Source organism: Osmia lignaria, chromosome 13 (genome assembly GCF_051020975.1).
Source record: "Osmia lignaria lignaria isolate PbOS001 chromosome 13, iyOsmLign1, whole genome shotgun sequence".
Taxonomy (NCBI): Eukaryota; Metazoa; Arthropoda; class Insecta; order Hymenoptera; family Megachilidae; genus Osmia; species Osmia lignaria.
The window spans coordinates 2,393,389-2,919,938 of record NC_135044.1 but is presented as its reverse complement, the minus strand read 5'-3'; the positions used below and the strand labels follow the sequence as shown (position 1 = coordinate 2,919,938).

At 39.3% G+C, this 526,550-nt stretch overlaps 6 protein-coding genes and 1 long non-coding RNA gene across 22 annotated transcripts; 1 reads left to right on the top strand and 6 right to left on the bottom strand.

Annotated features, from left to right (window-relative positions):
- Positions 1-23,962: 23,962 nt before the first annotated feature.
- Positions 23,963-33,055, bottom strand: LOC117601898 (protein-L-histidine N-pros-methyltransferase). The gene is made up of 4 exons (XM_034319237.2): positions 32,688-33,055; positions 28,572-28,783; positions 25,741-25,953; positions 23,963-25,624 (listed from the first exon to the last, which is right to left on the bottom strand). The coding sequence occupies exons 1-4, from the start codon at positions 32,922-32,924 to the stop codon at positions 25,168-25,170; spliced, it is 1,119 nt and encodes a 372-aa protein (XP_034175128.1). The 5' UTR covers positions 32,925-33,055; the 3' UTR covers positions 23,963-25,167.
- Positions 26,826-28,565, bottom strand: LOC117601899 (uncharacterized). Its single transcript, XR_004580830.2, has 3 exons — positions 27,368-28,565; positions 26,919-27,045; positions 26,826-26,836 (listed from the first exon to the last, which is right to left on the bottom strand). It is a non-coding gene; the product is annotated as an uncharacterized LOC117601899 (long non-coding RNA).
- A 16,486-nt stretch (positions 33,056-49,541) lies between the features above and the next one.
- Positions 49,542-283,832, bottom strand: zfh2 (Zn finger homeodomain 2). Of its 8 annotated transcripts, none has more exons than XM_034320178.2 (10): positions 283,491-283,832; positions 272,305-272,372; positions 225,649-225,699; positions 209,310-209,396; positions 193,882-193,917; positions 118,705-122,063; positions 114,411-117,283; positions 111,320-114,034; positions 110,755-111,214; positions 49,542-55,820 (listed from the first exon to the last, which is right to left on the bottom strand). In XM_034320178.2, exons 6-10 carry the CDS (start codon positions 121,859-121,861, stop codon positions 55,102-55,104), a joined length of 9,924 nt encoding a protein of 3,307 aa, XP_034176069.2. In that variant the 5' UTR covers positions 121,862-122,063; positions 193,882-193,917; positions 209,310-209,396; positions 225,649-225,699; positions 272,305-272,372; positions 283,491-283,832; the 3' UTR covers positions 49,542-55,101. The 8 variants fall into 8 exon arrangements, with proteins under 8 accessions (XP_034176069.2, XP_034176070.2, XP_034176068.2 ...); XM_034320179.2 differs by having other exon boundaries at positions 283,558-283,832; XM_034320184.2 differs by lacking the exons at positions 272,305-272,372; positions 283,491-283,832 and adding exons at positions 70,771-70,841; positions 248,045-249,766 and having other exon boundaries at positions 55,684-55,820.
- Positions 266,323-383,813, top strand: LOC117602322 (uncharacterized). Of its 5 annotated transcripts, none has more exons than XR_004580928.2 (5): positions 266,323-266,455; positions 276,929-277,042; positions 359,319-359,480; positions 383,377-383,524; positions 383,616-383,813. XR_004580928.2 is itself a non-coding variant. In XM_034320186.2 (5 exons), the coding sequence occupies exons 3-5, from the start codon at positions 326,751-326,753 to the stop codon at positions 383,670-383,672; spliced, it is 282 nt and encodes a 93-aa protein (XP_034176077.1). In that variant the 5' UTR covers positions 266,323-266,455; positions 276,929-277,042; positions 326,698-326,750; the 3' UTR covers positions 383,673-383,813. The 5 variants fall into 5 exon arrangements, 2 of the variants coding, with proteins under 2 accessions (XP_034176077.1, XP_034176076.1); XR_004580929.2 differs by having other exon boundaries at positions 276,929-277,071; XM_034320186.2 differs by lacking the exon at positions 359,319-359,480 and adding an exon at positions 326,698-326,827.
- Positions 383,814-387,358: 3,545 nt separating this feature from the next.
- On the bottom strand, positions 387,359-404,337 carry LOC117602368 (CYFIP-related Rac1 interactor B). 3 transcript variants are annotated; one of them, XM_034320277.2, is made up of 8 exons: positions 401,998-402,598; positions 393,307-393,559; positions 392,063-392,199; positions 391,642-391,866; positions 390,616-390,950; positions 389,693-389,772; positions 389,481-389,607; positions 387,359-389,208 (listed from the first exon to the last, which is right to left on the bottom strand). In XM_034320277.2, the coding sequence occupies exons 3-8, from the start codon at positions 392,145-392,147 to the stop codon at positions 389,071-389,073; spliced, it is 990 nt and encodes a 329-aa protein (XP_034176168.2). In that variant the 5' UTR covers positions 392,148-392,199; positions 393,307-393,559; positions 401,998-402,598; the 3' UTR covers positions 387,359-389,070. The 3 variants fall into 3 exon arrangements, with proteins under 3 accessions (XP_034176168.2, XP_034176169.2, XP_034176167.2); XM_034320278.2 differs by lacking the exons at positions 393,307-393,559; positions 401,998-402,598 and adding an exon at positions 404,198-404,337; XM_034320276.2 differs by lacking the exon at positions 393,307-393,559 and having other exon boundaries at positions 401,998-402,597.
- Positions 404,246-466,957, bottom strand: LOC117602367 (tRNA dimethylallyltransferase). 2 transcript variants are annotated; one of them, XM_076691759.1, is made up of 11 exons: positions 466,782-466,957; positions 460,512-460,529; positions 445,941-446,081; positions 445,138-445,445; positions 427,392-427,527; positions 412,933-413,048; positions 406,261-406,357; positions 405,796-405,909; positions 405,429-405,614; positions 405,148-405,286; positions 404,246-404,386 (listed from the first exon to the last, which is right to left on the bottom strand). In XM_076691759.1, exons 1-10 carry the CDS (start codon positions 466,920-466,922, stop codon positions 405,149-405,151), a joined length of 1,395 nt encoding a protein of 464 aa, XP_076547874.1. In that variant the 5' UTR covers positions 466,923-466,957; the 3' UTR covers positions 404,246-404,386; position 405,148. The 2 variants fall into 2 exon arrangements, with proteins under 2 accessions (XP_076547874.1, XP_034176165.2); XM_034320274.2 differs by lacking the exons at positions 404,246-404,386; positions 460,512-460,529 and having other exon boundaries at positions 404,444-405,286; positions 466,782-466,951.
- A 12,403-nt stretch (positions 466,958-479,360) lies between these two features.
- Positions 479,361-500,530, bottom strand: Myc (bHLH transcription factor Myc). 2 transcript variants are annotated; one of them, XM_034320273.2, is made up of 3 exons: positions 499,977-500,530; positions 494,738-495,526; positions 479,361-481,100 (listed from the first exon to the last, which is right to left on the bottom strand). In XM_034320273.2, exons 2-3 carry the CDS (start codon positions 495,519-495,521, stop codon positions 480,499-480,501), a joined length of 1,386 nt encoding a protein of 461 aa, XP_034176164.1. In that variant the 5' UTR covers positions 495,522-495,526; positions 499,977-500,530; the 3' UTR covers positions 479,361-480,498. The 2 variants fall into 2 exon arrangements, with proteins under 2 accessions (XP_034176164.1, XP_034176163.1); XM_034320272.2 differs by lacking the exon at positions 499,977-500,530 and adding an exon at positions 496,815-497,019.
- Positions 500,531-526,550: the final 26,020 nt, after the last annotated feature.

The window sequence follows — 526,550 nt, the reverse complement described above, 5'->3', positions numbered from 1 at the left end:
CGGGTAAATATTTTTAATATAATTATATTGATAATTATTAATTATAGCAAATCTAAAGATATTGTTATATTTAGATGACAATATTTCAATAATTATTTTCGATAGCTTCTGGTAGAAGTATATCCAGATCTGCTACGGGGTCACCCCTCTTTCCGCTGAATCCCACCCGGCGCTCGCACCCTTTCCAGACCCGCGCATCCGAAACCCCACCTGACGCTTCCGACAATCCGTTTGCATCGTCTTCCTCGCTCATTTTTCTATCGGTATTATCCACCTCTTTTCTGTTTCCTGCCGCCCCTCGACCCCTTTTTAACCGACCTTATCGTGAACCACCGATGCGCTCGAGCGATGTTACAAGCCCCCATACTGCGGTTTCTTATTTCTATATGTCAATTCATCACGCTTTGTAGATTATTGCGGTGTACAGTGCCGAGTACAGTAGGATGCTTTTAAAAAAGAACCGATGTAGAGGAAGGAGATCCCATTATTCTTTCTAATACTCGTATTATTTGTAGGTTCGGTTATATGAGACGAGTATTTGGTTCGGTATTTCAAAGGAAATAAGTGAAACAATTAATGCGTATTATATATAGCAATGGCTTACCACTAGTGGAGGCCTCTTTTTTTTAGCCGGTCATTTTCTCTCGGCAAGGCTAGCGTGTTCGACAATGTACACTCAGCTACAATGTAGGCTTCTGTTGATTAAGAGTAAGTTTAAGGGGAGGAGCCACTCACCATTTGCCTTTAATCTTGAGAGAACTCTGGAAGAACCTTAGGCGAGCCAGGGAGAACCTAAAGAGAACCTAACCCAGAACTTCATGTGGTCATATGTAAAGAAGATGGACAAATAAGGAAAATGGTGAGGCGCTCCTACACTTTCCTTTAACAAGTGAAGTCTAAGTCTAAAAATGCTACAGTACACATTTACATTGTGTTCTTTGTTTGAAGACACTTTTAATATCTTACAATTTGAGAAGGATTTTAGTGTAAACAGTTAAAAAATTAATTTTGTTGGGTTTAATAATTGCTTTTAATTTAGTTCTAAAGCGTCTACACTAGGATACTTTCTAAATAACAACAAGGATTTAGATTAAACCGATACTATTCGATATGGACAGTGCTCTCTCTAATTCTTCGTTCTTCGCACTTCTCGCGCATCGCTCGATCTTTATACCCTATGGTGCGATTATTAAGCGGGTTGCTGATGGTTCAATGAATTCTTATAGGTCCGCACAGTAAATTCCAATTTATGGGAAGTTACTTTTTATTAGTGTAGCACAGTCGTATTGGTTCGCGTAAAATTGCTTACCAGGACCACGAACTCGTTACTTTGTCGGTTACCGGTGGTCAGTTGCACTCGGTTCAACGCGTTCTATCACCTGTTCTATATTTGCGGTTATAATTTCGATCTGTCTTGTTTGTATCCGACTGGTATTCGCGTTACTAGAAATTTTTTTTATCTATCTAATTAAAAACACTCGTACGAGGTACTTGAGATTGTGGATACTTGAGATTGTGAAGATTTTCGATACGATTTGTTCGAAATGAAAATTCTCCCTCATGAAATTTTGAACACCTTTAGCGTCAACTATTAAACTATTCTAGACTACACGTCGACCATTTGGAACGCGTAATAAAATAGAAACGAGCGCCATAGTCGTACGATTCATGTGTACCCATTAACAGTTCACTGATACTTTTTGAAATTTGTAAGCCAGTATTTTCACGATGTTCTGGCTCGATTCTTTTTTATCTCTTTTTGCGGGATTTCACAATATCGGAATAGTTCTGACGAAGCGAGGGTATGAGGTTAAAAATTCAGACAAAAATCCTGATGAAAAGAGGTGGGTTGATGAGGGTTTCGCTTAAATTTCAAGATCCTCACGGTGACATGCTTTCAAAAGCGTCTCGCTTCGAATGAAAAGCGGGATACTTAAAAATAAAGAATTTGGAGGACACGATTGTCGATGCAAGAACGGTATTGACAAATTTGTCATTCCCGTTCAATGCCTGGCCTGTTTCCTACGCATATCCTGACGCTGACAGCACTTCACCGCTTCTCGCGGATTCGTTCGCGTTTTCTTGCTTATTTTTCTTTTTATCAGAGGAGATCTCGCTTCTTTTATGCCAACCAATGGATTCTTTATACTTCATAACGTACTTAATTGATGTCACGATACACGTCGATGCCTCAGTTTCATCGTTCGATAATTCTTTTCGTTTCACACCCGTTACAAACGATATTCTAATCGATGAATATACTCTTTCGGTATATTTTATAAAAGTCAAGGTATTTCATACCAAATGGATTGGTCTATTAAGTAATTATTCAATATTTTAAATATGATTCTAAAATAATTTAAGTTAGCTTTTCGTACAAATATCTCAATGTACGTTTGTTGGGTGAGCATAAATGAAAAAGAAAAGATGGTAATACATACCGTAGCCTGAAGATCTCGAGAAAGTCCGAGCTTTTGTTGGACGTCAGTGGCAAAGGTATAAAGCAAATTTACCAAAGATGCCCGTCTAACCGAGAGAAACAGCATCGAAGCTTGACATTTAAGCTTTGACGGTGCCGGCACCTTGAGATATAGTAGGTATAGCCGCCTCTAAAGGCTATTTATTTCCAATCTTCTGCGTTCACTCGCTTTTATACCTCCGGGAATGATATTCGCCCGAGCGAATTGATCTACGTTAACACGCTGAATACCGTGCAGGACATCGGTGACCCGTACCGCGAATTCAATATAATCCAATAATTGTAGAAGAGAAATTTTAGAAAATCCTAAATTGTATTCATTTTATAAGATAGCAAGTGACGAGTTGAAATTGGAAAATGGAATTGTTCAATGGTAAATTCATTTTGACTGTAGCAATAACATGTTAAAGTATCAAGTATGTCTGATTGTTCACTTTCGCGCCACGTTTGTTGATCTTCGTTAGAATTCTTATCATTAAGTCGACAAAGAACACAATGGTATCAACCATTGGTGATACAGTTTCTCATACCCAAGCACGAAAATCGATAAATAAGGACACAGCTCCCATTTGCATTATATTAACCCTCGCGTCACGTCAATTCCATTTTCCAGACTGCCAAGTCAATTTCATGCTGAACGTATTTGCCCATGTTCATTCTAATAACCAGTCGTGTTTCGTTGGCTGGTGGATTACAATTTATCCGTACTGGATGTATATTTCGCTGTGGGATATTTTAAGACCAACTTGTAGATCTTAATTAACGCTCTAATTAAATAAATCCGGAAAATTCTAGCGGAAATATTTTCCTTCGTACATTTCCTATTTAAATATTTCATACATCGACTTCTATCGCGATAATCAGTATTCTGGTTTCGATATAGCTACCGAATTGAAACATTCGATTACAAAATCAATCAAATCACTTTCAATAATTCCTTGAATTAATCAACGCAGGATTGGATTAAGATTTCTGGAGTCCAGGGCTATCAAACCTTGGTTCAACAAAAATTGGAATTTATTCTAAATAAAAATGAATAACATTTAGTCGTAAAGAAAAGGGATAGCAACAGTAGAATTACGTTCAATATTTTTTGACATAATATATGAAGCCTCGGGCTATAGCCTCCCCTTAAACCTTCCCATTTAATGTTATAATTCTCGTACAATTTATTTGAAGCTCTAAGCAGTTTCTGAAACTTTTATATAACTATCAGAATTAATGCTATCGTTGAAAATGTTGCTGGTCGATACTCTGTATTATTAATAAATTTTCCTTTTAGAGCCCGCGTCTGCAGTCACTTCCTGTATCGAACGATTAAATTTTTAAGCACTCGGTTTCCTGTCGCAGCATACGTGACACCTATTATCAAAATAAACAGTACCAAGCACCCGACGAAAACGCGAATGATCAGCACTGTACTGATTCATTGGTAACGTAATCAATTGTCACGAAAACCTCCCGTGTGTGCAGTGTTTCCGGACACGCGGCATTGATATTTCAACGATGTTCGAAACAATGAAGTGTATTTTAGCCAAGTTATGTTCACAATGGCCGCGGACAAAATCAGTTCATTGTTCCGGGGGTTCGTTAGCAAACACGTACTGTCGATATTTCTGAAACAAATCAGCCGAGGCCTTGCGTCGCACATCCGGTAATGAACTTCCGTTTCTATACTTTGCTCGAGAATTTCACTCTCGAACCTGGTTGTTACAAACATTCACAATGCTCCAGCTATTCGTTGCTTTCCGATGGTTCTGTCATTCTTCTTTGCTCGACAAGGATCGAGGATAGGTATGATGATGGAAGAAACCTTTAGATCTATAAATGTCTTTCGCTTGAAAATTCTGTAGTAGTTACATGATGCAGTGTCATTCTCATTATATCTCCATTATCGATATCTCTGATCATCGGTATTAGTTGTTCTTAATGCATTTCACTTGAAATTTGATAAAATTTGACATGGGTGTCATGTTCCACTACATGCCCATATGTATACATATAAGCCACATACTGGTCCTGACTGTGCACCTTATATCCAGGCACCGCTGTATACATATTTGATCAAGTGGTCCTCAAACGTACTAAAACTGCAGTATAATCGATTTTCAAGTGTTGAGGGATCATGTTGTTAATCGTTTCAGCAAACTGATACGTTTAACCACAAAACCATCGTAAACGTTCCTATTAAGTGCACAGTTTGGCGAGGAGCGTTCAAATTTACCCAGTGTTGTGTTTTTTCGAATGTAGTACACTGGTACAGGAAAACATTCAAACAGTTAAAATAAATATACCTTTCATTTAAAATAATGATTACCTTTTATCGTACGGGATTCAATCCAAATTAGAAAGGAATGAAATAGTAATTGCAATTATCAATTATTATCGTCATTTTTGTATTTTAAATTAAATTTGGAAATATAAAATACAAATAAAAATTGTTTTCTTTTCAACAATTTATACTTTAACTTTTTAATATACTTATGTATTTATAAATTAAATAAACGAAATGATTGTTTAATTGTTGATTGCCTATAAACCGAAATAGTGTTTCACGTTGCTTCACAAAACCTGATTATAAAATATGATTAGAAAATAGTCATATTTGATTAATACCGAGAATAAAGTCGAGGATGGCGACCGAACGACCGCAATCTAAGCGAAATTACTGTTGGCCAGTAGAAAATATTCGACATTGCAAAACAGAGCACGAACCAATATCGCGGCAACAATAATAAAACAGCGGTGTCGTAACGCCGGTAATATATCGTGCTATTGGAAACTACTAAAAATACAAATCAAAATCGATCAATGTAGAATCAATATAAACTCCACTGGGCATACTTTGAACAATCCTCGTGCTTCCAATTTTTCAGCGTAACATTTAAAGACAACTATTCTACCTTTATTTTTCTATTATATTATTTAAAATAATGACAGACGTTTTTCAATGAATTCATCCAATAAATTTAGTCTAATTAGTAGTCCCTTTGTGGTACTATTACGATTAACTGTTATAAGCTTCGTGGAATTAAATCGGTAGATGCATGCACACTTTTTGTCCTCAGGCTGCGTTCGTATTTAATGTTAATTTAAATTTGAAGCACTGCAAATTCCTCAGCGAATTCAGCCGCTCGTGTTCCTTTACGCCTAGCGCGTACGACTCGTGTACATTCGAGCGGGCAATAATTTCTTTTGATGTAAGAAAGCTTTTAATTATGGAACGCGAGCAGGTCGACCAAGAATATGGTCAAAACGCGATTCAACGATAGCTCGATGAACTTTTCCTTTGCCTGCGTGCAGATAACTATGTATGCAAACGTCTGTACTGACACCACGCTAGCAAGAATTACTTTGGCAAGAACATAGAAGTATTCCATAAAACATTAACAATCATTTTATTTTCTATAAGTTTAACCCTTGAATATCAGAACTATTGATGCTGACATATCGGCTGTGTACATTTTTTCAAATAGATGAACCAGATCCTAAATCTATCAATGAGTGCCATGGTCTTGAAAAGCTGCTAGCATCAGCTGTTTAAACTGTTCACAAGAAAAGACGTAAATACTGATAATAAAGCATAAAACATTATTAATATTAAATAATGTAACTTATGTTATGCAAGATAGGATAGTAGTTCCTTCCAAGGGCACTGTTCAAAGTGCAGTCTTATGAACACCATGTTTTCTGTAAATGGAAGAGAAAAGAGACGCTTTTTTTTTCAATTGTCTACTGTATACCCCCTTTAGAAACGTCAGTTTCCGCCTGCGTTATGCTAATTATAATGTTTAGGTAATAATGTGGTCTGTCTTTCTGCTGGCACCTGGACTGTAAACACCTGTTAATTGTAATGCTGCAGAAACAGCATCGTTAGGTGGCACAATATGGTGCATTCTCCCGTTGGCAGTAATTTATGTGAAATGTCTGCACGTTCCTTTGAAAAGAAGTCCTTGTTACGTAATAATCGAGACGCTTTATTCAATTTAATGTTTGCAAACTGTGTTTTAATTAAATGTTTAGCATGTTGGCCACCGAAGTGAAAATAATTCAAATTATTCAGAATACAATCGTTTAATTTTTGAATTTTTAGATTTCACTTGTTATTTTCTGTATTAGTGAAATAATAATAAGTTGGTAAGAATTTTCTTAATCATTGCTCACTCTTATGGCGGTCAGTGTATTGGTGTGTGGAAATTAAAGGGTGCTCGTTTAAATAAAAACATTGAAATGTCAGTTATGCTCATTTTTTTTTATGATGACGGTGCCATTTTTGGGTCACGAAAATAGTCATGCTGAATGTAATAAAGTTTATTAAAGCTGCTCGGCTGTTGGTGTAATATATTATAGTAACGATGATGAGGTGGTATGCTAACAGTGTTGCTTGAATGATATGGAAATTATGAAGTTTTAAACGAGAAATAGTACACACGAGAGACTCTTATTTTCGTAAGATGAAGTAATATAAGAGAGAAATTTTAACAGCATTATTTAGGAAACTTTTTAATTACAGCTGAGATGTTGTATATAAATAATAAAAATAAATGGAATAGTATATAAAGATAGTTATACAGATACACAATATAATTTAAAGCGAACCGTTCAATAAATTATTGGATCCTGACATTTTCTCTTCTCGGAAGTAAATACATCCAGTTCCTTTGAAACAAATCTATATTTTCTCGACGATGCTATAGAAACAATGCCAGGACAAATTGAACCTTTAACAACATTTGCTTTCAAGTATTTTTCTTCGGCTTGTTGTTTCAGTGAAAAGAGAGTTCAGATCATTCTGCTATTGCTAGTTTTCTTATTCAAAAAACTTGTCCAATTAAATATATATAGGTAATAATTGAATAGTTTTAACAAAATCATTTTTCTTTACACGTTATTAATATCTTTCACATTCACATTCGCTTTAATTTCGATTAATTTGTTAAATGAAAGCTGCTTAAACGATCGGAGGATTTGGAATAATACTAAAACCCATTTAAAATATTACAAAAACGTGAATTGTACGTTAATGGATGTATCATGAAAGTCTCTACGAGCTGAAGTATTCACTGCAGAATAATAGGGAACAATGATGTTTCATATTTGAATGGGCATAAATCCAATATTTCTTTATTGTCATATAATAACAATAGAAAGGGAAGTAAAAATTATTGTTATCACCGACTGACCTTTTACGTATTTTCAGGTTAATGTTGATGATTTTGACGGTGGAAAACGTTTTCGACGAAATAGCGGAGAATTTGCAATATTCAGTATTTTTTGTTTTTCATTCAAAATTTCAGAATTTTTTTAATGCTACGATAAACGCATTGTGAAAATTTGTAAAACGGAGCACTTTTAGTTTGATTATATAGAATTTTATGTACAACCCAAATTGTGTATTAAAAATCTGATTCCAGATTCTCCTGACCCATATATGGGACGTGTGAATAGGGAGTATCGGTGACCCGTATATGGGTCGGGGGACTGTGCGCGTGTTAATAAGCCTTATGAATGAAATTGAATTAAATTGAAGAACACCGGCATGTTGCTGTAAAGTATTCGTTGATACAATTTTACCATCGTCATTCGACCTAGTTGGTACAGTTTCGAGCAAAAATAGGGTCAGATGAAATCGCGAAAGCTTCATACAAAGTTGTTGCCGTGATCGCTGGTAACTATACGTACAGTGGCCAGCAAAAGTGTTCGTACACGAAAATAAAAGTCTTGATTTTCCAAATAGGGCAATGAAAATACTATAAATTTGATGCAATCAATACTGAGACGATTTCAAGCTATAATTCAAGCGGAAGGTTAGTACCACGAAATATTAATAACTTAATAGTTTAAAAACTCTATTCCACCAACACCTAAACGTACTCCTACACCCCATATTGGAGCACAGATATACGTACACAAGGAGATTAATCTCGATCCTAAATTTTCTATCTTTTCTTTAGATATTATACTTTCGATATAAGAAAATTTTTCACTCAAAAATTGGGGTAGCATACTTTTTCTCAAAGTACCCTTGTGCTCTTGCTACTTTGGGTTACGAATGACCCGGCGATCGTCGTTTGCAAGTTAAAACATTCAGTATCCGAGGTCGGTCAACGGGTAGCAAGAACATTCGTCAGTGGGTTAATTATCTTAACTGTATTCCACAGAAACGCTATTAGAATAGAAATAAAGTGCAGTCGAATAAATTGCATTTTCGTGTACGAACACTTTTGTATCCCACTGTATGTACGTTGCTGGATAATCGGTCGGAGGCCTCTGTCAGCATAGCAATCTGGGCTTTTCTAAAGGCCAGGAACATGATAACCTGACACGCAACAGGAAGGATACGTCGCGAGGATCGGGATAAGATAGCTGCACGTAACGTCCCTCGGTAGTAGAGGTAGAAAAATAAGAAGCTAAGGGGAAATTAAGGAAAGCAATCTCGGAATGATTGAACATTCGAGGATCGATTGGTCGATCGTGAATTCTACTTAACGTTATTGCTTTTGTAAAATCACCCATTAAGATTTCGTATGGAACAGGTGCAATCAACGATTGCTACAATAAATTAACTCGTTGATAATGTACCCTCTTACCTATGGGTTCGGCGTCACGCGATCCTTTTGTCTAATTAAAATTATCAGAGGGAACAAGTCTGTTTGTAGTAATCTATACCGTCCACATCCTGTGCTCTTTATCAAATTAACAGACGTTTCTGGTACGGTTTGTAAAATGTACCTATGTTTGTCATCATTTACTTCTTCCTTTTCCTCTTGAATCGTAACTTTCATACGAAAATTATGACACGTATTCTGCACTTTTTATTTAATTATTAATTATCAGTATTATGAAATTATAAATTATTTATTTTTGCATTGGCTGTAATAACAGAATTGGTAATATAATATCATTGAGAAATTTATATCATAAACATTCGGTAGGTATACAAAGGTACAAAAGAAAATGCGAATACCATTGGAAAGTCATGGATGAAAATGAGGAACATGTAACATCGGTCGAGGTACATATTGATAATGCCGATAAAGGAGAATCAAACTTGGTGATTCGGGATGAAATCGTGACAGGAAAATTCTACGTTCGAGGACACGTTACTGCTCGAATATTTTCCGCAATCCCGTCGAAAGTTGTCGTTTCCAAGGAACTTCGTTGTTACAGGCCGCGTTAAATCGTTCGGGCAATCCTATTTACGCTTCATTCAACCGTTCTGTCTATGAAATGCTCGAACCGTGCACAGAGTCCCGCGATGTTTAAAGTTCCGGCGCAAAACTTTTCAAGCTACTTCGCCGCGCACCTTTGTTTGAACTGGGTTGATTTAATTTCCGGATACCGCGTCACGCGAGGTCGGTTACAATGGCGTAAAGAGAAACTTACGATGCTCGACGTTAACTTTTCTAACGGCGATTTAACCCGAGAAAGACAGGTTTATTTTTCCTTAATCCTACAGCAGTTACGTGATATCACTGGTTATACAGACAATATTTAACTTGGGATTACACACACGATCAAGGATAGTATTTATGAAGAATATCGTATCCTCTTTTATTTTCTCATAACGTCTATCATTCTTTTTGCCAAAGTTTCCTGCAACTTTACATTAATGGCAGGGAAAACGTGTGAGCTTTAGTAACGTTTCATCTCTGTCTGTCTTCTCAACCGAATCGCCATTCAATAAATCATTTTCCATGATAAATCAAATGATATGAGAACGAATAATTACGGATGAATGTTTGTTCAAGTGTACCAGCCGAATTTTTGTCCATCGCGGCCACGTTACCGTGAAATACACCGTATAAATGCATCGAGCCGAGAGAATCTTTTTAAAGTAAACTAATCAATCAATTCGATGTTTAAAGTTCAGTGAACAACCCAGTTAAAGGTAAAAAGACCACGCTGTTTTTACTGAACTCTGTTTTTCCGATTCGACGGTGCAATTGAAAAACAGAGAAAAATGATTCCTATATTTTAAAACGGTGTTTCATGCTGGACCGTTCACAATACGTCGTATTGGTTCATGTTTCAACGACAATAAAATAGTTTTTTTAACAAAAAATACAACCGACTTCGAGGTGCGTTAAAAAGTGTAAAATAATTCATATTTTATTTATATCAATGTTCAACAGCTATCAATAAAATTTATTTAATCGTTAAATAGTATACATTTCAACCCTTTCGGGGGCTTTTCAGGACTTATTGTTATTTATATTAAATGGAACTTTTGTTTTTAATTTTTTAAATGCATTGAGTATATTATGCATAAACATTAATATTAATATTCCTTTTAATAACTTTACTCACTATATAAATTATAACTAATTATCAAAACATTCGAAAAGGCAAATGTGCTAAAGAATTATTTACAATTCATGTATGTCTGTTTGGTTGAACTTATATTAATTAATCATTGAATTAATTGGTCATGTGGTTTGCCAAAAATAAACCTGAAGTATTTTAAGACTTCATTTCTGAAATAAGACCGAGTAATTAAATAAGATTTATGAAGTTACGTCTTGTAATATGGATGCGCAAGTGTTTATTTTAAAGTGAGTTTAATCTTAGTCAGACTTCATTCGTAGTTTATGTAACCATGGTATCCTCTTAAATCCTGCACTAATTAAGTCGACCAGACTGTACTATCGATTCTCCGATATAGTCTACGTATTATCCCTAAGGTTATTGCAATCCGTCCTTTCGGTGAACAAGAAATTGAAAAATGAACTTGCCGCCGATATTTCAACTTTTAGCAGAGCTAAAGCTGTCAGAATTTCGTTTATTAATCTTCACCCGGTGAAACCGACGTCTGTCCGAATGCAACTCTTAAACTATTCACATTAGATTTATAAATCATGAGAAACCCTTCATTAGAAATGCAATTAGTGCCAGAGCATCTAGACAGGTGAGCTACTGCATTCTAAAATAAAAAATATAATTATTATCTATCTTGTCTATACATTTATCTTCCTTTTCTTATTAATTGTCATCTCTATTCTTTGTTGTCACAGGCAATTATTAGTTATCTTTCTAAATATTTCAAACATTTTAAATTGAACATTAAATAAATTTTAATGAACTGATGTTATGATTATGACATCGAAAACATTAAATTACCCTGTTATCGAATGACTTCGAATTTGAACCACGACAGACTCTCATAAAAAAAGTCTCTTATAATTTTCGGTATCGAGTTCGCTTTTTAGAATTCATAGATAATCCATCAAGATAAATTATTGCAAAATTTTGCAAAAGTTCTTAACACAGTGGCAGTCAGGTTCTAACAGTACAGGAAAAAAGAGGGAAAGCCAGGGATATCTTGAAAAGTTTCTTAAAACTACGTGAAAGTATAATGTATCTGTTACCACAAATATCCATTGCTCTCCGAGGTGCCTTTACACCGTCGAAGAAGTTCGGTAACGCTGTTATTCAAATTTCGGCACCTTTCCATTCCGATGGGAGGCATTTTGTCGTTTTTGCCAAACGCAAGCGTCAAAACTCAAATAACATCGTTAGTAAGTTACGATTCGTATTTCATTTTTATTTGTATTTTCTTTCAGAAGTGAAGTTTATCATAATCTCAAAGAGACCATCAAAGTAAAACAGTTGGGTCTTTGCGTTTCTGCATAATTACTTGCTAATAAAACTTCACATTTTATTATTTTATTTTAATAGGGACAAGTATGATTTAATAGATCAGAAATTAATATACAGATTGGAATTTTAAGCAGCTTGCGTTTAATAGGATCGGCATAAAAATGTAATTTGCTTTCTTGTCGCTTTCCTCGTCACCTTTGTTGTCAGCAGGTAGAAAGCCTTCACAAAAGAATTTTATTTAAGGGTAATTAAATTTCCCGCCGAGTGAAGCCGCACGCGGAAACTAAACGAGTTAATTAGGAGAGGGCGTTTGAAATGATGCGAGACTTTGTACGCAACGTGTGCACCCCATAAAACTTGCAAAACCGAAGAAAATGGTGTCTTTGTAAAACTAAAAATTATTCGTTTTCCTTAATAAATAGGGATACCTCTCTTGACAAAGTAAAACGAAACTTTCATACAGAATTTCTTATGTTTCTATCATTATTAGAGAAATATGACATAAAATTATTTTTCTTTTACAGTTCGAAACAAGCGAAATGAAATTTTTCGATGTCTGACTATACCTTCTGGTTTAATTTAAATAAAAGCATTCTCAAATCCCTCTCAGAATTACCTCGTAAACTTTTTTCTCCTGAAATTGTTCAATGAACTGTTTAAATTTTCACAGAGGAAAGAATTAATGTTGAACTTTGTTAGCGGTGCTTCTCGTCTACATCAAACAAACACAACTTTTAAATTAACTGATAATTAACTGGATAGTATTCCGACAGGCAGTAATTCAAGCTTCTTTGTAATATTCAAACGGCACGAACATTAAATATCATTTGAACATGTTCATCTAGAAAAGCCGTGGTACTTTTATACAAAAGTCATTGATCGGTCAAAGCGTATCTTGAATGAATTCAGCATTGAAAGCCAATGACTGAAAACCAATTCGTCGATATCCCACGCTATCACTGTTTTGTTTTTTTTTTTTTTTTCGAATTGCCGTGCTTGAAATTGGTGTTTTAAATCGTGAAATCCTGTGAAACTTATCAGATTCGTTTCTGCAAGCTCTCCGGTTTAATTCGTGAATATTTCCAACCATGTATAGGTACGTTTTATCTGCTTCGATTGTTCTTTATCTCTAGTTTTTTTTTTTCAAATAATAATGTATTTACAGCACTCTCTATTTTCTCAGTGATCTTACCTTTTATAATTGAAAATCCTATTTGGTAATAAAATTGAAATTTTGTTATAATTTCAATTTGTTCTTCGCCGTTCAGCAATCTGAATTATGCGAATAATTACACCTACACATATTCATAAGATTCGTAATAAAGAAGTAAAAAGGCAGCGAAAGAAAGGAACAAAGGAAACAAGGGCGTCTATTTTAAAACAAAAATACTAGCGACGAAGCTCCTGTTAAAACGATCGTTACAGAAGTTGGCGACAAAGGAGGCGATGCTCGTTGGATAAGGTACCGAAAGGTGCGAAGGCAGGAGGTTGAAAAAAAAAAAAAAAATTATGGGACGCGTAAAGGGCAATGCTAAACAGCCTTGTCGTGTACGGGCCGTGATTGAGCCGTACGTGTCTTGGCCTCCCTTTTACACGTTCGAAAGAGAAAGGACAGGGAAGAAACGAAGTAAGGGTACAGACAAAGGATAGAAGGCGAAAAAAGAGGGTGCAAAATAAAAATCCTTGCCACCGTAGGTTTTCGTGCCTGGCGCGCGAGCATTTCCCGCGGAAAAGGTGCTTATTTAGGCCAGCCATGCGCTCGAGAATAAATATCAAAGGCAAGTGCGTTTCTTCGTTCTACTCGTCGTCTCCTCTACCTCATCAACGCCCTTTTTCACCTCTTCCTTTGCTGGCAACCCCTTCGCCTCTTCGTTTCTGCCTCTCTACGTCTTCTTTTCTCTCTCCCTTTTTATCCTTCAATTTCTTTCTTTTTTCATTTTCACCTCTATTTTTTTTCCCCTCCCCGTTCGATAGCGGCAGGTAGCTGGCGCGGCCAGTGAAGTCGCGACAGGTACGCTCATGTCGAACTCTCTGAAAAATTTTCACGGAACTCGTGACTTCAGCCGTTGGCCGTTCGGGTAAATGTTTTCCAAGGTACTTCGAATCCGCGAAATGTCTGCTGAGCGGAAAATGCACTTTTAATTGCACGTCAAAGTCAAAGAGGCGACCCCTAGGCTTGGCTGTATCGTGACACGCAATGCTAGTGCGCTCGTTCACGGCTTTTTTCTCCCGTACACTTTTTCTCGCACCCTCGTTCTCGCTTTTTCTTTTCGTACTCGCCTACTTCTTCGTCCCTTCCCTTTTCGTCCACTTGCTTTCTTCTTTCCTTTCGTCTGCCTTATGTCTCGCTCTTCCTCTAGCTTCATCTTTCTTTTTCTTTTTTTTTCTCTTTTTTTTTTTTCAACAGAACTCACACGTGCTTTTGAAGTTACTCAAAGCGAAACGCGTGTGCTCGCACCCGTGCCTACAAGCTGTTCGTTTTGCAAGCTGCGGACCATATCACCGTTTCTCGTTTCATCGTTTCAGAATTCTAGCGTGCAATTTGAGCCTCCGTAATTTTCGAGACAGACCACAGATTGAACCTCGCCGGAGTAAGAAAAAGTAGTCGTTTGGTTTTTCTACCGTAATCATCTGGCTAGGTGTAGAAATTATAGTGGGAACGGATTCAGTAACTCATAGAAATTAACCCTTGGACGGCGGACCATGGAGAGCGCCTCAATTTTAACCTTTTGAACTCCATCGAGACATATGAGTTCAAAGGTTTAATTTAAATTTCTATTCCATATTATTTTCATTTTCTAAATTTAACATTATTCTTTCAATATATAAAATTCTTTCACTTAAAAATTATACATTTAACTGTAGGTTAATATCCTTATATGCGTGTTGTAAATTTCGATCTTGATGGACCCAGACTCCGCTGTTCAAGGGTAGAAAGAATAACAAATTAAAGAAAATTTTCAGTAGCACGAAAGAAAAAATGAATAAATTCTACAGATCACTGTTTTCCGATCATAATGCATTGAATCTTGCAGCATTTTTTCATTAAAATCTATATGGCTGTTATATTCAGAATGGAGGCTGAAGTTTCATGAAAACGTTAATCCTAAAATTTCTACCATCATAAATCGTCAATAAAATATTGATAGTAGTTGTGATTTACTGTCTATGTTTTTACTGTACAAGCAGATCCGTTATACCCAGACTTACACAACCACGGAATTGTGAATAATATTCTCTTGTTGTGTTGGTTTTGCATTCAGTAAACACAGTATCCTGCGAAACCAGTTATATTTGTCTATGTGTCACTCAGCTTTTTTCTGCCATACAAGCTTTTCCTCTTACCCCCTTTTTTCTATAGCAGGACAAGCTTGAAATGTATTTGTTTCTGTAATTTGTTGAAAATTTCTTAAAATGTCTATTAAAAATATTCGTTGCAAGGAAATAAATAAGAACGTCATTACTGAATTGGGTGTTAAATGTTTATTAAAATTCGTACATGACACAAATACAAGTAGCGTGCTCGTGCCCAAAAGACAAATGTAATAAACGAGTAACAGATGTGTCTCTCCTCCGGCTCTCAGATAATTTCCATCGCAAACGTTGTACTTATTAAGCAGCCCGTCTAATGAAATTCTTCCTACTTGTCATTCCTGTATTAACATTTTTCCAACTAAAACCAGGTATCGTAGCTCGATTTTATTAAAATGCTGGTAATGCTGTCGGTTTTAATATAACGAATAAAAGAAGCCAGAGGACCTAAGGTATGGAATAAAAAGGAACAGTAAAAAGGGGAGGAAGGAGAACGAAGAGTAAGGGAAAAATGGAAATAACTCAAGGTCTCGAAAATACATTTATTCAATACCGTCACGTATTATTCTCGATTTGAATGGATCTCCAAATGCTTGCAGGATTTTCATTTCGATGTGTCACCCAGTTTCTGGTTGACGTGAAATTGTTTATTTAATTTGAAATGAAAACTTCGGCTGTATTTCCTTTTGTAAGTACATATTTGGCCTGTCAATGATATTTTTCATAATAGCCGCTAGCAAAATCTTCAATTTCATCGTCGAGTATATATCGCTGGCATTTCTTCTGACAAAACAACTATTGCATATAATAACGTCACGTTGCATAACACACGCATGTTCCAAGAAAATGGTACTTTCGGTAAGAAATATTCAAGAGTACGGGTTAAGTCAGGATTAGGTAGAGCTCAGCCGAGTTCAAGCAGCATTTTCATGAAAATTCCCGTCTGCTTTGTAGGGAACAGGAGCCGAAAGCACGTTCGCAGTAAATTGCAGTACGCATTTTCGCGGGAAAAAGCCGCTTTTCTTCGATCATTTTCGAAATCCATAACGGAACCATGTGTTTGAAAGCACGTGCATTAAAAGAACTTGCTTCGGTAAGTACATGGAACACGAGCTAAGTGCTGTTCCGTTCTGTGGTTGGTAAATTGATCATATTTACTTTTCTGCATTTTTAAACCAGCTATTTCTAAAGATTTGAAGATATTTGACATCATTTCCAGGATATAGTAAACGAAATTCTACTTATGCGTGGAAAGTTAATGAAACTTTTGATTGACTGCATTTAATCCTCGGACGGCGGACCACGGAGAGAGCCCCGATTTTAATTTCATTTTGTGTTTTATATTATTTTCATTTTCTAAATTTATACACTAATCTTCTGAAAATGATTCTTTTAATATATAAAGCTATTTCGTTTAAGAATTGTCATTTAAATATAGGTTAATATTCTTGTATATGTTTTGTAAGTTTGAGTCTCGATCAACGCAGTTTCCGCCGCTCAAGGGTTGAAGACCCGTCGCGTAAAATGTACGCGGAATATTTGGAATCAAGGCAGAATCTCTTAAAACGATTGCTGTGTTCGATCAAAGTTACAGGTTAAACAAAGAACGCCGAGGGATTCGGTGGAATAAAGAACCGTATAATTTCTTGACTACCGCGCTAGAATTTATTACTAACGGCACGAACGAAACGCGTGAAAGCAGAAATATTCGGTTTCAATCTCAGAATCATATTTACATGTGACCTCGATAGCAAGTCGAATATTAATGTCAGAATTTATACGTAAAAAAATGCAGCGGGAAGATTCTGACGGGACTTAATGAAGAGAACAAAACTTATCCGTCCGAGCGTTTATTACTGCGACTTTCTAAACGAACATCATTTGTCGAGAAACTGGGGTAACAGGTTGCAGTAAACGTATAATACTCAGGTGGGATCCGTTTGACTTGACTGACAAAGACTTCCTCGACAATGTTTACATCCACGCTATTTCACCGGCATGTTTTCATCGACGTTAACATGGAGGTACAGTCGCGCACACTGCGAAAATCGTACGGTATGCATCTATGCAAATTGCGATTTAGTATACTAACAGGATAAGGATTCAAGTAAAATTGAGTTGGCAATTTTTAATTTAATAAATTTTCATGAGCTGTATAGAAAATCAAAAGGTAGAATTTTTTCTACTTTAAAAAGAGTAATTAGAACTATAACACGGTGGAAATTTCACACTGAAGAAGGTATACAGTATAGAAAAAATAAGGAATAAAAAAGTCGTTCTTTTCTATCTTATTTACCAATGCCGAGTCTTTCAGATGCTGCGTACGAATAACAAGACTACAGACAATATTAAATCGGCAGTAGAAAAGAAGTCAACCTATGAACGCACAAAGATCAATACCAATAGTTTCCGAAGCACAGTCAAATATTAAAAATTTTTTATCAAAGAGCATGTCACTTTATGAGTTTCATTGCGATCCGAGGTAAAAGTGCGCGACTAAAGAATTGTGCTGCAAGTTGACTATAAAAGGACCATTTATTATAGTGCCATACAATGAAATACTTGGGGATGACTAAATACACTTTAAAATGAATCTAATCTTTGTGAATGGTATATAATTTCTTAAACATTAGAATTTATGGCTATTACAAGGCTTCGTTTTTTTAGAGAAAAATTAAATTAATACAAATGAATAAAAGCAATACAAAAATTATTGTTTGTAAGTAATAGTACCATTTTAGAAGGGCTTTTACTAAACAATACTCTCCATGAACTAAATACGAGAGAAACGTTGGAGAATAGCAGATCTTTATGTGCCTGTTTTCAACATTTACGTTTTTAATTGGATTAATTAACTTAACTTCACTTCCTCAACCATTCTCCATTCTCCATACCTCTTTTATCCGTCATCTTTCTATTTCGCTTTTCCTCCCTTTCAAAGCGTTCTTTGCGCGGACTTATTCTTCTTTTCGCTTTCCACCGTTTCAAAAAGGTTACAATGGCTTTTCGTTGCGAACGTATACACTCATAATTCTCCTGGGGTAAGGTCACAATTAGCAGAAACAGCATTGCAATTTACAAAAAATTAATGAATTAAAAAACGATGCCATATTGTACGAAATTACGTATCTTAGCCAAACTCCTTTTTACATTGCATTGTTTTATAGTACTTCAAGGAAATGAAAATTCAGTGGCAAAATAGAAATGTTATTCTACCTTTCATGTTTTTGTCATCTCGGTTGTTCTAATTCTTATTACTTCCACTATATTTATTGTATTAGAAAACAACACTCTTCAAATTTTAGTTATAAATTCTTCGTTTATTTATCAATTTGTATAATTTATTCGGTTCTCCTTTCTCCTACATTCAGCTAGAAGCAAAAATACATTTGCATTAGAAATCAATTTCTAAAAATAAGGGTCTTTCCCTTCCAAAATTTCATAACAGATGTATTACTGCAGAAAAGTCTTGTTTTTGGTATCATGAATCATCGCAGATGACGTTCATCGTTTTCCTGTTTTCCGGCCATGAATCAAAAATTTATTAACGAATCGTAGAGGTGTGAAGTATGTTTATTCGCATTCAATTCCACTGCAGTAAACTTCGTCTTTGTTTTCCACTGTTTACGTAGAACATTCTACGTAGAACTTCTGGTTGAAGCAGTAAACAGTTTGCTTTTGATTACTGAAACGGATCGCATCCGGATGCATGGTTTCCGATATTATACTACTCCCTGTGACTGATGGCGTTTCAACTTAGTGATTTGTAAAGTTTCGTGATAAGGATTCTGGGACAACTTCGGCAATCAATATTTTGATGGTCTCGCTGTAGTTTGATGTGGACTCCAGGATGTGACACCCTAGTTGTAAGTATAGTTGCAAATCTCATCAAATAATTATTCAAATGAGTTTTCTTTAAATTATTTTATTATTCAACTATAAAATAATTCTTTATTTTATTTTTTACTTGAATAAATTGATTTTAAAATATAGTTGTTTCTTTTTTTTTTTAAGTTAAAATTAAAACTTTGATGACTTTATTCGATACCATTCTCTTTTGTTAAATTTTTTATAATTTTTCAAAGCGGAAGATTCTGTATAACCAGCCAATGGTCATACTACTTAGGCTCTAAAAAAGAAATTTTCTGTTTTGTTAATTCCTACATTCATGAACAGATCACACTAGCAGTTCTTGTCGATCCAGAGTTTCTTTATCATTTTCTGGTCACATCCTGCTGTATCAACTGAGAGTGGTATTATGTCACAATGCTGTTGGTGGTAGGAATTATAATACAATTGAAAGTATTTCTTTAGTGACTTCTTGTCAACAAGGTAAAACAGACCAGAAATTTAGTTTCTCGTTCATTCTGTAGGGCGCAATTCGTTCGTTTGATTAATAAACAATTGTAAAATTAAAAATAATAATTAAATAATTTTTAATAGAATAATTAAACACAATTTTGCAATATACCCACGCGGAAATATAAAGAAATAAACAATTTAATTAGATATAACAATAATTTGATTAATAAATAATTGTAAAATATAAACTAATAATTAAACAAATATTAACAAATATCAGATAGAAATAGTTAAATCTGCGGAACCGGTGAAACGGAACGTCATGCTTGACTGGGCGCGTCGCGCGCCGGTACAACGGCGACCTGGAGGAAGGTCAAATCTAGTCAGTCTTATCGCGACCGCCGAAGGATACGGATGGAACTGCCAAACATATACCGGTACGGGTTGACACTATGGATATTCGTGCATGGATTTATTACTGTGTTATCACAAGTGTTTCTATGTGTGCCTATGGTGTTTCCTATAGTGTTTCCCATGTGTTTTGGAATATTTATACGGATATATTAGTGCGTCTTATGGTGTGCTCACCCATGTGTTCTGACATTTTTATACAAGTGCATTAGTGTGCTGTGTGGTGTGGTACCCCATGTACCTGCATGTGCTTTATTGTGTTTTATGGTGTGGTTTCCTTTGTGCTTTAGCATATATTTACGGATTTATTAGTGGGTTTTATGGAGTGGTACCCTATGTGTTTTGGCATATTTATACGGATTTATTAGTGGGTTTTATGGAGTAGTACCCTATGTGTTTTGGCATATTTATACGGATTTATTAGTAGGTTTTATGGATTGATACCCTATGTGTTTTACTATAATTTTGCAAATATTTTATAGTGTTCTATGGTTTTGATCTTCGAGTGTTTTGGGATGTATTTGCATGTGTTTTACCGTGTTTTATGGTGTAGTTATTCCCATATAGTTTTGCATGCATATTTTTGAATTATCCTATATATTAGCATATTAACTACAACAAATTGGGAGAAAACATATATCGTTCAAGAATCGTGATTTTTATGCTTTCAGATGAGTGTTTTGGCCAGTGGGGATACCGTTTCTTTGACGAGCCAACAGACAAGCTATGATGCGTGGCGAGTGCAGTGGTGCAAGTCAACGATCAGTGAGTCGCATGCTTTAAAGTTCCTCCGGTTCCCATCATGTCGTAGGACGAATGGTCCGTAGCGACACGGGAATTGGTTGTAATTTTTATTTTTTGAGCGAGCATAGTGACCCACGAATATCACTGTATCATTTTATACAATGATAATCGTGCAAATTGCTTTTTTGTGTATTTTATGCCTTAGCTCAGGATAGGGTTTTCTTGTACATATTTACATATATAGATTTTGAGTTTAAAAATGTAGAGAAGTCGGATGACCCTCCGACTTCACAATACACTTTCTTTTTTATATGTACAAGAATTTATTTCGCGATGAGCGGATTTCAATATCAAAGTAATAAGCATGACTACTATTAATTATTATAACTACTTACTTTGATAACGAAATCGCTCTTGAAATTGAAACTTTTTTCCGATTTTACTCGTGAAATTGGCATCAGTTTAGTATATGGGCTGGCCCCCAGGGGGGTTGGTATTTGCTCTTCAAGCATTGTATAAAGTTCCCCTTTCGTACTTGAACCCTTTCTACAAGAGAAAACCATTTTCTTTTTCGGACGGCATACCTGGTACAGGCACGGCCAGAAACACAGAAATTCGGACCCAAAGTTGCACGGAGTGTTGTACAACTTTATCGCATAGTCTGAACGCGGCCTTAGCGGCAGTGTCGGTCGCCGTGGGGTTTTAGTCAGTAAGAATCTGACACTCCCCCGCCGCCCTCCCCCAGGGGACGGTGGGGGGTCTTATGCAAGATTTCCCCACGTTAAAAACAAAAAAAAAAAATATTAAAGGTAAGTAAAGGTAAGTTTACAAAATTAATTCCATTTCTTTGAAAACTTGGTACATTTTTTTACCGCCAGAGGGCGCTGATTCGACGTCGAGAATTTAGTTCGCATTTTTCCCGCTAGAGGGCCAAAACTTGTGCAAGCTTTAGTTCCTTTTTCTGTCACCAGCGGGCGCTGATTCGACGTCGTAAATTTAGTTCGCATTTTTCCCGCTAGAGGGCCAAAATTTGTGCAAGCTTTAGTTCATTTTTTTGCCACCAGAGGGCGCTGGTTCGACGTCGAGAATTTAGTTCACATTTTTCCCGCAAGAGGGCCAAAATTTTTGCATGCTTTAGTTCCTTTTTCTGTCACCAGAGGGCGCTGATTCGACGTCGTAAATTTAGTTCGCATTTTTCCCGCTAGAGGGCCAAAACTTGTGCAAGCTTTAGTTCCTTTTTCTGTCACCAGGGGGCGCTGATTCGACGTCGAAAATTTAGTTCACATTTTTCCCGCAAGAGGGCCAAAATTTTTGCATGCTTTAGTTCCTTTTTTTGCCACCAGAGGGCGCTGATTCGACGTCGAAAATTTAGTTCGCATTTTTCCCGCTAGAGGGCCAAAACTTGTGCAAGCTTTAGTTCCTTTTTCTGTCACCAGAGGGCGCTGATTCGACGTCGTAAATTTAGTTCGCATTTTTCCCGCTAGAGGGCCAAAACTTGTGCAAGCTTTAGTTCCTTTTTCTGTCACCAGGGGGCGCTGATTCGACGTCGAAAATTTAGTTCACATTTTTCCCGCTAGAGGGCCAAAATTTTTGAAAAATTTAGTCTATGCAAGATTTCCCCACATTAAAAAAAAAATCTTTTGGCGAAAAAAGGGACTAAAGTACAAATAAATATAGCGTAAGGGATGCAATGATGTAAGGGATGCAGGGATTTAAAGGCTGCGGGGATGTACGGGATGAGGAGATATAAAGAAAGCAGGGATATGGGGAATGCAGAGATGTCAGGAATGCTGTGATATGAAGAAAGCAGGGATGTAACGAATGCTAAGATATAAGGGATGCAGGGATGTCAGAGTAATAGAAAGGATACGGGGATATAAAGGGATGTAAAGGGTGCAGTGATGTAAGGAATGGTGGGATGTAAATAATGCAGCTTTATAAGGGTGCAGCGATGTAAAGGGTGCAGTGATGTAAGGAATGCTGGGATGTAAATAATGCAGCCTTATAAGGGTGCAGAGATGTAAAGGAATCAAGGATGTAAAGGATGTACATACACTGGAATAATAAAATCAATTCGTTCCTCCTCCTAATGAGTTTATTATAAGCTAAGAAGATAAATACAGAAAAATAAATGAACGCAGGAAATAAAATCTTATATACATTCTTTGTTACACTCTATATCCGTCGTTAGAAAGGTCTCGCTGAGACTAACTCAAAACCGTTTCGTTTGTGCGCCTAAGTGTTCGGAGTGAAAAGTTACAAAGGTTTCAATTTCTGTGTAGAAAGTCTATGGGTAGCACATTTTAGCTTTGGGATCCTTGACACCCCAATATGATATTTCGTGGGTGCGCAGAGAGAGTCGCCGGGGTCCCTGATACCCCAAGATGATATTTTGCCGGCACGCAGAGCCGCCGGGGTCCTTGACACCCCAAGATGATATTTTGTAGGTGCGCAGAAAGAGTCGCGGGGGTCCCCGATACCCCAAGATGATATTTTGCCGGTGCGCAGAGTCACCGGGGTCCTTGACACCCCAAGATGATATTTTGTAGGTACGCAGAGAGAGCCGCCGGGGTCCCCGACACCCCAAGATGATATCAGGTCGATATACAGAGAGCACTATCGATACATCGGGGTCCCTAACACCCCGGATGCCATAATGTCAATATACAAAGAGCATCCCCCGTGCTACGGGGTCCCTGACACCCCAAGCCATCGGCCATTACGCCATCTATATAAAAGCGGCGTAAACTATTCGTTAAGTTACCGGCTGCCGAAGGGTCGATTATTGACTGTCGCAAGTTCAGTCGATAAGTCGGTAATTTGTTGAATAGTTTCCGCCGCTTTTGTATAGATGGCGCAGTGGTCGAACTTTAAAAATACTTAATTCTAGGCGCTCTTCTCAAAATACAAGTTTGTCAAATAATTATTCTAATAATTTTTCGGTCTTACAATTATTTTTAATTTTTCTATATACGAAATAAAGTAAATCTAAAATCTTTACTAAATGTAAATAGTAAGATCACGTGTATTAACTGATTAAGGATTAAAATGATAAGAATTTTGGAATGAAAGCAAAAGTTATATTTCATTTTTTTTTTTAAGTTTGCATGAAGATAAAGAATTGGATTTAATATACAGTATTATATGTATAATTGTATATGTACACAAATAGTAAATAATAAAAATAAAGAGTTAAAATGCTTTCTTATTTACCTTAATTTTAAATCTTGCTTCATAGTTTTGATCCAGTTTTAATCTTTGTTAGAAAATATATCAATTAATATATGAGCTGTCTTTTCAGCTGATACATTTAACGAATATTGTTAATCGAACAGTTATAATTACACAATGGTGAAATTAAAACATTGAAGTTCTTGTTGAACTTATACAATCGCAATTACTAGGTAAAATGAATTAATTATTATTACGGCATTTAAATGTGGCATATAGAAACATCAGTGAAACTTGAATCCTGTATCTCATTAATTGATATATATTAAACTAAAATAATTTTTAACGATTGTCTGTTATAAAGTGAACTGTGCTTGCACGAAATACATTGACACTTTACAAAATATTTGTGCGGTCCTGGCAGGGTATTTTAGATCTTTTTCTTCCCTTCGAGGATTACATTTCGTGTTCTCCCACGTTTGAGCAATTTTAGAATTTCTTTAAAATCTCGGCTTCTAATAAGGGTAAATATACTCAAGTGGGTTCAATTGTATTAAAAGGAAACGTTGGGTTTCAGACATCAGAGTATATGACATAACACTACGAGATATAGGCAGAGTTTCAGAATTTTCAAATTCCAAATTTTGGCCGCTTCTAATCTTGGATATTCTCCTTAGGCTTTTTCAAAACTCACCTTGGAATTTTTCTGAGTTCCATTTACTCTTATTAGCCTTAGACAAATAGGAAACCCGTGTTGCATTCGAGTGTGTGTGGTTCTCGTATGCGTAGTAAAAAGAAGGGGGATTATGGCTACAATAGACCAAATATTAACTTATCATTAATCATTGGAATCTGTTTTGAGTATACCTTTTCAGAAACTGGTCCAAATTATCACCTCATACCGAAATCTATACTTTCATCAACAAATAGAATCGGTAAACAATTAACAAATCTGCGCAGTAATCTTTTTGTTAAAAAGTAGATTCGTACAATGCGAATATTCAACTGTGAAGTCATGTATGAATTTCTGCATTTTCTGACTTCTAGAATAAGATTGTCGTAAAATATACATCGCTGTTGTTCATTTGTGAATTACATACATACATACATACATATCATTACATGCATACGTAGAAACGTGAGTAACCCTAAATATTTCTAACGTACGAGGATGCAGAATTGTTTTCCACTGAAAATTCACAGGATTCTTTACTAGTCGATTGTGCTTCTAAAACGAAAATCACATCATCGAGAAAGTAATACGACTGGCCAAGATCACCTTCGCAAAGATAAGGCAATTTACTCCATGCAAGACATCTTAAATTTAACGGGGCGAAAACTCTGTCGACAAGACTGGCGATTTGACCTTCTAGTCCGTTCCCTTTTATCGGCAGATATTCGGATGGTTTGTGATCACCCCTTTCGCCGACCTCTACGTAAGGGCTGAACGGAAGAACCAGCGCCACGATCAAACGACCACCAGGGGCTAAGGATGACTTCAGACGTCTTAGAAGAGTATTAGGTCGGTCGCATCGGTCTAATAAATTCAAGCAAAGGATAACGTTGAACGGTCCATTTTCGTACCACTTTTCTACGTCTAGTACTCTGAAAAATAATAAATACATATTACTTTTTTTAGTGTTAAGTGAAATTATTGAGCGTACAATGACTTTATAATTCTTTAAAAAATGTTAACGAATAGAAAAGGAAACAAAACTTACGTAAATTTCCTTTTTGCTAAAGTCCATCTCATCGGTGCTGATATGTCGGTTGCATAAACTTTTTCAAAGAGATGAGCCACATGAGCAGTGGTAGCACCATCACCCGCTCCTAAGTCCACCAATGAGTGCCATGGTCCTGAAAAGCCGCTGGCATCCATCAGCTTTTTAAACTGTTCACAAGAAAAGACGTGCATAGAACCACGGCCGAGTAACCTGCAAAAGTTATTTCATTCATGCTTCATTTTTATTTTCTAATATTAATAAAATTTGACTGGAAAATTAAAGATAATAAAATATATTATAGTTGGTATTTTTTCAAAATTTAATTGCTTAATGTTACGTTTCTTGTTAAAGAATTAACAGTCACAATTATAAAGAGTAAATATGTACAGAGTATTCGGTTAGGGTGGGCATTCTATGAAGGAGTGGTAGCTAGGATGATTCTGAATAACTTATATGTTTCCAATTAAAATTTTCCTAAATACAGTCTTTACTTGTTCCCCTTAAGTATTTTTATTATTCCAATATTATTTAAAATATAAGTACCATACACAGGGTGTTAAAAAGTGTGTGGTAAAAACCAACCCTAAAAAGGGCGTGGTTTAGACAGTATTTGAAAATAGCAACGTTGATGGAAATTCTTCAAATCTCCTCCATCAAAATAAAATTTCCATTTCGTTTTTTCTACCTACGTATATGTTTCTTCTTTTAGCCTGTTTACCGTGCTATGCCTCGAACTTGTTTCCATTGTCAGTCCACACAAGCGTGGAGTTTGTAGGCAACACGTGGATCTGCTCGTTGCTGGTGAAAATAACCAAGAGGAGAAGAAAGAGTACGGATGAAAAATAAACCAAGTGTAGGGAGAAAAAGTAAAAGGAACGGGTAGATACACACACGATATACACGCATGAACCTCACAAATCAGGCCCGCGAATCGTGGAGGCTTAGTTGGCGGCGCGAGCGACAATTAATTCACCGCTTTTGCTCTCTTCTTGGATCCCATTGTGTGTACGTATTCGCCCCATACCCTCCAGCCGGGGACCCAATGTTTCTCCCTTTAGAACTGTTCAGGACTATCGGTGCTTCCAATGTCGCCCTGTTTATCAAGCGATTCCGATCACTCTTTGCCTTTTTTGCCATCCTCGACTACGTCGGGGGCCCCTTTCTTTGAGACTCACGTTTTTAATTTGAAACCTGGCGCAACGCAGTCTAGAGAACTCCCTACCCAGACGTTTGTTCACCTTCGATGTGATCTAATTTCCTGTGTCTTCAAAAGAGCTCAGTGTGCTCGTTTGTGTACTCCCCCTGCAAATTATTATCGGTTTCTTCATTTTGTTGCTAACGATTTAAGAATATCCAATTTTCCATCCATAGATTGTAATAACATTTCAAAGAACCTTTCCCCTCGTGCGGAAAGGAACCCTTTTTTGGCTCTAACTGCGATAGGAGGGAAATTATCTTTGGAAAAAAAGAACCTAACACTTCGTTGTACATATGTAAATTTTCCTGACAACACTGATTCATTCACATTATCAGTTTCTATCGGTGGGGACCTCTTGTGGGAACTCGTAAAACACCTTGAAGGGTGAGCACATAGTGTTAAAGAAACGCTTGGAAGACCATTTACCTAATAATAGCAATAATATGTAAATGCATGCGTATCAAGCCGCCATCTAAAAAATTCAACCCGCTTCGAGCCTATTGTTTGCAAATCCTCGTTTCAGCCGTGTGTTCTCTGCTGGATTGCTACGAAGCTCTCGATGCATCCATTTTCTTCTTTCTTTTCTCTTCGGTTCTTTCTTTAATTTGCTTTTCTTCTTCGATCCTGGACGCGCAAATAATTGAATATATTTATAACAATTTAGAAACATCTTTAACAACGTTAAATGGATTCCATCTCATCTTCGTTTCTCTGATCAATTTCAATACGTTCAATTGACACATGTTATTAAATATCATTTTAAACTTCACTTTTCTACAACAGTGATCACTAATGTATTAAATACTCAATGTAACTTACGTGGGAGGTTCTAAAAAAAAAACTTGTGCATCATTTTAATTCATAATATGGTGGAGGAGACTGTTCCGCCTAGTAGCTGAGATAGCCGTGTTTGATTTTAATGAACGGTTTCCCGGTCAAACCCATCTACACGCCGAGATGTGGAGGTGTTTCGCCTGGTAGCTGGCAGGATGACGTAGTCGAGAAGAGGTTAATCACCCGCGTTGGATTTTAATAAACGGTTCGGGGGGCAAACAAAGCTGGTCATCAATAACCATCCCCCTCGCCTCTCCCTCTTCACTCTTACACTCGCATTTCGTTTCCTTCTCTTTCTACCAGTTGAGGGAGGCACACCTTAGGAACCGACCAGGCAACGGCATGACCATACCAAAGCCTTTGCCAACAAGTTGTCGAGCTTCATCGGATAGCCAGATAGGCGGAGATCGTGTCTGTATGGTTATTAATTAACCGGCGAGCAGGGAAAGCCTCCTTTCATCACCTCACAAACAATCTCCTTCGACCTTACCTTATACCGCGGGGATAGAAGCAGGCGAGTAACGAAGATATAAGGTAGGGGGGGTTGAAAAAGTATCCTTCCGAAAACAAACGTTTCTTGTCGCAAGAAAATGGTGATTAAGATTTTTATTATCATACCAAAACCGAAGGTAAGGGAGACGTTCAACTTTGAAGCAGATGTTGAGAGAACCTCAAATGTCTTTCTTCTTATTTTTCTCAATATGTATGAACTTAATGTATCGAGATTGAGATACTTGATTGGAAAGGTAATCACGACCACAAGAACGTTTAGTAATACATGCTGTGTGGTATTCACCCATTTATGGAGGTGCGGCTGATGAACCAGGACAAAGCCGATCGCGCCAAAGAATGCCACGCTTGCAGTGGTAAAGAGTCCGATCTCTCAATGGATTTCGTTAAAAAGACCTCGGCGGTTTGGTCAGGCTGATCGTGTTGAGGTCCTGCTCCTAGGGGAATCCATAAATGAAGTAAATCCTCTCGTATTTTTGTTGTATCGATTTTGTACCACTGTAACAACAAGCAGAATCTCAATGAACATTGTCACGTACAATATATTTCATTTGAATAGGTGAGATTTAGACAAATGATTAGGAATGTTGGAGAGTGAAATTGTAATCCGTTATTGTGGAAAATTTCGATTATATTTATAAGCCAACCCGTATCTAAGATTGAAAATCTTGATAGCACTTAGACTTTCTGTCACTTTTGTACAAGCCCAGGTAAGAGTTATCGAAAAAATTCTTGCGCCGTTGTGTTTAATGGGTCAAAATCATAACGAATCTCGCTCTAGTTCACTGTAGCTTGTTACATCTTCTAATTTTGACAAACAATTTAGGCCACTGGTTTACCTATTGGGTTCCATAAACTCGGTATTGATTAGAATTCTTCCAAGAGCGATCGGTATCGAAAACTGATATCGAATATCCAACAGAAGCTTCTATGCCTTTCGATATCTCCCATTGAGTACTCAACTATCGAATTGTTCGGGCATTATCGGTATGCAACGTATCGGTCCCATCGCTACTCGCCAATGTTACAGCGAAGAAAAAGTTGCTTGGCGCATTTCAATCACAATGTACAATAAAAATCTTTCAGAATGTTAATATAGTAGCGGATCGAATCGTATGAGCTTGGTACCTATATCGGCAAACATTTTCAATTTCGCAGGCAATCAGTGACTGCTGGTTTCACAAATTTCGCGGTGAGTTAATGCGCCAGAATAATCGTCTTTCCTCTTGCGATTCATTAACATCCCGCAAGGTGTCCGGCAAAAAATGTTTCTCGCTTCATTATCGAAGGCGCGTATCGCGACATTAACGATATTCCGCCGAAGCAGAAGCGGTTTCGGCGTGGAACCGCAAAACAGTCGGAGAAGCAATTACGTTGACCGGTTCAACAGCGGTCCACCGACCGGTACACGACAGATATCTGATTTCACCGTCAGCTTCTGAGAATGAGAACCAATTACGCAGCGCAGGGCATTAAGGAATCGATCTAATTTGCGCGCGGTGGTGGCTCTTAATGGCGAGAGCCGACCGATGAAATTATACGAAAATGTAATCAACGCGCTTTTTGTCTCCATTTCGCTTCCAAGGGCACCGGTGTAATTAGGAATGCTTTTGCGCCTCGCGACGGGGGACACTTGTTGCGCCTCTCTCCCCCTTACCTCCCTCGACCCCTTTCTCCGTTCCCTTTCAGCCCTTTATTCCGTTGCCCTCACTTCTTTCAGACTTGCAAGTTAACAGAGCTTTAAAAAAAAGACGAAGAACGAGGAAGAAAAAGAAGGGACCAGAGATGGGAAGGATCCCGACCACAGAAGAAGAGTAATTAACGCCGCAATGCTCAGGTGCGGGGTATTAAGAAGTCGTTTATAGATTGCACAGCAGCCGCGCGGTACGCGGCCATCAATTTGATTCTCTAATTAAAACAGTACTTTCTTCCGCCCAGCAAATTAACCACCGGGGACTCTCTGTTACATTCTACTGGACCATACGTCATGGTCGAATGTACTGGTTCCCCCTGATCAATTTTTAAATCGCTTCGAAAATGATACAATGTTTCAAAAGATTGCCCGCCGACCGAGGATTAATACTTATATTTTAATCCTTAAATTAGGACTACAGAAGTGGGAAAAATATTGCGAACTATAGAAGTGGGAATAGGTTGCAAATCCGGGTACATGTGTGCAGGATGAGTTATCGAAAGATAATCGATGCGAATTTCAATTCATACCCTGTTACGTAATCGACAGATGCGTAAGCCAATTTTAATTCGATTAGTAACTGAAGATGAAAAGCAGATCTTACATGATAAAATTTCACGTAAACGCAGATGGTTAATAAATGGTTGAAGTGAAGAATATTAATCTTGCCTTATCCCTTACCTTAAATTCTGTCTTTTATACACAAAGACATTCCTTTTCGCCAAATTTATGCCATGACGAGCACAAGCACTTCACCAGTAGACTACAGTATATTTTCTATTTTATTTTTAGTTAATCCATCCATTAGGGGTGGACGGGCGGTTAAGAGTAGCCTGTACAAGCGGACGTACGAATTTACGCGCGCATAACACTGATATACTATTTTCAACTTTTTCACGGACGCAAAGGCGTGATCGACCATGCATAAAATGGCTGGAAGAGCATGTCCCCTTCTGTTAGATACGTCTCTTGGGACTTACGTGGTGCCCACGAGCAATATTTCGAGAACGAGCCGATAACGATCTGTGTTCGTCCTGCAGCTTCGTTATCCGATCCGTATAATCGCGTAAAATAACTTACAAATTACGATGTGTGCGGCTCGGACGTTTCATCGTCCTCTTTCGTACCTTTTTTTCAACGAGCTTTCCAGCATTTTCCACGCTTTTATAACAGCTTTCTATTCGTTCATCGATCGCTTGCGTTCGCGCTAAGGACTATCGTCTTCTTCGTACGATAGCGTTTTTCTTTTTCCCATTGACAGACCAAGAGTTGTTAATATTTTTTACAAATAGACACCGCATATCACGCTGCCTTTGTTGTAACCACCGTGGGTACAGGATACGCATACTTAGGCGTAGAAAATATTCTCTCTACATTCGCTGATATACGTTCTTGCAAAAGATAACATTTTTCGCCTGGTAATCTCGTTTATACTAAGTCCGCTTCGAGCATCACTCGTTACTTCCCCGGGGAATCTCTTTTTTATCCGTGTAATAAGACGACGCTTAACAAATACAAGTTGTACAAAGTTATACGCTGATTTTGAAATATTTATTCTGCGTACACTTGCGTACACAGCGTCGCTGTAAATCTTCAACCAAAGGGGCCCTCAATGTTTGATATCTCCTGGGCACTCGTAATCTTAAGTCGGTTCTAATGAATAGATTGCTTTCTAAATGCAAAGCTGAGTCAAAAATTAAGGTTTCCTCAATTTTTTAGAAACGTTATATGTTAGGGGAATCTGTTTAGTGATCAAGGTGCGATCAAGGAAGAAATATGCAGTATCTTATTTCTATATTAGCAAGATTACTTCACGATACAATCATTCTGATGCATCCTATGAGTGTGCACTATGAAATGCGAACCAACCATAGCACCGTTTCGATATTAATAGAATACTACTTGTTCGAAGTTGCGGAACGGCATCCTCCGTGGGAACAATATTCAAATTCATGAAACTTATATTTACCGAAATCGAACGCAACAACATGGAGTAATTATAAATAGAGGAGGCTTTTAATTTATGTATATAAAGTTGAAACATGAGAAATACTTGAAGCAGATTTGAAGATGTTCAGAAATATCGAAGATGTAATTACGGTGTAATTACCGAGGATAGTCTTGAGTGGCATCGTTCAAGAAAAGAGGGACTAGTTAGTGGTTGGCCTTGTACAGTAATTGTACTAATTATTATTGCTCGTTCCTCCTTCCCTCTTCTACGACTATTTTCTCCCCCAGACCTAACCCAATTACCCCTCTGGCTTCGTGTGGCATTTGTAATTTCCTAGGATCGGGCTAGGTTTTGGTTTCTTAAAAATTAATTTCTTCCATTATATATTTAAAAATTAAAATCGACATCGAATGGAACACGTGACAACGAAACGCGCTCACAAATTTTATTATCTTATCTTCAGTTTTTCTGTTCAATCAATTATCGGGCTAATAATCACGAGTTTTTGTTAAATATTAGAAAGTTCATGGATTTTTATATTTGAAATTTTATTCCTACAATATTTCGTAAATTCCTTTTTATAAGTTGAAATGTAATTTTAACGTTACACGAAAGCGACGTAAAGTATATACGTTCCTGAGATTACTCGAGTAACCTCGAACGATGACACAGAAAACGGAATAACGTGGGGCTTGTGTAGGTATACCAGAGGAGAAAAGTAACCTATATCGGATACGATGTAACTTAACTGCTCTTACCTGCGTTCTGTCATACGCTTCGAGCTGTTCGTCTGCTTTTTGCTTTTCGTAAAGCACTCTGGCAAGTCCCCCGTGTGGTTTGTAACTTCTTACGATTCTAGTGGTGGGTGAATCCTGGTTAATAACAGAACAGGTAGCCAAATTCCTGACGTTGCAGGTGCATCTTGGAACGGACGCATCTGTACCCGCCATGCCCACGAGGAGCACGTTAATGACTGTCAATCTCTGTGCACGCATGCCATGATAATACTTGGCACCGTAATCTTGTAACTGGCACTTTGAAATATGGACAAGGAAAGTACGAAAAGATGACGCAGTTCGCGTAAACACGTCTAGCACGTGGCCATGTTGGCGATGGTAGTGACGTCTAGAGTTTCATTTACGTAAGTCCGTTTCACGTGGAATAGCTACGGTCGATGATGTAGAACATACCGTAGGAAAACCATAGGTTCCTCTATTTAATCAACCCTTAGCTACTAAGGGTGACTATAATTCTTGGTCGTGACACAGTCATTTGACACTAGGGGTAAATGCAGTTGTCCTAAATGAAACTTTTGTACTTTAGACCATGCATAAGATCAGGAAATTTTGCATAAGACCTCAACCACCACTGGGGGATGGCAGCGGGGGATTTTCAGATTCCCACTGACTAAAACCCTACGATGATCGGCACTGTCGCTAAAAAAGGGCTCCGTGATCTTATATGTATTACTCCGGAGTCCTCCACCCCTGGCACACAGGTGCCCATCTTGGAGACGACCCAAACTGGGACCTCTCTTTGGTACCTACCCTGTGGCCGATACCGGGTGTCGCACCCTACGCCGGTCTCTCCTTAGGACATGTGCAAGAATGTTCGAAGTCCTTACTCCTGGTCCCAGCGGCCCTAATTACCTCACCGGTTTTGGCGATGAAACCATCATACCTAGTGTTAAGGAGAGGGCTGGACCACACTCACCTTGTTGCTCTTCTTCGCTCTGTCCGTATTGGGGGTGGCGGTCCTGGCATGTAACACCTTCAGTCTGAGGCGACTACACATCCAACGAGACTGGACATATCTTTATTGCTGAAATATGGTAACTCTGAGATCGAGACATTGACTGAGTGATGGGGTTGATATCAAAGCAATCTGCTGTTACCGTCAACGTGCGTTAGACTGTTGCAGCGCGAAGTGTTTCACATTTTTATACTAGGATAGAACAGATGGCGCTCGTTTTCAAGGCACAAATTCACGACCCCTTGAAAACTATGGCATGTCCAGTTTTTTTGAATCCGTATACTCACTCACTCATTAGATTTCCCTTGGTTTTACAAGGGTGGCGTTTTCTAGGAACTTTACATGTGTCCCTTTTTGCCCACCGAAAAGTTATCAGCCACGCGCCTTTTTCAAGTTACATTATTCCTTTCCTCGCATTACATTTCTCATTTCGTCAGATACATTTTCTTTCTTACGTTTTTGCATTACTTTTAGTCATACTGTCTTACTCGTTCCTTTACATCCCCCTTTTAGTCGCCTCTTACGACAGGCAGGGGTTACCGTGGCCGTATTCTAGTCCCCCCGAGCCACAGAGGGTTGGATCCGTATACACTGTTACAAGAGAAACGTTTTCAGAAAAAACTGCAAGAAGGCAGAGTCACTGGCGCGAAATTCAAGTTTGGAAGGGATAAGCCATAAGGTGTTCTTTTCGAAATAACGAATTATCATATAAAACTACCATTAAAACTCGGAAATAGAGACATATTTTCAAGACATTACTAATAACACCTCTTCGTTCGTGCATCTCTTCTGATCAACTATCTCCATTTTATCTTACATAGCTTTTACCACTTCCATCGCTCACCTTGACATACCGCATCCGTTAAAGATGTGATACCCGGGAGGTCAAGGTGAGCTAAACTCCTCCGCGAGAACTGATAATTTATTAATTTATGATAAGCCTGCCTCTCTTCTACGATCTACATCCTTCTCTCCTCACCCCATTAATCATTTTCGTCGCTGACATTAATTGCATGCCACCCCTCGTTACTGAAAGCAAGGAGATTTTTTTAATTGGCGAATTTTTCACCATCGCTGACACTGAGAGACCCCTCTCCTTGAATTTTCGTAACAACGTTCCATGGAAAAAGAATGATGTGCTTTATGCGGAAGATAATATATGAAATTCTTATTATCAAATGATTGCAAAAATTAAAAATCTGAACAATTCTTTCTACAAGAGAAACTTACAGAACAGACGCGAAGGATTTATTTTCACCGTGATCGATATTATCCTGATTTGACCGAAAACCGGTGTTTAAGATAATAAGGAAATTTTTTCAAAGGAAGGTAATTAAGGTTTCCTGGAATGGGAAACATTAATTAGCCAGACGAAGGTGCAAACCATTGTTAACGAAACTCGTATGTACGCACATATACACGTCGATGAATTATCGTACCTGTAATTATATAGCTGAAACCCATGGTTTGTGTATGTACAATCATGCTATCGAGCGATATTCTAAAAGCGGTAAAACGGGTTAAATTCCTTACAAGCTTCGAGAAATAATTTAACCTGGGATAATTGCTGAAACGATAATTTGATGCTAACTTACATCGGAGAACGTACGTTTATCTAAATAAAGATGCTTTCTTATTTTGCGCATACAACTTATTACTTAGACTTATGCCTTTCGGTAATCTGTAAAAGGATTACTACCTCATATAATTGATTAGTTCACTATTAAAATGCAGGCGAATCATTAGTTTGAATATTTTAGGTAGGCAATACCTAAAATCAAGTTCGAGGGTAGGTCCGACTGTCTAATTAGGCAGGGAAATATCGAAAGGAGATTCGCACACTGGTCCCTACTTTCTTTCTTTCTTCTTCTTATCCCTTGTACGAATAATTACTAAATACATTAATGTCGATACCGCGGAATAACCACGAATAAGTTATCGAAAAGGTGAAGTCGCTGTTAATAGTGGTAGTAAGGACTCACGCGTGAAATGATGCGTTCTCTGTGTGTGGTAAGATGCGTAACACAGGAAGCCTACGCATCTTACATGCCCCAAGGCTTCCAAAGTCGAAAGTCCGCTGCTTCTGTCATACAAGCGTGCATGTGGTTGGATACGGCACGCGCGCACCTTGGGTGCGTGTATGCGTGAAAAAAAACTGAATTCTTGGATGCGGTTTATTTCAGGCGCCCGTTTCTTCTGTAAAATTAAATATTGCAGTAAATTTATTATTTTTATTTTTCACGAAGTTCCTGACAGAATCGTTCGTATAATAAATTTTTAATAACTGTTTTTGAAAGAGTTTTGATCCGCAGCATAAAGCAACGAGGCGCTAACCAATGGCCAGCAGATGCACTCTTCGGGGACGAAGAGATCAGGGTCGTTAACACTGGCGGGTACATCGACGTCAGACGAGAGTCGGCACCTTCTTTTTTCGATTCTACATACATACCAACGGATATACACATTGATTTCATTTTTGCGTTTGTGCCGGGTAATAATGCTAATTTGGTAAGTAGAAATGGGCATCAGCGGGCGGTCGAGCAGAGGCTGGAACACACGGTAGCACGAGCAGCAGTAATGCCTTGTTTTTGTTTTCTCTTCTCTCCTCGGTTTACTTTCTTCTCTTTCATTCTCCACCTTCTCGATCCGCCACCACCAACTTCCACCACCCCTTTTTGCCCCCGTCCTCCTTCATCGCCGTCACCTCGGCATTCTTCGTCAGACAAGCCGCCAACTACGGCGACAGGCGACATAATGACGGCCAGACCTCAAACCTCAAACTCTCCTAACTGAATCATGAATCCTGTGATCGTCCGCACCCGGTTGGCTGACTTGCAGCGGCGCATCTTCTCGATTTACCTCACGGTAGACCCTCTCATGAAGGAACTTCGGCTTGTTTTCATTTTTTTTCCCTTTCGGCAACTTTCGGAACCAATGTTTCTGTCGTATTGAATTGCAAACGCCCGCTGAACGGAGTTTCGCCACGACCGAACTTCTTAACACGCATTCAAATTTTCCACTGAGAAATTTAGATTCAGACGTACAGAGATTTAGATTTCTTTATTTATTTATCGAATTTACGATAAAAAAAAAACCAATAAGCCATGAATTGAAACTGTAAGGACAAAAGAGCGAAACAGGATGAGGAGGAATGAATAGAGAAAAGGAAGACGAAGCAGAATCAACGAAGATCCCACGTGTCGATGAGAGGGGACAAATATAATGATGGCTGGCAACGAAGGGAGTATACTATCGATGGATATCGAGTAGGCTAGTTTAATAGTGGGCTTCCTTTGGTTAAGGGTAAGTGTAGGGGGGACTACCTCCCACCGCTCATTTAACTTACTCCTGTTCAGTACCAAACACGGTAGGCTTCCCTAAGGAAAATGGCGATGCAGGGGAAGTAGGCCCCACCACTCGTCTTAACACGTTCGCTGCTGGCTGATGACCGTGAACATTTACTCTGGAAATGAAATAAAAAGTAAATTAATAATAGGATTTATAATATAAGAAGATCGCCATCGATTCCACGGCAATCCTATTAATGACCATCGAGTTCAATTTGAAGATGTGACACTCAATTTGGATAACCCTATATAAGGAGAGGAATCTAAGTGAATCAGTGGAGCGGTGGGAGTCTCCTTCCTCTACTCTTCTCCTGAACCAGGGGAAGCCTACTCAACACACGTGTGTACGTGAGATAATAAGGCGTGCTCGGGCATGCCGATGGAAACCGCACGCGGCATTATTCAAATTGAATCCGGTAAGAATTATTATTGGCGGGTAAGTCGGGCCGGGCTCGCTCATTCCGCAGGCGCATTTGCGAATACAAGGAGGAAAGGAGGAGTTATAGAAGTGAGGCAAACGTAGAGAAGAAGGTAGAAGAATCGGAGGTGCAGGAAGGAAGACAGAAAGAAATGGTGATAGTGGTGCTGGAGGTAGTTCAGAGAGTAGGAAGGGAACTACCTCGCCATCACGACCTCCGTTGCAGTATCGCCCGATGACCCTGATGTCATTACCCCTCACTTTGGACGTCATTACGCTAATGTCCCATCTCTTTTTCTTCTTCTTCTTCTTCATCTTCAGCCTTGGTACTTTTCGTTTCTTCATTGGTCACCACACCTCCCTCTGAGGATACTTGACACGATTCGAGTTCCCATCCTTAAGTAGTCGATGCCTCTGCTGTTTCCAATGTTTCTTCAACCACCCTGCTTGCTACTTAACTTTTCTTATCAGATAATAATCATTATCATCTTATTCTATTATACGACATGTACATTATGTTCTGATGTTGGATGGAATTGTTTGATACTGTTTGATCTGCTAATAAAATAATTTTAATCAAATACCTTAAGCTTTTAATTATTACAACATCCTGTTTCTCAAATCATCCTTTTGCATCCTTCTCTCCTCCGGTTCGACATCGCACAGACATCCTGGCGAGGTGTTCGGACCGCAGACCACACCGAGTCACGCACGGTAATACCCTTCGAGAGGGTGAATATGGTTACCGTCAAGTTAAAGCTTCACGAGTTTCGTCCTGGCCGCTATACTTCGTGTTTTTACGGTTCATAATTCAGCTGAGTATATTTCAAACGCCTGCCAATGTGAGACCGTAACGTCGATCCGTGCCGTTCTTCGTTCCTTGCCCCGTCACTGTTTCGACTCTGGCAACCCGGCATTACGAGGCCGTCGTTTCGCTCTCGAAGAGATTTAACGTTGTCGTACGCGACGCGAAAACTCGTCACCCATGATTGCCTGGTTATTTATGCACTTCGTCGCGAGTAGACGTTTGGAAATTAGCTACGAGCCCTTAACAAAATGTGCGGTCGAAACGGCTGCAACTATTTATAACCGATGAAAATATGTCGCAGCTCGAACAATAAGCGAGTGCTGCAATGAAATTTACTTGAACGACCGATAAATCTTGACAGGATGGCTCGTTGTTTAAAAGAAAAAAAAGTTACTTAGTCGAGTATAACAGGAAGACTGAACGCGACCAGGAAGGGGAGGATTGAAATGGATCTTACAGAAGTTCAGAAGCCTTCGATAGTTTAAATTGTTACGTTTTGCTGCACTTTTTTCATCTTTGATTTTTCTTGTTCTACCTAAGTACTTGTATCTCTTCTTCTTTTTAACTGCTCCATATCTTACTACTTGATTGGTGGTAAAACCTCTTAGTCTTCGCTACCCCGACGTTGTATTAATTAGGGCTCTTATAATGCCTTAAATAAAGCACCCCGTAGTTACGAGCTAGCTGAAGCATGTTGCGCTGTATTACCTTGCTGGTTTACCTCTTCGCTATGTCCATCTTTTTCCTTCTTCCTTCCTTTCGTGTATTCGAGATATCTAAACGACCAATTATCAACCATAATATTATCGAAGCCTGCTAGGCTAATCGTATCCGGTTTCCTATCTTGCGAAGAAAATGTTATAAAAGAATTTTCTGCGAAAGATATAGCTATGCAGCGCTAGATTTGACTAATTTTACCTTGTAGAATTGCTCTTGAAACGTGTAACAGTCAACAGATGAATAATATATTAGGTATATCATAAATTCGTATCCTTTTATCGGTAATTTTTATTAAATATTTCAATATTACCTTTAATATTAATCCACTAATATAATCGCAAGACGATCATAACGAAATTATGAAAATAAATCGAACATACTATCTTTTTAAAGGACCATAATTTGATATTCCTGAATCTTCGCCAAGAAAATTCACGGTTTCGTCCAGCCAATTTGCTTATATGTTTATTAAATTTTTCTTCGCGAAAGGCGGCAGTTTGTCTGCGAAACGTGCGTTTTGTTTTAATTTCGATGAAATCATAGTCGCCTAGAAGGAACATAGATCCTTTCCTGTTCGATGGAAATACAGGGTATTTTGGAATTATAGATGAACGCTTAATTGGTTGGTAGAATTCGTGGTAAAGAAGCAAAATGGGATTTAAATAAACGTTGATCTCTGAATCTAATCGTTTCCGAGAAGTTCACGTTTTTAGTTTCCACAATCATCTACGTCCAATAATTAATATCTCTTATTACCTCTCGGTATCCTGTCTCTTGATATACTTGTAAAATGAATTTTCTAGGACAAACACCGTAACATAATTGATCCGATACTTTTGATTCGAGGGCGTTAACGGCACGCGCTTGGGTGGGATTCGAGCCAGGGCTTATTGAGCCTGATTTCTTTCGTTCGATCCTTATCCGACACGAAGCCGCATATAATTACAATTAAAAGAGATCGTCATCGATAAGCGAGAGGTTCCCTTCGCATATTCTTTTCTCTTTAACCGTACATCCTCCTTTTCTATTCCTCTTCTTACGGCCCAGTCGATGCACAGTCGTTAAGGGCAAGGCAGAGGAAGGGCGGATTATGGAGAGGGTGGTATGGGTAGGAAGGAAGAATGGTGGCATAATATCCGCTTGAACTTAAGTTATATTCCTCCTCGTGTAGCCGAGATATCGGTGCGGAGGTGGAGTTCGGTTCGAGGGTATGCTAATTCCGGCCTCGGGCCACCACGCAGCCCTTAATAGCCAGCTGAGCAGCTCTTATACCGGCAACTAGCGCTCGTATATACAGTGAAAGAGAAAGATAGAGGGGGTGGTTGGGAGGGGGAGGGGAATGTAGTATCTAATAGTTATAAGGTCTTTCGAAGTCGATAGTACGGTCGGCGAGAATCACCGGTTTTTCGAAATGTTAATGTCCCGGTAAAGGCTCTCCTATGGACTCATGTCAACGGTTAACGTTCGTATGCGTAATTGGTATAATGCGTTGATTCTCTCTTATTACTAGTTTTCCAGGTATTCGGCACTTTTTATGCTATTCAAGTGGGGGAGTTTAAATGATCATTTTAGAATAGCTGAAGGGTTGTACAGTCTGCGACATAAGAGCCTGGCTGTAATGTCTGAGATCGTTAATAAACGACAAAGAAAAGATAATTAATTCAGAAAGTTTACATACAATTAAAAGGTGACACTAACTGTATTATTGCATGATTACAATCCTATCCAGGATTGGAGGCCCTGTATCTTTATGGTAGAAGAATGTTATGAGAATCGTAAGAAAAGCACTTTAAGAGAAGTGGGATACAGTATGGGAAAATAAGAAAGAAGGAAAATTGTACTAAAGAGGGGCCTTAACGTATTGAATCAAAGTACCGAAGAGATTCGACACTCCCTTTTATGTTTTTAAACAATTCGATCACGGTGGAGCTTGAATTTTATTCAAACCCTAAAAGCCTTGGAAGTATCGAAGGTCTCAAAGGTTTTGTAAATCCTAAAGTCTTGACAATTTCGAAAGTAAGACCGTCCACGAGTTCGATTTCGCGGTATTCAGGAAGACAGCTTCCTCTGCTCTACTTTGAAGATTTTTAGACTTTTAAGACTTTCTAGATTTCCAGGGCTTTCAGGGTTCAAATAAAGTTCAGTGATTCAAAGCTTTGTCCTAGTATTTATCGCCAGGGATACCGCAGTATATTAAGACGAAGTTCTTATCAACTCGGACACATTACATGCCCGATACATCGAGCGTAATCGATCGTTATTTATCGACTAATTTCGATTGATTTCGAAAAAAGAACATCTGCCATTTCCAAATGAGTTCTTTTGCACCGCGAGCAAACGACGAGGCCCACGGCAAAGAATTCTTAAAGTGAACGGTCCGACGCCAGCCAACGATTCCTACCTCATAGGCAGATAATCGCCTTTGATTTCTCTCTTCGATTCCAGCTATCCTCCCTCTCCCCCTGTTCCGCGCCCTTCATCTCCTCCTGCTTGAGTCCGCGCGATCCGAGATCACTCCCTTCTTATATAATTACCTTATTTCCGAATAATTGGCCAATTTATACTCGAGTCCCAGCTGAAAACAATCCAGCTATCTCGCTCTCTTACCATCTCTCTCACTCTTACCTTCGTCTTCCTCGATCTTTCTCCGCGAACCGTACACGGTATACCCCATAGGGCCCCATAGAGCAGTTATTTTATGTATATGGGAGTGTGATTAGATCAGGCCCCGTGTCGGTGTGTGAGTATGATAATTCTGCCCGTAGGGTTTCGTGGGGCAGTCTCCACCCACGCCACGCACACACCACGTACCGCGTCTATCTTTTCTCTCTCACCCGAACGCGCAAACTTCTGCTTCCTCTTTCTTTTCTTTACCCGTTGCCGTTCCTTGATCGCCGTCCCTCCTTTTTTGTCCTTCGATTCTGCGATTCTACGTTCTACCGTACGGTAACATTGTAATCATCCTCGTACCAGGGCATTTTTTGCCCGATAACCGTGGCAGTTGTTCGGATTCATTTGAATTCGCGCCTCTCTGATCTAGTATTAAAGATCACGAAGCCGGTGCATCCTTTCTTTCGGAACGAAAGAAAGTCTAGGATTGTTCGATGAGAATTATTTTCAGATAATATTACCTTTGTAAATACCGTTCAGTTTATAACCACGATTTTATGTTATACGTCTTGCAACATCTCAGACTTTCAGTCTCAGTGATTCTAATTACAAATCTGCCGAATCATTCTTGTCAGACTCGAATTCTTGAGTAAATGCTTGTCTTGTTTCAACTAGTGACGTGCAGAATGTTACAATTATAATTAATACATCAATATTGGTTGCTGCGAATGTTATTATTATTATTCTCTATAACTGTTCGATTATTTCTGTAGAGACGGTCCTGGTTGGAAAGAGGGGTGAAAAAGTCGGACCGACCAGCGAGTGTAGCAATTAACTCGATGCTTACGAGGATAATTAGCGAAAGACCGAAGAAGACAGCTGGTCGGCGGAGGATTCTTCCCTCTTATCCTTCCTTGTATCGTAACCGACATTTAATTACATAATTATCGTTATGATGATTATGACTTCGTTTGACCCTCCACACTGCCGCTCGATATAAACTTCGAGTAGTTCTGGATTTTGACTACGCAGACAAATTTATAAAAACTTGTTGCTAGTTCGACTCGAATAATTATTCTTCTACTTCTGAAGGGGGCTAGGACTCTGACGCTTGTCCTATTCACGATTACACATATGTGGTATCGGAAAATAGGAATGAGAGAAGAGACGAGATATTTTTAATGCTTTCATAAACATTCACCGAGCAGCCATTACAGTCATGCAGGAGTTGCTTGCACGGGGTTGTAGGAAGACGACAAAGAAGGTAGTAGATGGGTGGCAGTAGCTCCGCGAGATGACGGAGGAGAGTTGAACGTGGGGTGGTTTCTTGGATCGATGTGTGTACCTTAGCCTTCCACGGAGAGTCACCCACCTTCTCCTTCCCTTTCTGCTCTCGCCGCTCCTGGGGATAGTTATACAAATTTCCAAGAGTGTCTGCCTCCTCTCTCCTCGTTTTCCTACCTTCCCTCCATTCCCTTCGTTCCCTCCGTCGAATCCTCCGTTTCTTGGCTCTCCATCGGCCTCCACCCTACACAGGGCACCTCTCACGCCGGCTTCAGGGTCTCCATAGCAACCTGGGGGCGGGTCTTTGCATATTATACTCTGTGTGTGACAAGCCGACTCGTTATGTATGCTCGTATAGGTGTGGGATTGCATCGTCGTTGTATCGGTGACCGTATACGTATTCCTACGTGTCTCGGTGTTTAAACGAACGGAAAACCACATGTCTTTTCCCTTTCGCGTGGCGGTGTATGCGTTCGTGTTCAGGGTACGAACGTATAAGTACTCGTTTGTCTGTGATCGGGACGTACTGTAAAGGAATCGAACGGAGGTGTGAGCACAGGCAGATGAGGAATTGTCACCCCCATCGGGGGCGTACGAAGGGTGAGAAGTGGAAAAGGTATTGAAAGAAGAACGTGAAACGAAGGATAGAAGAATAAAGATGGAGAGGACAACGTGACAGAGGAGGAGAGTGCACGGCTATGTCGATTCTTTGTATTTTACAGGGTTGCTGCAATCTTCTGTACCCCACACACTGCAGCTTTTACCTCGCCGCTGGTGAACTCACACCACCTCGTTTCGACTCCTCTCACCCCCTTCAGCCGGGAAGTTCTACGAATCCTGGTATCTTATATATGGATAAACGAAAGCGGTGGAGATCCGTCGCATTGTGATTTCTGCTAGGGCTCCCTCTCACTGAGAACCGCGACCAACTTCCCCATGGATGGTTTTGATTTTTTGAAAGGAATCGGAAGTGATGGTTACGCGGAAGTGGTTGGTAGATAACACGACTACCCTTGGAAGCTACGCTCCAAGACGTGATTTCAATTTGGGAGGTCGTAGAGCATGGTATCTTCCATAGCATCCCTGATCATATGTACATGTTGTAATGCACTTTAACAACATTTTAACCCTTTCGTTATTTCTGCTGAAAAATGTTTCCAAATCGACGAAATTCATGTATAAACATTCATAAAATTTTATTAGTACTATGGTATCTTTTACCACAAATTCAGTGATTGAAAGTAACTGGTATAGTAGATTTAGTATAACACGTAATGTAGGGCATGCAAGAACTGCAATTATAAATGTTCGAAGGAACGAAATAATTCAGGGATTGGAGAAAATGATAGGTTTTCGCCAAGATGACATGTTCCGTCAGTTATGGGGTGCGAGCCCCTAATTATAAAATAAAAAAATCAATATCTTACCCCAGCTCGATCAGGGGCACAAAAAATAGGGTAGCTCCCCGTCATCTCGTCATTTACACTACGGAATCTCATTCCACACTCTATCCCTGCATCTTACAATGCTTACTCCCTGGTTATTTTTGCTAAGCAGCTGATTCTTTGTCCTTTTATCGTGTGCTTTAATTTTAGAATTAAAATGAAATTGAAATGCTTTCTCCATGGTCCGCCAATCGAATATACTTTTTCTGAAAAAGTAATATCTTTTAAAGAATTAATACTTATGGACAGCGGTATATATTTCGTAGACACGTGGCTCTATATCGTTGTGTCGAATTTTTTACGATTTTATCAAGTGGTGGAAGTCGGTGGTGGCAGTGCCACGGCACATCGATTTCATGGATTCACCGATGTCCTTTTTGTCTCGCGCGACGACATATTCAAATAAGTAAAAGCCTCCCCTTGCTCCTCACAGAGTCACCCAAGCCTGGGACGTTGCGCTACCACCCCTATTTTCTGTAAGGTTCTTCTCTTATTTCGTCTTCCTCGCTTGCTCCTATCTTTTTTCTTTTCCACCCCCAACTCTCTCTACCGCCACCATGTCCTCAACCACTTCCCTTTCTCTCCAACGTAAGGTCGACTCGAGGGGATGGGTCGCGACGAGATTAAAAGAAGAATCAATAGCGCCTCTCACCTCATACCATCGTTGTGCCCCTCACTTCCATGAAGGTGGGTGTCTCCTCTTGCCCTCGAACACCACCCCCCCTTCCTCCCCCCCCCCCCAACCTCAAAGGCCTTTGCCATATATTGAAATGCTCTAACAGAGGACTGCTTTGGAACTACCCCATCCCAGAGCACCTACCATCTATGTGGGTGGCCATGGGGTGACCACCTCTTTACCCTGTGCCGACCTCCATGTACTTGCTACCCTTTCGAATTCTCTTAGACAAACACTATGAACAGCGTTTCTTCTTTTTCGCTTCATCCCTTTCTCTTTACATCTCCCTTGGTTTCCTTGCTTCTGCTTAACATAACTTTTACAAGTACTGTTCTTGCTCTCTTTATGTTCATCTTTTGTCTCTGCTCTTTAGAACATGTGCAAAGATCTCTAAGAGAAAAAGTAGAAGTGAGTGTTAACGGAGAACGAGATCAGAAGAATCACTGATTTCTCTTCTTGTGTTAAGGTAGAGGTAATCTTGATATTTTCATTCAAATCAATAATGATAATGATGTATTAAATATTATATCAAAATCGGTTCGTGACGATGGTAAGTTGAGTTAGGTCTGGGTTATGTTACCTTCCTAACCCTGTATGGATTGTATCACTGACGTATTAATAGTGATGAACGATGATCGATGTCTTATTGCTTAGAAGAGAGCATAAATATATCTCCAGAAAGATAAGAACCACAATGTAATGAAATAAAAGTAAATTACATTGTTTAATAATGCACTCTAGTAAATTAAGTTATTGTATAACTCAAACCATTTTCTCCAAATAGCTTTATTAATGATCATATTTTCTTCAATTACTGTTAATAGAAGATACTTGTCTTTACTTGTGGAACATCTAGCCTTTATTATCTTTATTTTAAATCTTATATCACATAAATTGTGCACATTTCGAGAGTTGACAAGATGGATATTTTAGCAGTATCTATCCTTTGGGTTGCTGGTACACGTATACACATACGTACGCGTATTCAGGTTGAAGATACACCTCGGTCAACATCGTCGAAAAATGTATTAAAGACAAACATATGCATTCTAACGAGGTTGGGTTCCATTTCCCTCCGACATCTCCTCTTTTCCTTCGTTTTTCGCCCGTCGACATATATCCACCTATTCGTACAAGCTAGAAGATACTTTTGCCAACCCTCCTGTGTCACGAGTTATTTTATACATATACACTCGTATTATCTAACATAGAGGCGTTTTGTTTTCCGATCGATAAAGTGAATAGCTTTCAAAGGGCTCTGAACTTTGAATATTGCCTTCATATTCATATAAATATAATCATAATTATTGCGAAGGAAAGGAACACGTCTAGGAAGTTGAGGAGTTTCTTCGCATCATTAATCTTTCATATTGATTTCTTTAGATTTTCGCGAATCCAATTAATTTCAAATTTTCAAAGCAAATGAATATTAAAGAACAATAAGGATAGTTGAATCAGACAGTTCAATTTTAAAACATTTTCGTAATACGTTAAGATTTGCACACATCTGATACAAAACTTTAATGCACCGCACAAGACACTCGTCACAGATTTGTGTCTCGGGTCAAATGGATCCAACGAAAAATTGACTCTGCATCTACAGACTCAAGTTAAGGCATGGTAAGTAAGAAGACCTCATCTCCTTCCAAACCCTTGCTTACAAGTACGACATCCCTGAAGCAGCTCCACGGAGGGTGCCGCACCCAGCACCAAGGGTGTTAAAAGCTTACTTAAATAAAATATAATTTTCTCGACTGTTTATTACTGTACCTAATTATACTTTTTTCTCCCGTGAAAAAGTGAGATATTTAAGATGCTCAAGTTAAATGGGGCACCCTGTATAAGAACGTACATCTTCAGGTGTTACAATATATAAGACTATTATACCTACATACACGTTTGCCAGGAGGTCGTATCTTCTCGTTAGCTGTACGGTGATTGCAACCGCACTGTGGAAGTCACGTTTTTAATTTCTACCAAGCTGACCTTAATTCATTTTCACACCCCTTCGTGTTCGCCAGCTGTCTAATGAGTAAATATTAAGCTGGTTCTTTCGTGCTGTCCATGCAATTAATACGAATTCCGCAGTGATCATTTCTGATGAGATAAGGTTTATTTTTGCTTATTTTGTAAGTTGGAAAATTTTAAAATTTAAGGATCTTAAAAATCCAATGAAAATACTTTATTATTATTCGCAAATAAGGCCAGCGTTTTAAAATCAGCAAACCTGCGGAAAGTAATTTTGCAAATGGCTTTACACGATACTAAGTTAGCATACGAAATGAAATCACACGCTCAAAGTATTTTCAAGATCCTTTTCAATGAACTGATCGGAAAATGGAAAAGGATATGGAACTGAAGCAGCTAAAAGACGTTCCTTTTATTCCTGCTAGCTCTTCAAACGTTACGAAGAGCGAGGGTGAGGCGCGTATATCGCAAATGTCGCCATTATTTTGATACGAGGAGGGCTCGATCCCTATCTAAACCTAATTTGCGTTCCATCTCACAGAGGCAAATACTCTTTTCCAAAGGTGACGGCGGCGATCTTCATCTCCTCCTTTTCTACGTGACCTATTCCATTCTCTTGAAACTTTGTAAAGTCATCGTAAATGCATAGAGATTTCTCTTTGTTATCCTACGTATATTTAAACTGAACTTATTTTTTGAATCAAGAATTGAATGACTTCGTGAGATATAAAATAAATTGGTATTGTTACAGGATATCTATAATAAAAGGTTAATGTATTATTAAAAAGAAATTAGTGCGTTTCCTTTGAAAACTTCTATTTCTTCAATTGAAGAAATGTTTTTAAGTTATAGAATTCAACTTCACACTTACCGTATCTGATCTTGATGCAGCATATATAAAAATATATAAATAAGTGTAAAACAGTTGAAATTATAACAAAATCAAATGATAAAAATGAAGCATTTTAAATAAAAAAGTAGAAAATATATTTAATTTCTTCAATAACTCTATTTTAAACCCATGTTTCTCTTTTTCCATTGTGTATTTTTCTAACGATTATTTGTCATTAAACAGCCTTATTGCAGATCAATTTAATAGACCGATTTAATCACAAGTTTATCAATTCTTACGTGTAGAAAATAAATGTAGAATCTCGAAATAAAATAAGTTTTAAAAAGAATAAGTGATAGGTTATTTTTCTTACCGAAGGAAAGTTTTATTTGTTCTCAAACATTTTCCATACCGTGTTTAGTAAAAATTCCTTATCAAAGTCTCTGTTGTCTTAAAAGTAGAAGAAACTGGATTAAAGTAACTCGCAGGTAGGACGAATGTTCACCGACGTAAAAAGGCATCGAACGCGTACGTTTTGGTACTTCTTCGAGAAGTATGATTTCACCAATCAAAGGGGAGAATGGTAAATTGAAATGTCATTTAAATCGGCGGACGAAACCTTGGAAAAATAAAACGGCGGGTAAACAGATTCAAATTGAAGAAAAATCTCCCGTTCTATAACTTCTATTTCCTTTTTCTTTGGCAGAAATCCTCTAGAGCAACGTGAACACATAGTAACATTTAAAGAGGCATTATCCTTGGATGACGCATTTAGGAACCTGATTTTCTTTTTGTTTCTCCGTTTAGTCTCGTGTTCTCCTTCATTTCTTATTTTTCCTAGATTCATTATTTTCCTTTCATTTTTTTTTTCTCCCCTTTTCGCCTTATCACGTCGTCCCACTGTTTAAGCTTTGCTCTTTTCCAATCGTTATATGATATCTTTTTTGACGAACAACGAAAGATAAACGCATGCTTCGGCGGTTTACAACATCGACAGCTTAGTAAAACACCAGAAGCTTGAGCCTCGTTTCGATTAATGGATTCGTGAAAAGAAAAAATACTCGAATGTTTTGACGTATCTTTAGACAAAGAGAAATCCTGATACTTGTACGAGCTGCTGCATCGATGCATGAAATGCAAAGTAGATTCAGCTCGTAAAAATATACCGATCGAGACGATTCACATGGGAATTTTGTTCGTGAGCGCGCAAGCTTCTCAAAATGTATTTACGCGAGAGCAAAAGATCGATGTGTATGGGAAAATATGTTGCATTTCTTTCTTTTTTTTTTTTTTCTTTATCTCTTTGAGGAAGGAATCGGAGGAAAGGGAATTGTTTTTTTTTTCTTCTCAATTTCATAGACTAAATCTATATAATCGTATCGTATGTATGTATGTATATATGCATATATGTATACATATATATAGGTGTATGTATATACATATACATATATTCAATAATATATATATAATATCATTATATCCTTCTTCATCATTTATATTTAATAGTATAATTAGTTACTCGCTTAGATATGAAACCTAATAGGAACATGATTGCACCGCACCCGTTAGCCGTACGATATTGGTGCCCAATCGCAGCTCCCTCGCCATTCTTACATTCCTATTTCCATTTTCTTTTTCTCTTTCTCTCTCTCTCTCTCTCATTACTCTTTATAGGAATTATCGCACGTAAATATGTGCATCACTGTTGTGTTTGCGTATATTTATATACGTATACAGGTACAGCCATCTTGCATGGCACATGTGTGTATGTATATGTATGTACGTATGCTTTGTAAGTAACGTTACAATTACCGTGTTGTGTCGATAGGTTCTTCACGTTTCCACGTTCTTTTTCTCTCGCTTTTCTCTCGACCATTGTGTGCTTTCATTTTTTATTTTTTTTTCTCTCTTTCTATTATAAAATCTAGATGCGAGCGTGAACACGAAAACCTATTCACGCGGGCATACTAATACATATGGCACCATAAATATATATTTGTACACAAGGGCGAGCGTATGGTGGACAAGATGGTAAAGAAGAAACGTATGCAGTGTATCCGGTTGGATTTATCTTTCCATTTCCCTGTTCAATTTTGTAAATTTCTCTAGAAACAGAGAAGAAAATTACGTGAAATTGAAGAATATGAATATGACTTGATAAAGATATCGATATCAGAATTGTAGCAGTGATTAAAATGAAACTCCTCGAATTTCGTAAATAATTAGAAAAATTGATGTCACACGCCTTTCTTATCCATCTCTCTGGGTGAATACAATATACGCCGTTCGGCACGTGGTCGCGCGCCCTTTCTCATATTCTCTTCGGTGTTCTAATTTTTTCTTTTTACGGTCGTTTCTTTATCAGAGCCGTCTGTATCGTTTCTCGTCGAAGTCTCCCCGGGCCTCGGGATTTTACAAAAAAGGGCGAAGCGCGAGACACGAGGAGAAGCAAACGTAAATGTATCGATTACCTACGACACGACGATCCTCGAATTGCTCTTGCATGCGGTTCAATATGGCGGCACCAACATCGTCGGAGTTCTTGAGCCGGCATTTTGGGTACCACGTGTCACGGCGGCTTTTTAAATCCTACCGATGGATCACGGGATCCCATTAGTGAGTACATATAAGATATACACATGGCAATCTCTCACAAGAATTATTCACTATCGTTATCAATTAGTATCCATTATTAATTAATAATTAATGACAAGTATCTGGAACGAATTTACAATTCAAAATGGCAATAATGTGAATCATACCGGCAATAATAATAATAATAATAATAAAGGATGACAATAATAATGATGAGGATGATGGTAAAATTAGCAGTGATGGGAATGCTAATGATGTACGATGATGATTATAATGATAACGAAGGTGATAATAATAATGATGATGATGACTATGGTGATGATTACAATAATAGCAATGATAATATAAATAAAAAAAACAATGAGGATAATAATAAATAGTCGCGTTCACTACATTTCGTACAAACTTAACGAGATTAGAAAATTGAAAAACTTCCTGGCCGCCCGTCGTTCTTTCTCTCTTTCAGTGTTAATTAAGTTGATTTTCTTTCATTATCTAACGAAAAGAGATAAATCATTCTATCTTGTTCGCAATGAATTGTTGCGATTATTAGGAGAACCTATGGTTCTCCGTACGTTTATATTTTCAACGTCATTTTCTTTCCACTTTTAACACCCTGCAAAAATCAGCTCCGTCTCTGTTCTTATGCATAAAAGGTTCTTTTAGTTCGTTAACGAGATACTAGACGTTGGAAAGTAAAAGACATTGGTGATCGCAATTTACCATTAAAATGATAACACAATTGACGTTTGAATGCCGAGAGAAACGTGACGTCCAGGCGGCGGTCGGACGCTCAAGTCTCGTAACGCAATAATAGTTTCACATATTCATTGCATTTATCTTTTTAGTCACTCCTTAAATTATTCGCGCACGCTTATCACTCATTCATTATTGATTTTAGGAACAGCTAGTAGCGAGGTTTGGTTACTCTATCACGCAATCTCCCGTACTCGAAATTCAAAATGCCAAAACCGACCCAGTTTTGCGTACACGCGCACGTACGTTACCTCGTTTTCTTTCTCAGAAACCGCTTCATGCGATATATATAGTTCGTCTCCAGAAATCATACGATATTACGATGTACCATGTGCATGTGTAATGTGTATAGGTATACATGCATGTATCGTGTATATCATTCTGTAGCAACGTTATTGCAAATCGTTCAGGAGTATTTAAACATTTCACGTTATATACGCGCTCGGGGTTCGTATATACCTAAAACACGATGTTGACTTTTCATTTTGTGCGCGATATACATAATCTCTCCTTAAAATGTACACGCAATGGAAAAAACGCGGTACACTTAAAAAATGTGAAGTTTCGTGCTAAACTTAATGACGTTTACGTCCTTGATTCAGTCCCGACGAATAAATATAATTAACAGTTGTTAAAGGATCAGGAGGATACGCTACTATCTAAAAATTCAGTTAATCTACGTAATTTAATTAACTTTGTGATCGTCGGATAGCAACAACTTGTCCTATTTTGCGAGGTATCGTTTACACGTTTAATTCGATGTCGATTCAGAAACAGATTTACTTGACGAGCGATTAATTGTTAACTCTGATCTATGTGTTCATTCAAAAAATGTTGATACACGTTATGTGTTCGTGCGTATACGTATCAACATGTGCCGAATGTAATTCGTGTACTCCGTTCAGCAGCTAAAAACTATAACATTCTAATAAATACGTGAACATGTATATGTAAACATAATATCGTAAAGTATAATAAATAACAATGACGATGATAGCGATATAATGATGCTGATGATAATATATTAATAGTAATAGTAATAATAATAATAATAATGATAATGATAGTAATAAGAACAACAATAATAATAATAATCAAATATAATATTAGTACTCGCCATTATTAACGTTATATTTTAAAAAGCATCTTTTACAGACAGGAACCTCATGTTACTTAGTTATCTTACAAATAGTTACTACTTTGTTTCTCATTCGACGTAAATGACTAATTTATGTTTGCGACCGTTTCTTTTACCTACCCCTAGTTTCTTACCCCTCCCGCCCCCCGAAAATTTCTTTCAAACTAATTTCTACAGCTGAGTACCCTCGATTTATTTCATGTTTCCAGCCCTCGTACTTTTGTTTTTTTATCATACCTTTTGGCTGTTTTGTTAACTGACGATGAGTAAATGATGTGTAGTTGTGTAGGTATGTGGGTGTGTGTTGGTATTCGTGCAAGATGTTTTTTGAACGTAAGCGTACGTACGCGTGTATGTATTTATCTACTTAAATATATATAATTTTTTTTTTGTTCATTTTATTCGTCAATTTATGTATGTGTATATATATATGCTGTATATATACACACACGAATGCATGAGTATATCTGTAGTACGTCATCTACCGATGCACATCATTTTTTTCTTCCCTTCCCTCAAATCTACATCTAGATGTAATTAACCGATAACTTACGAGCTAATAGTGAAGTTTTGTCGTCCTCGAGCAGACCTTTACAAAATTCCCGTATCTATTGATCGAGATTGTGACTTTCCACCATCGTTTTTCATTCTTTCTTTTTTTTCACCGCGATACTTAGTTCAGTTCGTCTTCTCATTACGAGCATCGTTTCTTTTTTCTTTTTTTTTCGCGCGTACATGAAATACCGCACTTCGTTTGTTCTTTATCTTTTTCGAAAGAACCATTCGCATCACGTTTAATTCTATCACTTTCGAAAACAAGAACAAAAGGTTCTCGCCTGTTCGATTTTTTTTTCTTCTTTTGTTTTTTTTTAATCATTTCGCTCGATCGTGTAATTACATCTGATTGATTGATTAATTGTCGATCGTTAGTTAACGATAATATAGTTACAGCTATCGATAGCTATGTCTAAAATTATTTTATTACTATCATTATTATTACTATGCGTGTTATTATCATTAATGTTATTATTAATAATATTTTTTTTTTCTTATCTCGCGTTATTAAATATAATTTTATTAAGTATAGGAACCATGTTGCTGGGTCTTGCCTGTCATTGAATGCGAACGTGTGCCGCGATTGGACAGCTTCTGCCCCTTCGCGCTTTCTTATCTTTCTTCGCGTTTGTTCTTTTTCTCTCTCGTCGCTGTTACTCTCGAAAAAATTGCTGTTCGGTGTCATATCGTTCTACGATCGTAACGTTTGTTCTCGCGGTCAAAACAGAACGGAATATGTTAAAATTCACACGCCGATAACGATATATCGTATCTAAACCCCTCCCAGCCGCGGGGTTTATGCCCTGTATGTGTTTAAAAGTATGTATGCATATATATATGTGTTTGTATATATATGTACATATATGCGCATATGTATATGTGTGTAGGTATCGAGTGATTCGGGTGTAAATTGTGTATACGCGTATCGCGTGAACTCTCTCTTTCGTTCTGTCACCCATTTTTCAATAAAGTCGTAGGTCGGTCTCCTAAAACGTAATAGGCTTCTATCGTTCTTTCGCGCGTTTCTTTCATTTCACTTGTTCATTTATGCAAATTAAAAGAGGAACGTAGTGACGTGACTTCGATTCTGTGATTTTCTTCTTCTAGCAAAGGCGCTCTGTGGTCATCGTCGGTAACGACGCGTTTTCTTCGCGTTCTCCTAATACACACTCCCCAGTATCACCCATACACACTCACGCAACAAGAGAAAAAAAGAGATAGGAAGATAGAGAGCGAACATTTTTTTGTTCTTTTTTTTTTTAGATGAACAAATACGTACGTATCCGTAACAAATGCTTCCGCTTAGTTTTCGTGAACTGTTGCGCGGTGTGCCCAACTTCGTCGCGCTTTAATGTCTGTTCGCATTTTTTAGTAATCCATTAGTTTCATTTTGTTTTCTTCTTCACCTTCTTCTTCATTAAATCTTTATTATTACTTTACATAGGAACGTTTAAATTAGCCCACCTCAACGCGTCTTCAACGTCGTCGACACTAATCTTCACCCCGTCAACCCCCAACACCCCCACCCTAAAACTCTTCCGTCCGTCGCGTTTCGCTATCACGCGTTTTTGAGCTTCTTTTCTCCACTAACGGTTAAGAATGGCATAAGCTCACGGATAGGTACGGTTAACGATATATCGGTAATTCGCCGAAGAAATCCACTTGGTACCAAGCAACGCCTTTGCGAACGGTATCGATCATATTCGCTCGTTCGTTAATCTAACGCGTTTTATCATCCCGAACCTCTTCGTTCTTTCTAATGAAGGAACTTTAGTGAGCGTGCTTCGTGCTGGCACGCGTGTATATTCGTCGTAACAAAAATATTAGTTAAATTGGTGAATACACGACGGTAGTCGTGGGCAACTAAAATAGAATGAGATAAGAGAGAGATCCATATGCGCGTTTAGTCGTGATTGGTCCATCGTCCACACTCAAGGTACCTGGAATCTATGCTGGACTCCTTGGTGCCCGAAGCAGAAGAAAAAGTCCCCCACGATTAACCCCAGCCTGGATCAGGACCTCCTCCCCTTTATCTAGTCTGTTAGGAACGTTGTTTGCTTTCGTTATCGAGTACCTCTCTCGAAGAATATCTATCCGACACTTTTCTCCAATCCTTTTTTTTACCCCTTTTCCCTTACTCTTCTTTCCTGGTCCGAAGAAGTCGCATTAGGAGGTGATCAGATACCTGTACGATCCTATCGCGTATCCCTAAAGTTTCTAACATCCTTCAAGTTCTTCAAGCGCAGTCCCCGTCCGATTCAATCTGCTTTAACGTGCACCAGCCAGGGCGGCAACTTCTTGGACTAATTTCTGTCTCTTAACATCGGGACCGTTGTTGTTGTCCTGGCTCGTTCTTTCGTTACCCTGAGACTGGCCGGTCGTGCTCTCAGCGGCGGCACGAGCTGCCAGTAAGGTAATTTGATTAACGACATCCTCCATTTCGTCTGTAAGCGGATGCACTTCCTCGCCGCACTGCCCGCCGGATTCACCGGGGATGTTGCAAAACTGTTGCTGTTGCTGCTGACGTTCTTGGTTAGCATCGAGGCGTGTACGATGCTGAGCCGTTTCAGAGTGACGCCGCCATTCGCTGACGGTCGTGTACGTTCGCGCGGGGTTGTTTCCATCGCACAAGGAACAAGCGTAACGAGATTGAACAAGACGTAGCGCGCCGCGACGTTGTTGATTGCCTAGATAGCAGGATCTTTGGTGCGCGAGAAGCGTTGATTCCTGGGGATAAGCTCGACCACATCGCCGGCATACAAGACACAATTCGATTTCCACCTCGCGACAGTGTTGCGGCGGACCGTTTTCATCGGAACCGCACGGAGGCGTTGGCAGCCGCACCGTCTCCAATCCAGGATGATTCGGATCTTGCTGCAAGAATGCCTGCATCAACGAGCGCGGCACTTGGACCTGGCTGCCTCCTTCCACGTGCAACGACATAAGACCACTCCCGTGCATGCTGCCGCTTAAACCTGAAGCCGCTACTGAAACCAAACGATAGATCGATGTTGTTAACAAATGATTTATTATACAATTACAGATTCTTCCTTGAATAAAGTTATTTTTAAAAAACCCTATCGGTTTTTATTACTCTACCAAGCTGGAAAGGAAAATTTTTATTACAAGTGTTTTTATATTTACATCCTTCCTGACTCGAATTTCAAATATTTCAGCGTATGTATCTCGAGAAAATGAAAGATGATAGATTTTAGTTAAGAAAGACAAGAGTAGGCTTCTTTTCTGCGACCAAGGTCAGCACTGGTGCCCGACGCAACCCCGAATCAAATAATATAATAAAGAAGATCGTTAAGTAACACGCAGTAGATCGCAGCTGTCCGATCCGTGCGACACCCTTGAAACAATCCCGACTAAGAGAGCAGAGAGGGTTTTATTACTCTTAATGAGCACTGGTTATTTCTTTGAATGGCTTTGATTTACCCTCCCCCTTCGGTACCCCTCAACCTTTTACTCATCCGCAGATGTACACGCGTGTACGATCAACATCAGGATACACGTATTGGCACATACGTGTTTAATTTACATCGACGAAACCCGCGTATTCACGTGTGTCCACGCGGAGGCACTTTACACGCGCATCGCTCTTGCCTCGTCTCCTTAGAGGGCAGGGAAGCTCATTTGCGTACGGATTGAGATAGTAGTGCTTCGGCACCACCACCTAAATGTGTGTTTTTGTTTACATGTGTGACTACGTACGAGATTCTGATTGCCGGCCGCTCCCAAGTCTCAGTGGTTCTCAAACTCGTTATACCATATCGTCATCAACGTGCCAGATCCATGAATATGCAAATTTTTCATTTTTCAGTTAAGCTGTGCGTTAGATATCTTTCCTTTGTTTCTAACTCTATGTCAAAATGAGAAACACACACGTCGCATAGATTTGTTTCATAAATATGCATTATTGTGCCCTTTAAAAATGCTAGAATCACGAATCTTGTCACCCTAAAGCGCACCAGCAATTAACTGCTGCCGAAATTGATAAAAAAATTGGAAGGTTTATATAAAATATGCAAAATGTAAATCTGTCCATCATCTATTTTTAAATCTAAAGAGCATCGAATTTATGTAAGAGCGTTGAATAATTATAAGATCTGTTATTCGTTAAAAAATGTCAGAAGTTTTATGTTATGGCAGGACTGCAGGATTCGGTCGTTCGGAAATCGAAATGCGTTGCTATAAATTAAAAGCTGAGAATCACTGAACCTAAGATAGCCGCGACGCATGCTGGAAATTTGTTCGGCAGGAATTTACGAGCGAGTTTCCGTATCAAACGCAGTACCGTCGATTCAAATGAAATAAAATATCGAATAAAATAATCGGGAATGTCGTTAGTTAGCGCCTCCAGGAATTTTAATGGACATCCTGGAACGATGTAATAACAGCCTGCAAATTTGTCACATTCAATCTTGTCCGTTCAACTACATAAACAGTTCAGAATTGTGGATCGGAGAAAAATTTACCGTGAAATTTTTGTTTTCTTTATATCAGGTAGATATATAACCAATTTCTAATGCTTAAGAAAATTCATGAAACTGTTTACCTAATCTTTCAATTTGGTAACAGATAAAATACTCGTTGCTTAATCGAGAAACGCGAGAAGTAATTAAGCGAATTTCTTCGATTCTCTTCAATTTGCGAAAAATGTTTAGTTGAAGTTCCAATGGATTGAGCGATCGGGATCAATGGATTCGCGGGTCCATAACTACGCTGCGCCAGGTAAGTATGCGACAATGGTGCATTCCACGTATTCTTGCTAGCGCGTTCTCGCACGGTGTGTGACCAGTACACCGACACACGAAAACACGTTGTGAACGTGGGCGTGCATTCCTGTCTTCGCATTCTCCTTTTCACTCCCTTTCCTTTTTTTCTCTCATTTTGTCCTGCAGCCACGGTAAGTGTTCTTCTTTCCTTCTTATTCACCTTCCTACGGCGAAAACCGTCCTTTCCTTTTTTATTTCACATCGAGGCCCCGCTCTCATGGATACCACGGTCCAGAACGGCTGTTTCACACCTCCGCTTGCGCGAGAATTAGGAAATAAATTAGCGGCCCGGCTAATTTCGTTATCTCCCCGGACGCGAGACCCTCCCGCTTGAGATGTCAAAGGACCGATGTCCCAGCCTTCGAAACCGCTGCCCAGACACGATTTCAGCCGAGTCCCAATGCCAGGATCAATGACTGTTCCTTCTTTTTACGGCTGTCTCTCTTCTTCCATGCTTCCCTCCCTGCGATGTATCTCGGCATCGACAAATGGGACTTCGTTAGAAAACGGTTCGATTCTTGTTCGGTTGGTAGCAGATAGACGGATAGAAATTGTAATATCTAGTCTGATTATTTTCAACAGTACCTTGTACACGACAATTTTTACGCAAACGTGGTTTTTTAATACCTGTAATTATGATTAGTTTAGTAAGTTGTAGTATAATCGGTTTTCAGAGTCACACATGTCCTTTAGAAATTATTATTGAATTGTAAATTGAATCGGAAGTCGAATTTAATCGTGCCATTTCTAGTATAGAATTTGCTCTTGAAGAATGAACTAATTGTCAATTATTGAAATTTGTTTTACAAGGCAACGTGAAATTAATTAATACCGAAAAATTCATTAATTTAATTTGTAACTTTCTGGCAGCATAAAATAAGTCCTACAATTGAACAACTATTAGTAAAAAAAAAAAGAATTACTAGTAATTTAGAGAAAAAGGTTAATAATTAAAGTTCACATTTATCGTATGAAGGTATACATACGTGTGTGTGAAGGGGAAGGGCTATCATTAAAACCGGGAATAGTTTTTATACCGGTAAACACGTGACATTCATATCGGAGGGATTAAATTTGGGTTGGACCATTCTGGAATCACCTGCCCACCCATTTAACGTCGATACGGGGGACGACATTCGTTGTAGAGGTTCTCTGCGCCTTCTTTAGGAAACGTTGGATGTCGAGGATCACGAGGAAGTCGTAATTTCTACGGAAACGAGACAGCCGAGTGAATTGACGACGGCTTATCTTCTTGTACGGCCACAAAATCGTTTCGTACGCGTATCGGACAAGATAACGGCAGTGACGTATCGATAAATTCTGTTAATTAATTATTGACGTATCTTGGAACTGTTTTTTTCTTTCCTTTTTTTGTATTCGCCACACGTGAAGGTAAGCGGATCCTTTTTCTGTTTACTTTCAAATTTCATTTGTCTCGAAATAACTGAATTGTTTGTAGCACGTCAATTTTATTTTTATACATTCTTATAAATTATAATTGCAAGCTATTTAGAGGGTGATTTATTTTAATCTTGAGGGCTGATTTTCTAATCAGGATACGGTAATCGAATAATGAATTAATGTTGCATGGTTAAGAGTAAGTAAATAATAATGGAAGAATGATTCAAACGCGATATGGTAAATGAAATTGAATCTCGGATATCGGTGTATGCAAATTTCGTAGGGAAGAGGGATCCTACGAAGCAGGTGTTTTTTTAACACCTGTGCGAATGTCAGATCAAGTGACGGAGTGAAATTAAGCAAACACTTTTTACGAGCAGCGAACGAGACCCAAGTGTTCAACACTTTATCACTGAATTACGATCCTCGAGTATTACCGCCATAAAAAAAAAAAAGAACAGAATCGAACTGGTAGGAGTACACCCTCGCCAGTGAGAAATTTAAAGGCATCACACCACCTGTACTTCGTTACTCATTATTGAATTTCCGGCTAACTACTGATTGATATCTATACATTTCGTCGGTGGCCAAGTGATTTAATTTGTCGTGAAGCGGAAGTAATGGGGTTATACTGAATCAACTGAGAAAATTACACTTATTAAATCAATAAAGTGTTTTTCATGCGTCGACTGTGGGTTAGATTGTTCAGGCACTTTCAAATTGTTTATTCAAGAATTCTAGAGGTCTAATCTTATTCTAGTAAGTGAAATTTGCATCCAAACATCGGTTCAATTGAAATATCTGCTTCTTAGCCTGATTCCCTGCGAAAGTTAGACCCAGTATCGAGAGTGGAAAGCAGAAGGCGCAGTCTACTGTCAGATACCTGATTCCTCGACCTATGACGAAGAGGTAAAGAGAGGTCTTCGACCGGTAGCCTAAGCCGAGAAGCAGTCCCTAAAGAGGCACCAGGGTCATTAGCGAACGGAACATTTATCCTTGTCCCTCGTTTCTTCTCTTTCACTTGGTTGGGTGTCCGTACTTGATTCGCCATTGGTATCAACGGGTGCCAGGCAGGAAGACCCGTATTATCGAGTCAATTGTCTCTCACCCTCCTTCCCCGGCCAGTTCAGCTGACTATAAAATCATTATCACTCGTCCACCACCACCGTCATCAACCACCAACCTTCCCCCTCCCACCCTACCGGCCACTTCTTGTTCGATGTTGAACGCTCGATTATCCCATTAATACGGCCAGTCCGTGCGTCCATCCATCCCGTCGGATCTTTAATTATTTAAATGCAGAGCAACGCTGGAGATCGGACGTGAAGGGTACACGAAGCCTTCAAAGTCAAAGGCGAATTTCATCCACTCGGTTTCACCTTGTTATCTCACCTTTCAGCTCCTTTTGCATTTGTCATACACGGCGAGCTGACCTGTACTGTCACGATAGTAATAATGGTCTGCGTTTTAAAGATCATTCGTCCTCCGTTTGAAAAAATTATTCCCTGAACCAAGTATTTTATTTATTTCAAATTTTCGATCATCAGTTCTGTATTGCTTCTTTAAAATCATAAAATTATTCATACGAAACTAAGTTTCCTAATTTGACAATATTAAAATGTAATGGTTCATAGTGAGATTTGAGAAAATGTATTGTGCTAGAGTCATAGTTGTATTGATAAAACTGGACCATTTAGAATATGTACAATTCTAATGATCATAAATGGAATAGGATCAACAACATATCTAGTAACAATATTTGTCTCTATAACTACGCAGACGTCGGCAGCACTGACCCTGACACGATAGAAGCAATACCTCTCGAAGATTTGCCTTAATGATTCTTAACTGGTCTACACGGGAATCAAAGCGTTCTCATAGTCATCCGTTCAAGAAACGACGAACCGTGTTTAATACATTATTGTCGAGCACTTTGTACACCCAATCATTAATGATTGCAGAAGTTTATGATTAGTTCTTGAAAGACATAATACGTAGATCCAATATTCAGTATATTGGCAGAGAAAATTATTTTGAGAATTATTCTATAATAATTGAGTCTGTTAATAAAATCAAAACTAATCAAATCGAGTTATATTATTTCTGTTTCCGAGCAAGAAGTAATAAATAATAAAATGAACTAATTAAAACAGCACGGTTATTGTAATTATACGCCTCGGTTGTATTCGTAATGAGCATCAAATTACAAGGGTTATTAAACACTAATTTAATGAATGAAGTGTCTTACGAGGGAAGTCGTATATCGTGTGGTATGTTGTAATAGAGATTAAAGATAGAAAGGAACATCCTGAGGAACTTATAATTCAGCTGCTTTCTGCGCTTTCAATTGGCAGCGTTACAATTGTTTTGCACAATTTTGGCAACGTTCAACGTCGATTAGAATGGGAAATTACAAAGACGTCACTATTTTTATATATGTATATTTAAGGAATCGTTAAAATGACCTAAGAAAAATGTCCCCATTTATATTTATTGTAAACCTGAGCAACGCGTTTAAGGAAGAGTTTTAAGTATCATTGCTATTCCTTGCACACTGCTCAATTATATTCAATCTGAAAAGAATAAGTAATGGCAAGAAATAAGGTAAGAAAGGTAAGAGGTTTCCTCGAAGAAGAGTCACGGTAAGGGAGCACTCCTCGGCGACATCCAACTTACTATTCCATCAAGGCCTTTCCTTTAACAAACGTCACGTCAGCAGATTCGATCTCGTTAGGATATCGCAGAGTCGTTAAAAATAATTGACAGCTGGATAATTAAGGGGTGGAAAGCTACCCCCTTCAAAAACGGAACAAGCAATACCTTCCTCACTGGAGAAGAACGATTTCCATGATCTGTTTCTTAAGGCCTAACCTTCTGAACTTCTTATATTTATTTTCTCTGTTTTACTTCTTTCCATTATGCCTCGGCATGTAGCAGTGTCTTCGTCAATCTGCTTACGTTCCTCCTCGAGTAACTCTTTATCTGCGGTCCGGCTTTTATTAGCACATCGTTAGGAAGCCCAGAAAAGGGGTGCATGATTCCTTCAGACGAGAGGGTGAATACAGATCCCTAAGGGCTGACTAACAGGCATCCATGGCTTGTTACATAGATCGAACGAAATTGAATTTTTTGGTAAAAAAAAATTTGGGTTATTCATCATTCACGTGTACATGATGTACATGTGATGAAACTAAACCTTACAAGAACATCGACGCTGATGTAATCTAACCACTTAACGGCAAGGTAATTGTATGACTTCGGTCATCTACATACAGTTTTTTCTTTTTTCTTAATCGCTTTGTAATTTAATTAACAAGCAACAAATTATATATAAATAACTTGTGTTTCTATCTTTATAAAAATTATGATAAAATATAAAACGAAGAAATTATTACAATTCCTTATGTTTCTTTGTTGGTGGAAAATTCGTATAAGAGAAACGAGTGGAAGGTATCGTAAATATTATAGCAGCTGGGTTCGAATAAAAGAAAATACTTGAATAATAATCATCGAAGCCCCCTCGATCCTTGTTACGTGTTTGTATAATAAGAAGATTCGGTAGAAAGAAGAAAACACTCGCAGAAACGAGAAATTTCTAATTAGGAGGATTCGAATCAACCCCCTTCTCCCTTCCTCAAACAATGCTAAAAATACTACTTTCAAGGAAACACTTGAAGTCCACCAATAAGATGGATTTTAATATCGAACACTACCATTTATTATCACCCCCTCATTACAGTTACAAAAGAAGAACAGGTAATCAAGGGATATCGGAGAAACTTCGATCCTACTAAAGTTTCTTTCTGTAATTTACAGTTAAATTGGAATAAGAAAACAATCTTCAATTAAGGATACTTCAAGATTCCTGTTGGTTTATCATTTGTGATCGACGAGATGCGTTTCAATTTATGCGCTAATAAAGAAATCTTCATGAAACTTGTTAAACAGGTAACCGATACCAGAACTCTCATCAACGATATACGTGTGAAATACGATATGTCTGTTTTTATGATTGCCGCCGTTAGTTTCACCCAGATGTAATTAATGCTGGAACAGTGAGATAACATTTTTCTGATGGTGTCGCGCGTGACACCGGTTAATTAATGAAAGAAAAATAAATTAAAAATGATTAATAGGGATGTTCTTTTGATTTAGGATTTTAAACAGGACCTGTTATTCCCTATCTTAATTGGCAAGACCCAATTTTTATTTGATTTCGTATGTTATATTATTTTAGAATAGAAGATTATTCTTTCAATATATAAAACTATTTATCGGTCGATTGATTCTTCTGATACGACATTGACACGTGGTTACAGTAATTAAGTCGGAACTGGGGAGTGTGTAAAAGTAGGGCGTTAGTGTTTTCCACTGGATAATAAGAAACCCTATCAACTAGTGCCCGTATAATTTAAATTCGTATACGTGTTCACTGCAACTGAATTCGAGTTTAAGAGTTCTTCAATAATTTCTACACGTGTTTCAATTTTGTTGACGTAGATGAAATGGATAATTGATTCTATTATAAAGTGCTGTGAAATTTACAATGCCTCGTTTAATTTTTTTTATTTAAACGTTCCATTTACTATTTTATGAAAATGAATATAGCATTAATGCTACTCAGAGTTTTCTTTAATATTTTATTTTTTAATTGTATAAAATTTAAGGTGGTGGTTACCAGTAACTATCAGACCTCATTTTATGAAAACTTATCATAAATGAAAGATTGTATTTCGAAGAACGTTTCTAGGTGCAAGTACATAACACATACGAATAATCGAAAATGGAAATCAATACGTGTATTCTTTTCAAATTCCTGAGTATGACATACCACAGAACAATAATGCGTAGAAGACGTATGGTAAGAAACTAGGACGTCAGATTTGTCTTGAAAGATTAAGAAGCCCTATCGTGATCAAGGCTCGGACATGTAACTATTAGATAGCTTGAAGCCGTAATGAGAAATGAAGATTTCTAGGGTAAAGTGTAGAGAGTGGAGCGTTACACGAGTGGTCGATTCCACCATGCTAATTTCACCCTAGAAAGATTAAGGGATAGCGTGGAAATCATTCTTCAAAAAATATTGAAAACATGTTACTTCTATTATTTGGAGAATTACAGCGGAAGATTATTTATTTTCTTGGTTTAATGAAGGTATTATTTAAATAAAAAAAGCATTAGGAATGAATGGTTACGCACGAGACTCTCACTTAATTGGAAACACTGAATGAGAATCATAAAAACAAGGACGGTATAATGATATCGGCAAAGAAGAAACGGTACAAAGATTAAAACGAGAAGCCCACAGAATATGTAAACGTTGTTAGTAAGTTCAAAGGCGCTACTCGGAATAAATCAAGCAAGAGGGTTCACGGTACGTGGTTTCCTTCTTTCCAGCTGCCTCCCTGACAGTCATTAGGATAATCAACGAATTAGCGTTTCCACGCTAAGGAGTGGATAAGGTATAAGGAATTAGGAGGACAAAGTGCGTCTCAACACGCGATATACCGAAACCGTATAAGATGCACGCTCGTTCAAAAGAGATTCGTCTGTGCATCGATTTTCGTACCTCTTTAATTCGGTACCTTTCAGTTTAAAAATGTTTCATTTCAAATATATACATTAGTTTTATTTCATTAATAAAAATATATTTTAAACCATTCGCGTTGGTTGCTAATGTACAGGGTGTTCCAGGCGACTGTTCCAAGCTATTGTTTAAAATATAAAAATGTAGAAGATAGATCTTTTTAAACAAATAGCTTAGAAAAAGAATCAAGTTTTGAATTTTGAACAAATTGAAAGAAACAAGGAAGTTAAAGATAAAAGTTAGCAAAGGTGAAGTATACTTCATGTATTTTCTTAAATAAGTGATTTTGGAAACTGACAATTTTTACACGAAATTCATTATGCTTACATACATCAAGATTACTTTTACTGGATTCTTCACCTTCGCCGTGGAACCCTCGAAGAAAGAAAGAAAGTCGAGCTATGTTCCGAGATCTTCCTCGAAGATAAACCAACCCACGTGGTCAAAGAGCTGAACTATCTCATCGTGTTTTTCACGCCCCAAGACAGAATCGTTCGTTTCGCGCCCATAAGGGGTACATAAATGTTAGCGTGTGAAATTGAGCAGGACGAGAGACAACTGCGTTAACCCGCACTAATTAAATGCTTTTTAACTTCAACCGGAAACGGTTTATTGTATCTACATCACGGACATAAATACAACTGTAGTATTTATATACATGAACAGATTTGTATGATAAACGAATAAATCTTTCTTTTTGATTAATTTATTAATAACGTCTTTTAATTTTCAATTGAAGATAATTAACAAGTTGACTGCCATGGGAGTTACTAATTAATAAGAAAATTAATTGTTCAACGTTATATATAAGATAGTTCCTTATTAAGCGTACCACGTCCTTGTTATACTATTTAAATTTCAAATACAGTTACTCGTATTAAGATTCGGACATCGTACCATTTCTAAATTCGTTGCTTCGCATAAGAAATGATTATTTAAATATCGTACTATTTATGTTATGAAAACGTTAACCATTAATTACATATGATATTTAAATAATTCCTTTTTATACGAAGCGGCAAATTCAAAGATTTCATGGTACTCGAATATTAATATAGACATTGAATAAAAAAGTGTATCTCATTAAAATGTTATTTGTAAATCAATATAATTCCTCGGATTCCTGTCCCGGATATCAATTGGCTTTAAGTACTCCTCCGCTTTAAGCCTTTAAGCATCTGACCATAAAGTCAGTGTAATTATCATGGTGAATCCAGTTCACCCTCATCAACAGGCATGCAAATAACTCGGGGTTAGTTAGCTAAGGGGTTGCCGTGGCTCGGTGTCCGTGAACAGAGTTTATTCATTAAGGGTTGATGGCTTAATTGCCAGCTCGCAGCATCACTGCCACCCCCATCAGTCACCACAGCCATCATCCTACCCCATCCTTTTGCTCTTCTTCTGTGGCTGTACAGCCTCGTCAGAGAGCAACAGGTTGCAACAGGAGACGTTTGTACAGAGTGCTCTCGGCTAAGTTGGGATCGAACTCATTTACACCCCAAATGAAACGGTTAAACCGAAGTTAATTAATTGCCCTGGACTGTTCGTCGTCTCAATGTCGGGATCTGTTTAACTTTCTAACATGGGATATTTTTACTGAATCAAAGTAACTTCTTTGGTACTCATTCTAAAGACATAAGTGAAAACAAATAATTTTTTGGAAATGTTCTAGATAGGAGAAATAACATATTTTTATTATTCTTTAAGCGGTACTTTTAGTTATGTAAACTTTTCCTCATTTTACACGGAGGTAACGATCGCACGAATTTTTGTCATTTGTATGCGAAACAACGGTACAGTGAACGTGTGTCGACGTGAATTACCGCGGATGTCAAGCCTTGCGACCCATTCGTACGTATGAACGATTTAATTTAAGGTCGTTGGTTTAATTCCTGGTAGAAAGTGTGCTTTCGAACAATAAATGGAATGCACATGAGCAAAGAAAATAGAAAGAATGTTTTTCGAATCGAAGTTCCATCACTTTCCTCTCGTTTGTTCACCGTACACGTATTGTTACAATGTTTTCTGATTGAAAAATCACTTTACACTTAAACAATGAAACCATACTGTCCTTCGTTATTACAAGATCTCTCTTGTACAAGAAGTTATCAATTACCAATATTTAAAAATTTACAAATTGAAAGCTAAATCAGTACTATTAATAGTTGCATAACGAATTTCGTTAATTGTAAAAATTTACTTGTCGAATTGTTACAAGTATTGGGCGATTAATAATTTTCTTCAGGAGTTAAAAAAAATAAATTGCCCGAACAATATGTGGAAATAGCTAATCGTATAAAGAACAGATGTGCCGTGGATGAAAATGGTCTTACTTAGGGTAGAATCCAGAAATTCCCATCTATGTGATCGTCTATCTAAGCTTCTGTCCAAGGAAACGCGAACACAACCGAAGGGTGGGTATGATTTAGTAATGAAGATATTAACGGACCGAAAGCATACCACAGAATACAGAGATTCAACTATCTAACAGCTAACATAACTCAAGTTTATGACTCCTTGGCGGCCATTTCTTTCTGCAGCCCTCGTCGAACTTCTTGTTCCTTTTTGCACACCCGTTACATTCTTGCAATTAATGCTTAAATCGCTGGGGAAATATTCAGTGAGCATGTCTGCAGCTTCTGTTCGGCAAAGTACCTTTCATCTTTGGTACTTCGTATTAATTATATTAATTAATTGGCGATCGATTTCATAGCTCCATGATTTTATGGTACATTAAATTAAGAATTGATATCATTATACTTAAACGTTCATTTTTTAATATTTCTATTGCTATCAAAGATGTAGAAATATTGTTAACTGTAAACACGATCAAGATTTCTAATGATTTTAAAAAATTTGTTAATTTCTAAAATTTCTTTTAACATGTAAGTGTACCTAATAACTTGAAGTGTTATATCTTAATATTTGTATCTTAATAAATGTGCATAAATCTTAATTTTGGGTATTTTATTTCCCCTTGTGTTAAGGGCAAGGTTCCAGTTAATAGGAAAGAAGCCAAGGGAGGAAGACCATAGCTTGGAATAAGTTTCAATGGTATACGTTAACCAAGTTATGCTCTTGCGGCATTATAGTGTATCTTGGTTATTTTTTATCATTATTTTTATCTCTACGTCATAACACATAGAAAGAATTATTTTTTCATTATATAACTCCACCTTATACAGATTATAGAAACAAATCATTTAACTACTGTCTACCTCAAAAACAATTAGAAATACGTTCTTTTGTGAAAAAGCTTTAAATGAATGGAATAAATTATAATAGACGGTATAAATGAGTATAAAAAAGATTTGTGTAAGACCAAGAAGATAGCCTTTACAAATTCAAATAAATGGTAGATGAATTACAAATCCAATAATGACCAGGTGAAGTTAATTTGTAAGTAAATTTTGCGAAATAAATTTCGTAATTATTTAAATAACGAATGAATAAAACACATGTTATGGCAAGTTTATCGTGTCTACATTAAAAATGCATCATTCTCATTAATCATCCGCTTGAAGTGGAATTATACATCGGTGAATTATTTCTCTCTATTTCCTGTAGATATCTTTTATTATCGGAAAAATATAACGTACAGGATGCGTATTGACCATAGTGATTTTTGTTAATGTATTCTGATTATATGTAGTTTGGCCGTATATTTTTACGTCACAAGGGGAAATTGTTGTAGGCCCTTCTGATAGCAAGTGTCAAAAAAAATAGCCTCATGTCACGAACGATTATTACTGAATTTTTCAAAAGGAATGACGCGTGGCAGGGTCAGGGATAACCCCTGACCTTGTACAAGGCAAGAACCCGGTCATTTACCCTCACGATTGTGAGTCGGTGCAAAATAGGTAGCTATAAACGTACCATAAAATAATATAAAATAATCATGCTATTATACTAATAATATGAAAAAAAAAATGCAAAGCTAATATATGAAAATAAATTATTCGTATCCTTAATAATTCATATTTTAATGTGTTTCACATTAAACATTGTTTATTTTAATAATTATAACCACAGAATTATTTGCAAAAAAGGATGATAAGTTAATTTTACCAAACTACCATTATTCCTATTTAAAGCATTTTGATTAGGACTACGACTTGGCGTGTCTAGCCGTGACATTTCATTGCACGCCGTTATCGTTTCCAGCAGACATGGTGGTGGTAGTCACGAGATAACTCCAGGAATGATTACAAAAAGACCGAAAAACGAAGAGGAAAGAAAGATGGAAGCGTTTCGATTGAAACATCGTTCTCACCCTTTATTTCGTTTTTTTCTCGAACGTGACACGCTGTTTAATCGATACGACAGTACGATCGGTGTCCAACCAGGAACTGGTGTGCTTGATTTTTCAGAACAAATCATTTTCCACATCTATACGGGTCTTTATTTCAACCTCTGCCACCTTTGTTTCGTTCCTTTTGATTTCTTTATCCATAGGGCACACCTCGTTTCTCTTCGATCTAACATCGACGACTATCGTTCTCTTCAAGTTCAAAGCGGGGACGTCTTATTATTGGACTTTCCACTTTCTTGACACAGTCCAATTTCACCCTCCCTCGTCAGCTACCCTCATTTTCAGTCTATCTATCGGAAACTTATTTTCGCAATAGCAGCTCAATCGAATTTCATAACTAGACAATAATTGATTTTTTAGTCATTTGTGGAATTTGTACTAACCCCTTGGACTAGTTATTAGAAAATGATAGAATCCATTAAATTTTCCAGTGATATTTGTAAGTGACGTCAAAACTATTGTTCTTATAGTACATACTTCTAATTATAATTGTATATATTAAAATATGTACTATTTAAGTGTTAAGGTAGAAACTACAAGAGAAATCGATTTTGTTCGTAAGTGGAGTTATGAATCATTGAATAGTCGAACAGTAGAGCATTATTACTGCATGCGTATCAAGAGTTTCGCTTATAGATATCGATCAGGTAGTTCATCTTCTTGGTACAATAGAGTAATCGTTCACATCATTTGTTCACTTGTATCGTTTTTATATAAATATTAAGACATTTCCTCGAAAGTTATTGCAACTTTTATTACAGTAATCATAGAAAATTGATTCATTTCTAAGAAAAGTTGTCGTAAAGGGTAGGGAAAAACTAATGATTAATAAGAAATTTCGATTTAATTGCAATTTATCACGTAGTAGTTAATTATTGCAACAATACTACCACCGCTGATGATTCAGATATTCTTTGTAAGCAGTTTCTTTGTATCGAGGTATTCTTGTCGATCGCGACCAAAGGTTTCAAAAAAAGGCTGAACACAGTGAATGCTGGCATCACTTTAATAAGTATTCATACTATTCCCGGAGTTCAATGCCTGTATTATTTGGTACAATGCGGAAGATTACGAATCTACATGACAACGGATAGAGTTTGACCGTTTTTGGATCATGTTAAGGGTCGAGGTAACGCCTGACAGACCTGACGTGAAGTTTATTCTTATGCGTTCGATCATTTCTTTATTTTCATCGTAATATTATTGTTCCAAGGAAATTATATTTCTTTCAATAGAAAAGCTTTCTTTGCATTCATTTTGTAATAATATTCTTTTGGAATCTAGGAATTAATTTACTTCAAATCAATTTGTTTCTTTTTTTTTTAGGACCCCTCTGTAGCTCCCTTTAGACATCCCCTTAATCCGGCATTGGGTTCAAGCAACAGTAACAGAAAACAAGGTACAAATCAATTAAGGTATATAAATAGAATTAATAAGAAGAAATTAATTTGAAGAGTACAGTAATGTTACACATATTTTTCTATTATTATTGGAGAAAATTTCATGGTTACGTATTGAAATTATACCCTTAAATTATTTGCACCTGTTGGATATTGATAAAATTAAAGTTACTTGCATCTGACACCAGCAAGCATTTATATTAATACAGAAACGATAACATCTACATACGACTGAAACATGTACGAATACGTGACATATAATTTGCATATCATTATCTACGCTATCACGCTGCTATTACACATACTGACACTATCAGTGGTTCTCATTATGCGACCCATAATGTGTCAACACCGCACTAATATCCGTTTATATAATAAACGAGGAATGATGCGTTTTAACACGGGTCTATTAAGTTCCACGTAGAAATTTGAATAATATTTATCGTTGTTACTGACCTGTTGATGGCCAGAACGCGACTGAGGTTGGGAGAGAACCTGGCCTGCATGGTCTACTTGCACCGCTGAAACTATCACAAGCATTTGGTGTTTTATACGGTCGTGATGGAAATTTGGTATTTTTTTTTTTTTCACACACGAAATAATTTTGAAAAGTACAAAGTGGGATTTTGCCTTCGTAAAATTCTATGAATTATATTTCAGAATTTTCGTAACTGTCGATGGATACTAAGAAAGTACAGAGCAGGCCAGACTCTCCCTCTCTCGTTGCTTACACATATATAATTTTCTCAGGACAATTTTGTCCTTAACTATGCAAAAGTTTGTTCAATTTTTTCGTGATTCAAATTACTGTTCCACAGAAATCATTAAAATTATTTATTAATTTATTAATAATAACAGTCAATAACCGTTATATCTTTTTGAATAAACCTTATCAGAGAGCGATTGCATTTATCCAGTTACAAGTTGCACAAATCGAAAACAATCTCGAAGGACAATTTTATCAACGTCATTTCCGTAAATCATTCGGGGGTATCCTTTCATTTTTATTCTTCGGTGGTAGAGAAGAGAAAAAGATCGGTAAGAAAGGATGGTCGAAAGAACGAGGAGGAGAAACGGAGCAACGGAGGAGCAAGAGGTAAGAAAAAAGCGAGCCAGGGGTCTAGGGAGATCACGAAACAGCAGGGTGATCTCGCGATGGAATTTAGTTAAACAGTCGTTGGAGACGACAACGGGGACGAAAACGTCGCGTCGGTCGGTTGGTCGGTCTGGTTGCTCTCTGTCTGGGTGCTTAATAAAAATCCAAGTCTTTTCGTTGCTACCCCCAACCCCTCTGACACGTTCTGCGGTAGAGAGAAGAGAAGCGAGGCTAACAGCCACGACATACCCTCGTTCGCGGTTGTGTTCCGCTTACACGGATTTCACGAGGAAGCGTGTGTTTCCTATCCGGGCACGCGTGTGTCTTCCTCGTGATGTTTCGTATCGGTGTTTGTGGCCGGTATCGAGCGTGTGTGCACGGTATGTAATACGTTATGTGTGTTCGAACCGAGAGCGAGTGGCGCGCGCGGGCGCGCCCTTTGGCTACGAGTACGGTAGCGATACGTTTCTCCGACAAATAAATAAAACGAAACCGTAAGCGAGGGAATAAAATGTGATTTACAACGGTGGAAAGACAATGGCCGAGGCTCCGCACAATAATGTATGCGGATGGCGCGGACTGGTACCCGGGGATACTGACTTCTGATTGGTCGTGCCCCAACGCCAGCGCTACAACGGAAAGCGATAAATAACTGCGAACAGATAAAACCTTTCTTTCTGCCTGGGCTTAGCTTGGCCACTCTCTTGCATTGGACTTAGCACTCGACTTCTCCTTTTCCTTTCTCTCTTTTTCTCCCTGTTACCTCTATCTTCCTTCCTTTCCTCTCCTTTTCCAACTTTTCTCACTCTGCTTCTTCTTCTTCTTCTTCTTCTTTCCTTATTCTTTTGTTTTTCGTAGTATATCTCTCTCTCTCGTTGTCTCTTGCCGCCGCTTCGCCAGAGCAATTTCGAATCGCAGAGGCCGATTCGCACAAACCACGACAGCCACCACCACACCACGACGAACCGCCCTCATCCTTCTTTACTTTCTCGCTACTAGCCTCGTAATATCGTGTTCCTGCTGCTCGTTTGACGGCACCCTTGCTGTACAAGAATCACGGAAGGGTACATTTTTCTAAACTGCAAACGGGTTTATCCTTGAAACAGATATCACATCGAGGCAACAGTCGATGATTTTAATGCAAAATTGGTCAATCTTTGTCGGTAGTTTTATCCTATACCGAAAGCTATAATATATAAACCTACGGAAATGAATATAAATTCACGTCAGAGATTTCTCAAATCTTCGAGTGTCGTTACTTCAAAGGTCTACTCTCGAATCAATGAGGAATTTACATTTCAATTCTGGAAATGACTTCTTCTTCTCTCCCGATTCGCGTAAATACGCCAGACTGATAGCCAATTTTATAGAATCACGTTTGGCAACGTGTCACGCAGCGCGACCGTATGCCAACATTTTCCTTCCGCCGATACGTACGATAGCGGGATTTAATTAAAAATCACGATCCGCGGAGGCTAGCCGGCGATTCGATGAAAAACGTCGAAACGGCCTTTACAGAGGGTGAATAGGGAATGGAAGAGGCGTGGTCGATTTCAAATATTTTGCACAAACGAATCGAGAAGAGGAAACCGGTGGTGACGGGACGCGGGTATAGAGATGCAATTATTTAAAACAGTAATCACGGAAATGAAAGAGTGGATTGAATAGATCCACCCTTCCTCCTGCCGGACGTAGAATATCCGACCGGCTTTCCCACGTGGAAAAAGTCTCTAAAGGCTTTTCTTCCGGCCCGACAAGCAGCAATGCAAACCAAAAATCAAACGTAACTGTAAAGTTAGTCCTCTTTTTTTTCCCTCCTCTTTTCACAGTGAAACATGTTCGTGCATCTCCATCTTTGATACTTGTTTCATTTGCGCGTTAGCCAATTCGCTGATACATACATTGCTTTGAAAAAGGAAAACAAAAGAATGATCGTGTATCATTATAGAATTAATCAATAGAATGCAACAAAATACGTTCAGCAGGGTTCATTTTAGACCAGTACTATCCCTGTTTTTTATCAAATTACGTATGGAACAAAAGAAAACATTTAACAAAATCTGTTTTCCAGTTTGATGCTAAAGTATATTAAGTTTATTGCTGAAACATGATCGATGAACGATTATAATGTTTACGCAGGAGATGGTTGTATTTACTCGCACACTAACCCAGTTTGGGAATGACCTACCATCGCCTCCTTCCTCTCCCTAAATTTGCCCGTGGATGACTTCTACGACCTTTATCGGACCCTCCTGAAAACTGTTAACCACCCTTTGTGTTTGCCATATCGACGAGGATACCACTTTCCCCGTGTGTTCGCTATTGACTCTGATGATTGATCATTTTGATTTTATAATAGAATCTGATAGGATCGACGAGCAGTAAGTGGGAACGGCTGATAAAGAGATTGCATTATTGAGACAGATTTAGGGAAAATTAATATAAAATACATTGTGTGATTTCACTTACGGAAAAAGTCGTCGAAATTAGTTAAGTATTATTTTATAAAAATTATTTTTCTTATCTACCTCTAAAAATGTTCAATAAATTTTCATAAATGCCCGGTATTGATTTCTTTCTGTTCAATTCTCCCCTTAAATCTTATAATACTAAAAAGCTTATATAAACAGCCATAGTCTTTCCATGGTTAACAAACCGCGTAAAAAAAGTGGGTGAATAAAGTTTACAAAGAAGCTGTCATCCTTTTTAGGGAGAACGACAGGGGATATTGCGACTTTAATATTCTTCGACAGACGTTTCACCCCTCTTGCCAGCGAGGAGTCTTTTCGTTTCTAACCGCGTGTCCCCATCCATCGTTCGCGAATCTCTTCGAATTTTAATAACTTCGTGAATGCCCAGAATCCAATAATGTCCTTGGATATATATATTTTCTACAGATTGTTAAAAAATTTTATACCCTGACTATCGCGTATGAATCCACCTTTAAATTTTGAAATTTCTGTTCTTTACGCGCCTTTTTACCTTCCAAAATGAGATTAATTTTGAAACAAATTTTTCTTCCCAATCCCACGTCGTTTTATACATGTAAATTTACTTGCGAAAGTCATATATATGTTTTTTTACACCCTCCAGCCAACGTATGCAAGACTTTTTCCCGTGCGACCTATTAGACCCGCCTCTGAATTCCTAACCTTCTCGTCTGTACTTTCAACCCTCTTGGTGGCGTTGCAGAAAATCTCATATTCCAGAATGACGAGGCGACTTCGACCCCCAGATATCTTTTCTTTCCTGCCTTACGAGATATATTCTTCTTTTTAGCACTGAAATGTCCGGTAGCCGGGATATCCCACTTCGTAATTCGATTATAAGTAAATTTCAACCTTCCTTTATGAGAAACAAACTCTATAAACGTGGAAATTTCATTTTGATTTAATAAAAGTACTGGTTCGTATATTTCGCAAGCAATATAGTCCAGTTTCAATTTAGATATGGTAGTTTAGAAAAAGGAAATGGGAACTTGTTTTATTATTAAAATTAAAATTCTATTTTTTAAATATAGTTTTAAAGTTTATACCTTTAATATCATAGAAATGGTAGCAAGTCATTACAAACTATGATTTCATGAGGAAATAAATTTGCATTTCACTGAAAATATTTCAAGCATTCTTTTCTTTAGAACGTACCGAAAGAAATCACTAAACCGTGAAAAGTAAATTGCAAGTAAATTACCGTTTTTCCTTCTCATTTCAACAGTCAACGTCCAATAGATCGATGAAACTGTCGATATCCAATAAAACTATTTTTTCTCTGGTGACATTTCTGCCGCATATTTGTCATGGTCAATGGCTCCGATATCGATTTCGTAGTTAAACGTGGAATAAGTAAACTCATTACCAGTAGAAATTTAGTACAAGTTAATTTATTGTAAAACTTCTCTTCTTAGCAATCGAGAGAACCATTAGTTTGGCATTCACAAAATCACAAGTATCACGAGCAAAGCTGTAAAAATTCAAAGTAAAGACGTTTCTTTACATTCGAATTACTTGAAATCTAGTTTCAATGCAGAAGAGATTTTACAAGAAACAAACGTGTCTACTTCTGTTAGATTCTCAGAGTGGTTAAAAGAAGTCGAGAATGTTGAAACACCGCGACGGCGAAGTCGCGACCGATAAAGTCGGTCGTCGATGTCCCGAATGGAGAATGGAGAATAGAGAATCGAGGATCGAAGAAAAGAACGAAGACTGTCGGGTCAGAGTGGTTGATGGAGGTTAGTTCGTAGCTGGAAGGGAGTTGGGCGTTGAGCTTCGAGCAATAAGATAAGGATAATCGAAGCAATCGAACGGCGCTCCTGACTGGAGACGAGGGCGTTGGATCGCGAAATGAATTCCACCCTTCCCCCGAGGGGCGGAAGAAAGAAGCACCCTCGCGCTATCGCACACGCATGCACAGACACATCGTCGTTTGTGAAACGACGCTTCAGGGCTGCCTGAAGAATGATAATGTCGCGCTGAAACGAAGATTTGTGAATACATTAAAGAAAACGCGCGAGAGGGGGTGGCACGGAAGAAGAAGGGTGACAGGAAGAACGCCGGGGGATAGTGGAACCGATTTCCTCGGGGAAACGTTTCGAAATTCTTTCCTGCTCGAGTATTTATCTTCTAAGAATCATGGTATCTACCACAGCTGGAGGACAATGAACTTTGATGTGCGTGTTTCTTTCTTAAACTGGGGGGTGAATTTGAAATTCATGATTTCAATGAAATTTTTCTATTTTTCTATTCTGACGGTATTTAAAAGGTAAACTGTATAATAATTAGAACTTTAAAATAAAATAAAATAATTCGAAAGCTGTTTCAAAAAGATCCGAAGAAGTAAAATTACTTGGCCGGTGAATAAATTCCAATAATATATCGGGAATCCGATTTACATTCGCTTAAGAGGCTTGTTAGCGCCTCCCCGAGTCTTCTCTATCCCATTTCTTAACTTCACAAGGACACCTAATTCTCAACTCAACAAAGCAATCGGGCCCGATCTAAATTGTCCTCCGTTACTCTCACTTGCCGGCCACTCGTGCTCGGAACGTTCAAAGGGCACCGTGTTTCGCGACAGTGATAAAAAGAGCCGTCGGTATTATGAAGGTGGAGACATCGTTTCGGGCCTGGATCCCTCTTGTTACCCCTCTCACTCTCGTTTACCCATACCTGGCTTACGCTTGCTCGCTTGCTCGCTCACTCTCCTGGCGAGAGACTAATGGCGGTTTATATTACGCGGATTCATATTACTACCAATTAAACTCCTATACCACCTCAAGCTTGTGGTGTTCATACGTTATGCTGAAGGATAGGGGACGTTGGAACCTGGTGCACGATTCTTCTATACATTCGTGTTTAACATTATCCAACGGGTGTTCTCTTTCTTCGCGTTTCGTATACCCATAACTTTAGCATAGAGATTGAAGATTATTTCATTCTTTATTCTATTCCTTCACAGACTTCTTTTAGTTAAGAACAAACGTAGAGAAAGAAATCAGCATCATTTGCTAAGAGGAGTTTAAAACAGGGCCTATTGCCCTTCTTTCATTTCTTCACTATTTAAATACCTAAGTAACAAAAATTTGTAGCCTAGAACTGATCCTCGGTATAAGGATTATTATGCGTAGTGAAGCATACGTTCTTTAGAGCTACCCGGTGTGCAAAGATGCAAGGATACCACCGCGCGAGAGGAGACATTAATATCAAGCGACCCCACCCGAGAGGCACAAAGATCGCCGATAAGATTTTTATACTACGACCGTGCGGTGGTGAACTCGCGCATTGTCAAATCGCGAAAGGTTCTGCATCTTAAATTCTCCATAGAGCCTTTGCATCTATATGTCCATCGGCAAATGTCCTCGAAGAACCACCCCGTTCGAAATCATTCAAAATGATCCATCAGTGACGGTAGACTCGAAGAATGAGAATTTCTATCCAACAGCTAATTAAATCCTAAAAGAAATTTTAGGTAATCGAGTTTCGGAATAGAGTATCGACGTCTATATTCCTTTGAAATATAGTTATATACTCAGGAAGAACGTAATCGATGTCGGATGCTTGCCCCTTGTTAGAAGATATAACTGAAAAAGGACCTATCGATTGAGACGCGAGGATTCAGCATAGGTTAGGCTGAAGCTTCTTCGGGATTGAAAGTTCACTGGCATTGGGATTATCGTGAGGGCAACGATACGTGCAAATCACGTCGCGAGTCACGGCCCCTTTCGTGACCGGCGCTCGTGAATGCCGATGGGCGTATTCGTGTATACGTCCGAAAGCGAGGATCGATCTGAAAAGATCGAGCGGACTGTCAGTACGGAGGCAGCGGTAGTCAACTCTCTTATTGATTAACAGCACGTTACGCCTCGTCTTGAACGCTTGAACATCGATCAGGGTTAAATCAAATGATGATCGTGCAAGATGTAGTGTAATTCAAATTAACAATAACATCCGAAGTGCAAAGTAATTGCTGAACCTTTGGAAAAGAACATTCTATATGGACATCAATATGGCTTCAGTTTTCGTTTACAGATTAGTTTCAATTCTCTGCAATAATGTACACGATGAATTTGCAGCATGCTGGAATTCATACTTATAATTTGAATTTGTACGATCATCGAAGTAACTAGATAGAGGTCAGGGTGCGCCTTGGCACCGTATATTAAGAAATCTTATTTTAATACCTTGAAATTGATGGAAACTTCAAATTTTCTTCCAATATATGAAACCCTTTCATTCTCGAGTCTCGATCGACCCAGACTCCGGCTGTTGAACGGTTAATTTCACTTTTTGATCATTAACATATAAAAGAGAGCAAATTTGTATGGAGCACTGTTTCGTGAAGAAATTTAGTTATGCAGGTGCGGATAATTAAGGATTCGTGATACTCGAGGAGAAAGCTATCGTAGAATAATTACTGGACACAAGCACTTTTATTATGTCGAAAGGATGAAAAGATTTGAAGCACTTGCAACGAGTATGTTATTATCGTTAAATAACGAGATTCTGTGTTATCGTTCACACCTCTTTCAATCATGTTCCAGGCAATCAAAGAATGACGAGAAGGTCGGATAATCAGACGAGGAAGTGTAACGTGATTCAGGTGAACCTTTACGGAATCCTGTTTGAATGCAACATCGCATGAGTTCATGCGCCCACGGTTTAAGCAGACTATAACAGAGATGGGTGCAGAAGGTGCTATAATATTGTAGTCATCTTTGAGAGCATAAATTTTACAGTTCAAAACGTACAGTATGATATTTATGCTTTCTAAGATATTTATATTTCCTCCTTATTTGTTTCACTGTGTATTGTTTGATTTGCATTGTATTTTAGAAATATTTTAATTCGAATACCTTGATTGGTAGCATAACGCGAGTAATTTTTAATTCGTGCGTTAAGTTTCCTTGCTAACTCGACCGCAACGCGTTTAGCTTTCAGGGAACTCTACGGAGATAAATAAGGAGAAGTCAGGATGGAAAAAAGGAGAAAGAGTACGAAGGAAAGAGAAAGTAAATACAAGCAGAAAAGGGTGAATGAGTGGAAGGGTGAGAAAAAAAACAGTAAGCGTGAAACGGGCAAGTGACCCTTTTGTAGTTGTTGGGTGATAATTTTTAATCAGTGCGTCGTAGGTTCACCGTGAACCAACTTGTTACTTTCTGTTCCTTTCGCATTCCCTGGGCGAGGGAAAGTATTGACCTAAATCAAGGGCTTTCAGACGAAAGGACAAAAGTTTCAGTTTAATTGGAAGATGCCAGACGCTCGATACTTGGCCTGCATGACGCTGACTTTTCGTACCAAATTGCAAATTACGTTTCTAATTTTGACGTCGACAAATTGCATCGTTAGTTTAAATCGTTAATAAAATTTTTCTTCGTCATTTATTAAAAAACGTTTCGATATCGTGGGTGAATAGTCAGGCTTATACGTGTTTGTGTATAAAGGGAATACACTAGTAGTGTCAGTGCCACATTCCAAGGTCCATTCAGACGGCCATGCCCAACGTTGTCAGACATGGCCACAAACAGACAGGCGGACGCCTGCATAAACCGTTTCTCAATCAAGTCAATGCTTTTTAACTTAACTGCTCGGTAATTTAATGCGCCATTATAATTCTACGTTTTGATTTCTGATTATATAACCGATCGAAGGACAATTTGTTATTATAGAAATAAAGATAATGTTAACCCTTGGATGGTGGACTCAATTTTAATTTAATTTCGAATTTTCTAAATTCTACGCTATATTTTGTAAATTTGAAAGTTAAGGAAATATAAATAATTCACTAATTATCTGAAAATACCGAGCAACAGAGCGAAGAGTGTGTGATGTTTTAATGCATCGAAACGAAAGGGTTACCTCGTTCTGCGAACGGATCGGCATTGTTTTGTGGAATTAGGATCATTCGAATAGCCTGATGAGAGACAAAGGATGAAGAAAGAAGATAAAGAAGGAAAGATCGGATGAATACGAAGAGGAGGTTGCACCCTCCTTTTATCCGCATACCTTTAATATCTCCACACGGAGTCCTTAGTAGCTACCGGACAGCCACGGCGATGACGTGACACTACTGGAGTTAAGTGGCGAAACGCGCGGACAAAAAGCCCCATGAAAAACCGAGCCGAAACCGAAGCGAAGCGGCTAAAACAAAGGAGGTGTGGAAGTGTGACGAAACGCTGAAGAGGGAACAGAGGAAGAACCCATTGGAACCCATCCACCTTCTTTTACCCTCTTTGCCTCTCCCGTTCAACGCGGAACGCGCACCTTCCAAAATTTCTTCTTTTTCTCTTTCATCTTAGTTTTTGTACACCCTCCCTCTTTTTTACTTCATTTTTTCACGGTATTTTTAATTTCTTTGTTTCATCCAATTTCACAGTTTTGCAAAGTTCCTTGATTCACCAAAACGCGATCAGTTGGGTCTGTAATTAGACCGATCCAACACAGAATAAAGAATAATTAAAATTTATAATTGCATACTACTGTTTCGATGTTTCATTACTTTTTCAAATTTGTTTCAACTGAAATCCGTCTATGTTATTTGAAATTTTAAACCGTGAATTTTTGGATGAAGACAATACGGAATGAAACATTCGCTGTGTATAAGTTTTATCTAACTCGCAGCGAAACTCAATCAAATCCACGAAACATTACTACGCTACCTACGTAGATCAGGATCAAAATTATTTTTCGCCTTGATTGTGATCTCTTGGGAGCGCAACCCTGAGCGAGTGGTATATACGTGTTGGCTGCGTTTCGGATCCAACCCTATGAAATATCAATGGCTTATTACTAATGTAATTTTTCGTTCAATGCCCGATGATTACCAGACGGGGAGACATACGCCGTGTACTTCACCGTGGATATACGATCGCGAAAGCTTCTTTTTGTATTTATACAAGTGCTGCAAAACCAGTTACATCAATATTTTACGTGTAACATAAAGTTTAAATTTTCCTTCCAAAAGTATTAACTCAAAATCATAGGTACATGTATTTATAAAATAATAATGGTGCCGATAAAATAGAGCTGTTTGCAGTTAAATTAAATTTAAAAAAATTATTCTCTCTCAATTATTATTCAGAATTACTACTGCCACTTAGTGAAGCTATATTATTTATAAAAGAAAGTGTACATTTCATCCGAGGATCAGGGGAACTGTAATACATATATATATTGTAAGTTTGAATTATAGGGTATAGCATAATTCACGACAATCGATCGGAGAATAAACTATTATTCTCGATCGAGTACGCAGCAAGGGTGAAGTGATAGGGGTTAGGAAAACTAAGCGAAATAAATCCAGGAGAACGGGATGAGCGAGGGCTTGCATGCTACGCAGTCATTTTTAAAACTCCACCGGGAAAATAAGAAAAACTCATCAAGTAGGGATGATTGCTGTTCCCTCCACACTGACAGAGAACCACCGGCAACCTTCACCCACGGGAGTCACCAAGATCTATACACTACTCCCTGTCTGTAATCTAGGCCCTTCTCTTCTCTGGGTCCTCAGGAATTCGCCTACGGGTTATTGTCCAAGTATGTTCGCTATGTTGACCTTCAATAATGAAAGACCTTCACAAGTGTATCTTCAGGGACGTGTACGATGCTGAAAATTAGTCCTGGACCAGGGAAATATTGAAGCAAATAAGTTGTAATGAAACTTGAAGATAAAATTCTGATGAAATCCATAATTAATGAAACAATTGATTGTTTATTATTTCTGTAATATCATTCTGTTTTATATTCAGATGATTTCTTTTTGTAACATCTTTATATATTACCAATTGTGACTCTTTTTTTTAAATTATATTTCAAAGAAATATATATCCATCAAGAAGTCCATTCGAAGTTCTTTTAATGTGATTCGTCGGTGCACGGTTCAAACTAATTTCAAATTCGTTGTCCCCATCAGATCCACGCCACAGGGCTCGTTTTATTGTGGAAGGAAAATCTCATTTTCCGCGCCTTAGGGACTCCCACAAGAATCGCTGCTTTCTACGTCCCTGTACGCGAGCAGAACCAATATTTGCCTAAGGAAATTCAGAGAAGTTTACGCAAGAGTACCGAAATTGACTGCCTTCGAAGCCAGGTTTTTCTTCAGTCAATTTTCTTTCTGCGACCTTTCTTCTTCTAGTTCTTCTCTTTCTTCGGACTTTTATGATGAATTAACATTCTTATTTATTGCTATGAATATTACGTGTCTTTAAAATCTTCGTAAAATTGGTAATGAAATGCAGTAGTTAAACAGAGGGATAGTTAGCAGACTATAATTTTCATCTGTATTAAGATGAAAACAAGAATGTGTTGACACGGTAGTAACGACGAGAACGAGATAAAGCTAAATGTTACTTAATTTAAAAGTCATTTCGAGATAATCGTGTTTTTATCTTATCTTCATCGCATAAAGTTAAACAACTCAATTAAAGGAAACTTATAATGTTCAGGCAAGAAATACACAAATGTTGGGTTACATCTTTTCAGACGAATCATTAATTAAAACAGTAGTTATGAATAAAGTTGCAGGAATTGATTTTTAACAATTAAACCAGCAAAAACTATGACAGATCACATCAAAAGTACGTTTTATACGACAATAAAATTTTTACGATCCATAAAATTTCAATTTAGAAAATGATATATGAATGTATTACAAAGATGACAGAATTGTATGCTGGTATTATTTAAAAAAACCTCTGTGAACCGAAATTGCTAAAGGGAATGATTGATTGCTCTTTTTAAATCCAGGTGACAAATTGTTGCATTCGCGATAAAGATACATTCAGATCATGTAAAAACAGACTTCGAGAAATTTGGAAATGGAGATTCTAGTTTGAATAATGGAGAGCGAAATAGGAGGTCAGCTAAGATTAATGATGATGAGATATTCGCATTAATTAAAAAGAATCCACAGTGTGCACGCCACTACACGTTGCAAACATATATTAAATATTTCCTACAAACCGGTTTCCTTGGATCTGAAAAACTTGGAATGCCGAAGAAGTACAACGTTTGGGTTCCCCACGAATTGGGCGAAAGAAATCTGTCAGACCGAATTTCAGCGCACGAAACGGTCCAAAATTAATCTCCCGTTGAATCGACGAGTAATTAGTAACCAGAACGTTACTAATTTTTATCGTACGTTTTCAATTTGATTTTAAATTAAGGAATCAACCATGCAACAATTCACCCTGTATGCAGACGAATTGGCGCGAGCTTATAAACATATTTCCCTGCATTCTCTGTGTTTTCCTTCGAGACAGAAATAAACTAGGAGGAATATATCAAACCATATCAAACCGTATCAGGAGGTTTTATTTATACCACACCAACTCTGAAGAGAAATCAGTCAGCAGCTGTTCCGCAAGTAACAAGAAGTATCTACAATATCCATCATCCATCATCATCACTTATCATCGTCGAAGTGGAATTACAAATCTCTTCTGCAAACTCATACGTTCTCGCCTTTGTTAATCTAATGGAACGAGTCAAGCATCTTCTTACGATCGAATTAATTCGACGTTCCGTCACTTGGATCCCCTGGCCCGTGGATACGGCTAAGAAAAGAAAAAATATACGAAAAGGTAAGGGTGGGCAGGATGTGAATTCCTGTACAGTTTGGTGCAACGTAGACTTCTTTTGGTTAAGGGTGGACGTGAGGGAAGAAATCACCCACCGCTTGCCTGTGGGTGCTTGGAGCACCTAGGTAGAACCTAGGGAGATCCTAGGGAGAGTCAAGGAAATCCTAACTTAAAATCTTTGCATATAAAGAATATGAAAAAATAAAAAAAGACGGTGAGACGCTTCTTTTGCATCGAGATTCTGTTAAAATCGAAATCGAATTGTCGGGGGTTCCTCCGGCTGCGGATCGTACGATTAAAACGAAGAGAAGAAAAGTCGAGAAGAGTGAAAAAAAGAAGGGAAAGCAAAGTAAAAAGAGAAAAGAAAAGAAAGAAGAACAATCGAATACCTAACTGGTAAAAATTCGCATCGCAAATCCGTCCCACGTCAGCGGCGGACCGAAATCACGAATTCTCGAACTGTTGCGTGATCCGGCGTTGATTTATGACAAATAAGAGAATTCGGGCTGGCTACGCACGTTTTGAGCGGTATAACCAGGCGCGTACCAATAATGAATACGTATAAGGAAGGGAAGGAACACCCTGAACGGAAGGGGGGGAAACTCAGAGAGGACGAGCATCGACTTATTTGAAATGTAAAGACGCGCTTCCCTTTGCTCTTCGTCTTTGCTTCACTGGCCACGAATATTCCATTATAGACGTTGTGTGCGTGTAGGGTACCGCGCGTGGCATACATTTATAATTGTATATCATATTATATTTATACACCGAGTGTCAGAAATATAACTAACATCTTTTAATTTTAATATTTTGATCTTCGGATAAAAGACTACTGTAAGCTTGATAAATTTTCCCCAAAAATATGGCAGCTTAAAAGTAATGGTTTTAAAAATTTTCCTAATATTTAGAATATTAGTTTCAGTGGAACTTTACATATTTACAAAAATGGACCATGACGTTATCGATTCATGTTCATAAATTCTAAGACTCATCATTCACTTATCACTTCGCTAAATAAATTTCACGAGCTACGTAAAATACGACACTTTAAATTGTCGCAAAAACTTAAATCACAGGTTTGGCAGCACTATGAAATGTTTATATAAAAAATTAGCTGTTTCATTGGAGTTAAGAAATTATATATATTTATCGTTTTGCTAATTAGATTACTTTCCGAAGACGATAAAAATGAGGACCCACTTATTTATAACTTGTAAATATAGCAGTATAAACGTTTGATAAAAAGAAAATATAATTACTGGAATATCTGATTGTATACTCCAATCAAATATTATAGGAATTTTATATTCTATTTTCGAAAAGAAATAAAACGCAAGGAAGCGTATAGAGAAACTTAACGTTCTTACAAATCACGTTTTGTATTAGTACAAAATATTATTTACACGTGAAATTTCAAATGTCCATTACTAACTCACAGACTTAACGCTTCTGATCGGTTTATTCCTGAAGATTTTGCATCGGCCGGATCAAATAAGTATCGGAGATGGAAAAAGGGAGGAAAAATGTGGATCATTCGAATAACGATTGCTTCATACCATTGCGTCCAAGCTGCATAAGTATATATGCACGTTATCTCGTACACTTGGTAATTGCATCTTCAGGCTATTCGATGTACATGTACGTGTATGTATACCTGAATTGATACATCCTCCGTAGCTACGCGTACGGATTATCCGCAAAACGTCTCCCATTATGATTATGTTACTCTACGATCCAGATGTTCGTGGCACGTTCGATCGAGCTCAGCTTTAGTACGTGATCCGTAAGAGAGTACCACTCTTCCTTTCGATACTCTTATTTTCTTTATACTGTAATACCACAGCGTTACTGATCGATTACCAGAACTTAATATTCTACCACGTGAAATTTTGTTAAATGCGTTATTATTGTTTTGTTATTTTTTGCAAGCTTTTCGAACCACCGAAGGAACAAATTGCATAATGATCGCGAGAGATTGGGGTAATAGATCATTCAACAGTGTATTCGTTCGTGTATCCCTGCACAAAATTTTCCTTATCTTTCATTCCTCTATATATGACTATAATAGATGAAAAAATAGAGGATTTGTAAACATTAATTTAAAAAAAAAAAAAAACTGTTGCAATTGATGAAAAGACTGAAATGGAATGCATTGTTGAAAGACTAAAAAGTAACGTATAAATTGGATGAGCTCTGACAATCGTATAGTTAATCTCGATTTTTCATTCGACATGGATCTTGCTTCCTTGATTTCTCAAAAGCTCTTGATTGATTGGTAGCTCGAAGCGTTGGGCGGTGGGAAAAATGACAAAGGATGGATTTTATGTGAAAGCCAGACGAAAGAGAAGATACACATGCGCAGGACTACGTGATCAGCATTAACCCTCATCAGTCTTCGCTCTTTTTTTTTTTTTTGCTAAAAAGTGCTTTAAATTTTCTCGGCTATTTCGAGGGTGGTTCTCTTTGATCGGAGAAAATGTCATTAAGGTTTCTACTCTAGCAACCACGACCGCGATAACCGAATTTCAAGTCTCGAATCGATTTCAAATTTCTTTTACCGAACTCGTAGCAGGCCTGCTTTATATCATCCACTTACGTTTTAGTTATTTGCTCTACGATGTGAACATTTGAAAAGAAAAATGTCGGATCGTTTTCAAATCAAAAGGGTTAATAGTAGATTCTTGATTACTATTCTAAAATCGAATTTAAAATCACATGGGGGTATAAATTATTGTACACGATCGTTCATCCGTTTCCATAGCACAAGGGCGGACACATTAACACGTAGTACCGTGAACCACGCCAAAAGTGCCGAGGGGAGGGTATTGCTCGAAATATTGATTGCCGATCGTGTCGTGCACCCCTGACGTGAATTATCATCGTCGATACTAAAAAAAGCCCTGAGTCATCGGTCGTTCGATAGTCACCCTTCATCAGGCAACACGGAACATTTGTTCGTTGGTTTCGTATTCCGTAAACGATCGGCTTCTCTTCTTTGCATTCTTCCCTTTCCAAGGGAAAACTTCAATATCATTTATCACAATTCATTGACATAGCAAGATAAAGCAACGGTTTAACTCGCGCCACCATTTTATCACGCGTGGACATTAACGATCGTGGTAAACTCAGGTCAACGTGATTCGCATCAACAATTTTAAATTAACAAGACACACTGGGCGATATGATTTTTAGAATTAATTTGGAGAACAATTTGAATAATACGGTTCACGCGATTAGAACGCACGCGTCTCGTCACATCGGATTATCCATTTAAACTAAACCTTGCGCGGACCATTAAGAAAGGCTCGGGCATTGTAAATAATTGAAAAGTTATCTGGACGTAGGAACGTAAGAAAAAGGTCGAAGGTGCTGTGATCATACCTTAGTATATACGTGGTTTTTCCTTTCATTGCTGTAGCTTACGGCACCCCAGAGGCGTGGGAGGCCCGACGGCGAGAATACCGAACACACATTACTTGATTGTCTCACTATAGTCCATCCAACGAGACGAAACAGTAAATGTGTAGAAATTCACGTGCTCGAAGCAGGCCGACTCGCACTATACCGACCTCGACCGAATCGTTTGAAGAACTGGAAACAACTGAGCTCCGGCCCTGCGTCGAGCGCGTGAATTTGTAAACATACGTGTACCGGACTCGTAATCCGTCTCATTGGACGCATTATAAAAACAAACTAGAGATCTCTTAGTCCTAATTTGACATTTCTTATTCCCCCTTGGGCTCGATATCTAATACGCGATCAGAAAAATACAAATCAATGATCGTGGATCATTAGAGAATAATTTTTGAAGCAAATTGGCCAAGTGTGCATCTAATTCGCTAAGCTATATAAAAATTGGACATTTTTAAAGGAAAATTAATTAATTTGCATAATTTCATTTAGAAAATCACAGAATTAAGTAAACGTTACGTATGTATTCTTAATGATAAGCTTATAATAATTTGTAAATAAACTGATTAACGTCTAGTTGTTACTTTAATTTACATAATTCTCGTATATTTTTAGAAATTATGCTAGCATATTACTGAGAGAGACAGAGGACATTATTGAACTTTAATTGAAAGGCTAATGGTATTTAAATTTTCTTTAATAGCGTTCTAAAATTTAAAAAAATGGGTTTGGATATTTTGAACACCATAGTATGTATTATAATTTAAAGGAAGAAGAAGAAAAAGAATTGAGAAGTTTCTTGCCTTTTTTCGTCTTCTTTCTCAGAGATGTTATCCGAAATAATTCACGAGGTATCACGTATTCGTGAAGCTTCTTTACATATGCACCGAATTATACAACTGGGAACAACACAGAATTCGGGATAAAATTGTTCTACGTCACGTGTAGAGACCCAAGGAAAGAATCAAAGGTGCAAACGATTCTGAATACAAATATACCCGGCATTCTGTTGTTTTCAGTTGATTGTCAATCATATAAACAATTTCACATAAATTGTTTGTTAAATATACAAAGTTGAGACGAAGAAACAGAAGAAAAGATATTTAATTTACTTGACGTCGAGGTACGGTCAAATGAAATAAATCTTATCAGAGTTGAATAATCAGTAACGAAGTCAATAATTATTTTAATTAAACACTGGATAATTCTAAAAAGAAATGCCCTAAATGTTTACAAAAATGATCTTAGAAAATGTTTCCTTAAAACGTCAAAAACCTCGGGCATCGACACCGAGACATTCTTAACGGTCTTCTGAGTAATACTGAAACAAGCCCTAAGGAATTCCTATGTCGAATTTCGTTAAAAGTCTATCCACAACCCCTTGCTTCCTAAAAAAGACTTAATTATCTCACGTTCATCGTAAAATCACCACGCTTGCAGATAAAGATTTTGATCGAATCGTCATTCAAATCACGTTCACGGTGTACCCTATACTTAAGCATATCCTTGAATGAGAATCGGGGAATGGATTTTGCTACTTGCGAGAAGTGTATCTATTTTTGTTCTAGAAATTACTACTCGATAGTTTCATTTTTTCTTTTATGAGAGAAACGTAAGCGGCACAATTAAACGTAAACCGAAAAATAGAAAAATTTCTTAAGTATTAAAATATTATATGCTAATGGTAATCAGAGTTCATTCAAAATTCGTGTGAAATAATGATGATTTTTCTGGTCTTCTAATTAGCTTCTTAAATTCGTTAATATTCAAATAGATTTCTGGTCCCGGACCCACGGGATATTTATCCAGTAATTAGGGGGGTAAGAGTTCCGGACACCGTCGACTTTCTTCGTACATGGTTTCACGGTTCCAGTAATTTTGTCGTTTCAGTTTTCGAAATTTGCAAGCAGTAATTAATAAAGCAGCCGTCAGTCGACGAAATTACCTGGACTCGTGAAATGCCAGTGCAAACACTTTAACTCTCGTTCACGGTTCGTACTAATTGAGACGCTCCCTTGAAGAACAGTCGTCGGTCTTGCTAACAGTTGGTGTCAACAATCAGCGGAACTTAATTATGCACGCCTCTAATTACCATGCTCTCAGAAACTAGCTAGAAGACGAAGATGAAAACGTAAAAGGAGCGAGTGTCTGATACCGTGTTGTCGGTAGACGCATTCGACCCAGCTCTGACTCCTGTTTAACGTTCCTTGCGTCACCGATCGCTTAATTTGTTTAACTAATCAGAGAAGAGCGTTAATCGTTTAATTACACAACCTGCTAGTGATCGGAGGTCACCATGGGCTAATCACATTTGTTCGTTTGTCTGGCTGGAAACACTTCGTGACCGAATCGTGCTAATTGTCACGACGCAAGCAGCTGATCCTAATTGATCCTCTGAGAGGGAAAAAGATAGAGATAAATAGCTGCACGCGTTGTTAGGTCGTTTCAGTCACTGACGTTATAACGAAAGCTAAATTTGTACCACTGTCAAGTTATTGACATTATTATTACATACATTTATACTTGATTATATTTTAGTAATTAAATTTTACGATAATTAAATTTTGATTAATATTAAAATGAGGCATTATAAGAAATGGTGGGATCTTCTTTTCTCCCCATTACCAAAATTGTCCTACATTGGAAAAATCTATATCTCTATATAAATGAATTAATTTGATTCTACCATACTTCCACCCAATATACCAAAAATCACACTGACAAAGGTGACTGGAGCATCGTTTCCGTCCGGTCTACCTTGTCCTTGTCCTCAGCAATTCTGGTGTCTATTTCTGTCGAGCCGGTCGTTTACTATCGGTAATCTGCATAAGCGTTTAACCGAAACGAGGCTGAATCATACTTGCGCGAGAAGAATAGGAAGGTGGTCGAGGTGTTTGTGCGTAGGGGAACGTTCCTCGAGCGGGACGCAGCGAAGAAACGGACGAAGAAGCGGAACATGAAGAAAAAGGGTGCAAAGAAGGAGGAAGGTGGACCAAGGAAGGCGCGAAGCCGCTCGCCGATGGAGGCGAAAGTTTACGACGCGTCGCTTGGCAGAGTTACCGACGCTACCACGGAGGCTCTCCGCTCTTTTCACTCCACCTCCACCTCCTCCTCCTCCTCTTGCTCGCTGAATCTCTTTTTCTTCTTATTCCTCACGTACACCTATGTAACAACGACCCGTTCCAGTGTATCCCGGTAACACTATACACTGTTCGGTATAACAATGTGCCGGTCCGCTAGTAGCAGATCATTGGCCAGCCTCATCACTCATTCTGCTGTGTATGTGTGTGTGTGTGTGTGCGTGACACGGTGTGTGGCGTTCTATGCACCATTCTCCAGAGGTAACGAAATTTTGTTTGTTTTCCAGCCTGGCTGATGCAACGGTAATGGATTGTCGTGTATTTGAAATTTTTAACCCTTTCCTTACAGCACGTCAGAAAATTATTTTTTTTATTCATGTGACTTTAAAATAGAATATTTTAAATTACAGGGGGATTTTTTTAGAAAATTAAACAATCTCGTTGCATATTAAATGGCTGGTTTGTACTATCAGTCTGAAGCTTGAAATTTCAATTGAATTTTACACACTACCTACATTGTATTTTCTTTACTCACGAATGCCTGTCACTTTGGTACGTCTATATACCCTGTACCATTCCATTTCCGGAAAATTAGTCTTGCAAAAGGCAAAAACTGAATGCAACGTCTATGGTATACGATGATCAACCCAGGTAAAGATTCTTACCTGACAACCGAGATACGTATATAGTAACGAAATGGCAAGTGGTTGACTATGGATCATCGATCCACCTTGTCGATGAGAGTTCTCCTTGGCATTCACCGAGTCTATCGTGTATCTTATTCCCAGAGTATTTGCGGCTTCTTGAAAAGTCCGCTGATGCACAACGTTTCGTACGTAAATGGCTTAACACGATGTAAATAGATAATAGAAAAATAATTGAAACATAGTTTCTGTTGCATTTGAAGACAGAAGAAGCAGGTTCTTCTTGAAAAAGAATTTTAAATTTAAATATTGAAATTCACGATATCTACTGTGTTAAAACTATCGATAACTGATATAAGCAATTCGCAATGCTGAAGAAACAAACATAGCAGGTAAGTCATGTGTGAAAGCCGGATATAAACTAACAACTTACACATACTCTTTTCAGGAAAGAAAAAACCGAGTGAGGATCAGATAGAAGGAAAGATAGACGTACAGACGCTATTAAGCCTTGGCTGGCTCAACTCTAGCGGTTGCAAACACGTCGAAGCAATCTTCCTCGAGAGTACGTGTGAAAAGTGAGAGAGGGTGGGGGGTGAAGGAGCAAGAGGGCCAAAGCAAAGGGCTGTAAATTATAACTCCACCGCGAGCAGTCGAACCTTGAGTCTAACCTCAGCCAGACTTGTAAAAGTATCTCTCTCGTTCGTAGTCAACAACCGAGTAAGTACAGATCACGATCCCCCCCTCGAAAATTGTAACTTTTCATCGTCACTTTTACGTTGTATCAGTCAATTTACAATATAATTCTAATTTTTCGTTGGCCTGCGTTATAAACAGATATTATTCCGAATAGTTTCATTTAAATTGTAAGTTGTGCTGATTTAAGACCATGGAACTTGTGTTCCATAAATTATCATTAGAAATTAATTACACTTTCAAGATCTCTAATACTGGAACTTAATCTAATCGAAATAGTTTGAACTGGTTTGTCGGGGAGAGAAAAAAAGAAGGCATCGAAGGAACGTCGAAAGGTGTACGACCCTGGCACAGGCCGGTTCAGTTTTTATCAATGAAACGTAAATCAAAATTATATTCATCCCGGTCAGATCTGCACAGATTCCTCCGGCTCTGTCCCTACGGCTTGTTCCGTCGGTGTCCGTCCGGTTTAAGCAATAATTTCGAATTAAACGTTCGAAGTAATGTAATAAAGTCGTTCAGGGGGATAAATTTAGTACGCTCCGCGTGGCGGTGGCGGTGGCAGCGATCGCGGTGTGCGGACCAGGTCAACGGAGCTTGGAACGGATACAGTTGTGCCGCGGCCATGTAGGTAGGTGTTGGACACCCAGCAGGGCATATACCAGGAGTGGGCGGCCCGTTGCACGCGTTGCAGAAGGACCCTGACAGTGCGCAACAGAAAAGAACAAACGGTCCAGGTGGAGAAGGACAGGGAAGCCGAGGGGGGGACAGAAGGGAAAAAGACAGAAGAGAGGAGCAGAGAAGGAGGTATCTGTATTTCTAGATACCAAAGTTCCACGTCGTGGCTCGAGTGTAACAGCGAGGGAAAGAAAGAGTCCGGTTGAAGCGGCGCGGCGGCCCCCCAAACCCTCCCGACACCCACACACAACGACGCTGAGCAACCGGCCATAACAATAAATAACTCTATCCTTCCATGTGTTACCACAGGATTCCTTCTCGCGGTAGAACCGCGCCCTCTCCTTCCTTCGAGGAAGTCGCGCACCACCGTATTGCCACCTCTTTCATTGCACGCGAGAACGTTCCCCTTGGTCTAACTCAGTCTCCTCCTCTTATTCCACCTCCGTCTCCTCTCTTCATCTCCGCGCCGTCCCGTCCCGACTTGTTTCACTTTAATCGAGTTACCTTTTACGCGAACCGCGGCTTATGACCGGATGCATTCCCCGATTCAGACGTTGCGTGGTTCCTACCCCGACACGACGCGATAAAACCACGCGCGGACCGATCGTGTCGTGAGCCCGCGACAATGCCTGTCGCGAAGATTCGGTAACACGCTCGACGTGTCACGCGATAAATTCTAAAGGGGGCCATGGCACGGACTCCGCCGTGGATATCTCGCGTATTTATGCACGGCATCTTAACGTTGAAAGACGAAACTCGAGCAAACCGAGATCGAACGTTTCGTTCGTTTAAACTGAGACAACGTTGAAAGGATTCTTCCGACGAAAAAGAAAAGAATTAAAATTTCGCCTGGAACTCAACGAGCCAATACGTCAACGGATGGTTAACTAAATTCACTTTATGATTGTGATTCACGATTCAACCGATTCACGTAACGATCAAGTGCTTTACTAAAAGCGACTCGTTTCAAAACACAATTCAATCACCGACTGCATGTTGCATTGGTATTATCGGAAAGCATCCCACCATAACGCTTGCGCGCGCGCGTAACGTTTATTATAAATACGATTATCTCGAAGCTGGATCGTAGCAATATAGCAATTTACGTGGCTCACAAGAGAAAAGACAAGCGGAGTCGGCTTGTCTGATGGCTTTAACTAGATCGAACGCCAGCTTGGCGAGAACTAGGTAGTTGAAAGTTTTTGCACGGCTAGTTTCAGCTGTTCCCCCTTTCTCTCGTTCTTCTCTCTTCTAACCATGCCGATGCCGCCGATGCCTGCCGGCGAGTCTGACGACCAGGCTAAACCACTGTCGAAGAGAGCAGAACAGAAGGAAAGGGTTACAGAGATCGAGAGAGAGAAAGAACGAACGCGGAGGGGAGAGAGGGTGGGAAGGAGCGAGAAAGAGAAGAATCAAATGGCAATAAACCGAGAGGAGATAGGCGATCCAAGGATTCGCCATGGATCCCAGACAGCTTGGAGTCTAGTGGTATGCTGGCCGCAACTTGGCTCCAATTTCTTTGCAGCCAAGATAAGTCTGCCTCTAATCAAAATTCCTATTACGAGTGCGTCCGTAAAAATGGAATCTACTAGATGACGAAGGTGAATGCGTTGGGAGAAGGCGCGAAATGTATCGATACGTTCGAAAAAGGAAATCGTGGTTGGCAATAATTTGTACTAGCTCCACCAGCCACGATAGATCCCTTTCAAAAAAAGAATTTTAATCAATTTCCACCGTGATCACTGTTATTGCTTGCCTGAGAATAGTTTGTAGCAAATCTAAGGGCAAATTGTTTGAAATAAAAAATAAAATGAAATATTGTATCGTGGAATCGATTTTGTTTATTTTAACCCTTCTTCGAATTACGGGAGCTTCAGCGATTCAAGTCTTTCAGCTAAACATATTTGAATAATGCATGTTAAAAAATGAATGATTTAACTATTTCGAAAGTACATACCTAGAGCATGCCAGGGTGCACACAATACTACGAGACGTTCACGACCGTGGTACCCGTACCTTTATTTCTTTTTTCACCGTCGTACGTCTTGGTTCTTTTTCAAGAAGGGCGAACGAGGTGTCGGAGGGCCAACGTTTATACACGAACCGATACACACCGAGCCTTCACGGCACTTGTTGTATTTATTTTAACGGCATGCACGCCTACGTCTATATGCATTTAAAATATAGCACAGTTGGGTCCTAGTTTATGAAGGGTCAGGTCATGGAGCGCGGTCAGCGCTGCGAGGAAGGAAGCGAAGAGAGAAAGAGAGGAACGAGGAGGAAAGGTGAGAAAGGGAGGAGGGCGACGAGGTGCTCGAACGAGAGAATATCGGTCCTGGAGACCATAGAACCGTCGAACCTCCGTTGTCCCTGAGGCCCCGTTTAACAAGACTCGGTTAATGCAACTCATACATCATTTCGGTATGCACTAAACGTTTAAAATATAAATAAATATAAACACCGTGTAAATCAATGCAATTGGTTGGAGATTCACACCCCCTTATAACGATTTCATAGCGATCACATGCCATTCGAAGAGTTTATGTTCATCGCAAAGAGAGGAGGGAAAATACTAACAAGAGGAGCACATCATCTTTGAGACATTAATTTGGTGTAAATTTTTGGTAATTATAGGGCACCTTAAAACTTATAACACGCATCTTTTCAAAATAAGAAAAAGATTGAAAACGCACTGTGTCCGGGGGTGAAGAGTTTCGAAAGTCATGCGTTCAAGATAAAATAATAATATGTATACTAGTTCATACGAATCTTATTATAGGAGACGCTTAAATTCGCGAACCATTAAATTCATCCTGTCTTGTCAAGCGTCATTATGTCATCGTTTTGCAAAACCGGTTCCGCGACGACGCGGGCGACGATTTTTGCGGTCGCACTTTAACAAAGTACTAAGTCCCGAATGGATTTCGCGTCCCCTCTGGGCAGGGCTTCGTCAAAATTCAAGAAGCACAACAGAGAGAAGAAAGAAGCGCTCCCGTAATCGTTTACATCCGCCGGTATTATCAATTTTACTCGCATAATATTCTGTCTCTTTCCGTCCCGCCTCGATCGGCTACTTTTCGCTTTCCGATCTCATCCCGACCAGCCACTTTTCGCTTTCTGCACCAGCCCGGCGCACAGATGGCATCCTATTAAACATCACCGAAGATTCATAAGTCATTTTTCATCTCGTTGAAATTGCTATCCAACCTTCTATCGCTTTTCGCCTTCCGAAGACAATTCAAGGCTCATTAATTCCTACGTGATCGTCGCTGGTAATCAACTCGCCTGATTGAAAATACTGTCACTTTCGCCGAACTGTATCGACGCGTAACGAGTAAACTGATTTATACTTTTATTTCTCTTCGCAATTTCGTTTATGCAAATCAGAATCTAAATACAATCCGTCCTTTAATGCCGCTGTTATTCAAATCAACAATCTTTTGCCGTATTTCTGATTAATTTTCTTTTTCCAATTTGTGTTCTTTTTCGATAAGTGGAAGCGAAAAGGTGTTTGACCTATGAAAAGTGAAACGATTCGTTCGAAATCGATGACCTTAGTCTTGACCTGGATAATTTCGAACTTGGTAAATGAGTACACAGTGGTAAGAATATAAGGAGACCAGTGGGACTGGGCCTTCCTGGGAGGATTCCAGGGAGCTGGACTCGTAATGCGATATAAATGGAGGCAGAACCGACCGAATGAAAAGCCAACGGACAACCTCGGGTAGGAGATACATCAAGATTGGGCTGACGGTTGACTCCGTACACGATAGAGAGAAAGGGTTGGGAGAGGAGGACTGGCAAGCGGTAAAAACTGGATCCCTCTCGCCACTCGGTTCGGTCGTTTCGAACCTCCACCCTGGACGAGCATAATAAGGACAAACCTTTAATCTTAGACTCAATTATAATTTCCTCTCTGGATGTCGCGGTTCCCCTGATCAGTGCGTAGAATCCTGGATCGAAAAATGGACCACCAGTTCGCCAGTTTTTGTAATCGGCCATAGCCTCGTGACCTGGACCCGCGTTCCTTATCTTTCCTCGAATACGTTTCATAAGTTTGGATAATAAATGGCTTCGACCTTCTTATAATTTAAAATTCTAGCAAATTTTAATGACTTCAATTGACTTCTCAAATGCAATCAAAACGAATGTAATTACTTATTTTTTTCTTGCAAACGAAAAATTCGACATTAATTTCATTGCAAAAGGATGGCATCGGCGAAAAAGATTTTTAATATTATTCGTTGCCATCGGGTCTAATTTTATATCCATTGTATGGCGGGCAGGTAATCTGGAGAATCGAGGACTCTTTGTCCTTCCCGGCGAAGAAAACGCTTTGTCATCTGCGCTTCCGTCGTCGGGGGTGTGCGAACAGCCCTTTGAAAAGGCCAGGCCTCGATACATTATGTTCATTCCATGCGGGCGAACAAACCTCGAAAAAGCAATGCCACCCAACCAGGTGTGCCTGTACGATCCAAGTCGTTACAGCATTTAGAAAATGTTCGATTCTTTAGAATCTTGCTAACAATAGTGTCGTTGGTCCTTTCCAGTTTAACAACGTCCCCGCAACGTTTCAAAATGGAGCAACGTATTTTATAGCCGAACCTTTTACGTAAAAAAAAAGGTGTTAGGGTTTATACCTAACTATTTCGTACAAAAATTTGGAGTATCGCTGTTTGAAATTTCCAGGTCTAAGCCGTATCCTTTAGAAAAATATCTCTAATGAAGCTTTATACAATGTATTTCTTTTCCATTCTATCGAACCAGGTAACAAATATAAATTTAAAAGATTACGATCTCTGAGCATCGAGAAGATAACGACTGATCAAGTGAACCTTACTGGTAATAGTTGAATGTGGGATTCACGATTCTATCGGGTGATAGCGTTTCCTCTTATCCCGTAAGACAATTCTCTAACCCGGTCCGAGCATAAATATGCAAAAGCAATAACGTCGGCGTCCTATCAATACATTACCAAGGATCCACGTTGCGCGCTTAGAAACGTATGCTGGACGATCGAAGCGAGTGCAGGTGGAAGATGGACAAACAGAGGAAAAGAGTAAGATGGAAGAGGAGAGGAAGATCCTATCAACACCTTCGAGGCTCTCCCGCGGCCGCCATTTTCTCTTCATGTATGTGCATGAGGACCCACCGTGTATCGATAATGCATCGAGCACTGGTTGTCGGCGAACACTATGCGGACTAATCGATTTCCTTTGAATGTCGATGACTCTGGGATTGCGTTTCTGACCGGTATTTCGCACTGAATCGGTTTCATCTTACTGTCGATGCCTGACCCGGAGGAACGCGAGAATGCTCGAAAAAGCTGGGTGTCTCTCGCGAAGATGGTCATTTGGCATTTTATGTTCTCACTGCACGCTTGTTTCGAGGGATACCTGTTTATTATTGCCGCAGTTTCGGCCCTGCTTCTGGGAATTGCAACACTGTGCGGACTTTCGCTGTTTAGTTACACGTCCGTGCCGTTTGCCCATCGTCGGCATTCGGATCATCGGAATAATAAATTTCATGTGTGACCGCTCGGGTTTATTTGAAGTTCGCATGAACAAGGGTGAAGAAACGTTTGATACCCCCAAATCCCGGCTGCGTAAAATTGAATTAAAATTGAAGATATCACCGGGCTATCTTGAAATCTGCCACCGTAATTGGAAACGTTCGCAATCGGATAATAAGCGATTGGATCGCATAAACTAAATCAGAGCCTAATGGCGGACGGTACGCGTAATGAGGTTGACGCGTGAAAATTACGAGGTGAACGGTCTTATTTCGAGGATATTTACGAAGACAAGGGAGATTCCCTGTTCCACGAAACGGAGTCCTTGAACCCGCGAGAGGAGCGAGCGAAGGAACGATATAAGTGGACAGAAATATATAGTGCATCGTACTTACGTAGTTCGTAGCGCATCAAGAGAGAATTTGTCCCCACCAGGAGAGGACAAGGAAGCGAGTGGTGGAGGACGAAGGTTGAGGAGGAGGACGGAGGTGGAGAAGGAGAAGGAGTCACATCGCGAGCACTCTCTGCGTACCGAGAGTCGATTCGAAGCTCTGTCTCGCGTACGCGAGAACCAATCCCAGTATTTGCGCTTCCTTCCTACCGTAGATGGCGACCACCTCTTTCCAGGGGCGTAGCCTCCGCGATCCCCCTCTTTCCGTCACCGGCATGGATTTTTCACGCGCTTCAAATTCCGCCCCGAGCATCAACGAACCGATTCTCTTCATCGGGATTCGAACGAGAAGCATTACAGCTATTGCTTTCGCGTTTCGGTTCGTTCACCTTAATCGACAAGATCACTCCTATGATCGGATTTTCAGAATATTTTGATTCCATTTTCCTTTTTTGCGGTGCTTCTAATTTGCTGTTAGAAGCAACCCTTATTCCGATGGTGGAAAATTATTCGGTGGCTACTCGATGGAATCTAGAAACGCTTTAATTTAACTATCTCAACTGCTCTTCGATTGATTTTCTAATTTTTATCAAGCATTCTAAAATGTTAGTTAGGGCGCTTAAACTGAAAAGGGTTGAACGAGCGCAATGGTAATCTTATTCATTGCAATATTTTCAATACTTATTAGGAAATGAACGAATAATGAAAGAGGAACTACTAATTTTGTCGCATCTTGTAAGAGCGCTTCTTGATTCTTGTAAAATGAAATACCTACATCGGCTGGTGGTACCTAATCGTTCGTTTAAAACGGTAAGAATAGGAATCGTAGCGAGGAAGACACGGCAGACAGGGGAGGCAACGAAGATAGGGAGCAGATAGACGGATGGACAAAGCTGTAGGAGAGGCCGAGTATTCAACCGCTGACGCGAGTAGATTTACGGACGGCTCACCACGCGGACTCAACAGATTCTTGGGCTTCCACCGATATTATTAACAATCGCGTCCTCCTTTTGATCCTGCCAGAAGGATCGAACCTCCTTTTAGTCCTCAGGCTCGAACGTGGATGCGGCAGGTGGTTTTTTTCGTAGCCGCGTATAATGCGCTCGATAGAAGTTGCTTGCTCGAAATCCTTCGAACCCTTTTTCCCTTGTTAGGGCCAGTCAGGTTCGAACGAGTACTTCAATCCGTATCAAGGGGGCATGAATTTATTTCTTCTGACGGCATTCCGTTTGCTTCGGATCACGCGACGACGAACGGTTTCTAATGATATGCAGCTGGACACGTATATACATGTCATCATTTAAAAGACGTTTTCACGTCACAGTAAATCCGTGACCTTTATTGTCATGGCACAAAATATCATGTCGTTTTCACGAGAAACATTTTGTTGTCACCATATCGTGACAGTTCTAATCAAATTGGTTTCATATTTATACATTTTGCAAACAATGTAAATTATTTAAATATAATCACAGAATGACGTTTCATATCGTGACAATTAAATTGTTCCGACTTTTCTTGTTTAAAATTTCGACTGAAACTCGTTCGATTGTGGCAGGAACTTATAAAATATCTTGATCATTTTAGTAAACGATTTACATACCTATGATTTGTATAAAACGAGTACCTCGTGTAACGGAATCGTTCCTTCCTGTTTGCTTGTCATTTATCATTCGGGACTGGTAGTGGAAGAAACGCATAATTACAGATAATTTCTTCGGTACTTGCTATGCAGTGGAATAATTGACGCCAGACGTTGTGTGCCATTGTTCCCTGTCCGCTATCCCTTTGATTATGGCAATTCAGAACATCTAGATAGTGAAGAATATTTAATTGAGTGAAAAACTGCACCTCCTTTTGATAACACGGAAGATCGATGAGACGTATGTATAATATAAATTTAACTCGATTAAAATTCACTTTTCATACTGATCAATGTTTTTCAGTTTGATTAGTTCCAAACTCGTACAAAATAGTAGATAATTTGAAAATCTCATCTCCGTATTTCTCATCGTTTATTTTAAAAATCGTTAAGGTATGATCGAGGATATCGGTAGCCAGGATATAGACAACTCTTTCTTACTTAGTTTAATTCTAAATCATTTAACTGAGGAGCGAATTCAGGTAAGCAAGTGATGCATCAATATCGCACGGGGTAGGTATTCGCGTTCCATTTTCGAATTCACACGGTAGCTCTCGCGATTCTCGCGTGCCCCACGGAATCTTATTGGATATTCAGACCGCGATGCCTTAACTGCCGGGATCCGATGCATAGGAGCCATAAAGCATGGAATACGGAGGCCGTGGTGAGCCAAGATCCCGCGAGTTACCGTGTCCCTTACGATAGGCATTACCGAGATTACAGGCGCGGACTGAGCTTGCCTCTGTCTGAAAGCAACGGGCAAAAGAAGGAAAGGAGCAGATCCTAGCGAAAGAAGAGAAACTGGCCAGCGTGTAATGAACCTTTCCTACCACGATCCCTTATCTACGTAGTCGATAAGATGGCCCTTTACGTCGCTAAACAGCCCGACAACACGGGACCGACCTCCTTGCTTTTCCTCTATTAAAACCCGACCCGAGATAATAGCTCGTACGATAATACGCCGCAAACCCGTGAACTCTCTCCAACTACGTTGGCTAATTCACCATCACGAACAGCACTGATTTCTGTCTGATTTTCTCACATTAGATCGGCACAATCGAACGGTTAACGAGACTTATTCGATTCTTAGGCAACGATGTTGGAATTAGTCCTTATACCGCGGGAGACGTATGTATATGAATGTATAAAGAGAATGTGATTACTGTTGTATTGTGAAATCAAATGTTTGCATAGAGTTCAGAGTAAAAAAAAAATATTAGCAGTAATTTTCTATCTACATATTTAGAGAAAAATTGTAGTAAGTCAAGATTTCTTCAACGAATTTAAATAAAATTATTATAAAAAGTAATTGAGTTCAATTTCTTGTACGGTAATAAATTTCGTATTCCATATTTCCTAAAACTTGATCGCGGTTCGTTGAAAAACAAAGGGTAAATATATTCCATCATTTCTTGTAAAGTAGAAGGGAAGCTGGGTATCTCGAAAAACGGATAATTTCGGGAAAGCAATCGAGCTCCGAGTAAGGGTCGTAATAGAAGCCAAATTGTTCCAACTGATACGTACTTTCCGTACAAATTTGATCGAAAGATATCTCACGTTGGAAAAGAAATAACTCAGCATAAAAGGAGAGATGGCGGACGGGGAAGATGCTCTTGAAATAACTAGAAAGGATTGCTGGAAGAGTTTCCTCGTTTCTTCCTAACAAGCTCTGCACAAGCTTCCACCCGTTAGTCATACATTTATATAAGGGATGTATCTTCTTATTCCAGGGGCGGAATACAGGAGATACATATCTTCTAGTTATTAATGTATGTCTGCAACCTTTGCGTTCAACTCTCTTCACCCGGCTTTCTGAGTTTACTTCGAAACCGAAGAATCTTGGAATGCCAAGAAAATATAGAATTGCAGAAAAAAAAATTTCTCTACGAACGTTAATCATATAAATTTCTAAAGATATTAAGTTCGCAGAAGTTGCATTTATTAACTTAAATTCTTTGCAGTTCTTTTTTCGTTATAAAACATTTTTACTATGTTTTAAAAAAAAAATTATTTTATTGCTCATTAGATGGAACTCTTATAGAAATTTTTCTTAATTGCGTTATGTAAAGTGTGATCGAATTTACTGGACTGATTTTCTACCCATGGACCTACTTCCAATACCAACTAGGTATCGACGTTCGTAAGAGGAATTCTGTATTGATCACATTCGAGAAGCCTCCCACTCAGCACAAGATATGAATTCTTAATGCGTAACGTGCTCCCTTTGATTTTCCGAATTGTCAATAGTTTTCGTACTTGCATCTCGAAGAAAGATTGACCTGTTATCGTGTTCACTGGCTTAGAAACATCTCTGCTCGCAATGTCTTAGCAGCTCGTGGATTCGTTCCTTAGCAGCGAGGTGAACTCGTTGTATCTTCTGCGAGATCATTTTGCAATTTTCGTCGCTCGGTCACGCGGTACGGGTCTGTCTGTAACTAACCGTATTTGCGGCATACATGGCCGTAGGCAGCGACCAACAACTATGTGCCAACGTCACGTAGAGGCTGCGGAGAGTTGGGATGATGCCTCCTTCAATCGAGTCGTAACTTGAAAATCGCGTTTCCACGACGCCCGTCCGACCGAGAATAGGAAGATCAGCCTAAGGAGCGCATTAAAGTAGATTGCACCGGCCAACCGAACTTGGAACGCGGATTGATGATAAGCAGTTTGATGGCAGTCACGTCTCCCGCTCCCGAAGAATTGCGACATGGAATGCCGGGGAAATGATTTGAATCGGAGAATCTCTTCCGGTATGCGTCTACGCGACACGAGCATCGTTTCTCGGTTCGACTGCAGGCCAGATAAACTCGCGCCCCAGTCTCTTCTCCTTCTGCTCGGAATTCCTTGTTAACCGGTGAGTATGGTGACTACAGCGCGAGGCGTAATGGTGCAGATGAACGGCTGTTCGAAAGGTTCAGAGTACTGTTTTAGCACGTGCGATGCAAATTTTAAATGTTCTTAAATGAATGAATTGAAATTTATCGAGGCGTTCAATTTGAATCATGAATATTCTGTAACCTTCGAATGGCGGACCATGGAGATAGCCGCAATTTTCATTTAATTTTGTATTTCCTTGTCTACAAAAATGATGACTCGAGGACTTAATACTGAAGATGAAGAATGCAGATCATCTTAGGCCAACGTACTTATTGCGAACGACACAATTCCATTAAACGAGAATGCTGAAGCACATAAATATTTCTATGGATACGAAAAAGCACCCCGTTGGAATCATCAAAGGGGTCTTGCGATCAGATTCCAATGTGGTACCGTGCCATCTATCATTCCCTTCTCCTATTACTTTTTCCTGACTGCATAAACGCTGCTGTCAATTGATCCGCGAATGAGATCCGCGATGAAAGTTAATCCTGCCACGATACAGAGCTCTGGGTCGATCGTCTCTTTGGTTCGATCCAGCTCGTTAGGATCAACCTTTTTTACCAATCCAGAGGACCTCGCGTTACATGACCGTCTCTCCCTCTCTCTCTCTTTCACCTCTTTTTCCTTGTCGTTTGATCCTGAATGGTGGCGCGGAATGCCGTAAAGCAAATAGGCTTCTCTCGCTGGCGAATAGCTAATTACATTTCTTAGCATTCCTGTTTCTGGTTAGGCAGTCAACAACAGTCAGCGAGGCAAGGAAGAAGGCGAACAGCTCGGCCAGTTAGCCAAAGGAATTACAAGCTAATCTTGAACTCGTAGGAGGACACGAGCAGTCGCGGTCACTCAACGACCAGGAACCCTCCTGGCGTACCTTCTTCGTCGCTCCCTTCTTTGGTACCCGTTCCCTCTTCTTCTACCTCGAACACCGCTTCTTGTACTCGCGTTTCTCGTTTTCCCTCTTATTCGGCATAATAGCGTTGTTTAATGTTTAATCACAGTCGCCGTGAGCTTGGTGTATAATTAGAGTATAATTCAGGCAACAACATCAAGCACCGCGTCAGTCAGTGATGCTGGTCCTGCGGTCCCCTCGGCACTTCACCAAGATAGTAAACTTGCCAGTCGTCTTTTCAGCTACGTGTGTCTCTTTAGTCCTCTATAACATCATGTAACTTTCAAGTACACCAGGTTCTATTAATTCTGTAGGTACTGATGCTACTTTGTCAGCCCTTGGACAGAGGATCGTCGAGAGAGCAATAATTCGCATTTCATTTTATATTCCACTTTCGAAATTTTCAATTACTTCTTTAATTTTAGTGGAAACATTTTATACATTTCTCAGGCGCAGAAGCCATTAGTCTGCCTGGACATTGTTAATAGTATGATTTAGGTACGCATGTATTTATAAGCTTTTATTAAATGGCCGCTCGATAGACGATTTATACCTCCTACAGCCGATGTCGCGTCTTGAGTACAAATAATAGAGTTCGATACAAGTAATCTCTGATTGCATATTGGCAGGTAGATTCAAACGTAAGATAGATATATTTACATGAGAGTAGTTCATATCATTTTTCCATTATCGAACATAATCATAATGTAACGATGTGACAAGATCTGTTTCTAAGTATACCGAATAATATAATAATAATAGCTTATTAGTATTCACTCTGATCCTATTTTTGTTTATTAAACATTAAATTATTTTGCTACCTATAATAATGCTTTTGTAGTCCTGTCTAATTCTTCAGAAAAATTTAAACCAATCTGATCAAATCTAATTTCTGAACTTTTAAATAATAATTTTATTTCTGTTTCTAATTCTAATTCTATTTTTGTGTCCTAACAACGCTGCTTGCAAGTGGCAATATAATTTACCGGTCCGCTATTTACCCCCAGAATCATTTTGCAGTACAATGTAAAGGAAAAATGTTTAATAATAATTAGCGTTCGATTCTTTTGTATCGTTGACTGCTCGGTGCACATCAAGTACCGAGGGCGACTTATTTTGCTCCTCTTTGATTGCCTCAAGGTCCATCGGTACTTGTGTCGTGCCGAGTCATGCGTAGAACTCCCGACATCATTGCCATAACTCGTCTCGCCGTGTTGCCTTCGCGAAGTTTATGGTGCCATCGTTCTCGTCCCGTAACAATTCGGTCGCCTTGGCATCATCTACGCACAATTGCGGCGAAATTTTTGCCGAGTCGATGGCGCTCGGTCGCGATTCACCACGTGATGAATTATTGTCATGATTTTTATTAATTTCGCGGAAAGGATTGCACGGCCCGTCACGGCGAATTATTATTTCCAAGGGAACGGAGATGAAAATAAGTTATACAGAGCAAAAACGCGTCAAGAATTCATAAACATGTTCTTTCTTATTTTGTACACTTACGATACACTAATGTATCATAAAGTGAGATAAATGAAAGCGTTATTTGAAATAAAAATAATGTAATTCTTGATGGAACGGTGTAAGATTTAGAGGTAAATGTCTACAATTAGAGCCCCAACGAGAAATCAATTGAAAAGAGGTAAATTCTATGTATTTTTGCCCCTCGAATCCAAAACTATTGATAAAATTTGGGGGTCGCTTGTATTTGTCAAGATACATTACTTATCAAGATACATTACTTTTCAAGATACAAGTTAGGTTAGGTTATGATTTGGATAATGAAAGTATGAAATACAAAATTGAGGCACTCACCGTGGTTTGCTGTCCAAGGGTTGAAAAATATTCACAATTCTAATTCACTATAGCCTATCCAACAAGAGACAAGACAGTAAATACATACAAATTCACGTGCTCGAAGCAGACTCGACTCACAGTACCCAAACACCGACCGAAGCGTTTGAGGAACTGGAAACAACTGCGCCACATCCCTGCGTCGAGCGCGCGAATTTTTAAATACATACTGACTCGTCTCATTCCACGCGGATTACAGAGCTATATGTATTATGATATTATTTTTTTTTCTAATTCAGGCGATCATTTTTATAATGTTGATTTCAGGAGGTATATATGTATAGTATATACGATACGGTGGCGATGTTGGAAATAGCACGGTACATTATAGGCAAGCGTTAGAGTGACCGGTAGCCGACCGGTGAGTTTTTTCTCGGATTCCAGTAGCGCCTACGACAAACACTAGTGGAGGGAAGAGTTCGGCCTCTAGAGTTTACTACTTTTACTAGGTTATTCAGGAACATTCAGTCTCCTGACTGGTTCCGCGCCAACTCCTCTCAGCACCTTGGAACATCAACGAGAAACCCGGCGGAGCCAAGGGCCAAAGGTGAACGCGCCGAAATCACTTTACTACACGCAAAACCTAGCCGATATTTTTACTTGGCATCCTTACCATGTTCCTTCATAATTTTTCCAATAAATTTTATTTTATTAGTTAACATTCCATCGCTAATGCATCCAAGAATAGTTCCAACTAAATCCTCTTATAAATGGCAAAAGTTGTACGATACTGATCCCAAAATTTTCTAAACATGGTTCCAATAAAATTACAAAGAGTGGATGATGAAATTAGTTAATTAAGAAACCAGCTAAGCCAATCGTTTCGCTGCGTTGAAAAAGAAAAAAGCAAATAGAATGAACGTCGGTTGGCAGTCAGTAATAGGGTGAACTCTACCCCCATGTAACAGGATTTTTTTCGCCTCTCCTTTTCGCCGATCTCGCTCTCATCCCTGTCCCCAGCCATGAGTCACATAATAGTTTCTCGACGCCAAGCCCTAATGATTTATGCCTCTGGTCTGGTTTTATGTATTTCTGTGCAATGCGCGAGGCTTCAGCATTTTTTTAGCTTCTCACCCAGCTGTAGAAGAAGGGGACAGGAAAAGAGAAACGTTCGAAAGGGGAGGTCCATAAAGCGTTTCAGGGTTCTGATACCGCTTTTTCGCTACCATGGCTAACTATCCAGCCTATATAGATCGATATAATTAATAGCTCCTCCGTGGATCAGGTAACATATGGCCTGGAACGCGGCAGAAGAATGAAAAAGGACACGGAACGCGGTCAACTAGGGGGGGAAAGAGAGAAAAGAAAGAAGGCTTGAAAGTGGCAGAGAAGAACCGATTCTTCGAGGTAAGCACACTTTCGTTCCCGGCACCAGTTGATCGCGCGGTATTCGTGCTGAATCCAAAGGGATTATAACCGAATAAACGAAGAACACGAGCTTTCTCGACAGCGGTACGAGAGAAAAAATGAGAAGACCAGAGACTCGTGGCATGCTAATTCCTACCTGGTGGCGTCCTCAAGGTTCTTTCCTTCACGATCCTAGCGACTGAACTTGTATGATTGTTCACAATCTATGACCGTTCAAAACGTTATCCTAACTTTCAATGCAAACCGTGTGTCTAATGAAAATATATCAGTTAGGTAAACTGAATATTAGTTAACATCGTATATTTGTAAAAAAATAAATTCCTGTATTTTAAAGAAATTGTAGACTCGAAGAATTCTTTCTCCATTTGATTTCAATTTTGTAACTCGTAAAATAATAAATGGTATACACACGATTACCAATTCAGTTTATTTATATATACCTCATAAATACGAGCTATTTTCGTTCTATCTAATTGTGATGCGAACGGAACAGAATGGAACATCACTCGACTACCTGAAATCTCAATACGCAGGCAATTTTCGCGGGAGTCGGCGTTCTCTGACAAAGAGAGAATGCTTCCAACCCTTTGCAGAGTTATCATTTGCATTCCCTCGTCGAGCCAAGCCACGTGCCTACCGTTCGGAGTCGTTTGCACACCCTCGGCGCGCACGCACGCGAGTAAGCGGCATGATTCGCGCGACACGACGTGTGTTTTGCATAATTTCACGAATCGCGCGTATAATCGTTCCCTACCGCTAGAGAACGAGGCGGCATTTCGTGTCGCGCTTGCGGGATACTGCCGCCTCTTCGCATTAGCATAAGCTTTTCGAAATAACGTATTACGAGCATTGTAGAAAACGACACGTGGCCCGCCACGAGCCGGAAGGAACGAAACCCGAAAGCAAGCTTCTCCGGGCGTTATGAATTTCAACGAGTCCTTCCTTCATTTTTTCCTTTTTCTTTATTCGTCCCTTACGGTACCTCTTCGGCTTTCAAAACGCCGCTGTATTTGTAAAATACAAATTAAAATTGAAGATTCTTTGATAGACACGTGGCTCTGGGTTATTGCGATGCTTCCTTCAAATTGTTACCGCTAGTAATGGTAGACGGGTATTATATTAGCGGTTGCAAGGGGTCACGGTATTGTTATTCTAAAATGATCTTATCTAAACGTGTATTCACGCGTTGGTGTGGTCGTTAGAGAATATAAGAAACGTCTAATTTTTCAAGCAAACAGGAATAAAACATTTATGGTAACACAGGATGGTTTTAATAATGTATCTTTTCTTATGTAAAAAAATCACTATCTTTCTAGATAATAAAAGACACAGTTAAATTATATTCAACTATTTTTATTATTTAACGTCTACTATTGAATTGGATCGAATTTCACTATAGTTTAGGAACAGTAAATGCATCACGTACTTTACTTACAATTAGTTTTTCCTTAATTTCATAAAAACTTTTGCACGTACATTTCACAACCATCTATAGGAACTATCTGAAGATTTTTTACTACTGTATTATACTGTAGACTGATTTAGCACCTCTTTAGTCGCAGGATTATTTTCATTGATAATTGTAACAATTTTCAAGACTGTAAAAAGATTCTCTTCAAGGAACAATTACCCGAAATGAAAATTTGATCAGAAAGAATGAGAAGAGATAGACGAATGTAACGATAGAGGAAAACAATTTCCTTGAAGTGACCTCGTTTAACATTTTAAGGTCATTGATGTTTTTTTCAATCGGAATCATTATATCTGTTTTCTTATCGCTTTGCAGAGTAATAACAGACAGATTCAATTACTTAACGGATCGTTTCGATTATCTAATCTCGAACCTAAAGGTCTTCTGTTATACGCGAGAATAGTGAAAATGTAACGTCCGCCAAACTGGTGCCTTGTCTCAGACGTTTCACTAAAGTTAGCGTTATCCAGCCATTATGAATTTTTCATTCGACTGTCATTTAATTTCTTACTTCTCACATGGTAACCTCTATAAACGTCACTTACAATTACGATTATAATAACAAAAATCTGTTCTACTTACACAAGAAACCTATATACAACACATAAACAAATAAAAGGGAAACGATCACTTTGATACATTCGATACTTGCAATAACGACTTACCCCAGACAAACAAGCAAGGAGAAGGGAACCATCTAACAAAAATATAGTTATAAATAAAAAGGAAACTGGGTGCCGGATAAAAACGACAAATAAGAATCAAACCAAAGATTAATCTTACCATAGTATAGCTTTATTTTAGACTAGAACGGAAAAACAATATAATATTAATAATAATAATATAAAATAATAATAATAATTAATAATAATAATTAATAATAATAATAATTAATACTTAATAATAAACTATATACACAAGAATAGTAGGGATCGACATACACAACATTACTGTCCCAACGTGTACCTATATGTAACGTTCACCTGTGTACCTCTCTGTATATGTGTTATAAATGTACGATGCATGCTTCCATGTCATATGTGTATCCTCTGCGTACGATGTGTGCAAGCGTGGAATCACGCGTATTGTGTCCGACGTGTCGATAAAGAAAAAAAAAGCAAGAAGCAGAGGCACACCCTCGTTGGCCACGAATGTTAACTAACGCGAAATAAAATACATCGAAAAAGAGAGGAAAAGAAATAAAAGAACGTATATGTCTCGAGCTGTTCGAAGGCCGAGGTATTCGTTAAGAAGTCGATTCGTTGACACGGCCAACCGAGAGTGTGACTATCACAAAAGGGTTTTGGAGGGGAGGACGTAGTCGGAGGGCGGGAAGATGGGGGAATTCATAAATAACTAACGTACAAAACAATAATAATTAATAATAGCCCCGATTAAGAGCGATATCGTCGTGACGGTAAATAGGATTGTTGCGACGACGTCAAGGTAAAAAAAAAAAGAAAGATTGAAGTATGGAAAGAGAGGGAAGCGAGTGAAATGACATTACAGCGAGAGAGAAATTCAGGGTGTATACATATGTGTATCCGTTCATCGCTAAAAAGGGTTTACCTCTACGGGGTGATTGTCTCGGTTCCTCGGAGGTCAGAATTCAGGATCGTTCGAGATAAACAGGCCTTACACGAGCCTTGGATAACAATGAAACATTTAAAGAATTATTTACAGTGAACGCTTTAAGCGTAACGAGCTGAAGGTTTTATACGTGAAACGACAAGGTGATTGGAATGGCTTCGTGGATGTAAAATAAACGACGACAGTGACGGCGACGACAATAATCATGCAGAATCGAAATGAAAGGAGAAACGAGTGTTCGGCTGGGGAAAGAAGGGGTGAAAAGGGGAGGGTACGACATTTCGCTACGCTACGCAGGAATTAAGGCAACATATTCTCCGTTCTTTCTGGCTATACTATAATGAATCAAACGCTTCGAATAATAACCAAAAAATGGATAGTGCTAGGGATCCATTATAAAATATAATAATAAAAGTTTCTAATAATTTGCAATATAGTCTTTAACTGTACAGCAACTTATAATCGGGACGCTTTATTCATTTCTATCTGTCCGACGGCGATGATCGATTGTTTAAAAAAAATTAATGCTTGAGACAACGCATCTCTCTACTTTTATCCTTGTTTTCTCTCTCTCTCTCTCTCTCTCTCTCATTCTTTCGTTCACTCATGCACTCTTTCTTTTTAATTCTTTCGTTCATTCGTATTCTCTCTTACGCTAAAATAGTCATCTGATAGGAACTTTCAGTATTGCCTAGCTCTGGATATATTATATTCGCACTATACATAAACGATTCCTCGAAATTTTCGTATAAATTCCATAATCGACAGGCCCCCTAGAGTATCACACGGGCCAGATTAAACAATACGGGGTACGTATACACGCGGTAAAGGGACACGTGCACAACATACAACGACAGTGACTCGCGCATGTTCGAAATTCAATATCACTATAATAATGAAAGTGCGAAATAGTTGGTGAAATAGTTTGTCGAAGGGTAGGGTTTAAAAAATATCGACACATCAGACGTGTGTCTGGAAGTTAATTTATCGTTAAAAGTATGAATCTAATCGCGTTTATTCAATTCGATAATGGTTTCTTTATTTTTTCTTTTCTTTTATCGAATCGATCATTGGAAGGACGCGAATGTGGTGCGAAATGAAATAAGAATTTCGAACGAAATGCGGTAGAGCGGTCGTTTTTAGGAGTCTAAGAGGTCAGCCAGACACTCACCGGGCGTAGTGGTAGCGGTGCTAGCCGCTGCAGCACCCGGGTGTTGTTGTTGCTGTGGCTGGAACATCGCCGTAGGATGGAGGAACAAGGATCCGTACATCATGTTTTCGTCCGATTGCTGCTGCTGTTGCTGCTGCTGGGCAGCTTGCTGATTAGTGGCTCCGACCACCGGCGAATTGGCGATCCCTGCTGGGCCAGTGTTGCCACCAGGAACGATCGGTGCGCCGGGTGTTGGTGGCACGAGGCTGCCTTCCTCGACGGCGACACGCACCGACTCGATGTGCCGTCGCGAGAAAACGTGTTCCTGAAGCGGCGACTTAGCCGAGTATCGGACTGAGCAGAGTCTACATTCGTCGGGCCCAGTCGGTCCACGATGCGGTTGGACGGCTGAGCCCTCGGCTGGCAAACCTGCCGCCAGTCTAGCTTTTTTCTCCTTTGCACGGGCATTCTGGAACCAGACCTACAATTCGTTTCGGTTAGTTTGCGTGTTCGTCAACGACGACGTGCTTGCGGATAGAACAGCGCAATCTGGGGTCAGTGTCGCGTTAAATTTGGGGATGCTCACCTGAACCACACGCTTTGGCAGACCAATTTCGCGGCCGAGCATCTCGCACTCGGCCATCGTCGGTGTCTTGTAATCCGAGAACAGTGACTTCATCACCTTCACTTGAGTAGCTGACATCTGAGTGCGATATCTCTTGCCGCTTTGTTGGCCGGTCCCGCTACCGGTACCGGTCGCCGGCGGACCCGCGGTACTTCCGGTACCAGCCGAAGCAGATCCCTGCCTCGAGCTCTGCGTACTCGATGCCGGACTCGCCGGTCCACTCTCGTCGTCTAGAAATTCCGTCGTTTCGCTCATACTGTCGTCGTCGCAAATACTTCGTTCGGAGAGATCGGTCAAAGGTCCGCAGTCGCTACCACCGCGGAAATGCGCGCCATGCTGTTGTTCTTCCAATAGATTGCTCAATCCGAGACTCAATTTCATCGGGCGGCTAAGATCGACCGGTTTGCTCAAATCCAAAGGAGTCTCGCCGCTGTTACCGCCAGTCTGATGATTCGATGCCTCCTGTTTCCCATTACTCGCGTGGGCTTGCAGTTCGCTGATGTACCGTTTCATCGATTCTTCATAATACTTCTTTAACGATGCTTCCATGTCGGTGTTGAAGGGTGGAAACAACGGCGGCATCATGTTCGGCGTGCTTGGATTCGAGGGCGCTGACTCCATCGACAGTTCCTCGTCTGGGATATTATCTATATTCACCTCGCCCCGGGCAACCTGATCGGCGTGCTTGCTACTGAGATGCGATTCCAAAGCGGATTTTACTTTAAACAACGCCGGGCAAAACGGGCAACGTTTATTGATCACTTGGCTGTGCGCTCGAAACTGACCCTTCCGTTCGCGCGCACGGGTATTTTGAAACCACACTTGAACTACCCGCTTCTTCAGACCGACCTCGCGCGCGATAGTCTCCAGCATTTTTCTCGATGGATTCGACTCGACCTGGTACTTTTGATACAAATAATCCAACTGTTCCGGAAGTATGGTCGTTCTCAAACGTTTGTCTTTCGGCTGTTCGCTGTGCTCGGAATTCGATCGAGATTCACCCCCTGTACCCTCCTCGAAATCTTCGTACTTCCTCTTCCTATCTTGCATCATAGCGAGAAGGGGATGAGGAGTATCGGTCGCCACGCTAGAGGTAGCGTTCAGTGCTTGCTGTTGGAGGATTCCGAAAGGTGAGTCTGGTGGATAAGCCGGTGGGAATAAGGACGGGTTCATGATATGTACCAGCTGATGTTCTCGCCATTGTTCAAATCGACCGAACATCAGATTGCATTTGTCGCACTGAAAGCTACCTTCCTTCGACTCTGTCTGCGACTGCGACTGTTGTTGCTGTTGCTGCGTCTGTTGTTGAGATTGCTGAAGAGACTGAGCCACCGTCTGTTGCTGATGATGAGGCGACGTGGTGGTGCTCAACGGTTGCTGCAGTTGTTCCGCGAGTGCAGGCGCACTGGTAGGATTACTGGGCACAGGATTCGCGGTGGTGGTCGTAGAGCTGCTGTTGCTATCTTCGGAACTCAAAACCGCGGCCACTTGAGCCGCGGCAGCCTGCGCTTGGGCGCTTCTCTTCGCGTCCTCCTCCTTGAAACAGTGCGTCTTCTGATGACGGATTAGCTCGTAGTATCTCTGAAATACTAACAAACACTTTTTGCATTGATAGTTTAAGCCTGGCGTTCGTTGAAAGCGACCCGAACCATCGTCGCCCTCGCGGTTGCCTGTTGCCACTGGTTCGGCGGCCGGCTGATTCTCGTATACCTTGCGAGCCTTCTGCCTGGCGTTTTGGAACCAAACCACGATCACCCGCGGACTCAATCCGAGAAGCTTGCTTAAGTATTCTAAATCGTCGTCCTTCGGGTAGGCGTTGTTTTCGAAGAACTCTTGAAGAACTTTGATCTGATAGTCGGTGAATCTTGTTCGGTTCGCCCGTTTGCCCGAGCTGCTGCCGGAGGAACTGTTGCCATTGGTACTACCCCCGAAAGAGTAGTCGGTCGGCCCACGTCCGGGGCTCAGGGATCTCTGAGGTGTCAATGCCATCGCCGCGATGGCGCCCGGTACAACGCCACCTGGTCCGGGATTCGGACTGGCGAAATTTTGTGGCGCTAATTTCGGCGGTAGCATCGGTGTGCTCGGCGCGCTGGTCGTCGATGGAGCGTGCGATGAAACGTCATGATGAATCCCGGAAAAAACCGAGCTCATGCTGAGGGCCGGTGAATGTGGCCTAGACTGCTGTCCACCCGAACTTCCTGGCGAGTGATGCTGCTGCTCTTCCTGATGTTGCGTTTGCTGCTGAATGTGACACGGCGGTGGTTCCTGAACCTCTTGCTTTATCTCGCTAGCCTGTGATGTATTAATTGCCGTCGACGGCGGAGGTGTTGCTTGTTTGTTAGGACTTTTGTCGTCGGAGGAACTGCTTCCAGACACGCTAGAATTTAACGGAGTAACTTTCGCCTCCCCGGTCTTTTCGTATTCTTCGAGATTCAACGTGGTGCTAGGAGGATTGTTGAAGTTGTAAGGGCTATCTTTGTTGCGTTGACGTTCTTTGAACAACGTGTTTCGAAACCAGTGTTTAATCACTTTCGGCGGCAATCCGCTTTGCGCTGCCATGTCTAGAATCTGTTCTTCACCGGGGGAATTGTTAATATCGAAATGTGCTCGCAATATTTTGAGCTGTTCATCCGTGATGCGAGTTCGAGCTCGTTTTTGTGAAGCAGCTACGTTAGCCTGGAAGAAAAAATGTACCTATGCTTCCTTCCTTGTTCATATAACCTATGTAATCGAATAATTATTTTATCCTTATATACATATTTGATATTAGTATTTACTCTTAATCTTTATATTAAAAAATAAAACTATTGGAGTGTCTGTTGATAAATGAAAAAAAAAAAAAAAAAAACATAGTACGATGAACAGAAATGATCTGATACAAAATAAAACCTATGAAGAATTGACGCGTGAAATCACAAATCTTTTAAATTTTCACAAAATATTTAATGTATTCAAAAAAAAAAAACAAAAAAAAATGGATTCGCCTTATTTCCTCCAAGCGGAAAATGTGTGACACATAGATTGCGTATTAAAGAATTGTAAAATTACTCACGGCAGCTGCTTGTTGTTGCTGCAAGGCGAGATGTTGCTTAGCGAGAAGATCAGCCTGAGCATTGATAGGCGGATACGCGGTGGCCGTTCCATCGTACGGAGGTGGTGGTAACATCATTGGTACTAGCGGTGGCTGAAGGTTCATGGCAGCTAAAGCAGGTACGTTTAATCCAAGAGGTAGACCCATCATACCCATCATCAGTCCAGGATACTGTTGCAGTTGCTGCTGCAGTTGAGATGCAGCCATTGCATTCAAAGCAGCCTGCATTTCAGTCATTTGTTGAGCCAGAGTTAACTGAGCGTGTTGCTGCTGCTGCTGTTGCTGTTGCTGCTGCTGCTGTTGAGGCTGTTGTGCCTGTTGCTGCTGTTGCTGTTGCTGCTGCTGTTGTTGCGGTTGTTGAATATGAAGCGATGCATTCGTTGCCAGTACGGTAGGAGTCGTTGAATCCGTGCTCGACAATGGTGTATTACTTAACGCCGGAGTTGTTGCTGGAGTGGTTGATGTGGCTTCCGGAGTCTTGCTGATGCGATCTTTGTTCTCAGCAGGTTCATCCTTCTCTTTCTCGCGTTGTTCCTTGTCCGAAACAACGTCCTGTACCTGGCCGGAGGCGGGTGTCGAGCTCCTTGGCCCGGAAGATGTAGACGAAGATGTCGCAACTGTCACCACAACGCTTTTCTTTTCGTATTCGCATTTGAATTGTTGAGCATACTTTTCCAAAAACTCTCGCGGTACCAGATCACGATGTACCTCCTCGCAGTGGGCCTTGAGGACCCACACGCTACTGAACTCCTTGTTACAATGCTGACAAGTGCTTCTAGTTAATTCCGGTATCACATCGTCGTCGGTATGCTCTTCGGCTTCTTCTTCCCTTTCGCGCGCAGCTTGAGCGGCAAGAGCTTGCTTCTGTTGTTCCTGCTTCTGCTGTTGCTGCTGAGCCTGAAGCGCAGCCGCGGCCTCCTCCTCCTTCCGTTGACGTCTCTGATGATTCTCGTTGAACTGCATCACCAGGTCGAATCCGAAACTCTCCAACAGATGCTTGTACATCTGCGACGTTTTGTGCCGCGGCTGCGATAGTATATCCTGTGTCGTCTGCGAAGAGTGCTGAGTAGTTTGTTGCATGTGTTGCTGCGGGCCTGGAGTGGTAGACATAGGCGGTGGCGTTTTAGCGGGCGCCGATGAGGCGAGCTGTTGCGAGGCTGCCAATTGTTGAAACAACGCCAACGGGTTGCTGAAGATACAGTAGAGTTGCTGATGCGTGGCCAGTTGTTCTTGGTTCACGAACAGAGCGCTGCATCGCGGACAGGATAGCATGGAGCTTGCGTTACCAGTGCTGGTGTTAACTGGTGAACTGTTCGGACTGGTTGGAGGTGGTTGTTCGATTAGCGGACGAGCAAGATCCAATTGCCCGCTAGCCGCGAGATCTGGCAGTTTGCTGGCCCTCGTCTGATGGAGCACGCTTCTCATGTGAATATCCAATGTGCTACCTTGCGAATACGCGACCTTACAAATGTTACATTTGTAAGGCTTCTTGTCCTGGTCCTGCTGAGAGTCCGGCGATTCCGTCGGACTGGCAGGAGGTACAACCGAGATCAGAGTGTTGTTGTTACCCTGCTCTTGCATGGCTCTCTTCAACTTGTGCAAATGGCTAACGCTATTATAATGAACGAGCAGTATATTTTTCTGAGTGAAACTCTCCTTACAAACGTCACATTTGTAAGGTCTATTCGGATCCAAATACTTCTCCATCGGATAAGACATCTTCTCCCCTTTGCGATGCAACAGGGTCTTATTGTGCCCGGTCAAATAACTCTGCCGCGTGAAGGCTACCTTGCAACGATGACATTTGAACTTTCTGCCCGGATCGTGGTAAGAATCCTCGGCAACCGTTTGGCTGTTCAGATAATCCTCCAAGAGACGTTGTTCCTTGTGCAGAGGCGATGAATCGCTCGCGTCACTCTCTTCCTCGTCCGCCTTGCTGGTATCGTCCTCTGGATTCTGTTCCCCGCTCAAGTTGCCTTGTCTACGCAGAGCTTCCTCGGTGAGCGCTAAAAGTAACGGATGAGCGTGAAGCAGGCTCTGCTTGTATTGCGCCAATTCGTCCTCGTGGAGATCCGCGTGAGCCGATTCAAGGTGTCTCTGAAGCGCTTGAACCGAACGAAAGGATCGGCCGCAAAGCGCGCATTTCGTCGCATCCCTGATTGCGTGATACTGCGAGTGTTGCTGCAGTTTCTCCAAGGTCTTGAACGCAAGGCTGCACTGTCCGCACCGATACTTGTAAACGTGTTTCTCGCTGACCGCCAACGTAGGCGTAGTGGCCGGATGGATCTCCCTGTGATGTTGTTGCAACTCCTCCAAAGAACGACACACGCGTCCGCAAATGGTGCATCTGGTAATCTCCTCTATCTCCTCGTTCATACTGCGCTCGCTCATATCTTCTTCCTGTACCGGCTTTGTGGTGGTGGTCGGTGACGTTGGCGTAGTCGCTGCCGGGGTTAAAGTGTTTCGCGGATTGTTGTTTAACCAGTGGCTCTGATCTACCAGAAGCAACAACCGCTGCAAACCGTCGGTGTTCACCGAATGAATTTGCATCACGTGTTTCTCCAAAGCGGAACGCTCTTTGAAGCTATCCTGACACAACGGGCACAACAATTCCGGAGCTGGTTCTTCCTTAACAGCCTCTACTTTGTCCTCCGAGTCTTGAACATGAGCCACTTGCAAATGCTGTCTCAATTCTTCGCGTGATGTCGGCTGATAAGTGCAATACGGACATATGACTTCCTCCTGTTCGGTCTCGGCTTCTTGTTCCGGTTCTTGATCGTTGTCCGGTTCCTGCTTCACCTCGCTACCGCAATCGCTACCCTCCTCGCGGCGTTCTGAAAACACAGAACAAAGATTCGCTCATGATGAACAAACAATGCCTACTTTAATAAACTTGCGATGTAAAGGGGATCGAATTGTCAGTATTAGAACCGAAGATTAAATAAGAATCTGAAAAGTATGATTTATCTTTTTATTTGCAACCTGTATTTCATGCGAACCAGTGTTACCTGTAAACATATTTTAACTGTTTAACGAACAACATAAATTCTGTGTGTTATTTTTTTATCGCAATCTCTGGATTACACGATCGTGTAATTCGTTTTTCTATCAAGACCCCGATAAATCGTCGATCAATATCAGAAATCTTAAAAGCCGAAAAACAGCCATTAATCTTGCCGCTGCATGCGAACAGAAATATAAACCGATAATGTTGTGAGAGAAAGTAAATCATATGTGACAGTATAGGGAGAGAGGAAGCCCTTTTATCCGCATATCAAAATTGATCATTTCTATTATTAATACAATATAAACAGTAAACGTTAACAAATGATTTTTAAGACAAGTTAATTCGGTCACGAAAGGATTAACCCTAGGACGACGGACCACGGAGAGAGCCTCAATTTTAATCTAATTCAGCAAGGGTTAAAGGAAACGATGTTCCAAACTGTAAAGGAAATGCCCGTGACTCACTTCGCCTTTCCTTCGTAAATCGTAGAAGAAAGTAAGCCCCATTTATCGAACAGCTGATGGAAGTTAATATTACAACACACCGTATCAGGTGAAAGAGTTTTGTTAACGACGAAAAAAGTATCGAGGAAGACGCAACGTGGTGTGCAGATATCGCAGATGCTTCCTCGTCTGTATTAACAATACTCGAAATTATAGATGGGCGAAGTAAAATTATCGACAGGTCGTTACAACGAGGGAAAAACGCGTGACTGACGGAGAAAGCAAGGCAAGGAATAAAAGAAGCCCGCCTATTCGCGTGGTCTGGTATTGTCTGGAACCGTATTTACATCGAACAGCGTCAGTTGCGAGGATAAAACGCGAGGAAGGACGCTTGCAGTTCGTACGTGCCCTCTCTTCATATATTTATGTAAGTACAGGGCACCGATAAAATAACGCTCGGTATTGTGCGTGCCGCAGCACACGCCACAGCCATATGCTATGCAAAATTGCTGTTGTTGTATGTTAATTACGCGATCATCGATGAAAATACTGAATTCATTAAAAGCGCGATCAATTCTTTATTTCATAAGATTCGACAGGTGCGAGAAAGAATCTTTCGTTTAAATCTACGCTGCATTTAAAACTTTCCTATCATTGTGCGTTCGGCGCATCTCTACTGATCTAAAAATTTGTCTTCTTTGATATTCGTTAATTATTTCCTACCGATCATAGAATTAAGAAGTTACTTCCGTGATGTATTTTAATAAAAGTAAATATATTTAATTTAAAATAAGGCATTACTCACCACTATTGACGTTAGTAGCGTTCGGAGTAGTCGGTGTAGAAGGACTTGGTTGTTGCGTGGGTGGTACATCAGGATCGCTCATAACTTGAAAAACGTCACCGATGTCGGTATGAGGGGTTTCGTTTCCTTGAATGCCGCTTCGCCGATGTAACTGATGCAACTGTTCCATTTGAAGATGTCTCAACGATCGGACATGCTGCAGAAGCGGCAATCGGTGTCTCGCGCTGAATCCGCACAGCGCGCAATGATACAATTTCGCCTGGGACGGTACATTGGCGCTCGCCTCTAACAGGTGACGAAGAAGTAGAGCCGCGGCTTCGTGTCTGGGCGATGCAGCGTGCAAGGCCAATTTATGGCCGCTATTCGTGTAATAATCGCATGCGTGACAGCGTAATTGCGGGGCGCTAGTGGGTGAGGCTAAGTACTTGAGTTTCCACTCGTTTCTAGGCCCACCCTCTTTCACGTGATTCACGTGCTGCAGACGTTGGAGGTGCTTATCGGTTTTGCAGTGAAGTTGAAAGTTCGCTTTTAAGTTAGTTTTATAGGAACAAAGTTTACAAACGAAATGGCCAGCCACCAGGGCGAGGATCTCCCCCTCACGCGTTCTGGTCCTGTCGACGCCCAGGTGATGGCTCAAAGCTTCCAACGAATCGGTCGCGAAATTATTACAAACGCAGCAGTGATAGAGATGAGACGGATCGGGATCCGCTGGTTCCGGTGGTGGATCCATGCTGTCCGGCGAGAGACCAACGTCTCCGCCAAGGTTGCCCATCGCGCTCATACTCGCCATACCGCCCATAATCTCTGGTGGAAGTTGAGGCGGTAACTGACCCCCGGTCATCATTTGGATCAGTAAAGCCTGATTGTAAGCCATATCTGCCAATGCCGCTTCCGCGTGTTGCGGCTTGTCCAAACCGCCCAGATGAAGCAGCTGCTCGAGTTGCTGCTGATGCTGTTGTTGCGCTTGATGATGGTGTTGAGCCTGCTGATGATGAGACTGTAGCGCGGACAACGTCTGCATATGTTTCACGTTCTGCTGCAGAACCAGCATATTGTGCGTATGTTTCTCGCTGGTCATGTGTATCCTTAAATTTCGAGCGACGTTCGTCTCGTAGTTGCACACGTCGCAACGAAACGTCGGTTTCGGTTTACCTTGATTCCCGACCTGTCCAGTGATATGAGGGCTATGATTTTGTTGATGATGCGGACTTCTCGTCGGCATCGGCGCGTCTTGCGACGACGATGGATTGTTCGCGCTCGTACTGCCGCCGCTACCCTGCTGAAGCTCCTGCATGTTGTTTAAATGCTTGTCACTTTGCATGTGAATACTGAGATTGCCTTTCGTCGTGGTGGAATAGTTGCATACCTCGCACCTGTACGGTTTGTATCCGCACGTGTACGTTTCGCCGCGCGCTAATCTAGGATGCGGTTGACCAGCGATACAATAAATGCAAGAGGTTTCGCTCTCCGGATGTTTCTCCTTCATGTGTATCTCCAGAGTTTCTTGGTACTTGTAGTGCCAATTACATTTAGGACATTTCAGCGTTTTGCAGGAGTTCCGACTATGAATACCAGCTAGCGGACCACCCGGACCGGCTAATCTACTGCTAGCCAGTATAAGCTCGCACTTCGGACACTCGACCCCGCTCGGCCTACCTTGCATGTGCTCCGGACAAACGCCGATGGTCGTGCCTGTCAGAAAATTCGGTGGTTGTTGAGTTAGAGCGGCGTACGAAGACGGCGAACCCTTCGTCGACGAAGACTGCGGCGGCGGCGGTGAAGTGTAATGAATGCCAACGGCTTCCGGTGCTTTCGCCCACGATGCAGCGCTCACCTGAGCGCCGGTCCACTGATGTTGCTGCGTCTGCTGATGATTATACGCGAGAGGATGATTCGAATGAGACGTGGGTGTCGTAGGAGTGCTCGACGACGGCCTCTGCTGTTGTTGTTGCTGCTGTTGTTGAGGACTGCTCGGTACACCCGGGGTGCTGGCAGGTGTACTGGTCGTCGTTGGCGTTTCGTGATCATTCGAATCGGTCCGTTGCTGTTGCTGTTGGCTTTGCATTTGAGCGGGCGATGGTTGCGGACACGTGGAGCTGGTCACGGGTTCGAGGAAACTGACCAAAGGTTGCTTTCCTCTACCCACGGCTTGAATGATAGCCGATGCAGTTGAATGAGAGAGTACCTGCCTTTCGTCCTCCATTAAGGTTAGCTGATGCTCACCCTGTGCGTGCGCCACGAAACTCTTCGCGTAACCAAAACTCAGTTTACATATGAAGCACATTAGGATAGGTTTGACGGGTACGGATGCAGCGGGAGGTGGAGGGGTCGCCGGAGGTGGGGGCGGTTGTTTACTACCCTCCGCGCTTCTGTAACTGATCACTCGATAACTGTGCATCACGGGAAGATCGGGATTGTGCTGTTGCACCGTCGAACGTTGTTGCTGCTGCTGCTGTTGTTGCTGATAAGCCTGATGCGCGTACAGTCTTGACACGTAATACGCGCTAGCGATTTGAGGAAATACCAGAGAATGAGGAACCGACACACCGCGCCCATCTACGATACAACCGTCCGGCAACGAATCATCCTCGCTAAGTTCGCTCTCTCCCTCGATAATATACGCCGAGCCGTCGGGATTATAGACAATCTTTCCGTCAAATTTTTCAACATCACCCCCTGTTGGACTGGGACTAGGGCTTGGACCTTGTTGTTCCTGCTGTTGCCCTTGCGACTGCATTGTCATAGTAGTTGTCGTTGTTGTTGTGGTAGTATCCGCGATTGGCGTAGGCGTTGGTATAGCATCGCGGGTGCAGGGTTCAGTGCCTGAGGGTGGACTAGCCGTCCGGGGGTGATGAGGCTGATGTAGTGCAGCCCCTGCTGCCGGGGGGGACCCGCCCCCTCGACCCCCCTCCTCCTCCGGGCTCATCTCCTGCTTCTGTTGCGTGTACGCGGAATTTTGAAAAAGCCCGCCGTGTTGCTGCTGTCGCTGCTGCTGCTGCTGTTGTTGTTGTTGCTGTTGCTGATGATGGGCCGCCACCAGCTGCTGGTAGAGCTGATGTTGCCCGATCGCGCTCGACGTATGTTGCTGAAGATGCGAGGGAGGAATGGCGTGGTGCTGAAGGTGGTACTGGGGGGGATGAGGCTCACTGGAGGGCATCACCCCAAACGTGAGGCGGGCGCCAGCCTCACATCACCTAAGGCGCCTGCGCCTACACTTTCTCGACTTCCTCTTCTTCTTCTCCTCCTTCTCCTGCCAAACGTGCTCCCCGCCCTCTTCGTTTGCTCCTCGTTCGTCGAAATCTCCTCTCCACCACCAACAGATGCTTTACTAGCTACCCCGACACAACCCCAGGTCGTACCTGTAACAGAAAATGCAATTGCATAATTAGCAACAGTGTGGAGCTTTAATAATCGGTAAACGTTCTTTCTTGGAAATAAAGTTGAAGGCTCTAATCTGCCAGGCAAGAGGAGTAACGATTCCGCAAGAAACATTATAAGATAGTCTGGCAGGATAATCCACGGCAAACAGATCTCGCTTTGAGGACAGACAAATACATGGAAAACGTAGCAAGCTGCGTGTACAGAGGATCGAGCCGACGATGGCAGCGAATGGGTACACAAAACCAAAGACTTGGCACGGTAACACAAGGTACCCTGTATTCGGATTACCTGAGCCCTTCGTGGACCCAGCTGTGTTTGCGATCCGTCGACCAAGCTTATCTATCGATTGATTATTGACGTCTCTCTTTGCTTCATGCATGCCCAAGAAAAAAGATATAACGGAAAAATGTTGAACGTTCGAATATGAATGCTAGTCTTGTGCATACTCAGATTAAAGTATTCCACTTCTAACGTTTCCTTTTGAATCCTTCCTCCTTTTTTTCTTTTTACCAATAAAACGACAAATTGTCTGCTCTAGCAAACATAGAAATATTTCCCTTCTCAATGGACGGCGTTGTTCTATGCGGTCGAAGGTCGAGGACACGCGATGACTGCATCACCGTGAGATATCACCTACGGATGGATCGCTAAGTCAACAGCATACGAGATTATAACTCGGATGCCTGCCGGCTAAGAACATGCGTCTAATAATCTAGCCCCAATTACGCGAAATCGCGGCCTCGAATCATTTGGTTCGCGGTTCGAAAGATCGCGGCCGCAAGAATTCTCGGAATCTAACGGGTTAATAATGAGAGGAGTGGGTGTATGCGGATTTACGCGCGTGTGGGTGCACGCGTGTATAAGGGGTGTAGCGCAGCGTGACGGACTCGAGAGTCTTTCGTGTTATGGAAGCTATTTAGGAAAATTCTTTTTCCCTCTTCAACCTATGATCCCGGATCGTCTTTCTCGTTCGTTGCAAGCTCGCCGCTGGACATCATGATACATAGATGCATAACATCGTACTGCCTCTTTCTCTCGCCCTCTCTATATACCCGCGTCCACCTTTCTCTTCCACTCTGAGCAGAGTTGTAATTCCGTGATGCAAACTCCATAATCCAACGACTCTACCCTAGGCGCCTTTTACAATATCGCTTTGGTGATACGCGAGTCTCGATGATCGTTTATCGATTCTGGGAAAAAGGTAAACTATGGGGGTCGATAACGCTTGTCGAGTTTCCCTTATTTCCCTTCCTCTTTCACTTGATAATTATTCTAGTTTTATAAGTGGCAAGTAAATCTAACCGAATTCCTAAATTTGGCTTACAAAAATAATTGTCTGTTTATAAACTTTAATCATTGAAGTATGATAATCATAAAGTTCGCATGTAGCACGTGTAGGTGTCTATTAATAAAAATAAAAAAAACGGGAAATAACTGATGGTTAAATTAGAGTCAAGCTGTTGTATAACCAAAAACATCTGCCGATCTAACATCACCTGTCCCGAGTTATCTATTTCTAGCTAATTTATCATCCGTTTGAAGGAAGCTAGGAATCGAAGAACAGCCCAGTGGCAAGAAATCCTCAATCAGGCTGGATCTCAATGGAAATTTCTACTCTTTCACCTTGCATTCGTCTTTCATTACACGATAAAATCTTAACTATTCCTCCATTATGCAATTTTTGTTAGGGTGTGTTTCTCTTTGATTCTTCCGATTCACGTTAATAACCTGTTACGTCGTTACTTGATTACAAAACAGGTCAATTGATCATCTGCTTGAAAGAATAATTTCAAATGACCAGTGTAAAATTTAGAAAATGAAAATAACGTGAAATAGAAAATTGATTGAAAATCGTGCCCCTCGCCATGGTCCGTCGTCCAAGGGTTAACCGAACGCGAATTTCCAACAGCTAACAGAAGGGTTATAATCAGAAGCATCGTTTCCACGAAAGGAACGCATCGTTTCCGTGTCTCGTGGCGAGCTGCCGCGCGGAAAGACAATTGCCCTATGCCAAAACGTGAAACGAGCAAATAATACGAATCGGACGGAACATAATCGTTCCTCGAGAGAAAGTCGAGGATGAACGCAGGTGGTTGATGAGTTTGCGCTCGATGTTGGTGAGAGAGAGAAGAAGAACAGGAATCGAGACAGAAAGTGACAATTCAACGTCGAACGGGAAACAGTGGACAAGGGTTTCGATGATGCGGGGTAAACATTCGGCGAACAACCGCGAAATCGTCGCAATGGCCTTTTGTTTGTCGCGCCGTTTCACCGGAAACCGAACCGAGGTGTACGGCTCCTCACGCGAAAGTCCCTTTTGTGTTTTCACCGATGGCAGAAAGAATCGAGGCGGCCCTGCGGGGCCCACATGACGATCGGTCGCGCATTTCGTTCAGACACGAAATACGAAAGATGCGCGCAATTATGGCCTCCCAATTATCTCGTACGCGTCTCGTTATTTATTGAATATCGTGTCTGTTCTTATTTCTCAGGCGAGCTTGCGTGCCGATCCGAGACGAAGACGAATGATGCAAACCGAATCAGCCGGTTCCTTTACGTTTCTGCGCAAAGAGCGGAGGAAATAATTGCTGTCCGAACGCGTTAATGCGCCCTAGAAGGTACCTTTCCAGACCAGCACCGTTTAAATTCAATAGAATCGGCATTGTGAATAGGAAGTTCTCTTAAAAATTCCAACCATTTCCCTCTACGTATACAGTATTGTGATTTACATTTGACTGATTAACAAATTTGAATTTAGAATAAAACAGCTTTAGCAAGTAATAACTTAATTTTCATTCCTCGTTCATTCCAGGTTCATTAAATTTCACCTCCTTCTTTGAAAGTATTTTTGTAGCTAATTTGTTCTCGGTAAGATTCATTATTATTTACGCAAATTTAAGAGTCGCCATTAAGGAACTGCTGTGAAGTATCCTACTTCAAAATCTGTTTAATGATATTGATCATTAAATATAACACTTTGTATTTCTGCTCCTTTCATTATTGCTATTATTACTACCATCATTACCAAAGCCTCAATTATAAAATATAACTTAAATATGGAATAAGGTAAAAAATATTCGTTCACTCTTTAGCAATGAACGTCTAACGTTCAATTACCGCTGTACAGTTTATAACTATGTGTTTCCAAGTTGTCCAAGGATTGATCGTGATTCTCGAGAATAGAACGCGCGTCCACGTGATTAGCCAATCAGCGAAGAGGTTCGCAAGCATTCAATTAATCAATGATTTTCCAATTGTACGAGCCGAGTACACCCGCTTGCCATTTGCGATGCTCATTCGCAGTCGAACGAGAGCACAACCCGAGGAGAACGCTAAACGTAGCGATGGAGAAGGGAACCGGTGATAAGGTGGGGACGAAGGCGATAGGGAAGGGGACGATGAAGAAGGGAACGGAAGGAAGGTGGGTGAACGAAGAGAAGAACGATGGGAGAACAGCGAAGAGAGGCTCTTGATCGAAGACAACGGTAATAAACGAAGGGCAGAGCACACGAAGGAGGCGCGCGTAATTTACGTGCAACATGGATTCGGGCGGCGTTTAATCCACCAGACAAGCTCGCGATTATGAGGTTAGGTTGGGTTAGGTGATGAGCTCAACCACGACTTCTTTGTGATATCAATTAACCCTAGAACTCCCGAGCCTCGAGCTGTCACGCGAATGCTCAAGGGAGACGGTTCCTCGAACCCATACTCGTTTTTATACCTTCAAGCTAAAAATTTATATTTTTTGAACAATTAAACGCGTTTATTTCATTTTATTAAATAGTAACAAAAATTTTAAATATTTCATTTATTACTATATAAACTACTCTTCTGTTAACCCTCAGACCCAGGCTTCGTTATTCAAGGGTTAAAGTGAAGACAACGATATTAAAAAAATTTTGCAGAATTTTCTACACAAGGAAAACATCTCTAATTTAAAAATTGTCGAATAGTAGTTTCGAGGAATCCCTCCATTTGGGAGTTCTAGGGTTAATATGATTCGTCTGGTCCAAGGAGTGGATGCAGTTCAATCTCAACTCCCTCTTCTCTGCTTCTGCATCCATCCTTCTCTCTCTCTCTCTCTCGTTCATTCTATTCTTCTTCTCATTCGCTGCTCTCTTACCCCCGTGGGGTAACCCGCAGTTTAACCCATTCCCTTATAATTTCCTTCCAATGTACCGTGAGAAATTCGCTTGTAACACGCACGCGCACGCACGTAAAGGCCGCGCGTATTGGCCGGCTTTGGCTGGTCCGGCGCGGCGGTCACCGATTATTAGATTTCATCGGATTTTCGTCGTCCAATTCACGTGGGGGCCCACGGGCATCCGGTCCGAACGCGGATCCACCAATTAACCCCGTTAGTGTTTTCGCCCTGCAATTAAGCCGATCCCGTGAGAGAAGTGCATTCCCGCGACCAACCGATATGCACGCTTTCTTTCCCGCCTTCGAGATCCCCGATCGTAGGCGGAACTCGAGATGCTGAACAACCGAAACAACTGCACGATCTTCAAAACGAACTGTCGATATGCCTTTGTAAATTCTATTCTACCTTATCAATTATTGGCAACTTATTTTATCCGTTAATATCACCTCGTTCAAGTTGCATTTTGTAAAAATAAATAACAGCATTAAAATGAAAAGAAAAATTGTTGAAATTGTCATTTTCTTACAAATACTTAAAAAAATCATTAAATTTAATTTTCTCGGAAACGAAGTAGCACGTGAATAAATTTTACTTTCAAGTGAAATTACTCCATTCCGTGTTGTACCATCAGTACTGGAACATTATATACCGATAGCATCGCAGCTTCGTAAATCGTTGTTTATTCCTCTGTTACAACTTCGAACAATATCAGGCACTTATTAAATTCAATTTATTTCTCACAATAAAATCTCAGGTGAAAACCTGTTAGCACTGTAATGTTCAAACCCGGACATCATCTTATAAGGAAACCATTTCAAGTGTCCCCCTCAGATGTTAATGAGCTTTTGCATGTTGGTAGATCATGTTACTACGGGTCTCCCTACACGTGGTTTTCGGTGTAGACGGTCAATTGTTCGAAAGATATTTAAAATAATTTTGGAATGTCCCAAGTATTTACACAGGTATCTAATTACACGACTACAAAAAGAAAATGTAAAAAGTTCATTGGAATCCGAGCAGGACACTTTCGATAGTTTTCCAGTTAGAATTCCTGGATTCTGAAAGTTACTGGCATCGTATTCGAACGAGCGTCGATAGGGGACGAATGCAGAACAGGCGGTCTGGTTTCGTCGTCGAACGTTGCTAGAAGGTGGTTTTTGCTCTGCCGTCGAGGCCGCGTCGGCAACAACAGCCGCAGGGGTGGCTAATGACAAAATCAATGCGACATAATTAGACATGGCGGCTACCTACCTAGCTTACGATCCCCATCTACGTGTATACATTCTCGTCGGTACACGGTGTGCGTTTACGTGCACGTATATCCGTGTGTACACCACCGTCAAGCTGGCAGGAATTATTGCAAAAACATCCCTTAATGTGATTGATACGGCTTCGTCGTCGACTCGCGCTCCACCCGTACCATTGCAAGCATCGAACGATCGTTACAGATGGGAATTTCGGAAACGGAAGAATTCGTACGGTCCACAGGGTTCGATGTAATTCATCGCGATGGATTTTTTATCGGCTCGCCGCGCGCCGTGCCATCGCAGACCAGCACGAGCGGATGACCCTAATTGGGTTTGGAGCCGGTTCGAGGTGGCGCGCTAATGATCTCTGTTAGCGAACGCCTCGCACCGAGAGAAACGACTCTCGTTTGATTTATGATCGACGCCAGATTTCGGCGAATCGGTAATAAGGACCGGCCTCCTCCGTTTCTATGTACTTTGCGAGGACCTTCCCACCCTGAAGGATGCACTTACTGAATAATTTTATTTACCCCTTCCTAGAATTCTTATAATATAACCCTTAACACGCGGGAAAAAGAAACGTCGACTTTAGATAAGGATCCGCTTTGAAAATTCTTTGAAGCAATATATTCTATAGAAGTATAGTCAAATCGAAAAGATTAATCTTAGAAATTAATCACGATATGAGCTTTTTATCTTAAGAACAATTAGAAGCAAATAAAGAACAAGTGCATCAGCATTGGAAGGACTGGTCGAAGCGGATTACAATATAAAAGTTGCACCTGAACCGGTTCGTAATATGATCAGAGAAGCGGATTACAATGGTGGTGTGATCAGCAGAAAACCTCTTATTAGTATAACTAATAAGCGGAAGCACCTCTAACTCACCAAACCACGTGTCACCAATGCGATTGTCACTGACCTGTGTCCCAAAAGTAATGCAATCGAATGATTAATAAAAGAAATAAGAAACGTAATTTTGTACATCATTATTAATCAAGAAATTCAAAGTTCCTCTACGTTATACACGTCAATTTCAACCGTGGCAGTCGATGCATTAAAAATGATTTTACGTTGCGACAACGTCAGACAGTTTTAATTTCCTGCAAATGTCGGATATTATAGAATGCCATAAATACGATCCACTTGGATAGATTATTTTTTCCTTACAAGTTGCGACACGGTGCCGATGGCATCGTCCGCTTCGATTCCAAGCGAATCCGTAGGTGGAAGCGCTACGTACGCGAGCTCCGCGCTCGTGTATGTAGAGCTAATTATACCCTCGAACAAAGGGTTACTCCGATGACGCATATGTAAGGTCGGAAAACATTGATGAGTAGCTCTATATACCAGCGGCAAAGAGTCAACGTTACGTGCAAGTAAAGCGCAAAAGAAGAGTGAAGAAGAAGACGAAAAAAAAAGAAACTTCCGCTGAACGATTCACATCGTTGTTCAGTCGTCATCGTTTAATTATTGCGTTCCTCTCGTCTGGTTTCGAGGGCGAATATTAAAAATCCAGTGTTTCCAAGGACTCGATTGAAACTGATCATAGGAAGCGGCTTTATAGAACACTGGAAATACTCGTCGTGGCTACTCATGCGTGTCCGTAAATTGATTTAAATGCTCCACGCCCATATCTGTCTGAACCCGTGGGATCGCTTCGCAAGTCAACGGCAGATCCATCAACGATGGTGTGGTAACGCGAGCACCATGTATCCTGGCAATTACAAAAATAATCTTGCCGCAAATAATATCGAACCGGTCGGTGCAACGACTAGCAAAACTTGATGAACGTCGTTTCATCGAACACTTTCGTTTTTCTTTCGCATTTACCATTACACTGGATGATTAAATTATTACGATGAGATGTAACTAATCGCATCCTTTATGTTTTTGGTGGTGTCATGATTTCAGTAATAATAAAATTTACTTCTTCTTGCTGTTCCTTTGTACTTTAATCAAGAATATACTTCGATTTTCTTACATGATTTTCATTTTCTAAATGTCACACCGTTCTTTCCAAATTATTCTTCCAATATACGAAATGATGTACGCGTTTGAATATTTACAGTCTTAGATATTCGAGACGATAAAAGTGATGCAAAGTGGCGTGCAAAACCTGTTGGCAGCAGTGTGCGGGAACGCTTTACACGCTTCCGGAAAAGGGCCGTTCGGTAGCGAGGCGCGTTGTCTCATTAGCAAGCAGCATCGATGAACTTACAATGCCTCCCTTCTCGCCCACCCCCATTGCCGTTTTCCAGCCCCGCGATACGTATCTCACCCTGCCGGTAACCCTTTACGGTGAAAGCACGCGTTCATGGCAATCTGCGTGCCTTTGCGATTGTTTCGCAGGTGCACAACGCCGGATTCCATTACGGGAGAATTGCAGAAAGACAGAGTCGGCGTTTAAGTTTGTATAAAGATAGGAAGGATTATGCAAAATAAATATAATAATTCAATTAACGACAATGGTAATCTGTTTGACATTATAATAAACAATAGAAGTATAAAATATTCCAATTTAAGTACACCATTAAAAAGTCAATATACGATTAGTAAGAAGTGTCGTAAAATGTATTATTATAATAAACAAAATTCAAATTCAAACTATTAATTGCGTTTATAGCAACAAAAAATAATTAATCAATGTGTAGCAAGACAATGTTGCATAATCTCAGCATTCAGTTATACAGCATACTTATTTCGATTAAAAATGTGTAGTTTAGTTGTGTAAAGGCTAAAGTTTCGCAATTATCGATAGTGGTTCTTCTTATAGTTAGGCCGTGTTCATGACTATTTTATTAGAGGAACTAAGTAGATAGAAACGATGAATAATGAAGAGATTAAATAATTGAAGGACATACTCTAACGATAAACTTAGACACGAGGAAGTGATCGATGAAGCTTTCTGGTGCAAATAACAAAAGTTGTCTAATGAATAACATCAATACAAATTGTACATTTGTTACTTACATACATTTAGACAACGTAACGCTTCAACCTGCGAGTTTTTAAAGAGCAATAGACAAAACATTGAGAAGTCACAAAATAATCTTGTTCAGTCAATTATAATGAGCTATACCCTTGGCAAATGCCGAATGCAACTTGATGTCTAAAGGGGAAAAAACGAGCGCAGAGTAGTTAATAATAAGAAAATAAGTCCATCTATGGAGCCGGCAAGAGCATCATCAAATTCCTTAGCAGAACGAGAATGTTAGTGGATAAGTTTAAGTAGAAAAACAGAAGAACTCTGTACGTGCAGAGATGCTACGTTCGTTCTGAACAGATACGTAGGTAGAAACGCGTTCATTATTTCAAGATCGGTGTGAAGATCTCAGCAATAATTTTGAGTAAACGTAAAGAAATTACTTTCACGAAAAATCAGTTTGCAGTTATAGAATTCTGCTCTTTGATAATAGATTTTTTTTTAAATCTATAAAATATACGGCTGTCAAACTTGGAAAGTTTCCTAAATTTTAACGATCTTCGAAATTGAGTTTAATAATTAATGATGGTCGAATCTGTTGAAATAGCGACGATCTAAAAAAAAATTTGAGAAGCGTTAAACTTGTCTAACGATTAGATTTTATGTAACCAATATGGCTTCAGCAAATAAACGAACCGAAGACCTTTCATGCACCCAACGCGAGAATGACTATTAAGCGATGCACTTCGTCTCTCCTACACCGCCCCTATCAGCGAATGCGGCCACGTTGCCTATCGGAGTTATAACTAATTGTTGAACGTCCTTCGAACAATTGCCACGTGCACGCTCGAAATCTTTTCCATGGAATCTCGATTTCAATTATCCTCCATTACGAAGCGACCCTTCATTTTCTTTGAACCACCTTTTCAGTTTTGATGCAATCGGAAAATTGAAGCGGTGCAATCAAACGCAATTAAAACTTTTAATGGATAGAAAGATGTTTACTTGTATCAAGATTTATACACGGGAGCACGGTAAGGTGCAATTTAAATTATCCCTTGGAATACTTTATTGCAAGATAGATACGTTGAAGCAACAATGATTAAGAATAAGTATTCACTACTTTATATTATTAGTAAATTACAATGGTATCATTATTTTTTAATTATTCAAGTATATCTAATTTGTGGTGCTGATTACCACTGACCTCCACAGCAAAAGTGAAGGTAAGGATTACAATTTTTAATCTTTATACTTTTTATCCCTCGGATGGCAGACCATGGGGAGCGCTCGAATTTTAATTTAATACCATGTTCGTGTAATACGTGTAATGTTATATCCCGCCAATATCAACCGAAAACGTTAGTATAAACGACAATATATTGCAATCGTTACGCTTTCCGCATCTAAACATTATGTGGTTGGGACTAAATTAGAGAAGCGTTCCCCACGAGGATTATCCCCTGACATGCAACCACTGGACAAACTGTGAAACATGTAGTACCTACCGTTCTGTCTGGCGACGGAACGCTTCAAAGTATCGATGGTAAATTATACAACGTCCGCGAACGTGTCATGAATGAACAGCATCTGTTTGACTGACGTATAGATTCTGGTTCGATGAGACCATATTCTTCTTCGATAATAGTATACTAAGAATTCGCTGGGAATTCGCTGAAGTAACCACAACAATGCGATCAAAAGGTTCCAAGAAAAAAAACATAGACTAGCATTGTACTTCATGCAATTATTTTAGTGCAATTGATTTTCTACCCACTTGAAAAGTTTTTAGAAAATTAACATCGATTATTTTCACAATCCACTTTCTTTCCCTTCTTAGAATCTTCATTAATTTTTTTTTTTCAAGTTTCTTGTAATTGCTGAGTTATATTGAATTCCTGGTGCTAATTACCAGTGGTATCCACGATATTCAAAGTGTTAAAAGATATTTAATGTTAAGCGAGTTGATTCCGTAACTGGACACCCGTTAGCGAATCTGTAGTGGAGCGATGTACTCGGTGCATATAGGTAGATACGTGTTGGATAGGGCGGATATTCAATTATTCATATACTATTACCTCGCGCGCATATACCTAGTGTACTAGCTATGTAGGGATTCACATTCACACTGGATAACTCATTCTATAAAGGACGGTTGCAATTTTCCTTGGGACAATGTGTCATTATTAGGGAGACGTACGGGGGACCGAAAGGGTAAAGGGAGGGAAGACTAATAAAAGATAAACGTGTTGCAACAACAAAACAATTCGATTCTTGATAATGAGCATTGATAACGCACTTCTAAGACTCGACAATCAGTTTGTGTAATGAATCATACTTTCACTGACCGATTGCACGATCCGTATTGCAATCGATTTTTGTTTCTCTTTTTATGCAAATCGAATAATTAATTCTGGCTCTTAAATTCTAATTACTATTTAATTCAAGAGTTCTGATGAGAAAAACTTGTGAAACTGAAATTATTAAAATCATCCACAATTTGATAAAAATTTGTTAGAAAGAAATGAACTGTATGAAATCATTTGTCTCGAAGGAAGAGAAAATTTTGAAAAAGCACAGGAGCTAAAAATTCTCGGTATGGAATTTCGAACAGCATGAAAATCCTTCTGACCGGTGTACCCGACGCCCACGTGACACGTCCCAAGCTGCTCTCTCAAAGGGATGAATGGACGAAGATAATCCTGTTTCGAAGGTAGGACGTGAGGAATGTTCTGGTTTCCTGTATCCTGTGGGGTTGCGTTCACCACGAGTAGGAGAGAGCGCCCTTATCGAGACGTGGGATCGCGGTGTTAGGGTCGCCTACGCCCGAACGAAACTTCCTCGTTCAACAGTAAGATAGGTATCGCGGCCGTGATCCGATTAATTAATTCGTAGGATTAATTGCCGAGCCTCTATCCGGATGGATCTTCGGCGTTTCTCCGAGCATTATGTAGACATCGAGATCCCGAAGGTCGTGTGGGAGGTTCGTCCCTCGTGGAAGGAGGTTCGTCCATCGGGGACACGGTCATCTGGAGCACGACACGAAGAAACCGAAGTCGATATGGAGCGGCTTGCAAACCACCCACGCCAACTTGCAAATTCATATCGTCAAGGTGTCGCACCATGGTCGCGTAGGTGGAAAAGCTACGACCTCTTCGCGCGACTGAGGGACTGTTCAAAATCAACCAATCCCACTGCTTCTTAAACCATCAACCTGGCCTCCAACTGAGCCTATTAAATCACGAATAATCAGCAAATCCGGATAATGAATATATCGCTAATTATCAAACTGGTATAAGTCTAAAATAAAATAAATTGAAGAACCCTTAAAATCTCATGCAGGTACATTAAAAGACACCAGGTAAATCATGAAGACGAAATTATCTCCATGAAGTGTACTTTTTCTCTTAACCAGAAGTGAAAGAATGTTTCGTTCATTTGCACATTAATGTTCCATAATTTGCTACTTTCGATCATATCCAGGCTCGTTAAGATCCTGATCGTACCACGATGAACGTTCCTTTTACCCCTTCCTCGGGAACCGGAATTCATAACCATCCAGTGAGCATCGATAGAGAAAAATCCTCTCGAAGCGTTTCCTTTCCCAGATTCGAGCCTTGCTCGGTCGGCCAAGGCTACCTTTCGAGTTTACCTTTTTTGCCTCGAGAAATACTCTCTGAATGGGCCTGGCGTCCCTCGGTGTCGAAAAGTTTTCCCGGGAACGCAGGTGTTCCAAGCCGGACAACCTTTACGATAGTAAGATCGCGAACGTCCCTGAAGGCGCAGGTCACTCTGCCAGGTGTTGTCGATCGCTCGTAAAATAGCCCGTGGCTGAACGGTCGCGATCATTGTTGTTCCGTCCACTAAGTACCCTAAAAGCACCAACCGTGCTTCGTCTTTCGACCGCGTTCCAGTCTATTGTTGAGGGTATTCCGCATCGAAGACGGGGACACAACGAGAAGACAGAACCTCCGCTCGCATCTCCGTCAATGGCGAAAGATGAATCCCGTTCTCTTCGTTTCGCCGAGGAATCGATCGTGTCTGATTCTTCCTTATTGTTCGAAACGATGGACGAACTTCGGGATTGCCTCGCCAATTGTCCTCCGGCGATCCATTCTAAACACGCCGGAGGATCCAGAGATTTTTCCAGCCATTCTTTAGAAATATTTTTATTTCAATGTGTGAACGGGTTTTTTAAAATTCAGTTTTTTATTTTTGAAAACTATGAGATATTTCTTAAAACCTTCAACTACAAGGTAAACAAAATGATCAGTGTGTATTTTATATTCAACACCGGTTGTTTGAATGTTGGTGACAAAAAATGAAGAAAATGCAAGCTGTTCGAAGTGGTACAATAAATCAATGCGGATCCCATCTTTTGTCATTTCCCAACGCAACTGGTGGTCGAAGCTGAGGATAATTATTTGCGGGAAGTGAAAGCCCGTTGTGTCGCGGGAGTTGGCATCGTTTCGTTAAGCTTGCTACGATCTTTCAGATTTTCCTCTTGTCGAGGCAGGTAAAGCTGCGACACACCTGCGCAGGTTTTGTCGTACAACAAAGAAGGTCGTGTTTCTTTCGTAGGTTGCGCGTTGAATTCAAATACTGTCTCCAGATCTTGGAGGAAACCTGGACAACTGGGAAATCTCATAAATAGCTGTTCAAGTTGACCCTCCATCTTGCAGATGTTCCCTTTTATTCTCATTCAAACGTGTATAATGTTACGAGACAAGCTTACACGAGATAAATCAACATATTTTAATGCAATTGTTAATAATAATGTCTGAATGATATCTTCATATCTATATTTATTTGTTTATCTTTCACCAGCACGGAGTAATTATATTCTACCGTCATTCAATCATTTTTTCCAGATATTTCCACTCGAAAGGAGTGGCAATTGAGTCTTATCGGTTATATCAAGGGAACATCGTAGTAACTAGAACTTGAGATAAGAAAATATTTTCCCACCGGTCAAATCAAATACACTGGACACGGATTTTCAATGAAAGAGAAAAATTCCAACGTAAAATATATGATAAAATAAAATTCTTTCATTAGCAAGAACAAATGTTTGCCAGTTTGAGTCATATTAAATATAAATAAAAATAAAAGATTTTCTCTTTACATTTCGCAAACACTTTCACAGACTTCTCTTGGCACCGAGTAATTTGAGTGGAGGTTTACTGAAACATTAAAATACCGATTTTTATACGACATCTAAAACGCTCCGCTTCCTTGTACCGTGCAAAGTCAGGTAATTTATTAGACCACCGCCCGGTAACACTGCAAACGTTATTAAGAAAACAATAGGTAGAAACTATTGTTCCAACAAGAGAAAGCTTGAAAACCTTCTTTGGTTTACTGCTTTCTTTTATGCCGCGGACGAAGAAAATTCAAAAAGGTTTCAACCTGTAAGGTGTAATAAAAACTAATTAATTTCAACCTGGCTGGTGGTAATAAACCCATATTGGCTCTTTCCGTTTAATATCTTCAGACAAAGGTAGTAATTTCTACTTGGAATAAAATATTCAAAGCAGTAAGCTGTAAGTACCTAGATCACATCAATTAGCAATAAATAAAGTGCCAGTGACAGTGTTTCAAATGAGAAAATTGAAGAAAAGAAAATCTGAAGGAAAAAATACACTTAATAGTGAAGAATGAAGGAGCAATGATAAAACACTATAATAGACGTAACAAAAGTCGGATAATAATTCATGTAAACTCCAAACTGTACAATAAACTAAGAAGATTAATCTCGCTTCGTTGACACGATTGATTGATTTCACGCACAAGGTAGCCGAGAACTGGTTTTATGTTTTTAGCGTATAAACGTGTACAGTCGCGTGCAACCTCTGCTTCCTTCGATTAAGGGAAAGTGTAAAGGAAAGGCCTAATCACCATCCTTATCGTTAAATTTTCCTAGGTCCTCCCTAAAATGAAAAACAAATAATGGCTGCATCTTCCCTCTACTCTTACCCTTAGTAAAAGATGCACACGTCACGTTGCACTGGAATGTATAGCACACTGTACAACCGAATGTCGTTTGCAATTGAAATGCATTATCTACTCTCGCTCTGAATTCCAACGAAAAATTAGGCCGACGATATTTCGTGTTACGATTCTCGATGTTAATGATACATTTTAAATACCTCCCACCCCAAAACTAGTATCAATATCGACATTTCAACGCTGTCGCGGATCTCGGACATGTCGAGTGGGTCGTATCGGCGATCAAACGTTCCGCATGAAATCACAAATGGCCTCGCAGGTAAAAAAGTATAATTTACGTGGCTATGTACGCGTAAATGAGCCACGATCTCGATTAAACGCGGAACTTCTAATAAAACGACGCCTGAAAAGAATGACAGCCGCGAAGTGAAACAATGTTAATAAAATGTGGCGTTTAGATATTTATCAAAAACTGAGAGAAAAAAATCTGGACTGCATAGTACAAAGCAGCAGTAAAGGTGCAACGGTCACTCAACTACCGATAACGAGTTGTTTAATGTAATAATGAGTCAACCGGTTTTCCGGCGGCTAGCACCGCTTTTCCAGCGTACACTACATTTCAAAAGTATGCAACCCTTAAAAATTAAAATTAATTTGCTAAATAAAATTGTTTATTTGTCTATCTTTTAAACTTTTTCAAAGCTCTCCCAAGACTAAAGACAAATGGTGGGTGGCTCCTCCCTCTATACTTGCTCCTAGCTATGAGAAACCATAGCTTCTTATTATAATTTTTTAGCAAAATATCGAGGGGTTGGTATCTTTCTGAAACATACTATACGATCATGCACGGATCGACGACCTCGATCCAACGAAGCTTAAGAATCGATCGCGATGAAAATCGGTCAGTGATTCATGCAAACGGCGATACTGGCAGAAGCTTGATCGTTCCACCATCATTCACCGATCTTATGTACGAGGGCCACGATTGGCGGATTCAGGAGCGCGGGCGCCACGCAAAAAGCAGCTGGAAACCGGTCGTATATGTACGACACAAACCTTTGTAGAAGTGTACACGTTCGATCGGTGACACGTAGCAAACTCCTAATGTTTTAAATCACCGATAGACACCTCAAGGCTGTCGATCGAACCCGCTAGGCGTCACTTCCATTGGATTCACCGGCCAGGTAAAAGAAGCCAAGAAGAGGTCGGCGCGGCGTGTCGGTTCATCGTTTCGCCACTCGTTTTCGATCGATACACAAAGGAAATCTTCGACGCGAACGACAATTATAATGTGTTCGATTCGTTAACCCGTGATCTAGGAGGGTAGTTATTTACAATTGATCCTTAAATATTTTTGCAAGCCCAGAAATATTCATCCTGCATTGAAACGATTGATTTTAGGACCTATGTTGGGAAGACATATTACTATAAGGCACTGAACTCGGACTCTTTTTTTATTAACAAATCCGTGCATTAAACTGGAAATAATATATCGTAATAATATGGCGCTGTGGGAATTAGGTGGAAAGCGTTTCCGTCGAATCGATTAAGACTCATATTCGAGCAAACGCGTAATCATAAATTCCTTCTTTCATTAACTTTCTCGCACATGACGCCAGTATCACTTTATATATTTCTTCTAGCCGTATACTCTGTTTCTTTATTTTTTATTTTGTTTATTTTTACGTCTAATTTAACGCCGTTCGGACGTAATTTCACTCCGAGTAAACGTAACTTGCTTGAAATGCACAGACTAGCTAACGGATTATCTACACGAGGAATATTATCGATTCTAAAACTCGAACATGCTATTTAACTGTCCAACAAAAACTTGGTGCCAAGCATTCAACGAGTTTTATTTATTTGTTATATTCAATTTATTTTTCTAACTTCAATTAAAGAGTACATTAACATCTGTTCAGGATAAATTTATAAATTAAACGAAGTTGCACCGTTTTCACGCGTTGATTGCCACGTCACCCATAAGTGGCTCAATTAATCATATTATTAGTAATTTTTTTATCATTACCTAATTATGGCTAACAGAAGTAATAAAATATTGTAAGAATAATAAACAAGATTTATTAAAAACAAAAATACTACCCATTTTAGAATGGCAGTGAATGTGTTGGGGAAGTTGTTTGTACTCATCAAATGTTCTCGCGATGCAAGATCAAGGAAACACCCGTTATTGTACACCCGCTTTGGCTCGAGTCTTCTCACCGTCAGCTTAAGAATCCGCTCAACGTCCTCCCGAACAGTTCGTTCACGGTTTCGACCTTTATACATTTGTACAGCACGTCGAACCAATCTGGTCGCGACATCACGCGCCAAATATGCGAGGTGTGCCGGGTGAACAAGGGAGGCGGGTGGAGGGAAGAAAGCGGCGCCCACACCGAATTCTCGCTACATCATTAAGTCACAGCACAGGAGGTCGCCGTCTTCGAGCAACTTGTCACAAAAAATTCGAATATTTCCTTTCTGTCACGAGGATGTTCAAAAGAGAAAGAAAAAATACGGATAAGAATCGTTTAATTCAAGCAAAATGAAACTTTTTTACTTAATTTTAATTTTCTACACGACAGGTATAAATACGACTGAGCAGCGGTATTTTATTCTCCCCTCGACTTCTTATGCGAAAATAGATCGTCTTTTATTATTCAGATAATTAATAAGATTCGATTAGACAGGATGATTACAATGTGATTCTCGACTGAAGAGAAAAATGAGAGAACATCGATTACTTGAGTGGTTGTTGGTATGAGCGCAATGCAAAACGTGCTAGACCAGTTGTGACATGGAACGGGACCCAATGGCTATCTGCTAGCCGGACACATCTTATCGGTGATCTAATCTCTCACCCTGTTACGAACCAACAAGCTAGGGCCACGACCCGCGATGTTCGTTTCGAGTATTTTTATCCTTGCACCAATAATAAAGCCGTAAATGTTATAGATTTAGATAAGGAAGAGGTAAAACAACGTTTGGATGTTTCCTCTTCGGCTGTTTTATTTTTAGTTTAGCAACGGTAAGACGAACAGAAGAAATACGAGGCACTGGATAAGCTGGTTTCGAGATGAAAATGAATTCATGACAACAGGTTCTTCCTATTCTATTAATTTCTTGCAACCAAAGAGATTCCATGTAAAAATTCTCTTTAATTCTGCCCTTATTACGTATAATTGCATTTTTCACTCATTAGAGAATCGCTTAAGTCATCTTCGAACTAAAAAAAATTCATTAGAAATCTTGAACTGCAATGACTTATTTCATATTGTTTAGACACAGATCGCACGGTTTATTCGAGATTTTGAAAGGTACCCGTAATTATATTTCAATGGTTGGAGTCGAATAATCTTGTCGGTGCCCCGTCATCGTGATCCAAAAGGCAGGCCCACAAAACTCGTAAGGACACCCATAGAAGCGCAAGCGATCTCCCTGCATACGAGTCCTACTACGAAGAAGAGCAGCGACAGTCCGCCTAATGAATGCACGAGCACATCCGATACCGTCATAGTAAATTAATCCGACGGACTAACGAATCAACTTATTTGAATATCCCTTTACCCTCCCCGAGTGAACGTCAGTCTCTCCAGGCGCGAGTTAACTTCTCTTCGCTCAGACAGACTTCAGTGGTAAATGTACTTCGAGAAATTTACACGATTTAAATGTTTCTTAAACATTTGATGCAAGAATAAATGAGAAAACATCCTGACATTTTAATTATTTGAAGTTATAATATGCAAAATAATAGTTCTCCATGGTTATTAGATTAGATTTATGGCGCTTCAACGCGTCAATGAAAAATTCTTATTCTCCTATTCGATGATGAGAGGAATGTAGAACAGTATCCTAACGGTCGCGTGATGAACCGCAATAGAACTAGCCACTGTAGGATTACATTTGACGAGATAATTGCAGGGAAAATAGCGAATTAGGTTTTATTGTTTCATGAAATAATTGCAAAGAGTTTGCAAGACTTTGTTCAGCTGTTTGAGAAGACGACTAAAATTTGAAATATTCAAATGTCTATAATACTCGGATTACATTGTTTGTTTTTTTTCAGAACAATTGTAAATTTAGATACTAAATTTTGTAATTAAAAATGATTGCCTAGATTCGATTAAATAGATGTAAAGTCAATTCTATGAGTAACTGCATGCTGTGTGCAGTTAAATTAAACGAATATTTTGTTTGCATACTTGTACCCGTACTTACGGATGTAATTAATTCTAATCAACTTCCATTTATTCGCTCGTTACTCGATTCCAGTAAGAAATTGCAGTTTTAACAATCGACATATTTTCAAAGAATCTTTTGCTCTGCCCCTCGACATTCGTTTCCAACGTTCTTTCCCCGTGGTGTCCACCATCCCCGATACATCTTTTTCTTTCTCTCTGATGATTTTAATCTTTTCTAATCCTCCTTAGCGTATATCCGCGAGCACACCCTCCGTGTACATCCATGCGTTGCGGTCCCGATGCCCACGCACAATGGGCCCTGATTGCGGATTAAGGATTAGGAGACAAAAGCAGCGAAACCCGGAGCTTCGACCATCTTCGACAAACAAATGGGAACGACTTCGATTAGGTTTCGACTGGGGCCCCAGCTTCGTTTGCTCGCTACTAGTGAATAGAATTATAGTAAAGTTACTTCCTCTGCAATATTTTCGATAACAATTGATTCCTGTTCCTTTTTATACCTAACAATAAATAACAAATAGAAACTCATTGGCGAATTAATTAAATTTACAAAATGCAACGACGAAGCAGATGCAATAATAATCGAATGATAAATGTTTGAACGAACGTCTTTTAGAAATACCTTTGCGTTTTAGTTATTGGCACTCAAAGTTGGTCATAACAGAGTCGAATTTAAATGCTGCTGGCGTATTACAACGTACGTCGTACGGCTTTAAATTCAGTTAGTGACTTATACGGAACCTGCATTCTTCAAACATTTTTAAGGTATTTCCCGTGTACCACGGTACGATTAAATCAGGGTATTCAAAATCCAGTCATACGTTTCAGTTATTTTCGTAGTTTCGAGGATGCATCGTGAATTATATTAAATTATTACCGAGGTAACATTACCAATTATTTCAAATTGGATGTTAAAGAAAGATTCAAAAATGTTTAATGTTAAAATATACAAAGTAAAAATTTCATCAAGAGGTCAAGAATCATGTACTGACACTACTGATTCCTGATCGACCCCGAATTTCCAAATTTCCAAATTTAGATCCCTTCAAAACAGTTCAAATTATATTTGAAACATTTCTCACCTCATTAAAGACAAAGGTGATATTTAGGTAGCCTCTCACAGCTGGAATCCCTTGTACACAAGTGTCGTGTCTCTTGACCCCCCCAATAAAATTCAATAGCACCTACGAAATTTCAAGAAGAAAACTTCGAAATAATTATCTTCTTCTATGGGAAGATGCTCTCGGCTGTTCTAAACGACTCTCGTTTGGCTTCTGTATGTTCAAGATTACAAGACATTTATTAGACGAACTCTCGAGGCATTCAAACGGAGTAACTCTAATTTAGCCGACGTACACGTGGATGGAAGACAGAAGACACCGGGGACGAGCACACGTGGCTCGTAACTTGGTTCATTCGTTCTGGCATGGCGGCACTGGCGATGAGATACCGAACGGAGTTTCATGCCCGAGCGGAGTCGCGAGGCCCGGGGCCCGGGGCCCGTGACCAAGAAGAGGGAGGGGAAGAACAGAGGACAGGGAGCCGGGAGACAGACGGAGGAAAGAGAAAGGTAGGATGATAAGTGGACTGAGGGAGAGGGACAACGAACGAAGATGGTGAAAAAGTGAAAGAAAGGGAGAGAGAGAGAGAGGGGGGTACCGAATGGGCGACAACTATTGTCGCCAGCGTGAAATATTGTTTTCTATGCCAGGCACGACGCGTATGCACGAATAACGACACGTCGATTAATGTCCGCATTGCCAACCACACGGACGTCTATTAATAGAGGCGCCGACACACGAGATTTCTAGCTGGTGGCATCGAGGTAGTTCCAGGTTGGACGCCCGGTGAAAACTTCGACCTCGAGCGACGATATCTGTCCAGCTAGCCAGATCAACCGCGATCGATCGAGATTCCCGATTAGAAGTACGATTAATGAGAGCTAGATTCTGCTCAAGATTGCTATCTTAATCCGTTTTGTTTCTAAACAGTGAAATACACCTAGTGTCCCAGCGTGGTACCCGTTCGCGTGACTCGTGTTTATCTTCCTTTTACTTTGCCTCTCGAAACAACGATATAATTGCCATCGGAATGTGAACAACGGGAATTACTGTTACTGTTATTCATCGTTTCACAAACGAAATGTCTTTAACTTGGGAATAGGCTGAGCTATACTAATTTTCACACCGCGCTTAATCACTGACACCCCAAATTTTAGCCAAGGTTCGTCAGGATTTTTCATTAATCTCGTGAATTTATTCGTTTTGAATGTTCTATGAAAATATCGAATTTTTCATTATTAAATATTATGAAGTTTAATGCAGAAAGTTTCCCCTACACGGTCGTTTTCCCTCGGGAAGCCTACCGTGTTCGATGCTGCACATAATACTTCCGGATTCGTAAATTTACACCGCGTGAATTTGGTTGTAAATTCGCGGATGTCTCGGGACGCAAGAAGGAATCGTTCAACTTCGTAAATCGCAACTTCAAGGATCTACAGCAATTGCGTGCACGGGGCGACTTTCGGCGAGCAGAAGAAAACGAGAGAAGCGGCGCGCACCTGAAACGCCCCGCAAATTACAGTTTATGTGTCGCGGAGTGTCAGGAATGCGAATCTGTTATGCCGCGTAACTGTCACACGTTCGCGAATGCCATTCCTTCGATCGCGAGCTTTGATTTCGTTAATTTTGTTAAGAAAACATTTCTTAAAGAGTTTTGTGTTTTATTCTACCAGACACCAGTGTCATTGTCCGAACGGATCTGTTCATAAACGTTTTGTGTCCGAACGAATAACACGAAGTAACGTTTACAGGATCTCGTTGATTGCCGAACGTTCAATCGGCATATCGTTAGATCCGATTTAATTGACAGTGACAGAACCGACAGTAATATTGTGACGGCGTTCGTCAGCTTTTACGCTTCGACCAGCTCTCGCTCCAATTAAGATCGAACCGAGAGAACCCTGTCCCTTTAATTTTCCATATGCGCGGCGAACGCAACCCATAAAAATTAGAGGAGCATTCAAAAGATGCAATTAAAATGATTGAGAGGCCGCGCCGCGAGATCTCTTTTTCTCTCTTTTTTTTCTTCTTGCTTCTATTTCGCCCGGAATTACTGTAATTCTGAGGGACAAAATGTAATTACGTTAATGACGAAACTAAGGGGGAAATCTTGTTTTGCAATTATGTGTATCACATTTACGTACCGAAAATGCCCTACTCCGTTGTTCTCTCGTTATAAGAGACGAATTTTTGTTGCTTGTTGACGTGCAAGGAAAAAAATCAGGATAATGCTAAATTATCGCATTCTTACGAATTACCGAACACCGATGTGCATAATTACGAATATTCTCAATTCATAACGACGTATAATGATAGTAATCCTTTATATTAAAAATGTAGAAAACTTAACGAACGCGTGAATAATAAAAAATATGACGAGCGTTCATATCTTTGATGAAATGCGAACGCAAATGATAGTAGCTAATGTAGAGTAATGATTATGAGAGTTGAAGAATTTCAGACACCATGTAAAATATTTATTACACGTTCAGTTCAAAGAAAAAATGATATATTAGGCATTTCGAACGAAGGAAGTAGTTTTAACACCTTCAATTTGCATGGAACGTCAAGAATAATTAGATATTTTTCTATGACCTGCTCAATTCAAGGTTTATTAGCCTCATTAAATTCCTTTTCTCTACTCGACAATTTCTATAGGATTTTGGTTCGAATATTAGTTTATAATAGGGATCTAGTAATGCAACAAAAGGGACAGGTAAACCGGTCGAACCCGGAAAACGTTCTTTCGTGCCTCAAGCCGCATTCACGAATGCAAATCACGGCGTAAAGACGACTTTCCACGAAGATTAAACTACGGAACTTGTTTCTTTTTTCATTTAACATTTTCGTAATCGGTGATGTTTTCAGCCGGATGCAATAAGTTTAAATCCACTGCTTGTTGCACAATTCTGTCATTGAAATATAAAAAATGAATATTTGGATGGAAACACAAAATGTAACTGAATATAAAAGAAACGAGACAAATAAACGATGAATTGCATTTAGGAAAACTTTCAGAGGCTATGATCAATCAAAACTTTGTACACCTCCTGGCAAAGTACATAGACTATTCTCAAAAAGAAAATCACATGTTTCCGGCGTAACCCGTTAAACTCTTGTCGCCATTGAGGAAATCCGATACTTATCGATCGCGTGATGCAAAGTGCACTGGTTCGAGGCGCGACCAGAATTGGCCGTCACCGAGACAAAAGCTTGGCAATTAATCCGAACGAGACGCGGTCGTTTCGTAACGAAAAAAGGTCTTCCCGCCTGGCCGGGAAGCCCGCCGAAACGCGATTACGCCGTAATCGGCGGGTAAAGCCGAAGCGTAGAATTATCAGGATTTAAGGAGGCAACAAAGTGCGTTTTTACGAGGGTCCGTCCAAGGATGGCCTTTATAGTCTACCACGCTCGTATTCGCCTAACTTTCCCTCCCCCTGGTCGCCCTCTTCGTCCCTGTACTGACCGATATCCTCGGCAAACACGTACACCGTCCGAGGTGTGTAAGCGAGACCGCGTATAGGTATAAAGTAAAAATGCCCGGAATATAATCTCCGGTGAGATATAATTAAGCCACTAATGACCACCGTTCGCCGAGCAGGTTCCCGCACGACCCGTTCGCGGTAATTATCAAATAAAATAAACACCTTCGGAAAGGGACACACAATGAATCAAATCAGAGATCCCATGGTTGCACGGTCCGCCAACTGACTTTGCTAATCTTTCCACGCGATCGGGAAAGTTTACTGCTGGTATATAAGTCTTCCAGGTCCCGTGGCTGTCGTTGCCGTGATACTATGCGTTTTCGTATTAATGGTGGGGATTGCGTGAGATTCCCGACGCGATAAATGTAATTGCACGTGCACAGAATGCAACGGGCCTAATGAAGAAGTTCCCTTTTGTAAATGCCTCGCGCGAACCTTCATTGTCGCAAGTTATTTACAAACTATGTTGATATCTCTTTGTCGTCACCTTTTTTCTTTTTTTTTTTTAATATCCCGCAGTAGCTACCAACGTCTTTAATTGCCTGAAAACTCGAGAGATATGATTATTTATTTATCCGCACGGAACCGCTCTTCGATGACAAATAGAAATGAAAAAATGAATTTTTATTATCCGATGAAAGAATTGTTATTAATCGACGAGAGGAGAGAGGGAAACAGTCGCGAGTAATGGTGGCGTATTAACGATAATGCCGGACGGAAACCGCAAGGTATTTGCTAGTATTCTCCGCTGCTGATGCACGATGAACATTCGAGAGCGAGATAAGGGCATAATCGTGCATAATCGTGCATATTGTAGATCCAGAGAACGTTAAGCAGTGTTTAATTCCTACATTTATACATCTGCCTCGTATTAATCAAACGAGTACACGCGGGATGTATTCGGGGCACACCGCTTACACTGGCTTTTTGATATCGAGGAATAAAGCAAGCTCGTTAAGACTTGTTACGAGTAATTAATTCCTGGCCAGATCTCGGACAAATATTACGGGCCCGGACTATAACAACAGCGGATTACGCGGATTTACAATTAAAGTACGATTTATCAGGAGAACATATTTTCTTTACGACACTAAAGCAGGATGGCAGTAAAACTTGACGCATTAAAATCGAGGTTAAATGACTAACACGCCAACGAAAGCTTCTACTGTTCTAGATTAATTAGTTTGAGGAATTCAATTGAATCGGCAAGTTGAAAAACAGTGCGAGAACAAACATTCAGTCATTTCGTTTTAATTATTGAAAACTTACGAAAGATGATTTACCGCAATTAAGAACCATTCTTCGACTCATCAATTCAATTATAGTATGGAATGTTTTTGTTATATCTTACTTCAGAAGAATAGAAGTTCCAACAGTGAAATAATTTACTGTAGGTATTACTGGAACATTGAACATGATAAATTCGAATGAATAAAAATGACGTTAAAATTAGGTCGTTAGTTTCGCTGCTTTCCTCTCCTCATTAACTAACACTCGACACGCGGTGAACGTCGCCAAAAACAAACCAACAGAAACCTACTAACTGTGTACATCTTTGGTTTAACGGTCATTCTACTGGCATTTATGATCGAGAGCTGTAATTTTTTGTGCAGAACATCTAACAGCCATCTGAAAGATGCATAATAACATACTCGGTGCGTTTATACCCAACGCATAATGTTGTTTAACACATTGAATGCCATGTCACCCATATTTGGGTGACACTTGAACCGTCAAAGGAAGCCATTATCTATATTATTAAACTATGGATAATGGAAATAACAAAATATTCGAAAAATAGTAAATAAGATTGAAAAAAAAGAAATAAAAATATTGTCCAATTAAATTTTTCTATTGAAAAGTCAAAATACCCCTAAGCTTGAATGTTAATTTAAGTTGTTCTTCGAAGGTTAACAAGAATTATAAAATGGTACGTCAATCGAAATTCATTCGCAAACATTATCGATGCAAGAAAAAAATCATACGAGTCGTGTAGAGCAGGATTTTATCCAAACGATCATCGATCAAGGGACGTTTCGATTCGATCGTTTCGAAAAAGGAAAAAGATGCCAGGGAGGTGGAAATTCAAGTAGAATCCCTGAAGGGCCGTCAAGTAACAAGCATGAAAGGATTCGAGTTGTATCGGCGGCAGTCCCGGCTTCGCGTTAGTAACGGACCAACCGAGGCACGTACACATAAGCTGCGATAATAGATTATGATAATAAACGGTATTGTGCCAACATAAAGGCACCTAATACTGGGTCTCAGTCATATTCATGGTTGTCCCTCGTTGTTCGTTAACACGGATACTCGCGAAGGTATCGTAAAGAACGTGCTGTTTATACCAGGTAAATTTCAAGCACTACCAATCGATTTCAAACAATAGTCAAACGAACGTTTTTCCAGAGCATCGGTGATTTTTAATTTTCGCTTTCTTGCTCGAAATTTATACCATTCCGATAGACTGCTCACAAAATGCAAGCGATTTAATTTTCCCTCCTCCGAAATCAGAATACTGATTAATTGTTTCAAAATTTTGTACCGCTTGATTTTCACTTTCTAAACTCTAAATTACTCTAATATGTTGAGGTATTCGTTTAAAAATTTGAATACCTAATTTTTAATCGAAGTTAACAGAATTATTGCAATGTCTTGATAAGTATTTGTTGAAAACATTATAAATACAGATTTCCTATATTTTAATCTTTCTAAACGATACTTCCTGTTACTTTTTCTTCGTAACACTTTTTTTTACATTTTTTAATAACTATCTCATAAGTACCGTGTATGTCTATTCATACGATCAAAGTACATCATAGAATTATTCAGATAATAAGATATAAATTACAGGTAGTAATTATTCTCGCAGTTACTGCTTGCTTTACGACGTAAGAGTTTCTGGTTAATCTACGGTGCAATTAAAATGATTAAAGCAGTGATTTAGTGCCGAAATAATTGCTCTCTTCTATTCTTTTTTTTTCCTTTCAAGATAATTTCGTTCACATTCGGAACGACGAAATAGGAACACGCGGCGATTCCCGAAAGGTTTCAATATAACTTGCACGATAGCCTGTGGCCCGCATACCTGTTTCACTGGTCCCGGACTATTTTCGGTCCTTCATAATTGTCCTGGATTCACTGAAAGCCTGTTCGATTTTATAGCGAAGTTTTATGACACCAGACATTAGGAATCAGTTCGTTTAAACCATATTTATAACCACACCTCAGTTCTGAAAAGTAGTTACACGACCGAGGACGATGATTCGAAGAGAAACCAAGCTCAAACGCACCTACAGAAGTATGCGTAATTTACAGTTAAATGTATAATTTTTAAACAAACGAGTTTCATATATTATGTTTCATAATTTAGAGAACGAAAATAATGTAAAACATTTAAAACATTAAATTAAAAATTGGGTCTCTTTCCATGGCCCGCCATCCGAGGGTTAATAAACCCGGCAGCAGAATCCAACAAGATAGAAACAAGAAGAAAGAACGTAACACGATAAATGCTCACATTGGTCATCACCAAATAATTCTGTTTGTACGTCATTGAATGACTGTTGATATCGACCGTGACGAGGTCCCTTTAAACGTAGTCAACGTAAAAAACAAATCTGTCCAAGGGAAGGTGGTCTACCGCGACGAATATTAACCGGCGAGGATACTGTACATCGAACGACCTTCTCCGCTAATAAGCACAATTCGTAATGAAGGGTTGACTCGACTGCTGATTAAGAATTCCTGTTTCGTGCTTGCTTCCTACTTCACGGAGCCGTTCGGTGGCTTTCGAAGCACCCTAATCTGGTATTCATAAAGAACAGAAGCCAAAGAAGCAGGGAGCAAGGGGGACGAGGGAGGGTGGGAGATGGTCCTCCCTCCCCCGTCACAGAGTACATTTGCATGAGACTGTCAGAAATAAGATCGATTGAACAACTGTAGCGTGAGTTACTTTCGCATGGCAGCGGGCGCATCGTAAACGTTGCGTCTGATTATTTTCTATGCACGACGACGTCGAAGAAGCTTCGCTTTCCCGTTTTTTTTTCTCCCTCCTCCTTCGCCTCTTTCAACCCTCTTCCAACCCTCCTAGCGCTCATTCTTGCTTTCTTCTTTCGTTTCTGGTGAAAATCCGCCTCTATCGCCGGGACATTTGCATAACGCGACGAATTATACGCTTAATAGAAGCCAGGCAATCGTCTTCCCAAGCGAGATCGTCCCGCTTTTAATAAGCGCGTTTGCTTTATTCTCGATTACCAATTCTTATTTCACGACAGGTCTTGGTTTTCCTCGATGGCACCCCTACTCTTGTATTCATAAAACTCGACAACGAACCATCCTACTTTTTCTCTCTTCTTCCCACTGATTTGCATGAAACTCGCTGAATCGACGTTGGACGAAGAGGAAACGAAACGGTAAGCACACGAGCCGATTCGTGCCTTCGGCTCCTGGTTACAATGGAAATAGATCTCCGTTACCAGAGACCTGCGACAGCCACGCTCGCGTCTTTGTGCGTGTAAATTTGGCATCCGCTCGGCTGGCTTGATGCTACTTATTATCATAAGGCATTAACGCAACACGTGCCAAGCGTGTGTCCGATTTGTCGACACATCTCGACGCGTTTTTGCATTCTGTATGGAAAGGGAAACTTGAAAGGGTTCGCGGGATAATGATTATTCGTGCTTTCGCGAAGGGAAATTTCTTGGCGTCTAAGAAAATATTACATATTCTGTATCAAGAATTTGAAAAATGTAGAAAAATCTTGGTGTTACGTTTATCTCAATGACATTCATAGATTAAATACAATGGAAATGAACAGGTGAAAAACTTTATTTTTACAGCAGAAGGTGAATTAAAGAGTAAAATAAGGTAAAATGAGTTAAGCGATTACGGGGTGTTCGATTTAACGAGTTGTCATCGAATCGTGCAAAACATTGGTGAAAACAGAAATTTACGATGCTTAAAAACGACACATTGCGTGGAAATACGAAACAGCATTATTTCAACTAGTAACGACCAACGATAAAAAGGTCTTAACGACTTTAACATATGGCCACCCAACGTGAGTTCTGCCACGTTTCGCTGCTAAAAATTAATCAACGGCGTTAAAAAATTTACGACCGACTCGTGTCCTCAAATCGTGAGCCCCTCCCGTTCAAGCAGAACCAGAAATTTTTGAATTTCGAATAGTGTCACCCTCGTAACTAGCTTCATAAATCTTTAAAAGTTTTTAAAAAGAATTGCAAGTTAATCATTATATTAAAATTATGAATGCAATTAATTAGTCTATTTATTATTTTAGATATTTGTTATTTGAACTCCCACTCCAGAACCGTAGATTTCGAATAGTGTGTATCATTCGTTGAAAGGAATGTGTTCAATAGTAATCGAGATTTACAGACAAAGGACTTCTCTTCCCCCAATAAGAAACAACGAAATTCATGCCGGCTATAATTTTTAGCGAGGTAACAGCATTCCCCGCCAACGCTTGGGAAACTTTTATCCGTTTACCTACAGTGGTCCGTGGGGTCTTTTGTTTCCTTTTTGCTTGTTTTCCCCATCGATGATCACGGTCGTCACGTCAATTAACGCCGTCCGCGGTAAATGCGAGCCGAAGAATGGACGCCCTCGTTTTTAATTGAATCGGCGCAAATCGAGAACCGGCCCGAGACCCGGCACTCGGGGTGTCCATTAAACGGTCGATCGTTTCAGATAGAGAAAGTAGTCAGGGCCGTTTTAATGGACCCTGATCACCCGAGATAACTGGATTACATTTCGAGTCGTCGGAAATACATAGCTCAACTAATTTCGGATTTCGTCCGAGACGCGAAGGATCCCCGCGGTGGAACTCGTGTATTTTATGCGTAACCGTGCATCATTACGCGCCATCCTGACGATGATTAACGACCATACCACCGCCACGTTGCTTTCTCTTAATTGTAACACCATTCGCCACTACGCGGATTCTATATAATTAAAATCCAACCACCAAACATATTTCTGATCACTGCCACTACAATTTAAAATGTGAAAATATAATTGTAATAGAAATACCGTATACAGATGCTGAAATTATACTGATGTAATGAAGTTACTCTAAATTACACTATTTTTACAGGACACATGACATTTCATTGTTATTTTAAAATAGATACATGCTTGGGATTACTTATAATATTATTTCAATTATTAACTACACTTCCTTTTTTAATTTGTGAAGTATATGTAATAATATAATATTAATCACTGCTCTAAAATATAGGCTGTATATTTAGGATCATTATCGTGCTGATATTTCTTTTGGTATTCTTAATTTTTAGAAGTTGAACATCTCAATAAGATAAACTATAAATAAGTTTATTTTTTCAATATCTGTAATAACAGTCATGTGTTCTTATAAAAATAATTCAATTTACATGATTTCTCAAGATTAAAAATTGCAAATAGCAAATAAAATCATTACGAAAGAACATTTGTCTTTCATCGTGTATAGTAGCGTAATATCAACTTGTATCAGTGTCAATGACAGTTATTGACATATTCGGTGTAACAGCACAAGATAAAATAATATATTGATACTAACAAATAAAAACGTCCAGTCTGATACCTGATAGAATAACAGTATCAATCAACGAATTTCTACATAATCGTCAATATATTGAATAAATTGTATAAAAGTAATTTCTACCAAACCACTTCCTATATCATACCGATAAATATCTATCAAAGTAACAGCAAATCACGACGAACATTTAAATTAATTATGAAATCGTCCATCGTTTTTCTGGAGACGCATATTTCTTTCACGTTACCCAGCAAATCGTAAAATTTAACATAATCGGAATTAATAATTTGACGCGTTTCGAACGTTCGTCACGACAAAATTATTCACGTGTACACTCTCGCCGTGGTATAAATACACGAAAACATACACCTGAGGAAGGTTTCACATCGAAAAATAAATGAAAGCCGTGTAAAGGATAGTGGATTGCCGACGGGTTTTCGGTTTCGAACGAGACGAACATCTATTTCCGGCTACGTTGGTGACCCTCCACGGTGATTTCAATGCGCGGCGTCCGTCGGATTCGGACCGTGTTACAAACGTGACACCGTAGACCTTCTGGAAAATCTCTAATTGATACGATAACAAGGAAATTTATGTATTCCAAAACATGATTTCCTTATTAACGCGTTAACCACCGTAGTGATAATGAACATCCACGGTAAGTGTAATTATTAAACTTCGGAGAGGTTTACATCTGCCATCGGGACATTGTACGGATTGCTATTAACGATAAAGCAAATAATTTTCGAGATCAGGTTATCTATTCAATTAACGAGCGAATATTCTATTCGAAACTGCATTTGCAGTGAAACACGAATCGCAGCGAAACGAGATAATAAATTATTACTATTTTAATTGTGCCGCGTCGAGCGTTCTTCCGTGACTCTAAATTATGGGCCGAGTGACGATAATATATTATACCGAGCGATATTCCTTCTACCAATCGCTAATGATTTATCGCGAGAAATGCCAGCAACTGTTAAATACATCTCGCTGATTTTTCCAGCGATCTTTTCTTTACGAGACACTGCGCTGAGAATTATGGAGACTGCTCACAAAATGCAGTAACAGTGCAGTAATTAAAATATTAATGCAGATCGAACAGTTACACCTTTTAATTATATTTTAACCCTTAGCTACCATGGTAAGGCCACATTTGATCCTGTCAAAATTAATTTACTAATGTGCCTACTTTAGTTTCTTAAAAAATTAAAGAACATTGTAATTGACGTTAATAGTATATTAATAAAAAATAAATATATATCTAAGTGGTTTTATATTATTGCAAAATTCTCAATAGGAAGATTTTTCTCTGCCCAATTTTCTGCTCGTCAAATCGATTAGAAAGCAAATGATTCATCAAGACCTTCATCGTAGAGCCGATCTATTAGCAAAACCGTCGTTTGCGAATTTACATTCACCGACCAATTTCAAGCATTAACTAGTCGGTGAGCGACGTTTCCTCTAATTAATCGGCTTACGAAATAATCAGCGCAAACGGCTAGATCGAAAATCTGGTGCGTGTGGTTCACGGATCTAATTAGTTCGCGAGGTGGGCGTGCAAGCGACCAGCAATCAAGAAAGCAAAGAGAACGTTTCCACCGCGTTTTCACTACTTCCAAATAAGTAGTACCCGAAAAGGTTCTCCCTTTACCTTTTTCCTTGTTTGGATAAACAAATTACCGGGATATTAGCCAGCGGACATGATTGCTGGCAGAAAAATGCCAATGATGCAGTGTCGTGGTTACACGTTTCGAGTATGTACATGCATCGAAAGCTGAGAATACTTCAGATTCCATGCGTTTTTGTTTAATTTCCACGGAAGACAGTGGTTCAATATTTGACAGGGTACTTTTCTTTCACCACAGGTAAACACTTTTCGCTAATTGACCCTGCTTTTACATTGAAAAATTATTTTATTTACGTTCAGATAACTTTTTATAAAAATGTATAAATTCAGTTTCCAGCAGAGACGATCGACAGAGCTAATGCTATTTAGAATTTTCTTTAATTTCTTACAATTGTTGAATTATATTAAATTCGTGGAGTTGATCCATCACAACATTCACGACATTCAACGCAACAACTTGCATTATCTGCAACACTATTCCGTATGGGTATCTGGTGTCGCGATAAATTTCGAGGGATTCCTTCATAACGTTCCGCGTTTCCAAGAGGGCCATGGCAATTGGACTTTCTAACGCGGTGGAACCAGGGTCAGGCGTATATCAATCGTGGTTAATTAGTCGCCTGGTGGAAGGCTGGCTGGCTTCATGGGCGACGAATAAAGGCCGGGTAGCGCTCACGCACGAGTAAAACATCGGCAACGCGATACCGTTGACCCCGATGGTAAATTGTCTTTCGAGAAACCTCGACAGATGCAAACCGTACAGCTTTAATTAATTGCACACGCATCACACGCTCGACACGGTCCGTTCGGCAAAGCATTGTTCAAACCGGCTCCGACTAATCACGATTAATTAGCCCCTCGCGTACGATTTAGAGGAATAAATTGGCGAACAGCGCAGGAGATGCCTTGGTCCTCCGTGTTGCTGATTTTTCAAACGGAGGTCAAGCCTACGCTACAAGACCGTGCTTCGTTCGAGGAAAAGGAGAGGGTGTTGTATGGGGGAAAAAAGATCTGCTACAATGGTTTGGTATAGAAAGCGGCACCGAATTATTTGCTGTTTATGGAAACAAGACCGTGCGCTGTTCTACCAGACCGGCTTCGTAACAACGCTTTCCCGGAACGGATACTTCGTTGTCGAGGAGCCCTGAGCTCTGCTTCGATGACCTTTAAATCTATTCCACCGAATACAGCTGCCGTTTCTATGGGATTTCGTGAAGAAAAAAGGCTGCTACCAGGCGAGTGGTTTTCTTTCTCGACAGGTGAGAACCGGGTTTAACAAGGAGCGAGAGAAATTTCAGTATTTACACAATTTCGGAAATTTCACCATCTTGTTCTCCACTGATTATACAATCTCCTAATATTATCTAATAATCTTTTAATTTGCTAAGTGCTTTCTAATTACCACTGGATCACTGAGACAGTCTTTCGCGTAGAAATTTTAGAGCTTGACCTTTGAAAGGCTAAGAGAGGAATTCGACTAAAAATTTCTAAAAATTAATACCGAAGAAGTAATCTTGGTATTCTGGGATTAATCTCAATCGAAGCGTCCATGTATACATTCTGAAGATCTGCATCACAATGAGCAGGCTCTGATATTGAGGAATGAATAAAAATAAAATATCTAAAGTACTACCTACACGTTTCGTGTTTACTCCTAGGATGCTTCGAGCTTGTACAGTACAGAACTTAATTTCACTAGACGTTCAAAATCTATCATGGATGTGATACAAATTAATGACGTTCATAGCCTGAAATAAAAGAACCACTCCAATCAATCTGCCTACAACGCGATACCTGTTATTTCCCCTCGGATACGAATCAATGAGTCAATGAGTCAACGAATTCTGATACGAAGCACTTAAAGTTGTAGTTATATATTCGAGAGGCCGATATTGGTCGTGAGTCGAAAGCCAGTGCGAGGAGTTGACGCTGGCTGCGTTCTGACGCGCGCGGACTTTGCGTTATCAGACGGTCCGCGTGCCGAGGATTTCGTTAGATATAAATTGTCATAACATCCAAGATAATTATAACACTGTTTTCTTCATTATAACAGAGACAGGTATTCGATACTTGAGCTGTTAAAAACAAACCTCGAGACGATTTTACAAGTGAACGTCTGATCGCGTAGTGCACGAAAGGTTTGTGCATCGGTAGTGCGTAGCAATTTTGACTGAGAAAGGGTTAGTTGCAACGTTCACGCACGACGTCGTCTTCGCGTGAACCGGTGTTGGTAAACAAAAGGTTGGATATCTAAATCGCGACGGGTATATCACGGCTCGCCGGCTCGAGAGGGTCCCTAATACCGGTTCCCTTATCTGCACACGAATCGAAATCTGGCGTGTCGCACGCGTTTCCACTGCGTTCCCGGGCTCCAATGCCCGTTGCACGCACCTTCGAAACACGAACCTCAACGGCAACGGTTCGCCAACTCCGGGGAACCGGTTGAAATTTCGATGCGAGGAAGTTACGCTTGACACGGACCACGTAAATTCGTGGAATCCTGCCGAAACGAACGAATTCCGTCAAATAAAATTCGAAATCGAACGGGGAAATTCGAATGGAGCGAAACGTAAATCGTTCGGAGCTTCAGGGATTATAGTTCACTCTCCAATCGTAAACCAGATTGTGCGGGAAAAGGTGATTTAAACACTAGAGACGACGGTAATTTCACCGTGGAAATCTCGAGAACTAGATTCATCGTCGTTTTCTTTGAATATTAAACACTTTTCGGAGTTTCACTGCTGATCCTGCGAGAACTTCGATGCGCGGTTAACCCTCGGACGGCGGACAGAAAGAGTCCAATTTCAATTTAATTCTATATTTCGTGTTATTTTTATTTTCTAAATTTCACATTGTTCTTCTAAAAATTATTCTTCTAATATATGAAACGCTTTAATGTCCTTGTAATGTTTTGTAACTTTAGGTCTCGATTTACCCCGACTCCGCTGTTCAAGGGTTAAATAGCGACAGAACAAAAACGCGAAACGAGGGAATTCAATCTTGTTGAAACATAATGCTTTATAGATTCATGGTGAACAAGGGATGAATTTTTCTACGTCCTATGTGAACCGAATTTGTTATATTAAATAAGACTATCGTTCTAGGAATCTCACTGAATACAATTCTGAGAACTTAAACAATCCCCTCTGCACCAAACTTGATTGATAACTATTTCGATTCACGGATAGCTTGTATCAAACAATTGTTCAATTGCAAAATTTTTCATTGAAAACTGATCACTACGAAATCATCGTATCATCGTTAAAACAATATTTATGCGGTTATATAAATTATTTGTGTAAAGATTTTAATCACTTTACGTCACAACACAAAACGTAGATACATTTGGTCTTCACTCACACCGTTTCAAACCACGACTGACGATTCTCGCTTCGAATCGTCCCGCGTACAATTGAAAACAAAATAAACCTCACTGATTATCGCAACACTATCTGACGCGAATTTTTATCCTGTAAACAAGAAATCACGTACCTGGGTTCATATCCCGCGAGCTGCCAGTTTCCCTTCAAGCAGCAGTTGCACTGTTACCCTCGATACACTGTATCTCTCCAAACACGATAGAACTATTTTTTATTTTCCGCCGAATAACTAGAAATCGATCAGAGGTCCGAACACTTTCTTATATTTTTATCTTTCTTGCACGCGGTCCTTTGCAACACGAACAAGTAGGAAACGTATGAGAGATGCGCGCAAGTTGACGGCGAATAGGAACGCAGAGAATAGGAATGATTCGTTTCAAAGCACCACACACAGTTTCTTTTTCTTTTTTTTTTATAATTATTTTAGCAACGTCTACGAACCGATCACGGAGAACAATCACCTTCGCGAATCGAGAGGGTTTTGACACTACGCTAACTATCCATTCAGAGATTCTTGGCACGTCCCGACACTTCGACACTCGTTGTCCAACACGCCGGAAAACAGAGGATCTAGAATCTGTCGGCGATCACGATCGATCATTCGACGCTCGCGACGAGTTTCCGGTTCACCGATCACGCTCCGTTCGACGCTCCAAACGATCCCCCGACTAGTTTCGTTGGCTCCGTGCGGGCAGGACCAAGCGGTGGGCCGATTGTTCCCTTATTTCCTTTCGGCACTAGTCCGCAGCACCTCGTCACAACCCAGGGCTAATGGATATGGAACGAACCCGAAAACAAGCCGTGCACTGTGAGGTAACACACCGTTTTCAGCACTCGCACACGGAACGCGGACTTGCTGATAATCCTTAGCGAGTGTGGCGGGTCCGGCAGGCAGAAAAAAAAAAAACCAACTCCGCGTCCACGTCCAACCCCTCGGTAAACGCGAACGATGCGAGGCTTGTGACGAGGGGGTGGCGAGAGTGCGTTGTTCGTGGCGTGAAAACGGCGGCGAGGGCTCGCCGGGTTCCGCGGCTCTCTCTCTCTCTACACACGGAATAATATTTTAATGAAGGAAAGGCCGGACAGCGAAGTGCCCACGTCGGGTCGCGCTGCCGAACTGCTCGCTTCCCCGCCCCTCCGCGGCCGACCGCTTCCACCCCTCCACAATACCGAGACGGTCGAGTGTGCCCGTGTCCTAACAACCCCCACTATTCGCCTCACCACCACACCGAACCGCGTTCCCAAGCCCCTCTCCGTGGCAAACGCTACGGCAGCTGCGCTTACGACGAGGTGGGGACGATAGGGCGTAACCTAAAGCTGCTACGGGGCGGGTTCTCGCAGCCCTGGATGCTGCGTTGCTTGGTGGGGGTGCCAGTGAACCGTTCTCCCACCGCGCCGTCGCGACAACCCCCCACCAAACGGCACGATTCTGACCGGCCAAAGACAGCGCTGTCGCGACAGCGCAGGAGCCGACGATGACTCCGCTGAGACACCAAAGGTGCCCACCCGGGTGGGGGTAAAGGCGCGAGTCGTCGGTGCTCCTGCTTCCCAACTTCCCGGATATCTTTCCGGTAAACTTTCCTCTCCGAGGGATAGGCTCTCTCCGTTTCCTCTCCTACTCCCTCTTTGCTCGCTCATCCGGACGTATCGTCTGCCCGATTCGATCGAAGATCCAGGATTTCCGACGGCAAGAGACGCCGGAGGACGTCTTCGCGGCGTTACTTTCGTTTTCCTTCTTTTTCAGTTTTTTTTCCTCCTTTTATTTTTCTCACGAGTCTGTGACAGTTTATCAGTGTACCTGTGCATGATTTTCTCCATTTCAGGAGAACCTGTTCAATTGTGATCCGCGTTGTTGGCTAGTACGAGTAAATTCATTTAGACAAGTGCGTTCGCGGTTGTTCGCCGTTTCGAGGGCCACGATTCTTGCTGATTTTAATACCTTTGAGAAGTTCCATTTGCGCAAAGCCACTTTTTAAAATGAAAGACAACAGCTTAACAGCCATTTCACATTGCGAAAAGGTCATTTATTTATATGAACATTTGTCGAAGCACACAGGAGTTTCATTGGTAGATGATTACTACTTGTGAGATTTCAAACTTTCGGAACGTTTGCTCGTTAATTTGCGCCTTAATTTGTTTTCCACGAGGAATACCGTGAAACAAGCGAACGCTGTCGACACCTCTTAGAACCTTCCAGCCTTTCTTTGGTTTCTAATTAGCTCGATTATTTTCGTTCTTGTTAAGAACAGGTCGAAGATAAATGGATGTAACTTCTTCGAAGTGTTCACGAATATCTCGTTTCCAGATATTCCGCTGTCTTATTACAAACAAATTTAATTATCACCATTTTGAAAACTGTAATCTGATTAACGTTGACAGGTGTAATTGTTAAACTTAATAATTATTTTAATTCGAGCGTACTTTTATTCAATTATGGAAATTGGAGGTGACAAGCATTAAGATAGCCATACCGGAGGATAGTGATCCAAAAATGATGATTCAAAAGCGAGCGTTTGTAATCTGGGAGGGTTGAACCGGCTGTTTGAAGAGTAACAGCAAAGAAGGGGGGGATATCCGTGAATGGATGGACCAAAAGAGAGAAGGCACTGTTCGTTCAAAAAGGGACCCTTCACTGTGTCTTCGGCCAGTTTTACTACACTTTCAGGATTCCAGACCCGTGGACAGCCTTCGGCCAGGTGTCTCGTCTTTCGCAAAGGGAAACTCGTAAAGTGACTTTAAACCGATTCCTTCTTTCGTTCCAGAGAATCGCTTTTCCTTCGGTAACGAAGGTGCATATCTCTTTCTGAATACGTTCAGCTATAACTGCCAAAGGTTTCTTATTCTTTTCGAATCGTCCCGTACAAAGAATAACCGGGCAATATAAAGACATACGAAAAAAGGGAGGAAAAAATTAAGAAATGTTTGAATTTGCTTTGTTACGTTAAGCTCCTCAATAGTTGCAAGCATGTTTCTAAGCCTAAGACGTCAAAGGCAGACTTTTGTTAATGAAATTAGCAATTTTTTTCTTTCTATTTTTAAAAACCCAAGAGTTCATCAGCTTCTGCGTTCTTGTTCAATAAAACAAATGATAAGATAAAGCGTCTACCATCCGCTTTTATAATCTCCCCCTTGTTCCGTTTACTATTCGTCGCAGATTCTCTGGTATCCTTACACGGAGCACAAGAAATGAAAGAAAGCTGAATACTTATGCACGGTATAAGGAGTAATTAAGCAGGGATAAAAATCTTTGTCAGTTTTTTTTTTTGGTGAAAAGGTAGCAAATCCTTCGAATGGAATTCGTCGAATTTCGGTCGAGTTAGCTGGAAGGGAAGGTTGAGAGGAGAAAATCGAGGATGCTAACAGACGTGAATACGGCGTTGGAGCGTGCGTTGAGAGGTGGTGTTCGTCGGTCCACACGGTTTTATGGGGTCGTCAAAACGTTCCGCGATTCTCCGGTATGCGCCCAAGCTCCACGCATTCCTCGTCGTCGCTGAGGCGCTGAGGAGCTGAGGAACTAGCTGACCGTGGCTCGAACTATGAGAAATATTACAAAGAGTTAAACAGCGACACGGTAGCCGACGATCCGCCGCTAACGGTGGGAAAAGGCTGCGCGAAAAAGAAAAAAAGAAAACACCATGACGCTGGGAACCCGAAACAATTCCATCGGTCACTACCGGGCCTGGCCGCCGTAAAATCGAACTACTATCGTTTTACTCGGCAACTGATCTGAACAATTCGAGAATCTCGTCGGCTATGCACGCTACGAATCGTTCGCCGTGTTCTCGAACAGACGGTAAATCCTATGGAAATTTCTGCCGGTAATAAAAGCTGGCTTCTTCTTCGCTTAAGAACGGAACAACCGTGTTTGATTTCGATTGGAGGATCGTGGAAAACGCGCGAAACGGCGAACCCGTTCGTCGGAACGATAGATTTGTGGCGTTCTTACCCCGCGAACTTGACACCCTCTCAATTATGTGCTCTAAACTACTAGATCGTTACAAAAGCTTGTGTTATCGTAAAATGTTCTTTATGATATACCTTTTATAGAAAGAATAACGAGATGCATAAATAAAGCAGCTTAATTGATCAGGACTATTCTAAAGAGTATGAAAAGTTCTCAAGTTTTTGTGTGCTTATAGTTAACGAGAAAGATTTTAATTACAGATTTGTATCCAGAAAATTTTATTCGCTTAAGGAATTAAGAATCTTTCGATAACTTGTGCCGAAGCGTTGAAATTACGGTTGAAACAATCATAATTAAAATGCCTGCGGAAGAATCTTGGCAAGAATTCGCGTTTAAGCCTACCATCGTTCGTTTCCCACGTAATCTGTCAATTTCTACTTTTCGGTGACAACGAAATTTCGTGCACGAAACAGCAAAGTTGGAATAGTTTCATCGGGACAAAACCTGACCTGACCCTCGTTCGGCTTCCTGAACGCAAGCCCGTTAGAAAATTACGTGGTCTCACGCGCGTACACACGATTCGCCCTGGCCGTGGAGGGTCGTCCTGCTCGTGCGTGTGCATCAGCCTAGTACGTGGTCAGAGGGGTAAGAAACAACCCTCTCGAAGGACGTTCTTTCGACTCGTTCCCCAAAAACCACTCGCAAGACATACGCAACGCGCCTAGCCGCCAGGTGAACGGCTTCTCGAGCTATCAGGGAGAATCCTGGCTAAAGGGGTGAAGAAAACGAAGGACGTCCAGGGTGGGGAATAGAAAGAGAAGAAAATTCTGTGGCGGGACAAAGAACACGCGTTGGCCACTCGGTCGCGCAACTTTTGAACCGGAAGGAAACCAGACTGACCAGACTGCCGGGCGCCGTTCGTTTCACCCTTCTTGTTTGACGCACACCAAGTGCCGGCCTTCTTACCGATTCCTACGTGTTGCCCGGCTTAACCGACGCAGCGGCCATTGTTGGAAATCATAAATCTCGTCAAACTGGTCGTGATTTTGGTGATTCGCGACCGTTCTCGTTACGAGACACGATAAATAAGGAGTGTGTGCGAACAACTCTCACGACTGTTTCAACTTCAACAAACTCTTAGCATCGACACTGAAGCTGATACTCGAGTTGTTTGAAAGTTGCTCGCGTAGTTCGAGATGCGTTGCGTTTCATTTAAAGATGCTTTGAAAATATTCAGAAGTTATTAAATCATGAGTATAATACTATAATTTTCGTTTAACAAACTTTGTTCAAATTTCCAATAGTTTTCCCCTGAAAATCCATTTTGAATGAAAGAAAATCAGCTATTGAATGCCGAGTTCGGTGTTTCTTGGAATCTGTGCCAAACAGTTATGAAGATGATCCTGATCTTTTTCGACAACAGGCATCAGGAGCGAAAGAGAAACGAAAGGAAAAAAGAGAGGGAAATTGGACAGAGTTGCTGGTTGTGCGTCAGGTAGCTGGACCTGGTGGTAGAATTGTTCGGCACCAGCAGGTGCTAGCCATCGGTATTCAAAATAAAATATTGTTCTTGCGTCCTCGCGGCTGAACGCCGCAAATGTCGAAGGATCTCACCCAGCCTTTGTCTACACAGGAGAAGCGAGTATTTTTACGTCCTACGGACACCCATCTCTCTAAGCCTTTCATGCTTCCTTACGGAAACCTTCCTTTTCCTTCTACCTGATACTATGGCTGTCGTTGCTGGTACTCTCTGAGAGACCGCCACGGGACAGGTAACCACCAGTTGTTTTAGAGCTTCTCGTTTCCAGGTCAAGTTAAATATTTTGTAACAGTGTTTGTTTTACAGTCGTATTTTTTTCTGGGAATAACACTGCCCAATAATTTAAACAAAATGCGATACAGTGCATTAATTTCACAATGTAACGATATTGTTTGCGTAAAGATCTCGTAGTGTTATGAAAAGACTGCTAATAAATAGTAGCAAGCAATATAATAATTTGTGGACTCGATAAAATTTTACTTTAAATAATATCACTGATTTTTACTTAAGAAAGATATTCTGTAAAATATTTTTACCGGATAATGAGTATTGCTAATTAAGTAATTATCATACTGCTTAAGTACTGTTTACTTACATGCTTTGCACTATTAAAACGTGAATTATCTCTAACCAATACGCTTGTTTTCTTAAGTTATATAAGTTCACATTCAGTACCCGAAAAGGCAAAAATGGTGAGCTTGTTTAATCAATTCTTGCAGGCAAAATCGCAGAATTATCGAAGATACGATAATAGACTCTGTGAGCTCTAAAAATACGAAATTTTCAGAAAATAAGATAAAGAAATCAGTCGCTAAAGAGAATACCTTATTCAATACGAATCTTTTCTACTAAGCATTTACTAAAATAACCTTCCTTTCTCGTAACGATGGAAAATTAAATTTGTCAAAGTATTATATAATTTAAAAAAACGCTTCGAAGAGCGGCGAAAGAACACAAGGTATAGCGTGAGGGACCTGTGAGAAAGGCGCTAGAACGTCGACGAACAGTCGAGGATAATTAAAGGAGAAGGAAGAAGGGCCGACTATGCGACAGACAAGATGCGCGAATGTTATTTAAAGTCTAGACACAATGTAGGACCTCTGAATTAGTGGGCTTCTACGGTAATTAACGAAATTAGCCGCAATTAGAGTGGTCGGGGAAGCGATGCGGCGTATCCCTTTTTCTTTTCTCTCGCAATCAGCGTCGGTCGAAGAAAGACGTTCAAGACGATCCAGGAGGGACGGTTGAGGTCCTCGAGTGGCGCGTTTACGCCAAGCCTTAATGACTAACCACATCGGTCGAAAAAAGTATCTACATAAACAAAACTATGGGAACCGCTTCGGCTACGATTACCATGTTGAACAGAGGAGGAGAGACCGAACGTTGTTTTAACAGCAGCGATTTCAGCACGGTTAGAAGAGGACTGCTGTCTGATTGGATTGTCTAGTTAGCGGGTTTGATGAGATCATTCTTACGGCGCAATCAGCCTCGTAAACGTCATCGCGCGGCCACGGTAATATATTTTGGTGGCACGGGAATACGCGTGATTGTGTGAAACGCGTACTGATAAAATACGATACGTATAATTCTGCTTATACCGTCTCAGGGATACGTGTCGCGGGTATGTTGCTGTGTTAATTGACGTTTTTCCATCGGGGCAAGCGATATATTTTCCAGACGGCACGCCATAGATACCGAACTCCACGTAGTCGTAATTCGATTTTGAAATGTTTATATCTATTGAAAAATATTTCCCACGCTCAGTCTTCGATATTATTTATTAAACTTAAACTTGGTCGTATACTTTAGCAGGTGTAAATAGAAATTTACATGCGTTCTACTGAAAAGAAGAAAAAACATGGTACGGATGATGCTGTTTCAATAACAATATAATTACACGTGTTATCAGTGATAATTACGAAATGAAATAGATTCCAAAGTGAAAGATCCAGGGACAGGTTTCAGCAACCTGCTGACAAACAGGAAGCGCATCGTCAACCGACACCAGTCGCCGTTGGTCAGTTTCATAACTGTACAATACTAGGAAAACAGAAAGAAACGTGGACAATACGTAAAGTACAGAGCGTAGCTGAACCGAGGGTGAGGGTCCTCGTTGTCCGACGACCCCCAATGGGACATCCGACGAACGCGCAGCACCTGCTTCTTCCTAGATGACTATGAACATCCGAAAATTTTCGGTGAAACTGGCAGGACAATGCACCACCCGCCACCGGCTGACCATTGTCCGTCCGATGGTCTACGGATGGTGACCCCGTGTCACACGCAGGGCGAACACTTTATACAGCATTATTATTCGCAGGGGTGTAATCCTAATTCTCTTGTAGCTGGCAGGCAGCTAGAGGTAGGTACCTGCTCCGGCCTACCTCTTCGTGTCTCCTTCCAGTTATTTATTACCTTTGTTTACAGTGTTGCACCCGCAATTAACGTAGATCAGTCCCGCACCGGCTAGGACCGACCCTTGGCCGGATGAACGGCCTTCCGATGAAACACGTGCTAACAACGCTTCGTCGCTCCTGGCTAATTGAACAGCTCAACGGCCACCAAGGTCTCTTCGTGCTCGATTTAATGTGCTACGAACGAGCTGACGATATCTCAGTCCTTTCGATCGACTTCTCGGTATTACAGTTAGAAAAATAAACCACTGGGAAGTTTATCATTCGAATGTGGGAAATGTAATATTGTACGACTGAATTCGAAGATATGTCACCGTGATCGATGATACGGACGGATAATTGAAACGTTTTCTAACTTAAGTGTATTAGGAACTTTAATTGGTTAGATTCTTTGTCTTTGTAACGAGCGGTTTTAACGTTTTTTTTTACTATGATACACGCTTCACGAATGAGGAACATGGTTCAAGAATTCGAGATTGTTAAACATTTAAATTGCATTCGTTATTCTTCTATAATATTAAAAGATTAAAGTTTTATTTTTTCTAATTTTCTAAATATCAAAACTATCAATGATCATTTATGTTTAATTGTAAAGAAGAAAAATGTAATTTTCAATGGTTTCAAATAAATCTCCTACGAATGAAATATATTTGTTATTTTTAACCTTCGTTTTCAGAAAAACACCCTATTGTCACGAACGACATTTCAGTGTATAATAAATCACGAATCGTTAAAAATCGTTAAATTTGAATTATACAAGGTAATCGTATAAAAGATCGGTCGCCTTGCATCCCATCTTAAAAGACGAAGCGTTAACTTTCTGACGCATCTTGCTGGTTGTGTTTCAAGGCGATTTCCCGAAACTCGACTTGTTCCCTTATCTCTTCGGCCCTAATGACACGCTTCGAGAACGTGAATCGCCGTGTGGTAAAATGATTTCCAGTTTCACGGTCGGTATGCAAATTCGAGGAGTGTCCGTGTGAGCTGTTCGAGGGTAATTCACGGATAAGAATAACACCTCGAGCGTGGATATTGAAAGCGAGCGGACTGCGAACAATTCGCTATTTGCATTTCTGCGATCCGCGCGACACGGCCACCAGATACGATGCGTACGATAGAAGAAAAATGCAATAAATGATGAAAAAAACATCAAATAGGAGATGCTTACTTGTCCCTGAAAAAAGGGGTTGGAAATTCAACCCGGGGGTAACGACTATTTCTACGTGAATAGACAACTGTTTGCGTGGCGAATCATTTTTTTCTTTTTTATTCTCGACCAGAAACGTGTTCTTATTATGTATCGATTTATTTCTCTTCGTTTGTGAATATTTTACAACTAAATGGCTGCTATGATCAAGTTCACCGTTTACCTGAAGTAACAGGGAGAAAACGGACAGGTTATATTATTTCTCGCAAATTGCAAGGGTTTTTTATACCCGCTCTCACCGATGAGTAGTAGTAGAAACGTAATGAGTAGACGGTGAATCCTTATGTGAATATTAATAGAATCAGGAAAACAGTTTGAATTTTATTCTTTCAGTAACTTCTTTACTACTTTATTGTTTTTTATTTGTGTCCTTGTTTTAATTTTGTTTATTCTTTTCATGCACCCTGGTCTCAAAGGTGTGCCCATAGTTTACGGGAAAGCATATTTCAAGGAAAGCTTATTATCGCCTGTAATATCTTTCTTGGTGTCCACACTTCCGTAACTCTTCGCGACTCCTCCGCTTCTGGTTCCGGTTCAAATCGGAGAGATCGCGGTCTGAGACTGTTCCTACGCACTGAAAGGCGCCATCATCGATCTCAGGAGTGTCGATTTGGAGCAAGATCGTGTGTCTATTCGCTGCTCGTATCAATACTCGTGAATTCGTGTCCGCGAACACGAAGCTGATTGAATTGTGAAACGCACATAAAAGCAGTAGATAAACGCAAGGGGGAATTGATCGTCCATCGCTGCTCCATTCACGAACTGACCAGTTATGGCTACACTTATGAGCTTAGCTGCACATACGTATACCAGTGTATGTAACTTTGCACATATGCGTTCCTACTGCTCGCCTGTGCGGATAGTGCATTTCTGTGTTTGCGGGTGGCTGCGCGCAACCCCACAGATGCAGTACCAGCAAACCTTGCTACAATCGCTGTACACACACGGTGAACCCATTTCGGGGTTGAGAGTATAACCTTGACCTTCTTTAACCCGAGAAAAACGAAAGCTAACCATTCGTTCCTAACACTTTTTAAAAAAATAATATTATTGCTAAAATAAGGTGATTTTTTAAGAAGCAATTTTCAGAAGGTAAACGAAAGTGAAGATTCTTAAGAACATAAGAAAAGAAAATTCAGTTTTTATCTTCCAACCTCTCCCTTAATTGTTAATAGCCGACCTAATGCGATCGAAGGCCGTAACTAATGAAATATAGGGATACCGTGCCTATTTTATTTAAACCTTTCAAGATTGTCTTAGCTTCCAGATCATAGTAAATTCCTACGAACCGATTACGATGCTCAGGTAGAGGAGCAGACGCGGTCTTTCGATTGTGTGGTCCCGAACCGGTCTGTGGGTGTTTGTGCGTCAACTAACCGATGCAGTAAAATAGAATTACTCAAGTACGGGAAGGCAGCGGATACGGGGGTCGAGAGAGAAAGAGAGGATGTCATTCGGCTTTATGTCAACGTTAACGATATCGGATTTGGTTCTAATTTAAAATTTCACGATGGAGCTTAAAAATAGATCGGCAGACACAGAGAAAAGGCACAAGAAATTCGTTTAAACCAAACCAGCGAGAACATAGATGAATAATTTAAAAAATGTCAATGAAACTTCCCGATATTACGTTCATTTTATATTTGATTCGAAGAGTTAAAGAATTAGGGCTTTCGTTTATTGAATCTACTATGTCAGCGCACACGGTTAATAACGAAGAAATTCCATTACGATAAAACACGAGGCAAAAGGAACGAGAGATGCAGGTGAAGAGTCGATTCTCTGGGCCGAAAGGTTTGTGATGAACGTAGCGAGGCACCGATAATCGTTCACGTGCCATGAAGGCGCGAAGAATGTTACAGAGATACAAGCTCGATACCGTGTAGTACAGGCCGATCGGCTTGATAAGGTAGTTACTAAATGCAAATATAGTCAACCGTATATGTTTGTTTTTTTACATGGATGTGTACATAACTTTCAGCACGTTGCACCTTCGTTAGATGATTTAGAAGCGCGTTAGGTGCAAGTTGATTATAACGTTATAAGAAACTTGAATCTTTGCGAATTTTAATGTATGCATGACAAATATCTCCCGTACATTGTAATGGAAGGCCTCTATATTTATATTTTAATTAAGAGAATCCTATGTTGCACTTGAGTGTACAGTGACGAGCATGCTGGCCTTGCAAACTTTCTGCCGATAGTATAATGTAATAACCATACCCAGGAACAGCTGGATTCCATTTCCGACCTATTCGCAAATTCCACGGTTCCATCGCTATTACAACGTGTTCGCGTTGTCGAATGGTATATCCTTGCCAGGGGCATTAAATATTACGGCCGAATGAACTTTATATTAAACGAGAGTTCAAGCCCGGCCAGATTAGCCACCGCACAATGCATAAATACGGTGGACGATCGACTGTGTCCCGGTCCCGATGTAACGCCAGGACTTACGAGCACCGTGTGTCCCGAAACACGTCCCTTATCGTCCCGGTATCTGGTGCAATGCCGATGTTACATGTTCGTATCGAGTGTCATTAAGTGTGATTATATGACCCGGGCCCGTTCACATGTACGCCGAAAACGAAGAGGCAGAGATGAGAACCGAGAGAAAGAACAGAGGGCTGGGATACAGGAGGACGCTAGAGAAAGAGGTTTTCGTGCGGTGCTGTCATCGGTTGGGACCAGAGAAGCCGCTTTTACGTCGATACGTAATTTATTGCCATATCCGATATTAAAGTATCGTGGATAAGACGAAGGGATTGGCAGAAGGTCTACCTGCGAGTTCGTTTCTTTCTTCTTGCCCGCGAGAATGCCACGGTTGGGCCGTGTGTAAAAATTTCTTCCTCCTCTTTTTTCCCTTCCCTCCCTTTTCTTCATTCTTTTTCCTGTTGATTAGTCCTTTCAGTTCAACCCTTAACTACCGTGACTCAGAAATACAACACACAGAACGCATACGTGTCACGTTTGTTTTTAACCCTCGGACGGCGGACCATGGAGAGAGCCCCGGGTTTTAATTTAATTATCTACACATTCAAGTTTTATTTATCAAGGATTAATTTCGATAAAATTAATTAGATCGGTAATTAAATGCTCTGACTGGTCGGTAAGAACAAAATTAGAGCAAAGCTGTTAAAAGAAAAAAAAAAACCAATGAGTGTTTCTTAATAGAGGGTGAATGGAAAGGAAGAGATAAGGTAGGAACAGAATAAAAAATTGTAGCACTCTGTCATTTTCTGGCGCCATGAATGAACCAAGGAAGTAGGTTTCACTGTGGAACCGTACGTTCATCTTTCCCTACCCTGTGGTAAAACTAACAAACCGGTGGCCCAGCCGTCCCTGTAATTTTTTAATTACGAAGCCACATCCTTCAGTCACTCAGGTCCGGTGACTTGCAGCCGGTGTCTAGAATCCATTCCCTAATTTTTAATAACACCTAGCGCCACAGATCCGGTAATAAGTTTGTAGGCGGTTCCCGGACCGATCGCAGAGGCGAAAAAGAACAAAGGATCAAACTAAAAGAGAAACATAGAGAGCGGGAAAAAGAGAGAAGATGAACCGGAAAACATATTGGTAGCATTAAGTGAAAACCAATTTTTATAACGCATAGCGAATGATAAATTATCGCATCTCAAATTGCATTACACCTTAGACAGATTGTTTAATATACATTAAAATTTGCACACGAAATTTTACAATCAAATGAGACGGTAAACATTGAAACAGGATAACTGAAATCAATCTGAGGGAACGTTTGCAAGAACAGTAAAAAGAAAAAATGGAGAATTCAAAAGCAAATCGAATGGAAAGAAATCAGAGCAGGATGTCCGATGTTTTCAAATCAATGTCAACGCGAAAGGTAGAACAGCCGGCCAAGCAATACACGAATTTTATTATGCGCACGATCCGCACGCGTTCTAACCAAGGCTTATGAATAAATATCGCGATTTCCGTCGGCGGAGAAATCGAAACTCGAACCTAGATGGCGCAGCAACAGAACGAATCGATAAAAATTCGTCTCGTACAGCCAGCCGCCATAAATATTCCAATAAAGGTCGACCGTGCGTCGTCGAGCCGCCTTGAGAACGTTTCATCTCTGTTTCCATGTTCGATGCCCGTCCAGAGGCTACGTGCTTATATCGCGCGAAAAGCTAGAAAAATTTCCTAAGATATTTTTTTTCCAATGACCACAAACGTATTCCTCGTCAACCATTTGTCGTATCGATATTTCGCAACGATTTCTCGTATGATCGTTTCTCGAGATACGTAGGCACGTCCTCATTACTTTTTCTTCCTTTGAGTTTCTCTTTTTCCGACGGTATATCAATTTCGATGATCATTTTGTAATTAAAAATTGTTGGATTAAAGAGAATAGGAGTTAATTAAAAAAAAAAAATGCCTTAAATATATTTTTGTTCCGGAATGAGATTATCGTTTTGAAAAACAATTTACGATCACGATCGAATCGGTGAACCGTCTCGTTCAATTTAAATATTTAACGGAAGGGAATAATAACGGTCCATTATTCGTGACGGCGATGCTGTGCTCGCGCGAGTGCACGCGTTGCCCTATCGACGAGTATTATTAATGTTACTATTTACCATCGCCACTGGCGCAATTGTCATCACGCCAGACGGTACGTGGCACTAATTACCGTCACGGCAGCCTATTGTTCCACTTAAAGCTGATTGTTATCGTTACGCAAATTGCAGCCAATACAGTGGTGCGTCAGTAATGATTTCGCACCAATATCAATCCCGGCTCGAGCGACTCTCTTAACCATGATACACGCGGGAACGTGTAACCATGGACGATAATTTTTCTTATTGTTAACGACATTCCGTTCGTTAATAAGCGGAGCGGAATAGTTTTCCATTAGCGGCAGACAGCGAATGAATGACCGACTACGTAACCGGACAAAATAATCACCGGCCAATGTCTTGATAGATTGACGCGATCGATCGAGGTCGATGCGCTGCGCTACACTAGATGAAAAGTGGAATTGCAAATTTACTTTTACGAAATTTCAATCGTCCGAGATTATTGAAATTTCTGCATAAATCTAACTTAAAGGGTTTCGTACGAAACACGTACAGAATAAAAATTTGAAGATTTTCTTTAATTGGTTTCTCAAGCAACGATGGCAAGGATCAATTGCAACCAAAACCTACGAAACGGTGTATGAAGTGAAATGAATCGTTGAAATTTCTAAACGAAAGACCTTTTATACATCGAGAATGAAAATTAATTTAAAATGAAATTCAAACAATGATCGACAGATGCTCCGGAACAACGCGACTCTTACGATAAAATTCCGTCGCCGATTCACCCGATTGTAATTATTCGGCTACGTGTATAAATCACCAAAGGATCAATTAATGCGCGGAGGTAAGAGGGAGGGAGATAGAGAGGAGAAAAAGGGGGGGCCTGCAAAGGTAGAAAGCATGCGCCGTTTTATAATACAGTCCGCGATCTTAAATCAACGTCCTTTCCTTGGTCGGAGATAAATCTTGCGTGGTCGGCTCGGTCTAAGAAATATAAATACGATTGCGCATAGAAACGGGGCGTTTTGTCGCTCGAAACGCGCTCTCGGTGAAATAATCCTCGCGATTTCACTTTACTTACTCGACTTTTTTTATTTTCTTTCAGCCACGAAATTAAGGGAAACTAAAGAAACATTTTACCTTCCATTTTCGAAATTTTATATTAAATTACACGCGTAACTTTAGATTAATATCCTTCTATACGTTTTGTAAGTTTCGGTCACGATTAACCCAGGCTTCGCTTTTCAAGATTTAATCAATACTAATATCAATATGCACCATGATAGATTGTTCGGTGTTGTAAAATATAATACTAATACGAATACGAATGTTACATGAAACTATCACAAGCGTCTCGATCTATACGTCTACGTGAAAAACGATTCTCTGAAGAACATGCGTCTTCTGTGAACGCTGTAACACGAATAGACGCTTTCTTGCTCGGACAGCGTCTCTTATTAGTCGTTAAGGCGTCGCGACGCTCTGGTTGCAGAAAAATCCGCGAGATGGGGACGCCCGTAAAGCAGACAACCATGAAACGCGGGGCAAAACAAAGCCTGAAAAGAAAGGCGTCGCGACGCGTTGAGGGACGTTAATTTATGCACTAAATCTCTTTTCCTTTACTTAGAATTTGTAATTTAAGTAATACTTGAATTTTATGTAAATAGAAATTAAATGTTGTAAGTGTCGTTTTTTAAATAATAAACACAATAAATTATAATCCTAAGGTTGAAAAAGGTATAAATTACCAGAATAAACTGTCGTTTAAGCAATCGATTGCAACCATAAATATATACCCTGTAATTTTTAGAAATGATCCAAATAGTTCCAAACTGAAGCTAATTCTCTTAGCTTAATAGCAGCCTGGCCGTTTCTTTTCCGAAAATAGATACCTTTCACCCGATCGCAGGAAAATTGCATACGCGAGTCTAATAAAGTTTGGAAAGAAAGGGGTTTATTGAGGCATCGGAAGATGAGCCCCGTGTCTGCCGTGGCAGCGCGCATCGCGCAACAGAAATATCGACTCAGGTTTTAACATACACCTCTCGTATGGCTGCCGAGTGCATCTGGGCTGTCGTCATGGGAATATAAAAGGGAGCTGCAACGATAGATAGATAAGTAAAAAAAGGACAGAGGCATCGAGGGAAACGGGAGGATAACAAGGGAACGGCGTGAGGGGGAGGGTGGGTTACAAAGGGAAGAAAGATCGAAGGAGATGCTTGTCACCTCCTATACCTTGCACCTCCGCGCAGATTCTACACGCTTTTCCATTCTACATACGCCTCCTCTTCTGCATCCCTCCGCTTCCCTTCGCTCCACCCCCATCCACCTTTTTCACCCTGCGCGTCTTCAACGTCGTCTTTTCACCCGCCGCTAACCGTCCACCCCCGCATGCACGGGATAGACAGAGGTAGAGGAAGCGAGAAGATCGTGCCTGCCGGAGAAAAAGGTGGCCGAAGAGAAGTTAGGGTGGGGATGCGCCTGCTTCGAGCATAGCTAACTAGCTGAATCTGAATCAATACTTACTTCCGCCCCCGACCGTTCTCTATCTTTTTCTCCCCCGTTAGTCCGTTTCGTATTCCACCCCGTACCACCCTCGAGGTCCTCCTTTTTAGCGAAAGGACTTTCGGGGTACCTTTCTACACACACACACACGCACACACACACATACACCTCTCACCACGTCCCCTTCGCTCAGCCCTCATCTCCATTACTCTCCACGTTACTGTCTTTCTGTCTCTTCTTATTCAACCGTTTCTCTCCCGTGTCACGCCCCCTTTCGTCTTTTCTTATCGGCATCCTTCTCCTTTTGCCAACGACATTTTTCCATAGTTGCGACGTTTGATCAGCCGAATTCACGCTTCCGCGATCCTCACCCATCTTAGATTTCGTTTGCAACGCTTTCACCAGGAGGTATCCTCTACCTTCTCGAGCGGAAGATCTAAGATTACTAAATTTTCTTCAATTCTTACGATACTTGAACAATTCGGCTCATTTAGAGGATTTAGTAATTGACACTTGTCACAGAAGATTTAAATATACAGAGAATGCTTCAGTTATAACAGAGATATCTTAGCGTTTGATAACGAACAGTTCAAATAACTATAGTTGTCAAAGGAAGAGAACGAGTCCATCGTTGTACCAAATGTAGTTTCAAATGGTTTGAATATTTTGTGCATCAGATTGTATTTTTTTTTCATAGATACCTCTTGCGTTACAGACTGTAGTCTACCTACTTTAACATTCAAGTCTTCTTCTGTGGTATCACGATCTACTGGCTGCCACGATTCGAGGGCCGATTCGAGGGGTTGTTTCCCCCCTGACGACCTATAGGGAACTTCCTTCAAGGTTTTACGACACCGTTCCACCACAACGCTCTTAAAACACGGAGCTTATCTCTTAAGTAAAAAGTACAGGAAATCCTGGCTTCGTGCAGATTTCTCTTTTCACGACGGAACCAAATTTAATTTCAGTCTGCAAGTATCCGCGCGAATCGGTTATACGCAATTACTACATCTTCGATTTGAGAATCAATGAAGATCATACGAGAGAAATTTCATTGAAGTTTGAATAGTCGTTGAAGAATAGTTGAAAGAAGAAAGAATATGTTATTAATATGCAACATATTCCGTACATTTTCCGTAAGCGTGTTAAAATTGGAACGAACAAGAACCAGGATCTTCGTGCAAATCAATTCTCTAAATAGAATTTCGACAGCTGTTCGGGGCAACATTATTTCCCTGCTAAACACCCGACTCTCGCGTTCGCTCGCGCTAGTCAGAGGCAGTCTTGAAAGAGAAGCCGTGAAATATGGAGAAGAGAAACGTCAAAATTTCGTAGGTGAGATTAGAGAGGAGACCGAAACGTCGTCGCGTCAATCCCTTACATTCCCTGGCTCTCATCTGCGTCGCTAACCGAATCTTCATTTTCCACCTAGCAAACGACGAATTCGTAGATATTCTAATTCCTCGGCTGGCCACGGGCTAATTGTGTTGCGTGGGTGTGAAGATGGTTTATAGTTCGGTGGAAAAGCTGGCCGCGGGCCAGGCAAATGGGCTCACGTGACGTCACGCGACGGAAATATCCAAGCGGGCTAATTAGGCGAGGCACTTCTCTTCTTACGCTTGAATGCAAGCGGAACCCATGCGTTGCGGTGTTTCTGCAACAACGAGGATCAGATGCGTGTCATCTTCGCCCCGCGTACACCCGCATACGGTCGTTTGGTCAGAAAAAATCGAGGAAGAGTTGTCGAGAGTTGTCAACATTGCTTATTCGATTGCAACATTAAGTTACACCTCTAAGGGAGGTCGTAGATTAACACGTCTGCTGCTGCTAACTCGGTATCGTCAGCGCTTGTTTAGAATACAGTAGTCGTTCGATAATTCCCCGGTATATAACGATCCAAACTCAGCGAGTTAGCAGTAGTGGATCGAATCGTCTGTTAGAAGAACAATTGTTCTTGCGCTTAACAGGTAATCATTCCGTGAAATCGACTGACATCTCGTTGTGTTCGCTGGAAAAGAAGAATGGTACTCGTGTGGGGCCCACTTCCTGGTCGACTCTGATCGTCTCGTAGTAAAGCCACGTAGATGTTTAATTAACCAACGCCCAGTCGTAATTCCGCCAGCAGACAAAGTCAATCCGGTCGCCTTCTTCCTGACACGATTAGAGGAGAAAAGTAACAAGGGGCGAGAGAAAGAGCAGCGAAAGGTGCGAAGGAGAGGGGAAAAGCCCACGCGTTTCATTTGCATCGGGGCAACGACGACGATGCACGCACTGTTTCCCTTCGCAGTCATGGAGCTGTGTAATTAGTGGCGCATAGCAATTAACCGAGGAGTGGCTCGTGCGTGCGTGCGCGGTAAAGAGGAAACGCGCGGGATATCACCGGAGAGAAGCGGCGCGAAGACACCCGTTTCCTCGAACAATGTCGAGCGACGTGTAAGCGGTGTAAATGGCGAGGGGTGGGCAAGCGGGCGTGACTGCGTTAAGTCAAGTTAAGTCGAGGTTAACTCCTTTAATTACTCAGATTTAATCAGAGCCACGGGGTGTATGCGTACACACGAGGCTACAAGTACAACTAACCGTACCCAGCTGAAGATGAACAAGGAACGGGTAAGTTGTGCGCGAGAAAGGAGAGAGGGAAGGGTGCGCGAGCAACCGGAGAGGGTCAGGATATAGAACTGACTGTCCGCGAGTCATGATTTCTCCGGTACGCACATACACTCCCCTACATAAATTATGGTCCATTTACTCAGTCCAGCTTTTCGTTTAAATTAACGATATTATTTCCAGATATTTCAAATTTTCTCATATATTCTCGCAATTTACGCTTCCCTTAATTAACCCTTTAATAGCAGAGCCTAAGTCAATCGTGATCCACACTTACAAAGATAAATATATAGTTAAACGAAATAGTTTCCTATATATTGGAAGAATAATTTCTAAAGGAAAAATGTAAAATTTTTAACCCTCTCCATGGTTAAGCTCTCCCTAAGATATCCTCCGGTTCTCCCCAAACTAAAAACAAGTAGTGGGAGTGTCTTCGTCAAATTATTGCTAATACGACGTGTAAAATAAATAACTAAATTCTCGGTATAATCCAGCTTGTAAAATGATGATATGTCCTCTGACTTATGAACGAGATTGTATACGTACACGTCGTATGGTGTACAGGACAGGCATTGCGGTTTCACTGTCATTGGTGTTCGTAGTTGGTCGAGATTGTGTACGAGGCGTCCGTGCGATGTAAGTAGAAAGGGTTTGCTCGCTTGCTCGCTCGCTCGCTTGCTTACTTAACGAAGATTAATTGCGTTTAAACCAACCGCGCACAGCCTCGCCACGGCTGCGCTGCTTCGAGTCCCGTCGTTGCCGCATATTCTCACGTGACCCCACGAAATCTTGACCGTGATCGAGGATCGAGCAGGGCCGGCATGCGCGATTTGAATTATTTCGCGCGACCGTTCCTTGCCCCCCTAACGTTGAATCGGTGGTCGAAGGGTGGCTACGCTAGCAATGATTCGGATCGTTGTTTCTCGCGAGTTTAGTCTTAACCACCACGTGATTTATATAGCTAAATGAGATGCGTCGAATTGCCGAGCCGGGACGCGCGTGCGTTACTTCAAGAAAAATGATTGGAAACCTCGTTGATGAAGATTAATGACGATTAATTCGGACGACTGTGATCTATCGGAGATAATCGTTAAGTGACTACAAGAAATCCGATCCGATCATGGGAGACTGAACCACGGGCTTGAATTTTTTTCATACTAAACGATCCTAACGAACCCTTCGTGAAATTTTATTTAACAGAAATACATATGGTTTTGTCTAAAAATAGTCAACTATTTAAATTTCTTCGAATTCGTCAAAGTTTTTCTGTTACCACCATTTCCTTCCCATCAGTCTTTTCCGTTATGTTTCACGGCAGAACATTGAACCATACTCAGTTATCGACCTATTACCTCGTGGCTACGTCATGAAACCTCTAAGTGATTCCAGACGTAATTACGTAACGTTTGGAGCGTATCTTTTCGCCGGCAACGAAATTACGATTAATTTATACCGGCAACCTCAATGAACGCCGGAGTTCATGGACTAATGAAAAATACAGGAAAACGGGAAGGAAGGAAGAAAGTAAAATAAGGTAGTTTTGTAGAGGTGCTAGGTAACATCATCGCGATAACAATCGGCCCCGAAGCGCGGGCTGGAGGGTAAACGTTGAAGGTGTAGGCGGAGGAGAGGGCAGTAGTCAAGCCGGAGGCCGCTTTTGTTGTGTATAAAATATTATTTCGCCGAGGTCGGGCATTCATTCGGTAGGAGCTTTCCTTGAAAGGCGAACTCAAAGATTAAGGACTGGCTGGACGGTAGGATAATTATCAAGAAAGGAAGAATTCTGAAAGCGCGGCTCACCGAGACAAAGATCGAGGGTGGGGTATCTTGACAACTTCTTTCTCCTCATCTTCGTGTTTTCCTCTCTTAATGCTTCCTTGTTTATTTTTTTTACGTTTCATTAAAACGCTTTATCCAAATCTTTTTCCATTTTCTTCCCCCTAATCAACTATGTGATTTACTAATTCTTAAATTATACTATTCTTTAATCGCTATAAAAATGTATTCGTCTTAAAAATAGATTAAATTCATGATATTAAAGTCGTCTTCGATGGATCCTTACCGGTTTCTCGTTTTGCCAGCCGCTGGCGGAATATTAAAATAAATGGCGAAAGGTATTCCGTTATTAAACTTTGTTATTGGAACGGGCTGTTTCGTGCTCTCTCGCGAATATCGTGGTAACAGCTGCCACCTCGAACGGCCTGGGCAAATAAGGGCGAGGGGGATAATTATACGACGGCTAATTGCCCGACATCTCGACTCGCCGCGAGACATAACGAAATAATCTCGAGTCTCTCCTTCCCTCTCTCCCTCTCACCCTGCCAATCCCCCTTTTTATTCCTTCTTTTCTTCTCAGCTGGCTGTATTCTTAACCAAGAGAAGCCACCCCCGCGAGGGATTCTTTTCTCTCGGTGAAATTAATTAGGCGGACTTCCTGTCACGAGAGAGCGAAGGTTAAAGGCGCGTGCTTGATGAGCTTGCTTCGTCACTGTTGCTTCTTTATTGCGGCCGAGGGAAAAGTTCTGAATATATTTAAGATACCGCTGATTAATGTTAGCGATGATTGCAGGTCCGAGCAATTTTTAACGAGCCAATTAGACACGCGTCAAGATTGATAAAACGTTGCTCCTTTTGTGATAACGAACGGTATTATGCTGTTAAATAGATTTCTATGGATAAAATTAATTAGAATTATTTTTCGGATGTAATGCGACCTTTTTTAAAAGGCAATTTAATTTCTCCTCAAATTGACTGTTGCAATTAATTGAACCAATTGATGTTAAATATTTCGACAAGCAGAAGGGTCTAATTTACAATGTCTTCGATCTCGTGACACGCGAGCTGGCTCTCCTTTATTCGTATTCCAGGATTTCTATTCGAACGGCACGCTCGTCTCCATCCGTGGAACGTTTCACGTGCAGAAATGCAGAGAACCGTCAGTGGATTTCATGAGAAGAGGATCCTGGGACCGCGTATTCGGCGTTGGTATTATAATCACAGGGTTTGCGATTACGCGGACGAGGAGGTACGAGGGGCGAGGAGAAAGAACGGCGGCCCATCGAGAGGATCATTTTCGCAGCGATAATTAGGAGTCGCGCAGGTCGCATCGGTTGCACGATGAAAAATAACGAGGGAATAATTGCTGCGAAGAATTTTGGGTAATACGCGCTTCAACGTAAATTGGGATAACGAACAGGATGGAAAAAAGGAGATAGCAAAAAGGAAAGGAAAGTGAAGGATGAAAGAGAGAAGGGAAATATACAGAAGAAGAGAAAGGTTTGCCGAAGGGATGTTGGTGAACCGTGGTAAAGAGGTCGGTCTTAAGAGTGTTGGTGGATCGTGTCACGGTGGTTCCAAGGTGATGAAGAAGATCGTGGTGGAGGAGGAAAAAGTTAATTAAGTAATAAAAAGTCACCGGCCGTGGGCTTTTCCCGGGATTGTTCCCGAGACCGGGCTGAAATTAAAATAAACATCCTTAAATGAGTCGCCGCGACAGTATCCACCCCGCTTAACTAGAGCCGCTAATTAATTCCAAGCCTGTGAAACCGAGAGGAACAAAAAAGCAGGGTTCGGGGGCGGCTCTGGATTCTGTTCTGGTGTCGGAAGAGAAGCGGAATGGGGCTCCTCGGTGAGAGGGTGAAGGAATGGTGTATTAAACACCGCGAAACCAGCCACCATCTGACTCTTTAATTAGCCACCCCTAAAGTACCGCCACCGGGAGTGTCGAGGGTCGGTGTCGAGCAACAGGTGAGATGCAAAGCAAGGGTTATTCTTGGCTTTAAAGCTTCAAGCGACCGTGGAGGGTAAGTGGGCAGCCCTGTGTCATGAATGCAGCAAACCCTGCGCTTGCTTTCGCTGATATTCCAAAAGGATCACAGCGATAAGCTAAAAGATTGAATACCATATTTCATCTTCTAAATATTTATTTGTGCTTTTTTTTCTTCATAGAAATGCAATTTTCAACTAAAAAAGAACAATGATTCAAATTTATTATAATTCCATGAAATATCACTGAATATTTTATAAACAAATTTGAACAGTTAATAGTGTAATAGAAATGTTCCTGACAAATGACAAACTAATATTATACATAAAGAGAGTTACTGTGTACAATTGTATAAGCGTGATCAGAAACACTTGACGATTCAAATACAATAAACTACTTGTCGCGTGAGAAGGGTTAAAGCATCATCGAGAAAGTGTCGACGCTAATTAAAACCTGTTGAACGCGGTTCGTGAAGCTGTAAAAGGAGCGTGTTAGGGTTGGATATTGTAAGGGGCAAGGGTTATGAGGCGATGAATATTCCAAGATTGAATCTACTTTGCGAAAGGGTTCAGGGTTAATGAAAAGTACATTATGACTGACGAACGCGGCCAGAAACGATGGTGGAGAAGGTAGTGGGGTGACAGCCGACGAAAGACTGATATCGGTGGGGGTTAAATGCGATAATTTGCGTGGGAGGGTGAACGTGGTTGGAGACGATAAACCCTCTGCCATTTAATTACGCTTAAAACATGCATTAAATATTGTCGGAGGGTGGAAGAGCTGGAAGGGTTGAACCCTTGGGCTCGTTAAATGAGCAGAGATTTTCCCTCCTCGACATTCATCCCTTCCTCGATTTAGCAGACTGTTACAGATTTGTAAATCCGCGAAACAGCAATTTTTCTCACCAGCCACATTGTCTCACCTTAATCAGCGTTAAATTCCTACATTCTTCAATGATCACATAATTTTATACCATTTCCTTGATAAATAAAATTTTACTAATATTTAAAAGTATTCATAATCCACATTATAAAATTTTTAATTTATGGGTTGAAAAAGTAATGCATGCAATAGATTGAACAAAGTGATATAAAATCGTTGAAGAAACGTAATTAGTATTAACGAGGGTGGAAAGCGTCGAGCAGGTAAATTAGCAACCCTTTGGTAAAGTTTCAATCGGCTCGTCGAGGTGTAATGAAGTTTAATAATATTCTTCGATGATGTTTGAAATTCAAAGAACGAAGGCACTTTACGGTACCCTAACGAAGCCACCTGCTTGGCAGCGTCCACCCTGTTAATTTTAATCGCGAGAGACGCTTTCACGTGAATTAGAAGGGTGGCAGGAAGGGGTGCTAGTGGACGGTTCTACGACTGCAGCAGCCCGCTCGTAAAAGACCTTCGTATCGAAAGTGTCGTCGCGTCGGTGGATTCGCTTGAGAACTCCGAGCACGATCAAATGAATCAACAGAGACAATTAATAGCCTGGCGAGAACGCCTTGGAAAAGCGTCGGAGCACTGCCACCCCCGTCGACGAACGTGGGGACAACAAATCTATCTATCTGCCCGTTCAACACACTACTGCGGGAAATGGCGCGATACAGGGTTATCGGTGAGAATTTCTCCTATACAATTTACGTTTTCCATTTCATTAAAATAAGAACGTTTCATTTTCTACAACTTTAAATCGGACATTTCTGACAAAATGAAAATGCATAAAATTTTAAATTTTAATTTTAATTTAACCCTGCATCTTTTCAGAATTAATATTTGACTTTTAATTTTAAGACGGTGGTTGAATTCGATCAAACTTTCGTTGCTTTTTCTTAATAAATGCACGTGTAGTTTATTTAAGTTTTTCATTGGAAAACCGAATCAGACGAACGATGTCATGAATAATATTTTGACAGGAAGAATTGATTCGAGCGAGAAAGGGTCGTTTGAAATAGTAGCGATAGACACGGAAACACGAAGGCTTAAATTTGTAGTGGAAAGGGGATGGGGGTCAGATTAGAGGTTTCCAAATCAAGACAATTGAGTGCGCACGACGTAACCACTAATAACTCATTTCCGGCGTTTAAAAATGATACGCGCATCCCACCTTATGAATACAGCTATGTATCTCGTTACCACGCTCATCAACGAGATAATATCATCGATATTATTACACCCGTTATTTTTCCTTTGACCAAAGGAAGTACTTTCAATGGAAGCATTCAATCATCATTTAGATATTACGAATGCATCCTATGAATTAAATAGACGATGCTCGAATTAATCTTGTTTAATTTTATGTTTCAAGGATCTCTTCACTTATTATTCATACTTTCAAACTTGACACGTGTACGTTCTTCGTAACAGTATCTTTATATAACGATTATTTTTATTTTATTTTTCTTTATGATTAATAGCAGCATTAGTTTTAAATAATTTATCGATTAAGATTATCAATCAGAAAATATTGAAAATGTGTTATTTTACTTATCAACAAAATTTCCAAAGCTATTTATTTTTACTTGTGTCTTCGTATGAAAATATAAACGCTACTATAATACTAGAAAACATTAAAAAGAAACGGTAGTTCGAGTATGGTCCCAACGGGAAAGAAGTGTGTCCGAACACGTGTACGTTCGATTTTCTTCTCGGATTCTCTGTGTACCTTATGTGTAGCACCGATTCGACCTCATCGTCGAACTTGAAGACACAGCCTTGACCTACCTTTTTCCTTAGCAGAGGAAAAAGAAAAGTTAAAGTTCAGATAAGCATAAACTTTCGTTTCTCAACAGAGTTTCATAGATGTTTCATAGAAAATCATTACATTTGTTTAAAGAGCTACTACGAATTAAAATATTTTCTATGCAATAAATTATCGTTTGATTAAAAATGAAAGGCACGAAAATTGCAATTAAAAGGATCCTGATAATAGTAAATTATTTTCAAGCTATTCCTTCATTAACGGCATGAAAGTTTTACCGAAAGATAAACCGTGTTTGCAGTAAGAAAAGTAGAAACGAAGTATAATTGGTAGGAATAAACGGCCTCGCGTCGTGGAAGAGCTAAGCAATCATTCACTCAATTTTATCGCGTATAGGATTATTTTCACAGCTCGAAGAGAACGACAGGTCGTTTAGACGTTCCTGACGAAGTCGATGACCATTCCTATCCCGCGGCTCCGCTCTTTCTGCCGGTCCACGATCATTCGTGCCTCTCGTGATCTTCTCGGGAAAGAAACGATCGGTCTGTCCGGCCGCGGTGTCGACGACGAGCGTGGAGAGGGGAAAAAATAAAGATGAAGCCTGAAGAATTAATTAGGACTGGGTAATCAAGAAGATACCGCATGGGACTGTAAAGGAGGAAACGGGTGGCGAACGACGGAACAAGGGAAGCAGGAGGGGTCCGGGGTAGAACAAGCACGGCGAAAAAGGTGCGAAGGAAGAGGCCACGTATAAATATTCACTCCTGTTCAACACTGTTCGAACGACTCGTTTATCCCTGGATTGAGCAGGTCCACGAGAGAGTCTGCTCTCTCTCCTACGTCCTACCTTGCACCTTCTGCTTGGATTCGAGCTGGAAATTCGAAATGCCTCGTCCAGCATTTTATTTTCTCTTATTCTTTCTCGCCTCCTTCTTCTCCTTCGCTCTGACCCACCGCCCCCGCCCCCGCACCCGGTCGATTCTCTTCCACTTGCCCGGAGAGCATTCTCCTCGTCCCGCGGACGGGGCCGTTTCGCTCAGGCAATACGGGCCCCGATCTTCGGGCCGTGAGTAACGGCTATTCCAAGAAGTTGTTTCAGATAGAGGGCTAATTTGTTCGCGTGCTATTCCCGTGCCCCTCGCCCGAAACAGCCAGCAAACATACGGGACTGAGGTGTTCGACGCGCGCACCCGGGGAGATCCCTTAACGCGACGTGTTATTTCCATTTTATTTTATCGACGCGCTAACGATTTTTCTTTCGACCCTGTGCGCGCCAACCTTCGTTCCGGTTTGCTTCGTTTCACTCTCGCGACGTCCCCTTACGATCGGTAATGGTACCACGGGATCGCTACAATTGTACCGTGTCGCAGCCTTTAGAATTTCAAACCGCGATCGCTTTGCTCATTTCTACCTTCTTTCCTTCATTTCGAGATAATAAAAAATTGAATATCGGTAGAGGTACAAGGTAATTATTTATTAGCGTTTTCTATTTTTATTTTTATATATTCACCCTTTTCCTAGAAAAGCAGAAAATATAATGCGTTTGCACAATTAATTCCATACACAAAAGGAACAAATATATTGAAAAGGAGTTTGTAAAACGATGTGCAAAACATGCCATAAATGGGCGTTATGGGAGAATACCATAATGGAGCGGCTCCTTGACGACACTCAAGGAACATAACAGCTAATTAACCTTCCCTCTTGCCACTAGAGCAACAATACCAGCGACTGTCTTCGCGGGCGCAGGAAGGGACATTGGCGTAATTAGGATATTTTTCCGGAATGGTCTACATTTTGAGGGTCCAAGCTAATCCCGGGCCCTGCGCCAATGGCAATGGAAAAAATAAAAAATGAAACGGCGCGCTTTTCAGGCAGTAAATCCGCGCGAAATAGGTCGCGTTAAAACCACGCGTATGATCGTAAAAAGGTGATATATAAATTGCCAGGGCGAAGGTGCGCTAACACTGTACCTGGCCTCTGAGCCTGGAGGAGAGGTCCACGGTGAAGTTGATGAGAATTTCCTGGTTCGGTGACAGGGAAAAATGCGGAAGGCGCGAGCGACACGAGTGTTTTCGGCCGCTTCTCAACGAATACCTTCGAGATATTCGCGAAACTACGCCCGGAATGTCCAACTCTCGTGTCTACCTCGGCCTTGCTACGCGTATATTATAACGGCATATCTGCTGTCGGGCTGGAATACGGGGATGCCGGGGGTTGATAACGGCGGCAGAGGGCTTGGATAACAGAAGGAAGGGGTGGTATCGCATGAGTTATTAAGATTCAGGCGCGCATGCTCGCGGTTCTTTCATCGATTCATAAGAATATCCTCTGCTCCGCTAGCCACCCATCTCCTCCCTCTACTTCTTCTCCCCCTTTTCTTCTCAACCTCTTTCTTTCGGCTTCAGGGACGTATCTATCGGTTGCATTATTTACACCGATTCGATGTTACTTATCACGAATTCCTGTTTACCCGTTGATACAACCACGAAGACGCCAGACCGACTCTGACTGCTTCAAAATGCGAACTGATCGATTCCATGAAAAAATCGACACGTGCGATGCAATTAAGTACGGAACATATGATAATGGTATAAGCTATTAAATTTTGTTTGATATTGAACGAAGTTGAAAATAAAAGAGTGCATAAAAATTAACGATAGGAAACGTGTAGTTCATAAATTATATTGCTATACGTATTACGCTCGCATGTGCTTATTACGTATCCAGATATACTTGAATAATTTAATCTAATTACGGATTCAGAGTAGAAGTTGGGCTGTTAACCCGACTGTTACCAGGAGTTATTAATTCACATCTTATAACATTGTATTAGTATACGGAGCATTATCGAAAGCACGCTATCCGTAAAAGAAAGGTACATTATTTTTATGGTTTGTTACAAGTCACGCCAAATGTGACGTTCGTTACAATCATAAGAATAAGAACGAATTAAAAATATCAGAAAAAATAATAATAAAAAATCGTAACAGAGGCCAGTCCATTTTTGCATAGATGTCCTCGATTGATACTACATTTCGCTACACGCGATACCCGCTAGTAGTATTAGCGCTATAACCAGACTAAAATAGACGTCGGTCCACCGATGCATGGAACCATTCGTTTCTTCCTAAAATAAATTCATCCGCGATCTATAATTCAAAAACTGGTATACAAATAATAATGTTCCTGTCATCCTGCTCTAACGCGTTGACAGTTAACAACCGATGTTATCAAAAAGCATATTAATAAGCTTTCAATAAATATGTCGTTAGAATGTAAAAAATCTATGGAATTCCATATATCTAAAAATATTTTGAAAAATGTAAAATGATAGATAAGACATTCGAAGTGATCAGGGTAGTATTAGTGTATGTATGGAAGTTATCAGATTAGAAGCGTCAAATATGTGTTGCGAGTGTGCAATGTGTTGTTCCGCGGCAAATGGGTTGAACGATCGATCGCGATGAACAGGAGAGGAATCGACGACGGGTTTATCCGTGTAAACGATAATGAGCGTGGACGGTAGTTTCAGACAGAGGTTACGCCTTCCTGAGAAACCGGTATGCGTTACAGGGGCTTGCTTTCTTCGTCCTTTTCGTTTACATCACGTGGGCGTGCAGGAAAAAATTTTAAGTGCACGACCTTTTTTCGTTTCACTTTCGAAGCATCTGTAAAAATGAGTTCAGTTTAATGGTCCTTGGGAAAATTCGCGCGAAACATTTTCTCTGGTACTCGAAAGTGAAATATAAAGGGACCCACGGATCGTTACGTTATTTCGTGTGGTTTAATTATATCAAGAATTTACAAATTGCGTAATAAGAAAAAAAATCAGAGCGAGTATTTGATGGGCAAGAAAGATGTTACCGAGATTTTTTTTTTTCAGATGTATACGGCACTGGCGACGTAAAAGAAGGCACACATGCACGCTTATAACGCGGAAAAAGTGTGCGCGCATTTACAGGGTTGCTGGAAAAAGGAGAAGACGGCCAGACGAGGGTGAGGGTGGAGTCAGGCGTGAGGTGAACCTAAGGAGGAGTCGGTGGAGATTGCAAGAGAGGGGGTGATCTATGCGTTTAATTAACCATAGAGACGCTCCTACCAACTCTTAGCCGTTTTTAGTTCGAGCTTCGTCGACGGGGGTTGCAGAGGGACAGGGTAGCGTAAGAATAAAAGAGCGAAAATGGAAGAAACCCAAAAAGGAAAAGGAGTAACAGAGAGAAAGGATTTAGCTATCGCTGGCGAAATTAACCCCAGGGAAAAACTTATAATGTGTCTTCCCGGAAAAGTAGCTCGAATGGTGTGCTCGAGATGGGACACGATCCCTGCGCTCCTGCTTCGAGTGTATTCGCCATGGATAATTGATTTCAGACATAATCAATTAACGGGAACGACAGAAACCATTTATGGATCCCGATGAGTTATGTTTCACCATTTCCTAGATATGATGTTTACCTTCGTAACTAGAAATTATCGACCGTATATCAAAAACTTTCAGAATTTTTAATTTTTAATTTCAGGTTAATTATCGAAATTCGCAAACATTTTTCAAAAATCCCTTCCTATGCAATGATATATAATTTAGTTTTAGTCTCGTTTATATTTCGACGATCTCAAGTGTCACTTTGAAACATTTCAGCGGAGGCGCATAACTCTGTTCATAAGCTCGGTAGTCGCATAAAGAAGTGGACGCGTCGCGTCGTGTTACGAAGGGGATCAACCGGTGCCAAAAGACGACTTAATTCCGCCATAGCCGGCCGACAATTGTTTACACATGTTCATTGTTTACGAGTAGCCGAGTGTGTCGAGCGATGCTAGCGTAAACTGACCCAGTATACCTGTGTTTTCGAAAGCCCGTCACCGGACCCAGCTCTCACCCGCGACACGCTACCGACGGATATTTTGAGATTTCTTTGGCTCTTGTCTCCACTTTCGCGATCTTGTTCCGAGAAAAGGGAGGTTAATGAGACGGCCCGCGGACAGTTATAAATGAACGATAAGGCGCACGCCGGATTCCTTTAATAGCTGGTGCAAATTTATGACCGCCAGTGGAACGGCCTCTAAGGAGTTATAGATTGATTGGTCGTGAAATCGGCTTTAATCAATCGTGTGTACCCTCTGAATTATATGTACGCCCGGCAAAGTTAATTAATTCTAACACATCGGCCGGTCGCCTTCCTCGTTCGACGGCGCGGCATTAATCTGGCCTTTCGTTACATTAATTTGCCCGGTTGATAACGTTACACCTGACCGGCCGTATTTCAACGGAAAGAGCAAGAACGCGAGGGAAGGGCGAACTGGAGGGTTAAAAAAAGAAAGTAAAAGGGACAGGAGAGTTTCGAGAGAACGTGGCGCCGAATTTCAAGCGTTCTCCAACCGCGTACACACGGAACAGAAATTGAGATTCCTCTGCATTTATTTGACTCTGCGTCACGCTCGTTCTTGATTACCCACGAAACCGAGCGCTGATTCAGGCGTGACGAAACCACAGACCAATTATTATAATTACCGGAATTCACGGTACGCAATTAGGCCAGTCAAAAAATAAATTTCATTCTATACTCGCTTTCGTGCTTCTGCATTGTGTCGTCTAAACATTAGGCGCCGGAAAATGAATGATTTTTCTATTGGAGATAAATTCAATTTGAATTTCTTGTATTATTTCGCAAAAATAATAAATGCAACAAATTATACGTATGCATAGAGTTTGTGGAAAAAATTGATTACCGAAAGAAATGGTTGAAGCGATTTGAACAACTAATATTAATTGATTGTAACTAATATTAATCGAATTTTTCTTGTCAATTATGTTTTAGTATGTGGTAACGATAACATCTTTGTGCGGCAAGAAGGAATTCCAGTATCGCATACGCATTCCAGGAAAGCAGAGAATCCTCTTTCGCAGCTGTTCCGTCTTAATTACTAATCTGATTAACAGCCGCGGTTAATTAATCGTCTATCCCTTTAACGAGTTTGTTTTCATTCCAAACAAGTTTCTCGACGTCCCTTTCACCGGCTTTTTATTTTATATTCTTCCTTCCCGTCGCCCTTTATTAAATTCGTTGAAAAAACAAAAAAATTGAGATGGCCCTCCATTTAGGGGAAACGTAAATTGGTCACGCGATCGATCGCATGCATAGATGTTTCTGTCGCAGGCGAACAGATGTATACCGGTTAAGAGGAAAAGAACGAAATGCGAAGAAAAAAAGAGAGTGATGGATCCATGGTGATGGATAAAAAAAAAAAGAAGAGAGAAAGATGAGCTATCTGTGTTCAACGTGACATGTACACGGTGTAAACAGGCACGTCCGTGTACTCTCGCACGGAACAGGAAATGTCTCGTAATAAAAGAGTGACTTCCGTCGGTGAAACAATACCGACCGCGGGATTACCTCGTCCTCGGTCCACTTCCATCTTCTGCCTCGTTACCTTATCCAGCCGCTGTTAATTTGCGACGAAAGTAATTTAGCGCCGTCTCGATATCGCTTTTGTTATGATTCGGTTCGTTTTTTGTTCATTGGTAAGAGAAACGAACAAAGAGACGACTGCTTTATTCTTCGCGAATATAACAAAAAATTTCCAAGAATTGGAAGAACAATGAAACATAGCCGTTTATATTAGACCATCGTTCAATAAGAATTTTATTCGCTAATATTATTAATTATATTAACCGTTAGATAAATTAGGATCCTGATATTGATTTTAATTTTTCATCAGCTTTTTATTATTCCTTTGAGACGACTTTAAATATTTTCAAGTTATTCCTATTATAGTTTATCTTTTCTAATAAAGTTTAACGAACGTTGTCTACCGTTAATCGATGATTATTTGTTAAGAAATCGTAGATACATCATTTCAGTAATAAGCATGTGGTCATAGTTACTACAGGTTGCGGATTTATTATTAAACGGGACGATTTAAAAGAATGACTCGGTAAAATAATCGGTTAGCATATGTTTTCAGTATTCTTCATCTCTCCTGCATCTTTCGCTTTTCTCTCCCCTTTTATTCGTCGTTTATGTTTCATATGCGTGTACAGATGTCACGTTATCTATTCGTCGTTAATTCACGTCGGGAATCATTTATTTCCTTGATTTAATTCCCGATTACCCACGGTGACGTTTGTTATTAAGACGACGAAGAGTGAAAAACTGGTAACGTTTTAGAACGATATCGTGTAGTTTAGGTTCATTCATTAATGTATGAGTTATTTTTAATGGTATGAACATTGAAATATTTTGCTTAATGTAAAACGATGCAGATTATTTGTGGAATAACGACATTTGTCAAATGAAAAATTATTTCAACTTTCCAGGAAGCTATTACCGAGCCCTGCTAACGTGTAAAAATAAAGAAGAAAATACGAAAGAATAATTTCTCTTTGAAGTATGAGATGAATTAAGTAAGAAATAATGGGATAATGGAATATAACTACGCAACTTCTAAATTACCATGAATGGTTAGTAGAAACGTTTCGCCTTTACATGTTATTTTCTTCTTTTCCCCGTTTCTTAGATTCCTTGTAATTATATTCCTTCAAGAAAATAAATGTAATTTATACCACGGTGTAGAATCTTTCTAATTACATTCCAAAACATGTTTTCTCTATATGTATCTATTAAAATAAAACAAATAACTTTTTCTCCTTATACTTTATTTTAGTATATCACTAAAATTAAATTATTACTCGTATGCTTAATATTCATCACTGATTTGAAATTAATAGAATAGTTTTAATTTATAGTCTGAATAATAGTAAGACGATAACTTTGTTAAAGCAAGAACTGTAATATTCCAATTTTATAATTGGAATATTAATAATAATTAATAATAAATAATATTTTTTTTGGAAATTCTATATTTTCACGATATTTCTATGCTCTGGTTATCTGCAAAAAGACACTCGCTAAGTTGTTTCGCTTTTCTGTACGTTTCGTTTCTGAAATCACAGGGTACCCAGCGTGATCGATGCGTTCGTTCCTGGCTCGAATAATCAGGAACGCGTAATCGCTTAATCCAACGACATCGCGTCGTGCAATGTAAACCCTCGTGGAATGGTTCGGATCGTAGAAGAGGAAGATATTGCGCATACATACTTGCGGTAAAGGAACGATCGCCGCGAGGACGTTCTGGTTTATCAGTGCAAATAGGATGCCAGAGTGTTTCCATTAATTCAAATCGTGAGGTAAAATCACAGCGTGGAATGTCCATTAAAGTCAACCAGGGGGGAGAAGTCGTTAGCCTGTTTGTGGCAACGTAAAATGCTGGGCGTACACTGTTCGAGCCTGCATTTTACCGAAGGAAATTCCGGAAAAATCGCCATCATAGCGAACCGAGAGAGTTGTTTTTCTGCCTAATAACGTATTTTAACGACGACCGTTAGTTTCTCAAGTGTGAATAAAGTCCTATGGATTATCGAAGAATGTGTCGAGGTGTATATGAGAAAACGCCAGTCAGCTTTTATCTTAACTCGCGTTTCACCGGCTTGTCTCATCCCGAGTTTGCCACCATTCGCTACCCGACTTCCCACTCGCGGGACGGATCAATTAAATCCGTTTGCGGAGAAATTTTCATTTCTCTACGCTGAATGAACTCGCATACCTTCCACGGTTTTGGTCGAATCAACGTAACATTTGAAAAATTCGATTTCCTCCTCTGTTTTTTTTTTTCTTTCCGTTGCCAACTATTCAGTGCTTTACGTTGCAGAATGTTAAATATTAGAAAAAAGAATGGACGAACTATGATTACCGATGATCCCACGGGTTACAAGTTAAAATAAAATAAGTGGAAATAAAAAGATAAGGAAAAAGGTAAACCAGGCGAGACGTTACGCGTGTATTTTAGTGCGCTTCTTTCTCGCCACGCGTGAACACGAAATCGTTTAATTCGAGCAGAACGCGTTCGAGAGGAGACGAAGAAACCCGTGAAATGGACGTTCCGGTTTATCAGCACGTACAGCGTACCGAACGGCTTGTTTCCATTAATTCGCGTTGCAAGACAAACTCGTGCCATTCGAAGGACCGTTCAAGTCGTTAGGTGGTAAAAGGCAAAATGAAGCAAGCTAATTTGCTACATTGTCACTGATGCACGGAACAGGGACGAGTAGAGGAATATCGATACCGAATGGGGTCAAGATATATAATAAATTGTCCTCGATTATGCCTTCAGACGGACGGGAAACATTGTAACGGTGATAATGTTGTAACTATTGCCAGATCGATTTTACCATTTTAACGTTTAATGGGCACTCTGTATAGCTTGACCTTTGCACTTTACCATCCATAGAAACTGTACCTACTTTACACGATTTAAAATGTTTTATAATTGAAGACACGAGTGGATGAAGATGTCATTTCTTTTTTTAAATCGATTTATTTTTAGTGCAATAAAGGACCATATTTTTCTATTGATTATGGACAAGAAAAGAATTCAATTTAATTTATAGCACGATTGTTTCTCTTATAAGGAGTTATTTTTCAGTAAAATAATAATCACGAATATAGACTTTTTAAATAGAGGATTAAAAACAGTTTCACAAATAACAGTTAAAACGAAATTATCGGTGAAGATATTTAGAACCGCTAAACAGACATTCAATATTTACCAACGACTCCATATTTAAACGCAAAATTGTGTTAAATATCAAATACAAAAATGTCATTTTCAATTTCGTGTACATTGGAAAGCTTTAAATTAAGAATTGCGTCACTGGAAGTAGACAACCAATTTTAGATATTGAACTGAGGCTCTGTAAATAACAGAGTCGATTGCAGGGAACTATATATTTGTGCTGTTAATAAATAATAACCAGGAAGTAACAAATAGAGAATATTTATCAATAGCTAAAAATACTCCCAAGTCTACCAAACCTTCGGTTATTTACCTGTACCTTAATGGTGATAACTGATAGCTTTGACATTTTAATTGAAATTTCTATAATATTAAGATATTATTTTTTATAATTTACAATTAATATTAATAGTGTGCTTTCATAATTACGAAATTATTGCCGATGCAATACGAAAGATAAATTAATAAATTTGCAATGAAACTTAAATTTATTCTTAAGGTATCCGACGACTTATGGACAAAAGTGCAATTCAACGTTCGCGGGGCAAATCATCTATCCCTGCAATGGAAATTTGGCCCAATGGAAATACATAGACGCATACGCGAATCATGGTTTCTTTCCTTTTGATATTTCTTCTTTTCGAGAACCTGTTCGAGCGAGCTTCTACGATTGCGCTGAATACGGAATCGCTTCATTTAAGACGCGTTGCTGTGTACTATATCAGCGACGAAAGAGAAATAGAAACGTACCGTTCGGTACATTCCGATCCAGTGCTATACGTATTCTGAATATGCGTGTTCCTCCATGAGATAACTAATAAGAATGATTGTAACTACATGGTTAGCGATTCATTTCTTCTGCACCGACGCGACGTCGTGATTTTTTGCATAAATGCATCGCCGAAATGCATTGGTTGATTTTTTTTGCATAAATTAATAATTTGATTTTATAGTTCCTCTTTCAAATTGAAATTTTTCATTTATGCAAAATAGAAGTTATAAAATATAGTTAGTAAATTAGAATTGGTGAAATTGCACGATGTCAATAACGTAAGAGGTTGAAAATTTATTCCACGAAAAGTGCTGATATTTAAAATATCATAAAACTGTAAGATTTCAGATTAGATTGGCGATAAATTTAACATCGGATTATTTCAGTCAATTTAACGATCTCAATTAGTGTATGGTGATTTTTATCGATAACTATCGAATCAATTTATAGATTGACAAGCGGTAGAACAAGTTTTGTATATAAAAACGTTGATATTAATCTGTACAGATAAGAACTTTGGAAAGTAGAACTGATTCGCTCATAACATTGCAACATTATACCAGAACCGATTTTCCTGTTCAAAATACAAGAAGCTAATTTAAATTTCTCCAAGCCGTCAGTACCTATCGCTCTAAAAATTTCACGATTATCAATGAACAGCACAAATGCATTATTCGATGCATTCAAATTTGCAGTCGTTGCATTTCATTATGCAATCTGGACGACGAACAACAATAGTACAGAATGAATTAAACAATGGCTCGCGAATAGTTTCGAAGATGGGCAGTTAGGAAACGGATGCTCAGCAGGAGGAAATGAAAAAACTTGCCGGCCAATGATTGGGCGTGCGAAAGCAAAAACCGAGTGAGATTCTACGTAAACGCGAAATGGTCAGAGACAAAACGCGATGCGGAACGTATCGGGTAAGGATAGAGAAATACGTAAGGAAGGACGCGCGTTCCGCTTTATCAGCGCACACGGCATGCCGCGGCGTGTTTCCATTAATTCGTGTCGCGAGGCAAACTCGTGCCGCTGGAATGCCCGTTGAAGCCGAGGAGAGAAGTCGTTAAGCTGCGTGCCGTTCGGCCAAGCAACCGGTTTTCCCATCGGTGATTCGTCGTTAATTCGCCGATGGAGAGTAAGTAATCGCACGCGTACACCGACGACCACCTCGAGTGTGTTACACGGTTACGTTCGCACCGCCGCTTACCTTGGGGTTGTTCCGATTTTCTTCGCCGATAAGCTCGACTTCTCGTAGAAAAGCGAGAAATTCTGTCCCCCCTCCCCCCTAACCCTTTATCTTTTTTTTTTTCTGTCGAAGAAATTGCTCGATGGAAGACGGTTTTTCTTTCAACCCTCGGAAACCCATGACGGGGTCTATTTAGTTACATGTTCTCAATAAATAAATTTATAGACGCTCCAAGCAGAAAAATGACAATAATTCAGAAGCTTGAGAGCTGCTCTATATTACATTTTTCAAACAATCAAATATCAAAAAAACTTACAACTTCTAACTATAGCACGCTACCGGGGAAGAAATGCACCCTAAAGTAAAAAACCTGAATGATAGCTGGTGATATTTGATTGATTGATTACTGTATCGCGTTACCATTTATTAGATACGAACATAGTAATTTTCCGAGTAATAAAGTACTCGTGGAATAAGATAAATAGCACATGTGTACTCACCAAATAAATTCGCCAGCATAGAAGTGGATGCTCCTTCTGTAATCAAAAGAAAATACTAATTAAAAACAGTAATTTGTTAAACAACCGCTACATCGTTTTATTTATAAAATATGACGTTAAAATGAGAAACAACCATCTATTTTCAACAATTTGACGCGGTATCAAATGAAAATCTATCATCCAGTTTCCATATGGTCAGCGGGAAGCGGGTACCCGTTATTTCTCTCACGAATTTTACGACTGTTCCAGGTACTTAAATACATGTTTACACTTCATGCCCGGCTTGAGTGTTTGGAAACGTAAACACGCCATGGTGGAAGACATCGGACATACACGAATGACCATATGAAATGGTCAGACGAGGTGAAAGACACACGCGTTACGTTCACGCACACGCTCGAGCAGCTCGAGCTATATTATTATATTTTACTTTGGCCGGCACGAAAACCCCGGCATAATTTGCGCGAATGAGCTGCAATTATTTAAGGGTGTGCATACGTAAGGAGGGTGGCAGCTGCAATAGGGCAACGTTATTTCAACCACTCGGGCTATAACCTCTATCGATTCCCCTTAACCGCGTCGACGACGCAGGACGAGCTCGTTTACTTCTTCCGGGAACCGTTGTTCGTTAACTAATCAACCTTTCGTTGATAACGATTGTTTCAACTTTGTTGAGAAGTTCACGCCGATGATCAATTGAACGAAACATAAAATGTTTTCATTTAATAAATCTATCAATTTTTAATTTTATCTCCCTTTAATTAAGAACGGTTAATTATTATACGGAAGAAAGAACGCTTCGTAGCGCCCACTGTACGGTGAAGAAACAACCTTCTCCCAACACACGATCGTGGAAATGCACCGCGACGCTTGGAAAGCCGACGTCGGTGTCGAAGGTGGGTTGAAGTGGCCTGAGCGGTGATTATGAGCGAGAAAGTGCCACCGTCCACTTTTCACCCCCCGTTAGCCGTTCCTTTTCTCTATCGTGGCAACTACCCCCGCCACTTTTACTATGGTTCAACTAAACCCCCAACGGATCAATACGTTAAAACATTGCCACGTCGGGACGCCGGCGTGTAAAACCCGAAAGAAATAACAGTGGTTTGGTGTTTTCCTTTGGTCACCGCTCGACCACTTCCTATCGCGTACTAATGAGCTTCCGTTCAATTTCCACGGGATCATGATCTTCTACGTGTTAATGATCGACAGTTATGTAGAAAAATATTCGTCTCGTTTATAGACGAAAACGGGATTCCCGTGATTGGCGATATTTGCCGTCGGGCTGACATAGTTCGTTGACTTTATTCACCGCCTCGATGTTATCGGCGCGACATCGAGTGATACTGATGTGACTTTCGTTTAAGTAGCAATTTTTCTTCGAAGTAAATTATTGTTCAGAGCTTCGAGGGATTATTATATTATCATGTTTTCCTTGATCATTTGTATGGAGCTATAGTAGATTAATATTCTTTGTACACTAACGCAGAAAAATGAAAACTGTTTTGTAAAGTGTATGATTCTAAATCACTGATATATTAAATTTAATAAAGAAACATTATTATTGGCATAATTAATAAGGTAAGTTTAAAAATATTTTATTCAAACATTTCAGTTGTTGCAACAATCGTCTTTAATGGGGTTTAAATTAGAGCTTTGCGGTGGATGTGGTAAAGTCTTTGAAACATTGTACAACACCTTTTTATTAACAAGCTTGGTAGAATGCGTTGGATCATTCCATCAATAAACACCGGAGTTCCAACTCCACCAGCTGTCATACAGCCCCATATCATCACTGACCCATTAGCGTGTTTAATAGCTGCTTGAAAACGTTTCTTTTATGCAATAATTGTATATTCTGTTTTCTACCATGTGTCCGGTTGATTTGCAACATTGTATTTTTATTACAATATGAAAGCTGTTACACTGTGGTAAATTACCCCTATGGTGGAATAAAAGGTAACCCTCAATCATATTGTTACTAACAGAACAGAAATAAAATGAAATCTATAGAAAATTTTTCTTTTCGATCTTGTATCATCCACCATCTGCTGTATGTACTATTAAAATTAGTTCGCGTTTTGTAATCAGTCTCAATTTAACGATCAGACATTTCCATCTACAAGCGTTTAGAGAGACAGACAGACCTCCACAGGGATCTTGACGAAGTACCGGAAGGAACCACGATATCTTTTGTTTGCGCTTGTTGATAGATCAGATAGAAAGTACCTACACGATTTCCGGAACAGACTAAACCATCGGGTATTGGTAGGCTTTTGAAGGGCACGAAAGACGGATGAACGGATGTCCGTGGCCTACCGCAACCAACGTAAGATACCGATCCACGCGTTCTTCTCCCTTCTTCGTGGGACATGCGCGCACACACACGTACGAACGCACGTTGCCCTCGCTCGTTTATAACCCTAACGCGTGTACGATGTAACGTTGCCTTTCCGCGGACGGTCGATATATCGATTGTCGTAGACGAACGACCGGCTGGTCGACGACCACGAACCAGAAACTAAAAGACAGAGAGGGCAATAGAACAGGAACAAGGTTGATGGCTGTGTGTGTCTAGCTTGTGGTCACTTGTTGCCTTCCACCCCCGGGGTGTTGGCCTTGTCCCTCTGTGTTTGGGGAACGCTTGTCGCTCGACCGCCGACAAACCATCCACGGAAGGATAGATCTCTTTTTCCTGTCGGTTAGTGACTCAATTTCGAAGAATTCCAACTTGCTGGAAATTCTGATACCACTTCTCTTCTCTCCAGCCGCGAAGGAGGATCATTTCCTCGCGATAAATCAATTGGAAAGCTAATGTTTTCGAAGGATTCGGTTACTTCAAAATTGTCAAATTAATTAAAGGAATCTCGAGATATTAGAAGATCAATCCATTATGGATAGTAAGGGGTAAAAGCGTTATTTCAAAGGATATGTAAAACCAGGAATCACAACACTAGATCATTCGATAATTTTGTGTCTATAATGTTCACGACAGCGATCATCGAACCACTAAAAGCCGCCTTCCGCTGCGTTCTCGACATGCTCGTTCGAGATTATCGTTATCGTTGAGAACGTAAGATATGGTAAATAGTCGATAATAACACCCTTAGTGTCGTTTGCCCAGTACTATTCCGAGTGGTCTGCTTGACGGGCAGACGTTCCACTACAAACACAGATGTCTCGTGGCATCCCACGAAACTTTCTTTATCTTCCTTCTCGAATTAGAAGCTTAACCAGCTAAGGCACAAAATTATCGAGAAGGTATGTCACGGTTTCGAGAACGTATGTCCTTCGGTTCCCATCGATACGTCGATTTTATGTTCATCGTTAAAAACATTCTCAAAATATTCAATCTTTCAATAAAATTTCATTGTTACCATTGATCTGTGCGATATCTATTCAACGTAGACCATCATTACAGGAAGGTATTTTTATGACTGTAATTAGTCAGGGATGCGTTAATGCTATGTGTTATCTGTCACCTCGTAAAATTGTACTGTCAGTCTATAATTATTATTCAGAATTATTTTCTATTGTATCGTTATCAATTCGGGATGATCAGGTCGTTATACTTTACCATGCACGAGGTATGCAAATAACTCTGCATCCAGTTTTAAGTATATGTAACAATAACGGCGGTCTAAGGGCCCCTTAAACAGTGGGCTGAGGGCACCTTAGAGGGCGGCCTGAGAGCACCCTTGAGAGTGGGAAAACCTAACCCTAAGTAGCGGTAGATATAGGCGCACATATCACGGACTCGAAGTAATGCAAACGCGGTACCGGCTCCGAAAGTTATCCGTGGATACGGAGGAATAGGTTTAGTGGGTCCCACATTACCCTTCTGGTAATCCCTTCGAATGTAACCAAATTTTCCTTCCCTCTAAAAAAATTAATTCCAAGTATCTAATAATTTAATCTAATTAAATTTGAACAAGAAAATGTACAAAAAAATCGTTTCAAAGGATCGTTAGTCTGATTTTCCTTACGATGATAATAGGTAGAGCTGGACAAGTTAATGATGTCCATGTTTGCGACTCGTACGTGAGAAACACAAGCGTAGCACTGACAGGGATTATATAATATTCAATTTTAGTATGCGTGCGACCCGTCTTAATCCAACCATTACATCTAATTGGTCGGGATTAGCTAATATCCATGTAGTGATTAGGCCGCGTTTGTAGCACGGCTCGTTTAGATTGAAGCTAATTCTCCCGGGAATCTAGCGCATGCATTGCCTTGATGTACTACAAAGAATCGATAGACCGATCAAACATTATTACAGGGAAACTTCGGACTATCTTTTTTTCACGCCTCTCAGTAAATTCTTTGATTCGAAAGCGATAAATCCGTCGAAAATTGTGTTATAAAATGTTGCAAATAACCGCGAAAAATGATTTGACAGCAAACGCGAGAATTTTATTCTGCGCATCAGCATTATGAGTCTATGATGATTTCATAGCCTCGTCCAAGGGTACTCGCAAACCTATAATTTAATAACTAAGTACTTAGTTTCCATATAACGTTAGACGCGTCAGACGTCTTCTAATGACTTCCGTCACCAAGCGATTTTTCTTCTAAAGATATTTAAGAATCTATCGGTATTAAGAAGCTTCTTAGTACTGAAAAATTCCGTGTTCTAGTTTGAAAAATTATCGGTAAACCTCGATGGAATTTTAATCCCGTCCATTCTGAACAAATGAAAGAAATAAGAAAGGAAGATGTTTCGCTGTCTTATCCATTACACGTTATCAGGTTTAACGTGAAAGCTTATCAATGTAAACTTTGTGTTCTTTGCTGTCTACATACCACTTAACCGGCCGTGTCATATCTTACAGAGTAGATGAAAGAAGAAGAAGATCTCTCCTTTCCGGTTTGCCGAGCACGTTACAAATTTGGCCGGCAAAAGGGCGGGGATGTCGGCTGTCTTGTCGGTGCTACCAACCGGCCTGTAAAGAACCTTTCTCGCTCTGCTCGTCCACGATGATTCTCCGCGTTCTTGTTTTCGTACTTTTATATTTTCCTGTCTAAAATCTCCGGGTCCCAGGTCTCTGGTACCCGGGATCACGTAGCCGGACACGTTCACCGTTTCTCTTCCCCTTTTTCTTCTCTCCGTCTCAGTTCGTCAGATCTGATCGTTTAAAGTTCAAAGTTCATCCTTCAAAACGCACGATCCAGGTAGACGAGAAGAGGAAACGGTCCGGTCGTGTAAGCGTGCAGGACGACCGTTCGCTCGTGTGAAGCCGGCATTATTATGAACTGTTCATACACCGTGCACCCAGGTGTATAAACAAGGCGTGTCACTTTCACCGTGACAAGACCGCCGGCGAGAGTCGTTTCCTTGGTACCCCACGGATCTCCCGTGGTTTCGCCTTCTCCTCAGGGGAACGAGATCGCGCCACCAAGATTGGGCTTGGCTTTCGCGGTGCGAATTGCCTTCGGCCGAAATCGTTAAAAAGATCTGCACCGAGTGATAACGGGTGAAGAAATAATTAGAGGCGTGGATGCTCGCCACTCTCCGAATATGCTTTTAATGCTCCTACACAGAGTTTGTTCTCGCGATAATCCGTGAACACGATGGTCCCTTTTATCGGTCTCCGCGGTTGTAAAAGCGTTTTCGGTGCTGTTCCAACGGCGAGGGGGGGCGAGAGTCGATAAGCGATAGTCATTTGGGTAAAACATTTTATTTGAAGAAGGACGAAAAACGTTTCGAAGCGTGCACTTCTGATGCCTGGTCTTTATTTGCCAAGGCTCTAAAGTACCTTGGGTATTGAATTCCGATGGGTGATAGGTTTGTGTACCCATGGGATCAACTGGAACGACTAATTTTACGTTTTAACAAACCATGGTGCTTGGGAAGACCTCGTAACTTTCTGAAGGCATTCGCCTGATTCTCAAACGAGATCCTTATTTTCTTTTATTCAGATGTTCAAACGATGGATGTAATTAGAACATCGGTACAGGGTTAAACGAAAATTTATACAGAGTTTTTTAAAGAAATATTTTGAAGAAGGTGAACAGTGAATGAAAAGGGAGGAGAAGAGATAGCAAGATCTTCTCACCAGATCTTCGAAATAATTTCAACGAATAATCCTCGCAATCCAAGCACGACTGCAGCCACCACAGAGTCACAGTCGTTCTTAAAGGCGACCGTTGGGGGACACAAAGGGAATCGTCCCGCTTTGAATGGACTTTTCCAGGTATTCGACGCCGAAAAATTCCTACGGTGGAGAGGCCTCCACGGTGAAAAAAGGTAGGAGAAGAGAAACACAGCCGAACGAGGGCATGCACCAGGAGTAGAGAAAGCAATGTTGAAGGACGCGTGTTTGCTCGAAACAAGGGTGCATCATCTCGAACAGGGGATGATTTCATGCAGCGACGAAACAGATTTACTAGTCCGACGAAAAATCATGGCGCGAAGAGCCAGATGACACCGGTCATTCCGAGCCTAGAATTCATTTCCATACATTAACCCTCCGCATAGAGGACGACGTCCCGCGTCGTTCGATCCATCTTTCTCTCTGTTTCGTTGCCACCATTCGCTGTTTCCTGCCGGAGCCACCAGGTTTTGTTAGAATTATGACGGATAAACTATGCGGCAAGATACAATGCGGTAGCGTCCGACGGGGGTGGTTGGCCCCCAACGAGCCAAGATTTTGTGAACCCGGTCTTTGGGGGATTCCAGTAGGCTGATCGGAATTTATCGGGCCATAAGGCAGTTTTATAATACCACCGGCCGGCAGCCTTAGCGTCCAACGGTAGATTTTACACGTATGCGCCGCATAAACCAGCATCTGAATTTCGTATCGTTTCTAGTGTCTCCTTCCTTTCTATTATTTCGTGGCAGGCGTTCCATGCTCGCTGTACAACGCGTTCAAACGAGATATATTTTCTGTTTCACGGTCGCAATATCGCCAACGGAACAGTTAGCGTGTCAGCATGTACAGGGCGTACATTCGATCATTTTAATGATCTTCGTTATTTTTAGAAATATCGAAGGGACGCCCCCATTTAATAATTATTATATCACCGATAATAATTGAAAGTTTACTAATTAATTTTCAATCTACCACTGATGGTTCAACGGATCATTATCGAATCTGTTTAAAATATTCTCCAAGTTTCTCGCCGGTCCTTTCAATTTCTCATCGAGCATTTCTGTTTTGGACATAACGTACGTCAAGGTTTTAATACATCATTAATAAAATTGAAGCGCGTGCGATATAGGTTAGCATTTAGGAGCGTGACGAGAGAGCTGGGAAGTGTCAAGTATCGGGATCGAAAGTTCAAACTCATCGAGGAGGAAGGTTGAAGGGAGTTTTCTGGGAATTATGACGAGTATATGCTGACTGGTTCCCTCCGGGTGGTATCCCTGGGCCCCTGCTCATTCGGTAATTAATTACACTCGCCGTCGAAGCTCGTTCGTCGATCTTCATCCGAGATATCGACTGGATTGACCGTACGACTCGCACCGATTCACTGACATGAGCTTTTCTTCGTTGGCAGCTATGCGCATACACACGCTTACACATATACACACGTGTCACGGTGAGTCACGGTACAAGATTAATAAGATTGTGTACATTATACATTTCATTTGACGAACAGCTCTTTTTTCTGTCAATTTCTCACTCGGACCTTCCTCTTTCTGATGAGTGGAATTCATACTGCAAGCTTTTAATAACAGTTGTTCAGAAAATAACCAATCAATGTTTATACGCTGATCACGATTTTACATTGGATAAAAGTTTCTTCAATTTTCTATAACTTTTCTACCTTTCTGTTCGATGTCGAATATAATAACAAGATTCTTCGAATTGTCCTCATTTTGTTATATGTATAACTGATATATGTACTATTGAAAAATTGTTTTTACCACTTAGAAATAAATTCTCAAAATTAGTTTTAGGACTATCCAAAGTGGTTTAACCCTCTAATTGAATTTTGGAGACATTTTCACGGTCTCTAATTAACCTGTTCATTCATTATCACGAATTCGCTAATAATGAACATGCAAACTGCAATATTTTAAACAAACAAAGACACGAGGCTTATTTGCACGTAGACACTTTCTTAAGGTGAGAAACGACTAACGCAAACTCCTTCGCATTCTTTTCGAAAAGTTGCTGCTTTTTAACGTAGAACCGGTCAGCCAATTAGAGGTTGGACCGGTGTTTCTAAATATTGTTAAGTCGTTCTTACACGCGAGGCACAAGTACATAATCTCCTTAATTTCAGTCTAATTGGTCGCGACGTAGCAAAGGGCGAAGAGCTAGGCCCTAAGGGTACTGTGTCATATTAGCACTTAACGGGCATATGTCGTGCACGCTGGAATAGCGTAATTCTTGTCACGGATTTAATAATTTATGGTAATGCGGAATGAAATTGACCTGAGAACGTAAGTTTACTCGATGCAATACCGATTCCTACACAGTGTAATTATAGCGTTTGCTCGGCCACTACTCTGGGTCGGTTGTGTTACTGTGCTGTTACAAGCTTAAGTCTTAGATGCTTTTCCTTCTATTCTTTGATTATTATTGTGCAGTTAGGTGAAACTGATGGGAAACTTCATGAATGAACTTGTATTAGCGTTTGAGAAACGAGCGGAAAATTAAGGATGCAATTTGAAAGAACTGCATTCCCGCAGCATTGGCGAAGTTGAGACTGAAAAGATTTGTGCAGAGAAAAGATTGAAGTTAATTATGACAGAAAGTAATACTTAATTTTGTATGTAAATAATATTTTGTTAATCTAGAAAAATTAAAGTATTGTTATTTTATTTGTTTAGAACCTTTCCATAAAATAATTTTCTATTTCATTTTAATTAAACATTGCACAATGAAAATATACGCTATTCTATTTTATTGTAAATACCAAGTGGTTTGAAATATAGGAACAAAATTCTTTCAGTTTATTGTTAAATTCATCAGTCTTTGATTTTCTCAAATGTCCGAATGTTTTGATTTATAATCCACATCTCACCCACGGTTGCAGCCGCGTGATGTTGACTCGTTGACCGGTTTATGCCATTATACCGTGCTTCCTCTGATCTCTCTCTCTTTCTTTCTTTCTCTCATACTCTTTCATTCTTTCCTCTCAATCTTTTTTTTTTTTCATTTATTTGTAATTACGCTCGATGGATTAAACCATGTTTCCAGGTGTTATCATTTTACGCTATAGCGTTTGATACAACTTTAATTCTCTATGGAAACAAGTAATTTTGGTATACCAAATTTCTGTGTTAATTAGTAAATTAGTAATAATTATTCTATTAGATATTTGCTACAGAACTTTGAATAATTCTAATCAAAAGGAAATCCAACGTTAGGGCTACGTTTGTATAATATTTCTTACCAAATGAATTAAAATTCATTAATATTAAAAATCAATATTATGAGCAGTAAAATTTTGAAACAAGAATTTTATATAAAAATACGTTTAATACGTAAGTTAATCAATTAAGTCAACAGAAATACAATCACTCAATATGTGAAATTAAATAGGGGTACGAATAAATTTCTAAACCTTTACGAGAATCAAGGGACGCGTCGTAATGTATGAAAATTCGAAAGAAAATGAAAAAGGGGGTTGAAAGTGTAGGAGTAAGGAAAGAGCAAGAGAAACAGGGAGAGACTTTATGTACCCAAGTCGAGACATAGGCAACGGATATACGAGCTATATTACAGACTGCTACCGCGCACTTACGGGTTTTATAAGACGCTTAAAATTTTATTCGTTATAAAATTCTCATCGTGCTCACCCACCTATACTTGTCAACCGTTCATCTTAGATTCACAGTGAAAATTTCGTGTCCAAGGAGGATCAAGTAATTTTGAGTGGTTAGCTCATCTTTTACATACAACATAATAATTTAGTCTTTATTAGCAAATTATTTCATTAGTAGATCTTTAATTACTGGCAGCCGTTTTTGAATGTTGTTACAATAAGAACTGTATTTCTTTGTTACAAATTATATGATTCTTTATGCACATAATACATCGTGCGAAATGAAATTGTAATAAGATTTTGCTGTTCACGAATGAAGGAAAGATACTGAACTGAAAATATTCCTTTCATAACGCAAAGTTATACAGGTAAGAGAGGGTGGTTAGATGAGATTTCTTTCAGGTCCGAGGGTGTTGGGGCGAGGAACGAAAAGGACGAACAGTTACATAGGCTAGATTTTACCCTCACCAGTGCATTGTTACCGAGTTATGTTCGAACGGCTGCATCTGAATTCTGCTTAATTTTCTCGAGAAGAGAGATTAGGCGAAAATGGCCGACGAGAGAGAACGACGACAAATGCAGCGAGCTCGTTCTTCTAGAAACCCCTTAAAATATTCGAAACTGTTACCGGTGTAGAGGCATTGTTGCCGGTACAGATCCTTTCAAAACTTCTTTTTTTTTTTTTCATTCTTAGTACTGGTTCTTGAACGATGCTTAAGCGATTTTTCAAAGACCCGCGTCTGATTAATTGCGCGTATCCGGTTGATCAATTCTTTGAAAGTGAAGGAACGGTTTTTGGTACTCGGTTGACGGGTTAAATGAAACGGAACGAGTTATTCTCAAAAGGCTGACGTCTATATTTTTAATGAAAATAATTGATATTAAATCATTCTATGGAATGTGATTTTAAGTAATCCGATTGCGAATGATCACAGTTGTCTACAAGTTTCCGTTTCAAGCTTCGAGCTTAAGCTATTTGAAACGTTGCAGTGTAAGCTTTTGAAAGAATCGAGCGCGACCGAAGGAATACGGTTTAATTCGCGCCAATGAAATTAATTATGAAGATAAAGGATCCTAAAGGAGGACGGCTGGTCCTCGTTGCTTGCATCCCTCTTCTTCGTTTCCCGGAGGGAAGCTGCGAGGGCTCTCGGGCTGCAACCAGTTTCGAACAGTTCGACGGAAACCAGTCGAGCGAGAGGAAACAGGGAAGAGAAAGGCGGAGAGGAAAAGGGAGATAGACGCTTAGCGGAGGGACTTACGGACACTTGGCCACTCAATGGTGCGAATTTAAGAGCGCCAGCCGTTACGCTTCTCATTCGTTAGCATAAATTAATTATTTTTCAAGGGGACTGAAAGGCAGGACTTCTCGAAATCGGCCAGAGACCAGTTTCCTTCGTCCCTTGATTGTTTGTCCAGTACTATACGACTCTTAACACGATGCAACACGGTGCTCACAAGGTGTTGGTAATTGGCACGCATGCGGGGACTTGTGTCATAATTATTCGGGAATCACGGTGAAATCGATATTTCCTTGAATTCTAGTAAAGATGGAAGATTTATGGAGTGTGAAATCAACGTAGTGCTCGAATATTTCAAGAAACAAATAGACGATACACCGTTAAATTAATTTTTCAAGAAATTCTACTACAGAACTTTGCATTCACCATTAAAAGTCTCATTTTCTGTTCTAAAAATTAAAAATTTATTAAAATCATCCAAATCAAATTTCTTCGAATTTTATGAAATCGCAGGACTTGAGTGGAAGAAGAAATGGTAACGAAAAAAATAATTAATCAGAAAATTGGAAACGTAAAGAGTGTATCAATCAGAATTCCAACGCTCGTTAAATTAATTACCTATCGAAATCCATACGTTATCTTTCGAACTCGTGCCATTTTTTGCTGATACATTCTCCGACGAAAAGGAAACAGTTCAAAAACCAGTTCAGCTAGAATGTCCACATTCAAACACTTCGAATCGCGTTCAAGAAATAAAGAACGATTCGCATAGTTACGCCTACAAAGAAGCAAACTGAGAAAGGGATAAAAGGAAGAACACGAGGGTGAAGCGACGAGGATGAACCAAAAGGAAAAAATAAAAAGAAACGAGACATCCGGCGCGAATTAAGGAACGAAAATGAAAGTTGATGAATGCCGATGAAATCAGAAACGAATGCACCGGGAATTTCGTAGTTCTTTAACTCCTGCGAATTAATAGACCGCTGTCATCGTACAGAATCGGTTGAAAAGCGTGCGTGCAGCGAGCTGATTCTTGTTCCGTGTCTCATGAAATCGGCGCGGATAGGTTTTGAGGTCGTGTCCAGTTCGTGTGTACGGGCGCGCAAAATAAGCGAAGTGGACTTAGATTGGGCTAATTAATTAATGCGCACGTCCTGTCTCGTCCCGCCTAATTATCTCGCTTGTCAGCTCGGACGTCGTTCGCTACACCGTTAATGCGTGTCTCCCCTTCTCTCTTCTCGCGCATTCCTCGTTCGTCATCTCGTTCCTTCTCTCCGCACACACCTATCTACGTCTCTTTCTCTCCGCGTGTTTCTCATTTCCTCGTGGTTAACCTGATTCTCTTTGTTGTAATTATAATCAGGCTAATCGTGACGTCAGACAGGAAGCTACACCTAGAAAAATTGCCCGACTTCCGTGCACCACGAGAAACCTTCCACATCCTACGATCGTTTAAACGATACTCATCTAACGTGTTCGAAGATTCTTCGAACATTTTTTTCAATCAAACTTACAATTAATTGACCCTCTGACCTGCTATGTACGCTGTAATAAGTGTCATTCATTTAATTCTTATTTCGTACATACAGAACATTGAAGCCTAGAGTACTCAGCAGTGAAAGGGTTAAATGTTTTTATAATTGACAGTTTAGATAAATATCTACCAGAAAATAGTATTGTAACCGTCTAAATGAAATTATTATTTATTTTCTCAAACACTACTCGTCGTTTTGCCGAAGTCCCAACAAGATGGGCTGTAAGATAGCCTGGTTCGTGAATAGCCTCTAAACTCGCGGTTCATTAATTTTGAAGAATCTATAGGTAAGACTGCTTTCGTGGCATAATGCTGGCATTAACGATCGAAAAGAATCGCTCGTTCGTTTCTGTAGAATATACTTGAACTTGAATCGACGATCATAGCGATGGCACGATGGGAAAAAGTTATCGATGCGTGATCGTAGATCATCGTTTGTTTGCGTGCGCGGAAAATGATATGCAGTTAACGTAAGGATTTATTACAGGGACTTGGGTTAGAGAATTCTTTTTCTTTTCATTCTTGTCGATTATTTTGCAACGATGGTATAACCAGATAAATTTCGATGAAATTCCTCGCAATCTTTCACCGATCGATCTATTAAGTAAGTATTCGATACAACGAGTCGATCGATACAAGTGTAATATATCCTCTTATGACTTATGTATAGAATTCGATTTAGCCTGGAAAACGTACGTCGGAGACGCGGATCGCGTCGCTTGTCAAGAATCGCGAACAGCCTGGAATTCGAATGAATAAACGCGACTTGGCTGTGCAGCGGTGAAAGAATGAAAAGAGAACGAGCGAACGAAGAGCGAAAATGAATTATGGAGGAATGTAGCGAAAAATGTACCGTGCTTCGATTTGTTTACGCAGGTTCCCACGAGCTACGTTCTGGAACGAGGATTTCAAAGGCGCGTTAGAAATAACGAACGTAATAACATTTCTGCTTTCTCTGACCAAGAATAAGTAACAAAAATTTCGTATATAATCAAGAATAAATATAATTTTACAATCTATTTTTAAATAAACCTCCTTGCGTTAAAATAGAAAATTGTTACATCGACTCGGTCCCCGTTACAAGAGACAAAAATCATCAATTCATCGAATAAGCAATAGATGAGGGACGAAATAAAGAGAGACGACTTCCGGCCCACTCGATCCCAATTCCGTGCGGCGCATTCACCATAATCAAACGGAATTATGCGGCATGAGGCAACGACTAACCGATCCCACAAATCAAAGAATCTATGTGGAAGCCGTTCGAACGTCCCATTCGATGAATCGAAGGGTGATGAAGATTCGGTTATGCCGGTGGAATAAAGAGGCCGGTCGATTGGGCGATCAGTCAGGATCAGAGTGAAACAGCGAGAGAATACCGAGACCCAACGAAACAGGTAGAAGCACCCGGGCCAGCACTCTGGCCCAGATTTTCTCTTTACCTTCACCCCTTTCGTTCGGTGGTACATAAATCGAACAACAAACGAACAGCGACGAAAGAAAGGGACCGAGGTAGAGGGGCGAGTTGGCCTTTAAATACCGCAACGTACTTTAATTGTATCATCGAAACGAAGAAAAGATAGAAAGAGGAGGAAACATCGGCGAATGAAGAGGGGAAATACCGAGGGTTGGAGAAAGAAATAGAGCAGAGGCTCATCGTGTATCATGTATTTTAAGGTATTTGGGTCGTGCCAAGGGTGGTAGCACTGTTTCTATTATTGTCTCAGAAGGGAAGCAGCCCCTTCGCTTTTCAGATCCCCGACACCTATTCACCTCGAAAATCGCAGATCTCACGAACCGACTCGGGCACATTCATTCTCTTTGCCGTACCTGGACGAAACTGAAGTGACAACTCTACGTGTATCTGCTCGCTCCTTCTCGCTTCGTCTATCTGTCTGGATCAGCCGGGGACAATGCAGGGAATTAAGGGCGATGCTATAGGTGTGGGAATTTCGGATGAAACACAGATACAGTTTGGCTTGACTCTCACTAGAATGCATACTAATACCAACCGACATTTTTCTCGTTATATCGAGCAAGCAATGGAAACGAGGATTCTGAGATACACTTAGGGGTGCGTTCGGGGGTATTAACGAACGCCAGCTGAAATCTCTTCCTATGAGCGAGCAGAAGTCGTTATATATTTTTTTAAATTTGATGTTAAAAATATTGTGAAAGAGAAGCCTGATACAATCGCGATCCAAACTTACAAAACGTATACATTTAACTTTAGGATAAAGAGTCAAATATGCTGGTAAAATAACTTTTAAAGGAACAGTGTAAATTTTAAAAAATGAATCCATAATCCGTCATCCGAGGGTTAAATTTTGTTGAACGAAATCACGGTTTTCTGAATTCGAAGATTATTATCGAACGCATTAATCACTGCTTCTTCGTCGTTAATGAAGTGAAAAAAAAACCCTTTCCTTTCCGTCCACGTCCGTCAGGTATCCCTTTTCTACTGTTCGTACCCCTGAAAGGGGTAACAAGTGCACGCTTCACGTGGAAATGAACGATGCAAAAACGTTGGCCCGCAGTGGGAAATTTGAATTTGAATCTAAGCCATCGTCCGCTCGCGTGCTGTTACGGATCTAGGGCTAAATTTGCATACGGAAAGGTGGTGGCGCGGATGAAAATCTTATGGCATTCTTTGTTGAGAAGCGTGTTTAGACGGGGCGTTCGATTTTTCTGATACGCGTAACGGTTGTTGCACTTTTAAACAGCTTTCGATTTGCTGCCGTTTCGAATCCGTTCGATCATGCAACGATTATTCAAATTCATCCTTTCACATTATAACGTACATTTTATCTGAACACGAATATAGAACAACCTTTGAAAATAGACTGTGTTTTTGTTCTCAAGGTGCAGTATAATACAACTTTGAAATAGAGCATGCAATTAATTTTGGTTTATGAATATTAAAGATTTTCAATTACCTTGCGTTGCAGATTGTTTAATCCGTCCTGGAAACCTTCCATTTAAGCATCGAAGATCGCCTTAATGTCTCGCACTAACGTTTCCATCTGTAATCAAAATAAAATAAAATAAAATAATCAAATCAAACAACTGCACATTTTTTTCTGATTATCCAACAAATTTAGATTAATTCATTAGATTAGTTTGAAAGTTATTATCGAGCACATCGTTCATCGTTCATTGCATCTAAATTGCCCTTACGACCGATTTAAGGATGGAAATGAATTCCGGGCACACGTTCCAGTCTCGTGTCGATGTTCCTGATTTTAATTATAATCTAGGGAGGCTGCGACGGTGCCGTATCCGTCGCATCATGCAAATAGATTGGGAGGCCACAAAGCGGGCGCGCGCCACTTCCGGCTCGTGTCTCCGGTTCAGAGAAATTTGAATATTTTTCTCAGCTCCCGTCTCAGACGTTCCTCTCTTCCTTCGTTCGGGACTAGGTGATCATCGATGCATAGGCACGTGTCCAGAAATCGGCGATTCTAATTCTAATCTTCATGCGGTGAATTTAAATAACATTCCTCACCCTCGAATATCATCCTTGCGCGATCCATCGTCGAGGACACGCGACTGAATCACTCGAGCCCTCTTCTTCTGATTTGCATCGTTTTTTACTTCCACTCGTCCAAATCGCGCGTGCCGGAATAAGTTTTAGCGATACGAGATTTTGCTCGCTGATCCGTACGAATAAATCTTTAGGGTTCTGAATACGTTGGAACGATATGAATAGTTTTCTTTGATCATAGGTGTTGAGCGATGAAGCTAAATACATTTACTACAGCGAATCTTTGGAATCAAACTTTCAAACAACGTTTCATTTTCTTATTGCTCCAACAGTGAATCGTAAAGTGACGTCAAGCTCTCGGAATAAATGTTACCGATCTAAAAGTTCTTCAATTACCCCAATAAAATCTTCCTCCGCTCGATTCGATCGGATCGCAGGTCCGGTCCGCTTCATCATCAAACCGGCGATCTATCGCGACCATCGCCAGGTGAAATCGCGCGAATAAAACGACGTTAAAGTACAGCGATCGCGACGAATCTTCGAGCAGCACTGTAAACACGGTAAAATCGTTATTGTCACCCACGAATGTGACGGGAACGGTACGCGTGCACGTCGTTTCCACGACGCGGGCCAGACCGATCGTCGTTTCGCCATGAGATTCAAGCATGTTCGCGTCGCGCGTACGACCGTACAATTATTGTCAACGTCACCCACGAGTTTCCATACTCGTCACCTACGATCGAGTAAATGCCGATTTAACGGGAGGTCTGACGATGTCCAGAGGGAAGCCCTCGCGGACGAGATGCACGCCCGGCGAATCGGACCCTCTGCAAAATCCACAGAGACACACGGAGAACGATCAATTGATCGCTCGTACACACGACAATTATTACTATACTTTGTTTCATATTTATAACCCGGCTACAAATCAACATTTATTTCCGATCAGAGCGAGGGTACTTTCGGAAATTTCATTCAACGCGGAGGAGATTTTTTATTGGAACATTGAAATCTGTACTTTTTGCAACAAATTTTACAGAAAAATCATTTCCCACTGCGTGTTGAATGAAATGTGCAAAAGTATCCCCGTTCTGACAGGAAATAAATGCTGATTGGTAGGTGGGTGATAAATATGAACCACAGTGTCCCCTGATGGAACTTCGTTAACACCGTAAAAAGAATCGATGAAGAAACCTTTGCGCATCGCGTCTCTTCGAACGATCGGCCGTTTCGCGAAGAACATTTCGTCGATCACGCGATCGACGTTTATTACTATCGTCGAGCATTCGATCGGAGAATTGATTATTCATCGATTTTTCTTACTACGAGCCGACAAATCGTCTAACAAGTTGCGTTGTTTCGCGCTATGCCCTTCCCGCGAGATCAAAATCATGCCGATCGAGGTAGTTAAAGATTTTTCTTCCAGCATCGATTCGTTATCGTCTGGTTTATCTGTCGAAATGCTTCCTACTATTAAGATACGTGGATATAGTACATCGATGGAAACGTCCGGATATTTATCGACGATGAGGGAGAACGCCTAAGGTTCGAGTAAACGAGAGTTAAATACATGCTGATTTTATATATTAGAGTTTTTAAATTGTAAATTGCATGTAAGAATGTTCTTCCTCTTCCTCTTGTGCCGAACGGATACGTGACATAAGAAGGAAAAGTAGAGCGCGAACGATAGTACAAATTAATCAACGGTTACGATTCTTGTGGTAATTGCACGCGCTGAAGGTGACCATTTAGTTGGGTGAAAGCAGCGTTCAAACGTGATTTTCTATTCTACTGTTCCGCGAACTGCAATTTGTTAAATAATTGTTATAAATTCAAAGTAATTTTTAATTTATAAATTTTTTAATTAAATGTCAAATCCCCGGATACTTTACAGTTCAAACAGTTATACTTGAGAAAAACTTTTCTAATCTATGGACAAACAAAACGATGTTATCGTTATTTACAACTTCTCAGCGTTCGATTGATAAAAATACGATTCGAGCCGAAGATATACGTTTTACTGGCCGGTTCAGCAACACGGAACACACGTCCAGGTAAACTACCCCCTCGTAAAAATCTTATGCACGGTGGAGGGGGGCTGTATTTTCTTGATCAGCATAAAGTACTGTGTGCATTAAATGCAAAATTGTATAAATATATCTTTTTATTCGACCGTATGTTGAAAACGTTTGCGACTTTGAGTAAAGAAACACTTCGGTGAAAGAAGAAAAAAAAAAAAAAAAAAGAGGAAACAGAAAGAAACGACGCGAAGTCAAGGCATTTACGACAAGGCGCGTTTCCAATAGTCCGTTCTAAGTTTCTACCGTCTCTGTCTTTCGGTCGCGGATCGGTCTTTTCTCTTCCTTAGCCGCGAGACGGTCCAGCAAAGTCGCGTGGGCGAACGAGCGACTTTATTGGCTGGTCCACAATGCGACATTTGCAGCTTCGTGTGTCGCAGGCTCGTTGGTATAACACGGCCACTTCTCGGTAAGAAAAAGTCCCCGTGGATTACGTACTCCCCCGCGACGAATCCGTTTTTTCCCAAATCGAACTGTCTTCAATAAATGAGCCGTTGGAAGTATAATTGCATTTCGATAGCCCAAATATCTATTGCTCCCAACACATTTTATTACGTTCCAAGTGATGTTAGAAATTTCACTCTGTTCAAGAAGCCTTGTAATTGGACTAGGAAATCATTTATCAAACTAAGAGATTAAAAAATGATGGATCTTCTTAAAAAACAAGTAGCATTCTCCTTTAACTTCGGCATGATAATCGAAATGAGTATATGAAGTGGTTGTTATCAAGAGCAATCATGCCACGTGGAAAGTTAAAATTTTTTAATTGAAGGTTGACGGCAGTACTCAGCGCGCCTCTGTTATTTCTGCTTTATGGGGAAATAATTACCTAGTAATGACAGCTCCGTATGCTCTTACGATCGCCGTTTATAGTTTTGCACCATGCAAGCGTACGATACGACTTTTACGGATTCTAGACACGGAACTTCCCAATGTCCACCCCTTTACGATTCTGTATCTTCGTTTTCAGGGGATTACAAAGATAATATATCTGGACATCAGAATATTCCCGTAACAATTTATCCGAAATACCCTTATCCAACGATCTTAGATCTTAGAAATATATAAGGAAAAAAATTAATCAGTGCATTTCCGCGATTATTCACACTTGGGTGAATGTAAAAATTGTCACAAAGCAATAAACATATTTTGAAATTAAAATTTTTTTATATTTAGATCACAGTTACTATAATAATTCCAACATTTTTTGCAAAACTCACATCGGAGGGTTAATTTTTCTCTAAAGTAAACTTTAAATTAAAATAGTACCAAAGTACTATGTCACGATACCCTCCCGAAAGTACACCTCCGACTAAGATTCTCGAGGGTTTGGTCCGTCAGGAAGAAACCGGCCGTGTTCCTACGCCAGTGTTCAGAAGTAAACCGTTTACAGCATTGTACAATTACCTACGTCGGGATTCCATGGTCCTGCCACACCTACACCTACGCGAACGTCGCCTCGAGTGGTAAAACACAGGTATATAAGAGAATGGGCACGAGGGAGCATGCACGTACCGAGTCTCGTGTGTGTACACGTGAGTCGCGCTGCTTGGGTTAGGTTAAGTATAATGCGCGGTCGTGCAGCTTTGGGGGCCCGGAGGCGCTAACATGAAAATCGTATGGTAATGGGGCACCGTGGCTCCTCCAGCACGGGGTCGAGTCCGTGTAGGAACCTAGCGAAGCTCGCGGTAAGTCTAGGTTTCTTCCTAGTATTAGCGAACCGATCCGATGGCCAGTACAGAGTGAAGAAAGAGAAGGTGAAACGGATCGGTTATGAGCTGAAGAAAGAGAACTTCTACCCGTCTCTCGAGGAGGGTCTCCGGGTTCGCGTGCCTCTGATAATTATACGCTCGAACCGAGGTCCCGTGAGTAACAAAGACCGAACGAACAGCGAGAGAGAAAAGGAGGGAGGGGGAGGCATACGGAATATCGAGTCTGCGGTTCGACAGGGTCGAAGTTGACCGGCGTCTAATCGATTCGCCGCCACGGCATGGAAATTTCTTTCAGGCTGCCCCGCGGCCACCTTGCATCCGCAACACCTAACATCTTCGAGAAAACTCCGTGGGACTGACTATGTTAGCCAGAAGGCTGCCTTCTCGATCAGATTCATCCTCCTCGATCGTCTCGATCCGTGAACCATCTTGATTTTCTTTGCGAAACGGAACAGATACTTCAACCCTTTGTTTCATCAATTTTTAGAAACAATTTAGAAGTCTGAGTTTGATGTTTAATTATTTGATCGAAAATAAAAGTCCAACATATAAATTGAGTGCAGAATGGTTTGTGTAAGTCGAATTGGAACAAAGTGGTCAACAGTAGATAAGCATCAGTCCCGATGACAATTGAAATTGCTGAAGGAAGGACATATTGATTGCAGCCTTCGGTAAAATATGTAATAATATCAAGGCTAAGGAAACTACATACGCGAGAAAGATGGGCGATAATCAAGCGTCTGACGTCGGTAGAATCGCGTTCAGAGTAACAAGGACATTGTGGATCTTCGCTAAAACGATCAACGATTTTACGGAAATCGGAAACAAGGTTCTGGCCAGTAGTGTCAACAGATTTGTCCCTGATAGTTGGTCGTGTAAAGGAGAGAGGGATCGGGAAGGGGAGTGATCGATCGTAAAGGAAGGGTGGGGGTGTTGGTTGAGTCAGAGGAAAGCAAGGGTGGGCTCACGATCAAATATCAAGTCTTATCTGGCGCCGCTTTACCCGGAATTCTTTCTCTCTCATTCTTTCGATGTGATTTTTCCTCTCCTTTCCATTCCGTTTAATTATCCCCGCCGATACTTCCACAATCCTCTCCGTCTCTTCCCCTCCCGATTGTTTGCCACCCTTATACTCCTCGTGTTATTCTCGATCGGTAAAATTAGACATGTTGAATATAGAATATAGAAAAATATCAACTGTCCTTCTTCTCCTCTTTTACGCCTATTTGCTTCATTCGCGCGTTTCCTTCTTCGATCGACGAACGTTAAGAGCCACCACTGTTTCTCACCCATTGCCGCCCCATTCTCGGGGGACTGTAATTAAGGGGAAGAAAGACGCAAATGAAACCGATGTGGGTTCATCAAAAAAGGACATTGAAGCGAAAAATGATGAACGAGGGAAGTATTTTTCTTTTATTCTTCGGCGTCATTTAAGCTTTCAATGTTTCTCATAATACGACAAAATTTTATTTTACTTGCAAAAATGATAAGAATATCAATGTTTAAAAATTCATGATATACATAAATCAAAATACTTATTTCTAAACCTGCTGCGTTTCCATTCAAGCGGAATTGAAATTGCGTATTTCGGGGAAGAAACAATGGACAAAAGATTTGGAAGCAGTAGCAGTTGCGGAGGACGAGAAGAAGGCGGAGAGTCGACGGCGGCCTCGTTACGCGGAAACGAGGGCGAAAGCGTTTTGAGGATTGCGATTCGATTGAAAATTCTCTCAGGTCTTGGGATCCTTAGGGTCGGATTGGTTGGCGCCAGTGGAAAGAAAGTTTTTCCCTAATGACCAAGCCGAAGTGGTTATCGTTAATTTGGCTCACTCCCCCGCCCGTTCGGCCCCGCGGTTCTCTCGCTACTTCTTCACCGCAGTCGTCCCCCTATCGTCTTTCCTCCCTTCCATTTTTCGTGCACCCGCTACCATGTTTATAGGGTGACCCAGAAAAACAATGGCATGAAAACGATCAAGAGAAACAGAGAATTCGGGAATCGAAGAAAGAGGGACAAGGAGAGACGTCCAAGAGATCGATCACCCATGGCAACAACGTCAAAGATCGAGGCGCTCGATCGTGATCGATCGATATCCTCTGACACCAAGGCTAAACTTGATGTACTTTGCATAACTGTCAAGTCTTGGCTTCGCATCCAGAAGTTACGAAAGATATAATCGTTCTTCGTTGTAGTAAAGGCGTTTAGCGATGCTAAACGATACACCCGTCGCGTAGCCCGTTTCGGGGCTATTAATATGGAATGCGCTGCTATTGATGAATAATTTCTCTCTTTAACGTCGCATGTATTTTTAATGTGCCCACGCGTACACGTTACCAAAGGGGATATCAAAGATTTTTTATGGAAAAGAAACTTTGCATTAAACTTTGACCTTCTCGAGGCAGAATGAAAAACGTTGTTGAAATAAGGCGAGAGATTCGAAAGTTGATTCGCTTGCAATAATAAAATTAATTTGAATTATGCTGCCCCTTGAATATCGTTTATAATAATTTACTGTACAGGTTGTTTAAAAAAAGAAGCGCACGATCTTAGAAAATTTGAATTTTCCTATATTCCTATAACGATAAGAAAAACGAAGAATCTATAAATGAACGTAGGAATAAAATTTCGTTGTTTCTGATTTTTCCTTTCCGAGCACCGAGTATCACCTTGCAGAAGTAGCTTGAATAGCCACAAGCATGCGAAAAAAAGAGGATCGCCGGGGTGTGAGGGTGGCTTCCAGAGAAAGATAGAAAACAACAGAGTGAAAACTGCGAGTATACGAAAGTGGGGTCTGAGAGAGATAGAGAGGGATAGGTTGGGAAGAAGGGGTGGCAACGCTCTTACATTCTTTTTACCAAGCGAAACGTTGCCGGCGGAGGCAGCGAGAGCGTCGCCTATCGATTTTTACTTCTAATGAATTCGAGCTAAAAACCTACCTCTACACAACTACATACCTTGTACCTCTCTTTTTCTCTCTCGCACTTTTCCCACTACTACCGCCACCCTCGTGCTTGGCCACGTTTCCACCCTCTGTTCCACGAACTACGCCAATCACTGCGCGGCATAATTACACCGTCGAGACTGGTGTGCGACTCTAGCCAAGTCGTGTTTCTTAGACTTCGTACACTATAGTGAAAAAATGAGAGGTGAGCGACAGCTTACAAAGGATTTTCTTCGATTCGAACGTGAAACATTTTAAATAATCACTTGAACAAACGATGTAACAAGAGAATTCATTGATTAACGAAGAGCTGTATTCTCGGATGAATGAATTAGTTTGAAATTCTTCGATACTTTCGTAATGATATCGTGCATTGCGAGTATTCCACGGTATTATAAAACGAGGACGAAAGATGAAAAACAAAACGAACAAATCAGCTGGCTGTGGACAAGAGACGGACTACTGACGAACGCAATCTGAATTTGTGCCAGTTCCCCCGCTCGTAGCAATTACTGTATTAGAAATGATTTCAAATTTCCACAGACCGTGTACGTGCACTTGAAATCCACGTGTGTATGCACCGTTTGCATTGTGACGGCTCGGTATGCGATCCTAGTCGCCGCGTTGAAGCTTGCACAGGAATAGATTGGTAACTAGTTGCCAGATGTGCGACTCTGTTGCTGATCGTCAAAATCGCGCTTACGTTCGCGGTTAGAATTTCTTCTATGTACAGTCGAGCCAAAGTTTTCTGGGATTAAGAGAAATTGTAAAGAAAATACTCAAGCTCTTTGAATGCAAGACAGAAAGGTCTGTGTTAGGTTTTTGCTAAAAAAAAGAAAGAAAGAAGTGGTTGGAAGTTACGATATCTACCCTTACCCTTAAATAAAGGAAACCTACGTTGCACTGAAGTGTACAGGGAGCTGCAGAATTATTTGTACCTTCTTAAATAAAAATACAATTTGAAATTACGAAGGGATAAAGAATATTAGTTACGAACAACGGTTATTCAGAGTTAACAGAGCCATTGAAATTGATCGGCCTTGTTCACCCCTTCGTCGGAGAAAATAAGAACACGATTGAACTTCCAGAAACGCCTCAGGGTGAAAATAGCGCATAATGCGAAACCAGTTTCGAAATCTATCCCTTAAAGAGCTGCTAACCCGTTCGAGTTACCACGTCGTAATTATCCGTGAGACGTCGAAACGAGCTACGAATATGCGTGTGCAAGTATAGTTTATGGGGTGAGTTTTACGTTCCAGGTTACGTACCAGACGTTTCGTCATTTTTCTTTCACTGATTTATTTGTCGTAAATTGAACTGATATCTTATTTCTATTTAGATATTATTGTTACTGCAAAGGGAAAGATAGGATTGTTCGTAACCATAAAATCAGAAATCTTATCTTGAGAAAAGTATTAAAGTTACACGTTGAAAACGAAGTTTTTTAAGAAACTTTTCAAACTTGTTTCCTCGGCTGCTGAATTCGAACGATTCAAAATAAACGCGAACAATTCTGTTTCGAACGGAGTTTTGTCGACGAAGGGGTGAGTTTGTTTTGCAATACAGAAGGTTTTGCATCGACCAGACAATGTTTCTTTTCTCTGAAGGCTTTATTTCTTATTTCGATAAAATTTTTCTGTTTATTCTTATCAAAATGTTCTATTTATTAAACAATATGCTGAACAGAAAATTGTTAAAACGACGGTTTAAACGCGACGTGCCGATTAAACACTTCTACTTCTGCTATTATAGATCGACGATCCTATCTTCTCGTTTATCAATTCGAGGTTTCACGCGAGCCGCCTTGATGACACGAAACGAAAACGGCAGCGGCGAATAGCTGTTGTGTCGTGACGGGACGCATAACTGTGACCAAATGCGCGGTCCCCTATAACGGCATGCTAGGAACTTCATAATTATGGTAATTATTGCAATTAAACGTTCTAGTGTCGACCGCGGATTGCACGCAGCCCTATTTCTCGGAAGGCATCTAGCTATACGGTGAATTATTTCGTGTTAAATGTGCATGTTATTGAAAAAGCAATTGAAACGATCCGACAATGGAGGTTTCTGAACAATTGATTTAATAGTTCGAAGAGTAACGCGTCGAATACCAAATGGAAATTGGAAAATGGTATCATAAAATTTCTCCCTTAATTGGAACGAGCGAATGTTCTATCACATATACATGTTTTTATTGAAAATTAATTGAATGGAATGAATTAACTCAGTTAACAACGATCACTCTATTCCGACTCTGTTTTGATTTATCAATTGCTTTCTGCCTCGTTTAAATCGTCCCAACAGAATTACGTATTCGACGAAAGTGACTCGGTGCAAACGTTATAAATCTTATAAATTCAACAGAGTTCAGGATGCATCAGTTGCTGCACCGTGATGTGGACGCTTAAAGCACCGACGTCGAGTCGTCCACGGCTAATCGGATTTCTCAGCTACCCTGGACAACGATGGCAGCGATAATGGAATTACCGTTGGGTCAGCACTTAATTACCCAGACATGTAGCACGATACACGGGACAACATTTCGTTACTAGTATCGCAAACATTGCTTAACAGCCACTGTCATTTTTAGACGTTCTAAGCCGATTCGTCGCCCCGATTCCTCGCCACTTCGCTTCGACCCGTTTACTTCGATATCCCCGTTCACAAAAGAAATTTTTATTCTAGAAGTCAAAAGTAGCTACGCTGCGCGACACGTTTAAGTAATCACAATCAAGTAGACAGTGGTTGAAATGGATATTGAAGAAGGAATTGTACAAACGTACGATACGATGACTGATAATTCAAAGAAAAGTTGAAAATATTTAACCGAAGAATTTTTGCCAAAAATTGAAGCATTGCTGTACGAATACATGTATCAATTGGGACGGTATCGTCGAGCGAGTGTGAGTTTCTATCGAATGGTTTCTTGAATAGACAGTGAGCGAGACGTATACGAAGCGGACGATATCCGGAGGAGGGTAGACGATCGAAACCGATGTCAAAATAATTCCGTTTCAAGACGGCAGTCGGATTACACGGCAGCCCCTGTCTTCCAGGAAGAGCCAATCGATAGTCTCGTGGCACGACCCGAGCCCTGTTTTCACGCCAATCGAATTCGTCAATCGTTGCCCGCGCTGGTTCTTCATTGATACTCTCCTGCCGTAGATGCAAGTAGAGGAATATCGGAGAACATTTCGTTGGCGATCGACGCCATCGATTCCTAAACGATATTTCAAAAATTCATGATTTTGAAGAAAATACTTACCGATCGCCTCGGTAATGTTTCGATAATCAAGAGAACAGACGAACGAAATCCGCATCGTTGCGTGTGCGTGTAATCACGTGATCACGTAACCATAGGATAATAACAGGCGGCACCGGTTCGTTACAAATTAATGATCGACCCCGTGGCGGGAGAGAGAAGGAGCAAGAGCTAAGGTAATCGAGCATACGAGAGTAACAGAGATGAGAGTAGAACCTTTCGAATGGGACCCCGTGATTTCGTAACTGATTTCACGGCGGAGTTGCCAGCCTTCTCGCATTCTTTGTCACAAGACACCATGGCCCAATATGAACGCGGATTTTCACGGCGGAACTTGCCGGCTTTTGTCTGTGCCGACGTGAGAAACATTGTAAGAAAAAGGCACGGATGGGGGCCTGATCGAACTGATCGAAAACGGTTCGAACGGTTCGCAAGAGCCCTACGAAAACGGTCGACACTCGATATTCTTACCGATACGTGGGGACGAATTTAGGCCCCACCACCTGCCAGCTGCTTTTGTAATCGTCCTCGTGCTCCTCGTGACCTCGACATCTCCCATCGAAAACCAAATGCTCTAATTCTGAGATGATCGTTTTAGAAGCCGAGAAATTTCGGCTTCTTCATCGACTCGTCTTCAGTCATTTTGGGGATTTTTAGCAAAAGCCATGGGATATGCTTTGGACAACTTTCAGTAACCCAAGATAATGCTTGAATTTTCATAGGAATCCATTAATCGTGTTGTTAAAAATTCACAGAAAATAATGAAATGTTATGAATGTAATTGATAAGGAAATAGACGAAAGAGGTTCCTCTGCTTAGCGAACAGAGGTAGGAAAACTAATAGAAATATAAAGCAAGAATCGTATAAGAGCAAAAGAGATTAGAAGAAAAGGTCGAACGGGGTGAAGTAATGCTATGGAAGATCAATCGATAGGGAAATATCATTGAAGGAAACCGGTTAGTCAAAGAAAATAAGGAGAGCAACGAAGAGAAAGATATTAAAGAAGATGATAAAGAAAAGAGGGTTCAAAGTGCATAGAGAACGCTGCATGCAAAAGATGCATTTCTTAAAGGGATGCTTTTTCTCCTGCTGTTTGAACGCGTTCACAGGCATGAGGACTATTGGAACACGAAGATAAACAAAAGTTTCGTGAAATTGCTAATTTCGGAGGACAAATAGTAATATAGAAAGTTTTTCTTCGAGTTTTGGAATATACCAAAAATAAAATTAATTTAAAGTTAGTTTAAAGTGAATAAAAGAAAACTTATGAACTTTGCATGAATGCATTTTCGTTGCATAATAAATTATAGTTATTTTTAATTTTACTCTATTATTGCAATTAATATGCATGACAATTAAATTGCAAATGAAGTAACATATAGCATGTATGTTTTATATAAATTGTAAAAAGCATATCGACTATCGATCCATCAATTTCGGTGTGACATGGAACATCCATTCTGCGGTTCGATTGTTTCTGCGTGAACGAGAAGCACCGGCAGTGTATAGCGATCGATTAGAGTAACAAAAAGTAATTAGAGAACCACCTTGATTCGTGCAAAAAACGACGACGCGGTAAGAAAAAAGGTAAAGAGACTTTTCTTCGACGCTTTCAAGCTAAACTTTCCCGAAGCTAACCCTTGGAGTCTCTTAATTCGAGGATCAACGTGTCTGTTTCCGAAGACTAAGTGCGTGTAGGAGAAATTAGAGACAACCTTTACACAAACTTTCTTTCCATTTTCTCTCAGACCTTTTTGCTTTGACATTAATGAGGTAAAAAGAATCATCGTATGTATTTGGAAAAAAAGTTATCGATTTGCTCCTTCCCTGAATACAATAGAAAAATTCTCAAAAGACTCATTTACGAAATATTCTATACAGAAAAAAAGAAAAAACGAAAATTGCAAAGTAATCAGAAGAACGGCGCGAATTCGAGGTTGATTCTTGCAAAACGACACGAGACGGTATGTCGCGTTCATGAAAATTCCTGAGTCAGAAAGCGCGGTGCAGTTTGCAACGGGCTGTGATCCTTAAAATGCAGTCGAACGACTCTCGATCTCGCGCGGATCCGTTATCGAAGCTATCCAGGTTCAGTGAAATGATCGGCGCAGTGCCGTATAGTAATCGGATGACCCGCGGGCACGTACGCTGACGGATTTCAATTGCAAATCGATTTCGCTTCTTTGTAGTCAGCCACCTAGCGCGAGCCACCTATCTTCGATTCGTGACGCGGAGGTCCGACATGCATCTAGCTGGCCGTGCCACGCAGTGTATTCCCAGAAATACTTTTAATCTCAGACGTGCTGGAGACCATGCCGGCCAGCCGATGCTCGGGAAAATCCATAAATTTTTGCTGCCTAACGGAATCGATACGATTGATGAATGATTAATCCATCGAGACGCTGGGCTTTTTATTTATTCCGTAGCACTCGTTTTATTTAATGAATCCTCTCGGTACCTGACGTAAGCTTCGCTCATTTTTTTCATCTTTTTTGCGAGTGCAATTGAAAACACAGAATGCTGACGGTCATTGATGACGATATCGATACTAACACCTTGGCTACTGGAAACGGATATTTGTATCATAACAAGGGACACTCGAATAATAAATTATTCATTTTCAAATTTAAGTTTTCCCTTTCATTTTCTTTATTTAATATTCTATGGGGCTTTATAATTGAATTGTTATTCGATAATTTTATTCGGTGTACCTTACCGGGAAGCTGCAACGATATCCATATCGAGCGAACTCGTTCGGCTAATCGGATTAAGAAGCATTAACCGAGGTAGGTATTAAAGTTTGTTCGTTACCGATACGTTATACGTCCTTAATAGTTTGATATCTGCCGATAAATTGTAATATGATTTACGATAAAAATGATGAAATATGAATCTGATCAAATAAATTGTTAATGAAATTAATAAACATTCAAGCAAATTGTGATTGAATCTACTGAATTTCTTATATGTCTGCCAATTGCATCAGTATTTTAACTTTTTATCATACTAAGTATGTTAATGATCTTCTATTAATAAATAAATAAATATATTATCGACTCGTTTCCCCAGCAAAAAGGTGAATATTTTTATCGTTTACAACCGTGTACGAAAGTAATTTGATTTTGAGTAAACAGATTAAAGGATCCTATTTGGAATGTAATAATTCAACTAATTTTCAACCAAGTGACATAATTCCCCGGAATGGAATAATACGAGGAAGCGTCACGACGTAACGACAAGTTCGCGAATTTTGTGAATAAGAGACTTTGCGTAAGCTGTTTACAGGAGCGTGACAAATTTCTTTGACAGCCCGTGACGCGAATGTCGAACGCGTAAAATGCTAAACCATAACTAATTTGTCACTAACACGATTCACGATAAAAATTCAATTTCCGCTTTCCAAGGCGATTTGCATGATAAGTACTATTTGTATGATAATTCCGCATCAATAACGATTAAGATATAATATACATAATGGACTGAAGTTCTCTCGAAACCTGTGCCCCATTATCCACCCTCTTCTCGTGTTCCTGTGTTTTCGAACGTTCGTCTACTTTTTTCCTTCCTTTTTTTTCGTTATTGCGAATATATCCCCCCTATAATTATTACAAACAATTTTGATAACTAATTGTTATATACCTGAAACCCTTACGCTCGCATACACCATATGGTATTTAAAAAAAAAACACGATTGATTTTCAAATCTGGCAACCATAAGACTATTTATCCTCGCGACAAGTGCTACAAAAAATTAAAGTTAAATTTTTGGGTCAAGGTCATTTCTGGGGGTTGTTTCTCAAAGACGCAGAAACATCTGTGAAAATTATTTTACGATAACTTTCAGAATGCACACATATTGTTGAAATCATCATTATCGATGAACGTTTTATCTAAGTTTCGTTACAAACTTTCGAACTGCACGGCTCGATGTGATTGATTGCGAATACGGGCGATTGATGGATTTGTTTCTCACAGATCATTCGAACGATTATTCGAAATAAAAGCAGTCAAATGAATCTTTGCTGGATGAGTGATCAACGTGGCTCATCAAATTCTGACCCCGCCACTTTGAACGCTTCGGGATTTTTAAATGTTCACAATCGGTTTGCTTATTTCCCACCCTTTTCCCACCCACCATTAATTCAGAATGACTTCTATAGGACCGTATGTCATACCGAAATTGTTATTTCAACAATGATGCGGTTAAGGCTCAAATGCAATAAGCATATCGTTAACGAGATACGTAAATTTCAACCAACTTGCAAATCATAAATTAAATAGCCACGAATACTGATGAAATTTATTTCACGGATAATTCAAGTGGACCATCTTTGGAACTTAATAACCAATATTGTAAAGTGATTGAGTTTAAAATATCCATTACTAATTAAATCAATCAAAACTAAATTTTCATAGATTATTTCAATCTTCCATCTATGTATTTTCCGCGAATTTCATGGCATAAAATTTCTTCACTGCCCATAAAACAGTGTTCAACGACTGGTTTACCATGGTTCTTCAAAAATATCTCCACTAAGCACTCTGTCCTGTCAACTTTTACAATTGGTCACACCCCCTAGAATCGGTAGATCCGTCGATAAATCAACGGGGCCGATTCTATCTTCCCACCAAGATGTTCGAAGGGAACTTAAACAGAGCTCCATAAAAAAGATGGCCGCGATAGAGGGAGCACACGATAAATCCTGGCGAACTCGAGGCGGAATATTTCATTCGCGTAACGCTTCGCGTTAACAACTCATCGAGCGGTATTACGTGCGCCATTCAAGATTACCAGTGCCAATAACCTTCCGGCTTGATCTATGCCCGGTTCGCCAGGGAATCCATCGCAGAAAACGCGCGCGGACCATGGAGTAAGCCCGTTTATTGTCGCCTGTAGCGCAACGTCGAGGTGTGTACCGGACTCGCTTACCCGTGGCCCAACAATGAAACCTCGAGAAAAATGGTCCTTGTCCGTGGAGACGCGGAGGCAAACCCGATGGGTTTCTTCGCGCGCCGCTTAACGACGATTTCGATCGTTTACGACTTTAATAATTTAGGCGCGGTCCGGCTCGCGAAGCTCGACACGTTTTCGGTCGTAAACCGCGCGACTAAATCCGTATTTATGGGGAAGAAGAGGTAGTCCGAGGTAACCGAGGGTCTGTCTCCTTCATCCTTCGCCTTCTTTCCTCTTCGTTTCCTTTCATACGCTCCTAAAGGCTTTATCTCTTTCTGTTTTCGATTCTCTATTTCTCTGTGTGACACGGTCGGTTCGACACTGCATCTCGCGGGACATCGATCCGATTCCAGAATTTTTCTCTCGACGTTGCTGGATCTTCTTATATGGATCCATTCTAGATTAGATTTACAATCTTATACCGTCCCTTTTTTTCGCCTTACCCGGAGAGTCGTTCTGAATTTCTATGTTCAACTTTACACTGATTGTGCCTTGGACAGCGGAGACAGCGATAATTTAACGCGTTCATTGCCGCAGTAAACATGGATATTTGTCGCGAGACATATTCGAAGCTTTAATTATCGAGAGCGAGTCAATGAAAGCGTTTCGCTTAAACATTTCATATTTTAACCCCAGAAGGTCTGAAGAAAAGAATTCTTCGAGTTTGCCAGTTGGAAAACATTGCAAATTATTTTTGCCATTTAAATCATGATTATTTAAAAAAAAAATAGTGAAATGAAATTTAAAATTTTGAACAGATCAAGGTGATCTAACCCCTTAATAGAAATCATGCATGTTACAAGACATTCGGTACACTCTTTATATTCATGTTCATGACTTACCAAGGACGCAGACAGCAGGATTCATCTACGCTCCTTCCGCTCCCGTATGCCCTGGAACAGAACGATACATGCGACGATGAGTATAGTATACAGGAACGAATAAAAGATAATGAACGTCTGCTTGGAAACGTTAATGTTCGCATCGCGCAGGTGTGAATCCACCATCTGGATTATGATAAAAGTTTGCCATTCAAACCCTGCTCGTTGAAATTCTTCGTTGGAATGCTAATCCTCATCCAATTTGTCCTACCTTTCGCGTACGCTTCGTGTAATGACTTTGTACTTTGATTAGCTAAAATTGCGTGCAATCGCGCAACTGACATTTTATGCATCCTTACATAATTTTATTACAATAAAAAAAAAAAATTTAGATAATCCACGCGGAGAAGACAAGGTCCATTTCAAGATTTTTTAAATATTCACCAAACAAAAGAATACCTGTACAACAATAAGAAGGAACGTCACGGTCTGATCAGCATAATTTCGTCCGGTCGAAAACTTCGAAAGACAAAGGAATACGAAAAAAGGACGATAGGGAAGAAATAAACGAAACGGAATGGAAGTGTGACCGCTGGCCTGGTGGTACAATTAAAACGACATTAATTAATTGCTAGCCCAACAATGCATCTGGTAGGGGCATAGGTAAGAGAGGGCAACCGGGCCCCGAGGCCTTCATAAATTTACATGTCTTTCGCCGCGAGAATCATTTTTTACAGCCGTTAGGAGAGTGTCCGCGGTTGGTGTGCGTGCAGAGAGAAGCCGTAGACCTACAGCATAGCATGAGCTATATTACGAGTCCCCATGGTGTTGCTCATAATAACCATCGATGTCTCTCCAGGGGCATGGAAGCAGTCTCCAGCTCCGATCTTGTTATCTGTTTCGGCTCTCGATCCAAGTACTACTTTGGCCTGATCAACTTTAAAGCTCGATAATAGACACTTTTTTTATGTTCATCAACCTCGAATTAGGCGATTTTAATTTAAACATAACTGCAAAATTTTTAGCACGTTTCATTTTCATGTTACTTTGAAAGAGGCTTCTTTAATGCCACATATTTATCCATCTCTTATTATAATAACATTAATGGAATAGATAATATCGAAAACTATAATCAAGAGTAATTACAGGTACAATCTTTGGGCACTTAGTATTTGCAACATTTTTTGGTAAAATTAAGTAGTGTAAGGGAACGTCGTTAATAAAGCTAATTAATTACCAGTCAATAAAGTAATTTGATAAGGGTGAAATTTTTTATGTAATGCATATTCACAAGTGTTGATGTTAGGTTCTCATTCCAGCTCCTCAAATTATTATAATTTATAACCACATCTGAGAGCATAAGAATTATCCTATTTTTTGCATAATGAATGTGATTTTCAGGCTGGCCAGTTGTTTCGTTACTAAGAGAGAATGGTTATTTTCGTCAATAGCAACGTGGTTCGCTTGAAATTCGAAAAATTTCATATAGCACCCCTCTCACCGAATTTCTGCGAGCCGTATTAAAAGAGATACGCGATCGTAACGTGAGACTGGAACGTGGGTGGTTCGTTGCACAAGATCCGATAGGTAGTTATTTTTAATGTTGCCCCAGAGCGCGGTGAGAGAGAAAAAGAAGAAATTTATAATTGATACAGGTGTTATTGAATTTAATTATTTACTCTACGGTTGCTTGTGCGAAAAATGGAAACATTTCTTGACTCGATTAGATACTAACTTTTACTTTTGCATGGTACTAACTAAAATCTACTTCTCTCTACCGAAAGTGTACTTTTGGAAAATGGCGAATGGGTCTTTTGGAGCCGGCTTTGTTAATTCTCGATAGAACGTTACATCATGGCGAGTACTCGAGTTAAAACGAGGGTGGAGAAAACATCGTGTCTTCCTTTCAAAACAATGTCCCGGTCAGCCTGGTCAAAGTAATGTCGTGTCCTTTCTGGCCAATAAAAAGCCGCGCTCGCGACATGTTAGTAGCAACGCTTTTATTACTGCCTTTACGACGCTTTTCGGCCCGTCCGGCTGCTTGTCGTTGATCCAAAGAATCAGCCGATCGCTGCTCCGAAAAGCTTTCGTCCCGGAATTTCGACGGACCCCCGGCTCTCACCTACCATCGGGGCATATTTTATTTACGATGTCCTGCATTATCATCGAGCGGACGCGCGCCATTGTGGCCTACGTGTGCGTTATTACAGGGAGAGAGAAACACATAGAGAGAAATTTATGCGTGGGCGAAACGAGCAACCGAACCGCACAAAGTGGACGTATCTCGCCTCGCCTCGAATTAATAAACAGCAACAAATGACCGCCTACGTCCGCCCCTTTCTCCGTCACCGATTTCATCGTTCTGGTAGTCGATCCGTAAAAGATTCTTCCCTTCTCCTCTCGTTCTCGGTCCGGCAATCTCGCTTTCCCGCTCGCGTCCACGCGTACAAGTATCCGTTCGAACTCGCGTCCCTCTTTTTCCCTCCACCTCGTACCGTCTCCTTCGTCCTTACCCGATCCTGGACCGCCCGCGGTGATTCTCCCGTAGGCTTCTGGATTCTCCGTGGATCATTTGCGCGACGATCGTTACCGATCCCGAGCTATCCTACTCTCGACTTTTCGAGCCACGGTCATCGAACATTTGCGCGGAATATACCTTGTTTAGGTATTCACTTCTTTATTCGTATAGTTGCATCAATTTTCAAGCCGGGTTATTAACGATTCAGACCTGCAGCACGGATTTTATGTTTCAGTAAGAATGGTATTTTGAACAAAATTGAATGTATAAAAAAACAAGATTCTAAAAATATTAAAAAGAATGATCGCTATGGTTCTGTATTTGTATGAAACCAGAAGAACGATTCGGTTATACAAAAATAATTGGAGGTTAAAGAAGAACTTACGTTCCATTTATACGAGTAAAACGATACCGAGAAAAATCTCAGCAGCAAATAAATCGACGGAGTTTGAAAGGCTATTATTATACAGCACTAAAATCCTGCATGACTCAAGTCTACTAAAAATAAAAATTAAATAGTAAACACAGCCCACCCATTGTTGCCATAATTTTGTAAATTTATCGTGTAACTTTCCACCAGTATTTGTTTATTCGTACGTTGACTGTCTTACGAGTCACTGATGACTGACACCTATTATACTGTTGGTATAAGATAGAAAATTAAAAATTTCGATCTGAAAACTAAATTAGGGTTTCGGTATGTCTTACTACTGACGTCCGCTTCTACTGCGGTAGGCAATGTGTTAAGTGGTCAGACCACTTTAACCACTTAATTTCTCCTCTTTATTTTCATAAATTAATATTTTATTATCCTAAAAATAAGATACGGTACATACCCGAAATCGAAATTCAAACTGGAAATTATTTTACCGAACAAGCAAGTGTTTGAAAAATTTGTAATGTTCCATCGATTTTTATAAAATTTTGCATAAATATTTTTGAATACATTCTCTATCAACTACCTCGAACGATAGATAATTCTTCTCAGATTTATCACCGAGAAATGGGTGGCCGGTTGCCCACACGTAGGAAAATTGAGTGTCCCATTGTTTCACATTAAGCTGCTCCAGCTCTATCGAAATTCAACATCGAAGGGCAATTGCCTGGAGGCATTTCCCTTTGCGGGATAGAGGACGTGGGCACACGCACGGCACTGAATAATTAACTTCACTTTGGCCGCACCGGTTTTATCGTAATTATCATGCACATAACTCGTTGCCGCCAGTGCTGAGACGATCGATAGTACATCGCGAAAATGATCGACACAAACGGCGGTGGTGGTCGTATACTGAGTTCACTTGCTCGTTACGGAAAATAAATGGTTTGTCTTTTTGCCATTGATCGAACCATCTGCTGGCTGTATCTATGCACTTTACTAGACTTTGCTTCTTAACCCTTTCATTACGAAGGGGTTGAAGGCAAAACGTACGCTGTAAGTAGTTCTGTAGAAATGACATTCATTCTTTAAAAAATAATACAATAATTACTTGTGTGGAAGAGGAAAGACAGAGCATTTTTTTTTAATGAAATTGTTATTATGACAGGACGAAAAATATTTCCACGTCTGAACACTGTTTTGTTCAGCAAAAGAAAACGAAAGGAAAAAAGATATTTTCGATTGTTGTAATTTTAGAAAAAGAGCTTCAGTGAAAAATTTTGTTCAATGCGTCCGAACTGGTCGCAGATTGGATTTAGTAGATATTTTTGGATTACGCCTCGCTGGAATTCGTTTGAAAGAGATTTTACTGCGAAATTACGTCCACCAAGTCGATACGATGCTTGGACCGTAATTTTCGAAGGACCTAAGAATTTTGTACTTATAAATTATTGAACGCCAACGCTACCCCTAAACTGAGCCACGTATAAAAGACAGAAAAACAAAGTTCGCGTTTGGAATGTAAATACCGAGGCGGTCCGATAAATAATTCTTCGTACGATCGATGAACAGACGGTGGTTAAAGTACGTCGAACGGTTGGACGCTCTTGAGAACGAATATTGAATCGAAAGTTGACTCTCGCCACGATGCCCAAAGATGATTCGTCTTTTCCTCGACCTTCCATCGTGGCGTCCACGCTTTTTCGTCACGAAGTCGCGAGAGAACAAGCGGAGGTGGCATTGCGAAATCATTGTCGGGATAATAACAGACGTAGAACCGTCTGGAGGACCAATTTGCATCGGTAATTACCCGTCGTACGTCGTTAATAACTAATTAATGGGAGAGGTCCGGCATCGAAGTCGCACTGGTGTGACGTAATCGTCACGCGGGACTAGGAGACTGTTAATTGATCGACGATTAATCACGCTTCTCTAGCATCCAAGCCTTCTTCTCTTTCCATACCAAGTATGTAATTATCGCCGATTCGGCGCCAATCACCCGACGTGTCTATACTGGTTAACGGGAAAATTATTTTTTTAAAACATTGTTCGATGTAGATTGATAGGATACTAACTCGTTAGTATTTCTGGTAATTGGCATTACTGGCTGGAATGATGAAGTTGTAAATTAACGTAGATCTCACTTTGTTATTTGACACTTCGAATGATTCTATAGTGAAAACAGAATTTAAATATCTAATTAAAATTCTCCACTTACTACCTTAGAAATTAATACAATATAAAGCCTAATATAATTAGTACAATTATATTTGTTAATGTAATATAATATTGTTGTTAATCCTTCATACTAGTGATTTTAAATTATCAAACGATCTAAAATCATTAAAATAAAATCACTGATGGTCGGTATAAATTTTAGATTCGCCAATTGAAATGAAATTCTCAATACCAAGCAAATAACTATTGAAAGATTTATAGAGAATGGATCCAATAAATATTAATAATTACTCAGCTAATTTCTGGTAAAAGTGTTGGATGATTTATGCGTATCTATAATTTCGTAAAAATATCTGGCCGAAATTATGGCACCTTTACGACTTTCCAGAGTCGATATCCATAAAACTATCAGGCTTATGGATGTGTAAAATGTTTCCTTGCTAATATGGTAGGAGCACCGCAGTGTCATTGCAGCTAACGAGAAACTTATTAGTTCAAGGTTGCTGAAGTAATTCCGGGGCTGACTTCACGCTGAGTATATCATTGCTACCGGAACATCGACTGGAATCTTCCGATCGAATAACGGGTACACTTTTAAACACGAAAGCCAAATGATTAACTTCCTTCTTTCTAATAACAAGTTTTATAATATCGTCCAACTACCTCAAAATAAACCTTGTTCGTGGAATATTTAAATTTTACCTAAAAATTGAAAATTACTAAGGAAAAATCAGTATTCATGCGATAAATAACTTTGGAATTTAATTACTGGAAAAATAATAAGGCAAGAGGCTAATTATTAAACGCATTAAATGGAAGAAGTGAAAAAGTAATTTAGATTAACGTCAGCCAACATTTCTAATAATATTTTGGTACTACAAAGTTATATCTCTTCGTAATGTTTTAATAGAGAATCATACGAATGAATAAATTAATATTTATAATGATATTTGATCATCCAAAGAATAATTAATGATTGTGTCACTTTGACATTTAAAATCAGTGTGATTCTGATTTATGTATATTAAAGTTAATGATTAATTATCGTGTATGAGAGATGTCAAGATAGAACTGTGTATACATTTGCGTCATGTTCGCAATAATTATTCAATAATATTATTCTTCCTGAATATTCAAACTTGCATTCGCTTCCTGAAGAAAATCTTAGGTCTACTGTAAAGTTCTATCCACACGTATGAAGCGCCGATGCTGGGACCCACTGACAGGGTGCCCATTGTGAACACTTACACACAAATCGTAACTGATGAACGTGATTAGATATTGTTTGTTGAGCAACACTGATCGCCTTTTAAGTTTAAAACTGGGTTTTCCACTCAAATATTTCAACTACCCTTCTAGACGAATCCCATCGTCACAAGTATTCTTCAATTACCCTATTATGTTCCTGCTAATTAATTGAACATAAAACTGCTATTCTATACATTGTAGCACAAACCCCCTCAACAGATACCTGATGCAGTAATCATTGTTTATAAACTCGTATCTAAGAAATCTCAATGGCCCTAAAATGGGCAGAACTTTACAAATTAAAAAAAAAACTGTACATTTCCTAAAAGGAACGTAGCCATTATAAGATGAAATGGTTAATGGAATGCTTTCTTGTAGATATATCGTTTGATCTTATCACCCCCGATTAATCAACACTCCAACACCTCACTAAAGTCGCAACTATTAACGTGCACAATGTGTATGTATGTACACAAGATAAAATTCATACTCGTCTACATAGGGACAAGCGTGGTTCTTACTCTTGATTAGGGATGCATCCAAATCGAGCAATACCTCTGGCCGGCGGTACAGGGAGGAGGCAGCGTTGTTTCGGTCCTTGCGGATCGAGCACGTTCACTGGCCGTTTGAAAGCGTATCGCGTAAAGCGTTATCGCGCGAGCAAAAGCGCGATCAAAGAGGCGGATATCAGAAATTGAGATCGGTTGAAAAAATCGTGCGAAAGAAGAACGACCGGGGTGGCGCTGCCGTCGACGACGACGACATACAACGACGGCGACGACGGCGACGACGACGAGGACGACGACGACGACGACGACGACGACGACGACGAGAGGCGTCCCTCGCCCGACACACACACGTGGTGGGGGCGTCTGCGGCCGCTACAGCAGAACTAAGGGTTTGTTTGCCCCGTTGGGGGGTCTCGAACGGCTCCGCCACCCCACCAACCTTGCTATTTTGCATAGGGCCTGCGCGTCGAAGACGGCACACACCGCCACCCACCCTCTTATTCCGACCTGCAACGACGCTCCATCTCCTCGAGGAGTCCTTCTCCTACCCTCCCGTCCACTGGTTTCGCACGGGGGGCACACTTCGATTTGTCGAATCCGCGTTCCGCGGCTCTCTAACCTCCTTCGCTAGGGAAAGAGACCCTCCGCTTCGTCCTCCACCCTTCAGCGACACTTCCTTTCTCTCTTTCTCCCCTTTCGTTTCTTCTTTCTTTCCCCGCTTTTTTTTTTCTTCCGCCCGACCCCTCTCTGTCTCGTTTCAGCCGGGCTTCATCTCGTATTTCTCTCTTCCTTTCGTCGCTCCGCTCCGCTCCGGCTGCTTCTCGGGCTTCTTATTTATCTCGTTGCGCTGGCACAAGCTCGTCTCGGTCATTTCCACCATGGAAACGAAGATCGAGACGAGGAAATCTTTGAAACCTCCAAGATTTCGAGCTGCGGAGAGCGGTCGCTCGTAAATTGGAGATTGCGAGGTCGTTACTTCCTGCGAAGCGTCTGTTAAGATCGCTGTAGGGTGGGTGTTTGTCTTGCGAATATGAGATTAAGTCGAAAGGGGACTTGCCGTGGAGTAATATTGAATCGGTGATAGCTCCTAATGGAATTGAAGGCAATGAATATAAAATACGACGGATCTTTGTGTATCGTTCACTTGTTAATTATTAGTAAGGAACCAAGAATGAGATCACTGGAACAGCCACTCGAGCGAAGAAAACTATAGGTACTACTCTTGACTTAGGAAAAATTTGAAGTCAAAAGATTGGTTCATTTTAAATACAAAATTTTTATAATACCGCTATCAGGATTCATTTTAAGAATTCGAAAATTTCAAAAGATCATAAATACCTCCTAAAATATTCGTCCAAAAACTTTTCTCAATTTTTCTTTCATGCGAATTGTACTATTCCGCAAATGTTATGCAGTGAAATTATATTTCACGGTTGTTTAAAATACAGGTATCTTCGAATAGTATTCGTACCGACCGGAAATCCATCGGAAGATCCCTTAATTTATTCGATTGGTTCAGAAATTTCTCGATTGAAAATAAACCGTGAGAAAGAGGGAAAGCTAATCAACAGCTGCGGTTCCCTTCTCAGCGCGGCGAAAGGGTTGAGATTCAAGGGTTGGTCGAAAACTAGTTAACGCCTCCGCGTAATTAAGCAAAGCAAGAGCGTACTGTGTAGAGAGAAAGGTCCACGCTCCACCCAGGTTCCAACGAATGACGACAAGAGTGGTTGAACCCTCTCTGCAGAGAGGTCGACAGGCCCAGCCTCATTGGAGGTGGGTTGGTTAGCGCATGTATAATTAGCACGAACAGACAGGAGGGCACGGCGACGACGGGCAGAGGTGAAGGGGGGGAGGACACAGAATCCCGGTGCAGGACAGGGTGGAGCCACCCCGTCGGCGCATGTGCCAGCATCCCTTGGAACCTGGAGATATAATATATTCATAACGTAGCTGCTCGCCGCGCTACCCTCTCCGACGCGTTCATCCCTCTGTCCAGCGAAACCCATTCCCGATTCAACGTTGCGCAGTATTCCAACCTGACGGTTGATTAATCAGGAGATTCTAAGAACGTATATAGCACCGAAAATACCTTCAGACGATATTCGATTCTACGAAATTCCGACGTAATTGAATACGTTAGGGGTTGGAACGTTGATTGCGCGCGAATCACGTACTTGTTACATAGAAACGTTCACGTTCTCGGAATACCTCAGGTAATTCTTTCGTTCAGAAAAATCTATAAATTTCATTAGTTCACCGTTGCTTGTTAATGAATATCTCGAAGATATGTATGAATAATTCAGAATTTTGCTTATACGAATTGAGGGCAATTAATCATATTGTTCAAATAACGTTAAATTTCCAAATGAAAAATTGTTATACGCATTGTTGTTAAGAAAGCAATATAGTTGCTCTTTATCCAAGTAAACGTAAGAGAATCGTCGCGCCAGCAAAGAGTGTATCGTGTCTCGGAGGAAGAAAAAACAACCCCTGAACGTGTGTCGTGTATTTTGGTCCGGATCCTAGATAACCCGGTGTGCTTTTCCGGATGCTTGAGCACGACACATGTCCCGTCCGTCCAAGCTTTTCTCTTCGTCTGAGGAGCGAGGGTTCGTCGACGGACACACCAGCGGTGGATGCATGGGAAGGGAAGGAAGCGAGGGAAGAGAGCGTTCTGCGGTTTCACCCCCGGAGGACACGGTGTCATCAGGCGCAATTAGGGATGAGTCTCGGTCATCAACACGTATACCAAGCTTTCATCCTCGATGAGAACGTATCCGTGTTGCCTGCCGCGTAAACCCTCCCCTACCATTCTACTCGCTACTTACTCCTATCGCATTATTTCTTTCCTTAATTTCGTTTCATTCCCCCTCATGAAACTGCGACTCGATGTTTCGTTTCTCTTCTCTGTCAATTCATTCGCCTTCATTCGTTTCTACGAACCTCGTTGCAGTCTGACTGCGCCCGTACGATCACTCCCGTTATACGTCTTTGACGCAATTATACTTTGGCTCTTATGACGTCTCGTTAACTCTGCCAACCCCCTGGGGGGAGGCTGCATTATCGCTCCGCCATCCACGGCTGGAAACCACGCTGCTCCGTCCTGATGGGAGCTACGCGTAAGGCTTCGAAATCAAGAAATATATTACGGTAAGATCTGTCTATACGCGAGTACGGACCAACTGCAAGCGTATAAAGAGGACGAGTCAAGAACCTGATATGACGTAATCATTCGAAAATCAGTTGAAGAGAGAAGTGAGAATTATTTAGCATCAGACGACTGGTCGGGAATCAGAGAAATAATTAATTATATCCTAGCGAAATGGATTCAGATTGATCGACTGCACGACATCGTTTAAATCTATCTCGAACTCTACAACGATTCTTGAATATTCAAGTCTGAAATAATAATTATAACGACGTAAGTAATATACGAGTGTCTAACGAATTTCAGTTGAATTATTCGACACAATTGTTTATCGACACGATTGGTTAAAGAAAAAAAGGTACGGTGAGCGGGTAATCAGCGAAATGGACGCAAGGAAAGTAATCAGCCAAGTCCCTTTCGTTGAACAAATTGATCTTTCTATGTAGACAGAAATTTGTGGTAAGGTGTGTGATAAACAGCCCCGTGTTGTTTCTATTGTTCTGCGAAAAACGTCGTTATGCCGTATGCATGTACGATTACAAGCGCAGATAGTGGTAATAGCAAGTGCAAGCGTGACATGCTACACTGCAAGAATTTCCTGCAGTACAGACGTTTATTGTTCTACGGGGGTAACTAGAACGTAAGAAACACGAATTCTACCACCGATTGTTCTGAAACGTTTCTTTCAGGTCTGCTGCAACGCTCGCTAAAAATGTATCATTGGTAGTGCTATAATGACGAATCGTTATCGTATCTTTAACCCTTGTGCACCGTTACGCGTTAAATTGCTTCGAAATGGAAATTCAATGTTTAATCATTTTTTTTTTTCTTTTTCGTCAACAACGGTCATAAAATAAGAAAAGTTAATAATTCCCACAGTCTCATTGGGAGAACGTATTAAGTCTCAAGCGAAGCACGTGCAGTAACCGTGCAACATTTATGTAAGTATGTGTACACACATGTCAGAGACGCTTACGCTTACGCGGCTGTGTTTGGACTCTCAACGTAGAAAAAGGATTGCCGGTCGAGGCTCGATGTTTTTAATAAGCGGTCGACATGTAGCACGTACTAGATATTACCAGAGGCCAGCCATTGCATTTCCCTCTTCCCCTCTTAGAGGGTGTTCTCCCATCCTGATGACGGTCGAGACGGTGAACTCGCGGAGGGAGACCATAAGGGGTGCTCTACGTACAGTATGGTCTCTAATTAACTCACACCCACCTGACGAAGGTGCACGGTGTCCCTCGTTCAAAGTAGACGAGGTTCACGAACGTAAGGGCAACCTTCGTCGTCGGCTAGGTTAACTTGTACGGTCGAACCACTGGCTTGGGCTAATAATCTGGGGAAAATTTCATTATACCCTCGCTAATAATTCAACCCACCCGGTTTATAAGTTTTACACCGGAGTTCCAACGTTTCAACCTACCGTGGATACTTTGGCTTGAGTGTAACTTGTTATCTTTCTCGATAATACGAATTTAAAGATTGAAAATACAATTTTTAATTGAAAATTTTCATTTCTGACGATCGTTCTGCTGATTACCGTGAATGTATGGTACAAAGGTTATCGAGATCGCAGGTATGTTTTTCATCTATCTGTCCGTTCATCCCGCTCGTGATTAGAGTGCAAACGCACATTAGCACGGTTGTATATACATATCTGGCGTTCTCGTCACGCTTTATCGTCGCGGAGGCGCGAGGACGTTTCTTAGGTATGTAATTCATGAAAAGAATATTCAATGGAAATGCTTGGCCATTGGCAATGGATATGCTCGACGTGCACCACATTGCAATTTACGACGATCTAATCGCGGCTAAAGTTCAGGGCCGTGCAGGCTACTACAGGCGCCCGCCTTGGTATTCTAATATTTTCGTACGCTCTCGAGAACTGTAACCCAGAAGCGAGACGTTGCGCGTCTAGACGCTGGCGAAACGCCATTCATCAATAGGAGGAATGATCAATGAATGCTTTTTGCAATTGGCTACGCTAGCCTTTTAGTGTACGCGCAATAGTTTGCGGCTCGAATATAACCGTGACATGATTTTTATAGTTAATGACTTTTCTCTTATTACAATTAATTAATTTGATAGAAATTCAAATACACCAAGAGTATAAGTTGTAATAATACGAAGAAATAATTCTGAGCCAAAAATATCTCTACCAAATTTATGAATTAAAACAAATTGGTAGTTCTAGTATTAAAGATTAAGAATTGCAATTTAGGATAGATCTGTATCATTCACAAAACCTCAGCGTTGGAGTAAAAAGCAGTTCTGAACTGCTTCTATTTCCACCCAGGAAGAACAGTCCGTTAAAGAAACAGTCAGAATTTCCCAACGTAGCTGTGCCTTCATCAAGCATCGTCTACTGTATCACATTAATAATATTGATTTCGAAAAATACAATCAGCCTGGTTCTCCCTTCCTTCGCTCCCTTGTCATCTTTGTACAAACTCTCCCAGCCTGTTTGGCATTATCCTTCCTATCACATCGGAATACTTATTATCAAAGCTGTGCCTCTGTTCGTTAATCACAAAGAAAACAGGATCCTTTATCAATATCAGGGTTGTTTTCACCCCGTAACTTCCTTCTTTCCCTGCTCATTTACACGCTAATGCTTCGCCTTACTTAACCAACCGCTGTTTCGATAGATTTATCATTCGATTCGGAATCCGCCGGTTGTATTAGCACTTTTCGCTGTGGGATCACTCAAGAATTTATAACGGTTATTTTCCGCGGAATAATTCCTCGCGATCCTAACGACTAGTCGTCTCTCGGTGTCCATAGTCGTTTGAGTTTTGATAAATTACACGAACCCACGCTGATTCGTAGATTTATGGTGGCCCCGGCTCGATAACGATCTACATCGTTAATTAATGTAACAGTCCTGATCGGTTGCAGTGATACTTTTTTTTTTCCATCGCTTCTGTCACCTTCCTTCTCATCTCGCTGGCTTTCCTCGTTTATCCTTTTTCTTTTCTTAATCATTCGCTCGTCGCAATCAACGTTTCCTCGGGTACCAATGAATCGGAAGTTAAGTGGGTGCCGCAAAATCGATATCATTTTACACTTGCAGCGATTAATGATGTACGAGCTGGGCTTATAACGTTTCATACATCAAATCGTCGTAATTAATGTTTCTTTAGTCGTGAACTTCCATCAAGGTATTACTGTACTTTCAGAAGTTTCTTAGATACCGTAGGTGTTTTGTGGAACGTACACTTTTTCCACTGGATGCAATTTTTTAATATTAAAATATATTGAAAATTGTGCATACAGGGTGATTGGAAAATAGATGGCCCCCTCTTCTGTAACACCATACTTGTAAGAGAAGTGCCAATTAAAATTTTAATAATATCATTTTCTAAGTGTTATCATTTTGTAATTCTATGAATATAAGCTATCATAGAAAGTTCAATTTTACTAGATACGAGAAATCATTCTACACCCTAATTCATTGTTATTTTAATAATGGTATTTGTGTGGCGAGCAACAACTACTTCGAGAAACGTCTATTTGTCCTCTGTTTATTAAATACAATCCAACTTTCACTTGACTTTCTAAAATACTTGTGTACATATTACATTTACGGTTATTACATTGTGAACTTTTCATCCCGACTCGATATATACTAAACAAATCAAAGGGGTCATTTTGATAACTAAACTTCAAAATGTCCATTTCTTTTGTATATTGCTTGAAAGTATGTTGTAAGAATGTACTGTTAAATTTTGGCAACAAAATTGGAAGTAACTCGATTTTAAGTCCTTTAATTGATGCTGTTAATTAATTATCGATTTCCTCCGACGATATAACGTCGGAAAAATCCAATTAAAACTAGTTCTTTGAACATATCAATAGAAAATATATATACTTTTTCACCTACAACCAATGTAAATGGTGTTCACTGGCCGATCAGGACGGTCGATTTCGAATTCGAATCTCGAGCTGTTATTCCTCGCCTCGGCCGACAATTCGCAGAACGATTAATCATATTAATTGCACGTAGCCCGACCAAGCCGGCTCACGGGGCACCATGAGCTTAAACTGCTTAATTATAAATTGTAATTAGCGCTCGCGAAGCCGTGCAGCTTCGATTAATTAACGGGCCAGCCCCCCACTTTGCCGCTCGGCCGGGGACTCTTAATTATTAATTGCCGGGACCAGAAGCGCGCATCCGGTTGTTTGTCGCGACACTTCGTTCCCTCGATCCTCCCTTTTCTTTCTTCCTTTGCTCGTGACGATCGTAAACGCGTTTTCATGCTTCATCTTTCTTCTACCATCGCATCGGGTTCTCATACCTGCCAGCTCGGCCAGTTAGTTTGTTTCACCGACTCCCCTTCCCACCTCCCCATTTTATTATATTCTCAGATTTATAACCGTGTCGTGGAACGGATATTTATCGTACTATTCACAAAATCCAATGCGTCTTTTAGTTGTTCCCCGCGTCTCGAACTCGGGTGGAACTAAAGTAAACGTTCGATCGTACACCATGCTCTATATTCTGGATTTCGTGTCGGATTGTGAAGAATGAAATGCTTGCAGTAACTAGGTTCGTAATGTTTACGTACAGGAATGAAGTGGCTACCTGACCATCAGATTAAGAATCCAATTGCTTTCCTTTGTTTACGTAATAATGGGAGATATCGATTAACAGGAAGAATATTAAGTTCATACCTCATGCAAATTCTGTCGTGTTTACAATCTTTCAATCACTATTTTTTTCTTTTTTTCTTTTTACTGTTTAAATATTATTTCTGAAAGAGATTTTCTATTTATCAATAACACTCTGGTTCACAATCTTTCTAAATACTAAACAAATGAATATCAAATTGTCGTACTTTAATAATTAGAATCTGGTTAATTAAACAATTAGTAAATTAATCTCCTGCTCTAAATTTATATTTTATAAATAATGACATCTTACATTTCAGAACAAAGACATTTCATTATATTATAATCCAGCAGCATCTTAAAATCGCGTGGCTTGCGGTAAGTTACGTCTTTTGTGTTCAATATCCTATGCACTACGTGCTGCACGCGGTGCATTCAACGCGGAATGAATTGTGGACACGACTTCTCTCGGCCAATTTTGCGGTGCATTCGATGAACTTTCTCACACGTAGCTCGCGTTGCACGTGCCTACTCGTGCGAAAACGCTCTCTGAATATTACCTCGGATATGTTCCGACGATGAGTTTTAAATGAACAATCACGGATTAATAAGTCGACATTATTCCGTGGAATTCGATGATCGATTATACCTTTTCGATAAATCACAAACAACAGTACGGGTTTCAATATTCATACGACAGATACGAAAATGAATTTACATTCCCGAGTTTCACACTTCATTCGTTTAAAACTGAAATTCGAATAGGATAACGGAATTCGTTAGAGAAATTTGTAGATTGAACGTGTGTAATTAATAACCGACTCGAGGACTTAACGCAGCAATAAATTATTATAGGTGAGAATCATTAGGGTAATGTAATTTCTACTACTGCCGTTAGCTTGAATAGAGAAGCAAAATACACTGCAAACACGTGAAAGTTTAAAATTAAGAGGAATCAATATAATAAGATAAATTACTTATACTGTTTATATTCGACACTTGTATTTCTTGGTCAAAGTATCTCGTCTACTATTTTTATATTTCTAAAAATATTTTTAAGCATTTTAAGTTTAAACAAAGTTAAAATGTCTGTCCTATACAGGATATATAAGTTTTATCACTTTTCTGAGATCTTTGAAAATCTTAGTTGGGACAATTGAGATAAGGGTAAGAGCGTAGAACTCGTCGAGATTTCTTAAGAAGTAGTAACAAGATTCTACTCGTAGTTAAGAACTAGCCAATCGATGCCGCACGATCTACTCGAGAGATCGAAAATATTGCTCGCGGCATTTCGTTATATATGTGTCCAGCTGGCGCGACCGAGGGAGGCTTAATTATCGGCTCGGGGCCGCAGCAACGACAAGTCGCGCGGCACTCGCTGGACAATTAACGGGCCGAGTGTTTACAATCTAGCGCTTAGCGACGGCAAATGGCAATCAAGCAGGCCAATTAATGAGCGGCCAGCTTCGCCTCGAACGTTCTGAGCTTAAATTCCTTAATTTGTGGCAATTATGCGCGGCCCAGTAATTAGCCTCGCTCGTTCGTCGAAGGGTAAAGCCGGTCTTTTATACGTGACAACCCGTATCCATTGTGTAAACTGATAAAAAAATTCATCTAACGATGACATTTCGAAGCTGCTTTGAAATAAGTTCTATACGAAATTCTTGTCTCATCTAACCAAACCTAGATCTTCCCCAGGATTACCCAACCTAACTTTTAAGTACGGATGTGAATGGCGGAATCTCCTTCACCCATATCGACTTCTTCTTTATGAAACGCTAGAGTACACGACACTGTACCTAGCCGAGTTAGAATATTTTTAAAAATATGTAACTGTTCCTCGTTCATTTTATCGCTTAGGAGATATCAAGAGCGAGTGTTCGCATATTTGCACGTGAACGCTTAGGGATATTAGAACGCAGCATTCAAATAAAATTGACGGTCGGGCGCGAAGTAAAAACGCGATCGCAATTATTGCGCTACTTCATTAGCTGATGATCAAATGCATCCGGCAAAAACTTCGACAACGTTCCAGCGCCGTTCATTATAGCTCATAAAGTGCTCTCTTTCCGCTTATGTGTTCTGTATCCTTAGCTCAAACTGCCTCGCTTCCAATAACCGAGCGATCTCATTTGATCCTGGCACGAACCTCAAAATGGTTTATCATAAACTCGTTTAAATGATCGAGAGGGGGAGAGAAAAATGTTTAATCACGGAAGTTGGCTCGCACTAGCCGGCCTTAGCCGCAACGATTTCGCTAAATTATGTTGAAACAAAATTTTCCTTACAAGCAGGGAACGCATGGTACTTAAGGCACAAGCGATGCGTTTATGGCACAAATAAATTCCCCCCCCCCCTCGTATATGAAACAGTTTTTAACTAATTTACCGAGGCGATTCTGTTTTTTGACTTGTGCTCCATGGGCAGTTAGACGGAAACATCCTTGTTTACAAACTTGATTCTAGTTATGTTTTAATTTACGACCGCGGTGTACGTAATGACAAAAAAGAACAGAGGTTCGATGATCATTAACGAGAAAATTAATAACGTCAGAAATAATTGAAGCCGCGTGATCTACGAACCTTGAGGTAAGACATTCGAGTTTCCTTCAGGGTTTCCATCACAATAGAATTTATTCATTTACTTCTTGCTATTTCTATATTTATATTTTGTTATTATTTTAAAATACGGCAATTGGAATGTATTCTAAGAAATTCTCTAAAGATAGGTGTAGGTTGAAACGTGAACTGGCATCGAGGTCAGCGGTGACCTCGGTTCTAATTAGTAAATTAATTAGAAATAATTCAAAGTGGGAAAAGAAGGTTGGAATTTACGATATTTGATGTGTTATCTCAACGAGACAATTAAACGTACAGGTGACGTGGCACGTAAACTTTTCGCCCCCAATTCTTTCGATACTCACAGGTCGATTTGTCTTTGTGTGAGTAGTTTATGTTAGCCGTGAGCGGGTTAAATGTGCGTGTACCGGGCTTTAGTGACGCGATAATTACCGTACGAAAGTGTTGCTACGAGCCAATTATTGTGAAAGGATCTGAAACGCTGCCAGTCCTGTAGCTGCTAGCAGGCCGTGCACAACTTTTATCGCCGGAATATCAGCGGCGTTATTCAGGTGTCGCGTAGTTATTTCGGGTATGTGCCTGTATCCTTCGCGTCAATCATGAAACTACTCTCGCTTTCGCATCGATTACGCCGGTATACTACCACTTTTTCCACTTTAATGATTCTTAGCCGATGAAAGGGAAATTAGTTGAAAATAAAATTATTTATTATAATTGGGATAATGTGAAATGTGTTTGAATCATACTAAACTAACTGTCATTAAGGATTGCTAAATTAGTTTTAGACTTTTAATTTCCAAGTTCGTGAACACTAAAACCACAATTCTTTCTTTTTTTTTTTTTTATTGACTTCATTTTATCATGCACGAAACTGCAGAAACCGGTAATCGAATACCTTTGCTTTTATTATCAAACTAATAAAAATAAGTCATTTAAGTCTTTGATACATCGATATTCTGGAAGGTCAGAGTCCTTAATATATTTAAGCTTGTAATTTTATATTCAACGTGGTGTGAATTTAATGATATTTTTATCGGCAATTTGTATGCGTATAGTCACCGATTCGAAGATTTTTTACGAATGAATCACCTTCGGTCGAAGCACCAATGTCTCTACTCGAATCGCATAGTCAGTGACACCTTTATCCCTCTCTGTTTTCTTTTCTTCTCCAATTCTAGTAGACTATCGGTGATTATACCACTATTAAAAATTCCAATAAATCGTGTTCAATTCATTCGTGCTTCTCGAAGGAACGATTTCATCGAACATTCATTTAATCCTTTTTATAGATTCAGAATGCTTCCCGCGAGGTAATTAAATATTCCGTCACGGTTTTTCCATCGGGAATTACTTCATCAAGACAACGTCTTGTCCTTGCTGGTCCTATTTTAAGGTCATTCCCATCGATCGATAGAAAATTTAGCCAAAGAAAACCGCCTATGAAAATCGGTCAGATTTTAGAACAATAAAATTTGTGGGGCAAGGTGAGGGCACGGTTGGCGAGTCTTGCAATTCCATAAAAGGAATTAGTCATTTTTGATTCGCTGCAATGTTTCCTGCTTCTTTATATGCGTGCATAATTTAAAGGTGGCGTAATGAAGCTACGCGTTCGGTACGGTGTTAATTGACGGGGAGACGATTACGGCATATCGTGAACAAGACGCTTCGTTAGTCATGATCTGCGTCATTTGCCTCGCTCGAAGGACAGATGCGATGTCGAAGCGTTGATGAAACGCGACAGCATATTTCCGATGGACATTAAAGGACGACCGAATCAGAGTGAAATAGATTTTAAGAGAAACTAAGGAACGAATTTATAATGATTTATGAACTAGAGGAATCTTATGAAAAAAAAAAAAAATGTTGCAACAAAATTAGATTTTGTAATTCAACGAGAGGTTTTTTATCTTCTAGAACGAGGCAACAAAAATTTATAGGGTACATGAACGAATTGTTTAACGAAAACCAGACTGTTCGTGTCAGATATCTCACGAAGATGGAGAATAGCAGCGATTAATGCCGGTAAAAAATAAATGATCGGTGAATAATGCGGAGCAGAAGATAGATCAGCCTGGAATTTGAGAACACATACAGGGGTGGGGACTTGGCAATAATATTTAAAAATAGAGACGACCAGACACGAACGATGGCGAAGGAAATAATAATAATAATCTTTGAAATTAAGCCGAGCCTCGAGATGCAGGAAAGTTCGGTAGCTGGCAAATTCAAAACGTTTCGCAACAGGTGTTGTGGAAATTTGGTACATCTACGAGTGAAACTTAAGCTGTGCAATCGTGTAACACAGGGAAACACTTGTTGCCAACAAGTTAGAAAGGATGATACAAAATGGCCAATTTTCAAATTGAACGAAAAAGAACGATTCTTGCATATCATTATTCTGTACACCCTAAAGAATTCGGAACTAACAATTGTATACCCTAAGTTGAAGAAAAATATGGAAGACAATCCTTGAACATTATAATTTTCTACCCGAACCTAATACTACTTGCCATCTAAAACGTTAATACAATTATTGTAATCTTAATTAATTTTGACTCATTGAACTTGAGCACCCCTGCCATAAAAATTAAACCGAATCGATCAAATTAAGCATAGTTTAATTTTTCAATAATGGAAACACAGAAACAGACTTTAGAAATAAAAGCAACCGTTTCTGTTTGCTTTCTATGTGGTCCGCGTGTTCGTTCGATCGTTAATTGTGAAACGCATCTCCGGGATGTGGTGCATTGTAACGGTTCAACGAAATGAAACGTTTTCGAACACCAAAAATGGCGTTGTCTTTCGGAACGATAAAATAATTGTAGGTCGTTAATCCTCCCACCCCGGTTACAGTTAACAATAAAATTATTTACACCCGAAAGCAAACCGATCCGCTGATTCATTATGATCTATAGACAACGCTTTCTCTCTTTACGTCGTGATTTTCAGAGTGCCGGGTCTTGCTAGTTTCTACTTGATCACTGGATCATGGTTCTACAAATAATGATCGTAGCTCGTGACTCCCTTGATCATTATTCCCTCGTGTTTATACCTTTTGTTCAATATCAAATCAGAGTTCCTCTTCCATAAAGTATATACAATGGAATATCTTTCTGATAATTATATTCAAGCATTGAATTATTATTACCAGACCCCTGATATTCAAGGATTGAGTTATTATTATTTCTACTAAACATAAATATCTGCGTTTTTTCTGTGTAGGGCACGCTCTTGCAATTATTCAAAATACAATAATTTTATTTTTCTATTCCGCTTTTTCACGAGCTTAAAATTATCTTTTTAACGATGCCGGTCATCGGTGACCCCAATGGTATTTAATATATTAAATGGCACTGCTTAAAGGGCTCTTTTTGAATCCTTAACAATAGCCTTAAAATAATTTCTTCGTCCTCCCAGTCTCGTTTAATCAATTACATGGCCGAATCTCCATATACAATTCACAGATTACATTTAATAAGCGGCTCGAAGGTGATTCAAATTTAGATTGGAAACATAAATCACAATTTTAATTTCGTCCCTGTTTGATGAGGTCAGCTTCATCTTGAAATTTATTGTATTAACGCAATCAAGGCTATTTTCTTCAAATTGTATGCAACAAGATTTCCATGCGTTCAGACGCGATTCTAGGCGGTATATACGGTTCGGTAAGGTGCTCTCGATCCAGCCTTACAGCGGAAGAAAACGTGGGAACATCGTGGCGCGATAATTCGTTCCTTTATCTCCGCTTCGGAATTACGCAACGGACGATTCGAGCGTGCGCGGCGAGCAGCGACGCAGTCTCGTGAAAACGTTCCTACCGGAAGTGCGTACTTTAATTAAACGCCGTTTCCTGCCTGTCATTAGCTCGACCGTTTACGGAGTGGAGCGATGCGCGATTAGAGCATAGTGTCGGCGAGTATTTTGGAAGCAAACCTCGTCGCGACTTCGCGTCATTCAGGGACCTCCGCGAGGATCATTCAGCTATCCGGACCTTGTTTACACTGATACAAGAACGATGGTATTTAAGTGTACCGTGGAAATTTCTGGCAACTATGTAGAACGTGGCTGATGTTACGCCAACTAAATATCCGCGAATGCCTTGAGCTATTCATTCAGACCCAGCGTACATTCGTGTCTCGTCTATCAGAAATTCTTCGGTCGGTTACATTGTCCGCTTCCGCTAATGGAAGCTGCTCAAAGCTTTTTCGACGACGATATTTCTTATATGACGCGCTGTCGCGATCCTCTCTGGTAAAGAGAAAACGTTCATCTCAACTATTCGCGCTCGTTGAATCATCCGAACTGGCCAGTTTAATGAAGAACGACGTTTTACAATGGATTTACTTCTTCATAAGTGCTGTAGGATTCCGTAGTTACGAGGTATCATCAGTTGCATTTTACATTGTTCCCGGTTACTGGATATGTGAATAAATTTACATTTATAATCGCGATAGTGAAAAAGAAACGAGCCATCCTTTCCTCATGCGTTGACACTTATAATGTACGGTGGATCGTTGAAATAGCAATAACTTAAATTTTATTTTAGACTCCTCTTCTGTGTTTTAGACTACTCGTTTGAATAGTATTTTTGCAGAATCGATTAAATCCGCAAAACGAATAATGAAAAAATTGATAAATTTTAAAAACTTAAGCATCAATTAAGTGCTTACCAATAAATTTGAAGAAATTCAAAAAATTTGAGAACCTAATTGTTTATAAGTTCGTGGGTTTGGGTCACCATTAGGGACCACCTGTGGCCGACACCATGAATTGAATATTATCAACTAATTTTCAAATATTATATTATTTACACTAGGTATCGAGGGAAAAAGCGTAAATTTAAAAAAAACAACGAACGTATTCTGAATAATTGCATGTGTCTTAACACTCATGGCTGTTTCTACTGCGGCGCTCAACAGAATGGGGCCGCAGTACAGTAATTTGTTTTAATTGAAACAAAAATATTTACGACTCCTATTTCCGATTATTAAATTTTCTGTTGATACAAGCATGCTATATAGTAAATAAATAAATTTTTATACAAACAATTTGAATTTCATAAAAATTCTAGTATACTAAATAAATTTTATAAATCACACTTAAAATATAAATTAAATAAAATAATACCTATGTAATAAATAAAATAACATCGGCATAATATAACATGCAGTGTAACTGCTGTGTAACTCTGATGAATATTAATTAAAAATCTTATAATTAGAAGATGTCATCAAAGCATTCACTTACCGAAAACAGGTGACTTCAAGTCCACGTTGTGGCAACGATTTCCGAAGCACCAAGGATACTTGTTTCGTGACCGAGGGTGGGTCAACAGTTTCGTGTCACTTTCTGGAGCACGCACGCGGTACCAACTTTTTGTCGATTCTTCAGGTAAATCACCGAGTCACCGAGTCACTAAACCGCGTGAGTCATCATAGACAATTTCTCGATTAACCTAAGATTTCTATCTCTTTGTTGTTTAATAAATATTATTAAATATACGAATTGTTATAATACTGTTAAACCGTTAAATAGCAAAAAGCTATAGAATTAATTTACAAGTATCCCTAAGCGTTTTGTTTTACACTAGACGTTTACCTCGGTATATTAAAAAAAAGAAAAACACTTCCGGTGACATAAAGTTTGACGAAAAATTTTCAGTTACGAAAATCTCTAGTGAACGAAATATAGGGGAAAAAAGCCTAGTTTCCCTGGTAAATGTTTTATTCACTATTCACTTCTATTTATAACACTAAAAGACACCAACTTTCTCTTTTGTCGATAAAGAGTGCGTCACGAAGACAGTTCCGCGACATCGAATTCGAAGCGTTCAACGAATAGTCGCGTTCAACTTAACGAAAGAACGAACTCGAAGCTCGCGCGACGATCCGAGCATGTCTTCGACACGAATACGAAGCTTCGCCATTTTCATGGTTAAAGTTTGACGTCTGATTGGAAGGATAGTTTTATACTTAGAAAAGAAACAACCGTCTAGAAGACACCGGCCGAAAGACGCAACGTCATATGGGGTAAAGACGTTGGCCTAGATCAGGATCGCCACGTGATGACATGATGACGTAGATCGACACTCCATCTTTAATCTCATGGTCAAACGAAATCGTTTCGACGTTTACCGTACCGGTTTCAGGGGGGCGGTAAAGCGCCCTCTTAAGGATTCTAATTTCTAACCACAATATTTGATAAATGATTAGGTAGCTTACTGTAGTTGTCACTTAGTTTCTAGAAGCTACTCCGAATGATTTAATCGTTCCAGACGACGTTATTGATGAATTTGGTTCGAGTCAATATACGCTTCCCATAAGATATGTAAATACGAACGTACGTATTTCTTCATGTTGTTTCTCTAGTCTGTCGAACCACTACAACCACAACAGCGTCAAGATTCTTCGACACGATCCTCTTGTTCGAACACGTAGCTCGAGGTTCGAATGTTATGTATCCAGGGAGAAATGCGGAGAGACAATTGACGGTTTGGCGCGGTAAAACTGGTCGTACGGTGTTCCAGAATACGATGAAAAGACGCGCGCGATATCCTGGTTCACGATACGGAGCTAAACTCACGTGGCGGTGTGGTTCGAACCCTCATCGACGGTAACCACTTCCTCGAAGTTTCGGCCAATCAGCGACGAGCCAGGATACCTCAAGAGACGATCGTCGATGCTCGTTGGCTTTCGGCCGTGCTCGGTAGCAGTTCGTCTTCGTTCCGCTCACGTGTGCCGCGTGCTCGACGACGTACGGTCTGTGACTACTTTTCGGACGTGTTCTCGAGGACGCTTCGGGACACACGGTCGTGACCAGTCCTGTCAGCGTAGCTCGCGACCAGGACGGCATGGATTACGTCCAGGAGTATACCGTGGTCCTGGTGCACACCGTTTTCTTGGTTTCCGTGCGTGAAAGCACACACTGCTTCGCATCGAACGTGCGCCTCGTCCAGCGTCCGACACGATACTACCTCTCTCCCCTTCCTCTCTTTCTTTCTCACTCTCCCTACGCCCCCTCCACGGACACCGCTAGCTCCGTCTCACTCTGGTCGCGATTTCTGCTTGAGTAGGGACGACTCGTGGGGAGAGACCTGGTAGCCGCTCATTAAACAAACGCCTCGATGACGTCAGGAAGTATCGCGGGACCATCGAAATCAATCGCTCCGACTAGAGACAGTTGTATTGATCCATCGATCCTCCCCTTCGTTAGACTTACACTTCCGTCAATTTCTATTCGGTGGTTACTATCACCCTGTGCACCCTGGACTCGGTGCTAGCTTGGGAATTAGCGTTTGCATCATTGGATTATAGTATATAGTAGTTTACATTCATGTATTTATACATATTTTGAATCCGCTACGGCTATCTTTGCCAGGAAAGATTTTCCTAAATAAAATAATTTTATTCATCAGAGTTTATTTGCAATGCAGTATTTTGGCATTTAATTTATAAATGTTTAAATTTTGTATTGGACAGTTATAGGCGTTCATAGTACAGAGCGATCATTTTGTAGCGGCTGACTGTAGACGTTCGCAGTAGCGTAAGTCTTTGTGGTCAGACTTCGTTCCTAGTAGAACTACTACTGCTGTGCCATTTCTGTACGTAGCTTTTAATCTAAAGCTTTTGAAATGTTTTCGTTTATTTTTCTTCATTTACATTAATCTGACGATACAAAATCTCATAATAAGAAGTTAAAAACTTGCAATATATCGTCCTAAATATAATTATTTTCACAATATTACGCTTTGCTCTCAATCAGTAAACTGTGATGTTGGTACCCATAGTGTGATCTCTATATTTATACCCGACGTTGGTGACGTTCGTTAAACAAACATCTCGATGACATCAGAAAGCATTGGTGAACCATCGAAAATCGCTTGTCACTATTAGCGACAGTTACTGATCATTCGATCCTTCATGCGGACCAACTCACTGTTTGGCTGCTGTGCTAACACCGTTGCTCGATTTATTCTGATTTGCTGAGGGAACTATTGTGATCTACATCGGATTCGTACCGTTCAGTTGGCTCTTGTAAACTATGTTACACATTTTAACGCCTCGCTGTTCGCTAATCGCCTGGTTGGAAAATTCTCGTTCTCAAAATATTCTGCTAATATAGATTAGGATTTTCAAAACAAAATTCACTTTTACATTGCTTTATTTCAAACATAAACTTTGATGGATTAAAAATAATAACGGTAAAATAGCCATCGTGGTTCAATTTGGCAGAAAGCCCATATTTTTTTTTAATTTCTATTACACCTCGTCCTTCAATGGTTTGCAATAAACTGTAGGTGTACAAATTGATTGTTTTATCAACTGTATACATACGGATCTATTTTCACGATAAGTTTTATAAGATAGATTAATTAAGGTGCAAAGTTTCATTAATATTATTCCATTGCCAAAACGGTGCAGTTTCTTGTTATACAGTTGAATAATGGTTTCCGTGACCGCCACGCAATCGCAGCACTCCGTATCCTTGATTTCTGTTCCAGCGAAGAAAGCGCGGAGGAGGCTGGTAGCGTTCATTAAACAAACGCCTCGATGACGTTAGAAATAACCGCGCTCCCCTTGAAACGTATTCCCGTGATTCGCGTATGCTAATATTATTAATTCTAGATGCGTCTGTCTCGTACCTCTTCGCGCGCAATCAAAGAAATTCATCAAAACGTTCATCAATTTTCAATGCTCGACATAACGCAAAAAGTGTATAAAGGATCGAGCAATTTGATTCCCTTAAAAATTCAATTTTAATTCGTCGAGAGATTCGAGACAAGCGGCAAGAGACAGATAGCTGAGAAGACACGGTCGTGGGTGGTCCATTCAAAACGTTCGTAGCTACTTGGAAATGGATTTTGCTGCGTCTACTACATCCACTGCTATTTAAAGATGAAGCATACGACGCTCTAACCCCTTCTTTTTTCTTCGCACGCTGTCGCCCCTCGCTCGCTCTCTTTCTTCGTTCAGCACGTGACTCGTGAGTGGAAAACGCCGTGAGTGCAAAGACACCTTTCACGCGATGCTATCGGTAATAATCACCAGGGCGAAAGGTCTCGCCACCTAAGACACTGTTTCGTATCGTTGTTTTACAGCCGGAGTTATAATAACAGGTTGTAATTACTTCGAATAACTCGTTGTAATTTCATGAAATTTTGCGAAATACAGTTATCTGCATCTACGTGCTTTCGCTCACCTATTACGTGTATGTCTAGCTAGCAAAATCATCTCATAAGTGTCACAGATTATTTCACAGCAATAGGTGAATAATTATAAATTTATCGACAATTTATCGTTTATAAAAATTTGAAAGAAAATCTTCTTGAAAATAATGAAAACCTTTGCGTATCACTGATGCAACTGACACAGCGCGCTGTAATTGCAATTATTTAAAATACAATAGTTCCGTTTCTCAGTTCAAGCTACTCATTCGTTATCTCGCGTTTAATTTATATATTTCAAACTGAAGACCATCACTGCATAAAGGGAATTCAATTACACGGATAATTACCGGCAATGCTTTCCATTGTCGGTTGAATTTTTTTTTTTCGCATGGCGAGCATTGCAACAGCAAAAGGTATATACTAATAATACAACGTTCTCGCCTACGATATATCCTTTCATTCTTAGCTATTGTACGAGCTATTCCCGTTGTTCGATCCGCAACAACTGACTGGTCGTAATTATTTAAAATAATTAGACGGCCGAGCGAGAAACTGGGCAAAGGTAGTCGATTAATTAAACCCGAAGCGTGAAACATTTGCTCGAAATATCTGGCATTCGCGTGTCCTAAATACCTAAGGCTCCGTGTTCAGATATCGCCTCAGTAATTATTTTGAATAAATGGTTGGCCTCCTACACCGGCGAGCTGAAGTCGCGAAGTTAACGTCAAAGCGCAAAACATTTCCGAACCGAAATAGCTAGCGTTCGCGTCACGTACAGACCAGCGGTTCGTTCTAACTTCTCATTGTTTTTCTTAGATCGCAAGGTCAAACGAATCGTACACCAAAGATGTTAAACGAAGGATCCCGTCGGTGGATCCTTTTAAAATGGAAGCGACAACAAATTTTTTGTCAAATAACCGTACCCTTTAAACTCTCTTCAAATATCACTATTGCTTCTTAATTTCATTTTGAATATTTCTACGACGAAGCATGTAAAAATGTGACAAGCAGAGAAGAAGAACGTAATTGCTAATTTTGGATTATTATTTGACATTCCTAAGTTATGATGTGTTCGGCGAAGCGAGTAATTTTCGTCCGCTAATTGCTCCTATCATTTCCAATTCTCCAAGGATAATTATCATGCAAAGTCGCGAGGAAGATATCCCCCAATGAAGATGGAAGAGGAGGCTAAGGGTCAAAGGGTTAAGAAGGGGGATTAATGATCGTCATTAGCCAAGCGAGGGGTAAAAAAAGAAGTGAAATCAAGCGATAAGGTGAGCGAAGGATAGGGAAGAGGTGGGAAAGGGATAGGAAAGAAAGGGGTTGTGGTTGTTTCGCGAACGAATAATTTGATCGAACGGGGCGAATTAGCGGCTGAGCGAAAGCTTGTCTAAGGAGAGCACGTAGGAGAAGATACCCTCATGCTATAAACGTTCAGTTCAGAATTAGCGTGGCCAGCACATGCTAAACATTCAATAAAGCGCTCGAAAGCCGTCCGAAATAATCGTAATCATAAATAATCGGGCCTAAATATACGTCGAGGCACAGTAATGCCCGTGAAGCTCTCTCGCATACCAACTGCTGTCCGCGAACCGTTAACGCGAGCAGAAATCGGTTGCTTACCAGTCGATCGACGCAATTTTTTCATCCTGCTGGACGATTGTAAAAACTAAAACACCGGGGCTAGGACGATCCCGTAATGAATCGGTAATATCGGCACGGGGACGAATACCCGCGACACAGGAAATGACGAGGCGATCCTGACGGAACGTTGACCGAAAACGAAGATGCGCCTCGCGTGGAAACGCGATAGAAATTGGATTACACGCATCTGCTTCTTCTTCTCCAAGTGCTGCTGCTTTTTTTTATCGTTTTTTATAAACTTACGCAATTACGAGGAACGTGCTCTTATTTATCTTTGTTAAAGGTTTTACTTGAAATACTTTTTGCGATAATAAATTGTACTTTGATTATATTCGAGCTTAAAGCAGTTAGGATAAATAAATTCAACTATTTCTAGATGTCTACGAAGTACGTTGAATATTCCAACTTTTCTTGGAAGATAGAAAAACGGTATATGGGACACGTTAACTGAAGAGGGCAGCATATTTATTTTGTAAATATAACAAGGGTAATTCTAGCATTAAGGCCACTACCCTACTCTCCATTGCGATACAGGCATCAAGTAAATTGCATCTTTTCTATCAAATTTTTCTAAATAATATAAAGCAGCCCCTAAAATTGCAAGAGATGGAAATTTCTGCATATCCTTAATAATTGACCGTTCACTTAAGGCATTGCGTCAAAGTGAAAAAAAAGGAACAGCCAGTGGGGAGATATTAAAAGTTATCGTTAAAACAGCTCGTTACGGCCGATCGAAGCGAACTCGCTCGATAGTGGGCAACACGAAGGCAACCTTGACGCTCGGTCATATGTTTAACTAAGCGTGCCCGCGATCGTCATTAGTACGCAATAATGGTTAATGGTTAGGTTTAGCATGTTCATGTCGCTGCAACGCGACGCTGGCGCTCGTTGTGCACAAACGGACATATGGTCGGCTGGCTCGGCCGATTAGACACATTTGCATCACAATGCCGAAGTCTGCCCACCGCGGCTCAGGGCTCGTTCTCTTTCTCTTTGTCTCTCGCTCGCGTTCCATCTCTCCCTCGTTGCTTTATTACGTGTGCGTGCGGGGTATAGACCGAGCCAGCATAATGCCACTTAACAGAGAGAGAAAAAACGAGAGACCGGCAGAAAAAAGTGTTGCAGCTTTTGGTTACCACGGCAGCTCGTTTGTTTACGCGAACCCTTTAAATCTTGCTCACCGGATCCGTGAACCAAGTGCACTCGAACAGTCCTGCCGGTCGATTCGACGTTACTTCGATGTCCTGCGGGTAGCGTGATCGAGAATCCGTTCAACGGATGTGATTGCTGATGAAACATTTCGGGGATGGTTATGGAACTGGTAAAGGGAAAATTTCGTTAAAATCAAAAGTCGAATTGGTTGTGCGATATTTAAGAAATATCTGGGATAATAGAAAATTATATGAAATTTATTGCCGCACTAAAAGAACAAAAGCAGTTAAATTTCTTTTCAAATTATATTCCTCTATAAAACGTTGAAGCGACGCTGGATGATTCAGCAGTAATAAACAATTCAATATTTATTCTTTGAAATCACTAATATCTGTGTAATTTTCCATTAATGTTCAAAAACGTAAGTTTCATTGGATAAGCCAGTAATGCATTGAATTTTAAGATGAGATATAAAAGATAGCGAGCTCAGCATAGCTTAGACGCGAAAAGAGCATAACTTCTCGTGTTATCTTGATATGTTAACAACGATGGGATCGGTAATTAACTTGAAATTAATCGTTAGAGGGAAGGTAGCATTACGTTGATCCCTTAATTAAATATTTCAACAGGATCACGGAATTGAGCTTGTACTTTTCCCTAGTCGTCCATTAGGATGGAATTTCACGAGGAGGTAGCGAGTACGCGGCCTACGAAGCGTCATTTTTCGAAATTACGCATCCGGTCACGCTATGCTCGCTCCGAATCGTTGAACATTATCCAACACGTGTCCGCGTTGCGTCAATGACTTTATCGTTTTATCGGTCAGAGATTCTCGTAATCGCATAGGAAATTACCGACGATTTAATTAATCAATTTTTCATCCCTCCACGTATACATAAATACTTTAATACACCGCGCTTTATGAAAAATTAAATTTTAGAATCTATAATTAGGTTCAGTGCCTGATCATGTTTTTCTAAATATTTAACGGTGTATCAAGCGAAGAATAAATTAAACACACCGGACCTCATTATCTCTTAACAAAGTAACTAAAGCAGGGATCATTTTACAGGGTTCGTCTGTAACCGGAAGCAAAAATTAGAGGGCTTAATGCGAAACGGTCTACTCTAATATCTCGGAACGGAGTCACCATTTTCCTCTGTCGTCTTTGCATCGATCACGTCGGCCCATAAAAGTGACGACGAGCGTTTCTTTCTCTTTACCCCTCGGCGAAGCGCACGAAGAAGCGGCGGCGAGGGTTGTAGATCGAAAGGACTACAGACTAACCTCGAGTTAGAAATTAATTAGAAAAGTGCGGAGAGACGGCCTAGATAGGAGGGAAGGGATGCGAGGAGGGGGTAGGCAATCAACGAGCAGATGAATTAATGGCCACGCCAACTACCCCTCCGAGATACCGTAAGAAGAAGGGCAGCGTTTATACATGCTGTCGTACAGGGTACAAGTACATGTTAGATTGCTGCATAAATTCTGTCCGCTTAAATTTTTCTTCCACAAATTTGATTTAAAAAAAAAAAAATTCTTTTTAATCCAATCTTACACAAATGATATTGATCGATCAATTTTTGATCAACTTTTTGGTAAATACCTTTATGTTGACTTTTATCATAGATAATAAATTAACAGTTTACTTATTGATAGTCAAATGATTTAGTAAAATAACAATTTCCACTCTTGTGGACAGAACTTCTGCCAGCAATCTAGCAGATTCTTACAACCACCACCGACATTCCGTTCCTTTCGAGGTTCACTCAAGGCTACATCGCCTTTAGTCTTCGATGAATAACATTTCGGAATTTGCGGTCCGATTTTTTCAGTCGGGAACTTTCTTTTCGTTAGAGAAAAACAATGCGCAGTTTTCGACTGACGTTAGTCGAAGACGATTGTTCGTGCTCGTCAAAGAGGGATTAAGACGGTCTGAGAGATTAGAACGGAGGGTAGCAAGTTCTACGCATCAAGTAACTTTTTGTTCCGAACTTCGCATTTTCATTTTGTATTATTAATTTCTGTTATTACAGTTACCAAGAAATCGAGGAAATACCCAGTGTTGTAACAAAAGAATTTCTCTCTCTTATTATTTCTTTATTCGATTTTTCTGTTCAATTACGGAATATGGTTACCCATCTGTACATCCGAGTTAAAGCGTCGTAAGTAATGATTACGTGGTGGTTGCAACGCTATTGAAACGAGGGTTAAAGCGCGCCGGGTTCCTTAATATTTCATGGAAAATTTCTCCCCTTGTGAAGTGACGCCACGAGTCCGGAAGCTATTGTATGAAAGAAGGAGCAGCCAGATCCTCGCATGTCCTGTCCATTGCTTCTCGACGGCGTCCAAGGGTGGTTAATTCATTGTTAAGTAACGTCCAAATGTGTTTAATGGGATCTTATGAATATCGCTAACGGACCGTTCTTACGTTTCAACGCCTTCAGCTTTTCTAAAGATTTACAAATCAGAAGATTTCTCTAACAATTATCATTTGTTTCAAATATTCATAAGTGTATTAATTTCGCAAATGGAAATTTTTATTTTGGCTATTAATTAATAATTGCAGCTTACAAATTAATAATACAATCTAAAAATTATCAAGTCCGTAAAGGTTGTAGTCATGAAACTGTTAAGATTGTAATTAATCAGATCCCTTTCTTTTCTGTCATTAATCTTCAGCGACATATGCAAATTTATCACACCAATGTAGATTTCATTCTGAAAATTATCGCAGCATCCACGAGCTTCCAGCTCGATTTCGACGAAGCTCGGCCAGTTTGCAAGAGAAAATCTCGTTCGTCAATCTTTGCGATCAAAGATCTGCTTTCGCGTGGCCCCTTATTTTCTGCCGGATTAATCGATTTCAGTCACGAGCATATACGCGGATCTACAAGAACACCAGCTGCCCTTCGAAACGAACGGCACGTACGAGCCAGCGAAACCGAGATTATAAAGCATTTATAGCGCAGCTTCCCACCTCGGGGCGCTCGCTTCTGATCTGCATAAAAATAGGGGAACACGGCTGGAGGAGAGGAAGACGAGGCAGACCGGGAAGGGCAGAGGAGATGCTTAATACGAGATCAGATTATGATTTTGCGGGGGAGTTTGCTGGCAAGAGAAGATGGAGAGAAAGTAGCGAAGGCCTTTAAGAGTTCTACCAGCGTGGATCACGGATCCGCGTTTTGTTTCTTTATCTCTTCCCAGCTTCGTCTTCGTTAATGGTTCGCGGTAATACGCTGATCTTAAGATAATCACGTGGAAAAAAGTTTTTAACTCAACCGCTTACTCTCTCTCCTTCTCGCGATGAATGCCAGCAGGATAGAAAATGACCGGGATTACGGTTTATAATTAGATTTTCTACTGGAGCCTCCTGTTTATTCCAAAAATGTAACATTTTATTTATCCTAAATTTGCAAGAAAACTTAGAATGAGCTTTCATAGAAAAAAGTTAATTACTCTACATTCGCCGACTAGAAACCACCTTGGAACATTTCCTGGATAAATTTTTATCTTTGTAATTCACCACCGTGCTGCGCTAAATGAACGTAATCCATCTGGACGTAATTGTGCCACGACAATTACACATAACAACGGCCAGCAAAAGAAACGCGAAACTGTAGGATTAACTCTTGCCATTTATATTTTTGATTGAAAAATGAAACTAGTAGAGAAAATTTGTTTCAATTTATGTGCAAGTATAAATGATTATACGTGATAATTATTTGATGGAAGTGAAAAATATCAGAGTAAAGTATTTGCTTAGGCGAGAAACGCGAAAACACAAGAAATATACTGTAGGCTCGCTAAAAGGTAGCCGGATATCCATTCCAGCCGGCGTATAATCGAAAGCATCGGCGGCGGATCGGCTGCAAGTCGTCGCATTATCATTGCCTCGAAAGCAAGCGCGCGTTGTAACACCCCGTGAAGCCGAAATAAGAAGTGAAAGAAAACGAAGAAGAAGGAGAATCGAGCGTGCCAGTATAATGGCGCTGAGATGCGAAAGGGCGAAGCTAACGATATATCTTGGACTATTGTCTTGTGGGCCGCGACAGTCGCGGCCATTATATCAAGATTAACTCTCTTATTCCCTTGGAGAAGGTATAGAAGGGCATATAAAAGTACACAGACTCCCGAGGGAAGAAGCGGAGGGCAAGAAGGGAGGAGGAGGGAGAAGGTAAGGAGGCTGCAGGCAGGCCTTATGGCGCGTACACACAAACCACCCACACTTTAACGTAGAATACGAGAGCGACAACGACAACAACCACGAGGACGAAGAAGTAGAAGTGGAGGATGAAAAAGAAGAAGAAGGAGGAGGAGGAGGAGAAGAAGAAGAAGAAGAAAGAGAAGAGGAGAAAGAGGAGGAGGTAGAAGAGGGTCAATGGTGTGTTCACGGTGTTCCTGAGACGGTATACGGGAACGGGGGTGTATGCTAGGCATCCGCAGAGGAGGACATTATAAGGAGTTATGAGGTCCTGCTTCATACGTGAGCATCCTTGCCTCCGTCTCCCTCGCCACACTCTATCCTCCCACTATTCTCCCTTTTATCGTTCTCTCCCTTTACCTTTCTTTCTCATCCTCTCCGTCTGTGGTGAGGATCCTTATACACAAGATCTGCGGTGGTTCTTAATGTCCTCTCCCTTTTAATGCTTCGCTCGGTCTGCCCTCGAGGTCGATCCACGAGCATTTTTGCCTGCTGCCTTCTTTTTCGTAGCCCGATATTGAGTTATACGTGCGGCGCATTTATCGTTCAAAATTCTCCTGCGAGAGTCTAAAAGGGAGTATACACCGGGAGGAGAGAACAGGAGAGGACAGGGCAGCGTAGATCAAGAAACAGAAAGAAGTCTGACCTGCGTACAGGAGGGCGCTCGCTGAGGGAAGCGTAGAAAAAAAAGACAAACGATGGGAAGAAGCAGCGGAGATTAAGTGCGTGCAAGTATGCACGTTCTTTGTATTATATTTATGCGGTTCTCATACAATACACCGTCTCGAACTATTCTTATAGATAAATTTATTGTCTTGTACTTTGGTCGTTTGTGCTAGTATCACAAAGGTTTGAATCAGCTCTCCGTTGTGTTCACGATTTTATTCAACAAAGATCGTTTTATATATAATATATAAAGGTATGTTATTTCATTTAAAAAACAAGTTAGATCAATTTCGAATTGAGTACTAATTTTGTTTAAATTATATTAAAATTAAGATTAAATTACCCTCGCGTTCGATGCGTCATTGAAGTACTTAGAAAAAAAATGTTTCTAAAAAGTTAGAAATTAAGTAATACTTTGATGCGAGTGTAATACGCGTGATCGTTCACATCATAGGTCAGGTACTTCCGTATCAACAACCTCGGCCTTCCGTATTCGTCGAGGAATGCAATCGCAGGCGTGTTTTCGAAAGGCCAGCGGGAAAATCGAAGCCGAAAGAATCTGTGGCGAGGTCGTGACCCACTAAAGCCGACCCATCGAAAGCGGAGGGAACCGATGCGAAAGGGGTGGCCGTTAGATCGACTGAACTGGATTCTAGTAAGTTTTACAGCCCAGGGTTATAGCCCTCTACGAGTACGTTGTTGAATCGCAACGCGTATACGTATACGAAGACAGAATCACCCGCTACCCCGAAACTAGAGGGATAACATTTGACGGTAGTGGTGAATTCTATACTATACTCCACGTGATAGCAGCAACGTCACTGACTCTTCGTTTCACCCACCTATAATAGTTCGTACCCCTTACTAGCCACCCATACTACTACCTCCCTCCATTCCTTCCTTTGACCTCCACCTTCTCCTAGCCGACCTCCAGCCAGCATGCTCGAATCGTAGTAGTATACCCAGCAGCAACCATGAATGGGGACCACGTGTCTCTCTCTCTTTTTCTCGGCTTGGTTCAATGCCACTGAAAGCCCAAGGATTCCACGCATCGCTATCTTTTTCGAACCGGTGGCCACGTGAACCGCGCAAAATAAACGTCTAGATGCCTTTATTTCTTTTCAAACTTTCAAACTTCGAGTTCGCATTTGAATATTCCGTTTGGCATAGCAAATTACACCGACATTTTTTTTGGTGGTCAACGATGTTTTTAAATTCTATCCCCATTGTAAAAGATTCCCTTTTGCTGTAGATTTAGAAGACGAAAAAGACCTAGCAATATTTCACCGCGCATTTCCTGCGTAACAATTGCCAGTGAAATATTAAGAAATTCTCCGCAGGACAATTCAATTATAGCGTGTCAGAGAGAAAACCCAAACTGGCCACGCGGCAAGGAACTAGGGCAAGAGGGCTAGACAAAAGGGCATTGTGGTGGATCTTCTCTACGGGTAAGGGAACCACCAGCACCCTAAACAACGGCCGCGAAAGTGAAGGAAAAGAGATTAACGAATTCGGGGGCACCTCGGTATTTTTACGGTCGATTACAATCGCTTTTGTCTCCTCGTTCGCCCTCGGCCAGAAAACGAACACGAGTAAAGAAGACAACAGATTGGGACCCGAGATAAGCTTTCCTTTTCTACGCTCATACGAATTTGAAAGATGTTTTGCTCCTGTAATTACATTTCCCGTCTGTTGAAACAGCATACTGATAAACGAGTCGAAATTTACTTTCAAAATTGCGGTATTTGTAAGAATACAAAGGACAAGCAGTTAAATTATTAGATTTCTTGCTGAAATAATTTCATGGTTCATTTTTGTTACCATTATTATCACACTGGATGTTTTTGCAATATTTTATTACAAGTGAACTACCACTTACAACAAAGAATCTTATATGTAAAGAAAAATCCTTTTATTTCACTGCTTGGTTCTTAATCGATCCAGATAACTGAGCAGACATCAACGTTTTTAAAATCAGAACAATCCTCTTTCACGGTTAATTGGATAAAGGGTTTCCATAATATTAGTCGGTTTATTTTTTCCAAAACATTCCTGTTTACTTCGATTTCCTTGTTATTTTTCTCCTTCTTGCTTCCTCAAATGTTCCTATACCTTCCTTTTCTATTTTGCATATTTATAACAACGATATTTACCAAGTACAACGATGGAGCCCAGGCAAATAACGCAGGAGGGCAATCGAAGGTTAAGTAAAGCCTATCTAGGGAACGAAAAATACGAAGACAAAGGGCTATGTGAATTTTCACACGCTCCAGGAGCAAAGAGGGACGATGAAAAAGAAGGAGAGATCGGCGTTAGACGTAGTTGTCCACGACTGGTCATCACCTGGTCAAAAGAATGAGACTCGGTACGATGTCGGTACATTATTGCATAAATTAATTCGCCACCCTCCTGAGACCCTTCTTTTAATGTCCCCTCGGTACTGAAAGACTTAAGAAGAAACCGTGGCAGCTGATGGGAGTTCCTATGGTGCCGCATCAATGGGACCGGGCACTGATGCATCGCGTTGACCATAGGTCGTACCAAACGATTACGACCAGCTTAATTATTCTTCTTGCGAGTGTTCTATTGTCATGGAAATACGAATTGAAGAAGACAGGATGGAAGATGTACAAACTGGTCCAATGTTTGTTTGAAATCGTTAACGTTCTCAATTTGAAAAATTATGTTGCAATTTTGAATAGCATCTAAGGATCCGATAACCAATACTTATATTTTATGCAAATGATGGGAAAATCTTTTTGAAATATATTTTGTTAAATACAAAAAGGACATTTTTAAGTTACCTTTGATGGTATCTTAAAATGATATTAGTTTGACAAATTGATACTTATAAATGCAAAAGGGAAAGGTTTTGTATCGTCTTTTAATGAATGAAGGATTGGTAAGTTCTCGAAGGTACTTCCAAGAATCTTCTTGGACACTCTGAGGAGATACTCTTGATTTTAGATTGCGGATTGAGGCAAATGGCTTGTTAAAGACGCTACCAGATTGAAGATTCTTCTTTGTACTAAGTATCCTTATGAAATTCTTTAAAAATCTTCGTTTATTAGCAATTTAAATTATAACCACCATAAACCCTTGTCTTTCCATTAAAATGAAAATATTCTTCAGATAAAGAAATATTTTCTTATCAAGATAATTATTAAAACTTGCTTTCTGTCTCGCAAAATTTATCTCCGTATTGTTTTTAATATTAAATATAACGAATTGTTATTACTCCCATTATTTTAATAACAGTTCAATAGTAGAGTTTTGTTTAAAAATTTTGACACAGCAAAATGCTATTCAAAAATTGTGAAATGAAAAATCAGGAAAAAGAATTTCCTTCGTGTGAATATGCATTCTAACGTTGTCCCTTCTCTCATCAATTAATTCTTCCGGGGGACAGAAGCCCCCTGAGATGTTTTCTCTCGTTCTGGAACGCTTCTCTTATTCCCTTTCGGTCCTTCAGAACAGTTCGAATACTGTTTCTCACGGTGGCCAAAAAGGGAACGTCCATCAGGTAGAGGCGATTGTGTCGTTCTTGTCGATTAGCTTGGGAGTTTTCCGAAAATTTGGGATCTGCATTATGCTTCCTTTCCTCCCGTGAATATCGAGCTTCTCTTTTGTATCGTTTTATCTACATCCCCTTTATGCACTTTTCCTAGACACCTGCGGTGAGCTTCGCTGCTCGTCGAATCATCGTAATTTGAGATTCCACTGGATTTTCACTGTTCATGCTCCCGAGAGTGAACTTTGTGACGCTCGAATCCGACACGAATGCAAATGTAATGGAACGAGACCATAGATATTTGCCGTGTCTCCGGTTCCAAATAGAAAATTCTGTTTTTCTCCATTTCTCTTCTCTTTTCAATCCGTATTGAAACGGACCATGTGCAAATGCACGAAACTACAGGACCGAACTCGTCGAAATACGAAAGGATTTCACAGTCTTGAAAATGCATCAAATAGATCTTAAATAAATTTACAATGCAAATACAGCATCATGTACAGAAAAATAAAATTGTATTTAAAAAAATTTTTAATTTCTCTCGTTTCTTACAAGCTATATCCGCAAACTGTCCCGGGGACAGTTTGGATCTCAGATTTTAAAGAAAGCAGACATCATTTATTAAAATTATCATTTCACGCCACGGTATGCCGAGCTGAATCGCGACGTTGAAATTTTGCAAAGACCACTGTTCCAGGGGGAATAGATCGAGTCCCTGAATGACGATAATAATCTCCATGAAGAACTGTCGATGACGCGATCGAGGCAAAGTCGGTGTGTACACGTATCCCGGCTCTTTAAAACGCGTGAATTCATTGGAAATCGCACGATTTCTGGACAACAAAGCGGGACACCAAGGCTGTGTAAAGAGGAAAGCAATCCATCTTTGGTATTCATTCAGCGAAAAGAATGAGCCGTGGGAGAAGGTTAGGCTGTCCTGGAAGAGGGTGGACAAGGGATGATGTCGGCAGTAATAAAGAGTGGAGATAGAGAAAAGAGAAGAGAAAGGTGGGGTAAAAATGAGACGGAAGGCTCGAGAACAGAGGACACGTCTCGAAGAACAGTTGAATCGAGGAAGGTGTCAACCCCTGTCCACTAAGATTTTTCGTGGGTTGGAATTTTGTTTTACGTTACAACGGAACGTTGGATCGCGGGCAAGCATAATGAGTGACCGGTGAACGCATTGTCATACTAATCTTGCCATGGGGATCATCGAGATGCTCCTCGCCCTATGGTTCACTCGGAATAAAGGGCCAAGGATCTTAGATGGACAAAGAGACCAGCCTTCCTTCGATCTGGATGCCTCTGCTCAAAGACTGATTTTTATTATTTTATATCCTACACTAGCTAAATGAGAAAGTTGTAATTTGAAAGGTGACGTTAGTGAAAGTGACAATTAATGTTTAATGTGTCACTTCCGATTGGAAGATTGAAGATGATGATGATTGGATTTATTACGTACTGCTGGTATATTCAATAGAAAACTTGTGTCTTTTTTTATATATATTTTGAATGTAGTTGCTGTTTCTATCACTTTTTATCAAGATTACAATTTCGGTTTAATTGACCAAAGTTTCAGTTTATTACAAAGATATATAGAGGAATTTCTTCAGCTAATTGTTTCAAGTATCTTCGCAGGATCACAGCCGATTCTACAAACGTCGTAATTGCTTGAAGGATTAAAAACAGAGCAATGTATGGGTGCGATTAGAGGAAGGAAACAGTGATCGGTAATTCAGTGTAGCTTTCGTGAAATGTGTGGTTACATGGGGTCGATAGGAATCTTCTGAACAAATACTCTCCATTGGCTGAGTACTGGCGAGAACCAGGCTTCGCCTTGTTCGGACCAAACAAAAGCAGGGACGTGTCTTGGTTTCCTGTTAAAAATACTACAAATACATCCAAACTTTGTCTCCAGATCAGAATTGGGCAGAAATAAATTATAATCGACAAGATAAAAATTTGAGATAAATGTCATCTGCAAAATATGTACATCGATTAAGATTAGACAACTAAATTTCCAAATGAAAGACTTTCTACTCTACCATCTCTAGATTAAACCACGTTGCAGCTTGGTTACGCCCTTTTCTTTTCTACAGTTTCGAAGATGTCCCTGGCGTGATTCGTATCCTGAAATTTGAGGTGACGAATGAATGCGAGAAATTCTTTTTAACACCGATCAGTTTCGGTCAGGTGAGGAGATATTCGTCGAAGTAGAATCTCCAAACGATCAGGAACGTGTTTACATTCCAAGATACCCCCCACACAACATTCCTTAAGAAGAGTATAATACTTTTTTAAATACATATTACTTTATTCGTTTGATCCTAAAAATTCCAACAAATTAAAAAGGGTGTAAAGCATTGGCAGAACTAAAATGAAAAAATTATAGAAGAAAATTTGGTGATTTCTGAATTTATTTTTTATAAGAAATGATGATAATACAGAGTGGGGGTAGATCACAAGAGATAATTAAGTTTGAAACACAAATTTTTGTAAAGAAATGTGATTGGTGGTGGTATCGTGATTGTGGGCCGAATACGTACGGCCCTGATCTCTTCTGCACCCACTCGTGCAGGTAAACTCCTACGAAGGTGAAGCCAGGTGTGCGAACCTCGAAGGGTAGCGAGTCGGTATTTCTTTCTATCCTGGGCCTCATTGTTGTTTAGTTTATGTAGGTCTGACCCGACCGGTCGCTAAACTATTTGTTTACTAATGACGAATTGTCCTGTTGCCGAGGTCCTTCGATGGAAGCCACCTCTCCTCTTCTCACCCTCGCTCCGACAATTTTCTCTTTTCGCATGTTCCTCTATCCTTCTTCCATCTTCGCATCCGTTTCGGCTTTACGTTTCGAGTCCCTGAGGATTCGAATCTTGAAAAGTGGATACGGAACAACAGTTGAATCGGCTTATGAAAAGACCAGATAAATATATGCTTTCCCTACTTTCGAGAGAAACGTATTATTTCACGTATGTACATCGCTTGACATGAATATTTGAAGCATTTTCTTGCGGGTCAAGTGGGCCTTCAGCAGAGCAGTACTCTGAACGAACAAGGATTCTGGAATTTTTGTCTCTCCCGAAGTTAACTATCATCTGAAATTTTATTATATTCGATCAAAATGTTTGAACTAGTTAACGTCACTGTCCGTCCAATCCGGCCGACGAACACAACTGCTCGCGGGCGGGGAGAGGCAGGCACGGTAATGTTTACAGTGTGTATTAGTGCGCGTCCTATCTTGTCTTGTCGTTTATTGTAAGTTATAAACAGTGAAAAACTTGCTGCTCTGCTTAAATATGTCACAATCTTCTGATGGTGAGTTATTTAATATTGTACCCTAATACTTTTTAATAATTCAAGATATAATTATATGCAAATGTTCAAACGAAATACGCAATAATACTATTGTGAGGTTATGGTCATGTCACATATTCTGAATGATGTATTACAAAAATACGCGGATTCTATTTTTTCAAACGATTTAAAGAGTATTCTTTAAATCATTCGTCTGATACAATTGGTAATCTCATTACTTCCATTCTCCATAATTCGCCACTGTATATTTTAATTTTTTCCTGCGTACATACATAAATGTATGTGCAAATGCGCAACATGTTGAGTATGAAACAGATTTTGAACGGAGCATTTTTCAGAAACAAAATTATTACGCTACTTTGCGTTTTCTCTTAAAATTTAACATCTCTTCAATTTTAACAGCGGGGATAGTTTTGTTAATTTCAAATATGGTTTTTATTTCACCAATATATTTCTAACTCATTTATATTCTACTAACGTAAAATATAAAAGATGGACGAGACTGTTCAAACAGATTATAGTATAAGTTAAAATTCTTCAATTGTTAGTAATTTACTTACATGATTTTTTATCAATTATCACAAAATGTTTTTTCTCTAACTTTTTCATATTTTTTAAATATCTAACAAACCTTAATAGCTCTTACGGTCAGTTGGGTCAATCTAACCTAACTTTTCTTTACTCATGCAGTTGTACAAATTCCTTACGAAACATTTTATTACCTATAAAATAATAACAAAGAAAATTGTTCTAAAAATTATAGGAACTTCTGTACAACCCTTCTTGAAATAATTAACTGCTAACTTTGGAAATTCTTTAATAGCAAAACAGTATGTGAACACAAATTATTTTTATAGCACAATAAACGTAAAGTTCATAAATTACATAATCGTGTACAAACATAACTCGTTAAGACTAAATTACACTTTGCATCTAAGTTTGACATTGAGAAATGATATTAATTAATTAAATCTATTCTTGTTCTCGAAATCCAAATAGAAACAATAGGACAAGTAAATCGTGGCTATTCAACATCTAAGAAATAAGATCCTAGATAGCTTAAAGTTAAACTCAACTGTTAATTGCTCATTAGGGTATATGCCTGCACGGGTCTGAATGTGCGTGCGATTATTTATGATCCGAGTTCGAGCTGCAAACGCCTGAGGTGTATAAGTCCCGATGCTCTGGGAAACGGCACAACAAATAAACTAGAGGGGACAGTGTTGCGCGCGTAATTAGAGGCACGTAATTACAGTGCATCACCGCGGTAAACGGTTCGTAACATTGAAACGCACAAAACATCGATACCGCCATTAAGTTGTTCTGTGATATGAAGAGAAAAAGGCAACCGGAACGTGGGAACATTACGATCAGAGATCCTGCTAATATTACAATCTCGAGAATCAGAAGATTAAGAAACTTCTTCCCTGTGGTCTGGTTCGTAGGTATTTACGCGGCTGGTTTAACGAGTTGTTCGAACTTATTTATTTCTATAAAATTAATAACATTTTTACAGTTATAAGCTCAGCTACATAGTTATAATATTCATCGGTAGCATTCCAATATTCATACATCCAAGAGTAAAAGAATTTCAGAATTGTTTAGCTTAACATTTCATCGATTATCTATAAATATTAATTCCTTTTTCCAAAAAGTAAATCGAATTCGATAGCTTCTTGAAAGGTTATCGCATACTTGGTAATTTAAAATGGTACCTTTCTAATTACTAGTACCGATGCTACACTTCAATTCCAAGTTATTTCCCCGCAAGACCTCGCATGATTGATTATGGTAATTGCTCCTCGCATTTTGCATATAGGAAAATGAAAGGTAGAAGTAAAGATTCTGGAAGCGAGGACGATTCCTAGTCACTTTCGCGTGAGTTTACCGAAGGAGGCTAGAGGTTCTGACGGAGTTTGAGTCCTTAGGCTAGTCGCGGATCATCCGTCCAACCAATCCGAGCTAATTGGCCTCCATAGGTAATTACGCGCAATTAGGAGTAGGCCGACCGGTCGTCCTATCCTTCTCGTCCTTTCTCTCGCTAGCTTTGCTCTTTTGCTTTCCCCTGTGCCGGCCACTCGCAACGAGGAAACTTACACATCGAAACGATAGATCGGTGGAAGCGAGACACCTGAAGCGGTCAAGACCTTCAGAGGGATAGAGATGATCGCAAGGAGACGAAGAGAGAGCCTGGTCACGGTCAGAAGAGCAGGGGAAATAGAGGAGGAACTAAAATCGCCGCCAGGTACACAAATTATCTGGCGACGACGAAACAACGGAAGAGCAATTAAATAATGCTACGTCGCCACATAGTATTCCCTACTACTCTCTATTCTATACCGGGTGCCCTCACCGAAATAACCCTTCAACTGTGATAGTCGGGTCAATCGTAACCTAGGCTTACAAGACTTCAAATTTCCAAATAAAATAGTGCCATATGTTATCTAAACAAATGCTATAAAATTCCAAAGTTTAAACTATAAATTACAGCTTCAATCAGTAAAGATTTAGTTCCGCCATTCGAGGGTTGATAATGATAATATTCTACGTTTAATCTTACAGTAAATTTTTCATATTTTTAATAAAGAAACAATAGTGACACGTTTTCAAGAACACATAATGGGATTTAGTAATGAAAGATATAACATACTTTCTAATCATCTTGAATGGTGAAACTTTTATGAACAGAGCACCCGTTAGAATACACCGAAGCTATGTTTTAAGATACTATATGTGGTGGTGATTGGTGCCGTTGCATTAGAGCAACCCGACTCATTACCGCCGGCACAATTAAGGCCCAATTTCGGGACATAATGGCCGCCAATCTGACCGCACAAAAAGCCCGCGGTTCTTCCGTTCGGAGGAGTTAGAATCGTGCAGACGTCCTTTACTTAATAACCAACCAAATTCTTGGGCCAACCTTTCTAGTCTCTAGAAATTTAGTTTTCGGTTTGCTTGGCTTAGAATTCTCCTTGGCGAGACCGCGTCCGCAATACAATTACAAACGATCGTGAACTTTCACCTCGAAACAATGGCATCGATGTCATCGTTGCCAGAGATCGGCACGTACTACTTAAAACTGTAGAAAATGGGATGAAAATGTGAGTCGCTGTTAATTTATGGGAAACGCTTAATCACTGAAGGATGTTCATGCCACGTTTATTTTCGCATTAGCGTTGATACCGTAATGCACTTAATTCCTGGATAGAAGATGACGTGATAGTCGCAGTGAATAGCAAGATTATGTTTAATTTTAGAATGAATTTTTCTAATATATAACGCGTACAGTGCTAAATATCATAGATTTTCTTAAGGAATCTAGAGAAAGAAGGCCCTATTATTAATGTATATGCATATTGGAAAATTTGGTTGCACGCAAACTAGTCATAATATATTGATTGTTTCTCTAAAACAGGAACAGGCTTCGAGGCAACCAGGAGAATCGAACAAAGACGGTGTGCACTTGAAATGCTTAAGCAGGTTGAACAGCGCGTGTGGGACGTTTGACATTTGTCATATTGTGCCACCTGCTTAAGATGGTGTATCATGTCACTTGCTTAAACATCTCAAACAACATACCGTCTACGTTTGTTTGGGGTACAATGTATCTCGTTGCTCTTAGGGATTGCCCTCCTCTAGATGCTCCAATATGTATAATACAAGTCACCTGTTTCCATTGAGGAGCGGCCAGATCAAAGAAAGTACAACGAAAACTAGCTTGTATGGAGAAGCTTTGTTAGGGAACAAATCGGAAATTAATATTATATTCTCAAAACAGGCACCTTTTCCTAAAAAAAGTAAGAAATATAATACAAATACTGCACTCGAATACATTTTCTTCCGAATAGAATTATAGTTTATTACGTAAGAAACGCAACATTTTCTACTTTTTTTAGGAAAAGGGTCAATTGCCCTAAGCAAATTGTTTCTACTAATTGTCATTTGTTCTTATCCCTTTGGTAGTTGAATGACCGAATGATTGCAGTGTCGCAATATAAAAAAAAAAGTTGCAAAACCACGTAATAGGCGAAACGCAAATTTCTTTCGATGACGTTTGAACTAAATTCGATTGGCGAACGAATCGGTAGTATTGGCGACGAGATATTCGAAAACTAGAGAGCTCGGGGAAGCTGCCACGCAGCCATGAATCGTACAATGGTGGACAATAGGATCGCATCCGATTTTTGCATGCCAATTTCGCACCCGGTATTGTGCCGTAGACAATGTGCCAATAATTACGCTAAACGGTGACCATTCATACGCCCATTCGGCCGGATTCAAACCGCCTTTCCGTATCCATTATCGTCGCGCGGCGCAAATAATCGCTCCGATGCGCGCCGGTTCCAGTTTTTTTTTTTTTTTTTTCAAATGCGTCCTGCAGGTGGTATCGATTTTCGATCGATAGTTTTAAATATGTTTCATTTGACAAACGTTCATAAAACTACTAAATATCAAATGTTCTAATTTTAATTTTTCTAGTTGACGCTTCAAATATTCAGAATGTCACGTCATACATAACACCTTTAAAAATAAAAGTATTGAATTGTTATTAACGTTACATCCGACGAGCTGGCTGATAATTTGTGATTCTAGAACGATAGTTATGAATCGCCATAACCGTTACTATAATCATGGTAGTAATCATAATCATTACATTTAATTATACAAAGTGTTATTAACCTATTCCAACTCAAGTACCGATAACCATAAGAATATCTAACTATAAAAGCTTTGCTGTTTTTCTCCGAGTACTCAGTGAACTTTTCACGGGAAGCGGCTATAATCATTCGGATAGTTGTCCGTCGCGATATATTAAGGAAAAATCTAGCAAAGGAAAACGTCCGTGTCACGTAACAAGCAGCAAACGAATTTCCATGAAAACTACCAAGCCGTGTCTGTCGTATCGTCCCGGGCGTGTATAGAGCAGCGGCCGGGCACGCGTTTGAAAAAGAGCGGAAGAGACCCGGCACGGTGTGCAAATCGGATTTCCTTTCGTTAGAGTCGCTTGCTCTTCACAGTTCGTTCAACGATAGCTTCTTCTCGCTCTCGCATCTCGTTATGCGAGTCTCATAGAAGAAAGTCTACGAAAGAGAGACAGCGTGGCCTGTTTACCGTGGCAAGTCGAAAGGAGGAAGAGGACGGCGGTCGGCTGTGAGGAATAGAGATTGGAGGGGGTGCATCCCCCTTTTTTACTCGTAGAAAGATGGGACCAGAGGTGTGAGCCACGGTGCAGGGCTAAACCGCTCGTTTATTATGCATCGAAATGCCAGCAACGATGCCACGCGAGTGGACAGGACGTTGTAAACGCTCCGCAAAAATGAAGTAACGGCCGGCGCTGCTCTGAGTGATTCCGCGTCGCTTCAGGCTACAACGGGTTAAAGGAGGGCCTCCTTCGATGCGCGCCTTCATATTTTGCCGTGGTACCACCGATTATTTTTCATTTCTCGCCAACCCTCCTTCGATCGCCAACTCTATTGATTACTCTATGGGGGTTTGTAAATTCTTCGAAATTTGGGTGACTGTAATTATAATTGATTGCTCTTCAATTAAATCAGAAGATAGAGAAATAGGGCACGCTAATCTCATACAGTTGATGGCAGAAATAATCGCATTAACAATTTTGTTCCATATAAATTTAACTGACAATGATCAATGATCATCGATGGTTACCATCTGATACGTGAGCATTTTAGTAGCACAACACAGCCTACACCCATTCTCGGAGAAAGATAAGTCAACGTATGTACCTGGATAGGTGTGCCGCTACGATGGATAATTGCTTCGATTGTCAAGTCAAATAATTGCTAGGCCGAACAAAGAACGGTGCCGTTAATTAATCACTGACTCACCGTTCCGGAATTTGTACCACGGTCTTCATTCTTCGTGTTTCCATCGGTGTCACATTTTCAACGCAAATCTGAAAAACAGACAAAAATCGTGATGATTTGTAAATGTAATCCAAATTGAAGAAGAAAGATATTTGCGTAGTTTCAAGCAATTCAAGCATACTGATACAAAAGGGCATTTCAATAAGGCAAAGAAGGACAGATTATCAATTTTAGCTTACTATTTAATATTAATTAATTATCCGACGCTGTGGATATTAAATCACTTGTCATCATTTATTAAAAATCGCTGTTACATCTAACAATGGCGGCTATCAATAGAAAACACCTTGCACCCCCTTTGAAGACCGTCATCCAGAAGTTGGAAATTCAAACTTTATAGCTCGAAATTTGTCGCGTTTAAATTAGATCATTAATCTTTTTTTTTTAAGGGAACTAGGAAATTGGTCTAGACACCCGGTATAATTCGTTGGCGTACATGTATCGATATAATTCAAGCAGCAGTTGCTCGATGAGCGTATTCTATAATTAGTATCGGAGAAGGAATTTTTATTTTCGTTTAAACTTGAACGTCCTTGCCTGGCAGCCCAGCGTCATGGATTCGTATCTTTTTTCTCCACCTCCGGCGTAGCCATGATCTGGCTTGGCTTGATAATAATTATTATCGTCCGCTTATTTTTTCACCTAGCGCCGTTCTCATCGTCCTGGATCGAGTTGGCTACGCAGTATCCGCAGACGCTAATTCTTCTCTGGCGGGCGGTTTAAAGAAAAAGCAAGGATTATAAATAAATTGACTCGCGGCCACCGCGGTACTGTCCGATGGCGAGCATCGTCCAACGACCACCTGGTGCCTTCTTTTCTTTTCTTAACTTTTCCCTCCCGCCGTGAAATTCGAATATTAAGGCGACCTTTCGGATGCTTGTAATCATCTTTAGGGGTAGTTTACCTGTATAACAGGACCTGCGTATGATTATATTTAATGAGTTCGCAAAATTTTATCCATCATTTTTCACTTCAAAATGATTACCACCCTAATTATTTTTGGTATCAGCTCAACGACAGCGGTGCACTACGGATCGTGACGATCTCCCTAGTAACAAACCAATAGGGATCTTTTAATAGTTTCAGTCGAGTATTTCGGTATAATCAAATTTATAAGTTTTTCAAAAAAAAAAAAGAAAAAGAAAAAGAAATGAAAGTAGAAAAAAAATTGTATATCTAAACCTGTTAGCAGTCAGCCAACGAGCTATACGTCCGATGATTATTTTCGGTATTTTTCGCAAACGGCTACGACTAATAGCTCGTGACTGGAAGTCTCAAAAAGCGGCCATAAATCCAGGTGAATTTTGTTTTCACGATTTAGTGACCGCTATTTTTAATTCATCCCGCGTAATTTCGAGAGCTTCAGCCTTGAGTGACTCGATGAGATTCATGCTCCGCTAACCGGCCCGGTCAAAACTATTCTCTATGTATTATACGCGCTCATACATTTTCATTTTGAGGACGTGCGACGAAAATGAAACAACGAACATTCTACGAAGCCACGATGGGCTCGTCTCCGGGAACGAACACCGGTACGTGGATACGAGAATAGGCTAAAAAACAAGATAAATGAGAAAAGGTGCGAGAGATGGAAGAAGAGTAAAAAAAAGAAAAGAGGAAAACGGATAAGTAGCAACGTCTTTAAACGTACTACTAAGCTACTTTAGTTAATTAGAGGCAAAATAAAACTTTAACGTCTGAAGACTCAGAGATTCTTCATCTTCCACCTCGTTCTCTATCTTTCTCCTGCCTCGCGTTACTCCTTTTCTTCTATTCCTTTTTTCCCCCTTTTTAACGCTTCTCCTTTTCCCGTTCCCGTCCTTCTTACTTATTTGTGTTTCCCTGTGTTTGTTTAATCAGACATCGGACTCAGTCTTCATTACTAGCACTAATTTATCTGCCTTGTCGTCCGACTCCTTTCAACTTTCTCACTTGGAATCTCTTCGTCTACCGTATGCAGGAGAAAACAGTGGCGTAACGAAGTAACTGATAGCCTTCGTTTCTGTTCAACACGAAACTGAGATGTTTTATTGTCCTCATTCCCGGTAATTCGATGTAATCCTCCTTGAGTCTACGCTCCACCGCGTATTTTTTTGCTAATTTTTTCAGTTTTTTTCATCACTTTTTTTAAGCCTCATACATTTCAGCAATTTATTTGTAATCTTAGGACATTAATCATCGGGCATGACCAATTGGAATAAAGAGAGAAAATACGAAGCAATCAGAGGTTTAATTTAAGGGATGAACGAATTTATATCAAGTTTCCTGTTAGAGGCGCAGAGATTTAATTTAAGAACTCTAAATAGGAAAATTGGAAATTGACTTATGGACATAAGTTCAACCCTTTCCCTATAATTACAATTATTTAAAATACAATCGAATCAGCGTTGAAATGAGAAATAAGGACATGAAGTGTATACTTCCTGCTGCGATTGAACAAAGAATTTCTTTAACTCAAATTACTCTGTTCTTGAATATTTTAAACGGGTTAAAGGTGAAGGGAGGGAGAAAAAGCGAAATATCGAATCAGTAGGCGAGCAGAATTGCCTCGAATACAAAATCCATGGTAACAAATTAACGTGCACGTTAAATTAACTTGACCAACCTCGGAATCGATCAGCGAACCTCCTCGGTAACGCGTTTCAGGGAAGGGACAAAAGAAAGTTCGATGGCGGGATGAGAAGCGTCGTATAGGGGGCTTCTGGATATCGACGGCAATATTCGTTAAGTCCTGCTAAGACCCTGTATGCGGTGTAGTTCGTTCATTCGGATTGCCAAGTCTCTTCTCATCCCTTTTACTCTTTGATTTCCTCCCTCTGGCCTTTCTTATCTTCCTGAACGTGGCCTTGTAAGAAGGGAGTAGCCTTCGTTTCTTCGTTCTATCTTCCTTGTCTTCAGCGACAGGGTTGAATCCAGAGATGCCTCTCTATGCCGAAAGATCAGCATGTCAGTAAGGCGTTTGTTTAATTTTTCGGATTTGTCTATTTTCTTCATCGATACTTGCTGTTTTTCAATCTGACACTTAATTGTCATTAATTAACTGAGAATTTTGAATTTTTCATATCACTTCGTGTGACAGCGAAAGACAGAGTCTATAACAAAATATTAATAAAACTCTGAAGCGAGGACGCCTATGACGTGTAGGGTGCATTTCATTATATGGGTACAAACATATTTTTTATTCTACATAAATTTCGTGTCATACATATGAATCAATGTTTATCGTAACAGCTATGACGCTAAAACGTCGTTTAAGTCAACGCGATTACCAGACAGCAGTTAACGTCATTTCACTCGATTCCCATGTAAATAAATACGGGCGAAACCAGCTGTCCATCAGAATGTGTAAGTTCCATTGATGAGACGAACAATTACATAAGGGAAGTGTCTACTATAGGCTTTCGCTACTTTCCTAAGCCAGAACCTTTCGCTCCATCAAGTTCCCTTTTGCGGTGAACAAATGAAAGTGCACAATTAACACGTTGATCACCGTAACAGAAGTAGCCGTACGTAGCAAGATACACGATTAAATCAACTATCCATGATGTTCGAAATTTATTTTATATTTTACATTATTATTAATATTCAGAATGATTTATTTTTTAACCCCTGGATGATCAAGTCAGATTTCAAGCGTAATCCTTTCATTACGATCGCTTATGAGAAAAATAAATTTTAAAAGGGAAATCGACGATTGGAAAAGCTGTGACGTTAAATTACACGGTCGATGTATCCCCGTGTAAGTTCGAACAATGACAGAAGAAGCCGTCGAAATCGTTCGAAATCGTCGATTAAACGGCGTTGACAGTTTGAAATGAATTCCCATCCTATCGAAAATTACTCTCTCGGTACTCTGGGAAATAGGGGTCGTTATTGCAATGCAATGTAACGGCCACGAAGGTCATTGTTCAACCGTTTTTAGGGTTCGAGCAATGACCAGTTCTGGCGCGCATGAGAACGGACTGAAACAAAAGATGGCAAACCTGTTGGAAACAATCAGGCACGGCTCACCCCTGGTCGCGAGAGCTTATAACGCTCAGAAGGGGATGAACAGTTGGGTGACTTTTTTTTTGGCTTAAGAGGAGCTGTTATTGTGCGACATTCGCAACATGTGTGCCCCTGTGTCGTCACGATGAGATCGACTGATCATCGTTCCACTATGTTTCATCGTGATTCGAAAGCTGACGAAGGTGCGACACTCGAATCTTTCCTCTTCGTCGATGAACAAATGGGTCAAATGAAAAATGGTACTCGAAGAAAAATTGACAAATTTATATACCCTGAAATTGTTTATACGGTACTTAACTCTTTTATCAATAACTAGTTAACCCCATACTCATTCTTACACTGATGTTAAATTATTTAGAGAAGGAAATGAGTAAAAAGTATTTCAAAATAAGTAAAGCAACCCTTAACAAAAATGTACGAACCAGTACAATATATCACACGATCTTACTAATACTTCTCCGGTCTGACATTTTTAATCCTATCCTATTCCATCTACCTTCGATTCCTTCTTTACACATTTCCTGTATTTCTCTAATTTTCCGTCTTCTTATACAATCCTCGGCTTTTCCTCTTTCAGAATGAAGACTGGAAAGGGTGTGAGAGGACGGTACGAGCGACCATGAAGCAACGTAGAAGTGCAAGGTACCCGAAGGAAGGAAGTAAGCTGGTCGTGAGGAAGAAGGGAGAGAAGGTTGGTCAGTGCTCCTTACTTAGAGGGTGGTGAGTCTGTTCTTAATTAACGCTCGCCTCTTTTGCTGCACACCCCCTCGCCACCGTGGCACCGTAATGAGGCTCCTCGGGTATGTGTACACCGCGTGTGTGATACGTATGTGTCGGCTGTGCTGGTAAGTGGTGTGGGTGACCTAGATGAGACGCGCCCCCGTCTAGCTAATTCTTTTCTTCCGCGCTGACCACTAAAGTAAGTAGATGGCCGGGTACGAGGCATTGCTGTCGGTGTGAGAGTTTCCCGGGTATTTGTGCTGGGTTTCACCAGCGTCTGGAAATACGTACGTGTACGTGGCTATATGCTGCCCCGGTGGTAGCCATATTCCTTTGGAAACGTGGAACTTCGACGTTACCTCGTCAATGTTACGTGGACGTAAACATAGAAAGTAGCTTCCACCCGTCAAACTGTACCCGTAATACCTTTTGCCTCGTGTCATTACATTTCGTGCATTAACGCGTGAAATTTCATTTCTCACTGATTTCATAAAATATTCTTTCTCTGATTTTGTCGAATTCGTTCCGAGACCAAGGTCTACGCGATTCGAAGTTATATTAATTTATTTTTATAAAAAAAGAAGCAATTCAAAGAAATCCTTTGAACGTGGGAAAAATTGAATAGAAATAAAATTGTGCCGTTCGTTTCGCACAGAAGCTAACGAAAGACAGCTATCTGTCACGAAGAGAAGGAAAGACGGGTGAACGATCGACGGACCCATTCTTCAGTCACATCCTGGGCCGGTCCCACCTCCGCCTTCTCCTTCTCCTTACGCCACCCCTTTCCTAGCGGAGTACGGCGTGGATAACAGCAATTAAGCCTTCCCCGTTAATAGAGACGATTGTGATTAATTATCGGATTTAATGACCGGCTAGTTGTACTTGTAAATACGGGGACAGAAGAACGCGCGTATGTGGCTACACCGTAAAAATTAGAGACCATGATTCCTCATGGTACACCCCCTTACTCCTCTGACCTCCTCCTCCTCGTGTATCTACTTCTGTTTCTTCGTCCTCGTGTGTCACCGGTACGCGTATGAGCCCGCCAGAGAGAAACGTCCCTGTCACAGTTCGCTGATCTTTTAACCGACAATCAACCAGCTCTGTGGGACCGTCCGACTCGGTATTGTAACAAACCTAACTTAAAAAGCATATCTACGTGCGTGGATAATATTTTGACAATATCGTGCGTATTAAAAAGAATATTTCACTTGAGACGAAACTAAGAGATCGACTAACCGACGACGGTCGCGTTCTGTTAAAAAACGGTAGCATACGATTTTCGTAAATTATAAAGCATTATCTAAATGGTATCCGCAAGATCAGCCAGCCGACACATATTTAAGCATTGTGCATGCATCCGAAACGGCAGCGTGGGAGAGCATGAGCTCACGTACCGAAATTAACTCTGCTTTCTTGGCATTTAAAAATAATTGGTAATTATTGGTGTTACTAATAACTCCGCTAGTCCAAAGCAACAGTGAGCAGAAATGTTTAAATCTTCAGTTACATAGTGGTTTGCAAATTACATTTAAAAGTGTTCTAATTTACAGTACTCTTGTTCTAATTTTAATAACACGCGAATAAGGGTATTAGTGTGCTTAATTACGATATGATATTTCTAGTCGTTTTAATTTTAGTTTCAGTTGAAGTAACGATATTTCAAATAGCAGAATATTTTAGAAAATAATTATTAAAAGTAATTAATTTCAAGTTTGAAAGTAATATTTATATATCTTCGGGAATCATGAATTTTCAGAAAAAAATAAACCTTCTGTTGGAAATAAAATATTGCCTGCTAAAAATAATGTAATACGTATTAATATAGCATTTCTGATCACGTTAATTCGATAAAAATTTAATTTTCCGTAAGAATAAAATAGTATTTTCGCTTGGGAACGTAATCGACTCGATGAAAGGAGCTTAACGTGCTTTTTTCCTTCGACGAAGAACTGAGTCGTTCATCGAAGTATCGATTGGTTCGTATAATAATTACCTCCCCTGCATTAGGGGTAGCTACCCCCTCTGCTTTCCTAAACGAGCCTCGCTGTTTCATATTAAACTAGTCCCTACGAGGGGTGAGTGAACGTACACCGATAGCAGCTGCAACGTACTTTGAATCCTTTCTAGTCATGTTAATTAATTATTTACGCAACTTGTGAATAACTACGGCCACCACTTCGCTCAATACAAAGTTGCTTCTTAAGAACTAGACTAGATTCTACCAATCAATCAATAGCTTCTAAGAAACTTACATTAAAACTTCATTAATGTCGTTCAACCCACAATGTTAACTATTCAAAATTATCTTTTCTTTTAGTTTTTCTTCAATTATTTTAGTGTATTAAAATTATACTACAATTGTTTGTAGTAAAATTTCGTATAATATTAAATAATTAATTACATCAGTGAAAACGTATTCTTCAAACGAACACCATAGTTATAAAGTAACATCATAGAACAGAAAGTGTAAATCATTCGTCTGTCCACTCTTATCAATTATCCGAGATTAACAATTAGTCAGCGGTGTTTGCAAGTTCAATAATAAATCAGACGAGACGAAGTAGAGCAAAACACCGTTTTCCCTGATGATTCTCGAGCCGAGGCTGCTCGAACGCCGGGAACGATCAAAAGTAAAACGACGAACGCGAGAACGACAAGGCGAACGGCGCTTCAGCAAGCTTTCGGAACCGAAATCTGTGAACACACCCGCGCTTTCGCTCGACATGCCGACTTGTCGGTTCGGTGGGTGGGTGGCGGTCGGGTATTTTTGTATCTAATTATAATCCTCGGGTGAGGGAGCAAGGCAATCGCCTAAAATTAGAACATATAGTCTAACCAGTACACGTCGCCCGCTATTTTATATTTTACTATCTCTTTCGCGCCTGATGTATGCGTCTTCCTCTCTCAACCGTCCCCCGCCCCTTTTCCCTTTATTTCGCGGCGAGACTTATCGCTCATCTTGGCACCGCTTTTATCACTTTTCCTACGTCCAACCGATACCTTCTAATGTTTCGAAACGCAAACTTGTTGTTATTATAAACATTGCAGAAATCATTGTTTGCTTTCCTAGTTAAATTTGACTCTTCACTCAGGATTAGAAAATTACAGCTGCCTCGCATTGACCTAATTTTATATAACCCAACGTCTTGGTAAATTACTTTTTGAAATATCTCGTTGAAGGATACAGCAATATTTCTACGATTAACTTTCAACCCTTTAATGGAGTCTCTTTTATACTGTGTATCAACGGCGTGGGATCAAATGACTCGCGACAAATGATCGAAACTGGGGTGCCTAAAAGAGAACGTTGGCTGGCGAAACGTTATCGAAAAGCAGGGGGTGGAAAGGGAGGGAGAAAGAAAAAAAGGAGTAATGATACACAGTGAAACAATGATACAAGTGACAGCTTGTGATTAGCTGGCATGGAAAAATAATCAGAATAATGACGGGTTTACACCCTCTTTGGTTGCAAGAAAGGGACCCGATACAATGATGGAAGGGCGAGAGGACGACGGTTGCACGGTTTGTCGAGTTAATTGTCGTCTAGCGTGTCGATGCGAACGTATCCCCGTTCGGCCACACGCAAATGTCACTGCGAGGCACGAGGAGAGAGAAAAAAAAAAGGAAAGTTCCTCGTCGAGCTCCTACGACAATTAAAGAGAAAAGTGGGCGAGCTGTTTCGTCAGCAAAAATTGCGACAGTTCTGAGAACTGTAATGGACGCGCGATAAAGAAACACAATCGCGCGCTAATTGATGCTAAAACCATGGGGCTAATGTTCCTTCGGTTGATGGTCAAATAATTCACATCGTAAACTTCGATCGCGAGTACTACTGTTAGGTTATCCTGCTACTTCCTGAAATTGAAAATATTGTAAAAAATACTTAGACACTCTGTTACATCCTCAAAGGCTGTTCTTTAATAATTTTTTGAAAAATTATTTACAAGATGAAAGATAGCTAATTCTGGAAAATTTGATTTTTGAAAACATGTTTCAACCTTTAAATGACAAGTCGCTGAGATGGCAGCGATTTAAATATAATTCGAAACCCTTTTTTATTTTCATTTTCTAAATTTTAAAGATTCTATTTTCTCTATTACTAGAAAATTCAATTCACTTTCAGAATTTTTCCCAACTCCTCTGATAGCAATCGCGTCGACAGTAAATTAGAAAAAAAAATGAAAAAGAAAAGACACTTGGCCAACAAGGAACAGCGATCGAACGCAGGAGCGTGAGTTTTTCGTAACGCGATCTAAAGTAGTGAAGATAATCGCAGGTTCGCGAGGTAGCACGATCTAACGCGATCGTGAAAAGATCGAGGCTCGATGCCGCAGAAGATCGCCGAGCACGCGGATAATAATCGTTGGCTGGTATCGATCGAAAGTCGTTCCACAGGTTTTATGGGAAAATCGGCTGACACGTGACGATCGTTGAGCGATCGACAGACGGCTCGGCTGTACGTGACTTCGATCCTTAATCGTGACGGGTGTAGGAAAAAGAGGAACGACTAGAAAATGCCGGCGAAACGCGGATAAAACGATAATTCGGTCTAGGCCCCGGGTTCGAGGAAAAACATCAAGTGAACTTAATTTCTCTTTGGATTATTATTAATACGGAATCCGGTTTCTTGTACGTGATACGTTTTCATGTGACCGCGACAAGAATAGCAAATCCTTATTTTGCTTCATTCTACACGCATTAAATATTCAAAAGTGAGCACGGGATGGATTATAATTGTGCGTCACGCTAAAAACTTCCACTTGCTTCCGCTCGCCGATGGAAAAATATCAGCAAAAATATGTATTCGCTTGGTAAGGTGAAACGGGATATAACGCGAAAACAATAAGGTAAGGGTGGGTCAAATAAACTGATAAACACACTGTACAAATCAGGCAATTTAAAGAAATTTTATTTGCAAATAAAAAAGTACAAAAATCAAAACTGACACAATGTTAAGTAGATATTCTAATATATGGTCAGACATACTGCGGTCCAATTAGCGAATTCTTGCGAAGCAACATAAAACAACGTACATAAGTAATCTCTCCGAAAACATGCAACTGCTCTTTCACTGTCCAAGTGAAAATCGTAAATTTTCCATTCCTCCAACATTTCAAATGCAGAATGATGAAATTCAATCGTCGTTACAGTGCAAAGATTCGCATGTTTCGAGAAGATAGAGCGTACATAACAATAGACACGATCAAGCGAACGTACAAACACATTTACAAATAAGATATGCGCGTAAATGAGGTAGGTGACTGAAGGGAATATTTGTCGGGACGCAACCGGATCGGATCAAAGTGGTGAATCGCAGAATTTCGGATTTCCCGAACCAACGACTGTTCTAGGCCATAAGAACATCGTTAAGATTATATTTAGGCATCGTAAAAGAAAATATGCGTCCGTTGGAGCCAAGTCGCTCATTACGTGAGACAGCATTAACGCTGCAGTACAGCCAGTGAGTTTTGAGCATCTACGTATACAACTGTACACGTATAATTAGCAATCCGCGCAGTAAATCTGTGAGATCATCAGAGGATTCGCAATTTTATGTATATAATTCCGTGCAAATGATTGCCGCCAGACCGTCACCCATTATCTCTCGGTTAAATTAAGATTTTCTAAAATTAATTATACGATCATTTCATTTCACCCACGTTGCTTTCAAGAAACCTCTGATCTTCCACAATCGTAAGAATCTAAGTCAATGTTATCTACTCGTAGATAAACTAATATACTTCTTCAAATTTTCATTAAACGGAACTTTTCTTCCAGGCCAATTTAGCTTTAATACGAATTACGAAAGAAAACGAAACTGAGACATCGTCGAAGTGCCAAAGTGTGGTACCAGACAAAAATTCTTTATATTTCGCGCGATTAATTCATTTTTCCGGCAAGGTTAATTGCAATTTTCGTGAAAAATCAGAAAAGTAACAACGTCGCGAGGAGCAATGTCGGAAAAGCAAAATACGCTAAAAGGCTCGTAGGGGTTGGTCGCGGAAAATCGCGAAGGGCGGGTCGCGAAACGAGCAGACATCGGCGGGAAGCGAGAAACGAAAGGGGTGGTGTGTGCCGACGGATGGGGGCGAGCAGGGGGTAGGAATATGGTGGCGGAGTAGGGCTGGCGAAAACGCGGTATGCAAAGCAGGCGGCGAATTTAAACGGTCCTGCGCAGAACGAATGGCCTCACCTCGTGCTACGCTCCCTCGTTTCCTCTCTCTCTCTTTCTATCACCCTACCGATCGCCCACACTCGCGTGGCCACGTTTCTCGATGCGATCCCGTGTTACCTACACAGGTAAGAGAGGCGTGGGAAGACAGAGAGAGGGAACGAGAGAGAAAGAGAGAGGGACAACACACACACACACACAAATAGAAGGAAAGAGAGAAAGAGAGAGGGAAATCGACACGGACCAAGAGCGAAGCGCTGACGAAGACGGAAAGAGTGACTGCTCTCTGGCTCCCTCTCACGTTTCCTCACCGGTTCTCTCACTTGTCTCCCCGTGGCACACGTGCACCCAGCGGAACTACGTTCTCCTGTCACCAGAACTCCTGATGCCGTCGTGCGTCCTCGCGCGGAGGCTATCCACCTGGACCCGACACTCACAAACGAGCTCCGCGTTATCGAGAAAAGTGTGACCCCGAGGTCCACCGCGGAGGAGAAAAAAAAAAAAATAGAAGCACGATGCGATCGCGTTACTTGGCCGCGTCAACCGCGACGTTTTCCACTCGGATTCGAGTAAAATGGCTGCTCTCGCCGCTGCGGCGCGCCTGAGCTTACTGGCTTGCCTCCCTTCGTTTGGGTCTTCACACGGACAGATGCGCGCGCGGCCACGCGTGTGTGCGAAACCCACGTACGCCGGGGGCGCACACGCGCATGTACACGCTCGACACATGCACACACGCGTGAACGTCCCGACGCGACGGTACACGTATATAGAACGACGCCTCGTATGAGTCGACTCGACGCACTAACACCACAACTGGCGTCGCCCCCGCCAAACACGCGCGCACGTGTCTACGCGCAGAACAGCTGAGCGTAAAGGAAACAGCTTGTTTTTGGCTTTTGCTAATTTCTTGCCGAGCTTTCTTCGAACGTTCCTCCCGTTTCCCGATGGAAATCATTCAATTCGATTGGATAATCATTCGAATAAAATGGTGCCAAGTTTTATGATTGCACCTGTAACCAGGTGTCAAGGTGGATCAGCTTGATACGTTCGATTTAAGTTAAAGGAATTTAATTGCTTCGCTGTATTCCTACGATGTACGATTCTTCTTGATGATCAATCACTCGGATCTGAAGAGTTAGAAAGATAGATACATAAGGAATTCCAGGTTTGCTCACGGTCGATACATTTCACGGAGTCGAACTGATCGTTGCACAGAGAAAGTTTGATTGCGCCGGCTTGGAAAGTTGCCGCTCATTCTTTTATGGAGTATGACAATACCGGCGATCGCGAAGTTACGCCCTCGTCGTAACTTTGTCTCGCCACGTTACTTCCGCTGTCGAGTGAAAATGTCTCCCGATGTAGATCAGAGATCTGGTCTCGCTGCAGTGACCGATGCAACGTTTCCCATTTGAAGAACTCCTATGATATAATTGCAACGAACGGAGCTGCTTGTTCTGCATTCTTACGGCGTATCGTAATACGCCGTTATGAATATGCAAACTAGCAAAGAAGGATAACGGATGTGTTGACCGATGTATTATTAGTAGATACATCGGCTCGATCGTGTCTCGTTGTTGACGTAACGGTTCCCGACGATGATCTTCGTTTCGGACAGTTGGGCGACCTGAGCCCACGCGGGGGCTCGCGCTGATTAACATGCACCTTTCGTGCGTACACGTCGTATGATTTTTATAATTAATTAGCTACGATAGATCACGTCCTCCTTTTCCTCTTTTCGTTTCTACTATTCTAGACGCGTAAGAAGAAAAAATTCCACCGGCTTCTTACATCTCACGATTACTTTGTCCACGGTGGTACATTAAGCGCTGTGCTTCAGATTAATTTTGTACTCGACGATGCGGGGAAGAAAAGTGTACCGATACACCAGGGCCAGCGAGTTCCACCTCCTCAGCAATTTGATCGTTTATCACGATCAATTAAATTTCCTGCGCGGCAACGATAATTGACCAACGCCATCACCCTTGTACCGTGGTGTTGAGATAATCTCTGGTGCAAGTGCCGATAAATGGCGCATTCGCGTGAACGTGAACGCAGTCTCTCCGCCGTGGTATCATTATTTTACAAGATACACTTTAAGTATAATAAGTTTTATTGCACGTCCTCCCTACTACTATCGATTCCTTGGGGCCGTCCTCGAAACAGGCTCGAACAGCACGTCTCTTCTCGTAAGTAAACCGTACCGGTAAACAGATTTTGTGCAATTCCGGATGGTAAACGAATCGAGGAAAAATCCTGGCATCGTTCGCAACCGCTGGGAGTCGGTGTTATTCCACCGCGATCACTTTTCTTATTTTATACAATTTAATCCCGGGAGAAGGCAGCTGCCGCTTGCATTATTTTCATCTTTTTGCCACCCTCCCTACAACTCGGTACACAATAGTTTACTTTCTTGCACGTGAGAAGATAATGTATAAGCTGCCAATGAACAATCTGAGGTAACATAGTATCACCCTCGTGAAACAGGTTTCGCATTTCAGCTTTTTATTTTCTTCAACTATGGGAGTAATCATGACTTTCTAACTTTCTTTTTTTCTTTTTATAAATTATAAAGGGTTTGTGTTGCAAAGGGTTGAAGAAGGGGAATTGTAAACCTTAGTTGTTATGTCATTTTTTGGTTCGCTACGTATGTTATTTCAAGTAGAGAAATTGAAGAATTTCAGTAGACGAGTACGGCAGTAGTTCAGCCTCCCTGTGCAGCTAGGAATAGTGCCGATGATTACCGCGTCGGGACACTAGCGACGGGTTGACGTTGTAACGCGGAGCTAGCCACGGGCACGCGCGACTATACAAATCAATATTTTCTACATATCTCACGAGTTTTCTCTAATTGGCCTCCTGCACAACCCGTACCACTCTAACACGTCCGTGTCTTGTTTTTATGATTGTTTGCTCGAGACACGTACCTCCATTGAATTTAGTAGCCGCTCATTATCCTTTGTTCTTCAAATAAAAACGATGCAAGTGTCATTAGTGCCTCTAAACAAAATAAAAGGGACGATAGTGGAGTGGTTGTAAGCTTTTCTCTTAAAATGAAAGAAGAATATATATATTATCAAAAGAAAATTTATTATTCGTCTTTCCAGAATTAATACCATAATTAATTATGGTAATTAATAATTTTCTTTTAACTATTCAATTATATTTAATTTAGAGTGCCGATCAATAATGACTCTCACGATGATCAGTGTACAAACATAGTTTGCTCTAATTATTATACTTGTCTCTACAATTAGTACAGAAATTATTGCGGGTGAAATTTTGGTAAATAAAGAAGAACTATCTTCGAAGAAATTGCAGACGTCCGTCCACGCGGTGAACGAGTTCGGAGGTATTATGAAATAAATCTCGTTATTGCTTGGTCGAGGAAGAAAAGCGGGCGGTCAGTTTTAATTAAAGAACTCAGGGCGTCAGCTGCTCCATGCCAACGGCTCGCTGGTTTCCCTTCTTTCCTTTTTTCCTCCGTCCGTGCATTGAGACCGATATCGCCTACGTATGTCGTAAAACTCACGGTTTCAATGGGAAAAAAATTGGTACCACAAGGAAACGATGACTCTTCAAAGTATACGGACTGTATTCAGAAACAAATTAAGCTTATTCAGCAAGTACAGTCACCGCAATTTAAACAACCCTTTCTCAAGTACCGGATCGATATTAAAGGGTTAATTACTAAATTCGTGACTCTCGGGAATATTTTCTATTATTAACGAACGATGACAGGTAAATGAAATGAATAATTGATATTGTTTTATACGAACATTGAGTTAATGCGAGAAACTATTGCAACAGGACATATGTCCACGATCGGGAGTACACCCAAGATGTCGCTTTTATTATTTGAGCGAATGTGCTCCACGAAAGCTTGTACTACATCATAGACGTAACATTTTATGGGTCGTACCAGTGACCTTATGAGGCAGGCACGGTGAATTCTTTAAGACTCCTGCAGAGATAATATAATCCCGTACAACACGAAGCCACCAAGTAACTGAGTAACCAAACATCATAGGATCCAATAAAGAACCGTACTTGACGAAATAATGGTAGACTACTAGGAAGGAAAGTAGACATAATTGACTTGGTAATGACGAGGTAAACGGACAGTTTTATTAAGCACTCGCTACGTAGGTACATACGTGCTGAATACGATGGGTACATCGACTAACAACCTTATAGGAAAGGAAATAATTATTTTCACAATTTATACACGTAGCCTCGCAAATGTCAGTCAAACGAACAGAATCTAATCTTTCGTTTTAGATATCGCCAAAAATCAATACCTTCTGTTTCATTGAGAAACAAAAATTGATTATGAAGGGAATATAGAATGACAAGCTTGGATTTTAATAATTCATAATTTAATATCTTAATACCTTTTGTTGTTTAAGGAAAATCATTTTTTGATAACAGGAAATATTAAACTGTTTTATTAGCGAAAAGAAAGAGAAAGTATCTGAAATGTTAAAGTGAAAGTGTAAAATAGCTACACTGGCTCATGAAATTACTATTAACGAATGAAATATGTATATCAAGTTGAACTTTCGAAAATGATGAATGCAGGTGTTGAAAAAGTACATTTATGATTGACGTTCAGCACATGCGTGCAACAAAATACCGATGCATCATTGAATTACCCATCCTAATCCTAATATTTATATACTCCGCTACTAACAATATTATTTAAAGCCTGTCAGTTTAACATATATATTTCACCAGTTAAGTATTTCAAACGCCAGTGCTCGACTACCTTCCGTGAGCTACTGTGCAATTGATTAAACTGTTGATTAGAAAAGGAATGTAATAATGAACCTGGCGAACAGTTCTTGCCCTAGAAACGGCTTTCTATCAGTACAAATATGCAATATCGTGACCCAGAATTCAATGATATATCATCGAGGCAGGTATCTCAATCAGCCAGGTGTCGCAATTAAATTCTCATTATCCCGGCATATTTAACCCTTAGAAATGTAACATTGGCACAGGATACGTCAATATTTCTTGCAACAATACTTAGGCGTCAGGAAAATGAATATTGAACAGACGAACGGAAGGGAGAAAGGAGAAAGAAGGAACGCGTCCTCTTCATCGCGGGGACAAAGTTAGTCAAAGTTGTAGGAAAGCGTCGAAAGAAGCTAACGAGCAGCAACGAACCGCCAGAACGAGCATTGCCGTGCCTCATTAGTGACTTTTAATTTTCCAAAGCGAGTCTCCTTCGAATACTCGGAAACGACCACTATGCGTTGTCACCGAAGAATAAGAAGAGTGAAGGAAATAAAGAAAGTAAGCGTGAGCGTGAGAGAGAGAGGGTGAGATGGAAAGGGGTAAGAACAGCAACAGCACGACGCGAAGCGGTGACTCGCACGCTATTGTTCCCCTTGGTTCTTTATTTCTACGCCACTTCTTCGTCTTCTTTTTCTTCTGTTCTCGCGTACCGTGGCTTTATTGTGTTTGAGCTCGACGCTCGACTCTTTTGTTTTGTTTCGCGCGCCATTAGAGGAGCTAATTGCCGCTCATACGCGATCGCCTTTTGTTTCCTCCTTTTGCCACCTTTTCCTCCACGATCCTCTCACCCTTCTAACAACTTTGCCCTGTCCATACTTGCGTCCTTGTCCCCGGGACCACGGAACCAGAAGGCTGAATCATACCTACCTCTTGTCTTCTCACTTCCGAACGTAGCTTAGCGAGGAACCCTGTCCTTGTCCTTTCCTTTTTCTTTTCACCAAGAAACGATCACTTTTTCTCATCCTCGCTTCTCGACTCTCTGATTTAGCGCAAGACTGTACCTCCCGTTCTCTGAACGTACTTCCTTGCTCGGAGGAAAGCGAGATGCATTTATCCGGAACAGAGAGAAGGGTGCGTTTTAACGCGTCAACGCTTCGATAACCTCCGTTGATTCTTTTTTCTTCGCGTGCATAGAATTCCTGTTGTCCCGTAGCACAGATAACCACAGGATTGCGTAACTAAGATGAATTTGTGAAATCGATAGAGCATGTGGATAATATTACGAAGCGATGGTACACGGTACGATCCATCATGCTTCTTTTCATTTAATTAAAGAAAATTAAAGAAATAATAGTATTTGACTAGCAGAGATATAAATAGCTAAACACTTCTTGTATTATAAAGAGTCGAACTTTGAATTTTTTGTTACCAAGAAAACAAGTGTACACGTCTGTGTTTCGTTTATAAGAAAATCAAGTGTTAATTATAAATCTGTACACTATAGAACAAGCTCGATGAAAAATTGTGGTAATAAATATCGTCGAGGAAGAATGGCATTGAAGGCAGAAAAAAGTGAAAAGAATGGAGGATCCTGTGTCCAAGAGAGTAAAGATCCAGCTACGGGATAGACGGTTTTAATTCGGTGGAAAGCTAATAATTCCAGTATTGTGCGATCATTACGAACGTTATTGTTTCCCTGCGGGGCTTCGTACTCGCACCGAGGACTCTCCTTGTATCCTGCTTTCATCGTTCTTTTCAACCGACCCGAACAATGAGAAGAGCGGCCATTCTCTTCTTTTTCCACCTTCGTATATATCTACACAGACACAGGGACGCACACATATTATAGCTTAATTATTGGCTTTATTATTATTATGATATTGTCCTTCCCGCCGAAAGCTTGCTACCGCGGTCATCATCTCTGCTTCTCGAGGAAAAAGATAGATAATGAAAAAGTGAAGGATAAAAAGGAACAAGAGAAGCGAAATCGAGAGAAAAGGAAGGTGTAGTCTTGATGACAATACTCTTCGTATTCTCTTTTCTCCTTTCTTTACTTTCCTTTTTTTCTTCTTACGCTTATTAGAAGAAAGATGAGAACGGACTTTGAGCGAGCAAGCGACTTCATTATTAATTTTCAAGGGCTCGACAACGACCAATCGACACTCTGGCTTCACTCCACCAAGGTCACGCGTGGCGATTAACCCTCCCTCGGAAAGTGCTTTAGAAACGTATGGAGGGTAGTCGATGAAAAGGGTATTGAAGTCACTAGAAGAATCTTGATCGTTAGATGGTGCCATTTCATTGTGACGCTTGTCGAGTCTGAACATAAACGACTTTTTGTTGATTAATTTGTTAATGAAAATAGTTTGGTAATTTTGAATACCATAACCACATTAATAATATAAAATAGCGAGCTGAAGTATTGTACTAAAAAAAGAATTTTTAAGTCCACAATGAATCTGGCAGATAATTCTTCCCCTGTACAAGTGTTCGAGTTTTACGTTCGATTACGAGTACCTGGCAGCGTGCGAGGGGGTAGAAAGGATCACCGAGATATTCATCGAAGGGAAGAAATTCACACGAAACTGTCTGACTCGGACTTATTCGCGTGATTGCAACTTTGTGAAGCGCAGTAATTATAGTGTTGGCGCGGGGTACGACCGATTTTCTGAGAAACGATTCGAAAAGGCGAAACGTCAGCTGGGCCGTGTTATAGTTTTATGTGAAAGAAGGGTAAGGAGGTGAACAGGAGGACCAAAATGTAGGCAAGTAGACGGTGAGGAGGGTGGAGGGAAGGGAGGGGTGGGTTCGCTAGTTCGGGGGAGAGAGGAGAGGAGAGGGGAACCGAAGGAAGGGAGAGCATGGCATGTCCCCCGTAATTATAGCAACAATAAAACAATTTTGATAATTATCTCAACTAGTGTATGGGAACACACGACATTACAGCGGGCACGAGTATAGAAACGGAAAGAGAGAGGAGCTACGGAGAAAGAGAGGCGGTACGAAGGGGTGAGGAGGTGAGGAGAGGACACAACGACCGGGGCAGAATAATCACAATAATTACCATTTATATGCAAGTGCCGTCATTACCTGCACACGAGCAGAGCACGCATTCAATTTCGTATCTAATTTGAATAATTCAAACAAATCTCTCCTTCCTGCCCTCCTTCCTCTGCACGCTTTATAATCCCAATAAACGCGACGAGACATCGACGATGATTCGCTTTTTCAGTACTTACGACCATTCCTTTTTGCGTTTACCTTGTACCTCGATTTCCTTGTGCAGCCCCCAATTGCACGACAACAATCATTCTCTATCTGTTTTATTAAACTAACGAGCAATCGTTGTTTTCTTTTTTTTTTTTTTTATGATAATCCTGCCGCGTCTATTATTTCAATTCACCGAACGAATAATAGGAAAATTGTTATGTGCCGTGCAATTAGTTTGTTCCGAGAAATTGAAGTACTTTGGTAAATTTTACTGATCATTAGACTAGAAATCTTTATGCAAATGTATTCAATTTTCATGCATAATATGTTAATTATCTTGATCTGTTTTAACATTGCAATAATGAAAAAATCAGAAGATAAAGGGTTAAACGATAGTGTCACCGACAGCACCGTGTTACTGATCTAGGGTTAAGAAGAACAGCTGTACTCTTATGATTTCATAGAAGCAAAGTCGATCGTAGTGATTTGTGTCCGCTCAGTTCTGTCTATAATAGAAAAGAAACTTCAGTTTCTTCTAATTTCGAGTTTTCACATATTCCGAGGTAGAATAGCATAAAAGTGATATCGTTCCTTACTTGACAAAATTTCTACCAGACGATCCGAATAGAAATCGAATTAAATGGACAAGTAGATCGTACATTCCGAGAAGCGTTATGCATCCAAATCACCGGCTGATTTCTCTAAATCAAGTGCAATTACCTATCCATTTCTGAACCTTGCAATTCTTTCATTACCCTCACCTAGGCTACGAGTAGAGTTCCTACTCTGGAATCACTCAGTCCTCATTTATCTCTCGTCCGCACAATGTTTGCGCGCAGTCATGGCACCAGCAAAGTGGCCCTATCAATATTAATCGCAATATTTGCCCGGCATGGTCTTCGTCGCACTCTCTATTACCAATTAATCCGGTCGTGCGAAGTATGCTGCGAGGCAACGGATAGCCTGTAACCGCACGGGGGTGAGAGAGACGGATAAATCGGGGGACAAATAAAAATGATGGAACGAGAAAGACGGTGAACGTTCGATGGAAAGAGATGTAAGAAATGTCGAGAGAGAGAGAAAGAGAGATGACTCGTTGACAGGTTAGATATTGTGTCAGCCGAGTCGTCCAGCATTAAAAGTAATTACGACGTGATTGACCGAGGGCCCGTTGGCCGAGGGTGAGGCGACGCCAAGAGGAAGGCTAAATCATCGGAGTGACGCACGTAGCTCGTTGTTGCCTCTCAATTATACAATCAGCGAGACCGAGGAGAGGGAAAGCAAGAGAGAATACCGAAAGTATGACAAAGAGATAAATAAAGGCAAGTCGAAGATGAAGAAAGAAGCGAAGAATACTTGGATCTTGTATCTTCTGACGGACGAAAGAGACGGTGGCGGAAGAGACGATGGCGGAATTACGTCAGGAACGTGGTCGGTAATGGTTGACGTTAACGAACATCGGTTCCATTGCAATAATAATTGCCGTCTGAAAGCATCAGGTTCGAAGATCAGCTACCTAACAATTGTTCGCACGAGACGTCGTTTATTCACTTTGTTAATGAATCTCTGAAGTTCTGCGGATGGTATATTCAAATTCGACCCTGACAGGGAGGAAAAAAATAGCCATATTTATTTATTTATTTAAATTATACAGAACGAACCCTTTTATGGTCCATGATATATATAAAAATTGTATGAATGTCAACCACAAGTGCATACGTAAGGACCCAAGTAATGATAGTAGCATTATTATAACCGAAGAAATTGTAATAATTGTGAAAATTCTAATGAAGGTATATTTTGAATTCGACCTAAGGAAGAAGTATATCGGTGAAGATGGATCAATCGTAATCGTTATTGTCTATTATAAAGCCAAGTAAGTTGGCTTTATGCAGCTGCTGTTTCGTACAGTGATGACGACGGTGGTTTATAAGTCGTGATCTAGAAACAAATGAGCCATTGTGGAGGACAATCGTTCCGTTAAGGACGGGAACAGGGCCAAATAGGCGTGAAGAATCGAACGGCCGAGCTGGCAAGAAGAAGTAATTGGTTTCGAGATAGATTCCGTCGTACTGCGGCGACGTCTAATCCACCATTGAAAAAGGAAAACACATTTTGTGCTTGAATACCTCCAAAGTGCTGCTCGCCACTATTTTTCATCCATTTAACGTTTATTCTTCTCTCTTTCTGATTAACACGTTCGTTGCCAGTGTCACGAAAATTCCATAATAGTTCACCTGTAACCGATTGTACCTACGAAGAATGAAATATCAAAAGAAATGGAAACAATGGTGTTTTGGTTTTGTTGGCGGTATTATGCCATCCATCGACGTGTGCACCCTTCATTTTAAGTACACGATGCTTGAATATCTCCTGCTATGAAGTGCGTGCCAATCGAGAGACAAAGGGTTGCACAAGTTGGCAAGGGTGACTTGGTACGACAATCGTACAATAGTTTCTATGAAGCCTTTTCTTCGAAGCTATGACCATTAATGGCACTCTCTTCCTCTTACTTTTGATCGTTTATTCTGTTATTTTACTGCTCGCTTCAACTTTACAGCCCTTTCAAGGTTGTACTTGAGGATATTTATCGTGATAAATAGTTTCTCTTCTGACACAGGTATAATTAATACAGTCATTTTCAGCATACTTTCTGGCGATAATTGTTCGTTGCGATTTAAATTATTAAATAAAAAATGATTTGACAAAATGTCTACTTTTTACAAAATTAAACAACTATGTACAGTTAGTGACGATCAACCAACATCGGTGAAACAACTTTGTACTCGTTTGTTCTCAGTGCGTGCACAAATTCATATTGCATACACGTATCGCGTATGCCATTCCTGTGTTTGAGCCATTAATTTTACGACCCTGTATAATCGCGGGTACGACTACAGGTAAACGTGAATGTTTCAATAAAATAAATCTTTGAAACTGTATTATAGTTGCTTCGCCAGCAACATTGCAACTTAGACTATAAATAATTTCAATCTGATTTAAAGGCAACTGGAATTAATAAATACTTGCGAACATTTTAGAATTTTCGTGAGAATTCAATATAGAAGAAGAAAATTATTTTATTCGCATTTATATATTAATATTGTACGATTATAATGACGGGTTTAACGAAAGTTGCGCGGTCAGTCGATTGAATATCGTCATTTGTGGCCGGTGATCAGCGAGTGATCATCAAGGAACCACGTCGAACACGACAAAGCCACGTCCAACAGTTATCCAGTCATCAATGAGACGCGTTCGCGATTTGAAAGGTGGGTGCCCCGCGTGTACTCGGCTGGAAATACGAGCCTGGGCGTTAAAATGTATCAAAAAGAGACAGCTGTAGATACACGGGACGTATTTATGGGCATGAACCCAGTGAGAAAGGAGAAGGAGACAGAAGGAGACGATCAGTATGGACGCGCTGGCGGATCCGGGCTAGGTCGTTCAACCAATCGGTGAACCATCGAACCATCCGAACGACCAGTTCGCAACGGTCGGAGCACCTTACTCTTAACAGTCTGTAGCAAGGCTAGGAAGAGAGGAACGGGCAAAAGGAAAGGAGTGAAAAGGATATGGAAAGAGAAAGAGAATATCAACGAACAGCGTCGCCAGAGTCCACCAATGGTAGATGACTTTGTATCTCCGTGCAAGTGTAAACCGAGCATAAAGAGTGAATCTTACATAGAAATCGGTATATGGACGTTGTGTGGGGTGCTCTTACGAGTTCAGGGTGGTACCTATTCAAGGACTCGTCATTGTAATAATAACTATGCGACTTTGAATATGGAAGATCTAAAAATAGGCCGTAAATAACGAAACAAATAATAGTAAGAAAATAAGCAGGAAAAAAAGGATGTCTAATTACAAAGGTACACCCAAGATTATAAAATTGAGTTGATTTAATGACATCTCAATCTGTTCCATTTGAAATCATAAGAAAGATGATATAATATCTGGCCCACAATTGAAAATTATTGTTTCTATTAAATATTGGAAGATAATGAAAGCTATTGTCTCAGGATGAAATTGTAGCACGTGGGTCAGAGGACGCAACAACCGCTGTACCTCCTTCGAGACGTCCATTCCTCGATCTCTGGAATAATATTCCCAAGTTTTTTACAGACCACGTATTCAAGAGAAGAGAAAGAAGGAACGGGCACGAGCAGAAGGAGGAAAAGAATAGAGGAGATGGTGGAGGCGCTCCACCACGGAGAATTGAAAATGATGATTGGCGGTAAGCGGGTTGCCAACAGTGATGGAGGAGCAAGAGAATGAAGGTTTAAAGAGAACGAGAGAAAGAGAGTGAGAAATAGGGAGAGAGAGAGGGGAGAGAGGTACTAAATAAGAAAGCCACGAGGGGGAGGACATCCAACCTAACCGGAGGGGAAGGGGAGGCCACTGGAAGGAAAAAGAGTCGGGAGCGCGCGAATTAAGTCGATCGCAGTGCGTGGAACCACATCCTTCGCGCCCGCTACCTCCGTGGATATCGCTTTTCTTTCCTCTTTCCCTGTTGCCCTTCTTTCGACCACTCGATCCTCTCTCTCTCTCTCTCTCTCCCCTTTTCGCCTTCCTCGACCCGCGTACCTCTTCTTTATTATCGGCATCAAACATCGTCTTTTGTTTTATAATAACCGCCGTGGCTGCGGTCGCGCCGCTCTCTTACCTCCTTTTGCAATGCCGGAGGAGTAGCACTCTCTGACTACTGCAAAGAGAAGAAGTCGAAGGGAAGAAAGACGGAAAGATATCGCGATAAATTGCCGATACGCCGTAATGCTGGACGCGACGCGGTCTCGGCCACGCATTTTGATTATTGTCACTGAAAAACCGCATATTTGCCGCAACAACTATTCCTTCGATAAACCACAACAGAAATTCTTCTTTCGCCCCGAACGAAACTGACATTGTTTCAAATTGATAATTGGTAACACTTGTGATATTAGGTTGCTTCATACACGATCGGCCATTTCGGAACGCTTGAGGTCTGATGCAATTTAACCCTTTGCGGTTCGTAATAATTTTCAAAGCGCGGACCGAGTGGTTCGTAATTGAACTGAAGGAATCGGGGAAAAAAATAAACAGGCTTTTTGTTTTAATGAAAATATTTTAAATTTTAATATCTGTAGTAGGATCGCCCAGGGGCTATGGTAATACATTAAATAGATATCAACATAAATTTTGAATACATAATGAAAAATGATATTTGGATTACATCCATCAATGACTTAGCAATACATCTTTGATCTTTTTCTTGATCTTTAATTTGGACAGCAAAGAATGAACGACATAAAAGTAGCACAAATTAACATTCATTCCAAATCAGTTTGAAACCTTTAATTTGCTAGATCATCGAGGACTTAGGTGACGGGAATAAAGTATAGTCCTTCAAAAAGAAGGACGCACCCGGAAGTATTTGTTCCCAGTCGAAGCTGTTTATCTGACACCCTTTTGTTAAATATTCTCCGGTGCACGTCGTGTCGAGATGCGATGACCGCTCCCGACAGAATTATATTCCTTTTCCCTACCATTTTTGTTTCCTTTTCGACTGGAAGACGAGATCGAGCGGATGGATAAGGCCGTGACATGTAGCGACGCGCAGGGCGCCCTTAATCCGGCAATAAAAACCTCGGCTCACGTATATTATTTTATTTAGTTTCCCAAACTGCCACAGCTTAAACGCATCCATAATTACCGAGGACTACGTGAACCGCTTAACTTATCGCGCGTTTCGACCGGACTCGCCTCGTCGACCCTCTGTGCACCGGTACGCCATCGCCGATGAACGTGTGCGTGCGTCCGTACATGCAGCAACGATCGTATGTACGAGCGTAATTTATGCGTGCGTGGATTTTAACTCCCACGCCATGAAGACATACCGCAGGGTTGTTCGTGCCCAGAACTGTGCATATATACCTGGCCGGTTCGTAAGAATTATCCGTGTCCATTCGCGATCAGCTCCCGATACGCCCGGTTCAAATTCGACTCAATGGAATCGTTAATCTATCGGGAATAAGCTGTTGAGAATTCGGACGATCGTACATTTATTTTGCATCACCTTCCATTCGAACCTCTCTTCGAATCACGGCGGCTCGGCAAATTTTTTATACCGAGCATTCATTAATGCATATTCGGTAAAATGGTACTTAAACGCAATAACGACTCCAGGAAATCATTTTCAAATTTCAGCATAAAATATGTTCCGTCGTCTTCTCTCGATTTCTAATTACTTCTTGAAGCGTAAGTACAGGCGGGGCTCGCGTTAAATTGACTACGGTCGTAAATAATATATGTATACATCTATATGTATGTAAATTAGCCGCAATTTCACGTTTCGCAGTCGTTGGCTTTTCAAGCATCCCTCTTGTCGGTCCGAAACGCAGTCCCTGGGATGACACTACTTTCTCTCGCTAAGTACCAAGGGAAATAAAATACATCCTCTTAGGCTTAACTACCGTATAATGGCTGCCAGTCGTCTAGGTAGCGGTCGCGGATCATTGTATCTGGCAACCAGTTCTTTTCCTTTTCTTTTTTTCTCCTCTTCTTCTTTGGTCGACGAAGGGCGCGAGAGGAGTACAGCGTAACAAGCGAAGGGCGCGATCAAGAGTAATGTGGAAACGGAGAACAGCGGTGGTAAAAGGACGAAAAAGAAGTGAACAATGAGCGATGCTTGCGCTCGTTCCACGTAGACTCGGCAATTTTGTCGAATTGCAAGCGATTACCGTTGCACGGCAGCTCAAATTTTCCGTTTGTTTGAGTTACGAAGCTGGGCAAGGTCGCGAAATGGGCTCTCCGCATCTCGGCCCTTCGACGAAAGAAAGATGGCCAATACTGGAACGCGTCTTGTCTCGGGGTACCATCTAGAAAATGAAGGCACGAGATGAACTGTTTGAAGAGCGAGTAACAGAGATCTGTAACCAGAAGAAATTAGAGGTCAGGCTAGTGGAGTAAATAAACGGGAAGAAAAGAAGATAGTTTACGCGCTGTCGATTTGGTAATATGCGCGATGAACCGTGGGTGGCCTTAGGTAACGAGGCGTTCTATATTTACATAAATACTTTAATAACATCCACTTGCCTTTCTTTTTTCTTTTCCGAGGGTCTGACAATTTGGATTATAAAGTAAGCTGTCTCATTATTTTCGGACGAAACCGCAGGCAGAACAGCGGAGTCTCGTTCTTTCGTCCTGGACCGTGACTGCTCTCGTAACTTCTTTGTTAAAACATTCCTAGATCGCCGTTTCATCGGTAGACAATGGGTACCGGCTATTCCGCGCCACGATTTTTCCGAGCGCCGAATAAAGAACGGGGGAGTAAGACAGGAGGAAGCGTAGAAAGAGAGTTCGGCGTGCGCCTGCAGCAGACCCGCTAGAAGGAGGATAATTCCCTGTAAGTGGATAATGCCCTGACGGTGCTCCTTGCCTACGCACCCAAGATCATCCTCCGTCTCCTTCCTCCTTCTATTTCACGATCCTCCTTTCCTACCATCGTTTCGCATGGTAGTTTTGCGGCTAGTGGTTGAAGGCTTTGTAGTTTGGAACCAGGAGTTTCGGTCGCTCTTTCTATCGTTTCTATCTGCATCTTCTATCTCCCTCCTTCTCGAGGATCTTATTGTGCAACTCGCTTTGAAAGTTCCACTCGTTGCACCCGGACGCGCCACCACCGTGGAATTCGCGTTTTTCCTTCTTTCACCTCTTTCTCTGTCCTACTCCGGACCATCGGCGTGCTTTGCTCCCTTCTGCAGTTTTATCGCGCGAGATACCCTCGCTGCCGTTTGCGGTTCATCCTCCAATTATCCCTAATACAGAGAATGCCGTGGAGCGTTATTATTACTCTCGGGCTGTTTCGGATTGTTGCTCTTCCCTCGAGATTTTCGTTTGCGCCGCGCATTTTGTTGTAGTCTAAACTCGGACAAGTGTACGAAAGGTAATTGGCCTCGCTCTTCCAGTCGATGATACGAAACGAACGTAAATAAAGGTATTTAACCCTTTCACAAACGAGTTAACGTTCTTTTGAAGAATTATATCTGGAAAATTAGTTCAAAAAATTTAAGCCACAATTTTTCCGCCTAATTATACAAAATCGTGATTATAAAAAAAGTTGTGATTATACAAAATCGTGATGATAAATATTAACAAAATATTTGCAATGGAGTTCTTCGAAGCAGGGATGATTACGAATTAGCAATTACGAAATTTCCTCCTCGGGATTATCAATAATTACACATCGAAACAGAGAGTGGAGTACGTGCGAATTGTCGACGGTGCATCGTATACAGTTAAACGAACGAACGAACGAAAGAACGTAGTAATACTCGTCGTCGTTAAATCCATGCTACAACGCAATGTTTTACATGGTTATGGGTCTGAAAGGCAAAGAACAGATAGTCAAACACCGCCCTGAAATCTACATTTATCTTCTGAATTTTATAGGCTCCCGTCAGAACGATTTCGCTGTTCCCGGCCTTAGCTTCTCTTTGATGGTCTTTCCTGCAACAGCTAAATGCTCGACGCGGTGCGAACGAATCATCCACGGAGAAACTTTTTACCCATCGATTGCAATGACTTTACGACGGTCAAGTCTCAAGGTGGTTCTTACGATCATAAACGTGTCGGACGTTAACTTTTGATCGGCACGTTCTCGAATACCGATAACATCTCGAGTAATTTAGAACCAATTACAATACTTTTCGAAGCAACGATTGATATGCATTATTTTGAACGAGAATCTGCTGAATTACCGTATATTTTATAACCATACGCGAATCTCATAAACTTACCCCTTATACTTTAACATTCGGCATCAAGCATACATGGATTTTACCATTAAATTTTTTACGCCCTTGTTTAACGTATCGGATACTACTCGCAGTTGAAAACTTCTCGAATACAATTTGAAAAGAAATTTCCCAGTCGTTCCTCCACGAAAAGGAAGGAGAGAACGAAACAAGGAAGAGAACTTTACACTGTTCTAAGCAATTTGCCAACGAAACAACTGTGCTGCGAATCAAGAAGAAGGTACTGCTTCTCGTTGGAAACCGGAAGGAATCTTCTGCAACCTTTTTCACATTGATCAAAAGTGTTCCGTGTGAAAGGTTCGTTGGTGGATCGCGGAACGGTTTCGCGAATGCTCCATCAAGTGTTCCCATGGATGCCAGGACTCGTTGCCGGAAAAATTCATAACGTTTGCTACTAGTAGGCAAAGCACAATCCTATTGGCTCTCTTCCCGTTGACCGACATAGCGCTAGGGATAGTGTTTTAACTGACCGGACGATAAGCCAAACGTTTTCCAGATGCATTCTAGCAGACTGTAGGTTCGTTGTACCGTGCAAGTATATAAGTATTTCCACGTACCACGGGGATGACTCGGTAGACGAGCAACGGACAGAGATCACCGGAGACCACGACAGTTTTGTTATGTATAATATTCTAGTCAGATTCGTGGCTGTACAACGGGCATCGGTGTCCGCGAGCTGAATGATAATTCGGCGGGCCCGAAGCGCTGGGTAATTGCCAGTTTAGTTAATCATTATAAAGTGTACGGTGGATATGGGTACGAGCTGACAGGTTTCGAATAACCGACAGTTAACGGACGGTTGACATTCGTGATTTACGTGGATGCGCCATAAATATGACTAACTCTCCCGTCCAGACTCCATCCTATCCGTGACTTTTTAACATACTAGGCCCGATTTATTATCAGACTTATGATATCTTACTTGGACGATCTTTCTGGATGTTTGTGGATCTAGCGTCGATAAATGTTTCTTCCTCCTCGCTGGTCGACAATGTATTCATCTGGGGTACGATCAAAGACCGTCGGTAACGTTATTATAAAATGAAATTGTGAAAGGGAGTTCAATGACTTCCGTATAGTTACTGTAGAATGTTGGATTATTGACACTTTGGTGGCTGCATTAATTAGAAAATAATGACGTGAATAATTAAAAATTTGCAATTTGTCGTACAATTAGTTGCTCGTATATCCTGCACGAGGAATGAATAACAAGTTACATTTCCTGATAGGCTTCTTAGGGCCAGAACCGTCGGACCTGCGTGGGTTATTCGCAGGACAAATGGATATTGACAAAACTATCTAATTAGAGTTGTAGCGAATATGCTCGAGTGAAAGGTTTGTAGGCGTGGCAGGAAGTGCACAATGGATGGGAAACATGATAGCACACATTAAATATATATATATGACCGCGAAAACCCGAGGCTAAGAAAGTTAGAATACCGCAAAAGGTTAATTACTACGCAGAGTATTATTCTTACTACTGGCAATGCATTTTGATCACGGACCATGATATTTCCTTCAACACCGTCATCGAACGAAAATGCATTTCGTTCGAATGCCAAACGCATTTGCTTTGCGTGTAAAAATGCACGCGTATCGAATTAATTAAGTTTAATTTTCGCAACGGTCACCGTTCGTTATCGGGACACGTCGAAACGTTGCAACGTTAGATATATCATATGAAATATAAACACGATTCTCGTGCTCATTAGTTAGGAAAAATTATTACGCTCCTTAGATAGGATTGCGAGATCAAGACGTATTAATGCGTTCAAGGAAGGTGTGCCTGTGTTAACGTTTCGAGTTTTCTGTTTCAAGAACCGTACGACGTTTCGCGGAACACAATGCCTCGTAAGCAGCCGTCGTGCAGGCGTTAAAGATCTGATGCCACTAATGACGAAGTCTTGTGTTCACGTGTTGACACTAACTGATCACGAAAAGGAGGACGAAGAAGTGTCAATGATTACTTCGCTATGTCATCCTGTCCGTTTGATAAATGGTCAGCTACAATAATATAATACATATTTTTAGAACGAAACATGTGTTTCGATATATTTTTTTTTCTTTTTTACATTCTTTCGACTGAACGTTTCTTCGAAACCACTATTGTTATAGATTCTTCAGTGATAACGAGTTATACTTTGCGTTTCGTAATTGAAGGTAGAAATTAATTTAGGAAAAATTAATATATTTCTTAATTCGTTACAATAAATTTTTGTTTTTACAAAATTCCATTCGATTACAAGAAATACGATTGAAATATAACAACGGAGGAGCCGTTTGGTGGGATCGAAATGGTTGCGCGTTCGTGTACCAAGAAATCGGGTGTCCGGTACAAGAATCTTCGAACGGGTCCGAACAAGGGCTGCTCGTGCAGGCGTTAGGGATCCGATGACGCTAATGACGAGGCCGTGTGTCCGCGTATTGACGCTAACTGTACTGACCACGAAGAAGGAAAGTAAGAAGGATACGAAGCAGAAGAAGAAGAAGAGGAAGATAAAAGGGGAATAGGTGGCGATGCTTCACAGTACCATACAGACTGGTGCACGGAGGTAACAAACGTCTCCTTGAGGCCTCGGAAAGTAGAGAGGAGGCTGCGGTAAAGGGTTCTTTCGAGGTGAGGAGGCTGTTTTTGAGCTGCGGAGATGATTTACCTTACAACTAACAATATCCCTCCTTACGGCCCTAGCGGATTTATTAGTTCCCTTTCTTTCTTTTTCGGCTTGCCAGCCGAAGCGAGAGAGCGGAAGGATCGTGATCGAGAGAGAAGGAGAATGAGAAAGCCTCGGGCTTCAACCCGGCACCTCATTACCCGATAATTTACTACACGAGTAATTAACTGGGCACACAAACGATGCCACGTTATATACACCCTGCGCGTACACACACGATCTCAAGATTGTTCCACGGCTCTTCTTGATTCTACAGGCTCATATATTACCATGTTACGTCGTCTGCGCGATCTATTTATTCATTCGTTCGCGCGTGATGGGCATTCGACACGCGAATGCATCGATACTTTCCACTGACTGACAAGAACCACTTAAATGATACGAAATGAGAAGGGGGCTGAAGCATAGAACTTTACTGAGGAACCGTAGCCTGCCTCAAGAGCTTTCTTACAAAAGCTACACGGTGTTTCTTCTACCTCCCTAACACCTATGGTAATTGTAACTTATCAGCTTGGATATTAGATTCGCGACCATAACATTTCCCTTTTTATGGAATTATTTTTAAGATTCAATAGATTGATTCAAGAATTTTCAGTCAAAGTGAGGAAGGGTTGATGAATGTAATTGAGGACTTACAAAATTATCCAATACTATCAATTAATAGTATTAGAAAGAAGCAAGTTGCATTTGTAAAAAATATAGAAAGAATATTTGAAGGAACGTTGAGTTGAAGAGGTATTTTTCGACGCGTGCTCGCTTAAGTTTCACAAGGCTGAAATCGTTGGTGGCCAGTAGGCATAAATATTTTGTGCTCGTCATTAGCATCGGATCTACCGCGACTTATTCTGCCGATTCCACGCTTCAGGTTCGTAAATATGGGCTGAATCGTTGAAAGGCGGCCGTGTGTCGGCGAGGCTAGGGTTTCCGCGAAAGACGGACGAGAACTGAAGAAATCGCCATTTATAGGCGCTGCCGAGGTGGCTGTCGCTTGTTATTCGTACGAGCCCTGGCACGTTCCTGGATTTTTCATTTGATACGCATTTTACGATTTTTCGCGTGCGACTAGCTTAGCCTCGGCTTCTCTGTACAGTCATCAGATCGAGGCTGCCTGCATGCTAATCGATTCGCCGGTGCACAGAACTATGCATGAAGAATGGCTTATCGTGCTAGGGCTACAAAATCGATCAACCGATATACTCTTTCGAACGATCCGCGGATTCGATTCGTTGTCGTCGTAATTTTCATTACCGTCCGCGGATCAAGCATGAATCAAGACCTACGACGTTCGTATACTGATTCGAAGGCACGTGGATGTGATTGATAACAAGTGGTACCGGTACTTTTTCCTTTCATTCCCACGCCATCCAGTCCAATCCGACGATGCCAAAGTTAATTTATTAATGGTAATACGTTATCATTTTCCGTGAATAAATTTTTTTGCCTGTTCGACGATAATTTAACTATCCGGGCAGATTAATTTCACCCTCGCCGTGGCCGGTTGTTAAGAGGACAATAAATATACCCGTCGAATCTCCAACGACAATGTAAATCACGCATCCGAATTTATCATTTTCGGCTATTAAACGAAGAAGAATACTCTAAGCGAAGACGAGTGTGAATATTAAAATAAGGTGTCAACCAGAGGGTAATAAATCTTGCGCGAAACGGTAGGAAGCAGAGAGAAGACAGTAGTTTATTGCGAACCCCATGAGCACCACTGGGCTGACACCGTGTTGACCACCGACACGTTCGCGAAGAAAGATGCATATGGTGTGTGCGTTGCACCGTAGAGAGAGGAGTTTGGTACGCGGCGAAAGCACTAAAATAATAATGCTAGCAAGTATAGCGCCCTGAGGGGGCTTCGCCGACCGTAGGAGAGGGCGCGAAGGGGCAAGATGCGTGCTTAGGCCCGAAGAAAAGGCGTCGGAGCTGATTAGAATGAGAATAGACGTGGGTGTGGATGCGTGTTAAAAATGAACGAAGAGGGGAAAGGGAACGAAAGAAAAAGAAAAAAAAAAAGGAATTACAAGAACAGAGAAGAGTACGAGGAAAAGAGATAACTCGAGTGTAGGGGTGGGGGAGATGAGAGATAGAAGCGGGCAAACTAAATAATAACCCCTACTTTAGCCCATCACCAACCGTCCTCTGAAACCCGAAAAGACCACCCGGCGCAACGCAAGGGAGAAGGAGAAGTTGTGCCAAGCCAACAAGTGGACTCAGGTGAGCCGAGGTGAGCATTTGAAATGGTAATTACGGATTGAAACCGTTCGATAGTCGATAAAACGATTTCGACTGGTCACCCACGGTTGGACGAACTTCCATCGACTGACAGAGAAACACTGTCGACCCAGAAATTTTCATTCTAATGAAACTTTGAGAGATTATAAAGATGTTTTGCTTATAATTTACTCTGAAAGAGTTTAAGGGACGTTTTCACCCTTGAAAAACGATTTTCGAGCTAGAGCGTTTTCCTTCTGGCTTTTCCAATTATTCTCCTTCGGTATATTTGTCACTTAAAAAATGGAAAATTTATCCTCTCTTTGGTGTCTGTAATATATGTTACGTTTAAATCTCTATTTCTTTTCCGTTGCATGATAATGCGAAGTAAATCTTATTTCTCATTACGATAGGTGTTGGGGAGATACATTGTTAAGCGTACGTGCCAGCAGTTAATAACAAGCATAAGCGTTTCGAAGCACAACAGCGGAATTTAATTATTTTTTCGTTCGTATTGCTCGTCTTGGGCGCAGCGATCAGCAGGCGTTGGTGCATTATGCATACGAGAACCTGAGAGCGAAACTTATGCAGGATTTGATTGAGTTCTGAGTAAACGGCACGTGGTTAGTCGAGTTGTTAATTAAACACCCACTAAGAATACTACTTAATAGTTAAAATTTTTTTCTCTAAAATAAAATAAACATTTATAATCCCAAGTGGGCCACTGGTAGCATTTGTCGAAGGTATAGCTTTAATTGAATTAAAATGAAAATAATTAGTTTTGTGGGAGCCCACCACTTACCACTGCTACAAATTTACCCTTCGGATAGTGGACCATGGAGAGAGAATAAATTTTAATACATTTTTCTATTTCATATTATTTTTATTTGAATTTGGCTCAAGATTGACCCACTCTTTAAGAGTCGATACAATAAGGGAAGGCATAAAAATTTTGCTATAAAACTTAGAATTCACGTGACGTAACGGTAATAATACTGTTTAATTATCCAGTATCCGTTGGTCTCCTTTCAACCGTCCTCCCTGATATCTGTTGCACGACATACCTAACACTGAACGTCGGTACATTATGTATACGAGACTCGAGCGAAAGGTATGCTTATGAAGGGATCTGATTGAGTTCTGAGTATATGGCGTCTGGTTTGCCAAGCTGCTAATTAAACACCCGCGAAGAAGGTCCCGACACACAGGCACACAAATCACACACCGGCTTTGTCTTACCAACTGTCACGTTTCTCTCTTTCTCTCTCTCCGTTTTCTTCTTTCCTTCTCTCATCGCCTCTACATCCTTTCTCCTCCTGTTTTCTTTGCTCTTGCTTCCGCTGATTGATATTTAAGCTTGAGTTTAACCCACCCATGATCCCCCCCCCCCCCCAAGTCACCCTCATCCATGTTCTATGGGGTCGTTAGCGAGCTGCTGCTCCTGGTACTGCCGCTGCTGATGTTCCTGTTGTTAGATGTTGGTGTCTGTATCGTTGCTGGTGATTTCAGCACACCTGGCGACGAGTAGTTTTCGTTGCTACCAGAACGGCTGGTGTCATCGATGCAATACCGTACACCTCGATTAACCCTCCGGCAGACAGATGCTCCGGGATTGATGCAGTAGGTCAATTCACGGTTCTTTTAATCCGTACGAATATAAGGGTTGAGTCGCGTAGAAAATTAAACGTACATATTTTTAAGTAATGAACGAAATGAAAATAATAATCGATACGGTCTGAAATGAAATTCATGTCCCCTGTAATTGGGGTTAAATTTATCGGACCACCCTGTAGAAGATTACGCGCGGCTCTTTAAAGGAACGCTTTGTAGTAATTACACGTGTACGAACGAATCCTCGCGTACGTTACGCCACGTACGAGCGGCCAAGACAAGAGGTGTTCGAAGTCCAATAAACGGTCGAAGACACGCGTGGATTCTCGCCGCCTGGGAGTCACCGTAACTGGTCTGCGTATGTACACGTATATAAAGGGCTGCGTGAAGAGTGTAAAAGGTTCCTGTAAGTCGCTCGGGGGACCTCAAGACGATTCTCCTTGATTCCTCTTGCCGGACAGGCACGTATAGAACATCTGTTGGTCGCTCGAATCCTTCCTTTAGCCGGCTCCTATATACCGCGGATATTCGCCGGCCCTTTTTGCTACCGGGAACAGAAATATTTTCACAGCTGACCGACCATCGCCGAATGTACCTGCCACCTCGTCACTGATAGACATACCTTCCTTGAATTATACACGAAATTCTTAATTTTCTTCGACGTTTCTATTCACTTGCAGGTGGATACGACTTTGTAGAATATGAATTATTTTTATATCAATTTGATTATTCATCTCTTTAATAATGCTAAAGTCTGTAATGATAAAATTGCAAGTGACGAGTCCTCCGGCAGATCCTGAACGAAACGCTTAGAATTTAGAAAATTCGATTAATTAGAACGACAAAGGGTTGCCATTATTTTTGTTGAAATAATTTTATAACGATGACGAAGGAACAAATCGGGTGATTTCATTACCACGTAATACCCACGCATTATACACACAGTTATATACGAGTTTCTATTATCCTGAGTTTCAATTTACTGCACTGGTGCATGCGATCATCTCGTTTCTTAGCAGTGATCGTAATGTTTAATTGGGTAAAATAGACGTGCCACGATCGTATCGTGTGTACACTCTGTGACCGAAGAAAAAGATCTAAAAGGAGCGTGCAATTATGTGGTGGGTGTCTGTCGTGTATCTGCGATGTAACTATCGCCAAACACGGACCATTAACAAGTTCATAATCGTACCACCGGCGGTTGTCCTTACACGATACACCGGGTAATTGATACGAGATTTCGAGGAAGCACGTCACCGACGAAAAGCACGAGGTCTTATGAAAAAGAAATCAAAGGAGAAAAGCGACGATACTCGTTGCTACCTTTTTGGGTGTTGCAGCTCTCTCAACCACCCGGATCAACGTCCGTGAACGATACCACGAACAGCCTGACGTACCTACGCTCGCCGAAGGGTCCTCCTCTCGAGGTGGCTGGTAATTTATACGTTTATCTCATTCCGTCAATATTTAAAGAAGGACGCGGTACGACTCGTTAAGGGTGCCCTGAAACCCACCATAGGATCTCATTTCGAAAGTGGAGTACCAAAATGGTTTTCGTCGCAACACAGTTGGATTTATGTATCCATCCGTCATGGATGAAATTTCGAAGGTGTTTTGTCGTTACCTCCAAGGGTCGATAAAGTCAGCAAGCTGAAAATTTGCAAACGTCAATTTATTTTTAATTTTTATTTCAAGATAAAAGGAAAGCATAGACAGAGAGATATCGTGTCTTAATGAATTCAGTAAGATGACAATGCGCTATTAGCGAACTTCGCATTAGCATCACAAAGACTGTATCAGCAACTATGCTTACGTTGCTTGCGGAGAACCCGTACGCTTACGTATCTGCGCATTGAAACGTACTCATACACGCACTGATTTCATACAACGATGACACAGAATGCGACAAATAAGTAATGCACGACCCGTACAGCCTCGTAATTCTCTCTAAATACAGTAATTAACGTTCATGGGACAAGTTCAGGGGTGTCGCGGCAACGTTTTCACCCTTCTTTAACTCTTCATCACGGTCATTATCGTCGAGATTGTGATTACTCGACAGAGATGAAGTTAATGGTACAGAAAGAGAAAGGTATTGAAAGTCATGACAGAACTAACGGATGAATTAATTCTACCGAAATAATGAGCGGTTATACGTAGAAAAAAGTTACTCAGATAAATGTAAATTGATGAATGAATTTTCTTTAGGATACCTTGTTTGTAATTTGAAAAAATGCATATGTGCAAGCATGTGTAAGGATAACTGGATACTGGATAGAAATGGTTACATACCCTTCAAAAATGGAGGACATTCCAACTTTTATCTATCTTTACTTGTGTACTCTAAAGATTACTTTCCATCGAATAAAAATTCATCACCCCAATCTTTTGGTTCGTCCATCACGGTCATTAAGTTCATAGGGTACAGTTAGGCATGCAGTCCCATCGAGGTCGCAATAAAAGAGAGAAAAGAATGAATGAGGTTACGTTGTATCCATCGTGGCGACTAAATACCGGATTTAATCGACACCAGGGACGAATCGACAGTTGGCGGTAATCGCAGACAAGCTACCGTGGAATAAGAGGGTCAGCCAGAACGTAAAAGAGTAGGAGGAGGGATGATTGTGCACAGCACCGCGTATAATTAGCGTAATAAGTAGTTTTTTAAGGCGGGGCCCATGCAGAGAGAAAACAAAGCGATGGCTGGAAGGCAGCTAATTTTGATCCAGGATCGGAGGACAAAAGGAGTTAAAGCGCGTGTGTGCGTTGATAGGGCTGAAGGATAGGGGGGTGGGGGACGGAGGAGGAGATGCCAGAAAAGAAAAAGCAGCGCCTGACGCACATCCTCCCTCGACCATTCATTCTTTTTCACCGGGTCCGCTCGGTTTCGAATCAAAAGGCGGGGGCACCCTTTGGGTCCGCGAAAGCGTATTTTTTTCTCCTTCTATCTCGCTCGTGCGTTCTGTTCGACCCCCTTTATACGCGGCTGTGCCGACAAAAGATCAGGGTGCGCGTGTGCACACCAAGGCAAGAGGCCAACAGAGCGAAGGGAGGGAGGGACACTCGGCAAATCCCGACAATAAGCCAACCGGTGTACGAGCTGTTTGAAAACGGATTAATTACACCGTGCCTACGTAATTAGCCCCGCGGGAACGCTCTTTCACAGAGACTTCTATTTCTTAGGCACAGACCCGTAATCACTATGCACGATCCTCTCGGCGGTAACCTCTCCTTTTCTTCAATTCTAACAAATCACGTGGTTAATTTTTATAAAATAATTAATCTAAGAATTGATGAAAATTTCAAAGCATATATTATACATCTTTACTGTCTGCACTTATAGCTGCGTATTTTATCGAGAATATAATTCAGTATGTGCGAAGTTACAAATTACTATCATAATTATGTTTGGACACACGTATGCGTCCATCGTCCGCAGCGAGTTTCTAATTGAGCGATCTAAGCTCGCGACTAAAATTCTTCACTTGGTGAGAAACAGATAAAGACGCGTTTCTTTAAAAAAATCCTCGAAGAGAATTGAACCGTGAAGATTTCGCGCAAACAGGCCAGGCATCAAACAGCAATGCACGTTCAAGAGCACACGATATCCGCACGAATTTACGAGTCGCTTTAAAAACCGTCGCGTCATAAACCGGTAACGATCTTCCCACTATCGGGACCGCTCTCGACAACAAGGAGGACGAAGTTGGAAAATTGAGAAGACGATACGCAAATGCGAATGCAAATTGCGTAAGTAGAGAGGACCGCTAATCTGGTATGCTTCGGGAACAGGCATAAACGTACAACGCACCGGGATTATTGGTATCAAGCTTGAGAACAGAAAGGGGCTGTCATAATGCGAGCAAATAAACTCCCATCAACATCGTGCAACGGATTTCAACCACGATTTCTAGTTATATTAACGTCGTTGGCGAGGTTCCCTTTAAACGTAACAACGCGTACTAACCAAACTGACTTTGATACCGTTGAATTAGCATAAATTTTAAGTCGTCGTTGAATCACATTTATTCAATTCTTCCGTTTCGCACAGCCGTTGTACTCGTAAACCTAACGATTGAACGTTCCTCTTCCTTTTACACGCCTTATGCAACCTATCTAAAGTACATCTCGGCATTATAACGTTTCTGTCCTTCGTTGCCGCCAATTTAAGCCGCCACCTTTTTTTCGGTAATGCCATCGAATGCAGTGTCATCAAGAGTATACGTAGACGGTCACGGGACGGCCGCGATATCTTCTGCTAATGCCAACGGCGAACGAACGCAGCATCGTCATGAGAGAGCAGGATAATCGGGTAGGTAGTATACCTGAAATTAGCATGCCTCTGAATCATCGATTTTCTACTTATCGGCTATCTCTGCCCTTTCCCTTCCCTCCACCCTCTCTTCGCCCAACCTTCCCTCAAACGACGACCTCTTACTGGTCATTATACAACGTTCCGCTGGCCTGTGTTCCCGAAGACTCTAACAGAGAGCTGCACTTAACTGTTTGCCGCGCGTATCTGACCGCGTGGTTGGTGCCGATGATGAAGAAGAGGACGTTCCTGCTAGCCCCAGCGATTCCGACGAGACCCTATACGTATCGATACCTTCGATCGTGTTCGCATCGATGATCGCGTGTCCACGCGCAACGGTTCCGCGAACTACAATGCGGTACAAGTTGGCAGTGTTACGTGTGAGAACTTTGCACCGTTTCAGATTTGTAACGATGATGAAGAGGAAACACAGATTGAATACACATGGTTGTTGTGGCTGTTTCTGTTTCATCCTGGCAGATTCCAAACGAACCTTAACCCTTTAACTGCGGGTGTGGTATATAAACAACATGTTAATTTTTATTAGTATCAAATAGCAGCTGTGGCTTATATACCACTAAAATAAAAATAAAATAAATACCAAAAAAAATCTTTTAAAATAGAATATCACTTCAGTAATATAATTTAAAATCAGAGCGAACGGCTGTGCTAAAAGTACCCGCGGTTAAAGGGTTAAAAGGAAAGGTAGTCGTCGATTCTCTTTCGTAAAACTATCGAATTTATAAATTTCTAGACTTCGACGTGGTGCACGAATGAAATATACGAGTACGTCACTTCGAAATTAACATCGCAGAGAGATGTTAAAGAGCACTTGTTATAAGCTGATGATTTCAACCAGCCAGTCTACTGATCAACGTTTATTTGAAATAATCAAATATGCTGTGCATACTTGATGATCCTGAATAAATTTTTAATCCTTTATCGCTAAACGCTGATCATTATACCGGACGAGTGTTGGTCGAAACTTTAGCAATAAAGAAGTTCTTGGAACTCGTACGGTTCGTTCATTACAGCGAGGCGAATCGGCTGGACGACCTTCCTCTCGTTGGTTTCATCCACTTAGGCAGATTCTTGAGTGAATTCCGGTGGACAGCTGGCCCATCGTTGAACGGAGTGTAATCTAATCACCAAAAACTCGCTCGACGCGGGGAAACTCCCTTCATTTCGTTCGCCATATACCACCCTAGTCATACCTTCCTCTTCAAACGGGAAGCTTACGAGAGTTAATAAACTTGAGGAACGCGAACTACAGCAGGAGAATCTTCGAGAGATGGCGTTTCATCTGGAGTTATTAGCAAAGTTCTCACCGTACGAGCCACCTTCTTAATTATGTCTGTTATATTCTCAGCTGAAGTTTCTAGGATTTCAGATTCCTCTGATTTTCCTACGCTCGTTATCTTACAGGAGAAACGAACTTTTCTCTTATATTCTCCTAACAATCAAACTTAAATCGCTTTGTTCCCCAGGATTTGCACTTTTATAATGACAGAAGTTTCAGAAAACTAAATTTCCATTTACTTATTCACTTATCCAGCAGGTATTAATGGGTCGAACTTTTCCTTCGAGTGTTCTAACAATATTTTAAACAATAATAACCATTAAATCCGTAAGAACAGAGGAGAAGATAAGAATATAAGAAATACAGAAATGGTTCCCAGAAATATATAAACGATCGAGTGCCCATCAAAAAGTATTAATAAAGATTATTGCCATTAAAATAACTTCATTGAAAAGAAAAAAAATATATGTTGATTGACAAAATGAATGAATAAAAAGGTGCAAAAACTTTTTACAGCCAGTGATATAAGATGAATATCCTTTCTCAGGGAGTATTTCAATTTAACCTAAAATTACCAGCGTAAGTAAGATCAAAACACCGCTGCCGTTCGTTCGAGCTGAACCAATGGAGGAAAGAAATCGTGTAAAATTTTGTAATCACCGAGTCTACGATCGGTCCACGTACAACACCGAGACCGATGAACGCGTATTCCGAAACGAGATCGAGAGTTAAATTTACTCGAGTTATTTCCATTGGTCGATCGAGGATACCACGAATCGTCGCAATATCGGTCGTGGGGAAAAGAACTGAAAGGGAGGAGCAGGGTAGGGCACGGCGATCGATAACAATAATAATGGGAAATGATCGCGACCGCAGTGGCACGTGATCCAATGACTATGCCCAGGAGGCGATGCCTCATTATTTCGATTTCCAAGCAACTAACCAGCGACCTTAGCAGCCTCACGAAATACGAACGCCTCATCCCCTTCCACTTCTTCCTTCTTCTCGTCATCATCTTCATTCTTCGTGCGAACCCAATCATTCTTCCCAGTCGATCTACACAGCCTGTTGCATTCGACCTCGAACAATCTTACAGTTCAATAATCGAGTGTTATAATTGTAGGCTTCGGAATAATCGAATCGATCGAACGAAGAACGATACAACTTGAAAATGAATTCATTTTTAAACAATTATAAAGGTGTATGGAAAATACATAGAATTGTATCACATTAGGATACCAAGTGAGGTACCTACTAAGAGACTTGGAAATTAATCATTTCTATTCTTAATGATTAGAGTTTTAATACGTTTTATAATAAACTGCAGCACCAAATGTTAAACATTTCGGAAAATATGTTTCAATTTACGCCCGTCGTTTTTTCCTCGACCAAGATGAAAATTACACCCAGATTTAACGATACCAAGCATAATTATACCGAAGCTCCAAGCCGGCATGGTTAAGCGCAATTATAACAACGTGCACATCCCGAGAGTGGCGTCCTTCCACGAAGACACCGGAATATTGACCCCAGCTGGGAGTCTGCACCTGCAGGGGCTATATGCAATCTTTGCGCATAACGACTCTACCGAGAGGAATACATTCTTCTAGAGTATTGAATTTCTATGTTGGATATATTAGAATAGAAAGATGGGAGCTTCGATATCTCGTCATTTCGCGTAGGAAATAAGACATCAGAGGTCGAGAAGAATCCATGGGGGCAGATAAAAACGGTAACTTCGAAATGGAACGGTACAAATGGAAACTTACCAAGAATACACTGTACAAAATTTGTAAATGTGTGCATAGTTGTTCGATTTCCTTTGTTTCGATAAAGATAGCCTGCTAATCAACTTGCTGGCTAATGATTTCTCGCGATCCAGCATCGAAACGAAAATCTTCTTAGCCAATATATTTTTTTCTTCTTCATCCTATGAAAGACCTGAAAAGCCTGCGGGTCACGGGTTAAACGGGCCTTCCCGTGACAAGGCCCCGAGGATGCGTTCCACAAGAGGATGCGGAGGACGGGTTATACACACCGATGCCTTCGGTTCCTGTGATAAAGTGCTCATAATGTTTTTAACGAGTAAGCTGCGCGTAATTTTATAATTCGGCCGTGGCTCCGGCCCCATGGTATTTCGAGAGTGGATATAATGATTCGATGATTATGCGGCCATATCTCACCCACGGCTTCGTCCCAAGGAAGATACAGCCGGTGAAGAGATCGCCGTCCCATCCGTCCGGATGGAAACAATGTCGGTGGACCCTCCCACGCCACGTACAGGGACTGTACCACGGCGAGCCAGAGTAATTCCCCCAATTATAAAATTATTATCCTGCGGTTGGCACCCCCGGGCAACACGCGGAACCAGACTGGCCTCTCTGCTCTCCTCTCGGCCTCGTTCGCCATGTTCTCCGCGTACTCGCTTCTCTTTATTCTTCCTTCCACTCCCCTCCTCTTCACCCTTCCCTTCCGTCTGCCGTCTTCCATCCGGCTCTCGTCGATCCCCGTTGATTCGCGTATGAGATGCTGCGCACGTTTGCCGCGAAAGATCTCCGCTCTTCCCGAACGATCGGGATTATTTTAAATTGATTAACCTTTCGTCCGTATTTGGTATTCCTTTGTAATGTTTTGTATTTAACTTTTTAATACACAGCATACGTTGGACGGGCAATTTTGTAATAACCTTACCGGTTATCATTTCAACATGGTTTGTACGGTTAAGCATTCAGGCGAAACAAGCTGGGCTTCTTTGTCCTGTCGCAGGATATTGCTACCTAATTGGTTCCTGACAGGCAACATTCGTGACATGTATGAAAAACAATGGTGTTTTCGGTTTAAATTTAATGTAACGACTTCGTGATATGGAGGATGATACGTTACAAATTAGGATCGTATTAATTTAATTAGCGTTCTTTTTATTTATTATTGGAACTACCTACGGTAAAGGTATATTAGTAAAATTGGCATTATTGGAGAGTAAAATTTGTTTCCAGAGATCGTTCTACGGATATCCATAAGAAGAGACAGAAGAGAAGAAAGGCAAATAATAAGACGAATTTGAATTCACAAATCATTAAAGAATTTATTCCATATTCTAAGGTCCATTACATGTTCTTATAGTTCCTCTTCTTGTCCTTCTGATTTACATTCATCTATAGTCTTTTCAATATTATTAATTCGTTTCTTTATTTCAATGGAAGAAAGTAATATTTATTTTCTTCAAATATAATGCAAATCTGAATTGTATAAAATTGATCTTCAATGAAAACTTCAATGAAACGAAACAAGGAAACCAATTTTGCTATTGAAATTACATTTTTTAATAAATGAAAATACATAATGCATTTTGTCCCGTTGCATCCGAGCGTTTCTTTAGTTTTGAGGAAGTAACTGCGAGGTTGTAGCTAAGGAGCCATTTATAGAAGAATTTATACCAGCCGTTGGGGCACGGAAGATCGAGTGTGGAAGGGTGAAAAATAAATAAATATAACTGGAGCAACCCTTGCACAGAGCGATCCTTTCTTAAGTCGAGCTCGTTCATAATGTTGCCAGTAGCTGCTAGTGACTTTAACCGAGCAATGTCTCTGTGTTCCATCGTCTGTAACAACGTGTGGATACGTGCGTGAAATTTCGATGGCACAGACAGAACACTCGAAACAGCCTTTCTATTAAAGAATGACAACCGCAGGCAACTAAATGCGTTCTTGAAACGACAATTAATATCGAAGGAATCTACAACAAGACGACGCGCAAACTATTAACCCTTTGGCGACCAGCGCATTTTAAAATAAAATAAATTACGATCGTACTTCGCTATTACGTGCCCTCCCTTATCTTTCTTTTTATCACTTCTCGTCTAAAGGAAATTTAGGCGAGAATAAGCTGTGAGGAAAACTAAGAGAGAAAGAAATACTGATAGAGTACGAAGTGAAACTACGTTGGCCCTCATGGGTGGGGTGCTCCCGCGAGTTAAAAGGACAAGAATGTTTGACAGCCATTTTTCAGTGATCACACCGAGTTAGTTATCGACCGTTGGGATCTCTCACCCCTGCTGCCCCCTTGACACCCCGTGCAGCGATCCAATCTCAACAAGCAACTCTTCGTTTTCTATTTCTCTTCGTTCCCAATAAAGAGAGGGTTATCTCTCATCTTCTCCTTCTCACATCCGCCACGCATTTGGTCTCTCATTTTAGTATCGTGGATCTTAGTTTGTGTCTCTTTTCCGTACGGTCGGGCCACCACCTCGGTGCTATCGGTGGTCACCAGGTCTGACGAGCGAAACAGCTCCAAAGGAATCCTCTCCTCTCTTCTCTAATGCAAGGCATTGTGTGTCTAGTTAACGGTGTACCGCCCAGCTTCAGCGTGATTCATTTTTTACTTCCACGAAAAAGTTTTTCTTTTTTTTTTTTTCTTTTTTTTGATCGATCGGAAATTAGAGAGTTTAAATACCACCACAGGGCACGACACGTCCGAATGGAGATCGTAATCGACATCCATCGGCGTCGAGCGCGGGGAACTTCGAATTTCCATTGTACGAGGAACGTCGATACGCGTATACATAAATTCACTTCTCGTCCGGCATCTCTTGAGTTTTCGACTTTGCCGGACGGCTCCTTCTTCCCTGCCAATTGACGAGCGTGAAGCCCTCGATGCTTTCGTGAATGATGTTCGCCGTGGACCCTCGATTACCCATAAATCTGCGCTAAAGGTTTCGGGCCAGCGACTAAAATGATGGACCGTTCTTTCTTCCTTTCCTTCCTTCGGGTGATGCCCAACGCCAGGATCGCCTTCAGCGACCCGCGAATGGAAAGAAAACTGCCTCCACGGATCCACGCACTTTTACCTTCTTCGATTCCTTGGCTCGTGGTAATTACTAACATTATTTAACGCGTTAAATGCCCTAGTGAATTCCCTTAATCTGATTAATTCACTAATCTCCTCAATTTCCTTAATTCCCTCAATTTCCCCAATTTCCTTCATTTCCCTAATTTGCTTCATTTTCTTCATTTCCTTTAGTTGTTGAATCAGTTTTAATGTGCGTAGCTGATAATCGATGGTCTCCGTGGTCATATTATTAAAGATCTCTTCTAAATAGATCAGTTACCGATGAGTCCTCTAAGCAGACCCTAAGACGGAATGCTTCTCCCTTGAATCTAATAAATTAAATAACATTAGAAGTACAAAGAGTCGTCGTGTCGTGTTTCTAAGGATTTGTACGTGCAAATTCAAGTTGACGGAGTCTTAGAAATTGTACAAACGAAAGAAGACAGGGTAAATTTGAAGCGAGCAGTCACCTCAAAGACAGTTATTGAGCAAAATGACAGTAGGTACGTGCAAATATCGGACGTTTGTGAATATATTATTGAAAATGATTTGCAAAATAATAACAATGACGCGGCAGACGTCGAAGATAATAATGAAAAAGAAAACTACTCGATTCGTGAGATTTTAGACTTAAAAGTAATCGACTGACAGCTTCGATCAAACTGATCTAATTGCAGAAGAAAATTCAGTTTCTATAAAAAGTTTCAGGTAAATCAAATTCTGTTCTGATATTCCATCTTTTATTTTTTACAATTAAACAGGAATGGTCCGAGAATTAATGACTTACATGTAATATGAAATTGAAGTCTATAACTGTAATTTACAATTTATGCAGAAATGTGTAGACAGTCGTTTGCCACGTTCTGTTCCGAGTTCTAAATGAATTCCGTGCAAACATTCGTAAGCAAAGAACGTAACAAGGGACAATCAGTCGTGAGTGATTTCTAACAATCGTTAAGGTTATTTGACGTTTTCAATATTCAAAAGATCCCACTCGATAACAGGTATGACAGTTTCACAATAAATCTTCATCGCTCCGTATCTCCGAAAAATCTTTTCAATTCCAAATATCCGTTGGGTGCCCGATCTATCTCCCACTTCTCTGCACGAACAGAAGAGAGTCGATCACACGCGAGGTCTCGCAATTAACGAATCAGATACGGCGCGACATCAAAAAGACAAATGACCCCAACGAGATGGGAGCGGATAAACGCGTTCTTTTATTTTTTTTTTTTTCACCCGCGCCTCCACCTCCTCCACCGCCTCATCGTCTCTCTTTTTCTTCCAACTCACTCACGCTTGACGAGTATGAATCAGGGATCTGATAACCGAAGAAATGGTTCGAGCGATCAGAGTATGGGGCAGTTCAGAACGAACAGAAGGTAGAGATGGCCGGGGGAGGGTGGAGGGTGGCCGAGGTTGAAAGGAGGGAAAGGAAGGTGGATGAGTATGAAAATTATTCTTAGGATGCGCGTACGGGGCGCACACTTGTCAAGATGGCGCACAGAATTAATTAAATTAAGCCTGCACCTCCCTCGAAGAAAACCTGCCTGACAGAGAGGACGATTACGTGGTTGATCGAAGAATGAAAAGAGAAGGACGTAGACGGGCGGGGGGGGAAACGAAGACCGAGAGGGATCTTCGGTTCGACATCGAGTGCAAGTCATTCCAGTCATTGGTTGCTCCATAGGAATCTTAGTTGTTAGTGTGTACGCGCTCGAATGAGCAAGCATATACGTGTGGGTGGACGAGGTGTGTTTTGACGTTTACCCTCACGCCAGGTATTCTCGTTCCTTCGATCCCGTCGTGTCGGAATTTGTGGCGCGCAAAATGCTTTCCTAACCAGCTTGTTCCGCGGATTTCATCTAGTTCAAGTGCAGACTGGACTAACACGAGTTATATGTAAATTTGTAATAATCAAAAGGTTATTCATTCGTTTTTCAACCAGCAATGACCCTTCCCGTGTAAACGACATTATCTACTAAATTTTCTTTGCTTCACTAATCACTTTAAATCACAGTTCGTCATTTGTCACTATGAAATAAAGGAAGACTAATAAAAACACAAAAATAGCAAAATGCAATAAATCAAGAAAGGACTTATAGCGTCCAGTTGATATATACCTGAGCAATGCTGACTTATTGACACTTGGTCCCTGGGCCGCTAAATCGTTTCGGAGTTAAGTATCCGAAAGGCTAAACAGTTCTCCCCTGCGGAGCGAGAGAATAACGCGGAAAGAAGAGAGGAAGAAGAGAACGACTGGAGAACCGTGACTTCTCGTCCTCTTTGCTAACGTATTAAACAGAGAAAAACAGAGGAGGGACAGAAGGAACGCGAGAAGAACGTCGGGTTCCTCTCGCGTTCGTTCTGTCCTGGGATAAAGGATGCAAATGCTTATGCCGACCATCAAAATCTAATTAACCAGCGAAAGAACGGTCCCTGGGCGAAAGCCAAAAAGGTTCCAAGAAGAAAAAACGACCTAACGTGGAGGTTTAGCAGTTTGAAGGTGTCAGAGACCGGTAAGGATCCCTTATGCATATGCCAAGTTCCTTCCACCTACTCTGCTTCCTTCCCCCCTTCCGTCGTAGCCTTAACCCCCTTCATTCGAATCTATACGAGAGGACCAGAACAGAGAAATCTCTATAGCAAACGTCGTTACGAGCCAGGTTTATGTCGTTCGCCGTGTATAACACTTTCTATAGCATGAAATTCATCGGCATGTAACGGGGGTCCTAAATTTCGGCTCGGTACACCTGAACTGTACGAAATCGAGTCATGCTTAAAATTTATCCACCATGAAGCTCGTACGTTTATTTATCGGAGAATACGTATCTCAACTTTGTTCGGTGAAACATGATTGGTTATGTTTCACGCAACAGCAGTTATGATGCATGCAGCCTTGTGTGAAATAAATTACATCGGAGTTGTTGCCAGGAGATATCGAACAGTTTTGATAAGAATCAAAAGTGAGAAAAATAATTTTTTTTAAATATAGACAAAGTTCTTTAAATTGAAAAGAAGTATTCATTCAATGTTGATGAATGGTATTGATCATAAAAGTATTGAAGAGCCAGCAGCAAGAGAACAAGAGAGGTGCAAGAAACGAAAGGTTTTTCACATAGACGGTACATTTTTCGATGCAAGCCAGCCTCGATTCTTGGACCATTTTGGATGCCGATCTCTGTCCAGGTGGACCATGGACCGGCAATCGAAGATCGAAGTAGTTTCCGATGTCAACGACTGTGACCTCCGTCGTCTACCGCGGCCTGTTTTCAAGGATAATTCGCGATTCATGTCGGTCGTAACTCTTCTTTCTCTTTCTTCTTACCGGGCCTCTCGCACTCGCGTCCCTGCCCGGAATTACAGGCGGATTTACAAGGAGCGGCGGATTTACAAGCCGACCAAGAGTGGCCTTTCCTGTTCATCGATGGCCGCGTTAGGCCCTGAAATCGTTGGAAAGTACCGAAAAAGCAGTCCGCGAGAGAGCACAGGCGGAACGGTACGAAAGAAACGACCGCGATTATTTCGAACACATTCGTCTACGATACAGAATCAGAAGGTGAGCCCTCGTGCTACTCGAACACACGATCCTAAATGTTCTGTTACGTCCGAGCCCAGACAGTGAACGCGATCCCTATAATTGCTCAATTTATCTCCGTGATTATTGTAATCGAGCGCTGACAAGCGGCGTGCAAAACGAGCTCGGATACATTCTTGCAGGCGTCGATTAAATTTGAATTCGAACAGAATTTTCGAGGGCGGCCGAAAAATCGCGGCACGTTGCAGGAACGTTGTTTCCTTGGTAGCCGGGGGAGAATTTCGAGAGCGAGTTATTTCGTATAAGTCACATTACATCGAATAATACACAGTCGGCGTAATGGCTCAATTTATGGCCGAGATTATTGTAATTTCGCGAGTGCGGAACATCGAGGAACCATTAAGACAACACGGTACCCGTTGTATAATAACAGTCCATCTTAATAAGTTGATTAGAACGGGTTACATCGTTGCTGTAATATTTTGGGAAAGAAGAAACTGCGAAGATAAAAATAAAAATAAATCAAAGTAATAATGGAGTAGTGGAATGTTGGGGAAAATCATGAACGATTGACGGTGATCATCAAAGTGTTAAATATGAATTTGAAATGATCGAAGATACTAAGCCTTGGACAATAATTTCATAATTTCATTCCATTTTTCTTCTTCGTCTGCCACGTCTATTCCGTTTTCTTGCGAGCGATACATCGACACGACTACAACGGACACCGCGTATAGTCGCGGGCTCCTAAAACAACAATGGAGGCATTAAGATGATCTACGGACAAGTCGCTTGACCCTCTGATTCAAAAAAGGTATTCGAATCTACCCGTCGAACGAGGAGGGAAATAGAACTGAACCGTTGGATAGAAAGAAAGAGTAGAAAGGAGTGAACGAGCAGAAGAAAACGAGAGAGGGTTCTCCGACTCGTTCGTGTGGGTGTCAGCTTAATGTTCCTGGTCAACTGGTATTGGTGACCGTCGAACAACTTAAGTGTGAGTCCAGCCTTTAAACTTCGCCTGTATGGGCGCGCGCGAGTGTACTTTTGATCCTGATTAAATATATATTAGGAGTGAGAGAAGTGTTGGGAGAGAGGACTCGTTCACGGCGGGGGGTGTGGTATTTTTTTTCAAGAGGACAAGCAAGTGGGCCTTCACGAGCAAAGGGTGCGGTCCAACACTGATACCAAATTGGTAAACGAACGTGTGCCCTAACGATCCTTCCTTTCCCGAACGATTCATGCTCTATTATTCTTGTTAACGTGATTCCTAGCAATCCTAGGAATCCTTCAGGATTTATACGATTGAAATTTCTACTAATTTAACACTACGAGTTACAGGAGCAAATTTACGAAATGAATTGAAGTAATTTTTTTACTTATTAACACGTTGACTGCCTCTAATTATTAGAAATAGAAATTTAGAAAAAAGATATAGTAACAAAGGGAGAAAATCTGAATAAATAATTCATTTCGTATCTCCATTAAAAACTGAATGGCGCGATGCATATAGTCCACCCTCTACTTATAATTTCGCCTTAGTGTTCCTTTAGAAATATGAGGAAGGCGCCCTCCCAAGAAGCCACAACGGTGTCGCGTCCTTGAATTTATCTTCAGCTCATTAATAAGAAACGACAAGCATCGATAAGGAAGTAAGGACTCGGTTAGAATAGACTAAAATGAAAGGAACGACAAACGACTATCGGTGAAAACCTTACAGCAGGTAGCTTCGTTTACGAGTCGGGTATCCTAGTCGCGTTGGTTGGTCATCGGTCATTAACGCGCTACCGGGTGTCCTTAAAAGTTCCTAATTTCTTTATTCGACATTATTAACAACGACATTGTTAAGTAATAAACGCGATTGGTTTAGAATTACATGCAGTAATCATTAACAGGAATCAAAATATCACTCTGTAGTTTACGTTGAGGTAAAGATTGAATCGTTTTGTTTGTTTAAAATTTATTTTAAGAAGCAGACGCTTTTGTTTAAGAAACATATAACTCGCATCATTTATTTTGATTACACTATTATTGAAAGTGGTTAAATAACAGAGAGGGTAAAACAGAGGGTGGTATTGTAGTGACGTCTCTGGTCAGATAAGTCATAATAGGGGCTTGGCCGACGTTGTTAATAGTCAACGGAGGATCATGCCGAGATAGCGCGCTAATGCACGCATTTATTTGAAATATTAAACCTCGTGGAAAAGAGAAGGAAGAGGCAGGTTCCCTTCTTGTTCTTCTTCTCCTTTGAGGGCCAGCAACGTACGGTGGGGGAGACACGGGAAAAGACAATTATAAATGATGATAATTAACGAAGATCTTAACTGGTCACTCCGTGACTTTACAGTTGTAGCTGTATGCATTCAAAGATTCTACATTGAAAGCTTACGCTATAACCCTTTCGTTTGTTGATTTACTAAATTTTCTAATCAAACAACAAATTATTTTTATTACGGCTGCTTTCGGAATAAAGTGGCTCAGAATTGTTTAAATAATTTCTTAAATGCATCTCGTTGTAACTAACCAATGGTTATTTGATTAAGTTTAAGTTAATAAAATATATAGCAGGATCTTAATAGAAATCATGCTAATCTTATATATAAAAGCTTCCCTTTTCAAAACCTTTTAATAAATTTTTTTCTTTCTTGATGCTCGTCGTGTTCCATCAAGGAGGCGAGGAATCCCAGACTGGCAGATCAAATCAACACTGTGAGTAACAGTGGTACCACTAACTGGCATTCTCTTTCTTTCCTTCTTTCTCTTCCTAATTATTAATGTGCTCGAACGAACAGATAATCCTCACAATCATCGTCGATGAATTCAGAACCCTTTTGCTCTCTTGTTATTGAATATGAGTGATTAATTAAGAACGTCTTACGATCTGCTGACTCGCTGTTCACTCCGTGTCCAGCTGAAAAACAAACTGTGAATGCTACATCCAAGAATTTCACATCCAAACATGTTCGAATTATGAATAATTCATTCATTTGAAAATTATAATTACATAAATTCGATGTCCTTCGCTTTCTTATACAATTCCTCGAGATTTTACTAATTTTCGATGGATCAGAAGAATTTGCTAACCGGCTGAAATTAAACAGTTTCGTCTAAATCAAAATGACGAATAATTATGTATCTAGTCTCTTCTAGATCTGTTCGCGAACAAACGTAGAAACCTTTTGTTTCATTCTTGCACCCTAACCGAGTTTATCTACGTACAGACCTTACTACAATGACTCGTAGGGAAAAAAGGCGACGACAAAGACGGCTGATACAATATTCATTTGCTGCTACGTGTGCTTATGTTTCATAATGTCACGCTGGAAAGAGAGAAGGGAGGAAGAGCAAAAAGAGATAGTCGAAAGAGAGTTGCATTCAAATGAAGGAACGCCAAGGGCGGCGGGATGAGGGGAGGATAGGTGGGACCCCAGGATGACACTTCTCTTAGGTGATTTATACCCGTTGCTCGAATGACCATCATCTCGTGGAAAGATCTACAGGATCTTAGAGTCACTTAGTTAGTCTTCGAAGGAAGAATAGTTAGTCGCTAGGACGAGGTGGGAGAAGGGATACAACGAAGACTTAACGCATAATGGTGGGGCTTTATGTAACGTGAAACATATAATTCCATAGCACTCTAGTTACTATCAAGTAACACTATCATTTATTTAAACATCGACGTTCATTGCGCATTTTTCAACGTTCACATTTCTCTTTCGCACAGGCATATGTATAACGGATTGTGCTAAACATATTCGTAATACGAACCAATAACATTCTCGGTTCACATGTGAAGTAACTTGAATTAACGTTAATAGTAAACTAGATGGAAAATTTTATTGTAAAATTAATAATAGGGTCTAGGGATACATTTAACCCTTTGCAGACGATCGACGCATATACGTGTCCAAAAGTAATGGACATTCGTCAAAGTAAATAAAGTTAAAATAGCCTGGACATTCGATAATAAGTTTAAGCTATTCCTCTCGTTCCCTTTTAAAGCTAAGTACACGTACAAGTACTTACATTAACTGTGCAAATAGCTGTTGAACCTATAAGTGGTTGGTTAAGAATTAGTGTTCTAACGCCAAAAAGAGGACATGACAGAAAAAAAGAAACGGAAGTAGTGTCATTAGCTTCAAGCGTTAGTCTTTTTCTTGACTATTCAGACGAAAGGAAAGGAATATCAGAAAAAATTAAATTTATATTATTCTTTGATCACTGGCATTAAATGAAGAGAATGGACACTTAAACGACAAACAAGGCTAATACAGATAAAGGTGTAAATAAAACAGTGTAAATGACTAAATCACGAGAAAAACAAATAACTAGAAAGTGGTGATTTATTACATCTGTAAAGTGGTCTATAAACTGTGTAAATTATGAAAGTGACAATATCTCGTATTATGGAAGTTATGAACCATAAATCTTTACGCTCGATTTGTAATAATTTTTCTCTAGGCGACATGCTTCCTTGATAATTCATGAAAGTCTCGAGAAAGTCATGAGAAATTAAAGGAATCTGGTTCTCCGGCCAGAATTTCTCGTTCAACTACACGCATCACTGATTATTAACTCCAAACCTCTCACCGTTCATGCTGTGTCTCAGATAAGGTTATCACAATTTTGTTTTCTGTCTCATTTACGTGATGATTAATCCTTTAGTTGCTAAGGGTAGGTACAGACGACCGTCATTTACTGTTACACAGCTATGCGCCTCTGAACATTTGCTGTATGATTATACAAGATAGCAATGCAAATTTTATTAACGAAATAAAAGAAATTAAACGAATTGAAATTCGTAATCTGCTTCAAAGGATCTTCAAGAAAATAGTTAAGACGAAGCTAAAACTAATGAAGGTCCTTTCTCCTGAAGAAATGAAGCCATAGGGCGCCTTTGGAAATTAGTAAAATTCATCAGCTATGTAAAAGTTGTGTCGGTAAATGCTGAAGAAACGTTTCACGTGGCAAAAAGAAAAGGCCTGATTTGACAGTCATCGGTGTGGGAAACACGTCGAGTTTGAAGCTAACGAAGCTGCAGGCGTGTGTACACATAAAGTCGATGTCGAGAGTTCACGAACCGTGAAGTAGAAGAGGAAGAAAAAAAGGATGAAGAGCAGAAGAGGAGGAGGAAGAAGAAGAAGAAGAAGAGGAAGAAGAAGAAGAAGAAGAAGAAGGGAAGAGGACGATGGAGGATAGCGAAGGAAGAGATGAAGAGAGAAGAATCGGCGCCACTCTTCGGAACGGAGCCTGTCCTCGTCTTCATGGTGTGCAGGCTCGCGCGCCAAGTCGCGGGGGTAAACAGACGAAATTATATCGAAGAAAAATTACCCCGAGATAATAGTGATTAATGATCTACTGCCACGCGCGTGTGCGTGGACAGGATTGTGTGCGTGCTTGTCGGTACGATGATGCCCGGTAATATATGATACTTGGTAAACTTTGCACCGTTCTCCTTCCTTCTCTACAGCTTTTTCCTCTCTTCCTTATTCGCAAACTGGCTTGCCATCTACCGTCCAGTTTGGCGACAGCGAAGAAAGGCCGAATAACGAAAGAACGAGAAGAGAGGGAACGGAGGAATTGGCGGAGGAGCAATCTTCTCTAATTAACACATTAAAACTAATCAGGGCCAGTTGGGTTATTCCTGTTCAGGGGCCCACTCGCCTAGATTTAACGTTCCACCTAAATTAATTCTAATTATTACTATGCCTGTTGCGATCTGTACGTTAGGATTGACGTCGTTTGCTCGCTTCAATATACCAAGCTCTGAACTGGCATCAATCTTCTTTCAATTAACCATCGCGTAGCGGATGCAGGGTCGTTTTCACCCATCCGCTAAGATAATATATGCTCGAAATATGGAATATCAGAATGTAATAATTACATTTAAAAATGTAATTTAAATTTATTAAATATCACTTGCTCGAACACTGCTATCGTACACTGCTCAAGAAGATTTTTTCAAAATCAAGAACAAGCTATTATCTCTCGTATCATCACTAAAAATTTGTATTCGTCGGAGTACACCAAGTTGTTCTTATAATATCTTAACGATCGGATGCGAGGATTTTATACGGTCTTTGATTTCATTGTTTGAAATTATGTTAGGACATGTTTTCAGTAATGGAAAGGAAAAAAAAAAAGGCAGCTACTTAAGGACACATCCGTCTTTCTTCTCTACGCGAAAGCCAGTCGTGATAATTAATAATTGTCGGAAGATGCTTTGTACACACAGGCAAGTTTCCGAGAGATCCTCGTGGACGAGCATAATAGCAACCATACGAAAAAATGAGAGTTGAAGATCACCGTCGAGATCTGACCCGAGATAGCAGGCCAGGCCTTATACATTCGAGCGTGCCAGAAGAGTGAGTATATCTCTACCTATGTAAAACACGTGCCCAGAAAATATTTAAACCAGTTTCCTCCTCTATCTCTCGGTCCTCTTTTTTATTTCTTTTCTTTTTTTTTTTTCAACCGTGATGCACGAAGGGTCAGTCATTGTCATTGACAATTCAGTCGTGGAACGTTTGTTTTTACCACGCGAAACGATATCTTTCTTCTCCTCTGCATCCAGATGCTTTCATTTGTTACAAGACTTTCCTTTATGCTTCTTACTTCTGTATGAATAGATGCTGGTTCGAAAGTCAAAGTAACATTTAATTCGAATATTTTCGTGATTAATACAACTTGAATGATTGCAGAGCAACCTACGTGTTCATTCACAGTAAATATCATTTATAATTAAAACGTTGACTGCCGCAGTGAAAATGGGCAAATTAATATTCTTCTATTGTTTGCTTTTTAATTATTCGAGTATGTGTCGTTAGTCTGATAAAAGAGGATCTTCCTACTAGCGCGATACACGTCATGTATAATACCACTTTGATTTCTTGAACTCCATTTAATTGAATATTTAATAAATCCACTGCTAATGATTTATTACTAAAAACTGTATCGTTTTAAAAATAAGAAATGGTAAATTTTGAAAGTTTATTAGAAGATAAATTTTCATATCTTTATGTAATAAGTTCTTGCATATCAAAAGGTTGATTTTGAAAGTTACTAATTTGATGACATAAAAATATCGCAAAATAACCCTTTCTTCGTATAAAATTGAAGTTTAAGGTTTGATGAGAATTACTGCACAGTCATTTTATTAATGATCTTGAAACAAAATGGCTGGTTCTTGATTGAAACAGAGGAATGAATCAACCAATTAAGAACTTAATTCATTAATAAATATTATATATTCCGAAGTGATAATGAACTCTTAAATAGAAAATTTACGATTTCTGTATTATAAAACATTTTTTCTACACGAAAGAAAAGTATGAGGTATTATAAATTGTACTTTTCATATACAGGGTGTTCCTGCACGAAATTTTCCCTAATCCAAAACCTGTACATTTTTCACAGCAGAACAAACAAAAAATTCTTTAATCTTTCAAGGATACATGTTAAAAGACTGTTCAAATGATTCTTGGCAGAAATTTTCTGTTGGTCCAAGACTGGCAGTAGTGTATCAAACGCCATCTCTGAACAGAATTGTCAACTAGTTTCGTATATACAAACGCATATGTTAGTTTCATACTTATCTCGTGTGCAATTTAAAGTGAAGTATTAAAAATGTTTATCACAAACCTTCAATTACAGAAAAATTAAGTAGAAATTTTATAAAGCAGTAAAATTTAATAAAAATTTCTATTCAATTATATACGCACCTGAGAAATATGTTTATAGTCTTTCCAAAGAGACGAGTCAGTATATGTTTACAAATTCACGCGCTCGACGCAGGGCCGGAGTTCAGTTGTTTCCAGTTCTTCAAACGCTTCGGTCGAGGTCTGTATAAGTCAGGCGTGCTTCGAGCACGTGAATTATTGTACGTATTTACTGTCTCGTCTCGTTGGATGCACCTTTAAACGCTATTTCTTATTCTAATTTAAAAACTCTCAGGACAACTCTCATTTTTGAATAATTCCTTGGAACTACCAGGAATGGGCGCCAACCATTAAGAGCTAGGACGCGAAAGACGTTTTACCCGGATAAATATTTGAAACGTTCCCTGACAGTCTTGAGAGGTTCATTACGAAGGATTACACGACTCATATCGAGGACTTAGAATTCTCCTTCCGCGCGAAAAGACACGATCATAGTCTTTGCAAACTGATTCGAACGTAGAAAATTAGTTCGCTAAGCTTTCATTCTTCGAATCTTAATATTCCCTGCAATTATTCAGTCCTACGTTATTTACTCGAAAAGAGCTTTCTATCTTTCAAATATATTTTAATGATTTCAATTTTATCAACAGTTCTGGATTCGGGGGGGTAAAAATACATAGAATTGACCTCTTTTCAATTGATTTCTCGTTGGAGCCCTAATTGTAGACATTTATCAAAATAAGACTGAAAAGTAGGGCTGGGAGGTCTCGTCATTACAAGATAGTATTTAATGGATCGTCGAAAAACGTGCATTGCATCGGTACGTATACGATGCCGTGCACGACGTATACTTGGTTTCTTTAGATCACATGCATGATCGTTTTTGCATACACATAGGAATTGCGCAATGGAATACAAATGCACAGGCATCGAATTCGGCTCAGCTAAAATTAGCATGAACTAACGTTATAGAACAACACTATACTCGGGGTAATAGGCGTTTAAGTCTTAATGTATGCATTGAAAACTATTAGGTATTCAAATACTCGGATTGCATTACGTTACACTATAATATGCGACTTCCTGCAGTAGTTGGTATCGACGAAATTGCCACTATTATTCTTATTATATTTTATTTATTGGCCATGCTGGCCTTAATCCGCCTTAATAGCATCAATACAGACGTTCGTGAACTGTGATGTTTCTAACTAGAGAGAAGTTGATCTCTGAAAAATATTGTATCTCTTTTCTTACACGAGTTATCGAATTAACAGAATCTAAAAATATAAGGATGTACTTATTAAAAAAGTAAGAAAAAAGGAATATCTGAAACGCTTGCAGCATCGGTAAAAAATTAATTCCATCGGATGAGAAATAATTCAAGCTGCGTTGTAATGTACAAATTCACGAAGAGGACGGCAGCGTATGTCAGATTTCCATTGTACGCGTATCAATCATGGCCGTGATTTTAATTAACACACATAGCAAGAAATCCGCAGGAACTCTAATACGACGAAGGTCGTCGATTGTTGTTGGAGGCCTTTTCGTTCGGAGAGGTTCGATTCGATTCGCTGTTACAAAACTCGTTACACGACGGCCGGTGTATCGAAGCTTCTTACAAGACAGTGGTCGTGCTCGACGCTGAAGAAGGCGTTTCGCTTCATTAGCGATAAGCCCTTTTTCCTCTTCATTGCCGTACCGACGAGTTTTTCTGCGCTGCTCGTTTTTGACTTCACCCGCCTCGCGACTTTATGGACCTACGCGCATTCCTTGTTGATCGTTTCAAACCAGGTGCGGTACTGTCATTAGGGATAAATCATATCTGAAGGATGTACGCTCAAATGTTTGCGATGACTGTAACGTACTTACACGATCTCGTTACTTAAAACCTTCCATAATGCCGTGCTACCTTTTACTCTTTTAGGCGATTTCAAATTTTATTTATGATCCGTTACAAATTCCTGCTATTATAACATTTTTTAAGTATTTGCAACTTTTTCACCTCGAAATAATTTCAAGCATTCATTAAAATTGTAGAAGACTTATTTTCTGGATGCGGAAAGAAATAATAAATTTTTGTTCGAGTTTACCTATGTTTCGCATAATACCAACCAGTAGAAAATAAATGTTGTGTGATTTTCAATTATTTTTGAATTACTGTAACTTATTTTATGAAAGTTACATATGATTTTGTTTGTTCTTCGCTACTTTTTCCATAAAATTTCGCGTGTCAATCTTTCCGAAATTTTTCCAAGGCACGCGTTGCATCGAAATTGTTAAATTAAAAAATTTCAAGTATCTGTAACTTTTTTCTAAACTAAAGATCCCGAAAGATGTAAATGAAATACAGTCGAAACGTACCGAACGACCTGATGTGACCGAAAAAGAAAAAAGAAAAGGAACAGACGTTTTAAATCTTCGGATCACCGGACAGAGCTAGCAACAAAGAATCGTACCGTCTTTTAAGTGTGTCGAGTGGTGTCGGTAGTGAAACGGAACGTCCTGGCTGTCCGGCAATTAATTTCGCGAGGTTTCGGCGAACGGGCCAGAAGAATCGTCGGTGGGATTCCTGAAACGGAGAACCGATATCGGATCTGGCCCTTTTCTGGCCGCCGCTCTTTTCCGCCCGATGCCGATCTAATTAATAACGGACCGGCGCCTGATCCCTTGCTCCCTTGTCCAACTTCTTCCACCTCTTTCTGCCCGGTCTCTTGAGTTTGTACTTCCCTGTGTAATTGTACTTTCACAAAATCAGGTCCCGCTGACTGGACGCCGCCGCGCCGCCTCGATTTAAATTGAAACGTTCGAAACAAAGGAACCGGCGGAGAGCGTGCGAAATTAAACAACCTGCAATATCTCGGCCTGACTATGCCACCCTACAAAGGCGCGTTCACACCCGATTACACACAAGGTCCACATGCTCGAGAATGGCAGGGCTGGGGAATCGGGTTCGATCTATCCTATCGGTAACGCAGGAATGTCTAATAACGAACGTAGTACCTCTCGCTTCGTGCATCGACTTGAATTCACTGAAAGAGATAGGGATTGCGTTGGCCACTTGAATTCATTCGAAAAGACGAGAATTGTGCTGGCGTGCCAGGAAAGATTCAGTTTCGACAGAAATGTAAGTTGCAGTTATTGGTATATTGTGTTATCGTATCCATTTGCATTTATGAGGGTTTCTCTTCGTCAAAAGCAAGTATAGGGGAAGGAATATTATACTATTCGTCTTATTGAAACAAATAAAGAAAACGTTTGAATTATTTACAATAAAAAAATATCGTAATAGAAAAAGTACAACGAACCTGTAAGCTAAACCGGGTTCAAGAAAGGTGTTCCGGATGTTAGCAATTACATTGTTTAATGACTCTACTACAGTCGAAATAAAGACGCGTCAATGCTTGTTGTTTCAGTAATTATTGCCTAATTCTATTCATTATTCAACGTGCCGAGGGTAAATAGGCAACGAAGCGTGTACCATTTCATCGGATTTGAATGCAATTAGCGGGCGAAAGGCAATGCGATAAAATCTTTCAAGTTTGCCATTTCCTATATTTATTTAGCAGACTCTATTGTCTGACGCGAAGGTGTTATTATACGGTTTTGTAAAGCGGGAACAAATTGCACACCTTTCGAGGATCGATTATCGTTCGACCCGGCCGGGGATAAATTAAAGTTAACTTTGCAATCAATCTGGGAAACGCGTTTTTCGTTGCGCGTAGCTTTAGTATAAAGAAAGTCGTTCTTGGGAAGCGAGGGCAAGAGAAACCGAGGGGTCGTAGAATGAAAGGAAGCTGGAGGTATGGGTCAGATTCCAGGGGTAGAGTTTTTAATCCGGCAAGCCGCCCCCGTGTAATCGTTCCGTTTTTAAATTAAAGAAATAAAGGAAAAGATCCTTACGGTGAAAAGCTCGAGGCGACGGCAGAACTCATTTGCACTTAAAAAAATGACGAGCCATAAAACTGACACCTGGAGAATGCGGAGAATTAACGACGGGGAGGGAAAAAAGAGCGAAAAGTAAATACGTGGACTGACGAAGGAATTTGAAGAGAGGGCCAACCGTTAATAAATGAACGTTTGCTTTATCGGCCGGAAACGATTCTGATCCCAAACATTTTCCCGTTTAAATCTTTAACACTGTCCCAGCTAGCTTCTTTAATCGGATTTTTAATTGCTGCGATTTGTGCTACATTAACTTCCTCATCCCCTTTCCTCATCATATTTATTTGTATTATTGTACTCGACGTTCTTCGAGGATGGTTTCTCCCCTCTGTAAATTCTCATTAGATTCCTGGCATCTCTCATTCTTGATTATACATCTGTAGTTTTCATCGTACAAATTTCTTCACCTTCCGCTCGAATTGCTCGTTCAAGATTTACTCAAATAAATTCTAATTAATTATTATTTATGAAATGCTACAAATTTTCAGAAACAACTGTTTTATTTTAAAACATATTTCTTCGTTTGTTAATTAAAAAATAAAAATATTCTTGCTATTTCAAAAATTGTCCAAGATGGTCCATTTGTCAATATTATCGTTGAGTAGAAGAGGGAGAGAGCAAATTATAAGTAGGAATGAAAATTGGTAGCACCCTCGTTCTCTATGTTACTTCGTAACGAAACATTGCCGGAACATTTACGGTAGTAATAATCGCAATAATTACAATCGCGCCAGGGCGCGAGCCAATTTGAATATGAATTCAAGTGCGAACAATGTCATCGCAAGTAGTGGCGGGAGGGATGGGCAGGGGTTTATACGTGCCGTATCTCCCCCACAGATCGACTCCTGCCCGGTACTTGCTAACTGTCCGGGACTGTTAGTTAGTTAACTGGCCCGCCACGATGACAGTCACGTACTAGAGAGAGCATTCGAATCCGGAACTCTCATCAGAATCAGCGCTCGCTACGTTTAACCCGATAATTAAACTCACCGCCACCCTCCTGGCTCGTTTCAACCAGAGAATCTCCCATCCCCGCCCCCTTCCGTCGTCTGTTCACTCGGACCGTTTCGACGAGGGAAATCGTGTGATCCAGAATTTGCATTCGCAGATTTCGTTTTCATCGACGAGTGGACGTGTTCGCGCCTCTAATCCGGATTATTTCTATGGTGCTCACTTCGCGTCACTTGTGATTCATTATTCGAGGGGTTGCCACCAGGGACGGTTACATGGTGTCGATTATTCTCTGATTACAGATAAATTAAGTTCATATAACTACGTCCCAATAGAGAATAACGTTATGATAATATGAAGGATATGCAAACCTTTTCCATTGTCTTTTAAATATATACTGATCGTTATTCGTGTTGTTCATCTGAAGCGTCAAGTTAGAAGGGTTAAATGATAGGTATAGTTGTACACAAAGTACCTTAAAAAATTGAGAATCATAGAAAATAAAAAATATCACGACGGAACTCTATAACTCTCGAGGTTAAAAATTCCATTTCCGAAGATTTAACCTGGGTGTCTCAAGTTAGCTCCAAGCTAAATTGTACCACTTCAAAAAGTAATAGACTAGTAAAAGTTATTTAAAACTGTTTGCGGCTTGTTCTCTGTTAAAAGCAATCACCTTAGTTTTAATAGGAACTTGGAGAGGGTATCTTCTTCGAGTCGCTGAACAAAGTCAGCTAGTCTACACGAAGAGTAAAGCTGTAGGAGATCCTATAAAAAAGTCGCGTGGCTGAGAAACATTCCCGAATTGGATGGTTAGGCAGCGCTAGGCAGTGGCGATAGTGGTGACTGGCCCCAACAATTACATCCGAATAAAAGCAAATAAAATCCAACCCTAAAGGGGTGTAGTCAGAGTCAGAGTCGTCTGAGTTGAATAGATGAATCGTCTAGCGGGACGAAGGCGGGGCGGGGGAGGTTAAAAACAAGGCTAGGTCAAAATAATGGTTAGATACGCCGTAAGAGATAGTTGCCATGGGTAATGGAAAAGAAACCGTTTAAAAATAGGACTTTAGGCAACTGATTCGAACACGATTTCGTGACTACTGCCGTTATACTAGAATTCACATGCTTCATGTATTATTCTAACGTGTTCTTATCCATATGGTGTTTAACCATATGGTTTCTTCAATGGTGTTGCCATCGACACGAAAGCAAATTACCCTTCAGATTTGCACATACCATAACATGTGATATAGAAATCATAGGAATCATCATTTTATAAATCAAGTAATTTAACCCTTTGAGGACGATCAACGCATGTGTGTGTCCAAACATACTTATTGCGTTAAATTCTAATAAGTCCAGATAGTGAATTAAATTATTCTTTTATTTTAAACTAACGATATTCTGTGCATCTTAGGAATGCTCCATCCTCAAAGGGTTGAATAAAATCCCACGATCGTTCGAAAAATCCAGGTATTTTTTAAGGTACGTTAACAGATCTCCATTCAAAGCTGAGACACAGGGTTCACAGAGAGGAGGAGAGGGTAAAGTTCAATAAAATTCTGAAAAGTAATCGTGGCTCATAAAACAAGTCATGGGCATCGAGTCGAATGATGATAAGCGCGAATATATAAAGAACAGGTAGCCTCATCTACCGGTGAATGGTAGAACTAACCCATGGCCGATGTACCCTCCCTCCAACCAATCAGGGGTTGCTTACCCTGGACCACTTCTTTGGAGCTATCGTTTTTTCCTTTTTCCACCGAAAGAAACCGACCGACACAGAGCAATATAGCGAACAGGAACGGAGAGGAAAGGATCGAAAGAAGGTTTAAACGAGAAAGGGAGAAGGACACGGAATATAGCTAACGTAGCGAAGCTAGTTTGTATGCATAGTGCGGGAGTTGGCTGGGAATGAAACGTCAACCCGAGACTCGTCATGCTAGCCTCGTGTTTTCGTCCTTTCCAACGACTTTCGTCTCTACGGTATCTCCGTTTCTATTCCTGCTCGATCGAGCTGCCCTTTGCATACTCTTTATCCACACTGACACCGTTGCCGTTATTGCTTAATCCGATTCAGATATAGTAACAATTCATATTTTCTTCTAAACGATCAGAAAGTTTGAAAAGACTTCAATTTTTTAAAGTAGAAATAAAAATTAGGAACTTTTTAGATGGTCGAGCATGCTAAGTTTCAAATTAATTCTTCCAATACTATTCAACAATCATGTATTCTATGCATAATAAACAATAGTTTCTCGAAGAGTATAATCGGCTTTTCGGGACACAGTAGCAGCAATTGCGACACAGAGTCTCATCAATTGTGAAAGGGTTAAAAGGTTCTGCGAAGATGAGGGTTCCGTGATCACTTGGCAGGATCACCGCGTTAGTACGCCAATTAAGGGTGAACGGGGGTGAGAATCGCCCGCGGCACCGGAAAGGGGTAAAGAACATCGTGATCCAAGCTGCAGGGCAATGGCTCACGCATCAGAGCGTAGTATCGCATGGGTTAGTTGGTTAACAATGCTAATAATAGCAAAGAGAGGCGATGGGTTACACGGGGTTCCCTCTGTTCTCCTCTACTATCACAGCACCAAGTTTAATCGCTTTGCTGAATCACGAGGAAACATGTGTAAACAAATTATTTTCATGAATATGTTTTAGAAAAGTGTTCACCACATTTCACCACAAGTCTCCACATTTGATAGTCAACAATTTAATAAATATTTAACATTACAGCTCAGGTAGGGCTTTTGTTAGTTAAAATTTATCACTGACCATCCACGTGGAAATTCATAATAAGAAGAATCGCGGTAACACGATGTATCAACTTGCAGAAGCTCATTAAAATCAAAGGAGGACACTTGAGATGGTTTCCTCGTAAGAATACTTTCTACAGCATAACAAATGTCAGTCGCGGAATATAAAATAGCATGTGGCATCGCATCAAAGCACGAAACACAATGCGTAATAACGCAAAGGGGGGACTGAAATTTCCTCCTAGTTCATTCTCCTTGTCTCCCGAAGTCAAAGACTGTTAGGATTCCGCAGAAGCTTTCGTCACGACACAGCGAAAGGGGTAATTCACGGATCCAATTAAACCTCATTCATGCGGGGCTAATTATCATCCCCGCGGGTTATGCATGGCTATGTACGCGCATATCTCGCTTAATTCGGCCAATCAGCACCCAGCGGCGGATCGTTAGTCGCTTGTTTCGGGTATAATGGCGAGCTCGCGCTGGGAAGCGCATTACGATCGTGCATGATTTTACACAGTTCGACTCCATTGTTCCGGCATAATCACGTGATTTCGTTAGAGATTCGCGTTGTTCATTTTCTATGGTTACATTCGTACGTACATACCGAAATTGTGAATAATATCTTGTTACATTTTCTCGAGAAATATTTAATTAAATCAGGGTGAAAGGTAAATCAGGGTAAATCGTGAGATTTGAATGCCATGGGGTGGTGATTATATTTATTTAGGGAAAAATGGGGATACAATGCTGCAAGTAATTATAGTAAAGTGCCATATGGTAATTTTGAAGCAGATAGCAAAGCAAATTAAAAATTTTAATTTAACAGAATTATATCTCTGACAATTGAAATCACCAAATATTGTCGTATACTTGTGACGATCTTTTTACTTTGAAGAAGATTAAGAAGTCTCCCATAATTTTCACGAAAAAAAAAAGCTGATCGATTTGCACACAAACGGTAACCCTGTTCTTGGTCCCCTTATGAATCACCCTGTAAGCTAGCACGAGTATGTGTGCACACCTAAAGAACATCTCGTAGTACATCTGACTGTCCTCCTGGACACCAAGGACTGATCTAGATGGGTGTTAGCGAAGGGGACATCGAATCGAAGTAGCAGGTGAAGGAACGAGGAAAGGGACAGGATAAATTCAAATCCAGGACTCAGAAGTCTCGAACCGCAAATCACGTTCTACTCCTATATACATCGAGGATCATCTCTCTTCGACGCTGACCAACCCCCTTACACGGTTACACCCGTAGCTGTCATCCCTTTACTTATCCAATGTCGACCAGAAGACGACAAGGACGCGTTCGGGATTCGATTTCAAAAGACACGCGAGATCTATCGTCCATCGTTGGCATTCAAATCCGCTAGGGTATATCGTAAATTGCAAACGAAGAATTTTTTTCAAGAATCGTGCAATTAAATGCAATAATTTTTGGATTAATTTTCTGCATAAGAAATGTAACAAATTTCATCCCCTTAGCTCTGCCATGGTTAATTGACCATGTTGAAATAATGCGTCCCATTCGATTCCTCGTTAGCAAAACATTTCAATGGGCGTAAACACGGTAAATGTACCGGGGAACAGCAATTTTTTCTTATCGTACGCACTTCGTTTCCTCCTGAATGATTTAAATGGTCATGTGCATTTCCATCTGCACGTATGCATGATTACATGCACATACGCGATTGCGCCTTCGGAACAAAAAAACAACCATGTAGAAACATCGTGCGCGTACATCATGACAAATTCGGAATAAACAAATGTGGTAAGGCAGAATGGAAAATAACTCGGCTGACACAGATGGTCGTTACTCAAACGAGTAGGCACGTGTATGTGTTTCTGTATCATATGTGCGTACGCAAATATGAAAGTAAGCAAGGAACGACCGCAGTAACAGGTGCGTCAAGCCTTTTGCTTTTGCTCTTGCAAAAGTATAAGACTGTTTGACAAAATTTTCTTCCACCTTGTACAGCGAAGCCTGAGTCGATCATCATCCAGGCTTATAAAGTATAATTTCGAATGGATAAAGTTTCATACGTTGGAAAAACAGTGTAAAATTTAGAAAATGAAAATAACGTGTACCACAAAATTAAGTTAAAATTGTGGCTGTCGTGGTCCGCCGTTCGAAGGTTAATAAGTCCATCGAGAAAATGAAAAGTTTCCTGTATAAAACCGTGCGACAGGATAAACGTTTGCTGTTTCAATTACCTTAAAACAGTAACGGATCACCCTCCGCGTAAACTGAAGTAAGCATGCACTACAGAAATCCATATAGGCGATGGTGGGAGGTGTAATATTTAGAGAGTATGGGAATCGAACGCCCGCGCCGTGTGCTGTGCCATCAATATACATAATCTATACACCATTTCGTTTGACCGTATTCGTGTGTATGTGTGTGTACGCGATGTGTGTGTCTGCGTATACGCATACGTATCTAAGGATACACGTACAGGCGCACATGCGCCCGCGATATCCGCGGTTACCAAAGTTACGCGAACCTCCAGACGGAAACTGTCCCTCTTCCCGTTCCCACCCACCCCCTCGTGTTCAGAGGGTTGAATTTGCATACATACAACGTCACACACCACCCGCTTTAATATCTCCGGCCACGGCTGGAAATTAAGTCCTGAAACCCAAGCCGATACACGCAGAACAATTGACCCAGCGAACGCCGCCATATTCGCAATCGCGCTCAGCTTCCGCTGTTTCACGCCGTAAACGCGGCCGATCGAACAATCGAGATAACAATACGGGAAAGATTATGGCTGTTCAGTGTCTTTTGGTTCGATGCACAGTTCATTCGATAGCAGATTTTGATGTAATTTGAAAGAAAACATTCATGTCCTCATTTCTAATCCTTATTTGCCATTTTCAGGGCATTAGAGTCAGGATTTTCTTACAAAACGGTAAATTGTCTAGTTTATTGAATATTTAATTTTATTTTGCAATTAGCGCATAAATCGTTGAACGCTTAACGATCCATTCCAGTTGCAAGTATTCTATTACCGTTGCTTTTTCTCTACGATGCCAGTTTTTCGATCGCAAGCAGCAATCGGCACAATTGTTAATGGATTCCTGCAGTACAGATGTACGATCTAGATTCTGGAATGCTCTGGTATGACCGTGGCATTCTTTCCCGATGCGTATCTGCGGCACGATCTCGAAGCACGGTGATCTCATCAAGGATACCGATCGTTTGTGTCGCTTGATGAACGATTTAGATATCAACATCGTTTCTTGATGCGCAGGAAGATTGATTATCACCAGGGCTAATAACCCTACGGTCAAAGAGGGAAGATGTCAGTGGGAACCTGTTCGAGCGTTTATACGTCTAACAACGCATAACTTCGTAACGTTATTGAGTAGGTACGTGGCATTGAAAACAAAGAACGCATTAATACATCATCCAATCAAGCGATTGATGAGAAAAAAAAAAGAATCATTGATCGTTGGTCAGAATCGAGCTTTGTACTTCGGTGGAACGATCAGCAATGAGATTTCTAGACCAGTGACCAATATTTCTTGCTATTCCTTTCACGTACATCCAGCGAGTCCGTAAATCCTGTCGCCACTCACTGTGTCCTCGGCTCCACTCGGCGAGATCCTAAATACCAGGACAACGAAGAGAGGACCGCAGGTCTCCAGCTGAGCCTCCGAAGGATCCCTTCGACCTGTACCACACACGCGTGAACACACACGAACGTGTGCACGCGTAGGAGACGTAGCTCGGACGTATAGAAGGTACACGGGGCCCGAATGGCTACCATCATTCGCTTTATAATTCGCATATTCCTTTCCTCTCGCGCCCTCTTTCCTTTATCTCTTGTCGGAATCTACCGAAGGCCACGGAGAATCCTTCTTCCCATTCCACGAACGATTCTCTATCTCCACCACGGCCTCCTCTTTCACCTTTCTGCCTACCTTCTATCGACGTGTACACATCGTCGCGCAGCCCGTTGTTTCTAATAGACGATTTGAATTTTTGAATATATTTCGGCTCCCGGCTCCGCTTTGTCCCTATACCGATCTACTCTCCCGTTTTAACCTACCGTCTTCGCTTCCCTTTCGGCTCCTTAACCCTCTCCCCGTGGTCACGTTATTATCTACCGTGCCGCTGCCAATGGAACTTCTGTCATCGTCCTTTCACTACTCGAGCAGCTACGAGGAAAAGGATTCGGGACCACGAGAGGGAATGATTTTGAAATATTTGTCGCCGCGCATAAATTTGGAGGCTGCGGTCTTGCATACTTAAATATGGATCGAACCTTCTCTCTTTCTTCTGCTTCTTCTTCGTTTGCTTCTTCTTTTTTTTTCCCCCTTTTCTTTTTTTCTTCCACATCCTCAGCTCGTGCTCGAAACCGCCGCTGACTCTTACCTCACCGTTTCTCTCCTTCCTCGTTTTTCCTCTTCTTCTTTTCAGGTCCCGACCTCCATTGTCCTCGGAGCGCTAATAAACTATCCCGGGGCCACCCCGTGCAGATACCCATTGTCGTTATTATTGTTCCTGCTCGCGAGTACGAGGAACGAATCGAGTAAGATTCGTCCTGTGCTCGTGCATTATGGAATTTGAAATTTTCGATTGTTTGACGATCGTTGCGACCGTTTTGATTGGTTCCTTATGTCTTCTTTCTCCTACAAATTTCTAATTTATCACGGCGAGATAGATCCCTTCTAAACGTCACGTTTAGTTACGGTGTTTCTGTTATATTATTATTCGAATGTTGTGCAAATCGTTGCACTTGTAAGCAGAGTCGCACATTTCTGATCCGACAATCTGTTCGTCCACGTTAACTTTCCGGATAAGATTAAATCGTAGCCGGCGTTTGCAATCGAGTCACACTTAAGAAGGCGCACCGCTAACGTTATATCCCGTCCGGGATGCTCCGAGGAAATCCGGAAAATTAAGATTACCAGATAAGTCCAGGTGGAATCGGGTCTTGATGCCGGGTACGACTTCATTTCAAGCCCACACAACCATTTTGTACGCAGCCGTAATGATAATCGGGTAATACTCGTAACCCTGATAACGGCCGGTGGATCGAGGTGAAGCGGTAACCAGCGGGATTGAATAGATCAGTAGGGAGGAAAAAGGAGACAACGATATTATACAAGAGTAAAACGGGAGTTGAGTGTAGCGGCACGCAAACTTCTCTCTACAGTGGCCTCCAAATAAAAAGGATGCCAGGTGTAATATGAGAATCTCGTATAGTAGTGGCTAAGATCTAATCTGCTGTGTCTGTCCACGGGGGGAAACACTAGACACAGAGGGAACACCAGCGGACAGGCGGATGGGGCCTACCAAACAAGAATCTCGAGCTACCTTCTTGGAATAAGGAGTCTCGCGGTTCTTTCGAGGTCAGCATCCCCAAAAGTATTACAAAATTTTCTATCTTTCTAGCTGTTTTACACTAAAAATGTAAATCCATGAATTCTTGACAATTTTCGGGGGTCAAAATACTTGATTGATGCGTCACTTTTTCAATTTTATTAATCGATTTGGCAAATGAATGTAACTTATTTGTCCGATTACGAAGCAGGTGAATTTTAACGAATCTCAAATTACTCGGTCGGGTGCCACTGTAAATTTATTCTGAAGTCACGGTGCTCGCTTTCCAAATGTCGCGTCGATGCTACCGGCTGGAATAAATTCTTGAACTACTGTCTTCCGTTTGGGGACAATTAAGCAACTGGTGACAATTTTTGAACAGCAGGTAAGCGTTTCTACCTGTTTCCTTGAAACAACCTTAACGATTCATTCGTGTCTTGCTATTCCTCCTATTAAAACGTTACAACTGAAAATCATCCAATCTAAATAAAAGAATATACCTAGAGCGGTGTGCATAATAATTTTGTTCGAAAGTGAAAGAATTGTAAAACCGTGTTAGGGTCTCTCGTGGAGAACTAGAGAGAAGGTAAAAGGAGAGGCGGCTGTGTTGGCGGGTGATTAAGCAAGTAAGAATCGTTTCGATTAGCATATTTCGTTGGTCGGTTAGCCATCGAGGCGCAACGGATCGTAAAGGAGACGAGCAGGCTGACATTGCGAAGGGTGTGCTCGTGATGTGCTAAGGGGGATGAATGGAAACAAAAGACCGATCAGTATCAACGTGCACGAGGTACCCGTCACGGTTTCTGGTTGACCCTTTCTGAACACCGACGAGGCACCGTGCGTGTCGTTCCTTCGATCCTTATCTGCCATGTGGATTGCGACGAAATTTCATGAAAGCCCAGCTATTTTGTCACTGACTAAATTCATTAAATTGATCGCCTTGAAAACTTTTACTAATTGTGCCCTCAAATTTTGTTTAAATTAAAAAAAAAAGAAAAAATATTAAACATATACATTACGCGCCATTATTCCTTCAAAAGTTATCATTCAACTGCTGTTGAAATATCAACTGCTACGAGTACAAACTGATTAATGATAGTCATCATATCGTGCAATTATGAAGATATGTACAATTACTGAATCGTGCAGCCACATAAGACCCCATACAGACATTTATTCAAATATGTACGTACACAGGTTCTACGTGCGGCAAAGAAATTGTACATGCACTTGGGATATTGCGCATACAGGTATCCGTGTTGCATGTGCACGCACCTCGAAGTACATCATCACACCAGCTTGAGTGCACGGATGCACCCGCCGGCAGGTCGGTGTGCCATGCAAGTGGGAGTTGAATGGAATGCTGGTAGGAATGCAGGGCTCCTCCCTACAGGGCGCACAGTGCATTATAGAGTTACGAACTCTTCGTTGCAACGGGTGGGCCTGGCGATTTCGAAGCTCTCCACCCTTTCTTTTTACATTCGCGCGGCTTTCTGCACGTGCTCGTGGAATGACGACAACGGCACGGGACAAGTAAAATATTTCCTTTCTTTCTTTTCTTTTTTCTTTATTTTACCAACCATTTGACAAAGTTCCTCTGTCACTTTAACCATCATTCGTTAATCGAAGAAAACACGCGATTAGGATTTAGAGCAGAAATTTTAGGGTGCGAATGGATAAATTTATCTGCAATATCAGAAAAAGAATTGTATAATGTCATTTAAGAAATCGAAGGTAGCCTTTATTTCTTTTTTTAATATTGCAATTATTTAATATCAGAATTGTTTCAGAACACCCCGTATACCTGTGGTCTTAAGACAAACGCCATTTGCATCTAAAGAAATCCTTTCTTTACGAACCCATTGTATATTGGGGAGAACAAGTCAAGACGAAGTACCCGGCCCGTTAACATCGTCGGACCTCGAAGCATTTAAAATTAATTTAACCGAAACAAAGCGCGATCGATCAATAAATATTGTTGGCACAGCCCGACGGGACGATTGACGAACGTCACGTTGCGAAGGGCCGGGACGAGGAGGTAGGTGTGGAGCGCCCCACGGGGTTTCAATTTTTGAATTTTCGGGTCATTAATCTCGTACGTCACTGACAGCGCCGAAGTGTGCGTGCATTAGGGACAACCATTGTTCTAATTCAAATCAGCTTGATCCGATCTCTAACGCTCGTTCTTCTTCGTTCTGCTCTCTTTTTTCTCGCTCTGCCTATACGTACATTCGCCCGGACGTTCCATTCCTTCTCTGATGTATTATAATAGATTCGTTGCCTCGGAATCATGCATTTCGCTTCAAACCACCATTACACAAGATGCGCTTATCGCTAACCATACTCTCTGTTTCTCTATCCCTACGTTTTCATCTTTGTCTGTTTCCTTCTGTAACCGTTTTACGCGATTACATATACGGATTATCAGAGTGATTAGAGAGCGGATGATGGGACCGTTTCGTAAGTGTCTGATAAGCTGGGCACCTAGTCGATAGATCGATGATCACTCTGATCTCTACGGGCGACTAGACTACGCGCGTTTTGAAAAAGGGATTCCGCTTAGCGAAACGCAGGACATAACTTCAGTCAAACTGACAATCGAGTACATAGTAAAACTGAGAAGTCCGTGATCCAAACTGTATCACGTCACTGCTAAGCATTGAAATCATGATTTCGGAATAGGAAGTTTAACATCCGTGGGCCAGAATCAAGTAGGGAAACTCTCCAGGTTTCACTCCAAAACACTGCCTTTACTCTTCTTCTCCTGATCAAGCCCACTTATTTAATATAATTAAGTACTTTGTTAACATAGACCAGGGCAAGATTGATCTTACACGCTTAACTTAGGAATATAACATACAGGAGTTTCGACAGAATCAAACACGACCCTATGGTGATGTTCAAGGGTTAACAGTAACAAGCCAGCGATGACATAGGGTGGTAACATGAAACGAGTTAACGATTCGGCCAACCGCGTCCACACGTCATTATCGAAATTCTTCCAGGAAAAGGCCCTTACCGCGAAGTGGTACTTGGTGGCCAGGAGTGATCTCGCGAGACAAGAGAGTGGTCCTCTCCGTAGAAGCATCCAGGTACTCGAAATTAACCGGTCGACTACCCGTCATAACAGCCACTGATACGCGCCAAATGTTCATCCGTCGTGCAGAGGCACGAACAGAGGCGCGCGTTTCTTTCGGACGTAACAACGTGGTCCAACGTTTTAATTCAAGAATTTTTTGAATGGAACCGCTTCTGACTGGCCGCTGAACAAGTTGAACTGGGGCCGTTCTTAACGGCCGTTTCAGGACCTTCTACGCACCGCGTGGCTCCGCTTTTATCCGTAATTTCATCTTAATTTCAGACCGGTGTCTGTGCTACCACGTCGCATTCAGATTTATGAAATTCCCCGCGGCATGACAGATGGTTCCGGCGTGCTCGTATGTGATTCCTCTCTTTTTTATTTTTACATATTCTCTTTCTCGCCTAGCGTATCTTCCGCTTCATTCTCTCCGGGAATATCTTTCGCGCTCGCGCGTACGCGAGCGAACGAACGAACGATACGGTCGGGTTTTCTTTTCTCGCTCCCGCCTTTCTTCTGATCGTACAGACCGATTGCCAGCGCGCCTGGACCAGCTTCACCAGTTCGCTCGTCCTCTCCACCTCCTAAGTCGACCGCCTTCTAACGCGGCGCCGCCATGAATGAGACCGGCCACGATTCTTGTAATTCAAATATTTGAATTCATTAGGCGAACCACGCTCGTACCCTCGTTCCCCCTTCGAGACCGTCTCTTACCATCCTCGTTCTTGTGCCGCCTCGGTCTCTCCTCTTTTCCGCCTCTTTTCTTCTCCCGATCCTCCTCTCCGGCCCGCGCATGTAACAGGCTCCCGCTATTAATGGCCCCCTGTTGTCTTCTCGTAAGCACGTCCGTTACATGCGTGGCCGATTTCACGTTTCGTACAGATGGGGGAATAACAAGTACGCACTTTTATGGTAACGCCGGACCTGGGTACATTCCGTAATTCTTCCCCTCTCGTTGTACCAGGCTCGTTCGTATTCCGGAATCTTCCGCGGTGAAGGATCATCTGTAACGCCTTCTGTCAGCATCCTTTTTATGTTTAGAAACCACTAGTCATTTCCTAACTCGTTTCTCGTTTCCGTTAGTTAATTCGGTTGTTACGCTTTGTAATGACGCAAGCAGGTAGATATCTATTTTTGCTGACGCAAAACTGTATTTGCGTAGTTGCTAGATTCTAACGGGGTAATCTTGCACGAACGTAGGTAATTCGAATACGGTATTTCGATATTTTTATTTTAATAACGAACACGAAAGCAGAGTATCGTTAAGTTATCGAAAAATATAGACAATCTTTGAGAATATAATATAAAAGAAAAATCGATTTTTCCGACCCCTTGGGAATCAATAAATAAATTAGCAATCGCAAATTTTTCCATCCTCGTCGTTGAAGAAAAGACCTACGGTTAAGTCATTTCACGTGTCGTGCAACGTAATGCGGATATTCCACGTGAAAGTATCTCATGCATATCACCGCCGTGGCGAGCCGTGCGTCTGTGCGTGAACGTCTGTCAAAGCATGCACTACGTGCAAATGCAAGTGTACCGTTTTTTATGGTAACAAGTGCATTCCCAGCGTATACGTACGATTCTGGGAGGCCGAGCGTTATGTTTTTCCAAACGATCATCCCGGAACGTGTGTAACGAACTAACGCGTTCATTAGAAAATCCTGGTGGATACGATCGAGGTGCATTAGTAACCGAGCGATCGCCTCGATCGAAACGTTTATCGCCTGGAAACGATACTACTGATCGACCACCGGCCGCGCCGTGGCATCAACTAGGGCACGGATCAAGACTTCACGTGAATCTTGATGTTCTTTCCTCTGTTTGAAAGTGAAGGAACACTTAACGCCGGATACGATATAATCCTAAATCGGTGAACTACCGTCGACTTTACTTGTCACCAGGGATTCTTGTCACGCGCGCTGAAATCGTGTCACCGACTGTACAAAAACGTTTGCGTAAAAAAGATGATGTTTCAATCCGACCGTTGCTTGTATCGAAGAATTTATTTTCAATGGCTCGATTATCTTGTACCTTCGAAGAAAGATAGGATAGGGAAGAAAAGTAACATTGTAAACGTATCAAAAATTGTTAATACTTTTATTTGGTGACTTAAAATTATGATACATATATTTCTTGCGATACTTCTTCGATACTTCGTCTCATTTGTTTAAATAGAAATTCAGAATGGATGATTCTATGCTTTGTATGATCAACATAGGCGATTCTCTTTGTATCACGGATAGTATCAGAGAAAATAGAGGGTGTTTTCTTGAAGCCTCCTCTGATCAGCTGAACCACTTTTCTTACGTCTCGTTACACACGTGTACCGTATAACTACCGTGAGCAGGTATAGGCTCTCTTCCACGTGCAACAATCTCCAACGCGTATCGGTGGGGTATGCATAATAAATGAGAAAGGTACGCGTCGGTTAGCGGTGGTACCCGTTAAGCACCATGTTTCGTTTTCTATCGACGCGGTCATCTCTAATTCGGTGTGGGCGATACACTTTTCTTCGTACTCCACAACGGCAGACGCGATGGTACCTTTGTCGAACGCCTGCTATGTAAGAAGCTCGCCTGAAAATAAGTGGTCAATTGAATGTTTCTAGGAGATATGGTAATAAGGATGGTTAAATGTGTTTTCGATAGTATGCCTCATTTTTAGGATGACTTCAAAACCTGATCATTGATTATAAATCGGATCTTGTGATTCATGATCGATGAGCAAGTTTTGAAATTATCTTGATTAGGTTTTAAAAGATACCTGGATAAAAAAAAAGATTAAAATAGACATACGAATATTTGTAACTTCTTTAATGATTTCGATGAAAATTAAATCAAACATAATTCAACTCTTTTATATAATTTCAACTTATATAGATCTTTAGATAGACAGGTGACACATTATTTAGTAAAACTTTTAATCGTCGTTTGCCGAAAGATATTTTATTACATTTACTGTTTCTCAAATAAGCGATGCCCTCGGGTGGCAATACTTGCTAATAACCATTTAATGTGACATCAAAGTTAAAAAAAGATGCTATACATTAATCGATAGGGATGATCGACACTGGCGATATTCTCAATCCGGTACTGGCCGAAAAGAAGAGCAACAAACGTGTTACGCTAATAACACACCTTGGCTGTAACATTCTCGCCCCCGTAATAATTGGTTGCCAGCCTCGGTCGTCGTTCGAACAGCGATGAAGATCTCGCTTCGTGCATTAATAACAGAACTGGAACATTGCGCGACCACACCAAGCGTATATTTTATTGTACACGTGTTTAGGTGTTTCTGTTGGACTCGCTTTGAAAATCTTAATATTTCAAATCAGTACATGAACATTTAATTAATTTTTACATTAACACTGAAAGACAGAAAGTAGGGAAATTGATGAAATAAATTTAAAAAAATTCCAAAACTGATATTGATCACTTTGATCTAGGAACGAAGCGAAAATATCTATCAAAGAATTTCTAATGAATTGTTAACATTCATTCAAAGTCTCGTTTCCATTCACCTCATTCTACGACAATCATTCGCCAGCGCAATAAAAATTCAGTTACAAACCTGTATACTTTATGATATTCGCATAGAATCCAATGAATTTTGAGAAAAGAAAAGAAATGTAACTTCATCCCTAAATCGTTGAGATAATCGTTCTAAACTTGAACGACGTCAGGGTGGAGGTATGCGAGTCGAGAGGTGCAAGTTTGCACGGCGATATGCGCTACGGGACACTCGCGGACTAATTTACAAAGATCTTATTAATGCGCGGAAACGCATGTGTCCAGGCCGGGGGAATGCCGAGTAAGGCCGACGCCGCGTGAATTTAAATTGTCCTCTTAAACGCGGGCGCCGGTTGTCTAGCGGGAGGATCTCGCTCACGTACTCGGCCACGTTTCTCTTGGGGGGACTTGTAGACTCGCCGGTATGGTTACGCGTACACGTACAGCAACCCTGGTTAAAAGTGGTCAGAAACGGTTCTCCTTGTACAACGAGCAAACACGATTGTTTGCGTGTCATTCACGAAGACGAGCTCGTTTACGATAAATATGTCGTTTAAACGACACTGGTTTCATATCGTCATAATCTATCATGAATTCATGCCAGAAGTTAGCCTTCCGCAGGACATTTCTCTTTGCCCTCGCTTTGAACCCCCATGAATTATCAATAACCATTGCGAAAACAATTTCTTTCTAAAACTGGTATCACTTTATTTGGCATTGTAAGATTTCGTATAACTGTTGTAAAATTTGAGGAACTCCTTCTTTTGAATAAATTGAGTCAAACGTCATTGAGTTTCAGTTAACAGCTAACAATATTAAAATAGTAATCTTTGTTAATATTTTACTCAAAAGCTTTTGTTCCAAAATATTTGCAAATTCTAAGGAATACAAACTTTTGTATTATACGTACATAGTATGCCGCACTTTTCGCATGTATGTTGCTGAGGTTGCCTGAAGATAGGCGTTAAAACTAGCATCAAGAAAGAATTGTTATTAATAGAAACAGAAATTGAATTGAAATTATTGCTACCTTAGTGGTTCATCAATTGAAAATCGTCATGGTTATTTAGAATTTAATTCATCTGCGAAACGATTAGAGATTTTTCACATTCCTATTCGCGCCTAATGTCGCAGCTCATTATTAGCCCGAGGAATCAGTGAAAGAAACGAAACTCTTATGTGGTTGCTTATTTCTTCCTTAGCCGCAACGTTCGAGGAAGGACACGAAGAAGAAGAGGAAGCCAAGTCTGCCGCGTAGCAGAGAACCAGGGAGGCTGCTTAGCACACAAAGAAAGTTCGAAAAGTCCCTTCTTGCCAACCTTTTTGCCATCCTCCCGTTCAGCTTGCTCCTTGACTTCGCCGCTCGAAGGAGCGAAGGTTTGTCCTCTATCCCCTTTCTCATCTCTTTCTAGATCCCTTAGTTTCTTCTTTCCCTCTTACGCTCTTTTTCGCTACCTTCCCGCATGCTAATGCACGCACGAAGCACAACTGTTCTCGCGGCCCTCCGTTTCTCTCTTGCGTTCCTCCCGGTTTCCCCTTCGTCTCTTCGTTTATTTGGCCAAATTTGATTCACCAACGAGATCCGATCTGACATCCCGATCGCTTCTTGTCCTCCGACTTTTCTTTCTCTCTTCTGTCGGCTGTCTCGCGTCTACCTCGCTCTCTGACTCCTCTCTCTTTTTTTTCGCCCTTTTATCCCGCGTCTTACTTCATCCAGTTCGTCGTCGTCGTCAAGTTTTTCTCCCGAAACCGTTCCAGTTCACCGCTCCACCGTTACTGTCTTCGAATCGGTCCACCGAATTAGGAGCTCGCTTTTTGGTGGTCGACTGTCTCAATCCTTTTTTTTTCTACACCCTTTCGCCACCGTGCAACGCTTCCTAATAAACGAGAATTTTCGTCTTATCAATGATGCATCATATTTATGACTCTTCGTTGTCTACGTTTCAGGGGTAGAACGCTGGAAGAACCCTTCTCAATTGATTGGCATATGGTATTTATAAATCTTTAGACGAGTGATAGATTCCTTCGGAAATTGGGGTGAAATTTAGAAAGTGGAAAATGTTGAAGAATTCACCATGAAATATAAGGGTTAAAGTATAGGAAACTGTTCTGAATATAATCAGGAAATCCAAAGATATTGAAAAATTTGCTTGATAATTTCAAAGCCTCAGCTCCCTTTATCCCTCTCATTTCCTGCGATTTCTTTACCTAGTAAATATCGTGCGATTACAGTGTGACATCATTGATTATCATTAGAAGATGTCGTACGATAATGCCCCGATGAATTATTATCGATGCCATTATCGATGCTGCGCTACATTCGTTTCACGGGGAGCATAACCCCGTTGGAAGGTTTACACCTAACGAAGCCATAAATACCAGGATCGAGATATACAAGCGATCGTACACGTGGTGTAAGCTCGAGGTAAAGATGGAGAATGCCACAAATGCGCGTTCTTCGGACCCATTGTCCGCTGCGTTTAAATTTGAATCGCGGGGAATCTGATCGTTTATTGTTTAAATTTGTAGACCCACTCTTAATTTGAATTTAAGATTATTCGCTGGCGCGTTGCGAGACGATTTGACTTGGTGATGGTCGCCAGCTCGCCTTCCTATACCTATCCGCTCTGTCTCTCTTTTCCAACTGTTCATCTCCCTTTCTCTCTTCTTTCTCTTCTTTCTTCTCTTTTTCGCATTCTTCCCTACTTACATGCGCCTTTGCCGTATATACAGACATACATGTATCGACGTATCTCTGATTCGTTATTCCTCCGCTTCGACCTATCGGAATTCACTCTAATTTTTTGCATTTAACACATTCTGCTCGTAATTCTAAAAATAAAGGGACCAAGCAAAAATTCCATCAACTTCTTTCTTTAATGTCTTCGTTAAATAATATCTGTACCGAATCAAGATCACTCTTTCAATACATACGTGTACCGATCCCGAAGACATAAATTGTTTGCAAATTATCTCGATCAGAGGAATAGTAAATTTTCAATATTGTTCTTGAAGTGTTAATCGATCAGCTGCACGAATTCTTCTCTTTAGTATTTCTCGAGTTAATCTGCAAGTTGCAATAATTGCACAATTCCTATGTTTTACAATGATTTATAATTCCTTTTGCATGAAAGCGCATTAAAGATTCAAGGGAAGGTCAAGGTAGCCTATCGAGAAACACAACGAGCTGTAAAATTCAGTTATTATGTTGAATCTGATCCCACGGTCGCGTGGAACGCGAACACCGGGACTTTTTAGAGTAGCATCGAATTTTTCCGAGCACCCGAGTCGTTTGATAAATAATGGATAAAATGCGTTACAAAATCCTTTTCTCACTCGAGCCGTCGAACAGGGATACTACCTCGCTCGTTGCTCGCTTTTAAAAAAAATGAGATCCAAGAAAGGAATAGGACGAACTCGGACCCGTACAGTCGACGTACGCGCGAACCAGCCGCAACGTTTAACAGCCGTCAGGAACGCTTCGTTCCACGTCGAAAGCTTCTCTCTGGACTGTACTTATCTACATGGCATACCAAATGGGGATTCACCATGGCGAGTCGCAGGATCTCGCTGACTGACGTTAGTCAATCAAACCGGAGAAAAAATGCTCACCTTGGCGGATGCTCCGGTGAATTCCTACCAGCGGTGCTCCAGTCACGGCGGAACGACCATTCGATATTTTGTATTCCGAGCGTCGCGAACGTCTGCTGCCGGGATTAACATTAAAATTCGAACGTCATTAAGACATGCCGCACGGAAATCCGATATTCGCGCGAATACGTCCTTCCTTTAGCCACGATTATTTAGATCGTCTCGATTTATGATAATTTTATTACGGTAATTACTAGATAGAAACCTGATGAGATGCAAATAGGGCGTAGAGGTGGGGTAGTCGGTTGAATAGCTGCAGTTCTTTTGGGAACATCGTTTGGGAACTTGTATAAAATGTATATCAGGTTAAAGATGTATACCTATCCCCATGGATAATAAAGTCAGAAAATCTGGTCCAGATTAATTATATTTAGGGATGTTCTCAGGTTGTTCTTAATTGAATTATGGTTTTAATCGGCCATTCAGAAGTCTTATGTCAAAATGTCCACGCCAGAATAAGGGAACAATGATGGAATGACGAAAGGTGGAGATCGAGATCGTTAGAATCTTAGCAGCGCGGGTAGCAGGTGACGTTGTCTGACTAGTTCATCCCTTTCTCCTTCCCTTTCTTTGTCTCTCTTCCCGTTCGATTGGAATAAATTTAAATTTAAGCGCACGCATCTGTTACATCCCTCGACTGGTTGGTTAATTAGGATCGCTTAAGTGGGGCTGCTTTCATGCATATCCATTATCTATCATTATCTTTGTACTGGATTCGGTAAGTTTCTTGAATCAAAAATAGACGAACTGATAATTTATAAATATTGATTTCATTTCAGTAAAAAAGTCAGAGTAGGTGTTTAATTTTTTATAAAGATTCACGCAGGTGCACGTGTATATATAAAAGATAAAAGGCAGAATAAATAGTAGGTACCGACATTTTCTGTTTTATTCGTTTTATCTCTGTAGTCTCTCTTGATTTGACAAGAGAAATTAAGCGGAATTTGTGTTTTAAATTGTTCATAATTGGAGACTGCCACTTTGTGCTCCGTTCTACGCCCGATGGGATAGATCAAACGGTCCTTTTGCCGGCTAATTCGATTGCAGGAAAATTTGAATTTGAAATCTGCACAGAGCCAGAGTCTGCGATACGTCGATTGGACGAACGATTTTTCACTGTACCCTCTGTGAAGTCACTATTTTTTGAAATGTGAAAAGGCCAATTTGGTAGTAAAATTTAAACAAATGCTTCGAATTCTACCTGGAGAAAAAAAAAGTGCAATTTGTAACTATTGTAGTGACGTGCATTGTTAGCATTTCCACGAAGTGTAAGCGTGCAATAAATTCGAAAATTATACACTACATTTTTGCTGTAAAACTTGTCTCCTCCACAATTTGCATAATTTTCTTTTTTCATAGCTTCAATTACACTATGCTCTCCTAAAATAGAACGAATGAGAATCAAATTTATTAAATAAAATAGCAAAGAACTTTAGACCTAAGTCAGAAATAAAAATATGATAACTAACAAATTAAATTTATTAAGACATTAATACAGGTTGAGTTTTTCTATTATTCAGCGTTAATGTAGAAATAAATATGAATTCTCTGGAAAAATGGTTCAGTTTTGCTCGTCACTGTAAATATACTAAAGTAGCTAGTGCATGGCGTGAAATACGACGTAATAAAAAGTACCGTAAGTATTTTCACCAGGGTCGTCGGAGGGTTGGATAGTAACGAACGACAGATACTGGAGCGGACGCGAACAGGAGGGGCGCCGTGCGTTTAAAAATGAACCCGGTAACTTTATAACTTTTCAGAGGATTACGTCATTAGCCGGCAGGCAGACGTGGGCTCCTCAGTTTTAATAATTTAAACAAAATTACCTTGGTACGCCGAGCTTGGATAAATTAAACCGGGTAGAAACGAGCCGTTCCTTTTCTCCGCTCGCTTGCCTCGCGCGGACGCATGAATCTCTGCCTAATTTTCAAATCAAGCCGATTGTCCGTGATATTATACCAGGAATTCGTTCTCTTCTAACCACCGCTTCAAACAGATTTCACGATCTCACTGTATTTCTGTCACTTTGGTATTTTAATGAATCAAGAATACTCGTGAATATCTTTGCCAATTGTCAAATTTAATTTACTATTATAAAGTTAAATTCGTTTTAAATTGGAGCAGTGTACTTATTCGCTTGATTGGAAATGCTCGTATCAGATACTTGAAATAACTGTTTGATTTTGTCATATAAATTTTAAAAATAATATTCTGTATTTTTACAGCTGGGTCAAGATGGCCCTATATTTGCCGTGCGAGGGTTAATTGATTAACTACCCGGTCTGTTCAAAATTGTCCTTTCTTACTACGTGGGAAGTCTGACTTCCCTGCTGCCATTATGGCTTAAAAATTAATCTTTTCTAGTGTTTCGGGGAGTGCGTATATTTTTTAAGAAAAAAGAAATGAAAAAAGTATCAGTTCAGGGGTGTTTGAAATGTGAAATATAGTGGCAAGAGCGACAAGGGAGGCAAGTTCGGTTCTTCTCGTTTTATTCCGACGGTGGAAAGGGCGAACGTCAACAGGGTCGTTCGTCACCTTAGAGAAGTGTGATAGTCTGACAAGGGAAAAACGGATTATATTGGTTATTAGAGAGAAAAAAAAACACTGTTTCACCAGATGTGATACGCCATTTAATAAATTTTACCTTCGTTTTATTGAAAAATATTAAAAAAGAAATTGTTTATGTCGGTATGATAAAATTCATCACGAACTTTTTATTTCTTTGTATTAAAATTAAAAGTGATAAAATAGAAAATTGTTCCAAGATAGGAATCTGAAATCACGTTTGAGCAAAATGTTCAACCATCCAGAAACTTCGTTCATGCATTTTTATTAGCGAAATTAATATAGATAATTAAATTTGACTAACTCGCTTGATCGACCAGTTTATAGCCCTTTAGCTGCCCCTTTTTAAATTTCATCCCCTGTGGTGCTCGACCTGGAAACATGTACTCCTCTATCACGCGAAATTGGATTTAATTAAGGATAAAATTAAAGTTGGGTAAAGTAATTACGTGATTAGCTGGAACGAGTGGCAATCTAATCTACAGATTCACCGTTTCATTAGGTGGCTCTTCTCTTCAAGATGAATTTATGCAATTTGCTTGGAAGTCTTTATGTATATATGTATTGAAGAAGTTGCTTATAAAATAGAAGTACTAAACAATTGTCCCATAAAAATAGACAATTTTAATTTCCGTTATAAATATATTGTCAATAATATCTAAACAAAATTTTAAGGGCAAAAATAGATAGAATAATAAAAGCACCTGCACACCAAACGTGAAAATGACCATATAAAGAATAATTTTGACATAGTATAGTAAGTATTTGCTAGTTCCCTCTTTTTTAGAAAGACCCACCTTCAGAACTTACAATGCAGGAAGATATCGAACACTTACTGTTTTAACTTTCTAAAATAAGTATATTGCAAGTAATAAATCGGTTATTAAAAACTCTAAAACTAAGTATAAAATGTCTTTCAAATATCCCCAAGAACTTGAAGTCAATTGCAAAATTCTGCCATTTATTAAAGTGGAAGTAAAACAGATATAAAAATAAATTCCCTTAATAGGAGCTGAAAATCTAGAAAGATTAAGTTGAATGATCGTTCCTGAAGGTCCGCGCAAAGCCAATGATGGAGGAGACCCTAAAGAAACCTCCAATCAGACCGCTCGCCCTTGGCTCTCCTAATTAATACCTTGGCCGGTCAAACGGGGGTGAAGCGAGTTCGAGGAAACGGCGTGATATCATTTGTTGGTGGGCGTCTTAATTAATCCCGTAGTATCCGCCTTTGGTGGTTCAGCGCGAAAGGGGCAGGGCGTGGCTCTCCAGTAGAAACAACTGAGCGAGTGCAGTGCTGCCTTCTCTGCTCCACTGACCCCTCTATCCGCGCTTCGCAGCGAGCCTGGTCCCCTTTCTCCCCCCAAGCCGGCTAACCAACACCCCCCTTTCGCGTCCTCTCTACCCTTCTGTGCCGTTCGTTTCGCCGGCACAGATGTCACGTGACCGGCCGGCAGCCAATCGACGCCGGCTAATGAGCAATGCTGCGCCGCCGTTTAATTAATTGCACGCGCTGCTACACCGCTAAACCTCGGCCCGCAGTTGCGCAAAGTGCATCCGCTCGCAACAACGGAGCATTGGAATGCGCGCGATGTCTATTAAACAATTTTAGCCTTTTTGTATTAAATTATTGAGACAGTCATTATCTTTTTTTTTTTAGAATATCATAGAGCAGCAGCTAGATAATTCTTAATCATCCCCAAAGGCGGGGAATCATCAAGCAGCTACTGTATAATGCCGTACCAGATATGACTGTCTCTACCGTCTGGCTCAACGCGAAATAAAGATGAAAATTAGAAAGATTTATCTATGCAACTTTTCATCATTTTGCTGCGCTGAAACGTCTACGTAACTAATATTCGAAGGTGTTGTTACATTTGTTTAACCAAAGAGAGAGAGCTAACGTTCATGTGAGCGCATAAGGTTTTAGCAACCTGACACCTACGTCTTGTATGTCGTGGGCGTCGCGTGATTCTCGCAAAAGAATTCTATCCGCGGCAAGAAATTCCAATTCGCCAGGCAAAGAAGAACCAGTATAGGTACCTATGTGTACGAATACAGGTGTCTGCATCCCTCCATTGCTGACGAAACACTAGCATACAAGCCTGGAAAATTTATATATGGTATACGTGAACGCGACTGTGTCCGCGTCAGTTTGACGTATATAAAGATACACAAAAACGGTGAAATCTATTTTCACGTCTCGGGAAAACTGAAAATTGACCTAACAGTGCCTCTATATTCACGATGCACTACTAACGCCAATAACAAAAAAATTTCATATTCTCTGAACACTGATGAGCAGCGGTCTACTAAGGGTTTAACCACAATTTGTACGTAATTATTGAGGATTGTTGGATTTTAAGGAATTCATTTTTAAGTGAAAAGAATTTTGTCACCTTTATAGCACTTCTCCTTCGACCGATATTACCGTCCCTGCAACGTGTACACACGTTGACGGAAACGTATACCAGCGCAAGCAGTGTTACATACTAGCATCGCATTACTATAATACATACCAATGGTATGCACCGAGTATCCTTCTATTTCCTTAAAATTCCGATGGATCGTAGTATGCCCCCGGTGTCCGTGTTCCATTCGTTCACGCACACTAGGGAACACCGTCTTACACTTGATCACACGGGACCCCATCCACGCGTTTAACTCGACTCGTTAAGAGTGTGTGGGTGGCACATACGGTGTAAAAAAAGAAAGAGATCTCGCGAGAAGAGAGCGAAGAGAAGGATAGCCAGGGCGGGTGGGTGGTGAACGAGGAGAGGAATACGAAGAAGAAGAAGATGAAGAAGAGAAAGAAGAGGGTTGAGGGAGACGAGAGTAACGGAGGACGACGCCGGGGGCGGTGGTAATGGTGATGGCGAATGGCGATGGTGGTAGCAGGACGCTTTCCTCTGTCGCTGTCTGGGTACGTCTCCTATGTACGTATATATACGGGTGTGGGTGTGTACACGAACGTACGTGTATAGGAATTCCAGTTTAAAAATACAAATGGAGTATCGAGCTTTCGAGGAACGTTCCGCGAGGGGTGGCGGTGTTTGGTGATGGTTAGAGGCGGGTGGCGTTCAGGGGAGGCCGAGGACGTCGATGAAACGAGGGGTGGGGAAGATATTTCAAAAATCGAATATTGATCAGAGCTGCCAATCCTACCCTCTGTAATCCGTACGTATGTGTTGGTCTTACGTATCCCTTAGGTGCAGCCAGTGTCTGCGATCTCCCGTTTTCGTTCCTTCAACTTATGCGAGCCTGTGTCATCTTCTTGCGCTGGTGTTGGTCCTACCACGATTCAGTCTTTTAGTTGCATCTACTATGTAAACGGTGCTACGTCAGCTGCTTTTTATTGCAAACTTAAATACCATTAAGTAGAACCTGGAAGTGTATAGTGTAATTGAGCGTATTGAATGGTAGAAGAGTTGCGTATGATTTAGGTGTAGCCCCTTAACTATTTCTACTTTAAAAGAAAGTTCTTTCATATCTATGATTACGGTTATTTAAAAAACCGATTGTCCATTTTCTTTATAGCGCTTTTTCTGTTTAGAGGAATTTTTGTTTCTGAATGCCAAGAATAGTCTGCGCGTATACACGAAACGTTTCCGCAATGGTCTCCTGTTCACATTTTCAACTCCTACTCAGATTCTTGCATTCATACTTTAAAATCTTCTCAAAGAATTGTTTTAAATTTGAAAAAGAAGTTGCATTTGTATAATTAATCAATCATAATTTAAAAGAAACTTTGCTCGACACTTAAAGAGGCTGAATATTTCTCTAACCAATTGTATATAAAATGATGTTATTAAAAATTCTACTTTCAAGACGTGTGCTCGCATAAATAAGCGATACAGCACAGAGGTATGAAAATAAAATCTATGCACAGTTTCTCTGAATTTACAAGAGGCCCTCTTTCTAATTCATACATACAGGAGACTGGCTGCTTTGCTGTGAGTGCCCGAGCACCGAGGGTGTTCGTGAACGTATACCAAGAAGATCGGTCGCGAACGCGTAGGGGAAGGAGGAGAGTGAGAAAAAGAAGGAAGGAAAATAAGAAAGGAGGGGTGGCTCTCAGATTACTCACCCTTATATATGGGTGCCACGGGCAAGGGAGGGAAGGGATGAAATCTTTTAATGGCAGCCATCCAACCACCCCCTATTCCCGTTCCTTCTCCTCTTTGCCAACTCTTTCCCTCCCTCAGCTTTCCTTCGCCATTTCCGTATTAGCTATTCTTATGTCCACCAACGAATGCTACCCCTACGAAGGACACCCTCCGAATAATCGCATTTTAAATTACTCGCGTTTCTGTACGAGTGCGCACGGCTCTATGTACGTATATACTTGACTATGTAAGGTGGAAATAGTATACGCAAGGGTCGACATACGCGGAGAGATGTGCTTTGGATATAACGCTCCCTGTTATCGTGTTGCGAATATATCAAACTCCAATGTTCGAGTTAGAATTCCTTTTCGATTATAGGAACGAGTTAATTTCGTGTAAAAATTAACAGATCTTTTGTTTCAATTCGTGTTAGTTTCCAGAGTAGATGATTAAAAGTAAAGTCATGCTCTGCAATTGGTTATGGGAGCAATCTTTCAAGCTTCGAAGACAACTGCCTGCTAGCGACGATTTATCTCGTTGTGTCGTAAGAAGCCAATTGCGGGGATCGTTTAAACTCGCAAAAAGTGGCGATGTTCCGGGTTCGCGCTTAACCAAAACATTACCTCCGACTGGTTTCAACTTCACCCTTCCGGACCTCCGGTTTGCCCCGTTAGCCGTGCAATTTCTTTCCACGCGGGCAGACAAAACACCGGCGTCTCGTATGACAGTGCAAAGAAAACAGTAACAAAACACCCTCTGGATTTCCAGGCCCGTCTAACAAACGAGTCCTGGCACCCTCTCCTCCCATCGTTCTTCCTTCTGCCGCTCGCATAATGGGGGGTGATAGTACCGCGTATGACGTCACAGGAGCCCAGAAAAACGCATACAGACACATGTACACGTACGTACATAGAAACGAGCATCCGCATTCGCGAACATAGAACCTGAAGGAAGCGGCCGAGGCGCTGGAGGAGAAGTAAATCCATATTTTACACCACCACCAGCGGCGGCCTCGCGTCAGCCCCACCTTCACCACCACCACCACCACCGCCACCTCCGCCACTACTACCAACTCTGTCACGACGCCTTCGTTTGTTTCGCTAGTCCGCCAACCTCTCCTTGCTTCCATCACCAGCACCTCCACCGCCCACAACTTACATACATCCCCTAAAGATCACGCGCCTGCTACAAATTCGGGGTGGGGTTCGGAGTCCACTCGCTCAAAGGGGTTACTGGCTCGGCTATGTCTTCGACCGGACACTCGTCACCCAAACTAATTCTTTTTTTTTCTTTCTTTTCAGAGGTTATTATAACGAGGAACGTTGTAATATCATGGACGTACGGCGGAGGGTGTGTAATTTATGGGATTTCGTATGGAAGATATTGCCATCGACGCTCGGAGATGTGCCTTCGGAGACGCCGAAAACGTGACTCCGAGTAATTGAGATCATCGTGTTTGCGAGGTTAGATATACTGTCTATGACTCTAAAGATCAGGTACGACTCGAATCGGAGCAAATGTACTGTAAAATGTTACACTGCAATCTATCCAACAGAGTTATTGATGGAACCTTGGTACTGGAATCGTTGGATGGAAATTATCTTTACAAAGAATCTCGAGAATCTGAAATATAACGAGTAGCTGACAAATAATTATCATGAGATTAGATAATAAGAAATATTGCATGTTTAGTATTAGACCGTAGTTACCACCTCGATTAGAAATGATACCTACGGCTGACATCAGTATTAATTGTTAATACTTTCTATCAACAAACTCACCACCGTTACTCGTTAGGTCAGTCTTGGTTTAATCCGCAGTTAAAACAAAACTGGACACTGACCGATCGTTTCTAAAGGAGCCGGACATCTGGTTGAACGGACTCAACGAGATCTCTAGATCCTGATTAATTACTTGGTGTTGGCGTGTCTCTTGGCAGGAACTAGATAAATCGCGACTGACTACCGGAACCGTTAGAACGAAGGATAACGTAGAAAGAAAAAAAATAGAAAAGAAGAAACGACGGTTGGGGGGGTCGATGATCGTTAAAACCGTAAAATCGGCATATGGGGTCGTCGCAATCGGTCGTCGCTGGCAAAGATCAATAATTCGATCTCGATATAAATTCAACGGTAGGGGAGGAGATCGTTTCTCATCCGCTGGGGTCGCAAACACGTTTCATGGATGGGGTTGAAACCGATCGCCCTTTTTTTTTTTCATCGATCACCCTTCCCACCCGATGCATTGCTTGCCACTCGCGTCCGTGGAATCTAATTTTACCGGCGGCACGTTGAAAGTATATCGAAAAAATGTGACATAACGTCAATATCTCACGATTAATAATTTCTGTTTTGTTCAAGCGACGCTTTTCGATTATTATTATTTGCGCTTTTATTTTTAACTTATTGCTTCCCTTACGTGACAAGCCCTCTGCTTTTATAATATTAATACATTGATTGCTCTAGTGAAAATGGATGTACACAGGGCTAATAGTTGCACATTGAACTAAACTCAACAAAGTAGCATAATAGTGTCTTAATCAAAAATTTTATACTAACTTGTCCAATTATCGTTGTATGATAATTAGTGTAATTATTAATTTCAATTTCTAAATTCATTAAGTCCTTAAGAAACAAACAGCCCGACTAATCATCAAGGCAATATTTTATCCCAGTGGATTAGTTATTACCATATTTTTACTGTCGATTTGGTGATATCAGTGTCTTTAACAGTTTAGCACGTTAAAATTCGTTTTTTTCCATGCACGTTCGTTGTTCGTGACATTTGGAAAGTTTTCATCCAGCTATCGCGGGGCATCGCGACAGGAATACTAGAAATCGCATAAACGTGGAGCACCAGGAATCCAATAGTCGTGAGCAGAACAATGGCGTCACGATGCTCGATAAAAATTGGCATGGTTTTATTATGCAGTCCTAGGGTTCGAAGTACTGGGTGTCTGATGAGTCGACTCGAGGATCTTCCTCTGGGAAATACTCATCTTATCCTCCATTTCCCCATATGTTTACGATAGGTACCTCTTCTATGACACGTTGTTCCTTTTTTTTCGATGCAGTTCTCAATGCTTCTGGCTTATTGGCAATTTGTTGATTACTTGAAAAGATTTCTGTGTCATTTTGAATACTTAACACGTTGATTGCCGCAGTGAAAATGAGTATTTGTTACGAAACGTATCGAAGCTCTAATTATTAAGAATAGGAATAGTTCATTTTGAAATTTCAAATGTCATGCTTTTAATTTAGTACCTTACATTATTAGTATAATAACGATTCTATTGAAAATAATATTTTTCTATCGTTTTCTTTGAATTATTAGAGTACATGTAATTTGCGATGATTGTTTATCTCTACTCTTGGAAATGTTTATACGCAATGGCAACACATTGTACAAATTAGTCACGGGAGGGTGGAAACGTTTTTCGGTAAAACTTCTTGTGTCGAGACACGTAGGGGACTATGGTCATCCATAAAATTCGAAGGGTACGAGCGACAGCCACTCCTTCCTCTTGCAGCTTCGTAGCCCGAATAAACTCCTGGCACGAAGCTAATCATATTTTCTAATCCAACGCTGAAAGTGGAGAGAATGGTGAACGAAGGAGGAAAAAGCTCGCGTTGCCGGCTATCATATAATTTTTCCGACAAAAAGCACTTACGCTTCCTCGTCCCCTGCTATAACCTATTCACCCCCTTGGAAACATGTTGCAAGCCGGACGAGGACGGAAAGCTTGAAAGAAAAGATGAAAATTTATATCGAATTCTGTGGAACATTTTGTAAGCTTCGCAACACCTTCGTTGCTTAAACTTCATAATGTGCTATTAAAATTCCTTGAAACTGTACAGTTTCCGCTTATTTCAAAGCGTTCTTCGTTTAAACATACTTTTACCAATTGTTTCGAAAACTTTTGGATCGGATAAAATTCTAAAGCATGTGTATAAGGGGGATGGAAAATATTAAATTACTTTGTAGATTATAAAATTTATTATCACGTCAATTACCATTGAAATTTTAATTATTATTCATTCTATAATATTCATTTTTATTTGATCATAATATCGAGTATCTCAAATGGAAAAATATAATTTTTTTAAGTCTCTCAGCCGGATGCGCCCTATGTGTATTTATTAAATAACTACGTTCTTACGCTACAATTAACATGATCAATAATTTAAAAAAAGGAGAACTATGAATAATATTATTATTGCATTAATAACGTGCAGAAGTACATTCATTAAGTTTTTAATAATCTGGGCAATAGTAAATTCAAGGCACACATGTACACCTGCTGCCATCTATGAACAAGAGCGTCGCGTCGTTTTCTGTTCTTCTTCAAGTACAACGCCGTTCTCCACTGTTGATTGTTAGATCAGTTTTCGCTTTTAGATACAATTTCTGTTGTAAGTTTTATGGTAAAAGTTGTGTATTATAACAATAATGCAACGGAGTCTCGATTATCCAAGTTTTGTTTAATCAAAGTTCCGTGTTATCTGTGGTACTTTGAACTTTATATTAGATGGTGGCATTAATTTTGAAATTTATATTATTCTTCACTATATAAAGTGAATATTTTATTGCGAATTAATTTGTATTGATATAAAAATTTCCTACTTAAAAACGCAATACAAACGATCAAATAACAATGCAAAAGCTAACTATCCTGCTTTTCTTATTAAAATGAAAACGTAAAAGACAGTACATTTCCACGAGAAGCATTTCTAAGAAGTTTACGAAAGAACTCACCCCGCCTGCTTTTCGCATTTCCAGAAATTAACGGGAGGAATAATCAGTAAACTCCGGAGTCCTTTGAATTCCTTTGAAAGTGTTCTACCAAGAAGAAGTTACACGGTACCGAGAGAGGAACGTGTAACGAGCAGGTCCGATGGTACGCGGAAGAGTACGGGGCCAGGGGGTGTAGGAGGGAAATGTGTCGGAAGGGGTGGTAGAAATTAAGTCGGTTCCCCACCCTCAACGTTCCTCGAAACGACACCTCTTTTTTCTCCTTTTCTTCTTCCACTACTTCTTTCTCCTCTCCTCGTCGTGCGTTGGATTCTGAAATAAGCTTACCCTCCCCCTCCCCTCGCCCCTTCCCGGACCACCTTTATCCGCTCCTCTTCCCTGACCCCCACCCTCTTCCAGTTTCAGCGACTTCGAGCACCTTTCCACACGAGAGCGCATGCATGCATGCACCCATACTAATTCTCCGCGTTCCCATCTCCTCGCGTGCGTATGTGTCGGCCTACGTACGTGTATCAAATCCCCTAAAAGGGTGCTGGACCTGCGCGTCAAGGGTAGGTGGTACCAAAATGGCCGAAGCCGCACCCACGACACTCGAGTGGGGGCGATTCAGGGGAATCGATTCGGGTGGGGGATTACACATGACGACACACGTGTACACGAGGCTGATGCCAGCGAATGAAAGAGTGTGCGACCAATGAACCGTGTGCGCGCACACGCGTGTATATGTGCGCGAACGATACTGCTGCGCGATACACGTCGCTCGCGATGTAACCCGGGCATGCCAGTTGGAAGGATACAAATCTGGCCATACCTATGCGCTATTCCGAAGATACAGCTCGTTTACTGATGCAATTAACCCAGCTAATTATACAAATTAATTAATTACCCTAATTGTGTCGCAGAAAGTTGTTATTCGACACTATCATATAGTCGTCGTTGAAAAGGTAACATTAGGACTTCTATTCAATTTATTACATACGAATTATGGAGCAACTATTATATTACCCAAAAATGGTTATACATCAAAGAAGATGCATTTCCGGGCCTATGTTTATGTCATCCTTCGACCACCTATTTTCCTGACAGCCTGATTTGAAAAATTGATTCAATTAGTTCACAGTTCCTGAAGAAGGTACTTCTTATGATTGTACGGTTATTAAGAGAACCTTTAGACATTTATGGACAGCAGAATCTTACCTGTTTATATAATGAACGTTTTTTACGTTGATCGTCAGTCGGTAGACTGTCAGCAACAAACACGACCAAACTTAAATCGCGCTTTCGTCGAACTCGAAGGATGCGAGAAGAAGTTTCGTTTGGCGAGGAGAAATGAGGGACGGGGTGCGGCGAGGTCTCGTTCGAACCCCTGAACAATTGCCGCTTCAGCAATAGTACGAAGGCAATATCGTTTTCCCCGAGGAAGAAAAACATGCAGATTCGATCGATCGCGCGGGAGGTCGAAATTCCAGCGTGTTCTGGGGGCTTCCTGCGGCAGACAGAGTGTCCTTTTTTGTCGCCCTAAATATCCACCCTCTTGCTGGCAAAAAAAAGGACACGGGAGACACGCATGGGTCCTCGATGGCTTCGTGGGGATGGGTGAAAGGACGTGTGTGTGCGTGTGTTATTTTTTCCGAGGCATTAAGCTTGCTTTCCTGAGGGTAGGGGTGGTTGTTCTCCGATAGGGATGAGGTATAGTTTAGTTTAGGGATTCCACACGAAACACAGCCAAAGACTCGGCTTCTGTAATACGCTCTCCTCTTCATCCCGCGTTGCTTTCCATCGTTTTCAAAGATTTGTCATGGGATTTGGCAGCGTTAAGCGCCGATGCTTGTCTTCGTTAAAATATTGAACAATATTTGAAGCTGACATCACTTTTCAAACTTATTTGGTCAAAAACATTATTAGAGTGTATTGTATTCTTCATCAAACTGCTCGTATTATAATCTTATGTCTAGAAATTATTTTTAAATTTAATTGGATATAAATACAAATGCCTAAACACTGATGAGATTTCAAAATGGCTAATCGTATTAACACGACACAAAAGATAATTGTATCTAAAATTATTAGAGGTACATTTTTAATTGTTATTAAAGTGTAATAAATAATTATATATAATACAGAAAATTTATAGGGTGGGAATTTAGTTGCTAACCTAATTAACTGCGTTAGGTAATTAAAAATTACACAAGGTGATAATTCTTTTCTTGATTGGCAAAACACAGAGTGTAATTTTCTGAATGTCTTCATTTCTGACGAATATTTTGTTTGCCGCTACTCGTCTTAAGCCAAGACGGTTCAATGGGTTTTCAATGGTTGCCAGCAGGCGAATTCACGTAGCCACGAAAGAGTCGTCCAACGAAGAACAGGATTTGCGAGATGGGCTTCTTACAATCACAAATGTGGTTCGACTTAACTTGACGATTCGTTCTTATTGTTCGAGAAACCGACATAGTCTGGTTCGTCGACTTCGCTGTCGTGGTCCTACCGGTCGCTTGTCCCGTCCAGTATGGATGAGAAAAACAGACTCGATTTCCATTCATTTATTTTCACCGCCATTTCACTGATTGCCACTGCTATTCCTAGCCCGCCTCCATCTTCGGAGTTTCCTCCACTCTAATTCCCGGCTTTACTTTAATCACCCGGAGTGCAGTCCTTTTGCGTCTGGCTCCTTCGAGCGGGTCAAGTACTCGGTAACCCATCCGACAGTATTTTGTCCCTAAGAATTCACCCCTATCGCGCGAATTCTTCTATACAAAAAGGAAGTCGCTGTTCGTTCGAGTATACTCTCAAGCCAGTGCTTCCTTCTCAATGCGACCTTCTTCAGGGAAATATAAAAGTACCACGGGACCGTCATCTGCCCTTTTGTCTCTCTAAGATACGGACCACGTTTTTATATCACGATGAAGATTCTTAAAATATACAGCCACCGCACAATTATTTCGTGGATTTCTTTGAGACATTAAGATCCATGCTTCTCGATACTCTGCAACAGATTGTTCTTATTCCATCGCAGTGAGCTTTATGTTATCGAAGACTGCGCTTCGGTTATTGTGTGATTTCAAATACTAGAGAGGAAGTGAACATTGTTTATTATAATGTGCTATAGAATTTGTAATGAGGTACATGCAAAAAACAGCAAAAAGAAAGAGTGAAAAGAGAGAGAGCTGTTTAAAGTTTACAGAACAAAATCGTTTGTCAGGAATATCTCGAGAACTACTCATTTTTGTACCATAGTTTGCACTTTGAAAAATCTAAGGGCTTACAGATGTAGTGCTCTTCGTCAATGCACTAATAAGGGAGTTATAACCTGCAACAGATCCCAAACCTTGAAACAACTCTCAATTGCTGGTATCCTATTTAATAAAGGATTCAAATTTATACACTTCTTCATACTTTTAGCATTGATTAAACGTGTACGTACTCTTATATCCTTCAAAAATGTGTCCGCATTGATCACTGTCTGACTAGTGCATGAACCAACTACTAGTTGACTACTGGCTGCCATAGTGAAAATGGACATGTATGGTAAGACACGAAGCTCTAATTATTTATACAAATACTTCATTTTGAAACTTGATTACTCTATTTACTATTATTAATATAATAGTATTCTCTTTCTTTCTTTAATTATTTAATTACATTGCATTTTTAGTGTCATAATTAAGGAACGAAGATAGCAAAATAACTTTGAACATCAATTAAATCATACTAATAGTCTGAAAAAGAAAATTGAGGTACTGTATTGAGAAATTAATTTTTATCGCGTGTCTGACCAAATATGTTTATTTCTACTTTGACTCAACGTGTTAATTGGCACCGCAAGTTGTGATCGGTCTTCATAATATTGTATTTCTGAAACAAAACAAAAGGAAAAAATACACAGAGCGGTTTACTTGGTCGGCGTTCATTAATAACTAACCAGAGTGAAATGTGTTTCTGGTCAGGAAAGTCACGTATAACGAATAAATGGTTGGGAATAGGTGGGTGGAAACGAGTCAAGGGGGAGGGGTTAGTATTCCTGACATTAATGGCAGAAGTGGGACGTATAAAGCACAGGAAATCTACGGGAAAAAAGCAATTTATGGCGCGGGCAAAACAAAAATAATAGTATGATAATGAAAAAAACGTGCACGTGCGCGTCCATTAACTCGCTTTCTCGAAACAAGCGACGAAAGGAAAAATAGAGTGAAAGAAAAGAAGAGAGAGAGATGGATTTAGATAACGGCGCCCTTCCCCTTTTTCTGGCAACTCAACGTGGGGGGTTGACTTCAGGGGTGGTCGAGCGTGGTCTTACAGAATGACTAGAATCGCAGAGAGAGAGAGAGGGAGAAACGAAGGGCAAATCCACGCTTATGAGGCACGCCAAGACAAAAGCCTCCATTTCGGAAGAGCCAATATACGAGCGGGCTGCAATTCGATATAAATGCATCTGCGCTGATCGTAACCTCCACAAATCGTGAGGGAGAACTAGAGAAACAGGCACACGGAAAAGGAAAGATAACAGAGGGATGCTCAAAGGAGAATTAGAGATAGGTCCAATGACATCTTCGTTCTAGAATAGCCCAGCACCCATCTGTACAATGTCTTGATCAATTAGGAGATTGAGGGATTATCTCATTGAAAGTAGAGTTGGGCAATAATTCAAATAATCTTCTGATACATATTTTGAATAAAATGATAATATTAAAAACGTGAGAAATAATTTTTTCTTTGAATGAAAATTTATAGATCTTTCAATGCACATCTTGAATAAAAGCAAATTATTTCAAATAGCGAATAATTTCTAACTTAACGATGCTTTTATTTGAGATGAACTTTATTTGAAATAATGACCAATATAAATGAATTGAAAACAACAATGGTAAGATTAAAACTTTATTTTATTTCTCACTAGATACAAACTATACTACATTCGGTATTGTAACTATTAACTATTAGCACTTCCAGCTTAAAAAAGATTCGTAAGAATTACATGCTGAATAAGTATCCTAATTATGCCATAAAAGTGTGCCAATGATAAATTTTTCTCCCTTTTTTATAATATATTTTACAATCGTAGATTTTATAATTAAAACCACCGCTTTACTTTATTTTTGCATCTCTATGCTCCTTCAAACATAGTTTCAGCTGAAATGCCAATCACCGTAAAGTTCAGCCCGTGTATGTTAACATAAGAACGCATGCATTTTAAATTTAACTTTTGATACATGTTGATAAATTCAAGCCGATATCGGTATAGAAGGCATCGTTTATTTCCACGGCGAGAAGCAATTCCGCCCATAAATCAATATATGCTTCGACAATACGGAAGTTCCAGCAATATAGACGGCCACCGTAAAACTAATCTGAACCAAAAGATTCAACAATCACCGTCGCTTTTGCGCTCTGATCCCTGGTATAAATCTAACGTCGCGACATTCCTCGGAGGTCGGACAGTGGATGAAGAGGGGTGGGTCAACGGTAGTGAAAAATTGCTCGCGATTTTCTTCGCAGTTTTTCGACGGAAGAGGCATTTTTGTTTGCCGCTTATTTCTCCCGTGGATATAAGCCTTTGCAACGAAGCCGGTGGAAGCTAATCTAATCCTCGAGTGTATAGTCGGCTCAGCGTAGACACAGCAACGTGCATCAAGGTACACACACATACACATAAACATACACGTAAGAGAGTACCGCGCATGGGAAACACAACAGTGGAGAAGGAGACGTTTGTGTAATACCTGAGAGAGGTTTAGTCGTACTCGTGCGTCTGAGCTGCGAGCACGTTATATACGTGTGTATGTGTGCGTGATGAGGGTAGGATAGCGGGAGGTAAAGGGATTGAGACGAAGACGTGGATCGGGAGAGGGTGGCAGAGGCAGCAATGGCGCCCCACACGGGCGTTTATTATTATGATTATACTTGATATCCCCTGCCCAAAGCAGGGCCAGCGAGCGAGCGAGCGAGCGAGCCAGCCAGCCAGCCAGCCAGCCAGCCAGCCTGCGAAACTTTCCCTCCTTTCCTTTCCGATATTAATATTATTTTTGCCCGGGCATAGCGGCCGCCATATATTTCGCTCTGGGCATAAAATCCATTCCCAGTTCCCCCAACCACCTACCCACCTCAGCTACTTCTCGCTCCCTTCGTACTGACACGAGAGAAAGAGACAGGGAGAAAGAGGAAGAGTCGGGGATCGTGGAAGAGAGAACAACCCCCATTTCCGTCTCCCTTTCGCTCTCGTCTCTCTTTCACTGTCCTTTTTCTCGCTTTCCCAGCCGCGACTACGCTCGGTTCTATTATTAATTAATGGCGGGCCGGCCATTTTCTTTCCTCCGCGTCCACCCCTTCAGTCGACCTAATGTTCCTTAACAATCCCTCTGGTTGATTAACGTATTTCCTGTACTCTCATTTGCAGCGGAACGTTTCTAAGAAAGGTACATTCTTTTATTATGCATGATTAACTTCCAAACCCGAATGGATTAGAAATAATTGAGAAGTTTGCATAAATAATGTACGCACGATTGAGAAAAATTTGTCCGAGTTCTCTGATTCCTACCTAACCAGAGGTCAATGATCATTTCTTAATCTTTTCTTTTTTTCTAATTTATAGGGTGTCTTCTTTTTTATTTGAAAATTTCTCGTTTCATTATTTCACCGAATAAGGACTGTTCCAAAATATAGCCACGTTCTAACGATAATGTACATAGTTAGGTCTCACGTAAATGTCAAGAGGATCAGCGTTCTCGAAACTCGGAAAAGATAATTCGTCAGCAATGTTAGCAGGCCGCAGTCACCTCTAAACCGCGATTGGACAGATTGGTAGATGAGTTGGTCGTCCTCGAGGAAGGGCGCGGGTGGTTTCCGGGCTCCGTGTGAGAAATTTTAAACTACGATCGCCTCGAGGGTATCCCGATGGCGGTACATAGGAAAGAGGTGGGAGGTCGTAGGGGGTTTGTATAGCTCAAGATCGACCCAGAAGACGCCCATCGCCAGGTTCTACGTGCAGGACATCATAGGACACGGGGTTGAGAGAATTGCTCATTTGTTCGCCATAGTTACGGGGCCGGAGGATGCCCTGTAATGTCCTACAGCCTCCTTCCACCTTCCACTCCTCCTGCTACTCCACCTCCCTCCTCTTCCTCTTCTCCTCCTCCTCATCTTCCATCGCTTTCTCTTTCTACTCTATTCACCCCTCTCATTCTGCCATCGTGGCGGTGTTCGATCGAAATTCAATTTCCACCGGGTCACCCCTCTCACCTACCACCCACGTTCTCTCTATCCGCCACCCGCTCCCTTCCCTTTTTCTTTCGCTTCCGTCTCTCCACTCGGGAAACCCTGAGGACCCGGGAAAGGAAGCCACCGGCTGCATTCCTTGCGATAAATTACGCGGCTCAATTATTCACGGGAATCTCCGGTGCCTCTGTTTAAGACGTGAATATTCTTTCCCCGCGTCTCCGACTTGCTAGTCATTACGAAAACGGGCTACCCGGCTCTGAGCTTTCACAGAGTGATTGGACACCTTTTATCGATACTATCCTTTTTTTTGGCAATCGTTTTAACGAATAATTACGAAATTTCTGTTATTAATTATTTCTCAGGAGTCCTGTAAATCTTTGAACTAAAGAACTTAATGCAAGTTCATATGATGATTTGAAAATTTAATCTTCTATTATCTTATTGAATTTTAAGAGGTAATGTTTATTATACAGTATTGAATGAATTGAAATTATTTTGTAAAATAACCGCTTGATTATTTCAATAATGAGAAAGTTTAATGATTCGTCATTAAAGTTTTTGGAATATCAGAAATTATAGTAACATCAACATGCAAATTTTATTTACATCTTATGTTTAATAAAATATCATTTATTTCTTTAATAAAATACTTAGCTGTACCAAAGGCTGCCATTACGCACTCGTACAGCCGATTGCCATACACTGAGATGAAGCCATGGAGAACGAACCCACCATCGAACCAACCTCACCCACCCGGGATCGTACCTATTTAAATAGCTTTTTTCCTAAGGGGAGCTCGAATGAACCCCACCCTCTGAGCTTCCACCATTTCTAAGCAGGGCACTAGTCATTGCAAATTCCGAAACCCTACTAAAACCTAAGTTATACAATTAAAGGAAGAACCGCCATTTCCTCCACCCAATAGTTCAATAATCTAAATAAATGAATATTAACCCTGGAATATCTTCGCTAAACTAAAAAATAAATAATTTTTCGAAGATGTTCAAGATGTAGATCTTGTTCATTAAATTCTATTTAAATTTAATCATACGATGTCATTATCGTCTCTATTTAATTTTTCAAAAGTCTCGAATAGAAAAATATAGAAGAAAATTTAGAAATGCTAACTTTTATGCATCATTCAAAGTAATCTACACGGAAAGACATCGAGGTGAGCGCGTTTCAAAGAGGCATCGAGAAACACAGGAAGGTGATAGCAAAAGGGGAGGAACATCCTTTGCACACAAAAGCAATAACGCCCTGATATTCTACGCGGGATTCGAGCTCCGTTGTCTCGGCCATCCGCCTTGCCATCAGACCTTTTCGCGAGATCGAGTCTTTACCAGCGGCATACGAGGGTGGCCGCAGAACAAATACATTAATTTCACTCCCACCCACCTTCGCTACCCTCTATCCTTTTCTCTTTTTCTCCGATATAAGCGAAAATTTTCTTTCTTTCTCTTTTTCTTAGTTCCCGATCTCTTTTGCGAGCCGTACGTATGTACATGTACGCAAACGAAAGAGCGTCGTGTGTAGCGTTACGCACACATACATACACAAGGGTCGAACGACCACCTCCATCAAGGGGTATACACACAGCCAAGCACATACGTGCACATGTGCCAACGCGCGTCCTCCGGCATATAAGTAAACGGGGTGCACAGTGTATGAGGAGGGAGGGGTACGGGTGGAGGGTGGTGTGTGGTTTCCATGGAAACGCCCAGTCCCTCTCTTATAATTATATGGGGAAAAATGGCTCGCGGACTTTTACCCGCATTACACCCCCGCCCCCTTACGCTCTACTCTTTCCTTGCTCACTCTATCTCTTTCTCCCTGTTTCTCCCCTTTCCCTCATTTTCTTCTCACGCCATCTCCGTACTTTCTTTCTTCTGCTTCTCCTTCCGCCTGTCGTTCATCTTCTTCCTCTTCTTCTTCTTCTTTTCAGTGTTCCTCTTAGTTCTTCCTTACACCCCCCCTAACCGTGCTTCCTCGCTACCTCTCTCAACCCCTTTTTCATCCGGTTTCACCTCGTCGTCTCATCGTACCGCGGCACCTACTTTAACCGTCTTGGGAATATTATGCTTGCATCTCACCAGGGTGACTGTGTAACCATCCTTAACTCGCTTTAAGGCTGACTGCTTGACGTCTCTTGGATTTCGAGTTACTTCCCGAGGATGTCGATACAGTCGGATATATAGCCAGTTTCGAAATTCCTCTTCGATGCTCCGAGGAACACGGAAGGGGTGCTTATGAAAGAAATTAGAGTCGTTTTTTAAGCAAATGATGGATACCTTGGTTGTTATCCGTCGCCGTTCAAGGGTTAAACGAGAACTAAATTAAATAGTAAATTTTTCTCTTTTTATTGCATATTGCCATGTAATATCACAGCAATAATGCCCCTTTTGACATAAACCGCGATTAATCTCTAAGATTACTGTCAATGTGGAAAGCATTAGTATAGTTCAGAAAGGAAGTTAAGAAGAGAGGACACTTGAGTAGCCGCCAAAAAAGGAAAGTCGAAAGATGGAAAGGCGAAAAAACAAGAGAGGGTAAAAACTAGAAGGGAGGCAGATCCTCTTGTAGATAGCTAATGTCTTTGGTCAGCATTTAGTGGTATAGAATATCGAACAAGAGCTTGGCGTTACCAATACAGCCGAATAGCTCTCATTACGGTATATTTGTTCAGTTAATACGACCTAAATCTGACCATTACGCTTCTAAATTATTTCTTGAAGTGTATTTTATTACAATATGATTACGGTCATTCTCGTGCTAAGGGGTGCAAATAGAGAATATTGCACACCAAGTTCTGTACTATTAAATTTCGAAATTCTCTTTATTCTTCTCTAAATGAAAAAAATTAATAACGACTTAATTAAAATCTTTTCACCAAAAAAATCAGATGAACAACACAAAATTTATTTGCCAATAGTAAATACTCTTTAACAACAAAACGTAATGGTAGGATCACCAAATACATTGAACAAACTTCTCATTTCAGCTCGGTATTCCCAGATAACGACCATTACCCGAAAGATAGAAGATTGTATCTGTATATTTCGTGTGTGTTATCTACACGTGTGTCGAACCGCGTCCACTCGGGGGGGTGTCTTCAACAACGAAGTAGGAAGGTGAATTGCGGCAAGGAAGAAGAGAGAGGGAGCATATTGCTCCACAGTAATCCTACTTGATCGCGGTTTTCGGTTTCTTTCACGTGTACGTGTATACTTGTGACCACACACAGCCGTAGTGTGTGCGTGTACAGAATCGCGACTTTCGTCGTGTATTCGTCTTACAGTGGAGACTAATACCGATGCGTGAGAGCTCGAAAGATTACTGCCTTAGGAGCCGCCTTCTACCTCCTCTCCGCTTCCCGTGTCCTGCTTCGCGAACGAAGGACGAGGAGTGTTTAAATACCCTCGGGATGCGAGTGTTCTGGACGTCGAGAACGTGTCTTGACGACAAAAAATATAATTTCGCCTGAACACCCCCTGTCCTTCCCGCCCGATTCCTATTACCCTCACCCCTTTCCACGGCCTCCCAGGATCGAGGATTAGACGAGTTTAAGAGAATCCTTGATACTCGTACGCTACAACATTTGTTGCGTGTTAGATGTTTTAGGGTTGAAATTACATGGAAAGTATAGTTTCTTAAATTAATTAACTTTCATATGATTTTTTAAATAAATACTTTAAGTGTTTAGTTCTAGATTTGACTGGAAAATTAAAATTATTGTTAATCACGTGCGACAGAGAAATTGAAATCGAAGTAGAGTACATCGATTCTTCATTTTTAAATGCTCGCTCACGTCAATTTATCAGGAATCCTCTATTTCGATGGGCCATACGAATGATTAGTCAATTTAATGAAATAATCCCCTTTGATCGACCGCCTTCTCTGACCTTTCCTCCCCCTCTAGCTTTCCTTCGGGATGCCCTGGAATCCTCAAAGGGAAACACTTGAACCAGAACGTTTTAATTGCGAAGCCTGCAGCGATCTCATTGTTTCCGCTTGGCCTGCGAGTGTTCTACCGCGATAGAGGTAGGGAAATTCGAGGAAAATACTTCTTAAAAACTTAAGGAAAAATCAAGAAGGGCGATAAGTCTTTTGGTTTATAAGAACAGGAAGAGGAACGTATATTCGTACAACGTGTTGTTCTCCCCTCACTGGACTACTTTTTAATCATCTAACTTCCTCTCTTCCTACTAAGACGTTTCCCTCCTTTCTTATGAAAGGTTCATTTTTAATCGATAAATTTAATGTAGGTCGCTTGACACTTTCGGGCAACGAGAACTTAGCTCATAAATATGCAAATCGAGCCACCGTGAAGTTGAAAATAAAAATTCGTTTGTAATGAACCTGACCGTCATAAATAAAAACGAAAGTAACTGATAATGGAAATAATAATGTGATTCTTGATATAAATTTCCGTCCGAATTTAGTAATACGAAGGAAAAATTGAAAATGGCTCAAAGAAATGCTTCGAAGAAAATATAATTCAAATAACAACCCGCACGTATTACCGAGGAACTCACTTTCTATAGAAGTTTAAATTGTATTTTCAACATGCAAAACTTTAAATACATCATTAAAATTAACGATGTCTTTCGATTTCGCGAAACGACAGAAACAATCCAGGAAATATATAACACGATCGAGTAACTGAAACGAAATTCTAAAAGAAAGGAAGGAACATTGAATGGTACAAAAGTTCCGAGATAATAAATAATAAATAACGTTTGTCGTCAAATTAACAGAAGTAGTCGCGATCTTCTTAAATACCGAAGGAACAGAAATCAACCCTCTTCCGGCCACGTTTGTTCGAATAAAATATATGTCCTGTTACAAACAAGGGACGCACGGTGTAGGCATGTTAAGGAAGGAGATCGAGGAGGACGATGAAAAAGGGAATACGTGAATAGGAAAAATATTAATAATTATGTTAATGTCGTGATGCAGGAAGAGGACGAAGGGTAGGAGGAGGTGGCCCTCGACGTCAGAACATCTCCTTGGTTCCCTCCGATGGGGCTGGCTTGACGGGGGTGTGTGGGTGGGGATGGACTTTCGCGTATTTTTATCAATATCTCGCGAGTTGCGGCTGCGCACTGTAGAACATCCCTTCCGAGTCCACACGTAGAAACAGGCGAGAGAGAAAGAGAATGAACCGAGTGGTGAATTAGAGGAAGATGAAACGAGGTAAAGGGAGGAGAAAAAGGGAGAAGAAAAGTGTGCAGTGGTGTGTGTTACGGCAGCGTGCATGCGTGACCGTTCCTAATGAATGTGTGCATCATGGACGATAGTGTGTTGGTAAGTGTGGGGACGCCTAAGGACCCCCCAGGACAAAATGGAACCCGCTTATACTCCGTCGCCACAGCAAAGTGCATCCTTTTCCAGAATTCTCTTTCTTTCTTTCCTTCTTTCCTTTCCTTCGCCCCCGCGCCGCCTCTTTCTCTTTCTTCTCTCTATTCCTTCTTTGAACTCCGTCTGAGGGGTCAGGTATTTCCTCATGCGAATGCAAAATCAACGGAGCTCCTTGAGATAATTGCTATGGTGGATACTGACGTATCTAAAGCGCTTTCGAGACGGAAACGAGCTACCTTGGATCCGCTGGGGACTAGTTCTAGGAACAATTGTGCTTCTTTTCCGTCTCGTTTATGAGATTTTTGTAACTCGCAGGTTTCTCTTCATTAAATCGACGTTAATGTTGAAGTTAGTTAACAATTTTGGAGTCGATTTCAGATTTCAATAATTAATAATTCACAGTTATAGATCAATACTGTACACTATTGTTTATTTGATAGATCCAAATTTATTATCTTTCGTTTTACTCTAGAATCATAAAGCACAAAGGTTGATATACTTTCTGTGGCAATTGATTATTTCATTCGTGAAGATCATTTTTTCTTCCAACCAAAAATCTGAATGCGATAAACTGTTCTTTTTTCATCTGTATGTTTCATTTAATTTTCAATTATTAAAAATCATTAACTTAATTTTGTATTGTACAATTTTTGGAAGGAAAACATAAATACAAAGTACCTATTCTTTTTTTATCTTATTCGTTGGTTAACTTTCTTTTGTTTCTTTTACTCCCGATTGGCTATTCGGCTCTTTAATTATGAATCGCTGCTGTTATTTACTTTTATTTATCGTTATACGATTCCGGTTGATTTATCTCTTTGAAAGTTGCGTCTGTTATTCCAGTTTTTGTGCTCCGCTTGAGATCTATTATTTCTCCGTGACAATCTGCTTTCCCCTCTCTCTTTTCCCGTACTTTTTCCATCCGCGAGTGGTATGTATTTAGGACTTTAAGCAAAATAATTCATAAGTTTTTCTTTGAAATCAATAGTCCACGAGTGTTCGCGCAACCGCGGTTATGTCGCGTCATACAAATTAAACATAGGTATATTTTCTCATTTGCATAGAAACCTATTCCACATTGTACTTGTTCTCTAAAGAATATTTAATACATTCTTCAAAAGATTTTGTGATTTTATTCTGTTTAATAACAACATTAATTAACAGAATAAATAAATACCAATCGTTGTTCAACTAGAATCGCAAATTTTTTATTGTATAATTTATGTTATAATTTTCTCTACGATTAAATCTTCTGAAAAATAACTTTATTATCAAGGAAAAATTGAATAGCAAGCTCGGATAAACACTTTTCCTAATTGCAATTTATAATGAAAATTGTTTTCATTCCAGCGGCCATGAAGATTCTCTCGAAATTGCATTTCCTTCCAAATCACCTAACGCGAGCAGATCAAGCATGTACCTATACATGTTTCACTTTACCCTCCTCTCCCTCCGTACCCGTTATTCTCTCCTCCTATTTTCAGCTAGATCTTCTTCAGCGTTTTCGCTCGTTGCTCGCAAGAGATAAATATTATTTTCAACGTCGTGGCATGGCCAGGGATGAGCAGCGCGGGAGAGAGGCTTGGCTCGGGGGTGGCTCGGGTGTTTTGCAGCGCGAAATACCCTCCATTACACCGTGGGCGTCGTATATAAGAGATTATTTTTCTTTTCTCTCGCCTCCTGCTACCCCTTCCTCTTCCACCGTCACACCGCCTTGCTTTGCCACCCTTTTCTTCTTCGTGTTTACTTTTCTCTCTCTTCTCCATCGTTCTCTTCTGGAGGCCGCGCCGACATGCCAGCAAGTCTTTGAGATCGTATCGAGGGGATGGGTACTACAGGGGGTAACGTCCAGGATAGCTTAGGTTGACTCGTTTCCTCTTTCTTTCTTTCTTTCTTTCATTTTCTTCTTTTTTTTCTTTTTTTTTTTTTTGAGAAATTACAGAAAATTAGTTCCATGACGAGGGCGCTTCGTTATCCGACTCATCTTGTCACGAGAAAGATGTGTCCGCGAAAGAGACGGAGAGTGAGAAAAAGGAGAACGGAGAATCGATGTAGGGTGAGAGTATAAACGACAAACGAGTTCACGACTCGTTCACGAATGTTTTAATCTCGGGGGAACGTGGGGAGAAGAAAAAGCATTTTCTTTTTAATGGAAGACGTAGAAAGACGAAGGGTAAGGAAGCACCAAGTCGAATCTCTGTCTTTTACCGTCCAAATTTTTCACTTCGTTTCAGCACCTCTGACGAATATGCAAATTTTCCATTCGTAGAATATATTCTTTATACTAATATTGGAATATTATCTTAATAAAATAATTTTCTTAATATAGTTTATACGTAGAAGTAGAAATCTTTTGTTTTTTATTCAATTTAATATTAAAATAGAAATAGTAATATTTCAATGAAGACTTCTACTTATTATTCCTACTTTGAAAATAGATTTGATAAAAAGGAAGAAGCACTTCCTACACGTCAATTTAATTAAAATATGTGTTAGTATTACTTAAATATTATATTAATAATTAAAAGCTTCTTATATTTTAAAAAATTACTCACCATTATAATAATAAGTTTTCTTTACACTGATTGAAAAATAATTCCACAGCACTATATGTACACTTCATTTGTCAGGGTAACTTTGTTTGTACAAACTGTTCAGCATCAACGTTATTTCAAAGTTACGAACTGCTACAACTCTTTTGATTAACGTAGAGCAAATGTAGGCCAAAAAGAACAGAACCGAGAAGAAATTTTCCAAAGACTCGCTGCACCGAAGTGAGCCAGGTGAGTGACTGGCTGACTGAAAAATTTTGCTTTCCTAGCTACGGGGGTACAGATGCTGGTCTATAAAAAAAGATCTCCACCCCAGGCACGGGTACCTCTGAAATAAAAAACGCTCCCCCCTCAGGAAAACCCTTGTATAAAAACCGAAGGGGGTCACTCACCTACCTAACCTGGATAGCGAGGGGTTCGAGATGTTCACGAAATTTTTCGACCTCCACGAAGCATCGTGGTAATCGATAAAATTATTTAATCATACTACAAATTCTGTTGTGCAAATCATAGATTTCACTCAAGACCAATAATCACAATATAACATTTATTAATTTTAATTTCTGTAACAAAATAGTTTTAATAATTTGACTTTAATCTAGCATTTGTCATTATTTTATTTAATAATTATCTAAAATATACGTGAAGAAATATTATCTAGTAAAAATGATAAAGAAGAACTATTTAATTTTATTCTCCCAAAATTCATGTGATATTATTACCTGCAAAACCATTAGATTACATTAATAATTTCATTATTATTTAACTAACCGTGTCATGGGTATTATTTAATGGATATTAATTCATGATCGTGCTAATTATATTAAGGAAAATATACTTTTTGTGGTACAAACAATGCATTAAAAAGCTTTTTTTCACTATGAATTTGAGTTTCTGTTCTTTTCTATGATTGTGGGGTATGAAACGGTACCCCTAGAAGCGCGTGCCCCAGGTTTTTTTATTCTCACGTTGCCACCCCTCAGAATTTACGAACCACTGGATGGTTTCACGAGGCCTCGCTCTAGTCGTCATCAAACACTCGTTATTCCTGTCCATTCGGGATTACGGGATTTTCATGATTTTTTTCTTCGGGAAAAAGTCGTATATCCGAGTGTATCACCGTAGGATTACACGAACGACGTGCCAGGAAATGACCAGCAACCATAATCTTCTATGGAAAAAATTAGCGACCACTGTAATCGCATTTAAGATCGTACATGTCGAGTATTCTTTATTCTGCTCATATTTCAAACAGAACATACATCTAATATTTATTGCCATCTTCTCAATTTATTAATTATTTTGTAAACATTACAATATCGTATTCTATACAGTATATTATGGCTTCAAGAATTTTTAGGTTGCATTTTATATTTTATTACTATTCTTAAAATTGCAATAACATTACAGTTTACACTCTTTGACTAACGTTTCATTCACATAGGGTTTACAATATAATTAAAAATTTTTTTTAGGATATGATAGATCTTTTGTTTGGATTGATAAATTTATAAAATATCGAATTGTAGTTTGCAAGACCTACGTATATTATTTATGTTCTATAAAGAACAGATTTCCTAAACGGAAACATTTGGTCCAATGAATCGTTCATGCGTAGAAAGGTAATCTAATCATGTGTGTGTGTAAGAAAGCAGTCGATCGGTTTCGGGAAATTTTTTTGCGAAAATAACGGTGTTCCATCGACAGAGGAAAGAGTGTGAAAAAAATGGGGAACATCTGTCGATCCCCGATACCTATCGAACGGTTCGACATATTTCGTTCAGTACCACCAATATTCTTGCCTAAGAAATGTCAATGATCATGTAGTTGTTTTAGTATATCATCTATTATGAAAATTCATAAATATCAATCACGAAAGATTAACATTTATTATTGTTGTATTTAGAATTATTAGAATTATTTATTATTTCTATAGAATAGAATAATTATTAAAGTGATAAGGGATACAGAATCATTAGAATCATTTATTATTATTCTATCTGAAATTATTAGGAACGATAGTATCTTATGGAAACTAACAATTATCATGATCGAAACGACGCAATCCTGTCAAACACCACGGGGCACCGTGTGAAAAAAAAGCGGAAAAACTATTAGTTCCGGTCTGTGGGGGAGTGTGCAAGGGGTGGTTTTTTTTATGTGAGAGTGAGGAGGTTCGTCATGAGTTTCCAAGGAAAGGAATGGACCTCCCTCGTAAGGTTTCACCCTCGAAGGACTCGCGTTGCCTTCCACGTTCATTTCATAAATTCTAATTTATCGTCCGCAGAAAATTGGATCCGACTAATCCCAACGATCGATGCTCGGCTACGTCCACGTATCAGAAATGGAACGTCGATACGAATGATGCTCGATTGTATCCAGCTACCTTGATGAAACGAGATACTCAATTGTTTTCTGTCACGATTAATTTTAAGCAATCTTGGGAAAAAGATATTAATATAAAAACAACCAACTATTCTATTATAATTAATTTTGTAGTTTTATAATTAAAAATTAATTTCCTTATAAATATGTCATAGATTTATCTAACTCCAATGATTTTAAGAATTTAGAAAATTTCTTTTTGCAATTGCAATATTCCAACATTTATACTTCTTTCTTTTCATAACCAGAACTGAGTGGCTGTAAAATCAAATGCGATTATCCAATAATAAATGATACAACAACGACCTGCTCCTCAAATGTCATAAATCACATCGTGCTAATTATTTCGTATGAACTGAAAAAACCCTTTTTTTCCCGAGTGCACGCCGGTGTTACGGGGTTAAAGATATTTAACGGGTGTCCTTCGATTAGCCGCTCACCCTGTCTTTCCTGCATCGGGTAACGCTTTTTTTTTTTCGTCTCATGCGGACAGACAGCCGCCTGTTTTTCTGTGCCGGCCAATTTTCGGGTGTGCAAACACAGCCCATTGTCGTGGCGCACGCGCCTTTACGCCGCTTCTTTTTTTCTCTTTCGCTCCCGATGGATAACTCCTGCAACCCCTTTTGCTTTCTCGCTCGGCTCGTTCCAATGTAACTCTCCGTCCTGTTCGCACTACGCCAGATTTAAATATGCAAAACGACTTTTTTCTTTGCCACCGTGGCGTAGAGCAGCTCCTTCCCTTGTTTGGTCCACCGCGCCCACATAATTACGGGTGGCAGGAAAATAACAGGCAAAAAACGATGGATGAGGAGACGAGGAGAGGAACGAGTAGGAAGGCAAAAAACGGTATGCAAAAAAAGGCGATATCGCAATTAGACTGGTTACACGGGTGCATGGTATCCCACAGCGCGTCGAAAGGGGTGGCTCGCTGAGATTATGTTCCCGCGTTAGTATGTTCGTAAGGGTTAATGGGCGGGCACAGTGAGCGTCATTTTTTCCTAGTATTTTCATTAAGCATACATTATTTCTTAATATCGAATAGGGTAATATATACAGTTGTTGACCCCTATATACTATGATTCACCCTTTTTCTAAAACAGTAAGAAATACAATATAATACATTTCTTAATCCTCGAATGACGGACCATAGAGAAAGCCTTAATTTCATTTTCTAACGAAATATGAAACTTTTCCATTTAAAAATGATACATTTTAATTTAGGGGAATATCCTTGTACATGTATACTTCTTCATTAGTATTGAAAAAAATATTTTGGTTTAACCCTTGTCCATATCACAGACCACGAGCTACCAATTCACCCAGCACCTGTTTCATTCAGATCTCTTACAACCATAAACACAGTCGAAGAAGAAATTAGTGTATTAATGGGTACCCCTTATCGCGCGATTGCTCTGAAAGAAATACAATTCGTATCGGTAAGACTTTCAAGTGGTCGGTTCGAGAAACGTTCCGTGCAAGGAATTAATGTACAGGGTGTGTCGGACGGATTAGTCTCATTATTATTCTCGAACAGCCACGGTGCCATGGTAAAGGGAAAAAAAGACTGTCGGAAGATTAACGAGCAACGAGCCCTTATGAGCCAGCTCGACGCCTCGAAAATCACGACAGACAGGAATAAAAAGAGAATGAGAAGGAGAGAAAGAGTATCATGGTAAGAGGGACAGACGGTTAAAGCAAAAAAATAAGATGAATCGCAAGAAGGTAGTGGATATCGCAATTAAACAGACCGCTAACCCTGCAAATTGGGGGTTGAATTTTTTAGAACCTTCGCTAGGGGTTGCTCGAGCCCTTAAAACATCGTGGACCGGTCCAGACAAGGGGCGAGGGGGTAAGCACCAACAGGGGGTGAACTCGCGGTACGGAAAAAAAATCCATAGGACTCACTGACTTTCTTTCTCGCTCACTCTTGGCCCTAAAGTTCGAAAAAAACGAGTGTGGCTGAAGCGGGTAGTGCGAAAGTCGGGGGGGGAGTTTACAGCTCGACGGGGAAGGAAAATTCTGCAAGGGTGGTACTGATGGCAGTGACGGTCCCGCTATAGGCAAAACAAAAGCCAAGCGATATTCTTGGACGCCTTTAAAAACATAGCTACGCCTCTGAAAGCTTGGCAACTTCAATGCTTCGTTTCGAGATCAAACACGACGAACTTGTATGGTAGAGGAAAGAAATATTAATTGCATAAAACGTACATTCATGTTTTTAAATTATGGGACATTTTGTCATTTTTAAATAAATCCAAATTACATTACGTATTTAGTTCTTTGTCAATAATTTTATGCTTACACATGATAATCACTCCAAGCACAATGCTAGGATATATAATAGTTATTTAGAGTAGTTGTTACAAAAAATAGGAAATTCAAATGAATGAAATGGCCACCCCAGTCACTGGATTTCAACCCCATGGGGTAATTTTGAAATACACTGAAGACAAGTATTCGAATACCTGGTGTCTTCACATATATTTCCAACACATTTTAACATTTCAAGAAATATACGTACATATACCATCTTACAAACGTTTTGAATAAGTTGATAATTGTAAATTGTTTCATAAAATAAACTTATAATACAAGAAAAAAAAATCCATAGGACGCGACCGCGCCCATCATATATAATAGACGATCTTCCCTTCTCCATCCACCTTCTCATCTCATCTCCTTCGTTCGTCTAACCTCCACCTTTCCTTTCCCTTCCCTTCATCTTTCTTGAGTTTCCACCCACCAACTCCAACCTCCTTTCAATCAATATTTAAAGAATTGCGCCTTAATAACAACCGTGGCGTCATGTCAATGGCCGACTTTGACCGTCCTTAAACCACCATCAGACAAAAATACAAAGTTCAAGATGAAGTTGTTATATGTTAACTCAGGAAACTGTCTTATAGACTGATAGTAAGAATGACAAAACAGTAAACTACACGACCAACTGTTAATGAGACAGAAATCTGTAATTCGTAGGTCGGAAAAGTAGTCTATCTACAGATAAGAAAGAAAGCAAAAACAGGAATCTACATTAGGTGCTGATGGGAAGCCATGAAACTGGGCACTGATTCATATTTATAATGTCCCCCAGGAAATGGACCGTCGGCGTCGGGAGTGGAGGCTCTGGGCACCTTTGCACGTGGCTGGAGGTGAAGTCGGTAACGGGTTGGACCACCGGTATCGGCCACAGGATAAGCAGAGGGGGAGGTCTCCGTAGTATCGGTCGCCGTGGAGTTTTAGTAAGTAGAAATCCGACACTCCCCCGCCGCCCTCTCCCAGGGGACGATGCAAGATTTCCCCACTTTAAAAAAAAAATATATATATTTACAGCCACTGACTCCAGTAAAGGTAGCTGGCTGCAGCACCGTTATCAACCATTCGACCTAGAGCGAAGTGAAACAGCATCAGTCTTATAGCGACCGCCGAGGGGTGCAGATCTACCTGCTAAACATACATATATCTATATTTTATTTTCTGCGTTCATTTAATTTGCTGTATTTATCTTCTTAGCTTATTGAATAAACTTATTAGGAGGATGAACGTATTGATTTTATTACTCCTGTGTGCCTCACTTCACTATTCTTTTATTTATTATTATATCACCCTTTTATAGACTCCGCGGGGACTAGCCATTCCAAATCCTTCTCGTTTTATTCACCATCCCTTGGTGAATTTATTTATTTTATCCCTCTTCATGGGCCTTGGCTCTCTCTTCCAAGTTATTTATTATTTTGTTGTCTTTGTGGGCCTCACGAAACCCAACCCTACATCCCTTATATCCCTGAATCTCTTACATCTCTGCATTCCTTACATCCCTGATATCCTTACATCCCGGTATCCCTTACATCCCTGCATTCTTCACATCCCTGATATCCTTACATCCCTGTATCCCTTACATCTCTGCATTCCTTCTATCACTGCTTTCCTTCCATCACTGCTTTCCTTACATACCTGTATCCCGCACATCCTCGTATGCCTTATATCCTTCTATTCTTTACATAGTTCTACACCTTACACCCTTCAATCCTTTCCATTCCTCTATTCTTTACACCCTTCTATACCTTACACCCTTCAATCCTTTACATCCTCCTACACCTTAAATGTCTGTTTCTCTTACAAAAACAGTACCCTCTAGCGGGAAAAATGCGAACTAAATTTTCGACGTCGAATCAGCGCCCTCTGGTTTCGGAAAAAGGAACTAAAGCTTGCTCCATTTCTGGCCCTCTGGCGGGAAAAATGTGAACTAAAATTTCGATGTCGAATCAGCGCCCTCTGGTTTCGGAAAAAGGAACTAAAGCTTGCTCCATTTCTGGCCCTCTGGCGGGAAAAATGTGAACTAAATTTTCGACGTCGAATCAGCGCCCTCTGGTTTCGGAAAAAGGAACTAAAGCTTGCTCCATTTCTGGCCCTCTGGCGGGAAAAATGTGAACTAAATTTTCGACGTCGAATCAGCGCCCTCTGGTTTCGGAAAAAGGAACTAAAGCTTGCTCCATTTCTGGCCCTCTAGCGGGAAAAATGTGAACTAAAATTTTCAGGTCGAAACAGCGCCCTCTGGTGGTAAAAAAAGAACCAAATTTTCAAAAATATGAATTCAAACTTACCTTTACTTACCTTTACTCGAATCAGTGGCCGTAAATGTTTTTTTTTTTTTTTTTTTAACGTGGGGAAATCTTGCATAAGACCCCCCACCGTCCCCTGGGGGAGGGCGGCGGGGGAGTGTCAGATTCTTACTGACTAAAACCCCACGGCGACCGACACTGGTGCTAAAGGAAGGCTCTGGGGAGGTCCTAATTGAGACCTCCACCTGCTGCCTACCCTGTGGCCGACACCGAGGGTCGCACTCGGTGCCGGCTTCTCCTCGGGCCGTGTGCAAAGGCGCCCGGGGCCCCCACCCCCGACGCCAACGGCCCTTATTTAGTGTTAAGGGATGTCGGACATAGATAGGAACGAAAGAGTTGCAAGGGTTGCAAAAGATACGTAGGAACAAGATGATTGGACGGAAGGTATTTATATAATGTGTTTTATTAACTTCTGGTGTTCTACAATTTCATCTCCAAGTAACAATATTTGTAAATAGATGCTATAGTCCAATACTCTTAAAATATTGGTTATAAGTGTTATTTAAATATAAATATGTTCGTAAACAGAAACTCTTTTATACACAACATATCTGTTAATCGAGTATAAATAATGTTGATTCTTATTACGTTGTAAAGTAGGTTTATATAAAAAGACACGTATAATTTAAGGAAGATCTAATCATTATTTTCTGGTAAGGCAAACAATAGTGATTAAAATAATATTCACGGAAATTTAACGACAATGAAATATATTGTAATGCACTTTGTACGTAAAATATGTTTCGTATATGTATTCGTATTTTTCAGTCACACACAGGTACTCTTACAAATACACAAAATTTACCTCGTTTTATACGTTGAAAATTGTATTTTTCAAGATATTTAGACACATCACACTATAGTTCGTTTGCGATATATTTGCGCATCTCCGTTGTTCTTATTTTGTACGAATTATTTCATTGTTAAAAATGTTAGAAACCAAAAATCCTAATAAACTTTTACTTCTGATTGTTAACGCGATTGTGAAAATTAGTTATATTTTCGTAAACTATGCCAGTAACATTTTTCTTATTTACAATAAACATTAGTATCTGTTAATCGAGTGCAACATTTTTCCTTTCCCTGTTATTAATGGAATAATTAATTGTTCTTAACAGGATTGTCCGAAGGAAATTATAAATCATGTATAAGTGGAAATATTTGCTATAAAAGTTGATAATGTAATACCAGTTATGATTTTTTCAATTTTCCTACACCCAATGTATAACCATTGTTACATAAAATAATTTAACTTAAAATTGAGCTTCCTTTTTTATTGCTGTGACATGCAAATTTTGATTTGCCTGGGAAAGGACAGTGCTATTTAATTTTGATCTTCAACACTGAAAGAATATTTATTACTTCTATTCATAAGTATGATTACGAAAAATTTACGCACAAAGAGGAAAAATACACATGCTATAAATATTTGTTGAAACACACGCAGAACAGAAGACGATTAATTTAAAATCAATGTCTTATTAATTAAATGCTTTAACTCTAAAATGTAATTTTTATACAGAAGTGAATAAAATATTAGAAATGATTTGATAAAAAATCGTTGCCATGAATCTGGCTCGTACAATTGATTTTTAATTAAATATATGTAATCATATAGTACAAACAAGGATATTCATCTATAATTAACTTTATATAAAAAATAACATTGTATAAAATTATAATAAATATCACTGAAAAAGGTTCGAATCTACAGCTAGTGAATAATTGCTTCTCTTGTAGAAGCTGTTTTGTTCTTTGTCTTCTCTTTTTTCATTTTTCCAAATACAAAATTCAAGGTAGAATATGAAATAACAAATATTTGTACAAATTTTATTACTTCGATATATTTTATCTTGGGCAGTATTGGTGATAACAATGATTACTTTTTTTAAAAACATGTAAAAAGAGTCGTATTTTAATTACAAGCAACTCTAATAATGAGTTTTATTCTCTCGAAGCATTCTCGAAGCATTCGAAGCTCGTGATTGCATGAAATTGTCATGAAAAATAAATGAAAAGAATGTTTAAATTATTGAATAATGAAATTGTATAATATTCAATGAAAAACAGGAAAATTCTTGATGCAAGAAAAACTACATTGATAATACATTCAGATTTCTTAAATGTGCGATTAAAAAGAAACTGTTCGACATAAATTCGAATTTTATATTAAAAAAATCATTCTATAAAATTATACTGCATCGCATGATCATTTTTCTAACTGATAATACAAACAAAATATTCGTCGAAGGTATTGAAAGGAAGAAGCAGTCTTCTGTTAAGACAAAACTAAAATATGCAGAACATAAAAAGTTTGTAAAGCTAGTGCAAAAATATAATATTAAATAAAACCTGCATATAAGATGCTCGGCTACAGGTGAGTATTCTTTGAGGGGGTGATAGCTGCGATAATGCTGAACAACTTTTTTCGTTAGCTACGGGGTCCCCGACACCCCAAACCATTGCCATTGCGCCATCTACATAAAAGCGGCGCAAACTATTCGTTAACTTACCGACTGCCGAACGGTCGATAACCGACTGTCGGAAGTTCAGTCGATAAGTCGGTAATTTGTTGAGTAGTTTCCGCCGTTTTGGTATAGATGGCGCTGTGATCGAACTTTAAAAATACTTAATTCTAGGCGGTCTTCTCTAAATATAAGTTTGCCAAATAATTATTCTAATAATTTTTCGGTCTTATTACTAATAATTCAAAAACTAAGCCTTAATGTGTGTTTTGCTAAAGAAACTTGTTCAGTATCATCCTAGCTACCACTACCTTAAAGAATGGTCAAACACTTTATTTATATAATTGATATAATTATCTTTTAATTATAGATCAAAATGGCTATAACCCAAAATCTATGTTTCAAGGGTTAATTCATTTTATGGAAGAGCTCAATTATATTCACTACGAAATAATAAAACAGATATAAATATTCATTTACATTAACAAAACGAAGTAAAGATAAAATAGTACTTGGTGTTCTTATCAATATCCATTCGATTGTTAGTAACCAATTCTCTTCATTCAACAAAGAAAAACAATAGCTAAAGATTTGCACTGTACCTTACAACGTTATTAAATTTCTCCTCGTGACACTCTCGATCGTTCACAATAAAAATTATCCTAAATACGTTTCTGATATGCTGTAATTAACTCCCCTCTTTAGTCCGGGAAGACAATACAGTGATAATGCGCGGTGACGTTAGCCAGGATAATAATACTTGAGTGATAATAATAACTCGAATGAACGTGAAAAATTGCAATCATAGCAATGATTAATAATGAAAGTGGTGTGAGTAGTAATACCGTAATAATAATGTTTAAATGCTCGTTTTCGTAACGGCAATAAAGGTATCGCGTACGAGCAAATTCAGCAATTCCTCTGATGATAAATCTGTTGATTGTAGGACAGAACAGTACAAGTTAGATGTTTTCATTTCCATAGTACTGCGATCTAATGTTTGAAACTTTCATTGTAATATAAATATATATGTTATCTGGATTTTCATTACCTTCTTCGTTGGACATATTTTCGACGTAGGTATTCCTCTTTCGAAGAAAAACAATTTTCAGAAAATGCAAATACTGCCTTCTGAATGTTAATTAAGGCATAAGCTGAAAGTTAAAAATCTGACTTATGTTACTTTGCCTTACAATCACAGAAATATCGTCTCGTTCGGCTTTCTACTTTTTGGTTTCGTCGAAGGTTTGTTGAAAAGTCGGCAGTTTTCGAACAGCTATCATAGATTCGATACGAAATACAATAACTCTAAAATGACCATTTTTCAAATAGCAAAGTATAAATGTTTAAATTTTTATTTTTATTCTGAGAAGGACCCAAGGAACGTCAAATAATATTTGAAAATTTCTTTTGCCACTTTAAATTAGCCACTTTGAGTTACTGTCCTTTGGATTCCTCAGGCGAGTGTTTGTAACAATTACCTTTTTTATATTTCTGTCGATACGAAAGACACTTCTGTGGTCCACCACCCAGCCACGATCAGGAACAAGGTTACTTGGATCACGCGGTAAAACGCGAGAATTATCTGCTTCGGCATCCTCGTGGCGCTACAACGTGGATGTATCGCTCATTTCTCTGATAATAGGAAATCAACAGCCAACTGTCTCAACTTCTGATACAGCAGCCGCGCTGTTTTGGTAATCATGCGGCTAGCAAGTTCTTGATATTTTTCGGTGTGTTCTCCTCGTTCAAATGCTTGGTAGTGTAACGAAGAGCGTTTAGTAGACCTTCGCTTTTGCAGGGTGGTTGTTCCTTTAGTAGTTTTACACAGCCTTTAACCTGTATCACAGCAAATATTTTAACATATCTAATAATATAACAAATATTAAAGAATTTAAAAAATATTGCATTCTTTCAAGCGATTATAAATAATTTTTCAGCATACAAAGGCCCCCTTTAAAAATATAAATAAGTTCCATTATTTATCTCGATAAATAGTAAATTTAAAAATAACAAGAAACTTTTTAATTTGATCACTCAATTGACGTCATTGTAACATTAAATATACATATTTTTTAAAATAATCATCAACGTGTATAATAATAACTTACATCGACATTCGAACCCTTAACAAAGGCACCTTGAGGATGAACATGATCATAAAGGATTACTAACCCCACCATCACTCTCAGAACAAAGAGTTGAGTCTCCTCTCGTTGGAATTGCGCCAAAAGATTCCTAAGAACAATAACACGTTTCGTTTTCAAATGTTTTTTATTTTTAGAAAAAATTCTTTTCATTGTAAAATCAGTGTTTTACTTACGGATTTTCTAACATGCGCAAGCAAACTTTGGCCATGGTACCAAGTGTTTCTGTGATATTTTCACGTGCTACGTCTTCATTCTGAAATAAATTTACATTATTTAGCAATGTAAGGTAGTTGCAACCATGTAACTTTGAATTCTACATGGAATGCATAATATAGAAATTACATATTCATTAACATTACGTTTCGGGTTGGTTTCAACGCATACATTTAAATATTCAAAAGGTTATTAATGTAAACTTTGAAAAGCGCAGTAGAAAAACTAAGAAGAGATTTCCTGTTGAAATTGATACGTGAAATTTAGTAGGGTAGAAGATAATGTAATAAACAAGCGCTTCCTTCATTGTCCCAATTAAAGTAGCCAGCCCAATTTGAACGGATCTATTATCTATTATGTCGGTAAATGTACCGAGAACTATTGTTCCCTGAATTCGTTCACATTCATTTTTAATTTTCTGCTTCAGTGCACGTCATTATTTAAATTGCGTTACTTTCTTCACACACCATTACACTACAGTATAATATATACTGTTAATAAAAGCTCTTTTGTTTAAAATTTATACGATATAAATGATTTATATTTTTGAAAAGAAACAGAAAAATTAATTGCTAATTACACAGAATATAATGGATGGTATCTATTAGATATACACATGAACCGGAAGAATAGATATCATGTCTATTTCCTATGCTTTGTATTAGTTAATCATAAATAAAAAATTTTGGAACGAATAAAATAAAATAAAATTTTTGGAACAGCATTATCCTTCATCGAATATAATTTTAAAGTCAAATATAGATAATAAAATTTAATCGAAATTTCTTCTAGCTACATCAGACTGCATTTACTAGGATCAATAATCCTGAACAATAGCGGAAAGATAGAATATTGGAGAAAGAAGAAAAGTAATATCACTTACATCCATCAAAAAAGTAATGGTCGCGTGACTCAGAACCCGAAGCATGGGTGTTGCGTGGGCATAAAACAAGGACATTCGGTTGGCAAGCTCATTCCCGACCACGAGGTCCTTTTCAGCATTTCCCTGGCGAGCCAGGGATGCTCTGGTCAGGGTTCTTCTATAATAACTAAAATCATTCTGAATCGCGGGTGTCTTCATCTTGTGTTCGTCAAACTTCAAAACAAATTCCAATATTTCCGCCAATTGTTTCACCAAAGCTTGCTGAGTCTCGAGATGCTGAGTCGGAGAAAGATTCCCTGAACACAGTTGTCCCAGGATTTTTGGTACAACTTTTTCTGGAAAAAAAAAAGAATAAAAACATTAATCGTAAACATATGCAATATACATTTAATACTTTCGTTATTAACCCCAATTATATTATATTTAACATTTATGAAAATCTACGTTGTAAAAGTTTACACTTTTAATTTCACTTTGTGCATTAGCGAACATTTTCAACCCGCTTGAGTGAATCCCGCTTTATTTAGAATAAAAGCAATAAATACTTTGAGAGTTTACTAGCGGTTTTCAAGCAGCGATATCGGTTTCCAATCACTGTGTATGCGGGAATATTCAAGCTGAACAATAATCCTTCGCGGCACGTTGCTGAAGCAATATCGATATTTAAGTTTTTACGTTTCTATTTAGTTCTAGCAAATGGCTTTGCAGACACAATCCGACATTGAATATACGTTTGCCTATAAAAACTGAAAGGTCCATTTCGAAAGTTTCAATCACAATTAAAACAAGAAGCATGGTTTCATTTAAAAAAGTAATTAATCGGTTTATCGGAATAAAAAGGGATCAATTTTTATGCAGCATGGTGGGAAGTCACCGATGACTGCTATCATAAAGGAGAGCCCAATATTGCTATAATTTGCTTTCAATTTTTGGGGTGCCCAGGGAGTACGAATTTCAAATTGAAATTCTTCGCCATAAAAACGTAAGGCAAAATTAAGGGGATAATATGAAAAAATGGACACTTACCGAGTTCCAATGAAAATTCATAAAATCTTTTCAGCTTCGCGACAAGAGGTGCAACGGTCAGATAAGCCTTTCGTTGGCACTCTTCCGTAGGCGCCGAAATCGCTTCTCTGATTTCCTTCCCAGCCCCTTTGTAACATTGAATCTCCTCCAAGATGGATTCTGAATTTTTCAGAACCCTTTGCACCGCTTCAAAGGTCTCCCGTTCCAAGTCAGAAGGTTGTGCGTCTGAAATTCGATATAAACCACATATGTTACCCCAAACGAATGATTTCTATTAATAAACTTCAGGTAGTGCTGATAGCCTTTCAATTTTAAAATATTCCATTAAAAGGAAAATTGAAGTTCGACTGAGAAACACGAACAGTAGTTTAAATATCCAGTTTCAAAGGAATTTCTAAACGAATCCACTTGTAAAACTTACTTTCAAAATCCAAAAAGACATCGTACTTTTGAGGCGTGCAACAGGTAGACTCATCTCGAGCCAGGAGACTCAAAAGCTTGCCCATCTTCAGTCTGAGAGTTTCTTTCAGTGGGTATTATTTATAAGATGAAAGACATCTAAACATCAAGAAAGAACAAATATGTACATTAATGAAATTTACCCGTAAATTGAAATGTACATAGACGAGAAAATTATCAGTAACATGTCTGGAAATCATTTGAAATCTTTTTTATCACGAACAGTAACTGATTCGTTTCACTTATGGAATGCAACCTGTATCAGAAATAGCGAAAGCGAATACAAATTTGTTTATTTGAAAACGTGTGTGTAATTAATGATACATAACGATAATGAAATACTGGTAAATGGTAAAACGTAGCGAAAACTTGTCACACGTGAGGGGACAACGATCGAGTTTGCTGGATCTAAAATTGTCTCCGACAGATTCCAATGTAGCGACGAATGTCTCCGTTATTTTTAGCAGAAAAGCGCATATACCGTTAACAAAATTTCTCAGCATGCTGAATCATACACATTTACGAATTACTCGCTATTTCTTGCGAAAATTGAAACAAAAAGTGTGCACGAGTTAATAGAACGAATGCCATGAGAACCACTGATGGCCAGCATTATGAATAATTTGTATATTAGTTAAAATTTGTAGAGGAAATACCTACAGTTCCTGTATCTGTAAAGTAATAAATTACAAAACTAGTAGATACACAAATAATTTAATCACGTTTAGTTTAGATCCACCGCGTTCCTATTCCAATCGATTAGGTCCGGTTGGAAATAGCATGATCCGGCATGGGAATAGAATAAATGTTTACACTGAAGATTCCACCGATGATTCCATGCGGAACCGTGCTCGAAATCAGCAAAATATTATCATGATAATGTCACAACAATCACCGTCTCTATATCTTATCAAGATAACCGAACCATTTTCAAGCAAACGTCGTTAAATTACCATAACTAATCACATAAACAAAACTTCAGTTCATATTTTAAAAATCACCGTGCCTTATAATCACTTGACATAAAATCACGTGAAATGTAGAGTAGGTTGAAAATCAATGTCCCGGTTGTTAGGGTATAGATGAAGAAAGAAAACTGAATCAGTCAGTTCACTTCTTACGCGAAGGTCGAAGACATGATTGAAATTCAATAGTTCGACGATATTGTCGTAATGTACACGAGACATTTTTCTTTTTGAAACTCACCGTGACCGCGACCGATAACGCGAATACATGACGATGACAGGTGTGCGTTGAAGTTTGATGATGGTCAACAAGTACACGAAGAAAGTGCAACAACTGTCAGTCAACGGACGGCCATGATGCTGTTCGTTGAGGGTTGGGTTGTATAGTGGCGCGATTCGGAGTCTCTCCTTATTTGGTAAACGACAGTGGTGGCGATACGTTCGCGGGAAAAATCAATGGGGGTAGTTCGTCGGTTCACCCTCCGGTGACGCTGCTGTTACCATTTGCAAAATACCAATTTTTGAATTTTTTTTTTTGAAAAAAGTGGTCAGTATTGCATAGATAAACATAAATATTCTTATCATTTTTTATTTATGAATTTTGGACCCAATATTCAGATTTTCTAAATTTTGTTAACCCTATTCTACTATTTTTCCTTCTATTAAAAGTCATACTCATGTGTTTTTATACCAAATTGTTTAATTCTGCTCAGGGACCTCACTTTTAATACTTTTGAAATTTTTCTTTTATTTACAATAAAGAGTAAAATTTAATTTAGCTGTGGTCTTCAGTAAAGTTCACTCGGTTAATTTTGGAACACCCTGTACAGAGGTCACATCAAATTTTCATATTTATTTATGTTTTGAAATATTCAAACGTATTTGAATTGCGAATGAGAATGTATATAGGTGCACACGTGGGTAGACTTGGGCATAAACGCTGCAAGAGTACACGGTCGAACTTCAAAATACGATTATAAATTTAGAAATTCTCGAGAACCGGTGGCCAACTCATCCGTAAAGGGGGTATATTCCTTTTTCGTCGCAGACCAACGGGTTGCTGGTAACGGTGAAGATGAAGCTTGGAAGGGTGAACAGTATTGTCGAGGTTGACCGAGTTACAGGGAGTCAATCAAGTTAATGTTTATTTTGCTTTACTGAGAATATTCGGGTCAGTACCTTTATGGGTTAACGCTTATGGTGTAAGCGGATGACACTGAAATGACAACCTAATTTATAAACCATCGAAAATTTCTTAGTAGGAAAATAAATATCATGAACTATAACATTAGATTGTTACTTATTAGATGGAGGATTTCAAAACAAAAATTGTTTAACATGATTTGATGATGAGAATATCTTTGGCTTGAATTTTTTTAAGATTTACTAAAGCATGGAACAAAAATAAAAATAATGATTATTTACTTCTTTAAGCAGCTAATATTGTTATCTATTAGATATTGGAACAATAATCAATGTTTATACCTATAAGTGTTTTATGGTAGATTAGTCATCGTTATCGATATTGTATAAAGTACTGTCATATACAATATCAAATATGTATGTAGCAGGAAAAGCTTATAAAAATATTAATAAAATCGATATTATCGCCGTATATTCTTTTTAAATTCTGTATTAATATGCACGCATGCACGCACGCACGCACATTCATGACGTCAATCGCTGCATATGCTAAATAAAATAAAGCTGAATTGTTAATATAATAAAAAGATTCGTTCGATCAATTGAATTACATCGTTGATTTACGTATTCCACCCGATGACATATATTTCAATGACTATAACATTTCTAGGGACCATTCAGTTTCCTTGATGCGCCATTGAAAATATTGTCGTGGTGTTGAGATTTTTGCACCTCTTTCAAGACCAAGATTGGATAATCGTCGGAAACCGTGGGCGAAGATAATCGACACCTATTAAAGACCTTTTTGTGCATCAATTCCAGCAAATCAATTGAGACCCTCACCACCTCTCATCATGACCCTCGATGTACTCTTGAGATCCCCTTTCCTTCGGTCAACCTTAATTTCATCGCTGCAGCGACCGACAAATCGACAACGATGACTCTGCTACCGATTACGTTTTATAATTCACAAAACGTTTTATGCAAGGACTATTATTAGGAGAAACTTTTACTATAAATTATTATTATTATCCAGTGGAGACTGGCGTATAGGCACTGTGGAACTGCAGCACCTCCCTATTTCCACTTGATATTATCGATAATATTTAATATAACGAGTCCTTTTTTCTTTGATTCTTTCTTTATACTTGTACAATATATAATACTTAAGCTTAATGCCAGTAGCCATCCTCCAGTTTATGAAAAAGATACAAAAGTCTTTGTATGGAACTAACTATGGGCTCCACAGTTCCAGCGGCGTGGTGTTTGACTGTGTGCGCATGCGCACATAGAAAGCTGCGCGCGAGGCTGCGCAGTAGAGAAAGCACTGTCGCTCTCGCAGTGCCGGTTTTTTAAAACAAAGGCTAAAAATTTTCTGGAGCAGCACCCTCACTAATTTTAACTACGAGCCGCCACTGTTATTATCGCTAATAGAATATAGGCAAGTAAATGAAAGGTAATTTAAAACTAGATTTTTATTTCTATGTTCAAGTTCCCCTGTAATAGTGGCTCGATATTGTTCTTTCTGTTTCTTCTTTGTCGATATTTTGTGATACCGTAAATTACACATTCCTGATTAATTAAAGGAAATCAATAGAGAAACATTAGTTTAATGTAAAATAGCAAATAGCTTGAAATTTAAAAATTAACTATTTCTATTCTTAATAATTAGAATTTCAATATGTGTCATAACAAATGCCTATTTTCACTGTGACAATCAACGTGTTAATATGCTACGAATTCGTCATATGAAATTAGAATTGAAACGAGCATTCCATGCTGCCATTTTTAATCGTAGGATCCACCAAGTTCGCAAAAGCTATTGCGTACCACACAGTGGGATACATCGTTAACGATACTTTTCATTCCGAGTATAACGTGTACAGAGCGCGGAGGAAAAGCATCGTAGTGTCTGTTCAATCGCGAACGCACCACTCATTCCCTGACGACCAGTAACGCGCAACACCGTTCGTACTTAATAAGGTAGGTATGTGTGCACGCGGCTTAAATACCAGAGAACCACGTACACACATACAGTAGGTGTAGAAAGTATTCGTACACCGATCAATTTCCAACAAGACATCATAAAATTGCGGTTTATTAACATATAAAGCTGGGGGACCATTGCTGACCAGCACCACAAATTTAATATAATTCAATAACTAAAAGATATTAAAGTGGTATTAATATTTATTAATTTTGAAGGGAACCAACTGAAAAGTTTAAATTGAAAAATGGGACATAAACTAAATAATTGCAATTACAATTATCGTCATGATTTTGCAAAAATTGCAGAAACATTCCTCTTTTTTTAAGAAAAAATTGACGTCACTTTAACGTTTCTAATGGCATATTTAATGATACGCATATTTTATGCATATGTACATTCGGTGATGTAGAACTACATGATTAATAATGCGAATGTCACAAATCAAATGATTAATACTTTCTTGATCTGTGCATTCGACATATGCTCAACTCTCATATGTGATATACTGCACCGAATGACATGATGATGCACTCAGTGACTTCTTCATCAAGATATACTTTTCTCTTTGTTAGATTATTATCTTCTTCCTTACTTGTCTTATCCATAAGAAGAAAAAAGGATTTGGATGGTACTGTACTACTCTCCATAATATCATAAAATAAATGAGGAAAAGAAATGCACATGTTATCAATATTACTTAATGCATTATCATTAACGCTTGACGTAACACGGAAGTCACAAAGCTATATTATATAAAACTAGTAATAAAATTATTACTTACACGCGATCAAATAAGAGATAAATTTGTATAATTATTATATAAACATTTTTTATTTATTGAAATGAATAAACGATAGTATTCACTCGATGTAACTGTTATCTATCATCTCTAAATGAGTGTTAAAAATACTGAATATTGCAATAACTACATTTTACTGCGGTGAAAAACATGAAATGAAACCACTTGCACTGGAGATTGATGCACTAATGCGTGTAATCAAATCATTCAAAGTGCATCATTTGAAATCATTTCTATATAAATTTTCTACACGTGTGTATAATAAATGCATATAATCCTATTATCTACTTTTAATGTTTTGCTAAATCTTGTTACTAATAATTCGCACTTTTATGACAAAAACCACTGACGCGCATGAGACGTCATTCTACTAAAAAGGGTTAAAAATATAAACGTACGACTCCAATGTTACATGGCGTTATAGAAGGTTAATAAATCGAAATTTTCCAAAGTTTTCTTTCAAATTAATCAGTGTAAGAATACTTTCTACACTCACTGTATCTACATACATATCGTGTGTTCACGGTATGACACATTGCGTCGCGTACGCACGCGATATGGTAACACGCGTCGTCTAAAGCTATCTCTAAAGCCAGGTCGCTATTCCTTCTATAGCTGTGGCCTCCTTAACAACTGAGCAAATTAATTGCGGAATACAACGAGGATCAGGGCCACCAGGAACGTGTACACCGTGTTAAAGAGTTATGCGGCTATTAAATCGAAACTGGGACTAGAAGTGGAAGTGGTTAGCACGACAAGGAAGGAAATGTTCGGTCAACTTTTTGTTCGATCGAATGCAACATATTTCTAATACCTATGCATATATAATAATCCGTGAGATGCAGTAATCTAGCATTAATATAATAAAAAGAAAAAACAACGTAAAATAAAATTATATCATTCATTGTATTAGTGTAAGTAATTATTAAGTAATTAATCTTGATATTACATTAAACAGCGAAGATACAAATATTTATGGGACTAACATTTCAAAAATTTGGAAAGTTAAAAAAAAAATAAAACATTAATCTCATATTGCTGAAAGATTCTTAATTATATCAATAAAGATTTTATGAAATTTTAATTTTCCTCGAATAATAAAATATTTTAATATTCTTTTGTACGAAACACTTTTTTTTTAAATTAAAAAATAAAAAGAATTGAAATATTCAAAATTATTCACATTGATGGCCTATTCTTTAGTGACCCTGTCCCCCTTTAAGAACTAGGCAAATTAATTAAAAGCAGCGGCCGCAGCTTGGAAAGAGGAAATGACCGAACTTCATATTGTACCGTGACGTCCATGCGAGCATTAATAACGTTTCTAGTTTGATGTGATAAAGTGTATACTATACTCCGAAGTCATTTATATTGTATTAAATTAAAGAAGATGAAAAATCGAATTTATGTTGAATATCTAATTTATCCATACTTTGGCCTTTTTTCTTTACACATGATGTATGTAATCGATTCGGCAAGATCTAAGTTCCTGTTTCATGTCTCGGTACTCGGATTACATGGTGCAGAAACAAAATGCAGCGGACGCGAAAGTCTCTCACACGATACGCTTATTTTCCGCAGGATATCAGGTGATAATAATGTGAATGAGAACGATATTCGAGAAGATTTATCACCCTATGAAAGCTTTAATTACTTTAAATTAATGATTCAAAAATTATCATTTTATATCAAAATACAGGAGAAGGATATAAATTGTATGTTTAATTAAAAAATAATATTTTTGATCAATGTTGTTCTATAGTAATTATATCAAATTGATTGTGATCTAATTTAAAAAAGAAAAGATGATTACCTGAAACAACTCTGTTCGATAAAGCAATAAAAAAATAATGAAAAATGATTGCAGTATAATTGAAAGGCGTAGTGAAATTTAATCGATTGCAAATTTTTCAAATCGAATCCGAATAATTATCTAATCAGTTTCTTAATCTTGGGTTTGTGAGGAATCAAACATATCCCGGATATTTTTATGGTTACTTACGCCATTGACCAAACAGGAGAGATATTATCATATCCTGGATAAAGACAGGAAATTTTCAAGCAAAAATTCTCTCTGCTTGCATATGCATTTGCTTTGGCAAACGACTCTGAACCTTTTTGCATATGCGCTTGATTAAAAATGAAGCAAAGAGAAAAAGAAAAAAAATGAATCATGATTAAACAAAGCATTTAATTTGCTATAAATTTATCATACTGAAAAAAAGGAATATTAAATTGTTTAGGAAACACTAAAGAAATATCAGTCCATAGTTTGGAATTTATCGATCATTTAATTTATTTGATGGCACGTCGTTTTGTTTGTACGGTGATATTTTCCTTCTTTTTGTTACGATAAACAGCATTACGTCACGGTGTACAAGCCACACACGTGTGATGGTGCTTTCCACGCACGTGATCACGCCACATCCGCCTATTTGCGATACCCCATAAAAGGATGTTAATACTTGTTCTCATGGTTACCCATATTGTGCGTGCGGTATTTAAACATCGTAATACTTTGATGCGCACGACATGAATTCTGTTACTTAAATTCCCTTAAACAATACATGCAATTGTTTATATGATATCGATTGACTGCATCACACATCGATGGTCAAAGCGTTAATTACACGTTTGGGGTGGCAATTCGACTAGATTAATGTTGCTAAATGCACCGATGGGTCAAGGTTATTAACCAAGAATGCACCGACGTGCACGGATTGCAATTCCGCGAATCAATCTCTACCTGGTACAGCAACAACTCATTGGAATTCGATCGATGAAATTCTCTGTAGTTAACTGGCAACTGAATATAGCAACTCTATTATGTGGTCAAAATCAATACCTGTTTCCTGTTCAGTTCATATTCCAATACAACTTCAAATCAGGAAAGATTCTACACCTGTTTCAGAACAATACTTGTCGAGTTTTCTTACTTTTGAAAATTTCAATTCATAGCCACTCCTCTGTAAAACATTTCTGTTTCAGTGAAATACTTTTTGTTATTGTAAAACAGAAAATAAAATAAAATCATAGCTTTGCTTCTATTGGGTCTCTTGTTCCAGTTTCGACAAACGCTTTTATTTCTTCAATTTAACCGTTTGTTAATCCGTATACATTATTTGTTAAAAATGAATTATATCATGATTTTTGAAGAGGTCAAATGTTTATGCAGAAAACTTTACAATAATTAAACTTTTCCAAATTTCTAAAAGTCGCAATTTAATTTAAGAAAAACCACGTGTAGCAAGGCTCACTCTAATTGCACTTATTCAGAACACCACTGCTCCATTTTTTCAATTTAAGCTATCCCCTTGATTCCTTGCGTAAGTAACCTAACATTAATGTAATTAAAAATGTCTGCTAATAATGTTTCCCTCAAAATTGGCTGAATATCCGGAATGAATTCAACGTATGATCAAGTGATACAAAAGGCTAAAATTTCCTATAATTTCTAAAATGTACAAAAAGAAATCTAAAATCTGTCATCTTTGAAGGTTTAGTTAAAATATTAAACAGTGCTTCAAAAATGAACAGAATAGATCAATCCTTTATCGACGAGTATTGCTTCCACATTTTCGATTCCCATAAACGAACGGATGACCCAGTTCTTAATTGGTCGATAGAGAGTACCGCCCTGATTACAAGTAAAGCGCTTCGATAATCTAATAATGTACCCTTGCCCATAAGTTCATAGAGAACTCAGTAAAAAAGAAGGCAAAACCCTTTGAGGTATGCTTCGTTAAGAGGTATGAGGTATGGTTTTAGTTAAACTCTTATTCTTTTCTTTCAAATTTTCATCGCCCACTTTTATAAATAAATTAGAACATATCAAATAAAATAGAATAGATTATAAAAAGGAACCTAAAAATTTCTGAATATAGCAAATACAAATTTTCCAGTAGTAAATACAGAGAAAAATTTGAAGAGAAAGACAAGGGTGTACAACGTTTGAAGTGAAAGAGAAAAGAAGATATATTAATCGAGTCTGATCGCAATTAAGAATAATTAAGGATAATCCGTACAAAAGAAAGAAGCGAACGGTTGCTTGAGAGCGCGTAGTATATGAAGAGAAGAAATTTCTTAAGCTCATCTTCAGGGTTCTAGAAGACAACATAAGAGGAAAATCGTCTGACAAATCAGCATCGTGGAGGACGTTAGAATGAAATTGAGCCGTCACGCAACCTCGTGCGAATTATTATGCTCACCTCGAGTTTCGCAGTTTCCTTTGTCAGCCGATAAAAAGTTTTTCAATGTGAAAGCAGCACCGTGTGCATCTGGCATAGAGATTTCTCTTTCAGTTCGCGGTTATAATGGCTCTCCTTCGTCTCTTCGAGAGCATGATACGTACTTGACTTCCATGCGGAAATGAATCGAACACGTGATGCAAGAGCACTCGTGCGACAAAATAATTCATACATAATTTGTCGTAAACAAACAGTGCATCTGTGTTGGTGCATCATACATGTTTTATGCAACAATTTTTTCTTAATACTTTTTATAGATTCATTGCTTCGAATCTTTTCGAGTTAAAAATAGAATCTTAGATCTTTAACCCTTGAACACCGAAGCCTGGGTTAATCGTGACCCAAACTTATAAAACATATATAACGATATTAATACAATATAAATAACGAAATAACGAATACGAAGATATGAAATAGAAAATAAATAAAAATTGGGGCTCTCTCCATGGTCCGCCGTCCAAGGGCTAAACCAAAATCATTTCTTCAATACTAATTTTAAAGACACAAGTGAAAATAAATAATTTGTTGAAAATTTTCTGGATGAAAACATTAATAAACATTATAGTATTATAAGTGACTATTAAATAAACAGTTACTAATATTTCAAAATATTTAATTTTTCTTTCTTATTTTATTTTTAAAGTTAATTACTATAATTTTTAGCAATTTTTTAATAGAAACTCTTCGACGAATTTCGAAACGCGCCAAGGCTGCGCAATTCTTTCAAAGCGTAACGAGCCGAAGTTTATTTACCTTTCGACGGTGCGCAAGAAGACAAAGCATGACTCAACTGGTCAAATTATTATCTTGAAGAAAACGAGGAGAGTTTCAAGGGAAGCCTATCTGCAGTGTCGACATTGTTCACCCTTCGCTCGTTTAGAGCCACTTCCGGTTCTTCCGGCAGAAGCAACCCTTGCCGAGTGAGGGGTTACTTTCTCGAAAAAAGAAAAACGATCGCTCTCTGCCAACACGAAAGGTCTCAAGTTGCCGGGCAACGATAAGCTTTATCGCGCACAACACGTAGCACAAATTCGTAGAATGTCTCAATAAAGATTCCCTTGTGCCTGTCGTGGATGTAGATACTTGTTTTATCTCGGTTACCGGTGTCCTGGGAATTTTCAAACGGTTCAAAAATCCAATCGTTCCCTCTTCCGCTCTTAACTTTACCCGATTTGTCCTTCGAGCTTGTAAGACACTGGTTAGCGAACTTTCGCAACGCTTTCACGCGCTGGTAATTACACGAAAAGTTCCGTGTAAATTTCTTTCAAGCGTGGAAGAGAAATTTATGAAGAGAAAGAGTATGACTTCACTCTGCCGGAGGTTAATATAACACTGTCAAAGCAACGGCGCGCAGCAAACGAAGAGACAGTTTCACCGAGAGAGACCAGTCAGCTGGTGCTCCCCACTCTTCGTACGTCACTGTATCAACAGTTTTACACTGTTTTAATTCTATGCATGGTTTCAGCGAGATTTCACATAATCCAGAACGGTAATTGAACATATCATTTAGGGAAAACTGTGAAACATTTTACTGAAAAGTTGCAGCCCTGCTAGACATCAGAATTCTAATAATGCGTGCGAAACTAAATTATAGCTTGCTGTATTGAATAAATGTGTAGAAAATTTCATGAGTTAATAAATAGCAACGATTTTCTAACATGTAATAAGAAAATGTAATTTTAATTATAGCAGCTGAAAAATGGCTAGAAAATGCTGCATTTTATTTTATGCGAATAAAATTAAGTGTAACGTTATTCTTGCAAAGGTATACGCGCTGTATATTTCCATCGAGTAAGTGGAACATTTTGTAACGACTGATTCATTGTTTCTTGATCGATGAACATTTTTCTACGATTATTTGAAAAACAGAGCAGAAAAAAAATGATTCATTTGATTTTGTGCCGTTGTTTCTATTAAATTGCACTTTCTGAACATTCATCAAGTAATGAAAGTATAGATTATCTTATGAAAATGATTGGTTCACAGTGTGATTCAGCATTAAAATAGAATTAATATTGCTGTAGGAAGCCAATGCAGAGGTGTGAATGAAACCCACTAAGAATGAGCATAAAGCATCCATCTAATTAGGAAGTGAGTGGAATCAACTGGTTGCAAATAAATATAAATCCACACGTTGATTTTCACTGAGGCAATCAACGTATTAAAAATGTAATTTTCAATGAAAGAAAAAATGCTCTGCGTTGAAAACTGTGAAATCGATAGGGAGTTGTTTCCTTGACGTGCATCAGTGACCTGTCTTAATGCAATGTGCATATGTAATAGCGATCTGTGCGTGCCGAGTACAATGACTCGGTAAACGCCAGGCTGCACGCAAATGTTGCAATTATCTTTCTTACATAGAGCCAATATCTATTTTAAATGTTCGAGTAAAACCTGTATTTTTAACGAAATTGAAATGATGACGATAAGAACTGATACCGTGCTATAAAACACGTGACACATATGTCGAGGAAATGCAGGCTTTATAAGAAAGATAATTTATCAGTAACAAATATAATTCTGCGTGAACACTTCCTAAAAAAAAATATCAGGAAAGCTGCCTTTATCCAGATCAAATATACCAAAACAAGTTTTACACAAATTAACATTAATCGGTTATCTTGATATGTTCTTGAGAGAAATGAAAAGAAATGTCATTTATGGTTTGTTAAGCTGTTTTCATAGTAAGTTCAAATTTTGTTTTTTCATTGTTTAATTGTAGATATAAAAGAAAAAAACCCCTTTAGTTTTAATTCCTACCACTAAGAACGCTGTGATATAATTCTAGCCTCAGTTGATACACTAAAATGTGATACTCACTCAAATGATAAGAGGATTTCAAAAGTTCTCAAACGCGGTAGACAATAATATTGTATGACTGGTTTATTCTACACGTCCCATGTGCTATGATATCAAGAAAGGATTGTGTAAAAAGCACGTGAAAATATAATACCTTATCTTTTCAGTTGTACGGCGCTGAACTAAAGCAGGACGATGTGGTACAGGCGTATCATCAACAGAGGTCGACAACATATAAGTACTTCCTTCGATACTACCAGACTACCGCTAGATGGCTACGAATGTTAGGGTAGGTGGCGCCACAGACCAGGTGGGTTCGCAGGATGCATGATCAACCTACATCCTGCAACACCGTCCAACACCATCTGCAATTAACAATTCTATTATTCTTTCCAAATGAAAATGCAAATATAAATGGCTCGAAAAGCACTGCATCCGTAGGTCCATAGATTTTCTGAAGCGTAAACGGATTAAATGGCCCCCAGTTAATTCGTGGAATTGACCTGTGCAACAAAAAATATGCACTTTCATCTAAAACGAATGATAACATTGATAATTGCAGATGCGTTAAGAGACGCCGAGCGTGCTGGAGGCTGCACAAATGATATACATTGGTGGCGCTGTTAAAATCTTGGGCTAAAAAGAGAAAAATAGGTTCAGCTATTTAAAAAAAAGATGATGGACAACAACTCTCAAGTACTGATGCAAGTGATGGGACCTTCTTTCTCTACATCGCTTTTTCCTAGGAAAAGGAAATAGTTAATTCACCGTGAAGGGGGGAGATATAAGAACAAGCATTTTCTTCATCTTGAAATGTAGGGGGAGGCCACTCATGCGGCAATATAACGTGAACCTACTGTAACTGTAAATTAGATACTAACATAAATGTTCAATTATCTGGATATAAATTAAAAACTCTACTTAACATAAAATAATCATTAGCATAAGTGAACATCTATTCGTTACCTTAAAAACGGGTTATCGAGCAGCAAGTATTATACTAATATGGAAAAACAAATCATGGAAGAACAAACGTGATCTTCTTAGACATGTATAAAACATGTAAAAAATATTTTCTCTTAAAACATATTTTACAATAATTACATCAACTTTTATCATCGACTCTCTCTTCTGCCTGTTTTTCTTCAGCTAATCTCTTTTTCTTTTTCGCAGTCTTCATATGTTTCATACCATGTATATGCGCATTCCATTGATGTTCTCCAATGAAAATCCTCTCGCATACCTGTAATATAAATATATAATAATATTAATCAATGGAACTATACTTTCACTCAGAAGTCATAAGAATCAAATCAGTTAGGTGTTCAATGACTTTTGTTCAGTAGTGTATATTTAAAAATAAAACATTTGGAATTGAAATTTACATCGCAATAATGTGATTCTTCGTTGCTACTGTCGGTAAGTTTCTGATCTTCGATGGTTTCATTCAAAGGCTTTTGCTCAGGTTTCTTTCCCCTTAGCACAGCTTCTAATATCGCCACGGCTGGCTCATACACGCAACTGTCCCATCGATCTACATGCGTGCAATCTAGTAAATAAATTGGTGGTACCTGTAAATATTAATCACACAATACTTGTAATTTATTTGAAACATAAAACAGATAAACTTACAGAAATAATAAGTATGATAAATGCAGTTGCTTCTCCAATAGAATAGGCTACCAAAGTGGGACCACTTATTTTCTTGTCACCCTGCATGTAATATGACATGGTTAATTTCATATTTCATACCTGTCTATCTTTGCGACGTGCTAAACGATTCATGACCCATTTCTGTTGCTTTTTTGCATATCTTTTCGTAACTAGATTCAGCTCTTCGATGCCTTTTTCCAGCAATTGTTGACCCTAAAATAGAAAACGTAATTAGTAACAATTTATATTGCTATATTAATTAAAATGATATATATTTTATATTTTCTGTCTGTGAACATTACATATAAATTAATATAATATAAATTTTAGTATTTTCAATACAATTTAGACGCTAAATGTTAATTCCGTAGTCTATTCTCTAATCCAGTATCTAAACTATGTTTATACAAATTTTCAAGTGAATCAACATTTGTTTTATTTCCCTATATTAGTAAGATGTCGTGCACGACAAGATCGGCTGCAGCTACGATAACCGAACTGCATCGCGATGCAGCTGCAGCTGCAGTAAACGTGACGACGTTGCAGTTGGCCGCTTCTGCTCACCTTTTTCTCTCGCCTCTCTTCCTCGGGTAGCACGAGGTAAGCGTGAAACTCTTTGAAGCCGATGCTCTGGAAGATGCCCGTCGTGTAATCGGCTGACCTGGAATGTAAACATTCGCCGATTCATGTCTGTAGCTTCTCTTCAATCTTCACGTTCGATGATCGTTCATTCCACGTCGTAAAATTTCTCTCGCCTTTCATTTACTCGTTTATCTCCCAGTTTTTGCAACTACTTGTGCTGCTAATTAATCAGCAGTCGAGTATAAGTAATCAATTAGAAAAAATGTTGTGTGGAACCGCTATGCTCAAAAAGTAGGAAAGAATTCCCTAATGGCCACCTAAATGGCACCTCATTAATTTCTTTGTTATTGCTGACTATAACCAATATCTTATAACACCCCTTCATTAATTTCTTTAGGTTTGTCATTTCATAACGACATTGGTACCGAAGGTACCTTCGCCACGCGATATCGGTGCTGGATCTTCAATATCTTAATTTTTATTACTACCATTCGCAAAAAAATGTCAGTTTAGTTCTCTATTTTTATAACCTGATTTGGAAAACAATCATATTATCATACTTGGCGGTAGTATCGAAAGGGTTAAATGGTATCACACGAGCATGCTCGAGTCCTCGAGTCTAATTCTCGAGTGTCGATCGTGTCTCCGCAAGGAAAGGAAGACTGCATTTTGCAGGCTCGCCTTCTTATCATGGCGGGTAGTGATAGCAAACGAGGCGAGGTCGAGCTTACGTGGCGGGAAAAGTTGTCGCAGCCACGACTCACTTGTTCGTACACGTGTCAATACCAAATATGTACCTGTAAATGAGCTGTTCAGAAATCAAACTGATCAATACCAATTTTTAATAAATTTCTTCGTTTCATCATCTGGTACACGAATGATATTTCTTTTAAATCGCTTAATATTATGTGGACTTCTATGGTCATTATTGAGTTATTATAAATTATTAATAACATACTACTTCTACTGTATTACATTAATTCCTACAAATTGCATTTCATTTCAAAATTCTCTATAATATATTTTGATAGTTTATATGTATATATATAAATTATGAAAAGGTGCTTCACTATTAGTAAACTATTATATGTAAATTACATGTAAATTTCGTGGGAACAATTTCTAATTTCTGTAGTTTAACTACTTTAGCTTTATTTGTGAAAAATTTTTAATTATTACATGCATTTTGTCATGTCATTTCAATAGCTATGTGTACTTTGTACAAAGCCTGCTCTTTATACAACTATGAACAATTACTTCTTCTTAAGTATGACATCTTCTTTGTTTTGAGATACCGGAAGTCATCTCTTACAGATGGTTTCTTTATTCTTCAATTAATTTTTTTTTCAATTGTATACCGTTTTTACAACAAAGTTGAGACATTGTATCATTTTCTGTACTTTGTACATTGTATGCAAATGAAATACCTGGCACCTGTGAAGTATTGTTAATAAGCTGAAGTTCACCTGTTCGTTACAAGGAAGATCTAATAATGAGCGGAGTTACAAAAGCGTAGTCATCCAAATATCATCTCACAGAATGAAATAAATTTTATATTTTTGTTCATGTCGTTGAGGTCAGGTTTGGTTTTTCTTACCGCAAATTTCTATTTTTAGAGGGAACTTGAAGAATAGAACGACACTTTTTATTGCAAAGTGATTCGCTATTTTATTTTTACGCGATCAACATTTGGCTGACGGTCAACAAAGTCTACGCTCTTGGGTAACCAACAGGATGTGTCTTCATATCGTTTTCTATTATCACGCCACGCAATATAGTCTGACAAGAATTTCTACTATCTTTTCTAACGCTAGAAATACAAAAATATATTCAGCAAGAAAATTGATGATACCATTAGGAAAATAAAACAGGAAGACACCTTCTTTTCTTGGAAATTCATTATTCTTCTAACTAACAAGTGTCACTAATAAAGAAAATTCTTATACAAAAATAACATATTCTAAAAATAAAATGAATTTTTGGAAGAATTTTGAATTTCATCTGGAAGAGAATCAATGTTTATAAATTTAAACACACTTCTTAGTATACATTTTAGAAACTGAAAAGTTATAATAAAAGATTATAACAATTTGATAAAACAGTCTACGCGTCGCAACTTAACAACCTAATTATCTCTAATTATCCTATGATTCAAAAGAATAATCATTATTAACGAACAGTAGTTAAAGTGCTGATTTCACCACAATACAATTGACATAAATTGTAGGTACGGCAACATTCTTGTAGTCAAAATGACAATTCAAATGTCAGTGGCAAGCATGGTGATAATGATAGCACCAATAATTAAGATAAGACACGAGTGACAGTAATTATTATCAAGAATACGTAATTTTTTTTACTGCTGTTGCTAGGCAGTTCTTCATACCCGTCAAATATGATTGCTGTTAGATATGGTTCTTACATGTTTTCATGAAATAACAATACTCAACAAATTATAATTTTTCTTCTTTCAAACATTCAATACGTGTTTCCTTAGATTTTGGAGATTGAATTGAAAAAAGAAAAAGAATAAATTGTTAACAAAGTTTCTAAAATTATTAATTGTACAAAATAATAACAAGCACGTATAGTGGAAAATTATGATTCGGTGTTTAATAGTATCGTAAAGGTTTCATATCTCGTAATCATACCACCGTGCTACTGCTCTCGTATTGGGATATTATATTAATCACACCTGCCTTCTGCAACTATAATGTTTCAGAATGTGACGTCACATCCGGCAGAAGTCGAGCAGGTCGAGCAGGCGAACGGGAGAATTTGCATAATACAAGACATGGTACTTGAAGAAATGTATGAATATTGGTGTACGTAAGTAGGAGAAAACGAAGGAGGACTATACACGAGGGAAAAAATGAAAAAACTTAATAATTATAACAAATATTATTATTGTAAGCATATTTTTCAACGGGCTGAATGGCAAAAAGGTTATCGGTGACTAGTAATGAAAATTAGATATTGGAATAATTAAGAAAGAATGATTAGAATTATTAAGAGAGATCGGCAGAAAAATATTATTTTGACAAATATTTGAATAATTAGATTAGAGATCTGAAATTCGAATTTTTTTTACAGCCCTATTTGTTATATTAATAATGAGAGATAGCAAATTGAAACTTGAAAATTAATTTCAAATTAATTGGCCCACAAATTTTTGAGCAAATTTGACCAATATCTCGAAGATAAGACTAACAAAAAATCCATAAATGCTTTATTAAATTATGATAACAAAAATATGAAATTCATGTGAAGGAAATGCTGTGCCCATGTTTGCATTTCGAAGTGTCGCCCACCTTTATCGATACAAGGCTGATATCGACAAAATATTGATTTTATTATAGAACAAATTTGGTCAAATATAAAAAGGGAAGTTGATATATATTTGTTTTAAAGTAAATCTGGTAGATTTGATATCGAATGCTTCAAGAGCAGCGATTACTTTCGAAGTTATTAAAGGCTGATAATGATATCTTGCGCACTACGAGGAAAAGCCGTATGAAAACAGGAAAATTGTTACAATGTAAAGAATATCTGTAGGCAGTAACAATAATAATGATAAAAAAGTTCAATATGCTGTTATCAATCACTTGATAGAGTATCCACTGTATTCAATTCATTTATAATATAACAGATATATGAACTATGTGAAAAAAGATTAATTAATCGTAATCACATTTGTTTTCAATTATTTCTTGATTTTCCAATCATTTTTTAAATCAATTTAATGGTAGGTCCTCACTATGCAGAAAATTATGTCTAAAAATAATTCATCTAAAAATAATAATCTGTTGTTTAAGAAACAAGTGTCGAATTAAGTTAAAATAAATACTAAACTGAACACTCGTCCTGGGTAACTTAACCCAGACCTAACCCAAGCATATTAGTAACGTTTGAGTATTAAGATCTTTTTCCTAGAAAAGCATATCGTGCTTGGTACTGGTTCTCATAAACTTCTCCAGATATCAATGCAATTCATCTGAAACCTTCCCTCCTTTGATCCACGTTGCATAGCATGCGTTACACGTGACACGATAAAGTCGACTGCATATTGACTTGACCGTGAAATTTGTGTAAACACTGGCGCAATGGCGCCCCAGTAATTAGCGACAGTAATTAGCGATAATTGTCAGTACCGGTATTACGCATCGATCGCAAGATTGGAAACTCGGGAATGCCATTGGTCAATAGAACGAGGATTTATCACGTATGGAAGCGAGCAAGAAGTTAGAAAAATTTAAGGAAAAAAAGTAAAATCTATGAAAGGTAATAAATGGGAGTCAACGTGTTAAATTAATAATACTCCGTGTAAGCTTATGAATGTTCCGTTCTCAAAGGGTTAAATGAGCACAACAATCAATGTACTATATATCACTTGCATAACATTCTTTATGCTAAACCCTATGAAACTGGCAATGCGGAGGCAATCAAAACAATAATTAATAAACCCCATTCTCAAGCAATTTTATCGACTGCATTTTTTCTTGATGCAATTGCTGCTGATATAATGCATCGTGGTTAATCAAACTGATATCTGGCCTTATCACGATACGTGTTTCTTCTAACGGTACTTGACTGTTGCGTTTCTCGTGAAACGGAAAAGGCACCGACAGACTGGAAATATTTAATGGCTGTTGTTGATTTGATTTTTGCACCGTAATTATTACGGTGAAATGGATTCCTTCGTAACAGATAGATAATTATTTTGTAACAGGGTGAAGTGTACATAACACGATTTCTAAGAAGATTATTAGAGATATTACACAACATTACTTTCATTTTCAAGTGAAAACAAATCTGGAACAGTGTAAAAGATGATCTTTGATGGCTTATTAAACAAATCATTTTTCTATCAAGAAAATGAATCATTCCAATAAAAACGAGCAAAAGTGTAATGAACTCGTCTTATCTGTAGAAAAATGGTAATATAACGCATTATTTTCTATATGTAAATGTAATAACATGGTTGAAGATACAAATCTTGTTGAAAATGAATTAGCTTCATATTTTACAAAGTAGAGTAGATATTTTTCTACAAATTGGTTCTGCATTCAAAACCATTCATAGACCTGCTTTTTTAACTTCAAATTGAAATATCTATATTAAAGATCCTAATATTCAAAAGAACTCTTCATCACACGCTTTCACAACAAATTAAAGGAATTTGCTGAACATTATAAGATAACATTATGTTCGAACATCGTGTCGAATTCAATGACATTCTGTCACATTTCACGATGTTCAGCTAATTCCAAGAATGAGGCCTCGTGAATGCGAGAAAAGTGAGAAAAATTTGAACACTTTGAAACGTTTCTTGCACATCTAATCTTGCATACGTACAAGATACGACAGAAGGGACGATAAGCAAAACATTTAACGCCAGCTACCTGATTCTTGTGGAATCTGATGACTCGATGAGAATTCTGCAAGTCGAACACGAGAAAACATCAAGTTATCGTTTACAAATAATGTGCAATTCCTTTAAAAAATTATATTTACCAATATAAATTGAGATTAAATTTAGATTAGATTAAATAATGATATTTATTAAAAAATAAAATGGTTAAAATATTTCAAAATAAAGTCCCCTAATTTTAAAATATTATTTCCACAAATAAACTATTTCATTTTTAATGCTCACAAATTAAAAATAAAATATGCTGTTTATTGTTTACCACTAAAAATAATATTTTTACCCTAACCCGTTTGAGAACCACTTTCTTATATCAGCTTCAAACTTCCTAGGTACTCAGATAATACGATTATCATTCTGTCGAGCTGACTTTTTTTTTTCTCATACACCGCTCCCGCAAAAGAACTGTTCACAACCACGAAGGCCGATACTTTTCCTCGCGACTGACTACTTCCTTTATTTTCTCTCAGACATCCGGTCGACGCGTTCGCGATTTCCGGAAGCGAGTAAGGCGAGAGGCGAGCGAGTTTCATTCACAAAGGCTTGGCTGGCATGATGCGTACAAATCGCGTGGATCACGTGCTCGTTATGCACACGTGAGTCCGGAATTTTGAAGTATGTTATACAGGGTGTCCGCGATTAACTGTCAAAGTCCTGTTATTTCATATCGATGGACACAAAAGAATTGTTTACGTGAAAGTTATATGGCACGAAGGGACAAATCAGCAAAAGATTTATAATATCTATCAACTCTACAAGCTTTTACTGCCAAATAAAATTTATATAATTATTGATCTACCTCGTGCTTCATAATAAATAAAAAAATTCTCATTTTTACGCGAATTGACTTGGAATTTCTTTCGAGTATCACGCGATCAATTCGTGAAATTTCGGTTTTAATTAAGTCATTGACAAGGCAGCAAAGTAAAAGGAAATTCTCTTAACAAGTATGACGAACAGTCTGCGGCTCTACGTTGACAACTCACTGATTAACATCTTCACTTAAGACTAACCGTCCGCATCAAGTCGTAAAACGTAATGAAAAAAAAGGAAAAAAGAAAAAGAAAGAAATGAAAAAGGGGTTTTCACGCAAGCAAGTTGGAACGGTCTGCCGAGCATGAAGCGGGAACTTAACAAAAACAAAAGAAAAACGAAGGATAAATCCTTGAACCGACAGACCGGCTCGCGTGATATAAAGCACTTACTGATATAACTCGTGCACTTACGTGTTGGACTTAATCCGCTGTTCGTTGTATCGTCGATGAAAGTCAAGCAGTTCCTGCACCAGACCGGTCTTCATCATGGCATCGACCCTACTTTCCAGCCGCTCTTCAAGGACTCTCTGCAAGAATTTCGACGAAAGAGGGCTCGAATTAATTAACAGCTGTGTCCACTGGCATCGCCTATTAACAGACATTCCTACGTCGACTATTTTTGTATTTAATATTAAGAGGAAGTATAGTAAGGATCAACATTTTAATCACCCCCTTTCAGACACTTAACGGGGAACAGTTTTTTTTATTGGAAAAAAAAAATGGGATTAAAATTTAAACCACATCGTTACGAACTTACGGTCATTGCCACTGAACTGTTCTGTGTTGCAAAAAGTGAGGAGTCATAGATACATACACAGTGAACATTAGGTTACGGACTTACACTATCATTTATATAACATTATGTTCATTATATTTAATTTACGCCAACAATAGAAAAAGGAATACAAATATCATGTGAAAGAAACTTAAGTGCCTATAAATGGCACAATGGGTTCCAAGATAATTTTGATAAGAATGTAAAAATATCTAATTTGGCTTAGATATTTTTAGAAATAGATTAATTTTAATTGAACAAATTATATACAAGAGAAAATTTCATTAATTTTCCTGTAGAAAAAGATACCGGTCTGTTCAAAAATTAAAGCTCCTAACTATAGACGAAAAGAGATAGCATGAGGAGGCAATCACTACTACGTGTCATTAAGAAAGATTTCGATATCAATGAATCGTGTGAGTGACGAGACAATGACGAAGGCTGGTCCGTGCCATTTGAAAAAAAAGAATGGCAATCGTCCATGGTGGCCTCCAACGGGTTTTGAAACTAATCTTCTCTATCTTCTTCCTCTTTCTCGCTCCTTTCCGTTTGTTATGTGCTCGCTAATAGCCAAAACGCTTTAGAGTGCCGTGTCCTCGAAATCGTGGTCATGCAAAATCTCTGAATGATTAGGCATGTCGTATCGAAGGCGATAAAACCGTTTCGACGTGACTTGGTTCCCAAGTGCCCGTTAGAAGTGTTAGAAACTAACACGAAAAGAAAGAAAACGTGTCATTCACCGAAATATCTGTCCGAGCACGGTGTTAACATACGAAAAATACCTACTACACGGTGGGCAAGACCGTCAAATATAAGGATAAAAGTTGTAAAATAATATCAATAATATCATACCAATAGATCAATTTTGTAAAATAATGTGAAAACAATAAAATTTCTAAATTTTATATAAGTTATTTATAAAATTCGATCAAGATATCACCCCTACCTCCAAATGAGAGCTTCAAAGCTTAACAAACGTTCCGTGTAAAAAATAGGAGTTGAATATTAATTCTACCCCTTTCCACGTTTAACAACTTTATAATTGTGCCAGTCCATGATAATTAAAAGCATTTTATCGCTACGAAAATGGAAGTAATAAAAAGATCATAAAATAACGGACTCGTCTGAAATTAAATACCCAAATTGATCATAAATTCGTTATCAGATCGTGTCTTGCATATTTCCAAAATTTATGACAATTAGATTACCTACTGATATTTCCTTTAGCTATATATATACACATCGATTTCCTTTTTGCTAATGATTTCGAAAGGTACAGTTACGTGATTAGAAATTCCGATAAGGCAGGTAAATTGAACTTGTAAAAACGTTAGAAGGTAACAAGGCGAGGGTTTCATGGAATGTAGAAAGTGTATGTCTAAACGTTAGCACTGTAGTGTCGAAGGCAAACAGAAGTTCATTCCCTTTGCTTCTTCCCTTCTTCCATTTTTCTTTGACCCTAAATTCTAGGGTCTAGCATTCCAACTAATAATTTGCGGCGATATTTCGACTTCGTGATAGAATTTCGGGGATTTTGGAAGGCAATTACACGGAAAGGCTGCGAATTTATTTACCAACCTAATATCATGATAGCACGGAGTTAGGAAAAAATATTTCATCGAGAAATCGTCAAGTGTAACGAGGTAAGCACGCGAAACAGTTCTTTTAATCGACGGCAAAGTCGTTCTCACGCTCGTTCACGGCTAAAATGCGACCTCCGCAACCCGTTTCGGCCGCGTTCGCTTTAAACCGTATTTAAATGCCGGCGACTTGCACACGTGCGCCTCCACGGTTCATTCATGGGCGGCAGCCGCGTCAATGACGCAAGATCCAACTCGAGTCGGTATTTGATGACCACAGCGTACACTAGTCGAAACGTGACTCAACTACGTTTCGCTAAAGCTAATTCAGAAAGGATTGTACACTCTCGAGCATACTAGCCTTTCCTAGAGAAAGAAGAAGTTATAGGGGATATATGTAACTCTGTAAAAACATTCTGACATTATTTGGATGGAAATTGATTTACCCTTTATCCGAAATCTTTCATCGCATCTCACCTGAGAATAAATAAGAAGGAGAATGCTTAATTGCAATTAAGATACAACGATAATCATGCCAATCAGTGTGCACGCAAAGGGCAACTGATGGGTAAGAAGAGTAACGAAGGGGAGAGAGATTATCGCTACGCTTTCACGAAAATTTGTAGGTGTCCGATGAATTTGACGCTGATATGGATAATAATGCTCGACTTGAAGGCAAAGTACTGTTGATGGGTTCGATTCCGCTTCCGATTAACCTTTCGACGATGCCAGAGTAAATTGCCCCTTATGGACGATGACTTAATCTCGTATTATGCAAAGAAAGCCAACTGAGAGATTCTTGATTATTGAGAGATTCTTCTAATTAAAAATTCAATTTAATACAAAATTCCTTCAAGCACCATTTTATCAAATAATTCTCTAAACTCTGATGTTTAGTTCAAAGATCCGCGATGTTGCCGAGATTTCCGTAATCCGAAGAAGGGTTAAAATAATCCAGAACGGAATAACCTCCCGCGATTCTCGCGCGTCACTGCTCCCTTCCTTCCGTACTTGTGTAACTGACGTCTCGAAGAAACATACTACCGAGGTTGTTAAAATAAAACCCGGTAGCAGGTCGATCAATTCTAGCTACCCCGTCAAGAAAATGGCAGTATCTTATCCAAAAATAACCAATGTACGATCGGGCAGAACCGGAAACCGCGTAAATATTACACAATGTAGAACGGGATACTGAGGAGGATCGTCCCGATCGAGATCGTGTGTCGTCGAGAAGACGAATAGGAGGACAACGTCGACGAATGAATTCTTCACGGTGGCTGTCGAGGCGCGGAGGCACGCGGTTTACGTAACGAAGACGACCAAGTCCTCCGGTTTCACCGTGGCTGACAGAAAGCAAAGGAACAGAGAGCTGAAACTAGAAAGCCTCGGTTTGCCTCGTTGCCGACCAAATAGGGCCAAGGTCCCTCCAGAAGAAATAGAAGTGGACGACGCGGAGGAATGTGAGCACGTGCGAATTTTCGCGACCCTGTTCGACAGCCAGTTTGATTCTAACGTTAACATTAATATTAGGAATAATGGCGAGCATGCCACCGTCGATTCGTAACGTGAAACTTTTAGCCAAACGAACGAAACCAGACGCGTCAGAGGTTCTATGCTAGCTACCTTTCCATCGTGGATATGTGTCAGAACGAACGAATGTCAAGGTAGCACGTGTAATAACAGCAGTAGGTAATTATTTATGATTGATGATTATTATCAAAGAACGGAAAATTGCATTGAATGGTGTACTCGCGAGAAGATAACAATAGTTTACGTCGCTGGGATGTTGTATGGAAAATGGTAACCTCGGTTAGACAATTTTATATATTAAGAAATTAATGTACAGAACTAATCAAAGAGATGATTTTATTTCCTACACTTTATATATTCTAACTATGTTATTATACATTCATTTCATAATGTAATAATATTTACGTGTGTTTGATAAAAAATAAAAAATCCATAGAATTCAAAGATCTTTTGTTCAATGCACCAGACCACACCTTGATCTAGCTATTAACAAAATAGAAAAAGTGATAAATCCTATGGCGAGCCATTTCCATACCGTGGTATTTCGTTGATTAAATGCGTTCAAGATAAATTTAGAATTTATCGCGTAGACCCAAAACGTACACAGCCGAGTATTTTTTGCGAATCAAAAACGTCTGAACCGATCTTTCCTCGATTCAATGGTCCCGTCTGAAGGTGAAAAAGTCAACGTCTCGGTTAGTTCTGAGTTGGTAAACACGTATGCGTACGTTTTTCACATGCACACGTACCTTCCACGCGCGTGGGTGTGAACATTCGAATTCTTCTTCTGGCATCCAGACAACTCCGTCTTTCGCAGAAATCACGTGTTTGATGCCCGAGCACGATAACAAATCGACCGTGACATTATCACTTTCATACAATCACACGGATGATTTTTAATTACTGAAACTATGAAACGCATAAACGAGAGGAAAAAAATTAATTAAAACCATGATAGAAAAAACTGATTGAATTTTAACGCGCAAATTAAACTGTATACGTTTCAGATTAAGCGAATTTAAAGCACGCCTTTAAACACGATCGTTTTAAACGTAAAAATAAAGTGGAAAGCAAATATTATGTATTTTTTGCTGTAATATGGAATTTATTTTAATTAATGGAGGCCTAAGTTTTATAGTATCAGCAATAATATAAGTAACAATCACAGGATTATTTATTAAAATTTAAGAGCAACATTTTTCGACCAAAGTAATCATAATTTGAATCACTATTTTGCAAGAAAATATAAAACAAGGCTGCAAGTTTACTTGCCAATCTAATATTATTAATATTGGAGTATTTATGAAAAAAACGATTCTAAAAATCAGGAAACGCAGAAGCTCAAAATAAAATCGACACGAACCGTTTCACGTGCATAGCTGAATTTTTCTAAGGGCTAACGTGTTGCGGTGTGTAATTTACAGAAATGATTTTCGTGGAAAACCAGGGCATGCCCACGGCGACGGCGTCGCTTTCGTGAGAAAGTACTCGCATCGATTCTCAGGCTGGCAAAAATAGATAGCTAAAGGGAGAGAATAAAAGAGATACAAACAAACTACAACAAAAAATTGCCGACCATCTCGAGAGCCTTTCGGGATTCGATGAACACTTGAAACGCTCACAGACTAAATTCTTGCACTAATGACACGTTTTCGACTTGTATCGTGCAGTAAATTCGATTCCTTCGAGTGCAACTTCGTCTAAGATCGTCTACCGTAAAATTAATTAAGAAATTCGAATTTGATCTGCAAAAGCAATGAACGGGTTATCGGGAAATGAAAGGTCGGAATGAAAACAAGTGGTTCGCGCGGTTCCATCAGTCGATAGGAATCTCTGTTAACAAAGACGAGACTGAGGGTTCCTAATGGCGTCCAGGCGAAATAGAATGAGAGGTATGCACTCGGGGAGCTTACCATGGGAATGCTAAGCCGCATTCTCATCGATGTATGCTGGCCTGGTTCTCTATTTTCGGCGGCAGCTCGCCACGAACCCGCTGGTCACGATTCCTCGATCAAAGGGGCGTTGCAGATACCACTATAAATTTGTGCACATGCATCCATGCAATTCGAGAACCCACTTCGAGCCAAGCTTGACATCATACTTTCTTCGATTTTCATTTGAAACCAGTACACTTATCAGCTGGAGCTTTCAGAAATTATTCTACATCTTTGACTCGATTGTTGAAGATAAATAGTATTGGCAAATTTTAAATTAACTTGAATTTGTGCATTCCAATGTTTGAAAGGTTGCGAACCACTGCCAAAACATGTTGAATACCATAGGGGTTATCGTCATTGCCGAAATTGATTAGATCGCTTGTAATCCTAAAACGATGATAGGTATTCGTGAAAAATAAGGCATGAATTGCACCATGTAAGCTCATGCATTTCTGTGCATCGGTTCATTAGCAAAGTGCAATTGCACTTTTGCATATTTTTGAATGCACTAATTGAAACTACCTAAATATCTTCTAAATATCAAATTTTAGATTATTTTATAATTTATCATTTTTTAAAGCATTATTAGTTGCACGCACCCTGTTTAAATATTTTATATTCCCAGATGTTGCAATAATATTTTATATTTAAAATATTTAAAAAACACCATTACAACAATATTCACTGTATTTTGTATTTTACACTAAACTCACTGTTCAATATACGATCACTTTCAAATTAAAAGAGCATCCACTATAATACTCGAATATGAATTAAAATATACTGCGAATAATGATAAAATTAAAAGGTAAATTTTGAATAACTTGAGTATTCTCTTATCGCGAATCAAAGTTCTGCCGATTCGAGTATTGGTTCAGACATCTCGAAATCCGATTCGATTCCGTCAGCATTTCCGTGGCGGCTGTTCGATCGCAAGAAAGACATTTTGCTGTCATGCGTAATCCTTTACCTGTCACCGATATGATAATCGTACAACGGTACACTGTAAATTAACTCACCGCATACGTTTCGACATAACAGGTTATCGTTACAATGCGAAATACACGGAGATTAAGAATTTTGCCTTTCTTTAACAATTTACCAACTTGATACCGTTTAATTTTTTCTGGGATTTCGTGGAAGTAATAGTCATTCGAGTACACAAACAATAAACTTTATATCCTGAGTAAGATTACTACTGTTTATAAATTACGTTATCATATTGAACTTACTAATATTACATTTTCTACTTACATTTAATAATTCCTCTTTTAATTTTTTTCAAATTTTAAAACAATCTATAAAATAAGAATTTATTTATAAAAAAGCAATAGACGAAAAAAAAAGAAAAGAGAAGCGTTTATCAGAAAGAAATCAAGAATTAATTTTGAAAAGCGTCGACCAAAGAAATCTAACCCTTTCGAAACTGGCGTCAGGCTACGCCATTGTCGATTTTTAATTCCTTCCTGGAATTTTATTGCTTGCATTTCCTACGCACGGATCTAACGACCACGATAGTTTTAACCAGCATGGCACGCATGGCATTTCCGACAACTTATACCGTCACGGATGAAACGGGGGTCGAATGAAAGAAGAGATTTTGCAGCCGGGACGAGGAACTTTTATTTGGACCGAATTCGGAGTCACCAGCTTGCGAAAACGAATGCGCCATCGGACGTATCGTGAGAACGAATGAGAGATTTATTGATCCTTCCTCTGTTACTTTTTCTCCCCACTTGTCCCTTTCTTCTTTCTCTACTTCAGAAATGACACATCCAGCACCCGGATATTCGATATGTTTTGCATTTTACAAATAAGCCAAGGGAAATTTGCTATTTATAAAAATAAATAAATTCAATACTAAACAAAAAAAAAACAAATGAAATTATTGTAAAATTTAATGACAGGTGCTGTAAAGACCAACCTCCACAGCCCCGAAACTAGGAAATTATCAAGAGGATACTGTATTACAACGTTTGCCTGTCCTTCACCGGAGATTCGATAGAAGTGAAGCACTAAGGTAGTTATCTCCATTAGTAGCTAAAAGCTTTAATGGAGACGTCTGATCGAAAGTAACAGATTCATGAACAACCAAGAAACAACATCGGTCGTAGCCCTTATAATTGCTTTATTAATAGCAACATGGACCCTGTTAAGAGTCCGTACGAGCTGTGACCGAGTCGCCGTGGGAGGGTGATCTAATTTTACAAGACGCGATCCTCGATGAATTTCGGCTTGGTTCGCATAGAATCAGCCGAGCGAAACGACCGCTCACGGAATCTTCTGTTCCACAATCGACTGACACATTAGGTTTCCCTATCGTTCACTTCCCGGATCTTGAGGTACGACCACGAACTCGACCGTCCTAGCTTCCGGGATAATTTTCACGAAACCGCGATAAACTGCATGCACGAAAGACTGCTGGTCCAAAGTTCATTTGTCGCTGGTCAGGAGATGAATCGGTCAAATGAAAGACTTTGGACCATTCAAATGAATTCTTGGAATCATTCTGTCATATCAATGAATGAACGGGAGGGAATTAAATCTTTTCGTACAGTCAATTAGAAAAGTATTTTAAGCCTTGTATCTCGAACTCAGAGATTTTTTGTCAACATTTTCACTTTCTTTTAATATGTTAAAAACTATTCAATTTCTGTTAATATTTTTCCTGTGTCCAGGAAAAGGCAAAAATCCAATTTTGTGGGGTGATTTCACTACAGCTAAAAAACTAATACGTATGTATTATTTTTAGTCATTCTTGGAACTTGCAAATTTTCAACATAGTCGAAATCTGACCATTCGAGTTTTTTTCTCTTAAGAGGCATTCCTTAATTTAAGATTAAGGAAACTCGTATGTGAAATAAAAATCTTTCTCCGTCGTTTTCATGTAGTTAGATTTTTTTAAAGCTTATTTTACATTCTCGCTAACCACTTTACTACCATTTCCCTTGAATGCTGTAATTTATTTGTCACAACAGCAGTCGTGTTTGACAAGGAATTAATGACAAAAACACATGATCGTTCAGCAGATTTTCTGCTGGTGACACAATCATCGGGGAGAAATTTAATCTATTTTTCTCCAGCGTTGCTGAGGAAGAAAGCTCACATATAAGAGTAATCTGTACCAAATGAAATCGCTAAAAGGGGGACGAGGAAATGATCCAACGTATTTTTTTTTGATCGCGAAAAGTTTTCTGCGTGGCGAGCCAAGCGAAAAATTATGATCAAAGCGTGCGTAATGGGTCGCGAATGTGGAAGATAAATCAGCACGGAAGTATTTGAATAGCGATCATCGTTTAACTTACACCGCTCATCTCTCTGCTCTTTCTGTAGTTTGAAAAATAAATGTGCGACGGCTAGAAGACTGAAATCAGCTCGTGTCACATCGTCACACCGTTCGCGTATTTTTAACTTCTCAAAGGCTAATCGGTATGTTTTATACATAAGTTCTTTTTCGACAGAAATACGATTAGTGAAAGTGAACATAATGTCTCTGCAAGTGTAATGTGACAGGAATAAAGTACTGTTGAAGTGTGTTTTCACGTCATAATAAATCGTGACTTTTAACGTCATTTTTAACGTTTGAATAAGCTCGCTCAATTTCGAAACACAAATGCCACTGAAATGGCGGGCTTAATCGATAACGTTATTGCCGTTCATCTTGTTCAGCGCAACAACTTAATCGAGCTTGCAACACGCATTTTCCGATCGACTGCACGTGTACTTAACGGAGCATATTAGTAGGCACTTTGTCTGGTAAAATGCTCACGTGTGCCGGCATAGTGTGACAAATACCCGGTGTCGTTGAAATAAAACCGGTAGTTTGCAAAAGCGTGACGTCCCCGGCAGGAAGTGACAACATATCCTCAGCGCGTATCGCAGAAGCAAGTGAACATGTACACCGTGCGACAGGTGGCATTCACATGGTGTGATACCGTGGATTTTATTTTACACCCAAACGTCAAGACGATTAAAGTTTCTTTTCTCCTTTTCAATTATGCTATGCATTATACAGTGCATACCGAAAGCACCTTATTTCCTAACTAAAATGCAATAAACTAACCTAAGCTAACCCCTTCTGGGATTATTATGCAGCAATTCATGTACCGATACAAGATACGTCCACATCCCCAAGCTGAAGCCCCACTTTTAACAGCGTTAAATAACCTGTTCTCGGTTCAATTGCGAATCCCAACCTGTTACAGGTTGTATGAAATCTTACATCAGCAACAAATCCCGAACATCGAATTTGCCTAACCCAGACGGTGCTTATCAGTCAACTTCAATGAAGTATCGCTAAAGTATGGAGAAACCTTCTCGTCATGAGCAGCGATCAACGATAAGGGCTGAGTTACATTGGTAGAGTAGCCTAGAGCTGAATAGTCTTCTTATTTTTCTATCTTCAGGCTACTATCATTTGCTCTACCAATGTAAGGTAGGTCCAACTGGTGGAAAAGTCCACTTTATGTAACTACCATCCACGGTTAGGCAAGTGAGTGATAGATTAGAACAAGATTCTACAGTGTAATGGTAATTCTACCGCTCGTGTTCGTTTCTATGTATCAATATTAGCTACTTCGTCACTTATTCCATCAATGGAACCCAGACTCAAGTTCTTCTCCAGGGAGTCCAGCATTCGCAGGAAGTGACGACACATCCTCGGCATTTGTCCCAGGAACCAATGAACGTGTGCAGCAAAATAGCAGCTGTCGTCCAAGTGGTATTCCCTTGTTGGTATCAAAGTTGCGATTCTCTTTGCGTGCGATCGCACGCACGCAAGAAACTACGGGGCCAGGAAGGAACGAGAGAGGCGAGCAAACAGAATCTCGAGGAGGGTAGGAGTAGGGAATGGGAAAAGAACACGGGAGCGTGAAACACGAAGGGAAAGGATGATGATGATGATGATGATGAAGAAGAAGAAGAAGAAGAACTATTGAAGAAAAGAAGAGACAAAAGAAGGAGAAAGAGGCGGTGGTTGTAGTCGGTATGGTGGTATCGCCAGATGCGCGGCACATTTTAATTAACGTCCAGACATCCTCCGAGACGGGTGACCCCGAACTCAGGGCCATCCGATGACCCTTTTCCCAGCTATCTCTCTGTCTCTGTCTTTCTCTCTCTTGTTCTCGAGCTTCTGAGTCCTGGGGAACGGATAACAGGAAGCGGTCTCCCCCTTTTCGCCTCGAAGAATAAGATCCGGCGGGCTGGCTTCGCGATAATACCGTGATAACTTTTAACGCGTCTCTTCCTGAACGCGAATGTCGAATGTCAAACGATGCTGTTTAACGAATTGAACTGAATGTATTCGAATGGGCCAATTGACATTTTGACATTGCGAGGTATGTACACACAAGAGGACGATGTTGTTTGCATTGAAATCAAACGATTGCTTTCAAGCATAACAAGACAGTATATGCTTTTGTTTAAAAAAAGACATGCAAATAAATACACTTTCTATTTCAAATGAAACTGCATATTTCTCTACGTTTTGTGTAAAAGAGTATTAGAGTACCGTGTCAAAATATATTTTACTTTTAAGCCTAGTGTTCTTTAGATAAAGAATACAATATGTTAATAATTAACAAGATAACGGGGCACAGTTTGTTTCGAAGTAAATGCGTTCAAATTGGAGTAACATGTTTAGTAACCTGAGGAAACACAGTATTATCAAGCATTTTTGCGGTAAACGCTTGCACAACGAAGCGAGCGATAAATATGAGTAAACATGATACATACGTCGTGTGAGGAAATATGAAATATGCTGAAACTAAATTCATGTGCAAAAATAAATCGCTAATCGTTACTTCGAATGTCACTACTCTAAACAATATTTACGCTTACACTACTGAAAGTGTAGTACGTGTTATACATAGGGAACCTGTCCTCCCTCAAATATAGACTAACCCCACCACCTACCCTCCATAAAAAATTATTAAAATAGGTAAAAAGACGAAGTATTCTTTAGTACATAAGAAGAAATAAATATAACAGCAAGTGCAAAGTTTAAATTGCTAAATGATACGGTTGCATTCTGAATAACTACAATTACGTCTATTTTCACAGTAGAATTTAACGTGTTAACTAAAGAAAAAGAGTACGTCCGTCCCTGTGATTGTACGACGTCGTAGTTGCACGTTGGATTACGCTGTCGGCGAGTCATTCATAAAAATAACGCAACCGGCGCACGCAGGTTACTACTGCTACGAGGCGCATTCAGAGCTCGTCACGGTCGTACTACGATGCAAGTACGTTGACGTAAAACGTACTCGCACACGTACGAGATCGTAAAGAAACGACACGAGGATACATTCGCGTGGCTATTGTACAGCTAGGTGAGCGTAACGTGGCACGAAAAAATGGAAGACGAGAAAGTAGAGTTGATACAGCTCGAATCAGACCGAACTAGAGCACTGCTGACACGATGACAAAACTTCTAAACACTTTTCTACATCTTCCAACACTCATTATGCGTTTTCTAAAAGGTTTCGTGGAATGATTACGAAGTTACGCTCTTTTCCTTAATTTCTGAGAAAATTTGTTTAAAAAAATAAAAAATATTTATATTCTGTAATGTAAAATATAGCTTGTGTGATGGAATGCCAACAGTGGTTCATTCATTTATTTTGTGACTTGAAAAAGATAATCTGTATGCGACTTTTCATAAGTATTTCTTTTCAAAAAATAGTCTGATTTATCTCATAGTAATACTACTGATTAATAGTTGTTCTTCATAAACGTATGGAATAAACGTTGATTTAGGTTTACTGTTGAATATAAGTAGCTTCATATTAAGTGCAGATTTTATATTAAATAATTTAGTAATTGTGTGTAAATTTTACCGGTCAACAATGAAACACGTCCATCTATTAAGCACATTTTTCAGCTAATCCCTTTAGTCACCCGAATCCCATGTTACCCAAATAAAAGATTATCCTATATATCTATCACCTTCCTAAATCACTTCCTTAAATCTTCACCCTAATTCATGAATTTATACTCTAGAAGATCCAACACGTGGCTCTCTGAACAAAGAAAGAAAAAATCTCCAATTACACTGTTCAATAAATTTTGCAATTTCTTTTAAATAAACATTTTTATAAAGAAAATGATTAAACTCTAAAAATACAGATATACATATAGTAACTTCAAAATTACATGGCATTATAGAGGGTCAAGAATGATTATAATAATTACTGTCATTAATGGAATCGAAGTGACATTTCAAAATTTTCTTCTTTCATTTTCCAATTATTGGACCAAACATAATTCCTATCACCGATTATCGATAACGCCCTATGGCAGCCAATGTGTTAATGACGTATCACGATTCTATCGGAGGCAGCGTTAAAGGCCAATAACGGGAAAAACAAATCAGTATCACCTCTCACTCTCCAGCGATGGTGGTGTGCGTGAATGGTCGCGGATAACCGTTGGAAGGAAGGTCTTTCCAACAGGACAGAAAAATCCTGCATTCCAGTGCGGCTGTTCGCGAAACGCAACCAGCGATCCGTGGACGAACGGCGTTAGTCGTGCTCCGTTACTTAACGACTGTCTCTTTCAGGGAAAGTTACAGAGTTTTGCCTCAACGCTTGTCTAAGATGAATAGGGCAAAAGGAATCGGTTCTCGGACCCTGATGGCCTGTTCGAAACCAAAAATCTATTGCGATTTCTATTTCCATTTCACCTACATAAATATCGAAGAAATAGACAACTGCTTTAACAGAGCAAAATAATTGTTTTACAATAATCATAAACTGCTATCAATTTGTCAGTTGAACTTCTGTGATTATATCTAAGTTCTAAGTCTATCTGTTCTCTATACAAATTCCACAACGATAAGCGAACTAAAATTACCACGACGGTATTTCATCTAACAGCGAATGAGAAGTGGAATAAGAATGCAACGATTGTTACTCAACAGCCCTCTCAGGGAAAGTTCGGATTTGCTCTAGACTAGGTGAAAGAAATTCTCGAATGGTTGTTAGAACCGCAACAGACAAGGCCGATGGATCGACTTCCGATTTCGAAACCGCGGCCCGACCTAGTATCTAGAATAGTATGGTGGTTTCTAGCGTTCAGTTATTCGTGTCAATGAATTCTGTAAATTTTAACTCCGTAATTGTTCCCGATCAATAAGTAAGTATTGTGTAATCGTTGCTGGATCTCTGTAACGTCGATCAAGACCTCCAGGTTTCAAATTTTCAGACTCCTATATCTTCATTTGGAACATGGAACAAAGTATTAATGATAACACGTGCACGTACTAATGATCTGTCCAACAGACGATTGACTAAATACAACGAAGCATGATGATAAATATTATCGTTTACGAAAGAATATAAACTTTATAAAAACGTAGTACGTTTATTTTTAATTCATGCACAACCTTCAAATGTTCCAGTTGATATAAAGTTTTTCTCACCGTATTGTAAAAAGAGATTTGTCCTGCAAGTGTATTCATAAAAATATTATACGTTTGTGAAATGATATTCATTACCAATTTGACGTAGAAATTATAGTTAATCAAAAGCTCAAATTTTTTTTTTTCGTGAATACTAAAAACTTTTGTGACGAAGTAATTAATTAATTATCTGAACCTAAAGATTACAGGATCTTATGATGAGCACACAGGAAACATTATTCAAGATACATCACACTGTGAGTTACGTTGATAGAAAATTACAATTCATCATGTTGAAAACATAATTACATCCATATCTAAAGCCGACTCGATTATGTAAATTTCTATTTATCGTTGCGGTTACGTTTTTCTGATAGATTTATGTTATTTTCAGCTTACTTCGCTCGTTTGCCAATATACGTTAGCTAGTTTGCTGGAATATTTATGTAGTAATTTTCATAAAACTTTAACAGAAGTACTATTTTGCGGCAGTTTTATGTCATCAAATCATGTTAAACTCTACGTTTTAAGACCTGCGATTTCATAATTCTATAACCCGATAATTCTTTATAGAAATTAGAACCTTACGTTTTAATAAAGGATACAAATTTCAAACATTATTAGAATGAACAAAATTATAATCCACTTACCGTATCGCAACGGAGCCACAATATGACAGAGTTGGGATGCCTCAAGGGACCTCCTAAGCCGCAACCACCAGCAGTTCGTTGAGCTTTCAAGAGTTCAGAATGCTGCACACCGTACTGCTCGAATACTTCCAGAGATCTGAAATCAAATAGCTCATATGAAACTATTAAATTAGAACCTAGGGAAAGTCTGGAGGGAGTTTAGAAAGGGACTAGGGAAAGGTTAGGTAGAGCTTAAGGAAAATCTAGAAAAAGCTTAGAGAAAATATTTTTAAAATTTTTAGTATAGGCTGCTGTAACTTGTGTATTTGATTGTCCAGAAATCTTAATTTGCACTCTGGTGGTTCTTATTGCCCCTCAAACAGATATCGCGAATTGCAGTTACTTAAGATACGATGGTTTCATTTTACAATTTATACTTTTCATTCAAAAGTAAGCACACCACTTGTGCAGGTATAAATTTCAAGAAATCAACCATAAAATTTGTCGTTTAGCATCGTAACATTGCAATTATGAACGCTTATTATGCAACATGCCCATTTCCGTTGCGATACCATGATGAGCACTCAACGAAATATGATCGGCTATAGGAATCCGCTACCGACGGAGAAATGGAGACGTGGGTATCAGAATTTTTCGAAAGTGTCCCTTCTGTGGCTGCGTGGGTCTTCGTTGTCTGTGGTTTCAGTCATCGATGGAACCGAGATATTCCATGATCCATGTCGAAAATAATATCATGACTCGATGTGTATGCATCCTCGTTTCGCGTTGCATGTTGCGCTCAATATCATTTTTTTTTTTCCTAACCGATGTCTGTGGCTTTAATAATTGTAAGGAAGTCCACTTTGACCCAAGGTAATCTTCCGGAATAACATATTACATTGGAACCCAAATAAGTGAAAAAAAAAGAAAATAAGGAATTAATGAGTTTCAAATATAGGTATTACTTGAAATTTACATTCTAATTTCTTCTATTTAATTTTATTCTATTTACTCTACAATTTAATGAAATTTAATTTGGATATTGAAGACGTCTCTTCTGTTTCATAGATAAATATTTGCCACGGGGATATTCGATGAATTCAAAGAACAAGCTGCGCTTATTTCTGGAATTTACACAGCGGCTGTGCCCGTCTGTAATCGTAGGTTTTACAGTCTAAACATCCAGTACAGTAACCCGATAATTAATCCAATGCCATCGTCAAATGGCAATGATTACTTGGTCAAAGCTAACTGCTTGCCACGATACTTCGCAAAGGGAACGTAAATTTCGAAGATGAAATTCTTCTTTTAACGTATCGCGACGTAAAAAAATGTTTCTCGTCTAGACAGAGAAAATTTATAAACACCAAAATGTAATCTAATCGATTAGATGAATTCTAAAAATGTATGTGTGTATAGAGGGTAATCAGAGGGTATTGTATATTAATATATAATATATATATCGATATTTCGTTTATATCTGCATATTCCGGATGTGTAAGAGTAAACTGTCAAATCGGCCGAATTATTAGATCGACCCGTAAATAACCTAATCGAGCGTACAGAGTTCAACGATGAAAGAAATACACAGATGTCAAAATGAAGAAAGATAGAAAATTTCTTATTACATCGTTCCTTTGGCTAATTGAAGTGAACAGTTGTGAAACAGGGAGCAGATACCATCGATATCTCGCGACATCGCGACTTTATCGTTCCTTTTGACCCCTTATCTCGATATTATGATCCCTACTCTTGCTCAAGGGTACCCTGTATCTTATTTTTTTTTTCTCCTCGTCTGTTCTCTTTTATACGAACTCCTGCACTTATTTCGCCTTGTACCGAGAATCAGTTATCGTTTTTTGGCTGACCAGCTTAGCTTCGTACAAATATAACTTCTAACCAACAAAAAACGAGACCTTGGAATGGATAAACTTTTAACAACGATAACGAGATATCTTTGCATTCAACTGTACTTTTATGTCGAAAAAAAAATATATCATATACACTATTGTCCATAAGTATTAGAACATAATTGAAATTTAACAAATAGCAATTTTTAATAGAAATAAACAATATTCGAATGAAGAATTCTTTAACCCTTTCCGTACAGTCATGCACTGCTGATTTCCATTCTGAATACAAATGAAATAATTTTATTTGAAATAATAAATTTTTCATCATAAGTATCTGAGAACGATTGCGATGATTCAAAGCAAAATACTCAATAAAGATTCTTAAGATATAGCTTTGCAAATATAACGTTTAATTGGTGATTGTTACGGAAAGAGTAACATCTGCAGAAATAAAAGTTAACACTGAATTAATATGCTTAAAAATGTTCAATGCTTTCTAAAACAACATACGAAATAAAATCCCTGAATGCTTATAATAAAACATGTCAAACATGAAGAACAGATATCAATGTATAATGAAAGCAATTTATTCGTGCTTTCAATGTGACACACATTTTGAATATTTTATAGATTTACCTTGAAAATTAAAAATAGCTATAAATCATTTAGCGTGAATAAATCATGTGATTCATTTTTTGGTATTTAAAAAGTTTCTTCATTAACACTGTATCAAGCAGACAATAGTTAAAATTTTCTAATCAAAACGATATCTAAAAATTCTTTTTTTATAGAAACGATCTAACAAGGGGAACTACCCAAGTGTTACACTCACTTATTAATGAAACTTTGCCAGCTTGTAGAGCTTGTCGAGCTGAACACGCCTATACCCCGTTTTGTGGGCAGATGATTAATTGTTTAAAAGATATTAATAATTAAAGTTAGTTACTACTTACATTGAGAAGTATGACAGACTCACACATACAACTTGCAATCTAGAGATCCACGGTTCAAATCCTTGATTCCCAACATTTTTTTTTATTTTTTAAATGATAATTTGTCTCTTTTTGAATAACTATTACATAAAAATTATCATTAAAAAAAAAAAAGATGTTGGGAACCAAGGATTTGAACCGTGGATCTCTAGATTGCGAATTGTATGTGTGAGTTTGTCATACTTCAGAATGTAAGGAGTAACTAATTGTAATTGTTAATATCTTTTAAACAATTAGCCGTCTGCCCCCAAAAGAGGGTATAGGCGTGTTCAGCTCGACGAGCTCCACAAGCTGGCAAAGTTTCATTAATAAGTGAGTGTAACACTTGGGTAATTCTCCTTGGAAGTGAGACCCTTAAACCAAAAGTTTATTCTGGATGTCATAAACGTGTTTAAAGGTGAGGAGGTTAATAACACTAGGAAACTTATCATTGTCAACTTATTACGACACAAAACTTTTTATTAAAATTTAACGATTTCAGAAAAAAGCGATCAGTTCTTAAATATCGATCCCTAAGAAATAGCGGACGAAGATTATTCCAATGCAAAATTAATAACTCTGAAAAAATAATCTGAAGTATTCAGCACAAAATAGTTCCCTTGGAAAAAAAAATGTATCAGAATAATAAAGCAAAGTCTTTTATTATACAACATGATTTCTACTTTTTGCAACATGAGGGTGTCATTTATTTTCTTGGTTGTTTCTTAAACCAATTCATATCTTATCTGAATTCTTTGCATTTGTTAAATAATTTGGAATATAAAAAACGTCTTTATTGAATAAATGTATAAATTACAAGCTGAATGTTTGCGAAGGTGGATAATGCAATCGTCTGAATTGAGCTCGTAATCAATGTTGACATTTTTCAAGGCACATTACCATAATTATGGCACATTCGATTGTTTATTGTCTAAATTAAATACATATGTCAAGTATTCAAGTGTTTCAATCTTATCGCACTTGCAGTTATTTAAGCCAAAAGAATATTGTATCATTAAGTGAAATAATATAATGTTATCTCCACGTGGTCGAATGATCTTATTTAATTTTTGCACCATTTTCACTCCCCCTTTCGCTTATCTCTCTTTACCAATTGTCATAACATACTTTGCATTTCTTTTACTTATCATTCGCGAAATATATGTACATTTCTTTTTTTTTTTTTTTTCATTTTGTTACCCTAGAAAATAAAAAACGTCGTGTATAGTATTGTTAGCAAACGAAATTTACATATTATCTACTAACATTAAAAATAATGCAACATGTAGTGGAAGTATATAAATTTATTTTACTCAATACAAGCTTTCTACAAGTGTGTAAATTTGAAAATATGATAAACTTTTTATCATATCAAGGTGTAAATTGGCAAACATCTGGCACAACTTGTTAGTAATTTCAATTAACCTTTGTTTTACATTTGTCCAGACGTTCGGTGGTACTAATGTACATTACAGTATTGCAATTAGAATCAGCAAGTAATTTTGTACTTATGAGCTGTTATTTATTATCACCTGTATAGGTATTCAACTGTTACTGTCTAGAAATTAAAAGAAAAAACACTGCACCTGGCAACAGCAATAATTCACAAGCATATTATAATTAGTTAATGTTGCCATAATTAGTGGATACAATCCTTTCATAATTATGTCTAGTTATTTCATACTAGCCTCGCTTTGCAATCCATTCTTGTTAATTGTATAATGAATCTACTGGAAAGTCATGAATAAACGTTTCGTAAAACCTCGTGTATGTATATTTCGTTTTTGCATCAATTAGTTTATAATGTTTTATTTAGAAACCTGACGCAACTATTGGTTCTATCGTCGTTTTCCTTAGGGACGTAAACCTACCGTGCTTGGTACTGCACAGTGCATGACACAATGACACAAATGCCACAGGAATCAAAATCATATCAAATTCAATGTCATGACAATACGGTATCTGATTTCTACCATAACAAAAGTCATGACATTTAGTGTCACGACAGCTTATAATTTTATTTGCCAAATCAATTAACTCCATAAGATGAAAAGTAGAGAAATTGTGTAAGATGTAACAATTTTTTTAATTCCAAAAAAAAAAAAAAGAAATATACACATCGAATCGAGTATCCTCCTCCTTTTCGAAGTCGGATAAAAATGAAGTTAATCACTTTGGCCTGTGAACGGGTCATTTATCGTAAAGCCAAGGATAAATTTAATGTAAAATTACAAGATTGTTGTCAATGAGAAAACTACCCACGGTACGAATTTTTATTTCTTTCCTGTAATTTTTCTACCTTGTTTAAAATTTCTTCAATCCTCAGCTTACATGTCGGCGAGGAATAATGGTGATTAAACGGAAATTTACTTGCACATGCGTATGATTACAAGAAGATTAGAGGTATTACAGCGCAAAATACACAACGATTCAGCTACAATTTCGTATTTTTGCGCAAGCGAATTCTCGTTGCTGCCCGTGACGAGATAAGAACGTTCGTATTTATCCAGCAACCGGTTCAGAGAGAGGATGCCTGGTGGTAGTCGAAGCGAAATTTCACTTCGTATGGCGAACAATAAATATTTGTAAACGACCGGACCAAGAGTATGCGTTTTATCGATTACCCGTGGTACCGATTCTGTCGTCTAACCTGAGTCGATTACTAATTGCCCCGATAATTTATGCGATTTACTTAGCACGATTATTAATATCCTTTCGCGAACTACTCCTGAACGTCACGAATGCGCACGGTCGAAAGGATTTATGGCGGACACCGGTATTCGCCTGTTACGAAAATGCGAGTGGAAAGTGGCCTTTAGCGGTACACGGTGCAGCTAATAAAATTTTAATCTAGCATTATCTGTGGCACATGTTCTCCTTGCATATTTCGCGTTAGACCCCATTATGCTTCTTGCCGGCGAGAAGTCGAACGTTGGGGAAAGTACGATATAACGTGGCCAATTCAACTCCCGACCTGTTTATCGATGAATTTACATCGACGTTATCTTTCCTCTTTTTCCGAGTGTTACGATTTTAACCCCCCCATAACTTGAATTTTCTATGTTTGCCAAAACAAATTATAAAGTATCTTTATAGGTGCTTGGTACAGTCCCTGTACCAATTAGAGGATGTAGGTGAAGGAAATCTCACCATTTGCTTTTGCATTAGAGGAAGATCTTCCTTAGGTGTTCGCAATTACCTCATATTCGTCTAAATATTAAAAATTATATGAATTTATTGCAAATTAGTTCTAATATTAGAGTGGTGCAAAGTAAGCATAACGTGTGGCAGCTTTCGAATATTACAGCAAGCGATGGGGTCTCCTTTCGCTATTTTCCCTAGGGAAATGTGCTCTACACGGTGAAAATTAAATTGCCATAATAATCAAATTTTTCTTTCCAATTTAATTATCCATGTAGCGCAAGAAATGTTGTAATTTGAATTGCATCGTTTAGCCGATCAAAGGAGTTGGGTGTCACCTCGGACGGCCATTTGTATCTCCCACAAGCGTACGCTTTTAGATACGGTATCGTTTCATCCTAGCCAGACGTTATCTCTTATCAACATCTCGACTGTGTAGCCCAGAAAAGAAAAGAGGAAAGAAGTCAGTGGCCCCGGGTAAGAGAGCGTGGCTCCACGTGGCAATGACAAGGGTATCTGGCTTGGCCAAGGTTGTGCCAAGACAGGACAGCGAACCGCGAGTAAAATCTATCTGCTCGGCAAAAGAAACAGTCTGGCTGTTTGCCAGAGAAACCGGCAGACGTTAGTCATCCCGTGAGAGGCTCGAGTAGGAAGAAAGGGAACCGCGGTCGGCTAATAAAAGACAAGGGTAACGTAATTCCACCCGCGCTCCAATAATAGCCAGACCGTTTAACGACGCTTCCGTAAGCCGTTTGCGTTCCTGTCTTTTCACCTAAGTATTTTCATCGCGGATGATTTACGAGGTATAGGAGAAAGGAAAAATAGAAAAATGTTCGAAATGCCGCACTTACAGGCCGTTCGAACAATAACGAGAAGGAACAATTGTATCCATAAACTAGGCAGACTTCTGAACCCGTGATACAGATAGGAAGTGTTACGTTTCAATTCTACCGGCTATTTATGGCCTGGTGAACCAGCTTCGCTCGGAGAATGTCCTTCTTCCTTGAGCAGCTATAACCGGGTACATTTCGATGGATCATTACCGAGGAAGGAATTCGTGAATAATGTACAATTATTCTATATTTAACCGTTTGAGTAAAATTGTAAAGCAACATTTATTAACGAAGAACTTTCATACTTTAGAAGGATAATATTTAAATGATAATTGAAAATTTCAGAAAAGAAAATGAATAAATACCGTCTGAAGATTTCAGGTGAGAGATAATTAAACATTAATTTCATTTTTTAATTAGCATTTCATAATCTCAGAACATAATTGTTCATTTCATGTCAAATATAAAACAACACGTCGGGCACACTGAAATTAGACACCATAAACTTTACTACATCTGTATTAACACATAACCTGCTGATCCTATAAAAGTACGGGTTGTAAAAATTATGCTATAATTCGTTTGAAGTTATATGTTTTGTTTCTGCTTTATGTTTACAGTATCTAAGAAATCATAGATTCTGTTGCATACACAAACCTCAAGCCGATGGTCTGCCGATGGGACTGAACAGTCTTTATTCGGTTTCTTTTAACTGCTTCGAGTTTTACGCGATCAACTCCAAAGGTCGGGATCGCCGATAAGTGACCGCCTAACTTTCGGTAGTCTCGATAAGTGACCACCCAATTCTTCGGGAATGCCGATAAGTGATCAGCCAATTTGTTTACTTATCTAATTAGAAAAATTTGTAGCACGGTGGTTTTCCCAAAACCAAACAACAGCTATTTTAATTGGAAAATTAATATTAATGAATTACTTAATTCGATTTTACAGTTCAAATGCCGGCTTTGACTTGATAAATATTCAGAGAAACAATTTTTCACAAATCACCTACGACTTACTTTTGCAAATTGACACAATTACAGTGAAAATGATGGTCATCTGATTAATTAATTATACGTATTTCGACTTAAAACCGACTTATCAGGGTAGTAAATTTTGCGAAACCTCTGAAGATCGTTCGTGTACGATGAAACTAACAAGTTGATTATGAAAATAAAATGTTCTCCCTATTTTTTTTTGAAGAATCCAAGCGTATCGTCATGCCAGCTTGATATCACGAATTAATTATCGCGTTAGTCGTTAGCACGAGGCCTTCATGGATGTCTTGCCTCGATGTTCCTACACTGACCCTGCTGAAGCTACGATCTAAACGAAGCAGTAACCTTGTCGAAAAGAGGCGTCTTTTCTAATTAAAACGATTCACCTCAGTACACTTTACTTTGTTTCTGGCTCTAATTAATGCATAATCAAGAACCACCGTTTCGTTTCCTGGTAATTTAAATTCGGTTAAAAGGAAATTTCAAATGCTTTATTCTATACCCAGATGAAACACAGATTAGTCTAATTTCGCGCCCATTGTTAAATGAATACGCCTATTATACTGTTAACATGCAAATGAATGGTATTTGAAATTTATAGCCTCTTTCTATTTACACTTTTAAGTTTAAACAAATATTTGATATGCTAATGTCATAAAATATCTTTGATTAAAATAATTTATACAATAACTGACAGATAATGAAACATAAGAAATAAATAAATAAAGTAATCTTAATCTTCTAAACAGTACAGAAATAAACACATTTATTTTGCAACAGGTTTGTTGAATTAAAAATGTTTTACAACCAATACGTTTATCTTGTTACGATTAATTATTATCGGGCTCAGGATATAGATGTAAGGAATTTTCTAAGAATGATAGGCCTAACCAGTCACATGTTATCTGATAGTAAGATAATAGCACAAACAAAGTACTACTGTGATGTCGTAACATTACTACAATCTCTTAAGATTGCGAGATCGTTATCGCGCGACTCGATTAAAAAGATTCCAAAGTGTTGCAGACAGTATCGCTTAATCAACAGGCGACAAGAAACCTACGAATCTGGCAAATTACCGTGATGCTGAATAATTTTGCTCAATCTGCTATAAATGGAGTTAAGAAAAATAATCGGTGGATATACATGAAACGTTGATAACGTAAATGTGAATTAACTATGGATACTGACAAAATAAATCAATTTTTTGTACAGTAACAAGATATACAAAGAAGACAGTAGCTTATCGAAAAAAGAAAAATCTATAAAATTTGTTTTTAATTAATATACTGCTCCTAAAATGGGACAGCATGTTTATTTAAATGTATCTATTTTTGTAAAATAAATTGAAAATTACCCAATAGTCTATTTTGATTTATTATCAAACAACCATAATTAATATTCAATTCTACGTAAATACTAATTAATCACAGAACGCAGGTTATCAACTGACCTCGCGTCTTCGGGCTATAATAATTACTCTTCGAAATTAATTATATTTTACATATCGATCAGCTTTCTAAACGATATCTGATAAGATCAACTTATCAGCAGTTTAATTTTCACCGTATCTCTTGTATCTAATTAGTCTGACACGTTCATGAAATCTAATTAACATGCACCGCATATCGTATCAATTTTTTCTGATCCCCGTAAGTTTCACAATACATTCAGTTTTTATTGCATTGAAGTGTCCCCGTAAAGAAGTGATGCAACGCTTGCAAAAAATCAAACAAGTTAACAAGAGTTAGTCTGGAACTTAACAGAAGTACACTGCCAGTTATGGTGATTAAAACCATGCATTAGTTCGTAACAATTTTATATTAATTCGATCAAAGTGCAAAATCCTTAACCTTCGGATGGCGGACCATGAAGAGAGACACGAAAGAAATGAATTAAAACACTTCAAACATAATATTTAGTGCAATTCTTATGAATCCTTACCAAATTTAATGGTGCCAATGATCATTAACAAACTTGACCCTATCGTGTGAAAATTCTCACATCACATCCCCTTCAAATATGAAAGGGGATCTTTTTCGGAAACGTCTTATTCGCCCTTATCGATTTGAATGAAAATGCAAAAGAATGATCATTTCGCTAACCCCTGTTCGAAAACTTACGCCCCAGTAGAGAATTAAGTAAGAGCCGTCTAGACCGGATAAACCACAAGTATATTCGTCAAGTGGAATCGCCTATTACGTCGCTGGAAATCGGCATGCGTTTAGGGAAACTGTCTGCAGAACAAGGCAGTAACGGAGGGAAAAGACAGGGGCTGGTGGTAGCGACGGATAGCAAGGGATGCGAAAAGTTTGGACGAAGCTTGGCAAAGATTCAAACAGTGATTGCAAGGGCCTGTCTCAGTGGAGCGCGTTCAGAATATTTCTCCTTACTTTCCTCTGTGTCTGGACCTTTGTTCATCTTGCCAACCTCTTTCTCCGTTTCTCTTTTCATCCCTCTTGTTTCCGCATAAGGTGCTTCTTTTCTCTCAGCGTGCGTTTACTTCGTGCTTCTTTTTCACGATCTACTCCAGGCTGGAGAAGGACTCGTATTGACAGAAAGACGGTGAAATATTCGGTGACGATTTATATCGCGAAAAAGCGCAAACGCGGCATATTACGATTCCCCCAGTCAAAATTACTCCCCATTGTGTACGTTGTTCAGTCGACGCGATATGAGAAATCTATAGAAACTTATACTGCGCGCGGTATTGTGTTCAATTTCTAAATATCGATTTCCAAAGAGGAGAGGATTGCAATCGCCTAAGTTCGACTACTACTGTAACTCGGGTCTTAAGATAGACAAAAGTTGATTGCACGATCGGTATCAAACGGTACCTATATTTTTAAGATCGAAGCGTGATCAATGCATTATAAATTTTCGACGATACGCGATGATCAGCTGCCTCGCAGTTGGACGCGGAAGCAATTTGTCAATGTAAACGAGTTCGCATTGCAGAACAGGAGAGAAATGGATCGGACTAAAGTAAGGGGCTGACTAAATCCACCCACGTAAAATGTCCCTTGTCAAATTGTATTTTGTATCAGAGGAAAGTGCAGAATAAGAAGGCTCCGTCTGATAAATTTGTCTAAGCAACGGACGTATATTCCCAGAAGGAAAGGTTTCCCCCCGCGTTTGACGGCCAGCCTCTCCCCGTGGCCGGCAATTGCAAGGAAAATAGAATTTACGGCGTTAAGCTGTTGTTATCGGTCCTGTAAAGTGCGAAATAATGCGCAGTAAAGGTATCTACATTTGTCAGCCGGTACCACGGGCAGATGGGAAACTTCGAAATAAATATAACCACGCGACACCTACAACGATAGCTGAATTCCAACCTACGAAAGATACGCTCCAACCTCCTTCGACCTTTTTAATTCTCTACCCGTTTCTACGCCACCGTCCAGGGAATTTATAACGCGACGCGTGCAACTAGAATGTACCTTTTCGGATGTAAATTCTCGGCTTCGTGCCGCACTCGAATCGAACCGTGAAAACGCCACTTAACACTTCTATGGAACGTGAAACTGAAAAATCCTCCATCCGCCTCTTCTGTAAAACTCGATTCGCGACGCGTGTTCGAAACGCTGATGTACAACGTTTGCATTTTTCATCGAGCAACAAATCACGCAATACACACGGTCAATAAGTAATACGTTATGTAACCGCGGTTATGTGATAACGAACGCTGTGGTTTATTAACAAATTTTGCAGCTTGTGTCAGATAATTAATCCTTGAACCGCGTAGTCTGGGCCGATCGTGACCCAAACTTACAAAACATATACAAAGATATTAAAGCTGAATATATAATTTTTAAACGAGAGTTCCATATATTAGAAAATAAAGATAATATGAAACGCGAAATTAGATTAATATTGGGGCTCTCTCCACGGTCCGCCGTTCGAGGGTTAAGAGGAATAAATCTTAAAAATTATTAGCCACCCTTTCATATTTTTGAAAAATTTAAATATTATCGCGTTATATCACCTTATCGAGGGACCATGAATAAAAAAATTCATTTCTAAGTTTTGATTAGCCTTGCTACGATATATTCGCCCATGGTTCGGCCAACACAAAGAAAGTGTTACAGAAAATAAAATCGGTCATATCTTTTTCGGAGTCCGTCAAAACGTGCACAAAATTTATTTCTTTGATGCCGGCCAAATATAGAAAGCATACAGAGACATCAAAAGAGGGCAAGAGAGAAAGGCGAAGGAAGAGAAAAAGAGAAATAACGTCGAGTAAGCTGGGAAAAAATCGTGAAAGGATCATTGGGCGTGTCCAGACAGTTCGAATCGAAAACCCACTGCTTTTATTAAGGGGTCAATGGTGGAACACCGGTTACGATCAAGACAGGACATTCCCTTTAATACTCCAACTTATGTCCCTATTACGCGGACCCCAAAGGAACTTTCACGTGCTGCTGACATTTTTTTCATATACCATTTTTAATTTGAAGAATTTTCCTTTCGATTGATTCAATATTAATTTTCTAATTAAAACTGATAATACAGATAATGGACTTATTTGAAATTCATGTCCAAAGTTTTCTTAAGTACGAAGGATATGTGGTCTTTCTAATATCTAACATTTTAATAGAACATAATAGGAAAGGTAGTCAAGCAGAAATAAAAAAGAAAAGATCGAGAAACGAAGGCTGAGCTAATTTTAAAGGGTCACAAGACAGAAATCGGATTTTACCAACGTACAATCAGTTATGGTGCACGATTTCGCGAATCACGTATTTCGTTTGCCCGAGTACTATCTGTGTACACTCACGGTGCTAATCAAATACCGCGATCTACATAATTTGTTTAGGAGCGGCTATAAATCATTACACAAGCTAGAGGCTTATCTCGACTGCTGATTCAGTGAAATTAGTATTGCTCGGCCTCGTAGCTCACATCTAAAGCAGGTCGATGCTCCAGTGATCTCACAAGAAAAAAAAGGAAGATTCAATCTTTAATCTTGTTTTCGAATTTCATAATAACCAACATTTTTTTACCCATCTGCGTATGAAAATGATTCAACTGACCCATTTATTAATACGCAAAAATTCGCAGATCTCCAACACATAATTTTTCTTTATATTTATTATAATTATATATTTTTACCTTCAACGATGCAAATTATGATATACAACGATGTAATCTATAATTAATTTGATTGAGGGTACCAATTAAATATTGAATCATTTCCCATGACCTTAAAATATTTCAAAACCGTGAAGATAGATAATGTCTATTAAAAATAATTTCTAATGAATTATTATTCCTTTATCTAAAATTTTATTTCCTTTCACTCCACTTTGTTTATTCACCCCATTTTAGGGTTTCTAAAAGTGAGAATATTTTCTTTTCGTTATACTCTGCCCTGAAGATGGATATCGAGGTGGCACCTCGTTCTCAAGGTTTTTCGATGGGAAAGCGTAACAATTAGCCCTTTATGCTGTATTCGTGAAATGTATCACAGAAAATACGGATGTCCAGAAACCGTTCTGGTAAACTAAACAGACCATCTGCTGGCAAAAATGTGATTTATGGTTCCTCCTTTGAGGGAACTCATTCTACTCCCTTTTAGTCAATCCATTGAAAAGTGCAAGGTCATAAGCTTCTAGTCATGAAACACTTTTCTATTCTATGAACAGCTGCACTAAGAGGACCAAGATTTCTGCAAGGTTTCGGATTAATCTTGATTTAAACTGAATTTTTATGTATCAATTAATGTCATCACCTGATCATTTGATTTAGGACTACCTTGTACCATTTTCATCAGGTGTAATACAACGAAACCTATTATTTCCAGTACTTCGTACTGTGTATCACATGATAAGGCTATTTCGCGGTACTTTTATGTAATCAAATCATGTCGGACTTTCTACGTTTCGAAATATGCCATTTGATATGCAATAGCTTAATATTTTTTATATTTATTGAAAGAGATGCTATACAATTCCAATATTTCAAATTTCATAAAAACAGATGAATTCTATAATAACTCAGTGAATGAATAATTTTGAAATTTTCAAGCTTTGATCCCACAAAATTATTAATAACTTGCAGCTTTGATAAATAAATCCTAGGCTCACATTAATATTGCTCGAATAATAAATTTAAATTTAAAAAAACCAAATGAATCAGTAAAAGAAAGTGAATTTGACCGATTCAATTTAACTTCCTGTCAAACCCTGAAGATATTATTAATCGTGCCTTCCGCGATTTTAATACTCTCCAAATGTATCGTAAACTTCACATCTCGCTAAATAATCAATTTCAAGTCAATCGTAAAGCGGTTTATTTCAAGCTATCAAAACTCCTATACCCGCGATGAACACGCACGCGTTTCGTATAAAATTAATGAAACGTCTCACTTCCGGAAGGGCCCGTCAGGCGCCAGGAAGTCGTGACACAGCTCTGTCGCTCCACGTGACTCACGTACAATCATTCATCTACGTGTACGTCAACTTTATACAACGGAATAGAATTAAATATTAGACAATCGACAGACTTATTGTTTTCTCACGACTTACTATACTGCCCTCCTTATTAAAATGTCTTAAGGTTACGAAATAATAGGTACATTTTTGAAATTCAACAAACAGTAACAAAGAATCACACAAATGATCTTTTTTCAATTTTCTCAGATGATTTGGAATGTCAATTAAGACGATTGATTAAAATATGTACTATTTTAAAAAAATGATAAAATTAACATTCAATAGTAGCAATTTTTATAATATTAATAATGTTTTAAATCACAATGTGTTAGAGGTACACAAGTGCTGTATATAATTGATATTTTGAAACAGTCCCAGATATACGTTTGATGGCCTTCTCGACGGAAAAGGAAGAGCCAAAGGTACGTTTTTACTATTGTGTCTGCAACTTTATACCGGACGCGATATTTGTTTACGAGCAGGGCGGAGCAATACGTGGCCGTTTAATCTATTTTCAGGTGTCAGGGCTTGAACTATGTTAGACAGAACACACGAAGAAACAGTGGCATTGATAGCGTGTACGCGACTAAATTAACAAACGTTCAATAGAAAAGATTGTCTTCGAGCTACATCGATTTAAATGGCTCTAAGATATGTAATGGTTTGATTTTGAAATCCCTACCAGTTATAAAATATTGAAAATATGTTATTTTTCTCATCTTATTTAATAAGAGTAAGTATGCTTGAAATCATTATAAAATGATGAAAATTCCAAAAATTAACCTTTTCATTTTTGCTAAAATGATAAAAATGTCTCCGTGACTTCTGGACAGGAGTGTACATCACTGGCATTCACCAAAAATTTCTCAAGGCTACAATTAAACAAACACTTCCTACAAGAATCTGCAAGAAAGCAATACGTTTCTTGATCAAACAGAAACACGGTACAAAGAAAAGGAAATTCAACACCTGGACCTTGCTTGACCTAACTCAAACGTTCTATAGGGATCTTCTTTTCACGAAGAAAAACGAAACATTTCCATGGGAGCTTCTCGTAGAAAAGGTTTACCACCGGCAGCTGCCGTCAGTGGCATATTGTGAAAGCGTAGCAGTTGTCCAGAAGTGTACCTGTTCTGCCCTAATTGGCTATTGACGATCATTTCGTGCACCCAGGGTGCTCTCGTGTCAGATAAAAATCAAGAACAGTGGTTGAACGATTGCAATAAGAATGACAAATTATTATTTTTTTCTATAACTTGATCAGTTTCTGATATCATCTTCGTAGAAACAAGCAATGCGTCAATTACGAAGAACTATTTACTCACTCGTAGAGACTATCTATAATATCATTAAAATAGGTATTCCTCTTCAATAAAATTTAGTGATACTGATACTGCTAATTACATTTTTAATACCCTATTATACGTATTTTATTCTAATCTTATCAATTTTCTGAGCTTAAAGCCATCAGAAGTATCGACACCTCTCATAAAGATACTATACTGAAAATGTATGGTTCCATTGATACAAAGAAGAACTTTAACGATCTTGAAATAATCTTGAAATTAACCTTGACAAGAATCCCATTTTTTATACAACCATATGTGACCCGTCGAAGTATATACAGTGACTCAGAAAAGTATACCTACATATTTGGAATGTAAGTGTTTGAACATTTTCATGAGTGACTGTAACATCCCCCTGTAACATTTTTTCACATTTCCAACAGCGATAAAAATATTCAAGGTGTTCATGACAAATGGGACACGTACATATATAGGTCATCAAGTATGTGCCTGTAATAATAATGACGATATTATTTCTCACTGAATTAAACAGTTTAACAGATCCATTAAACCGACCGGTTCTCGAAGCATAGAACACTTAAACGAGAATATTTTAGATGCAATCTTTTCGATCATGCTTCTCGAAATTTATAACCTGAGAAAGGAATTATGGTAGCTGACAGCTGGCCGTTGTAAATACACTTCTGCTTGCTCGTAATATCACGGAAAATAGCAGAAGAGGAGCAGGTGGAGTTACGGCGACTTTCGGTGTATCCTCTCTCTTAAAGCCTCCTTTACACGTTTACGTAATTTGTGTACACTAAATTCTGTGTAATTGGTCATTAGGTATAGAAATTTGAAGTTTACGTAGACGAAAATATTTTACTCGAGCACAATCTGTTTTGCTATATAATTTGCATAAACTTGGTACAGAAAACTAAATCATTTTTATTGCTCCAGGATTCGTTAATTTAAAACAAGTCATTTTGACTCCTCTGATAGTTCTAGTATTGAAATCATTTATTTGAGAACATTTCTATTCAATCACTCCAGTTTGTTTACATTTCATGAACGTGTAAATGCAGCTTTAAATGTACCAACATTCTCTCTCTCACTTTATCTTTTTCTTCCCTCATTTCACAGTTCGCGGTTATTATTTAACGTGAAAACGGCAACAAAAACCGCAACCCGTGTCAACCAATTCGAAAGTCAATTTTACGAAGGATAACTCTATGCATAAAGAAAAAATTTCGCATTGACCACAGAACACCAAAAGATCACTTTCCCGAGTAGTAACCACAGATAATTAAAACAACGCACGGTACAAAGCACAGGAACAGAAGTGGAAAGGGATGATTATTACAAATTTAAACGCCGTGTTATGGATCGTTTGTAAGATTCTATCTACAGAGGAAACTTGATGATGAAAATAATTTCCACTGGTGCAAAGTGAAGGAAATGTCATTATCATAATTAATCACATCAAAAAGCTGATAGGCAGAAACATGAGCATTCAGTAGAAAATAACAACGAAGAGTGAATATATTTTCCGTTTTATAATAAATCGGAAATAATTTATCACTAAAGCCGTTTGTTCAACGATACTCATCAGTAAATCATCGCAAAAAAAAAAAATAATGTAATTTTATATAGTGCACGTTATTAGTGTATCATACGACAGAATTTGATTTTTATACTTTCTGAAATATATAAAATAAAAAAATCATTTTATGGGAAATCGAAGAGGTCACATAAGGTAACGACCGATTTTTATTAGTTATTTAATAACATTTCGAAAGACATCGATTAGTCCAAAGATAAACCGTAGATACCACACGTGGACTAGACAAAGTTACAAAATCTACCTCTTCAAGTGAATCCAAAACAATTTATGATAGCTTATCGTACAACCGAATTAGCTGATAATGAAATGACAGATTTCTTGATTTTATAAATGTTCGACACCTAGTGTAACTGTTACGAGAAGATGAAACTTAAAAAAATGAGACGAAATGGAAATGTTAGCGTATAAAAGCGATTATCCTTCTGCCAAGCAGCTGCTGAATGCAGCTGTGAAAGACTTTCTCTGAAAAACTGGACTTAATGACTTTGCCAAAATATTATTGCAATGTAACACTTTGTCCCTTCAACATGCAATAAATCACAAAAATATTTCGAGTAACGAATAAAACACATAAAAATTTTGATATCCATAATTTTGCCAAATGCAATAATTAATTAGAGTACTTACCGTATGACCTTCCTTCTGTTGTTGGGATGAATTCTCTTAGCCATATCTGGATCAACTTTCTTCAACTTTTCATGAAGCTCTTCGTTACTCTCTGTGGTGAGCCGATCTAATTCGACCTTCTTCTTCTTCAAAGGCGAAACTTCTTCGTTTTCTTCCTCCCCTGGTTCATCAGACGCGTCCTTCCTCTCCGAATCATCAAACGCCGAAGTTGCATCGCTTATCAATACTTGCCATAGAAGAGATTCTATGTAATAATTGGTGCCGCCAACGATGATCGGTAGCTTTCCTCTAGCCAGAAGATCGTCTATCTAAATCGACCAAAAAAGGATCGTTCGAACAAGATACAGGATGGTTACACAGGATCTACTAATACGAAAGACCGTGACTTATTAATTATCAGTATCACGGTCTTCCTTTCGGTAATTATTCAGCTCCGTTCATAAAATTCTTTTTACGAAGCCTGTCAAACTTCGAATGAACTGATATCGCGCTAATTCCATCGCATTATTCCTGCGGAAAGTGAAAATGCAGATGGATAATTCAACGGATTTGCACGGCAGTCGACAATTTTACGCTCTAATCAATAATTATCACACGTCTATATCGGCATGCCAACGATATCACATTCTTAAGACCACATTCTTTTCTCTCGTTTTTCGAATAACGACGTGCATTTGGAAAGTTGCCTTCGTTTGGTATTCAAACCAATAGTTGGCACATTTAGCAGGGAATTTTTCTAAATACTCCGGATTGTTAGGGGACAGTGGTAAGAATATAACAGTGTTAATCGAGGCAGAAATTACTATTGGTGTGGCCATATTCCGGAATTGCACCACGGTGAAGTTTGGATCCAGAGGATCCACGATGTCTAACATGTGATGAGGTGCCATTGCTTGTTCTTCTTTAGTCACTTTTGCAGTGACGATATCCAGACCTTTGTATACCTGCAAATTAATAAAAAAGTTAGATAAAAGAAAATAGACAATACGATTCTGATTATCAAAATATAAATAAAGATTATTTTAAGTATGGAAATCGTATGAATTTGCCGACGTGACTTTTGCAATAATTATTCTTTGAAAGTAAACTGAACGTGACTAGCGTTAGATTATTGTAACATTAAACAAACGTAGGCAAGAAAACATTTTGGCTAAATTTATTTCTTTGGTAATCATAATGTTGTTTTATCCAACTCTGCTAGAATAGTATTCTTGCTGAAATGCAAATGTATTGATAGAAATTAATTTTAAATAAAATGGTACTTTAATCAAATAACGACCTTAGGGAATTATGTCATCTATGGAGCTAAATTTAGAAATGTTAAAAAAGAACAAGGCAATCAGAAATTATCTGCAGACACGCTGTCTGAAAACTTCAAAACCTACGATCGTTTATGGGCTCGGCTTGGTTGACTGTGAAACGAAGTTGAAGATAAGTGAAACGCAGAAAGCCGAATCAGGAAATGTCAAACCATGTATCGGTTAGTTATCAACGTTGCCAAACCAGCTGCCTGTCAGGTAATTTCATTCTTCCCCTTAATAAGTGTCACCGCTAGACGAGGAAGTGAACGAAAGGAAATCGCGGGAAACGGTTAACGAGCAGATTTTCCTTATCTCTCGTCGTTTGCAAAATGTCCGATGCTTCTATGGTGAAAAAATGGAACAAGAGTTCCATAATTACGATACCTCTTTTTGTTAACCCTTAGATGGTGAACAGGGCTGTAGAGCTCCGTTTATCATGATAGAAAGTTGAAACCTTTATTTGTCATAAATTTAAGATAAGAACTGAGAAAATGGAACATTATTAAGAAAAATTCTCAGAAGTTATAATATTGTTCTATCGCAAAAATATCATTTTATATTCCCAATGTTCCGTTAAGTTACGCTATCACTGACCGAACAAACAGGTTTTCGACGTTACGGTTTGTGCTGAGTTAACTTGAATGACCACGTCTTCAACCTTCATTAACCTTTTTATCAACGTCTTATTGGACCAGTCGCCGTAGAATCCCTTAAAGCAAGAACGGAACTTCCATTTAAAGATCACGCGCCATCGTTAAAAAGAGTAAGGAAAACGAAATTCCAATGAAACGGGACTGATTACCCGAGCTTTCTATATGTCCGCCTACCAACAACTACAGTGGTTTGCATTAATACTCAAACATTGTAATATTTAAGTAATTATTACTGTACTCATTTAAAATTATATTAAAAAAGTAATTAATGTATGAGGTGACATGATGGATATGATGTTAAATATATTGGAAATAGTTTAATTAAATATATGTTAAATAATTAAAACTTAAGCTTGAAGAGTTAAATAAATTCTAATTTTAATTACAAAGTCACAAAACTCTTTTGGTTCAAATGAGATTTAAAAGGAGAAGAAGTGGTACAGGAGCACATAAGCAAATACTTCAGCCGGAAGTTTCTTTATACTTAAATACAACCTTCGTCTGAAAGCATAATGATAAAACAAACGGAAAACGAAAGTAGAGAAGGCCAGAGAACACGTGGACCAAGTATCGGGAAGGGTTCAAGGAAAAATTGAGTAACGACCACTACCTTTCATTAACAGAATTAGTAACTGTTCTATACAAATCAGTATTGTTTCATCGCAATGTCTCACGTAATACTTATCTTAATTACAGTGAACATATGTTTTTCAAGAAATAAAAACAATTTTGAAGTTATCATAAGTTGTTGTTAATCATCCAATTAACCATCATAAAGTAGACGAATAGATAACGTATCGTCGACTTTGAATTTATTAATAAAAATCAAAGGATAACCGTAATACTAACATTTAATAATTTGGCAAAATGGGAAAAGTATCTGCATAAAAATAAATGCCACTAAATTATTTTCTTTTATGAATGAAATGAAACCGATGTTTAAATCTAAAAGGACCCACCACCTGAAGTGTTAACATCTACCCGAAGAAAAAAGTATGTGATAAATTAGAATTCATTAAGACTATTAAAAGTTACTCCCGCATTCAGTCTAAAAATGTATAATACCAAGTTTGAAGATGCCGATTCTATTAACAGAACCTGGAAATTAGCAAACAACCTAATTCACAGTTCTATCTTCTTGAACAAAAAGGAGTTTATGTATTTGTTTAGGCAAACTTTTCGTAGAAAGTTGATTCGAACACAAACTTGAACGCCAATTATAAACATACAGTTAATTCTATTATACGGTTACCGTAATCTTGTTTGCAATTGTAATGAACCAAACAAATAAAACGATTGAATATCTTTCGCGTAGATATATTTTAACACTTAAAAATCACTGTAACACTTTTGAATAATAACCATTAAAATGAATAATAACTTCTGAAGACGTGATACGTTTCTTTCATTTTCTACAACCTGAATTTTTTACACTGAATGTAAGAAAATTTTTAAATTGATGAATCATCAACTAAAGAAGATAACAATGAAAAATGTTACATTTATACATTGCAGTAACTAAATAGGGGCCAGGATGGGCCTGGTCCTCCCACAAATTCTAAAATTCTGTGGACCTACCCAACCCTAGAAGAAGGTCTTAGTTACACCAATGAGTTTATACATATTTTTTATAATTTTTCTATCATTTTGCAAGTACACATGATTATTTATGTTTTATTTATGTTTCAGTCTAAAACTGCCCAATTTCCCTGATAATTTGAATCCTCGTCCATTTAACCAAGAAAGTCATTACATAACCCTAGGTGGAAAAAAGCGACAATGATTAATTAACGAGCATAACGATGGCTGGTGTCGAAATCCACGTCTCGCCCGCTGACCGAAGCATCATTCATCGTTCGCTCGTTCATCATTCCGCGGACCAATTCGTCAACGAAGAAATTCCGCGGGGATCTGTAAGGAATTCGCGGCGCATCCGCTCCAGACGAAGCCGATTCGAGAGACTCCGTAAATAGACAGTGAGAGAACGAGGAACGGTAAGTCTAATCGCTTCCTAGACTCAAGGTCGCGAGGCTAAAGCTGAAGAGGGGCAACCAGTGGAGCGAAAGGTACACGAATAGAGCACAGAAACGGTCGACCAATTAGAAGAGAAACAGAGAAATCCACGATGCTGTAACAACGCCAACGCTGTACAAGAAATGTTCTTTTTATCTTTTCTTTTTCATTTGTTCATTTGATATATTGTATGGGAAAAATAAAAAATTAAATTCAATGAAAGACTTGAAATGATTTTTACCCCCATGACCCAATTTATCAACTTGAAACCTAATAATTTCATCTAAAAGGCTTTCTATTTTGACTGAATTATATGAGACACCCTGTATATTATACGGAACGATTACTTATTAAGTATGTAAAATTTCAAATTCATTTCAAACCCATCATGAATGGATAACAAGTAGTTTTCTTGGAAATAAAACTTATTACAACTACCATGAATTTTTAAGTGGTTTAATTAAATATTAATTGTTATACAAATTATTATCATCCCAATTAATTTTGATTACTAAAGCAACTACCCATTACTCATTTACGATGATTGGTTAAATAATGAATTTGAAGTTTCATTTAATTAATATTTAACGACTCGAGCAATATCGAATACAATAATTATGGACAAGAAGCGGTAGGTACCAAGAAGTCTTGCTCAAACGGTTTAAATACAAAAATTGCAGATCAAAATTCTCGAGATGATCCAATAAGCAATTGCGCAAAGGAGTTACATAAACATTCGTTGTCGGTGTGATCTGTTATTTTATGGCTACGAATAAGTACGATATCCTTTTTATATTTACAAGTGTTTCGCGTGGTGGTTAATGACGGTTAACTCTAAAGAAGGAAGTTCTCGCGTTTACAACGCCCAGAGCGTAATGATTTACGTACTGATATCCCTGAAAAGATGAAGAGGACGTCCCACCGATACGAGGCCGCGATCATCAAAGTTAAACGGCAAATCGCTAAGCAATTACTGTATACACCTTGATAGAAATTCTATCGCGTACGTGTCACTCGAAAAACTCGGGATCGTTATTCAATTACGATTCTTCCGCTTGAAATTAATCAAGATTTTTTGGAACGAGTCTGGAACGCAGACGTTTCGTTAGCGAACCATCACTAATTATCCTAATATAATACAATACGTGTTTACGTGAAAGAATCATCGTTCGTGTTCAGTGAATTCCTTTTTAATATTCCCGATTATGCTCGGTCCAAAGAACAGTGTACCTGAGTTTATTATAATGTGTTTAGTAAGTGAATTGTTAAACGACAACCATCAAGACGATTTAAATAATTAATAGAAAATCTTAGCTAATATTTTATTTAGATGCTTCCTTCTTTAGTAATATTATAATTCTATGGCATACTGTTAATTAACGTTTTGCTGCAAACCTATATTTCTTATAATTTGTGTGATAATGTTAATTATGATACATCCAAGTAATTCAAGTCATCATAAATATAAATTTTTAAATATTAAATCAGATATTATTATCGAATAATGTATATTCATAAACATATTTCTGTAAGATGAAATCGTATAATAATTTCACTCTTGTTTTTTAATAAGATAATGGCTGACACAATTTTCTTATTCTCTAACATTTTTCACATATGAATCTATTTAAAGTGTCGCTTTAGATTTTTATAACTTAAAAGTTGATGTTAGAGTTTCTCTCATCATAAATTGAGATTACGAAAGGAAACGTCATAAGCACTTTCACTTGCTGTTACAAATGAAATAATCGCACGCGATGTTACCCCCGGAAAAGGTGTACCACCTTGTCTGTTCCATCATCGATGTTATGAATTTTACATACAATTATAATTTAAATAATTTAAATAAAACATGCACAACCGCGACCTTCTATTAGGTTGCTGTATATCAATGCATAAGGAGAATGTATTATCTGCGTGTATTATCTCATTACCTCAAGAGTGGATCATGTTTTCGATGGTAAAAGATAATTATTTTGATGACGATTAATTATATGCATTAAAATAAAAAAAAAGATAGAAGCTTTAACTGTGCTGATTTTAAGTTTGAAACCCATCTGTATTTCAAAAGGTTGTGTGTTTTGTTAATTAAATTAATTTTCAAAAACAGATAGGAAGATTTGCGATAAGATGACAAATAACGTGATGACACAACGAAGGAGCTTTATTTCAAATCCAATAATTATTCATGACATCTATACTGTCTATTATCATTGCGTGCTTCTTTTATTATCCCTGCTTATAGAGAATTATATTCAGAGGCGAGGGTCAATATCGTGTCAACCAGACCTGGATAAATACTATTTAACCTTAAGATAAAAAATAACTATTTGAAATAATATTCCAATACGCTTATTTCAAAATATATGAAAAATTAATATTTTAAATATTTATAAAGCAACACGAATAAGTTAAAAAGGTAGACCCTTGCTCCTTTGAAAATTTAATTTCTTTGAATAAGGAAAATTTGCGCATAAAAATTTAATGTATACATTAATATTTTCACAGAATTAATTTCAAAAAATTAATTCCACTTAAGTATTCTACTACTATATAAATTTTGCTTAACCATATCTTCAATTACATGTTAATTGACCTATCTAGAAATTAAACCTAGAAAATAATCTGCAGCGAGGAGTAGTAAAATAACTTTTCCTTTTCAAAGTAAAATGGAGAAAAACAGCTTATGCACAGTTGTTGCATTTCGTTTCTAGAAAAACGTGAAATACGCATTCTAGAAGTTTATAATACGATAGAGATTATTATTCATGAGCACTACATCCGGATTGTGCACATTATATTCATTAATTTACATTATCTTTCGAAGACACTCGTGTTAATGAAACTACTTAATGTAAATCGCTGATTTGAACGAAAATATCGCCTGATTAAAATTCAACTATATTACAATATGAATGACGACTGTTTCCTAATACAACTTTCAATTGACATACATGTTACATGAGCTACTTTTTATCATTTCGTTTCTGAATGAAAATCAAATAAAAGCTGAAATTTTCATAAAATTATTAGCTTTGTTATTTATGAATTCTAAAAATATAATGTAAAGAAGGTTAAATGTAATATTGCCATTCTTAAAAATAAACTTTTTTATTATTAATAACAATAATCATTAAAAAAAAAAGATGGACATGGGCAAAATTTTGATCCCTATAGATGTAATCTAATTTTAGTAAATTATTCTTTTCCTATTTGCTTTCAGACATGTATATTATTTGAAATGTTCGAACAATAAAAATGTCAAAAAGTGTATACTATTCACAGCATACAGGAATAGCAATGTTTAAATTTAGATTCCCGGATGTGAACTATGTAAATTTACGAGTAATCAAAACATTTTTAAATTACACGCAAAAGTATGTTTATGTTCGATGCTCTAGCAAGTTAGTGTGCACCATAAACATACATATCTCATAGACTACATTGTACCTTTAGTCTCATAAATAACAATACTTGCCCTTTTGCAACGTAAATGCCATATTTATAGAAATAACTTATAAAGATTTGAATCTAATTATTTCATCTAAATTAACAGTGTAATTTATCAAATATTAAGAAAAGAGATGATTTTATCAAGAGGAATGGACATAGAGATGTCCAACCAATACTCGTTCAAAGGTACTAATAAAAAAAAAAGGGAAAGATGAGAATCCTTTATAAGAGTTGCGGGCCACTTGCCAAATTTCGATCGCGAAGGGTCAATGAATGAACAAAGGAAAGGGAGCCCATAGAATACGTAATTAGTAGAAACGCAGACCGCATAGCGGCACGTCTATGTAGACTACAATAGTGGCGACATTAGATCTATTTTGGCACACCTAGGACGGTGAGCATATTTAATCATGTGGCTCACGAAATATTCAGGACATCCGAAGGATGTGCTTGTAGGATGTTGCGATATCATTTGCTACTTCCTAGAAGGACTGGGTCAAACGCAACACCGTTACCTTCTCAAATCTTAATATTCATCAAACACAACTGACTGGGCTTCAAAGAAACCTACCGATAGCTTTAGATACCCTTTCTAGGTAGCGGCGAATTTTCAAAATTCATTTCCAATTGGAAGGAATTTTGATGAGGCGCCTCCTTCATTCGTTATTCGTCCGTTATTTCTTACGATCCGATTCAGCCTTCCGTGATTAGAATTGAAAATAGACGAAAATGAAAAATATTTGGAAAAATATTTATATCTTTCCTAGATAGGTTGTGACTGAGGTCACGATATAAAATGTTTGTGATGTGTAATCATACAAGGAGTAGGAAAACGTTTTTACATTTTTGCACAGAATGAAAGACAAATGTAGCTGCCCTATACACGGAAAGTTTTAAGCGACATTCATAACGATCAAACAACCAAAGTGCACTTAAGAGATCCTTCAAGTCTTTTCGAAGAGCCGTAAAAACTTTTGAAGGCGGTACCTCTTTGTCGGCAGATATTTTTAAGTTAATACCAACAGTCTGATTGTAACCACCAATCATCACCAGTTATAAATAAAAGAGTAAACAATTCTGCTTTTCTTTATAAATCAAACTACCATAGAACATAATACAGCACCGCTGTTATAATTATACTGTGAAAATTTATTCTATGCTTCATTTTGTAGCAATTTGTCTAGCTGATCCTCTTACTGAAATAAAGATTCGAAAACACCTATAAAAGACAAAAGGAACACAACGGATTAACCTATAGTTTGGCAACAAAGAACGAGTTCGATCTTGTAGGAAGTGAATCGAGACCCTTGAAGTATTCCTCCAGGGTCGTAGAGCTTTAGGGTACCTGTACGAAAACTGGTCCAGAAAGGTGGAATGGTGCATACAAACGATCTCGTCTCAGCTCTCTCCCCGAGGCAGTCGGTACACACAATCGCCAGGCCTCTTGTTCCATCCTGGCCCACCATTATCCTCCCTCTTCCTTTCACCGATCACCTGTCTCCTTTCACCTGACCGAAATCATATCCCCACGTATCAGGCATTAGAGTTTCTCACGTCACCCTCTTATCGAGTTCAAAAACCGGTCCTACCTATCCGTGTCCCGGTCGCTGATCATCCGTGAATATTCAAACACGAGCGTAGGTCAGACGAGACCCGGTTCGTCGTATCCGTGACACAAGGCATAAATTTTTACTCGGTTATGCGCCAGATGGCCTCACATAGGAGGCCTGATTAATTGGGAGTGGCGAAAGATCGATCAGCTATTCGCGAGAGAAAGTTACGATAAATCTTTCAGCATAACGAGAAGGTTAACCCTTGCTATGTCTGGCACAGCAGAAATTGTCACTGTGGCCTAAAGGTGTACTTATCCGCTTCGAATGATGCATTTACTATGTTCTAATGACGGATATACTGCATCCAGTAATTATGATCTTGATTTATTACTACAGTTGACTCTCATTATATTGTCCCCTGAACGATTTCTCTTTCCCCCAGGATGCTAGGTTTTTTTTTAGGAAAAATGACAATGGAAGCGAAGGAAACCCTAACATTCTTGGTAAAATGTCTCTTATAAAGTAGATATAATATGTGATAACTCTCGAGTATTATAATGAGCGGTGAGGATTTATTTCACTACCATGCTCAGAACTGTACATTAATGCCCCCTTCCAATATGAGAGTCCTTTCCATTTAAAAATCTAACCGCACGATAGAGATAAACCTTCCAAAAGACTGGGTCATTACTGAACCAGTTGTTGAAACTATCTCTTCTATCACAACCAAAATCGAGAGAAATCAATATAGCAGACACTCCACTCGGCTAGTCCACGTCAGCGAATATAAATGACTTCTTCCAAATCCGCAGGAAGGGCTTAACTAATCAACAGACGCGTTATTTCTGACGCCAATTCAAATGTCCAGAGTGTAGACGTAGCAAATGGATATTGAATCGGCTATCAAACAAACTCCGCGTTCCAACGAATCGGGAGCATCGTGACGAAACGGTTATTCCAACAATTTCGTAGCATGATATTGCAGTTAAAGGATCATCGGGATCATGAAGATAAGTAGGATCGTGCACAACTCTTAATATCCATTTAATCATTAGCTAACAGGAGAGCCTACAGATACTCTGCTTGATTTTCTGCACTTGCAACACAGACTCATGCATGCCGACCGGTCATTAGCATCACAGGTTCCTGTTAATTATCGTAAATGTTAAGTGGACCCTAGACGTAGGTAGACAAACTGTTAGACCCTTCCACGACCTTCGAACACTTCCACAGAACCTGTTGTACAGACGATTCTTCTCCAACCTTAGCCATAGGAAGCCAACGGTGTACAATACTACGAGCATGGTGGACTTTTGTAGAGAAAATAGTGATGTAGGGATAAAGACTTTCCCAATCGGTATAATAGTAAAGTTACTTTCCACTAGAAATTTTAATCTTTTTTCAAAACTAAATATTATAAAATTGAATATGTTACTAGGGAATGAGGATTAATCAGAAAACTTGAAATGATACCTCTGAAACATCCAACATCTGTTGAAGATATCATGAAATCGGGTGTTCGAAAGAAAGCCAATTAATGATCTTGTACAAGGTAATGAGGAAGAACGATCACTTGACCAATGAAAAACGAAACCTTCGCATACCACGGCAACTCACGAAAGATTAAGATCATCCTTGTGAACGAACCACTGGACGAACAAGTTGTTTCTAGGCAGTGATGTGAACGAAACGTTCAAATGAAATGAGATACAAAGTAAACGTCAGATTGTACGAGCTCGACCCTTTTACATACAACGACCACATGGGGAACGAGTGGTCATTAGCATCGCGAATTCCTACTAATTATCGTGAATGTTAGCTGGGTGTTAGTGGTTCGTACGGGAGAATCCGCGTTCCCGCGGAATCTACGATACACATTGAGAACCTTAATGGGACCAGTTTTGCGATTTCTTTTGCGATACGTCTGTCCCGTGACAAGCCACGGTTCTCGTCTCATAATTCTACCGGGATTAACGCCATCCCTGTGAAATTTAGCGCTGGTACAAGCGTGCTTACACCTCGGAGCTTATTAGTTCTTAAGGAGACTCGCTTTCGACTTGTGCATCATTTATATTTTTATTATACTATAAAAATCGTATATATTCTAACGAATATTAAAATAATATTTGTGAGATTTCTGCGAAGGTGTAACGTTAGATATGTCTCAGTATTCATGATGATGGACATAGTGGAATTTAATTAACTCTGTGACTAATTAAACCAATTGCGGCATTCCTCCAGTATGGACCACCGAGGAAATGTTCGATATTTAGGAAGACTTTCAACTTAATTTCCAAGTAATATTCCAACCAATAAATGAAGTAAAATGAATCTTGAAGGATATGAATAATAATTTTGTCCAGAAAGAAACAAGGTAACAACGTAATAATATAAAAATTTTCTTTTAATATCTAATTATGTTACATTATTTCTTTGGACATAACTAACATAAAAACCGATATCTTCCAATATTTCATCTGGAAATTGTTGACGTAATCAAAGGGTAATAATAACGTAACACGGCACGTTTCAAGCTTTATTTTAGAAAACGTACATTAAGGATCTGAGACGTGGTGGCGTGGAAAAGATGAGGAAGAATTCAGAACGCTAATGACCTCGTGTAATATTAGCTCGTGCAGATCGCAGTCTTCTACAGTAATTAACTCATTGACTCACCGTACACGACGTTACAGAGAATGGTGCAATATACCAGAAGCCAACTGGAATATTAATCATCGTCATGTATTTTTCACGTGGAAAGCGGTTTTCCAGTGATTCAGAAACGAGATACCCTCTATGATTACAAATGACATAAATGTTTCCAGAGAACCTACCGATTTAAAAATATTGAGCAACGTTCTAAGAAAATATCTTCTTGAAGAACGGCTTAATACTTTATTTTAATTTTATATCAATGGACAAAGTTCAATGATTTATATTTTTTAAAATAGCATGAAATACATTCAGGATAATGATATGTTTGACAAATTACAAGATTATAAAATATTAAGAAGAATAAAAACTACGTTCTATGTTGAAAGAAAATATTAATATCTCAATTATTTATTCTTTCAAAATGTCCAACATTCGTTCTTTTACCATTTTTCCGTAGACATCTACATTCAGATACAACTTATATTCCAAAAATAACATTTTATCTTTACCATGTTTCTATTTATAAAATATCTAACAAAAACTAGGCAGAACTAGGCAAAGCATATTTGCTATACTAATCAAGAAAAATGAGTCATTATAACCTTTTGATGTTCTAAACTATCCACTTAATATGCTAAAACCTAATAAAGAATTACTAGAAAAAGTCAATAGTAGAAACTTCCCAACCCTACTCCATACATTCTGAGAAATCCACAATTACACCCAATTATTAATATTAATTAATATTAATACTGTGATCTTAGTAACCGCACCTAATTAATATTAATATTATTTTTATTTATATCATTCACTCAGCGAATGTTCACAGTCTTGAACGAACGTATTAATATCGCAAAGGAATTTTTCATTTATCATCAAAGTTGACCAATTTCTAACAGTGTCCTCTGGCAAGACCCAGCTGGGTATCAGGCCAGGATTCGAAAGGTTTTCCATTCTAATGTCGATGAATTGAAAACGCGACCTTGATGTGCCATTGCGCAACCAATCTCCGAAGAGGTCATTGCCTACGTACCTCGTCGATCGATCGTCGATCACGAGGCACTCTAAATCCCGTTCACGTGCGATCGATGCGGATTCGATCTCGCGAGCCAGGAATTCCCGAGTCCTGGCCTAACCGATGCTCACCACCGACGGATCTGGTTTCTAGTTTAACACCAAGTTACCGCGTTTAATTAACCAGGACATTACCTCAACCAATACTCCGTTGCATCGCGAACACACTGCCGTGTATCTACGGACTTGCTTGCCAAATCATTTTCATCGAACCAAGAAAAACTTCAATTAACGATAACGAGTCTCTTAAACGCGCGATTTCCGTAAACATCTGTATGGAAATGACTTTAAACAGTCGATTCAAGAAGAATTACCTAGGATTACCTAGAACTTTTTTAAAAAAGATAACGGTCTATCATTTTATTATTCATTATAATGTGTATTTAATATACTCATTTAAAATTGCGTTAAGTCGTTAAATGTTACAGTAATTATGGATGTACAGAATCGAGCATGGTAGGCTTCCTCAGAGAAAATAACGATCCCTTCACTCTCGTAGCTTCCACGTGTTAATGGGTTCAATTTTCATTTTTGTTGCATAACGAAAAAGAAAAATGAAACAATTGCAAATTTTGACCTCGTAAAAATATTCTAACCTATTACCTTTCTTAGCCTGTTCAATATGGTTATCTGATTAAATCATACTGCAACATTGTATGTAAACGCGAAATTCATAGCAGAAATGCAGTTTGATTAAAAATTACAAGAACAGCATTGAAATTATAAGTAGAATGGTCGTAGAGGTAAGAATATTCTGTTTAATACATGCCAGGTTGTATGTCACATCAGAACTTCGTATCGTAAAATAAAGCAACTTGTTTAGAAAATAAGGTCGTGGTGCAAATTTTTACCTCGAGAATATGCAGTTAGTCTAGTGTAAATGAGAAATCAGGCGATAATAAACAGTTACGGTAACTGGACTTTGTATTATTGAAATGGTATCGTAAATAAATTCAATTACAAATAATAACACCTGAGTTTATTTTAAACAAACTATACCTATAAGAGCGAGTGATTGATAATGTAATCTACCATGGTAGTGTACATTATCTGACACGATCCATCTTGTAATTTACCATAGAAAAATTGCATAATCAGATCGAAATAACCTAGACTCGAACCATTGAGCAATATTCCATGTTGGCTGATCGATACAATTCCAATAAGTACTCCCAAGTATTGATATTATCCGAACAGAACGCAGCCACCGTGTTATCAATGATTTTTCGTATCTTTGATCGTTGATTAAAGTACTTTAATTCCATTTAAGGAATCTCCAGTGCGTGCACCGTAATATCAGTTTGATAAGATAAAATCGTTTGAACCATGGAGAAACAATTTTTTCATTTTCTAAGAACAATCATTGAAACCAGTTAGCTATGACAGTTTTATTTTCAATTCATTCGTTACATTGGATTTTCATATTTTTTTCTGTAATACTTTACCTTTTCTCTTTTTCTGCTTATTTAGATTTTATCATCTAGTAGACCTCGGTGCAAGAATAGCAAAGTGGTCTCATCATTGAAGTATAACGTGAACACAAGTAAATGTATATTCAAATAGATCTACAATTCTATATGCTTTTATTCCATTAATACAAGATTTGAAATTAGAATAAAATTTTCTATAACTAAAATAAAAGAAAAAGAATACTGACTTGTCATTCAAATATGACCAAGTATTCTATTTACATTTTGCGATTCTCTTGCAATTATATTATCATTTATTAAAATAAAAATTTAAAGAAAAGGTATTTAAAAAGGTCATAACACTTTATACTAATAAAAGTCATGATATTTTAAGAACAGAAATTGAATTGTATTGAAGCAAAAAAGTTGTGGGTGTTTTAAGTTCAACAACCCATGGACTAAGAGTATGTCTGTTAGTACTCTGTGAAAGTAAGTTCGGCTACGTTCACGGTCCAGAAAAATTTTTATTAAATCGTTTCTTTAAAATTTTGAGATAGTACGAAAAAAATTTGTCTGGACAAAAAAATTCCATATATTCTACACTTCTTATGTACGTCAACTATAATTTCATGGGTCAGAAAGAAACCTGATACTAAATATCAGCATCCTTTATTTTATTTGTATGAAATTTGAATAATTAAATTAAACTATACAAGTCATTCAAATTTATCATTTGAGACCACAACTTTATATTTTACATTAATTTCAGTTCAGTTGCTTTATGTTAATTTTAAGCAAAACTTTTAATTACTGAGATACTAAATTTTACAACAACAAAAAAATTGATTTGTTTCGACCTTCAATTGAAATTTCCTCTTTAAATTAAGAATTTTTATTAATAAATCGTTAACAAGATAAAGATGGCAATAAATTTACAGTGGTATTTTCAGGCATTCACATCTGAAGTATTAGTTAAACACAATGACTTACGACCGCCAGAGATAAATCGTAATAGTTTGTAATCTGGCCATAGATTTAAGAAAAATAAACTTTCCTGCGTATAGAAAGGAGTGAAAAAGATCTATAGGTATACATATATCTCAGGGATCAGACAGTCCGGCGAAAAGAAGAAATTATAAAATTCATTGAATCAGCTGTACAAACAGAACGACACTTTTACACTGAAATTAAGATATGCAGACACAACAAAAAGTCTACGACTTACATTGTAAATAGACAGTCAAAATGTGGAATCAAGCTTACGCAATCTTGGTGATGAAACTGAAATAAAATTAAGTTATATATTCAGTTTCGGGTCTTAAGATATTTCTGTATGAGCATAAAATTTCCATTTCACTTAAGAACCTTAAAAAGTGTGTAATTTTTAAATTTGATAAGAACTTTAATTTTATATCGCATTCCTGTTTTTGCTATCATTATTATTGCAGAACTATTAAACTGTTTTCTATAAATATGTAGTTTTACATTATCTAGAACGCTAAATTAATTTTCTGATCAATTTTCTTTACAAAAAAAAATAGTCTAAATTTTAGTCCAAAAACTGAAATTGAGTCAAAGTTATTATTATTTTTGGAAATCAATTCATTGAATAACTCGTATAGAGACACAGGAAATATAATAATTCTACCACAATTCTTAAAAATTATAATAATACATATTTAAAATCCTCTTACACTATAACTGATCTTTTTATAGCAAAATTTTGAAGGCTGTACAAGTTTCCGAGGCTTTGTATTTTTGGTAAAGTACTTTGTAGGAGGTTGATTGACAAAAAATGGTAACCACATTCGGATATAAGCTACGGTAATCCTAAACATAGACATAACCGTTAGAGACTTCAAAATATAGAAAACGTTACGTTACGTGTTAAAATTAGTGCAGAGCTATTAATATAAACTGAGGACAATTCCAGTATACATAACTACGTATCACACACGGTAACTCAAAGAACTAATGCTACCCTAACAATTTCATTGTGGTAATTATAATTCAAAATTGAAATCTTAATATAATATGTGCTCTGTGGAACTTTAATAAATAGTTAAAATATGTAATACAGCGTGTTCGGCTACGGGTGAGCATCCTCTGAGAGTGGTAGCTACGGGTGATAGCTGGGTGATTCTGACCAACTTTTTCCTTCACCCAAATGCTCGTTAAGGCTTACTTTTTGAATTAATAATGATAAACACTGACCAATCGGAGCACACATAGCCGTGAAAGTGTCGGCTACGAACTGCGCTCGACCATGGTCGCGAACAAACTACTGCACCGTCTCAGTTCGTAGCCGACACTCACACGGCTGAGCCTGCGCACTACGTGCACTCTGCTCTCTTCGTTTTTTTCGTTAATAATTCAAAAACTAAGCCTTAACGAGCATTTTGGTGAAGGAAAAAGTTGTTCAGAATTATCCCAACTACCACCTCCCCGAAGAATGTCTACCCCTAACTGAACACTTTCTCTAAAAATTGTAATATATCTGCTTCTTTAACTCCTTCACATTAACACATTTTTATATTAAATTATAAAATTTACTATTTCAACATAAATAAAATATCTTTATTTGCAATGTTTGTTTCTAATTGTCATATGAAAATTGACAATGCTTGTCTGCTATCTTGAATTACAAACGGTTTGCCTTGAAGGATTATAGTTAGCCATAGCACGCAGTGATCGTTTCATGAGGATTCCAAGAAAATCAGTTCATTAATGTTTACTGTCCAAGATTAAGATCATCGTTCACTTGGCTCGAATGTAAATATCAGAAACAGGAATGAACAGATTCAACAAAATACGCAAACACTTTTGAAATGACCCGATAACAGAGAGCGTAGCGCCACAATCTAATAAAACGTTGCTCGGGAATCTCTTCAAGGGCTACGTCGACAAAGGAGCCTCGTAAATTTTGTCTGGTGGATTTAAAACCGGTTTGTCAAGTGCCTTGTATGTACGTGACCAACTAACAATTTTTACTGCAATTTTCATATGGTTCATGACAGACAAGTCACGATTACTGTTTCTACATACGGCTAAGTCTTTCTTAACACCAGAACAATCAAACCCGTCAAAATGACGGATTGCAGGGTTTTATTTTAAATTACAGAAATTATATAGCTTTTTACGTAGCGTTTTTTTCTCGAAGGAAAAGATCCCCAAAGTTAAAAATTTTTAAAAATTATGAAACTTTGTAAATATGCAGGAGATATTCTTTGAATTGCAGTGCAAATTTTTGCTGCAATTCTCGGCCTAAAAAGGCAAAAGACGACCCGAGGAAATTGTTCCTGGAAGAGGTTTGAAGTCAATAACAATCAACAGTGTTACCGGTGTCTCAGGTAACAAATTCCACAGTTTTCCATTGGAAAGAATTTTTGAAACAGTACCCGATCGGATCTTTTTCTACCTGTGCATAATAAATATTGGGGATCAGCAGGTAAATGCCGATAGTTTTTCACGATTTGAAAGAAACTGGATACATTTTCGAATTTTGGAAGTGTTAAATGTAACTACTGTTTTAGATAATCCAAAAATTACTAAAAAAGAAATAAAGCGAAGAAAATAAAAAATTTGAACAGAGAGCTAAATGGTACTATAAATTATTATCACCCATTGTGACTTAGAAATTATAAGCCTTTATTTTTAGTAATAAAATTCTTAAAATTATGAATTAATTATTAATTCACATAAAATAATTAAGAAAATAATTGAAAAAATTATTAAACAATCAAAACCTGTAGTCCTTTAACTAAAATTAGAAAATTGAGTTCATTTTATAATACACACGAAATTCTGATTCCTATAATACGAGGCGCCATTCTCACGAGCAACAACAGAGGTTTTCATGCGCGGCACGCAATTGTTTCTCTGCTTGAAACGACGAAAACTATTTTGAATTCAAAGACCAGGGTCCGTTGCCTTCCACGGGTCATCGCCGTAATAAACTATCAACAAAATCTGTAGCAACGCGTTTAAAAAAGAAAAAAAGAAACCAGTTCGAAATTCTTTAACCATCCAACGTTTTACGTTTTTGGAGCAAAGATCGTATCTAAGGAGAACTAACCAACTTTCTTGAATATACTAAGACGTGTAATTATTATAGACAATATAAAAGAGTGAAAATTAAAATCTGAATAATTTCAAAGCTTACAAATTTTAATTTTATTTCTGTCATACAGTCACTTTCGCAAGATATCTGATAACATTTTTGGAATATAATTTTAAACACGTGTTATTTGCAAAAATAAACTCTTCACAACTATAGTTAGAGTGGACAGTGATTGTTTCATGAAAAGAGAGACTTACAATCACTTCCAGAAAAGTTAAATCAGAAGACACATAAGTTTACTTGCTAGATTTAGTTAGATATATGGAAAGGTCATTTTTCGTAAATAAATAATTTTTGAAAATGCAAAACGGATAATTCGCGTGTCGTGACCAGTGGCCATGTTTCGCGTATACTGAAGAACAAACGCTTGTTTGAACTCCAGCCCAGTCTAACGAGGACATTAAGATTCAGTGGGCCAAGTGTTCGAGACATATCAGCCAGGACGTAGCAGCCCATACATCCAGTTCATCGACTTCTGCCTCGACTCTAACGTGTCATCGATTCTGTCTCTGAGAGCACCAAACCAGAAGCTCTTTATTTGCTGTCTCGCAGAGTCTAGAATTATTTATAGTACCAAGCACGATAGGTTTCCCTAGGGAAAATGGCAGTGCAGGGGAAAGAGGACCCCACTACTCACTGTAATACTTGAAAAGGGAATGTGATAGGCAATTTCAATTTCTTTTTAAGGCTCTCTCCCTGGTCCATCCTAAACTTTTCTAAGACTCTCCTTGATTCTTCCTAAGCTTTTCTAAGGCTATCCCTATTTTCCCTAGGATTTTCTAAGGCTTTCCTTGCTTTTCCCTAAACTTTTCTAATGCTTTCCTTGGTTCGACTTAGAATTTTCTAAGGCTACCCCTGATTCCCTCTAGGCCTTTCTAAGGCTCTCCCTAGTCCTCCCTAGAATTTTCCTAGAATCTTTCTGACTTTACCTAGGATCCTCCTAGGTTCTCCCAAACCCAAGTTACCTTATAGTTATTCTTAAGTAAAAAAAGCCTACATTGCCCCGAAATGTATAATGTTAAGATGATTATACAATGACAATAAAATTCAATAATTAAAACACCGGTAAATATGACAAATGAATTAATGTCAAACATTTTCATTGTAGGGTTCATAAATATTAATATGAAGTATTGATGTGAATCCCTTTGTTTAGTAAGAAATAAACCTGTCGCCTTCACAAAGGGTTAGGACTAATTCAAGGGCCTAATAAGAACCGGAAATCCCACGATCCTCCAGCTAATACACACTCCAAGAAGATAGAGTTTAATTCGATCCACTTAGTTTATTGTGGGTATCATGCGAGCTGTACGACTTTGCATTTATACAGTTTGCTTTTATGCTGCTACAAGATAATAAACCTCATTCTAATATATCAATATAATAGAAGATGAAGGCCGGTTGTTCATTAATGCGGAAGATCCATGTAAAGTAGCGTGTCAATTAACGAAACACTTTACGTAACTTAATTTATCATTGTGAGATAAATTCCTGGTACAAAGGGGCTTCTCGAGAATCGTTTAAGGAACTCGCTAGAACTGATATACATCTTCTTTAAAAAATTGTTTAAAAAATTAGAATGACCCTTCAATCCCTTTTATTGCATTATTAACTTTCAACAATTGCATACTAATTGCTTCTTTTCTACTTCTACTATTACTTTATTTTGAAAAATTTGATATACTGCAATAAATACCTATTACACAAAATTGAGTGTTCAATTATTTTTAATTTATTATTAGACCTGTAATTGTAACAAAGAACCAAGAGTTCATTAAACTGATAAAATTACATTTAATTTTGCTCTACTATTTAAGGATTCATAAATGGAAGAGGAAACACAAAGTTGACACGTTTCAAGATAAGCGGGCAAAGCGGTGGGAAGATAATTACTAGCACGTCATTTTCGAGGAAATTTCGGCTACCCTTATGTCACTGACGTATAATTAAACGTCCCTCACGATTACTTTACGTATGTGAAAGGGTAAGACAATTAAAGCGATTAACTTGGGGACTCTCCAAATGCGACCACAAAATCTATGACTCGCAAGAAACACGACCTTTGTAGTTGGTTGGTGAATTGAAACAACGCGGAAAGATAATAATAGGAAACGAGCCACATGAAAAATATAAGTTAATCTACTACAATGTTCTCACTTGAAACTGTAATCTCTTCTAGCGTTTCGGTTCAACGATTTTCGTTCATAACCAACAAATAGACTGTGAAAATCTTATCGCATTATGTATTAGATGGTTGCATATGAAATAGCAGAAAATCTGACACCATTTGACGAGAGAAAAGTTACGAAAAATATCATTTTATGGCATATCATTTCAAAGCTAAAGATTTAATGAAAATGCCTATATAAATATTTTATTAATATTTCTTAATTTCTTTAGAGGTATTGGCGCATATTTTTCTTTCTATATGAATTTTACATATAAATCACGTATCATTAATAATAATTGAAACCCAATGAAAAGAAGGTCCTTAAAATGCAAAAAATAAAATAAAATTTTGTATTTAACATATTTATGATTGAAAGAATTGTATCACAAGAATACTGTGTTAATTGTCAAATAAAAATTTCAAAATATGTTAAATGACAACAGTTTATAATTGTTATCAATTTAATGTGCATTAATAAATTTTAATATTTGCAGCTGTAATAGATATGCAATGCTATGAGAATTGAATTGGAGCAAAAATTTATTATATCAAGAACAATACTCCCACCTAACAATTTCTTGTTCAAATGATAGAAATTTAAATTCAAATAAATAAATTTGAGCGAAGATTTCAGTACTTTGTGCTACAATTCACACAACTTGGACGTCGCTCGGCAATAACTCCGATAATAATAGTTTTGCAATAAATTTTGCTAACAGTGTATTAACTCGATTTAGTAGGAATATATAGGATTCTACTAAAATTCTATATTTAAATTCTCGTATCTATAGACCAGACAAGGCCACTTACATTCTATTATTTACGACACACTCTTGAATCGCAGTACGCATTTTTCAAAGTACATATGAATAATAGAAAATCTTTAATATTTATAGAATAATTCATTCGTAATATAAATTACGTAATTAAACTACCTACGCAAATTCGTATTATTTTTTAAATAACATAGAAGTAGGATTATCCAAGACCTCACTAAAAATGTTAACTGTTCTGATTACTTGATTACCTACAGAAGAATTAATTAACTATTCACACACGACATATTTCATTCTATATATTTAATAAATTAATTGGTAATAATAAGTAATCAAGGGTATCAGATTTAAGATACAATGAAGAGATTGGAAATACTAGCGGAAATAAACAACGTTCAAACGTGCACTTAACCTACAATAGTAACGACCGAGATTCCAACGTAATCTATTGATATTTTTCCACTTACTTGCATGCTATCGGCGGAAATAATTTCCCCGGAAAATTTGCGAGCCAATTCGATGCTTAAACGTGATTTTCCGCATCCTGTAGAGCCCAAAATTGCTAAAACTGGCACACGCGACATACTAACACTTCCATAATCACTCATCCTTACTCGGAACTGGACATGCGCAGTTACAGTTCGCTTCTGTTCCGCGTTCCGCTGATCAAGCTCTACGAGCCAAAGGCGGTTAATTTTAAATGACCGTTCTTTAAAATCTAGATTTGCATCCGACTCTCTTTATATAAATTAAATATATGTACTTTTTAGTTAGAAAATTCCTTTTACATTTTAATGATGACCTTAATTACATAAAATTAAATACTGTGATATTATTATATATGATAAAAATAATATTATCAACGATAATAATGATTCTGGTCTGTTTGGTTCACAACAAATTTACAAACATTATTAACTATAAAATACTCATTTGTAAATTTTTATTTTGCTCTTCTTCTATTAATATAGAAAAGTTCGTTTGAATTAATTATTTACTTATCACAGGCACCTAATTATCATTGCAAATTATTCCTAAGTGATTATAAACGTGGTAATTACCAAAAAAATCATAATTTGTTGCATACACATGGCGCCGCCTGAGATATAAAAAAGCTCATTTTATAAATAATCTATCTGCAATTTAAAACGCAAAAGGTTTAGTCAATACTGTTACGAATACATAACTATGATATTCCGCAGTGCTACAAATTTAGCTGACTACGCATAACATACAAACGGCTATGAGATGCAGTTGTCAATAACTAACAAGAAGCGCTTGTGTAATTACATGTCTTTTAACAATACAAACATCTACCAACTCCTTAAAAATTAGAAGTACTTTATACTTTGACATTTCATTACGTAGACGTTGAACTTTAGTATCATTTTAAATGATTTCATTCATAAATGAAGTTTGCATATTTATCTTGTAATGTAAATTGCAACATTAAATTACATAAGTCTTGTTCAGCTATGACATTGGATCCTATTAATTTTCCAGAATAACAATTTTTAATTAATCATGTTTCAAAATTTAGTGATGTTAATTAAACCTATGCAAAAAATTGTCTACTTATTTTTAGTCGAAAACAGATAATATTCAAGGACTTACATTGTTACAATATAAAATTAATTTTGGAATAAAGAAGCTAACAATAAAAGGTATTTGAGTTTGAACAGCTGACTAGATAGCTGGATTCGTGGACTGGTTTCTATACATCCACGATTCCAAACTACTGATTTTCAGAGATTTTAAGACAGAACAAATTAGTACATATTGATAGTAAAATTAATGTATAGAGGAAGGAACATACTCACTCCTTTTTCTATTCTTATAAAAAATTATTCTAATACTAACCTAACTAATTAGCCGTGAAAAATAAATTTCAAAGCTTTAGATGCCTTAGGGTGATTCACCCCCTTAAGTAAGAAAGATATAAGCCTATGGGTAAATCACTGTTATTCAGTTGTTTATTATTATATTGCGATAGCAAATAAACGAGGATTGTATAAAGAAAAATCTTAATTTTACAGTATCTTAGATCTCGAATTTCAAGGATCAGCATTAAAGTTTCGTTAAAACCATCGTCGAGACAGACCATTTGATTTACCATCAATTTTACACCCGATAAAAGTTTTCCGACGATCTCGCGTTCAGTCGTCTTTCGTGGAATCCTCGATTAAACTTTGTGTATTTCGGGAAGCCGTTATATATCATTCGCTTTATTAGCCGCGTGGATGCGTGCACGTTGCCTCTGCTTTCCATAATTCTCACATTTAGCCGCCTAATCGTGGCTGGCCCGGTCGAAATACTCTATTGACGCAACTGCACGGAAACTTTCCACAGGAAGCGGGAACGGCGAAGGTAAAAAAGCTAAATGAATGCAGGGGGCAATGAAATAAAGGATGCAAACGAAGAAACGGAAGAGGAACGAATAATAGGGGTGGAAGAAGAAAACAAAAAAGAATAATTGAATGTATTGAATTAAGACCAAGGTATTAAGCTTTTGCTTAATTTGCATACCAATTTTGAATACAAAACAATTTTTATTTTTTTGGCAGAAGAATTTTGCCACTACAAAAAATGGTTGATGGATACTAGCTTCTGGAACGAGTCAGCTTTTTTCTAGCTAAATTATCGAATGTAATCCATTTCTCATCACCGGTGACTAACCGGCCTCAAAAAGGCTGAAAATTATGTCAACAACGAAGGGCAGATGGTGATGCGGGTGGCCACGTTAATTTTCTTCAATTAACGAAGAGCCCCCTGTCGAAATTTTTCACATAACCCAATTTGTTTATATCATCAAAGCCCATTTATTCTTGCATCTCTCTGCCAGACAAAAATGACATTTCAAAAATGGAGGTTCTGTTAAAATTTACCGCTATATGGATGACAGAGATCTTAAAGCGTTAAAACTCTAAAGCCTCAGAAAATAATGAATAAAGATACTATGCGATCAAATTAACAGCATAGAGTAATAACAAATGTAATGATAATTTATTACACGTCGACAGAAATTATCTGACAACCTAATAAAAAGAGGATGTTGAAAGGAAGAAAACAAAGAAGAGGACGGAATAAATAAAAAATATGAATAAAATGATAATGTAGACGATAACCAATTGGTAGGATCGTTAGATTTCGTCAGTTTCGTATATGTAACGCCACAAGCATGGGGTGACTTTGTCATTAAGTTTCCGCTTCGGCTTACCGTGTTCTCGAGCCGCAGTTTCGGATGCATCCCAGTCGACCATTATCTTACTCTTTATGATGTCGAATTAATTCAACGAGCGAAATAAAGGCTCGTAAAACCGGTGCCGTTCTTCGATCGTACCGTTGATCGCCATCACGCGATTCATGGGTGCGAGTGAAATGGAGCGAATGACTGGAATTACATTTTTTCATTATTTTTTTCCTTTTTTCATTCTTTTCCTTCAACCACCCTTCCACCGGCATTTCACTTTATCTCGTAATCAGAACAGGCTGCTCTTTACTCGATTTTACGTAACAGTGGAAAGTATCCCTTTATCTACTTGTCGTTTCGTACGATAACGACATTCTTGTCTTTGCCTTGTGCCAAAGAACCGGAATTAAATTGTCTTAAAAAAAGTCAACAAGATACGAAGAACAAGTGTTATTTTTAACCGAGGGGTAATCAGTTTCCCTCCTCGTATATCACAGTATTTAACTTTTGAAAATACATCATTATTGTTAAGTATGATAGAAAAAATTTGATAATGCAGAAAATGTACGCTGAATTATTTCGTTTTAAATTAATTTGATTTAAGACATTTGAACTTCCATAGCAATCTATCACTTTCATTCTAAGCGGGAACAAAGGAGACCCACGTTGCTAACTTATGTTAATTATATACCATAATTAGAGAATAGGTTTCAAAAGCAAATGAAAATTATGAAAAGTTCATAGAAAATCAAAATTATGATCTATATTTGATTAGAATGAAAGATTGCAAAATGAGAGATAGATTGCACAGGTACAATAAAATGTAACATTTTAGGTAAATGATAATAGCTTTATTCGTATAATAAGATAATTCGAAATATAAACGTCAAGGAACTGTCTGACCCTTTTTCCTGAAAAAAGAAAAGAACATCAAAGACTTTTTCGTTTTGTCTGATCCTTCGCTATTGATCATTAATGGAACAATCAAAAAATTCGTGGTACGCACATCACTCAAATTTTTACATTGCCATTATAAAAAATTATTTATATAACGCCTAACTATCGAATACGATTCTGCGGTTCCATCAAAAACGATCGTCGATCACCAACACGCTGAAACCAATTTATAATTCATCAGGAAAGGAACAATTTCATTTATATTTTTCAATTATCGTATACCGTTCGTTGTCGAAAAATAATGAAAAGAAAAGAACGAAACATGTTCGAAGGAAGCGTGTTAGGTGTACGAACGATTTTGTTTATAAATTTAAGTACAAAACCTAGCTTCTTTACTTTCAATCTCTCTTTCAATCGCTCCATTCTGTTACCGTAAATTTATTATAAACAAGCATTTTTCATTTCCTTATCTATCTCCGTTTGCATTCTTTCATTTTCTTACTGTACATAAAATCCACTTGACCCCATCCTACGGAAAGGCGATGGTCACATCGTTAGATAATATGTAAATAGTAAATGTAGAGATATAAATATTATTCCTAATATTACTATTTAACTTCTGGAATAAATATTACTTCTTCATTTATTATCTATTTATAATGTAGTGTATCGTACCCACACACGTGTATCATGTCTGTACGCTATACAGATCCTTACAAATCTTGTAAATATACTTTTAATTCACCGTGATACGATCCATTACAATTCCTTTCTTTATTCTTTTCACCTTAACATACGTATGCGATTCAATTTGACGCTTCTGTACGGAGAGGGTGTTTCTTAGGTTTCAGCGATTCTTCGACAACTTCCGGTCCTAGCCGCACCAACGTAGGAAGAAATATATGTATATAACCGGAACAACGGGACGAAATTGTCGAGAAATAGCAATCACGATCGTTCTCGGTAAAATCGTTAAATCGTAAATGTTTCCTTCCGCTTAGTTACTGAACAATCATTCGAGGTATAGGTACAAGTGAACTCTTTTTATTTTTTTCCTTTTAAGGAGGTGGGTTCGCAAACTTCGTCTATTATCCGCGATATCGACCGATCACAAATCATCAATCAACAAATATTCCCCGTTAAAAAAAGTAAATGAACGAAACTCTAAGAGCATCGTTAAGAAATACCTTACTGAATATTAATTGCTAATAATTAATATTAATATTATCGATAATATATTATATTATTATGTAATGGTTATACAGTATATGCTGTTCTATATGCGTGTAATATGTATTATATAAGTTTATAATATAATATATTATATAATATTATATATTAAATATTATTATCGTAGAGATACAGTTACGCGAGTAATACGATCGTTAATGTTAGATAAATATTAACAATATTGCCTGATTACCAATAATAGAGTAATAGGTATAACAGTTAACCTTACGATTACCTTCTCTCTAACTAAAGAAATTTCTTATCACTCTGCTACGGAGTCGAATTATATGTAAATTAGTTTCTCTCTTTTTTTTTTTCTTCGGTGAGTTACCTAGAGAAGCGTGATCGAAATATAGGATCTCTCGTAATTGTTGTATAAATATATGTATTGTGTCGTAAAACGTCGCGAGAATTCAGACGAAATTCCAACGACGCCACCCCCGAATTAAAGCGGCTAAGTCTCTGTGGTGCTCGTTCGTTTCAACGCGACGAACAAATACGAAACTTAATTTTCACGAAGAAATCCATTTTCGTTCGAAGATAGCAAAAACTAACACTGGAAATTGCAAATAAAAATGAAAATTAGGATTCGTCTTTCTTGTCGCGTCTCGACGAACGTTATTCAATTTTTTTTTTTCATTTTCTTTCTTTTTTTTCCATTTTTTCGGGTATCTGCTTTTCTTGCAAAAATAGTAGATTGATCTATTTTTTATATAATATATATTTACATATATTTAACATGAATATCGCAGTTGAAAACTCTATGTGTATCGGGGTTCTCTATTTTATTTCTCTTATTGTTATTTATCTTCGGATTCTGAACGATTTTTCTTTCCTTGTGTCGTCAAGAATCATTTCGTTGTGTAGCTCTGGTTATACCACTCGGGACTTAAATCGTCTCGAATCTTAACTTTCTCTCTTTCTTTCACTCGTTAATTCACTCTCTCCCACCCTCTTTCGCTCTATTTCACAAACTCTTTTTGTCCACCGCCATCTTCTCGTCACCTCGTTTATCCCCCACGAATTTCAATGTATAAATGGTTCCAGTAGCAACGCCGTATAAAAATAAACGGATAAATAAAAAATATTGTTTTGCTCTGAATAAAAAGCTTAACGTTAACTTTAAGAATCCTTCTCTCCCCTCTCTCTAACCACCCCCTGCAAGAACATGGATCGACTCGGTCGTCCTTTCTTTTCCTTTTCTTCTTCTTCTTTCTTTCGTTGCTCTTAACGTCAAGGTTTAGTACACAACTGTACACAGTTTCTTATATCAAACTATATTTATTTTATACACATATATAAAACACTATCGAGCTCTAATAAACACCGTTCAGTCTCGCTTTCGCATCTCACTTTCTCACGTTCTTACTCGCTATTCTCTTTCGCTCCTCCAACGTTTCGCTTATTTATCTTTCTTTCGTTTTCACGCACTTCTTGCACACTGGTAGTCGTCCTCGTGGCATTGTTTATGCGTGCATTGCAAATCAGAGAACGGATCAATCGTGTGGCGAGTCGAAATTAATAATAATAATTAAGAATAGAAACGAAAAAAATGAGGGGAGAACTTGCAAAGAAAAGGTTCGTCTATGATCAATCAATGACGGAGGAGGGAACATGTTCTCTGGACACGTACTGCACGTGTGTAGGTGTTTAAAATTTTTACGAAAAAGGAAGGAAAAAAAAATGTATACCGTGGACGTGAGATTCGAATTTTGTAAACCTATGTTACGAATCGATAGAACTTAAAGAAAAATTATTTTCTATGATGGAAAATATGTTGTCCAAGGGGAATAAACAAAAAACATTCTTTTTTTTTTTCATTCTTATTAAAAACAATTGTCGAGACGAATCTCACGCGCCACTTTGAGTCGATTTATGTATAATAATAACAGTATCATAATATTATAATTGCCGTGTCCTTTTCTAAGCTAAAGCTACGTCGACGTACATCGTTTACAAACGTGTTATCTTCCTTAAACCGCCTCTCTGTTCTTTACACAGTAACTATGATTATTATATTTAATGTCTATGTCGCTAGCAGGTACGTTTACACTCTTCAGAACCGTTGATGGATCGTAGGAACGTGTAGAATTTCTCTCCTCTAATGCTTTTGGTGTACAACAAAATTTGTCTCTCTTAAAATATTTAACAACCAGTAAAAACGTAACTTCGTCACATCTCACCCCCCTTTTCATCCTTTTCGTACATTTCTCTTCTCGCTTACAGCACGTTTTCTTTATTTTCTGTTTTTAAAAACAGGTTCGTTAAAAAACCAAAAACGATATGTAGGAGTCTGACGAGAAACATTTAATATTATGCTTAAGAGTTAAAGCTACCCCTAGTTGTCCTCGCACGCTGTCGAAAATTCGCATAAAAATTCGCTCCCAATGCTTCGCAACGATAAATCCCGATCGCACGCGTGCACGCGCAAATATCCTTTATGCAAAATCACAAAAATTGCATATAATATATATTCTTTTTAATATACTACTTACATATACATATATATAAGAAAAAAGGGGGGAACGAGGGAAAATTGATTCCCCGTTCCGAAAGCCTCAAATTAACGCGTACCTTGCAGGCTATCGTTCCAGACGAGAATTCCTAGGATAAAATAGCGTTGCGTGGACGTACCAGGTGAAAATTATCTAGGAAAAACAATCAGAAACAACAACAAAAAAGGAATAAGAAAAGAGGATACGTTCCTGCGATCCGTCAATCAAGGTTATTCTCTGAGCAATTTTCGAAGAAATGTCTTTGTCGAGAGAAGGCCTAAACACATTCCAGTCAATCGAAAGGAAAGATAAAAAGAAAAAAGAAAAAAACAGTGAGAAAAATAAAGAATAAAAGAGTAAGGAAAAGAGAAGAGGAAAACAAATGCGTATTCAAAAAGAATCACTCCCCATAGAGGGTGTCCTTTTTGAACTAATAAAGATAAATAAAAGAAAAACGAGTTCCTATTCCAAAACTAATTGAAATTCTACTATCATAGACTAAATTCGACTAAATAACGCTCGGATAAATCCGTAACTATGGTTCCTCACTCTTTCTCTCGACCTATCTTTCCTTCTCTCTTGATTTGGCACGATACAGAGAACTCACAGGTCGGACACACGAGCGAGTGAACAAAAAGAAAAGAAAAAAAAAATACATAATAGAAAGAACGGTTAAACGAGGTTTACTATGTTATTATTATTTAGCGTAAACAGAAGACTACCATTTCAAGAAGGCGAAATCTATTGCGAGGTATGTATTATTATATATTAATATATATATATATATATATCGTCGAGTTTTTTTCTTTCGTCATTAAAAACACGGAAGAACTTTGAAACGTGGTCGATATATTTTTTTTTAATTTTTCATTTATTTTCTCATTCGGTCGGCAGCGACTCGCGCGTTGGAACGAAATTAAAAAGAAAAAAAAAGAAAAATTAATGTACAACGCGAGTCCCTGCGATAGAATGTTATCGCGAAGAGAAAGAGAAACGTTTATATTTATCTACTCTATCTCTCTTTTCATCATTCTTTTTCTTATGTACAGAATAAAATACAGATATCGTACGCGAGAAGGTATACACCGAGACCGAATTTAAAGTTAAAAATTAAGGCGCCACTTAGTTTCCTGAGTATGTGAACAGTACATGTTGGTTTCTATTTTCTTAAGTAAACCTGATGCGTCGAAAATGCGATTTTCTTCGTCTTATAAAAAACATTTCTCTCTTTTTTTTACCTTTTTAGTCTTTTCGTTTCATTTCAGTGTTTCGTTTCTTTTTTTTTTTTTTTTTGTTAAATATATAGATTCGTTAAACATACGCGCACTTGTTTTGCTTTCTCCTGTGAGTAACAATCGCTCCTAGAATCGCACTCTTTTTCAATATCCTCTAGCAATTGCAAGGGTTAAATGTATAAAAAATCTGTCAAAAATATAACAAGAACTACGCCTAGAAAATCGCGGATGTAAGAACGTCGAAACATTCCTCTTCTGGTTCATTCTTTTTCAAGGTATTTGTGCATCATTTGGTATTCGAATATTTCGCTTAATGATACCTTTTCTTTTTAATAATTAATAAACCTTCTATATGTCTATTTATAATTTAAAGCGCATACAGGCTGAGCTGTTTCGAAATTTTCACGTTTTTTAAATGGATTCCAGGTTGTTTCGCGGTCTTTGAATGATTTCGATAAAACGGACGTTAACTTCGACATTCTTATCGCGGATACTTGTTTCGAAGGTTCGCGTTTGAAAAGGTACGATAAGGACCCTTCTCTCTCTCTGTACGATCAAAAGATATTACATCGTGATTCGGCCAATTAAGGACGAATTAAAGAAGAATCTTTCTGTCAAGGCCCTTCTCGACTACCCTTCGAACGAACTTCTCAACATTCCCGCTTTGAATCCACCCCCTTCCTCCTTCTACTACCCGAAAATGTATTCCACCCGTGTTCCGAACTGCATTACTACTGCGATTATACGTATGTACTTATATAAATTTGAAGCACTTGTGTTGCGATTCAGGTTTCGTCGTGTCGTCGATTTAGTCTTTAATTAATTTGTATCCGTACAAGCGCGTATATTGTATGCAATTTGTCCATTTTCTGCGTGTATATGTGTGGTGCACGTGTGTAATATACAGGGTGTCCTAAAAAGAGATTATACAGAGTTTGAAGACTGCAGAAATTCCCGGTCAAAATAAATGCAAAAAAATCATTCAAAATATTCCAAATATTAAATATTTGCTATATTTCTTTATATATAACTTAGTGGTATATAACTTTTTTTATTTACTTTGGAATAGTGTAAGTTTATAGGACACCCTGTATATAACGCATACATATGTGTATTATACGACGGCAAGGAACGACAAATACATCGAGACATTATTTCTGGATGCATTACTGCTTTCGATCCCGTAACCGATTCCCAGTCCAATCTTTTTGCTCCTTTGCATCTCGTGCTGCACAATCTACTCTTTTCTCCCCTGTGCAACTTTCCAATCCCTCTTTAATTTTCGTCTAGCACCGTCGAGCATGCATTCTTTTCTCTATCACCCCTCTCGATATACGTTCAGCTCTCATGCGTCATACATATGCGAGTGTACCTTAATGCGATTTACATATCTCTATAGTTCGTGTGTATGTGTGTTTATAATATATATATATATATATATGTATATTTAACGCGTGTGTCTGTGGATTAAATAGCTTGTCACCCAGAAGGTCGTACCTTCTAATTTCTATTCTTTTTACTTTTTTTTATTTTTCTGTTTCTTTCAATAGTCCGTAAAAAGTGTGTATATAAACGAATACTGTTACCTACAAATGTAATGAACACATTATTTTGCCTTTTATTTCCTTTCGCGAGGGCACCCGCAACTTCTCCTTTCGCGTCTTCGACAAATCAGATTTTTCATTTTCTTTCTTTCTTTCTACGATCGGCTGCGACGACGACGTTTTTCACATGCGCGTCTGTCTCTTCTCTTTCGTATTACAAATATACATAGACATATTTATATATATATATATTTTTGTTTTTATCATAATATAATATAATCCCTATCTTTTATCGATCTTTTAAACCGTTTATATATGAATATATAATCGCGTTCGTAATCGTTCGTCCATACGCGAACGATCAGTTCCGTCGTGTTAAAGTTTACTAAGAATCCGTTATATCGTAGCAATGAAATGCTAGGAAATTCGTAACAATAAAAATACATATAATAATGGTGATAATGAGAAATATTAATAATAATCAATAATAATAAGTGTAATCGTAATCATAATAGTAGTAATAATGCTAAAGGTCAGTAATTAGTAGCGTTATCATTTTTTCATACTTTCCCTTTCTCTCACCTCATACTCTCACAGATTCATGCATGTATTTGTGTATATAATTTTCAATATATATATATGTGTGTGTGTGTATCAATAATGTGTATGTACACACATTACTTACACGTGTCTAAAAGCGTAGCCAGGCCTCTGTAGACCTTACGAAAAAAATGGTTTCTTTTCTCACAAAAAAAACCGCGTTACCGTTCGTCGACTCACAATCGTTATCGTAATTAACGAACAAACTACCAGGAAGATAACCGAGGATAAATCCTATCTCCTTGAAAAAATTACGAGATCTACGCCTTTAATCTACGAATTCAAAGCTTCCTTAACGAGAAAAACAAAAAAAAAAAAAAACTAAAAAACGAGCGCGGGAATCGGATCGATCTTAACTGGTAAAAAAAAATCGTTCGATCCTACTCCTACTCGATACTTCACCGCTCCATTGCCTTCCTTTTGTTTCTAACTACGTACATCCAATAACAAAATTAATGGTCCGTTACGAAGGCTTTTTCATACCACCTTACCTTATTGCACCCATTAAAAAAAGAGAGAGAAAAACAAATTAAAAAATAAGAATTAAGTAAAAGGAAGGGAACGGAGGCGCTCGTTAAAGGGCGAAAATTAGCTTTCTAATGACATGTCATTCGGTTTGTCGCACCTCAGAATGAAGAACTAGGAAGAAGACGGACGAAAAAACTTTGACTTTAAATTGTCTATCGAAACGATCTAGAAAAAAAAAAAAGGGACTGAGCGGGAGGAAGATCCAAACATTCGCGACCAAATTTCTGGACGTGTATATTTGTGTACTAAATATTGGTTTCTAACTATGTGTTTATGACTACTGCGCTATTTGGTGCACAGTCGTGGCTACGATATAGGGAGGTCAAAAATGAACATCGACTTACAAAATTGTATGGAAATGAAATAATTGTGGATATCTTGGCAGTAATGGCGATTTGTACGTAACGAAATTTCTAGCTGCGCTATACTTAAACGAAATAATGATTTTGGAAAACCATCTATTAAAAGGGTTAAGCGTAGTTATTTGATCATTTTAATGAGTTTATCAGCTGCTCTATGTTTCTGAACCCAAGTATACTCGCCTATATCGTTGCCACGACTATACATATACCAAGGTTTCCAGAAAATAATCAGTACCGGATGCATCGATGCATTCTATCGAAGGTGTGTAACACGTCAGAACGTACAGATCGCACAGCGATCATCAATCAATCGATAAACAATTACTAGTAACTACAACGCTAGATTTCAATGGAGAGTACAATGGAAGTCAATAAAGGAGAGATTTGAGAATGGATATTGTTGCTTCACCGTAGCTTGTTACTGTTCGCTATCAAACATTGAATTGCTCAATTCAATGAATCGAAAATAAAAGAAAGAATTAATTTTCTTATTTTTCGAATAGGGAGCAAAAAATAAAAGCTCCACTTTTGAATCTCAAAACATCTACAACCTTTGGAAGTTTCGAATATGATAAAGTGCTGTAAGAATTGCAAGAGTTACATAATATTTGTGAATTCAATTTCCAAAACTTTCTTTTTTTTTTTTTTTTTTTTTTTTTCAATTTACTGGTTCGTCATGGAAAAGCATATTGTTGTAACCGCAACGAGAACAGTAACCTGTTCGACCAGAATACGGGGACAACTCTTCCAGTCCAATGATTCGATTTAAAACCGAAACAACTTTCTTTGTACCGCTAATTACTGGTACAAGTTTTGGAAAAAGAACCACCCCATTGACGATCGAAATCTGTATGCACGCCTTTCCTCTCTTCTTTTCTTTCACCTTTTTCCTTTTCTGAAAGAAAAATGTACTTAGAAACCGGTTCAGCTTTGATACACATCCTAAGACTAGTTTTAGTTAGTTTTAGTTGGTAGCTGGCGATACTAACGTTAGATAACGTTATGATAAGACCCGTTTCCTCTTATCTATGCATAAGTTTCACTTTGCCAACGATATTCAAGCAGGTCTGAGATCGAACGATTCGAATCAAATAAAACTGTTCAGGTTTATTATTATAATCGCCGTCTTAAACATAGTCTTGTTTTTTCTTGAATTAATTTCAACGTGTTTCAATAAAAATTTGTTAGAATGCAATCAAAGCGAGTATAAAAAGAAATGGAAGCTGTGTAATAAAATAACAAATCGATTTCGTTCTTATTCTTGATCCCCTCGAACGATTTGTATATCGTTTCAATTGGCTGCAAATACATTTTCTCGAAAATATATACGACACTTCCATTCCCAAGCTCGACGGAACCGGTCATCGTCATATGACACCGATCAAGAATTTTAACAATAAAAATAGAACTGACTTTATTCGAACCGATTTTCACGATTTCCTTTTCCTCTCACAGTGCATTTTACCGCGAACTCTCTTTGTACGTCTCTAAATACCGATAAAGAAAAAATTTGAAATCTATTGTCGATACACTTCTTCCTTTATCTAGCTGAACTCAGTTCTGCATCCTTTACCGATACCTTGTTAACTCGTCGAAAAGCAATCCAGCTCTAATCCCTTCATCTTTAACATTGCTTGCTATTCGATGAAATCACAAATATACATGGTATATAAAACTTCTTCAAAATTCTTCGTCAGCCTCTTCGATTTCTTCCACCGATCGCGCCAGTTCTACCCTTTTCTCTTCGAACCAAACTAAACTCGGTATCTAAATAATTGTTCTTTAACGAATCGATGAATTCTGTCAACACTAGTGTAGTATTTACTCGGTCCTGTGCACCACAGAACCGTAACCATGACGTTTCTGTTCTATGGGATATCAAGGTTCTTACACATTCTCCCTGTATATCTTCAACACGCTCTGTTTAAAGCCATCCCTCTTGCCGCGGCGATCTTCCCGCCGGACATTTCCACAAAATCTCGTCTCGAAACATCGAGTGGGACAGTTATTGGGAGCTGTCGATTAAAAATTGAATTCTAAAATCCACCGAACGCGATTTTAACACGTTCGGTGATATTTCATACGAATGTTCGAGTCTCTCCCTCAACGCGTCATGGCGAGACTCCTTCGTAGTTGACTGAGTCTTGCTCGGAGCTTCTCCTGTCGTTTTCTAAGCTCCATCACCTTGGCCACGGTGCTCTGGTCAAGCTCGGTCAGCATATCACAGTACATACCCGCTTGCCTCAAGATCGCGACTTTCGGTGCCTTCTCCTTCGACTCGATCGCTGGCACGAGGATCCGTAACTCCTCGAAAGCGTTTCGCAGCTCTATCCGCCTTTGTCGTTCCATATTGTTGTGCAAACTTCGCTTCTCCGTGTCTAACTCGTCTTCCGACGAACTTCTCGAGGCCGACGAGACTGATGTGTTCATCTTCATCGGAGGCGAGGGTGTTGTCATACATCGTACCGGGTTGCTTCTCCTCGTGTATGTTCTTTGACGCGCCCGTTTAGCAGGTTTCTGTTCCGGTTGCGCGGTTCGTTTCCTAGCCGGATTCGACGGAGGCCTACCTCGTGGTCGCGGTGTCTTTTTAAATGCGGTGTTCACTGTCAATTGGAAATGCTGCTGGTCGACGAAGTTCGGGTAGGTCGGTAACGCTGCTGGTCTGCACGGTTTCTCGAATGTCACTACATCGATTTCTTCCTCCTCTGCAACAAAGGAAAACATGGAAAAGAGATTTTACGATTGTTCGGTTCGGCATTTCATTATCGTGCAGTTGCAGCCGCTATGGCCGTGGGTTATCCTATCTTTCAGCCTAAAGATAGGACCGTACAGACTTCCTCGAGATTTTTTAATATTTTTGGCTACTATCTACTCAAGAAATCAGGTCTTTGTTAGAGTTTCAATTTCATTTTGAATTTTTCCTCCATTCTTACTTTTACAATTTTATTACTATTTCTTTAGACATCTGAGGATCTATTTTTTTTTTTAAATTAAATATTTGATACGTAGTCAAAGCATTGTTTCTGAGAAAAAAGTGAATTATAAAATTTAACAATTTTTCATACGCATAAATTGCATATGCCACTAATGGCCGGTCTGATCGATTTAATCGAGAAAGATTGAAAGAACAATTTCATACATTCGAGTCCATAAAAAGGGAAATCTTGCGAAGAAATCGCTAACGTAGAAATCGTTCGATACTTTAATATCTTTAAAAGGCTATCAATGACCACAGATGGCCGTAAAACGTCGTTAATTGACCGGGACGAAACAAGCACGCCTCTTGTGTTTAACCTCCGACAATTCTCTATTCAGGGTGAAGGCCGACCACAAAGCAGCAGAAAAATCGGTTTACGATTTTCCGAAGGATCGAGCGGGAACAGATTCGTATCGACGGGTAAAAAAACATGAGTATAAGCTGATTTCAAAGTGACCCGTGTCGAATGTTCCATATCGTTTATCTACAAAGACACTCGTCTATGGAAGAAAGACCACCTTTTGAACGATGTTGGTGCTCTAGCAAGATGATACAGGGAATAGTCACCGCAGAAATGTAGCATGACAAAATTCCGTAATTTCGTCAATTATAATCTTCTGCAATATTTATAAAAATTATACTGAATTCTAAAAATTGTCTTATATAATAAATTTGGTATTTTTCTGTTTTATCGATTGGAACCCTACAGCTTCTATATACGACCTTACATGCTGCATCATCAATCAATGTCATCAATCTTTCAACGATGAAAAACACTTATAAAATTACAAACCGATCGAAAAGAAAAAACGATCGTTCAAGTATAATTGACGAATTAAAGAGAGCACGTGGCTATATGGAGGCGTTCGAAGGGGACATACGACACTGTGGGCGTTTCTGCAAACTGTGTCATCCATCGCATGTGGTACAATCAGTGGAAATCCGGTTGGTCCAGATTCCTTTCACATACGAATACGAATTGTAATTCATTATTCAAGGACAGCTTCGAAATATAATCATCCAATGTCGATGCGATAATGTATCGTTACAAGGGACTCGATATGGTTACAGTTTGCCCGCCAATTCAAGAATGAACTTTGTTCCAGCAGCAATTCGTTCATGAAACAAAGCATTAATTGAGCAAGATCGCGAATACGTTTAATTAAATTTCATGCTCTGTCAGCGTGATAAATTATCTTTAACAACATTCGGTAATTAAAATAGATACTCGAAGGTTGCACTCGTTGTAATGAAACACAAATTTATTCGTGTACTAAATTAATTGCAATTCAAGGCATTCAAATAATAAATGATTTTAAAAAAAGAAAGATAAATGATGATGTTAAAAATTATAATTACTAAAATAATTTAATTTAGAGCTAAGATAAATGTAAATGTGGTGTCCAAAAATATTTCTTTTCTTTTGTAATATAATTTTATTTATAGTGTGACAATATCCTGCTCGCAACGAACTTGACCTAAAATCTAAAACCGACAAAAAGATTCAAGTTTAAAGTAACAAGAAAAGGGGACAGAACCTAAACGTTTAAATTAATTTTAATTCGATTATTCAAGCTTTTCCTCGGAAATCACGTATTCACCCCAGTGTTCGTCCGGGATTCGTTAAAGTGGAATCGATTCTTATCACTCTTTTCAATCATTGGACTTCGTTATATCAAACCGACGGTCGGTTTCGATTTAAATTACAAAAATTTCTACTTAGAACATCTGTTAATACATCGTGGTTGTTTGTGCAAAGAACGATCACTTTGCTTTCCGGTTTCACTTTATCTAGTAGTCACTGCAACCACAGCGTGAACTTTTAATTAATACCCGACAAATGAACAAACGTATCCGTTCACGTTCCTCTTATTAACTGAAGAAAATATTTTTCTTATTGCAAAATATGCAATATAATGTTAATAAGTTGATTCAATATGGTTCTACGAATAAATTATTGATTCGGTATCGTTTCAATCTATGGTGTGGGTAGATCTACCCACGTGGGTTCGAACATGTTAAACAAGCGTTAAATTGCAAATTAAAATTGCAAATTGAAAAATTGCGAAAGTAATAAATTTGATAAAATGTGCAAAAGTGTTAAGCGATACGATTTAACTCTTACCGAGCGTCGCAAACGGAACCAAGAAGAAAGCATCTGTCGAGGAACGAGGAAGAGAAGGCAAACGGGACGCCCGCATAGATTGCGTGCAAGTGTGAGTCAACGAATGCAACCTCCTCGACCGCTTCCACGTGCTTGATCGTGCCACCTCGTCAAGGCACACGGATCTTCCCTAAACTGGCTGGCTGCCAGGTCGTCGGTGAGCAACTGCGAAAAGGCGCGAAACTTCTAAAAATAACCGGGAGAAGACACCTAACCGGGCGTCCCACTAGGAACCGAGACGCGAATCGAAAACCACTTCCCCGTCGCGTCAATTTCGTTTCTTTTTCACTGGAATAGCGCCGGTTTCGAACGACTCGTCGACACAAGTGCCGCTTATTTTCGTTTCACTCTGATTCAGATTCCGTTCCTTTCCATTCTTCATTCATCATCATCTCCTTCCTTCCCGTTCGCCTTAATTGTTTCATACGCGAAGCTGCACACCAAGGAAGGAAGTGTTTCGTATTTCATTCCACTGTCCTCGCTCGAGCCAGCAGCGTAAGTCGATACCATCGAATGCCTAATTGGACACGGTTCACCGATGCATTTGAAGAAAAGAATCCCCGCGAATTGCACCGAGAACGCGGAAGTCAATATCGTTCGTGCAATTGAACACGCTCGAGGTCTATGCCGATATTTGCGCCAATACGCTTCGGACTACCGTGCACTGTGAACACAACGACGGACAATACTTATGTAGTTCACCTAGGTCGTGAAACAGATACGTTTGTCATCGACACAGTTCGTTCGTTTCTACAACGAAAATAGAAAATGCTTTTACATTTTTAATCCTTTGATTGCTATGGACGCACATGTTCACCAGGTGAAAGCAGTCGGTGCCGATGTTATCAGATTATAATGATAAAGATCTTAGGATAGGTTATTGTTATTATCTAAAGTGAGCCTTGGGGAGTTAATAACCCACCCTGCCGTTCCCAAGCTTTAGCTTATACCGGCAGTTGTAAAGGGCGCAAATTGCGCTAAAATAAAATATCCACTTCCCAGCAGCCACCGGGAAAGGATAAACTGTCCACTCATGGGGCTTGTCAATCATTGTGTTTGGATCCAGGAACACTTTTGACTCTTTGTCGGCGTAAGGAATGTAGATATTGGGACGAAAAAGCTAACCTAAGTGGGTTAGCGACTACACCCACCAGGTGCCTTATGCCCGTACCTTAGGATACTTCAAAATTCGAAAAATGAATACGAAAACGTTTACAATTCAATTCCATTTACACGTGCCATCACGTGAACGCCAACCCCTAACCTATCCCACTTCACGAGTGACTGCCTTTAACAATTACAAGAAAAGTAGAACAATCGAATGAATGAAACAAAAGTACGTAAAAATTCGGGAAAAAAAATAAAATAAAATAAACTATGCGTGTACCACACGCGTGTCTGTCGCAGCCCGGGAGTGAAGAAGAGGCTGGCGGAAGAGGTCGACAGTTGAGGAAAGTTAAAAGCAGCTACTCCGTACGAAAGGAACGAAGATGAAGAACGAAAGGGGTGAAGGGGGAGAACGATGAGGTGATAGAGAGCAAACTGTAAGCCGTTCACGATGCGATGCCCGTCAGAGGATGGGGAAGGGAAGGATGGCTACGTCAATTCGCGACAGCACGTGCAACCGCGTAAGAGCGACCTTGGAGGTCAGTGCTCTCCGTGTAAGCAGGCCATAGTAGTACGTCGACGCGAATCGATCGAGTCTCCTCTCTTGTTGGGATAGGCGACAGCGAGACGAGAGAAGAAGGGGGTACAGTTTTCGTGATATCGAACAGTTGCCCCGCTCTGTAACGTTACCGAAAAGAGGGGAAACTGTACGTCGGTTTGCAGTCCTACCAGTTCATTTTTTCTCTTTTCATACAAATCCCTTTTAGCTGATTACGTGTTTTGATTTGTGTTTCGAACAGGGCGCGGCGTCCAGACGGCCGGGCAAACATTTCGAAAGGGTAGAGAACAGGGGGCAAAGCTGTCGATTTATAAGGTACCCGGTTAGCCGAGTACGCTAACGTGCAAGAGCGCCCTCGGACTGCCCTAAGTTCAGGGGAAGCGCCCCACCATCCGTCAGATTTGGCCATGTTCTTTGTACAGAGGTTCTAGGTTAGGCTGTCCCAGGATTCTCCTGAGATTCAAGGCAAATGGAGGGAGAGTATTCTCCTCTACCTTTCTCTTGAACCAAGAGAAGCGTACGTTGCACCAGAGTGTACACTCCGGTGCAACGGAGACTTCCCGGAGCTGTACGTATGAGCAGAAGGAGAAATGTAGTTACCGCTCGATAATTCGCCACTTTTGCGACTGTAGACACGGACCTTCCTAAGAAACGAGGAATTATCAAGCGTCAATGGCAGGGAGGATGTCTTATATATCCGGTCGAAATCAATAGTCCTAAACGGGCAGTCACTCGACCGGTCTCTGTTCATGAAAAGCACGTTACAACGTGGCGTAGCCTCGGAACGCGTTTACACGGCTCACTCTAGAAGTGAACGTACCGTATAAATTTCTTTGATCCTGTTTGTAGATAAACGGGACAAGTGTAGGTTAGGAAACTGGATTTATATACTGGTGTATATGAATGATGGAATTTCGTCTAGTCCGGCAACGTTAGGTTCCGTTACACGGAACTATAATCACGATACGCGTATATCCAACAATAAGAAACTGAAACAATGCCAACCGCATTCTTTATTCCGAGATACTTACTAATCTAGCCATACGAGCCGAGAAGGGCGTGAAAATTCCATTACGTTCAATAATCAAAGGAGAAAGTAGATAACGCGGACCAAGGAGAGAGAGCCGCGGTTAATGTTACAGGCACCGAAGGCCGTGTATCGTGTCCCCTTAATTCGAGACATCCAACCGCGAGATATCAGGCGTCGCGACGTACTCATTGACGCAAGCTAGTAGAAAAAGATTCGCGAAGTAAGAGATACGTCAATCATGCCCTCCCCCACGTGGTACGAACGACCTGGATGCTCGAATCTTGTCTACCGAACGGAAACGATATATAGGTCTGTCGATATCCAATGACCCGTTATTTTTCGAGATAACCGTCGAATATATGCAAAGCTATGCTAGAAATCTACGCGTGGTTTGCATCTTAGCTGACCCACGTGAACTTTTCGTCCAGTTGATGCGTTAATTCGCCATTCAGAGCTTCTTCAGCATCGTGCAACATCAATTTGAACAGGCTAAGATATCCCGTTTAAAATATTCACAGATAAGGTCGAAATCGTGGCAACTTCTAAATATGTAAAACTTTCGATTGATAGCAGCAGTTCAAAGTAACACCCACTCTATCTTTCGTGATCCCTCTCCGTTCGCGTTTTATCTTTGCCAGACTAAATTCCGATCGTATCGAAGCACAAAACCATTTCACGGCTTAGAGACGGCGAAATTACTTTCGCGTAATCTAGGCGAACGAGTCGCATGATTCAAAAGTATCTCTCAGATGACTATCCCTTTAAGCTGAGCTACATACGCGAGCGTGGCGGTACGTTTCTCTTCCTGGTCACTCGATGTTACGTCCATATGTGAGGCGAAGCCATAAATCTCGTCGTACCCAAGGCTCCTCCGATGCCCCGTAGAACCAGACAACTCATCTGATCCAGTTACGAAAGTGAGCGCGCGCGCCATGTATAAAGGTTCGTTTATACCTATTATCCGTTCGGACGTGAAACATTTAAGAAACAGTTGCTCAAAGACAATGACAAGGGAAGGGAGATTGGTGTGGACTTTCACATCTTTACGGCTCTAGGGGTGGGTCTTCCTAAAACCGGAGAATTATCGAGTACCAATGGCACAGGGTGTTACCACCCTTAATATATTCCGCGGAAGGAAGAGAAATGGGCAAATTGCTTAGAGGAAAACTCGAGCAATTCATGGATTTTCAAGCAGCCAAGAATGCATCAAAGGAATCGAAACCTTTCTCCAATTTAATAGAAAACGAATTTTCTAACTGACTTCACCTACCAGAGCTCTCGTTGGATTCTTTCAACGATCGCGATCCAATGAATGCTCCGGATACCGAACGAACCATCTTTGTCTTTGATATACGCAAAGGATAATGCTGACAAGCCAACAGCAGTCACAACCACCCACGTCCCCCTGCTGTTACTTCGCTATTATCGTAACAGAGCCGCGTCCTTTATTCTGTTTTAAAGGGATAAGGAAAGAAGTCGTTGAAAAAAATCACAGACCATAACGCGTTACTATCCAACGGCAAAGTCCAATTACGAGTACCGGCTACGTGTATCCGCCCGGTATTCGCGTGAGTACACGGATGTACTTGGGAAGCATGCCGCGAGATACTACAGTAAAACCTGGATAAATTCAACCAAGATTGGGACCCAGTGGTTGCGGTTACCTAAGCACGGTATCGAAGCTCGGATGACACGCGACGACCAGCCAAGCGTGAACGTAGAAAGGGACAGACAGTGGTGGAAAAAGAGAGGTCCGATAATTAAAGGAAAGAGCCGAAACGTATCGGTGTGACTAATACTAATTGAATCAAAAAACTTTTTTATTTTTGACTTTTTTTGAGTGAAACTTTTACTAGCACATTGGTGAGATTTTTGTGAGTAAAGTGGTACCAAACACGATATAGTTTCAATTATAATTACTTGCTAAAATTGATGTTATAAGTTGGCGAAAAGCAAGAGAGATCGAAATCCAAACCAGTCGCGGTGTCGGCTTTGGTTTCAAAGGTTTCATTTATCCTAGCGAGGAGTCGATTCTGGGCATTTAATGTTTCATTTATTCAAGCGAGGAGTCGATTCCGGGCATTTAATGTTTCATTTACTCAAGCAAGGAGTCGATTCTGGGCATTTAATGTTTCATTTATCCAAGCGAGGTGTCGATTCTGAGTCCGTACACATGTTTTCTTTGCAGCCGACATGCCGATTCTGTGTCCGTACACATCTTTTGTATTCAGCCGACATCATTTATATTCAGTCGTGGTCTCAATTCTATGTTGTTTATTCTATTACTATTGTTTATAAATATAATTCAACCTATATCGAGTTTGGTATCATTTTAATCAGAAAAATCTCACAAATGCATTAGTAACAGTTTCATTGAGAAAAAGTTAAAAATAAAAAAGTTTTATCGTTGAATTAGTATTAGTCACACGGATATTACGGTCGGATCATATTACACGGTTTCCTCGTCGAGCGGCTCGGTTCGCCTAGGGGGATCCCCCCAAGTGGAGGGGATAGCGATGTTTCATTTATCCAAGCATTCTTTCGTTGAATTTATCCAGGTTTTACTGTACCTTGGATAACAACCTACGCGAGATACGAAATACGGCAGACGTATCTGGGGGATAGTAGCCAGGAAACGACCCGGTGACCAGACACCATTAAGCCCAGCCCACTCGACGAGATCCGCCCACGGAACGGGATGCACATCGCGTCATCGACGTTCACACAATCGTCACACAAGCTACACTCGAAATGATTCACTGTGGACGAAGCTGTACAACAGCCAGGATAAAGACGTGGAGAGACGTCCTTTCTCCTCTATCTTTTTCCTTAACCGATTGATTCAGAGAAAATGCCAGTTGCTCCAACGTTCTTGCATTCGTCTCTCTTTCCCACCTTTTCCTTTCCCTTCCATATTTCTTTTCCTTTTTCTTTTTCTCAACCCCTTCCCTCAACCGCTATAGCTGTAGTTGGCTGTCTTCAACTATCTCTTTCCTTCCTTTTCGTTCGATCGACTCGCCAAGCGAGAGCAGAGACCGGCATTCCGCCTCGGGAGAATGAGAAATGCAATAAGAAAGAGAGAAACCTACCGACTGCAACTAGTATCCAAGAGAGGTAGGAATGCCCCCTTACGGTGCGCGGGAGGTGCATGAAAGAGAGCTTATGAACCACTGGCATGCACACTGCTTTCTCCCCCGTACCGTGTCGTGATTTCGAACAATTCCAAATAATTAGGGACTTAACGCGATGATTAACGTAGAGGTGACCGGTACCACGAGGTTGATGACCTCGAATGGTTGGACGAAGAAGAAATGAAAGAAAAATTGACGATTAATGAAGTTATTTATAGAATTATCTAACACATAAAAGGTGAAATTATAATTTAACAAGAACGAAGGAAAATCAGTGGGCATAAAAGTAAAAGTATTAAGAGTGACTTAACTCTTTTGCTACGATTCTTATCAGCAGCGGCCTCTCCCACGCGGCCGAACTAAATGAATGAATGAATGAATGAATGAATTACGTCACAGCAGAGATGCACTTTATACGTGGAACAGAGTTCCCGTGCAAAAGTAGGCGCCCACTTGTTCCCGAGGGAAAGAAATAATTACAGACGCCTCCTCGGTGAAACGGCCAACTACCAGGGAGAGAATGTAACGAGGAAAAAAGGAGAAAGAGAGAGGAAAAACGATCGGTTACAGCTTATACTTACGTAGAATGTTAACTACTGACACCGAGATCCGCCAAACCCACCTGCCTACAAAGCCGATATCGCTAAGTTGAATTGTTTTGCAATGACTAGAAGGACCGTTACGTGTTCGCGATGAAACTTGCATCGAATTTCATATATATTTATCTGCGTTTATTTTCCTTTAGCGAAAAAAATAATAATCGTCGAGGTGAAAATACTACCGCGAATTTCGCGATGACGCGCGCTTTTACCTCGTGGAAGCGTTCCTTTCGCAAATTCGCTGAAATTGAAACTCGTATTCGGGGACCACCGGCCATATCTTTCTCTCGTTGCATCCAGCGAATTCCAGAATTAAACGAGCCCATTGCAGGCGGCTGAACGACCACGAACGACGACGCGTACATTTTTATGAACGTTACAGGCGTTCGCTCGCGTTCCAGCGCATCACGATTTTCCTGGAACCTTTAACCAGAGAATTTTGCATGAGGAACCGAACGGAACCTTCGGTCCGTCCATCGGTGGAAAAAGAACCTGGACGAAGTAACGTGCGAACAACAGGTGAAAATAAAAGTAGCATACGTAAGACGAGCAGGCGTCTTCGTTCGATGTACATATTTCGGATCAAGATCGTACCAATACGCCCCGACACTTCGACATAATAGAAAATTTAATAGGGTCGTAAAGAACATGGCACTCCAGAGAAAGTTGCATCCATCTGCTGAAACGAGACATTTTGGAAAATTTCCTTCCATGAAATTCAGCAATAATTTTAATATCATCCGAGGCAGAATTGAATAATATGAATTTAAATTCGAAATTTAAAATTTTGCATCATGTAAATGTAAATTTAATTATATGAAAAAAAAATCGACATGAAAAGTCCCTAGTTCTTGAAATATGATAAAATTCATTTTGCTATCAAATAGCTAAAAAATCTTCCTTCTAAGAATTAATCATCGATTCCATGATTAAAAATGCATTGATTTTTAACATGATAATTAACTGCAAGTGAGATTTACAGAATGAAGCTACACTGAATACAAACGTCAATAGATTCCAGAGAATCTTACGATCATATGTACTTTCCGTACCAGGAACGTCCTCACCGCGAATTGCCGCGCTTTTCACGACTGAAGTTGTTATCGGCGCTTACGTAATTAAAGGCGCTTAGCAATTGCACTCAATGCCACACTTAACGCACACAAGTGCGATAAAGTATTCGATAAAAGAGCTTAATGTATCTGAGAAAAATAAACTGACATACCCGTTCATTGTTTCTTACACACGGAAAACATCAGAAACATGTTCTGTATTTAAAATTCAAATGTCTATATACCCAGCACGATATTTTAAAATTCATTTTGACATTACAATAAGTAAAATATACTTTAACTGAATTTAAATTTATTTTTAAATAAATAAAAGACAAAAATTAAAAATTTAAGATAAAATAATTTATACTTAAATTGCTTATTTTCAAGTGATTTTGCTTCATTTTCAGAAATATGCAGCTATTGCGAAACCTAAATACATCAGTCATTTTATAGTAAGATAGTGTACATAATAGGTTTCAGTAATCGAAAGGGTTAAAAAAAGAATGATAGTGAATTTAAGATGTAGATGCCAAAGGGGCACCAAGCTCACGTAACACGGTACTGAGTATTCCCTCACCGTGGAGACCGCGGCGCGAATGGCAAAAAGGCTTAACCGCATTCCGGCGACCATTTAAACCGCCGCGTCGAGGTCCCACGCTTGACCGCAAGCAGCGACCGATCGACCGGCCGGCTATCGATTGACGTCACTTGGTACCGCGCGACCTTCGAGTTCCCGCGCGATTTACTGCGCATGCTCAGACTCTTCCAGCGTACACCTGCACACGCGTCGCTAAAAATCCGGCTTCCAAGACTCGTCCGTTCTAATCAATTTTCTCGATTACTTCCTGTATCTTGATACACTTTTAATTTGAATCGTCTTTTAACGGAGACTTTTAATTCTTAAGTCTGGAACGTAGACGCGCTGGCATAGCAAACGTGGCCGGCAGTAAATGACCGGTCGGATACTAGAGACGTCACGCTGCGTGGCGATGCAGCCCCCCTAGTAGTGCATCGCTTGCATGAAAAAGACGCGCATGCGCCCCCCCGTTATGCATCTGCGTGCAACAACCCTGACGTTTACCTTGTCCCTCGGAAATTGCTCAATCCAAAGCGCACTTTATTCGCTTAGATAGAACAGTTTCCATACGTGGGTAAGTTTATCTGTCCACTGGATAGGATAACAAATGAGACGGTGGTTAAATTAGAAACGACGTGGCGAATGATAAACCCTAGTATCATCGGAAACGAAAGAGCCGATTGGAGGGAAGTAAAAAAATGTAGGTTCGTTATCGGTACTCCGTTGCCTCAATATCTTTTAAGAAAAGAGCACAATTCTAAAAGAAAAAAAGTAGGTAATCGAGTGAACTGTTAAATAAATCAGATATACTCGAGCCACTTGGTGCAGAGGTCTTGACAGATATCAAAATGGGTGTTTTCTCGTTCGTTTACCGAAACGAGGTCAAACCTTATAATCGTGGAATTACGCAAAAGTGAGAGCTGATTATATTTTTGGCTGATTTGGTCGGTGCTTTTATCATTTCTTCAGGCAAACTAATTTTATCGTTATGCTAATTCGACCGCGACGGGAATATCTTATTTTATTGAACGAAACTCGTTATGTCTCCCGAAAGTGATGCTAAATAGTCATTAATACGTTTAACGAGGTCGAACCGTCGTGCACCGGTTTTGCGTTGTTTCACTGACCTGTCTGGCCGCGGTCAAAAGTAGTCATTTGCAAGTCGTGGCCCTGGCAATTACCAATTACGAGCTGTGACACGGCAACACGAAAGACGAATCTACGGTGTGTCCGGTCGCACGGTGCCGTCTTGATCCATTAAGTCGAACCGATCAACGAACGGCATACTTCAGAACACCCTAACCCCGATCTTCCCGCTTAGGAACTGTTCCTGCCGTTTCATTTATGCGTCCCTAAAATGTCACGATCGATAGCCTACGTATCGTAACACCAGGTGGAAAAGTAAAACTAACGATAACTAGTATCGTTGTTCGATTCGACGCATAATCGGCATAAGTGGAGTATACGAGTGTTGGATCACGTGTATGCTCGTTAAGTATCGTCGCACACGTGCACGTGAATGCAACTTACACACGAGCTATATGCAACGACGCTCGTTACGCGACTCTTTCCTCGTCATGCTCTCCTATCATACAAACAACGTCCACACAATCGTGGGGCTCGTCGTTTGAACGAGCTATCGCGTAAGTACTGGTACGAGCGTATATGATATCTATAGAACGAGTTAGGATGTCGCCGTGTGACGCGACGTATTTTCAGGTGGCAAACGGAACAATTTTCCTCGACTAACCGAGACGCCAGTGCACGGCCCGAACGAATTATGCTAGTCGCGCCAAATCACTTCGCTCCCCGGAATCACTATAGTTAGATCAAGCAGACAAGGCACGTGAGGGAACGACGTCTTCTAGCTAGAATGATACGTGACGAGCCCTGAAAACGAGCAGTGAACCATCCGGAAACCTAATCACCAACCTGCCAGACCAACCAGCCTATATGAAGAACCGAGGAATTTTTCTGCGACACGCCTACATTTTTATGCAAATGTAATTAAAAATAAGTTGAAACGATTCAAACGCTGGATATTAATTGAATAACTTGAAACTAATAATTTGTACGTTTACTTATTAACCTTCGACACAAAGGTCTCAAAGATTCTAATAAAATTTTCAAAATTTGGTTCGACTATTTCAATTTGGAAAATAAAAAAATAAAAATTGTCGTCTTTTTGTTAGACGCAAGGCCCACGAACATTCTTGGCGGTGTTTTTCAGTCTGGTATTCAGTCATGCCTTACCAATGACGAATAACAGGGGGGACGCGATTAGCATACTCATACGGGTACCTAAATTCGGCGAAGTACGCTCTCAAAACGCTCTGCCGTCAATTGCACTCGATTAAGAGGATCCTTAGTTCGACCTTGCTGCCTTCGTTGGGAGGGTACAAAAGAACAAGATGAATAAACTCATTAATCCTTTAAGAGACGTACAGGATAAAACGTATCCGACCCGACAGCAAACAATACCAGAGTGCATAATTCATTGCAGAAAAATACATTTACGTTGATAAATAAATATATCTAAGCTGAATTTAACAGATAACCATCGAAATTTTATATTCTATGTATATTATTTTTTATACTTGGAATTTTCGAGGGTTAATAAAATTGTTTAATATTGATTATGATCAACATACTCAAACCATTATATATTGTAATAAATAGCCATACATGCCTTAAATTATTCGTGTTTCTTTTTACCCTATTACTTATCCTACAGGCGAGGAATACCCATAAATTTCTGTTTAAATTTCAAATAAAACCTGCTACCTGAAGGTGCTGTGAAGTTTGATGTTTATCACTTCCTCTTTACTTTTCTGACAACACATAGTAAAATGTATCCTGGCACGAAATACCCAGTTATACAGGGCGTGGTTGCTTGTTCCAAGTTTTTAATTTTAATTTCATTTTAATTTTAAATATTAATATTTTTTTTGTAATCTTTGTCTAGACATCGATAAGTCAAGCACAACATGCGAGTACAAACGCATAAAAAGTATACTGCTCACTTTAGCTCAATTGTCCTAGCATTTTTAAATATGGTGAATTGCACATTTCAACTAAGAAGAACAGTATACTGAAACAAAATGACATTTGTTACAAAAATAATGAAATAAGTCAGTACTCACCAGAATCAGAAGGTGTCTGCACACCGAGGTGTTCCAAGTTTTTAGAGACCGGCTGATGGATGTGGTAGCAATGGTCGCTGAGAGTGTTCCTGATATTGGTTTCCCTGTGCACTTGACACTGACTCTCGTCTTCTTTTCTCCTGTCATGGAACCTGGCCAGTTGACCGGTGACCTCGCTCACTGGCACAGCCTTTGTAACCACCTCCGGCATGCACTCATAGAGTTTCTCGGTTAGGTTGATCTGGTCGTGTAGGTTGATCTGGTCGTGTTTGAAAGATGGTGCCTCTTCTTCGGTTTCCGTGTCGGAACTCGAAGTTTGAGGTGTTTCCGGCCTCGTGGAATCGCCGTCGCTCTCCAGATTTTTCGCGCGGCACGTTTGCTGGGCTTGTTGCTGGCACGTCGGCAAAGATTTCCCCCCCGTTTGAGCGGCACTGGCCCGAGATATCAAAAGACTTCGTCCAGCCGGGATCTTCTTTTGTATCAGCGAGTCCTTTTTCGCGGGTAACGTCCTATTGTGCTCTTTACTTATGCACAGCCCAGCCCACATGCAATCGTGATGACGAATCTCGCGTGACGCCAGACAGGTCATCTTGTTGTACAGCAGGTCCGGCAGGACACCGTCATCGAAGGTACGCTCGTGGTAGATGTCCGAGTAAGCGTCAACTCGGTCCAAGGGGAAGTCCAAATCGAACTTCTTCCATATGTCGTCGGACACCACGGTGGCGGTGTCCAGGGGCTCGTCCAACAGGCCCAGGTCAGAGCAATCCCAAACTGGCACCGGCATTTCGCCTGAAGCGTTATCAAAACATGTTCTCCTTTTTAATTTTTCTTTTGCATAAACGAATAGCATGGACGTGAATCATTAATCAATGTATGTAGAATTGCTCGACGTTTATTGATACAGTAAAAGACGCGGGGCTTTTTAACTGAACACCATGGAATATTTCAAAAGGAACTGAAGCTATCGATAGAAAGTTATTTTAACGCGAACACCCAGTGTATGTAGAAGTATTTAATGAGCACAATTGGTGGATGAGGGGTGAAAGAGTCGTAAGGTTGATAACGAGCTATGGTGTTTTGTATTATATTGAATGGCACGGTATGGCGATATGGCAAAGCTGAAAGAGCGAGGATGATAATGGAACGTGGGAGGTAAGGAATGTAATTAAAGATAAGGAAGCAGCATGTAAGAAGCTATTCAAACTCCTAAGGGAAACATTAAATAAATCTATCTATCCATAATGGTTAGTTTTCTAGTACATAATTGAAGAGGAATTTCGAAGTTTCTTTCTTTCTACACCCTAGTACGATTTCAACGAATTTCCATTACAGATGGCTCGTGTCAATCATCCAAATAATCGGGATTCACTTCCTTCTTCGCAATGTTACAACGTGTTGCTTAACTGTGGAGAACGGTAATAGCAGTTTGCTATTGCACAGCGTGTCGTAACGTCTGTGTATTATCACGGAATCAGCAAAACGAATACAGTTAATACTATGAAAATACGAACGCGCAGCTTAGTAAAAATAGACGTCCTTCGGTAAACGACATATCACTTTGAACAGTTTTTTGTCGCGCCTCAACAAGAAACGACACTTCAACCAAACGACAAAATCAATAAAGAACGCAAAACAGTTCGACAAGACACGCTTAACGTCGATTCCTCGCGGCTGGCGAATTTATTCGACATGCAAATGATGCACACAGAACATTAGCAAGTCGTCAGAATTAACAAGAGAAGAGTACAACCATCCTCGAATTGTCGTTTGGGTCCAAAGTTTTCTGGCATAGGTACCAGAACCCAAAGTACCCAAGTGAACCCAAAGGTGATAAGAAAAAGATAAGTGCCTATATTAAATTTTCCCTAGGTTCTAATTTAAATTCTCTGCTTGCTACCTTAGAAAATTAATGTATAATAATTCGCTTCTAATTGTTCGAGTATATTGAATTTGTGCTGCTAGTCGCCAGTGACCTCCAGGTATTCGAAGTGTCGAAAGGCCGGTAGGTGTTCAAAAACGACGAAACGAATTTACTCTTCAACGAAACGCGTCAACCTTGGAATAAATCACGACCCACCTTGAAACATCCCCGTGGACGACAGTGACCTTTTCTTCTCCCTACGTGAAACCGTTACATCTTTCACTATATAGACTCACGGGCAACGGTTCACGGTACATTTTAAACACCAGGTGCTACCCGGGGACCCTTAAGATCTATCATGACCTCGACATGCCGCATACGCAACGAGCCATCGTGGTCACATTCTAAACTGTTCTAGGTAACATCTGAATGCAAAGAGGATACACAGTTGACTCCGCTGTATCCGCGATACGAAGAAAAATCAATTCTCTCTTGGGATGACGCATCACTTTGCACATCGTAACACTGGCACAATTCAATCCTTTCGTCTCGTCACCAGTTCTTTCGAAGAATGCAACCGTGCTTGGATCAACACGTTGACAGAAGAAAATGCGACCAGAGTACCGGGGTGTCGCGTGTGCATCGAGAAGTCACATGGATTGACACGAACTGGGTGGCACGAGTGACTCATGTGTCGCACAATATTCGTCTGGTATATCGGTTTCATAAATCTCCATACGAGATAGAGATGTTTTCTGTATTGTTGATGATACCAGCGCAAACTTTATATCCGCTCGATTAGGACCAACACGACACCCTCTCACGTTCCCAAAATGTTCCCTGCCATTTGCACCATTTTCGGTACATTTTCAACTTCCTGTTAACAATCGATGGCAGAGAACGTGTTGAATATTTATAAAATTTCAACGATACGTTACTATCCATGATAAGAGTAAATTTTCTCATCAACACTGACATTTTGTCGGTTGTCAAATTTGTAGAAAATTATTAAATAACTTTGATGGTATTAAAAACACAAGGGTTCCGAAAATTCCAATTGAACAGTGGTATAATTCGTTGGATTATTTGCAAAAAGAATTGGATTATTTGCAATGTTCGAACCATTCGGCGAAAAGTGCTAATACGGTTGTTAATATTTTGACAAGCGTTCGGACAAAGAGACGTTTAACGGTTAAACAAGTCGTTTTTCGTGAGATTCTTATCGAGGGCCAGAAAAATAAGTATGAAAAGGAAAGAAAAAACGAAGCGAAAGGAAGGGGGCGAGACCGTGGCCTTTGTCACTCGGTCGCCCGTGAAAAACAATGACACATTATCCGTTCCTCCTGCCCCTACTTTTGTTGCTGAATCGAACAAAAGACACTCGGTAGGGGGAATCACCTCCTTAGAACGGCCTTCAGAACGAAAGAAAGTACCACGTGTTACTTGTTAAAGAAAAAAGAAAGAAAAAAAGATACAAACTTTCGTTTAAACCGTTCCCGAAGTGTCGACAAACACAGAGGAAAAAAGTGTTCCTCATCGAATAGTAAACAGAGTCCGTGAGTGTTTTTGGGAGAAACATCAGGAATATGTCATTTCTTACACGAATTCCAACACTCGTCTGCAGGTTCTCTGCCAACGAAGAAAATCGCATTTTTTCTCTCGACTATACACGAATACAAAAAATCACATGCTTCACAAATTTATAAAGAATTACACTTTCACAAACATTGTAGTAGGTATCCTTTGCCTGTGGTTTCGTTCGTCTGACAATGAATCGAGGAGAAAAGAAAAGAAGAGAAATTATTCAATCGATTCCCACTGGCGTGACTAAACGAGATTTTGAAAAATGTCACTGTCATTTTCATAATTGATTGCACCGCATATCAAACCACGGACAGCGGACCATGGAGAGAGCCGCTTAATGTACTTTTAATTTCTACCCTATTCTTTTAAAAAATATTGTTTCAATATATGAAACTCTTTCATTTAAAAATTAAATTAATATTCTTGTATACATTTTGTAAGTTCCGGTCACGGTTGACCCAGGCTCCGCTGTTCAAAAGTTAAATTTCCATTCAAATTTTTATTTGGAATCCTCCTTCACCCCGCCTAGTTACGCCAATGGTGATTCGATAAAAAAATCACTTTCGTTGGACTTTCGAAAATAAATGGATATGCAAACACACATGCATTCGCATATGCATATAAGATGCAGCAGATCATGAGGAGCGACGATCAAAGTACTTTTTTGCCTACACGCGTCGAAACAGAGAAACCGGTCCACCAACAGCAGCAGATAGGTGGCAGTGTGTGCTTACTAACTTCCGTCGAATATTCAAGCGTGCAACTGACAGCTTTTCAACCGTCACACTAATTCACTAAACTTCTATCATCAGAAATACGGAATACGAGATGTGATCAGGAAATCAAGATTGAGGAAATCAAGAATAATCCTGTCTATTGCCCTCAATTACACTACCGTGAATAACATCATGAAAACTAATTGCGCGCCCGACATTGTACGTGTTGCACGACATTGCGATAGAAAGTGCAATATATTGGTTAACGTATCTATCTCCGCTTGACATATTTTCACTTATATTGATCCGAACCAGACAACGTATATTATTCAGTTACGAATAACACGAGACACTTATTTGTATTTAATACGAAAATATTTTTCGAAACGTCAAAAAAGAATGTTTAAATATGTATAAAAATAATTAAATGTTAGATTTGATAGTGATTTCGTATTTTAAAAATCATTTTTTATATATTATTTTATGATTCTGTTCGATGATCGTTGAATTGTGCTTTAGGCGCGAAAAATCGACGGTATAAATTTTGGCGGCAAAATCGAAACGAAAAGGGACGCGTTCACGAGCGAACTTACATATCGGCTATTTCAAGATCTATTTATAAACGATCGTATTGTGATTGATCTAAGAAGGCAGATTGCCAAAAAGAAATACACAAGCTGATACAAACTGTTCAGAGAATCTCACCTTCTGCAGAATGAAGTTTCTCATCGATATTTATAAGCGAACAGAAATTTAGAAATAGTTGAACGAGTGGTTGGATGGATGTTCGAAGAAAGCCGAATGATCTGACACTATTTTCACTTCAATTACCATGCCGTTCTATAACACGAGTTTACTTATAATTAGATGTGTTTATTTTTCGAACGATCAAAAACTTCAAATAATTTCAAAGTTCCATTTCGATTACGTTAAAAATTCTATTTAACGGAAAAAAAAAAATTTGAAGATGATCAACTATACGCATGTCACAATGTGAGACAATCATTTTGAAATTGACAGAAAAATAAAAAAAAAAAATAAAAAAATAGAATGAAAAAATAAAATGCACTGTACAAACCTGTCAGCCACTTCGTGTTGTAAGCCAAAAGAGAAATAGTATCCACTGTGGAGCACACTTTGACACGAGTTCGAATCTCGCGCTCGAAACTGAACCGATATGCGGATAAAGGCGCGTCCCGCCTATTTTCTCTACAATTCTGATGCGGCTAAATTATGTTCGATCGGTCTCGAACGAGTGGATTGATACACGTCACTAAAACGCACTTTCTTTCATCCACGGACGCCCGTTCCCACGTTGTGTTGTAATTGAAATAAACTAACCGTGGAAAAATATCGTGATGAAAAATATATATCCGTTCAGGCGATACAGCCGCCGGTACTACTGTCGTTCGGCCATAAACGTTCTAGCCGTTTTCTATTATCGAGACTATTCAATAAAGAAATACTACTGTTGCTGTTGTATTTGACCAAGCAAAGAAAGAATTTCATTCTCGGCACGATCTGTACGACAAACCGGTGGCTCTAACTCTGTCTCGTGCACGCGCACGGTGATCGGCGGCGACCCGTACTTTACTTTAAGGCCGGTTAGAGGCGACTAAACTAACTATTCGGCTTGTGCGCCTTCCATCTTCCGCAGGCATGCCCACCGCTGCGGGACCGGCGCCAGGACTGTGCCGCGCGTCATGGCGCCCCACCCTAATTTCACCCGGTAACTTCTTCCTTCTTACTTCATACTTCATACATTTCATATCGCTCGATAATCACGTTGCTATTTAAGATCACCGAGAACACTTCCATTCTATATATGACACAAGTATATCAGTAGATACTACGTTATTTACGAATAGTCACGTTATCGTATACCAGCATGAACACTTGATATGCTGCGATATGATAAATTAATTGTACAAACGAAAATTTTACCTATCGTATTCCTTTGACTGTTGTAATTTAATTAATTTTCATATAATTGCATACTTTAAGTGTGATTGATTTTCAGCGTTACAGAGGGTGTCTCGTGTATTGGAATGGGGTATTACTTTAAATGTAATTAAATTAATTAAATGTCAATCGCTGCATTTCATTATCCTCTATAAAAAAAAGCAATTAAGCAATTACTTTTCATTGCTTTAAAGAAAATTGTCAAATGATGAAAATTTTCGCATATCCTTAATAGATACGAGCTACGCGACATGTATGCAATTTAGAGAATATGTTATGGTTTGATGTATGCCTTTTCACATGAGTTTGTCAGGAGAGAAATGTGGAGGCCACATGTGGAGCAGGGTTGTGGTTTGCAACCTGACGGAACCTGTACGAATTTAATACTACAACCAGTGGTGTAGTATTAAGAATACAAACATTGATGACACTTGTATAGTATTATTATTTAAAACACATGACCCATAGAGATTCTAGATAAATTTAAAGCTCCAGAGTTCCTTTTGTCACTCGACCCTTAACCCTTACAGTTTTAACATACATCAGACCGTAGTACAATCATCAAGATATTCCATATCAGCCTGTTAACCGTTCTTGTAAACTGTAAATAAATCTATGGAATTATGTTTCCGGAGCTTTATACGTAATTCAGTAACAACTTCCTTTCAGTACCCTATCTACATGTGTCCAAGGCAACTGAAACAATTGTACTCCTGTCATTTCGCGTGCAATGCATTTTTCGCTCTTTTAAACTGGACTTACATAAGTTTATATAATTTGCTGTGATAAAAAAGGATAAAAATATGGTAACAGTGTTGAACTTTAGCTGTTCGAATTTTAAGGGATGAACTAATATTTCTATTCTAATGCATTCTATTCAAACTTGTTAAATGTCAAATATGAAGCTATTAACGTTTCTAATTAAGCCATAACTGAAATGGTTCACCATATTTCAAGACCTAGATTACCTTCTCAAAAAAAAAGAAGCGTAACCAAGGCTACAGCAGAGATAAGATTGGATTATATAGGTCATTACCCTAAAAAAATGACATTAAATAATCCTCCAAGATGTAATAAAAAATACTGTTATAGACAGACTCGTTATATACGTGGAAAGTGTGATGAACCCACGTGTCCACACTGTATAAAATCCTTGCATTAATAATTAACGTCCAATGACCACATATTATCTATTTCGTTGAACGTTTTTGAGTATGTTTGAAATGAAATGTGACTTTGTTTCTTAGCCTTAATCAGTTCGTCCCACGAGTGGTTAATTTCTAGGATTTGCATGTTACGACCACATATTACTCCACACACGGCCATTGTATCTATTTCAAGCATGTATTTATTGACTTGAGACTTTTATACAATGAACGCGTGTTCACGATGCCCGGGAAGGCTGCTCGTAATGTATGTATATATTTACGTAGCCCTTGACACACAATATTGTGCAATTCTAAGCAATACAGAAAATGCGGCTGATACCGATTCGTTACGTCACATTCAGTACTAAGGGTTAAATTTATGGGTGGTCTTGATGAACCGAGATAACGGAGCTTCGTGTTATTATCATCTTCATTGAAATCGAATGAAAAGTTTTAACACTGTTACATTTTAAGCACATCTTCTATATTTTTTACATCTTCTATCGTAATCATCCGCAAGTTTCATGAGAACAACTCGTTGAACTGTTCTTAACCCATAGCTATCAACTAAAAACACAATCTTTACGTATTTTATCACAAAAGTACCGCTTGAGTAACATGTAATCTACACTACAAAAGTTTCTCTTATTTCTAATGTGTAATCACTTTAATCTCTAATATTAATGTCAGACACAATTGATACAAATTTGCTTCTTTTTTCAATTAGTTACATAAGATCGTTTATTATGAAGAAAAAAAAAGAAAATTGATATTGGTACGTATAATTCAACTAATATGTTTTTATTGATAATAATATTCATTTATTTTTTTTTTAAATTCCCAATGTTTTATTTGAAATTTTTGTTATTTAAAATTTTATACGTGGAGCCGTGGATCATTGTAATACGCTACTGAGTCAATTCGTGTGGGGGCCGCGCCCGCGCTAGTCTCTTGCCATAATGTTACATATATTGCAAAAATTACGTCGTTTCGTTGAAAAAAATTACTCGAATACTTATTTGAAAGGCTAATCGAAGCTACTTGACAAATTTGAGCATCTGTCGCGATGTACTTCAAGAGATTTTTGACCTGAAAGAGCGGCGTTAGGGTCTAGTCTCTGTTCGCGTAGTATGGCGCGCCTCGGTTCAGGCAGCATCAATGCCTAGTGATAGATTCGAGTCGTTCGCGTACAAGGATCATTAAATCAAATTTTTCTTTCAAATATTTTTGTAATAGTATTTAGAATAATAAATTTATATCTCATTTAGAAATATTCTCTTCATATACTTAAATAATGATTCAACCCTCATTAACTCTTTGAGTGAAAATTCACCTATTTTCTATATAAAATATTCCATTTCAGTCAGTAATATTGCTTTGTGTAAACAGATACTCGTTATCATGAAATAGACAAATGAACATTGTATTGTACGTACATTTTAGTTCCTAATCTCTGAAGAATATATAGATACTGTAGCACGGTCATTAATGGTAAGAATTTTTTACCATGATGACTCCGAGCATAACTTATTCGTATTTCACTAGGGAACTAAATTATTTATTCATAGATATTAAAAGGAAGAAAAAATGATCTGTGGTATCTGGTTATGAAGACCCTTGGAACAGACAGAGACCAAAGTTAAGGCTGATAAACAGCTGTTGGAGGTTAGATAAGGCATTTAAAGAATTTTTTCTAGATTCGTTTTTTGTTCCTCATTCTGATATACGTTTCGTTAGTTCTCACGAAAAATGTTATAATTTTGAGGAAATATCTGAAAACTGTTGATAAAGGTAGTAATATGTTACTTAAGGGTTTTTAAAAAAATAAAAGCCAAAAAATGTCAACTGTCTTTAAATATATATTGCAATCTGGCTCATTCATTTATTTTTATCTAGATAAGGTTTTACATGCTGACAAATTTTTTGTCTTACTCCAATCATTTCCAATGAGGATCAGGTCCTACCCCTACCTCCTAGATTGATCTTAAAATTTATCATTTTGTCAGATTGGAGGTATGTAGGCTTTGTTTGGACTGAAGCCGCCTATAAGAAGGTGGTAAAGAGGCAGATCATCTTTGACAGTTCACACTTGACTGGTTCGTACGGAAGCACCGCGGCATTCCGCTTCTAAAGTCAGTTTGAAACTCGATAACTTTGAAAATCGATCCAGTTTCAGAGGTTGCGAAACATTTGCTTGAGAAACCTGCGAAAAGCTAATCTCGCAGAAATCTGATTTTTCTGTCCATCTGATTCATCAATAGTTTGCATGAGAAATAAATCCCGGACTTTATACACACTCGACAGTTTTTACCAACACCTTCCGCAAACCTTTCATTCTTCATTGAATTATTACAAATAAATTTATTACAAATATCCATTTATTAAAAAATTTTTTTTAATTTGAATGCCTAGTTTTAGTAGAAGAAATGTTGTATCTATTTTGTATAATTGAATGATGGAATAAAAAGTAGCCAAAAATATTATCGATCAGTGATCTTTCCTTTCCTTCAAATTCCGCTGGTCAAGAGAAAATTGATCGTTCGACTGGTCACGAAAGGATATTGAAAAAGTTGAACCGCGCCGACGAATCCGTCAGGATCTACCTCTTGCGGAGGAACTATCTGCCGGTGCATCTTTTCGTGGTGCGGTAGTGCTAGGAAAGAGAACAAGAGGCGACCGACCAGCAAGAGGAATAGACAGCATAGTAATGGTTGATGGATTACTCGAAACGCGTCTTTGACAGTACCGTAACGACATTCCGAACAGAAGTTTTTCCTACCCTTCTCATCCTCTTCTCTGTCCTCTGAAGAAAGTCGTTTTATTAATTTCAATTTGTGAAACGAATTACCGTGGTTACATTAATCGACAGACGAGCTTTGTGAAAGGTGACGTATCATGTGCATCGACGACACCCTTTGCTCTCCTTTCAATGGAACATGCGCTTGCGGTTTACAGTTGGTTATCCGATTCTGCCGGAATTTTTGTGTAACTTATAGGGGTAAATAGAACGTTGTGTTGCGTACAATTAACTCTTGTGTGGGTAACCGGTTACCCCGGAACCCATCAGCCTTGATATTTCAATTATTTTGCATAAATTTTTATTTTCATATTGTGAAAGGGTTAGAGATTCAGAATGATTTTTTTATATTTTCTCAAAACCATAACAACAATTAGAATATCCTTTATAAAACCAAAAAAAAAGAAAATACCGTTATGTACATTATGTAGGTCTGGGTCGTGATTGACCCAGCTTCGTTATTCGAGGGTTAAATGAGCACGATTGATCGAAAAGCCGACTATCATTCCATGGATGGCTCTCAGAAGCCCGATCGTCACTGCCATGACATCGATGTATCGAATGATCGATCAGTTCGATCTCGATTGGTCAAAAGCCGAATCACTTGGCACGGAACGATTTCGATGCTCTTCATTCATTAAACTTCGCTTGCTGCGAGTACACTGACTGACAGCAATAAGTATCCTCCGCCAGACGGAAGATAGTGAAAGGTGGAGGTGGAGGAGGACGAGTACTAGTGGGAGAGCAAGCTGGTGGCCGCATGCGCGATTCAACACCCTTCTATCTCTTTCTTTCTCTCCATTTTATCATGCTTTTTCCTCCGTCTGCCTTTTTCTTCTCTCCTTCTTTGGCACCTCTTTCCGCCATCTCGTGTGAATAACCGAATGGCAGATGACCGCAATCAAGCAAGGTCAACCGGCGTCTGCCTCCACCGGGAGGATTTGCCAGGGGTGACGTCACCGAGATACGTCGATCCTTCGCGCGTGAATCTTACGCGAATTTGTTCAATCGTGCGACCTTTGATTCATTGTCTTGCTTGATTTTCAACAGAAGCTGGGAAGTAGGTCTGTAAACCTTCTATGAGAGAAGTGATTCTTCTTTGAAAATTAGTTGAATTTTTAATTAAAATATAGACTTAAAATTCCGGCAACCGAGTAATGTCATGATACTCGAGATTTTAAGGTTTCCTTTTATCAAAGTCGTACGCAATCTTCCTGAGTTCTCCTAAGGTTGAAGAAAGGTGGTGGAAAGTGCCCCCTCCCTTATACTTATCTTTAACCAAGAAAAGTCAACGTTGCACCCGAGTGTAAACTTTAACTAAAAGGGAGGAACCTTTTACCACTCGCCTTGAATCTTTGGAGAACCGAATTCTCCGATCCGATGAGGATTCTCTGATTCTCACAGGTGAATAAATAATTCAAATGGTGGGATACCCTACTCCTATCATTCCTCAGAACCAAGAAAAGCATTGCTTCCAAGTTTACATTCACAAACCATTAAATATTTCTTGGTACGATCCTGACTGAGGTTTCAATTCTTTATCTTTCCTAAATTGCTGTTTTGACGATCCAATTTTGTTTACTTCTGACTTCTGACCATGTTGTGACCTTTCTATATCATTGCTGCGAAATTCAGTCTAACATGGCGATATCATTTTTATTGTAAGAACATTTCTCGTGTTTTTCTCGTTATTTTCTTACGGTCTCAGGATTCCAATTATGGACCTTGATCAGGACCCATACAATTCAGGAAAACAATATCCATTACTTCGAAAAGAATATTTTCCTTTAATTCTTTTTCGGTTCTCTTTTTTTTGTTGTCTTGGAAAGGAAAAACTTCTTATAATGGGAGAGTTATAAATATAACTGCATTTTCCTTGTATTTATGACGTGTAGGTAGCTACATTATCTCAATTGCAGCCTATCAAAAATGATGGAGTTCCTTCTCATCAAGTAGAATTCATATAAGTAGACAAAGAGGAAGTAATTACTATGACAGTAACCGTAAATTTCATTATTTAAAAATTTCAGTATCTATTTAAAATACTTCAATCCGAACAAAATGAATCTAGAATGATTTATAATTATCATAATACGATGCAAAATATATTTAAAAATGATTAGACGCTTTGCTATGGGAAGAAGAAAAGACCCCTCACAAAACACGAGGAATATCGTACCTTAGCCCATGGATTTTTCTCGGTCAATTCACAGAAACTACGGGTACCTTTCTTATTGTTTGACCTAACGGTACAAGGTACTAAGGAGCACCCGCAATAAATTCTTTTACAACCTTGGGATTAGGTAATGGCGTTCACCATTGTACAGGTAGAGTCGTACCGGTTCAGTTTGCTTCTCTTACTGGTTAGTAGGTGCCTAACGTAAACTGAAATGTGCAACTTTCGTTTAAACGGTTCGCTTAACACCTCTTGTTCATAGAAATGGCCTCGTTGGAAACAAATAAATTCTTAGCGTTTGCTTGTCAGTTCATATGTACCTTTTGTTCTTTCCCTTTAGTTTATTTTTCTTCCTGTCATAAGAACGCGTGTTAGAAATAACGAAGAAATGATCAATTATTAAATATTAACAATTAGTTACAATTGTATTTATTGTAACGGATTGTTAAAAACATTTCAAGTATTTGCTTTTTTAAATAATAATTCGAAATATCTAATTTTTCAAAATATTACTATTATCGAATTCTTATCTTTTTTCGGTAGTATTTTGCCTCAAATTGCAATATAACAAAAGTAGAATATCTTACAAGGCATTAATACATTCCTTTTTGAATTCCTATACAGGTCATAGCTACAATGTGAATGATTGATTTTGATGAGTTGCGATATTTCAGGTATCTGTATCTGTAACAATATTCATCATTAAGGTTGCAAAGAAAGAAAAAGAAAAAGCAGGAGGGTATCGAAGGAGAACAATGGGTAGTCTTATAACAAAAACTTTCATGGAAAGAATAAAGCAATGTCATGAAGAATAATTCTTTCTTCAACTTGTAAGTGATGTTACAATACCCTCATTTTTAGGATGCACTTTGAAAAGCAGTTACACATACAATGATTGCTTCACATTGTTGCAATTACAATGCAGTATTTCAATGCTTCTTAAAATGCACTTTTATTCTTTCTACTTTCTAATATAACAAAATTATTCTACTATATTTTGAAGGTGATCCACGAGATGAAAGATAAATTTTTAGTTTCAAGTATTTCACAGAAAGCAACACCTAGAATAAGATTTACTGGAAATGATAAAAATATTCGTAATAAAACACTTTCTTGAATGTTTAGCGAACACACCCTGTACAGATAAAATAATGCACGTGTCATGAAAGTGTGCGAAAGAAATGGATCGTTAATCAAGAAGCTTATCTCTGTGATGTAATCATTGAACTCTTGAATAAGTATTGTATTGTTTAATTATTTTAAACATGATCACTTTCAATATCATTTCGTGAAATAAAATATATGTAAACAGTTGTATTTTTGAAATACTTATGAAATAACACGTTATCTAAAATAATCTCATTTCAAAAGTGACCAGGTTTAAGTTTCTCCTGTATTTTAATAATGATAGTAAACATAACTGCATAATATTTATCGAATATTCGATAACACGTATTGAAACGTCTTTAAGCTTAATGCACCGATAGTTGAAGAACGGTGTATTAGATGATAAGGTTATCCAAGATTATCTGTTTAACGCATTTAGAAGGTTACCACGATAACGATGTTAACGCCTCCTATATAAACTTCAAAACTGACTGAGCAGAACTATCCGATCTATGTACATACATCTTTTCTTCGAATCTTTGACAGTATCGTTTCGTAACTATTGATTTGTATAATATACTTGCGAGAAATTTTGTTTGATCTAGATAGAGACAACAATCAGCTTCATTTGGCGTCATGGGCTGTTTCAGATTTTTTCCAGGTAATTCCATCGAATTAAATGATTTTTAAACAAAAATTAGATCACTGTTTTTAAATATTCTATTTGTACATAAAGGAAGAAACGGAATTTCTGTTATTCTTATACGAGATACTTGAAACCAAAAAGGTGTAAATGACATTTTTATTTACTTTTTGCTGTTACTTGACCGAATTAAATTCTCAGTGTCGGTCACTGTCAACCAACATGGCAGCGAACGAGTTAAATGTATCTAATAAAAAATACACAAGAGCAGACAGACACCTTAAAAGCAACTTGTTTACCTGGCGACAGTTCAACGAACCGGAATCAAATAATCCAAGCAAAGTCTTAACAGCAAAAGAAAAGCATTTTTTTCCCCCTGAAACTCGTCTGTGGGCTTGCTCTTCCGAGCGAAACTGGGCGTAGAAAGGCGGTTCGGATGTGAAGCAACGGGAAACCAAAGGAAAAGAAAAAAAAGCAAACGAATATATAGGTTCATCCAAACCTCGAAGATTCGACAAGTTTTCTTACTTAAGAAACTGCCGGGAAAACGAACGAGAGACAAAGAACCCCCGAAGTTGACCACCATAAAAGTGTCAAGCTACGCTTCAGACTGTCATTTCGGACATACGATACTCGAGAAAATGGGGGAAAAAGAAAGTGACTTGTACCAGAGAAATAAGTGGACCTAATTTTTTCCAAACTTGCGACCATATGTTTCGTCGTAAATCTTGAAATAATAGTCCCTCGGTCCATTGAGAATCGATAACATTCCTCTGGTTACAATCCTGACTGTCCAGGAATCAGGTGAATAAATCAGTTCTGACCCGGTAAGTTACCACCGTATCCGAAGTATCCGAGAGAATACTCAGAAAAAGGGTTTTCAAATTTCGCACCGTTTCGACGCGGAAACCTTTTTACGGTGAATGGAGGACGTCTTCAAATTTGACCGTGGGGCGGGCACACAAGGGAACATTATGTGAAAGTTACAATGAAGGATCCGGAGCTTTTTCATTTGTATCATAATGCCTGCTAATTAACCCTTCTTCTATAAGGAACTGATTTATCATTTTGATATAACATGTGTTATTATTGAATGAGATTTTGTATTTAGTGGAAAATTTCTACAAAATTATTTATTTTCACTTGTTAGACGAGTTATAAAATAATCTATATTAATTACACATTTTCCGTAATTAAATAAAGCTTTTGTATAAATGTTTATGATTGTACATTATGAACCATTAATGTCAAAGGATCTGAGAAAAACTCATATTGTTAACTAGAAGTAGGTACGATATATAATGAGCCGGTCATTAATAAAACAATGAGGATTACGATTATTCTGTCGGTGAGAGATAATCGTATAGAATTCCGTCCCATCTATTTTATACCGCTTTCCGAGAAGAAAGGTTGCTGAATTCGATAACGAAACGAGCGAAGAAAGAGAGGTCTGGTACGTGTGTTCTCAGAATACCTTTCTTTTTTAGACTATTTACCTTGGCCGCTTTCTATTGGTAGACAGGTAATACGCGATACGTGGTAGACCAGGTAGTCGAAGATAAGGTAATTAAACATTTTAGAGGAATTTCATAGGTGCTTGACACCTATCTTAGATTTGGTCCGGGCTCCTTGAGATTGTAGATTACTTTATTCCACTTCAATTCGACCACGTTTGTAGAACAATACGACTCTGAACTCTACTAAAGGTTGATAACATTTGATAAGAAAGTTGTTCCTGAAAATTAAACCGCCACGTTTTATCGATAGAGGAACAATTTCGTTTCCCTCCCATCCTTAAAAAAAAAAAACGAATTAAATATAATTACATTTCAAAGTGTAATTAAATGAAGATTTTGAAATGAAAACCATGACTTTACAGCGGTTTCTGTATATATTATAGACTTTAATTGCTTCATTAAAGGCTTGAGATTTAAAGTTTGCGAATTAATTATTTTTATTGGAGTTTCGGTATTTATGTATTAAAAATAATAATAATTTGATTTTATTGATAAATTTTGTTCTGGATTTATCATTTTTCATTAATTGAAGCATGTATGTTGATCCAATTGTGATAATAGTTTATGTATATAAAAAATTAGGTCATGCCTTCTTTTTTTAAAAAGTATCAAATTTCTGTGTTGAATGATGGAATAATTAAGAAAGGTGTCACACACGGTATTTACCTTTCTTAGTGATAAGAAAAATTAAGGATAACATGCTTCCTAAAGACTTATTCTCAAAGAAGCTTCGCTCATTTAAAATTATCAGTATGATAATTAGTACTTTAGAGCGGAATGATAATTATTACCGTTTGTAAATGTTCAATGTAATTGAATGAATTTTAATCATTGAATTATTTAACTTTTGATATTACTTGTATCTTTGATATGTATCATTCGATTAAACATATTAATTAATTCTTAACTTTTTTCCTTGTTTATTTTATAATATTATAGATTTTAAATATCCGATTAAGTTTTATTTTATATCTTTTTTATGCAATATTTTTTTTTTCAAATTTCCTGATTTCTCTTGTTTTTAATTAAATAAGAAAAAAAATTGTATGTGCTGTATTGAAGAGAGGTATAGTGTACTCCAAAGATTTATATTTGCAAGGGGTTCCATAGCAATGGACGATAATAAAGCATCGTCCATGCCGAATCAGATCAAAGAGGTTTCTTGTTTCTTTCATTTCGATTACGATTATCTCCTTTTTTCTTTCACCCGTGCTACTAATAAGGATCTCCGGGAACCACTTATTTTATTATAGGGCATGCATACAGGATGGTGCCACTTTGCTCCTTGCATTGACCTTCGTTCTATTAAACCATAAATGGTTTTGAGCCTTACCGTGGGTAAGCTTTCCTAACATTCGCTGGTGCTATTGAAACAACTCATTATAATTTAGAAATTTTTTCTTGAAAAGTAAGGAAACATTGTTTAACTTCATCTGAAAATACACATTTTATGAAAAAATGTAATGATATTTTACAAATGACTTTGGCACAACAGTATTCCTTTATGGTGTATAAATTAGGATTAAGTTTCCCCATAAAACAGACCCATGGAACGGTCAACTTGGGGAAATACCAAGGGGTTATTAGGGCTTATAAAATTAATTTATGGGTGTGTCTTTAGTTGTCTGATACTTATTCGAATAAATAGCAATAAAAATTCAAAGATTGACACTGACATCATTAATTAGTCTGAATACAATGGCAAAGTCAAACTGACTTTCCTCCCATCATTGTAATATCCCGGAAGCACCCCTAGTGCGAGTTGGAGAAAGTGTTTCCTCTGTTTTCTGACTTCATTTTGCTAAAGCGGATTACATAACAGGCGCCGGCATATCAATCCCCAATGGAACAAGTCTGCACGTTTTTCAGCTATTGCAAAATCGGATTGAAGTGTAATAAAAAATATAGCACTCGATTAAAGTTTCTTCTTCCACTCCATAAATTTTCAAAATAACTAACATATGTATGGAAAATATCGAATTCTCTATTAACTTTATTAACTTTTTTAATTCTTAACTCTTTACAATTTTCAAATTGCCAAATTTTTAATCCTTTTCAGATCCGAATGAAAGTTCCTAATTAAATGAGAAATGAAATACTATATCCTGTAAATGATTATAGCCTTGAGGAAGCATCGGTACGAAAGAAGAGAAGCAAATAATGAGCATGTAATGAACGATGGAAAAATTCAGAAGTTAAGAGATAAGGAGCCATAGGCCACTATCACGTCCCATTTCTGATTCGGCTAATTAAGCAGTCATGAAAAGCTTTTATCTAGACGATGCACGATCTCATTTGTCGTGGAGTTACCCACGATTTTAATCGATCCCCTATTCAAGATTTGACTCGAAATCGAATGATCATGAGCTATCATGATGTCTGCAAACACGAACAAAGTCATCTGTACGAAACAATCTATAAGCTCGATGCTACGATATCTTAACTATCAAGATTCAAATATTGAACTTTTCAGCAACAGGTGGACGAAAATGCGTTTAAACGAAAGTGCCGGCGATAGTAATAATTGACGTCCGTTTTAATCAACGCAATCTTCAGAAAACAATAATTCACATTGGAACAAATCCAGATACGATAAAATCGTGTATCCTACTTTTTTCGAACCACATTCCACTGTTTTCGAGTATCTACATTGTGACAGGTGGTGGGGATCAAGGAGACATTACGTGTTCAGTATAATTATGCATCTAATTTGGAATTAAAATCAGATTTGACACGAATATAAAGATTAATCGTTCTTCGAAATGTTAAATCGATAATGACTCCGATTGATAGTAGATGAATCTCGTTAAATTCTACAACGAACTATTATAGTGATATACTATTGTCTTTGTATGATCGAAAAGGAAAGGACTGTCCTTTTATCAGTTGCGAAAGAAATCGCGATTATGTTGTAATACTTGGAACATCGTGGTAATATTCGTACGTAAAGATAAGATGCAAGAACAGAAGTTAATTTTGATAAGTATATCACGAAATCAGTCGAAAGTAGACACGTGCAACTGGCTTTTGAATATCTCATTGGTGATCAAAACTTTTCGGATAATTACAATCTGTTGAGATATGGCTTAGACACTTATTTTAGCAATTAAGAAATTGTTATTAATTTTCCTGGAAAGTGGAAAAACTGTTGCCTAAGAAATAAATTTGCAGGATCTACGTAGGTACATATTCAAATTAACATAATCTAACTTATTTTCAATATAATCTAAATATTCTTTAAATTCTATTCATAGTTCACTTAAATCATTATCGCAATAGTTCTATAATAGTCTATCCTTATCATAGAAAGCGTGAATCTGTGACTTATCTATCTTAATTACTATTATGCAAGCATAATAAATTATATTTAGAATATATGGTATGTTGTTGATGATTTAGCATTTTATTTTCTGTAATGATACCCTCAAGAGAAGGTCAAACGATTGCAGAATTAAGAACGAGTGTCATTTAATTAATTTAAACAAATTATAGTTAAGTAAATTATCAAATACACCATGGGCAATCACCCTTCAGCGGTGTTCTTCTTTCCAAGCAGGTAAGCCTGCAAGCTTATGTGGTACCAAAATCTCAGGCAGGTAGAAAGTAGCCCTTTTGTACGTGAGATTCCCGTATTCTATTTGTACTAGCGAAAACAACTGGACTTTTACTCATTGTTAGTACTATTTATTTTCACTCGCAGCTGGCGCATACCTCTAACAGATAATTGAAGCATAAATTTTAAGTAAACTTTGAAAACTAGTTAGATTCTCGACCGGAAATTCCTGGATGGGCGTGAAGTACAAAGGTAAAGAAATACAGGGTGTACCATACAATTGGGTCAATCTACAGTTATAAAATAGTAAAGGATATCGAAATTAAATGGTGGTGAAAGTTAGCTAATTGAACTGCAAGTAAATCTCTAAGTAATTAGAAATGAGTTATGTTATAGAAATGTGTACGTTGAAATTTCTTAGTACGTAGTTGTAAACAGAAAGGAAATTGAACGTTGGTATATCAAAATTATCACGATCGGAGGATGCAGTGTACTGAAGAATTTAATGCATTAAATTGCACATTTAATCGCAATAAATGAGAGGCAAGCGGCGAAAAGTGTAAAAATTGCAGGATACTGTAATTAGGTCGGAAGCAAATTAATAATGTCAGTTCCTCTATGTGTCAAAGGGATGGCAATGACGCTATCCACATTTACTACTGAATAGAAAAATACTTTTTGTCAAAAAAGAATCACCAACTTTCATAAAAACTAAATTAAGAAACTCAATTTCGAAACTGTTCTACATTCCCAACATTTTTGTAATAAATTATTTGATTTCATCCTTTATTAATAGAATGGTATACGAAATTATACAAGAGCATAATTTTAATTTAATATAATGAATTAACAAATCCAACAAGTGTAAGCCGAAGAAATAATTATGAAATACAAGAATTAAGGGATGAAAAATGAATACTACTCATTAACGAAAGTGAAATAACTACGATACGATCGAAAGACAGGTCCCTTTCCTCCAAAATAAGGGGGAAAAGTTAAAAAGGCTTCGGCTAGACATTAATTAAGAGTCTTTATTAATTACCTAATTAAGTCCGTAACAATCTTGATCTTGGACGCATCCTGTCGTGCTTCGTTAAAGGTCATGATGCGCGCGAGTGAAACTAAAGTAGGGATACGGTGTTTGGAAAGGGTGAAGGTACACGAGCTGGAACTCGACGAGAAGTTAATGTACAGCATTTACCTTTCGCACCGGAACCCAACGCGCTATACAGTGACCGGAAATGGCAGGTTTCGAGGAATCGGCGACGTACTTATTGAATATTAATTCGAACCTCTCACGCGTTGCCCGGCAATAAATTATTTATTTATTTCAACCAATCAATCCCTGATCTCCTTAAAATCAAAAATTCAATTCATTCATGCCGATATTTTCTAACACGTGTAATTTCATTTGTAATAAGCATCGATTTCAAAATCGATCTCTTACGATCGTTTCTATTGCGCTCAAGATGAATTACGTTCCGTACGACGAAGATGGACGAAAAATTGCACATTCTTTTTCTCTGGTAATGGAATCAATTTAAATTATGCCATTTCGGAGTCGCTGACTTATTCCATCTTTTTTCTCCGGTTGGCCTCGAGACGGAACCGCGTGAGAGAAAAACATCTTGAATGATTACTCTTTCACCATGAATCACTCGATTCTGGTTTGGCAAGATGATTTGGAGAAAAAATTCTTATGCATCGATCGAACATTATCCCGCATTGCCGAAGTGTCGCTCGTTTCGCCGACGAATCGTCAATTTGTGTGCACGCGCGTCGAATAATACGAGCGTGAAATTTCAATGCTGATGAATCGTTACGCACGGAATTACATGTCATAAGATTTTTCTTTTATTACTCAATCAACGTGTAAGTGTTTTACTCGGCAAACTTTCAACATCAATTTAGTCGAAAATGAGTTCTGATATAAAAAAAATACATTTACTGTTTTTCCTGTTGCAGCCACCAGATCGGAAACGCCCTGTATATTCGACAGGATTTCAGGACACAGGATAGTCTCGTCCCTCGTCTTTCTCTCACCTTCTCTAACCTTTCTTTATCTCATTCGAGGACTACCTCTCCCTTTCATTCCTTATCCTTTATTCTTTATTCCTGATGCTTCCCTGCGAACGTATCGGGGTAGAAGAGCTCGCGCGAGCGCACAATCTCCGAACTGCATAATACATTTTGAACTGGTTTTATTCTGCCAAACGTAGTTTCTCATTTTTCCCATTGCCCTCTATTGCACCACTCTTTTCCCTCCTCCTCCTTCTCCTCTTACTCCTTTCTTCCTTCTTTTTTCGTTTCTCCATTCTTGTTATCCATCCTCGCCTCTCCCTTCCCGCCCCTTTTTCGCTATTCCTTCGCATCTCTTTCTTACTTATTGTTAACGCAACAGGGAATATAAAGAGTCTAGACCGACACCTGTGTGCCCCCGAACAACTGCCTCTCCCTTTCTACTCCCTCCTTCTTCCTTCTTCTCGCCAACCCCTGCTTCTTTCTTCCTCTTCTTTCTACTTTTTCTCCGCCGATCCTCCACTCTGTTATTCGGCATCCCTTCTTGCACCCCCCCGTTTGTTTTCCCAACCGCGTTTCAGCCCGGAACTGCATTCTGCGTACGGGCACAGGCAGATGATTCGTTAGGGATCTCGTGTACCTACTTTTTTCAAATGTTTCCACATCGCCTGCCGATGAAATGGTATTAACCCCTTGCACTTCAAGGCCTTTTGCTGAAACGTGCAATAGCCCCACGATAATTTCCTGACTTTGAGACTTTGGAGATGGGCCTGAAGAAATGGGAAATTATGGGGTATCAGTGGCAGAAATAGTAGAGAAACAGAATTCAAAAGTAATATCCCAAGTAATTTCGTATCCCTTAACTGCTTGAGGTTAAATTTCACTGAATTCCATTCAACCGTTCAGGAAGCAATAAAAATGTTGTCGCGCATCGTCGTTGCGCGTATCTATTCGAAAGTTTCGTTTTCGAAAAGATGAGTATTTGCAGTATTATACTTTTACATAGCCGATGTAAAAACCAGTTTGAAATGCATATTGAACTTTAATACGAGCGCGTGTGCTGTTGTCGGTGTGCAAGCAAACGTCTGCTTGCCTAGAGTATACCGGGGAATAAAGAATCAAGAATAAAGGATCAAGAATAATAAAAAAAAGATGGAGGCAGCGTTCTTGGGAGGAGCAACCAAAAAAGGTGAGATGCGGAGAGGTTGAGAGGAGAGTAACAAAGACAACAAGGCAGAAAGGGAAAGTCCGTCGAAAGAACGAACCCGCTGGTCCGCGTGTCCTGCAAAAATACGTTGCACGTAGCGTACACGAGTGGCGTATCGGTTTATTCAACGATGCACGACCACGTCGCGAATGCGTCTGGCCTCTTTCGTGTTTCGTATGCAGCCCCGCGACGCGACGCATCATCTTGCCGAAAATAGAGAAGGAGAGGAGACGCGAAATTGAAGAGACAGAAGGAAAAAGAAGAATCGTACGTCGCGTGGATTAAGCGAGAGACAACCGCATCTTCCGGAAGTTTCAGACGACTCGCACCGACGAGTCGTTAATCGAGTGGCAAAAAGGACGTCGGGGTTATTGAACCTTAAACCCCTCACCGCATACTCGTGGGTCATTCGTGGTAGAAAGTAATTTTTCATATACTTTTCATACTTTTTAATTTAAACCTTTGCATTGGAAAACTTTTGAAAATCGAAAGCTCTACTTTAAGAAAAAGGATTAGAAATATTTATGATTTTTTTTTCGTTGATTTAATATATTTTGGAATAAATAAAATTTGAAATTCAATGGTAAATTACATATGGATATTTCCATAGTAGCCTTAATTAAGCGTAAAGGTTTGCAAATATTGATATTAGAATTGAAAATTTGCATACATTTAGGTGAAATGCAAATGTCGTGTATGAAACTTGGATGACTCGTGTTTCGAAAAGGGTGTACATGTATGAATTAACTAGGTAGGGTTAGGTCCTTTTGTCTACTTTTGTACTAATGTTCGTACCTCTCTCGAGGCCCTGCCGCAATAAAAATATCGTTAAGAGCATTACTTTCCTGAGAAGTGAAGAGGGAATAAGGGAGAACGGCGTGAAACACTTGAAACTCGTCGACTTTGGCACTTTGAAAACCCTTTGAAGGTGGTGGAACAGCTTTCGAGTTTAATACCATTTAACTCGCTACCCTCTTTAATCGATCTGGTCTTTGGATTTCGAGTTGAATCACTTCAGGACACTCTCGGACGAAACGAGCCAAGTTTACCACCTGAGTTTAAGAGCTCTTTTTCGCTAATTAATTAGAGACTATGTATATCGACTTAAAATAAAAAGGGGTATTTTCTGATGAAAAATTAATTTGCATTTTTATCAAGAATTGTTTCTTCTAAACTTTAACTTAAAGTAATCTATGATGGATAAATTTCCAATTGACTGCTAGTAGAACGAACAGTATTAATTTACCATAAGCCTGGTAAAGGGAGTGTCAGTATATGACGAATGAAATGAAGACGTTTCAATGTTTCATTAACGAGCGTATCAAGAAAATCCACGCGCTAAGGGCGTCCCGTTTCCTCATCTTCTGATGAGCATCAACAGGAAGTACAAAGCGAAGTTCGTCGGCATAAGCGATCGAAGAACCATCCGGGAAGCGGCGATTCGGAACCGTGCAACGAATGCCGGCGCGTTGCACACAGTGGCTTCGAGGTACGAGGTAAGTTGTTCGTGCGCTCGAGGAACGAAGGAAAAAGAAGAAGCGAGACCCCAACCCCGGCAAATTCGAAAACGCCGTGCACCGTGTAACTTTCCCACTGTTCGGGCGCGAGGAGAACGACGTATGGCTTAGGGTAGACGCGCGAACACCGTGCCCTTCGTCGCGACGAATTGAAAGAAAGGAGACCCTAAAAAAAAAACTGGTTCTTTATTTTCCCTTCGTGGGTCCAGGCTAGCTGCACCTGGCCCGCCGGTTCGTGCTCCTTTACGAACCCGAGGGACCTTCGATCGAATCTTGAATTTCTTCGTCCACCAATGTCGGTGCTATTCTAACGAACGTTAATCGACGATTAGGTTAAACGATAATGTTCTGCCTACTTGACAATACAGATGCCGAGGACACGGATCACGTCATCGATACCCGGATTTCCCTTGAAATCTGATGAAAAATGTAACGACAGATTATCTTGCTCGCCCAATGACGAATGTGTACTCATTGATCAGTGGTCCCCGGTTAGTTTCGCTCCATTTCGTTTGCTTGGAATACCGTGGTAGCAGGGTGGTTTAGACACCGCTGCTTTCGGGGTTCGTACAATACAAACTCAATTTATCATGGGTTGCACAGATTTGTCGAAGCAACTGCAAGCTGGGATACGTAATGCGTCTTGTATAGATTTTCTAAATCGTCAGGCAGGACGTGCAATTTTTTATTATGTTCTATGTTCATAAATTTTGGTTTTGATAAGAAATATAGAGGGTAGCAGAGCAAGTTGACACAGTTACAAACGTCACTGGCTAATTTAAGAATACGGTCGATACACTTGAATTGTGCACACTGGGTGCAATGAACGTTGAAACAGAATAAATCGTTACGTATGTTAGGGGAGGGTAGACAAAATTCAATAGTACAATAATATCTGAATACAATCCGGTATTATCTTATTCGGAAATAGAAACAATTTCTAACAATTCTACCCTCTAAGGTTCCAGAATTGAATTGAAATAGGGTGGTATTGTGACATATCTTAGATAAAGGGTTATTAATAACGAATTATTACCGCTACGTTACGTGTCTCCAGTATAATTCAATTAGAATTTTCGGGACGGCTGTAATTATCGGAAGAAAAGCATGAAAAATATGAAGCTTTCGAAGCGCAGCAAATATGTTAATGAAGACACGTAGCAAACTGATAATCTTGACGGTTCATCTCGCGTGATTATTCCTAATTATGCAAATTGTCAAGCTTTCTGATCAGTCCCGGCCAACTATATCCGGACACGAGATCGTGATGCCCTCTTGGCTACCTTGAATTGAAGGTTTAACGTTTAATGATATTGCTTGTAATTATATGTCCACGTTTTACGAAATTATGAAAGCAACAATATCAGCAAGTAACATTATTGAGAACATTGTAAACTTTATAAAGAAAGACATGAAACGGTGTTCATTGCGCTTTCGGTAGATAATCGAACGGATACTGACAGTGCAAGAAATTATTGTATCTCTCGTTAGAATTCTTTCACTAACCGTTCCTTCAAAATCTTTCCGAAAGCCACCTTTTCGACTGAGAATATATCACCCGTGAAGATACATCAGCTGATTATATAATGCTACTTTTAATTACGATATTCACTCGAGTGTACGTTCCAACCGATATCCCTCATTTTTCGAACAAATTATACTTGATAATTTTACCTGATGTACATTTATGGAACTTCATTAGCTACCGTACAGGTAATGGTCATTGATTATTTAGCTTTGAAATTAGTTTCAGGTATCATTAGGTATTACTTTGCACCTGTAGAAATTATTGCTATTATATAAAATTTATTAATTTCTTTTAGAGAATGTTAAAACAAAGTTGAAGAGATTTTGCAATATGAAAAAATATAAAATAAAATTCAGCTTGAAATTAATTATTATAAAAATAGTATACTTGACGTGGTATCAAGTCGATAGAAGTTACTTTTAGAACAGCTAGCTGTGAAAGAGGAACGCGATCTACATTGGCACAGATCGGGTCAATATCCTTCGAGTCCTGTCCCATGCATCCTACTTTCATGCTCACCTTTAGTTTGCATTATTGAACAGTTAGCTAATAAAAGAGCTCATCTCTCTGTATGCAAATATTGCTATTATTACAAGTGTTCATTTGAAAGTTCAATGATATTGTTCTTGGTGAGTATACTACAACTTCATCTAAGGATGTTCAAAAATATCTTATACTATCAGTATAACGTTTTAACACTGAATTAACACTGCAAAGAAAATGTAAATGTGTAGAAGAAATTGACGAAAGGTAGAAGCTACATAAATATGTATAACACGGTAGTAATATTTATGCGTGACAAAAGACATTTAAAAAATTGGTCACTTCCTTTTGACCCAAATATCAGACGTTAGTAATTATTCTTGTAACGATGCAAGATTACATCTTTAGATTGCGATAGCAGATTTTAATTCGAACCTCCAATTTACCCTATCTTTCTCTCTTCGTTAGTTTTGTGCTCTTTAATTGCAGTTCACCTTCTTGATTACAGGTAGTTTTCAGGTAATTTCAATTCAAATTTTTTTATGTAATTTGCATACTTTACATAGCGTAAATAATTAATTAAAGGTAATACAAAGTTACGTATTGCAAGAAAAGGGAGTATGAAAAACAGTATTCTAAATTCTTTGACATTCTACGTGTACAGCTCATCAAATGATTCGTCATCGCAGCGGGGCTCCAATTAATCAAGAACATCTTAAATCGTTTAATAGAAATCAGACCCACGATGCGGGACATTAAATGGGTGGCAAAATATAGAGCGCGTGGATGTTTTAATTCTAATTCGAAACCGCACACGATCTCACGATCTTTACATAAAAGGAACTGTAATATTATAAATTTTCAGTATTCTGTAGTATAAAAAAATTTAACTTGTCACTTGCAAATTGACAATTTTTAAAAAGAAACTTACACTGCTTAATCTCTAATAACGATTTTAACAATCCCCATTAAAAAATTAGAGTAAGATCCCTTTTTATAAGATGATATGTAACACGATTTTCAAGGGTATCGGTAATAGATCGATTGATTGAGCCGATCGTAGCGGCGTTCTCGTTGGCGTAAGATTTCGCGGGTATAAAATCACCGGGTAACCCTGATCCCTTCTGGATGATCCCGAGTCAAAGCATGCATCCCGGCAAAAAGGAGCAAGATCGAAATGGAAGGGGTTGGGTAACCTTCGGTCGCAGTTAGAGCTTCTTTGAAAACTTCTAAATAGCGGCGTGCATCCGAGCCTTCTGTATTTCCTGTTCGAGGCCAAGCCTTCTGCTCATAGGAGGCCATGAATGGTCGTTCTGTCTACCTGAGCCAGGGATCCTTCAAGGACCGCAACGGACCCCTCAATGGTTGATACTCCCCTCACAGTGGTACCGTGTGGCCCGAGGAGATCAAATATTATAAATATGAGAAGTCTCGTCGTGTGTTGTTGAGGCCCGAACGCTGCTTATCGGTCGCTTTGATAACTGCATCCGGCCTTATCCTTCTGCAAATAAAGGGACTCGGGTTCCCGGCTTCCCGGGATCACTAACTCGCTATGGGAATTTAGTTATATTCAGCCGCTCGATCGATATACGGTGGACCAAATTAATATTTGCTCACTTAGATACATAATTAAATAATTATGGCTAAATATATCCGTTTCAATTATATCAACCCTTACTTAGGTAAAAATATATTATAATTCTTATTGGAATAATGTGAAAGTCTGATAATTTCCATCAAGTAGATAATAATGGTATTTTCCGGGAGGTATTTGCTGGGAGGATGCTCGTAAGAAAAATCGATCAACGCTGTCAAGCGATAATTCAATTTCCCGGTTAAAGGGTTCCTCATAGAAATTCTATAAGTGATTCTCCTTCGTAACCTGGTCGAACCTCGTGCACGTTCTCTCGATCGAATTACACCCGAGTCTGAACACAAAATTGCAGAAAATTCAAGTAAGAATACGACCCTGAACGAGCTAACTCTAATGAACCAGACTCCGCTGACGTTGTCAATGACTTGGCTCAATGAAATCGCATTTTCGTGAGACTGCACGGCACGGAAAGATGCACAAAGTTCCCCGACTCTTGAAACAGGTAGAATTCTCAGTGGCTGTCCTTCTCCACGGATACCGACCGCCTCTTCCCATCTTTCTCTTAGCTACTTCTCTATTTTTCGCAGACAGGTTGGCCCGCAGCAGCAATTTTCGGCACCGTCCCTCTCTTTTCATCCCGATACAACGCGATTCCTCCTCCTCTTCTCGTTACGAGCCATCTTGGTGCTATAGGCGCCTCCCTTTGTTTCGGAACCCGAACAAGCGATCCTTGAAAGTGTCGTAACCTCGTGGCGTCCTTAAATTCTGTCCTGTCGCGTCATCCTCTCGGCTTCTCCGCGTATCGAGGATTCCGAGTAACGTTGTTTTCTGAATAACGATACGGGAAATCAGCTCCTGTTCGAATGAACCACACGTGGCCAGATACTGCAAACTAGTTGTTTTTCTTTAATCCAAGAATTTTTGCTTCGAAGGTTACACTCTTTTTTTATCTATTAATGTCGCCTCGGTTGCTAAGGTTATCAGAAACGTGTGATACATTGGACCAAAATGCTACATTTTCTTACATTTGAATACATATCATTTGAATTAATGTAAGAAAAATTAAGTATCTTAATAAACTGTAATTACAGTATATTCATTTTGGATCGTTCAAAAATAAGCGAAACAACGATGACTGTTTTGCACCTGCATTGCAACGCTTGATTCAATGTTGCAAAGAAAGCACAAAAAGTTGCACGAGTTTAGGTGGGAACGTTTACCACACCCATCACATTCTCCGGGCATTGTTCCATGAGAACATCACCTCCTTCGGTCAATCCAATACCTTTTTGCAAGAAGAAACTGACGACGGGAAGACTTCGTGGAAGCACAACAAAGTTGCTTTAACAAGAACACCATATTTATTACACGAAGCCGTTATTATAGCAAAAAAATAATGTCCTTCTTGCTACGAACATGTAGCCAAAACATAATTAAATCTCCAATGATGATACAGACAGTTCGAAACATTTCTGTAGTAGTTAACTGAACGGCATGAAATTCAAGGAAACAAAAGAAGGGTGTGAGAAACTTCCTCATTATTAGTTAGAATTCCATTTGACTGGCGAACAATCCTCTCGCGTTTCTTCGTTTGATCCACGTGGATCACGCACGCGTTTTCGTGTCGGCTCTTTAATTATACGGCGTTTTCTTCGCGAACGGCACGACAGGTGTTCGCCACGTGTGCGATACCACCCTTTCACGTTAATAAGATGGTACTTGCACTTTTGAAAGTCGTTCGTTTCGCCTCGGAGTAAATATCGCGAGGGTTGGATGCTTTGTACCAGAGAAGCGATGATTGTATTTTAGTTTTAAGGTCAGTTTTACAACCGTTATAATGACGTTCTTTATTTTGAGGGTGAACACCTCGTGTCAGCTGATTTCGCGTGCGAAACGCATTCAAACGCGAGTGGTTGCCCTTTTATTGGTACAATATAACTGAACGAATGCGCTGCACCCCGCGATTATGCGACAAGTTTAACATAAATATTGAGTTGCTCCGAGAGAAGGGTTTTTTCTTCCTCCATGACTCATTCTGAATGGCGGTATTGATTTCTACCCGGGGGAGAAGTACGATATGATAAAAATCAAAGTTACAAAAAATTATCACTGTTGCATATTAAATTAAAATATTAATCAACCTTCGCGTATTAATAGAACACCCAGATGCATTTGCAGGCCATACGGTTTCATTTGTCAAGCAACTAAGTCACGCCCAATCAAGAAGCCCAATTAATTGTCATCAAGGGTCCTAAATTTCTTCAATTGAACTCCTAGTCTTGTATTTAGTGAAGCAGCATCCTGATTAGCCAATTCATATCAGCATCATTTAATTTGTAAACTTTGAATAAACTTTAATTCATCTTGATCAAATAATTTTGAAACCATCAATTTAATTTAATTATCCAATAACGATTCAGTATAAATATTCGGATTTTCGATTTTTCTTCAACTATACCATATTATATTTTATTTGGAAGTAAAATTTCGCCCTGATGGTACAGTCGCGTGCTCGTAACTTCTATTTTCTTCGTGCCCCAAAATCTATACGCGAACGTATTCGTTCGGGACACCCGTTCGTAAATTGCTTACCAAATTAACGGAGTTGAAAAATGTCTTTGTCTTCCACGCGATATCCTGGAGGTCGTACTCATCCGGCGACCCGTATATCTGTTTGTCGATCAGGAAGACGGCAAAAGAGGTTTCTTGACCCGTCTGTCGCCGCCTGACAAGGGAGCGAACCGCGCGAAGGGCGTTTTCCCGCTCTGTAGCATGCTCGAAACCGCTCGATGGGATCACCATGGAGACAGACGTTCCCATACCTTTATTCCCCGAGATATTTCCCCATGAAGCTACGCCGCTCCTTCGTCCCTGTCCCGCAAGCCTCATACCCAACTTTCGGCCGTTCCACCCTCTTCGAAGGTCGTCGGATTGAGCCTAGATCGCACTTACCCCCGAAAGATCCTTCAAGAAACCGACGCGGATTTTCGTCTGATGCCCATCAGCAACAACTTCTGCAACTCCGCAGACTTCGTATTTTCTCAATCCCATGGAAAATCAATATTATTTTTCTATCTAACAATAAATCTGAATAAATATAATTTGCAAGTGGATTGATGAGACGGCAAATAAAAATTTAGGTTTGAATTTCCACAGCTTTTCATTGCATTTCTTATAAATAATTTTAGAATATATGGGTTTCGGAATATTTTAGAGATTTGCAAAAAGTTAATGCTGAGAAGTATGGTCAGAAACGCTCTTTCTAACAGTGCTTTAGGATTCTACCTGGCCCAGGTCACTGGTTTTTATTTACTCTTCTTATCCCTTAAAAACTCCGCGAGCTGTTCCGTAGCATTTATTCACGAAGACGTCTTTCGGTATTTTAGATATTTCAATGTATTCGAAGCAGCTAAACTATGTTTATTTTTACATCTTTCTTGAATTCTGATATAACTAAAAAGAAAGCAACGTTGAGGAATAGAAGGAGGACAGAATCGAAGAAGTTTAAGAGAACAGAGAATTTCAATTAAACTTTGGCTACGAATTTTCTGAAAAACTTGACAGTTAAATTAATGTTGTCAATCGGTTGAGATTAACTTATAGCAGCTGTATTTGCAAAGTTTACCAGCAATTTAGCGAAAACCGCATGCGCAGCAGTTGGCAAGCGTGAATGGGACTCCACCCGAATTCGGAGTTGAAAGGACTCGACCCACCCTCTTGTGGTACATCTGATTTAATCTGATTTTCTGTTAATTCCATAGAACTCGAAGAATAACTAAGTTCGAATGTTACTTAAATAAAATATTATAAAGATTATTCTTCAAATAATTTATTACACAATATTTATTAAATATGTCGTATGTGGGCTATGTTATTTTTAACACCAGTAAATTTATTCAGCTTCAAATAAAACTTGCTATCCACGATTTTTGAATAAAATATTTTCTGAATAATCTTTGAATTACTTGTCTCGACGAGAACCGAGATTGAAAGCTTCAGAATAAATAAAATATCTGGAAGACCTTGTTTTAAGTTATATAATACCACAGTAATTTTCGTTTTTCCTGTTTCTTAGTTACACAATTGGATGTAATTGTAACATAAACAGGTGTATATACATAGTTCTCGCCTTTCGTGACCAACCAGACACACATTTATTATTTATCGTATCTGCCTATTGTTATCCTCCGGACGATTTTCTCGTTTAAACCACATCGATCGTAATCGGAGACCTCGAGTTGACTCAGGTCGCGGTCACGAGGGTATTGCACCACGTTGCGCCATGCTTTGCACCACGTTGCACCAGTTGCAGAGATTTAAACAGAAATACCGTCGCGTCGGATCGTTACACACACTGCGACTGAGAAATCGCGCCTTAACACTTCAAGAGTAGACTGTTTG

Bases quoted from the DNA above. Each gene is read 5' to 3' on its own strand.
- LOC117602367 (XM_076691759.1), bottom strand. From the start codon at position 466,922: ATGAGTGATTATGGAAGTGTTAGTATGTCGCGTGTGCCAGTTTTAGCA. The intron at 406,358-412,932 runs GTAAGTGCACGA...TTTACATTCCAG, and splicing joins CAGCGGATTAAGTCCAACAC to GTCAGCCGATTACACGACGG. The intron at 405,910-406,260 runs GTGAGCAGAAGC...TTTCTATTTTAG, and splicing joins AAGAGAGGCGAGAGAAAAAG to GGTCAACAATTGCTGGAAAA.
- zfh2 (XM_034320178.2), bottom strand. From the start codon at position 121,861: ATGCCCTCCAGTGAGCCTCATCCCCCCCAGTACCACCTTCAGCACCAC. The intron at 114,035-114,410 runs GTGAGTAATTTT...TTTTTCTTCCAG, and splicing joins AGCAACAACAAGCAGCTGCC to GCTAACGTAGCTGCTTCACA. The intron at 111,215-111,319 runs GTGAGCATCCCC...AACGAATTGTAG, and splicing joins TGCCAAAGCGTGTGGTTCAG to GTCTGGTTCCAGAATGCCCG.
- LOC117602368 (XM_034320278.2), bottom strand. From the start codon at position 392,147: ATGGGCAAGCTTTTGAGTCTCCTGGCTCGAGATGAGTCTACCTGTTGC. The intron at 390,951-391,641 runs GTAAGTGTCCAT...TTTTTTTTCCAG, and splicing joins TGAATTTTCATTGGAACTCG to AAAAAGTTGTACCAAAAATC. The intron at 389,608-389,692 runs GTAAGTAAAACA...TATTGTTCTTAG, and splicing joins TTGCGCATGTTAGAAAATCC to GAATCTTTTGGCGCAATTCC.
- Myc (XM_034320272.2), bottom strand. The intron at 481,101-494,737 runs GTGAGTACTGAC...CCTTTGTTGCAG, and splicing joins GCAGACACCTTCTGATTCTG to AGGAGGAAGAAATCGATGTA.
- LOC117602322 (XM_034320185.2), top strand. The intron at 277,072-383,376 runs GTGAGTCTGTTC...AATGTCCCCCAG, and splicing joins TGCTCCTTACTTAGAGGGTG to GAAATGGACCGTCGGCGTCG. The intron at 383,525-383,615 runs GTAAGTAGAAAT...ATATATTTACAG, and splicing joins TCGGTCGCCGTGGAGTTTTA to CCACTGACTCCAGTAAAGGT.
- LOC117601898 (XM_034319237.2), bottom strand. From the start codon at position 32,924: ATGCGTGCACAGAGATTGACAGTCATTAACGTGCTCCTCGTGGGCATG. The intron at 25,954-28,571 runs GTGAATACCACA...TAACTTTTGCAG, and splicing joins AGCCGCACCTCCATAAATGG to GTTACTCGGCCGTGGTTCTA. The intron at 25,625-25,740 runs GTAAGTTTTGTT...ATTATTTTTCAG, and splicing joins TTAGCAAAAAGGAAATTTAC to AGTACTAGACGTAGAAAAGT.